Here is a 576716-nt window from a genome sequence, read left to right as displayed (position 1 = left end):
AAAAATAAGATTGTATCTAGTATTCTGTGAAGAAAAGGTAAGCAAACTTTAATCTTTCATCCATCTAAAAGCATCCAAACAAATCATAGTTATTTGAAAGAATCACATATTGGATGAGATTTTCAAATGGCATTAATTTTATAAAGTGTCTACATTTTTTGCTTGCTCTTCCTGAGGTCAGTTTCTGCTAATTAGCACATTCTCAGTTATTCCAACTGGTGAAAAGTTCCTAAAGCAGATGAGCTTCAACACCAGTTAACAACAAAAAAAAAAAAGACAAAAATGAAAAAAGTATGGATGGTCAAACACAAGTTATTTGTCCTAGTAAGTTACAAATTGCTTCACTGAATGTATCCTTGAAATGCACTTCCACAATAGTGGAAGCATTTAGCCCTTGGTGTTTGAGTGGTTTTTGAATATTTGTAAGAATGGCTAGAGATTTCCTGGTAAATATGAAGAGGGAAGGTTTTGCAGCATATCCCTGAAGACAAAAATAGAGAAATCAGGATTTACATTCTGTGGGTTGTTTGTACTGTTTTGTTCAGAATTTGTTGTGTACTCATAGACTCATATTTCATGTATATTTTATAATGCATATATTTTATATATTATATAGCTGTCTGAAGAGCTACAAAAAGATATATATTCAGCAAGCTTTTTCATATGTAATTTCAACAAAACTACATCAAGCAGTCTGCTTTACTAAAAAGTGTTCAAGAGTGCTTTGTTTCTTCTGTGGTTTCTGGTGATGAACATAAATTGGTTGTGCTCTGTTTTGTGCATGTTCAGATGTCACTGGAAATATAACAGAGCTTAGCTACAATTTCTTTTTTCCCCTCTCAGGAAGCTTTTTAGTAATGCCAACATAATCTTTTTACAAGATTCTCATGTGCCCACTAAATACTAATCAGGGGTCACATATCCTCTGTTTTCTGACTCCTTAGGTTACTGTCACCTGACTTAAGATTGTCAGATTGTCTTCTGGTGTTAGAGGATGTAACAAAAAAAAATGAAGAATTACTGTAAGGCATATTTGTACTTGAATCTAGTCACTTCTGGAGTATTGTTGATCTAAGTGTTGTTGTGACACCAGTTGTACAGCTGCCAGTCCTGCTGTGAAAATGAGATACTTCATCCCCAGGGGTGGCCCAGGAATTGCCAAGTAAACACACAGAAGAACCTCAGTAGAGACTGAAATATAAGTGAGGATACATTGTCTTTCATCATCTCAGTTTACTTTGTCCTTTCAGTACATACAATTCCACATCTTTGTATATTCATAGCATGAAATAATATAACTACAAAAAAATATAATCCATAAACCTAGGATGGATTAAAAACAAGAAATTCTTAGAATCTGCTAAAATATTAGAGCAGCACAGCTGCATTTCCCTGTATCTGGATAATAAAATAGAAGTTGCATGAATGACTGAATACAACATCTTAAATATTTAATGTTGAAGAATGGCAAGGACTTGGATCATAGTCCAGATTTATTTTGGACTATTAGTTCCTTAGTCCTTGCCCATCATAGATACCACTGAATCTTTCTTCAGGAAATGGAAATGGTTGCTTAATTTTCCATCAAAAATTAAAACTGTACTTTTTTCTGGTATGAAAAGTCAACATTCTTTGTTTCTGGAATTACTCAATATTCTGTTTCTTGAATTCATCATTAAAGCCCTCTCTCAACTTTAGAAAATAATTTTCTCTTTAGTGAGGGGAAGAAAAGGAGGGACCATCACCACAAGAGTCATCTCAGAGCCTTCAAATGTAACCAGGCAGGATATTGGGTTCCATTTTACATGCAGGGGCTTTCTGAAGGCAGAAGGATGTGTTCTCTCCTACTTAGAAATTAAAACTATAAGTGCAGGTGTTACCCAAAAAGGAGGACCTGTGGAAGTGTAGAACTTAAAACTTAGTAATTTTTATAACTTTCAGATCTATTTTCTTGGTTGCCAAACCTCCCTGGTCATTACTTCAATAAGTGTGTGCTGATGTGTGGGAAGGAGTTTGTTACTCCATAAGTGTCATCGAGCCAGTCTGCCTCTGAGCCTACTGTTTCTTTAGTAAATGGGTACTCAGTGGTGTATCTGGGCTGAGAAAAACTGAGAGGAAATGAAAAGGGGAAAAGTTCTTCCATTTTTCTGTTAAGATGGCCTCATCTAACATGTCCTTAATAACAACTACCTTTGTCATTGGCATTGATGCTTGTATTTGTACTTTCCTGTATTTCTTCACAGTATTGGACTAAATTCTTTCTTACAAGGACTATGCTGTAACCTAAATATAGGGTTGATCATAAGGGTGCTCAACTTCCATTCTTTACCCTTTTTCTGGACTAAGATATGTACTAGATAATCTTTGCAAGACAGCAAAATTAATCAATGCACTCCTGTGTGAGAATCTCAGCAGGCTGGCAGCAGGGCAGATCTAATAGCTCAATAAATGTAATCCCCAAAGGACTGGGAGCATGGACACAGTTGTTGTAAGGCTGTGATTGCACAGAGAAATACAAACAACATCTGAAAGGTTGCCAGGCCTCCTTTCTTTTTCTTTTGTTTTACTTCACTTTAAGAAATTAGTATTTTGCAACCAATGCTTTTATTTGCTTATAAAGTTTACTAGCCACCAGATATATCAACTGGAAAAACAAATATATTTGTACTTTAAATATGTTGGAGAACACCATTTAAAATGTTTTTGGACCAGGCATTTGCAGAAACAAGATCTTTCTCTATTTCTTAAGTCTGACTCACATGTGCTAAGTGACAATCACTCAGGAGTAATTACTTACTTTTAATGACTGTATTTATAGATGGTTAAATGGAAATGTTATATGTCTGAAGTCCTGGAGTTGCCACATGTAGTCATTATCAGCTAATTGTTTTCAGTACTTTGACAACAGGCAGAAGATAAGTGTTCTTCAAAAGCCACCGAGGCACAAATGCGTATTAATGTAACTTTCAACATTACTGCATTATTTTCAATGTGAATACCGCAGGAAAATTGAAATAATGTAATGATTGGAATATGCATTATTCCAGTCATGTTATTTAATTTTCATCAAAAGTTTAGCTTGTGCTTCTACACCTGATCTAGAAGAGGATTTGCATCATGTGACAATGTCTTATAGAGAGCAGGGTTCATAGCTAATGCAGAGCAGTTCTACTGGGTGAAAAACTTGTTGTGTCTCAATCTGCCCACCAGAAAGAAAATATGTACTAAATAGAGGGGCTTTTAGATTACTGTTGTGCTGGCTTTGGTGTTTTGTGCTCACATATTGATTCTTCTATTGGTTAAGACTAAGGAAAGGTTGTGTGGCATGTAATGATCTCAGGTATGTGCAATAACTGTCTCTAGCTGATATAACAAAAATCTGTTTTCTGCCAAGATTTCTGTCAGTATTAAGTTTGTTGTCAGAAAAGACAGTTCTTTTGCAATGGCACTAAACAATTTAAAAGAGAAGGCTTCATAATGTGTGAAATCAAATTCTCTTGATTTCTGAATGTGTGAGATTGATCTATGGTGCAGTAAGGAAACCACAAAGAAAGAAATATTAGTTTTGGCTGGGCTAAGAGAACTTCTGTATGAACCTGGCAGGTAAAGTGCTGGAATTTTGATTAGTCTCACAATCAACCAGCATGAGAGTTTCTGACTAGTGAGCTGTGAAACTATGCAAGAAAGGAGATAAAATGCGCATGGCAATTTAAATTTTAGGTGAGGGGAAAACATTTTTTCTGCTTTGAAAATCAAGGCAGAAATGAAACTTTAGTCTCTGAATCTGGAAGTAGCTGTCACACGTGCACACTATTTACACTGCCATGTGTGTCTGCTGTCCCTGAGAGCAGAGTAAAACTGCTGCCATATTTCAGGGGATTCACTGGGCAGTAAGGAGAGAGCAGAGCTGAGGCTCAGAACTGGCATGTGCTTCCTAGAGACAAACTCTTCCTAGAGGCACATTTTCTTGATGGTGTGATGTGGTGCTTCTGACCTTCCTGGCTGTTCAAGTTTCTAGTGGGCCTTTAATAAGGAATGTGACTATCTGGAAGTTTCTGCCAGTATGAGGTTAGATGTTTTTGCTGCACTTCGTAATATTGTATTTAGAAGAACTTGTGTTATTCTAGTAGTATGAAAACAAAACATTTGGAAATAACTAGACTGGTATTAATAAAGTATACTTAAAATTGTGTTAGTTGTCTTAGGCTGCAGGCAAAAAATGTTTATATTTTTCCTGCAAATATATATACATATTTTAGGCTCTTATTAGAATATTAGCACTTATCCCAATTTTACTACTGACACCAAATCATAACATCAATTTGAGAGATTAGGGATGAACAGATTGTTCTGTTTATATAGGTGGGACTTTGTGTTAGTTGTTTTCCTTTTGGGTGTAATCTCCCCAGTTCTGGCTGGGGAGATACAAACATATGACATTAAAATGGGATAGAATTCCTAATAGAAAGACAAGACTCAGAGCAGAAACCTTGGCTAAAATAGGCAGGATTATTAGGTTAGTGTATAACAGGAAACAGAGGAGCTGTAAGATTTTATTGCAAAAATAATTTAAAGAAAAGATAATAGAGAAACAAAGGAAAATAGAAACAAAAGGAATATCCATGTGGCTGAGAAATCCCTTGAATATTCTTACTAATCAGGCTATATTCAAAATTTAACAAACCAAGTTTTCAAGCAAACAGTTAATCAAACTCTTGGCAAAAGTGACACAAGTTTTTACCAACTCTCATTTTTTGACTGGTTCTTATTTTTAGTATTGTTTTTGGAACTGTACTTCCTGCCCTTCTGTCTCACTATGAAAAATTATAGTTCCATTAAAGGGCCATTAGCTGCCTTTCAGAATGCACACACTGCTCCTCATTCCCAGTGTAAACAAAGTGAAGTTTATCCCAGTTGAAGTGGATATGCAGCAAAGTCTTATAAAACAAAGTAACATCTGTACTGGCAAAATAACAGATGGCTCTTATCTGCTTTCTTCGTGTTTGTAGAGAGGATCTGGTGGGAAAGACCATTCCTGTTGGCAGTCTTTGATCTTAATACCTCGTGTAAACCAGTACAACAGGGAACATCTGTCCACAGTGACTGACAAGTGATGTGTGTGAAGCCTGCTTAACATCAAAACTCTGGGCAAAACCGGTGCAGAGAGAGCAAGGTCCCTCAGTCTAATTTGTATTTTGTTGCTCTTTTTAGTTTTCAGCACTGAAGGTGTACTTATTTGTATTTGAGAAATGTTTTCCTTATCCACCTATGCACAGTAGGTTTTAGATATCTTGCAAGAATTTGTGTATAGATTAAGGTACCAAATTCTAATTTATGCTATCTGTACAGCAAAAGTGAGGCTATGAAGCTATGTAGAGTATCATGCACATTGAGGTAAACACCAGTCACGGCATTCTGTACCTTGTTATTTCTATTCAAATTATTTTTTTGTATTTCTAGTGTGGCAGCTCTATTGTTCATTCTCTCTCAGAAAATATTCTCCCATCTGTGCCATTGCTGACAAATCCAGTTTAAAACTGGGACAGAATTGCCCCTCAGAACACCATGTGAGTTTTCTTGTAATGAAGGTAAATACTCACTAAGAACTAACCAGGTGATAAAAAACTCTATAAAAGTCATCAAATTTATCAAACTAGCTTGTATCTGATTTGACTGTGTCTTAACTAAAAAGGACATTTTGGCTTCTACACATATTATTCTGAATTGTGCTTTGGGCACTGAAGAATACTTTGGTGTGTACACTGTATATCTGTTTTCTTGATTGCCAACAAGCTAGGGAAGGAATACATGTGATTGTAGTTTAGTGTGATTCTAGAAGTACTTGAAAGTCTTTGGGATATTACAATTCTTTTCTCTCACATTTCATCATTCTGCTAAAAATTGTTTAGAAAAATTAAAATAATTCATATGTGTGGGAGATGTCAGAAAAGTAAAATGAATATGTAGAAATTCAGAGAGCTCTAAAAGATTATAGTATTTTCATGACTTTGCTGACCTGGGGGAGGTTAAATGTACTTTGTGGAGAGAGTAAATAATAATGGACATATCAGAATGCATTGAAGTGAGGAAAAGAGGAAATTATATTAAACATGCAAATATGCTCAATTTGCTCATGCACTAGGATCTTCTATGAAGAATGAAGTGTAATTTGTCTTAGCTTTTCATTGCACAATATTTGTATCTAAACAAATCTACATCTTGGTGGGGGCTTTACCTTGTCAGAATAATCTTTGTCTTTTCTATAATCAAGGTTTTAATAGTATCTCTAAAGTGGATTTAGAAAGGCAATTTCTCAAATAATTCCATTTTGGGAACCTTTCTCAAGATAATTAAATCTTTCACTACAGAATAATTCCTCTAACTCTGCCACTATATAAATATTTCAATCACTTTAGGGTCCAGTGCAATTGGAAATTATTTATTGTACTGTAGCAGAATATTTACAGAGTAAGAATTATACATTTAAGCAATGTTCTATTTTAGAACTCCCAGATATGCAGCCACTCATTAATACTGTTCTTTATGTTAAATATATTGAAAACTTTTTCTCTGCCTTGAGGGCAGCTGTCTTGGTTCTGAACAGGGCATGTCTGTGGCTCTCAGGGCTGCCCAAAGGCACTAAGGTGCTTGCTCACTTGGGAATACATAAATATGCACTTGTGGCTGAGTTAGAAAACTAATCTTTAGTTCAAATTTTCATGCTGTGCCTTTGAGATATTACATGGCAAAGGTCTCACTGGAATAAAGAAAAGAGGAGGTCTCTGTGGGAGACTAATGGCTTCTATAACCTTGATCTGCTTTGTGCTTACCATAAGGCAAGTCCCAATTTGTCCCTGCAAATTTAATTTAATTTCAGATTCATGGAGAGCTGTATTTTTAGTTTTATTTCTCTCACCACTTTGTTCACTGTATTTTGTTTTAATGTATTTCTAGATGAAGGGACATTGAATTTATCTTACTAGAATTTGAGCTTGTCTATATCAACAGAATTTATGGGCATTGCAGTTAAGAAACTTAAACCAAAGGGAAGAAGATAATCAGGCTTGATTGAATACACTCATATATATTGAAGATTAGATAGCTGGGGCATCAAGCAGAGAGACAGATGCACATTTGGTAAACTGACCTTCATGAAATGATACCAAAAGCATTTGTCATGGGCTGGCTACTAACTCTGGGTTATATGACAGACTTTTATAACTTGCTTTCAAAAAAATGTGTATCAGGAGCTGAAACTCCAGAAATATTTGGTAACTAATGACCCATAAGAGGTAAAATTTACTTAGAAGTAAGTTTCTAAAACTCCCAATTTCCTCATTTTCCTCAGGAGTAAACCAGATTCATATTAATCAACTTATTACCATGTCTCTCATCCCTGTGTGGAGTTACTGGAAAAATAAGTAGTCTGCCCTACTATCTAGAAGCTACAGGAAAAGCATGCTGGCAAAAAAGCTGAATACATCTTAAGAGGCAGTAGAGATACTGATAAAATTATTTGAAATAGCTACTGCTGTGAGTGCTTACAGAAGCTATTTTAAATGTTGAAAGATTTATAAAAGGACAAGCTAACAAGATTTGTACATGAGTGAGTTTGCTGGTGGAGTTTGAGTTCAAGGATTGCATCAGCCTAAGGGGGTTCAGTGGTGGAACTACAGAGGTCCATGAAGTGCTCGTATGCAGAAATTCCAGGGACACCTGTCCTTGCTTCCTTAGACACGTGGGTACCAGGGTCACAAACAAATGCCAGGGAGAGCTTTACACAGAAACCAGAGGGCAGAAAATACAGACTCACACTGCATTGTGTTCTGTGCAGCCCCACGTCCTTCAGAGGCAGGGCTAGAGGCTGTCACACACCTGGGAACATTCTGCAAAGCACCACTGCTGTCTCAGGGTTGGATATTGTTCTTTGTCTTTGATACAGTATTCCAGCTGTGTCAGGATGCTAAATAATATCCTGTGACTGCCTCTGTTCACAAGAACTTGTGTTTTCCATCAGTTTGTAGGTTTTGGTCTCTGTCCCCTGAGCTGATTTTACAAGCTATAAGAATAAAATAGTCAACATTTTCTATATTTAACTCAGAACAAAACCAAAAGGTAGGATAAGCTTAAAATCTTAAATATATGAAGGACTATAAAATACATATATTGTGAAAGTAAACATAAATCTCTACAAGAATCTTTGCTTTTAAATCTAAGGTAGGAGGAATGATGAAGAATATTTGTAAATCTGTGTGTCTCACATATAGACAGTAAGACCATAACATTTGTTCTTGGTTTTACTGGAGTCTTGCTGCATGACCTTGTGAAAGATGCTTCATGATTTTGTCTCAGCTTCCCCATCTGTCCCATGATGCTTATAAAACACTTTGAAATGTTGTGGTGAATAATGTCATAGGAATTAAAAATTCTCAATTCAGAGAAATTAACAGATATATAAACTTTGGGAGTAAATGCTGTGCTGAAAGTGTAACTGTGTGTGTAACAAAAGTCCTACACACTAGGACAAGTAATGTTTATGGTATCATTATAAATATATAGATATATGAGAGCAGAGATCTATTTCATAGTTTCCACTACACTTCAGCTACACATTTTCAGATGACTTGAAACTTTCTGGTATTAAGGCTATAGTCACAGAAATGTTTGTTTGCTAAAATATTTAAATTTCTATTCATGTTTTCCAGAGTTTTGATTATGTACTTTTCCTTCTGTGTCTTTTTACTTAAGTAAAAAATAATTAAACTATTAAATGCTACTCTGCTTTGGATGCAGCCCAGGACATGATTGGCTTTGTGGGCTGCAAGCCCACACTGCCAGGTCATGTTGAACTTTTTGTCAACCACCACCTTCAAGTCATTCTCCCAAGGGCTGCTCTCAATCCATTCTCTCTTCTGCATCCAGCCCAGCCTGTGTTTGTGTTGGGATTGCCATGACCAAGGTGCAGGACCTTGTCTTGCCTTTTTGAACTTGCTGAGGTTTGTCTGGGCCCATTCTCAAACCTTTCAAGGTCCCTGTAGATGGCATCCCTTCTCTCATTGTGTCAGCTGCACCACAGCTTGGTGTCATTGAAAAACTCACTAAAATATGTTAAACCAACTGTAACACCCTCTTTGTATTTGTTCTTTGTAGTTAGTTATAGCAACAACTGCATGTTTTGGTAAGGATGTAAATATTTTATACTTAAACTCCTGAATTCTAGTTGTAAGAAAGATCTAAAACCTACTTTAATGTAGCATGAGTTAACATTTCCTTTGAGGAAAATTTTATGTAACATTGTCGGTAATTCCCTGCTGAAATAATTGCTGCCAACACTTTGCTTCTGGACTTGTGGATTCTGTTAGCCTTTTACAAAAAAAAATTCTTTTTTGCTAACTGAAAGTTGCTGATATGAGAATTGCTATTAAAATCTTCATGAATTGCCTTCTTTTTGTTAATTGAAGGTTTCTAAAGTAACCTCTTTTTGGGTCTGGAATATAAGATGATAACTGGCTATACTTTGCTGAGATAATTCCCTTCATTACAAATATAGTAACAAGAGAAGGATTTTTCTAAATATCAGTAGATTAGAGTCATGTACACTGTCAGATAAAAGGTAGTCTTCATATATTCAGCCTGGTTTAATTAAATACTCTTCTTTAAAAATAAGTCCAATTCATATCTTACTACTTCTTCATTTGTTTCTACTAATTTGCTGCAGTCATAGTAGCTCAAACAGCTTTACTGGTTATTAGCTTTCTGAAGTAATTTAGATGTTAATTTTTCTTCCTTGTGAAAGAAAAATAATTACTGTATATGTGAGCATAAAATTAGAGCAGGTAGAAATAAAGGAACATGAAAAGAAAAAGAAATAATTAATAAGTCTGAACCTGTATTGTTTCTCAGTGCTCAGATGGCCAACTTGCCAGCTTAAAAAAGTGCTACAGGGATTTTTCATTCAGTCACACATAGCATCCTTCTCTGCAAGTTGGGATGTTGCAGTCTGGATGGGTGAATGAGCAGATGAGTAAGGAAAGGATTTGTGTGCTCAAAGCCAGGGTTGTGCTCTGCCTGCCTGGGTGCCAGGAAGATAAACCACAGCACAGAGCTCAGTCCTGGGCCCCTTGTGGGGCAGTTTTTAACCAGAGGTGTGGGTGAGGGGGTGGAGATCTGCCTCACAGCTGGCACACAGCTGGGGGAGCAGCTCATCTGCTGCTCACACCCTGACACGATGGAGGAAGGCTCTGATGGGAGCCACGTGGAGCTCAGCAGGGACATGGGCAAGTCCTGGCCTGGAAAGGAGGAGCCCAGGGCAGGTTGGGCAGGGGCTGGGGGCAGCCCTGGGGAAAGCCATGGGGTTCTTGTGGAAAAGGCTGGGTTAGAGGGGTGTGGGCAAGAGAAGTGCCCTGGCAGTGACCACTTGGGCTGTGTGAGCAGGAACACAACCAGCAGAGCAAGGAGAGGGAATAACCTCCCACACCTGGCACACTCTAGAGCACATCTGTGTGGACAGAAGTCTGGAAAGCAAATCTGCTCATTGTGAAATGAGTATGGCACATCTGCTGATATGGAGGAATAACAAACAATTTTAAAATTTTGAAATGTTAGGCTTTGTGCTGTAAATGGCCAAAGCGTACACAGGTGCTTCTATTTCCCTGAAGAGCCATACTTGTATGCTATTTTCCCATCACAACCAAAAAATGAAAGTAAACCTCATTTTAGTACTCAAATAATTTCCTCAGATTTTCACAAATTTCTGTAGCCTTTACTGCAACTTAATTGGATACATGGATGCATTATGAAGTGCAAATAGGAGCTTTCTTGAAAAGCTAGATTTGCAAGTTCAAGAAGCAGTGTAAGTACTCTCTGAAATATCCTATAATTTAAGAAAAACACTTATACTTCCTAAATTAATTTTAACCTTAATTTCTCAATATATCAATGGAAAAGAGTAACTTGTGGACTTTCTGATTGCTGCACTGATCAAAAAAGGAGGAGTAATTTTTTAAGTCTCTTTGAAGAATAATGAAAGCAAATGAATGATGAAGGAATTTGATAGCATCAAAAAGAATCATAATTTGGTGATGACCTTTCTATTTTCTACTGGTCTATTTCCTGTTCAGGTTTGTGTGTTCTCAAACATGCTCTGGATGGATGGATCCAAACTATACCCATGGATCTAGATGCACAATGAGAGCAAGTTCAAAAGCAAATTCCTTGGCAAATTTTAAATTTAGTGTTTCCCTGATGGACAAAACAAATTCAGAATTAATGCCATGATGCTTCTAATTGTTAGCCTTCCACTGATTTCTGGAATGTATTGGATAACAGTAATATAAAATACCATCATGAGTTTCTATTTTGGATTACTGTATCATTATACACAGTGTATAATATTTGAAATTTTAAAATTTCTAGATAAATATTGGATATTTTAATGAAAAAATAATCTTTCTTGGATTGGTCATCTCTGGTAGACTGGCTTTGAATTGACAAAGAGAGGGGACTCTAATTAGCTCTGTCATGGTATCGCTGTTGGTTAAAAGATTTTCCTGGTGCAATGATTGTCAAAGCAACCCAGTCCAGTAACCATGGTGCACTCTCAGCTAAGCAGAAGAATTGAACAGGCTGCTCCTTTTGTTTTGGATTTTTTTTTTTTGATTGCTCTGCTCCTCATTCTGACTGGAAATGTAATGGTCCACAAATGTAGAGTTGCTTAGCATCAGTGAGGAAAATACTGAGTATTTGTCATCATAGAACTTTTGTGTTGTTTACATGTGAAAAACAAAATTGGGTGTTTTTATATCCATAAAAGCCAGAGGATCCAGAACAGTTTACACCAGAGCTACCCATGACAGACATGTATCAAATGACTGTTGAATGCATTCTTTGATTTGTTTCTGGGATTTTTTGTTTTGCTTTAGTGTTTATTTTGTGGTTATGTTTTTGGGGTCTTTTTAACAAAATAGTAGGCTATTTACTCTCGCTTCTCCTAGTTTTCTTGGAAAATAGCAGCATGTAAAAATGCTTTCTTCTCCTGCATTCTGAAATGACCTTGTGGTACTGATATGCTAATATATTCAAATGAGACATTATGTTTCAAAACCCACTAGCAGAGATTAAAAAATGCCAATATACTAAAAATAGAAATACTTTTGAAATGCAAGGATATAAATTTAACTATGTTAGCTAACCTAGCAGTCAGGTTCTGAAAATACATGTTTTGTCATTACAATCTGGCAAGGTTGGAGCCACAAATGTTTCTCCAGTAGCTGCACTGGCTTTTTGGGAGGGGTGAGAGGGATTAGTTCTGCTGTGGATTAAATAAAACCTGAGAGCCTGGGTCCTGTGCCACCGTCAGCCTGAGCATCGCTCAGGAGATGGAAGGAAATGCTGAGAGAATGGAACTCGGTAGAGATGGGCAGAGGCACTGAGCCACAGCTTGGCCTCCAAAGGCACAACCACCCCGTTTTCCTCTGTTCACATCAAACTCTGTGTGCCCTGCAGGCTCCTTTCCTCTCTTGCATGGCAGGTGGAACAACAAACTGCCACGACAAAGCTCCAGCCCCGAGAGCAGCAGCACAGGCTCCAAGAACACCTGCCCAGGTTTGGTGTGCCCCAACAAGGTTTGAGGCAGTTGCTGGTGTTCCTCAGAGGCTTAGCATGCCAGTCAAGACAAGAAATAGTAGTGAATTGGTCTCAGAAAAATTACTTTATAGTCCCAGAAGTAAGTATCCTAATAAATATGTTTGTTAAACATAATGGTCAGATTCAATTATTTTGGTGTTGAAGGCTGGATAACATTCATAGATCAATGTAAGTTTATCACTAATAGGTGGCAGGAAGAAGATTGTGATGCTTTAATATTTTGTAGTTCTGAAATATTTCCTGATTTACCTATTTGCAGGAAACAGCAAATGAGTTCTGGATAGGGGTGAGAAGGAAAAAAAATGAAAGCATAACTACTTCTGTTTTCCATCACTGATCTTAAACATGATTTTAGATTTTTTTCAGATCAAGCAGTTCTCACGTTGGTTATTATAGGTTAATAAATGGAATCAAACTTGTAGTTTGCTTATATATTGCCCTGCAACAAAATGCCACCAATGGCTACATGCAAGTAGTAGTAGGCCAGCACTAGTTCTTGAAAGGAAAGTATACTAGCGTTTAAATATGGTTTGTCTGTTCAAATTATCTCAGTCTCTGAACCAGCCCTTTCATAAGGGAGTGTAGAGGTTAAAATTTTTTATTGAAAGGATCTGAATTTTTCTGTTTCCCCTGTTGGTTAGTACAGACATTGAGGGTTTTGACTGTTTTTTATACAAGGTCTTAATGATTTAAATTATTGGTGTAAGATAAAATATACATGTAGGTTGGATAAACATAGATAGAAATTTAAATATACAATAATTTGGAGCAGCTTGTTTACATCTTCACTCAGAATCTGAATTTAGTACAGCTTAATAGAATTAATTATCTTTGTTCATCATTTAGTTATTTTATTATTGATAAACTATATACAAATACCTTTGACCATCACTGAAATTTTTGGATTGTGTGCATGGCTTACATAAAAATACTTTAGACCTCTTTATAGTGATTATCTAGTGCCCCACCTACCATCGAAACAGTATCATGTAGCAGAATAATTTTTAATCTCCTGAGGAAAATTTACTGCATCAGATATACGTGTTTATTCCTTTAAAAAAACTGCACATGGTGTCAACATGATTTTTGTACTTTATCATCTGCCAGAAAGTTACTGGATCAGTGTTATCAATATATGACTAGAACAAAAACATTTGGGTATAGTTGAGATGGGTGATTATTTGGATTTGGGGTTTATCAGATTTTTTTTTTTCTAGTTCTTGTTGCATAAACACCAGACAAATCAATTCAGAGGGAACTAGAGTACTTGAAACATTATGAACATGCTTTTTAATTGTCTCCTTGTTTTGACAAGAAGATAACTTAATAAGCATTTTCTTTTCTTTTCTTGGCTGTTGAAATCTCTATTGCCTGAGCACTTTATTTGTGATAAAGAACAGTAAAACTTCATGGTGTATGTAATAGGAAACTATGATTTATACTTAGATGGCATTGTTGTGACTTTTCTGGGCTGTACTTTCATTAACCTGAAAATAAATTATTGTGCAGAACATTATTGTGCAGAAACCCTCTTCTCATACTCCCTCGAAGTTAGAAATGTTCCATATAGTTTTTCTATGTGAAAGTTTTAAGCTGTACAGCTTTATGGGAGGATTAATATTTTATCTTTGAAGAGTGATAGCTAAATTGTACATGCAGGATTCACTAATTAACAATACTTAATATTTAGGTTTTTCACCTGCTTGATGCATATGGAGGCACTGGTGAATCTTTGGTGGCTGTTAATGATATCTCTTTCTTAAACATAAAGATGAACATGATGTTTTCACCACATCATTTTCTTCTGCTTTAGGTTGGCAATAACCATAAAATAAGTCTCTCCCCAGTTCTACCCCTCCCAGTGTTCACCCACCTGATTTATTTACAGGCAGAAATTCCATCTCCTCTGGTAGGTTGAGCTCTTCTGTTCTCTAATATAAATTCTTGTCTCTTGAACATACACTTCTTGCAATGGCAGAGGTGAACTTTGATGCTGTAAACTTTCTCAGCTTCTTAATGTCTTCTTTTTCCAAACTTGTATTTGACTCTATCAACTAGCACATGTGAGCTTTTCCTCCCCCATCATCCCCAAATGATGACCTTCCCACTTAATAACAGAAATTAGTCCCTTCTTCTTAATCTTATTTCTGCTTTTTCTCTTCCAAAAGCAAGTCAGCCTATCTTTGTAAAATCATAATCCACAATTGTTTTTAAAATGCCACATTTTATGCCAATAATTACGGTCATTAATGCATTCCTACCTCATGTTAGTTAATGTAACATATCAATATGAAAAATATCAAGCTTCATATCTGTTGTTCAAGAACTGATAACCTTCTTAACCTTCTTGTGGTCTGCTTTTTTTTTTTTTTTGTCTCTCCCCATTATAATACTTTCATTAAATAACACTATCCATAGCTCTTTAAAGCTATTCCTCCTCCACCATAACTAATATTTCTGTGCAATCATACAAAAATCGTTACTAAAATTCAGATTCATAATTTCTGCCTTGTAATCAGCTGCCTTTTCAAAGAGAGAATGTTAAGCTAATATTATGTCTCTTTATTATACCTTTTACAGCCTTTTTTGCATTTTTCCCCATATTGTTCATAAGAATAATGGTTTTGATCTGTAATGCCTGTATCTGTTTTACTGTTCTTAAACATAGGTATTTCAACAGGTTATTTAATACATGTGCCTTTTTCTTGGTGAGATAAAAACCTTTATGATGAGATAAAAACCTTTATGTATCTCCTTTGGGGTGGGGTTGATGGGATGGGGAATGGTGGCTGTTGCCATCTGCCTGCAAGAAGCTGAACTGGACCCTACTGAAGTAGATAGAATTAAACAAGGTTTAACTGGGGTATCAGAAATGAGCTTACTATTTTTTTTTCTTTGCCTTGAGGCTGTGAAGAGTTTCACAGCTTTGGTTTCAAATACCTGCATTGTTTAATTCAGGAACTATAGCAAGTCAGAGATCATTCAGCTCTATTTATAGAATACTTAGCCATGTCTCTGATTTGCAGTGTTACACCTACCTTAACCATGATTTATTGTCAGGCTGAGAAACACTAAAATAATGTTGGAGTTATGATCAAAGTGTGTGTACATTTGGTAGTTGCCACTTTCATATAAACTTTAAGCTCCATTAAATTGCTTTAGCAGAAGTAGCACACAAAATGTGATGTCTGTCTGTCCTGGGCTCTGCCCTGCAATGGCAGCAATGTTTGCTGTCACCCAGCACCCCGCTGGAGTAGGAACTGCTCTGACTTTTAACCATATGTTGTCTTCTCCCCTCTGGAAACTCAGATCCTTGTCTTCCATCCAAAACAAAGTCTGGATCTTTTTTTTTTTTTTTTTTCCCCAGTGTCAGATGAGAATAGCAAAGGAGGAACTTTTTTAGGCTTCATAGCTAGATTTTGTACAGAGAATGCTAAAGCTGCATATGGCACAAATACTGGAATTATCATGTGTGTGGGCATGTAACAGGCAAAGGAGCACCAGCATTTCAGTTCTGCAAGGGGGGGAAATAAGAGAGACAGACAAAGCTGGGAGGAAATGGGGCCAAACAATATTAGCTCAGTAGTTCTCTTATAGATGCATCATTGCTTGAACTGATTCTGACCATAGAACCAGTTTCAGTTTCTTCACCTCCAGACTCTGAGTAAGCAGCTGTAAATCACCTTCATTTCAGGGTCTGACCTAAATCAGCTCTCAGCTGTGGAAGAGTTTAGTAAAGTTTATATGTAAAATTACTTAGCTGAAAGTATGTCAGATAGCTCTAGGTAGTATGACTGGTATTAAACACAGTATTCCTAAGAAAGAGGAATCCTCTTTCTATGGAAAGGGGAACAGTTACACTTGGTGAGGCTGCAACTATAAAGATTTTTTTTTCTGTCATATTTTAAAGATAAATTTTACTGTGTTAAAATCTTTTGTCATCTACTGAAAAAAAACCTTTTAATAAGTTAGGCTAAAGAGCAGAGATCCTGCTGATTGAGGAATAATAATTTTAATCAAACCCACCTGAAAGTACGGGATGACACATCTTTTAAGATATTATGCTCTTATTATTTATTAATAGAAAAATATATATAAAAATTTTACTACAAAATACTCTAATACTATTGACTTTTTCAGCTCTTTTCTTCCACAGTGACATGAGGAATGAGACCCAGTAGTGTGCTAGTCTTTCCAGGTTCTAAGTGGGTGATGATGGTAGTTGGCATTTTAATATAATGCGCAGACGTATAACATATAACTGCTGTAATTTAGCAAAGGTCACGTTCCTTATGTTAGTACCTTGTTTTGGCAGTTAGAATTAGATTGAAATCTGTCTTTTCACTTTCTCCAGGTTTCACACAAGAAACGTTAAAGCAGTACAGATCTTGCTAACAAGAGTAATCCTGCTTCTCTTCAGCTGTCCCACCAACTATTCTACAAGCATGTCTAACAAGTAGTGATGAGGGGGAGCATAAAATGACAATTGTAAGCACTACCTAAGCACTGGTGGCCTTGCATGTCTTCTATTTAATTTTGTGCACTTCTCTAATATCAGTGTTCTACTTTAAGAATTGAAGAAAGTAGTTATTTTTCTGAAAATAGCCACAGAAGTTAAATCTCTAGAAGAGATGTGTTGGCAGCAATAGGATATACTCCTTTGAAAGTGAAGTAGTTTATATGTGTGGTAAAAACTGGATTTTGAATTCCTCTGGATGTGTTGGGGAAAGGGAAGGAAAGGCTGTGGCTTTTCTGCTAGCACCTCTGTGTTGTGCATATATATGCAGTGATGTGATATATGGGTGATCTACAGTATTTATTTTGAGATGAGTATCTCCTTGAAAACAGAGCTATTTAGTGGTAGGAATTGCACTGGAAAATGCTGTACTGATCAGAGAGTATGAATATACTGACACTTTTTACTTTTTGACTTAAGTGAAAATGAGTGAATAAACCGAACTTTTGAGAGACATAAATTTGAATTTAATATTTTCTGCATTTAGATGGAGTAATTTTCCACATTGGTTAGAAATAATTATTGTTGTGTGATAACAGAGCGTTTGTGCATGTGTGATGACAGCAGCTGGTTTTGGATGCAGGTGGAACTGCACTCTGTTCAATGGAGTTTGCATGGCCAGCTTATATTAGCCAAGGAGCAATTGCACTCATGCATGTCACAAAATGAGCTCCAAACCCCCTGTGAGTTTCCCTAAGAGAGCAGACCTGATAATTCAGGCAGTTTGATGACCTGCCAGGAACTTTGGAGTAAAATCCTGTCTCTGTGACAATCCAGTGGGACTCTTGCTACTAACTTTAACAGCTGCAGGCTCAGGCAATATATTCCTAAATAACTTCAGTGCTATGTTTGGCTCTTATGGGCAGTAGTATTGTCAAACTAGGGATAATAATTTTACCCATTTATTAAAAAATACCCTGGAATTAGTGTTAAATAAATGCTGTATGTAAGAAGGACCACTGATGAACCAAGGAAAATATTAAAAATATAGTTGAATCTGGTCTAATGCTGGGAGTACATGAGCAAAATAATAACTTTTTCTTCTGTCTGCTGTTAACCTTTTACCATATATCCATAAAATTTTTGTTTTGCCATCCATATTGCAAAGGTCTTGGTAGTGTTTAGTTTTCTGCTTTTCATAATAAGTAGAAAATGATATTCTGTATCTGTTACTGTTCCTCTGGAAAGTAAAGAAGGACTAAGAAGTTCCATATTTTAATGTTTGCTCTGCAAAGTTTTATTTGAATATAGCTAATTAAATAATGTCTGCAACATTTTCTCTGCAGCCTCTGACATACTGAAAGCTCTATGGTATGTCAAAGAATGGCATTTTTATACAATATAATTATATACAAATATCATTGACACTGTCAAACCTATAAAATATTTATTCACCGTGTAAAATATTGAGTGTTAAAAACCTACTTTTTTTTTTAAAGAGACAAAAATCTTTAATCTGAAAAGTAGTTTTGAAAAGAATTTAAAATGTGATTGGGAAGAGTACAGTGGGAATGACTTTCTTTGAAACATTGCAATATATGTAGCAGTTTGGATTGCTTTTTTTTAGATTAAGCTTACTTTACTAAAGCATTTTTGAGCAGCATGAATAGCATGTACATTTCAAAGAATCCACAGGCAATTTTTGCTTAGCCAGGCAGAAGTCCTGTGGGGATCTTTTAGACTCTGGGCAGTTTATCTCTTCTCCCTCAAGTCTGAACTTATAAGCAGATATATAAAATTTCATAGGTGCATTGCTTACTGAATCAAAGTTAAAGTCATGATACAATAGTCCAGGAGTTTCCTCCACTAAGTGCTTTCCAAACTGTGGCTTTGCCATTTGCTGAACATATTTTGTAGGCTCAAAAGAGTATCCAAAAGCTGTAAAGGAATTTTACCAGTTCCTGTGCAACACCATTCAAGCCTTCGCTGTTTCCAGGATTGTTCATTACTTCCTTATCTACAACTAGAGAGAGAACTAAAAGAGAACTCTGGACCAGATGCACAAAATGTGCAATTTCCAATTTTTATAGTGAAGTGCTTTGGAGTTCCAGATACAGGCTGGCAGTCTTCATTTTTCACTTTTGCTCACTTTGGAGTTGGGTTTTTTGTTATTTTGGTTTAAGTTCTATTTGATTCATCAATGTAAATTCCAAGACAGCTGAAATCATTTATATTTCTGTCCATCTACAAGAAGAAGAAGGAAATAACTTTAAATTTGTATTCAGCTCAGCCAAGAGCAAAGTAAGAAAGGAAAAGTGTCATGCTGCAAAGTGAGGCAATCCATGGGCAGGTATAACCCTGGAAACAGATTAGAATACCTTAGCAGTTTGTCATTCTTCAGTGATGGACCTTTGCACCAGCTAAAAATGTGATGAAGTAGCACATGACCTTTTAAGTCTGATAGCATTTTTTATGGGACTACATAATTACCATGAGATTTCAGGTTTTTTCCACGGGGAGTCTGCCCAGCTAATCCTGAGAGAATTGGCTGTAGCTCTTAGAGTTGAGTATATTCAGTGTGAATGTTGTTGAAGTAATTTAATTAGTGCCTATTCATTGGGGAAACAAAGATCCCCTACAGATCACTGTATTAGTTGACATTGGGTGAGTGGTAACTATTGTCATAAAATTGTAGGAATTTAATTGATTTCAATCAAATTACCTTTTAATATTTTTGTGTGAGTTTTGTGTGGTTGAATCAAATTTATCTGTAAGCAGTAAATGAAAATGAAAAGCACATTTAAAAAAAAAAATATTGAGAGAAATGTTAAATATTGTTAGCTCACTTCATTTTTCCCTGGATACCAGAACCCATAATATTAATTCATTTGAGGCATACTGTCTTGTTCAGTCATTGCCAAACACTTATTTATCAAACACTGCACCTCTTTCTCTTTTGCAAATTGCTGTCTGATTCAGGGATTTCCTGCCAAGAGTTTATACAGAATATAAAAACATTCTAGGTAGAAAGTTCTCTGTTGTGCTTGTTTGATGCCATCACCCACATCACCTGGACTGCAGAGTAGGAAATTGTGTCCCACTAAAAAGAGGAGATATCAAGGAATCCCAAGAACTCCTGTGGGAACAGAACTACCTGGCTGAAAGGCTGCTGTTTCTTGGGCAAAGGAAGTAACTTTGTCATTCCTCAAAATGGAACTTGCTATCAGTCATACTTCAGTTGTCAGCTTTGTGCCCAAGCAGTTGTAGAGCAAAATAATTTTACTTACTGTGTTTCTGCTCAGGTTTCTGAAGTAATCTCTGTTGTCTTCCCAAGAGGGTTTTTTCCTACTGTATTTAGCAACCATGTGAATGGTTTTTTTAGTGATGATGAGCATTCAGAGGTCTCACAGCATGGTTCTGTAGGGAAGGAATTGTTAATGAGGTTCTTTGTGTGTGTGTGTCCTGCTGCCTTCAGCATGGTTTGCATGCCTCTGACCTTCTGGCTGAATAATCCCCTCAGAGTCAGCCCTGCCCACTGAACTGGCTCTTTGCTGCTTCCCAGAAGTTCTTTATCCTTGACCATCCCCACACTGGAGCTCCAGGTGTGGCAGAGTTCTAACCAGCCACATCTGCAGTTTGCCACAAATGGAGCCAAAATGCATCACCACAAACAGGTCTCTGTATACCTGTGCAAAAGAATGAGTAGTTCTATGTCTTATAATAGCAAGAATAACATATTTCTCCTTTCTTCTGTTACTGAATCATTTGCTTTAATTTATTTCAAAAGACTAGAGAACAGGAAGTTGCATCTTGCAATCATCCAGTCTAGGAATTTTGTAATGAAGAGGCTAGAACTAAAAAAAAAAAAAAACCACTATACTCTGATCCCCAGACTTCCAAAGTACTCTGTCAGTATTTCTGAATTTATATGTAAGGCATATGTTAAAAGCTAATTGTGCTATGTTTTATTAAAATTCAAGAAATCACCTTTTTAGTGAAATCTTAAATTCAAATTACTATTTGTGTAGAAATAATTTTTTCAATGTAGATGTTGAATGAAGGCTTGTGGTACTGTGCTGTTGTTATTCTTTCCTTGAGTGTCCCATTTTAAATTCAGAATGGAGAAGCATTTGCAGAACAAATCAGATAAGACAGGTAAATAGATCAGCTATCAGCGGGAGAAAGGACAGACATGGAAAACAGTAGATTCCACACTTCATTTTAATTTGAAACACAATATTTAGGTCCTGTGGAATGTCAGAATATTCTTTCACTCCATTTACACAGCACAGCTTTCTATCAGAATTAGAAATCTAATCAAAACTAGTTGTAGGACTGCAGTCCTTGACCATATATTTCAGCTGATTTTTCTTTTCCTCAGTTTTGGGGGCTTAATATATCTTAATGCCTAGTTCCATAAACTAGTTTTCTTAAGACAAAAGAAAGTCCTGAATGATAGTTCTTGTAGATTCTCTCTTAACTGGAGTTTTTAAACTGTCTTTGAATTTTTCTTCAATTTTTATTTTCAGTGTGCAAAGAAAAAAGGCCTCTTGTTATTTTCATGTCTATTTAAATAGTCTCACAAAAATTTTTTTACTCTTAAATTCTAGCTCCCTTAGTAAGTGATGATTGCATTTAGAAGTTATTTTTAAATGCACAAAAAAAGAGAAACAAAATATATTTATGCTTGAGGGAATAAATAATTACCTTAATATTACAGAATAAATAATTTCTTCAGTGGTCACTACTGCGGTTTGGATATCAGACTTAATAACTTAGTTCTTTTATTCATTATACTAAATCCTCTAAATCCCCAGAGTGATGAAGAAAAGTCTATCAAATAAAAAGGCTGACAAGAATTAATATAAAAATGTCCTTTGTTCTCACAACACTGGACACAATTCCTCATTAAATATATTGGTGGAGAAATAGCAACAGAACTCATCTGCATACCCTGGATAGTTTAATTTTATTCAGTGGATTTAATTGTTGTACCTGCAGACAGAAGATAATCTGCTGCATGCCATATAAACTTTGCAGAGTGGGAAATTCACTTTAAATTGCTTTGCTATTGAATCCAATTTTCATCCTCACTGAGGGAGAAAATATTTTTTGTTATGAGTGGATGGCTATATATATTAACTACTTCACCTTTACCTTTAAGAATTGCGCTAACAAAGACTTCCTTATTTTCCACATAGTGCTCCTAGCTATTTCTAAGATACCTGTGTCTACCAGGAATTGTTCTGAATAAGTGAGAATTTCTGTCACTGTGGGGAATGGGGCTTAAGCATGGCAGCCCTTTTCATTTTCAGTCGTGATCAGCAAGCAATTGGCCACATCTCATCCTAGAACTCAGTAAAGTTCCAAAAGGAAGGGATTAAGTGCAGCAGCTGGATTTCTTTGAATACCTGTGTACAATTAATAGCTTTTTCTCTTTTTCACAGGTAGGGCTAACTTGCTAATGCTGGGGAAATGGTATTTGACCAGAAGTGGAGTGGAGAATTCATGGCTGCTTTGCCTCTTCTGATAACATAACTCTCTCCTTCTGTGGTAAATTGGCATTTAGCTCTTTCATATCTAGTGATATACCAGCCTTGAGGATAAAACATTGTCCTTTACAGAAATTTCAAGAGCCTGTTAGAATCCCAGTGTTTGGCATAGCAGGGGACTGGAGAAGCAGCACCAGTAGGATCTGTCCTTAGCTCAGACAGAGAGGTTCCTGTGGGTGTTGTTTCAGCTGTGAACAGAATGAAAGCCCTAAAGTACAAGAAAATCATCTACAAGCATGCACACTGTTAACCTATTATGAGATGAACAATTATTAAAAAGGAAAACTTGTAGTGGGGGTAGGCAGGATGAAGTTGTTTGCCCTTTAAAGATGAGTTGATTTAGTCAGGGGGTTGGACATAATCTGAGCAAAACCCCTGGAGATTTTTTTTTTTTTTAATTGAGGGAGGAAAAGAATTATTTTTCTTGTTTGGTTTTTGAAGTAATCAAATATGATTGTATATGTGACACCCATATTTGTACAGTGTGAACACAAGGAAGTGATTTGTGGAGGGTTTTTTTTTGGAGTTTGGGGAAAATAGAGCTGGAATCTCTTCTACTGTGTGATAAATCAGTTTTAGAGATGTATAGATCTGATTTAGCCGTGTCCCATTATGCCCAAATCACAATATTCCTGTGTCTGTAACCTTTTTACAGGTTGTGTTCTTTTTGTAGCTGTAGCTAATTACATTTCGTTGCAGTATTATTTCAGTTATTGTTTTTTATTTCATCTGTAAGAGAAATGTTGGCAAAGTGTTACTGTGTATTGTCATTTCTTGGATGCATTTACAGTTTCTTAGACTGTAGAGTGGAAAAGGAAGGGGCAAAGGAGGAACGTTGCATTAGACCAAAGCACTCAACCAAGAAGTTTTGGAAGCAGCAGGTCTGATTAAACCTGATATTCCACCATTTGTGCCTTCCTGTAAGTGTAGCTTGTTATATAAGGAATCAAAAAAAAAAAAAAAGGGGGGGGTTCTGTCAAAGACTTGTAGGGGAAATGAATATGCAGGTTCTAAAACTATCCAGTGTATTAACTTGTATACAGGTAATCGAGAGGATTTGTCAAGCTTCACACAAAGAAATGTCCATCATAGCCAGAACCTTGTAGCACAATAGTGATAAACTCCAAAAATCATTTCCACCATGAAAGCTATCAGTTACATTTTTTTTAATAGGTATTTTTGGGTTCAAAGTGTGGTTAGAGTTTTCATGTTTAGACTTTCTTCCAGTTGTTGTGATAAGACCTGTATACAAAAAATTAAACCTCTCTTCTCTGCATTACAGTTTCAGGCTTTTCCCAGTCTGAAAGATAATTTAGTGCATTTTGATTTGAGAGTTGTGGAAACAATTACTTTACTCCCACACTGTCATTAGCAATACTTCCCTCCTTCCCCCCACCATTTCCCATATGATACCCAGAGAGTTGAAATTGTGTTGTTCTCTTTAGGTCTCCTGAGCTGAATCCATTTCATGCTGAAATCAGTGGAATTTGGAACAGCTCTTTGTGCTCCTGTTGTATTCAGAGGGGAATTTTTTCACATGAGAATTTCTCCTGTGCTGGAAAAGAGCTGCTGCTGTGTATCTTGGGCTGTAACTATCCCCTAGACATGACTGCAGCCATCTGGGAAAGAATTATTTAATTAAAGAATTAACTATACCTTAGCACAGAGAAATGTAAGTGCATACATCTAAGAGAGAAATGTAGGCCATGCTTTCATGAGGAACACAATTTCAGAAAAAGCAGCTGAAAAAAATTCCCTTGGGAAAATGAATGCCTAATATTTTAGGGCTGAGAAAAGAGGCAAAAAAAAGAGACTTAGGTGTGGAAAGAATGGACTATTGAACATAAACAATACTCTGTATAGACCAAAGATGAGTTTGTTACTGGAATGGATTTTATAGTTCTCTTCATTGATAACATAGCTAATTTTAGGAAGATGTTCCTTCATGAAGACATATAAATATCTTTTATGGTGAGATTCAAGGAACTGAAGGACTGGCATGTATTTTGCTTATGGTCTAGAAATACACATTTATGGATGAAAACAAATTTAATTTTATAGTACTTAGAAATATAGTAGGCGAATCTATGACATGATCCTGTAGCATCAAATTTAAAATAGAAAAGAGGAAATCCTCTGTTTCTATGTCATGACAAATCTCTATCCACTAGGAGATTTTTTTCAAAGTTGTTTGGATTTTTATGTTTGTTTGCTTTGTTTTTTTAAATTACTGCAATTATATATAAGAGAAAAAGAATATACAGAGAAGTAAGAATTTCTTGCCAAGTATGAGCATAAATGAAAAGGATATAGAGTTATGTTACTTTTGTATTTCATGCTGAAATAATCTGTAGTTGGCAATCTGCAAAAAAATAGTACTGTGACTTTCTTTGACATCTTTCTGATATAAAAATCTTCAGTACTAGATTGCAACATGACCTTTAGATTTATGCAAGTCAAATAGCATCACTTGGTACATCTGCACATTATGAGGGTTCTCATTGCTGAATATTATTTTGTTTGTGTCTTTGTATTGTTGAAGTCTCTCCAAAATGAAGGGTATTGAAAGCTAATATAGCTTTTCATTTGAGGCGGATGTTCAATGCTTACAGAAGGGTTGAGTTATGCTTTATTTATCTTGTCATGCATGAGGCTTCGTGCTTATCCAAAGGTTTTGGAATGGAGTGATCTGCTGGGGTTCTTTTCCCTTTCCTCCCCTCCTCCCTTCATTCAAGTGGGTTTTTTCCACTGTTTCTGAGGAGGACTTGTTTTAAAATGTCTGTTCCTACAGTTTTTAGTATAGCATTAAAAAATAATAGCCTTAAGACAAAAAAATAACATTTTTTTTGTGTTTGGTGGTTTGTTTTTATATTTTCAGCAGGGTAAACTATTGTTCTGTTTTATGGCTTTTAAAATGTTGTTAGTGTATAATGAAGCAGTGACATGGTATTAAATTAATTTATGCTGTTAGATTTTGCCCATGTCCTACTGTGATGTGAGCATGCATTATGGATTTGGATTTTATTTTGCCTATGGTTATTGTTGTGTGCATGTCACAATGTGAAAGGATTAGTACATTTTCTTTCTTGAGTCTTCATTTCCCTGTGTTGTAGATATGAAAAAGGGTCATGTAAGTGTGTTTTTTATAAGATTATTTACTGCAGTGCCAGCAATACAGATAACATGTGCAAATAAACATTGATTTAGCTTATAACTTCTGAGACATCTGCAGTTACAAAAACTGTAACTGCAGACTGGTACAGTACTTACAGGCATTTTTCAGATCCTTGATAAAGCTTTTCTTTGTATGGAAAAACTTATTTATTGCTATCTGTTTCTTTTCTAAACTACAGTCTTGCCATTGCACTATGGCTTTGTTGAACTTTGTGAAAAAAAAATTCCTTTACCCAAATTCCTAATGTCACAGACTGAATGCCAATCACATAGTAATTTTATTCTTCAATATTTACTTAAGGACTGTGAAATATACATTTACAGTAATTAATTTCAATGAATAAAGATAAAATTTTATTATTTCACTATTTAAATCTATAATCAAATAGAATTTTATTTTATTTATTACAAGTATACATTTATTTTTTTAGGAATAGTGTACAAATGTTAATATTGCTTTAAGGATTATTATTATACAAATCTATAAAAATATATGGTTTCAACTATAGAAAGAACAGGCTTAGCTTATTTTAAATGTAACTTCCTGACATTTTTTCATACTGCCAGTCTGATGGACTTATGAGATTTTTACCAGGCATTTCCACTAAATCTCCTATATCATTGTTATTGGAAATAATTCAAATTCTGGCTCATAACATTCCAGTAAGGACTGGAACTTATGGTAAGTTTAATTTCAAGAAAAGCAGGAGCAATCGAGACATTTTTGGTGTATTCATAAAACAGTTCCTAAGACTAGGCTGGCTGTTTTTTGAATAATGGATGGCTCAACTCACTTCTCTCTGGGCTCTATGTTCGAAAAGATTATTTGTTCTCATTAGCACAACACATAAAGTCTTTCTATTTCTTTCCACACTGTGCTGCACTTTTATTATATTTTTGTTTGCTACTGAGATATAAACCCATCAGTGCGTGATCAGATGTCAGTCATGCTCTGTCATATCTGATTTGTTTTGCTCTTTCTTTGGAACTTTTTCTCCTAATTTCACAGATGAATTTGACATTCAGGGTCTCTTCCTGTGCTGATTATCCAGATATAATGAATGCTGCTTGTATATGCATGTATTTTCACCTTAATATAAAAAAAGTTTTGACATTCAAAAAATAACACATCAGTCATAGACTTCTAAATATAAATAGATTAATCAAAGAGACCTTGATTTCTCAGTGCTTCATTCAAATTATGTTTATTTGTGAGTCTTAGTTTCTAGAGAAAGTATAATTACATATGTGATGTTACACCTTAATGGATTTTCACTATAACTTTGGGATTTATAGGGAGCCAAAAGAATAAAAAAAGACAAGGTATTTCAACTAAAAAAAAAAAAAGTTGGTGTGAGTAAAGGTTGCTAATAGCTGTGAATAATTTCTCTTTTTGGCAATCAGCTGGATATTGCCATATGGAGCTACAGACGAGGAATAATTCCACCATTTATTTCAGTGGGGCCTCTTGCCAGATCCTAGAGCAGAGCCAGGGCATGGGACCTGCAGCAGCAGACACTGAAATGCCTGGTGGAATAAGGCCACAAGAGGATGGAGGAAACTGCATGCCTGAAGTGTCACTTCCCACTATGATAGGAGTGGCTGGGAATAAAGCTTCACTGCTCTTTGTCTTTACAAATATGAAAGTTGAACAAAAAGTACTGGGAAAGGTCCAGGTTCCATCCTGGCATGGCAAAGAAGCTAGAGAACATGACAAAGTCACTTCCCACCCCATGGAGATGCTCTTCTTAGCCATGCAGTGAAACTTGTGGGTTGAGGTTAAATATAGTCAATAACTCTGTCTTGTTATATTGTTGTCTAATTTAAAAACTAATTTTGATGCTGATCTTTCTTAGTATTCCTAAGTTTTTCATTAATAAATGAAGCAGCAGATCACAGGAAATACTCAAAGGTTTTGAGTGGGGAAATCCACAGGGCAATCTTTTAGGTCTCTAAGGCAATTAGAGAGTCTCTGTGAATGGCATTTCCCCTGAAATACATCCTGATTTCAAAGTGACTTATATCATGTAATATTTACATGCATTCAGACTTTCCACTAATGTGTAAGAATAGATGCTTTCTTTGTTCCATATCCATAATGGGGTGAGTTGAGGAGAGTAAACCACTTAAGTTCTGTGAACATGGTTCATAAAGGGTCTGTGAATCACAGGTCAGAATGGAATAAGATAAAATATTCTCATCCTGGAGAATCATGCAGTGTTTTTGTATTGCCCTAAGTGGACGACTGTATTATTTTTAACTTATGCATCATTAAAAACTGGAAATTGATGTAGTGCTGTTATCTTCAGTGGCATTAACTCATGCCAGCCAAGAGTTAACTCCAAAGGGGGAAATGATCCATGCATGTCAGGCACATGCTATGCATCAGGCCTAATGTAATTTGGTATGACTCCAATTGAGTGTTGGCTTTAAGGCAAATTCTGGAAACTTGCTAAAATTACTTCTCATTATGAATGAGATTTTCTTAAAAGCACACTTAATGAAAGGCAAGAAAAACAAAACTAGAACAGTAGGGAAGGTAATAATCAAAGGCACATGTGAAAATATCAAATACCCTGAGTTTTGCAGGCAGCAGCCACCATCAGTACCTGAAAAGGAAGCCATGGCTGGGCTGGGAAATTCTTTAAACATTCAGCCTAGGAAGTAGCTGGGTGCATGAAGGATTTTCCAAGTTCTAGGTACAATAGCATGATGTTATTAGACTGCCTGAAATTATGCAGGGTTTTTTACTGATTGACTGAAATTATGCAAGTTTTTTTACTGACTGCTCAGTAAAGGGGGCAGCTGGCAAAATGCAAAATGATGGAGCTGGAAGCTCAAGTGATAGCTGAGATGAGCGTGGTTTTTGGTGGTCATTACAAATTGAGATGACTTTTAAGCTTCCTAGGATGAAATTTGTTCTCTTCCCTTTCCTTGGCTATTAACTGCCAAGAACTGAACTGATACTGTACATTCTGATGTGAGGAAAGAGGAAAATTTCTCCTGCTTTGAAGTCACAAGTTCCAGCTTCCGTGTCTTGTGAGCTGTCCCCCCAGTTTGTTCAAATTTCCAGCTGCTCCTTGCATCATTGGTTTCTTGCAAGTTCTAAACCCACACTGTTTTTTCACTCATCCTTCCTGGAGCTGTAATCTGCTTCCTTTTTGCAAAAGCTCTTCTGCCTCAAGTGCTCAAAAAACATGCAGGTATTCAAAGCCAGCAATGCTGGCTTAGCACTTGGGCTCAATCTTAAATGTCTTCTCCAGTTTGAGAAGTCTGGCAGCCTCCTCCCCACAGCTGAGCCCCTGTCCCTGCCCAGGGCAGGGGCAGCCCATCCACCCTGGCCTTGGGCTACATCTTCCAGCATCCCTCCAGAGCCTGCCCCAGTCACCAGGGCTGCTCTGCAGCTGCAGTCCAGCTCTGGGGTTGGCACCAGGGCTGAGCTGGAGGCAGAGCATGGCCCTGTGGTGCGCTGCAGGCTGTGCCACTCTCTCTTGAGCTCCAGAGACATAATTAGGGATAATAGCCAGTAGATCAAATTTAACTGCCCAACGTAAAGGATAAGGTATAGAACATCCTAAAGCATTTTGTGTATGTTAGTTCCTCATTATTTTCAATCAAGGCTGCAAATGAGCTGTGTAAGGAGAGTACATCAGGGGAGATTGCTGTGTGGTTGAAGAGCATGTGAGTACAATTACATACATGCCACTTTCTGTCTGCTGAGTTGTATTTTCTGCTTAGAGAGAGGGAAAGCTGGTAGAACATACACTGACAATTTGTTCTTGAATCTTCTGGAAGGTAACCATTCTGACTGCTCAGCTAAAATCAGTATGCAAGATTCAAAGCATGTGCAATTTCCAGCTCTTTTTCCAAGTGTGATTTGCTGTGGTAGTGAACTGTGCATCAAATTCCTGTCAAAGCATTCTAAATGGCCTTTCTAAAATACTTCTAGAAATGTAATTGGAATGTTAATTGTAATAAGTTGAGCTTTGTGACATTCCCATAAATCTGGGTAAAGTGCAACAGCTCTACATTTATACTACTCTAATGAAAAACACCAGCACAGGGTCTAATGAAAAACATCAAGGCAGGGTCTTAAAACATAAATGGTGTCCAATTTCTTTGCAAACTAGATTTGTATCTGAAGTTTCATTGATTTGAATTGAAAAGTAAAACTAACTTTGTATTGCTCTCTAATCCACAGTTAAATTCTTCCCTGGAGGGGTAAGGGTATAGTGGATCACATGGATAGTGATCTCAAACAAAATTTCACCCATATAAAAGGCCAAATTCTCTTGTTGAAAGCACCTTAAATTCCCAATAGAGTCATATATCTCAGAATCACTACTAGTTTAGGTATAAAATTGTTTGCACAATTGTTTGTGTGCTCTAAATTAAAGAGTTTTTAGTAAGAAAATTGTTTTTTTAACTAAACCATGGAAGCCTATAGAAGCACATAATTACTTTCCCCAGGAGAGAATTTACATTCTCTCCTGAAGAAAAGCTCAAACAATAGTGCCTTCTCAACAGGCACTTTCAGGGAGGAGTGTCAGAATCTGACTGCTGTCAAAGGGGTCAATAGAGCCAATCCTATGAACACCTCCAATTTTTTTCACTGAGTTCTGTAAGCTTGGGGGATGATCCCGAGGTCTCATGCCTCCTTTAAATGTGGATTTCTGTATTTGGAAGTGACTTCACATAAAAGTCCCAAACTAGGAGTTCTATGCAATCTTCCCAGATGCAGGAAGAAAGCGTTGGCAGCGTTTCCCTGGCACAGCACCCCGGAGGCAGCTCCCCTGGCCAGAAGGGTGTGTTGGGTTTGCAGCTGCAGGGCCACAGCAGCCCCTGACATCAGCACACTCCAAAAACTCTGGCTGAGGAGGAAATATGCAGCCAGCTTCTAAAAGCTCTATTTACCTCTGCTATACAACAGCAGTTACTGTTGGGACTTTAGAGACTTTAGAGACTTGATGATTTTTTATTATTAAAAAGGAAAATTTGATTTGCCTCCTGAAACTTTCGACAGGTTCATAATGGCAGCAAGATAATGAATATAATTAATTATCTGAAATGAAGTAGTAGAAACAGTAATAGTAACACTACTGTAATGTATTGCTCTTATTTTTTAATGTTAATTATATCAATGAATTATTATGAGGTTAAAATATTAAAGTAGAGCAGTTTGCAATTTTTCTAATTGCTGCATTTGTGCAAGGTGTAACCTGGTAAGTATTTGTACAAGCAGACTTTGTCTTTTCCAGGGAATATAAAGATATTACAAGTAATGTATACTGGAAGAGAAACTGACACTCAAACAGTTCAAGTTTTAAGCATTTAATAAAGCATTTAAAGCATTTAATAAATCTTCTACCCTATATTCAGAAAGATGCAGAACACAATAAAAAACTGTATTCAATAAAACATTTAGCCTGAAATTTGGAAAATACAAATTATTATCTTTCTTCTTCAATGCATTTTACAAGGCTTTAGTCATATTTCTTAGTATTGGTGTCCAATCTAACATCTGCAAAATAAAAATAATGTATCTGGGAGAGATTAATGTGGCATTCCCATTAATTTACCTGAAATGCTTAGAATTAAGGCAATAAGATGTTATAGAAATACCTATGAATTCTGACTTGAATATAAATTGATTTAAACAGATGTCAAAGAGCTCCAATTTGAAGTATTAGTAAAACTATGTTTTATTTATTGATGGTGTTTTATTTGTGTTAGGGACTGCAATAACACCTTGGATAATAGAGTCCCCAGAGGTTGTAAGACTTACACAAATACAGTTTTGAAGAGAATTATTTGTTTATTCAGAAAAAGATAGTCATTGAAACAGCAGCACATGCTAGAAATCTCATTAAAAGTTAAAAATTTCTCTGAGTATATTCCATGTATATCAAAGTCTCCAATCAGTGCAACTGTCCAGGGAGCAAGCTGGAGATTCTGGCAGTGCTCAAACAATGTTCCCCTCCCATCACAGTGCCTTCTGTCAAACTGAGGGGAGAGCTGTCTTCTGTTTTCCATCCAGAAATTATCTGCTGCTTTCCCTGGAGCTGGTCAATTGGTGCCAGTGGACATCTGGCCTACTCTGCTCTGTACATAGATGACAGAAGTGCATAGTGCTCTATTTCCAGAATTTTCCTTGTCATTGACACTTAAGTTGCAGTAATATAATTTAATATTAGGTATGGTAGAGAAGGAGGCCTCTATGACTGCGTGAAACAAAATGCACAGCTTGTTTTCAAACTGCCTTCCTTCTTCTGCTCGAAATATGTCAGGATGCAGTGAATATCTTCTGTGAGCATAGCCATATGTTTCCCCTCTGCACCCATGTCAAGACCCATATGCTTGCCTGCTTGTTTTCTCTGTATACTCTAGGATTTTTCTGTGGCCTTGTCTCTTTATTTGTCTACAAATAACTTAGCTTCCGTTTTGAGCTGAAATTTATGTAAGGAAACAATTATTTTCTAATTAAAGATACATTAAACCTGATAGAAAATTATCAAGCTTTTTTAAAGAGCCAGGATAGCATCTGAGTTCAGCAAATCCTGCATTGCTTAAAAGAAACCAAATGAATTCTTCCCTCACTAAGTATTTTTAGGTTTAGGAAGATATGTGTTGCAGTGATGCTTCAGTGCTTAACAGCTTGTGCACTGATAAAGAATCTTTAGCAGGCAGCCATTGAGAGTTAAAAAGATAAACTGCTGATTAGAAACCTAAATGACATGAAACTGAATTTAGACAGAAGTTGAAGCAGGTAGCTAAAATGCTGGACATCCAGGTGTTTCAAAAGTGTTATCAAACTACCTGGGGATTGGATCTGTTAGAGATGGGCTCTGCTAGAACTGCTCTTGCACTATATCTTATTTTCAGATTTATGAAGGTGCAAAACTAAAATGACACAAAATATCCACTGTAGGAGTAGTATCGCAGCTTTTCTGACTACTGCAAGCAAATTCCTAGAAGCCTATATAGGTAAGTGGGACTGTAGTGGTAAAACAAGTCTGGAACCCAGCACTGCCTCTCATGGGCTGAGCCAAGCAGCCTGAAACTCCAAGTTAGTAAATACAGCAGAGTGGGCAAGATTATAAGTTTATCTACTTTTATGGGGAGCTGTACCAAATTTATCCACTTCTGCATACGTCTTGGAGGCAAAATAAGTCAGTTTATCTGCTTACAAAATTAAATAACACATTACAGAATGAAACCATGCAAGCAAATGAGCATATGCTGTGACCTTAGTTGAGAACTGAGCTGTGAGAAGAAAATTCCCAAGTTTCTCATTCCTGATGCATCTTTTTTTTTTCCTGTTTTTGTGTGCTATCTTTAAGTACCTTTTATTGGATTAATTGCCCTAAAACCATACCCTTCCCAAACAGACTCTTTGCTTATCTACACAAACTAGTGACTTTTTTTAATTAGAGTTACATCAGTCACTGCTGGTACATCCATCTTATGAACTCTGCCTTCTTCTTATCCCAAAAGGGTAAAATGGCTTATTCTGAGGCACCACAGCAGCAGGGGAATGAGTAAAGCCAACCACACTCTAAGCTATAAATGTCCTTTTCTCTTTCTTTATATCTCTTGGAGCAATAAATTTCCACCAGACAGTTGAAAATGCAGATCATTTATTGTCATTACTCAGATAGTAATTCTGACTTTCCTAATGTATTAAAATCAGTTTTTTAAAAAGAGAGTAAAATCTTTCTTCTCATTTGTCATGAGCTTTTTTCAAGTTAGAAATGGAATAGAAATGGAATTTATTTACAAAAAAAAATCAAACTTGTGATCTCAAGGCAAAACTGATTTGAGGAAAATAGCAGAGAAAAGGAATTTATTGGCCTGTGAACCAATGAAATGCTGAACAGATTAAGGATATGAAAAAATCAATCCTATTAATATCTTTAAAGGAGTTAGTGAAGTCAAAATATTTTTAAATACTAGATGTCATAGAACGGGTGCAAAATTAGCGTTGATTGTTTAAAATCCTCCCTAGGACTCAATGTCATTATTGTTATTGTTCTTTTATTCCCCTCAAAATTCGTTCATTAAGACATAACTTGTTAATCAACACAGTTTGATTTTGGCAACTAAACTACAAAATACAGCAACAAGACTATATTTGGTCAATTTTTCTTCCTTTTGTTTTCTTTGACTCTTTAAAATTGTATCTTTAAAAGATGCTAACACTAAGGCTCACAGTAAACTGTATAAATTGGAAGGTAGAAGAAGGCTTATGTGTAAAGCCAGGAAATGCTGATGAGAGATCTCCCTGGGAAGCAAAAGGCTTAAACACCTCTGAAGCAGCAGTGAAATTGTCTTTTTGCTGCTATGGGGTATTTTTACATACTTTGGTGTAACTATTCTGCAGCCATCATGTGTGCTTCAGCAGATGGCCTTCTCTGCATTTTTAGCATTTACACAGCTCATCTCTGGGACAACAAATACAAACTTACTCCAGGCTGGTGACAAACCTGCAAGTAAGGCTATGCAAACAATTGACAATCACTTGGGCAGACTGATAATACCTATAATAATATAAATATCATTTCCATATAGGGGAAAAAACTCATGTACTTGATGCCAGAACAGTAATTTGGGAGTTGAACTGAACATTCTGCTTTAAAAGAAAAACAAAACCCCAAACAATGGAATATTTTGTTTTGTACTCAAAAGAATAGCAAAATAAATGTTAATCAAAAAATCTGCTGGAAGAGAAAGACTAGGAGTAGTGTTCACATTTTACATACTCAAAGTAAGATTGTTTACACATACAAAGCACAGTACTCTGGTTCAGTTCTCACTTCTCAAAAGAATATCTTGTTCATGGCTAATGTTTCAGCTGCTCTTGGTCAGACTTCTGTGAATTCTCTGCCTGCTTTTGGAAGTAATAACCATTACATCCAGAATCAGAAGTCTCAGCAGATCTGGAAGTTTTGTATCCTGTGTTGCAAGTGAATGTCTTAGGGAATAAAGCTCTTTTCTTGCTCAGTTTCTGACTGGAGAGTGTCAGAGAAAGGTTCAAAATGCCTCAGGGGAAGGGTGGCTTTTTATGCCAAACTTGCTTTGCCCAGGAATTTCTTTTGGACTGTCAGTTAAAGGGAGATTTCAAAAAACGTTGTATCACTCCTGCTTCAGTTTTTACCCTTTTGATAAAAAAAAATGTCAGGCTTAACTAAAATTCTTAATTTTACCCAGGAGTTCATTAAAGTTTGTCTAGATTTCTCTCTGATGTATCATGTACTTCAATTTAATTTGAAGTTTTCTCTGCAGTGAATATTTCTAAGTAATAGCATTGGTAAAGTTATTTTGACTTTAAAAAGAAACCATTAACAAAGCAATAAAATTATTTAAGCATCTATTGAGTGGGAAACCATTCATCATGAGGCCATTTTTATTATATGCGGCCCAAAGTAATTATGACCTTTGGGTATTGTCTCGTGACCACTGAAGTAAATTGTTGAGAATAGCAATAAAAAATAAAAAATTAAATAACCACCCCCCCACCCCCACCAAAACTGTCTTCTCCATTGCTTTCTCTTTGCACAAAATATATTCTGCTGTTCTGGGGATTTGTTGCTCCCCTCTAATATGGGCAAAACATTTATCAGGTAGTGGATTTACCAGGTGGTGCATTTTCATGGAACAAAATACAGAGCAGTAGGAGAAGAAATTGGCTATTGTTTAAAGTGACCATAAATTAATGTAATTACTTATTGTTAATTATTACCTCACTATTGCTCAGAATAATAAGTCCAGTTAAGTATCACAGTACTCCAAAAGAATGAGGCTTAAAATACAAGGAAACACTTGTCAGATTTTGTCATCCTCTTTAAATATTTAGAACAGGTAGCTAGTATTTTCTAGTGCAAATGAAAATCAAAAGACTAAATTTTATCATGTAAAATGTTTCAAAGAGGACTGTCTCCCCATGCTGCTAAGAGCTTTCTCTGGTGGCTTCTGAAGTTTTGTAGTTGGTGGGTGCTTTGAACAAATTTCCAGTGTGGCTTGTGAAAATGAATAGGATTTGGCTTGGGGTGGCTGGGTAGTAGGAATAACAGAAGGATGAGGTTTATTTAGACAGGCCTAAGGAGGTAAAAATGTCCATTTTGTTTGTTGATTTTGATGAATGTGAAGCAGCCATGAGATCATGTCTTCGAGGCACCATCAGCAAACCTAGAGTAAATCCATCAAGATTAGTGGGATCACCTGGAATGAATTCAAGAGCCAAACTCGGGAATCTGCAAGAGCTTGCAGGAAATGGGCTTCCCAGTCAACCTCTCCTGGGATTTATGAGGGTACAGAGAGTTTGGAAAGTAACTTCCAGGTTATTGCTTTTTCATTTTCTTAATGATTCTTAACAGCTTTTTATGTAAGTTATGGTTAGGGTATCCAGGCGAGTCCTGTTCAGCTGTTGATTAGTGGTTATTTTAATGAATGCTACATTAACTAAAATGAGTGTAGCAGGCAAGGAGGCAAACTAGAGGAGACAGAGATGCCTATCGGCACTGACAGTTAAAAATAAAGGACCTACTGCCAAAAACCCCGAGCTGAACCTTGTAATGGTCTATTGAGTTCAATACATCGAATACAAAACAGAATAGTACCAGGTGTCCAAGAGAAAATCCCCAGCAGTGCAGACGGTGGTTACTCCAAAGGAAAAGGTTTCCCTATTAAATTTTGTTTCCATGGGAGAACCTAGCGTTGCAGGAGGAGCTGTCATCAGCCGTGCCCCGAGGGCTGGGGGAGGTTCGGGCGACCTTGGGCACAAACACGATGGTACAAAGCTGCGCTGATGGATAAAGGGGGTTGCGTAAAAGCTGCCGCTTGTCATTGTTCTCCAGAAACACACACGGCGTCTAAGGGCAGATCAGACCTTTTCACTACATTGTATGTTAATTGCATTTTTTAAAAATTTCGTTGTCATAATTCTTCTTCAAAGCTATGCTTACTTCCTATATTTACATATGAAAATTTATGCAGATCACAAACTTTTTAAATTTAATTTACCTTTGTTTAAATTTAATTTACCTTTGTTACAAAGTTATTTAACTTTGTAAATTAACCTTTTTTAATTTACCTTTGACCTAGGACTTTTAGGATTTCTTGGTCACAGTTTAGTATATTTTTTCCTGGAAAAATTCTAATTGAAAGGAATAACTTTTCAAAAGTTGTCAAGAATACTCTAATTTGGCTTGTTTGCCTCTTCCCTTCTTATTTCCATAGCAATTCTGATGCGAAGCTGTCCTCAGTCTTATTGGCCTTTCCTAGTTTTTCAGTCTGTATTGAAGCCAAATACCATGATATGTTTAGCATATTAATAGATATATGCACAAAAAAATCCTGCAATAAAACTTTATAGGACTTTTGTGGCCTTTGCTTAGCTAAATTGGTGTCATACATTGCTCTGTGTAAAGTTCCTCTATATTTAAATAAATGTGCTCAAAAGGAGCACATTTTTGTTTTCTACTTTTCTGAGTAACTAGAGGATCACATGCTATGTCAGGGAGAATGCTGTTATTCCTGAGTGAATCCCACTTGGGATTTATGAAATTTCTAATGAATCTTTGGCTATGGTAGCTCCATTACAAAAGCAAAGAAATTGTAGATTTAAAAATATGGCTTCGATGATATTTATTTCATAGAGCAGCTGCAATTCTTTCCCTATTCAGACCTTCCTAGTTCTTCCATGTCACATTTCCAATTATTTAGGAGGAAAATTAATTCATCATAACTACGTATCAGTTATGTCACCCTTCTTAGCATCACATGCATTTCAGTGATATGAAAAATTATGGTAAAAATAAAGGAGTGTTAAAAAATTAACAATTTTATTATTATAAAAAATGCAATAACCATGACTCTAATCTCAGTGGTTACAACACATTAACTGTATAATGGAAGTACACAAAAAACAGCTCCTAAGCTAATTACAAATACACAGAATAGCTTCAAAGGTTAAGTTTCAGCAGTGGTTATTTATTAAATATGCATTATAACATATTTCACATTTTCATATGTTTATATGGTTTATACTGCAGAAGGAGGCAGACTTGTAAAAATGGAGAGAGGCTTTATTTGAAATTAATCACAAAACAGCAGAAAGCAGTATTTGTGGAGTTCTTTTTCCTCACACCTTCCTCTGGCTGCCTCCCTCCCCAGCTTGAGTTTAAGAACATAAGCCCTAAAGTGCTACTCTGACATGGAAGGATTAGAATGTTTAAATCATATTTGTCTACCTTTAGCCAAAAATGTCTATAAATTAATGCCCTAAAAATGTTCCTGCTGCTGTGGAGGAATATCTTTGGAGGAGTTTTCCAAGGATTGGTGTGTTGATTGCAGCTGAATTGTCTTGGGACATTATAGACAATGGTGTGCTCCAAACAGTGTCATGAGCAGAGGTCCCTAAGCAGAGCTGGTTACTACAGGCAGCAGTGATAAAACACGGACATGGAAGGACTGAACTTTGGAAAGAGACTGAAACTGCTTCACCTCTGCTCCTAATGAACTAATTTTAAATTAAAATATAGATAGTACTGATTCAAAATTATGGCAGTTGGTCCTGGTGGGAGTTTCATATTAGCACTATGAAGAAGAAAATCCTCCAGAAAGCCTTTGCTGCCACAGTTCTTTTTGTATTCAAAGGCTGGACTTGAAATCCAGAACTTGTAAACTATTTTCCAGATGTTTTGTAGCACATAGGTAAATCCATTCTGCTATCCAGTATCAGGATTTCACAGTTTACTCAGCCTAAAATACAACTATATCCCTGATCTGGCACACTAGCAGACTTTTAAAATTAGAATTACTGTAATAGTCTAAGAATCAATTCAAAATTAAGAAATTTTTTTTTTTGCAAAAAAAATTTCTGCAAGGAACTGAAGTAATTATTTTTTGGCTATACACATTGTTTACTTACTTATTTTTGAAGAAGCTGCTCAATTAAATATCAGTTTTATATTCCTCATAGCTCAGCCTAAACATACTGTAGGAAATAAATACATCCAAATTACAGCCTGTTTAATTTGTCTTCATTCTCCCACTTATAAATTCACATTTTAGACTCGTTTCATCTTCTAGCTCAAGTGTCACCAAACAATGTTTGTAAAGTGTTAGTAGCTGTGTGCTGCCATCCTTTGAGTTCTACTCAGCAGTACTGAGGACTCTGAGCATCTGGTGCCATTCCCTTCATTGACCTCATACCATCAAAGACTGAGTACCTCTAAGTGTGTGATCACTGGAGTGTTGAATCTTGAAAATTGAGATTTTTCAGGGCAAAATAGATTTGACTCAACAGCACTGTAGAGAATCTTCTGTGAAGAGTGGGATGCCTCTCAAAGTTAATGGTGAGAAAAATATTTTCCTACAGTGTTGATGCTCATGAACGATGTTTGAGACAGAGGGGTAAGCCATAGTAGTAGGCTTTTGTTTCTAGAAAAATGGTGTTAAAACACATGAATAAAGGTATTCCCTGTTTAGAAATGAAGTTTACTTCTTTTTTTAACTTCCATTAAAATTTTGGTAACAACTACACAGAATTTATAGAAAGAATATCAATGTTTGTGTTTTCAAACACAATCAAAAAATCTGTCATGGGTGAATACACAGAAGTGAACACAGGTAGACAGGGAGCTTAAATTATTTTGAGAATTATGTAAATTATACAGGAATAGAAAGCTCAAAGCAGTAGTAAACACCTATTGTCTCATATATCTGGAATTTAAGAGACTTCTCTTTCCAGTAGCTGGAGAGCTGCAGGATATGAAAATGACCAGATCTAGTACTCACCATTAAACAATTCCAAACTTTAGGAAAGCATGAGGTGCTATATTGTCTTCTCATAATATTTTTCCAGATGGCTGATATGGGCTGCAGTCTCTGCACTCAGCTCTTTGCCCTCTTAGTGGATGACACTAAGAAAGTGATGCCTTTGCTGTCTTTTCCCAGCTTTTCTACTCCAGCACACTTGGCTAAACGGAAGGTTTCTGTGTGTGCTGGAGACTTCCCTCTCAACCTTTCCAAAGCCTTTAGGTCTGAGAGATGGAAATGAGCAGCAGTAACACGACAGCAGCGCACAGCGACCCGCGCCGAGTGCCCAGCCTCAGGTGCAGAGCGATGATGGTTTGCTGCGGGAGTTGCCAGCTCGCTGCCTTGCCCGTACTCTGGTGCCAGTGCTAAAGATAGTGCTTAAGTGCCCTTATGATTAAAGACTTAAATACCCTGAGTTTCCTCTCTGTAACAGGGACCAAATCCCAGAGTGCTGATTTGTGTGAGTCAATGAATCAGCGTGAGGTTAAAGATTATTAATGTTTATTTTCTTTTTATGCCACTTTCCACTCTGTTTGTCTCTATTACTCATGGCTTCATTTCTCTCAAGAGGGACCGTAACTGGCAGTCAGGGATGTATATGGGACATCCCTGGAAAAAACAATGCTTACAGAAATGCACACCTAATTTAGCAAATATCATATGAATAATGGTAGCAATTTTATCTAAGAGATGAGACCATACTGCAGCACACAGATAAAAGTCTCTGCAAGAAACTTCCTAGATTTTCTCTTATGATAGTACAGTGGGTTTAGTGAGAATCCTAAAATACTTCGGAAGTGTTAGTATGTCTGCTCCTTCCCATCCTCCAACTGATGTAGCTCAAACCCGAGGTACATGTTTTAGGAAATTGTTTTTATCTTTGAAATCATAGAGAAGCCTAAGTGGAACATCACACGTAAGGGTCAAACTCACAAATATAATTGTTGTAGCCCTTAAATAATTCCAGATCACCTTAGGAAATACCATTTTCTGGTAGTAACATTAAGTAATATATTATTTGAAAGACAGCTACTATACTTTAATGCAATGCTGTTGGTCCTGTTTGATTGGTACTAGCCCTAGGCTCAGAAGTTTTTAGAATCCTAAGATAGCTGTATAAATTTTGCCTCCCCTCAGTTGAGCTTTATTCTAACTTGGGCTTTTTTTTTTCTCCCACTGAAGTCTATCTGCTTCTTCAAGTCCCATGTGAGTGAATCTTTCTGTTTGGCACAGGATAAAATGTGCAGTTAGTGATTAGTGATTGTTATCTCATGACTTGTGATTTGTTTGGCCAGCTGATCTTCCGTGCATCTTTACATTACATATTGTATATTACAGTTATTATTATGAGCAAGCATTTTACATAAGCTATAAACTTACAAGGTTGTTTAGGTGGTAAAACATGTTCTTTGCCTCCAGACAATTAGGATCTGTACTAGGCAAGACAAAGGCTGAAGCCCAGGAGATGTATTTGGAAAATGGTAAGAGTGTGTTAGGATAATTTAAGAGGCACTGAAGGGAAGAGTCCTGGCTCTAATGGCTTGGTACAGGGAAAGAAGATAGTGAAGGCATTCCAAGTGTGAGCAGATATTCTGACAAAACTTCAGCAAAATATTTTAAGGTAATAATAAGTCTCAGGAAAATAGAAGGAATATGAGAATTAGCATGGAGAAAAGCTGTGCAGAAAGCTCAGTTGGACTGAAATCAAGAAGATTTGTGTGATGGAAAAGGCTCATGTGCAAATCTTTATAAAACAGGAGGTTGGGACTTTGTCTTCTTCCTGGTTTGCAAACCAGTTTTTGGCTGGAGCCAAAACTGTGTATGAATAGTGAAATGAAGAGTAGGTTCAGTTCTCACTTCTCCTTCAGCAATATCTGATTAACTTACCATTATCAGGGATTTTTCATTAAGCAAAATGTCTGGAGGTCATTTCCATTGAGGTTTTTGCCAAAGTTAACTGTTCTATGAGTCTGATTCTCTGAAATACAGCTGCTAACATTTCTTCATGCATCCTTGTTATTCACAAATTCCACAGTAATTACTAAAAATAAGATGAGGATATTTAGAGAGAAGCAATGGAACTTGCTTATAAGTGCTAGAAGCACCATACAGCAGCCGATGTTAGCATCATACTACCATGATGAAATTTATCTTTACATCCTCACTTACCAAACTAATCATCTATGATGCCACAAAGTCCAACTTTTACTACCTTATATCTGTGTTATAGATATGTGTAAATGATAACTTTAAATTAGGGCATCTTGCTAGCAAATCTAAGCAGAAGGAGCCACCTCCACCCACCTTTAAAATATTTACATAATTTTCTTTCTATTGCCTTTTTATAAAGCTACAATTGAAAAGCCTCAGCTGAGCCCAGCTGCAGTCATGTCATTGCCACATAGGTTCTGGACAAGACAGCCTTCCAAAAAAGTATCATTTGTGCCAGATTAAGCAGACTGAATAGAAAACATAAGCGACGAGGTGAAAGAAGGAATGTTCTCTTGGTTTGTGAGTGGTAAGAGAAACATGAACAGATCTGAGGTGCCGATGTAGGCAGGACTTCACCTTAGCTCTGAGAGAAGCTTTAATGGCTTTAAACTGCTACTAACTGAGTCCTATGACACTGACAGAGCTTAACTCATTAATTCTGCCCAAAGAGATGCTGTAAAACAGATTTGCTGTGTTGGACACAGGAACCAGAATTTACTGAACACTTGATGTGGACATTCTAGTTTAAGACTCTGCACTGCTCTGTGATGAGCTGCTTAGATGTGCTCAGAAATGTATAAATAAGTCTATGACAAAGCTATGAGTCCTCAGATTCCTCAATGTCTTCTTCATGGCCAAACACATCTGTTTGGTACTCTCACTGCTGAGTTTCCATTTTGCACTTTTCTGCTGATAATACTGTTTGTCATCTATCAAACACATATAGAAAGGGGTAACAGAATAACAAAAGACATGGTGCTATTGCACTGGAAATGGAAAAAAAAAGATTCAGCGAGATAAATTCAAAATCAGAAATACATGTTCATCTTTCCCGTCTGTGCTCTATCTTCCTCTACAAGCTGAATAATCATTTTCTTTTTATTTGCATACCTGTCAGCAAAAGCCAGGTGATCTGGCTTGCATTTTGCTTGCTAGGCTATTCTTTGAGTACTCATTGATCTTTTTTCCCTCCGTTTTTACCCCCTCGCTTGCCTGCTTGCCTCTTTGTCTAAATAGCGTTGTTTTCATTTGTACTCCAATTTGTCTGTATCACGAAGGACCTGTTTTGCTCTTTGAAATGCGTTTTTTGTGCCCTTTGGCGCTGCCCGGGAGGGATGGGAGCCGCGGGGCTGCCGCCAGCTCGCTGCAGCGCCGGGCCGAGCGCTGACCTGTGCCCGCAGCACCCCAAAACGGGCCCTGCAGGTTGGACAAGCGCTCCGTGCAGCTGCACCCTTCTTTTTCTACTCTAAGGTAGCTGTCTAATTTGGTTTCTTTGTGTACCGCCCCTATTTCATCATTAAATGTGACTTTCGCATTGTACTCGCACGTAATCCCTGAATCTTTTTACTCTTCATCATCTCTTCTGAGCTTCCGTCTTGAGAATATCAGATTCAATGCAGGGGAAGGAAAAAGAAATTATCTTCAAGATAACAATGAGGATAAACTAGGAAGGGATATCAGCTCAAAACCCAACCTAGCATATTCTTTCCTTTTCATATTCTGCAATTTTCCTTGACTTAAAATTACAGAGTGGATGGTGTTCTAAGGACAGTAGTCTATTGCAAGAATTTTGTCCTTTGGAATGAGTTTTGGTATTTGGGAGTTTTTAATGTATATTTTAAGATATTTCTGCAATGCTAGCTAATCATCTGAAATATTGAACAATTTTTTTTAAAGGGTCATATTTTATTTTTCTCCCAATTCTTTTTGCAGCTTCTATATGGCAAACATACCAGGTTTGGTCTCATTTTCACCTCAGAGGAACCAGATAACCCAGAGGTTTCCAAGGCCAGGCTGATATTGTGTAATCTGTTCCTGTGCCACCGAAAGGGGAAGCATGTCAAGCGTTAAGTGCAGATGTTGGGCAGGATGGTGATGAGTGGGGCAGACACTGTGAAAACACGACCATGGCTCACTAGCTGACCAGTTGCCCGTGCAGCTACTAAGGGGATGTTAAGAGAATTCCCTTAACAATCTTGTTAAACACATTTTGATTGTGAAGGATGACTACTGTGCTTTACCTCCCTGTGGCCTTAATATGCTGAAGCAGGCAAGCTGTGCAGTTTTACAGGATGACATAGAGCCATAAAAATAAATTAATTGTATATGATTTTTCATGCTGACAGATGCCAAGTTCTGATGAACAGTTTTTTGCATGATATTCTGGATTTTCCAACTTAATACGGACATATTTTTTTGCTTCTCATCTCAGTATGCAAAACAATGTACAGAAACACAATCTCTTGTCCTTAAAGGCAGAATAGTTTCTGCCAGTCATACACTCAGGAGGAAGTATTATTCAGAATATGATGCCAGGACTGAAGGAAGGTTTAGTTAATGTTATGTTTTCACTGTATCCTCTGATAGAATCAGGTTTTAATAGGCTTGAAGATCTCTTGATAGAATTTTCAAAATTTCACTCAATTGCTATGGGAAATGTATTTTTATGAATCTGTATGTTTAGGTTCCTAAATCTCTTCATAATTTCTACTTCTGACATTTGTTTATTTTCATGTTAGGATTACACATGCCTTGGAAAATGATAAAATAATAAAGAGAAGATAGAATATTTTTCACTAATTACAAACCCAGATTTTCTACTTCTTTAGGATAACACTTGCTGTGTCCACTCTCCTATTGTCCATACAAGAGTTCTAGATGACTGTTGTAATATTGGCTTCTTTTACTTTTTCTTTTTTTTCTTTTAATGCATCATTGCACTTTTTCCCTACCAGAAATTTATTTCTCTTTCTTTCAGCAAACCTGACCTTTTCAGAGTTAATCCTATCTATGATTATCATACCTACAAAATCTATCAGGTGGCAAATGCCTTTGGGTGACTAAGGTACTTCAAGTTATGACTGTGATATCCTAACTTTTACCAGACTGGAGTCTCTCAGAGGCTAGACATAGTTTTCAGGTTATCTGCAGAGTCACTTCAATAAGGTTTTTGTAAGAAAGTTATTGCACTCTGAATTGTACCAAAAACAAGAGTAGAACAATGAAATGGTGTGGCCAAGTTATTTCCATTCTTTACATCCTGTTTAGTTCTCATGTATTGTAGAGGATTGCAGTAACAATAATGGCAGCAGCCTGCTATTGGAAAGCAGAAGGATATTCCTTTTCATGTGAGGTACAGGGCACTCTGTGGAGCTGATGCTCAATGCACTGGAGTAGAGACACAATTCCATACCTGGAGTGTGGCTGTTATCTTCAAGTAGGACATAGTGTCCTAACTATTTCTAAGCCTATAGACTCCAGTATTTTGGTATTTTTGTCATTTATTTCCCCTTGAAATTACTAACATTCCATTCAGAATTCTGTATCCACCAGTCCTCAGGAATGAGCAGATCCAACTGCAGGATGTTTGTGTATAGGGCTGGATCATGTGTCCAAACAAAGGATCACTAGCAGGAAAATGAGCTGTAGCCCCATTTTACCTGTCAGGAGCATTTCAACTACAATAAGTGGCTTTATTTGAGGCAGTGTGGGGAATTGATCTGCTCCTCCTACTGGGTTGCTTATGTAGATGATTAGGACATGGCTTTTCTAGGAGAAGTCGTTAGTGGAGCAGAATTTATTCTTGAATAGGAAAGTACCTGTGTCTCACCCACCTTAGGCAATTTGCAACAAAAACATTATTTAGGTGGCTGCTCTCAGGAGCTCCTTAATGACCACAGTGCAACTTCTGATGTACCTATTACTGAATGGGACATTCATCTTTATAATATGACTATCTTTAAACCATGTCAAACATTTTTGGATTACACTTATGATTCCCTGATAATTTGTGTGTTTACTCCTTAAAACTTAATGTTAAAGGAACCATTAGAAAATGTACCTTAGGAACTGTGCAAACCCCTAGCAGGCTCAGTCTGAGTGGAGGAAAGAATCCCTTCCTGCACACCCACTCTACTGTGATGTGCCCTGTGGTGGGTGTGATGCACAACACTACACAGTGTTTCAGAGAGGGATTCTGCAATCCACTGTAAATTCAGATTCCCTAAAAGGCAAAACAGAGATAGCTGTCTTATTGCACTAAACTTTCTTGGTATATTGTGCCAGAAGTAAGATAAAATCCTGAGTCCTGATTTACTTTTGGATAAACTTATTTCCAAAGCATAATTAAAAAAAAATGTAATATATAAATTTTATATCAATTGGAGCAACAGGATTGCTGGTTGCTGTGCATTGTTTTTCCAGAAAATCAATCCTGGCTGTGGTGGAAAGTTAAGTCACCTCAGGGTAAGGCTGAGAAGACTGTGACTTGTGGCTGTATAATGATTTAGCAGAATTGCACTGAAAATTCACCCCATTTACTTTGCACTTGGCATGTAGTTTGGAAGTTATGTGGGAAGGCAGAACTGTAGACATCTCATCTGCGACCACAGACATCTCAGTTATCATGAGAGCTGAGGTTACTAAACAACGAGTTACAATGCTGTTGGAGGAAGATTTCACACAGTGCTCAGTGAACCAGTTTTGAATATTAATAATCCTGCTTGCAGCTCTTATGAAAAAAACGTGCTGTAAAAGAGGGCGATGAAAGGAGAAAAACAGATTTTTTTTTTTTTTTTTTTTTTTTTTTTTTTTTTTTAGTCTGCGTACTACTGTACACCGTGGAAAGACACACTATTGAAAAATTACCTCAGTTGGCCTCTATCCTGGTTTTAGGATGTCAGACTCCTAAATCTATATTTAGGTAGCCTAAAATTGTTGCTTTTTCTCCTGTAGTGCTGAATACCCAGCAATTTCCATTAACTACCCCTAAAGCTGTGCAAAGGTACCAGGACCCCATCAGCCCCTCACATAATGCAAACCCAGGTCTCCCATCAGCAATCAAATTTCGTGTGGAACTGAAAGTTTTCAGTCAGGGCAGAATCAGGTAACATCAATAACCCTCAGTTTTATTCTTCTGTAGTTGCTTGCATACATTTCATTTCCATCTTCCTCCCTTAGCATGCTGGACTGGTGCAACTGAATCTTACGCAAAAATATCCCAAAACACAGCAGAGAAAAAGCAAGCAAGATATGTAAATATGTTTAAAAAAAAAAAAAAAATGAGTCAGGAAAACTGAAAGGAAAATAAATCTTATTTCAATGAAATCAAAGTATGAAAGGATTTTTCACTGAGAGTCTAAAGGAGATAAGCTGAGATAGCCGGCCAAGTATGTGGGCAAGATAGTGCTTATTGTGATAAATGTTGTTTATGTGTGCTTCAGCAGAAAGTAAACTGAGATTGCTTTTTTTTCACTTAAGTCCTAGAAGAGAAGCTCTTGAACAATTACTGATCTTAAAGTATTGAGATTAATAGGGTTAATTTTTCCCTCTTATAAAAAGACAGACACGCCTTCACCCTGATATTCATGAAGCCACTAAGGAAGGAATAGAGATCCACAACCTATCTAAGAATTGAAATAATGAGCTCTTTGGCAGTAATTTACAGTGAACTACTTTATCTTATATTACACCAATAGCAGGTTTTATATGATTCTGAAATTATGTGTGTATATCATAAATGATATACACAAGCTATCATAAGTTTATTAACAGTTTAACCAGATAGTTTTAAATGAACATGTATTTGTTTTTTTCTGTATGCATTACAAGATTGAAGAACCTAATTTATGATTTCAAAGTTGTTTTTTAGGTGCTAATCTCTAATTTTCCAATGAAACATATTAAAATTGGCATTTAATTAGAGTTCTTAAGAACTACAAAATGCTTAATTTGGTTTTAACATAATCTTAACCTACACCTTTTTACAGAATCTGCTTTTTTCCATTATTGATTTAATGTTTCTTTCCTGGCTCCACTGTGGATTGAGAAAGTCATTGTGACTAAATGGCTGTAATATCTCATATTTGCACTTCCGAGGGGCTGTTTGATCTTAGCTGTATAGTGCAGACGTATCTCCATTTAAAACAAAGTGCAACTGGCTGCATGACTGCTCTATATAAATCAGAGTGCATTTAGATTTCTGATAAAAATGTCCAATAAACTTTTGGCTCCATCATAAAAATGAGTTGGGGTGCCATTCTTTCCAGTAGTCTCCTTTTGGGGCCAATATTAAGAAAATGAGTTTTTCAGGGCTTATTTTAACAACTGCAATTCATTTCTTTATGTATCTGTAGATACCTGGGCCTTTCTGTCCCTGATTTGATGTAACATTACTATTAGCTAATAGTGAGATGTTTTATGTAAAGAAAAGGACTGAACTTTATTTCCAGTGGTTATAGAGAGTTGTTTAGTAGTTGCTGGTGCACAGCAGATGCTTTTGTTTCCTGTGCAGCTTTTTAAATAAATGTTTGCCTTTATATTTCTCACCTGAAGGCAAAAGAGTAGTTGAGGAAAAAGATATAATCAGAAATCAAATCAAACCAAACCAAACATGTCTTTCAATATTGAAAAGCAGAAGTATAGAGGCTCTTTGAAAAAAGTGTATTTTCAATGTTTCCTGTGCTAAAATAGAATTTAAGCGAATGTGTATGCCATTGCCCCAGAAATGCTGTTCAGCAGGAGGATTATGACTGTCACTTAATTCTTTGGTTTAGGTTCGCATTGCTTTTGTTTTAGCCTCTGATGATAGTGAGTTTTAAGAACTTTTTACCTTCTTGTACTTGCATGCATTGAATTAGCTGTACAAATATTACTTTTGCTGCCAGCACTGTGATACTGGGAGCTTAGTTCCAAGTGAATTGTGCAATTAAGTTGCCTTCCAGTGTGCTCTGTCATAGAAGACAAAAAAGTAGTCTTCAGTGCCTTGCAACTCCCAAGCATTCAGTAATACAGCCAAATGTTTGAAGTACTCTGTGTTTGAGTAATAATGGCTTTTTACAGGTTGCTAATAGAAATAAAAGTCTATAAGATAAGAAAATTATATATTAAAAAAGAAAAAAGGCAAGGATGGACTGAAATTGAATTTGAATTTATAATGTAAGTGAAGTTTTCTCCACCTGGGCTTACTGTCCTACTGCTGCTTTGGTTTTTGTCAGGCTGGTATTGTATTTATTTTTATGTTACCCTGAGGTTTCTGTTTGGTTGGGTTTTTTTTCTTCTTTTTTCCAAAACTTTCTGCAAGAAACTGGTATACATATTGCTTTATTTATATAGGTTAAGCCTGCTTGGAGCTCTTGAATTTCCTCTTGAAAAGCATAATTTACTTATAGCCATTTTAAAAATCGTAATTGTTAAAATAGTTTCAAATTTGAATCTGTTTGTGGATGATGTCCATATGGCATTAGGAAGGCTAATTAATTAGTTATTCCAATTACCTGAAGGTGGTTCAGTAAATTTCTTGCTAATGCATTTTCGAAATGCTACCATGTTTATACGTTTCACTGAGTTGTTATGAAATGACTTGCTCCCCTGACATACCCTATTGAGAAGTGGTAGCTCAGTGATCTCAAGAGGGAAAGGTTAAATTAATGACTGATCAGTCAGTCTTTCACCCTTCATTAGCACTGAATTAATTTATTAAAGAAATTAAAGATCATCTTGAGTGGTTTAATGTGTAAATTTCATTTTAAACATGCATAGGGCCTCATCTATTTACAGAATAATGATTAATGGTGAAGTTTAAGAAATATGTACCCTTCACAAATGGCTGATCATGCTAAATTGCAAGACCTTCCCTCTAACCCCGCTCTGTGGTAAAAGCTGAAAACATGCACAGGTTGGTAAACTTGGTTTTAACAAGGAGGAACTCTATTTAGAGTAAACACTTGCTGTGTTAGTAATGTGTAAATGGGCTTTGGTAATTATAAAGAAACCATAGCATTTCAGTGTTTCAGAAGGTGGCAGTGATAAACCTAGAAATCACTATGGTTTTACTTGCAAAGACTGGAGAATAAAGAGTTCTCAGCTGTTTCCATAATAAATGTGGAAAGAGTTCTTTCCACACAGAATATTTTTTAAAACTCTACTCATGTATTTGAATAAATATATGCAGTCTTGGACCATGGTCTTATAAATGGGATGAGATCAAAGAGTAGGACAAGAGGTCTTGAAGGTATTTCTTAGTTTCCTTAAATGATACTGGTGACTCATCAGGTCATCCTTCTTTTGAATCAGTTTTGAACCAATGTTTCATAAAGTACTAGTGGGAAGTTAGTGTGGGAAGTGCTCTTTCAGATGAGACCATATGTGCCCATGAAAGTTTCCCCCGTTCTCTCTACAGGAGTAAGATTTGGAGGTTTGGATTTTTGTTTTGCCTTGGTTCACTTCACTCCACCTACTGCATCTAAAAATGAATCTCATAATTTCAATTATGGTAGCCATTTCTTTTTTTTTTAAATGAACAAAAAATCTTGATTAGTGGGGTTTTTTCAAGTGATGTCTATTGAATTGTATTCTTAGTAGGTTTGCAGTGCTGTAAAATGAAACTGGAATCCATAATTCAGTCTACAAAATGTTATATTTATTTAAGATTTTTAAATATTGATGTCTTTTTTTATTATTATTCTTAAATAAATGCAGGCATTACAATAGCCTTTCTTATGTTGGGCTATGTAAAGGTATTTTTGTTAGGGTTTTTTCAGTAGGGTTTTTTTGCATTTATTGGATGGGGATTTTTTGATAGAAAGATGTTTCTACACGTATAATTTATAATTTAGTGTCTGAAAGACAACACAAAGAAAATGCTGATTATTCAATATTTTTTTTTATTGGCTCAAATATGCATATGTCATTCCCCTATGCCATCTGAATACACAAAACCACTGTGTGTAATGGGGCACTTACCTGGAAAAAATTCAGCAGCTCTGCATAGCAATTTCCTCTGTTCAACACCATCTGGCAGCTGCAAGCTGGTTATATCTCAAGATAACCTCCCTGGTACTTCACTACCACCATCCAGTGTCTCACAGCCGAAATACTTCTTGTGGTCAATTTATTGACAGCACAAAGAATGCATGCAATTTCATTAAGAATGTTCCTGCTAAAAGTATCCTGAGATACTTAATTTGGAAGTGACCAAGTATGTCAGCCTTCTTACTGAAATAATTCATATTATTGTTTGGATTAAATAAATGGTGCTAAAAAGACGAGGCCTTTGGTATGATTTCTACAGTCTAAATATACACACTCTAAAAGCAAGCAGGGAGATTTTGGAAGAAGTCTTGGAAGGGGTGATGAAACATTCAGAAAACCTGAAAATTTTTAGGTATATTTTAGGATTAGATGTTGGTTTTGTGCTGCTCCATCTGCTGTCATATTAGAGAAGCTGAAATGAGACAGAGAAGAAAAAAAAATCTTTTTTATTGTTATTTTCAATTAGTGCTCCCAAATACATTTGTATATTATTTTCTATGACCATTTGTGTACAAAAAAACCAAACCAGTAGAGATAATTTCCTATATAATGGGGAGGAATCTTATCAAGATCATCTTAACTTCAGATTCAATGCACAGACCTGTTCACTTAATCCAGCAGGGGGAATGGGACTCGGAGGAAATCAGCAATGTTGTGACTGGGAGTGAAGGGGATGTGGGATATTTGGCATGCAGCAGAGAAAGAAATGAAATTCTCACAGTAAATCAGGTTATACATGACCTGCAGTAGCCACTGACCCAAAGTGTGTGGGTCCCAGCCTGGTCTGCAGGCTCAGCTCTCCAGCTGGGAGCAGCCACTGGCTGGGCTCTCCACCTGGGTGTGGTAGCACAAGCACAAAGTCATACACAAAGAAAGGTGGTCAGTACTCACACACTGCATTATCCAAAACTTTGAAGGACGTTTTTCCTCAGTCAATGTGTGTGTGTGTCAGCATGGCAGGTGCCTTTCAGCAGCAGAGAAAGCTAAGCTGACCAATATCCCAATATGAACTAGCTTCGTGCTGAAGCTCAGTGCAGCACCACAAGGTCCGCGGGCGGGTTTGGGTGGAATGCAGAGCGTGGGTTCAGCAGCGGTGCTGGAGGGTGCAGAGGGACCGAGCCTGGAGCTCATTAATCACAGCACCCTGCATCTCGAGATGCATTTGGAATCCTGTGGAATCCCCATGGACTCGTGGACAAAAAGGAGGTTTTGCTGATAACCAGCAACTTCTTGAGAGAAATTTGGAAAATCTGGATCACTGTCTGAAACCTTACCTAGATGTTTTCTTTCATTCTTTATTTAACCTACAAAAATGAAAGTAATTATGTGATCATGTGGTTCTTTTAGGAATATCTTCATCACTGTGATTTAAATTGATTTCACTATCAGATCAGGGAAACATTTATGTAGTTCCCTAGCTACTGTTAGTAGTCCTGTGGTGCTGAAAAGAACTTGTGAAGTTCCTCACAAATGTAATGCAATGTTCAGTAAGCAATAGAGGAAGTAAATAGAAGCAGTGGGTCTGGACATGTTACATCTTTGAATTGTATACTATTCTTTGCCTAATATGCATTTTTTATGTGGCCTTAATTGCAATGAAATGTTTATAACAAATATTTAATCAGGATTAAATAGGCAAATTTAATTTTGTTCTCATTATTTTTTCCTAGGTAATCAATGCAGATGTGATTTAATGACAAAGTCTAATTGAGTACTTTCATTTTGTGAAAAGAAAATTAAAAGGAGAAAATACACTTTTTAAATTAGAAGTAATGATGGAGTCACAGGACAATTCCTGGGGATTAATGACTAGCTGAGAAAGCTGAAGGCTCAAGTTTTAGCTGTGGGCTGTTAACCTCAGGTGGCCATTAATTCTTCAAGTAATGCTCCATGCCCTGATCATTATTACAGCTGAGTAGGGCTGGAGTAGCAAGTTTCAGCAATTAAACCATTAGCAATATATTTAAGTGCATATTTTTCTCTCCCACTTGGACATTCTGACACAAAACACAGAATGAATCAAACTATTGATGGTATCCAGTCAAACCCTTGGTGTTTTTCTTAATTTGCCTGATCTGTCATTGAGGACATATCACACTGTGTGCCTGCACTTGTGGAACCACACACTGCTGTCCCGGGAGCTGTGCTGAACACACATTAAATATTCAGCTGCATGTGCCTGCCCCCAGGGAGCCTCAAAGCTTACATGGATTCTTTTTCTCTCTCTCTTCTCAACAAAGATGCAGATGCCATTACCTTGACTGGCATCAAAATCATAGTGTAGGTAGCACCCTCTTGTTTTCACCATTCTACATGCTCATTTCCCCATCTTTCTGCAATAAAGTTGTAGCTAAACCTTATTTTCCTCATTTCTTTGAGACTGTTGTATGGCCCCACTAGTAAAAGGATAAGCAAAGCATAATCCCCTACAAGCCAGAATGTGCTGCTGAAAACGGTGTAAGAGCTTGTACCAACACATCATGGACTTGGTGGGGAGCTTTTTCATGCTGAGAATTCTGATATCTTCAGCCAGAGCTTTTCCCAGTTCTATAACAAGTCAAAAGTTCTCATGCTATTGCTTTCAATAGGAGATCTACATAATTACCTGAGAACACCATGTTAGGCTGAATTTGCCTCTATCTAAGCATTGCATTTATACATATTATGTACTACTTGGTGCATATACAGAGGGTCTACAAATACCCCCAGATCTTGGCAAAGCATGCAGGTTTTTCTAAAGGCACTCACTAAGTGGTTCAGGAACAACTGTTGAAATGCTTCAGAATTCCACTGCTAAAACATTTCAGTCTGTGAGTCAAGGGCAGATTAACAGACAAAAGCAGTTAATCCAAAAATCAGCAGTTTATGCCTGAGTGGAACAAACAGGCTAATGAAGCATACAGAGCTGGATAGGTCACAAAGAGATGTTAATAACACATCTGCAAAGAGGTGGGTGAGCCAGTCACAGCAAGCCATCTTCCAGAGTGACTTCAGGTGAGAGAAAGATAACTACCAGCACTCCCTAATTAGCAAAGTCATTATCACAGGGTCATTGTGAGCATGGGTAGCCTAAACAGCATAGGTAGCAAGCCCAAGCATTTTGGTGTCATCTGCTGGTTTGAAGTGCAGCCTCTATGAGAATGAATGGCCTGCAGAATAGGCATGTTAGTGTTGAAGTGTTTTGTTTCTTGTTTCATATAACTTTGAGGTTTAACTTATTAGTTCCATTTACATTAATACAAATATAAGTAAAATTATAAATTATTCTCAAATTAATGTAAAACAATAAAACATTCTAGCACAGCTTTCGTTATTTAAGATTATTATAGCAGTTAAATATTGACAGGATAATGCATTCGCCAATTATTCCACCAAATAATACATCTTTTAGATATACATCTTTTACAAGTTCTCTACTTGCCAAGATAAATCTGTCTATTTTGAAATTGTCTCTTCTGAAACATCCATTTGCGGTTGTGTTCTCCCATAGCTGCTGCATGAAGGGATAAATCATGTGCTTGCACTTTATGCCAGTCCATCAGCATGTTGGTAAACCACTTCATATGCAACATAAACATTAATGGCAGCAAAGTTAGAGTTATGGCTGCTGCTATCCCCTCTGCCTTCATCACCCAGCTCTGCTCTCTGTCACTTACAGTAGTTGGGAATTAGAATTTCTAGTTTTAAGTTTCTCCCTGAAACAGTGTTTCATGGAGTTCTTCTCCTCCTGATACAGTCCAGCAGAGCCATTAGTGGGAAAATAACAGTGGAGTTTTAATGATTTCTGTGGAGATCCCAGTTTACCAGGCTTGGGGAGAAGGGCAAGAATTCCCTGTGTCTGAACCTGTGACAAAAGTGTGGTTAAAAATGAAAAATAAGCCTAAACCTATTTCTGATCCATCTATTTCATAGCTATTTCCACAGATTTTTCTCTTATACCCTCATATTTGATCCTGTTAATATGGGCAGCACAGTATGAACAGCAGGTCTGAGAATAAATGACATGATATCCAGTATCTCATTGCTGCATTGGAGTTCATGTAAAGTACTGCTCTTACCTATCTGTTGTCTAAAATGCATGCAAAATTTCCAAAAATTTGTTTTCTCAAAGTGTATAAAAGCAAGCTATAGACCCTACAAAGACTTGATTAAATAATAGCCTACAAATGAGGGAAGTAACTTAAATAAGGGATGGTGAATAACACTGAGTGGCCACTCATGCCTAACACAGTGACAAGTCACTTGTATTTTCTATGCATTAGTTTTGTTTCTAGAATAATTGGTCTTAACTGTCTTAAATTAATTAACTAAATTGAGCAGAGATCACTTCCTAATATGTGATGCAAATTCTCTACTTTTCTTTTATCACTCTCTTACAGACTAAAGATCAGAAATGGAAAGGAGAAGGCAAAGGAATCCAAGTGCTCCAAGCTCCTAACAGTGTTTCCAGATGCAGCTGTGGGAGATGTATTCACCTCCATTTGTTTTGACTCAACAAAAAAGTGAGTAGCATAGCCAATGAATATACTTGTGTCCTAGAATCATCTGTTAACACTTGTGAATGCCAACCTGTGAGATTAGAATCTGACTTTAAACTATTGTTCATTGTTGAGACTGAAGAGATGTGTTTTCCTGCTCAGATAATGGACCCAAGCAGGAATGATTACCCGGTCTTGTGGGAGATGTTATCTAAGCTCAGTTTACATCCTTGTGGAGATAGGTGGAGTGTCAGGTTTATCTCTTACAGGGCTTCAAGGAACAACACAGGAGGTTGGCTTTCTCTGTTTCACCTGCTGGGAATGAAAGAACTGACATTATGTTTAGTTTTTCTAAATGCAGAAAGTAGTTCCCAAAAGTAGCTTTTCCTTCTCAGAGGCAGCTCTGCCTTCTCTGTTCCCTTCCATAACCTGTACTAGGATACTTCTGTGTCCTATACAAAATGATTCCTTTAGATTTGAGAGTTAAAACTGAATTCTGTATCATGATATAAGGCTTCAGTTAATGTTTTTGCTCATTCCTTTGCGTTTCATCTTTGTGGAGCTTATAAATGAACAGAAATCTTCACTAGAAAATCAAAGTGACCTATAGAATATTTTTAAATTATTAATTTTTAGCACTTAAAAGATGATGATATAAAGCAGATTACTTTGTGGAATTTGTTAGCTTTGTGAAGTTCTGGAGTGTAACAATTCAGGTTAACTAAAGTTCTTCCAGTAAGAGACTATCTCAAATCACAGGGAAGGATACAGAACACATTCCTCCTTCTCCTCTTCCTTTATCTGTCACCTTTATCTTCATTAAAATATAGATTAAAATTCTTATCCTCATTCTTTATCTCCATTAGACTGCTGTCACTTGAAAAAATTATTTTCCCCCTAGCTGGTTTCTAGGGGTTGTTATTGTGCTTTTCTGGTGTAGAGGAGTATACAAAACTCTCAGATTTCAGATTTTCATCCAGATAGTTATTTGAAAAATACTGTGATGCTTTATTCAGAAAAACAGGATTCTTTTTGCTTCTTTTATGTCTACAGTATAGCAGTATTTTTTTCTTGGACCACTGCTCTCTTATCAAGAAATTACAGTTATATAAATTATTATGTCATTTACTTAGCTTTTTGTTTTTAATTTGTGATTTCTTAGCAAACAAGCATTTTTTTTCTGACACTACATGTGGAATGTGCTTTATATTGTGTTTCAACCAGCAGTTCAAACATGCCTCTTGACTGCTAAAACATGAATGGCAGTCTCACTAGCCCATCTGTTTAAAGTATTTTTGAAGTGCTATAGCACAAGCCATAATATTTATGAAATTTCATATTCGTTTGGATAGTAACAACATTTTTAACTTTAACTCTTATTTTGTTTCTGGTATTATTGCCATAAAAAAATACTTCAGAAAGAAAAACATATGGAAGCCTAATTCTGCAGACAAGGGCGGAGCTTTACGTTGAGTAAGCAAACATTTGTAGTTTTCTTCCTTTTATGTTTTCCTGAAGAAAACAACATATGCCCCAAAAAGTTTGGGAGCAATTTTCACACCTTGGAAAGCACAAAGCCTCAGTCTGCCTGGCTGTGTAGTCAGAGTTGAGAATAAACCCAGGCAAACCAGTGTAGCTCCAGCAGCATACACAGAACAGAACCATGTGAGAGAGCCTGAAGCTGGGCTTGCTAGTAGCAGCCATTCCCTTCAAATTCATCTTTTGGCTGTGCCGGGTAAGATTGTCAAAAATCCAACTAACCACCATAATGAATATTTTACTGAGCCAAGTATTCACAAGGTAAAACCAGGTTATTCTAGCTTTCACACCATGAATCTAAGCATCGTGCAACCAACCAAACCCATCCTTAAATAAATCAAGCTGAATATGGTTAAAGTACAGTAACCACTAGGTTATGTAGCTTTCAATAATTTTCCTTTTTCTATCATCATATTCTCTCTAATATGCCTACAGATTCTTCTCAACAAAGCATATGTTTAATTTCTAAGCATGTTTTCTTCAGCTTGCATCACGCACTGTAGTTTATGCATACATGAATGCAGCAATTCATGTGAGCTGTTTGTACATTTATCAGATTATGTCTACCCTATTAGTCTCCCTAATGGCTAAGCAGTGGTTCTTTGCCTGCTGTGCTGACCTCTCTTGTCAGTGGGAAATATTCTCCTGTTCTCAATAACATAATTTATAGCCTTCAAGTTGATGTGATGGTGCTACTCACTGCTATTCAAGTTATTTATGTTCAGATGTCATTTTGGCACCCAACATCCCTGGAGGTATTTAAAAGACTTGTATGTGTGTCACTTAGGGGCGTGGTTTAGTGGTAGACTTGGGAGCTTTGGATGCAATGACTTCAGAAGTCTTTTCCAACTTACAAGATTTTGTGGTTCTAAGAGGCAATCTTAGGTCTAACAAGATGGGAACACAGAATCTCTGTTGTCCAACAGCAGGATGAGTGTGCAAGTATAACCAAAATTGTCAGTTTTGAGCATTCATAACTAGGGAATTAATGCCTAATTCATTCAAACTTCAGGTGTGTTTTGTACTTAGAAGATAAATTGAAGACAAGATAGGAACATAATTCTGAAACCAAAAGTATTTTCAGAGTTGTTAAATTCAGCATGCTAAAACAAAACTTATTCTACTTTAAATCAATATAAAGTTATCTGAAGATGTCTGGGAAGTATAAAATTTATATATAAAGATGCCTTCCAATTTGGCTTAAGTCCAATCAAATGAACACTCCAGAAAAAGCATTATTACAAAGAGTGATATCGTCACTTTCTGTCATTACTGTGCATCTTTTTCCTTTGTAGCTTGTTAGTTCTTAGCATGATGGAATGATTTCCCCTGCAGTTTAAACAGATTGAATAAATTTTAGATACATTTCAGCTGCTTGTATGTCAAATTAGAAGTATGATTGTGAAGCAAATGCAGTAAATTCTGTGATTCTCTTTTGTCTTAGGAACTATGAGGTAAAATACACTCAGTGGACAAATAGCAGTTTTTCTGTGCAGTGAATAGATAACTATTTTTGCAATTGAAATACTGATTTTTTTTCTAGTTTACTGTTATCATTTAGCCATGTGCTGTGTTTCACTTGCCTGTATAATTCTCTGTGCATTAGTCCCATAGACCAGATGATTGGTACATGCAATACTAAGTTATTACAATATATGAAATTTGTTTAATTTGCATAAAGTCTGGGAATTTGTTTGTTCTTTTGTTTTTTGGATTTTTTCCCTTAAGCTAATATTCAAATTTCCTTATAAATTCAAATCTCTTCTCTTATATAATGGATGCCAGACTTACCACACTGCTCTAGAGTTTTTTAACACGTCATGTTTCTTAATATGTGTCATCCATGTATTAAAAAAGTGTCAGCTGATTCTGATTCTTCCTCTTCATCTCACATTAACTCCATTTAAGTTGAATTATAAACAGAATATGGACTTTCATATATCCTCTGTGTGAATCTTATTACTGTCTTGGAGTCCTGTGGTGCCTGCAGGCAGTAATGCATGTATATAAGATTCAGAGCTGCTTTGCACAGGAGTTGCACTGAGAAGCCCTATATAGTATTTTACAAAGGTATGAGATTCTTTGTGTATGGGGCATCTTTTTCCAGAGGGGAAAAAACTGCTCCAGAGCAAATCACCAGAAGCATCATCACACTGACAGTGACAAACACCCTCCACGCCAGTGGCCTCTATTTAGGTCAGACCCATTCCAGCCCTCATTTTACTCCTCCTGTGCTCCTTTAAGGAATGTTCAAAGCCAGATTTAGCTGATTAATGTCAACATAACTGGCTAAAGTTTCTCATAGTTCAAGTCCTGTCAGTGCTATAGATGTTATGCATCATCTTTTAGGTATGAATAGTGGTGAATTAAAAGGTAAAAGCTGTCCCTGCTCTCCAACTCCAACTGCTTAGCCAGCAGAAACAATTCCATACTGAAATTAGAAGCTGTTTTTATTTTAAAAAAGTCACACAACATTCTTGTGATTTGGAATTCACAATGTTATTTTTTCACTTTCAGTAAAAATAATATGGTAATCATTTTCCTCCAATGTAAGAAGAGGATGAGAGTCCTTAATCTCCAAAGTATTTTTTCCCCCTAAGTGAGGACCACCATTTTTCAGCATGTTATAGTGTCAAGTTAAAACAGTGCTTCACGGTAGTTATCAGTCAGTAACTTTCAATATAGAATTATCTTTTAAAGTATGTCAAGTTTGACTTGGTCACTTTGGCAAAGTATCACAGTTAGTAGATGTTAAAAAAATCTGTAGTTAACTTGAACAATTTCAGATTTAAGTTACCAGTCTGATCTAGGGAAGCCCAGTATGAAATATGTTCCATGTTTAGTATCTTAAACCTGAGTCACTGCAGATGGTGCTGGTCTTTCCTGGGGAGGCTAAAATATACTTTTGCTTATTGCAACAGTTAACTGCTCCTTGGAGGTCAGACTTAGCTAATCCTCCCAGTCTACTTAAACTATATTAAGGTATTGTCCTAGGGTGAATATACCAGGACAGGTAATAAAGCTACGTAACAATTTTGCAGAGAACTTTAAACGTGATAAGTATGGTTGTCTTTCTGACCACAGTGATGTATAGAAAGCATGCTTCTTACCTCCATGCAAACTGGCTTGAAAAAGAAAAAATGTTATCAAATGAAAGATAATTCCACGTGGAAAATACAGCTACAACACCTACCAGCAATAAAAAACTGTCTTAGAAGTGTTTTAGGAATTTCAGAAATATTAGCTGCTGAAGGAGTCTGTAAAAGAACATGGGACTGTAGATAGAGCAATCATTCATCATTTAACATCTGAATCATTTCTTGCTGACTGAACAGAAATACATATCAGAGAAGTCAAATAATCCTTTCCCATTATTATATATGATTAATAAATTCCAGATATTATACAAATGTACTGTTAATTTAAAAGGAAGCAGTGTTTCTCAAAATAGCACTTATAGGCTTACAATAATATTTTAAATTACTTTGCAGTAATTATGTTTTTTTTTCAATATGTTTACAGTATCCACACTCAGAACCACCTTTTTGGAAAATGTCAGGATTTGTTTATAATGTAACTAGCATATGAATAGCTGGAACCTTGTCTGTACTTCACTATAGAAGTCTAATTTCATTTCTGCTGCAGAATTAAAAACAAAGCATACAATCTGTTATCAATGGTGAACAAATCTGTAACACTGAAAGTTAGAAGAAACTGACTTTAAAATCTTTTTTTTCAATCTGTACTTACCCTAGGTTTATTCAAAGCTTAAACTGAAAAGTCCATGATGCATGTTTGCAGATGTCTGCAAAAAGATATGGTGCTGATGATAGAAAAGGAATCAAGTTCACCTGCAAGGTTTCCAGCTGCTTTGTCTATTCATGGTAGCTGTGAATGCAAGGGGAGGCTTTGGCACCTTGGAGCTGCTGAGCTTCTCTCAGCTTACTCTGTTGTCAGCAGGAACAAACACTCCAGGACCTACTGAGGTCACATCCAACAGGAATTCTTCTCACTTCTGCTTGGAACCAAGTTAGTAGCAAAATGAAGAGGTTCTGGGATGGAAATATTTGTAAAGTCTGGTGAGATTTGTATCCCTAAGTGTCCTAAGAGATCTTTTTGGTGTTCTTTATAAATTTCAAGATCACTCAGATAACCACTTTTAGCATGTAGAAAGTAATTTATGTAGTTATTCGGGAGACAGCTTTGACCTTGTAGTTTGTTCATATTGTGCAAAAGAGCAGAAGCAGTAATTGTCAAGCCAGTGGCATAAACCCTTTTGAAGAAAAGGTAACTGAAGTGTTTATAAGGATTTATGGTGAAGCATTATGTAATCTAGTCATAAGAAGCTTTTATGTTCTAGCTAGAGGAACATATTTGGAGCACATGCATCCTGACTTGGCCTTAGCCCCTGCCTTGCCTGGGTTTGAGCAAGGTACATATTGTAAAGAAAGACAGTAGTGGTAGGATTTGCATCATATTAAATATGCTTTTCTGATAGAGAAACTTTGGCCTTTGTTTGGAATTATTTTGCTATCCATGTGTAATTATTTCAAAGCATACCACTGGAATTATTGAGATTTGTTATTGTCACTAGATCTGAATAGAGTGTCTCTGATACGATATGTAACATCATGCTTTTGGGTATAAAATATCAGCAAAATTTCCAGCCTTGCACCCACTGCGTGAGTACATTTTTGTTCATATACATGGACATGGAAATGTCTTTTCTTTTTTAGTTGGAAGGAATTAGGATGCTGCTTTGAAGGCACTAGAGCAGGAGTCAAGGCTTTCCTGCATGCACCACAGATCTTCTTTGCAGTCCCGGACAAGTCATTTGACTCCCACCATTGCAATTTTCCATCTGAAATTGAAAATATTGCTTTTCTGTTTCAAATAATAGCTTAACAAAATTTGTATTAATCTTGTTGGAGATATTAAGATATAATGTTGATAGGTAATGATAAAGTAGTATATTAACTCTTATTGAAATTCTAGTTTTTTTCATAGATTACTTAACTCAATAATTACTTGAAGGAGTTTTTATTTTAAAAACAAACAAAAACAACAAACAAAAACAACCCCAAAACCTCTTCATCTTAAACCTGAAATTATTCATGATTTGGCCCCAGAAAACAAAGTCAGTAAAACAATCTGTTAATTTCATGGTATTTCTAAAAGCAGATTAATTACAGGAAATAGATCTTGATACTTCTAATTTAAAATTAAAGAATCAGTAAGAAGCAGCTGTTGTCATCTTAACACTGAACTGAAGATTCTCAAGTAGTGCTTGCATTGTAAATCAGAGAGACAATGCTTAGCCTGTTACCTGCATAATTAATACAGATAATATTTATGGTATTGCTTGCATCATTAATACTGTATTACTTGTATTACGGGCAGCAGAACTTCCAGCTCTCTCTGTGACTCAAGCTGGAGAGAGCTATTTAAAGAAGTCCAAGAATTAGTGGTGCCAATAAACTTATCTTATATCCTGACTTAAAGGTTTATGATCTTTCCTAATTTCTGGTGGCTTTTAAGTATTCTTCTCTGGTATTACTCTATTTGTTGGTCTAGCAGAATTTTGTAAGTGAGACTTGTAGGCACTGAAATGTTGCTTAGCGATTTGCTTAAGCCATGGTTTTTATATTGCTCTCCTGCTGTGCTTGAAATTCACCCATTTATGTTTAAGTGTGACAGTATGAAATAAGCAGAAATAAGCACTGTTTGTTTTATCTGTCTCTGGGACAGATTTGTCAGCCTTTCATCAAGAAAGACTTGCATTGTCCTCAGCGGGATTTCTGTGTGATGAAGGACTGCTGCATTTAGTGCTTTGAGTTTTTAAATATTGTATTCTCTGTGCCTGGGTATTGACAAATGCACTCCTCTAACACCATATTTATTCTCTATTGAAAGTAGATGCTTGCTTTGCCTCCCTCTTCTTGATTCTTGTTGATGTCAGACAAATTTACATGGATGATTGCTTCCTTAGCATACTTATCTATCATCATAACTGTGAGATATTACTACCAGTGCAAACCAGGACAGAAAGGATCACCCAAATTCTGCTATTTATTTAAAGGATACATTAACCTTCAAATTTTGATTTATTATTTTCACATCCATGCTCTACCACATATTTGTAATGTTTTTATATAAACTGTTCCCATGAAGCAGGTAACTTTACGTTAGTTCTAATGCCTCATTTTTCTGAGTATCTGAATCTTGTTGCTGCTGTACCAAGCCTCCAGAATTTCTGCAATCAGATTTTGTATGCAACCGAAGCATAAAGGGCTCTATGCTCAATTGTTCTGGTTTGAAAGCAAAACTAGTGAGAGACTTTAAGTTAAAAATACAATTTATTGGGAAAAGAGAAAAGAAACAAAATACATGCAATAATACAAAAGGAAGACCACTGACAAAGTCAGAATACAATCTGACACCCCTTTGGCCAGTGCATTGGTAGCAGTCTAAATTGGAGTGGCTGCAGTCCTCCTGGAGTGGCAGATGTGGTTTCTGTTTGAGCAGTGGTCCTGTAGAAGAGGTTTAGTCATTCTAGTGGAAAACTCTAGCTGTGTCCTCTCGGAAACTTGTGGGAAGGCAGCTTCTCTGTCTAAAAATCCCAGAATATATCCAGGTGGGAATGTCTAGCTCCTCCCCCCTGGGCGAAGCATCTCACGATGGGCTGATGTTATTCTGAGTCCCAAGGTGTGTCCTTAATCACCTGTTAAACAGAACTGGCTCCTGGAGAGTGTTATCTCTGAGTCATGTGGTGAGACATTGATGGGCCCATTAACAGGAGATAAGGAAAACTGCCCAGAGGACAACTGCTACACAGATGGTAATAGAAAAAAACATCCTGCTTCTCAATCTCGGACATCAGTTATGTTAAAAGGTTGCAACATTTTTATGAATTAATCTCATGGGAGACTAGGAAACATTTATGTGACATATTTCTTCCCCTATTTTCTTAATTTCTTGGGGGATTTTGATTTGCATTATTCCTTTTTGCACACGCAAAATATCACTCAAATTGCAGCATTCTGTTGGACGTGTCTGGTGTGATACAGGTTCTGTCCTGTGCAATGTTGTAAGGTGGGCCACAGCTCCAATTTCAATGTTGAATAAGTTTATTCATGGTCTTGATGTTAATTTCTTTATATGATAAGTAGGTATACAAGCAAAAACACATACAGCAAAGTCAGCAGAATGACCTTGGGAATTTTTTTTTTAATATATAAAATTCCCAGAAATCTTACTGGTGAGAGTTTGAAAGGAATTTTAACTCCAACTCCAATTTGAAACTCTCAAAAATACTTAACAATTGTAATAATTCTTAAATCACATGCTCCTCCCACACTTCCTGAAGGCAGTCAGCACACGACAAACAGAAGAAAATATGGTACCACTTCCCATATATTGATATTGTCATTAAAAGCTGATCCAGTCAGCGTCTCTTTGGCATCATCTTCAGAAGTATATTCTTGAAGATTAAAGCACTGTGTTGATTAGTAACTAGAGAAGATGGTCCAAAGCCAGGTTTTTGTGGCAGCATTGAGCTTTCTGGGTCTTTTCTTCCATGACAAAGTGAAAACAAAATTTTCTAAATGTTTCCATATACCTGAATATAATTGATTGCAAAAGATTTTCAACTTAGTTCTCCTCTGTGTATCAACTGAAAAGAGAGTGAATTCCTGGACCTGTTAAATTGATATTGCTTAATGGTCCTCTTCTATGTGGCTTAAAAGCATCATTCACTTGAAAAATCTTTAATTAAACCACTTTGGACAACTCTTAAGGACAGTCATTTTAGCATTTAAAAAGTAATTTTTATTAGCATTTATACAATATGTGAAAAGAAGGGTTGTCTTCTAAAAGAAGAGCCCAGCTTAATGGTAGACAAGATTCCAAATAGAGACTTGTAAGATCAGAGATGTCCCTGATAAAGATATATGCTCTAGGTCTTTAAAAACACACAGAGAAATGTTAGACCCTTATGAATGGAATTTACACAAGCCAGTGCACAACCCAAAAGTTTTGTCTTCTGCTCTTTTCCCCAAAGAATTAATGAGCTCATATGACTTGACTCAAAGCCCTGAACCCTCTTATAGAACAGAATATTCAGTGTAGAAAGTCCTTCCTTCCAAAAAAAGAACCATATATTTTAGGATGAAGTTCAGATATGTTACTGGTTGGAATATTTTCATTTGCTGTGACACCAAACTCATTTGCTTCATGAGGTTTTTTGGTTCTCTCACATTCTAAAATAGTGTCCAAATTTCCATAATATACAGTAATCCAGGCAAGATATCTCCAAGATTTCCAGTGAAGCAGTTGGCTATGGATGAACTGGCTGTACCTGCAACTCAGAGGTTTGCACAGACTACAGGGCCATACAATACTCTGGCCCTAATTGCCACCTTCTCCATCTTTCAGCATGTGCAACTGTTGGACCACAGAAGGAGAAAATATGTAACTGCTATTAATTTAATGTGTTTTGAGTGGTATGACAAAAGAGAGATCAGATTTTGAAATCATCATCCTTCTAAACATATTTTCTATAATCTCATTTGATTAGAGTTTAACCTCTCTGATTATATGAAGTTCTTATAAATACAGCAGTTATCATATGTACCACAGCAGAGAATATAGCTGCTAATACCTTTGCAGCAGACTGTAAAATTGGAAATTGCTGATCTGATTTTGAAAGTCATTCAAAGACAGTTACTTTTTCTAGAGTGCTTCATGTGGGAATCTTTGGTTCCCATTTAGCAAGGACATCCAAGAATTTTCTGGTGGCAGCTGGCTGAGTCCATTTCCCTCTTTTTCGCTTCACTCTGGGGTTAAGGAGCCTTCAGAGCTTTTATTAATCTCAGAACAGAGAGTATCACTGAAGGGCTGTCAGGATGAGTGACAGACGAGAGCTCAACTTTAAATGCATAGTCAAATCAAATATATGTTATCCAGAAGGAGAAGCAGGAACAGAATCTCAGACGTCTTATTTGGATTAAATCTCTCTCATTCATTTAAAGTATATTAACTTGAAATGATGGATGTAATTTCCTGTAAGTAAAGTTGTAATTTCAGTCTGATTATGAGCAGAATGAGCACTTTTAGAATAAGACTGAACTTCAGCATATTATATTTCATCTGCATTTAACAGGTACATAGAATCCCTCCTTCTGACCAGAATCACATCTAGTGGTGCATCAGTTCTTAATGTTCTTAAGTGTTACTTGTTGATTTGGTGCTAGGCGAAAGCAGATATTTTCCTGTTATTGTTAAAACAAATACTTATATTTAAAGTCATTAACTACTATCATAGAATAGGATACATTTTAAGCTTATAAAACTGCATATTTAATGATATTTTTCTCCAAAATCATAGTCAGTTACAAAGATCCAATATTGGATTGAAAAATCTCTACAAAAGTGCATTTGACTTTTCACGAATGTGTCCTCTGTCTATTTTCACTTGGTTTTATGACTGCAGGAAACCCAAATTTTGCATGAGGTTCCATCATATATTGAGAACCTTTAACAATGTGTGTTGGTCATTTAACACTATCATAGGTAATGAAAAATATGTTTTCATTGTGGTTTTGAAAGATTTCAAGAGACTATGTGGTCAAAAATACTATAATTAATTATATCAATCCTAAATCTATAATTTAGAGAAAATATTACATTTACTGGCAAGCTAGTAAAATTGATTGGAAATCTCAATTAAGGTGAAGTAGCAGATAAAATATGATCAGCCTTTATTATAAAGGGATTCAAATTGAAGATCATCTAGAATAGATACTGAATAATTAGGGTGCAGAGTGTTGTTCTAGGAAAGGTTTTCATAATATGATTTTAATGTCTACACTTGGGTTAAAAGTTAAACTCAGTCTCTAACATTGATCAGCATACCATTTGTCAGTGTCATTAGCATAGTTTAAAATACTAAAGATTGCTATTATGATTTTCCTCCAGAAAATGTGGCGTAGCCCAGCTGGTGTTATAATTTCTATTACTTCAGTTTCATTGAATATTCCTATTCTTATAAGATAGTTTTTATTAAAAGAAAAATTAAAATGTTTTCTTTTATTGAAGGTAGAGTCTTACAAAACCTACAGTTCAATATATAAACACAAGTGAAACTAATTCATAAATCCTGTTTTGGAGTAACACCTTTATCTTTCTGCTATTACTGTGCTGAAAAACAGTTATGGCATATCATGCCTTACTTTCCTCTTTAGAATGTTTTTTTAGCTTAACATATAGAAAGTTCTTTGTAGTTATTTTGGGTTGGGTTTTGTAGGAGTATGCTTCCGTAGCCTAAAGTAAAATCTCTTAATTGCAGGGAGGGCAGAATGCGTAGTGCATTTACACACCGAATCTTAATTATTTCATCCATATGTATAGTCCCATCTGCTTAAGCACTGCTGCACTGAAAGAACAGGGTGGCCTTCTCCTTATTCCCCCACCTTGAAGAGGATTTCAACAAAGCAACATAATCTGTTCCAAACAAATAATTAGTTCTTTCTTGTGACAGAGCTGGCTGGTGTCGTCAGCGGTGAGCTGTAATTTGAAGTGCTCTTCAGTATGGGTCACTTCAGTTCCACTCTTGGTAGTGACATGGATCCAGCAGGAGCTTTTCAGTCCCACTGGCTGCAGCCCCATGCCATGGGGAGCTCTATAATACCTGAAATTTCCTGCCCCAAACAACTTGGTAGACCAAAATCTAAAGCCACACTGGGAATATAAATGAGAGATTTTTTTTTTTTTTTTTTTTTTTTTTTTTTTTTTTAGGAGAATGTTGAATAATGAGCTTGTTTGGTGTCTGTTATACCCACATTATTCAAATTTGTTAATTTGGTTTCTTAGAACAAGGAGAGTAGGTCATTCACTTTTTAAGCTCTTCTGTTGAGATAATTATCCATGACTTTTGCATAGGAGTGTGTCAAGATGGAAGTGAAATAAGATTGTATTTATGGGAATTTAGTGCATTTAGATCTGTTAGAATTTTCTGTGCTCATGTGCATGGAATTTCTGATAGGGATTTTGAATAAATTAATAAGTACTGTGAAAAATACCAGATGAATGTTTTGCCATGGAAACTTGAGAATTTGCTTGAAATGTAAATAATATAAAATGTTTTACCATTTTTATCTTGTGATGATGCTGGTAAGATGAGATATTTGTGGTGTGCTAGTTAGAAGGTATGAAAGAAACAGAGCTTTTTTCATTCTTAAAGGTTGAATGGGCAGTCAGAGCAGTTGTGGTCACCCAGAATTTCTCATCCTTTTCGTGTCTTTCGCATCTCAATTCAAATGGTAAGGCACTGGCTTTGGAGATTCCAGCATGATTCCCTGCTTAACTCACATAGCATCCTGCTCTTACAACTATTTACAGAGTTTAGCTATCCCCAAGTGTTGAATGCCTGTGACTCAGTTCAAATAAGTGTGTAATTTAAGCAAAATCTTCTCAAATTAATAGTTTTGCTTTTCTCCCCCTCTGCCAACCACCTGGGTATTTCTATTTCCAACCTTCAAAAGGAGCTTCCAGTATCTGGAAAAAGCTTCTGTCAGATTTGAAGCTGTACCACAGATCCAGTGTAATGGAAGTCCATCCCATCAGGTTTTTCTGCTCATTGGTCTCTAACCATGGCAAAAATATGTCTATTTTGTTACTAGCTGCTGCCCTGTAAATCTTGTAGGTTGCAAGCAGTTCCTTTAAAAAGCTTCATTTCTTCTTCTTTCTGACCTGGCTTGGAGTAAAAGGGCACAAGAAGACAATTGCAGTAATGTGTGGAAGAGAAAACATAGCAAGAAATTACAATTGTTTGCACCAGCAAATTACAGGAATCAAAGCAGCAGGAATCAATGTATGCATTGTTATCATTTTGCCACACAAGAGAACAGGGATGTTCTTTCTTGTCTTAAAAGAAGCTTTCAATAATTAGTCTGATAAAAGTAAAATAGCACCCTGTAAGACAAAAATTACCAACAGCTATGCAGAGAAAGCAAAAATGGCATTTTCATTTAATAGAAAAGGAATTAATGTTATTGTGTAAAAACCTTCCTGTTCCCTAAATAGTCAAACCAAACCTTGTACACTACTAAATGACATAATTTAATTGTATACACTTTTCTATTAAAATTTTAGTTATCTGTGTAGGAAAATATACCCAGATGGTTGAGCATAACTGCATTTTATTGTTTCTCTTTGCACAGTTATGGCTCCCTGAGCTATAAATTCCTGTGCCTTAGTGACAGTTCTGTACTGCTGCTTTACAGTAGTTCATGTCTGCACAACTTCACCCACTGCTCTAATAACCTCATCAAAGTCCTTTGGAGATATTAGCATGAGACAAAACATTATGGAGAACTTAAAAGTGTGAAAATAGAATGTTACAATAGTGAGGACTAGTTGGGGGCTTTTAATTTAAAAGTAAGTGGGTAACTTTGAATAAGCTTTATGATGCAGGCATTATTTCTTTCAGCTCGAAACATATTGCCTTTCTCCTACATTATCCTCTAATCATAGCTTGAAAACTTCAGAAACTGTACATTTTTCCTTTTAAATCCCAATATCCAACGAGGAATCTTTCAACTTCCCAGATATCCATTTACAGAACATCATATTTCCTTGGAACATGTCCACTGCCTTAACAAACAAAATTATATTCAAGTCTGATTCATAGGCTGTTTGCTATCGATTTTCAGTTTGGGAACTTGTGAAGCACAAAAAGGAGGATTCATTAACACACATCCTTTTCCTGTTCTCTGCAACACTGCAACACTGGCTTAATTATATCAAAATTTGGTGGTGTCAGCAGGGTTATAAATCCCACAGTATGGTCTGCTAGTTGATACCAGTGACAGAATCATTCATCAATTAAGTTTTCAAACTGCCACTTAGAAATCTACAAAATGCACCTAGTTTCTCTGTATTCAGCAATAAAATAACCAGCCTCTGTAACACACTTTCTCAACTGTTTTCTATCTCCTCTATTCGTGTTCCTCAAGCAGGATAATGTTTATTTCTTTGTGAGTTTTTTTAACTCTAAATCAGTGGAGATCTGATTCTAGGAAAGGTCCCTAGATGTCTGTACTGTGGGAATCTACAGATGTGTGATTTTCTGTGAAAAGCGGGAGAACTTTAATTCCCACTGCCAAAATGCAAACTCCTTTTAAAAGGTATTCTTAGGCTTGAAATCTTGCCTGTGTCCAGACTTGACACATTTTTCTCATGACCACACTGGTTCATAGGAATACCTGGCCCTTGGATGCTTCAGGAAATTATGGAAGCTTGGACAAAAAGTAATTTTCTGTAATCCCCATAATGACTGTATCCATAAAGTGTCCCATTTAGAGATTTTTTGTGATATTAAGGGAAAGGAACAAAAATATTCATGAACAATTTTATGGGTTCTGAGATGGTTGTAAATACAGGAGGATACAATGTGACAAACTTTCTTCTGTCTTTGGTAGGAGCTTCACTCACAGTCTCAATAAGGCGGAAGTGCTGCTGTGTGGTTGCCCTAGAACTTCAGCTCTGTGGTGCTTGCATCACTTTTAATTTAAGTGGGTAATCAGCCTTTTATCATGAGTCTGTTCTCTTGTCAGATGAATAAACTGGAAACTAAAAATTTTCATCCTTTTTATCTAAATGTAGATTTTCATCTTTCTAATCTGATGAAAAATTATGAACCTTAAGTACAGAAAATGGGACAAGTAACTATTTTCACACCCCCATATTCTCTATGTCTTAAATCCCAGACATATGTTTTGGGGTTTATTTTTAATTTACATGTTAATTGTTCTCAGCTTTGCTTCTTGCTCATCATACATTCCTTGGATCTCATAATGGTTTCTCTCATTTTTCTGTTTCCATCCTGCTACTTTTTATTTAAGTTATTCTGAGTTTTTGAGTTATTTTTTGTTTTGGGGCTGGTTTAGCTTCTAGTGTCCATCTCCCTTATTAAGGAAAGCAGCTCAACAGTCACAGTTTCAATTATAGTAGTACAATGATGATAGATAAATGGAATATCAAAGTGTAGTATGCTGAAAGTGTTTCAGTTGTAAAAAGAAATGCAGCTACTACCTTATCTCCATGAGTATATGTGTAAGCAAAGCAGCATCCATAGGAATATTGACATGAAATGTGAGTTAGAACAGCAAGTGATTACTGGCATGCACAGCTTTCCAATTTGCAGTAATTCTCATCTCACATGCAAAGAAATTCAATATATATCAGTTAAATAATCTTGTTCTTTAGGTATTATCTGTAGGAATTCAGTACTTCCATTCTTTGACAGGAGCACTGACAAGTGAGTTATAAAGGCATTTGAATAATTTCTGTCCGTTTCTATGGGTTGCATAAATCAAGACTAGCACCCTGCAGGTATTCTGGAGTTTGTCCAAATTACATACTTACTATGTTGCAGATAGTTTGTGTGTTTAATGAACATTTTCAGAAAGCTTATTGAAAACAAATGATACATTGAAATAAGATATCTGATGCTTGAATCAAAAACTAATATTGTGATACATTTTTATTGTGTTGTAATGTTTTATGTATAAATCTTATAATGTCCCAAGCATAGTATAATTTTCATTTTGCAGTTTTAGATGTACATATGTGTGATTTTCATTTTTAGGTTTAAAAGATATTTAATATTTAATTGACTGTAACGATATCAGAAATGTAATGTTGATTCAGCTGAGATGTATTGACAAGTTGTTGACATGATAAATTTAACATTGTAGTATTAAGTAGCTTAAATACTATGCATTCTTAATCATTATATTTATATATAATTCCAATGCAAATTTATATATATTTCCAATGCAAACCTGCAGGAGTGTGCCATTGCTCCTGGCCAGCACAAGCAGAGTGTGCTTTTTTATGTGCCATGTCATTCATAGGCAACATGGTCACTAGACAAGGTTAAAAGATAAAGGAATGTCCTTCTGGAATAATAGAGTTATAAAAATAGAGAACAACACATATGACAACATAGTTAATATTATCTGTAGGAATGCACAGGTAGATCCTTCTGCATTTCTTAGGGTAAGCCAAAATCTCTCTGTTTTTTCTCCAGTGTGGCTCATGCTCATGGATGGGGTGTTAGTGGCTCATGCTCATGGATGGGATGTTAGTGGCTCATGCTCATGGATGGGATGTTAGTGGCTCTTCCTGTTCCTGCCTTTGTGCCACCTCTCTCACTGTTATAGAAAAGAGAGGATCACAGACATATTGCATCCATGGTCTTTGTGCATTCCAGTCTGGCCTCATGGCTCTAGCTTCTTGTGACTGACTCAGTTCTTTTGGACTACACTGGGGTGCATCACTTCTTCTGTATCTTCCTTTTACATATTCAAATGGCTTTCCTGATTGCAAATTGCTAAAATGCTTGCTAACTTCTAGAAACTTGGACTGGTGAAAACTCTTGGTGAAATGCTATGCATTATATTATTAGCAGTAGTAGATGCAGGGGTGTGCCTCCTGGTGCATCATACAGTGACTTCAGAGGATACCCTGAGCACTGGCATTTGGGGAATATCTGCCTGCATTGGGTTTGCCCTCTGCTGAACCCTGAGACACAGAATCTCCTCTGGGAACAATGTCATAATTATAAATATTTTTAAGATCTGCAGTAGTTGGAATAACTTGCTAGTAAAAGCAGTACTAACAGCACCTGATAGTATTGTGTTTATTCTGCCCAAAAAGAGATTGAGATTAGAGATTGGTGATTGATTATGACATTGATAATGAATAAGAAGCTGACCTCAGCTGCAAACAGGGGCAGAGCAGATGGCAGAGGCATATGTTATGCCCTCTTAGGTGAAGGAAACACAATAAATAGCTGTCTCTCCCCCTTCTAACAACTTTTACTTAGCAATAACCTTGACCATTTTCAATAATGGTTCAATCTGCCCAAGAAAAGAATTCACTCTGCTCTGTTTCCATCTTCCCTCCTACTGATGAACGCATTTACTACCCCATTTCATGGGCTTCAGAGCAGCCTTTAGCATCATTCCACTAAGAAGCTGAGATTTTTGGCTTTAGAGCTTAGTTTCATTTTTGCCCCCTTTCCTGTTCTGCTGTGCTTTTGTGTGCGTGTCTATGGCTGTGCATGTTGGTGTCCCTCTACCAAGACCTTCCCTGCTGCAGTTTACAAAAGCTTATTTTGGCAGTCTCCATTAACCTTCTTCCTCAGTTTATTGTGACCTGAAAATCCAGATACACAGAGATGGCACAATGCATTTCACACATCGAAATGTCAATGTTCTTTTAAAATCTGAGCTTTCTAAAAATACAGCATGAATAAAAATGTTAGTGAAAGGCAATGTGCCTATGTTTAGTGTAGTTTCTTTACTCTGCATGTCAAAATCGAGCACAACTATTTTTGGAAACACCTGTCACCATTCTTACCTCCATTTTGCCTGGTTATTTCCTACTGGCATTCATTTATTTTCCTATTTTCTACCTTACAGTTGCAGCTGCAAGAAAATCCTTGACATTTGGGGTAACTTTGTGACACCTTTAGAAGTTCCCTAAAAATATATGTTGCTTCTCTGTTCTTAAGCATTTATTCTTTCTTTTTACTTTCAGGTTTTTATCACCACTATTGTATCATTTTACTTAGAGCACTCTGGGTCATACTTTGCACAGTAGGTAAAATAGTTTTTTTTTGCTTTATTAGGGAGCCATAGGGACTCAGATATAATTGTTGTAAAAGTTTCTTAGTATGATATTCAGGCAGTCATTATTGCAGTATTTGACAGAGAAATGAGCAGATAAACATTAGAATTAATACTGCAGATACTTTGACTAAACTTTTTTTGTTTGATGCTACAGCTCTCTTCAACCACTTGTCATTATTTTCCTTTTCTTTTTTATGGGACATATAAAGAAAGGACTATTGCCACCCGAAACAAAAATTACTTTGTTGAATGATACATAGCACCATTTAAAGACAATAATTTTATGAATGAAACATACTTTAAACAGAATTTAAGGATATTGTTTGGAGGGAGTCAACCATTTATAAGAATTAAAGAGAGGAAACAAAATTGTATAAAACAATACCACACTTGGATAAATGTTTACATAATAATTGAGAGATAACTATTTTGGATCTATTTTTGAACCTTTTCCTTGATACCCAAAATTCATGTCTGATGAGAAAGATTTACACATTAAAAATTTGAATGTCGTGACATGAAGAAATTGGCTGGCTTGCACAGGAAGAAACTCAAAGAGAAAAATATGGATTAATTTGGTATGTTGCAGTGTGGAAACACAGACTGTCCAGGATATCTGATCTCAAAGCTCTTAAAAAGAAAACCTGAATTTACATGATATAAACATGATATCCAGGTCAGAAGGTGACATCTGATGAGGAAAAAAATGCAGACCAATTTAGAAAGAGTATTTTGGGGTTTGCTTTTTTAGCTAAAATTTTGTAGCATCTGTGGCTATGTAGCTTTTTATGGCATGTGCTTAAATAAACCTTAGTCACTACAATGATCAGAAAAATATGCAAGAGGGAGTTTCAGTTCTGATGCAGAACAAAGATGCTGTCAACAGTGTGAGCATCTAACACACACCATGATGGTTTTTATGTTGCTGGCTATTGCGGGCTGCTTCTCTGCTGCTTTAAAGAGTAACATAAAGCCACCACAGTTCTTTTTCCTACTTTTTCCAAGAACCATGGAAAAACCCATAAAATTGGTTATATCTATTTGAGTTTTTATAATAGTTTCAAACTTAACACTAATATTTGTTTATGGAATCCAGGTGTAATGGTATTTCGGAGAAGAAGTGTAACCTTTTCAGTCCAGACAAAAATTTTCAGGAAGATTCTAAGGAACTGTATGCAACTGTAGTTTGAAATAAATGCTCCCAGTGAAAAACATACAGTGTTTTAGTCTGAACATGTTGGTTTATTTCCATTCCACTAAATGCCTTTGATGTGTTCTGTGTTGTGGCTTTTGGTGCACTAGAGTTTCATAAATATAAATATTGCTGATAGCCATATAATTATGGACAGATGGACAAGTAAAATCCAACTGAGAGATGCTTGTGTTCAGAAACGGAATGAAGTTTGTTTGTTTGTCTGTTTGTTTTTATTCATATCAAAGATGCAAAGAAGCAAAATTAATGTCTGCAGTGGCGGGAGCAAGGCAGAAGGAAACATTACATAAGTCCTCTACTTCCCAATCCCATTCCTTCCAAAACAGTTTTTCTGAGAGTGTTTGAAATCAAATTGTGTACCTCAAATCTCTTGTTTCCATACCAGGCTCATTCTGGAACATGGACCCTGCAGTTCTGGGGGAAAAAAGCAGAACAGCAAAATATGTTGGGATCCTCTCTTGCCCTCAGCAAAGCAGTTCAGTCTGTTGTGCTTCCTCTTATCAAAATTGAGTTTTAGTATAGCTTCAGTATTTTCACCTCTGGATCAATGTCCAGAAAAGTTAAAAAGGATTAGGGAAGAGATATACAGGAAAATGTAAAGACACAAAAAGCCTCACTGAACTTGATCAGCCATGTGGGCATATGCCCCAGGTGCTTTCATTCAGAAAAGCTGCAGCCTATCCATGCATTTCCTAGAATTCTCCTGAAAGCTTTAGCTCTTTAATTTTTGGTCCCTGTAACTGAGAAACATTTATTAGACTCAGAAATGCTACAAGGTTATATTGCATCATTTTTACTGGTGGGGTTTTTAATATTTTAAGCCATTTATGAGACTGGGGTTTAGTTTAACAGACACAGTGAACAATGAATCAGCAGTCTTGAAACGTTAAGCATTTGGAGATATTTGCTAGGTCAGATGCCCGATTCAGAACAGATTAACCTGTGAATACAAATGGCATGCAAAGGGTGTAAACATCTCTGAGATACACTGATTTCAAAATGTGCTATGAATTTAGACTGCTGTCATCAGGGAATAGATTTGGGGCATTGATTCTTGCTTTTTGTTTTGAGGTTTTTTTAAGTGTTTCAGGAGCATGCTTTAATCGTTAATGTTAAATAAAAAATGGTTGGAAAGTGAGCCCTGACTCCAAGGCAGACTGTGCAAACTGACTGACTCCCAAACCATGAGAGCAGACTGCAACCACAGATGCAGGCCTTGCACCAGGATGATTTCACACGGGAAACAGAAATAATATTGAATATAAATACTCAGGTATGCAGCAAAGCTTGCCCAGGGTCTTGTCTTGGGGAGTTTGAGCTGTCCCAAAAAGGCTGAAGAGAACTAAAGCAACAGTCAAGCAGTGCAAATGACAAGAGATCCCATATTCGTCTTTTTCTCTATCTTTTTCTTTATCAGATTTGCTGGAGACAGAGTATCTGCACTTTAAGGAACTACACAGCCCATGTTCTGTAGTCAGTGAGACAAGTTTTTATTAAATTTTCAAGGAAGCAACCTCACTGATTTGTTTCTCTCACTGAATAGACAGGGCTCTCTTCATCCAGAATCTAATCCTGAATGAGGTTTCCAGCAGCACAGTCTGAGTATATGGATGTGGAAGCAGCATATGACAAAGAGACAGAAAGAAGGGTACAAAAAACTGACTATTTGGCTGCCAAATTAGCTAAAGAGGATATAAATAAATTACAGATATTACTATATTGTAATTAAATATAGTACAAAGCGTGTGGGGTTTGGCTTTCCAAGCAACAAAAGACTATCACAATGCTGATACTGCATGTCTTCCTTTCTGCCAGAGTATAATTATTATAGAAAATAGGTACTCATCTAAAACAGTTAAAGATATTCACCAGCTACAACAATTTAAGAAACATTTCCTAGATTTTTTTTTTCTTTATATGGTATCTTTTCAAGAGAAGTAAAAAATCTCTTTTCATCTATGTAAGAGCACTATATTTAAACCCTGAATAAATATTTATTAAGGATAAGCTATATGTATTTTAGGAGCTAAATGGAATTTTCCATCAGGATTTTAAAGATCCACATAATGAAACACAAATTATGGAGGGTATGGTGTGCTTCTTTGTTTGTTCTGCAATGAATTTTGTTTTCTAAGAAGCATTTGTAGTTTATTACATATTCTTTGTTTATCTATTGTTGGTACAACTGATCGTTTTGAGCCCTTGTTGCCACTTCTGTGCAGTCAATCAACCTATTTCCTTTGTTCCACCACAAAAGACATCCTTGTATTATTTGAGATATTAAAATCTGATTTTTGGGGGGAGAATTATTACATAAATAGAGGAGGAGCTGATTTCATGGAGTGTCTCTGTGTGAGGTTTATCAGCTGGTGTGTGATTACTAGTGCTTTTTCATGTCTGTATTAATGCTAATCAAGTTCTTAGGGTGTCTGTGGAGACATGCATGGATTGTTCTGTGGTGTATGAGACCAACATTTCTTGGCAGGTATAAAAGACAGACATAATCTCCTTAGCTGCCTTGTAAACAGAGAGATTTATCAGTGGGCTTGTATCCAGAATATTCAGATCTGCTGAAACTGAAGTTTCTTTTCTAGGATGTATTGAGCACATACCAGAAGGGACCACAAGTCCATCAGCCCCAAACAGATTTTCTGTTTATAGTACCTTAGCTGCTCACACTTGAAAAAGAGGCAGTGAAGCAAGGCTGCCTTTCAAGAAATTGCCCCAACTTTTAATATATGGCAGCAAGAATGGAAGGATGCTGATTCAAAGGCCTGTCATATTTTCTTTAATTTTGTATTTCTCCCCTCAAGCTTAGCATTTTTCTTGTCATAAGGATTTGTCCTACTTTTTCACTCGCATCTAATGTATCAGGAGTGCAGGAAATCAGAATTAATTTGCAAGTAAAAGTAAGTAAACCACGTAAACTCAAAGGCAATCTCCTTTAACTGCCATGGTGTGGTATTGAAAATCACTGTGTATGTACAGAATTTTTAATGATGGTATAAATTTTTATAAATCCAGGCTGAATTTATGCCTATAGAAATGAGGGTATTTATGAATATAGGGGACACAAGTAATTACTGGGGCAGATGCTTCCCTCTACTAAGAATCATAATTAGATAAGAAGGCCTGCATGGTTTTGATGTCATTTCCTGGAATGGCACAATGTGTGTCAGATGTGTAATTTTGGGGACAGAGTGACAAAGAGGCAGTTGGCTGATTACTAATATGGTAATTTTAGATTCTCTAATTGTGATGAGTAACATTCACCCAACTTCACCTCTTGCCAAAAATCTGTCTCTGGCAGTTAATTTAATTCCATTGATACTTGGGGTTTTTTGGTCACTAATCTAAGTGGGAAGCTTCTGATACAAAGTAGGCCACGTAGGATGTGGTGTGGCAAGGAGTAAGGGCAAAGGACAATTCGGTGGTGACAAAGAAAGTCAATGCATTGAGAATCTACTTCACATTCATGAAATTCAATATCTCAGCTACTTCTCTGTTTGCTTTTCCCACTCTTTCATAGCTACAGGATCTCTGGATTTAGAGGGATTGTTGTTTTTTCTCCTTTTATTCCTTTACCTTTGAAGAAAATGAACAGCTTGCACAAATTGAGGAAATGAGCAAGTGAGAAGTTCAGCTTAAAGAAGAAGCACATGTTAGTGGAACAGAGTGGAAGGTGGGATGGGACCTCGAGGCCCATGGGGAACTAGAGAGGATTCACAAAACAATTACTTTACCTGTGATCAACACAAATACAGGCTGATGTCAGGAGATGCTCTTATACCACTTGTCATGAAGAATGGGACTACTGTCCTAATCTTGAATAGGGTGACTTCCTTGAAAGGGTATGTTACTTTGTTATAAAACAAAGGATATTTCATTCCAGATGACATTTAAAAATCAGTATTCAAGGCAGCATTTTTTTTTATTTCCTACAGCAGAGTGTGTAATAAATTTAGCAGATGTTATTAGAGCTGGTAGGGGGTGAAAGGCGAATAAAAATTGCTGATAGGGATTTTCTCTGTGTGCTGCTGCTGGGATCCTGCAGAGACTAGACAGTCTTAGTTAAAGCTGCAGTATGTTGCTCTTCATGGGAAATATACCCCTTTTTTATTTTATTTCACCTGTGAAATCTATTTACAGAGGAGGAACTTTCCATTTACCTTTCCTAAAACCATTTTATAATGTTGCTCAAAGTGGAAGGGCAATATGCAGCTATGTATGGTAAACCAGTGTGAGTCGTTATCAGGAATATAAATGAAACATTTTCCTACAAGCTCACCTTTTTCTTTTCTGCGTGGGCATACAAAGTTCAGTGGCTGGACTATTCACACACTACAAGATATTAGACTGCTGCTTTTACCTCTCTTTCATGTTCTTTTCTCTTTTCTCAACACACGTTTGCTTAAAAGTAGGGCAGCATGATGGATTGATTGTGGACTAAAATACTCCCATATCCCATGTTCTGGATTTTCCAGTTTTAAAAGCCTTCTGCAAGAAAAAATATGCTTACAAGAAAACTGATGTATTCAATTTATTATTTTTCTGTTGTCTTCAGTAGAGTTTATTTTGAAAAAAAAATTAGTTCTTGAAACACAGTGAAAAAAAGAGGCTGATTTGCATTAAAATTCTTTTGCAAATTCATTGTTTTGGGGGAAGGAAAGAAGGATATTTATTTTTGGAAAATAGACAAATCTTGATGGTGTTGTTATAAAGAAGTGGGTAACCACTGCAGTATGAAGTTGACACTGGTGAAATAACATGATGTTTTCCTGATCGAGGTATTCTTTTATTAAGATTCCTTTCTTTTCTGATTATTGAATTCCCACTCTGCTCTCCGACATGCAAATGAACTCTTCTCCCCTGTCCCTGTGTTCCTTCCTCACTTCATACTTTTCCCATCTATTTGCTACCTTTTGTTGTTGAAGCATGTTGCCACCTTTCTGGAACATATCCGTCTCCTACTGGCTGTGGCTTAATCAAGCTCTCTCCTACAACAGATACTTGACCAGGATTTCTGGGAAGATAATGAATTGTTTTCCACAAGTGGCATTTTGAATGCAGAGCTTGTCAATACAGACATCTCAGCTATTTGCCTAGAAGGACAGAAGAATACAGAAATTTTCTTGCTCTAAATTAACTTTGTGCCTTTATGAAAGGATGGGTTTCTAGTATTTTGACTGAAAAGGGGATTAAACTCCTTGTAAACCTCTGAATACTCCCAGTTTTCTCCTCAGGATGAGGATGCAAGCATCCTGATGCTGCTGCCAGAAGCCTGTGCAGGTGTGGGAACCCCCAGGAGCTTTTCCTTACGCCAGGCTGTGTGTCCCAAAGCGCCAGAGCACGGCCAGTGGTGCTGTGCTTGCAGGGGGAAGGAACTCACTGCTGTGGGTGCCCAGCGGCTGCGCAGCCACCAGCGCCTGGATCTGGCAGGCAGAAGGCAGCTGTGCACCCCTTAGCTTTGTGCTTGCTCGTTGGCTGGTGTTCTTTGATTACACAACAGTAAATGCAAATTCTGTCACCCACGGGCACTTGGGTCAATGTCAGTGAGGCCACGTTTCCTGGAGAGCTTAGGTAGTTTTTCATCAAGTCTCATATGTCCTTCCTTTCAGTTTTTTTTCCTGTCTTTCCTTGTAGTGGAGAGAACCACTGTGAGCCATAACTTAGTCTTCCATATTTGCAGCGGTCATGTCATATCTCTTAAATAGCTGTATGAGCAAATGACGGAGGGGTTTTCCACCTCCTAATCCTTCCCTTACTATGGAAGCACTTTCTATGAAATCTGAATTGATTTATCCCTTGATATCATGCTGCTTAAGTAACACTGAGAGAGCTTTAAACTATTGAATTCAGTCGATTCAGTCTTTATTCTTAAAATTCACATTTACTTGGATAGAATTGGACTTTGTTTTTCTAATTTGAGGTCCGTCTTGGTAGTATTAAATTACATCATGTTATGCAGAATTACAGCACTGATTTAATCCTATTTCAAACTTGTTTTTTCTTAAAACTAAAGAAAAAACCATAAGGCAATATTGAAGTAGAAAGAAAGACAGTACTTTTAATTTAATTCGGTGAGATTTTATGCTCACTAGACAGTGCTATGCATTTTTGTAATAAAAAAGAAAGTAAGAGAAGTATTACTTTTGCCCATCATGTTTGACACCTTGGGCTTTTCCACGTATCTTCTATTCCTTACAGAGCTGCAACATCACAAAGAGAAATGTTATTACACCCTTCTGTCAAAATTGCTTTGAACATTTTCAAATGCAAAAATCCATTTCCTTTATCAATGAAGATCTTATACAAAATAAGAGTATTTCTAAAACAGCATTTCAGCGTATTTATTTAACCTTGCAATGACTATACACAAATTTTGTCCAAAACATTAATATTTCTGTCTTGGAAGATTAAATTTGTGCTGTATTAATATTTTGAGAATGGAAGCCAAATGGATGTCTCCTTGTGCAGAAGCCTGGTATTTGCATTTATTTTCTGAGATGTATAGAAAGATTTTTATTTGATGATTAGAGCTTTATTGAGGTGTTCTATATTTCTTACTTTTTGGGGTATTTTCCTAATACTGTAGTGTTGTTGCATTCTTAAATGACTGCTGAAAAATCATTGTGAAAAGTTGTGTTGAGGGAAATAACCAAAGAAAATGTATATGTTTTCAGAAGAAAAAGTAGAAGACTAAATTTTACTTTTTCAACATAAAGTAAAAAGAAAAATCCAAACCCTTATATTATTCTATTTTTTCCCTTTTATATTGGATTTTCTAAAAACAGAATTGTGCTACAGGTAGGAATGAGTGCCTACTGTATTAGTAGCCCTAAGGAGAATGTAAAATAATAAATTTCTAGTCACAATGAAAGGAAAGGCAATGTTAAAGTTGAGAAGCTGCAAAAGATAAACCAAAAAAAAGGAATACGGAAGTACATAATTTTCAAAAATAACACCAGTGAAATAAGCATTGTAATGCTTTGAAAGAATACTGCCTGCTAACGTGAAAAGAATTGCCTTGATTTAGTAATCATCCTGAGCCTTTCATACCAAGCATTTTCCTGAGAATTTTCATGCCAAATTTAGCAATCTGAATTTTTTTATATATATATAAGGTTAAGGCACAGAGTCTATCCAGTTCTTTCGTAGGAGTTCAACTAATTAAAACATGATAGTTCCACAGAGAATGTGAAACTGAACTCTGGTAAACCATATATAATTTGTTAAATTATAGACAAGAACATCAAGGTTAATATGTCTGTTGCTATAAAAAAAAGGTTGGATTAATTAAAGATAGTTTTAAGATTCATGTTTTCAGATACTTGTAAATTTGCAAATATGTAGCAGCTCTGGCTGAAACTGTGCAGTAGCTGAAGGCTTCATGGAAGTCAGTTTTATTTCAGCCATAACCCATTCATTTGAGTCAGCCATTTATTTTTCAGGCGTATGATGGTCAAGTCTGTGCTAGTGGAGAGAAACAGTAGATATATTTGTGTCCATAATAATTTTATTTTTTTGAAGAGGGGGAAGAAATTCTAATTAAGTGGTGACAACAGTCAATAAAAAGCCTTCCCCATTTTCTTTTTATCACACAACAACCCTACTGACAGAGGTGAGATGAGGTAATTGTTTTCCCCAGTTTTTCTGAAGGTTTTAGTTGTTCTCACTCCTCTCAAGGAGTCTGCAGCCTTCTTTGCTGGACATGGAAAATATGTAAGCTTGTGAAGTCAATCTGAAATCTCTTGCACTGATGCCACTGATATACTGGGAAAATAAAGATGCAGACTAAACTACAACGACAAATCTGTTCCCACAGACTGCAGCATTGAGCTATGCTGATATGCTCTTACTTTGCTTTATTTAAAATTCATACACCATTAAAGCTGCCTTTCTCTTAGGACTTAATTCTACTTTAAGATGGCAGCAAAATCTTATTCATGAGAGAAAGAGCTGGACGCTGATTGATACACATATGCTAGCTTTAACTTTCTAAAAAGAATTTCATTCTAAAGTGTAAATATGTATGTTTCTCCAGCCTATGTGCCTTTTATCTGTAGTCTCCAATTTCACTTCACACTTTGCTGTGATAAATTATTTGACTGCTCTGAATGTGTGATAGTCAAAACTACTTTTCTATGCCTGAAGTGCAAGTCCATGTGATTATTATTGGAAAGCTTCCTTCTTCTTGATATCCATAAGGCAGTATCAGGGTTGGGATATGAGTTTCAGTAATTCAAATACTCCTAAATTCTTTTCTCCTTCTATCTGTTATATAAGAGAAAAAGTACACATAATATTAACATCCTTTTAGGTCTGAAACACATTTTCAAAGCTGCTATTAGGAGATAGAGCCAGAATGCTTTAAATACTTCAAACAGATTAATATATACCTTAGGCCAGACTCTCAAGTGGTGTAAAGCTGCTGGATTCTGAAAAGTCAACAGTTATTCTAAATGTCTGGCCCTTCAAATTTAATCTGTCATTTGATCTGTCTAGAGAAAATTTCATTCTTCACAGTCCCATGTGATATGAAAATGGATATTCACACAAGGTCCTCACTGACACTGAGGATCATGTGGATTGTACACTTTGCAATACAGGAGTTTAAAACATATTCATGCTTCACCAGACATTGATATCTGTTTGGTGTGTATTTAATCTGTAAGGACAGAATGGTGAGCATTGTGCAATACGAGTAGCAGGTGTATTCACATTTCTTTGTTTCTCGTTTACGTAGTCAGAAAGTGCCTGTCTCCTGTTCATCCAAACAATGCTTTATTTCCTACCTTAATCCCTCTCAGGAAGCCCTGTTCTTTTAGAGAACAAGAGAGAGTAGGAGCCCAGGTGAGACAGTAAAATTTACAACTAGAGGAGGGGCTGTGTTCTCAAAGTAGATCTAGAAAGGAGAGACAAGTTTTAATACTGAGTTATTCAGCAGTGTAAATTTTCAACTATTTAGCAAATTATTGCATTAAATATCAGATTGAGCATTGGGGTTCTTTTTTCCCTAGTAAGCTATTTTAGCAATTTAGTAACAAGAAATATGTGTCATAAGTTCTTTCAGCTGGTGCCACAGAAACTCCATAGGCTATATGGTCTGGCTGCCTGTTGTTATGGACAGCAATAAACTGTATTGATATTAACTTGCCAAAATTATTTGTAACCATTTTAGGTTCCATTGGATTTTGGCACTTGTACTTAGCAAAGTATTTTTTGCTACCATATCTTTGCAGCCTCACCTTTGTCCCTCAGGGAGAAAAGAGATTGTTTAATGCACTCTTGTCCTAGTATCGAGCAAATTTTAAATGCATTGTGTGGATGGTTTAAATGCATCCTTTGAAAAATGTAATTTTACAGAAGAACTTAGAAATGCTAGACTTTTAGTCTGTGCATAATGTCATACTGTTCAATGATATGCTCCAAATATTCCAGAAACAACTTGTCTCTTCTTTAATATGTTTTAGTTTGAAAAAAATTATATATTTTGAGGTTGGAGGGCTTTGTAGTATGAAGAACAAGGTGTCCTCTCTCATTTGTGAATTATCAATATTTACTATATTTTAGAAATATTTATATTTAGAAGTGTTTAAATATATTGTATAAGACTACTAATATTATATTAATGATTTCAGGTCTTGTAATAAAAGAAAAACTTGTATAACTTAAACAAGAAACAGTCAATGCTTATGACCACATCCTTTACTTGGCCAGTTTCAAATTGTTTAGTATTTTTAAGGGGAGAAAGTAAAACCATATCAGTTACTGACAGCAAATATTACAGCTTAAAAAATAAGGGGCAAAATCTGAAGTTAGAGAAATGTGTATACTTAATTTGAAGAATCTCATACTCAAAACAAGAAATATTAATTTCTATTTAGTTTTATGGAGACACTGTGGAGAGCTTTGTTTAAAATTATTATCAAAAACACTACCATGAAATTGTGTAGATAAGTGAGTAATATGGAGGGTTTTCTTCCACCTTTTTGGCTTATCACCTATTACACTGACAGAACAGAACAATTGCTGCCAGCTAACAACAGGGTTTTGAAGCTTGTTGCCAATCTCAATGTGATAAATGAATCAGTCCTTTCCTCCAGCTGTCACATTTCATTACTTATTTCAATTCACTTTGCTTGCACGAGGTCCTTTTACCTTGTAGTTTTGACACAATTCTGCTATTTTAAAATCACACCAGTCTGTGAACTTGTAGTAACTGGTAACATTTGAAAAACAAGACTTTTCCTGCAAAATGTGATGCCAATTCATGACTGCTACTGCTTACAAGAATGGATTTCAGTGTTTTCAAAATACGCCTCCCACTCTGGACATGGGATTTCAGAAGAGTTCTTCTAAGAATTCCCTTTGCAATGGGAATTTCAGTTCACATGAAGAAAGCACAGCAATGACGAGGAGGCAGGTGAAACAGGAGGCCCTTTTTAAAGACTTGTGTGTGCTGGGAGTCAACTTCTGTGCTGCATTATTTATGTGTTGGAGAGCTGGTGGTCTGGACAAGACATTTAATGTCTGGCTGGTACTTCCCTCCCTCTCAGTGTCCTGTGGCTCCACTTCCTTAAAATGAGAATAATGCAACCTTTATCTTTCATGCACATTGCATTTAGACTTTCCTATTTCAATAACAAAACTTGTGCCACTTGAAGGGATGTTCATATTGCTGGGATATTTTTCTTTCCTTTACACATGAGCAGAGAGAGTCTGGGTGGAAAATATGCCAGATAATCTGGTAAGGATGGTATTGGGTGACAGAACCTCAGTGATCTCCAATACCAGTGTTGTTAACAAAATGAGCACTCATTCTGTCAACTGCTGACCAAAAGATTTTCAAAGCTTTTTGAAAAAATTTAATCTTTCCCTGGGGAGCTTTTGGTATGTGTGCATGCTCATATGAAGCAGAGAAGCCTGATTTAGAAGAAGGATGGAAAGAAATCCACCTGTATTTCTAGATTTTAACTGCAAAATTTGCATTTGTGTGTGTATGCAAAACATACCCATGGTGTGATTATAATCCATAATTAGGGCTCCTCTAATAGAAATGCCCATGCATGCACTAATGAATTGCACTTGCACAAAGTGTGTATTTATCTAGAAATGTCTGCAATAAAACAGTAGGTGGGGCTCTATCATTTATTCAGTAATTAACTTTTTCGCTTTACTGAGATGAATTAGATGCTTTTTCTGGGGAGGACTCAAGATGTAGTCATGGGTACATTTCAGAGCCAACAAAACTGCTGAGTAATCTAACATTCTGTACCCTGACCATCCACCCACACTCTTCAGTCTCTTGTGGCTGCTATCTGCTCATTTGCTTTCCCACTGGGGAGGAAAGCAAGAAAAACAGCCTTCAATAAGCTGTTTCTGACTTTCCTTGCTTTAACAGTTCATACAATATTATTGGAGGCTTCTCACTGTGAAGTAGGAAACTGTGCAGAGGAAAGAAATTCCTGTTTTCCTCTCTAAAGGTGAAGTGCCTCAGAAAACACTGACTAGCTTGTGGTACCTGCTTATTGTCCTTAAGGTTAAAGGTAGCAGTCCTTTGACCATTCTGTAGCATCTTGTCCTTCCTTGCTAACAGCAACAGGCTTTCTAGGAAGCTGTTCTTTCCTGTGCTCCCTCCTTGGCCTATTCTCTCTTTGTTTATTTTACTAGGAATAGTCCTCCCTAACCTGTTACCAAGGTCTGAATCCTGTTTACCAGAAATATAAAGCACTAAAAAATTCAGTATTTTTCGAGACGAGGCTCCAAGGCCTCCAACATTTAAAAGATTTTCCATTGCTCTTCAAAGCAAAGGGGAAGGACTTGCTGAAGCAATACTTCCAACAACTTCTTAATTTTCTAAAACCAGTGACAACTATATTGACAAGGGGCTGCTGCTCCTCTTATACATTTGCAAGCTATTACTTGATCAAATTGTTGGAGGGGTGTATGTTTATCCTTCCAGAAAGTTTTGTGCAGGACCTCACTGATGTGCCTGTATGGGACATCAAAGTTCAGGAACTGAGAACTATGAATATCAGAGAGCCGCACTAAACCCTCTGCCTTTCTTAGTTCTTTTAAATTCCAAATGCTTCCAGGGCTTTCAAATTCCTATTTTAGTAGGATTTTTTTTTTCTGATTTTTAAGATCAGATATGCAATATGCCAGAAATAATAAAACCTCTCACACTCGAGGAACATCACAGCAATACTTTGTGATAGCAGTAAATGGTTCTGATTCCAGCTCAGTTCCTTCTTGAAATGAGGGGATTTTTGCTGTTGGAAATGATCGTGTTACCATGAAGACATTGAGCATTCCCTCTGACAGTTGCAAATGTATGGAAATTCACACCTGTGCTCTGGAGATGGAATTTCACAATTCTTACAATGAATATCTGCTTTCTCTGAGTGAAATGACCAAAGATTTCACCCTGGGGCAATAACACAAGTGCCCGTGCACAGATGAATTTTCACACAGGTACTCACAAAGTGAAAACTGCAGGAATAGCTTGAGTGGTAGCCAAATGAAGCACAAGTATCAGGCCACATATGGGAATAGAATCCTCCATTCTTTTCTGTTCAAGGAAAAAAGTATATTTTAAATTATTGCCCTTCTGAAGGAGAGGGTACACTGGGTGCTGTGTATCAGCCATTCACTAAAAGTGATAAATGTGTATTACTGCAAGTGCCTCTCTATATGTCTCTAACTGCATCAGATGACATTGCTTCAACTGTGCTTTGGCTAAAAATATGGCTTTACATCTAAAGTTCCATCTGTGTTGTTGTAACGTAATTCAGCTGCAGAATGCGAACTCCCTGTATCTTTGTACAGAGAAATATCAAGGAGAGTGAAGCAAAGAGCAATTTTATCCATATATGAAATATATTTATGTAATGTTCTAATCTGGAAATCATTTCTGTCGAACAAGGGGAAAAGCCTCTAATGAATAAAATTTGGTGCTCAGGAGGGCCAGTTCAATATTTCTCTTTAATATGTCATCCAGCATTTAAATCTGGGTAGAAAAACCAGCTATTCCATTTTAAGGAAGCTTTCAAAAACTTGGTTGCCTTCCAGTTTCAAGCAAATGCTCAAATCTTTACATTTTCTTCCAGGTCCAATTAGAATTGTAGGGTGAGCTTGTCTGGGAGGTTGTACTTGAACAGAGAAACTAAAAGGCTGGAAATTCCAGACTCCAAAAATATCTACATGGCTGGAAGTGAGGTAGCTCAGAGCAGCTGGCTCTAAGAATAGGAACGAACAGAAAGCCTGCTGCTGGTGTACCTGGTCTGAGCTCTGCTCAGCTCCAGCTGGCCCTGTCAGTGTTTGTCATTGACTCTGATGGACACAAGACAGTCTCAGCTGTACAAACTGTTCTAAACCTGCTCTTGATCTTTTCACACTTCCAGGTGGATAGATGTGTATTCTGATTTGGTGTACCCTGACTTTCTGTCAGCTGAACTTAGTTCATTTCAGAAATCAAATATATTAATGCATGTGGCTGCTGCAGTCTTCCAAGATTTTAAAATCATTTCATCTATCTGGAATGCTGTACTGGTTCTGATCATAATTGGTAACATTACATTTTGGAAACATTGGCTATAAAAATTTTTTCATATATAAATTTTTCCAGAATGTTTTGGGGTCTTAAATGGATTCAGAAAGCAATATTCTCTCATTTCTGTGCAAATTTCCTGGTAGATGCTGTCACTGCAGGTATACTTTAGATGAGATTAACACCATAACTTCTGCAGGAAGGTGCTGTGTGTGATATGGCAATTGGCATTTGTGGAAAACTGTCTGACTTCATTAAGGCCTACACACAGATGTGTGATTGTATTCCTTACACAGACTTAAATGGGATAATTTGTACTTATTTCCTGTGTTTCTTACTGGTTACCCCTTGTAAGAATCACAAGTGTTCATCATTCACAATTTACGTTTCTCTTTGAGAACTTGTTGCGTAGCTCTAGGCTACTAAACCATTATTAAGCTGTATCATTTTTCAAGCTCTTTTTTTTTTTTCTTTCTTGGATGATAAGCCAATACCTAATTACCATTGCTACTCTGATGTGCTTCAAGCTGTGGGCTTTATTTTCTTACTTGTAGCAGGTGAAAACACCCACGTTGTATAAAAATTCTGTTGCTTTCTCCTACATTTAGGTAATATCATGTCATCAAAGCAGAAATTAGTGACTAGAACACTTAAGGCTGAATCCTGTCCCACTGAAATGATACTGAAATTATGTTCACTCTCATATCTCATTTTTATGAAAAAGACAATTGCACATGGATTTAGCCTATTGCTGTCCTTTGTATGACCAATCAAGAATAGTATTTAAGAGGTTCCCAAACTCCAAGACCTATTATAATCCTGAAAAGAAGCATAGCAAGTGTAAAAAAATAAAGTCCTATTTTTCTATAAAACTGAGGGGGAAGGGGGTCTATGAATCTTAAGAAATCCAGTTATATGTTTTATTAGCTGCAGTAATATTATTCTGATTCATATGGTGACTGGGGAGCAATGTCTTACAAAAGGTTCCAATATTGTTCTAGTAAGTAAACTCTCAATAATTATTCTTGTAAAAGAAAAGCCTGAAGGTCTAGCCAAGATAGAGAACTGATTGTATAAAAAAATTTGTGTACAATACAGTTTCACCTTGAGGCCCTCTTGGCCTTGCACACAAAATGGAAAGTTTTAGAAATAGAAGATCCTTGATCCAATCATTACACTACTGAGTCCACCACTAAACCATATCCCAAAATACCACATCTCCATGTCCTTTAAATACCTCCAGGGCTGATGACTCCCCTGATTCCCTGAGCAGCCTGTTCCAATGCCTGATCACTCTTTCAGTGAAGAGTTTTTTAATAATATCAAATCTAAATATCCCCTGCCATGAATTAAGGCCATTTTCCTTTGTTCTGTTGCTTGTTATCTGCAAGAAGAGACCACTCCCCACCTGGCTGCAGCCTGCTTTCAGGGAGCTGCAGCGAGTGACAAGGTGACTCCCGAGCATCCTTTTCTCCAGGCAGAACACCCCTGGCTCCCTCACCCGTTCCACACAGGAATTGGGCTTCAGACCTCCTCAGCTTCATTGCCTGCTCTGTAGTGAGGGGCCCAAAGCTGAAGAGAGGATCTGAGCTGTGGTCTCAGCAGTGCTGGGTCCAAGGGCACCCCTGTGCTGGCCCTGCTCAGTTCCCTATTGCCAGGAGAGCCAGGAGCAGTGAGGATCTGCCCTGGCAGTGCAGCAAGGCCTTGGGCATGCAGGAAACGTGCAGAGAACTGAACTGTGAACTCAATTCTGCAATAGTTCTGCCAGTGGGTTAAGCTCTGTGGAGGACACCAAGCCTTGGGTTGGCTTGTGTGGCAGTCCTGGCCATGCTAATGAAATTGCCTGAGACAGAAAATTTCAGAGTATAAACTGGGCAGTGACTGTTGCAGAGCCACTGCAGGGAACCTGTTAGCAGTCCTGGAAGTAAAAAGCCTTACCAAAGAATGAAATGATATTGTATTAGAACCAACTCATTCTTCAGACTGAAATTTGCTTTCCAATTTTAAATTAAAGTCAACAAAACTTTCATTCTCTTCAGGACAAATAATGATAATTCCAGATTATCCTGTTTGTTCATTCATTGTCTGAATTCACTGCTATTCACTTCTTCATTTCAGACCTTCTGTTAAAAGCCTGTTTTAGGAGTAGGAGTGACATTGGGAAGAGTGGAACATCTTAGGAATGTGCAATTGCAGACACACAATGATCAGATCAAAGCTTCTCGATCAAATAGCAGCAGATTTTTACATTTGTACCATGCATTGCAAAGTGGTTAAACAAACCCGGTGAATGATTCTTGGTTAGACTGTATCCACCAAGTGTCCTGGAAAGTAATTATTCTGTTCTGCAGCACACACTGCAGGCCAGAGACAGCAGCCAACCAACCAAAAAATATGGGAAGGAAAAGGAGAAAAAAGAGGGAGAGGAAAGAAAACAGTAAACACCTGCTTAATAATGAATTTCTGTCAAACAAATTCCTTCAGTGTTAGATGCAACCTGGATATGAGATACAGTTAGATGACTTTTTGGATTGCTCTGTCAAACATGTCTTCTTAGTGTGTTAAAACAATGCTAGCACAAGTGATTTAAGAATAAATGGGTAGCACTGGCTAAAATCTAGACATCTTGGATAGAGCTGCTCAGGAAGATATGGATCTATGTGTTTGTGGCTGCATAATGGATGTGTAAATTACACAGTGTTCCGCAGTGGCAGACTGTACATCAATACTTTTACATTTATTCGCTGATATAAAGCTATAGTTTACAGCCTGTCAGGATGATATGCTAACAATTTAAGTACAGAGGCCTCATACAGCAAGGCAATTAGGTAAATTAAGTACATAAGCTTGAGTTTTATTCTAAGCCTGGGACCAATTGCAATGAAATCAAGAAAACTGTTTCCATGTTACATTCTCGTGACTGCCCAGCTCTGGAATTATTCCTCAAACAGCCCTGCAGTAATACTCTGTGTGCCTGGGACAGAATTGCTGATGTGAACCCCACTGCAGCCCCTCAATTTAATATGTACTGGGACAGACCTTTCTGTGTTCTTGCACCTGATGCTACCACTTACCAGACTGATTTTGCATGTTACTAGGAAAGGCACATCATCTGGGTTTCTCCAAACTTAGATCACAGGAAGGAGTTTCTGCAGCCCTATTTTTTGATTGTGCTGTTTCCAAAAGAAATAGCTCTCATTCATCACCATCACCAGAGGCTTTTCAGCATGAGGTTAAATTAAAAAAAAAAAAAAAGAAAAATGATATTAATCAGAAATCTAGCCACAGAGTGTCAAAAGTTAACTATAAAAGAATAGGAAATTCAAAATCTGTCATCAACTTCTTGTCCTACCTATATCTTTTTATTGTAGAGTATCAGTCTACTATGCAAGCCAAGAGATCAACTGTGTAATATTGACTACTGTATTTCAGAGTATTCTTCTATCATTAGGTTGCTTTAATTTAATTTTCGTTTCCTACTGATTGCTCACATTTGAAATAGCTAAAACCTCCCTCTGCTAACAATGGACTCTTGGTCTGCTGTGTTTATCTTTGAGCTGTGTGGACACATTCACATCATATTTTCTAGACACATTAATAGCCCACCTGTGTGCTTTGTTGAGGAGGATTCCCATGTCATTGGCACAAAGTATCTCTGAAATCCTGATTGATCGACAAATTTGCTTTTTCTTTAAAAAAAAAATCAGTTGACCTGCATTCATAAACAAATAATATTTTAATAAATATTAATTATAACATCTATTCTTGTTCTCCAAATGTCACAGTTTCATCTGTCTTTTGTTTCAGTTGCATTCCTCAGAGCACACATGATGTATTTGGCAACTGCCTTTAGGATTAGTATGTCATACAATCAGTGCAGAAAGACTGATTTAACTCAGTTGAAGGCTGAGATTTGGTTGGCTCGATATTACAGTTCAAATATCATCATTTTTACAAGAAAGAATGACCATTTTATACCAGATGGTGAGAGAATGTTGCCATTGGGGTTTTTTATTTTTTAAACCGTTATCTGTGCCAAAATGCACTTGTTACATACACTTATTTCCACCTTTCCTTAAAACACAGTATGCATTCTACAATGCTATTGGAAACCTGAGTTTTCCACGAGTTGTACAGGACCAAAATATTAAATATGCAGGCTTCCTTGCCTTGAGCTAGACATGTAATGTGAGTGGTTCACAAAAGAATTCAGGCTGCAGCTGTGGTGAAAGAGAGCTTGGCAGGAAAGGTGGGACTATTGGAAAGCATTTAAGGTGATTTTCAGCTGCATCTTGCTTCAAGCTTTTTGTGTTAACTTCCTGGAGTATTTTTTTACTGTCAGGAGTTATTAACAAGTGAAGATAACAGTATATAAACAAAGCATATAATAATTATAGTCTACAAACTAGGAAATATTCCAAGCTAAACTGCTTTGCAGGATATAAGAAATGCTAAAGTGGTGGAAGAGATTACTTGTCTCATCACCTCACCCACTCCTCCATACATTGACACTGCCTGACCTAATCCATTATCCTATCATCAGTGGCATACAACAACAGAAGAGCTTCTTTTTTTACTATAAACCAGGAATTTAACCTTCAGGGGGAAAAAAATAAACATGCCCATTAAAATCTCTGCCACTAGATTTGTGATCTGCACTTTAGGAGATATACACTGTAATTTTAGTTTTAGAAAAATGGTGCTCAGTTTTAAATAATGGGCCAGAACTCAAGTAATTTCTGCTATCTAGTATTATAGCAGAAATCTAGTATATATCCACTGTAACTGGGATCTAAGTAATAGTTTTTGGAAATGACAACTTCTAGTACATGAAGTGCCCAACTTTGTTTCCTTATGGACAATTATAATTGGGTCATAAGTAGTTGGTTGAGATACTTCATTCTGAATGTGCAGCCTGAGAGAGCAGTGCTGTCCTCCAGATATTTGCATTCTCTATGAGAGTATTCATTAGAATAAAAATAAATATCTGGAAATGAAGAAATACCTCTGTATGCAATTCACTGTCTCAGTGCTTTCATGTGCACCTTTCCAGTCACTCAGCATCCCTTTGATGAATTCCATAAAACTAAACAAGTAAAAAAAACTATATTAATATATTGAAGAAAGGCTTTTGGTCTCTACATATTCATTTCTTGGGATCTAATTAAAATTGATTTTGCTGCTGTTGGGCTTTAATGACATCCTATATTGTGGCAGCTTTTCCCAATGATTATTTCATAGTTCTGAATCAGGGATCATGTAATGTGCCTGGCAGGTTGACACCCATAATTTTGGGTCATAAATATTTATATTTTCGGAGAGAACTTAACTTGCTTTACCTTTATTTAAAAATTGGTAGGGTGTAGTCTTCACTCAGTTTGATCTAATAAGTTGTGCAGTGTCATGTCCTAACAATCCACTAAGCACTAATCACTATTTGTATGCAAAGCATTGCAATTAGAGCAATTTTCTTTGCTGGTAATTCTGAACCTGAAGGAAAACAAATTAGAATAAAACTGCAAGCTCTTTATACCTGAGTATATTTTACAGTATTTTAATATAAACACTCACCTGCATAGCTTCAGGGAAAAAAAAAAAAAAAAAAGAGATTGCAATTACTCTTGCTCTCAGTTTTAATCTATTCTTAAAAAAAAAAACAAAACAAAAAAAATTCTCTATCTTTCTAGTTGGTTTTGGTTTTCAGCTGCATTGGCCATAGATTTATCTTCTCAATGTGTTCCAGGATTTGCAGAGTGATGAGGACTTTACATTTAAAATTGAGTCATTTAAGTATCTTCTTATTTTATAAAAATGAGCATGGCGACTTTTGAGCTAACAGGTAATTCGGATTCTGTAGGCATATCAATATTTGGCTCTTACAGTAGATCTGACCAATCTATTGACCAATTTACTTGACCAAATTGCAAACTTCATAGCAGCTTGATAATAAGGATATAGAATATTTTATATTAATAAGAAAGATCTCTTTAATTCAATAGACTCAGTATAAAACATGAGGCTAAATTACTGCACTGCTATAGGTCATATGCTGGAGCAATGATTTCAAAAATTTGTTCTTCAGAATTTTCCTGTTTATAATTCAACCACTTTCTTTTTAGTTGTTTTTTGTTTGCTTATATAGGTTTTTAAAAATGAAGTAGACACAATAGCTGGCAAACTAAAAATCTCTTTGGAATAAGGAAGATGATAGGACAATTGTATTTCATCAAATGGAAACTCTCCTTATCCTACTGGCTTTTAATGAAGAAAATAATTCCTAATTGAAGATCTTTTTGCTTCAGTAAATAAAGGCCTGGAATGTCACAGGGAAGGAACCCCCCTTGCCATAACTCAGGGAAGTTCTCTGCTTAAGCAGGAACACTTCTGCTGGCTTTAGGGGGGATATCCTCCAGCACAGGTCCTGAGCACTTCCTGAGGAGTTTCCATGCTATCTATACAAATTATTCTTCATATATTTGAAATGGGCAGATCGTGGCAGAGATAAACCTCTTGGAGGACCCTCTGCAGCAGCATGCTCTCCTGGAGGAACCTGGCATTTGTGCTGCAGGACAGCAAGAACCACCAGTGTGCTCTAACAGTGGCATCCTGTGATGTGTGGTAGAAGCCCAGCACTGGTTTTGGTTTGTATATTTTACTTCAGAACTTCTGAACTGGTGGTATGCAGTGAAACCTGCTGCCTGCTCCTACAGACAAGTAATTTCTACAGCTTCACATTTAAGCTGGAGCCAGTTCTCAGTTGCTCTGTGAAGACTGTGAGTAAAATCATGTTCCTGTTGAAATACAGAGAAGCTCTACTATTGACCACAGCTGGGACTGTGCTAAGATGCTGTCAAGTTTCTGACATTTAAGCACCATCCTCACTTCTTGAATCTTATGATTGCAACTAAAACATAGCAAAGTTTAAAAGGAAGGAATGTTTTTCCATTTGCATAACTTTAATGATCAAACTGATTGAGCTTAACATTTTTTCAAAGTTCCCACTTCAGCTGGCATTGCTAGTGTTGAAATCACATATATCTCAAAAGTAACATATTTTTGGAAAGTGCTATGTGATAGGAAATCGGGTTTCAAGATGAAAAGTGCTTTTCATCTTAGAGGTAATTTTTATCTCATTTGTGTGTAAGCAGTGTGCTGTGGAGAGAGTCAGACTGTGTACAGCCATGTGTATGTTTGCCTGCCTGATTTTTTTCTCACTCAATTAGAAGAAGCTTTTAGGATGAACAAGTAGGAGATAAAGCAAGGACCAGAGGCCAGACACCCAGCAGATATGTTACCATACCAGGAGGTATGTTACCTCCCAAGAATTAATGGTGGGACCATGGTGGGGAAATAATTAAAATTACATCATTGCTTAATCAAAAGGATTCTTAATCAGTAAAAGCTTCCTCATTATAGAATAGAAAGACAGCTCATTATTTAAGGACAGTTTATGCAAAATCAGTGAGTGAAGACAGTGACTGAAAGATAAATTTACAAAAAGTAGGATATCCCTGTATTTGTGAAATGCAGTTGGTTTTCTGAGACCAAAGGTCAGAGGTTTTCTATTCTTTGTATACATGCCTACGTATAATTTTGTATCTGTAGATGCAGCATATTTATTTTTAGGGACAATTTTCTATTAGAAAGCTGTTTGTCACCAGCTGCTTGGGAAAATTTCTTGTAATGTCAGTGCAGCTTAGCTTGCACAGCAGGGTTGAGGAATGGAGGCTGAATTTGAGGGCTCTGTTTAGACCATCTGATTCTAGGGCATATCCTCAAGAGTGCAGAAGTAATGAAATCTATAAGCTGATCTGTCCTTGCCTTCAGAGGGAGGGTAGATGCTATACCTGGACTTTTACAATTATAGAAATTGAGTTAAACCTTTCTTTCAGGCACTTCAATTTGTGCAAGTTAGGTTTACACAGAATTCATGCAATTGACTGGTAATTTTAATAGAAACAGATGCTCTGCAGCCCTTTTGACACAGATGTTTTATATAAGATGTCCAGATAAACAATGAAAATGACGATTTAAAGCTTTCTGGTTTGAACAATATTTTGTGGCATTGTGCAGGTTGTTATGCTGTACTGCATTCTAGGGTAGAAATATAGGAAGTGAAGAAATAGCAGAAGAGAGCAGCTTATGAGAGACCTTGGGGACACTCATAATTCCCTGACTACAGGTCTAGATGATGAGGGAGCTATAAAGTTTGAAATCTTAATTTCTGACCTCTGAGTACAGATTTACCATTCTGCTGAGCTTGATTCTCTGATTATAGAGAGATTGACTGACCAGAGAGAGTTCTCCTTAAAAAGGTTCAATTTCTCAAAAGAGATGAAGGAAAATGTGAATGGCTGTGTAGAACAAATGAGTAGCTGAGCAGTGTGACAGCTTTGATGACAGCTGTTTTAAATAAAAATCCTCGCTTTGCACGGAAAGAGATACAAAAATTCTTGTTCCAGTTTGAGATTGGGAGTTTACATTATTTTGTTCTCAAAAATACCATTTTAGAGCTGTCTTGTCTAGGGTTCCTCCATGCATCCCAATTGATGGTGAGAGATGTGCTTCAATTTCTGTCTCCCAGAATCTCCTGGTGGGCCATGGATGCTTAATTTGACCTTAAAATATTCAATGAAGTGGTTCTGCATTGTTTCTTCCAGACCCAGGAATATTTGCATATGTATATTTGTATGCAAAACTGAGCTGTGAATTCTCTTAGTAGCTGATTGGTGTCGGCTTTGGTACCAAATGGGACAAAGTCACAGGGCTTTGTTCCACAGCCAAGGGACAAATTCAAATACTCTGTTTACTCCACAGCTTTAACATCTTCCTTCTCAAATAGATCTACATTTACACAATGATACATGTGTGTAAATACATACATACATTTATATACATACATACATACACATTTCTAAGAACTTTGCTGCTCTCCATTTAGATCTGTTAGTGACATTAGAATTGTAATCTTTTCAAGAAAGAAAGCATTTAAAATAAAGCCTTGTGTGACTGAAAGTTTGTTTTTGTCAGCCAACTAGCTCAGCTGGTCTGGTTAAGAAAAGGCAACAAGAAAACCACAAAAGAAAACAAACTCTTTCAATAAGCCTTATATCCCTTTGTTTACCATGCTTACCATTATTAAAACATCAGAGTATTCAAGGTATCTTGTTACTGGTATGATATTGCTTATTAAATATTAAATCCCTGATTACTGAGCTGTAAAGAATAACTACCATGACAAATGTTGTGCATCAATGTAGTCATAGTGCACACAAAGAAATAGAGTACTATGATTTAGAATTACTACCTGGGATTTTAGATTACCTAATGCACTCTAGTTTTCCATTGGATAAATAAATGTTAACACCTACAGTGTCCATAAGTGGAAGGATGGACTTGTACATTGGCAATTAATTAGTTTAAGATTGAATCCTAGTTCTTAAAAAAAAAAAAAAAAACAAAAAAAACCAACCCAAAACAACTCCTTTTCAACCTGGTGGGATTACAAGTTTGCCCATTGATAACTATATAACTTCAAAATCCTAAAATTTCCAGAGTACATTCTTAATTTTTTTTTTTTTTAAAAACACAGCTTTAAATATTTAGATAGATATTTATCAATTAATTTTCCATCAGTTGTTCCCTTTAAAATATTTATTCAGCAGCTGTCTTGCTCTGGGCATTGTTTTACTTCTTATTGTCCTGTCCCTGATGTCTGTCCATGTGCAGTTAAATGAAAATCACAGAATCATAGAATTGCTTGTGTTGGAAGGGACATTTTAAGGACATTTTTTCCAATTCCCCTGTCCCAGGTTGCTCAGAGCCCCATCCAGCCTGACCTATTTCAGGGATGGGGCATCCCATACCTCTCTGGGCAACCTGCTCCAGGGCTTCACCATCCTCAGTGTAAGCAATTTCTTCCGTAGGCCCAGTCTAAAGCTACTCTCTTTTGGTTTAAAACCATTCCCCCAGGCCCTGCTAAAAGTCTCTTCCCATCGTCTGTATATTTTAAATGCTGAAAGGCTGCAGTGAGGTCTCCCTGGAGCCTTCTCCAGACTGAACCAGTGTCTCAGCCTTTCCTCACAGGAGACATGGTCCATCCCTCATCTTCAGGGCAGATGTACCCTTGGTAAAGGTGTCCTGAATCACTTCCCTGTCCATGTACCTTTGCAGAACTTCTAGGAGGATCTGTTCCACAATTTTCTCAGGCACAGAGATGAGGCTGGCAGGGCCGTAGTCCCCAGAGTCCTCCTTTTTATCCATTTTAAAAGTGGGTGTGATGTTTCCATTTTTTCAGTCACCAGGAGCTTTATCTTGCTGCTGTGATTTTTTAAATATCATCAAGAGAGGCTTGGCAACCACGTCAGAAAATTTCTTCAGGACTCTTGGGGCATTTTATCAGGTCCTGTGCATACCTAAGCCATATAAAAATACATTCATAAATGCACAGCAGTGATAAACCCATCTGATTTATTTTCCATAACTCTTTTATGTTAGTATAGCTAGTTACAGAAAAGTTCCTCAGAATTAAGCAAGGGCACTAAAAAAAAAGTTTATTCTGACTACTCTGTTGAAGGAAAAAACCATATGTTTTTCCTTCACAGTTGAAATCTATGAAGAGTTGAAGAGCTTGGAAAATTTGACTGAGTTCAGGGATATCTCAAAGCTTTAAAGATGAAAGATCCAGTTTTGCTTCCTGATTAAGCTATGAGAATTATGAATTCCTGTGGGCTTTATCTACTTCAAAGGGTCATTCAAATATAACTGTAAGGATGGATGCCACAAAATTATTTCCAAGAAGTCTGACAGAATGAACTCCCTTTGTTCTATGTGGAAGGATAAGGAGATTGTTCCCCTTGGCTTTTTCTACCTGTTTGCTACCTGTTGTTTTCTGGACATTCAGGGCAGCTTTGAAGAGGTTCCTGCAAAACTGTTGAACCTCCTAAAGCTGTTGGAATCAGAAATCAAAAATATCCAGCAAATAACATGTAGCAGCAGTGTTCCCTGCACTGGTAGAAGCTACATGGACAGCAATGTTCAACTGAAAACTGAAAGATCACAAAGTCTGAAAGATGATACATATTCACTTTTTTCCTTAAGTGGGATGAGGTGTTCTTAATGGGGTAGAAAAAGGGTAGATTTTCAGGAAATGTTTGGAAATAAGTCATAATAGTAAATAATATTAATTTTCTTGTCTTTCTTGTCTTGACTGCTTCATAGGCTTTTCCACTTGCTTTTGCCACCCTTTTGTCACAGATCTTGGAAAGATGTGAATTTTGATTTAGGGCTCCAAGATAGACTGCAGTATACTGAGAGATTTCTGCTGATTCCATCACGCTTTGGGGCAAGCCCTTTTGATGGCATTTTCATGTTTGCTTTCAATTATTTCTTTCTCTGGCATCTTAAATTGATGTTCCTGATAAAAATCTCAGGGGTTACAAAGGCTTGAAGAGTAATATATCCATTTCTCTTATGCTGCAGTGGCTTCAGTATGTCACAAGGGCATTGTTAAGACTAGTCACTATATTTCTCAGTCTGAAATCATTATTGAGTGTCTTCTTAAGGGACTTATATAATACGACTAAAATCAGAATTTAAAAAGTGCTTGCCAAATAGAATTTATCCCACTGAAATCCTTCGAATTTATGGTCAGTTAAAAGTAGAGAATATTGAAAATTCGGTTTGATAAAAAGTGAGTCAGGCATTTAGGATCTCAGTTATACAGCAATAAATTCCTCCAAGGAAAGTATTTCGTTTACTAATATTTCCTGACTGAAACATGTTTTGTAGGATTTGGGGTGTGGGATTTTTTGTTAATATCACATCATATTTAATTTCATCATTACAAACCATGCCAAGATAGACATTTGAATTGTATATATTCATTGGTGCATATTTAAGCGCAATTCTAAATACTTAGTGGCAGCCTCGGCATTTTCAAATTGGCTACACATGACTTGAATAACCAAGGACTGATGGTTGTTGAGGTGAACCAACACACTTGCATTGTGTGACAGGACAGGTCTCTTTTATCCAACTAATTCAACCATGGGGTGGTTATTCAGAATTTATTGCAGTGAGGGAAAGCAGCCTCTTCTCCTTAACCCAAAATGAATGTCACTCATCTCACACCCGAGACTGTCATGATGCAAACAAGCAGCCTGCTCACTTCTCAAAAGGCTGCTGTGCAGTGCAGCTCTGAGTGCATTTCTCACTTGCTGCACCTGGGTGCCTGGAGAATTCCTCACGACCCACGTAAGTATTCCAAGGAATACTTTAGGTAACACATCACAAACGGGTCCCTAGCCCGAGTCCCCTGACTTGGTGATGGCCGAGTAAAGCTTGGTCTGTGGTGTGCAATGGCTGTTTTGGCAATCGGCACGGGGAGGAGCAGTCCGGCTCTGAGCACTGGCAATGGCTGGAACACTGGTTCTGCATTTCACCTGCAAGAGGGAATGCACTTACATGCTGACCTCACACAAAATTACACTTACGTGCTGACCTCAGACAAAAGCTAGCAAGGTTTTCCCTGTCTGTGAGTTGACCACAAGAGATCTTGATGATGTATGATGTAGCTGAGCTGGGGATGAAAGCTAAGAGGAAGAATTATGTAAAGAATATTCAAATGCCCTAGTTTGGGAAGCAGCGTAACACCTATTTATATAACCAGCCCCAATTCAGGCATCCTTTGGGAAATTCTGTTCTGTTCACCACATCCACCTGCTAAAGTACCAGACCACAGCAGGTGAGGTGGGTGCTGGCTCACAAATTCAAGACTGGTTATGCTCTCAGGAGCTGATTACACCAAAGTAACTGTGGAGGTGCTGTTGCTCCAAACTTCAGATGATGATACTTACATGAGATAACAAGGAACGTCTTCAGCGTTTTGTAAAGCTGGGGAGGAAAGAAAGGCTTTTAACTGTGTGTGTATGCAGGACTAGGATATAGGCATCCCACATGCATATTATTTACATGCTGAAATGGACGTAACTCCATTTCATGGCTCTGATTTTCCAAATTTGAATTTCTGCTTCTTTTGTTGGCTCTTAGGAGGATACTTATCCTGAGGTTTTTAGGTCTGATTCTATGATAACAGTTAAACAATAATAACTCTTACTCCCTTAACTCACCCATTACATTTCATTATTTGAAATAATGGCTGTAAGCACGTGTGAAGCCAAGCAGGAACAGCACCTTTGTAGCACAACCATTAGCTGGGCCATACCTACTGACAGCCAGAGCAGAACCCCCTGTGACAAACAAAGGTATACATGCAAAAATTGCACACCTGTTACATGTATCACACCACTCCTTACAAAAATACCACTTCTGACTCCACCATAGATAAGTAATTTTAATCCACTCCAGTCACAGATGTCCTCAAGGAGATACTACAGATTTCTTTGCATATTATGAAGAAAAGTCAAGAAAAACAAATTACATATTGTTTTCTGATCGTGATAAACATATTTCCAGAAAAAGTAAAGGAGTTGGGCTATGATACAAAATGAGTAGGAAGAAATGCAAGTGAGAGTTACCAAATACCTACATAAATTAGAATTAATGCATGGAACAGATTCAGTTTAACAAGAGTGGGCTGATTTGAGAAGCTGATTATGATTTGAATATTAATTTTTAAGGACAGAGAAATAACCTAAAAGCATTCATAGACTGTGTTTTTGTATACTTCATAACATTTTAACTCATGACTAAGTCATTACAGGAAGACATTGCCTTCATTAAGGTGTCTGTCTAGATGAATGACTTTTTTTTTCTAACTGTAGGATAACCTATTTGAAATACATTTGCATTTAATATGAGGTTAAGGGAAGGTTCTTGCATCAAGATCCATTTCATATTTTTAGACAAAAGAATTTTTTCCAAGAGGCTAATAGTCATTGGTAGGAACTTAATTAATATATTAGGGTAATGGCTGTTTTTAAGTAATTCACTCAAGTAAGGCACATTGAAAGCTTTCCATAATCAATTTCAAGAATAGTTTGTCAACCTTCAATAAGAATGGGAAATTGTAAGAAAAGAAGCCTGAAAATCTTTACTAATAATACAGGAAGTCCTCCAATATTAAACAAATGACTACACTTGAGTGATGTTAATGGTATCACATCCTCATGTCTTCCATTAGAACCATTGCAAAATTTAGGAGCTGGTATCTTCAAAACCTTAGTGGGTGAAGAAGTGCAGTTGAGACTTATGAAACTCTGAAAAAGTTCAGGACATAGTCGTGAGAAAAATAAAAGCTCTCTGTCATGTAAGTGTTGTAAAACATTTTTATTCTTCCAAGAAGCACGTACAAATTATTTGAGGATGAAAATAGAGTGATTCATACTGGGCTTAGTGAACTGCAATATGGTTATGGAAGAGGCAAGAGCTAAAGGACCTTTTTAAAGGCAACACAAAGCACATAGCAGGACAAAGGTATTCCAAGCTTACAAAGAAGGTGAGAACTTTGTAGGACAGGCAGTCACAACTAAAAGCACCTGGTTCCAGATTTCCATAAAATCAGTGAAAAACATTTCCTGGATTTGCAAGACTTCTCCATCTTTCTCATTTTTTTGCCTTGTTTGGCATCCATTTGTGCTTCTTTCTAAGTTCTTTCTCCTAATCCTTTTTTCTCTTCACTAAAGGAGTAGAAACCCCTAAATTCATGTTTTCCAATGCCAAAGGCGGGGGGGGGGGGGGGGGATTTTTTGAAGTGTTTAAATAGTACTCTTACCTGATAAACCACTTCCACAGATCTTCCTGAGGGCTGTTAGCACAGAACTATCTCAGAGGATACACTAGGACTGCTATCTTAGGAACTCCAGAGGGAGTTCTTGAAGTGACAATAATCTAGATATCTAGTTAATGTAATAGTGATAATTTAAATGGTATTAACATTCATTCTGGAGGAAAAAATCAAGCATGTATGTTTCAGTTGCAATATTTTCTTTTCTCTATTTGTCTCTTTATACACAGAACAAACGCATTTCATAGATTGTTTCCAACTTTTCCACTAATTTATCTGGTAGAAATATCAATACCCTTAATTATGTGACTAAAGAAATGATATCTATGCATCAATACCAGAAAAGGACACCAATAAGGTAACAGGTTAGAAGAAATGGTTAAAAACATCTGTAGATGCATATAGAGCATATATGCATATAGAGCATTCTCTAAAACTTTGAAAATTGGGATTTAAGTCACCTTTGGCAAACTGCTGTTAACCCTTCAGTGACCACCTAGTTGGTGGAATGTTTGTCCAATAAGTGAAAGCACCCATTGTTGACTACGCTGAACTTGTAAATTCAACTTTGGTGCAGCCAAATAAACCAGTTAATATACCAAAACTTGTCTGGCAACCTCAGTGTGATGCTGTGCCATCAGTTTCTCCCCAGCTGCTGCATCAAGTGTCCTTTTCTTGCAGGCGTGTGGTGGGTTGTTGTGTTTTGTTTTGGTTTCTTTAGCGAATACCATTAGAAACAAGAGCAACAAAATGCTGCCAGGTGATGCCTGTCGGGTAGCATCAAGGTGGGAGAACCCCTGTCCCGAGCCCTGGCGCTCGCTGGGCTCCCTCGCAGCGGTGTCCGCCCGCCGCGGCACCCGCACCCCGCGCCGCTCGCTGCGCGCAGGTCTTTGCTGCCATGCAGCACCAGCCTGCTGGATCGCTACCACAGGATGGGCTCGGGAGCTTCGCCACCCCGCACCCCCGCCCCTTTATCTCTTCTTTTCCTTTTCTTTCCTTTTTCCTTCCTTTCCTTTCTTTCCTAGGCTCCGGTTGCCGTAGCATACACCCTCCCGAGGGGTTTGCCTGGATCATTTATTTATCTTGTGCGCATTAAGAAACCACCATTAGGCTTTGGTGGGAGGCGCCTTGCTCGGTGCGCGCTCGCCTGCCTCCGCGGCGCTGCCAGAGGAATACACAATCGAGCCGAAGCTGCAAGCTTGGCAGGAGCTGCCTTTGCGTGCCCATTTACTTGCCGGATCCGTATATTTTTTTTTGCCGACTGGGTCATTGCCGCTCCCCTCCAGGGTTTCATCTTAATTTTTATTTTTTGCGTGCGTGTGGATTATTTAATTTTTTTCATTATTTTTTTTTTTTTCGGGAATCCTCGTCGGAGTTTTGATGCCGGGCCGGACTTAGCGCGGGCGCGGAGGAGCTGCGCGGAGCCGTGCCGAGCCGTGCCTCCTGGCCCGGGCCCCGCCCGCGGATCGGCCTCCCTGGCCCGGCGCCGGCCGCGGGTTGGCCGCGGGGCCGCGGAGTGGCGGGTGCGCTGCGCCGCGCCGCCGCCTCCCCGCGGAGCCGCCGAGGGATGCTGCTGCGCCGCGGCCGGGCATAGGCAGGAGCCGAGCGGGCGGGGGAGGGAAGGAAGGAAAGGAAGACGGAAAGAAAGGATCCCCCAAGCCCCGAGGGGAGAGGAAAGGCGAGAAGGTGCGTGAATGTGAAGGAATGTACCTGCACGTCGCCGGAGCCGCACGCTTGGGATAAAAAAGAAATAAACCGAGGAGGCTGATCCCTGCGACTTATTACTCGGAAAAAAAAAAAAAAAAAAAAGGGAAAGAAAAGAAAAACCTTATATCGGAGGGACAAGAAGAAGAGCGACGAGGCTGCAGCGAGCAGCGCTAGAGTCGGGCACCCGGCGGATGGCGCGGCCGTCCCGCTGACTCCGCGGCCGCGGGAGGCTGCGCGGGGCGGCGCGGCGCGGGGCATGCCGTGCCGGCGGCGTGACTGAGCGGGGCGCTCCCGCCGCCCGCTCCGCACGGCGCCGCGCTCCCCTCCGCTCTCCTCCGCCGCATGCCGCCGGCAGCCGCGGCGCGCTGATGCCCCGGGGCCGCGGCGGCGCTGCGGACGGCCCCTAGGATGAGCGAGGGGGCTGCCGGCGCCGCGGCGCCCGGGGCGGCGGAGGCGGCGGCTGCGGCGGGGGGCCCGGGCGGGGATGGGGCCGGGGGACCGCCGCGGGAGCTGCGCTGCAGCGACTGCATCGTCTGGAACCGGCAGCAGACGTGGCTGTGCGTGGTACCCCTCTTCATCGGCTTCATCGGTCTGGGGCTCAGCCTCATGCTGCTCAAGTGGATCGTGGTGGGCTCCGTCAAGGAGTACGTCCCCACCGAGCTGATGGACGCCAAGGGCGTGGGGCAGGACCCCTTCTTCCTCTCCAAGCCCACCGCCCCCCCGCGCGGCGCGGAGACCACCGCCGCCGCCACGCCGCGGCCGCCCAGCCGTGTCAGCCCCCGCCTCACCACCATGAGCCGGGCTCCCCCGCGGCCCCCCGGCACCCGCGGCCCTGCGCGGGGCGGCCCGCGGCCCACCGCGGCCAGGCACCCCGTGTCCCCGCACACGGCGCCGCCCGCCAGCGGCCCCCCCGGCACCGCCGGCCGCGGCGCCCGGCCGCCGCCCGCCGCCCCCAGCACCCCGCCGCTGCCCGCCTGGCCCACTGCGGCACACGCTACCTCCTCCTACAAGATCTACGTCCACGACTCGGCGCCGTCCTGGACCTTGTCTCCCTTCCAGGAGTCGACCACCACCACGCCGGAGGCCAGCACGACCCCCAAAACCCGTAAGTGTCGCCGGCCGCCCCGCGCCCTCGGGCCGCTCGGTGCGCGCCTCGCCCCGTCCAGCCCCGGCGGGGTCGGGCCGGGGCGATGCGTCGGTCAGAGGTGGCCGCCGTGCCGTTCCCGTGCGGTTGCTGCCGTGCGGGAAGCCGGAGAGCTCCGAAGTTTGCGCTTCTTTCTCCCTTCCCTGCTTGCGCCCCCTTTTTACCCCCGGCAAGTTCCCTGCTTGTGTGATGGATGTTGAGGCAGGAGCAGCCATTTGAGGGGACTGCTTTTCAGTGTGGTTTTAGGAAGGCTGCCGATCCCCCCTTTCCCTTCTAGGCAGGTCTGCGAAAAGTACTTAGGAGATGCTGGGGGTGTCTGAGCGAGAGGGACCAGTGATGATCCCCCCCAAGGGGCAGTGTAGAGAGAGTGGTCTCCAGCAGGTGCGGGCTGGATTGTGCATGTGCTTCTCTGCCGGTGACGGAGTTTGGCTTCTCGCACGCTCGTCTCCCTCGAAACGAGGGCGGGCTCCGCAGGGATGCTCTCCCGTCCCCGTGTCCGGCTCCTGATGGAGCTGCGGCCAACTCTGCTGGGAAGGAGCCCGGGGCACCCCGCGGATATGCAGACCCATCCCAGCGCTTTGGCGGCTCCCGTGTGTAGCCACAGCTCCGTGTTGCCGTAACTGACTATTTTTTTTTTAAGCAGAGGAGGGGGCTAGTTCTCCGATTGATGCTTGGTGGCTGGTTCTTCCCACCCTCCCAAGCACAAACCTAAGGATTCGGGCTAAAGCTGAAAATTCATTTGGTCTGGCTGCATCAACTTTCAGCTTCTCATAAAGGTTACTTAGGACAAATGCAATTTTTGCCAAAAGAACTTCTGTGTGTGAGATGCTGTTTAGTGAAATGCTCAATTAGACTGTATTATAGTATTCTGAGCTTTCTTGGATGCAGTAGAGGAAGTGAAAAGCCGGGTGTCCTCCATTAACTCTTGCTGCTGCTGGGAAAGTCAGTTCAATTGAACCCCTTTTACAGCCCAGGGCTCCCCTTTTGTATGCTAATGTAGGGGTGTTCTGCTGGAGGATTTTGTCGGAAATCAGTATGAACTCTATTTTGTCTATTAAGTGTATTTGTTCATAAGCACTGGGGCAGAGAGGATAGGAAGTGCAAACTGATCTTGTGAATTGACAAAATTGGGAGAAGAACAGCAAATTGGATGTGTATGTGTGGGTGGGTGGGTGTGCAGGTGGCGGATGGCTGGGAATGATTACGAATGAGACTATTACTAAATCAGAAGAGCTAGCAAGGCAATAACTCATTTTGCTTATGTGTGCCACAGTAACTGGGGGAGAAGCAGCCCTTACACGTGTGTCCAAGCCTGCACGTTCTGTAGGTAGAACCTAAGGTAGTTGGAAGTTACCAGAAAGAAAATCTTTTGTGGAGCTCAATGCAGCTTGTTTCACTCAGGTGTGGGAAGCTGTATAGTGCACTTCTTAAAAACAAAGCAGCAAATGAAGCCAGATCTTCAACCTATATGTCCATTAATCCTTGTGTGAACCAGATATGCTACATGGTTCTTCAAACTGCTGTGATGTATGTGTGTGCATCTGCCTGGGCTTGCTAGGTGGGATCTGTTGGGGTCCAAATGCTCCCTTGTGATCTCTTCCTTGCTTCCCTTTCTGTCTCGTTGGATATGTAAGAGAAATGCACAGCAATTTCTGCCCCTCCAGGCTGTCTCCTTACAAGCTATAGAAGGCAGGAATGTCCTGATTAATAAATAATGTTCAGCTGGCAGGACTCTCCTCTATGCAAGACACACACAAAGGAAGAAGAAAAACCACAATCTTGAAACGTTCCTGGCAGAGCTTTCTAACTATTTTTTGTTTTAGGGAGGCTGCTAATACCTTTTACAGCAGGGTGTTTCCCTTCATTAAATGCAGCTCAGTTATAGGATGGAAATGCAAGAAGTGCAAATCCAGCAAAAATTGAGCCTGTTTGGGCACATTGATAGCAGAGATTATCATTAATGGAAGATTAAATAGATTACATAAAAAAAGATTTGAATTTGTAGGGCATATGAACGTGTTTTTTAAAGCCTACAGCTGTACTCTCCTGATACATACAAGCATCTCTAAGGATACATGTAAAATTCTTTGAGGCTGCAGTATCCACTGTGGGGGGAGAAAAGAAGAATCGCAATTTTTTGTGCTTTGAACTGCTGACATGGTGTGACCTCAAAGCAAGTGTCTGTGTCTGCCACTAACAGCTCTCAGTAAGAAAGGGATTTTTTTTTTAAATTCATCCTAATTTCCCAGGTTGAGCTGCATGTTCCTTCTGTGCCTGTTGTTCCAGCTGCTATTGAAATGAAAGTCATGGATCCTGTTGTACCTTGTGAATACAAATCTGACACGATAAATCTTCAAAACAGGGCATGCCCTTGTATCATCCTCTGGCTTGGCAAGGCACATATGTGGGCAGGAGTCATAGGTTATTTAACATTCCACAGCTTTTAAGAAAAGAAACAGCTATCTTTATTTATACAATTTTTGTGTTGTAGTTTATTTAATTGTTTTAAATATTCAAATGGGCTCAAAGTAGGATTTAGGAAAATGGAAGGCAAATCAGGAGTTATTTCTCCAGGAAGCCAGATGATTGCCCACCTGAATAAGTGTTGGTAAAGCTTTTTCCTCTGTGTGTGCATTCATCTGGGGAGATGTTGTGAAATCTCTCTTTTTTGTGGGTGTGCATAATGACAATAATTCTTGGTTGTGTTTCACTCAAAGTCAAACTATCTGTTAGCTGTTTTGAAAGTTCTTGATGAAGATCCTTCAGGTTCTGACTAAGCAAAAGCCACTTACTCATCAGATATCTCTCTGCATCTTGTGCCTGCATATGTTTTCCATGATCACATATGAACCATGCTTTTTCATCCTAAGCCTCTTCATCCAATGCTCAGTGTAAAAGTCAGTCACTAATTTAGAAGGATATTCCAGCCTGTAAATCAAAAAAGAAAAAAAATCAACCAACAGGCTGGAACGTGCTAGGGAGGTTTTATTTTTATCAAGCCATTGGTTTCATTTCTAAAGAGTCATGCCCTGATTTTTCCAATATGCGTTTTTCATGGTATTCTGGATTCTTCAGTAATGTTATTATCCTTAAATTGAGATACCGTACTTAAAAGAATTCCTGTGTGAATTCAGCTATGAAATAGCACTGTGGTTTCTCTTGTGTTCATATGACCAAAGGCTAATGCAGAGAACTGAGGTCGGGCAGGTGGGGCTCAACTAATGCATAGTAACCAAGAAAAGAGATGTTACAGAACACTTAATCAATATATCTTGTGAAGTCCAATTGCAACCAATTTTTTTTTGGGAGTCTGAGTATACTTTGATTTCCTGTTAAAGATTTTCTGGTCCAGTCGTTTATCCTCGTCATATCTCTGACTGATTGTTATGCACAGCATGGGTTCAAGTAACAAGCATCTGGCAGATGCACTGCTACCAGCACTGACATTTTGGTAAAAGCTGTTTGTTTTATTTTGCACTGACTCAAATATCTTTTTCGCATTAAGGATGACACTTAGATGGAACTGCGGGGTTTTCACCAACTGGAGGGTGTTGTGGGAGGTGCCAAGCCGTAGTAAAACCAGACCTACTCTTCCCAGAGCTCTGAAGCATTCTGCCAGCAAATGACATGGATTGTGAACGCTTGGCATGACGAGCGGGAGCTGTCATTGAACCGAGGGAAGCACACGTGACTGCAGAGCACGTTCCTTTGCCATTAACTGAGATTAATATGTCAGTTATCCACCAATTTTAAATGCTTCAAAAGCTGTTGAATTGGAAAAAAATACTGAGAAAAACAACTGGGAGTTTTAAGAGCATTTGCTTCTTCATTCTCACTTATTTTCTATTTGCATACATTCGGTCAGTACCACGGACATGATTAGAATTGTTTCCTGTCTTAGATGCTTGTTGACAGGAAGGCTACCATCAAGATAAAAATAACAAATACAGACATGTAGCCACATCACTGAAGTAAAAGTTATTGCAATTTGTTTTTCATATTTTACAGCTATAACTTGCTTCATCTGTTTCAATTAAGTTAGAGGACACTGGACTTAATTCCATTTTCTATTTTTAATCTTCTTTACATTTAGGGACTAGACCAGCTATCACTGAATTCATAAAGTGGAATATTTAAATAAGACTCAGTTAGATATGTACATTGATTCTATTCAGATATAGTCTCTCTTCTCTTCATTAACGTAATTGTTGGAATCCTATGACCTAGAAGAGCTTGTGCAGCACTGGCATGATGAGTGAGAGGGATATGGCTGAAATTATTCCATGCTGATTTTTAACCCTGAAGGAAATTCTTCTGGGGACTGTAGAGCTTGTCATTACATTGATTTAACCTGTGATCACTGGTGAAAGCAAAGCTTTGAATTTTATTTGGCATATTTTTTTGCATCTATGCAAGGACATTATATGATATATTATATGTTGACAACAGAATACCATTATTAAATTAGAGTATTGATTCATTGCAAAGGATTATACTAAAGTAATGTTCATGGTTTATCTAAACCCACAGAAAATGGAAATTAAAAATTAAAGCAAAAGACCTGTCTCTACAGAATTGTGTCTAGTGTTGCACAGTGCATTTATCATATGACTCATTGCTTTGAAGGCAAAGCCCAGTAAACACATGGATTGCTGTGGATTTGGCCTTGACTTTCAGTTTCATAGCCCATATGGCTTTCAGGAAGTACCTGAAACTACCAATGTTTGGTTTTGTTGATTTGTCCTGTGATTGTTTTGTAAACATTCTGCACAAGGAAAAGTGCCTAGTAAAATCATGTGGGATGACTTGGTCACAAGCATATATAAATAAATTTGTTAAAAGCAGAGGCTTGTTTGTCTCTGAACCTGGTGGTTTCTTTTTGTGTGAACAAATTTGCAATACTGTGCATGTGTGTGTGTGAGCACAAAATGCAAGAATGGATTTGTGCATTTGCACAGTGCCAGTTTTGGAGGAGGATCAGGATCTCAAAGCCTGTAGAAACCTCAGGACCAGTCTTTGGCTGCCTTGGTTCTGGTGCTTGCCCACTCAGTGTGGTTCCCAAAAGAAGCCCAGAGGTTTCATTGGAGCTAGTTAGACTGAATGCCAAGCTGAAGTGCATCTGATTCAATTTGGAAGTCTCTGTCAGGTTCTGCTGTGTGGAAGGGGTTTCTAGTCACCGTTACTATTAAGCACTTTTTTAAAGTACTTTTTTATTATTATTTTGCATTACAAGAGTAGACAAAAACCAGGAGAAACAAAAAATGCTTTGTGATATGGAGATGTTTTCTTTCTCCAGGGGACTGATTCCTTCAATATGGTGAGGTTTGGAAGTGTCATTTAATGAGACAGCTGTGCTTCAGATCAGAAGTGCAGGTGTGTTTTCTCATGGCTGACTGAATTTCCAAGGTGGACAGCTCATAAACCTGCTTTCTTTCTTTTACCTTCCCCTTCATGTCTAATCTCAAGGCACTCCACTGACTAAAGTGCATCTTCATGTGAGGAAGGGAGCTGCCTGTGAGGGTGGAGGGAGGGCATTTCAAACCTGGGCAAGACAGAGGATGAACGTTCAGGTGGCCTCTAAGCAGCACAGAGAAAGTAAATGCACACAAGTGGGCAAGGGCATTTTGAATGGGTTTCTACCTTCTGTCACAGAGGTTTCTGGGGTCCCTTGGTAGAATGCCTTCAAGAGGAAAAAATAGAATAAAGCAGCCACAAGGAAAATTAAAATTGCAACTGCACTTACAAATTTCCATGTCCTTTTCATGGAAGAAATGCCTAATTGGATCAACTCTTCCTGGTGAAATTTGGTGGTAGTGCAGAAAAATATATTAACTAAATGCTAACTGTTTAAATGGTTATTTCTGTTTTTCAATGTACTCAATATTACCCTAGTAATGTTTAAAAAAATATATAAAATAATTATTCTAGTATTCTGTCTTTTCTATCCTCTAAGACCAGTATTTTGGATTTCCAAAGCTGTGCTTCTCCTGTAGCATTTAAATAGGAGGATTCCATTACTTTCAGGTCTTTTTTACAACACATGACTCCCTATTACTTTTTTTTTTTTTTTTTTTTTTTTTTTTTTTGGTGTGGATATGTTGACTGCTGACTGTAGGAGATAAACTGTTCAGCTTCAAAGATAATTCACTTCCTATCATGTTGAGCAACCAGTTTTTAAGTCCCAATTGATTTACATTTTTTCCTCAGAGTGATTTTTTTTTTTTTTTGTTTTGCAGGAGTTAAACATCTGGGGAAAGCTCAGGTAATATGGAAAGGCTCAGTGTCTAATAAAAAAACTGGGTGAAAAGATAAGCTGAAGCTTTGGTTTGGAATACCTGAATTCTGCTTTGGCCCCTGTAAAATCAACCAAGAAACCTACAAAATCTCTTCTTTGTACTTGAACATCTTTTTGTTTGTTGGTCTTTGGGTTTATGTCTTTTCTTCTTCTTTTAAAATTGAATTAATCTCTTGGCAGTTCTAAGGGCTGTACAGTTCTGTCCCATCCCCACCTGCCACTTGTATTTTCCTCTGATAGGAAAGATGCACATTAGCAGTGCTACATGGCAGGTGCTCTTCATAGAAATATTAGCTTTTATTTTAACTTGTATGAAAATTCAGACCTTTCACAGAGTCGTTTTGTAACTCTTATAATAAAGCTTTGAGGAAAAAATATCCTGTTAGTATTCCATGTAGATGTTGTGCTGAATGACGTAGTTTATAATCTTTTATTTTTTATAAGGAGATTGCTGTATGGCCAAGTTTTGCAAACATTACAACCCCAGTTTAGGGTGTGCTAGTGATGCATTTTGTGTTTTGTAGAGTTATGGATCTGCAGATCAGGACCAATTTATGTGAACATCTGTGTGATTAAATGTGTTTGTTTGTCTTAGATTGCGGTGTGAGAGCTTACAAAAACTGCCTGTGTAAGTAAATGTACATCAGCTTTTAAAAGCTGCCAACATTGTTTAAATGTGCTTATTAGAACTGAGTTTCTATTAGAACATTTTCTTTGTGTGTGTGTATATTCTTAGCACTGCCTTGAAAAATATATCATTATCCTGTTTACCCTTTGCCTGAAATGAGTTCTGTAGTAAAATCTTTGTGTTCTGGAGGACTGTAGTTGCTTAGCTAGACTGTGACAAGACACGTGGGTCATGAATCTTTTTACACATCACTTTTAAACTATTTCTTTTCCTAACTCTTTCATTATTCTTGAGAATACCTTTGCTTTGTAGTTTTTCTCTATATTATGTTCTCAGTTAGATATATGCTAGATATATTCTAGATATATATTTTCATGAAGCTTTTAGATAGAACATGCTTTCTAAAACATTAGGGATGTTAAAATGTATTTTAAAGATCTATAATTTTCTGAAACCACAATTATGACATAAACTTTATATTGTTCTTTTCACAGTGTCATTCCTGTAGAAGTTCAAGATTCTAGTTCAGCAAGAACTGAGCCTTTATTGCTGGCTATTACCAGATAGAGGGGCTATAGCACTGTGCAGTAGCAAACCAATAAATTAGTATTAATAGCAAATAGCCTCTTTTCCAGAGCTGGGATTTCTCACTGATGTCAGAACTTGTAAGGCGGGGATGGAGATAAGGTGTGTTATTCTCCTGGAAGGGTGCTGGTGGTGTACTTTTACTGCAGTGACAAGTGGTTGACAAGGAAGGTTGAAAATGTTCAGCCTGAATTTGCTGTGCTGCTCCTGAATGTAATCAAGGTTTTAACAAAAACAAGAAAGGTGCACTGACAAGTGTTGCTAACCTGGAAAACTGTGCTACATTGTGCAAGACTCATGGTTACTTCCATCTCCCAGCTCAGTGCATAGGAAAATGGCATTTCCAGTAGTGTGCTCAGGGAGCCTCTGAGCTGCAGCTAACTGCCTTCTCAGTGGCTGAATAATACCACTGAATATTAAAAAAAATGTGGGACATCTTTGTTTGCTCTCCCCTGGTCAATTACAGTACAAGTGCTGAGTGGGTTATCATTAGAGTAGTACTGAGCTATCTCAGAAGCTTTGACTAGAAATTATTGTATAATACTTGAACAAAAATCTATTAATTATTTTCCAAAGGGGTTGCTTTGTTAGTTTTTGGTTGGTTGGTTGTTTGGGTTTTTTTTTTTTTTTTCTTTGAGAGTATTGTTGTGTGGAGAGAAAATGAATTTTCTTGTTCAATCTGTGAGTGAATTCACAAAAGAGAAGCAGGGGTTTTGCTGGAAACTCAGAGATAAGCTGCACTGAACTGGTATGATGATTTTCCTACCGGGCTTTGCTCTGCCAGGGTTCAGTGGGCAGTGGGTTCAGGAACTTTACTGAGGAGATTATTCTGATGGATGTCAGTTCTCCTGATTTAGAAGGGTAGAGGTACTTTTATAATTATTTCATAAGTAGCTAAACCACATTAGTGTTTAGCCTTAATTCTGGCCCAGATGCTTAATGGTCATAGTGGTAAAAGTTCAATCTCCTCGGGGTTTATTTTATTTTATTTATTTATTTATTTATTTTGTAATAACTAGAAAGCTTAAAGTAATGCATAAATACATACAGCAATGACTTTTTCCTTAAGCAGATTGTCTTTTTCTTTGCTTTTAAATTTCAATCTAAATTTCAATCTTTATTTTATTATTTATAATAATAGAGCATACCACACATTTCACAGGGTCATCTGCTTATTTATAAGCTGTATCTCAGTGTAATAAAGTTGGTTGCAATTAGTTTTTATCCTTAAAATAAGTTAGAAAAACACAGATTGGAAATCAGAACAATTTATGAATTATACTGCCTTAACAGGTGAAAGTAATCATTGGGGTTGTTTCTGAGTTTATAATATATACACACTTTTAAATTCACTGACTACCTCAAGGTAATGCTGGTAAAATGATGCAGTCTGCTACTGGCTGAGGCTGTGCTTCCAGCAGGTTTTCACAGTGCTCCTGGGCTCTTTCTGCCCTTTGCCTCGACTGATTTCCTTCTGAGCTGGGAGGACCTTGATGCCCACCACCATAAAACCAGCAGAGAAAATGCAGCACCCACGGGACATTCTGAGTCTCATTTTTACTGAGGAGGGTGAACATTTGCTGTCACCTTGCCCTGCAGAGGACAGGAGGTGGGTGGGCAGCAGAGGTGGCTGAGTGAGCTGTGTCCAGGCTGGCCTGGTCTGGGGAGACACAACCTCTGCCTTGTCAGCATGAGCTACCCTGCCTGTTCCCTGCAAACACACCCAGGGAAAGAAGTGCTTCTGATACCTTTTCATATCTGGAGCACATTCTTTACAGAGCCCTACTTAGTTGTAAATGAAAAGCATGAACAGTAACATAGTATTTTAAATTGGCTTTAGAAATATTTGTCTGCAATAGGAAATTCTCTCAGGTTTTAGTTCTTGGAGGGCTGGATTTAATCTGAATATGTGAAGCTGAAATGCTAGTGTGTGATATGTTTAAGAGGAGAAGAGTTTGATAAATTAATTGTTATTTTATAGGTGGCTGAAAAGATCACTTACACTTACTGGATTTCAGTATTTGGGTATACCACAAGGCTGGGTTGCACCTTGTGTTTGCATACATTTGGGAAGCTGTCCTCTGTCACCTTGGCAGATGTAGGGGATTTGTAGCCAGCCACAGCTTTGCTGCTGTAAGGTGGATCTATAAATATGAGCTGAACACACACAGATTGAGGAGCTACTGAGCTTCTCATTCCTGGTTTGTTTACAGTGCATAATTTGGAACCATGAACACATATTTATTTAAATTTTACAATGCATTTAGCCCTGATTTTAACTGAACACTTGACTGGTCAGTGATATACCTATAGAAAATGAAGCATATTGGACAGGCATAGCAATAAAATGCCTTACTAAAAAGATGATGGTGGGTAGAGTCCTGCAGTGAGGATGAGGTATGTTAGATGATCAAAAGATTAATAATGCTTCTGAGATGTGCACACTCTGAGAATTTTGGCTGCTTAAAAGCAGTTTGAGTTTATTAGGGAGCTTATTTTTGTTTAAATGCTTTTAAGAAGATACTGTAAGATTATATCTAATTAATTAGACACATTACATTTGTATTATTTAATTAGAGATTATTTTTCAATCACCCCTTAAAATTGTAACACTCTCTTAATATTTTTTTCACATTTTTAATCCTGTTTATGAATGCAGTCTATATGAAAGCATAGACTCTTGGACCTTTTTCCTAGCAAATACTACTTAACAAGAAATTTCCTTTATTTTTGTGTTGTGGAATAGAATTAGAATCTGAGGAACTCATGTGTAACTGAGTATTCAGCGGGAGCTGTAGGTCAGCAATTCTGTAAGAAGCAGGATAGACCACAGACAGGCACTAGACTGAATGTTTGACATGAGAACTCTCCACTGAGAGGAGTTTAATGTCCAAACATAATTAATTTTGTCTGAAGTTCAGTTCAACTCTGCCTAAATGGAGGTTGGTATAATCAAAACACAAATAAAGGAAACCGGGAGGATATTAAATTAAGAATATGTGATGTGCAATTTCAGTAGTTATTATGGAAAGCAAGCTGACATTAATAAAAACAAACAAAAAAACCCAAACAAATCCCAAATGTAATAGCAGAGATCCACCTTTTTGTTGGTTACTTTGTATAGTGATTCCATGCATTACATAAGACAGTAACTTTTCCCACTGGGTGCAGAAAAAGCCATCCTGTAGTGCGTGGGTGGAGATCCCTCTCTGAGGCAGCGCTCAGGTGTGAAGAAATTGCTGCCCTGCCTGCTCTGGGGCTCTGCCCTTTGCTGGACAAAAATCACCCTCACTTCCCCCTTCCACTGGGAAAAAAAGTGGCTTCAGCAGTGATGCCTTATTTCCCACTAGTTTAGCTTTATTGGTCTGCTGTTCATCCCAAAAAGTCCTTAAAACCTCAATGACACTAAAAGTTCTGAGGCTGTAGGTTACTGGATGTTAGGAGACCAGGAGTGATCCCTTCTTTTTTCTCAAGCTCAGGTTTTCTTATTTGTGAAATAAAGACATGATGAAGAGGTACAGATGAGAAGTAAGGTGTGTATTAATGAATATTCAAAAAATAAGAAGGAAATATACTTCACAGGTTTTGTTTTAAATTTCAGAAAGTACCTAATGACCTTGGTTGTTCTGTCACTTGAGTGTCTGATAATTTCCAACAATTCTCTGACAATGAAATCTATTGGACTTAAATACTAAAGAGGAAGGGACAGAAGCATCTATTTTTTTTTTTTTAGTGATTTAAAAATATATCTCCAAATATAGCCAAGATTTGTCCCCAGTTGACAGGGCTGTATCCTGTATCTGACAGGAGGGCAGGGCTGTCTGTAAGACACCCTAGCAAGGTCTAGTTAGTAATTCTTTATTTTTCTCCTGCAGTGAGTGGAATCAGGTTTGAATTTGGGACACTCATTAGGCCAAAGCCTGCCATTATGACAGCCCCATTTAAATCTTTTTAGCTTAACTTTATAATCACTTGTCACTGGGAATTTTAGTAACTAGTATGTTTTATATTACTGTCTTGTTATATTTTAGGACCAAAGTGTTATTGTTGCCATATCTCACATCAAAAGGAAGAAACACTTTCAGTATGGTGTAGTCTTCTATAGATAGAGTCAAAATGTTCTGTGAGTAGGTGGGATCCTAATCCAAATCCAAACCCAATGAGATAAGTGAGAATAAGTGGGCTCTAGCTAACATTTAAAATAAACAGTTACAAAGGAGTGATTTGCTTAGCCTAGTCTGTTGTTCTGCATTTGCTCATAGTTGACTTTTATGAAGTATATCTATGTTGATCTCTAAAAAAAAATCTAACAATAAAAATGCATTTATTTGAGGGAATCTAAGATGGAGAATGAGACAAGTTTTATGGGAGAGGTATTGTAATAAATCAATCAACACAGCTGGAGAAAAATTGGCAAATGGTTTTTTACTGTGTCTCTTTCAACTGCCTTCCAATAGTAAGAGTCCAATGTCAAAAAAGTTTGGGTTGTTTGTTGATTTTTAAATTAGCTGAAATGTTTTTCATAACTTGAACTGATATGCTTGGGTTTCAAGTGTAAATACCTAAGCTTACTAAGTGTTTTGTTTGCTATTTTTCCTGCTGTGAGGTTTGGGGTCTAAAACCAATGTCTGTAGCAGAGAAACTTACTAATGGTGAGCAACAAACTGTTTAACATCTTAAGATGTTCATGTAACTCAGTATTTTAGAGAAAGGTTTCGTATCACTGGTTATTACTGAGGATAAATATTGTATTAACACGTAGATGTGCAACCCCAACACGCACGTTCTCATTGAAGCTTCACTCATTATGAATTTCAAAGCCTGTATGAAATGATTTACACCGGTGCTTGAAAAACATGTTTTGATAATAGCCTTTTTAATGCCTTGAGGGCATTTAATTGCCATTAAGTGGCACAATCTGCTGTTTGGATTGGAGAGCTGGGAATATTTCAGTTGCAAATAGGATAATGAAATGGATACAAGGAGGTGTAACAACCGAATATTAACTGTGATATTAACAATGGGGTTGGCATCCTGTTTATGACCAGAGTATTCAGTGTGTACCCCACAGGGTGGGATATCTGTTCCCAGGCAGTCATGGCCTTTCCTACAGGTAGCTGCCTACTGAAGCCTGCAAATGGGCTGATGTGGGACACACTGAAACGGGAACAGCCTGAAACAGCCTGGCTCCTTTTACAGAATTTGGTATTTGTGTAGAAGGCTTTTAGCAGTGGTTTTATGTTTTATATTTTGCATGACTCTCAGTGGTTCTGTCAGTCTCACCTTGCAAAAAAAAAAAAATTAAAAAAAAATATTTAAAGTTCTCCAAAGTTCCAGGTACCCTTTCTGTAAAATGCCTGACTTCTCATAGAGCTAAGCATCTGATTGTGGGACTAATGTGGATAGTTATTGGGGAGGAAAGGGTGATTTGTAGATCTTGAAATAGTTTTGTAAAACAAATAACACATGGTATATTTGGTGTTTTTACCTGAAATTAGGATGTGAACAAAGGAGGATTTTGTAATGCACATCTTAAAAATTAACTGTAGGGTTGGGGTTCAACTTGCAATAAGTGGGAAAACTAAAATATTCTACTGTATTTGCTTTTCATATCTTGGCTTCTCAGAGCATAGGCCTTTATAAGTATACAGAAGTTTCATTGATGGGTTCTGTAGAACCTTTTAAATAGGGACATGTAGCAGCTACTCCTAAGTGATGTGTTATTCAGAGGGTACATACATAATAAACCAAGCAAGAGCTGTCTTTTGTAATTTCATTTTTTAATGTATGCTATGCTACTGTGCTTTGCTGATGCACTAACATTGTGAATGCCCTTTTCAGTGTTCTGTGCTGATTCTTCCATTGCTGGTGTTCAGTTAAGCTCTTCCAGAAATACCCAGAGAGCAGGACAGTAGAGCAGAGGTCTTATGCTGAGAGGAAATGAGAGAGACAGATTTGGAAGCTCAGGAGATTGGAGAAGCCAGTGGAACTGTTTGTATTGTGAATACTTAGTGTGCTTTCTCTTAGGCCCAATTTATTATGATAAGGCTCCTGCCAGCCAGTGAATTATTGAAGAGCTAAGAAGGAAATTGCCCCACGATGATGTGCTGTGCCCACCATCAGGTGAATCAGTCTGGGAACCCTTCCTGTTGTGCTCTTTGGCACAGGATCCTGTGCTGTTCTCCCAGGGATGCTCCTGGAATGGCTGGTACTGCCACAGGGAAAGAGTTCATATAGACTAGAGAAAGAATTCCACATGTGGTGGGATATTTCAGCACATCTTTTCAATTCCCTCAACAAAAAGATTTCCTAGCCAGTTGAGCCTGTTGTTTTGTCTGTACTGCCACTGCAGTCTGTGTTGAATGAACATTTTATTGTCATCATCCTCATCACCTGAGTGTGCTGTGTCCCTCCTCTGGAACCTTGCTGAAAGGCTGTGTCTCAATGAACAGGGAATTGTCCCCAAATGTGCACCTTAACGATGCTCACGTCATTCTTGTATCCTTTTAGTATTATTTAATCCAAAAAGCTCTTTTAAAAAAAAAAGTTATCATGAAGGACAGCCATGTCTTTTAAAATTCTACATAATAAGAAAATAATTCTTAATTCAGAATGTCTTTTGAAATTAACTGTGGAAGTCCAGTGATGGCATTTTGTTTTGTTTGTTTCTTGACAAGTTCCAGGTGTCTCTCCTCAATTTTTATTTCCCTGCCACTTGCTGATTGGCATGAAAAAAATTATGTAGGCAACTGCAAAACATAAATTTCATACTTGTTTTCTATTAAGCAGATAATAACTCAATTGTATTCAAGACTTGCTTAATTCCTATGAATCTTTTCTACTATAAGAAAATATTACAAAACTCTTTAGAGAGAAATAGTTGGGATATTTTGACCCACCTTTGTTAGAGACAGAGGCATATTTTCACATCTGTTTCTGATTATTCATTTGTTATGGCTTTGAGTTTTTTATCAGATTGTAATTTATTTTTGGCAAGTGCCCTGGAATTTGCAATGAGCTTTATAAAGTAATAGTCTAGAATCTTTCCATGATGCTTCTTTTATATAAGTACTTCATTTTCTCTGTAAGTGGTTCCTACTGGAAACATAAAGTTTGTAGATGTTTCTCCATCATACTCTGCAGTAAAGATCAATGCATTGAAGTAATTTATCTGCAGTATCCATAATTGATGCCTGATCTTTTATCAGAACATCTGATTCTTTCATAAACTTCCTGTTACTAATACACTTAAATACTTTATTTATTGCCTATACCTAATAGCTTTTAAATTTCTCTTGGTTTTCTGAATCATTTGTTCAGGATAGATTTTATTTTAGAAAGGATGTATTGTCATTTCACTTGCTATCTTCCTCTGTTGTGATCTCTTGCTTTCATGGGGAGGAAGAATTCCATTCTCTTCTGGGTTATATTATAATCTTATTTGAAGTGCTTATATTTTATATTCTTAGGCTTTCTTCCTGCCATTTAATTTCCTTCCTTTTTCATTTTTTCAAACTTCCCAAATATTTTGAAAAGCTTTACCTGTTGTTTGAAATGGCTGTGATTTTCCTTGTCACCCCCTCTTTTCTGTTGTAACTGAGCTGCATCATACTCTCATGTTTTGAATTAGCTTCTGTTTTTCTGTGAGATCTGAGTCAAGATGATTGCCTGATATCCTTTTCCTGCTGTTCCAAGAAGCAGCTGTTGCTGCTAGAAACAACAAAATAATAGACTACAAGAATACAATCACATTTTCCCATTTACTGTGTTCTGTGATCTTTTAAGTGGCCACAGTGGAGTAGAATTTTCTGTATTTGCTTGCATGAATCAGGTAGAAGGTTGTCAAGTTATCCACTCTCTTCTGAGTCATTCCTGATTTTGTGAGGAAGAGTTTGAAAACTTGTTTCACCTTTAGCAATGTTCATGTTCCTGTCTGATAGAATTTTCCCACGGTCACTGCATTTAAGTGACTAATTTTTAAATAACCTCACACAATAAGAGTGTATTTTTTGTTACACTTAGGGATAAAATATGTGAAAATCATCCCTGGAAATTTGTATTTTCTTATAGTGATACAGATCTATCTTCCTAATTCTGTCTTGCAAGTCCCTAATTTACATACTTGGCATGGCCATTCTGCCTAAACATGGCATTTCCCTAAGCACTGCAGGGTGCTCGGGGAGATGAATTTGTGTAATCAGCCCTTCCAATATTTGAGTTCTTCTCCATTGTGGTTCTTGCCAGTTTGCTTGTGCTTGACTATGACCACAGGAGAGCTGCAGCTCCAAATAAACAACAATTTATTGGCTGAGGAGCAGCCAGAAGCAGTTTCTTGATGTTTTTTTCCTTCAAAATCTTCATTTGGAGTGAATGACAATGATGCTCTCATGTGATTTCCCGTGTTTTGCCAACTTTGTGCTTCCTTTCCTTTACAATACATGGGGTTTACAGCTGCTGGACCTGTCTTATGTGGATTCCAGAGACAGGAGGCTAAACCATGCTGTCCTCTCCCCAACCTAGGGCTCCTTATTTCACTCTAATCCACCTGCTCCTTGCTTATGCGAAATTTCTTTGGGAGATATATACCAATACACTTTGGAAATTTGTGTTTGTGGGTACAGAGTTCTATTTTCAACCAAGAAAAAGGTTGTATTTTTTAACAGTTATGCAGCTGTCTTTTTTAATTGCCTCTCTTCACTTTAGATCATTATTTGGTATTTTGAAATTCTAACAGAATAATAAATTTGGGTGGAGGGAACATGTATTCTGAATAACAGATGTCTTCACTGTTCTGTGATTTTAAAAGAGGTCCATTTTTCAGTTAAAAATACGTTGTCTGGTCTTTATGAATCTCTTCTGATTTCTCAAGAATAATTTAAACTTCCTGGAGTATTTCTTTGTATGATTTCACACCTTTTCTACACTTTCTGCCTCTGAATTTGATGTTCTTGCAAATTTCCAGAAATTATTATTCAAATAAATATTTAAATGCACTGTGAAAGAACTTTAAGAAATACAGTAGGTTGCCTTGTTCCCTAGATAACTAAGCTTTATTTTGATCAGTTAATTTGTAGTGGCTTTATTCCCCTGAGCAGGTAATTAAATGAAGAATAAAGCCATTTGAAAGAAAAAGCCTTCTGCATTTTCTTAATATTTCTCAACATTGAAGAGAAGGTAGAACAATATTGTATTTAAAAGGACAATACAGCTATTTCTATTTGAAAAATAGAATATATTACTGTATATTAGGTAGCGCCATATTCTATTTATGATGATCCTAGGATCCTTTTTAATTTGTAGTTGTAGAGCATATTACTTTATGGATAAGTGCATTTGTTTTTCCAGAGGTCACGTGCAGTTAAAGTCCTGCTGTACATCAGTGAGAGAATTCAGTGATTTCTGTTGCATCTATCCCAGTGCCTTGTTCAGTTCAGTCATCACTGCCAAAAAATGTTATCTGGATTTAACCTCCATTCCTCTTCTTTATTAGAAACCCTTGCCTATCTTTACTTCTTGAGGTACTTCAGCAAATAGTAGGCACAACTTAAATGAAAGTTCTTTTCAGATTTGTGAAGAATTCTGTGACATTTTGACCTTTAGTATGCTTCTTTCAAAACTTCCTTTAAAAAGGAATCACATTTCAAAACTTCCTTAATTTGCCAAAAATAGTCTCTGAAAATGCAGACTGCTGGTAAAATGTTAATTTGGTAAGCTTGGGCCTTTAATGTTGTGCATTGAAAAATTATTTTTGCCAACCAGTCTGTATGCCCACTTTACATATTTTTTACTTGCAACTTTCTTCCTCAATTGTCTTTTATAAACAAAAAAATGTTATTTTCAGAGCTGGTCTGACTTAAGACTTCTTCTGTGTAAAGAAGTGTGGGGCGTCCAACTTCCCAAAGACTGTTCTATTGTAGTGTTTGTCAGTCCTCACCTATTGAAAGTGTGGAAGTTTTCCTAAGGTCTAATATGACTCTCCTTTTGTTGTTCTTTGTAAAGTGCACAGATAGAATATATGATCCCTTTGCATCAGTTTGCTTTTTTTAAAAACAAATCTATTTTGGGTTTTCTTGCTGGTTTTGTGGCTGCCAGCCATTTGTTTTCTGTTGCTGTGATCATTTCTGCTTACACATCATGACTTGTGCCTGTCCAAATTGAAGAACTAGCAGTTTTCTGGATTACTACCTGCAATCAGTAATTTTTATATTTCTGCTCTCTCTAGAACTCCAATCCAAAATCTTTGAGTGAGCCACTTCTGTGGCAGCACTGGGAAACAAAATGCTTTGCTTCCTTTAACTTACATATGAGAAAGATTTTAATAGTTTTGCAGTTATGTAATGAAATCAAGATCCTTATTCTCTATTTTTTCCAAGCTCCATCACTATTTTTTCCTTTCCTAAAATGCTGTTAGTCTTTGAACCTGTTAATTTATATCGCCTTCATACTGGTGTAGCTGTACCCACTTTAGTGGTTGCATCATGTAATTCTAGATGAGACAAGATTTTAATAAGGTAAGAAAATAATGTGGTTTTATTTAGTGTTTATTTGGAATTACATGAGCACAGAAATTTCAATTAATCTATCTCCACCACTTGATAAGTTTTTTTTACTCTTTTATAGTAGGAGATTGTATTGTGAAGCAGATTTGAAACAAAATCAGTGTCTTAATTTATATGAATGCTAGAATGTTTTATTTTATTATTATAATGGTGAATTTTCCTGGTTTGTTTTGCTTTCACAGCACATAAAACTGCAGGAGGGTGTAGACGTGTGGTTGACAGTGCCCGTTTGATTTATTTCTTTTATCTGCTTTTGAATATTTTAGTACTTTGTATGATCTCCAAAGGGTTACAGGTTGAGTAATCCTTAAGAAGCATTAAAAACCTGGTTTGATGACCAGTTTAATGCTTCTTCCAAGAACAATTTGTAGAGATTAGGATTTAGTGAGATATCACTGGAGGATTAGCAATTGCTTCTTAAGGCATCCTGAGTTGACAGCTAATGGATAACTTTCCCCGATAGCTCTTTTATAGTCCACTGCAGCTGGATAAAAATCAATGAGCAAGTGAACTTCCGTTTGTGTATCCATTAATTTTGGTTTTAACAGATGAGTATGACTGCCACAGTGACTTGCTTAGTGTGTTCTTCCCATCTGTCATTATCTAGATAACCTCAATTAACACACTGATTAATCCTCAAATTCTTCTTCAGTGCTTCCTTTCTGGACTGCTCAATGTGAGGGAAAATGTTCCCAGCATGTCTGAGCAGACAGAACACACGCTAATCAATACCCAGATAAACAGAGCCTGAAGAAAAGGAGCCTACTTTTCCTCATGTTTCCTGCCCTCCCTAGGTGCTAAATAAAACTGTGCTTATAGTAATTTTTAAAATTTTCTTTTTCTTTAATCTGTTCTACATTTTGCTATTATTTGAACTTAAAGCAAATAGTTGCCTTGAATTTTACCTTTTGCTGAGAATTACAAAGCACATTTCCATTGTCATTTCCAAAGAATCAGCAGTCATGGTATAAAATGGCTTTATTTTTACAGATTGATAAAGAGAGTTAAAAGAAGTGTGCATCTGTCAGTTATGCAGGACTGTTTGTGAGGGAGCCTCAGCCCTCATTTTGAATCTACTGGTACTCCTGTAGTTATAATCTAATTTAAACACTTTGCTTCTTAACTGTAGCTGTCTTATCTGTTGAGTATTGACTGGGGGCAATTCTTCCCTTCAAAACTTAATGGCATGAAATAAGTATAATCCAATATTTCATATTTAAGTATAATCAAATATTTTCAATATTTTCACCACCTATGTAGAAACAAACATTTGTTTATTGGTTTATTTACTTATTTACTTTAGGCCATGCTTTTTAAAGGTGAAAAATATACCCAAAACATGTAAAAACTACAAGAAAAATGTCTATTGTTTTCCACCCCCCCTTTAGCAGGAAGTAGCTGTGGAAGCTGCTTCTTTATAGTAAGCACGATGAAGTAAAAAAGGTTTTAGTAGGAAACTTACAAAGAAACTACATGTGTGTGTTGATTGAGTAATATTTAAAAGAAAGCTACAGGAAAAATTACCTAGACACCATTTTTATAGATTCAAGAAATTAATGCATGGGCGAGCTATTACAGGAAACCACCAAGTAACCATTTTATGCTACAAAAATAATCCATTATACACTTTTAAAGTTTTTATCTAAGTAATAATGCTCAAGAGCTTTACTTTATAACCAAACAAAAGCTCTAGACTGCTCTTGTTAAAAGAAGCATTTGCTGTGCTGCCATGCTTTAGGAGGATGCAGTAGTTACAGTGTTAGCAGTGCTGAACTTGACAAGTTGTTGTATGAATAGACTTGGAATTTGCAATGGTTTTTGTAGGTTTTATGATGTTGTTTCATTTGCACTTTGATTTGTTTCCTGATACTGACGGTGGATCCTCTTTGAAATACAGCATGAGCTAGATAGTGAACCTAAATTCCTGGGATCTGGGTGAATGCTACAATGTGTGTCTTGTAGAGCAATAATTCTCCAGTTCTCCCTGGTGGACTAAACTATAGTTTAGTTTATAGGTTTATGTTCTTATGCCTGCTTGAAATTTTAAACCAAATTGCAGTGTATAATCTTCTTAAGCAAACTGGTTATACCCAAGTGGTAGCTCTAAGTGTCTTTAACCTTTGTTTTCCACAAAAGCAAGTGGTAATCCTTATTGCTAAGGCAGAAAGCAAATCTAAACATTGTTGTGCCTGTCTTTGGGGGTATTTGTGTCAATAGTTTCTTCCCTGTGTTTCTATGACTTCTTGCAGTTCCAGATTACAAAAGCTCAATTTCTAATGCAGAAAGGCTGTCAGCCGTGCCTGCCTTTTGACCCCCACAGCCTGGGGGATGCTCCAGGTGCTTCCCGTGCCTGTGGATGTGCTCTGGGCTTCTTGCAGCACGAGCCTGCTCAGAGCATCAGGCTGAAACCTTCCGTGTCATCTGTGCATCCCTCTGTATTGCCATTTCAGCTGTGGCTCTGCTGATGGTAGACAACTATCATATCATTTTAATGCTAGAAATTGTTCATTTTTTAAAAGCAATTCAATGATTAATCCACTGTTAGTGCTACTACAAGCATATTCGGCCTTAAGTACAAACTAGGCATTGTTGCTGTCTCAGTTAAAATGAAATAAGAGTTTGGGAAGTATTACTTTATCCCTAGGAGCAGGGAAACATGTCTGGAGGTTCTTTGCAGAAGTGGTCTTTAAATTTAGCGCACTCTGAGCTTCTCAGAGCCCTGCTGCTGAGGAGCATGTGATTTAAATAGGACAAGGAAGTCCAGGTTCTTGGCAGGGAGGTGCGTCAGTGATACCACAGCTCAAATGCTTTGACATATTTTTGCCTTCTGGATTACTGACACTGTATTCAGGCTGTGTATAACCTCCCTTGCAGATTTTCTATAACATGTCAGTTGAGAATATTTGTTCGTTTCAATCTTCTGCACTGGAAATACTCTTTAATAAGCACACCCCTGTTCCATTGAGCTGTAGTTTTTCAATTACCTTAATGCTGACCTAGCAATATTGAAAGAAAACCTGTTAAATCTTTTGAGTGTGGCAACAAAATGAGAAGCCTGCAGAGTGCAGGGAGTGAGAACAAACAGTTCATCTTGGGACAAGTTTGAGTTTAGCCAGGTGGTGGAAGGGGCTCCTTCCTTGCTGCAGTGCTGCTCATTACCCAGAGATTAATCTCAGGTCATCAGCCCAGAGACAGGCAATCACCCCACGCCTTCAGCTTTTCCATCTCTCTTCTTGTTTGCTCATGTCTCCAAAATACTGAGCTTTGAGTTTAGTAATTTTTCTTATTTCCCTACTAAATGTTAGTAATATCACAATTTATTCTGTTTTCCTTTAGCACTTGTCAGCCCTACACTGATCTCTTTTAAGATTATCTAATTCTATATGCAAAACATCCCTTATTACAGGGTTTAATTTCATTATATCCACATGCAAGTCTGTCATGACTACTACCATTATAACATTTTAATTTGGATTTTTAATAAGGGCTTTGATCCTGAAAATAATTACAAGCATTCAATTATAATTGTGTATTATCAATGTATATTATATGTGTATATTATTATGCAGAGAGCTTACTCACATGCAACTTACTGATGTACAAAAACCTGTATAATTAAATCCGTATTTTATCAACTTTTGGGAAAACTATTCTTACTGTATACACAATAACATCTTTCTAGGCTACCCAATTTTCAGCAGTGATTGGAACACTTAAAAGCCTTATTTGTAGAAGGGGGAATAAGTGTTTGTAAATTATTTTGGAGTTATGGCATTAATAATCTCTTTCAACATAATGTTTGTAAAATTGACTCATTGACTGCGGGTGTACATCCCTGCACACAATTTCACTTTCCTCATCACTGAGGTGCAGCCTCTGCCCACAGAACATACACTTAGATTTTAAGTATGTGCAAAGCAAGATCTAGCAGCTGAGGAATACAAAACCTAAAATAAACCTTCAGGAAACATAGTTCAGTAATAATGTGCTTTTCCTGACTGCAGATTAAAACAGGTCCCTTGCAGTGACTCCAGGATTAGCCCAGCTGGGCAGAGCATGGTGCCAATAACACCAGGGGTGTGGGTTTGATCCCTGTGTGAGCTACTCACCTGAGAGTTGGACTTGATCCTTCTGGGTCCCTTCCACCTCAGACTACCCTGTGAAATATATTAGAATACCTGTGCCTCTATGAAAATCATGAAGAACAATTACTTTAGTAAAACTTTCTTGTCTAGTTGCTTTTGTTTATTTTTGTCTGTCTTTTTCAATATTTTTCAAAATTGAAAACAAAAGAAAGCTGAGAAAATTCTTTGCTAAGAATTCAAACTTTGCACTGAAGGCATGCATAGGGGGAGTTTCCAAGAAACATATTTATGTTATTTTATATCAGCTCTCAAAACATGAAAAGCTGTTTCTAGTTCAGCTCAGCATTTGATTCTGGGAGCCTTTTTCTCATCCTGCCTTTCAAGTTGGGTGTTACTCCTTGTAGAATCACATGATTTTCTTCTCCCCTATATCCTGCTGCAGAGGATGCGCAGAATAAGTGTAGCACACTTCCTGACATATTGATTCCTCTTTTTTTATTCCTCTGGAGAATGAGGAAAGAACTGAAGATATCACAGGTGTTATGATTGTGTGAAGTCTTTAGTGAGTGTTTTATGAAAAACAGCTTCCTCAGACCCTCATTTTGCTGTGCCACTGTTGCTTTAAGCCACTGATCACTGAACTAAAATTGATTATGATAGTTTTGTTTGATATGCAAAAACACAGTGTAGTCAATGTCACAGAGTAAACATAGCATATTTCTCAGTTTAACATATAAGTATATGTATGGGAATTTGAAAGCAGGAAAGAACGGAGTGGGAGGAAATGCTGAAACAAGAATACCAATGATAATTGGAACTGTGCAAGTCTGATTCATTAGATGCTGAAGAATACAACTCATTAATCGTGAAAGAGAACTACTTTGGATTAAAAAATATGATTAAAAAGGGAAGTTAATCAACAAGGGAGTAATGAGGATGAACATAAATAGATAAAAATGCAAAAGCTGAGAGCACTGCATGTTAGGCAGTGGACAAGTGCTAAATTATATCAGAGTGTAACTAAAGAGGAACAAATATGAATTGCTGTAGTTTTTGTTACAAACTACTTGGCAGCAGTGAAATTCTAAAAATGGCATAGGTCTAATCATAGCTAAATTTGTCAGAGAATGCTGGAAAGGAGGATAAAAAAATATATGTTTTAATAATTGAGAAAAAAAACCCTGTGTGTTCTACAGAAAAAATGAAAATGTCTCGATTTTCACAAATAAGTAACTTATGTTTTGAATAATTTGGTATAAAGTTAGAAAATTTTGAATTGCAGGTCTAGGTAGCCTGCACCTAAAGAGAACATTCTGTCTCTGAAAAAGGAGCTTTCTGAAGCAGTAGTGTGGGTTTTTAATCAAGGTATTGTGTTTGGGTTCAAAAGTCTTCTGAATGACTGCTAGTATTAAGACCCCATAAATGTGGTAATTAGGTTAAAGACAGGTGAGGTAAAAGGACAGCTATTCTGGACAAAATCATGGTTAGGCTGATGTTGGAAAGTTAACTCCTGGTAATCTGATTGTAGTGGAGGACAGGAGGTCTTGTCTGATTTGTAATATTCCAAAAGAATCTCCAGTCCAGCTCATTTATGGCTTTGCCTTTGCATGATCCACTTGATTCCATCACACAGCATTGCAGAAAAAAGGGAGAGTGCTGTGTACAAAGTCAATGTATGTATGTATCATGTAAAATCATGTTTAACAGACCAAAAAATAAAAACCAAAACAATTGATTTCTAGAAGTCTTGGGGGAACAGTCTCAGCATGGTGTTTGCTCTGGTATATGAAAGAAAATGCAGGTTCTTGTATCTAATGAGAGGACTGGAGATGTGCAGATATTCTATTTGTGTGCTTGGATTCTTCTCACGTACAAATATCCTCTAGGTCTGAATCTTGACTCTTTGCACATTTTCAGTCCTGATCCCACACAGACCTACTCAGCTAATGAGGTTTAAGATCATTGCCTGAGGTGGAAAGACTATAGCACATCAGAATTCACAGTAATCTTGTTTTACACTTGAGTGGAAGCAGCAGTGAAGGAGTTGCCAAATATGCTGTGCTTTGCAATTAATATTTTGAATGTGTTCTGAAGGTGCACGTGTCTCTTACTGTTCTTCGCTATCACTGTATGATGTATCAAATAAGGGGGAAGAATGTTTTTTTCCACACATAATGAAAAATCTGTTATTCTCCATGTTGCAATTCACTATTTTGCATGTAAATGTGACAGCTAAAGATTGTTAGCTGTGCTTGAAGTTAAGTTGAATTTCTTAATGAGAACCCCTCTCAATATTTTTATACCATTTTTCCCTTGTCTTGAGGCAGTGTGTGTGACAAATTATATCAAAAGAATATGCAGGATAATTTCTAGAGTAAATGCTGTGCTGATATCTGGTACAGTTAGTTTGAATTGTGTCAGTACTTTTAAAATTCATTTTTTGTGTATAAAATAATGTCCACTAGGAAGGAATTAGCTCTGTTGTATGTATTTTTGCTGGTTTTTATCATTGGAACACGCATCTCACTACTGATGTTCCTAACTACATTGAATTTTGACTTTTGTCAAGGGATGACATGAACCAAATCAAGTCCATGCCTTTACAGTGAAAGGAAATAGATATGTGCAATATTCATCCATCCATCCCTTGGTTCTTTATTATCTCTCAAAGTGGTCAAAGAACAGATGTGTTATCCCCTGCTCTAAGCAGAACTTTGTTTTCTTGTGTAGATAATTTTAAGAGTGATGAATTGGTACCAGCAGCAGGAGCGTGGTGCTTCAGCTGGAAGTGTCACCTGCGTGTAGGTGAAATGTCAGTGCCCTTCAGCTGTGCTCAGGCAGGGATACAGGACAGGAGCAGGCTTCTCCTTTATTGAACAGAGCTCCCTGCAAAGCCCTGCTGCAGCCAGGGGCTCGGTTCTCTTTGTGACACTATGTGGCACACTCCTGTTTCAGTTACAAGGTAGTTGAAATGCAATTCTAAATTACATTATATGTGCCCAACACAGGATGACATAAATCAGTAATAATTTTTAATTTACTAATCAGTAAGAATATTTGAGAGGAAATAGAGATAGCTGAACTTCTCATTGTATGGCTTAATTACAGTGTTGAGTGTGCATCTGGAGTTGTCGCTTGCCACGGTGGTTGAATTTTATGGGGCTTGTGCATTGGTGTTAATGCTGAGCTTGCCAAGTTGGAATGAACAATGGAAATGTTTTACCTTACCAGAATGATTCATTTATTAAATAGCACCTGAAAATTACCAGTTTTAGGGAAAATGTTAAAGAATAGTCAATAATTTTCATGTAATTAACAGAAAATGCTACAAACCCGGTCACCTTCTGGTTGCTGAGGCAAGTCAAGCAGGGTGTGTTGCTGTCAAACGCTGCAGCTGTGAGTAACTGGGGTTAATAGTAGGTTACTGATTTAAATTTGATTTTTAAGTGCCCTTTTGGATTAGATTGACCCACTAGAACTTGTGCTTTAAAGAGCAGTGCTGGTGCTCAGGGTGCAGCCCCTGTCCTGCTGTGTCAAGGGCACTTCTTCAATGGGAGGTTCCTCTCCCCTGCTTCAGCCTCTCTAACTGCAGTGAGTGTTGCTGGACAAGGGCAGGGAGCTGTGGCCACCTGGCCCAACACATTGATGACTTTGTCCCCATGCTTTTCGTTTGGATTTTCCCCAGTTATTCTAAACTCTTGGAGCTGGGTTCCCAACCAGAGTTGGGTGCTTTTGCATGGGAATTGTTTAAAATATTTCTCTATTAGATCACAAATTTATCTGAAATCTCAGCCTAAAAGCAGTTTTCAAATAAAAATCATGATGAAGTCGCTGCCAAGTGCTCTGTTTGTTACCTGGATCTGGAAGTTAGGAAGTGCTGGGAACTCTGAAAAAGTAACAGGTTTGGTGCTCCTGGGAAGTCCTTTAAACTGAGCAAGAAAGGTCAGCAGGCTCTAACAGGAGTCTTGTCTTCTTTGTAAAAAACTTCAGTTATTCAAACAGAGATTTCAGGCTAGGAAGAGAAATTCATCTATAAAAACTGGAAAAATTATTGGCAAAACATCTGTGGGGGTTGTTCTATAATAGTATTGCAGATTTTTGTCTCTAATAATTTAATGTCCAGCTTCTGAAATTGGGTAATAATTTAGTGAAACCAAAACCACTATATTTCAGTGGGAATTTCTCAATGAGTAATAACTTTGAAGACCAGAACAACTTAAAATCCTTGTAATGAAAAGTTCTGATGTTTGAATATTTGCTGTTGTAAGAGCTCCCTGGAGTTTGTTTTTCCGTGTTCTTCTGCTTTCTTACCATTGGTAGCCAGCATTAATATAAAAAGGAAAAAAGTAAAAGGACAACAGCAATTTAAATGTAGTGTATAACATTTTATATTACCAACATCTAGGAAGATTATAGCACCATTTATTAAAGTTTTTTTGGCAGAGAAAGAGCACTACACACAGTTGGCTTATAGCATAATTTCTGCAGGTGTAAATGTACCTGTAGGTCTCTTGCTCAAAGAATGACTTGGGCATTGCTGCAGCCGTGCTCTCTCCGTGTGAGTTGTTGCTGTATCTGTCACAGAGATGTGAACAGGAACAGCAAATGCTGCAGTGGAGCTCTGAGGAGAGGTGACAGGTATCCATGCAATGCCTGGGATAAGCATCTCATTTTTCACTCAGTGACAAGATGCGTAATAATAATTGTTCAAGACAATTATTGTACAATCTGTGTTCTGAAACAACCTAATTTTGGGCTGTTTTTGTCAAAGAGCTAATGCAAAGCTCATTTTTCATAGAAACCTATTTATTATGTAAAGAAGAACTTCTCTGTGCAGAATTTATATAAACATTAATATTTTTTCCTTATGACATTTAATTCTCTGAATATTACATCAGAATTATCAGCAGAAGTAACTAAAGTTAGAATATACAATTGACATTTCCTTTCTTATAAGTTATTCTAATTTTATCTGTTGAAGAAAAATGCCCATAATGAAGGTAATTAACAGAAAGTTGGGTCACTGGCCAGTGTAATAAATTTGGCATCAACCATATCCAACACATTTAGTGAGTATTATGGTTATCTTTTCAAACAATAACACAGATGTCACTTTTTTTTTTTTTTTTTACCTTCCCAATAGGATGCTACTTTCTTTAGCTGGGGAAATCAAACAAACAATGGAAGTATTTTTACTGAGGCTGAAGATTTTCCTAGCTTGCTAAAGACTCAGACATGCATGGAAGTATTAGGTGAATATTACCACTTACACCATGCTGATGTCTCTGAACTTGAAAGCAGAAAAGACCTTACCTATTGTGAAAACATCTTTACTAGAGTGCTCATTCAAATACTCCCTATGTTACAGATGTAGAAAAGCTTCAGAATAATCAATCTCAAAGCAGGCAAACAGCAGCAGCACCTCTGTACTTTTTTATGGAAACCTTGTAGAATCATTCCATGACTGGCATAAGAAATCAGAGAAGTAGATGTAGGAAGGAATATTCTCTCTATGTCCATGCCCTGCACTAGACAGACATTAAAAATTCATCTTATTCTTTCCTACTGGATCAAAATATATAATTTTATAAGCCATGCTCTAAAGGTTTTCCAGACACATCCAAATCACTTAGCCCATAATCAGTGACTTTTGGAAACTTGTATTTTTAATTGCAAGAACACTTTAGGTGTCATTGGGCTGTGATTGTGAAGGTTGTGAAATTGCTTTTGACCATTTAACTGTAATCTTGAGTTAAAGATTTCATGTGGTGGAGTTCATGTAAACATATAAAAATGTTGCCACTTAAGCTTGTAAAAACCTGCTTCTGTGTCCTCTTAAATAGACTTGAAGATGTTATTCTACTCTTAAGGGAAGACACTTATACAAAGTTTGGTGAAACCCCATCCTTTACAAGTTTATTTTCGTTTTGTGCAATGTAAAGAAGGGGTGGCTATTGCTAATAAGTCACAGGGAAATTTTAACTAATAGTGATCCATTTTAATAATGTGATAATCATATTGTCCTGCCATTACCTAAGTAATATTGCTTATAATTTAATTCTTCCAGTTATGTTTAATTTTTTCTGTATTAAAAAAAACCAAACAAAACAAAACAAAAGCCACCTTTTTCCAATATTCATTTGTAGATTTTAATATATTGCTCTATGTAGGAAATTACTCTTATTCTCTACTAATCCCAGAAGTTTAGGGGAATGTTTTCTTCACAAATCAATGTCTTCAAGATGTTTGAGGAAAACATTATTTTTAATTTTTAATTTTTTTGGCATCCATTAGCATGTATATTTATTTTGAGTCTGCCTTAGCAGTAATCTCATCTCTATGAGTGATTGCAAGTGTAAAAGTACACAGCTTGCTGAAGTAATTAACAGTGTGAAGTGGTTTGTAATTTCAAATAAGTATAATATTTATTTTCAATTACTTCTTTAACACATCCTACATTTCTGGTGAGTTTTAATGAATCTAGGATACCAATCCTTGAACACCAGAGGGAAAATAGTTTTTCCTGCAACTCCGGGTGCAGTGTGTTTCATTTTGACCTAGAACTGAAATAAAGAAAGGATGGATGGATAGATAGATACAAGAGAAGAAAAATAATTGTTTTCAAGTAATATTTTAACTAGTGAAAAAGTACATTATTATAATCCTTTAAATAGGTATTTGTTTGCCTATACTTATCCTCCTGATATCAAAACTAACCTTTGGTAATGCACTTCTGTTTCTTGATAGTTCCCTGTGCTGTGATGCAGAGTTGTTCAAAATTCTGGGCTGTTTTCTGAACTGGAGGGTGTAAAGCTGAAAGGGGAGGGCTCTTTCCATCTAAGCTGGCCTCCTTTGCTCAGGAGTCCAGACATAGCAGGGTTCAGCCAAGTGCATCCTTATACATCCAATGCAATTCATGTTTTATCCTGCAGTGACTTCAGCATGAATTTGGGTGCTTCTCTGTCCAAGGAGGACTGGATTCAACCAGTTCACTCAACTGTCCTTGCTGTTTCATAACTATTCTAAATAGAGAAATTTTTCAGCCCCATGTCCTCTGTCTGGGTTGGCAGCATCTCCCCCTTGCCAGATGTATTTCTGTTTAAACCACTGAATCACGTTCTAGTATTTTACAATAAAATACATATGAATTCACCACTCTCAGGTTCACCACAGGTGAGTTATTTTTGTTTTGTCTGAAACCTCTTTTCTTTTACTCCCTAATATATTAATATTTCATAAGCTTCCAAGGTTGTTACTTAATTTTGTTAATAGACTTCTGTCATCACCCAGAAATATAACTTGGAAGTCTTTGTGCAAAAAAGTTATTTCTTCAGTGTTCACCATTCATCTTGCATTAATTTTTCATGTGTATGAAATGTATTGATGTGATTTCATCCTTAATGTGCGTGCTTGCATCTTGTTCCTTGCTGAGGCCTTTTTTGTTGTTTCAAACAGCACTTAAAAAAATTACAAAGATAATTTTAAAAGGTTGTGGCATTTCAGGTGACTGTGTAAGTCAGAGGGAATAAAACAATTTGAAACTGCTCCTAAGATTATAAAGTAGAGTCTGGAAATCAGGATTCTAATTGTTTCCTAGACATTTAAAATATATATAAAAAATTACTTAGTTTTTAAAATTATGTTTTGTCTAAGATATCAAGCCATAAAAAAAAATGTTTTCATATGAAAGTTAGCTGTGCAAATCTGAAATATCAAAAGTAACTGGATTTAGAAGTCTGGATATGGGTGAAGGAAAGCAAGCTTTGCAATAAAGATTTATTTTTGTCCTCCAGTAGTTGAAAGGCAAATAGGTGGATGGATATCACTATAAACTATCAGAAAGGAATAATTATCAACATGACAGCATTTGCAACAGAGAGCACTGGAGGACAGAGACTAAACCACTCTGCCCAGTAATTTCCTTTTCTTTTTTTTTTCCCAGTTTGGAAAGAGAAGAGATGTTGAGGAGATCTCATGCTGCTGCTTTGTGCTGTGTGGAGGGACTGGAGAGCTCTGTGCTCACTGCTGGCCATGCAGCATGTTGCCTGAGCAGAATACTAGGATAATTATTGTGTGACTGGAAATTTCCTGAACTAGAGTTGTGATATGTATCTGTTTATTTGCTGAAAGCTTAGAGCATAAACACATGGACTTGCAGTCTATTTGTTACAAAATTAGAGGCTTTTCTGTTTAATCCATTAAAAAAGGGAATTAAGAGCCCTGAAATGTTAATTTTGCCAGACTCTTATCTATGATTTCAGTTCAGGGAACCTTTATCAAAGGTCTCCCTTGTTTTGTGGCAGAGCAAAGGGCAGAGCTGAGCTGACTGATGGGAGAGACAAGGTGCAGCCATTGCATCCCAGCACAGTCAGGTTTGAATTATGTGGGGAGCATCTCCTACCATGAGAGGAGAGGATGTCAGTCCTTCTCTGGAGGACAGCAGGGTCATCCTGACAGAGTGACCATGCTGCCAAGGGGCAGCCTGGGGGTGGCACATGGGGGGACAGACTGGTCCCTCTGCTGGGCACCTTCCCATTGCAGCTGGTTCATCCACAGCCAGGAGCATCACCTGGCTTTCTCCTTGTGTCCTTGAGACAATCAAGAGAAACTGCAAATATAAAATTCATTTTAGTCCTGCATCAAGCAAAGGGCATTAGCACCTGTGTGTCTACTTTATAAAGTGGAAGAGTTTAAACTTTTGGGAGTCTTGCTAAACATCTGGCAAAGTTCTCCCCTGGAGCTATTTCACCTCATAATAGGGCTGCTCTCGGAATGATTGCTGCTGCTTGGGCATGTGCATAATGGTTTCTCAAAATGCATAATAAGGTAAAGCTCTCCACTATACTGGAGAGGTAAAATGAATCCATAAAGTTCAGTCTTATAAATATTCACTATTTTGACTACCTAGATATTTCACCTGTTTCCGGCAAGTTGTAAACAGGAGAGAATAGGAATTGCCAACAAATCAAATTACAGAACATTGAAAGTGTCAGAGTGGTAGTGTTCATTATGCTCATTCACATAATATACGAGTCATTAAAATTCTGATATTGCCTCAGAAAGATAGAGTTTGTAATGAGAATAAAAAAGTCCCCTTTACTTGCATTTCTCTTTCTGGCAATGATTGTTGGGAAAATTAAGGATAATACCAAAATGATTACCTGTGTCTCCTGCAGTATTAGGTTTTCAACCCTAAATACCTTGCCTAATGGAAGTGGTAGGAACAGCACACTGAGGAGGTGCAGTAAGAAATTCTAATTTATTTTGGATTACAAGTAGAAGGCTTTCACATTTTCTTATTAACTTTCTCATGGTTTCAAGATGATTGTTTCTTAAGTGTTTCATCTTTTCAAACAATAATACTTTGAAAGCTCTGAAATGTTTCCATGTAGAATAGACTGGTTTTTTGGTTTTGGTTTGGTTTTTTGTTTTTTTTTTTTTTTTTTTTTGAGATTATACAAGCATAGGTTTCTCTGGGTGCTCTTATTTGTTACAAACACACTGAAACTCCTTTATCCAAAGTCATAAAGTCAGATGGATTTATTTACAAGTCAGAATGGGCCAACAACACAAATAATTAACTGAATGTAATGCCCTACCCAGGCACGGGTTAGTGCTGCTCATGCTGAATGTCAGTTCTGAATGCAGGCTCTCTCCTGGCCCCCTTTGCACATCACAAAGGCTCTTTGGAGTGCTGCCTTGAGCAATGGAGCTGCTTCTTCACCTGCTTCTCTTGAGGGCACGAGTTTGTACCAGAACAGATGAAGTGGCTGTTCCTGCCCTTGTCTGTGCTGTCACTGAGCTGTTCCATGCTTCACACACATTATGCAACTTCGCAGCCTCAGCTGGTCTCAGCGAGAGGTGAATCAGAACCAGCAAATCTGTGCAACTTCTGAGCCTACAAGGCATAACACTAAAGCACTTCTCAGTGGTCTGTTCTTGATCCTGGAACTTGCTTGATCCTGATGCCTGAAGTTTTAGCTTTCATATTTTCCAGATTCTGTACTGCATTAGTGCGTAATTCTGAACTTCATGTAACGTGTTAGCAAGTTTGATTCACATTTTCCTTAGACAAAACAATTCTTTTCCAGCCTGAGAACCAAGGACACCATTGCAGCTTCAGGCCCAAAAAGTATAAACAACAGGTAATTGAGAACAGCAGTCTGTGAGGATGGCCTGAAGCTGTAACTGGACAATTAACCCCAATATGCAGATGGACAAAACTTAGAAAACTGTGAAATCTTGTGACCCCCCCATCCATCTTGTATGGAGCCTTGACCAGGCTCTTGTACTGCTCAAGGTGTATCCTTTGAAGCCCTTTTAATAAATCCCTACTTTATTCCTTTAACACTGTCTAGCCTCTGCTCTAGGTATCCTCTCAAGTCCTCAGTCCATCCCAGATTTCTGATGAACCAGTGCAACTCTCCAACTCCAGCCTTATATTTTAAGTGGCAATAAAATACTTCACATCTTTTCTATAAACTTGCTGTCTCAATCAGTTTAAATTCCTGGGAATATTCATGGGAATATTTCCGAAGTCTCAGTGGAGAAGAAATACAACAATAAGTATTTTTATGGTTTTCTGGAGTGCTTTAGTAATTTTCAAAGACTATCAGCATATTATACAAATAATTGGACTGTTGTGTTTCTGTTGTGCAGAAAAATCTCTACTTGGAGCCATCAACTTTGTCACCTTACTGCACATGTCCCCCAGGTTGTCCTGTGTGCAGTGTGCTTAATTTAGTGTTTGAAAATTGTATTCTGGTATTATGTTCAGAATTCAGTTGTAGATAGTGACAACACTGCTGCAGCTCGTAAAGTGAAGCCACGGAGTGGGTATTTAGAAGGTTAGAAATACTGAAGGAATAGTGGTCACTCTGCATGAGTCCTGCCTGTGCAGTGAACATCTAGGGAGTAGTAAAAAAACACCTCTCCACGTGAAGTCAGTGATACAGGTAGTGAAATGCCAACTAATTGCCAACACAATTTGGTTTGGGATTAATTTTAACTAGGTATGTAGAACAGAAATTAATCCCAATTAAAGAAAAATGCAGTGCAAGAGTTTTTTCTTATTTATAAGATACTTTGGTGCATCAAATATCCAACTCTAATAGGGTTTTTATTGAGAATTGCAGGAAATGTTTGTATCCAACTTTCTCAAATAGCCTTTTGTTCAAACAAATCAAAGCACAAACATTAGAGATAATCTCTTGGAATTTTTAAAGCGAGAAAATAAAATGTAACTGCTTACACTAAATTGTGTTTGTAGATGGGATGAACACAGCTCTCAAAATGGAATATGTTCACTGGAGGCAACTGCATGTTTGTGTTTACTGATCTGAAGTTTATTGACCTGTCACAAAGGTTACATTTCAGTGATCTTCAGCAATTTTGTAAAAACAGAACTTTTTTTTTTTAATGCTAAGGTGTTCAGGGACTCAGGTTATTACTATCCTGTGTCAAAAAAAAAAAGCGGATTTGTTTTTAAAATGTGCTTGTGGAATTAAAAAAAAAATCTTTGCACAGTGAATTCACAAATATTATAGGATACAGTCAGTCTAAATCTGGCATAACTTGAAAGCAGTTACATTCAATCACTGTCAAGCTTGCTGTTCACTCTCTCTGCTTGTCAGTTTTCTACAATTTAGTCAGAATAAATATGTTGTGTAGAGTGACCTTCATGATCCAAGATTCCAGAAGAAATAGGAGATGCAGGCAAAGTGGGCATAGCAGCAGAGACTGTGGGAATGGCTTGGCTTCATGGTGGGTGACTGTGGACACTCAGGTGCATGAGCCACTTCTGCTTTGAACAGAGCATGTAGAAGCCACCATAGGTAATTGTAGCTTTATATTTTAATGAAATATAGAGTTATGTTTTATTTTCATGATTCCTAGAGGAGAGAATTCAGATATTAGCCTGGAGAACCCTACATTTAAAAAAAAATGGCTGTTTTTCTTTGCACCGTAATGATTTATAACACAGAAAAACAGATTTAGATATGGAAAAACATCGACTGCAGATCTGCTGTGACAAAGTTCCTGTAAACATGTGACTGTGAGAAGTTCAGGGTGAGACTGCATCCAGCTCTGGGGAAGGGGGACAAAGAAGGAAAATGGACTAAGGGAGGTGACGAGTATGATCAATGAAAACTGTAATTTTCATGTGCTTCATTTTCTGTCACCTCTGTCTAAAACTTTTAATCTCAGCTCTGTCTTTTTTCTGTCTAAGAGTTCAGGAGAATTATTGGATACGCTCCCCTAGGTCTCTTCACTGACAGAAAAGGATCTTATAGACTAGTTTAGATGGTGATGTGTACACAATAGGTGCTGGTTAGAGGAGTCTTATTCCACTTTTCTCTTAAAAATGTTAATTCCAACACAGAAGCAAGTCCTCAGTGTGTGAGGCAAACATATGAAGTGGCAGGTAATTAGAAGGTGAGGGATGAGACAGAGCAATGTTTTAAATCATTTAGGATGTTCTCAAATTGCCCTGGCAGTTTAAATGATTTTATTTTTCTTTTTTTAATTTTCAAAGGTATATTCAGAACTTCTGGAGTAATATACATCATATCCTTGACTGGAGTCTTTCCATGTACAAATAGCCCATTTCAGAGTTAGTTTCAGAGGTGAGAGACAATAACTCTTTTGCTTATTCTACCTTTGTCATCACAGAATCCTCGATTTTATATGTCCACGCCTCTTTTCTGATCCTGGATGTTGCCACTTAGGACTGTAATTCCAGATTCTGAAACTGAGTGTTTGACCTTTTTTTATTTTGTTTTGTTACCTTCAAATAGAAGGGAAAATGTTTTAGATTATAAACCTGTTTATTTTGTTTGCTTGTTTGTGTGCCTTCCAAGGGAACTTACATTTACAGATGTCCTTTATGCTTTTGGAATGCACTCACATGAAGTCAGTGGTTGCTGTTTCTTTACAAAAGACAAGTGGTCAGCTGGAATCACCAAAGGAAATAAGTACAACCCTGCCTTGTTCCCTCTCACATTATTTTCTTTATCTCTGTGAATTAGTTTATAATATATACAGAAGTAAATTAAAGTACATTCATAAGTTTGAAGGAAACTGATATTCATGGCATTTTAGTGTTCAATTTTTATTATTTCACTTGTAATTTTTGTGAAGATCACCCAAAATCTGTGCTCCAGATAGTTTAGCTTTTGATTGTCATGAAGGTATTTATTTTCTGAAAAGCCACATTTGGCCATAATGGTTAACATATGGTAAACACATAACTCATCTCTTCCTAGACACAACCCTTGCAGTGCTGCTGCAGCCAGTGTTAGCTGAATTTCCCAGCCACACATGTGTGAATTGTGCCACCTCGGGCTGCTCGTGGCAGCCCATGGGGAGCTTTGATGCAAATTTGAGATAGCATGCCTTTGGTCAGATCTCTCTTTCTTCATGTCACTTTTGGAAATTATTTTTGAGTTCATAATTTCTTCTAAATGTCCTCCAGTAGGAAGTTTTCTGGTTACCTTTTTTATTTTTCTCTTAAAGTAAAGATGTGAATAAATCCAGAAGATACTTTAAGATTTTTTGCATCAATAAGTTTGTTTATGGGTTAATTACATTTACACATGAAGATTTATAATAGGTAGCACAGGGTTTTTCCTCATCATCTACACAAGAAAAGAATTAATGCAGCCTGTCCTTTTAGGTTTAGCCAACGAAAAATGACCATTGTTCTGGTGAATTTAACTGCTGTAAGGTCTGTGTGTGTGTTAATTTCTGTTTGAGCGAGGGATTAAGGAAAAAGGAAAATCCTTGAGTTAAAAATGGAAAGATTCTATTTAGCAAATCATCAAACTCTTCCCAGGTAAAAAACAGATATTTTGGGTAGTTTCTGTCAGTGTTCTTTGGACTGAGGGTGTTTTTCAGAGATGATTACTAGGGTGTTTTTCAGAGATGATTACTAGGGGCATGAAGCAGCATCTGCCTTTTGGAGAGCAGTCTTCAGTAATCTATCCACCTGTCAGTACATATTCAGAGATGTCTCCTCTGCTTGTATACAAAGAGAAAAAGACCAGAATTAATTCTAACTTTAATCAATTAAGTCCTCAGAGTTCCATAAGTAATAAAAGTATAAGAAAAATCCACAAGGAAAGAAAAAAAAAATTCCCTGGCCTTTGCTATCGAACTGGTTTGTTTGCTTGTTTGTGTTTTTTTTTTTTCCCTGGAAGTCAAACATATGGTACTCTCAAAAATACTTAATTCTTTTTTTCATTCTGGATCTATTAGACCTATTTTTAGTATCATCTGTAAAGTACCAATTTTTATGATATATGCCTTCATTTTGATCAGTCAGAATGATAGTGTTTTGTCACCATGTGCTTCCTTTTAGATTAATGTTTTAGTATAGGGTGCAGAGCATGAGCTCTAGAGTCTAGATGTTTGTTCACACCCTTACATAGTCCTCTGGAGAGCATTCTGCCCTTTCTGCTTTCCTGTTTCCATCCCATTTTATGGTGACGAAATGTAACCCTTGAAAACTAATTAACAGCTCTATGCTATTTTATTGCTTGAAGCTTTTTGTACTTTTACAATATAAGGGAGTATCTGAATGCTTCATACTGGGTTCTTGTTACGTAACTTGAGAAAAAAATATCTCTTTACTGTGTTTTACCCTACAATTGGAAAGTAGTCCCATGGAAATACATTTAGGTGCCATTGTAAGGCAACCCTTAATGCAATGCAAGCAGTTTTCCCAGGCTTAGTCTCACTCACTTAACATCTATTTTATTTTCTGCTCAGGAAGAGACTTGTGTTCCAAACTGCCATGTTAGTGGAAAGCTGGAGATGGAAGAAAACAGATTACTCATAGCTGGTGCAAGGCCACATGATGGGTGACTTTATTTTTAGAGTAGGCTAGCGCAGTCTAATCCTGGGATGTTGCTTGGAAGAAGGAAGCTTTGCAAGAGGCAGTTACTATGGAGGTTACATTGCTACATTATTTATAGTGTAACTGGAATGAAAATCTCACAAGTTTAACATTTATAAAACCCTCTATCTGGAGGTGCCTTGCCAGCCAAAGGAGGAATACCTGCTCTGTTGTTGGAATTTCATGCTGTGCTCCCAGCCAGCAGAAGGGAGTCCATGCTCTCGGATATTAAATGTCCTGAGGGAGGGTCGTGATGAGAACCACTCCCAAGGACTGGGCTCACAGGGAAAAACTTCAATAACAAACTTTCCATTGAAAATCTTTGCTATAGATAGGAGGTTAATCACCATTATTTGTCCACTATATCAGCTACTTCTAGCAGATATTTTATTTCATTACAGTTTACCTCAGTATTTCTCAAATAAGCCAATTGATGGTGAGAAGCTTTTCAGTTATTCCTTATGTATCACAATTTCAGCCACTTATTTTCCCTTGTATTTTTTCATAATACAAGGATCATAAGGAATAATTTCAAAAAGCATCTGAGGTGATGGTGTATTACTGACTTTGACAAACATTAAGTGTATGTATTGAAAATTACAGTCACACAAAATGTTTTAGGTCATGTGAAAGAAAGTAAACTTTACTTTATGATAATGCTATAGAAATATGTTCTTAAGAACTGATTGGAAAATGGAAATTTATGTCTAAATGAAAATACATTACTTTGAAATTTAGTACTTTTTCAGATTGTGATAATTGAAAGTGAGCCACCTTTATTTTGTTTAATGGAACATTTGGCTGTATTATGCCTATACTTAAGAAGTACAACTTTATAGATTAAATCTTATGGATTACACTGCTTTTAAAAAACACAAGAAAGAACTGAAAAAAAATCTTTATTTTTCATTGAAACAGAATTATTATTTTCAGTTAAACATGATGCTGGAGAGCCTGTAAAGAATGTGTGTATTTCTCCAAAGCTCATGGGTTTTCATTGGCTTTCGCATAATACTTTTTGTGCTATCAAAATGAAATTCATAAAATCTTAATATAGTTCTCTAAATTATTCTATTATTAAGCTGATTCAAAGCTGAAATAATATCTAAGTGTATGTGTTTGTGATAGTCTCTTTCTACTTATATTAACCAGTCCCACCTCGTGTAGGAATAGGAATGTGAATTTCCTGTGTTTCATGAAAATTTTTAAAGATACACATTATCCAACAGTTGAGAAAGTTGGAAATAGACTGAACATGATTGTTAAAATCTATTTTTTATTAAAAAAGCTTCTGATCTTTCCCCCCTGTCAGCTGGCAGGTTATCTCCCTGTGCTTTTCTGCTCTGTGAGAGGATGCAGCTCCTTAGCTGAAAGAGCTGCCAGCCAGTGTGAGAACAAGCAAGGCAGAAGCACCTGGAGTCTCCATAAGGATACCCAGAGTGGATTCCTGTGCTTTCCTGGCCTGCAGAGGGGCAAGCAGGAGGGAAGTGCTGCTGGGGCTCAGCTGCTGTTGAGCTGGAGATCACTCCCTGAAAAAGTCACGTCCCACTCTGGATGTTCGCAGACATGATACACATAATGTTCCGCACTAAATAAGGAAACATGTTGATTCTTTCCCCCAGATTTTATGCTTTTGGACTACTAAATAGCTGTTGCAATGTGGCATGGATTTTTTTTGAATGGCTGGTAAATTTACTTACTTACAGGCTTAGAAGTAATTTTTGCATAATTCTCTATCAGACACAGTCCCAGCAAAGTATGCCCAGTTATTAAGTGACTATGTTTCAATTTAAAGGCTTACAGGTTCTCCTTCTTTCCCTTGTTCCCTTTTCTGTAAATCTTTAATATTTAGTATCTTAGGTGACATCTCTTTTTTTTTGTTGTTGGTTTTTTTTTTTGTTTGTTTTTTTGTTTTGCTTTGTTTTCTGTTTTTACTCTTGCATCCTCAATTGATACCAGCTTGCTATGTGGTTTTTCAAAAGAAATTTCTCCTTGATGCATTGCTTCTATGTGCCAAGAAAAATGTATCTCAATGAAAAATAATTAAAATAGCATAGTGAGTTAGCCTGGTAGGCTGCAAAAATTGGCTTTCATTTCCCAAAGCATTTTGAGTGACAGTAAGTGTTTCACTTGAATTTCAGGGCTCTGATGAGTCACCTTTTATGTAGGCATTAAGATGGCAGTGTTGATGCCTCACTATGACAGTCTTAATATAGCTGTAATTATGCTGAAACTACTCAATAAATGAAATCATTGTATTAATCTGTATGTTTTCTTTGCAGGCTCCCACAGAAACATTCAACTGTGTTCTTTCTCACGTTCACTTTATTCTAAAACCACATTTTGAAGGGAGAGGGGAATGGAAATATCAGATGGAGTCAATTCAGACATCCTGATTCATACTTGGTAGCTGCTCCTCTCCTTTGTGCTTTTCATTTTCCTTAAAAGAATTTCAGTAATTCAGATACAGAAGCCACTGTATGGCCACTGAACTCATAGCTGTACCTGTCTGCCAGAGATAAGAGGGCAGCTGAAACAGCAATGGTAACTTCAGTAACAAATTCCCCTGTTAATCCTGTCTGATGGAGCAATTATATTGCCTTCCTCACACTCCAGTCTAATTCACAGTGCTGCTGCACACAGGATACAGCTGAAACACATGGCTTTGAAACTTCAGGACAAATATCTCATATTTTGATAACATTTAGTGATCTGGATATCATAATTAATCATTTGATCATTTAAAATGGTAAAAGTATGGAATGAAACGTGGAAGAATTAACTGCCCTTTTCTTAATTCTTGAAAGTATGAACTATCTTAGTAGAAATGACTTCAATTATTGTGTAGGTAACTTGCTTAAGTAATAGACTTCAAAGTTGTTAGAGTTGTCATGGTCTCTCTGATAAATTTTAAAATGTATAAAATGAACTTTGAATCATATTGGCACCATGGCTAAAAATGCCTAAGTAGAGATCTTCCCAGATATATGATATCAATACATTTTAAAATAAATAAGTATTATTAATTCTTACATTTTAGATAGTATAAATGGCTATGATTAGAACAGACTTCAGTTCAAGTATTCTATTGAGAACTTTCCCTATACATTGTGATAATTTTAATTTGAACATTGAGATTTACATTTCAGCCTAAGAAGTGTGATGACAGTTCTTTATGATTTCTCCATGGTTAATATATTTCTTTCATTTCTTGTCATTGTTCTTAGATGTAAGATTTGCTTGCTTTTTCTAAAAGCTTAAAATGCCTATTTTATGTGAAGTCGCCAGTTAGGAAGTCCTGTCACTGTCATTTGTGCTGAACTTAACATTTTTACTGTTATTGCCATGGTAATTTTGGGTTTTTCTGTTTTTCTAAGCTCACATTTGGAATCAGGGTTCTCTGTGGTTTTTTCATCATCATTATTGTACCAAATATCTCTGTCCCAAGGCTCATGGTCTGTGCAATGTATTGACTTGCAGGGCCACAAAAGAGGGGCCTGAAAGAGGGGCCAGTTTCTGCACCAGTTTCTCTCTGTTCTCCACTGCAGCCAGCAGAGTTTTCAGCTGCTCAAGTTCAGATTTACAACGATCATTTTCAAACCTAAATTTATCAACTGGAGTTCCCAATTTTTCTCCTGCTTCTCCATCAAAGGCTAATGATGACTTGAACACCTCAATTTCTGTTTTCACAGCAGTATGCTCCAGTTCAGAAATCCTTTTGGAAGCAAAGGAATCCTTGGTTTCCCCCGGTACACAGGGGGAAAGGAGTGCTAGGACTTTTAGGCTCCTAAAACTGCACAGATTATTTACCTTTTCCATCTTTAGATGAACCAAGTTCATCTGAGGAGAGCAATTCTGCCCCAGCTGCTGGCTCAGCAGCCAGGCTGCTGGCTCAGGACACCAGCTCCTCTCCCCCTCGCTGGGCAGGTGCTTGGTGGTGTCTCAGCTGCGGAGCATCCTCCAGTTCCCTCCCCACAGGGATTTCCAGAGGTTGGCCACGGTGCTCCCACTCCACTCCAGCCTCCATTCCACCCCCCTTTGCAGGTGCTGTGGCTGCAGATTGTGTGGAATGGGTTTGGAGCTGCCAGCTCCATCCAGCCAGGGAGCAGCAGCTGTGATTTACCCTGTAATTTCCGAATCATTATAGCCTCTCCTAGGATGTGAATATAACTTCTCAGTTTCCCCTAATTTTACCCCCAGCCATCTTCCCACATACAGATTTGATGTAATTTACAGATTTTTCTGAGTTAAATATTTCTTTGTGGTTATTCAATAGTTCAGAAAAATCGGGATACAAAATACCTCTTTAGAATTATTATTAAAATGAATAATTGACAAAATAAAGATGAATACATGATAAAAATCAAAGTATGTTGAATTCATGACTGGTCATGTGTTATGAATGAACTGAAGCACCTATGTTTTTACTGTGTAAAGTATAGTTTGATTTTCATAAAAATGAGCTTGGTAATAATAGTTGATTGATTTGATTCAAAATATAGGACTTTAAGAAAAAATTATTTCAAAAATTGATGTGGCTTCTCTCAAAAGTATTAGTTTTTAAAAAAATGCCAGCAGAATTTATATTGTATCTTTCTGAATCCCTTTCCTTGCCTTCAATTAATGTGTTTATACAGTTTTGTTCAGAGTAAATACACTGGCCAAAGTCCTGGCTGCCCTGAAATCAATTGTTACTTCCATTCATTTCATTAGTGTTTATTGACATAAGTAGATTTATTCATTTGTGCAGGGTAAACATAACATTTATTCTTCTTGCTGAATGAACACTAATTTTGAAGGCTTTTCCTATATGAGCCTTGGTTTGTAAACAGCCTCTTCATTATCTGCATGAAAAAGTTCAGATGTGGAGATCTTAATCTATGTATGTCAAGTTACAAAGATGATTTCAATTCTACATTTCAGGCATCATTGAAGCCTATGGGAGCTGGAGGAGTTTAGTGCTTTTCAGAAGTTTTTAGTATGAAATCTAATCTGAAAAGCACTGAATAAATTAGCTATTTTTCTTCTGTACAGTATGGCTTCTAAACACTGAGTGAGATATACAATGTGCAGATGTGCTCTGAATGTGGGTTATTCCTAAAACAGAACTTATATTGCTACCATACTTTTTTCTAATTTGTTCACATAATTACTTAGTGAAATTACTGAAGAAGTCTTGAGGGTGGCTTCAGGGAATCCAGTGTTGCTGCTGCAGAGCAATTATACTTTCAAAGGTATACTTTGAAAGTATACCTTTGCAATTATACTTTCAATTGATGCTACAAAACCAGAAATGTGTTCTTGCTTGTGCTTTTTCCCATCTGCAACATTAGATCAGTCCTGTGCCTTTGGACACGGTGTCTGTCCTGCTCGCAGTCCTTGCTACAATACAGTGTAGCTGTATGTTCTCAGCAAGCTTTTAAATGAAATTATGTTGCAATTCAATTCAGACCCCCACTTTTGTTTACCTGCTTAAGGATGAATCATTCAAGCTGTCCTTCATCTGTGCGGGAAAATAAGCAAACATCATTTCTCCTGTGCGTGGTGCAGCGATGTTTTTGGGTCTGTGATAATCAGCATTAGCTCTGACAGGTGCAATGCAGATTTTAGGGCTGTCTGCCTTGAAATCCCCAATATCCTACAACCCTTTGCTCCCCGTGCAGGTAGTGCCCAGCAGGGCAGGACCCCCGGCAGCAGTGCAGGGACTCACCTGCCCAGGGAGATGCAATTCCCTCTAACTGGATGCTGGAGTGCTCCTTGTCTCCTCTGGTGCCCAAAGCAGCTGGGGTAAAGGTTTCTTCTGCTTCTTTCATTTAGTTACATTTTTTTGTTTCTCGTTCGCTGACTTAGTGTGAAATTGAAAATTAGCATTTTTAGGCCTAGAGTTACACTAAACCTTTTACTCTAATTTTTTAAAGGAATTATTAGGTATATGAATTGTGTGATAAAAAGTCTAGGTGTGAATTTTTATTGAAAAGATCTCAATAGGACACAAATCAGTGGGATATTTTTTTTCATTTGGTTCTAACACATTTAAATTGGAATTTAGGATAGAAGCTATGGCATAGCAGTAATTTGACAGAACTGGAGTTGATATAGAATGTGTTGCATATGTTCTTCCTATATAGCTAAAGGGAACATATTTATTTTATAGCTTCTTGTTTGTCTGGAATATTCCTTTGAGACTATGTTTTCTCAGAGTTAACTATCTGGGATCCTGCTGTAATTTCAGTATAACAAATATAATTTTAATCCCCTTATTGAGCTAAACAAAAGGAAATAAAAATACTTCCTCTATCTTTTTTCTTTTCTTTTTTTTTTCATCCTAATCAATTTGTTCAGTCTTTCAGAACACTAAGAGCTCAAGTGATTTTGCTGAATCCAATTAAAACACACATAGTGTGATTAGAGATATCACAATAAATGATGACAGTCGAGAAGTTTCACTTCATATTGGGCATGTTTAACCCTGTAATATCTAAGGTTTGAAACCTTTATCAGTATATAGCTTGAAGTTTCATTTTGCAAGTTAAGGAAGACAAAATGCATTTTGTTGGAAAAATAAACAGAGACCTTGTATTCTGAACAACTGCTCTTGGTAGCATAGCAGGATTTATTGACACTACTAGCACTTGAAGCTATCTTGTCTCTATTTGAGTATCCATATATATGAGGAAGACAAGTGTATATTGCTTCTGTTTGAAAGGTAAAATGAATCTGTATCACATATGCAGATAAGATTAAAAAAACAGTATGCAACTTGAAAATAGATAGAAGTTGTCATACTAAGCTAGAAATATGAATATTAAAACCTGTAGAACAGATAATGTTTGCTTGGCAATTCCTACCTGTATACAAAACACAGAGTAAATTTAGATACTCGTAGAAATTACGTAGAATAAATAGAAATAGCAGTGTAAAAATAAAAACTTTCACCATCATTCATGAGTTAAAAGCAGGCTTTTGTATTTTCATAAATTCACAAATGTCTAAATGAGGAGTCCACAACATAAACAAATTGCCATGTTGGTGGGACAATGGGTGAAGTGTTTTTAGGATAACTCAGAGTACTTATATTTGTTTAGACTAAAAACACATTTATTCTTTTTGCTGCTATATATTTTATAGTTATATTAATGCTTGAGCTGTAATTGAAATTAATCTACTAGTTGGCATAAAAGAATAAATAGAACTGCTTATCAGGACTAACTTTTCATTGTGTATAGATAAGCATATATATTCATATAAGTAATACAGAGCAAATTTCTGAATGTTTTTTGATCATTTTGCAGTCTGCATATATATATATATATAAATACAAGTATATATATTTATACTACATATATGTGTACTTTTATTAATACTTTCTGTTTATCTGTCTATCTAGCTAGCTGTCATTTCAGCAAAACTAACAGAATACTTTTCCTCCTGAAAATACTATAGTTCTCTTCTAATCAGGTCTTTAAATCCTGTGTCCAGAATTAGGCTTTATATTCACTATTTATAGTATAACCCTCTAGTAGAGTTTCCCAATAAAATCAGGAAATCAATAGTGGGTCTAAGGTATCTTGCATGCAATGTTGACTTTTACCATAACAAATAAACTTAATTTCTGCTGTATTCCTTTGAAGATGCCACTCTCTCAAAAGCTTTCCTTGTGTGTGTAATCCATGCTAGAGTATCTCTTGTAAATGTTGACTGGGAAATACAGCAATAACTCCATGTGTGCATTTATTCTCCAATAGACATCCTGTGTAAATATTCCTTGAGCTTGAATAGTGACAGCATAAAGATCCTGCCTAACTTGGTTTCAATCACTAATTACTCTGCTTTGTCAGTGCTATGTTTTTCTCTTCAAATTCTATCCTGCAGTTCTCATTGACTGGCAATAAACTTAGTGGAATTCAATTGGAAAAGTGCTGCAGCTTCTAGAAGCGACCAAATCAGAAATCACTTTTCTGTAAGGTATTTTTTCTTAAATGTGTTTTCAACTATCTTGATCATACAATGCAAATGCCTCAGAAATTCATTAAAAATGCTATATATCTGTTTAGTTCATGAAACACTGTTCCTTAATGAAAGCACCTGAAATATGAGAATCTCCCCTCTAATTTTATAGGTACATTCTTGCTTCAATATAATATATTTTCATTTTGTTTTATGAGTTATAGTACTTCTTGCAAGCGACATGGAGGATTTATCGTGCGGGGATTTTCACATTTTCTGTCACGGTGTTGTTTTTCTAATGTATACAGACACAAATTTCCACTTCAGCAGGGTAACAATGTCTCAAGGGAATGACATGTATAGATTGAAATTACAGGCAAGCATATGCCCGTGTGTTTGAACAGCTCTGGAAGCGAGATCACCGCGAGGAGATCAGGGAGGATTTAGAGGTTTGATTTCCACAGCTTTGTTTGAGGAGGCAGGGATGAGTGAGAGATCTGACCGTGCCTTTTTCCAGCAGTGGTGCTGGCTCTGGCTGCTGTATGACACTGCAGTGGAGGAGGAAGGGGGCCAGGGGCTGGCTGCAGTTAAAACATGCAGATGATGAAAGGAGTAGGATGATGAGATCCCTGTAGTGAATCCAGATTGTATACATTGTATTGCATCCAAGATTACTTCTCTGCCATCAAATAAAAGATCTTGTCTAAGCTGCTTTAGTTAGCTTCATGTTCGCTGAGGATAGACTACAAATCCTCACACATGTCCTGCCTCTGTGGCAGTCAGGGGAATCAAGATTTGCGTGCGCTTGGAACAAGTAAATCCCTCGTATTTATACAGACAGAAATCTCTATGTATATAGCTTGCAGAAATCTGTATGTATACAGGCAGCATTTTTTTTTTTGCCTCCTGACTCATCTAATAACTGCCTTTGCATTGTGTAAATAACTGAACTGTCAGTAAGGTCTAGAAAGGCTTGGGTGCAGCTTTTCTCAGTGCTGGGTTGGGAGTGTGCAGCAAAGGATGCCTTCAGTGCAGGTGAATTGTGAACAGTTTCCAGCACAATCTAATAAGGGAAAGGGTTTGCATAAAAGTATTGGAAAAGCCTCCTTCTGGAATCAGTCTGGAATACAGTTTTTTTTAAAAAAAGAATGGTTGAAATTACATAAGAATTGTTATACTAGATTGTTAATAGCCCATTTCTCAATATAGAGAGTTTAATTTCAAAGAAATGACAAGGCCTTCTGAAGTTAGCAGCCATACAGGCTGGGAAGTTTTCCTTGAGGCAGAGGTCAGGTCAGAGAGAGAATGGAGCTGCCTCCTCCATCTGCTCTGGAGCAGCCAGAACTCCAAGCCACCACGAAGGATTGCTGTCCCTGAGAGCAGCATGTGCTGACATTAAGGGGGGTCTGTTCTGCAGACCCAGGAAAGAAGGAATGCTGTCATGTTAATGGTGGCACAAGCAAAATTAATGGAGGCTTTTTTTTAAAAAAAAAAAAAAGCTATGTGAACCTGTGGTATTCCAACTGTAATTATATGCAGAAGGTATTATTTCCAAAGGCAGTATCTGAAAAATTCCCTGTGGTCTTAAGGCTTCTGTTATGTCCTGTAATTCCCTTCCAACTGTTACTGTTAGCTTTTGGGAGAAAGTTTTGTACCGTGTAAAAATGTACAAAGCCTTTATAAATGAGTTTTCTTTTTCAGGTCATACGTGTTAGACCATTTCTTCTTTGTAATTGCTGTGAGTGCTGATAAATGCACTTATTTCTTTGCAGTTTTATGCAATTTTTCTTTTTCTGCAAAATATTCTGGCTTTATCTGTGGCCTGCTTGCATTTAGTAATTGTCAATTTTTGATTTGACATTGATCTAAAAAACTTCTGGCTAAAAAAAATTTAGAAAGTATTTTTTCAAACAAAATATAAATAAAGATAATGGTTCAACAGACATTGCTAGGGCATATATTCTCTATTGTGTACAGTATAAGCTTTCAATATCAACAATTATGAATATTTTGGTCCTATGTAAAATTAGTCTGCAATGTCTACGGAAGATTTATGAGTAGAGTCCAAATGTTGTAAAAATAAGGACTGACAATTTTATTTCTTCTTGTAAGAAAAGGCAGAAGTGAGGTTGACCTGTGGATCACAGGAGAGTTGAATTTAATGCAGATGCAATTGTTAAGGATCAGTCATACTTTAGCAATTAAGCACTGCAGATAAGATAAGGATTAATCCTAAAAAACTGTTACTGATTTTGGAATCCTAAATTATTTCTTACTGTTGTAAGTGTGACTTAGAGATTCTTGTCATCTAGTAAGACCAAAGAGGAAATTATTTCAAACTTATTTTGCTTGTGCTATGGAAGACAGACAAGAAACAACTGTTACTGATATGAACTGTGCTTTACAAAATGCCCTGCAGATTCCAGCCCAACTTTTTAACATGCAAACTAAATTAACCTAAAACCCCACATGATATTTTATTTTATCCAATGTTTTCTCTACTGTTTAAAGAAAATGTTTAGAAAGGAAAAAAAAAAAAAAAGAATCAGTCAATCAGAAATGTTCTACTCAATTTATAAAGAAGGTAATTTTATTTGCTATATTGGGGTTTTTCTGCAGGATAATTTCATTAGGAGACAAGGAATGGAACCATACACAGATATCATTAAAGCTTTAGCCACACACAGAGGTGTAGTCTGGCATGCACTGTAAAGAGGACTGAGCTCTCAAGTGTTCAGATAGTTGCTTTATTTTGCAGTAACATTGCAACTACAGAAAATGAGTAATTTCACTGAAGTGAGAAGAAAATCAATGGTGCTATTGATGTGCCCCAGCTGAGGTGTAGGTGGCATTTAAAAGATGAAGTGTGGAGCCAAAGCTGTCAATCTCACCATAAAGATGGCCTGATTTTTCCTAGTTAAAACCCATTAGTTGGCTGAACTGTTGCACACTGGTTATGTTTCAGGAGGTTATTTTTGAATGTCAAGCACTTGCTTGGGAAGGCAAATTTCTCTTAATTCCCCAAGGTTCATGAGGTCATCCTGTGTTTCTTGTGAGTGCTTTGCCAGTTCTCTTGCAGTCAGAGAGAAATATCAGTCAGTTGCTATTTAAAAATATTTTTTCATAATAGTAATCTTAATAATAATAATAATAATTTTTCATAGTAGTAATCTTGAATATTTTACTGTGGCTGTTTTTGTTTAGACTCACTTAGTAAACAGTTAGATTTACTCATTTAGTAAACAGGTCTAAAATGGATTTTTGTACCATGATTGTCAGTTAAAGGAAGTATTACTGAAGACGTTACTAAATCATTTCTGTGAGTCCCAGTGATCTAGGAGACAATAATTGTTGCATGAGAGGGGTTTTAAAGTGCATGGCTTGATGGTAGAGCGGGAGTTGCTTCATCTAATTCATCTTCAGAAGATGAACTGTCTCATTTCATTTACAAGAGAAATGGAGGAGGATATTAATCAAGAGAGAGATAATTTGCAGGGCTTATTTTATTATTGAGATATGAAACAAAGTAATTCAATATGCAGATGTGGTGAGAGCGTTCCTTTTGTCTTCCTTGCCTGTGCCCTGGGTCCATGCTGGGAGCTGCCTTGCTCTCAAGGGTCCTGGGCTTTCTGCTGCTGTTTGCAGCAGGCTCGGTGGCCTCCCCTGGGAGCCTCTGCCCACTGTCCTTCCATGGCAGGGCAGCTGCACAGCAGCTCAGTGCTTCTGGGCAAGATGTTCAGGAGGAAAGGAGATGGTGTCCCCCCCCATCCTGAGTTTGCTTTCTTCACGGCAGATGAGGAAATGAGTGCCTAGATGTGCACGAACTCCTTGTATTTCTAAATGGCTTTTTCAAGGATTGCTGTTGTGATAGCCAACAATAAGGATAAACCTCCACCTTGGGGTCATACATTTGCAGTTAATATGCTTTATGGAATTCTGCAAACTTGTTCTGCAGAAGGCAGGATAACGCCAGTACTGTCATGCTCCCATTAATGTTTCAGGCTTATAATATTGAATTTGCATATTGTAGCAGGTGACACATTTATGCGAGGCAATTCTTGAAAGACAAAGCTGATTCAATGTATAGAATACAGAAATAATTGATAGATTCAAACCAAAATCTCTGACAACTTGGAAGGCATTTAAAGGCTTTATTTCTCATTTTTTGATGACCTGTGATTCCTGAAAGAATTCACTGTGGTGTTTTCACAGGAAAACACATTGCATTATTGGGTTGAGTATTGGAAGTACTGTGCTTTTGTTTTTTGGTGAGGTTGTTTTTTGTTGGGGTGGTTTTTTTTTTTTGTTACTTGTTTGTTTTTCATAAAAAGGGGAATAAGGTGATGCCTGCACCAAGCTTTCATTTTTCCTTGAACACAGAAAAGGGCAGGCAGAAATAGAAGCTAACAGTCAATGTTAAATATAGGGGTGTATAATTTCAAATTAATAGAGTTATAAACCAGGACAAGTACTGCTTTTCAGAGGTACTGAAGATGATAAGTATTTAAATACTTATAACTATCATCAGCCACATAAAAGTTAACATTCACATGTTACTGACAATCGTGATTGTATTTCGATATTAACTTCTATTAATACGAATTGAGTAAGGAATGACATTCTCACTTCAAGCGAATTCTCAGTATTTCAGGAAATTGTATTCTCATGAAGGCTCAATCCTGAAAAATTTATATTCTGGAACATTATAAAGAAAAACTAATGGTCTTAAAAATGCAGTTGGTGTGTTTGCTTGTATGAATATATATTTCATATTTCTTATTTAAATTTAAACTATTCCTCTTTTTCCTTAAAATGTGAAAGGCTTTGAAGTTCGAATTAAGTTCAGAATTCATGTGGTCTAGCTTTACTTTGAAAATGTAGAAGCAAGCTATTTACCAAATCAACCTTATACCATAAAGGAGTACATTTAATCACATTAAGTCTTCCTAGTGAAAAATATTTGTTAAGAAGTACATGAAAAAAAATTACACCTCTAGTAAACCCAGACTCTGTGGGCTGAGAAGGAAAACTGACATCTAAAACTATTGGAAGTATTTGGATTTTGCAGTCAGTGTTGTTTAATTGTGATGTTTTGAATTACCCTATCCTCATTTGCTAGTAAGAAAATAGAGCTGAAGAGAGGATAATTTTCATGTCAAGAAAGAAAGGTGTGATAAGGAGAATCACCTCTCCCATAATGTAGCAGTTGTGTTCACTTCAAGACTACCAGGCATCCAACAGAGCTACAGATGCCCCATTTTCAGGTTCAGATTCAGAAACTTCTTGTGGGGTCTCTCTAAAATCTGGGTGATGACCTGCAGGAAGAATTTAAAGATGCTTCACAGCTGTAATCTCCATGGCTGTGGAGGCACTGCCGTGTCCCAGCTCAGGAGTCACTGCTGGGAGTTTCATTAAAGGGCTGGCAGCTGCTCCTGGGGGAGGTTTCATTATTGCATCCCAAATCTGCCAGAACAGCTTTGTCCAGTGCTTGTTCTATTTGCAGCTAATCATAGATTCTTAAGCACTTGGGACTCGCTGGGAAGATCTCTCCCTCCACACGGGGATTATTGATCCCTGCCACAGAATAACAGGACTGACATTTGAGGAGGATGTGTCAGAGAATCTTTTGCAATAAACCATATGGTCCTCAGGTCTGCTCTGCACCAAGTGTTTTTAACAAAATATTTGCTGGTTTTCTAAAGACTGCAAGAAGCAATCTTCTGACAAGCCAGAAGGAAATCCCTTTCTTCTTGTCATTCTTGAGAAAGGAATAATGATGGGATGAATGTGGCAAAAATTATAGTTTTATCTGTTGCTATTCCTGAGGAGCACCAGATTTCTTCCAACTTCTGTGTTACTGATAGGGAAAATGAGATGCATTTTGAAGCCCAGAATATTACTTGTTCCAAGCCTTTAGTTAGATTTTTGAAACGGGTAAAATTTGAGGAGAGAAAAGAGGCAAAAATAGACTATGTATCTCTGTAATTGCTTTCACACCTATCTGCAGATACCCTGTGTGCAAGTAATTTGGCAGTGCTGCCAGGCTAGGTGAAGAAACAATAAACAGCTTTTCTTGCACTAGGCTAGACTCTTCCAGCTAGTAAGAATATTTACAGCTAGAGCTAACAGCCTATGTTGGTACAGGCAGGTTCTATCAGCCTAATATTAGTAAGGGAGACCCAGATGCACATCCTGTTCAGGAAAATGAGAACATGCTCTTTTCATGTGTTTTGCATTTAGAGGTCTGCTTATCCCATTGCCAGTGAAGTTTAGTGGAGGAAGATGTGATGGATAGGATGAGTCCATAGCATGAGTTCCATGCCTTGCAGAATTTATTTTCTGTGTCCATGTGCTCATTAGACACCTGACTGGAAAATGCACTGGAATTTCTTTGTTGAAAGCATAAGACTGTTTTTGTAGGCAGGAAGAAGGTTACTGAAGGATTTACTCCTCAGTAGTTTTTTGGCATGTGGAAAGAAGATGAGCTTTTGAGCAGGAAATTTGCTAATTGATAGGATTTTTTGATTGTTGTTCTTGTTTGTACAGATTGAATTAATGGAGGCAGCTCAGTAATGCATGTACAGCCAGTGGGCAGAAAAGGGGTACAGAAAAGTCATCTCATCTGTTATATGTGACTCAAATATTTCAAAACATATTTATTATTGAAAGGCCACTTCTTGTAAGCTTTTTTGAAATTGTAGTCACATCTGTTGTCACTAATTGGTAGTGTGTGGTTTTACACTGCACAGTTTACTAAAGAAGTGGAAGTTGGTGTTAAATCCAATGACTGTGTGCTCACTTCAGTAGGCTGCTCAGGACAATTTGAAATGTTCCAGAAGTCACACAGAGCACAGAGCAGTGGGCTGATGCCACATGGGCTTTGTACAGTCTCCAGTGAAAAAACACATATTGGCTTCTCTTAAATGACCCTGTTTCTTCTCATAGTAAGGGATATAATGATAGTAATGAAAACTTTGCATTTGCAGTCTTAACACTGACTTCTGCTTCTCTAATCAATTCTCCTGTGTAGTGGAACAAAAAATTTTTCCCTCTATTTTTTTCTCTTTGATAAGCAAAGTTTACTTTCATTGAAACTCAGCGTAGTTGCTTTTCTTCAGTGTTATTATTTACAAAGAGATTCAAAGCTGTGCCACTGGAGTTTTGCATGTGTTGCTGACAAACAAGATATTACAGGAAAATAGCCCCAAGACTTAACAAAATATGTTGAATTGCATTTGCTGTAGCAAATATATTCATTTCCTCTTGGAAAAGATTTAAGATAGTTCTGTGCTCAGTCTTACAAGGCAATCCTAGAATCCAGTCTAAGAAAATAACATTTGCAAATGCTGTATCTGTGCTAATTTTCTGATTGCTGCAAACAAACAAAAGAAAAGGAATTGAAAGCAGAATGAAGCAAAAAAGTTCCATTTCAAACCAACCTAAATCATCAAGCTTCTAAATCTTAAGGATAGTGGTCTTGGTTCCTTCACATGCTATTTAGGTCAATTGGATTCTACTGAGATCTTTCAGGAATTCAAGGGAGAAAAGCAATCCACAGACAGTAAAATTGTTTGGGTAGAAAACTACTTTACATACCTGTTAAAAGGTCTCCAATAATAAATATTGGATAAGAGTCTGAATATCATGAAAGTTACTGAGATAAATTAGGTACATGAATTTATGCCATGAACTTAGTCTTTAAGACTAAGTAAGAAACTCAATGATAACAGGATCTTGCAAAAAGTTTAATTGTATTTAATAGCTTAGAAATGAGTGGGATCAGACCAGTTTGTGGGCAAGTCCACAAGTTTCTGGGACCATACCAGTGGTATCCCAGCATGATGATAGTACACACAATAAGAAGTAAAAATGTGCTCCCATTATTTCTGCTAGTAAATGTACAGTGCTCTGGGGCATGGCTCTAGAAAACACCACCATTCTTGCACAGCTTGTCAGTGTTACTATCTTATAATCAGATCTGGTTTAATCTGCTCATTTAGTCACCTAAAGCATCCTAGCTGGGGGTTTTAAATTATGCCAACTTGAAATTTGACCTCTCATAAATCAGTAATCTAATTATTGAGGCTGTTTCCCTGGATGCACTAAAAACAGGTTTAGCATTCCAGTTTATAGGCAGTTCTAAATCCATGCCTGGTGAAGATTTTGTGGTTTTCCACTATGGTTTATGTGGGATTTTCATGCATTACATGCCTCTTCTGTTGAGGGATACCTTTGGTGAACGTGGCTCTGTTTGCAGGCTACAGGTGGAGCTCTGAGTGGTGGGAGCCCAAGGCAAGAGTCACTGAACTGTCACCCCTTTGCATGACAAAAGGCACGGGGACCTGTGGCACAGCCAGGTGGGTGACACAGCTGCAGGAGCCCAGGACTTGGGAGGAAGAGCAAGACCTTGGCCTGCTTGGACACCGAGAGGATGAAAGCCCAGGGGTTCCTTTCTTGGGGTCCCTGCTCAGAGGCACCAGCTCGAGCTGTTTCTCTATTACTGCACTGTGAATAACTTGCTTTATGGAACAAGGATGTCTGAGACTGCTCTGGGAAGCCTGGGGTAGAGCTGGTGAGGAAGCCTGCTCTGACTGTGTGCATGGGCAGTGCAAGGAGTCCAGTGGGGACCTTTGGGTCACGGGGCTGCTGCTTGAAGGGGCTTGGGTCCTGGGAGTGTGACTGCCAGGGAGACCCGGGAGTGGCCAGACTGGCAAGTTCCCTTAACACTTTGGGACTCAAAGAAGGGAAGACTGCACTGACCCCTCAAGAATAAACACCCTCCTTTCCCACTGGCATGAAAGGCTGGCAGTCCTCACAGGCTGGCTCTAGCACCTGCCCGGCACCGCAGCTTTCTCTGAGCGCCACATAAACTGGGCATCCCAGTGTGGGGATGGTGCCAGCGCCGGGAGCCCGCAGATGCCGGCGCTAATGCCGTGCCCAGCCCTGGGCTGATGTCAGCCCTTCCTCGCTGTGTGCACGGGCACTGAGGCCGCGGGCTGTGCCGTGCTGGGGCTGTGCCGGGCTGTGCCGGGCAGTGCCGTGCCGGGCAGTGCTGTGCCGGGCAGTGCTGTGCCGGGCCGGGCAGTGCCGTGCCGGGCAGTGCCGTACCGGGCTGCGCGGGTGCGCTCCGTGCCGGGCAGTGCCGTGCCGGGCAGTGCCGTGCCGGGCAGTGCCGTGCCGTGCCGGGCAGTGCCGTGCCGGGCTGCGCGGGTGCGCTCCGGTCCGGGCAGTGCCGTGCCGGGCTGCGCGGGTGCGCTCCGTGCCGGGCAGTGCCGTGCCGGGCTGCGCGGGTGCGCTCCGTGCCGGGCAGTGCCGTGCCGTGCCGGGCAGTGCCGTGCCGGGCTGCGCGGGTGCGCTCCGGTCCGGGCAGTGCCGTGCCGGGCAGTGCCGGTCCGGGCAGTGCCGTGCCGGGCAGTGCCGTGCCGGGCTGCGCGGGCGCGCTCCGGGCCGTGCCGTGCCGGGCAGTGCCGTGCCGGGCAGTGCCGTGCCGTGCCGTGCCGGGCCGTGCCGTGCCGTGCAGTGCCGTGCCGGGTTGCGCGGGCGCGCTCCGGGCCGTGCCGCGGCTGCCGGCGCGGCCCCCGCCCCGCCGCGGGAGCGAAGGCAGCCAGGCGCTCGCACACGCCGGGCGGGCTCGCTGCCTCCCGGCTGGCAGGCTTCGGCTGATTTGTGACAGCGTACGCAATGCAGTCTTGGAGAAGGGCGTGTGAGTGGGGGGAGCTGGCATGAGCCGCGGCATCCTCATGTCGCAGTCGTTCTTCAGTCTCCCCCAGACAGCAGTCGCTCCTCTTGCCTGCACCAGCCGCTTACTCATTCACGGCGCAAATGCTCTTGTTTGTGTGACAATGCTAATTGAAAGAGCTGTTCCAACTTCAGTCGCTATTTGTTTGGTTATATCACACACAGTAACTTCTAACTTAATAAACCAAACAGACAAATGTTCAGGAGTTACGACGGCAATGTTAAAGTGTTTGGTTTCTTTCCCAGTGTGACAGTGTGAATGAAAAACACAGTCCCCTTCTGCAGCTGGCCTGTAAATGTTTAGAAAGAGCATTCTAATAATTCTCATCTCTGATCTTCTAATTTAAATTAAAGATAGACAATTAGAAAATTGTAATTCTCAAATTCTGAGTTGTTGTAGCTGCATTTGATTTTTTTTTTACTTTTTCTCCTTATATATTTTAATATAAACTTTACATCCACAAATAATTGAATTCTTATTACCCATCAATTTACTTATATTATTAAGTCATCTTGATGCACCATTTGATTCCATTTCATAGTCATGATAAGTATGTACAGATTTTGTATCTTAAAGTGGGCTGGCTACTGTCCACTAGAGAGAGTATCTGTCAATGGATACAGGAGAGCTGTCAGCAAGAGCACGTGAATGCAGGGTTGGATTTATGAGGTCTGTGCGGCAAGTAGAGGAGAGCTTTGTGCTTTTCTCATCCTGCACATCCTTCTTCAAATCCCAGTGCTCTTTCAGTGCTGCACCTTTCTTTCATGTGGACTTCAGGCACTGATCACCTGTTATTTTAAAGTATGAAATCCTCAATTCTAGGTGCACATCTAATCTCCTTTAGAAAAGGAATTGTGACCATGGATGTTTATGTTTATTTCAGCTGGTTTATTTCAGTTTGAAGAGAGCAGGTGAGGAGCTTGGATCAAGAAATGAATTGTGACTACTTTGCAGTATTGTTGGCCACTACGAGCATATTTGGACCTTAAACCAGGTTAGAGATAAATCTTATTAGCAGTACTGATTTGCAAACAGGTATATCCTCTGACAACAGGAATAAAAGGCAGAAAACTGATTTTACCACTGTTACAGAACAGAAATTCCTACTTTATTGTTCTCCAGCATATTATTTGGAATACACCTTTCTCATGCTAGCGCACACATTAGTGTTAAATCATACCACAGGAGAAAGCACCTTTGTTCTCCACCCCATGTTAGCTGGACAGGAAATCTAAAAGTCTGCATAGTTTTATAGGGGGTGCTTTCTGGGAAGCAGTGGCAGGATTCATACTGTACAATCTGGCCTAGTATCTGTAGTTTCTCAATGATTTGGATATTACATAGCATTTGAAATTTCTCAGTTGCTACTATTAGGCAAAAACGTGCTAAAAATGGGGATTTAAATTTTTTTAAAGACCAATCACACTAGTGTGCTGTCTCTGGGAATTCTTTTTGTAGTTAAACCAAAGATGTTTATGCCATCTTCAATTTTAGTGTGTAATGTTGCCATCAGATAAAAAAAATTAAGCATGGATGTTTCAGAAAGATACTAATATTTAATTTAAAAATGGCCATTCTGAGCAATTTTCTGTAGGATATGTGTAAATGGAAATGTTTTCTGTTAGTCATGCATTTGTTTGAAACCTATTGGAAGAATCTGGCAGCAGGAGCTGCCTAATAACTAAAGCCTACTTGCCAGACACCAACAGATGTTTGGAAAAGGGAAGTCTTTTAAGGAACTGTCCCTTATGGATTCTTAAAATTTCAGAACCAAGTTTTTCAGGTTAACAGTTCTGTAAATTTTCTAAGATTTTTACATGCACAACAGAATTCCAGTGCAAACACAGTTGATTTAAGAGAAAAAGTTACTGTGCCAAAGATGTGATGACAACTGAGACAACGTGCAATGAAATGTTCCAACTTCCATCAGAAATAATGACATTCTTGGCTGAGTGGAGGTGTTTTAACTAAATACCGACAATTCGTGGTGATCAGTGAACCTATTAGCTGTGAAATTTGATTCTCTCATTATGGACTGTTCACCTACATATTTCAGATAAAAATAAATCTGCATATTATTCCAAGCCTAGCGTTGTGTACCTTTCTAAACACTCATGTAGCATTTCTGTAGTTTAGTAAAGTGAAGCCTCCAACAGTTTTTCAGGAAGAGTTGTCTCATGATTGACAAGAATCAGTAGTTAACAGTGCTGGTTTTTATGTCAGCAGTCTGATGTTTCAGTGGAAACTTGACTGGCTCCAATTTGTTGTCTGATCAGCAAGAGAGAAGCAATTGCTTCTTCCTTGACTGGTTCCATCTTTTACTAGTGACTTTTGCCATCAGGGGAACTAAATGGGAAAATACTTTTAATGGAGTAAAAATAGTTTTAGAAATGAAAATTATTTGCATGAATAATACTCCAGTCTTGTTAACAGCATTTTGTAAATCACTAATAATGGACTTTCTTCTCCATTGCCAACAGTGAAACAGGTAATAGGGCTTTTCCGAGACATAGCTGTAGTGGGGAAAAAAAAAGGGTTCTATACTTGTACTTTGCACAAAAATGATTTATTTGCTAGAAGCCTAGGTCTGTATTATGTGGGGAGATACATCTTTGGCTGCCTGCAGAATCATTGCAAGATTTAATTGCCACATGACCTCTTCTGTAGAGAAGTTAAACCAATGAAAGCAGAAAGCTTTCTCTTGCAAGCCTTAAGTTGTTGCTGTGCAGGTTTCATATGAACTGAAATTGCTTCAGGCACAAATTGGGGCACTTGCAAACTGGCAGGTCATCACAAATGGTTAGTGGAAAAGTGAAGCTTGGGGAACATATATAATTGAGTGGCTTTGGGTCTAATTCTATTCCTGTTGAAATAGAAAAGAAAACAATTACAGTTTGCTTACACAAATAAGAATCACATTTGGGAACTACAACATGACACAAGGGTGGTGCAAAGGGAGTTGAGTACATTTTCTGCTTCTGTGACTTTGTCTTTTGTGGCAGGAGAGTAACTGAACTGAGGATGTATTCAGTAATTTAAAGTTCTCTACTAAAAGCTTAAAATGTTGGAGTTTTTAGTTGAAGTTAACAAGCAAGCTGTTTATTCCTTTCGTCTTGGTGAATGCCTTGATATTTTCCTGGTTATCTAGTGGAGCAACTGCAGCTCTACAACTCTTGGGTAAGATTTTTCCCTTGCCATGATCAGTTTGTATTCCTGTCACCAGCTGCCAGGAACTTGTATTTACCCTTGTGAGATACACCACAATGTCCTTTAAAATCAATGATTGTCTTTCCCTTCCCTGCTGAATCTCATCACCTCCAGTTACCTGTGAAGGTATCCAGCTTCAGAAACTGCAATAGTATAATTAGTATCAGGAACACAATGAATAATGTGTTGGAAATTTGCTGAGAGTTTTCAGAGCAGCAGCCACAGCATTGACTAGATAGCCATTTCCTCCAAAATTTAATTCCTATGTAGTGTTGCCACTTTTCAGATTAAAATCTCCAGACTTCTTAAAAGTGTTTTCTCTTCTAAAAGCAAATGTGGGAGGGAATTGCTTTTTTCTATTTTATTAATGTTTTTTATTATTTTTTAACTCTACTGCTAGTCAAACACTAGATCTGTTGGGGTTTTGCACCCAGTTTATTGAAGTTGCATCTAGAAAGCTGAAATTTTAGAAAGTGTTGAGCAGTTGGAATAGTGAGCTAAAAGAAAATTATAGAACTGTTATTGCAGTTGTTAATTTCTCCTGCAGACCATCCTGTTCAATGTACATAAAGATAGAGTCCACAGAAAATTCTTGGTGATATGATCAGATCATAATCATAAATCTTTCTTAATGCAACCTCCCTAAATTGCCAGTGCAATCGTAGCTGGTTTAAATGCATTTGGGGAAGGCATTAGCTCTTCCATTGAGTTTCATTCCATTTTATCTGTGGATAAGCCATGTATTTTTGTACTTAAAGCTCTTTTCCAATGATAATGCATTAATGAAATAATACATGGTAAACTGTGACACTGCTTTAAGCCCAAGTTAAAAACCCAGGGCTTTATCTCCTACAAGTCCTGAAATAAACCTATGAAATTTTCTGGAGTACCACCACTGTTTGAAGGTGATGAATATTTCTTCTGTGTGTAAGAATGCTATTTTTTCAAATTATTACCTGTCATCTAGAAAAACAACTCTGATTTTTTAAAAAACAACCTCAAACAATGTAGCTGACTAGAATTCAGGTGAATTCCTCATCTATCCTATATAACATATGTCATTTTGAACATCACTCTATTCAAATCTGTGGTTGTGCAATTGTTGCTGTCAGATTTGCATTTATACTTACTGTAAATGCATTAGTAACTTACCATTGAAATAAATAGTGTGATATTTATAAGCCTTCTGTCCTGCCTCTGCCATCAAAGCACTCAATGCTTTGAAGAGGAAAAAGAGAAAAGCCAACTTTTAGAAAGAATACTGAAAAAAAGTTGTAATTTGTTATTTTAGAAACCTTTACAGAAAAAGACAACAAAGTGGGCCATCATTTTGCATTGCATTTTGAAACATTTGAAATATTTGTGTGAAGAAAGGACAGCTCAGCATAATATCACTTCAGACAAAAGTAGGATTTTTCATAAAAATGCTTTAAATCCAACTTATCAAGTTCAGATTTTCTATGCAACCAAAATATGTAGTGTTTTCTTCATGCTAGCGTGTTTTCTTTTTCATACTTACCCAAATGTGAAAAACATGTCCATTTTGTATAGACTATAAAGGAGACAAAGTGCAGGCAAGGAAGTAATCATAAAACTCATGAACTGGAAAAATGTAAATACATTGCATCTTTAATGCAGAAATAAGCTGTTTTGTGTTCCTAAGGCTATTAGCTCTTAAGGCCTAATGATTTAGCTTCCTGCACAGAATCATCAGACTTTAATATTCGTATTCCTTTTCAACTCTAGAAGATTCTCTCTCTAATTTCTATATTAGCATTTGGTAAATACAGCATTTATCATTTAGTATGCTGCAAAGATAAGAAAGGGCTGGTCACAACTCAGGAAACTAGAATAATTGCTTTGTATGGCCACAGACATATCGTTAGATTGAAACTGAAACAGAGATGTTTGACTGTAATTTATCATCGGGAAAAAAGTGAGATTTGTACTATTAACATAATATACCAAACTGTGAGACTTATATTCAAAAATACAAATTAATATATCAATGGACAAATCATATTTTTCTCCATGGCCTGGACCTAGTCATTTGGGTGTGCTCCTTCCAGGCACAAGTTTCCAGTACCCAAGCTCTGTTTTGGTGTGTCCCTGCTCTGAAGATGGTACCTCGCAGGCATAGGATCCTTCCAACTGCTTCTAGAAACCTGAAGACCTTGATAACTGCTCTGTTTTATCTATCATCCCACATTGGCAGATTAAAAGAAAGTTGGGTACATGTAGATGTGGGAATAGGGCATTTTAACTTAGACCAAAGGTAACCATTGCACATTTCCATGTTGTAAGTGATAATATTTTTCAGTTATGGTTTTGTAAATCTATTAGCAAAATATTTTTGATCTGTACCTGACATCTCTTAAACTCTTCCTTGCTACAAAGAACAGTGATATCAGTAATAGTGATACCTGGGAGTTAGGGAATGTGGTTGGTTGACCTTGTCTGGATGCCAGGTGCCCATCAAACCTTCACAGCTGGACAGGGGAGACAAAATAAGATGGAAGAAGCTCAAAGGTTGAGATAAGGGAGTTTACTTAAGAAAAAGTGAAAGTTTGTGCATGCATAAGAAAAGAGGAATAAAAAGTTATTCTCTACTTACCATCAGCAATATTTCTATGCAATTTTAAGTAAAGTAATATCATTTGGTGATAGCAGGAAATATTGACACCCACCAAAAAAATATTTGGGCATCTCCCTGTGTATTCTCTTATGGATACAAATGTCTGTTGGCATGCAGAGGATAAGGAGAGAGCAGACAGAGGAACGTAAAGATGAGAGAAACATTTGCTGCCTGTTGCTGCAGATTTGTCCTGTTTCTGTGCTTCCATGAAAAAGAGAGAATGAAGATACAAAGCAGAACAATTAAATGTACATGTTATCCTTTTTTATATACAATCTTAAGGTAAACAAAGGGCAATCAAAAAGTCTGTCTTGAATATTATAACATGACTTTTTGTTCTTATTTCAGACATCATGCTGAAAAGTAAGTAGTTAAAAGAAGCTCTTTCAAATTTTGGCATCCTAAAGGATTTTCTGAACTTTTGTTTCTGTCATATCAGTGAGGATGTTCCTAACTCCTAGCAAGTATTTAATCAATAAAACATTTACAGAATACGGTTTAAACTGAAGCTCTACTGTTACTGGAAAAGGAACACATTTGGAGCTAAATTAAAAATTAATATTAGCTCAAATTAATAAATATTTTAGCAGAGAGAATGCAGAAGCCTGTACAGGAAAACAGGAATTTCCTGTTTTGAAGTCTGCATACAGTCAGTTGATTGTGATTGCTTGACTTTCAGTTGTGAATTTGATTTGCCATATGGCATGGGAATAAGGGATCTAGGCTTACCACAGGAAGGTAGTATTGATATGGAGACTGAAATGGAAAATTAGATTTCCTTCCTAGAGCACAATAAAGAGTGTGTTGGAGGTTGACTTAAAACTCTGTTGTGGCAAGCAGGTGTGCAAATTCTGTTTAATGGGGGTTTCATGCTTTCAAACTGTGACTTGAAACTTGCTGACACTGTTAAAAGGAACATTAATGCTTTTAGTCTGTTGTTCTTGGGCGGTTCCTGTTTTTTCTGAGCTGTTTTCTCAAACTGACACGCAGAGTCCAAGTGATGCTGCTTATCCCTGCCTCTGTAATTAGCCTTCACTGGTCCAGTATGGAAATCATACTTTCAGGGTTTTTTAAACCCTTTTTTCCTACACCTTTTTCTCAATAATTTAAGGTGGAGTGCATGACAGAAATAAAATGACAAATTTTAATCTGGTGAGACAAATATATTGATAGATATCCATCCTATGAATTCACGCCTTTTTAAGAGAGACTGGAGACTAGAGTTTGGCGCTGTTTAATTAATCACACTGCACAGAGAATCCTAGATTTGAAAAAAATAAAAAAACCAAAACATTATGTACGGATAATATGCATCAAAGTGGCTTCACTGATAATCCACTCTCTTCCTGTCCTTTGAGTATATGATGATTCTGAGCTCTGTAGAGAAGAAAATCACTTTAAAAGCTCCGAGAAGCTATTACAAATGAATGGACATGTCTGCTCATGGCAAATCCTTTGTCTTGGCAGCCTGGTAATTTTTGTGATGAGCCTTATGTTTTTCAGCTTTTCCATGTCTCAGCATGAGCTGCGTCAGACAAACCTAATGAGATGGATGAGTTCAGTTTTGACTAGATCAGACTCTTTCAGAGAAGGTCCACCTGGAGTATTCAGGTAAAAATTAATTAATTAATTAATCCTATATTTGAGACTTTTAGGATGGGAGCTGACTGTGGTGCAAGCCAGCAGTAAGCAGAAGGTCTTATGCCTGGCAGGCTATTGTGTGGAGTTTCTTGCTTGCTCTGGTGAACTTGTCTGGTGTAAAAATTGTGTAGATCTTTGTGTACTCCCAAGCTCTACATATTGAAATTAGGTCTGTAGACAATCATTATGTTCTTAATTGTGTTCCAATGGCAACAGAATGAAAACCACTTCTTTCTGTTGCCATTGGAACACAACTAAGAACATGTTATCAGACTTGCAAATCGATTTCTCCAGCACAGAGGGAAAAATTCTAAACCAAAATGTATTAGATCTACTCTTTGAAAATGGGAATTCTGTTCAACATTTATTATACATGTATAAGACTTCATAAATTTATAAAAAGAGCTGAAACTGCTTTTAGATTTGTAAATACATCAATGTTTTAAAAATATGCTAGTAGTTCAAAGTTTCTGTATTACCAAAAAAATACATTTGATTAAGTAACCATCTGGCAAAATGTTTGCTACCAGTGAAAACACTGAATTTTGGATTTGGTATGTGCCAAGTTAAAATGTGGGCAAGAGTTACAGCTGCATAAATTGAGTAGGCAGTAATTGGACCATATACCTTTCAAGCCTACTGATATCAATCTAAATAAGTATGGTTATTCTCAAAGCCATTTTGCTTAGCTGATCCATCCACAGTCAATTGTTTCATCACATTTTAAAATATCCTGGAAAGATTAAGTTGACTTCGAGAAGTAGCATCTGTGCAAGGCTCGGATGACCTGAGTTTTGGTAGAATTAACACAGAAATAATTAGGCCCTGTGTTCCATGCATAAACCATCCTTTGAGTTAGCCTTACTCCTCAGGATCACAGCATTTGGAAAGGTTCTCTGTGGTTAAATGACTTGTAGATAAAAAGTAGGTGCATTTTGGCTTTCCTAGAGCTCCCCTAGTGCTAGTGTTTTGGGGCATGCTGATAATGCCGACAACAGGATTTCCTTGGAAGAGTTGCTGTAGCTTCAGTTCATTGAGAATTGTTTTGACCATTCATGCATCGGTGGCTTTGTAGAATGCAGTCCTCTCTTTTATTCAGAGCCTGTGGAGCATCTGTAACCTTTCCAAAAACCTTCAGCATTCATTCAAAATGCATCAGCATGTAAGAAAGATAAAATTGTTAAAATAGGAAATGCTACAATGTCTTGGTTTAATATTTCTAGAAATTTAACCTGGAATTCATACTTCTCCATCTTCTTTTTGTTATTTATTACCTTTTTAAGCGATATAAGGTTTTTGCGGCCTATTATTTTATTTCTATAAAATGAAAATTTCAGAAAGATTTAGCATTTGTTTCTGCTTTGTTGCTACCTGTGGGAGATTGGGAAGACAAGATACCACTGCTATACACACTTTTATCTTTGATCCCAGCCAGTTTTGAAGTGTGCTTGCCAGAGGTGAAAACAAACTTGTTTTTACAGCAAAGACCATTCTAATGCAGGGGATGCAATACAGTTGTTTTGTTCATAATTTACCATGTACATTGCTGTGTCTTCATTTCAAATACTCATGGAATGACTAAAGAAGTGGTGGTTATTTTATAACTCCATCTCTTTCTCTCTGACATTAAATATTGAAGCTACAAGCCCTTTCTGAGAATAATAAGAGGAGTTTAGGAGAGTAGTTTCTTTGACAAACAAAACCCTGCACTAAATACGAATTAATGTGAATTCTGTGGACTACATTTCCAGATTAGAGGAAAATTGTAGGAAAAGTTATTTTGTGAATGCTGTATTTCATGAACATCCTACAAAAATGTTTTAAATTGTTCTGAAATTGCTGGGAGTAGTTGCCTATGGGTTGCTGATCTTAGCTCTTATTCAAAGTGAAAGGTGCTGTGAGCAATTAAGAAGAAAGCTGAAGAGATGGCTAAAGAAACTATAGTTAATTTTAAAATGTAAAAGGAGTGGTGAATAGATACATTTATTTCCCACTGCTAAAAATGCAATTCTTGCTTTCCTATCAGGAGTGTTAGACATCTGTAATTTCTGTTATTTTTCTTTAAGTGGAGAATGGTGATAATATATCTTTTGCTGGTATTTCTGGTGTAATTTTATTGTAAGTATTCAAAATTAGGTCTTTGGTTTCCGCCAAGCTACACTGACTTATATGAAGTTTGTCTTTTATATTCTTTGCCCAGGGTTGAATCTAGGAGTGAACCTACATGAAAATCTTTAGCACACAAAGCAGCACTCTCTGTATTGTGAGGTATGTTGCTTGCTGAGAACCAGAGCAGGTTTGTGCAGTCAGTGCATCATTACCCTGCCATGCATGGGGATTTACATGCTCCACATCATCCAGGGGACACTGCACTTGTTAGTCTGGCCAGCCAGCTGTCAGAATGCTTTCAACCCACTCACTTGGTTTTAAGGAAGTGGGCAAGGAAATAACTCCAGAGAAGGCAAAGAACTATTTCAGTTTACTGTGATGCTTTGAAACACAAATGTGTTTAATGTATGACTTAATCACCAATTGCAGAATACCTGCATTAATTCAAATATCTACTACAAATCACAAACTAACCCACAATTAAGTGAGGTTATCAGATCTTGAGAGTTGTGTTGTGTTTTGTTGTTTCTTGGGTCCTTGTGTTTCTTCTTCAGGTTAGGACCATCTCTTTTTTAACCTCCTCTGTCCTTTGACTCCATAAACCTTTTAAGCCCCTGCACTGAAGTAGTTATTGTCCTGTCCAGTCAGTGTCTACCACAGCCTGCTGACTCAACTCACATTTTTCTCCATTTCTTGTAGTCTTCTGATGCCTGAATCTAGTTCATGTTATCACTGAATTTGGTGAGATGAAAGAACACATCCTTTGTTACAAGGTCTGCTTTGCTTATTCTTCTTGCTTAGCAAGCACATGACCAGGTTATTCTGGGAGCTGCAATGTGACTAAATAACAATATCTCCCATTGCAGTGCAGGATGACAAAACTCGTGACATTCTGCGAACACTGAGAAATCCTTAATACCAATATTGGTGTTTTGGTGGTTTTTTTTTTTTTTAGTTATGTGCAACATTTGTAAAAAAGGCAACACATCAGAGTAGTGTGCATTGAAAGTTGCATTTTGCTTTTGGACTGGATAGACTCTGTGTAGTAGGTCACACCTCTAAGGAGCAGTAAAGTACATTAGATCAAGTTACATATATTTTGCTATAATTTCAATTTAGAATTATAGCATACTTTCTAATGTATTTTATATTCTATGATCCCATGGTATATGTATATACATTATTTAGATACTTTAAGAGATCATCAAGCAGAATTTCCAGAAATAGAGGTTTTCAGTGGCAACTGCTGTTCACATCTTTGGACATAGTACTGGATAGAGTCCTTCTAAAAAACAGTGCTAATAAGATCATCCAGTTAACAAAAATGCTCATTTTTCTAGTAATGTTCACAAAATAGATACTCTATAGGGTGACTGTGTTATATGATAAAGTAAATAGTAATTAAAAAATCTGCTTGTGGAAGGGTGAATGGAGGGGAGGATTTGGGATGTGTGTGTGAGAAATCTCAAAAAGGAAAATTTCAAACCGAGTTGGGAGAGAAAAGTGAAGGACCGTGGAATTTTCTGTGGAGGGAAAGAAGAAAATCCAACCCAAAAGAGTAAGACATTGCAGCTAATTGAAATGTGGTACCCCATGGCAGTCAGTTATTCAGTAGTTAGGAAGAAGCCTGGATGGACAGAGCCTCATTTCTGCCCTCGTGATGCCCAGAAGAGTTGTGCTGTGTGTGAGCTCAGCAAGTCCAGGCCGTTTGTGTTGGTGTGTTCCATTCACAGCCCAGCCTGGAGTGTGGCATCTGACATCTCCAGCCTTGTTGCCATATGCTGATTTTTCTGTACAATATTAATTCTCTACATTATTAATCTACATTACTTCCTGTAGATGTAATATTCTACTCTGTGCCTAGAGTATGGTCGAGTAAAGTTAAGAACTTCTTACTGAAATGGGGACATTAAAAAGCTGGAGTATTTTTCTCTTCCTGATAGTGTTTTTCCTTGCCATGCCAAAAATTCTCCTTAATGTTTCCTAGCCAGATGAGCAGGGCTGCTTAATTCAGGCAGAGCATCACTTTTTTAGAGATGAGTACATTAACAGCAGTTTCACTGTTTACCTGTTTCCACTGGAAAGCTTCCAGCTTTCTCTCTCCTGCTTAAGCAGTGCTGCAGAGAGATCCCTGGAAACAGAGCACTACAGGCAGCAGGCTTTGTGGCAGGAGGGACTCCCTAAGTCACCTGGAAGTTCCTGCCTCAGAAGTCCAGGCTTTGAGCTCTCTGCAGAAAGGACTGATTGTCAGAATCTGTGCTATTGATGATTCCGAGATTGTAGAAAGTCTCTGTCTCTCAGCCCCCTGCCAAAGAAGGAGCCATAATTGGTCTGTGCTGGTTCCAAGGCTGTTTATTCTGTTTATCTCTAACATGTTCTGCTGCCCTGCCCAGCTCTGTCCTGCAGGGCAGCGTGTGGGGCTCTGCCCTCAGTGGTATGTTACAAACATTAAATACCAGAAACTCCCTGGGCTGGATTTACAATAACGTGCCAATATCTGTCACCTACGTTGGACAGCGTGTCCCCAGCCTGAACCAACAGAAAAATGCCAACACCACAGTGAAACATGGAGGGCATGAAGAAGGAGAAAAAGGACAAGGCACACCCAATTTCCTCCATCTTGTCCCCTTTGAACCCCTAATCTAGAATCCTAAAATTTTACTTTTGCACCCGTGCCACACTTAATTATTACTTATATCAAACACTCAGAGGTTGTAATTCATCCTGTAAGATTGAAAACTCTTTTCCATGGCCAGAGATCACAGCCAGTGTCTCTGGGGGCTCTGTCCAGGGGGTTCCTGACCCCTGCCAGGGTCCCAGGGCAGCCAGAGGGAAGCCCTGGATTCCCACAGCTGATGAGCTGGAAGGCTCCGTGTGCTGCAGCAGGCACAGCCTCAGTCACCCTCCTCTGGAGGGAGGTGGGCTCTGCTTACCCATGGTGTTTGCATCAGGTCACAGGAGGTTTATTGTGTTCTATGAATGCAGTTTTAACTTTGGGTTGTCTTGCAAGTAGGGTTGACTTGAATGTCTGTAAAGCAGAAAGGTATTGATTGCTTTTGCTTTCAGTAAACAGGGATGGTATGGAAATTGTTTTACATTTTATATGGCCGTAGTAATAAATATATATCAAAGTAACAAAAGTGAAGAGATTTTCAAGTAAAGTATCTCTAAAAATGAGTATTATCTAGTACTTAGAAAAACTTAGCTCTGAGTGGAGACATGCTAATTTTTTCCGATAAATTATAGATTTATAGGTAGTTCTTTGAGCCTTTTCTAAACTTATTTTAAAAGTCAAATGTGTCTTGTCTTCCTTGATACTAATCCTGTGCAACTACAGAAAAATGAATTGATTTTCTGTATTGATGTGGCTATTTCTGCCCAGGCCGTAGAGGCAGGACATGTTTTTTTATTGATTTGGCCCTGAACTTCCCCGAGTCTTGATGAGCACAAATGAAAGAACCACTCTGGAGGTAATTCTGAATCAGCAAGGGAATGAGTACCACTGCCTTGGCCAGACTCTTGTTTCTTCACTGTATGAATTATACATTGGGTTACCATCACAGTAATTAGAAGAGGGTCTGGATATTAATGTATGACCTATAGTAAGAGGGTTGTTCCTTGGAGTGCTTGATCTCTGTATAATGATACCAGAAGAGATTTACAGTATAATTGCAGAGGAAGGTTGACAGGGCTGAATCCTTTTACAGTCCTGGAAGTGCCTGTGTGCCCAGAGGATGTTGTGCCTGTTTCTGTCAGAAGAACAAATGAAAAGGGATTCAAGAGGAAGATGCACGAGGAGCTATTAGCTGATGTTTAAAGCTGTGCTAGGGTAGATTTGTGCAGTGTTTTCCAGCACACTGATGGAAGGCAGCTGGGGTGCTCAGGGGTTTTAAATTCTGGATATTTCACTTGTAAGCTTATTGGGAAACTTGACTGTTGTGGTACTGAGGAATGGTTTGAAATTTATCTTCTGGGAGACATGAAGATACTAACAAAGATACAGACCATTTACGGGACAATTTGCAGGACCAGGAATTTTTCTGTAGAAAAATACTGTATTGTATGAGGCTGGATTCTCTTCTCTGTCACTATGGTGAAATGGTTTCAGTGCTATTCTTCCTGACATCCCACATGTTGGTGTAACAGAGGAAGTTAGTGCTTCACAGATAACTTCTGCTTTTTGATTCATTTGTTCTTGAGGCACACAGGCACATGTTTAATATCATAGATTGACTTTTTATTTAAATGTTGATGACAGACCAAAGTAAGAGTGTCTTTAAGAAATAATAAAATCTTAAGTAATTGCTGCATCATTCTGCAAAATTGTGTCCTTCCAGAAGTGTAGCTTCTCTCCCTCTTTATGCTAGTAGATAAGACGAACTTATTACTTCAGTTTTGTCATAAACTGGATCTACTCTCTGGTTCTAAGCATAGCTAAATCATATTGTCAGCACACTGCTTTGTACTATCATTCTTAAAAAAAAAATCTTGATACTTTTGCTGTATCCAGCCAAAGGCAGAGATAAGGCTGAGCCATTTCTTGTATGTATGTAATTTAAAAAGCAGCAGAGAATATTTCTTTCACAGGAATCAATAAAGTATGAATATGAAATTGTCAGATGATAGCAACTGTGTGATGCAGAGATTAGTGACTTGTCCTTTTATTATCAGAGACTGTGCTCAAGCTTAGATACAACAAATCAGAAATAATATAATGCTGCATGGGCTTTACTAGTATTGAACAACAAGAGCTAATGTGTATAATACCCCAGTCCAGCTGGGAAATATTGAACACCACTCTAATCTCTTGCTCTTTGCTCAGATCAGCTGTGGATTCTCAATCTAGTATTTGGCTGTTGATCATTCTTTACTGTCAGGAGAAAACACCACAGCAAAAAAAACACCCTAATCATAGTGACTTCATATTTGTACGTGCTCATGAAGCAGCAGCCCTTGCTTTAGGTGCAATTCTCACATGCTCTCAGCAGAGCATCATGAGGAAGCCAACAGGGCTGAGTAGTCTCCTGCTGGGAATGGGAGTGTGGCTAATTCCAGTTTGTTAGGGAGGGAGCCCAACTAACACCTTTCTCCTCAGTCTTTGACCGTGGTGATTCCTGTGGAGACCTTCCTAACAATGACCTCCTTTATTGTTTAAGTAAATAAGCTGAAAATTCTCATTTTTTTTTCTAAGAGTATCTAATTTTCTTTGGGATGAGCAAACTACCAGTGGATTCAGGAGGCTATCGATCCAGCCTTTAGAAAACACATTCCATAGATTCAGTGTGTTACTGCATTTTAATGGGGCTGTTTGCTTGCCTGGAAAGCACAGGCAGGGCATGGCCTCGGTATTCTCACCCAGCTCAGAGCTCCAGTTTTAATTACACCTCTGAAAGATCTATGGACTACCTAGTGAAACATCAGTTAATACTTCAAATAATTAGCTTTGATAAATTGAGTGCATTGGGCACTCCTAAGTAATTGCTTTGTTTCACCTGAGAGATTTTTGCATTTCAGCCCTGGGTTAGCAATTCCCATGCATGCTTTCTAAATCTCAGGTAACACTTTGGGAGTGAATACAATCAGGAGCAGCTCAGGAGGGTTGCCACAATGAACTGGGGGGAAGAAAAGGGCTGTGTTAACAGGGGAAAGACTCCATGAGCAGGGGCGGTATTTAAACAAGTAGGTGTTCAAGTAAACTGTGATTTATCAGTAGAAGTAGAACATGAAGGATCTCCAGAGTTTGACAAACCCATTTGAGGTAGTTCCAGCTCAGTCCCACAGAACATTGGTGTCTCACCTGTCTTGTGTAGAGGTAGGCCTTTAAGAAATGAGCCAAAAATTACTTCAAATCTAGAAGTGGATCACCAATTTCAGAAATTCATGAAGACAGCAATGGGACTGTCTGCTTGCAGGAGGGGGGATATTTCTGTGTGCCAGCCAAGGTTCATATTGCCAGGCCAGATTTGATGACAAGCATGGACATTTCTAATTAAGTTACAGATTCAGACTGGTGGCTTCAAGAGAAATACATGCTCACTCAAGGTGGTGTGTTTTATGCCTAGGTTTGTCTGCTAGCCTCTGCAATGTCCAGCACAGGACAGTGCTTGTGAGGTTGCATCTATTTTAAAGCACTCTGAGTTTTTAGTCTGAACTGTTGAGGCAGTGCCTGCCACCTTCCAAGTCTTGACAAAACATGCCAAGTCAGGATAAACACAATTAATATCTGCCAGAGACTTCTTCAAACAACGTGATAGTTCCTGGTTTATTATTCTGAAGATTTGCATACAAAAGAAATAAACAGGCAGAAAAACTTCGATAGTGCTGACACCAGCATTAAAGAGGAGTGCTTAGTACAGCAAAGTGACAGAGAGCACATATTTGTGTTCCCAGTCATCTGAGCTGAAAGGTGTTTTTAAGTGAAAAATTCATTGAGACCTGAATTTTGACTGCACTTCCAGTGTTATGTACTGCACAACGTAGCACATAAGATTCCATTTTTGCTATAACAAACTAATTCTAAAACAGGTCATTGCGCCAAGTATAATTTACCATATTAAAAGAAAAAGAGCAAAAACTTCTCAAAAAGAGGTGATGTGAGAGACTTAGATAGCCTTCTTCCCCTTTATTTGAATAATTTCTCAGAGATTTGCAAACCTGTTAAGAACTACTTTCATGTTCAAAAGCTCTGTCAACTGGAATAATAGAATTATCAAGTAAATTGTGCTTTTCCTAAGATTTATGTTTCTGTCACGCTAAATCAATCTGCCTTTTTTCTGCACCTGAAAGTTAAACATACGTTCTCTTGTTTTGTTGTTGTGGTTTTGTTTTCTTGTAATGATTTAAACAAAGAAAATTACTTACAGTGTCTTTTACTAGTTTCTCAGCCTTATCTTAACTGTGTTTTAGTTTCTAAAAATGATTTAATTACTCAGGTTAGCTAATACCTTTTACAGAATTAATTAAAATAATTTCATAAATTGTTTCACATGTTTATATTACTTTGTGTAAACAAAGATATCAGGCTCTTCCTCGCAGGAATTCCTGTGAATTAACATTCTGATGGACTTACCCTTCTAACCTGTTTTCCTGAGTGGGAAACACTTGAAGCACTAAGAAAAGGGAAGGATTGCACAGAAACTAGAGTTGTGTGTTTCTCCACCCAATAAAGACTCTTTATAATTCCCTATATTGAGAGAAAATGGGTTTTCAATCCCTGTGGCACCACTTGTACTCTGTGAGTTTACTTTTGTGATTGTTTGCACATCTGCTGCTGTGACACCTGGGACTCCCAGGTGGAGTTCACAGCTCAGCCCAAGCAGTGCCTGCAGTGTCACCCCTCCTGCCCTGCAGCTTCCTTCCCTCAGGGAGAAAAAACTTTAGAAGTCTGGGAATGTTTTTTGATGTTAGAAAAGGTATAAAAATATAAATATATATTTTTTGTATCCCCAGATAAATATAAAAATTCAATTTTTTTTCTGTGTGGGTAATCAATCATGTATCTTTATCTGCTTTAAGATTTTGACAGACTTATTTTTTCTTTAGGTGTTTGCATTTTGTATAAACAGTTTCAGCCAGCATAAACTTACATAACATTTAAAATCCTTCCTTTGTACTTAAAGATGATGGAATTAAAAATTAAAGGAAAAAAGTAATCATTGCTTTTCTGTAGGCTTTGCTTTTTAATATATGTTGGCTGTCAAATTATCCAGGAGTTGTTTAGACTATAAACCTAATGTATTTCAGGGGAAATTATTTGTGTCCTGTTTATCAGTTGTAGTTTGCTGATTCTACCCATGAAGGCTTTTATTTAGAGAAACAAAATAACTCGATAGCACCTGCTTCTGAGTAATTGCTCTCCATGCAGGCATGGTCCGATGCCTGTGACTACTAGCTGGAGATCAAAGGATCAAAGTCTCCTGTTTTTATTCTTATCATGTATAAAAATCTTCATCTTGTAGACTGTGAGTATCTCATACAAAAGCATGAGTTGAGTAAAGCAGATAATTAGTAAGAATGTGGTATCAAATTTGAAAACAAAACATTTCTTGAAAGAGATTGTTTATGAAATGAGAGGATGAAGGTTGCAGCATCTTGGTGCTTAATATGTTGTGGAAAAAATATGTTAGAAAATAAGGGCAGAGGCTGCAAAGGAGATTATGGTCATTGTGTGCCCTTATTTTTATTCACAAGTATTGATGCTTGAGAGGAAAACAAAGTTTGTAGCACTCCCTTCACTGGCAATGTCCCTTCCTCCCTCCACATTCAGTGGTTTGGGGTATCACTGAAAAATGAATAAAACCTATAACAGAGCCTGAAGTGTACCTCCAAATGGCTCTATTTATTGAGGAAACAGAATTAAAAGTTGGAGTTAAACTAAAAGAAAGTAATACATTCTATCTGGAAGTTTGTATTTCAGTACTCATCAGAGTCAGCCAGACTTGGATAATTCTGGATTACTTGATAAGAAAGGCCAAAAGACGAGCAGGGCTTTTCTCTTACATACCAAAAGAGTGTGTTTGACTGAAGGATGGTGGTGATAGAGGTATTATGTGGATGTGCCACAAAAGCATCTTACCTGAACCTGGAGCTGCAGTCCATTTGGGATTGTCATCATGAAGAGACACACACTTTGTTGTCCCGTTGTGTTTGAAGAGATGTGTGAAATGTGGCAGTGCTCTTTCATTACTTGCATTTTTAAACAGCAGGAAAAGGAAAACACAAGGAGAGCATTTGGAAATAGCAATATTGTGAATGGTGGTACGAGGCAGATGCAATGTGACTGACAAATAGATAGCTGTTCTGTCTCATAAAAACAGATGTGTACAGCAAATGCTATCACTATTCCATGAGGATCTGTGTACTTTGTTGAAAAATGCAGGAGATGACATGATGCAATCAGCCTGCTAAACCTCAAGCTGTAAAACAGCAGCAATCAGCCAGCACTGTGCACTGGGGATGGTGCTCCTGGGGCTGGGGGTGTGGGCTATTCTATAAAGGTGAGGATTAGATGTTAATGAACAAAAGTATGAGTATTGCCTTTCTCCAACATGCAGCCTTTATCAAAGGGCTTGGTTTTGTGTTGGGTTTTCCCCTTCCCTCTGTTTCCCTTCCAGTAGATTACAGTTCGTTCCCTATCCCCATCAAAGTATTTTTTTTCTTGTTGTTCAGTTGCAGCTTTTTATCAAAATTATTTTTTATTCCTCTGAAGCATTCATTTTTTAAAAACATGTGAAACACAACTAGTTTTTCATCCTTAATCTTTTTATCTGGAATGGAAGTTCAAAGCAACAGTCTGCATTCCCTTTACCACCTAACAGCTGATTCAGAACTGAATTAATGCTTATCCCAGAATCATAGAATTGTTAAGGTTGGAAAAGTCATCCAAGATTGAGTCCAGTCTTTGACAGAGACAACCAGGACTCACCTTTCCACTTCCAAGATAGAGCTTGGATATTTTCTGGATTTCTAGTCTTATAAGCCAACCTTTGCAATCTCTTCCCTAGATTTTTAGTAGCTTTTAGAAATAAGTTTGTACAGACCTGGAGGAACTGTATTTTCAAAATAAATAATTGGCTGTTTGTATGGCAGTACATACAGCAAATTTATTTAGAAAAATAGAAATCAGTAGAAGTATTTTATAGGAGTTGAGATGCTAGTCAAAGTAAATTGCTTAATTTTCATGACGATCAATCTATGCTTCAGTTACAGGCTTTATAATCTCCTAAGAGAGCCTGGAGTCACAGAGCTGTTATTTTATGCCAGTGAATCTATCTGCTCTTCTTATTTTTGCCTCAAATATTAACAATTATTTTTGTTTCATGAACTCAGTGGAAAAAACATATTTTCTGTTCCTGACATGTTTAACATACTTGTTAATGACAAATTACATTCGATTCATTTGAGATCTTAAAATTTACAGATAAGTTATTTACCTCCTTGTTGGCAGATCTGGGCCATTTCAGATAGTTTCATAAAAATAATTAATGTCTTTACTAATTTGTTGAAATACCTACATTTATTGAAAATAATCACATTATTTCAATGTAAAGTATTTTTAGGGATGTTAAGGCATCAGCATGTGTCAGTGAAGCAAGAATTAGTTCTAAAAAAATAATTTGGAAGAAAGAATTTTGGATAGAGCACTTTCCGCCTTTCTTGAAAAGTACTCTTGGGAAGCAGTGCCACAGCTGTCCTCTCACAGACTAATTTGAAAGAAATAGGGTCATGGATGTTTCTAATCTCCTTTTAACAGCATAAATTTTTTGAGTGTTTCTGACAGAATGAATCTCATTATTATTTTGTATTGTTCACTGCACACCTAAGACTTCTTTTGGTAGCAGTTATCCCCCTAACAGGAGTCTGCCTCTGCATTTAAATTGTACTCCCTCCTTTTTGTGACCTAGAACCATTCAAAGAGATAATATTCCTCCTTCCCTCAATTAAATCCTTCCTTTATTTTTAGAACCTAACACATCTTGCTGTCTCCTGAGATCTTATTTACAAACAACTGTTGTGCAAAATACAATAAAGCGAAAGGCAATTCAGGTTTTCCACCATTATCATACTAATGTTCCTTAAAAGTCTGAGATGTGAAATATCCAAAAAGATGCTGCAGTTCTGTGTGTATTTGTCCATTTTTCAGTCTCCCTGCTGGAATTGCCAAAGGGGTTGGGGCACCAGAGCAATTGCCAGAACTGGAAAGTAAAAAAATATAATCTTGTGACATGTGTGTGAACCTATTCAGTTATTTTAAAAACAAGTTTAAATATGGACAATATACTTCCCAGGGTAGAGATGAAATGTTTTTTCTCAGCTTTAGAGATACATATAGGTAACTTCAAAAGTTATTGTATCAATACCTCAAAATTTGGGGATAGGAGGAGCTCTATGTTTTGATTTGTTCCCCAACCCCCCTTTGCTGGTTCGTATTATCCCCTGATTTTCACTGAATGTTTGCATCCTCACACATTATGGGCCAAAGAATCTAAAAATATTTAACTAATATCTATTACTGGTTTTAGTGTTACCAAAGTACTTTATTGTATCACAGGGTTTATCTGGAAAAACTTAAATGTGTAACCATGCAGATGCCTGAGTTTTTTCTCTGTCAGTCTTGGTGTAATTCAGCTGACTAAAGAACTGAGTGGACAAAACATGGCAATTTGGTTTTGTATATTTCTTAAATGCCAAGAAACAACCAAATGACAAATCTAATTCTGGATTGCTACTTTGTTTTAACTTGAATATCCATTTTCAAGTTAGTTTGCTCTGTAAAAAAATAGAATTGATTTTGGGAATGATGTTAACTACAGGAACAAAACCAGTCATGTCAATGTAGATGCCAAAATATATTTTTAGTTTAGTGTACGTAAATCAGCTTGAGATGCATTATTTTTTAAGGGGCATACTTAAATTCTTGTTTTGTTCTTTGAGACTGCAAAATGACAGGTGTTTTAATTGCAGAAATGTTATGAGGCAGGTAGAGGATTTTTCAGGAACTGTGACAGAAGAATGACAGGCAGTAGGTGAAGTGTTTTCCATGTGATGGACATAGTCCAGAGTTATTGTTCCTTGGGACAGGTGATGCTCGTTTTCATAACAAGTGGCAGCATTTATCAAAGGCAGTTTCCTTGCCCAGATGTGAAAAACCCTGTCCTGACAGGCAGTGGAGCATGGCAGTCCAGTGCAGCAATCCAGTTAGGAGGAGTGGTTCAGTTCCATGCAAGAGCAGCTGTGACAAGTGGTTTATATGCTAAATGCGCTGCTCTGTGAGTGGCTACAAACCAAACAGCTGGGTTACAGTGTTGATCTCTATTAGTTTCACAGATCCTATTTTCTTAAAGTGCTTGTTTGTCTGTCTCGGTGCTGGCTACCAGCTTTTTACTGGATTAAACAATTTGACATGACTACGTTTGAAATTGTGGGTGATTTGGAAAGGATTTGTTTGGGCCTTTTGTAGCTCAGTTTTTATTCCAAGAAGAAGGGCTTGATATTTGATAGTGCTCTGAACTGAATTTAATTCCCTGGAAATGGATTTCCGCTTGCTGCTGTGCGCTTTGTCTGGTTTACTTTTATCTTCCAATTTCTAGGAAGGCAGCTAGACATTGCAGTCGTAAGGGCCATAAATATGGTATGTTAAGAGAGGGAGAGTTGACACACAGAATGCATCTCCAGTACCATAGCTTGAGGCTCTGTGCAGAAAGAAGCTCAATACTTTACAGAAGATAGTCTTTTTATACCAAAAATGTAGCTCTTCTGATTTAGGCTTGTTAATAGCTAGACTTTCATCTTAGCACCTAGCAAGTGGACTTGGCAATAACTATTTGCTTTATCAGTGGTTTTACTGAAAAAAGAATTCAAGGCGGTGTTAGAAAGTTTCTTGGACCTGGCTCGACTCTCTGGCTGTAGTTTTTCATAAGAGTTTTGGCCAAGTCCCACTGGAGAACGTGGTCTGGCATGAGCCACCCCACAAGCTGTTGGGTGGGCAGGAAGGCACCGTGCATCTCTGCTGCCATCACACACAGCCCGGCCTGCCAAGAGGCCACTACCACACAGAAGCATAAAATTAACTGTAGAAGTGTCAGTAATCTCATCCCTTTTCAGTGAGGCATTTAACGTGTTTATCGTTAATGATTATGTCCAGATGAAGGCAGTAAGATGATCTGTGATTTAAGTTAAACACATGTTTGTGTGCTTTCTTGAAGAGGAATGAAATTACCAAATGCTTTAGTGCTGTGGGTCACCTCACATTACTGTATTTTCCAGAATTAGCTATCAGATTCTAAAAAAAAAGTTTGACATTAATTTAAAACTGTAGTATATGTGTGAGGTTTGAATATATTATTCTTAGTTCTCTTACCTATTTGTTTTGTTCTGGATTTTGAAAAGTGCATTTGTACTCTGCCCACAGAAATCCAAAGTGTTGATGAGGAAGAATTGAGCTTGTTGACATCCAGATCTTAGACTCAGAACTTGACCCTGTAATAGTATAACTAACTAAAGCATTTCCCACCAATTTGTTTTTCCAAGTAAGGACTTTTTGAAAATATGATTGGTACTTCCTTTTGGTGGGAAAATAGCACACACTTTTTTATGGGGAAGAATTCAGGAAAGGTGCTGCTTAAAATCACTTTGAGCTTTGACTTATAATAATTTTCAGGCTTAGAAAGCAAGGAATTAATTGATGTCTTATATGAAATTTTCAACATATTTCATTAAATAATTCAGCAGTTTTTCTTTGCATGTCAGGCTTATTACTAGCTTGTTAATAATAATTTCTTTGCTTCTTTGAAGATTTAAGTGAAATATGGCCAGTCTTATACCTGATCTTCAAAAATGTATCAATTTGCTTTATTGAAATGTATTGCATCTTATGTAGTATTTATTACAGGGAACATTTTTTGTCCCTGTATAGTGAGGAAAGAAATAGAATAGTATGAGAGCTATAATTTTGGTTGTTTTTGTTCTTGACATGGATCTAGTTTAATCTGTAAGACACAGGTTATAAACTATGGGGATTAAAGAGAGACCTAAACCCAAACTAGGAATTTCTGGAATCCATGTGTGAATTTTTTTAACACCAACCCCACAAGGGTATGATAATCTTGAGTTTTGCATTTTTGCTTATCTGAACTGCTGTATATGAGCAATTCTGCTTTCAGCCCTAAAACAAAACTCCCTTTTTTGACACTAAATGCAAAACAGATCCCCAAAGGGGTTTTTTTGCATAGCTGAGACAGAACAAGGGACTAGAGCTCCCTAATTGAACACTGGGAATTCCCACTGGCCTAGCACTAGATTCTACTGAATCTGTTGTATTTCACCAGCTTGAAATCCCTGCCAGCCCCTCCCCAGGTCTGACTTGCTTCAGAGGCATCTTCTGTCTTCTGCCTAGTCGGGGGAGAAGGTGGAAGTCAGGCAAGCAGAAGGTACAAATTTTGAAGGCATCTGATCATCTTTATAAACATTTTTTTAAAAAAAGTATTTTTAATTCCTTATGCTGCAGTATGGATAGGCAAAAATCCATAATAGCTTTGTGGGCTCTTTCCCCACAGGATCCCAGATACCTCTACTGCTTTGGTGTGCTGGAGGAAACAGACTGCATTAAACAAGTTTGATGGAAAATGTGTTTTCATTGTGCATCAGTTTAGGATATTAATTCTTACTGAATCACATTGTGTTTTCTGGTTGCATTTACTAAATGCCACTTCCACGTTGTAACAGTATTACAGACTTTTATTACAATGTTACAGACTTTTATTCTAAGTAAAACTGCTTACACATTATTTGAGATATTTATTTGGTGACAGATGATGGGAAAACCATATTAGATAAAACTGAATTATTCTGCCAAGCTGTAGATTCTAAGTGTTTATAAACTGAGACAGTAGAAAGCAATTTAAAAGCAAAATTCATACTTTTTACAGTGTTCAGTTTCCATAGTGTTGTTACTCTCAAAATGAAGTTTCATATTCCAACACTTCAAATTTTATTCAGATTCTCTCTCAAATAAAACCTTACTTTTTAAGTTTCTTGTTTCTTTTTCTGCAGATTTCTTTGTGCCTTTCTTGTGTCCTGTTTCTCTGTGGGGCAATGTAAGCGTGGTGTTCTCTTGGGATCGTTACAGATACAGCTTTTAGCTCAGTATTTCTTGAACCTGTTCAAAGAACAAAGGCTCATTTGTCCTCCTGTATCTTGGAGGCACACAACCCTTCAGCCCACTTCCAGAGATGGGAATTAAGGGATGCCCTAATTCCTCCAGGACAGAGAGTGCAGAAGTTACTGGAAACAGGTATTTACCCAGAAAAGGGAGCTGTTGGTAATGAGACAATTAGGAGCTCACCCAGCTCCTGGAGCCAGCTGCACTCCTAGCCACAGCCACAGTTTGTTTGCACTCCTGAAGACCTGGATGCTGCTTTCTCACCCCAGCAGCATCTGTGTTTCTGTCTAAGCTGGGCACAGGCTGCTCCAGGAAATTCAATCATGCCCTACTGTACAAAGTTGATCTCCGTGTGATCGAGTGGGAAATCTAATATTCTGGCAGATTACAGAGCAAGGGATCGGTGGAGGTCCTGTCGCCTTGGTTAGCCATAAGATTAATTCTATGGTCTCCTTGTAGAAAAGTGTTACTGAGACATCTTATTCAGCAGAAAAATGGTTGGTATGAAATTACTCTCTGAATGCTCAGAATGATTTGGCGAGAGCAGGCGGGGCCTGTGCTGGGTCAGCATTTTTATCTTGTATGACTCTATTGATTTTGATCCAGTGCTGTCAAATTTAAAGCCAGATTTACTGCACTGTCAAACCACGGACTTAAAATCTATTTTTAATTGAAGTGTAATGTGATATATGAAGAAGAAAAGTCATTCATTAAAATTGTCTTACATTTCACCTATGAATAGAAAAATGCTGTAATAGAGACTCCTAGGGCTTGGACTTCATTTATTTGTATTCATTTTAGCTCAATCTCCCCCATACCCACTACAGGAAAGTTCTGACAGGATTCCTCCTGTGATTTGTTTAAAGCTGTAAAACCTGCTGCAAGAACACATAACCTGCAAAACCAAACACCATTATTTAATTTAAAGAAGGATTTCCTTAAATTGAATTAAATTAAATTAAATCAAGTTAGAGCTAGAGAAGAGGAAGATGGGACTGAGAAAAAGCAAAGGCTGGAAGATAGCTTTGAGAAACAGGTTTTGATACCAGGAAGATGGCATTTCAGAAACAAAGAGAAGTAATGAAGAAGAAAATCTCAGTCTTATAGCCCCAGCTTGCCATTCTTTTTTCAGTCTGCCTGTTTAATGATTAACGTAAATAAAAAATGGTATTTCTGAGGAAATAAGAAAAAGGTTCCTGTTGTGTCCTATGTGTTCCCATTCCTACTTATGTTTTCTATTTTACTATTAATCTTCTAATGCTATAATTGGTAGGAATCTAATTACATTGCATGAAGCTATGTCTTTTTGAAGGAGTAATTTACATCTAAACTCTCTTGGAGTGTATGTGTTTTGTCTTTGATGTCCTTGATTAGTAATTGCAGCTCTTGTTATCAGATGCTATTTTAAAGCAAAGCTGTTTCATATTTCTCCACTTACATTTTCTTGGCAAGTCTTCTATGTGGTAAAACATTCTGCAACTTGTCCTATTAAGGTAGCCAAAAGTATTTTTAAAAATATTCTTGTGTTTCAGGAAGTTAAATAAAATAATTTTAGATGTACACATCCATTACATGCACAGATGAACGTGAACTCTTTGGACAGGAGAAAAATCTCTGATTTAAAGCGTTGCTGTGGGTGTGCAGATGCTCTCCCTTCTTGTGCTGGCAGAATGGTGTTCTCATTAGCTGTGGAACTTGGAGTACACAGCTGCCTACAATGTATTCCACATGGATATTGCAGGAGTGCAGTTCTTATTTCTCTAACTGGGGAGAGGAGAGGTGTCTTGAAGCACAAAAGGTTTGAAAACTTCATCTTGGCTGCTACAGCTGCTGAGTTTGTTTGCTTAACATGTGCTAAACTCCACTGCATCTCTCTGCTTTAGCTCCTTCTTTTAAAGTGCTATTTCATTGCAAAAATATTTACCTGCATAAACTTTTATTCTCAAAATATGTTTCTGTTTCTACAGATTGTATTTGTGTCTCTTACATAGTGTTACCAGATTGTATGTATAGCTAGTAAATGAAGCAAATCTATTGTTTTGTTGAAGAGTCCATATTTTTGTAAAGAAACACAGCTTGTTTAATATTCTCACCTTCTGATGTGAATGGGTTTTCTGTCATGTATCTGAAAAATTGTGGAAAATAATAGTATTAATAATGCTGAAATACAACATCAGTCATTTCTGTGCTTACCTGACATTTCCCTACATTTTATCAGGAGGTCCATGTAAACACCAAATGCTAAAGGCAAAGCTACATTTGCTGATTCTGTCAGAGATGACAAAAAAAAAAAAAAATCCTGTCTGAACTGCAAACCAGCAATTTCACAATTTGATTCCTTGGAGAAAAACCCCACCCATTTAGGATATTGCTGCATTTTTCAACAGGACTTTGTGCTTCCAGATTATTTCAGATTTTTAATTGCCTTGAAAGCATTAATTTACTGAGCTAACATGGGAAGTACAGACCAAAGAGCTGTTTCATTTACAAATATTAACATCTAGTTTAAATGTAGCAGTGCTTAATGGGTTTAAAATATATAAAGACTAATTGTCCTACAGATTTTGTAACCAGTCATGTTATTAATGTCTAGTTGCACTACTTCTAACATGAACTGTTATGTACATCATAAACCTGAGTCAGACATATAACTTTGAATGAAATCAGCCCAGCTGAAAACTGCTGTGCCAGAATTAATCAACTGTTATTAAATGACCAAATATTAGAACATTTCTGATTAATAAATTAATTCCAATACTTATGTGAATATAAAAATCTGGAAATAGGAACATTAATTTGTAACTTGTATTAATTTTTGAAGATTGAATAATGGCTACAGCCGAGATTTTTATGCGCATTTCTAAAGTTTAATTTTCTAGAGCTCTGGTAGAATTCAATTTAACATGAGTACATAAATAATCCCAACTGATGATAACAGTTTGATTCTATGTTAATATCTTTGGTCATTGTTTTCTCTACTTCCTTCTCCCATCTCTATTGAGCACTTTTAGGGTATGACATACTTGGTCATCTTTGATCCATGTAACATTTTTGATGGACAGAACACAAATAGTCATTAATCGTTAGATCTCATTTATCATTGAGTTAAAGAACAGTAGAATACAATTTTAATCCTTTATTCCAGCAAACTCATTGGCAGAATTTCACATTAGAAACTTGCAAACTTACAGAGCCTAGCAGACTATTTAAGAGGGCAGTATCTTAAAGTTCTCATATCTCTATTCTTTGTACTTTTTGTTTGTTTGTTTGTTTGTTTTTCTCCTGTCCTGTGAAGAGTGATATGATCTGGCGATTTGAAGCAAAAAGGAAGCAAATTCTCATGCAGACTGTTCCAGTCATGTCTCTTACTGGAACTTTAAAAAGGAGCTCCTGTTTTTGGAGGGATTGAAGGGTGTAAGAGCATTAAATTCCCCAGATATTGTACTCTGTAAAAGATGTGATCTGCAGTGAGAAAAAAAATGTCTTTCTAAACATATTTGAAGAAAGAATGGCTTCTGAGACCAGGCAGGTCAGAAGGTTTCACTTTCATTTGAAAATCTCCCAAAACCTTATTGTGCATTTGTAGCTTTGATATTCTGGAAATTTGGAAAACAATCAAATTGGCTGTTATAACCATCAGTAATTGTTTTACAGAATATCCTGAGTATTGAGAGAAGGTTCTATTTTCTTTAAAGAAATATTTGTGTATAAATTTAATAGTCCCTCCAATATTTAGTAACACAACATGATCTTTTGAATTTCATGTTAGGTTTTCTGCAGTAAAAATCTTTTAATCCTGCTTGTTTCTGATGAGCAAAAATATCTTAACTATGTAATTTTAAATTTTGGCTATACATATAGAAACAAGGAATATATTAAATTAGTCAACCCATTAATTATGAAGAGAAAATCAAATGCTTCTTGTTGATACATATATTCCCTTTGAGATTTGTTTCCAACTTCATGGATGTGGTGGACTCACATGATTTGAAATGAAAGATTATATTCAAAGCGTTTGTTTAGATAAAAACACTTAGGTATTTGTAAAAGTGTTTTGTAAATAGTCCACAAATGGGTCTGAATGTGTTACTTTTAATTCTTCATTTATACAGTTTTTTAATTTGTTGGCATTTATTTGCTCTGAGTGAGCCCTGTCAAGTTGTGTCTCTCTCCTTAGCGGTGCAGTCCTTGGTAGAAGCTGCTCTGCTCTGCCAGCACAGTGAGGCTGTTGTTGGTGAGAATAACCTGTCCTGAAGTGCCCCCAGAGCAGACTCCTGGCATTCCTCACAGGTTATTAATCCCTACAGGAAGCACATGGGTGATCCTGTAATCCCTACAGGAAGGACATGGGTTCTTGCTGCTGCTTCTTTCCTATACTTTTCCTCTGAGCAGGTCTTTTCTTCAGAGCTCTTTCTTTGTTTCTGCATTTAAAATGGTCTGAAAACACGAGCAATCTGTGAGCCTTATCAAAGCCTTGCCTCTATAGGTTCTTCTCCAGTATGTCCAGTGAGATGAAAGTTTTAATAATAATATCTGGTTTAATTTTTTTTTGAGCAAGAAGGCTGAGCATAGTGTATTTTATCCCTGCCACAGCTTTTCCTGCCTGCTTGGGTGTGTGGGAACACACTAAGCCACTAGGAAGGAAGGCTTTGACATGTTTCAGTGAGTATCATTAATAAAATATTATTTTGCAGATATATTATATTTGCTTCCCATCTGCTCTCTATCTAGTAGGGTGCAACCTTGAAGGGTAAATCACCTATTCCAAATTAAAATCCCTGTTTTTGTGCTCAAAGTGATTTCTCCTGTAACCTCAGTAAATTCCAGCCCTGCCACCCAGGTGTGCTGGGGTGTGTTTAAATATGTGAACATTTGTAGCAAGGATCTGACACAGCTGTGTCCAGCCCAGCTGAAGCTGTTAATAACTTCAAATAACTTTATTCCCTGCCTCCCAGGGGCAGCCTGGGGGTGGGGCCAGGAGATTGAGAACACCTGAGGGCGAGGCAGGGTGGGGCAGTTGCTGCCTTGCTCTGATGGAAAGTGCTGTGGGGAATTTTGGCTTCTCTTTAAGAAAAGTTGAATTTTTATGTCTATGGGTGCTGGTGATTTCAAGTCCTGACCCTAGGGAAAGGCTCATAATGTTATCTGGGTACTTTCAGGCTCAGATAGCTGAACTTGGTGATTTAAAAGTACCTGAGACATTACTGATGAGGTTGGAGCTGCTGCAGCAGCCCTGGCTCCATTGCAATGTGAGTAGGAAAGAAGAGCAGCATGTGGATCCTGTTGTTAAGTAAGTGCTATTTTTTGTTGTGGTATTGTGATTTATTCTCTTGTTATAGCTGTGCTCATGCAGTGACCCACAGGTTACATTTTAGGATGCCTTATTTGTCCTCCGGTCTTCTTTCCTTGTGAATCTTTTATGCTGAAATGAGGTCTGAATAAATTGTTGAAATGGCTGTAGATTTTGATTCTTTGTATGTAACATGGTGGATGTGAATGTGGTCCTTGAGCTGGGACAGGTACAGTGTGTGAGAGATGACAGCAGGAAAAAGAAAGTATTTGATGCAAGCCATGTAGTCCAGTGCCATTTAAGAGCTGTAGATTGTTCCAGAAGCCAACTGTATTCTCTGGCAGTGGCAGCAAGGAGAAAACCCAGTGTGGGGGTGTGTGTGTGGGGTGCCTGAGCAGAGGAAGCTGCCCCCTCTGGATTCGGGTCAAGCAGAGACTGATGGCTGGGCTCTGCCTCTGTACCTGTCCCTTTGCTCTGGCTTTATGCTCCAGTAGCAGAGAAGCTGTTAAATTGTCAGACGTGGCTGGGGGCATCCTGCAGAATTACTGCAGGCCTGCTTTTGGTAGCAGGCTAGGAAAATATGGGTCTAGTGTATCCTGCTGGGTGCTGGTGTAGAGGGCTTGTTGTGACTTGTGTAATATCAGCTAAATGCAGCTCATGAGATCACCAAGACTGAATTATTCTTACGATGATGGATAAATATTGATGTTTGTAAAATATAGAAACTTGTGGGTGCTGGTATTTATAAAACTTAGTAAACTGCTAGGAGAATATTTTAATCTCTCTATTGTGTTGAATTCTTCATAAATATTAAAATATTACCATAGTACCTCTTTTCAAAGTATCTAAAATAGTGAAGAAATTGTCCATACAGAACCTGCATCTCTGTGTGGTTTTGGTGAAAGCTGTGCAGTGCTTGAACTTTCATGAACCAGTCTTCCATCTCCAGGGCTCGTTCTGTGGCTTCTGCCCAGAGTGCTCCAGTTTAAGTATGGCCAGTGAAGGTAAAGGTGTGTGACTGCTGCTGCCATACGTGCTCAGCATTTGTGCCACCCCTTGTGGCTTTTCCCTTCCTGCTCCAGCACAGCTGTGTAATGCGTTTGTAATGTAGCTTCACATAATTCATAATAAGAGGAAACTCTTGTATGTGGATCAGGGATACAACTTTGTGCGTGGAAAGTTGGGGAAGAGCAAATGGAAATGTGTGGATCAAGCTTGCAAACTAAGGGCTAGCTTTTAAGCTAATGTGCACCTGTCAGCTAAAGTACTTGGAATGGAGTAATCCTGGGAAATAGATATGTTTTATTTTGAGCTGCACTTTTTCTGAATTTAAAGAATGTCCATTTCTACACAAAATGCTGCGTAGCAGGGATAAAATCATATCTTCAGTGGAACTAAATGCTAGAGAAAAGCTATCCTTTGTTCAAACAAAGTAAGGTTCCAATGTTTTTTGGGTTTAGAGAAAAAAAGAGAATGTTTTTGCATTTTCCTGTAAGTTCATGCCCTTCTATTTTTCTTTCAGATGTGAAAATTTTTCAGGTATGCATTTAATCCAGAGCAGAAAAAATTGCTTATGCTTGTAGAGAAAAATATGAGGCTGAGAAAGTTATTTGGTCATGTTAATTTTTCTTCATCATCAGAGTGTGAATTTAAAACTTATTTTGCTTAACTGAGAATTAAAATCTGAAAAAAATGTTTGTAGTACAAGTTTCAATCTACATGATGCAAGATTTTCTCTACTTTGAATAGTCTGCCATAAAAATATGTGTTCTTTGAGGGATGAAGCAGTAAAGTTGATCAATAGTTTTATAAATATTCTTTTAAGGTATTTTTAAAAAGACATTTAGGTTAAAGCTTCTAATGAGAAGCTACTGAAATATATCTGCTACAGTGCTGTACTAATGCTCTCATTTTGTGCAAGTAGGTTTGCCAAACCCAATTTCTCTGTCCCCTCTTCTTCCTTTCTTGCTCTATGCAGCCCTCCTTATTCCTCTGTGATAGTTGAGAAGTCAGGGGAAATGAGTAATTGGAAAAGCTTTAGAGGATCAAACTAGCAAACTAAGAGCTGGTTTTGATGTAAGGTACAAACTTCAGCAAGGGTAGTTAAGGCACAGTAATCCTGGGAAACACTTGGAGAAAAACATTTCAGAATTGCAATTACTTCTGTGCTTCTTGTTTCATTTGAGGTTGGCTAAATTAAAATACTGTTGGGAATAAATTATGGAGCCTCTTCTACCAGTAAAAGCCTTTGTAAGATCTGCTTTTATTATCTGTAGTGACAGAAAGTGCTTGGTGTTTATGTCTCTTTTTCTAGGATTCAGTTTCCATACAAAAATCAGTTGTGTAATGATTTATCCTTCTCCACTCTCCCTTATTTGAACTGGTGGTTTGAACACTAGCTGTGTTTGGGGAGATTTTTGGGGATCAAGCAAGCACAGAGAGCATCAATAAAAAGCACAAGTTTTATCTAAAGTTTGGCGTTTTTCAAACAGTGTAAGCTTATGAAACTCAAACACAGATAAAACTTAATCTTCCCTGTGTTTATGAGTATTTAAAATTGGTTACCTCCAGCATATATTTAAGTAATATGAAAATATAAAATCCCTCCTAGAGAGCAAAGATAACATCCTAATGAATGTCTAATATCCTGGGTGGTGTTCAGCATATCACCATAATTATTAACCAGACAGAAATGGATACCTTAAGAACCTGTCTTGTGTGCCCTATGCTTCACCACATCTCACAGGCCTGTCTTGTAAGTGCTAATTAAAATTATAGTGCAATGAAGAGAAACGTTGCAATAAAGAGAGGTGATTCAGTGCTAGCAAGTACCTGTTAGTGTTACTTCTTGTTTATGATGGAGAGATTTTACCAGGATCTAAAGCAGTGTCTGTGCTGTCAAGCACACCCTGGAAGAGCTGAGCAAGCTCTTTGGGCAGCATGAGGAGCAGCTCACTTGATACTCACATGTGCTTTTCCTGAAAAGGAGTACGGTTTACCTGGAGCCCACAGATGTTTCCTGACCAAGCTGGTGCATGTGGATTGCATGTCAGTACTGACACAGGTTTAAATCTGAGGTGCTGCCTGTGTTGGATGAGTTGTGTTCTCTAGCACTCAGCCTGTGCTTAAGCAGTGGTTCAGATCAGTGTCTTTGAGATGGTTTTCTCTGGTAAGCAGAGAACGAGTGAACTGCTTGTGTGACAGCTTAGACACAAGTGAAAAAGGTCATCCAACTTTGTTGCATTATTTAAAAGAAAAAAAAACCAAAACCCTGCACTGCTAAATGTCACTGAAAAGGACCATCACTTTTGTGGAGCTGTCACTGCCAAATAAATACAACAAATGAGGTTTTTTTTTTTTAAAAACAATTTTTCATCAAAATATTTTGGAAGTTGGCCTATGCTGCTGAAGCCTATATACATAGTCTCTGTACCCTCATCTAGAGTTCAGCTGGTTTTGCCATAAGTCTTTCTGAGCTTCATAGATGTGACTATGATTTCCTCATTAAAATAATCCTTCCTCTGTTCATTTATAGACATAAAAGTACCCTAAAATGCTTTTGAGAATATGTAATATATATGTGGATGTAAATGGCCTGTAGAAGATGGAGGGACTGTAGAAGATGGAGGACCTTTTTATTCCTGATAATAAAGAAGGAAGACACATACAGTGCTGAGTGAAATAAGTGGGTGATCTCTACATTTTCACATTTTGTAAATACACAAGGGTGTATTTACACCCTTAGTAACAGAACTTATGAAAGTTAGTATTTCCAGTTCAAAACATTTTTTGTAAATAACAGTGTTGTTTTGCTAATAAACATGTGGACTGGCTGTTCCATTAGCTACCAAGGTAGATACTTAGAAAAACCTATGGATACATGAGAAAGGTAGAAGAATTTTCCATATCTTGCTCACTGCTAATTGGGTGATATTAAGTGATTGCACATAATAGATTAAACATCAGCCACCATGATAGTAAGTTTAAATGTATGCCATAAACAGGGTTTCTGTGCCACAAATAGTGATGCTAAAAATATGGTCACACTTCAGTCACAGAAACATCAAAGTTAAAATGCAAGAAGATGCATCTTGAATCAAGGAAATAATCAAGCAGTGGCACCAAATGTTTGCTTTGGGATCTAGTTTGATTTTAGTACTGAGAGTTCTGCCTTTCTACTTCTGAAATGAAAGATCTGGTGCCAGATGTAGTGTTCAGTTATTTCTGTTACTTAGAATTTTTTTCCCCAGATATTATTCCCATTAGTAAATCTGTCCCAAGAGAAGATACTGGCTCATAGCAGTATACTAGTAATTTTCAAGGGATAAAGGCCAACGAAGACAAATAAGAATTTTTATTCAGTATATTCAAAAATTAGCTTAGTAAATTTTCTAGATCTTCCTCTATAGCCACTGTCATTGATTTAATAAACCAAAGACCAATCTCTTTGCCAGTAGTGAGGAAGTAACATTTCTGCTTGTAGATTGTTTATCCTGTGAGCAGTAATGATTGTATAGTTCACATAGATGGTGAGTTTTGTTTATTTGTTTTTCTTCTAAAGGCTTAGTGGTTTAATGTATAGCTTTTCTTTACAGGGCTACATCTTACTTCTCAACTGAAAAATTGTGCTTCTAAGAAATATGGATGCCTGGATCCTTGATTTAGTTTCATAGCTCTGTCCTCATTTTGAATATCACAGCTACTTATTACCTTTAATATTTTTCCACAAATACTCATTTTTAAAGACTAGTTCTATATTTCAAACACTTGTATAAAAATTATAGCAGTGTTTTCCATGTAAGGAGTACAAACAGTTTGTCAGTAAATGCAAATGAAAGCTGAAATATTAGCTTCTTCTGCTGTGAAACGGGTTTGCATGCCAAGGTTTTGGTAGTGGGTGGACTTTAGAGGTGGCATTTCCCTGCTCTGCTTAGGGGAGGAGGTAGAGGATCAGGAATGAAGTCAAGCCTGGGAAGAGGGATGGGGTAAAGGTGCTTTTAAGATTCGGTTTAAATTCTCATTATCCTACTCTGACTTGACTGGTTACAAATTAAACACACCCAAGTTTCCATTACTAGTTAACAAAAGCACAGCATGACAGTCAATGATTCTTGACAAATCTGACAGTTGTCTTTTTCCAACAGATTGCATAATTTAATGTGCATAGGAAGGGAACACCTTAATCATTTTTAGCTACAAATTTTTAATAGCTTTTTAGCTAACTGGAAGAGAGAGGGGGAGAAGACAAGTTAATGAAGCGAGGTTGTGAATGAAGTGTGGAAAGATAGTCTGGCATAAATTCTGACTGCCTCATACTATAGTGAGTGGACTGAAATCAAACACGAAAGGATTAAGTATCTCTGGGCAATGTCTCATTTGTAGTTTGCTTTCCATAGGAGACTTTAGGAACCAAGGAAGCTGAGAGTGTTATTTACTGTGTGGGATGGGACTGCTGGTATATTTAGGCAAAAACCCAATAAAGTATTATTTTTCCACCTAAAATGTGCGGCTTGTGTAGCAGACTTCTGCTATAGCTGTTTCTGTGCTATATCTGTTGCCCATTTTTACAAATCCTTTTGTGGGGCAGGGGTTCTGCTAAAGGAATGAGCTACTGACAAGCAAAACTTTAAAGAGACCTTCTTAAATTTATAGGCTGCCATGCAGAGAAACTAGCCAGTATAAATTGTCTGTAGTTCCTGGCTTTTTCTTTGCTGTACAGCTTCTGATACCGTGTTCTCTGCTGTGGATGGTGGCACTCACCCCTTTCCAGTTTAATGGCTGAGTAGGTGTAGATTGTGCAGCAGTGGCAGATTCAAAGAGCATTTTCTGTAAAGCAGTGTAATAAAATATTTACAAGATTTGATGTAATGAGCTAGGCAATTATATGTGAATTGTACTGTCTTCAGTTGGTTAGAATAGGCAGCCTGCATGCATTTACTGAATCTATTTCAGCACAGTTTCCAAACCATGTTTTATGGAGCAAGAATATTGTTTCTTTCTCTGTGAGGTTTCATTTCATCACAATGAAGCACAGAAATATTTACAGTTGAGCTTTGGAAAAAAGGAGGTTAAGAATTCTATTGAGACATATAAATAAGCTTATATAAGGATGCGTGCATTTTGAACCCAGTCAGAGATGCAAGAACAAGCTTTTTATATTGGAAGGTTTGGGTTGTTTCGTGTTATTCAGGTATCTTTCACCTTTATTTCAGTGCTTTTGGTGTCAAACTGCAGGAACCTCTCACATTCTCTCCTTAGCTGACCATCTTCTGGAAAGCCTGTTATTTAAAGCTTTTTTTAAATTTTTGGCTTCAGTGCTTGTATTATAAATGTGTGCAAGTACCAGCAAGTGCAGTGTTTATTGTCCAGTGAACTGGCCAGTTTTCTAAGGTCAGGATAAGGATTTCTGTTCACGGATGTGACAAACCTGATTCTAGTCTAGAAAATTACTCCATTTATTAGGCAAAGGGGTGCAAATCTGGACCAACAGATGATAATCTGCTTCTTATTTTGTATGGGAAAAGAAGAGAGTATTTGGTTCCACCCTGCGTGTCCTGAGAGAGTGGACTAACAGTAGAAAAACCAATTAACTAGTTCTGCTACAAATTTATTTTTGGCTATGCAATAATATTACATCCATTCATTCATTTAAAATTATTTTTCTGAACAAAGGAAAGGAAAGACCATAAATGTTAGAACTGAGACTGCTGGTTCTGATATGGAGTTCTAATGTAAAATTGTCCAAATACTTTAATGTCCAAACTGCTCAGTTCCAAAAGAAAATGGGTTCCTCTTTTATCAGTCTTTGTCTGTATCGCTTTTAGTCTAACAGTGTAATCTTCTCAATGCAGACAGTAAAATGCTTTGATTTTCCTGTTAGCCACTTGGCGCTGCTTTCTGAAGTTACAATCAGCTGCCTTATTTGAAGAAATTATTGGAGCCACTGAATTCCTTTTGAGCAGAGGAATTTTACCTGAATGACTAGTCTGCATTCTCTCTCTGGCTGCTTTGAATTGCGTAGAAGGGATGCACATGCAAGTATGTTTATTAAGAATATCCTGTCTAGCCTTATTTATAAATGAAAAATGGAAAGGCCTACAACTCCTATCAATCCAGTAATCTGAGATATACTGGGTTTTTTTTACATTTTTCTCTGTTCTAGAATGATTGATTAATGTGCAATTAGTATTAATATTAACTGGACTTTGATCCCTTTGACTGTTTTACTTACCTCAGCTTATTGATGTCTTTCTCCTCTGTGGCCTCACTTAATGGGCATGAAGCTGTGAAGCACTAGTCTGTGGGAATATGTTTTAGGGAAGTACTGGCCTTAATTTATACTTTTCAAACGCTTATTTGTAGTGCAGTCTGATTAGCTCAAAACTTGAGTGTCTTTGATTTGCAGTGTATGCATTTACAATTAAAAAGTGGGGAGCAGGGGCTGATGACAGACTGCTGTTGTATAATCATTTACTTGAAAAAAAGAAGGTAAATCTGTCTGTGAAACAATAGAAATTGGATCTAATGACATATCCTACTGGCCAATTTGAAATTCCCAGTATGTTTGAAAGAGTTGGTGAATCCTCCAAAAGTAATGAGAGTGTTTATAGAAATTTACTCCAGCTTTGATCCATGCTCTGGAAGAAGTGTGCACACCTCCAAGAAAATGTATTCATTTCTTTTGAAGTCTCATTGATTTTTAAATGAGAACCTGAAAAGTGGTGGAGAAGGAAAACTTACTCTGCATAAAAGCAAGGAACGACTAAGTGGCGTTACTAACTTTAGACAATGAGGAGGTACAGGCTGGAGGGAGTTTGCTTTTTACTGCCTGTGGTTTTTTGTCTTGAACAATCTTATGTCTGTAATGTATGCAAAGCATTTGCAGTGATAAGCAGATTCGTAAACCCCAGAGAGGGGCAAGAAATTCTAAGTGTAATGACAAGATTTGCAGAATAGTCAAGTGATTTATGGATCCTACTGATTTCTAAGACTTTTGGTAGTAAAGCAGAAAATAGGCAAAAGCCTTTAGGCATCATTAACTTTGACTTGTTTTCATGTATGCTACAAACAGATAAACAGATATTTTTAAATTTTACAGTAGGAGCCATGGCACATCTATTTCTCCCTAAACTCAATAGAAATGTGAATATAAATAAAATAAATGTTTTAAAAAGTTAAGTTGTTCTGGAATGGAGAATGCACTATGTGCTGTGAGTTTCTGAGTCTAACGGAATCCCTTCAGTATTTTCTTTTACTTTGTTTTAAATCATTACATAGTTTTTATGTACAAACAATATTTAAAAATCCATCAAATTCTGGTTTGTCCCTCTGTAGGTTAATAGTTTAGCTGTTGATACAAAGCATCCATGAAAAACAAGGTCGCTTATCATGTTGGCATAGGTTAGATATTCCTACTTAAATGCTGTCTTAAGCAGTACATGTGAAAGCAGTGACACCTGCTTTTTGGCCATTGGCAAAAAGTCTTGTGTTTTTCTGCCATGTGCTGTGGTTGCAGGAGGCAACAAGCAGCGCAGTCAGTCACTGGATTACAAACTATTAACTAAGTGAATTAATTCATCATTTTGTCTATAGTCCATTGAGTGAAACTTACCTGCAACTTCATTCCTTTTGGTCATTATTGTTTCTACATAATAAGGTATAACTTTTCATTGAAAGTGTCATGAAGAAATCAAGTAGACACAACACTACCTGAGGACTGATGCATGTTGCATGAATCAAGCTGTAAAAGTGCTGATGCAAAGTTTATGATGACTAATATTGATATTTCTATGTGCATTTTTTAATAGTTGTGTCACTGAAAGCATTAATTGAATTACAGCCTGGGAATCCTTGTGACATTTGAGTGCTTATTTGTCAGTCTGCTTCTCAGGCAGGGTGTGTTTTGCTAGGTTTGTTGTATGAAGCTTTTGGAAATCTCTGTGCATGGCTGCACTGTGGGCCTTTCTCATGTTTGATGTGTTCTAAATATTCTCTTCTGGTGCAGTGCAGAGGGGCAGCAAATCTGCAAATCTGCCAGCTGTCCCTCGTGTGCAAAGCAGTGAGACATCCACCCCATGCAGCTCTAAACACACCTGGCCTGGCTGGAGTGGGTTTTCCCTGGGGCTGAATGTGTTTTTGAGAGTGCACTGCATCTCAGCTGAAAGTGGTGTTGTTGTACAATTAACAGTGCTGCTAAAAGCTGTGACTTCAGACGAGCACAGAAAAACACAGCAGTTTCTCATCCTTTTTTTCTGAGATAATTTTTGTCAGTATCAATTTTTTTCTTTGTACTCTACTATAATGTTGTCCATGTTTTTTACCGATTTATTTTCTATTTGCTAAATGCAACCAAATGTTACCTTATTTAAAATCTTGCAATTCCCCAGTGTGATCAACTTCCTCATAATTTTGATCTGCATTTGTGAGAGAAGGAACATGAAATGAATTCTGTCATTTTCTCCTATTACACTATGCCATCTTAGATCACATAAAGCTCTTTCTTGGGCAGAGTGTAGCCAAGCTCTCTGAAATTATCTCAAAAGATAAAATTGAATGCTTTTCTGAGTTAGTGTCTTTGAAGTCTGACTTACAGAATAATAAATTATGCTGTGGAGTTGTGGGGATTTGTTTGTTTGTTTTATTCGGTGGGGGAATCTGTTTTGTGTTGTTAAAAGGCAGCAGCTAATGAGATCATCCTGAGGTCTGTCTGTGCTGCTGACAAGTGTGAGTGTCACTATAACCTGGCTCAGGTTTCAAGCACAACTTGGCTAAGCAATTTCAGGCTCTCTGTTGGGGCAAATTCCCCCTGAAGTCATGGCTAAGGAACTTTGTTTCTGTAGCAACTTCCATGCTCTTGCAATTCACCTGCAGCTGCTGTGTTAGGAACTGGAGATCTTCAAAAGTGACCTCGGCAAGATCTCATCACCCTTTCTGGTTTCTCCTGAAACTTAGATGGAGTTAATGCTTTTTTGCCTGCAGTTTTTGTTTTGCCTGACAAATCAGGTGTCTTAGAACCACAGCATATTATCTTTATGGAGTTTTAATCAAATAAGCAAAAACTTTGCTAATATGAATAAGTAATAAGAGAATGTTTGCAAAAAATAAAAATATCTGTCCGGGACAAAGCTAAGAAATCATATTTAAAAAATGTCCAGGTCTGTGTGTGTTTGAAGATTGTGGGGAAGGACAGGGTTATTTGTAGGCATGGCAAACTGAATGTGTCCTAGTGTTTCAGCTGTAAGGATTTAGTGCCATGAGGATGTAGGTGCTCCACTGGAAAGATTTTGTTTCCAAGGGGTTTTATCTACTCTTTCAAAACCCATGCATTTATTAACATACTTTATTAGAACAAATAAGCAAACATTACTTTAACAGTGGGCAGAAACTGCCATGCAAAATAAGTGTGGGTACTTCCCTGCTGGAAAGATAATTCTCCAATTAGCCTCCAACCATTCAGTGATGGAAAATTTGTGGATGCAAATAATTTTTAGATTATTTAAGTCACTTAAAAATAAAATAAAGGATTCCTGTGGAGCTGATAGAACTCATTTATAGCTGGGGTGTTTCTGATTCCAGATCACATCTGGCAGGAGGAAAATGTATTCATTCTCCTTATTATCTTACAATGTGTGCCAAGCTGATGAAAGAAACCCATGCAGAGGTTATTCTTTCCAGTATTGAAATGTACATATTTTATTGGAAGAAGAGTGTGATAGAGAGGGGCAGGGATGAGGAAAATAACTTGTACAATGGCCTCTTACATTTTCCATTCCTCTTTCCCTCAAAGCCTCTACAGATGGTGGCAATGTTTGTCATTTGGGTCTCTCTTGCACGGTGACCATACCTTTTAGATCAGGAATTGTGCTCCTTTGTCTCCCTCTCATGGAGAAGCCACCTCTCATATCCCACAGCCTGCTCAAGCATAGGAGCTTCTTTATTTCTTTAATTTTGATGTTTGGGATTAGTTTTCACAAAATCTGCTCTGGCCTGACTCCTTAGCAAGTGTTTAGTGGCTTATACTACAATAAACTTTCTTCCTGTAACTTAGTGTCTGCTTTACAACACAAAATGTCGAGGTTCTTGGCAGCCTGGGTTTTAAGTGGCTGTTAAATCCAGCACAGCTTGAATTCCAGTTATTTGGTGTCGGCAAGGAAGCCAGTTGGACTTGCCAGCAGGGTCACGTTGCCTACTGTGTTGGCAATCCCATTTCAGGTTAGAACCAGCTTGTGTGCCAAAATCCTGATTGCCTGAGTCAGAGCAGCCCCAGGAAGATAGCTGGTGTAGGATGTTGAGTGTGTCCTGGCTGTGGTTTACCCTGTGCTACCTTAGATGGGGCAGGGGTGAGGAGGAAGGTTAAAGCAAAGAGTGCTCAATGTCATTGTGTCCTGATCTGCTAAGGTCTGTGGCACTGGGATGGAACTTTCAGCCTGAGCTGCTTGTTTGCCTGAAGAGGGGATGTGTGCGAAGAAAAATCACCTCAGCTACAGGAGTGGAGCAGCAGAACTTGCAACAGGATGTGTCTGAAAGTGAGATCCTGTAAATGGCCTTTGGCACCATCACTCCAAGTCCAGAGGGAAGTGTCAGAGCTTGAGCAATGGCCGTGGTCGTCCCAGAAGGTCTGTCTGGGAGGGCAGGGGCACTTCTGCACTCGTGTGCCCTGGGTTTCCGTGTTTTTTTTCCAGGATAACAGCAAGGGACTTTTATAATGCTCAATACAGTTAAAGCCTGGAACTGGATACAGCTTAGTTGGGAAGAACATTCCAGCCAGTCCCTATGCATTCCTCTTCAGTGTCCATGTCATCCCTCACCTGTATGCCAGACTTGATGCGTAGAGTGTTTGCCTTGTATCTTTATAGTGAAGGATGTCTTACCCTACAGCTTTACTGATAAATTCCTTGTGCTCAGTTTGAGGGCTTGTAATGAAGGTACTCAATTTTCAAAATATTCCATGATCATAGTTTCTCTCCTGTTACTAACAAGCAGAAGTGATTATGGCTGTCCTAAAAGCTGGCAAAGACAAGTGTTGCTCAATATAAGAATGATGAGTGGGTTACTGTATGAAGGCTTCTAACCAAATACATCTTTTCTGATAAAAAAAAAAATTCTCCCTACTGTATTGCTTGTCGATTCCTAATTGCTTTTATATAATAAAACATTAGAAAAAAAAATTGATGTAGTAAAAACAGATATAGCCTTATTAAATTAGAAGACTTGAACATTCATTATAATTGCATTGAAATTGTTTTTATGATCCTAAAACTACTGTGTATGTGATTGAGAAGATGGCTGTTTGCAATATCAGATAATGGTAATATTGGATCAAAGCTGCTTGTGTCTTTCAATTACCCTGTGCAGTATGGCTGAATTTTCAATTACCTTAGTAGCATGTTAGAGTTGAGTGTGCTGCCTCCTCAGTGCACCGCCTGCTCCTGTAGTTTCATGTCATCCACAGTGCAAGAGAGCTCAGTTGCTCAAAGGAGTAGAACTGATATTGTTTAACTGAGGAAGAATCAATTTCCAGTTGAATGGTAGTTTTCAGGGAAGGCAGCCTGTAAAACCATTAATCTTGTTTCCTGGGAGGTTCAGATACAGTTATTTGCTCCTACCTAGTTATGAAGTGTATCGAAGTACAGAACTCCTTCTCATAGTGTCACACTCTGATTTTGCTTCATTAATTTGCAGGATCTTGTTTATCTTCTCAAGTGAGAGAGGGAACATGCCCACCTTGGATTTCTTGCACAACAAAGAATATTGTTCTGGTGCAAAGTTAATACCTTAAAATTGCTTCACTATGTTCTGCTTCTCTATGTGCTGTCCTCAGCTAATAGAGTGAAAAGTCTCAATTTTCTTCAGCTCTTTTTTTTTTTTAAGCTTTCTGCCAGAAATGTCAATATGTTCTAGCTTTCATTTGCTATAATGAATTATATAATAAATATGACTGCAAGCAAAACGAATCCATTTTCATCCAGACCACCTTTCTTTTAATCTTACCACAGTGTATAGCCTACAGACTATAGCTAGATGAAAGTTTTGTGTTACATGTTTCATGAATGCAGCATAAGTTCTTCAATCTTTAAGTTCTGCAGTAAATAGAAGGCAAAGAGTTTTCTCTGGCCTTTTGTATGTTCTCTGTGAGAAACCTCTAAGCTGCTTTCAGGTGATGTTTGACTTCTTTTTAGATATGTTTTGAATCTCTTTTGAAATCTATTAAGAATAAGAGCTGGAGGAAATTTTCAGGGGTGATTTGCTCTTCATAATGTCCCCATAAGAACTCATTTTAGCAGTGATTTTGTTTTATTTAGTGACAATCAAATAGAACCTTTATTTCCAGAATTACAAAATTCCTAATCTATAAAGCTTCAAATCCTTGTACAAAGGTTCCTTCAAGACTAAGTGACCTCTCCATTCTGTCTTGCAATTGGAGTAGTTTCTACCCTTGATCTCATCACACAAGTGAGGCTTCCAGAATGAGATTCTACTGAAGGGGGCCTGTAATTGTAAAAGGCTGTGTTTTTCCCTTTTTGTGTTCCTTAAAGTGCGTTGGTTCTGGGTTCATTACTCCAGATATGTCACCTAAACATTTTTCTGTGGTCACTATACAATAGATCAAAGCACTCTTGAATTTGTTGTATTTAGATATAATAGGTAAGGGTTGCAAATTATAAATCTTGGAATGTATAGAGTAAGTCACAAGGAAAGTATTTCCCAGAAGTTTTTTCACATAAAATAGAAATATGCCTAACAGAGTTTGGTAATGTAGTCCTTCTTCGAAAGCAGTGGCTACTATCATGAGGAAAACAATGCTCAAATTCTATTTGTACATACTTGTGAAATGGAGCAAAAAGAATTGGAATGGAAACCGAGAACATGGCACTAATGTATATACTGACAAAAATTTTAGAAAATCATGCAGGAGATAATTAGGTTTGAGTTTAGGCTCTTACTAGAACTGATTAAAGATAAACCAATCCATTTGTCATGATTCATGAATTTCTTGCTTCTTTTGGGTATCAATAAAATTTCACACTGTAAGTATAGTAAGAAACACTGTTGAAATGACACCTTTCTGCTAACACAAGCAATTTGATATCTATATGTCTGTGCCTCCACAGGTACACCCACCTAAATTTCTGTTTACCTGTCATGGCAGAAACACCCACCTAAATCTCTGTTTACCTGTCATGGCAGAAATTCAGCCCAGCTCTGGGATTGGAGAGTGTCCCTGTGTTGCCTCACCCTTCCTTCGAGGACACTTGCTACACTTCAGTGATTTTAGGATTAGTGCTGGGGTGACTCATCACCCTTTGTCAGTCTGGGGAAATTCAGCATATATCAGTGTAGCTTCCCAAAGTTCCCATGGGAGCAGTTGATGTTACTTTGAAGTCTCTGAGACTGGGAATTAAAAGGCTCAGCAAAGCTTATAGGGCAGCTGGCATTACAGAAACCCTGATCTGAAATGTGGTACAAGCTGCTGTTGCTGGTCTGAAGGGGGAAATGAACCTGTTGTAACAATATACAGGTGGCTGGATTGCCAGTGGTTTAAACACACGTTCTGTGGATGTGCACATTTTGTGAATGCACCTATTTCACAAAAAATCATGTGACTCCTAACTTGTTAAACTCTTTTCGAAAGTTATTTGAAATTCTGATTTTTCTATATGTTTAGAAGACTTTTATTATTATTATTATTATGCATAATGTTGTAAAATATTTATTGGTGTTGCTGTTTCTACGTAGGCTTTTCAAAGAGACAAATCTCAAGACAAAATGCATTTTACTTTAGAAATGCTTGCTGTAAATCACATGTGAGAATTTAGGGGATCATGGATCATCTGTATCCCAGTTAACACATTCTTATGAGATTTTTTGTGCTTATTACCTTATAAATATTACATTACTTTGTTTCATTTTGCTGAGATGAGGGTGTGCAGCAAAGACAAGGTAACTCCCTTTGAAATGTATCAGGATTGGTATTGAAAGTAATCCAAATCACATGATGGATATTGAAGGTAATCTAGATGGCATGAGCAAAAAAAGGTGTTTTGAGTATCATCATATTTCTCTTGAGAGAATTTGGTGATGTAGAAGGTTTACAGATCTTTAACATGTCCTAAACAGATCACATAATTTTAGAATCTAACTCTGAGCTGATGTCTGCCAGGAAATTATCAATAGGTGTGGAATGATTTGTAGATAGTTTTGAACTTCTCACCAGTTTCTGGAACTCATATTTACACCAGATGCAATGAGAGTTCCATGTAGAAGATCCACAGAGATCCTATTCTATCAATAATAGTGGGGCTGTAGGTTTCAAATTCCTTGCCAAAGTGAACAGCTACTTCAGAGATTCATATTTTATTTTTTACCATAAATTCAATGTCCAAGAGACTCAATGAGACCATATATAGAAAGACATGGATTAGAAAGGTTTGTGATAAACATTCAAGATGAAACAATGTAGCTGAAAACATGATATAACAGGGAGATTACATATGGCACTAGTATAAATTCTAGTATTTTAGAATTTATTTGTTGCCATTTGTGATGTTGCCTATGTAGACTAAATAGGCCTTTTTAAATGAAAATAAGGTTGGGAGATGTTTATTCTAGTCAACCAGGAAAATCACAAACACACCTAAAATCTATGCTTTGACAAGATTTGTTCCTTAATTTTCCAATTAAGGAGAAGTTGGAAAAGAAAAATGCAGTAACATGAGCCAAGTGCAATCATTTGAACCCCACTAGGATTGTCTGAAGCTGTTATGAACTGTCTCATTCTTATGTTTCCTTTAAGGATGTTCAAGTGAATTGTTTTGGCCTTTGAGAGAAAATTAGTTTTGGTTTTGACTGTAAATCATAAGATCTTTGCCTCCTCATGATTAATGAGATAAGCTGCTTGAATGACTGCTTAATTTAGTGATCTGAGATTTAGAGAGCTGCTTTGAGAGTATTGGTAAGTAAATTTGTTCACAGTGTGAGAGGTATTTAAAATAACAGCAGTAGCTTGAGAAAGACTGCTCTCCACTTAAAAGATGTAACATTGCTAATAAAAGTCAGTGTGTATGGAGAAACTGGAGCTGTACTGTGTCACTCTGCTTAATTTAGAGCAGCCAGTTATAACTCAGGTTGATTGCCATTAAAAGCCAATTTTGCCCCTGCAATCAGTGTTGATCGTCATATTTTATTGATTATGCAGTCTCTGAAGGCAACGGGAAGGGAAGCCAGAAAGTTCTGCCATGCCATTTGAGAAGCTGTTCCCAGGTGCAGGCCTCTGGCTGGTCTGAGAGGACTCTGATTTGCAGACATGTGGTTCTCTTGCCAGTTTGTGCTTCCACCCAGTAGCAAGGCTGAGCAGATCTCCAGAGGTGCAGATGGGGAGCAGCACCATCGCTGCTTTATCTAGGCCCTCTTCCCCTTCTTGAGTTCTGTTCAGCTGGCTGGGTTAATATATTACTTTCCCATCATCTTTTTCTCTGGCTAAACTGCCCTTAGTAAGATATCCTTATATTCCACACATCCATGAAAGCTGTGTATTCATTTGAATTTGAAAGTGGTCGTTCAGAGCGGCCAGCAGAGCAGTGGTGTCACTGAGGTTGGTGTGTTCCTGTCCAGCCTCAGCAGAACTGGACATCTGTGCAGGATTGTAGCTCTCAGGAGCTGCAATATGCTTCTCTCATGGTCAGCTTTCACCACTTCCTGGCATGTTTTGGGAACTTGTCCAGGGATGTTGATTGCCAAGGCTCTCAACTCCTGCACTTGGTTTCCAACAGTCTTATGCATGGTCTGATCAGCCTGGCAGAGGTAAAGAAACAGATTTAATGACTGTGCTAGTATGATTTGCCATGAATTTTGTCTCTCTTCCAGAAGTTACATCAGTTGTGTATTGGTCAATGCTCAATATCAATAGATTTATACTGGGTTTAATAAGACATTTAAGGAAAAATGCTGCAAATCCTTTGTTTCTTTTGCTTAGACAAACTAATTTAGCAGCTTGCAGCTTAATGTTGTTCAGTGAGGTCTATTCAAGCAGATTTTCTGCCTGTCATGTTGGCCCAACGAATGACTGAAATGATACAATATTTGTTATTATTTGGTTGTTTTATTCCTGATTTATAACCTATGCAATAGTAAATGAATGCTCTCATAATATGCAGAGTGTAAATAAAAATAGTTAACTCAAAATAGTGTTTTGAGTTATCTGTTTTTTTGTAGTGTGGCATTTGAGTATGTCATAGAGTTGGCCAAAAAATTCTGGCAAGAAACAGGAAAGCAGAAAGTCTTTAAATATAACAGCCAAAATCCTGCAGTCCTGAGAACTTCTTCCACATATCTTACTGGTATTTGCCTCTTCTGTTTGTTCCCTCATAAGTGACTGTACCATCAGTTTATTTTGTTTACATTTTAAAATGAAGTGAAATGCAGTTGTCTCACTTTTCCTAATGCCTCCTTTGAATGTGAATGTTGTCTAATGATGTGTTTCTACTCTTCTAAGAGCTAGGTGAGTTAATGTGAAAAATTCACCAGCAGCCCAAGCAGTGAGTGCTTGTAATTGCCCACCTGGTGTGCAAGATATGCCTTTATTTAATGGAAGACTTCAAAAGCTCAGTGATTTTAATTAAAGTGTATGGAAGAATAAAAGTAAGATTGAAAAGGCAGAAGTGGAGGGAAAAAAACCCAGAAGAAATACAGGGAACTGCTAAAACTGTGTTACAATCTTTCAGGAAAGCATTTTCAGGTGAGTTCTTGAGCATGAACACAGGACACACCTTAGCAGCAGAGCAGGACTACAAACAGCTGTGCCCTGGGTTAGGAATAAACAGAGGATCTAAAACAGGCTGTCAAGCTGGAAGCATTTGGAACCAAACCCTGAAAATTCTGGTTAGAGCTCTGGTTAGACACAGAAGAATATTCATTTGTACTGCAGTACCCAGAGGTGTTCCCAGATAGTTATTTGGGAAAATGGGCAACACCCTTGTTCTGTGAGCTCTGGGGTCTCTCTTCTGTGGTCACTTGGGCAAACAGAAGTTTCTTCACATGATTTTATTTCTCTATATGTGTTCTAAAGAAGATTCATAAATGATATTGCATGTAATCCAGTGATGACTTGCTGATATGGGCAGAAAAGGCCAATGTAAAATTTATTAAGTACAAAGAATTAATAATTGAAAGTTGTCATTCAGTATCTCAGTTTTCACGGTGACATGGAACTAAAGTTGTAGCAGTAAGAACTGCAAAGTCATCCAATTTGTCTGTGAAATATTAATTTGAATGATGTGGAAATTTTATATGGTTTTAGTATGAATACTGAGATGTCAATTTGGCTCAAGTTCAAAACACTGATAGATGTCTTATTCAGCTTGTGTTTGAGAAAGGAAGGAGCAGAGAAAAAATAATGAGGTAACAGGATGTAAAATAGATAAACACCAAACTGAGGGAAAGAGGTTATGAATAAATAAATAAAATTTTGATGTTTTTTGAAGATAATGAACAATAGGGTCTAGAAAAACTATCAACATAGCAAACCACTAAATTCAAACATATGCATGTGGTTGAGTTTGTATTTAGACAATTAAATGCACTCTCTTTGTATACTTCATAGATGAAAATCTGAGTATGGGTCCCATTAAAATCATCAGAGAGGTGTGGCATGGGCTGCAGATTGAGATGGTGCTATAGGCATGGCTTCTGATTGAGATGGTGCTATAGGCATGGCTTCTGCATCTGCTGCAATTGCTCTTTGCTCTGAAGGATGGAGTTAGACAAATTTTTAAACAATTTATAAAGTGATAAATAATTATGCTTTCATTTCTTTGTACCAATTTTTTTTTTTTTTGAGCTTGTTTGTGTATTTTAAACTATGATAACTGGTAGAATCTGGCCATGGGTACTGTTTTCTGTTAGATGGAATGGCATAGGAATTAATAGAATGGAATATTTTAAATTTGTATTCAGATCTTTGCACTTTTTTTGTCCCTTAACAACTTGTACAGAGTTCTTTATGTTGTTTGTTATGATAGCAGTGATGATTTATCCTGATCTTTTAACTTTTCTACACTACTGTGCAGTCATGAATAGCTATGAAAGAATTTTATGTAATGATAGCGAATTTCCTCAATTGCTCTAAGACATGAAGCTGAATAATATGTGCTGAAATAGCTTTACTTACTGGCAAATTATGTTTGAGATTTGTGAGGAAAAAATTGAATGTCCCCTTACTATAGATACTTAATTTTTAAAGGAGAATATTTCTTGGGCAAAAGCTTAGGAATTAAGCTAAAGAAGTCCATAATGCTTCAAAATTCTTCCTTAAACTGCACAAGAATTTCTCTTTCTAAATGCAAATATATCAATTATTGGACCCCTTTACCAGGACATTGCAAAAGTGTCAGTGTTTGCTTGTGTATAGGCTATTGGGGAAAGCACTTTACCATTTCTTTCCAGTTAGACACAGTTAAGTCTTGACCTGAGGAGAGCTAAGTACCAACTAACTGAAAGAGCTGGTTTATTTAAAAAATACATATTCTCAAAGTCTGTTTCCTCAGTGTTCCATGTAATTTTTAGCATGTCGCAGCACCAAGAACCACAGAGAGAGGTTATTGTCCATCTTGGAAGGGAATAGCTGCCTTTGGGTACAGCTCAGGGGTGATTTAGCCTTGTTTGAGCTCATTACTGGCATGGCCATAGGCACTGATATATTTTCTTTCTTTCCGGCTGTTAATGTGTCCTTTTCATCATGTCCTTCAGTTTTGTAATTTTGTCCATTTTCTGAGATCAGCTTCTTTTTTTGCAGGGAGATTTGATTTTGTTCTCCTCGATCTTTGTAGGATATTATTATTTGTTGGCATTGGTGAGACTCCCTTCTAATTTTTTATCACTTGTGAAATTGGTATCTGGTTTGTTTTACTTGATGAGATGCTTAAAATACTGAAGTTAGGTTTAAGTCATCTACAGTTCTTACCTAACCCTTCACATTTTTGTTCAAAAATGTCATAGACGTTTTGTCTGATCATTTCTCTGCAGTGGTGAGGAAATTTATAGATAATGAGAAAACAGGAAGTCTTTTCTTTTCCATGGGTCTGCATGGTTTGAAGTAATAAGTCATATAGCCTGAAAGATTTAATGCTTGAGTCTCTGTGCCTGCAGTAGGGAACTCGAGTATTCTTCCCAGATCCCTCACTAGGACTGAAGCTGTTCTATATTAGTCTGTAATTTTGCTCTTCTATAGACTTGTCTGGTTTCATCTTCTTTCTCTGTTTTGACACGAAGTGAGATTTGAAGGCTGCTCAGACAGCCTGTGGAGGTGAAGCATTCTCAGTATTGTACATCATGGCTTGCCAGGTGCTGGATGTTATACTAATTTTCTGACTTTCCAAGAGGTTTACACTCATAAAATGTGATTTGTACAGTGTATTTTAGATGCTGATTTACTTGTCTTAATTGAGCACTAGGCTTTCTGCTGCAAATGTTTATCTAAAAATAATATATTTATGTCAACCATGTGGCAAATGCTGGATACATATTCCTGAACTTGTATGCAAGCAGCACCATTTATTGTCAGCTATCACTGAAATGAGTCCTGAGCTTGCCTTGTCTGTTGGTGTCAATTCAGGTGAGTGAATTCACGTGGTAAATAGTAATAAATATAATCAAACAGAAGCAACAGTAACCTAACAGCACACTTGATGTGTCGAATAGAGCATTTTTATGGCCAAACAAGCATTTAATTTTTGTAATAGCAGATGATTTGTGAAGCTAATGCTTCTTTAAAAGGAAGAGAGATGAGTAGATTTGTGACAAGCTGTATTTGATGTCTGGCTACAAAAAGCCATGTTTTCCTTTGTTGCTATTGCAGTGCCAACAGGAGGGAAGAGATTACTGTCTTTTGTTAGAGCTGGTTGCAAATTGTGCTCCTGTTATGCTCAGAAAAAAAACATTCCTCTAGAGCCTTAATGTTTCATTAAATTATACTGGGTTTTGATGGGAAGGAAGGACAATGGGGAAACACTTCTTAAAAAGCTCTAAAAGGCTGTGTCACAACATTTATGAGAAGTTTGGGTGTTCTGTATTCAAAAAAGCAAAGAGTTGCTTTTTTGAGATTTGAGATGCTTATTAGGGACTTGCAGTGGGGTTTTTGGTTGGTTTTTGTTGTGGTGGTTTGTTTTGGTTTTTTTTTTTTTTTTTTTCTTGAATACTGAGTTTTCTAGTTATCTTTAAGAAAGAGTTTTGATACTTCTCAAAGGAGACAAGGTGGAAAAAAACTGACTTTCAAAGAGATCTGCAGAGTAATTTCTGTTAATTCCCTTTATACAATATGATATTAAGATAATAAGGTTGCAGATAAGGTGTCACATTCTCATTTGATGCAAACAAGCATTGCATAATGTATTCTCCAGGTTCCAGATTCATTCCAAGCCTGAAGCTTAGAAAATTGGATAAGTTTCCTCTTTTCTAAATTCTTTTTGATCTTGACTGTGGGCATATTTCAGCAGCAATAAATGATTATTCAGTTTGATTTTGTTAACTTGTATGACGGGGTGCTTTAGTTCTTGCTTCTGAGCCACTGGCTTTCAATTTTACTTCCCCTGTTAACCTTCTGGGGAGGGGTGACACAGAGACAGTTTAAAATCCAGCTCAAAGCCAAATGGAATATTTGTGGCAAAATCATCTTTCTGATCTTCTGATGTCATTTATGGGTATAAAGTAATCCTATTAATGGAGGACAAATCTCCTATTCCTGTATAGAAGTGCTGCCTTCTGAATGATGCACACGATAATGTAGAAGAATCTGTTTGTTTTCTTTTTAAAAAAAATTACGAACAGAGCAAGTGCTAGAAAAGTAAGATTAATATATGCAGGTTACTAACCTGCATATATAACTGCAGGTTAATAACCTGCATTTCATTTTTTTTATGTGGGTAAATTTTCAGCTGGTGCAGAGACAAATGGAGTATCTGCACAGCTCAGAATACCATTGAAAAGAAATGCAATAGAAATAGCTGATAAAATGGGCTTATAAGGAAAAAAACAGCAATGTTGTAGGGAAGAAAAAGGTTATTCTTTTTCAGGGGAACCAAATTGCTTTACTTTGCTTTTTCTTTATCAGAGGAACATGTGGAGTGACAGATGAATAAGATGAGAATGAACAGAGTACCTGTGTTGTTTGAGAAACCCATGCAGGCACAGCAGTCAAGCCTTTTTGGGATGGGAAAAAACACATTTCCTCTGTTGTTCTTTCCAGTTGGCCTCGGAAATTCTCACTCAAATGGAGCAGAAGGTGGGACTTGGATGGTCAGGGGAACAGACTTGCAGAAGCAGAAGGTCCTGTTGACTGTTGAACAGCACAGGTCGCTGTCTGTAGCTTGTTTGACACAGAGCTGTGCAAAGCCCTTCCTTTGGCTCAGGAAGGCAGAAACTTCATCCTCTCCCTTGGATTACTGACAGCATCCTTCCACTGCAGTTTCTGCTGTTGCCTTGAGCCAGTGTTCCTCTCCAGCTTTACCCTGCTCAGTTACAGGCAGGTAATCCTGCAGAACTGGAAGCTCCACCTCTCAGTCACAAGCACTTATATGAGAATTTCATACTTTGAAAATAAAGCAGTAGACAAAGTATAAAAGACGTAGAAGTCAAAGATACATTAAAAGCTGACCTAATTGTTCGTATCACTCTCTGTATGTGCTCACTTTCAATATAGGAAAGATTGTTCTAGAAAAAGACTTTTTTTTTTCAGTTAATATATTTTAAACTCAAGAGAGAGGTTACTGTTTTTTTGGCATAGAAAACAAATACATACAGACCAAAGTGCTAGGATAAGTAGTCCAAGGAACATTAATCACCTAACATTTGTTGTCCTGATTTCCCTTAACACAGCAATTTTCTCTGAAGAGATCCATCCAGTATGATGATACTGCATCAAAGTAATTAATTATTTTTCCTATTTTTAACTCCTGCTTCTGTTTGGAGAGGGTTTTCTAGTCCTAGGAACCAAAGTAGTCAATATGGTATAAGTGAAATGACTTGCAGGTGGGTATGAGACTGATTGATTGGAAAAACACTGCAGCCTAGTTCTTAATTTGTTATCAAAATTAAAGTAGTACTAAGATTAGAGATCAAACCAGGCTTCAGTATAGTTGACGTCCAATAGCAGGGCTGGATGGTGTGCTGTAGAAGACAGGACTGCAGTTCAAAAGGGTGCAGACACCTTAGGGAAAGGATTGGAGAGAAATGCAGTTGAAACAGGGACAAATGTAAAGTTGTGTGATAGAGACTGGAGAGAAACAAGCTGGGCAACAGCTCTGTGGGAGCCTAGAACTTTTGAGTGGTAACATCACAACAATGTCTGTCTGAAAAAGAAATCCAGACAAATATTTATCAGAAATAATGTGAGCATTATTCAGTTGCTTGGGGAAAATGTGCATTTGTTGTCCTCTAGTGCTTTTTTCCAGGTCTTATTCTTATGAATGTCTGACTGAAATATTTTCAATTTACAGTTACCTGTGAATACACTTCAGCACTGTGGGCAAGCCCACAGAAGAGGTGAAAATATATATTCCTAATCATGTTTTAATACCTATTGCATTGCTGGAACAATGGGAATATTTGCAATTTAGTGATATTAGTAGATTGTTGGGGTTTTTAATTGTTGTTAGCATGTACTTGAAAATACAAAAGTAATCACTTAAACAGGATGAAGATATATGCTTCCTACTTTTACTGAGTGTTCTAATCAAATTTTTGAACCTTGCACTGAGACCCAGGTTTCAACCCTTCACTATTCACCTATGAAAGCTTTTATTTTAACATAGTGTAACACTTCTTTTTGATCCAGATTTTTTAAAAAATTTGTTTTTAAACATGTTAGTGGAATGACAAGGCTAAAAGCACTTTGAATTGCTTTTAGTTTGGCAGTACAGTGAAAGCACCAATGGCCTAGAAGTTGCTTCAGAGATTAGAATAACATTGTTAGCTTGAAGAAATTCTTCAGTTTTCCAAGTGATTTTGAATCAATCTGTCTACTTTTGATAAAGCCACCCTTCACCAGCCCCTGTCAGATTGTCAGTGCTGATAGTGCAGAGGCAGATATCCCCCTGTATTGTGCTGCCCCTCTATCTCCATCCTCATCAGTATTGACCTTTTTCTGGAGGAGCCATATCTCACAGACAACACCACTCCTACTGTGTTTTGTGTTTTTAACAGATATGTCTTGGATTACACCGGCAGCACAGACTCCTCTCATTTGTCACCTGCACTGTGCTGTTCTTTCTGCTGGGTCAAAAAAGGCAAAATGTGACTTTAAGTCCCTGTGTTGCTACCTCTCTTTTGCACACATTTTCCTTTTCTGCTGCTTCAACATTGCTGTCTGAGAACTTTGGAGAGCTCTGAATCCCTGCAGCAATCCCTGTAAAAGTAAACAGGAAAAACTGCCAAGCAGGGAAGCTGAACCTTTTCATGTCCTACCTCAAATTAACAGTAAGTGTAGATACATGGGTTCAAGGAATAAGCAGAGCTGCACAACAGTACTGGAAACAAAGAATATAGCATGCACAGAGTAGTAATTAATCAGCAACTGAAATACTAGACTTTTAATTGAACAGCAACAGCAAAACCCAAATAGATTCCCCTGTACTGCCGGAGGAGGGGGGAAATCTGCATGAAGAAAGCGGATGCTGGAAAGGGAGGGATTCTTCATTGCCCTTACTGTGCTTTAATATACTTAAACTGTGTTTGTAGCCATTTATTTTCCCTTAGCATAGTTTTTTTTTTTTTTTTTTAAGATAGGGAATTTTCCAGTCTGAGGAAGGAGATTGTCTTGAAGTGGTGCATAGTGTAAAAGTGGCAATGTCTCTGTGCTGGATAGGTAAATAGCACTGCAATATTCAGGAGAGTATAAATATTGTATCTGTGTAGGGTAGTAAGGCTGGAGGGGATTTTTTGGAGGACATTTCTGTTATGAAACCTTGTGGATGATGATTGAGCAAAATACTTCCATGCGAGATATTTCATTTTTGTGCTGCACTCTTTCCATTGCGATATTTATCTCAGGTGTTGCTAATATCACATGTGCTAGCAAACCAACAGGATCCCAAACCCTAATTTTGGAGATTTGCAATAAGAAGCCCTGTACCTGCAGGGAACTGCAATTCAGACATGCATGTTATCTGCCCATTTTCTCTCCTTTACTGTTTAAACCAGTCTTTCTACTTATCTGTTTATTCATATTTTTCAGAACAGTCTGTGTTGAAATTCTTTATCATTGACATCTCTGGAACTGGTTACTCTGCAAATATTTTCATTGCTCTTTGCACTGTGTTAATATTACACCTCCTTAAGAGCTGTGATGGCAAATATATTGCTGGCAGTAGAAACATGCAGTTTTGTGGTCTCTTCTTATGGTGTTCCACACAAAGAGCAGTGAAATCTTTGGCTCAAGTATTTTAGTAGTTGATTATCATCTTCTATTTATTTTCCACTTTGAAAAATATGCAGATGACATGGTATTGAAGTATGTAACTGTAACACAGCAATTCACTTCAAATTCAGATTCTTTACTGCTTCAGAGTAATTTTTGGTGTTACTCTTGATATAGGCAATTCGAAAGACTACTCTGTTAAAATCATATATGACTTCTGTTAACATACAGCAATTAACTGTAATAAACATTTCTTTTTGTACTAACACTATATGATAGACTTATTGGTTTCTTACCCCTAAATGCTTTAATGTGCATTATATTTGAATGAAGCTTGGGTTTTGCTGGTTTTCCCCTTAAAAATGTGTTTAATCATTGGCTGTTTCAGTATCCTCAGGTCTCAGGATATTGCTGGACTAGCTCCTAAATTTCAAGTGTAAATTTAATATTGGATCTCAAACTGCTTTGGCATGTAGGAAGTGCACAACATGCTGCCTTTTGTTTGTTTTGTACACCAATGGAATAGAATCTTAAGCCCAAATTTAAGTTGTTGAGGGATTGTAAGCACTTCATTTTATAGCTAGACAACTGAATCCCATGCAATGAGATCACAAATGGACTAAAATTTTCTGATTTTTTTTTTTTTAAAGCTTTATCTTTTAATACTATTACATTGGTTTATCTATATGCGGACTCCTTTACTGTCCCGTTGCTTACCCAGCTTCATATCTTAAATTCTCTCTCTTTGTAGATGCTGGAACTTAACTGCAATTTGAAAGTTCTTAAACTCCTCTGGATTGAGATGAGATAATTCTTTATATGCACAAATACATTCAGGGAAAATTTAGAGGATTTGGTTTGTTTTTAAAGGCTGTACTTGTAATAACACACTTAGTATTTATATTTAGTTTGCTGGCATGTTTATGCAAACTTTAAGAGAAAAGCTGAACTGTGTCTTTTGTTGCCACACAGTTTCAGCATGTAAATTGGTATTTAAAGAAAAAACCAACATGGTGAGGGGATCAGAACACTTTATTTTCTCAGACTGGTATTTCAAATACTAACCCAGTTTCACACATCAGTCTGACAGCTGATAAATGCCATTTCAATTGTAACCTTTTTTTGGTTTTGTTTTCATTTGGGCTGAAATAGTTTGCTTGTGTGCATCTTATTTGTTGCAAGTAGAAATTATAATCGAGGTCTGTACAATTCTAAGGAATAAAAAAAAAAGCATTTTGTGACATATTGGCAAAAGCACAAATATTTTAAACTGTGAATATCTATAGTAATGGAGAATGCTATCCTAGGATATAAGGGGCTGCATAAATTGTGGTAAATTTACTGCAATTTTTTTCAGTTTGCACAAGTTCTGGAAGTGTTGCTTAAGATAAACATTGGACTGTTTTAGCACTCCAAAATATGTGGTTCTCTGTCCCTGTTGGAATAACTTTACAGTAAACAAAGAACATAACTGCATCAAAAACATCCCAGCTTCAAAAAAGTGTCTTAATGGTTTCAGTGCTGTCTTATTTTCTCTAATTACTGTCATTTCTGTATTGATCAGAGAGGATTAATTATTTACTAGTCCAGAAATGTACTTTCTAAGTAATACTTCAGATTAAGTATTTATATGGATTCTGACATGCATTCTGTTGCTTAATATGGTATATTTAATGTTAATTAACCCCTTGCATCTTGTATACTCGAGATGTGTACAAAGATTGGCATATGGTGATCTCATCAAATGTGTAGCAAAGGTCAGTAGCTTGGAATAGGCAGTTAAAAAGTGTGTCTGGAGAATGTATGTTCACCAGTCCTTCCTTTGCCAGGGTTAGAGCAGTTTGAGGAGAAAACTTTTTAGATCTTTTAATAACACATTTCCACCATCTTGAAACATGGATGTCTGTCCCAGAACTGCAGTTGTGATGAATTAGTAATGTGGTCGTTTATATTGATTACAAACCAGTGGATACATCTGAAGCTAGCTAAGGCAGATCTTGTCTTCCTTGAAAAGGAGAGAAGCAATATGCAATGTATTCCTAGATATTTTAGGAAATAAAATTAAATTTGGTACCTTCAGGCTCCACATCAAACACCAGAATGTCAGAAAGAAGTTGGAAGTATGAAATCTTCTCTGTTGGAAGAAGAAATCTTTGCATGCAGGTCTTGCACACAGCCCAATGGCATGGGCCATTGATGTGTGTTCTCTGCATATTAAATACCTGCCATTGAACCACTGATGTAAAAAATACAAAATTATTAATTATGTCTCCCATTGAGGCATTTCAGGTCACCACAGAAGCTTTGAAGTTAAGAATTTGGAAGAGACAGGGACTTGTGTTCACAATGAAGACCAGTACTTAACAGAAGTATTTACTCACCTTTAATTATAGAACACCAGATTAGAAGGGACCTCAAGGATCATCTGGTCCAATGTTTCTTTACAAAATCAGGGTCCAGACAAGATGGATCAGAACTCTGTCCAGCTAAATCTTGAAAGCGGCCTATGCTGGGGAATCTACCACTTCATTCAGGAGATTATTCCAATGGATGATTGTTCTTATTCTGAAAAAAGTTCCTTTTGGTATGTCCCCAGGATAAACTTGGACACCACACTCCTCACTTTTTCCCAGTGATTCGTTGTAAACAAGAAGTTTCCATCTTCTTTGTAGCTATCTTTTAAACACTGGAATGTAGGGATAAAGTCAATCCTGAGCCTTCTCTTCTCAAGGCTGGTTTTCCCAAACTGGTTTTCTCAAACCCACAATTGTCTTATGTTCCTAAAACTATTTGTCAGTTTCTATATTCTTCATTATAAACCCAGCTAACTAAACATTGTGCTGACAAGCAATCAATTATAAGTTAAATACTAACTCCTTACTTCATCTAGGCCTACTCAATTTATTATTATTATTTTAATTAACTCTAGTAAGGCTTATTTCTAACTAAAATCTTAGCTCCTCTAAAATCTCTAAATTCCTTAAAATTTACGTTTCACCAGGTGACCACCTGTGCAGACCATAACACCTCAGGTCTCTAGGATGAGGCCATGGGACTCTGTGTTAAAAGCTGTGGAGATACCCAGGTAGACAGTGGCCATTAATTCTTCCCAGCACATTTGAAAGTGTGCAGAATTACACATACCCCACCCTGCATGATGGCTATGTGTCAGAGAATGTTCAAATGGAACCAAATGGGGTAAAAATTCATGAAGGAAACATGAAATAGATACACAGGATGTATTTTTTGTGAAAACTGTGGCATTGAGAAGTTTTGAGAGTTTGTAGAATCACTGAAGGGGTGGGACAATAGATTGCACACCAGGTATGAGATGAACAGTTCAGGTGCTATTCTGTGCCACAGTAATGTCCAGTAACTTGTGTGCAATCTATTCCCTCTGAACCTTCTCCTCTGCTTATATTATGTGCATAAATGCCTTCTTTAAGCAGGGGTACTGTCTTGACTGCCAGATATAGTTCTTGTGGTGTAGACTTTGGTGGGTAAACAGGGAACTCTTCAGCCCTTTTAGACATGTCAGTTTTTAACAGCACTGACATTTTCAGAAAGATTGTAATCTTGTCTGTAGTATATTAACATAGATTTTTTTTTTTTATCTCATTGCAACAATAACAATAGATTGAAGATTTCTGCCTCAAAAGTTAAGGTTGTATATTGCTGTGTGTTTCATTGTGGAATTCTAAACATAGTACTCAAATCTACAACCAACAGTAGATTCAGGTGCAGCTCTGACTGTATTTATGAAGAATAGAAAGATGCCAGAAGAATATCACAGGAGACTTAGGAATGTCCTCATCATGAAAGCAGGAATGCTGATACATATTTCTTAATAGCTTCTGTAATGGTAGTGACCACCATATTACAATATGGTCATCTCCACAGCAGTCCAGATGGGGTTTACAGGAGGTAGTGACTTTGCTAAGCAGATGTTTCAGAGCTATATATGTATTTTCTTATTAATATTACTTCTCTGTGTGTTACTAAGTAAAATACATCAGTGTCCTGCTTGACATGTCCTTAAATTGTTTACATATTTGATTATTCTTTTCCTGTCCAAAAGTGATTATATTTTTCCTATCCTCTTCTCACAATAGGTTTTAGCACCTGCCATATCCTGTTTTCAGTCCCAATTAATATATGTAGTGATTGCTTTATTGTAAGGATTAAATGTACAGAAATGAAAGGATAAAAGGCATTTGGACAGAACCATAGATCTCGTCAGAAACTGCCTTCAAGACCTTGGGCAAGACAAGAAACTCCCTTTCCTTTTTTATTAAATGAGGAAGAGTGTGAATAAAGGAATTACTTTATTCATAGATGTACTGAAATAACAAAATGAAAGCAATGGAACTACTGTAGTGGGACTATAATAAAGGTTAGAATGCATTATTCTGATATTTTTTAGAATTTAAAAGTGTTAAGTTTATGATTCTGATTCCTTTTATTTCTTTGTGTGATTTGGGATTTGAATGTTGGGTGCTTATGGTGATGAGTGGAGCCCTGTGAGCTGCTTCAACTTGCAGTGCTGGGGTTTGCTGGAAGACAAGCAGAACGATGGGGGATTATTTAAGAAGGTGACATAACTTCAGAAGGCTCAGCAACAGATATTTTAGCTGCTGTTGAGATGTCAGAGCAGTAATTCAGTATCTGCTTGGTTGATAGTGGGGGCAGCTGTCCCTGATTCCCATTTCTTTTAAAGGAGGAGTTCTAAGTGTACGTGTGTGTAGACTGCAGGGACTGGGTTTTTTTTAAAGGTTGCTTTATTGTCCTATAGGTTACTCCTGGACTGTAGCTCCAGTTATAGTAGAGATGAGTAGAAAACTAACAGCATAGTACAAGTCTGTAAATCTCATCCAGCAGTAAATAACTGTAATAATTAAAGATCAGCTACTGAAGGATAGGAGTATCCCTTCCTTTTTAACTACAATCTCACTTTGTTCATTTTTCCTTAAAGACATTCTGGTTGCAGCATGGCTATCTGCCATCTCTGTCTCAGAGATCTTCTCTGATGTTCTCCAGAGTGCTTTGTTCTTATTGTATCATTCCTTTTACTGAAAGTTCAATGTGTGTGAAGGGAGAAAGGGAAACCCATTCCAGGGAGCTCAGTGAGTCCTCCCATCAGGACTCAGCAAGCCACTGGCATCATGCAGGCTCTGCTGCTGCAGAGCTACAAGAGCACTCACAGCAAATGCATGATGATAAATATCTTCTGAAATATCTCCAGTTATACTACTGAGTAATAAATCATTGTTCCTTTAAGTAGACCATTTGTAGTTTTTTTTATAAAATAGGTTTTCTTACTGCATGTGAGTTTATGCTATTATTAAATGTTCACAGGAGATATGCCTATACATTATAAAACTGGATGAAATAAATTCAGGGAATTACATTAGAAAAAACTGAATGGAGTAAATAGTATTAAATATAGAGAAACATTACAAGTATAGTGTAATGTTTTCTGAATGTATTAAAAACAATTATGGCCTTGCAGCTGGGAATGAAATGACATCTGATCTGTTAATTTTGTAATACTAAGAAGAAAAACCCAAAATTGTGTCTAAAACTCCATTGACTTGAAGCTTATTTTAAATTAATTTTTTTTTAATATCTCCGTGTGTATAGACTAGCATGGGAGGAGGCCAAAATTATGAAGAAATAATACTTTTAGGTATTATTCAGACAGGTATATTTGTGAATAGCTCTGTCTAGGGATGGGGTCTCTACAAGTCCTGGTTGCAGCTGAACAGAACCAGCAGGTAACTCCTGCCAGACCAATTCTGCAAGGTTTGCTAGTCACTGTGCCATGAGTGGTCCTTCTGGTGTTTAAGAGCACATGGATTCATACTGCTGATTACAAAATTAGTTTGGTAAGAGCAGCATGGCATGTTCCTAGGGCAGAACTAGTTTCCTATGAAAACAAAAATGAAAACTTTTCCTCCTACTTTTAATTCTCATGTCACTAGATTGGATGAAAAGCAAATGAAATACTACTTTTTGGCCTCTCTGCATCTTCAAATGCAAAGATTTTTCTGGGTTTGGATGAGTTCTTCCTAGGTAAACACAGAACAGCTCAAAGAATACCTGCAGGTCTTTGAAAAGAACAGTCAAACTGCAGCTTTTTCAAGCTGCCTGTTCATCACACACTACTTGCTGCTCGTCCATAGCCTTGTTTTTTTCCCCAATTCCATGTAGTTTCATTTGTATACTCCATAAATAGTACAAGAGTAATATCATGTAGTCCCTACATAGGATAAAAGTGAAAATATAGGCAAATGTTTATACTCACTAGCATCTAAAAAAATACTTTGAGGAGTATTTAAAAAGATATTTAAACTTGAATTTATTTCACTTAGGAGTTTGAGGAAATAGTTTGCTAATGGATTTTCTAATTGCTAAAAATAATTAATAAAGACCTCTACTGAAGAGAACAGATTGGAAAATAAGTGAAATAGAGTATCCAATTTATTGTCAAAATGGATCTATTAAAAAGTGCTTCTAAGTATTCATTGTGTGTTTTCTGGAAAGTAAATTAAATAGGTCTAAATTTTGAAAGCAGTTTTGTCAGTTTTTTTTTTTTTTTCCTAAATTCAATTTTAGCAATAGTATTATTGTAAGGTAGCTGTGCCACATGCATACGTGCTTATTTTAGATGCTCTATCCAGAGTCAATTGCTCTGATGAGGTAGGGTGAAAAAACTTACTGCAGACTATTGGAGGGGTGAAAAAAATCCCAGCAAAATTTCCCTAAACCCCAAAGTATTCAGAAGTTGTATAGATTATTTTCTACGTTATATTTATCTTATCATCTGTGTCCTTTGGAATTCTTTTGTCACTGTTCTTCACCAAGACCTAGTCTGGCTAAAGGAATGGGCCAACAGAAATCTGACAAAAATCAGTGAGGACAAATGAGTTCTCTGTGTGTGATGGACTAACCTCTGGTAGATGTGCAGAGCTGAACAAGATATGCTGGTCAGAAATGTTAACAGGGAGGCTACGATGGAATATAAGGAAAATATCTGAAGGTAACTAAGCATTGGAACACGTTTTCAAGGAACTTGTGGATTCTCACTCACTAGAAGTTTGAGATGTGCTCAAGCAAATTCCTGAGCAACCTCTTGAAGTTCAAAGCTGTCCCTGTTTAAGTAGTTTTGACTTCCCAACATTAATGATTCGGTCTCAAAATTCAGAGCTACAGTTGTAGTTTTGTGGCATTAGCTGCATCTCTGTTTTGCCCAGAAATCTATCAGTTTATTTTCACAGATTACATATGTGCTCAGTGTGACTCTAATTACTTTTATAAACCATCAGATTCCTTTCCTGTCCATAGGTTATGTGGAGCAGCTAAGTCAAAGGAATGAATCTGACCTTTTTTTTTTTTTTTTTTTTCCCCACCCCTATCATTATGCTGTTATTACTTGTTGAGCATTTGCATGTGACCTTTCTCATGAGGCTATTGCATCTTTATCCATGGTTCTGGGAGTGCTGGGAAATGAGCACAGGAGCTGGAGAGGCAGCGGCTCTGCTTACTCAGGGAACTTTTCTGCTGTGTTTAGAAAGTCCCCTGAAAGAAAGAGGCAAGCTCTGCATCAGTACTTGAATGCAAACTTGTGTGCAGGAGAATCACACTGGTGTTAGAACGACCTGTGCTGCTGAGCAATAAATAGCTGCTGTGCTTTGCAGGCACTTATGGTTTGTGGGTTTTTCTTTCTGCCTCTTCAGCTGTTTGGCTGCCTTCCCAAAAAAGCAGAGCTGAGTAGTGGTGTCGGGGTGTGTGGGTCACCGAGGCCAGGCTTTTGTAACAAAGACAAGAAATGGTCTGTTTTAAGCAGCTCTCAGCAGCAAAGGACAGTGCCTGCTAGTCTTATCTCCTTGTAAGCATTCAGGGAAAGGAAGAGACAGTGCGTGGCACAGCAAATGGGAAATTGTGGAGTGAATGCTTCTGATGGAGGGAGATGCTGAGTGGAGAGGTGCAGGTGCTGGGATGTAGGTAAACAACTGTGTACCTTGTAATTGTGGTGATTGGGGTGGGGCTGGGCCAGCCTTATCCCCATGGCACAGCTGTGAGCAGCAGTGACAGCAATGAGCCAGGGAGTGCCCAGGGCACTGACCAGCACCAAAGGGAGCAGAGGCTTACAGGGGCACTGCGTGAGCAATCAGGGGTATAAAAGGTTGGGCTGAAGGACAAGCAGGGCAGATGCTTGCAGCCTTCTGAAGTGATGTGGTGTTACTCTGCATGGGTTCTGAAATTGTATGGTGACACTCTGTGTGTTGTCTCAACTGCAAAGTGTGCTGTGACACTGGAGGAGAAAGAGGCTGTAGAATGTGTAGATCAATATTTTGCAAACAGGTAAATTTTACAGTGATCAAATATATTTGGAGTAGCCCAGTGAAGTAGTAAAATCTGGGGGCAGACTGGCTTAAAACTAAGTAGTAGGTAGTAGTAAATCAAAATAGTATTTGATTTTACAAATGGGAAAACTCTGGGAAAGAAATTAATAGTTCCTTTGAAAATAGGTTTGTAATTTCTTTAACCATCCTTCTATCTTGTCTTCTTCCTAAGCAACTAATGAAGCATTACAAAATATATGTGTAGCTACTAAACTTTTTTGGAGTGACTAGTACAGTCCGATTTTTGATTTATTTTTTTTTTTTTTTTTTTACATAACTCTTCAGCAATATCTTGGTTTATTTATTTTGGTTTTGATAGTACACGTCAAGAAGCCATGACTCTGCTTTTATAAATTTGTTTTTTGTAGAAAAGGTTTTATAAGACAAAAGAGGCCAGCTTTTCCTTAATGATACTTTCCTAGCTGATTTATATGTAACTTCAGTTGAGTTAAGGGATGTGAAGAGTGAATCTTGGATCCTAATGAAATTATTTGACTAACACAATGCCTATCTTAGCTACACTTTCTGCTGAATTTATTTATGGACTTATACATTTATTTGGCTGTTATTCATGCAAAGAAAGCTTCAGAGGAGGGTTCAGAATTAAGTCAGTGAGAGTCCTCATGTGCATATATATATTTTTAAGAGGTACAGAATTATCACAGTGCCTGTTCTATGTTCCTAAAGGAGCATTTAAGGCTACAAATAGTGTCTGGATTCCATGGGACTTCTCACTTTAGGGTTCCTGATTTGATCTGTCTGATGCTGCTTTGTTTTGCAAAGGGAATCCCGGTGCTGTGCAGCCAGGGCCCGTCTGTGCACCCGGCAGCAGCGCTGCCTGTGCCAGGGTGGCTCTGGCAGGTCCTGAAGCAGCAGATGCTCCGTGCCCGTGCCCCAGGATGTCCTGGTGCCCAGCCAGCTGTGCTGGGGCTGAGGGGACAGCGGTGACAGTGGCCTTCAGGTCCTTGTGAGTGGCACCAGCCTGGCTGCCAGCTCCTGGCCGCTGGCAGGGGTGCTGTGACAGTGCTGGGGTCAGGAGTACCGATCTGCGAGTCTGGCTGGCTGAAATTGAATCTCACCTCGAAAATGGGTCTAAAACACTCTAAATAAGCTCAAAAGAAGCTTGGAAGACTTGCAGCTCAACACATGGGTGTTTTGTGGAACCTCCCTCCAGCGTGAAGGAGCTACGTGGATGTTTGCTATTTCCAAGTAGGCGGTACAGAATTCTGCTTTGTTCTGTTATGTATGCAGCTCCTGGGATCATTATGAAGTGCTTACCTATTAAAAATATATGCCTGAATCCTTTTTTTGGACCAAGTTTTGGATCATAAAAAATTTGAATTTCAGTCATGTGTAGTGAGAGAATTTGACTTTTACATTCACTCGCCTAATAAAAAAGACTTGGTCCAGGCTTTTCAAAAGGGGGAAAAATTATTTTGAATAGTGTAAATAAAATTTAGGTAGCCTGGGTGCTTTCCAAAACACCCTTGTACAGTGACTGACTTGCGACTGTGGACAGTATTTTCAACTGTTGGCATAATGTCAATTGGCATTATAGGTTTCAAAAAAATGTTAATCTGGGTTGCTGCCTGTGCTTATGGGGTAGGTTGTATTTTGCACAGTGTTTTTAAGTGTACCTTTAATAGGAATACTGATAGTTTATCTGAATTACTCAAATATGAAACCAAGTACAAAAACTGTTCTAAAATATCAAATTAAAAAAAAAAAAACCCAAACAAGATAAATCAGTGATTTTGACACATAGCATTTTGTTAGGATATTATGCTAAACCACCAAGTTTGAACTGAGTATCACTTCCCTGCAGACATCCACTTGTATTATGGACTGATACAATTGTCTGACATTTCATTAAATGTTGGTTGGTATTAGTTTATTGCTTTTATTTCATGAGGAGTAATTCAATTTCTGAGAAAGTGAGTTTTTAAAATATTTTGCATAAAAATGTTACTATTACTGGAAGAAGCCATAATTGTTGGAATGTGAAGTTGAAAGATGTCCATTATGTAATTATTCCATTAAAACCAAGGGCAGGCCTGACTATTTACTTGCCTTTTAAACCCTAGTTATAATAAAATGTATTATGTCAAGTCATTCAGATGCCTTGACATTCATTTACCATTAAGGTCAACAACTCCTTTGCATGATGCAGAATATATATCCTTGAAGATTTAGGGCAGGCTGGGAAGCTTTTAATTGTATTTCCAAGGCCAATTATACTTTTTTTTTTTTTTTTTCCCCCAGTGTTGTGGGATTTTTCTTCTCGTTGTTTCTAACCAAACATAAAGAACATAATTCATGAATGGATATCATGCTGAAATGTGGGATCTTGACCCCACTAATTCAGTTGGCTGGGTGTTAGATGAAATAACTGCACTTCTTACTCTGTGACCTTGAATAAATCACAACCTTGCACAGTTCCTGCTTTTTTTAATCTTTTTTACATGAAAACTCTTGATGAGAAGGGAAAGAGGGCTGTATGCTAAAATGCTGGGTTGTCATTAGAAATTGTAGGTATGTCATGTAAACAGCCTGCCTCTAAAAATGCTGATTGAAATCAGTCCTGCCATCTTCTCAGGGCAGATGAGAACAGGAATGAATTTCACTAGCTTGCATTTACAGCTCGCTCTTAACCACAGCAGCTCATCATGGGCTGCAATAACCTGAGAACTGAGTAAATAGTTTCACACTTAGCTGATGAGAGCTTCGTGCTTCTGAGAGTAGAAGTTGCCAGCAGATCATGTACTAATTAGTTTAGAACTCACTGCAGTGGGAGAAGCAGAGGCATTTTCTGTAGGCTGGATCCAGCCCTGGAACACTTTAGTCTGTTCCAGTCTTCAAACCTGTGAATGGTCTGGGTGGAGATGCTGCAGACCTGCAAATCTTGAATGCCTAAATCCACTGGCAGCAAACTGAGGAAGAGGTGACAGCATCAAAGCAGTAAATGAATAAATATGATACTAATATAACCTAATTATAGTTTGTTGTTCAAAACCTTCCCTGAACATTGGTCATGGAAAGGCAGAATGCTAGGTCAGGAACTAGCCAGCTATTTTTAGGAACACTGATATAGATTTTTCTTCATCCCTTTCCCAGAAAGCCAACACTAACACAGTGTTCCCGAAATCCAGGGATCGTTCAGGGTTAAGATTTCAATGTTGGTGGTGGATCAATGAAGGTTAGGTCATGGCCTAACACAAATGACACTTTCAGGAGCTCTGCCTTTGAACAGAAGAAAAAATTTTCGATTCATCCTCATGTAACTGCCATGAAATAATGCAGTAAAACAATTTAAGAGCTATTTGTACTTGGAGCGACTCAGTAAATCAGACTTCACAAGAGCAAACTGATTAGATGAATCACTGACTCTACAGATGCATCGGAATAGAATGTCATGTGATTTTATTTTTAAAATGAGAACATTTAAATGAACATGTGCAGACCTAATCCTGAATAACAACCTCTGTGTGCTTCAGCAGCTTTCCACGTGAATGTTTTTCAGACAGTGGGTAATTCTCCAAGTATTGTGCCCTTAATTTGAGGGGACACTCGGGGGTCTTGTGCTGTGGGTTTGGGAGAGGCTGACAGCCTCTGCAATCCGTGCCAGCAGAGGATGCAGAAACACTTGCCTGCTGTGGCTGAAGTTCAAGGTTTAGCTGTGTGGAATCAGCAGTCCTGTTCATGCAGGTAACCTCTCTGTAGGTGTGATGCTTTGTTAAAATTGAACTGTAAGCTCTCCCAGCCTGACCAAAGTTAATTGCTGTGTGTAACAGTGCCATTGCTGGACCCCTCGAGGTAAGCACATACTGCTGAGTCAGCAGTTGAAATCAAGGCTAGGCTGATGAGCAGCACTCTTGGAAAGCTCAGCAGTGAGGACAGGCTCTGGGAGAGATTCTGATCTTCGGGATATGCAGAGTGTGAAGATTGATAACTGAGAGATGCAAAAAAGGAAACCAGGGCTTCTGCATTGTCTGGAGAAGATAGCATGCCAGCTGGTTAAGAGAAGCCAAGAAAATGTTCCCTTTTTGGTTTGCTGAAAAGAATTTAAGAATCTGAGTTTTTCTTGTTTTGGTTTGGTTTTTTTTTTTTTTTTTCCCCACCCATATCTTTTATTACCATATAGCCTTGTTGCATGTATTCCAATTTAATTTTTTTTTTTCTTGAGCTAGAGGTTGAGGTTTGTGGGCAAGTGGGGTTTATTGGCTACGCTGGTTGCTTTGCTTCTAACTGAATTGCAGAGGGATTTGGCAGAGCTATTTTGAAACTCTGTAAACTGGGTCCTCAACTGAGGCCATGCTAGTCAGCACACCTTCCAGGGCATGTCCAAAGGATATCAGGGATAGATTTCATTTCATGTGCCTAAAATCTAGACTGATAGAAGCCAAAAAAAGCAAGATGACATTCCTGTTGCAGATGGTAACTAAAAAGGCTGTCTGATATGCAGCAAGATGCTAGGTTCTGTGCTTGAAACCAATGGGTCACTGTGCAAATGTCTGTTCTGCTCTGTTAGCTTAGTTTGTTGATGATTTTTGAAGTAAATATTTGGCAGAGTACCTGTAGTAATTAACAGTGGACTGTTCTTGTAATTCATCTTGTGTTTTGTTCAATAAAAAAATGTTTACTGCTTCATCAACACATTTTTATTCCACACAGCTGAAAATGTATGAACAGTAAGCCACTTCACAAACCCAAACCAGATGTGTATAAGAGAGTCTGCTTTTCAATGTATGGTAATTCAAATGTTCTGCCTGGAAAAATTACTTTATTGAAACCAATCAGAGGAAAAAAAATAATGTTTACACAGGCAACATCATGTGCTCTTTAGAAGACATAAATGACAATGATTGCTAGAGAGTGTTGTCATAAAAATATTAAATATATCATTTGTTTTGAGATTTACAGTGCACCACCATTAGAGTGAGTTATTTCAAGACTGTACTTCTTGGAAAAGAAGTTTCTTAAAATACTTTTTTTTTTTAATAGAAGGGAAGAAATAGTATGGATGAAGGTCTTGTAGTAGAAAAACTTTGCCTCTCAAAACATTACAAAGTACATAATCTTGACTATGTTAAATGAGCATAGGTAGGCTTAAAGTATTTTGAGTTAAATAAACTATTTTTTTCATAGTAATTTCCTTACAGTACTCTGCATCATAGTTATTATTTTGTCAAGTTACTTTACCAGGTGCTTCCAAAGAGAATGGTTGCAAAACCTTATGTTGTGCAAGTATCCTAAAGGTTTTTGGGGCATAAAGGACAAGAGGTACTCCTAGGCACACTTTCACAGAGCATCTGTCTCTGTCCAAGAGCATGTTGGTTTGAGCCTTTTTGTTGCAGGATGTGTGGGTTTTTCGTATTTTAAACACAGTTTGTCATTATATTAAAATTGAATTTTTAAAAAAGTCAGACCTGAAGACAGGTTGGAATCTGAAGTTCTGTGTTGCCTTTTTGGCCTCTGATTGCTCTCAATTGCTGCACACCTAAGCCAGGTCAATTATTTTAAAGAGGTAATATGAAATAGCATTATTTATGATGAGAATTCTCATGCTTGCTTTCTTCAAAAGGTGAGTGATAGGATATCTCTTCAGGATATTTTCTTCTTGACATATTTCATTTCAATTTCATATTGAAGACACAGATCCTTGAAGGTTTTCTGGGCTTCTCAACACAAAGCCTTGAGCAACTCAATCTAAATTCAGTGTTTGACCCAGCTTTGAGAAGGATGTTGCACTAGCTAACTTCCCAAGTTCCCTTCCAACTTGGACTCTGTAACTTTGTGATTTGGAGTGAGAAATAGCTGATTCATTACATTTGCACTTTATAAACTGCTGACTACATCTGAGTCTTGTGTTTTGGGTGCACATCCTCATTTGTGAAAAATTTGGTGAAAACGAAAATTAAATTTGAGACAGCAGATGTGGAATGGTTCAAGTACTTGGTTTATTTCCTGGCTCTGCTGTAAACAATGTGTGTTCCATCTAGTGGATCACTTTGTTTCTCTGTGGCTTACTTGTATTTTTGTTAAAGGTTAATAATTTTAACTTTTATTTTGTTTTGGATTACTTTTTTTTCAGGACAAGGTTTGTGTCTGTGTACTCCCTTGAAGAAAGGGAAAAAAAAGCCACAGACAACTATTTTTATTGTGATTTCATATTACTTGTGCTGGGGGTTGCCAGAAGCCACTGTCAGTGCTGTGCCTGTTCAAAAGTGGTCCTGTTGAAGCAAAGGGGATGCTTTTGGAAAATTTCTCTTCAAAAATAGGTTGCACTTTCTTCTCCCCCACCCCTGCTTTGTGGGGTCTTTTCTATGCCTTTGGGCTGGCAGAAGTTTAGGTTTGAATTTGGAGAGACAGAAGTCTCTGTAAAAGATGTGTTCAAAGATTATATTCTATCTTTACCATTTTGAAGGCTTTCCATGGAAGTGGGGCAAAATGAAGATGGAGAAGGCAAAAAAATTATGGTATTTCTATTCATGCTTTTCTGAATGGATTTGGTCTGAATAGAGGGTTTTTTTCTCTTTATGTTTTCCATTCCTTTCATAGTCCTGTAGTGTATCAGTCATGAGGCCAAAGAGCTGTTGTGATGCAGGAATTTATTCAAGATGCTTTTTCCCCACTGAATATCTAATGAAACTTGCATCTAGTGGAGTAAAACTTTCTGTAGTGCTAACCTAGGGGAGGTTTGCATTTTTCTGCTTAAACTGCTGGAACAAGTCAAGAATCTTAACTGTGATCGGCAGTGTTTTATAAGCTTTGCTTGGATATGATACTTTAGATCATAGAAAATAAACACAGAATATTCTATCTGTGACAAACAGTGGATCTTAAAATGTTCCATATCATTAAAAAGATTTAAGATCAGTAACTAATGTGCTGAAGCCTTTAAAATCCCATGTTTATTGCTGGGTTTGAAAATAATGGAGTAGCTCTACTGTTTCTTCCAGTACCCCTGTCAAAGTGAACTTGTAGCTGTTGAAATACCAATGTCACCAGGGTTACCCAGAGCTCCAGGGGGAGGGAGCTGCTGTATGTTGGAGTTTTAAGATACTTGCTGAAGCACAGAATAATTTCTTAGTCTTTTTCATGTTATAGCCTCTCCCCAGATACAACTGAGATGAGATGCCAAAGTTGTTTACCAGCAATCCACCCCATAAATCTTTCACCAAACAACTGATACATTTATAAACAAGCAACCCAGAGTGCATCTACGTAGCCACATGCATGCATACATATATGGGACTGCATTTTGATTTAAAACCAGGTGAATGATGAGGTTATCAGATTAATGACGTGATTTTATCATGCACAAATCCTGCACATAATCATCAGAAGTTATCCCTGCTGGTACCTGCCTGGTTCCATAAACAATCAGACACAGATAGGAGCATTCACCAGCCTACATTTTTTCACTGCTGCCAACAACCCATGCATATTACTAGCTCTGGCCTCTGTCCTGGTGAAACTAAACAGTGTTTGTGCATGTACAGACTGCTGTACACCATAATTATATGAGGAAGAGACTCGGTAATGAGCATAAAGCCATGAAGTTTATCTGCAAAATTAGACACCCAGTTCAGAATGGGATTGGGAAGTTCATGTGTGTCAAAAAGCCCAGATCAAAGCAGTGTGGAAATAGTGGAATTAAAAGCTGAGGAGAGGGTGAAGTTTATAAGTCCTTTTGTGAGTCTGCAGGAAAAAAAAAAGGGTGTTTGGGGAAGTTGTTTGTTTTGTTGTTATTTTTCTCGAAATCATTGTTATGTCATAACTATGAACACTACTAAAAGCCTGGATGTTTGCAATGACTGCATATCTAATTCTTCAGGCATAAAGCCTTTATTGAAAGCCATTGGTATGGCAACTTGAATAACAATCAGAGAGGAGGGTTGCCTTAGTGGTTCTGTAATTTGTGACCCTTTACATGGTGTGTTTTTCCTTAAAACTCAGGAGACAAATTTCCTAGGAGTAAATCTCAATTTCCTGCATTTTGTGAAGCAGTCTGCATAGCTCTGATGCTAGACAAATAATATCAAATATAGCTCACAGCAATATGGAGAATATGAACATCTACGAAGTGATACTTCTAACTGTTCTTGGTTTTAGGGCAGATTCTGTCCTGGTTTTTACTATACTCTGATTTTTAGGATAGCTCAGAACACTAAACCCTCAGCCCTTGAAAGTTCTTCCTGTGTAAAATGTGTCCCAGATACGAAAATTGAAAAAATTACAGATCCTCAGATTTCTTCTGGCATTTCAAGGAATGTTCAAAATACACAGCTTTTGAAATAATGCCATAAGCTGAATTGCTTCCTGATGTGCTCCCAGTGTGTTCATCTCATTCTGTGAAGAGATGGGAGGGTCCCACTTTCTACATTCTGCTTCCAGTGCTGAAGAGGGAGGGAAGGGAATAGAAGAGATGGTTGCTGGAGTTATAAGCTCTGTGGGGGTGGACAGAGGGTGGGGCTTCAGTTCTTAATTACAGTTCATTAAAAATTAAGCTTTACCCTGAGAGAGAGAGAGAGAGATGTGAAGTGTTGAATCCTTCCTGAATCCTAAAATAGGGCAGCAAAAACTTGCACACAAAAGCAAAATCTTCATAGGAGTGAAGTTCAGTTTTTTCCCAAAATGTCATGAACATGACTGCAGCTGTTGGAAGTCTGAATTTCAGCCAAACTTTTATAAATGTACAAGCTCTCAGCTGCTTGCCTGGCTGTTCACTTTCCTCAGAAGTCTCGCATCTGTTTGGTAATTCTGTGATGAAATGAGAGCCTGGGAAAGTCACCAGAAGTGGTTACACTGCACTGCTGCACGTGGAAGGGCACTGCGGTCTCTGAACGTGTCAAGTGAGGTTTCTCAGAGCCTCGTGATGCATCTGCAGTTGTGCTGGCATGGAAAAATGCAGCATCAGTGATCTGCTTATTTTCTGAAACAATCATTAGCAGCACTAATTGGTCACGTTACGATAATTATGGATGCAGTACGTGGATTTGGGGACATGTATTTGTTTCTTGGAGCATCCCAAATATTGGCACTGTTCAGGTATTGATCAAAGTAGCCATGGTGTGTGGAACAGATCTGTGGGCTTGGCTGATACCAGCTGAGATCTGATCCAGCCATAGTGGATGTCTGAAAGTCCTGATTTGCTTCCACACTGGCTTTTGGGGATTCTGTAAGTTTTTTATTTCTCATAGTCAGTTCAGGTGTGGTAAAGATCTCAGTACTCAAAAGCCACTTCCTTCTGCCTGGAACTTTGATATGCCACGAAAACATGCAGAGATTTTGAGCAATGTCCGTATCTCATGCGTGCTCAGAGATAAGCCTGCAAGCTTTATGATGAAGTGTGTGGCTGGGTGTGCTGCTGCCCTTGTTTGATGCTGAACTCCAGCAGCTCATCTGCAGCGACAAGATGAGCAGAACTGATGTGTCTGTGTCTCGCTTTGCTATCTGGTTGCCACCTCAAACAAACTCTGCATGCAGCGTGTGCGCAAGTGGGAAGTTGGGTAAGAAAGACTCAAGGTGTTTGTTCTGTCTTTGAAGTCCTTGTCATCTAGTGGGAAGAGAATTAGCTAGCAGAAAGTATCATCTTGCATGTTTGACATTACTAAGGCAGTAGCATAAGAAAATACATAAATCTTCTGAATAACCATGAAGCATACTCAACTGGAGAAAACAGCAAGAAAATAGAGTAGCTGGCAAATGGAGAGATACAAGCTGCCAAAAGGGATATGAAACATTAATTCTACCATCTCAGGACTGATTTTTTTTTTTTGAGTTATATTTATTTTTAGAGCCACCAGATGCTAACCTTATTGCTTATGCAAACTAGATAGTCTGAAAATTTGTTCTAGTTTGTTCTAGCTCACTCCAACCTCCAGTGCCCCACAGAGGCTGTTGCAGCAAAAATGAGATCAGCTTTGAGGAAAGAAATTCTGACTCTCTTCTTCTCTTGGATGTGGGTGTATGTCTTTTTTATATGTGCCAGTGCCTCTTCAAGGGGGCTGGCATGGGATCTGTTTAAATCACCTTTTCATTTATGAAGATTTTCCCTATGCAAAAGATGGCTAATTCAGCCTAACCATGAAGCCACTTTCTCTGCATGGTAGCGAACTTCTGATGGTGTGCTTTCCCCTGCCCCCAAGTTTTCCATGCTTTTGCTCAGATTTTAATTAGGTCCAAACCATCACACATTTTTACTGACTGCTTTTTAGAGCAGTCAGTCTAAATTTACTGTTGGCAAAAACAAATTGAAAGCTGAAGCAATGTAAAAATAACTCCTTTAAAGAAAAAAAAAATCCCAGATTCAAAATTAATTTTCTTGTAATTTCAATCTGAATGAGTACTTCCAAACCAGGCTTAGATGTTAGGTTAGATGTTGGGGACTTTTCCCTTTTTAGGAAGTGATGTCATTAACCTTGGTTTAATATTGGTCTAATTGGAGAAGAAGCACTGGTATGTTTATACCTCAGTTTAAAGCAGATTAAGTAAAAGTTTCAACTGACTTGTGAAATGAATGGATAAAATATGTCAATAAATACTGGATTATTAACTACATGTCTGCTATTTACAAACCTAAAGTACCTCACTGTTTAATGAGTATTTCTTCAGCCTTGTGTTCATCCAAGTTACATCCCAGCTATGTAAAAAGTAGTCTTACATAGAGATATCCGGTGATTTTTTTTGTAGTTCTCAGTGTTTTTCCTGAAGGGACCTGTTAGCTGTTTGTGTGAACAGGTTTTTGTTGTGCTTTCTTGATATCCTGATTTTCCAGAGGTTTTTTTGTTAGTTGTCTTTTTCACTTTCCTTTTCCTGCCTCTTATCTTTTGGCCCTTTTAAAACCTGCTAGCCTATGTCATTCATATTTGGAGAAATTATGGTTTAGCACCCGATTGATTTATTCTTCCTTTTTTTTTTTTTTTTTTTTTTTTTTTTTTAACTCTGGCTCTTATTTTACTTTCTTTTGTGATATCCTTGGTCACAACTTGCACCAAAAAAGCAATCTTTGCCCTAGGAAGATTTACTTGGGAGAGCAGTAGGGTAGATTGTAAAGGAAATGATCTTTGTGTTTTCTTAGGAGTGGCTAAGAAACAAATATATTTCAATGTGAGCAGAGAGTTGTGTCTTGGCTCTCCCAGTTAAGCACTGGATTTGAACCTGAAAAAACTGGGTGAACTATTTGTGTCAAGAACCATGTTTGAATCCACTCTACCCATTATTTAAAGCCTCACATATTTAAGTGTATACGTACCTGGTGGTGTGTCCTGGGCAGCATTGCATGAGAATAATTTAAAAGGCAACATGACTGGAGAAACAAAGTCAAAAGTTATTCATTCATTGGAAGAGGGGGGAGCAAAATACTGTAAAGAGTATTCCTGCCTGGACTTCTTTCCACAAACCTGAAATGGGATGCTGTTAGAAGTGTTGATTGGTGATAGGGTTCATCTCCTGTGAACTTCAGACAACGATTACTGAAGCATTTTGAAACTAGCTTATCTGATTTATCAGCTGATTTTTTTTCTTGGTCTTTTCCACCCTTCCAAGAGTAGCAGTTGTGCTTTCCAGAGGATATTACTAGGATTTTTGCTGCTGCTGCCAAAGATCTTCTGGCACAAAATCACTGTCTGAGTCAGCTTTGTAACATGACAAATTCAGAGGCAGCTGCAGTAGTGATAAGTTTGCTGCCTGGTGGGCAGCTTCTGAGTAGACAATAAATCCCCTACTAGTTATAAAATGTCATTAAAAATGGCCTAACATAATAATGATTGTGAAATACTGTGCTTGTTATTCTGGTTAGCAGGTTGAAAGATGTATAAGTGGTCTAAGTTAGAACAGTTATTCAGTTGTTGTATATAGCAGTTTTAAAAATCAGGAGCCATCAAAAGAGGATAATGTAGTTTCCCTGTTATCTTTTCTCACCCAATTGTTAATTGCTCATATTGTATTCTCATATTTCAGTGATTACATCTGCTGCTTGTATATATGTTTTTCTCCAATGTGGTGGCACTAGAGCAGTGTATATGATGCATTTTCCAATGGAGATGTTTTACAATGGAATTAAGCTGCCATTGGAGATGCTCAGTGTTGCATTTCCAGAACTGGACTTTTGTGGTTGTTGTTTTGTAGTTCTATTAGGATTATTGATGCTGCTGTTTGTGAGTTAAACTACTGGTTTAATTGGCTTTTTCTTTCCTGTACTAGTATCTTCAGTCAACCAGAGCATGTAGTCCTACTTTTTATGTCTAATTATGTTCCATTTCTGTGCCCCAGCCTACATTTAATTTGCACAGAAGTGGAAATGAAGTTGTCAGTGACATCTCACAATGACTCTCCTCCCCCTTACTTGAGCTATATCAGATGCCAACACTGCTGATTTGTTGAACCTCAAGCTGTTTTGTTTAGCAGTGCAAAGCTGACTGCTTTGCAACCACCAAACTGGTACAGTGAGAACAAAGTGCTTGTGATACTGCCCAAATTTCTCATGGGTAAAAGGTAGGAGATGTTTCAGTTTCAATTATATATTGCCTTAATCTGAGTAATGAAACAAGGATGCAACTTCAGTATGTGAAATTTCATGTTCTCTGCTAGCTAACCCTGGTAGATAACCTAGGTTAACATGGATTTGATTTGATTCAGGAGTGTAGGAATACTTCTATTTTCTGTTTCCGGGCTAGTTTTGTTGCAAGATGAATGCTACAATTGTGCTTAGTCTGTATTATCTAAATCAATTAATTGCGGAGTGGAGAGGACTGCAGGATGAGAATGCATCTTAAAGCTTCTCAGAGCAAGAGGAAAAGCTGCTACAGATGTTTCATTCTTCTCCTTTCCTAATGCAAAATAGGGGAAAAATGCAAATATTGTAAAATGTTGCTACAGTGCAAATTTGTTGATGCTATTTTAACATCGCCTTTATCCTTTTTGACATTCAAGTAGTGGTGGCTTTCTTCTGTCATGCTGTTTTTGTTGTAACTTGAAGTGTGAGGAAGATTGAGGTTTGTGTAGCATTGAATTTACACTGCTAGAAGCCCACCCTACAGACCTCGTGTTTTGTGAGTTTGTGCAGCATTGCAGGGGAAAACTGACCATTGAATGTATTTGTCCTACAATTACATTGCTTTCTCAGGTACATAAATTAGAGGGTTGGTAGGTTTTTCTGCATTGCTTTGGCTGGTTTGGGTGTTGTTTTTTGTTTTTTTTTTTGGTAAGCTCTAATTTAGAGAATATATGTTAGTTTTCCTTAAAAAAAGTTTAAAGATGGGAAGGCAAAGCATAAGACCTACAACGTCTGTTTAGTCATTAATGAATAGAAAATTAACCAGAGTGTTTTTGAGAACTTTTAAATTCTGGTTGGTCATAGTTCTCAGGGATGTATTTCTTCTTCATGATTTCCAGCGGAGTTAAGTAATCACTGGAAGATTTTTAATTATAGCTTTTGCAACTATTTTGTTGAAGGATGCACGTACAGGCTGATTCAGTTATGTAAAACCAAAAAACCAAAACTCATGCCAAAACACGCAGGTTCTACTGAAAAAAGCCAAGTGTGTTTACTGCAGAGCACTCTGCTTGCCTGCTGTAATGCTTCAGTCACTCGAAGATGATTAAGGATGAAGGCTGCGATGGCCAGAAATGCCCATAACTCCAAAAAGCTCTGGCAGCTGGAATTCTTGGGAGCTGCACCTCAGGGTGCCACTGGGAGCCCACAGGTGCTTGGCAGTGCAAGAGGAGTTCTGTGGTGATGGTAACCAGAACTCAGCAGCAGTCAGTGCTGCTTGGCTTGGTGTGTGCGTGCAGTGCTAGAGGCTCTGTGTATGCAGCAGGGGGGGAATTACTAGAAAAGGAGTGGATGGTGGGGTGTTAGGGTGTTTTTGTGGGGTTTTTTTTTTAATTTTTTTTGTTAATAAGTCATTGAATAAATGCAGATGTTAAGGCTTGAGTGCTTTGTGTGCCTCTGGTGCTCAGGTCTCAGAAGGAGTTGGAAGAACTTGAAAGACAGACAAGAGGGACAATAATTTACTCATTTACTAGCTTGCTGTCACTGCTAAAAGACTGAATTATGTGTACTCTCTGGATGGTTGTGGGCAGATGTAACTGCTGTAGAGATTGTTAAGTGTGGAAGGCAAATAGGTTAGACTTCCTTTTGGTGTTAATTAAGTTTCTGATGCCTCATAATCTTCTTGGTAGCATTATATAAAAAAGCTGTGTGCATGTTTCCCCTTACCTGCCAGTAAGCCATGCTCTAAACCACGTCCACTATAGGAAGAAAATACATATTAACATTCAAGTTAACACTAAAATTAATTAATTTAATGTACTGAAATGGAAAATGCAGATTTTAACTAATATTTTCATCTCCTGAAACTTGATAATCAAGCACTTAGTTGATCACATGTGAGACCCTGTGATACTTTGCTCAGGAGGAGTATGGTGACAGGCTATAAAATGAGAACTGTAGAGCACATTGGATGTAGGAGCATTTATCTGCTTCCAAATGCAACTTTACAGTGTTGTGGCTTGTGGAGACTGAGGTGTAAAACAGGAGCCCCACCAGAATATTGCTTGTAGTGGTGCTGGTCCCAAGAGAAATTTCAGAGTGCATTATATTCTGCCTTCATGAAAGCATCTTTCCTTATAGTCCCAAACTCCATGTCTTCTCTTCCCTTTGCTCCCTGCTTTATCATTAATGAGAATATGTGTACTGGTTTATTGCACTAAGGCTGTGAATTCTTTAATAATAAGCAGCTTATTATTAAGTGGTTTCAATTTTTAAACTTTTATACCAATGTAATATTCTCAGTTGTGGGGAATTTAGAAGAAAAATCTGTTTCATATAATAGGCAATGTCTTAGATTTTTGTATCACAGATGTTGAACTCATAATTTTGTGTTAAATTGAAGATCAAAGGGGGATGCAACTAAATTGATTTGAATATGAGCCAAAGGCCAAAGATTCATGAAATAGAAAAAATTATGTTTATATTAGTCTGTGAAATATTGCAGCATATTTGTATGGATGTTAGATATACCTTTGACATCTCTGGTCAAACTGACCCCAGTTTGAGTTCTGTTGACTGTAGTCTGATTTCTGAAGCTGTGGTAGCCCACCAAGAGCCTCATTATCCAGCTCTTCCTTAGCACAGTTGACTGACTCTTGGCTGTGTTGAAGCAGTGTGTGTGTAAATTAGAAAGCTATATGTGATTTACCTAATTAATGGCACTGGAAAACGCTGGCCAGCAAAGCTGAGCAGTTTGTTGTGTGCTGGTAGTAAAGACAAGGGGATTTGCAGGGTGTGAACTTCTGACAGCACCACATCAAAACCAACTGGAAAATTGTTCTCCTTATCTGAGAAAAAGATAAATCCTCTGAGGTAACCCATACACAAGGACAGAGCAGTGCAGATTGAGGGAGTTATTGCAAAGATGCTTTACCTTGTCATGCCCGTCCCCTTTCTGTTCTGGAAGACTGAATTAAAAGAAATAAAGTGAGGAAATGAGATTTAAAAAATAAAGCATAATTTAGAATATATGGGTTTCTTTGTGAAAGGAAATGTGGAGAGTAATGTTAATGCTTCATGGCCTGACTTTGCATGTCCACACTACAAGAATGTCAGAATTATAAATGAAGTAATGAATAAATTTTAGATTGCATGCCTTGGAAATATGCAGAAGCGTAAAGTTAAAATAGCTTTTCTTATTTCCCTTGTTTCTAGCCAATGTATTGTTTGACCTATTTCAATTCCTTGGGGAAAGAGCATCACTGCCAGTCAAACAACCTACTCATATCTTCTTGATAATTAGAATTTTTACTTCAAAATGTGAAGTATTTCCCCATACAACTAGAAGAATTCTTTTATTCCATTAGGTATCTCCCTCTAAACCTAGAGTAGCTTGGCAGTGACTGTAAGAAGTGATTTATTAAATGTTGGAAACACAGTGCTAGGTAGTTCCTGTACAACTTCAAGGAAATGGAAAATGATCCAGAAAAATAATAAATCTTAGAACATAGATCAGGACAGTGTCTCTGCCCTCTGGAGCCATTTGCCTCTGTTTTCCCTTGGCTACTGCTTACTAAGAAAATGTATAAAATCACATAAGACTCTGTTTCCAGAAGAATTTTCCTGTGCCACAATGTGGAAAGATGTGCAAATACAGATTGTTCCAGGTCTGTAGCTGGAAAAGTGCTGCTGCCCAGCAAGGACACTTGCCAGCTGCCATTAGCTATGAGACTTCCTCTATAAATTCCAGCATTCCTTTAACAAGAGCTAAAGTCCCTGTATGTTCCAAACAGAAATATTTGCCTTCCAGATCTAGGGTTTCTGTCATTCCCTTTCTCTCCTCTGGTCCTTGCATCTAAACTCCCACCCCCACACAATGTTACACAGAGGGAGAAAGAAGACAGCTGCGATATAAGAAGTAAAAAGATTTGGAGGACTGTTAATTGGGTCTTTTACTACATGTAACAAAAATTGTAACACCACTTTTATACTCATGTTGTAGCAGTATTGAATAATTTAGGTCATTTAGTTCTTTGTATTTTCTTCTTGATTTGATTCACTAGATTTCATGTGAGGTGGATTTTAGTGGGTTTTTTTGTTTTTAATTTTCAGAGTGCTGGTGACTGCAGATACCACAGATGTGTGCTATTTCTGCTTTCTCCTAGCATCTTTTAACTGGCACAGTTGTCTGGTTTGGGGTGTCTCTCCTGTGTTTTGCTTGCTCCTCTTAAAGTCGATATTTTATTTTTCAAATTAATTTACTATTTTGCTTTTATGCTCTAAATTTAACAGTATTTCAGTTTCTCCATCTATTGCAGATCATCTTCTAGAACTATTTTCACATCCTCAAGAGGGTGTTCCTTTTTGGTGCAGTGGTGCCATCCAGGCTCAAGGGTTTGGAGTCTGCAGAGATGTCAATATGCTGGGATGGGTGGGACTTCAGGGGTCAAAGAACAGAGAAACCCTGGTGTGGGCGATGGATCCACTTCTGGCACCATCTCTGATATGCTGCTTTCTCTCTGATTTCCTCTATTAACTTCCTTTAGATCAATTAATAAGTCCTACTGAAGAATAACTAAATGCATTTGATTGATAAAAGCACTCTGCACCTCAAGAGCCCATCAGAGCTGTGATAACTCAGTTTCAGAGTAATTCTTCACTTTGAACACGAAAACCTTTTAGAGTCTTAGTCACTCCTGTTTCTTTGGCTCCCAGACACAGAACTTGTGTCCCTTTGTGTCTCACAGGGCTCTCTCCTGAGTCATTTCCCATTTGTTCAGCTTTGCCTGGTTTCAGTTTGAGCAGCACAGGAGAATGCAGGCTCTGATGTGCAAATTGCCCATACAGAGATAAATTCCAGTAGTGTTTAGGGTTCAGTATTTAAGTCCTGACAGATGTGATCAGATATTACATTTCAAAGTGATACTGGCATTATTTCCTTTTCTGCTTTGGAGTTTGTTGTGACAGAGCATTAGGTGGGTATAGTTTTGTACATTCTTTTTAGAACTAATGCTTGATTAGTTTGATTTTTTTTTTTTAAGTCATGAAAGTAAAGGGTTTATTTTATATCTCAGAGTTTCTTGCATGAAGTAAATAACACATGATCTTTGCTAATAACACACTAGTAACTTGAAAATGTTTCCATATGTTTTTCAATATATGCATTAGTACTTGTCTATAGTGATTTCAAACTGCAAAAACATTTAGAAAATATGAATAACAAGGTCACACTTAAAGAATTAATTTAGGAATTGCTGACAAGGGAGCCTGTGTGGTTTTTGGAAAGATGACTATCTGCAGTATGTTGTTCTGGAAGTGTTGTGTGCTGTCTCTGCAGCTGTGCAGGTGACACGGGGCTGCCTCTGATAACAATTGCAGCTCCCCCCAGTCTGGCTGGGAAGCCAACACCTGTAAATGACATTGTTTTGATGCATTGGCTGCATTTTCAGTTTGTTGCTAAATTATACTGATTTGAATCTGAAGAATAATAGAAAATCTCCAACAAGTCCTATATCCGTAGCACAACTTTGTTTTTATATCATGATGCAATCAAAACTTCAAAAGTGTTATTGGATTAAATATAATTTTCCCTGGCACAAAAATGGCTAAGGGGTAGCTTCTTGAATAATCGACATCCAGAACTCTATTGCTTGTTTATACAAAACTGCCTCTCTAAATGCAAAAAAATGTTTTTCCTATTTTTAATTAAGCTTTTGGTTTTAATAATAGATAAATATATGCAAAGGCGTTCAAGTAAGTTCAGAACAAGAAGTCTGTTATTATTTTAAAAACATGAAGTTTTCTCTTTTTTTAATTTTTAATTCTCATAATTTCTTACTAAAATTTTTAAATTTAATTATTCCATGGCTAAGGCCAGCTAGTGTTCAGGTAGCACTAATAAAGCAAAATCTCTTCATTAAAAATGGCTATATCTAGAATGTTTTCTTTGCAAATATCAACAACTTAAGAAAGAGCTGCCAGCAGCTAAGGCTGAATCAATATAAACACTAAATATTTATGGTTTCCCTTCCTTCTGCCTTAATGAACATCTTCCTAAGACTTGGTATTTTCTTCCCCTACCTAGCTCCTGTTTGCCAGGGGCAGGAAAGGGACTCTCACATCTGAGAAGGAAGGAGGTTTTTTTCCAGTAGGGGGGATCATGGTGGCCAGGGGGTCTGACCTCCTTGTTTGTCTTTGTCCTGGGCTTGGTGAACATTTCACATGTAGATCGCCCTCCCACTGTACATTTTGTTATCAGTATTGTTGCTGTTCCTTTTCCCTTTCTTTTCTCCTCCCTGGTTCCAGTAAATCACTCTTACCTGGACCTGTGATCTTTGCCTTTTGTATTTCTAACGGGAGAGGGAATAGGGGGAGCAGGAAACTGGGAAATAACCTTCCTAAACCATGATACTTCTAAAATCACAGAAATAGAAATATAAGGTTCTATGATTTTTAAGGTTAAGAAAGTGAATAAACAAAATCACATCTAAACTATTCTGTGTGTAAGTTTCATTTTTTTTGTGCAAGACTCTTTCTAGTTAGGGATACCACAGATAATTCTGAGATATCAGAAGAGAAGCACTAGAATGATCCTATAGGAACTTCAGGGAACCCTGCTTATATTTAATCATTGTAAATACATTGCCATTGACTCCACCAAACACAAAATTTAACTCCCTGTGTGCTATTAACTGACTTTTTATTCTGCCTTCTTTATAGAATACAGTAGTGATACAGGAATATATTGTTAAAAATGTTGGGGTTTCTTAAGGTATATTTTTGATAACTAGAGTTATATTTTCAGAGGCAATTCAGTTGCCTGTATCTGGCTTATATTCTTCTGCAATGCATTTAGAAATGGGATCAGGGATTTAAAATAAGCATCTTGCCTTTTCGGTGCCTCGGTAAGTAATGGTCCTCTGGGAAATGATCAGTTATAAATGGATAAAAAGATAAAGGAAAAGCCAGTTTGCATGTTGGTACTGAATCTGTAAAGCTGGTAATAGTAGTAGTCAAAATATGCAGCATTTTAAGAAGTCTTTTAGTGTGTGAGCTCTGGTGTTAAAATGAACCACGTCTTAATTCTCCTTGGTGGAAATGCACCAAACATTTTCCTTACGTGTGTTAATGACTGTAGCTGCAGGTTGGGTGCCTGCCTGCTGGTTCACAAAAGTTGTACACGGCCTCCCCATCTCTTGTTCTCCTGGGTCATTTTTCTCCCTACAGCAGGTAATGTCTGCCTGGAAAATATGTTTACAGAGAGAGGGCCAGGGAGTGTGGGTATTATCATTTACAGCTAGCATAGGAAAGTTGCTTTGTTGGAGATGTAACCAGTAAAATCTGTTTCTGAAGCTGGAATGCTGCAGGACAGATGTGATGGATGGGAATGGCTGCTGCTGCAATCTGTGCAGAAGCAGCTGCTCCGAATGCTGCTGTTCCCAGGATATTTTAAATCTTGCATTCTTTTTTTTTTTTCCCTGTATTTTTCCCTGGCAGTCACAGATTTATCAGTATCAGGAAACACTGAAAGTGGTGGCCTTGAAGGAGCAAATAGCATTTTTAGTAACCATATCATGCCTGGAAGATCACTCAAAAATCAGCTATAATGAGCCATCCTGTACTGCAATAAATATGATGACATATATTAATGAGACAAGAATATGACTTCACTAACACTTTTTTTAGACTGTTTTAGACCTAAACAAAATCAAATAATTTATCTAAACGTCCTACTGATTTTTTTCAACAGTCCCAAGGACTGAATGTTTTTAGAAGCCAACTCTATGTTTATAAAAGATATTGAAATGTGAATGAAATTCTGGTTCATTTGATTACACAGTGCTAACTGAAGGTTGGCAATGATATATCAATTTTGGAGTATGGGAATCATGTGTAAACATTTGCTGATATAGAAAGGCAAGAAAAATAAGAACAAGAGTGCCTAGAATTTTTTTATTCCAACTTAGTTGGAAAGATTCCAGCAGTAATCAAGATCCCCTGTTGCTTTTGCATGAAACACCTGGACTCATGGCAATTAAAAACATGAAAAAATACCTTGAGGAATACACACTGAATTCAGGGACATCCAAATGCTTAACAGAGATTCCTCTTTTGTTACTTGTAAACATTTGGGACTGTTGCCACATTAAAAGACTAAAAATAAATTAACGAGCTGTATTATTCAGTTCTTTGAATGCCTAGATTTTATTAATTCTTTAAAAAAAAATCTTAAAAAAGTCAAACATCACAATACAACGGTGTTTATTTGCCAGGCTTCTGAAGCTATGAAGGACAACTCCACCATGGAAAAGTCAATTCAATATTTGGTTAGGAGTAAAATAAAGCAAGAGACAATAGGATCTGTTATTTGTTAGATAAAGAACCAGGAAAATTGTGTAGTCTCTACAGTGTTTTCTGTTGTTTTGTACTTTCTGTAGTTATGTTTAGAACCAGTTTTTAGGTTTTGTTTTTATCGATATATAATGAAGCTGTAGCAGAGTTTGTGTATGCAAAATAAAACAACAGCAGGATTGTAACTTTTATGAAACTCATGAATGGAATATGTGAGTTCTCTCCAGCAGAAAGTGCCCAGTAGCTCCAGGGATATCCAGGATATCAGGTAGTGACACAGCTTTGGATTGTTATGGACCTTTGAGCTCAGACACCTCATCTGTGCTCAGCTCTGTGAAGTGTCCATGTGCATCAACCTGCTCACACTTGCACAAATATTCCAAACTAGAAAAGACTCTAACTGAAAAGTAACTTCTAATGAGATTTATTTTATTAAAAAAAAAAAGTTACCAATTCTTGAGTACTTTTCAGTGTTGGGAGTGCAATCCAAAAGCTGCCATAAGGAGCTGCCAGCATCATTGTTACCTGCAACTGTTATACTTAATTTGGAAGGTGAGGGACAAAACACAACAGAAAAGCTTAAGATTGTGTCAAAGTGGAGAAAATGAAGTATTGCAACTTATGCCCATTTATAAATAAAACACAAAGGTTGATTAATATAAAACAGAGGAATAATTAAAGCAGAACAAAACTTCTAAAGAATATATTTAATCTAAAACTTTAAAATGCTGACCTTGGCAAACTGTTCTTGATTTAATGATGCTAGAAGAGGAGTCTCCTGCACTTCAAAGGGTGTGCTCTGAGAATTCAGTGTCACTGCCTCAGCCACGCTGGATCTCCCTCCTTTTGCTGCTGTCCTTTGGGAGCACCTCTGATTCCTTTGGTCTGTGGATTGCAGCTGCCTTCACAGAGGTGTTTGCACAGATTGCCTCTTCTTATTTGTGAGCAGGCTCACAAATACAAGTGTTCTCTTCCCTAAAGCTGGATCAAGCTGAGTTTCTGCTCATCAAACAGTTTTATTTACCTTTTGTAATTTCCAGGAGTGCTTTCAATTAATGCTACCTTCAGTTTTCCATATCTAAAAAGGGTAGAAATATAACTGGTTACTGATGTTTATAGTTATTTTTTGCCTAATCAAGTTTTAAATGGTCATTTTAGTGCTCCTGGGTAAAACTGGCCTTAAAAAGTAACTGGGCTATCTCTTTTCTGTGCAAAGATTTTTTTCATTAAAGCTGATCATTCTTGAAATGCCAACAGTGAGATGCTAGTCACTGTTTGCATCTATAAACATCTTGTATTGTCTCCAAATTCAACTTGATACATTTCACTTCAGGGTTTGCTTTCAAACAGTAAAAACATAGTTTCTATTTAGCCTGTATCTTTTTTGTAAGTGCTGCTACTGGGGACAATGGCCCAGGTTTTTGTTCTGAACCTGTAGAAACATTTGAGGAAAGACTGTTAGAGTTGATTCCCAGGGTATTTTTTCTCTCCACTGAAAACACTAAACTACAACATTTTTTCTCTGGAGAGGAAAAACAAAGAAGTGTTGAAACCAAGGTATAGAGTGTGGATTTTCTTATATTTTAAAGTATGTTTTATTAATCTTCTGTCATTTAGTCTGCATATAAGGAAAACTTGTAGAGGTGTTTTATGAAAGATATACTAAGAACAAAGGGTTATTTTGACATTTTTTTGGGGTTATCTGCATTTTGTTGTGGAACTGTTGTTACAGGTGTCTTGTGGTTCAGTATTTTGGTTTTCAACTTTGATGTTAGTTTGGTGGATATTTAACTTGTATTCAGTTATGAGCAACACCAAGTTAAAGTGTGTGTATAACTTTGAGTTTGCAGGCTTCTGTGTCTGTTGAGCACTGCTTCATTTATTTGACAGCAGTCAAAGAGATGTTTTGTGATTAGGCTGTATGACATACAATGGAATGTTCTCTTATTATTTCGGTGTATATCAGGTCCTGCAAAGTGATTAGGAATTTAAACTTTTTGAATTAAGATTGAATATGAAGATTAAACCATGGCTCTGTGGAAATAATAATCTACTTTGAAAATCACACTTCGTTAGACAAAACCTTGTCATAGCGAAGAAAATTAAAATATATGTCAGTCAGGCATCTTCCTCTGAAAATTTCACTTTATTGTTGATTAATCCAACTGGATTGGAAAGGTGAAAGAGATTTATTAGAAGACAGGAATGATAGTTCACCCTGACGTACTGGCAGTCTATTCCAAATCTAATTATCTAACTAAGTATTCCAGCAGTGCAGCCAACAGTTCTACCTGTAACCAAGCCTTTTACTGTGATTTTGGAGTGGGCTCATATACACCTACAGATGATCTGTGTGAAATGACACAATCACTGGGACATTTCTTGTGTTTGAGTATTAGGCTGTTTTTGTGACTGGTGAATCAAATTAGCATTGGCCTTGGGTATTTGGCTTTTTTTTATCTTTCACTGTAGTGGGATTTTGTTGGTTTTTTGTTGTTTGGTCTTTTAAAAATTTACATTGTATTAACTACTTTTGCTTGGCTTTTATGAAAAAAATTTGTACCTTATTTCAAACCATATTTAGGTGTAGTAATATGAAAATATTGGTCCAGTTAAAGGACACGAAGTTGGTGTCTTTACATTTTAGCAGGGAAACCATGGAAATTTGAAGTGATTGAGATTATACTCCAACTTTGCTGCAGTCTGGTTTGTTTTTCTGCTGATATTTCTTGTGAATCTAATTTGAAACTAATTGCAAATAATGCTGCAGTCAGACAGAGGTTCACATGCCCCAGGCTTTCCATTTCTTTTAGTCTGTGTTTGATGTTACTGAGCCCATTATGATCAAATTTATTTCTCAGGTACTGTAGGAATACCCAGTATTTATCCTTACAGCTTTTCTTTCCTTTCCCTGTTTTCTCCCCAGACACTACAACGTATTCCACGGAGCGCTCGGAGCACTTTAAGCCATGCAAAGACAAGGACCTTGCATATTGTCTCAATGAAGGGGAATGCTTTGTGATCGAAACCCTAACGGGATCCCACAAACACTGCCGGTAAGTCCTCTGCCAAAAACTGCCAGGAAGGCCTTCTGTCTCATGGCGGAAGCATTAGGAAAAAAAAAAATAAACATTTAGGTGTAGAATGTTGGAAAGCAGGGGAATTTTTTCCCTCCAATTTGATGGCATCCCTCGCAGCTGGTGGGTTTTTTACTAGTCTGTGATAATCATAAATAGAAATATGTAGATGCAAGAAGCAACATTTTGATCTTTCCATAGATAAGAAAAATCTTCAGTATTCTATTTTCTTAACATCTAATTATTGTTTCATTATTACCGTTTCATTTTGTTGGGTTTTTTACAAATGAGAGTCCTATATTCCCCTACATACCAGAAGCCTTCCTTTATTTTGGGTACTCCAGCTAGAGCATTTGACAATAGCTGTATGTACTGTTTATTGAGAGAGAGGAAGGGCTAGTAGTTTTAAGAATTAGGGTTTCTTAAGTTTAATTACTGAAAGATAACATGGACTATGATAGCCATCTGAACCTGCTCTATAGCTGTTGTACACTTTTGTACCCCTGAACTTCTGATATTGTGCAAGGCCATCTTGAATGTATTGAAAAGAATATCAGAAAAGAAAGCCAGATCACTTATTATTTTTATTATTAGTTAGCCATAGAGACCAGTAAAAAGGAGTGATATGCAGAAGGAATACTGCAATATGTTCCTAAAGATGAGGATTTTAACACACATACCCACCAGACCCCCAATTATTTAAGCAATCTTTTAAACAGAAGACAACATTTTCATTTTGGACTGCTTGTGACCTAATTTACTGTGTATGGCAGACATAACAAAAGGTGTATCTGAGACACTCATATGCCCAAGTTCTAACCTGAACACCTAAATGTGTGGAGAGCTCTAACATAGATAACAAAAAGTGTCAAGGACAAAAGATTTCCTGAAGGATTTGGGACTTCAGCTGCTAGGTCCCAATAAAAGCAGAAAAAAAGTTGCAAAATCTCATATGCCTGGATTGAAAATGGATAATTATGAATTTAAAGATTGATGAAATTCTGCTTATCATCAGAATAATATTTCCAAGATTTTCACTTTTTATGCAATACTGGTGATTTTTTTCCCATTCAGTTGTGCATGGTTTCGTGATCGTTCATTTCCCTTCTTTATGTTTTTGTATGGAACGCTTAAATTAAATATTGTGATTCATTTGTTGTGGAAAATTGATGCCTTTTTCAACTTCCATCATAATACTACACAGATTTTTTTCTTTTCTTGAAGCAGATGAAGATCATTTTTTGGTCTTAGAAATGTCATGAGCTGTTAAGGGAATTATATCACTCAATTATTTGTTTCTCATAGAATATTCAAACTGAACAAAGATGCTATAAAATAGCAGAGAAAAATGGATGTATATGAGAATTTTTAAATTGGCTGATAATTTTAGTAGCTAACCTCTTTAAACAGACTGGTTTTGTAAACTGTGGATTACATTTTAAAAAATTGGCAGGAGATATATCTTGAGAGCTGAATTCTTTTTTTTTTTGTTTGTTTTGTTTTTGTTGGCTTGACTTTCAGGATCTTTCCTATATCTTTGCCAAATTCTCATTTATTTTATGTGATTCTGATAGTGCAGCCTGGCTAATGGTTAGAAGTTTTCTACCCAAGCTTTCCACTGTTAACTCAACATGCCAAAATGTTGACTTTTCATTCTTTCCAGCACAGTGAAATTTTTTCATCACCTTCCTTGTGTTATCCTTCCATAGGGAAGCAGCAGTATCTCTGGGGGTCCCCTGTGTTTGAGGCTTTTGTTGCCTGTGCAAGTTCCAGGCAGTGGCACATTCTCTTGGAAATAAACATTTTTTTTTTTTTTTTTTGGTGGGTACTTTGAAAGGTGCAACACCAAAAGACCCATATAAGGCAACAATTTTCATATAGCAAAAGAAGATACATTTTAAAATTTAAAGGGTGATTAGTTGTAGTACTTTTTTTAGTTTTATAAGGACCTTGAACACTACAAGTAACAACTTGTTCAGAATCACTTTCATACTGATAGGTTTGTCTTTAATGGAGGGAAACATTTAAATTTGACCCCTAAATGCTGTATCCCTAGCTGGGTAGACTGAGTGTGTCTTTGTTAGAGTCAGTGCTGTAATGAATGGGGTGCAGGTGTTTTTCTGTCTGTAGCCTATAATAGTGCTCAGAAATAACAGCCAGAATGTACCCATATAAAAAAATACAATACTAATACACTGTAATTGTCTTCTAACTAGTAAAAAATCAATTTTTTAATGGAATTCCCACTGCAATCAAAAATAATAATTTGAATACAGAATTATGAAGACTTAAAATGGTACTTTGTTCTTGGAATCAGGCTGCATTGTATATTCTCCCTGAGAGTGATTTTGCATCTGTTCTGGGAGCAGAGCACCAATTTACTGAAATGGGAATTTGCCATGTGGAACAGCTGCAGACAGAGGACCTTGGATGAGCAAAAAACTTTTGTCCCACTTGGTCAGGTTTGAAGGGTATTGGTAGATTATATTCTTAGAGAGTTGTGCAGTTCTTGCTGTGTGTGCATGTCTAAGGATAAATATGCTAAATATAAAGGTACAGAGAGAGAGATATTTGGTAGCAATTAATAAATATTTGAGTTACACCTTGGGCCTCTTCTGTATCCTCCTGACCCATCCTGGCAGTGCCAGCAGCTCACCTGGCAGCTCAAGTACCTCTCAGAGCCCACAAACTCCGTGGTGCTGTTGTTGGAAGGGTGGCACGTGCTCCTTCTGTCTCCTGCTGCCACGTTGGCACTGGGATGTCATAGAGAGCTGGCTCTGGCTCCTTCCTGCTCTGGGGGATTCCTGCTTTGATCCCACAGCGGTGGGGACTGGCACCAAGGAGCACCCTTGGCCAAGGGCAGGGAGGAGGCTGTTACAGGAGCCACTGGGAGCACAAGAGATGAGATCAGAAGCAGCCCTGACCATGGACCTTCCATTCCTGTTTGCCTACAGATGAGTGTCCTGAAGACACAGGAATTTAATTTTTTTTTAGATTTAATTACTTTTATTCTAAATTTAATTCAAATTCTGTAATTTAATTTTTTAGTCAAACTTCTGCATTTTACTCTCTATCTCTTGGTGAAAAATTGCCGGGGATGTAAACTGGCAATAGTTCTCCTGCGTGGTTAGGTAACAAACAAGATCCACTGGATGTTTTGTGCTATTTTAAAGCTGTGACTTCAGGGTTTATTTTTGTGAATGGTTTAACATGAGCTAGTTTTAAGGATAGGCTAGGTCATCGGCAGGGAAACTTCATATTTAGCTTCTCCATATGCTTAAATTTTTTCAATGTTGCCACCCTGAGAATTTGAGCTGAATGGTGAGGGTGCCTTAATTTGTAATTTACACCAAAAAAATCAAGTACACAGTCAACTCTGACACATCAGTGTTTAATGGGGTATTACATAATCCAGGCTTTAAAAAGATCTGTTCAAGTTTTCTTTGTACAATTTTATTTTAAATACCTCATCTCAAGTCATTCTGGGTTTTTTTTTTTTTTCTTAGTTTGGCAGGTAGGGTTGTAGTTTTTGGGCTATTTTTATGACTCTTCCTACATTATTTTTTTCCTTTTTAATCCCTGCATTCTCCTTAGATAACCCATTTAGGACTGGAAAACACTGGTTGAGCAAGAGGCTAAAACTTTTGAGGGGAGAAGAGGATTGTACTTTTAAATTTCTCCTCTGGAAGAACCCATTAGGACTGTTGTGTGTGCACAGGAAGTCTCAGCACTGCTGATGAACTCTGGTGCACTCATTGTAGGTTTGACTATGTTGGATGAGATCCACCTTTCATCCTGTCTTCCTGTCCTCCAGCTCTCCTTCAAGCAATAGAAAGCCTAAGTTTTCTGACAATGGAGAATGAAATAATAGACTCACAAGTGTACAGTAAACAAAACATCATTTCCAGTTGACCAAATTACAGCAGGTTGTACATCAGCATCTGAAGTGTGCTACTGTGGTTACAGTCCCAGAGTTTTCACATTTCATTGGACAGTCTGGTTTTGATGCATGAATGCTCTGGTGAATTCTGAGTTTGGTGGTCTTGCTCATATTTATGCATGAATTTTCCATTTTTACGTTTAGCTGATTAAAAAATTATACCAGCATTTCTCAGCTTTGTTTAAAATCTGTCACGAGAGGAGAAGGATTGAATCCCCATTTAATGAAAATCCAGTTTGGATAAATGTTTATATACTGTCAGGTTTTATTGTGAGCTTTCTGCATAATAGTGACTGTAATCCAGGCATAGCCCTTGCTGTCAGTAAAAGCAGGAGAAAGGGATCAAACAGATGGGACTTTAGAACAGTTCTGAGCTTGGCATATGATATGTGCACTTAACCATAAGTTAAAAATCTAAAAAACTAAGAATATAATTTCCCTGATTTAGTTACATGGCTTGTTTTCTAGGCTTTAGCAGTCTGACCTAGGTGTTTTAAAATATCAGCTACTCCATTTTGTGCATTCCCCCATCTTGTGTTACACTGACACTTTTTAAGAATGCTAGTCCAGGAAATAATTTGCTATTGAATATCATCAAATACATTAAAAAAATCTCACTCATGTCATTATATTCCAAGCATACTTTCATCAAAAGTATCCACTGTATTAAGATGACACTGTAACATACAGCTACAAGCTTTTAAAGGAGGAAGAAGGCTGTGCTTGGAATTTAAGATATTTTCCATGTCAAGGGCAATCAACAGAGCTCCTGTTATGAAAATGATTGTCTCATGAGCATTGCTGTAGCACATATCTAGATTGTATTTGTGTGGTTATATCCCATTTTCTGGGATGTCTCTGCCTTTACGTTCATGTTTACTTTGGAAAGCCTGAAGCAAAATTAAAATACAAAGTTAAGTACCTATAAGGTGTTGTTAAGCAGCTCCTTAGTAACTTTTAATATAGATACCCCATTGTGTTATTACTCCATCACCTGTTTATTCAGCAGTGCTCTCACAGGCTGTGGTTGCTTTCAGCACTGTGATTGCTTCTTTAGCTGAAATGGAATGGCCAGTGTGCCTGAAGTGTTGTGCCTGGTTCATCCTTTTCAAAGCTCAGCCTGTAAGAGCTCAGGAAGCTGGAATTCCTGACTGGAGTAGTCTGTTACAGGGAGTGCACTTTCCCAGGGTAGCATCAGCTTGCCCATGTTCATTTACTCCAGGTAGTGCTCATAATACATTAAAACCTTTACTGCCTTAAGTAATACTAATATAATCTACAATGTGACTACTTCTGTCTTTTTTTACTGGAAACCATCATGCTTTCCTTGTATAATTTTAGATATTTTTCCTCCTTCACAAAACAAGCAAATAAAAATCCCCAAAGACTGAACCAGAAAACAGTCCCCAAACCCAAAGCATTTCTGTGCCTTCTCTTCAAGCTCCTGCCCCCTGAAATAACAGGAAGTGATTGCATGGCTTTGTTGTCACATACCTGGTTTCCTGGTTTAAACCTTTTTAGATATGAACTGGGAAGGAAAATGGTTCATAAACTTCAAGGTGAAATGGTCCAAGATATCTGTAGGACTCTTACTTGTTACCTAGGTACCCTAACTCTTTTCATGTTATCCAGTCTTATATAATTTTTATAATTTGGTCTGATTTTTTTTGCAATCAACATATAAGCCTTGAGTTTTTTTAATTGGATGCAGTTATTTAGAATAAAAACTAAATTAACTGGTCCAAATACCAAATTTCACCTATACAAAATCAGTACTTTTTCAGTTATCCCTATTCTTTTTCTAACAGTCCTCTGAAATCAAGCCCCTTCAAGTCTGATATTATGGTATAAGAACTCAGTAAATAACAAACAAGTTTTTAAATGTAAATTGAGTCTTTTAAAACCTCCCCAGATGCAATAGTGCAGGAACACATTATATGATATTCACATGAAACACAAGAACTTCTGATTCATGCTTTCATAATTTAACATTCAGAAGATGGATGCTCTTGAGAAATCTTCTTGTCAAAATACTTTAATTATTGATTAATTTTGACAGTATCAACACTCCATTTTACAGTGCTTTTTATTTACAGACTATGACATGCAGCTTCTGCTGTAACTTCTATGGTAGAAAATACTTTCAGCTTGCAGAATACATATGCCAATTTAAAAGTCTTATGAAAGCAAATTACTTTCAAATATCTGCAAAACTAAGGGTTTTAATGCAGCAGTGTAATAGCTTTCATATCAAATGTCCTGGCAGATATTTTCCTTGATGTGTTTGCAGAAGTTCCCCCTTGACACAATAAAGGTTTTGGGTACTATAATACAAGCCAGTGTTTATTACAGTTCTTGCTGCTGTATCATTCCTTCAAGCAGCTCTGCACACAGAGGTCACTGACAAAACATCTGTTATCCATTTATCCCTCTAAAACATCTTCTGAAATAGTTCTGTGGTAGTTTTATTGTTTGGGGAAGGATAAATTAATTTAACAGAAAAATGAAATATAGAATGAGAGAAATCTTTGCACTTAATGATAGTTTTAAGTTTCTGTAGCCTGTGTTCATAGTATTTCAGGTTTTATTTGCTTTCTGCTGAGCACCTTAGGCTATATACTCTAATGCTTTCCCTTTGGAAAAAGAAATTGATTACTAACTAGTGGGCTTTTCTGTCTCCATTTCCATCTTTTGAAGTCATGAAATTTATGCACCTGTTTAAGGTTATGGTGAAGATGTGTTTTTCTAGTTGGAAAAATAAGGTAAAAGTCATAATACTGTATAGGTAAAATGCATGCCCAGATAATTAAATTACACTCCAATTTAACAATTCACCTGATTCATTCAATTTAAGCAAATATCTATGAAAGCAACATAAAAATCTTAGTTCTGTTTTGTCTTGTTTGAAATGCTTATTCAAATTAATATTTGAGAAAGAGTTTGAGGAAATAAAGGAGAAATCGTTTAGATGTGCATCCAAAGTTAATGTTAGCACTTAAGAAAATGAGTGTATTTTAAACCTGTCAGCATGCAGTACTGAAAAGACATGGGATTAATTTTTTCTTTCTCAGGATCCTAAAGACTAATGTAAATTCATGTTCAGTATGGGAAAATGTAGTTACAGGCTTAGCACATCCCCTTGCTTACGTTTTGTTTTTTTAAAGCCACACATCTGTAGTTCAGAGATAGCAGTGTGAAATTCAACAGTTAATGCTTTCATTTATGTATGTACAGTTACTTCCCAGACATAAGAGATATGCATCCTTTTTTAGAACAACCAGTAATGTGAGTGAAACAAAAATATTTCTGGAAGCTTTAAGTAAACTGTCATCTCTTCCTGAGTTCTGGAAGAGAAAGAGGCCAAATTCAGCTCCCTTGGGATTTGGCAAGATCCCTTCAGCTGGTTGAATCAAGAGTTGGGCTGTAACCTGGAATTCCAGTAGGAGAAGTGAGAAATGTAGTTTCCAGCTCAGCAGCTGAGGTGGCTTTTTCTTGATGCTGCTAATAATGCTTGGATTTCTTCATTTGGCACTTAAGTGGGAGATCAGGAACCAGTGCTATGCTAACATTTATTTCCATGTCTCAATATCAAGTATACTTAAATCTGGTGGAACTTTTCAGTTTTATCACCACTGTTTCTTGTGCCTACATGTGTTTCTGAAGCTGTATCTTGCCATCATAATCTAGCAAGGCATCCTGGTTGTGTAGCACATCTCTGCTTGTAGAGAAGAGTAAAATCCACTCTATACAAAATACAAACTTCTAGTAAGAACATTGATCTGTTAATAGGATAAATAAATTGCCTCAAAACTGCCTTCTGTTTCCTAATTCTAAAGCAAAATAATGCCACGACACATACAGAAAGCTCAGTGGGTGCTATCTGAAACTGAATACAAGATTAAGAGATATATCCTGAAAATTGGAAAACCACAAATTGGTTAAGTTCTTCCACTGCAAAGGAATGCTCTGTCAAATTATAAGAATTGGGTTTTTCCCCCCCCACTTATTTTCCAAGACCCTAGTGGAAGAAGGTTTGTGTGGCTTTTATAGTACACACAAAGAATTTGTAGAAAAAGAAACCATACCTTAAAATGTATGGGTGCAAATATTGATGGCATATATTGCATCTGTCTTGAAGCTAACATATGCAAATATTCTGCCATCAAAATCTGCTTTTAAATTAACTTGGAAATGAGTTAGGTTTGTTGTTGTTCTTACCTCCCTTAGGCAAGAAGGAATTTGTGAAGTGCATAAATGCAGACATCTGAAATCTCTCATTTAAATTCTCATCTCTGCCAGTGTCTTAAGTACACTGAAAGCAATAACATTTCCAATCTAATCCTATCTGCAGACATTCTCCCAGAAGATCTGGGAAAAAATCTCACTAGAAGAAGAAATAAGCTCTGGACAATTGAGTCCTTTAAATAGAAATATATGCCAACTATATCAAAATGCTAAATACCAGAACTTTAATCTACCAGCACTCTAGATCCATCTAAATAAGAAGAAACAAAACCAACCACCTGTTTTCTCTATCCTTTACTGCTAGGAAAGTCCTTCCTGCTCTCTCGAATAGGAAGAGGGGAAGAAGGCAAAAAATATGTGGATCCTGTAATGTTGTGTAAAGTGGGGCATCTGAGATTAGTCAGGTAAACTGTTTTCTGTGAGTTGTATTGAATAGATAAATATTCTGGTCCTTATCCTATACCCATAAACGTGATGTTTGAATTTTAAATGTACTCCTTGAAGTTATTCCAGTGCAGAGGGGTGAACTCTTTAGGCAACCTGCCAACAGTATATGATAAGTAGCAGATTTAGATAAAGTCTCTTCAGACACAGTGCCAGGAGCATATAATGAAACACTTTTTGGGCTGTGTTTGTGCCTCATCAGCTGCTTTGTTGGGTAGAAAACTGCAGTTTTCACAAGAATTGTCCTGTTGAAAAGCCACTGTGAGAAGCTTAGGGTAATATTTGCACTCTCACTTGGATCAGCATACAGATCTGAGGTCCAACTCCAGGCACTTAAGATAGTTATAATAACCCAGTGATGCTTGGTTAATTAATTAAATGCAAAGGATATATGACAGGGGAATGCAAAATCAGATTATCTGTGGAACTGTTTCTGAAAGGGAAGCATTTGCTATAAAGCTATATAAGATTATAAACTTTGCATCAGGTGCTGAATATTTCTTAGAAAACAGTTTTTCCCTTTAAGCACTATCAAAGTCTTTATGAACTGAGGAAAATCATGTGGAAGGGAATGCTGTTCATACATCTGTGGTGCTGCTTCCATGTAAATTACTAACTCAAAACCAGTGCAGAAATCATTGTAACTTCATGTCATTGCATTGTCCAAGGTCTACGTCATTTTTTGGTCTTATTTAGAACTATGGTCCTTTTGTTTTGTAAAGCATCCAGTGTGCTACCAGAGCTACCAGCTGTATGCACAAATCAGCTGCTATGAGGGAGCAGCAGCAGAACTTGATGTAGCTGCCCTGGCAGTGCTGGTGGGAGATGCTCATCATGTGTGATACAGGCAGGCTTTGCCAAAACGGACTCAAAAATTGACTTATGGATTTCCATGTTGCAGTGTTGGTTCCAACCGTGCAAGTTGTTGTCAAAAAGGACTGTAGTAGCTTTGTTTTCTCTGTTATTTTGACCATGTTTCTCATGGTTATCTATAGAACTGGCCAAGTTTATTTGGTTTATTGTTTGTTTTTAGGAATGAGGCTGAGGGTTTACCTCTTTACATTGGAACTTTAAAATTATCTTGGAACCAAGAGTTTCTAACATAACAGAACAAATTTCTGTCAAAAATGCATGATTTTTCTGAAATTCAGGAGGGAAATGGCAGCAACAACTAAAATTTAATGTGGGTTTTTTGCTCTTTTTTGGAAAGAACTAGCAAGTTCTCATAGCATTACTTTTAAAATGCTCACTCTTGTAAAATCTTGAGCACTCTGTGTTTGAATAATAATGATTTACAGCAGTGGAAATGTTTAGTGCACTGCACTAAAGATTTTTATATCTATCTCATTTTTGCAAGTAGTTCACAGTAGAAAATTTCCTAATAGAAGAAAATGGCCAAGATAGTGCCAATATATGCAACATGTTAGCAAAAAATAGACTGTATGAATTTTAAATAAAGCACAAAGTTAATTCATTATGCCTGATGGATAACTATATTTGCCAGGATGAAATTTCTGGTAAATCTTATTATTTGCTAAATCAAGATGATTTTGCTCTTGTCCAGAGTGACTGGTTCTCTTTGTGTAGTTTGATCTGCTCATGATGTAAACATAAATCAGAAAACAAGATGTGGCATATTGACAGAATTGAAATTAATTTTTTATTTTTTAAAAAATACTGTTACAGAATTATCCCAAGTGTTGTGTTTTTGTTGGGTTAGAAGGAAGACACTGCTGTCTCTGTAGCTGCATCTGGTAGTTTTTTCATGGTTTGCAAAGATAAGTTTCTCTGTTCTGGATTTTGTCTTCTCACATTTGTTTTCAATAATCCGTGATCACACCACACGTTTTATGAAACCATTGAGATCACAGGTCTGTCTCAGTCATCCCAAGCACATTCATTCTGGTTAAATGTTCATTTTGGCTTGCTTGTCTGGCATTTTGGCATAGATGTCTAGCAGTAATCTGAGGCTCACCACAGCATAAACAGAGTTGCTCTTAATCTTTTAATTATTCGTTCAGTGAAATCCCTTTCTGAACTAGATCCTGGCAGTGTCCTGAGAGCCATAGTGTCCCCAGGGTCTTACTGAGCAAATGGTCACTGTAACCCAGTTTCACCCCAGCTATTCTCATCCTGAGCTCATGCTGCATAGAAGGGACCAGTGATCTGTTCCTCTCTTGGTGGAAGTCCTTGTGGGGCAAACGTATTTCCTCGAGCAGAGGAAATTAATCAAGATTAATTTTGCTTAGGGATTAGGTGGTGTAACCCTTGAAAAGAATTATCATGGTAATTCTGGGACACAGTTTTTAGGTGTAGAGAGAACTGCAGCAGTACAGAATGAGCTTAGATCATTTGGAAGAAAACATGGATTCATGCCTAATGAATCATTATTCACCAAAGGATCAGAGTTCCATAATTATGTAGTAGAAAATAAAAACTACAATCTCAGCTTTTCACTGCTTGAAAATGTTTGCAGAGTATCCAGGAAGAAGGCTTAGTGTCTGTAAGTAGGCAAAATTCCAGATAAGCTTTTCCAATATTGCTTGCCTTGAAATTCAGCTATTCTCTATAGTAAAAACCAGCAAGATGGAGTACCCATCAGTTTTTTTCACCAACTTAATCTGTTGACATTTCTGAAAACAGGCAAGTAATAGATGAAAAAGAAATGTAAACATATAAACTTTTCCCCTTTGTAAATAAAATGTTTGTAAATAAAAGGCCTTTGTAGGCTGTGTTGTACAAGCTAGAGCTGTTAAAAAAACTGACTTGAGTGGGTTCTGAGTCAGTTAGAAGCTTGCATTATAATTTAACATTGTAGTTTTCATGTTAATTACTGACACATATAAGCTTTTGCAAGTCACTTTAATGCTTTATTAGTGTTTTGTGGGGAATAAGGAGATTGACACATTTTTCTTTAGTATCATCCTTAGAGCATAGATGTTAGTTTTCATTATATTTCTATTACACAAAAGCGTCAATAAATATCTTTATTATCATCCAAAAAGCCTGGATATACAAGTGCCATTCTCCTTTCAATTTATGCTCAGCTGGAATAACAGGGAGGTCTAATAGTCATATAAAAAATTTACAATTATGAGTCCTAAAATCATTAGGTAGTTTGTATGTAGCTAATAGGAACTGTGTTATGCTTTATAATAATTAGGTACTTGATTGCTATTTCTTTTAAAAAGGTGTGCAAGTGTAAAAATGCAAGTATATCCATTTTCTTAGGAGGAGTTTCTGGAGTTGACACTGCAGTTAACTAAAACACACTGTGTTTCATTGTGCTGGAGAATTCTTGATCTTTTGTCAAAATCCAGATATACATTCCTGGGATATCTGTTGGAAGAATCTGTGATATGTAGTAGATCTCACTGGTTTGCTTCCTTCTTTTTAGCAGTGACTTAATCCTGAACTTTTCAGGAATAGTCATCTGCTCCTAAAATAGGCAACAGCTTTTAACCCCTAATGATTATTGACCAGCTGACATTTATACTTTCTGTCTGTCCTCTTTGAATGCAGAGTCAGAGTTCATTTGAAGCAGTTGTTTTGCCTTTTTGCCTGTCTTGGCATTTAGACTGCAGTAAATCTGAGACTTTGAACCCCTTCTGGTAGAAATTTGCATTTGCCATGGGGACATCTTGATCTCTGGGAATTTGTAGATCAAAAAAAACACTGTCACAGTCAGAGATTTCCATACATTTCAACCTGTCTTTGACTTCTCTGTGTGCTTAGAATATCTTTATGCCATAACAACTTATAGAATAGAATATTTTTGTATTATTGCCTCTATAACACACAACTCGAGTGACTTTGTAAAGTGGGATTATTAACACAATAGTGTTGAAAATTAATGATTGAAACATATTTCAGTTGTGTCTGATGGACAAAATTAGGAGGAACCACCCAATATATTTTTTGACAGCTAAACTTATCTGCAGTTTGACTTGATAAATCCTTATGAGGAAGGTCTTTGTGTTGTGGTGAGCTGGATGTTGATTATTGAGTGATGGCTGTGCAGGTCTGCTGGGGCAGCTGTCTGGTCTCTGTTGTCCCAGAGGGGGAATGCACATGCTGCACTGCAGGTTGCTGCAGTGATTGCAGCTTCCTCTGACGTTACCTTCATCTGAGCCTGATCAGTGTCTTAAATACTATCTAATCACAGCAGTAGCTAAAAAGTAATGAGAAATGGCTTTTAATGGAATAGATTCTATATGTATATCTATCACTTACTGAAATTTTGCCTACAGTCTTATCTTGGATGCTAATATTTTGGGAGTTGGTCTTGTAGCTTGTTCCCATTTATCTATTAGTTTCCTTTTCCTAGCCTTATAAACCAATCTGTCAAACCAGCAAGGTCAGATGTAAATCTTCATGACTGAAGACTGCATTCTCTCTTGACTTCAGATTTTATAGATACTTCTGTTTACAGGTATTATCTTCTTTTACCTCTTGCTGGAACTGAATCTTTTGTGATTGCCATTTCATTGTCTTAGATAAGATCAAGTAAAAAAAGCATCCTTTATGCATATAAAAAAACCACCAAATCAATTTTCTGCTCTTGCATTTGTCTCTTTTAGGATCTGGTCTTAAGAACAAACAAATGAAAACAGGGAAATGGCTTACTTATGACCTCTTTTAAACGTGAGGGGTTTTTGTCAGGGTTTTTTGTTACCATTGGGATCAATCCACCTGAAATGGTTTTGTTGATTGGTGAATGTACTGCGTGCCAGTGCTGATTAGTCCTGGGTCAGCAGTGCTGAGAACATCCTCAAACTCATATTCCACCTAGCCTCACATGGGTTTGCTATACCAGGAGCATGAGGACTTAGTTCAGCTCAAGCACCAGGGTTCCACATTCCCAAGTTCTGTGCATGGAATGTTTTCCCTTACATGTGGTGTTGTGATGCAGTAATGAGGGTGGAATTCTGCAGCCATGAACAGATCCAACAGTCACTACTGAGTGTCAGTGCTCTTGTAAAACCAAACACACAAACCAGTACAACCCAATATTTATAAAATACTTTCTGCTGCTGACAACACTTACTAATTACTATTGCAAATATTCATTACTTTCAAATGGGCTTTTTGGGTTTTATTGTAATTAAATAATAGCTCCTTATATTCCCTGTGACAAATCATGATGAATTAGTGAACTTATGTCCTCGCCTCTTTCTCTTCCCTTTTTAATTTAAGATGTTGCATATAATTCTATGTTTTAACCTACATTTGTACCTGCAAAGGAATTTCAAAGTACTGGCCTTGATTTTTACACAAATACACAATTCCACGCCAGTGTGCAAAGTCTTTAGTTTAGATGTTATTTCAGCAATAGAACATTTATTTGAAATAACAATTAGAACTATGACCCATAAATATTGGGTGAAGCCAGTGACTGAAAGCATGAAGTGAAGACTATATATAGAACAGAAAACTGTAAATGCTGTTATGTAAACCCATTAAATATATTAATTATTTTAAATGCAGTTAAATGTATTAGTCTTAAATTTAACTATGATATTGACTTTCTTGTAAGTCTATGGAGAGAGCAGCTGACTGATATATTTTATAGAAAACTCAAATCCACGTCATGTACAAGAGCAATTGTTGCAAATAGCATTTATATTTTCAGTCATTTGACTAGAAAGAAGCTTGTTGTGAACAGGACAGAGACTCCTGCAGAGCTGCAAAGAGCCATCCAGTGGAAAATGTATTTTGAGGATGTTCTTTGGAGTCCCAGTAATGAAGTCTTGAGGTATCATCTCTGTTCATATGCCCTCCTGGATAAATATAGCAATTACTGCTGTTAAAACAGCAAATACTATCTGAGCAGCAATCCTATAACCTCAGTTCATGTTTCAAAACAGACAAGGAAAGTAAGTTTATCTTCAGCAATAAGGAGCCAAAGCAGTCATTCAGCACATTTGTATTATGTCCCTGATCTCCTGAAACCATCAGAAAAAACTTCACTGGAGTGGGCTTCACAGTATTAATGATCAGTAGTAATAATAAGATAAATGATATTTTTTAAAGTTCTTAAAAGTTCAGGAATTGACAAACTGCAACAAAGACAGGCTCAAGGAGGGCATTTTTCTTGATCTGGTGTTAAATGTTATAATGCTTACAAGCTTTCAGAGATTGGCTGCTGTATTTTGAGATGCAGAACTTGGATACAATACATAGCAATAAGTTTCTGCTGGTTTAGCAGTTATGTAGATAGCATAAAGAAACAGTAAATGATAATAGTCCAATAAAAATATAGTATTAAAATATATTGAATTTAAGAGCATTTCCCTTTTCTGAAGTACACATGTGGAGCAGCAACAAGATCTCATATGTTGGAGAAAATTTCGTCCAATAGCTCTATAGTCATCCAAAAGTGATTCAATTACTCTCTTTTATCACACTTTCTCTCTCCAGAGTTCCTCATGTGAAAAGTAATTCCTAAATTTCAGACTCCAAACTCTAAAGTGACATAATTTCAGTAATTACTGAATGTCTTACCATGAAGAAAGATTAGGTTTTCCAGTGGTTTAATTTTGCACATGGCAAAGGTTTTAATATTATACTTTGTCTTAGCAATAGGAAAAATGCTAAAGGAGGTCTTGTGAAAGATTGCTGGCAAAGTCTGTGCATGTGCATTTATGTGGCACACAGCTGCCTTCTGAACAGAGGGGCTCAGAGGAGCTCCTCTTGACATGTTCAGTTTTAGGTGAACCTCCTGCAGACAATTCCCTCTGCTCACTCCACACATGCTATTTACTAATTACACTCATGCTTTTATTTTCCTCGATGGTTTTGTCCAAGCCATTTGCAGGGGATGGGCCCTGAGAGCACCTTGTGTGCTATTGAAAAGATAATAATTTAATCTTGGTCCTGTGAGTCCAAAATCAGTACATGCTCAGAAGAATCGAAGCCTTGTCAATTATCAGGCTATCACAATGTACTTTTGGAGGATTTTCATAGCAGATAAAATGTTTCAGAGCTGGTGGTTTTTTTTTGTTTTTTAACAGAATTAGCAACTCACGTAATTAATCTTACATTAGATCAAATAAATGAGCTCTGAGAGTGAAGTTAAAAGCTGAAAGTTTGTCAGACTAATTGTAACAAATTGTTGATCTGACACATAAGGTTAACAGCAGCTAAAAGCTTAGAAGGGGAAAAATATCAGTCAATCAATGGGGAAATCCTTTAAAGAAAAGCTTTGCTGGGCTTGGGTGTATGAGGGAAGCAGGGCACACACCAGAGGACAAAGAGAAATGTTGACTTGATATTTAATAACCTTTAAAGATTATACAACCCCCAAATGTACAAAATTTAATTAGAAACTAATGATTTGGCTTTGTGGGAAGCTGAAGAGGGCAGAATTGGGTATGACTTGTTTGAAATGACCTTGCTGTCAGGGCTTCACATAAGCTGTCAAATGCATGCAAAGAACTGCCACAAAATCAATGAAATAAAACATTGCAGTGGTCCAGTATGGAAGCATAAATTACCATTTTAATTTTCAATCAATAAGAAAACAGATATCCCTGAAGCAGTAAAACATGACCTGCACACAGATCTTCATTGCAGGACAAAAGAGAGCACAATAGACATCCATAAAACTCTCATAGGTGTTTTCAAGAACAATTCTGGCTGTACCAAAGAGGCAGGACGATGCTGGTTCTGTATAATGAACTGATCTGCTCCCTGATTGGGAATATCTGCTCACCAAATAAAGCAACTTTCTTCATAGTTTATCATTTTGCAAATATTTTTGACAGCTGCCTTTAGAATTTGCTTTGGATGTTTTTATTTTGTTATGAAGTTTGTGGGTCTGGGCAGCATTTGAAAAAGTGTCTGGTCTGAAAAGTCCTGAAAAGGTGTCAGGATGGTGCTGCCCAAAAGGGACTAAAGAGAAGTAGCACAGAGAACTTTATTGTAGGCCATAGTTTTACAAGTCTTTAGCCTTGATTGTTCATAATTATTAGTTTATGGTAGTGTTTCATATCTTGCTTGAATGAGTTAAATGGGCTATTTCTGTTGAGGATGTAAACTTATTACAGTAAAATCTGATTGCTTTTCAATTTGAGAGTGAAAGTAAGTGAGCTTGACAATCCAACCCATTGATACGTTAACTTCAAGCCCTGTTTTTAGGACAGTATTGAATAAGTGTGACTTTATTTTGCCTGTGTTTCCAGATGGTCAGCACACAGTTTTAAATTCTTTAGTCACTTGGCTTATATTGAAAGGCTTCTCTGAGTACCCAGTGTTTGGTTTTGACTGGAAGTAATTTAATGTCTGCTTCACAGCCTCTGAGATCTGAAACTGAGCAAGATTTCTGCATGTGCTGTAAATTGTAGCACCATTGTAGACTATTTGCTCATCCCATAAATTCTGCTTTCAAGATACCCACAGAGGCATAAAACTATTAAGTAAGACAAAAGTTTTCAAATTTACCAGCAATCCTGATGAACTGGGGATGTCCCAGCTGACTGGGAGAAGCTCGTGGTCCTTGTGGTTGGCTGGAAGGACTCGGGGTCCCTGTGCAGCTTGTAACTAAACTCGGGGTGGCAAACAGCTGATGTGTGTAGGATCAGTATCACCAGGGCTTTGTGGGTTAATCATAGGGCTCTTAGTTTTGTACTGTATGATTATTTATGTATTATAAAGCACCTCATCCATATGAATTTTTTTTTCACAGAATTTCAGATTTGAATGATACCAGAATGAAAAAGCAAGTTATTTCCATTTATCTGATTTTTCCAGCAATTCTATCCAACCGAGGAGTTAGCATAATTTCTTTTCTGACACAAATTTGTCCAAATGAAACAAATCAGTCATAAACTCACTGGAGGGTTCAGTGTGTGTCTTTCTGACTTTGTAATAAAGTTTAAAAAAGAGTGACAAAGATGCATGTGACTTAATAGCCTGGAATTCTACCTGTAAAGGGATCATGTGGTTGTACCTAGAAAGGGACCGTGTGATCTCTTGCTTCTGTCAGTGAAACAGTCCTTTATAGAACTTCTTGTTCACATTTTTGAAAATTCTGTATTTTTATAGCAGAATAAATAGTTTGTGATTTTATGGTGAGCTGATTTTGCCAAATTAACACTTTGTAATAATCATAGCATGGAGCTTATGCTGCTAAATTCTTCCCATCTTCCTTGCTAGAACAAAACATGATCTTTCCCAAACATGTTATTTATAAAAAATAAGAACAGATAAATAACTGGTGCAACAAAGTAGAAATTTAGGGAGGAATTTGCAAGCCCTGAAGTGAATTTTCTTTTTGTAGTACTGATTTTATGATCACTTATCCAGTATCTTTTATCAATTTACTGTCAATATCTACATCAATGTATTCTTGTGTATTTTAAATCTAGATAACAATCTATATTTAAAAGGATAATAATGTTAATTAGAGCAAAAGAGACTTTGGAAAATGAAGCTGAAATAAAAAAATTCTGTCCTTTTCTGTTACTTTTGGTGTCCTGTTAGTTTTGTATCTTTGTAACTTTAAATATTTGCACTTAGAAAAATACAAGCAATGTACATTAAAAACCGTGGCACACCAAGTTAGTATTTGCATTTTGCTGAATTTCCATGTGTGAAAATAGCCTTCAGGTTTCTGATGTGGGTTTTTTCCCATAGTTTTTCATATCTATTGAGAAGTAGTCCATCTTCTCTCTGGAATGGTATTAACAAATGTGGTTTGGAAGATAATTTTGCACATATTACTGGAAATTGTGTGATTTTCCTACCCTTCTCAAGCAGCCCTTATTATCACCAGATAATAAAAGTTATTTTATTATCTCACCTTGTCAAATAATCTGAGGCTCAATGTGCCAGTGATACACAGCCATATGTGTTTGATGCCAAGAATTTTCTAACCCCCTTTTTTCATTAATCTTCATAACTGCTGCGTTTTTCTGCAATTAATAGAGTGACTGAGAGACAAAAATCCAATCACTAGTTAGAGAACTCTTCAGTAAATTATGTGTATGCAGTTTGTTGAATAAGTATTTAAACAGCTGCTAATAAAATCTCAGGTCCATTGGGAATTACCTGTGTTAACACATGGATATAGTGAACTTTGGGAAAGGATGAACTTCATGCTTTTCTTTAAAAAGCAAAAAGAAATGGAAGTGGAAATTTGGATATCAATTTAGCCAGAATATTGTGAGCCTGGGCATGAATATGTTTTAACAGCAGCAGATAGGTATTTACATCCTTTTTTGAGTTTTATCTCTCAGATTTTATCCTAAAAATTTACAAAGCTAGAAAGCATTCATACAAAATGTGGACATTAGTGAAAATACCCTTTCAAAAATTCTCTTCAGATTGTAGGATTACTTCGTCTTCATTAACACAAAAAAATTAAAAAGGAGGGTTGAGCAGTAGGGGTGCTGTGGCTGGGTTTCACACTACAGCAGAGGACAAGTTTATCCATTTATCTAAATTCAATTAGATTGAAGCTTCTTCATGAGAATAAAGGAACTTTTTTGGTAATTTAAAAAAAAAAGTTCATTGTCTTCATGAAGAAATGAAATGTTGAATTAACAGTAGCTAGTTTTCAGGCCATGAACAAATTTAATCTGTGTCTCACAAAGTCTTTTTGTGCACACGTGTTCACGAGAAGTTCTCAGCACTCGTGGCTGGTTGATGCTGTGGAATTCCCCTACAAACATTAAAGGCTTCCACTTCCCAGAAATGTGTAGCAGAACTGTTTCTGCATTTGAAATTGTAGACGAATCACACATCAGGGTTCTGGTTTGGGAGACAAAGATTGCTGTACAAGTAGGCTTGGCCCTCTCTGTATTCAATAGCTTGTCTCTGGAGACTGGAAAAATCATTTGTTGTAAAAAGTAGAGGTATGAGGGAAGTGTTATGAGGTGTCAAAAACAGTTTTCAGCTTTTCCTTGGCAGCAGAGTTTTTTCTGGAGAACTTGTACAGTCTGTTCTGTCTTTTCTTATGCAGTCATGTAAGTTCTCCCTTTGCCTAAGGATATTTTCTACTCTTTTTGTAATGTTTGTAAAATTAAATAATTCTTCCATATAAATTGCTATTATATAGTTCCAACTACTGATTCCAAAATCATACTCCTTTAATGCTTCCCAACTCTATTTCCTTAACAGCCCCACCTGAATCTCCTAGAGAAACATAAAGAAACCTTATAATAGATGGATTGGTATCAATGTTGTTCCTTTAGATACACATCAGGTAATCTGGCTTTAAAGCCAAATGCTGTGAGAGGATAACAAGGGATTTGACCATTGCATTCACAATCTCTAATCCAGGTCTGTCAATTAGTAAGGTAGGTGGAGTGCATCTAATCTGATTTTACCTATTAGTTGTTTAATCTATGATTTTTAGGTCAAAAGAAGCCTAGACAAGATTTTGGTCATGAAAAACTATTTCCAATAACAAGAAAAGGGGACATAATTTTAACATTTACGTATTTTCAAACCTAACACTTAAAATAGGAGCGGGGGCAGCTCCCATTGAACAGCTTTCCGTGTAAGGTATTGAGATTATTTTTAGGTTCTTATGGGCAAATCAAAGATGATAATTTTTCTTCAGGAAAACAAGCAAGTGAGCACAAAGAACGAGATGCCCATGTGAGAATTAGGACTGTGCTTGTGCTCCTAGTGGGAGTAGTATTGTAAAATACAGCAGTATTTTAAAATGGAACAAGTTTCCCTTTGAACCTAAAAAATATAAAACCACTCTGTGTGGTATTTGTATGCTCAGTAATTATTTGATACAAGATATAAATTTATTTACCCAATATACCTTTCTGAGTGCATAGATATTTCATCTGGGTATAGTATGAAGTGAAAGAAAACTGAGAGTAAACGTTTGACATTCAGCTGTTATTTCTGATACAGAGTTGTGTCTATGTAGAAAACACTTGTGGAGAGGAGTACAGTGAGATAGTGTCATCCAGGGGTACTGTTGAGTTTGTTGAAAAGAAACTTCATTATTTTTTCTATTTGCTGTCTTTGAAAAAAATACAGTATGTGTATCTAATTTGAGGCAAAGTAATTTACATTTACTTTGATTTTTTTTCCCTTGTTATTCCTTGAGCAGTCAGACACACTGACTACTGATGAGCATGTAGGACTCCTGGGTTTTATTTCCTGCTCTGGTTCCTGAAGAAATCTAGCCTTTATTGTTAATTTAACCTCTTGCTATTACTCTTCCTTTGTGAAGTACTACTGGGGTTTCAAAAAGAGAAACAGAAAAAGTGCTAGTAAATTTGAGAGCAGCATTTGTTTGAAATCAAGTTCTAACTCTTTATAATCTAGAATGAATTTAAGAAATTTCTGTTCTATTGTCCAGAAATTATTAAACTGTCTAAGACATCTCAAGATGATAGATGAGATCATCTGATGTTTACAAGGCAAGTACTCAAGAAAAATGGAAAATGCAAATCACTCGATTATTTGTATAAGTTCCCACAGGTGGTTTGTCTTATATCCCTGAAAATACCACGTGTTTAAAGGCTGTTGTGCTCTTCTGTCCTTGACTGAATCAAACACCTCCCGAGACCCATTTTATTTTGGAGCATTGGAGAGTTTTTTCATAGAGTCTACCCCCATCATCCTCATGGAAATGAGGAATTTTTGAAAGCCCTGCACAGCTTCCTGTCTATGCTGAGTTTACAACAAATATTTTATTTTGTAGAAGATTATTTACTCATGATGTCCAGCATAATCCTTTCCACATAAGGTACTTCAAGAAACTATAGGTCTTTATTACTTGATAGGATTAAATTTCATCGATTTCCTTCACATGAGTGATGGCAGAAATATCAGAAGAGTCAAGGTGGAAGAGGAATGCAGGTCTATAACTTCTTGCCACTTTGCCAAAATTTTTTTGTTACTTTTTGGTGCTGGAGGTTTAGCTTGGGGGAATGAGGATTACCTTTTTTCTCTTTTTATTGGAAAGAAATGGGTAGGATTATAAACCTACTTTGATCACAAGTGGCAAGAGTTTGGTGTCCTCTGAGTCAACAGATGCAATTATATATTGCTACTCTTATGCAGTGAGTGTCCAGAGCAGCTGAATATTTATATGAAAATCAATATTATGCATAATAGTCACTGAAAAGATTAAAGGATGGGAATTGCTATCTAACAGATACTGAGTCCCACATTTTCCCCAGTCTTTTTGAAAGAACAAAGAGAGCAGTAATACAAAATTTCTTCCTTGTGGCTCAGTTCCATCACACATGATTTGAGTTTATTTGATCAGGTGAATCTCACAGAAGAAACTCATAAAGGAGCAGCAGTTCCCTGCAAGATAAATACAACTTTTGATGTTTTGGTCTTCACTTTCTTGCTCTGGCAATGCTAGGACAGCTTTATGTGGCCAGACCTGTGCCAGCCACTTTTGACCATGTTCACTTCAGGAAAAAACACCTCTGCTTTTAGTAGCACCATTCATTAAAGAGAAGCAACTGCCTTGTTCATTATTCAGGGTCTAAATTTAAAAGCATTATAATTTTTTTTTCTTTTTAGGTGAATTATACTCTGTGATAATGGTGGCTGCAGTTACACATTTAATTAGATTTACTGTTAAAAGAATATATAGACTTCATAAAGTGAATTTATGGTTTCAATTTCTTCCTAATTTTGAGGGTTTTTAAAAAAATCATAATATTTTCTCATTTCTGTTAGTGTCATCACCACATGGTGACATTTAGGCAACATTTAATTTGAAATTAAATATACTAACAGAGTTAGTTCTAGCTTGGCTCAAAGAAATCATAGGATTTAGCTTAGGTTATGTGGGCATATTTATGTTCTCCAGGGAGAGCAGGTGACAGTCTAAATCCCCAAGTCCTCTACAATTGAACTGGGGGGGTTTAGGCATGCCATATTTTATGTATGTAGCTGTTTTCACATCTCTTCCTTTTGGCTAAAGACCAGGTCTGGGGAATGCTGCGTGTTCAATGCACTGTGTGCAGCCTCAGCCTTTTCACACACTTGTTTGAAATGTCACTCTGGCAATTGTAATGATCTTCATCTCACCACTGTCTTCTTTCTATTTAGCAATAGTCCTTAGAAACCTTTGTCAGGAGTTTGATTTGTATCAATAAATTTTCTTTCTTCTCCGTGGAATTGACTTTTGTAAATTCAATTAGATATTGCACTATATGAAATAATCAATGGGTGAGGCCTTTTAATGTGGAAAATGCTCCCATTTTTTAAAAATTCTTTTTTCCTCTCTCATTTTGTTGTCCAGTTCAGTGGTGGGTATTTCTTCTCCTTTTTGAAAAGGTATTATTTTGTTAATCATGCTCTATGTGATAACCAGGTGTGCTGCCACTGCATGTAGTACTGAGGATTTTGGCAGGAATGATTTCTTGACACATTTTTTTCTTTTAACTTATGGAAAATGTACATGGTAAATGGATTTCAGGAGTCAGATATGAACCTCTGCCTGAATTTCGAACATGGTTGTTATTGCACAAACAGTTCTTGCTTGGATGTACTACTGAAAGAAGTCAATTATGTGAAATGCTGAGAGGAAATCCTATGGGTTCTTTCCTGTACTAAAGTTCAGGTCTTCCTGATCTATTTCTGGAATTTTTTGCATTCCCGTATACAATGCAACAAATTATATATATAGTGTGTTAGAGCCAATGCATATATATTTTTTTTTTTTCTTAACATTCTGGAAAAAAGCCCTTAGTTCCCTTAAAGGCAATTGTCCATGTTCAGGTTGTGCCTGTCCGGTTAAGTCAGCAGTAGAAATGTCTGCACTAAACAAAAAAAAAGGAGAGAAAAAAAAATTCAGTGGTCTGTATCCCACACATGGGTTTTGTTTGTGTTTTTTGCATTAAGGAAAAAAGAATCATTTCCAAATGCATCTGAAGCTGCAAGCAGTGACTCACGTGGAAAATTCCATCCTGGGGAGTTTTCCTCGTGTGTTAAACAAGATGAGAATCACACATGATTCTGTTTTGGTTCTCTATTGATGTACACAACATTTTTATCAGAACACTCTTCTGTGTTCCCTTACCAGCAGAGCTAATAAATTGTCACCCATGGTGGCCAAGAGCTTAGTCTGAACATCACAGGCTTTCTTTAATCCCTGGAATACCTCAGTCCCAGCTTCCAGCCTGTGTGGTACATACTGTGTAAGAGAAGTAAATGATGCAGTTTACAAGGGCTGAGCTTGAACCTGCTGTTTGGATAAACAGAAGAGTTTAAGAATTTACATTCATTATTTTTGTAGACAAATTTTAATAAACTGTTACAAATGTGTAATGTGTAATTTGTAACCTGTAAGCCAACCTCCACTGCCAAATGAAAGTTCAAGTCTACAGAACAGTTAGTTTCCTGTTGCTGTTCTTTGGTGCAAAACCCTGATGGTCTTCTAAGACTTTTAGACCCAAAACTATTATTTTCTCTGTAGGGTTCTGGGCTGTGTGCCAGCTTGTTGTGTGTCTGTGCAGTATTGTATCTATTACTGCCTGTAATTTGCCTCTGCTGGGTAAGTGCCTGCCTCTCTTTCAGAGCATATAAACAGTTCTGGAGATGAAATAGTAGGTTAGGTGCCTTGTATTTTCACCCATGAACAAGTGATGTGAAGGGTCAAGAGAATATTTTGTGCAGGAATCCACCCTTTCATCAGGGGCTGAGGTGTCAGATATGATGTGTTTCAGTCCTGGCCCATGGTGCTTTATTCAGTAGAAGGCAAGTTTGGGCTTTTATCCGCTGGCATTGATCTGAATTACTGCAAGTAGGAGGAGGGATCAATTCTCTTTGGTACTTGATTTGAGCTGCCTGAACTATAGAATCATTTTAATTTAGACTTACTTAACATGGCAAAAGATAAGGGCTCCTTCCAGACATACTATTAGGTCTCAACCTTGAAGGTTTCTGTTATAATTTCAACACTTATCCACTTATTTCATGAATAAAAGGTTTCTGTTTTAATTCCAGTAATCCCCCATGTGAAAGCCCCTAGCACAAGCAGATTCATTGCTGAGAGCACAGAAATAGCTACAGAATTCAGTTCTATTGATTTCTTCTGCTTACTTAAGGGAGGGATCAACACCCAGCTTCATTAACAGCACGGAGCCTGCCCTCCTCTCCTGCTGGAGCCCTGCACGCTCTCAGAGGCTGACATCCCCTGCCTGGAGTTTGATTTCCTGATCTTAGACTGTGGAAAGCTGTGAATTCAGCATTGGTGCTGAGGCTGGTGTCTTCTCCTTGCCTTGCAGAGCTTCACCACTGCAGAACAGCCTTTTCTCTGAGATTTTGTTGCTGTGATTGGACTGCAGTGTTTCCTATGCTGATGTATTTCAATTAGGTTTTTTCAATGCTTGCATTTCATTCCCGTCAAAGGGAGCAAACCTACCCTTCTGTATTTCGTGTTTGTGTGACTGTCAGAGGACTCAGCATCACCTTGGGTTATGAGCTCCTTGAGTCTAAGCTACTGAGTTAGTGTTGTTGCCCAGGTTATGGTTCTGTGAATATCTGTGAATGTTTGATTCTTAGCCTTTCTTAGCTACTTAGGGCTTGATCATCCAGGTTTTTTGAAAACATCGAAGGTGAGCATCTTTGTTTGGAGGTTGTAGTTATTAAGATGATGTGGTGCAATGTGTGAAAAATCCTATCTTTTCACAATCAGCCAAGCTGGCTGGAAATTGCTGAGGGTGAATTTAGCAAAGGTAGAGGATGACTGAACAGAAAACTGGATGAAGAGAACTGCACATTTACATTATCAGCACGGGCTGTGACACTGTGTGGCCTGGGGTTGTTTCTGAGGGGCAGTGGCTTGTGTGGTTACGTTCTTACTCAAATCTAAACACGGTAACTAGTGAGGACTGCCTCATCCAAGTTCCCAAAGTTAAAAGTACCCTATTGAAATTCTGCTGGAAACACCATTAACTCAAAACAAAAACACTTTTGCTTCAGGAAGAAGATATGTTAAGCAATAAATACCAGCAAATTGTGACTTTTACTTCACACTTTGCATTTTATTACCAAAGTTGACTCAATTTATTCCTCTGTTGAACCATGTGGCAAGGACACTGCTACTGTTGTGCAGCAGCCTTGCATTTTTAAATGGATTAAAATCAAGCTTCTGTGTGCTGATTCTGGTTAAATTCAGTGTGTCTCAGAGGCAGCAGCCCAGCCATGGATGTGAGCACACTCATCTGCTGAGAGCAGCAATTCTGCTGGACTGTTGGCTTCCTTTTAGACACTATTAGCTTGTTCTGTGCTGGTAAAAAATGAGCTGTAACTTTGTTGCCTGGGGGCATTTGTTTCTTGTAGCTTTGGCATTGCTAGTCATTGTGGAGATTTTTATTTTATTTTATGCCGTGAATAGCAAGAAGTTTGATTTCCTCTAGAGCTCCATGTAACTTGGTTACAGGGAGCAAAAATTCTGCCACAGGGAAGCAGGATGTGATAGACAGCATGTCTAACTTTTCTGATGTGTAGGATCGTTCCAGAAAGTCAAGAATTCTGTAGTGTTTAACAGCCACTCTCTTCTACGGTCTGTATGTCTTCTCCACAGCCTCTTCAGGAATTAATTTAGTTTTTCAGTCACAAATGAAATTTTTGACAATTCTACAGCCTGAAAAACTATCCTTATGCCACATGAAGAAAAGCAGGAGCATGTAGGTAGTGTTCTTCCATACAGATTATTTCCTCTTTTTGGAGGTGATACAGTTTGTGGATAGGTTTTATTGGCAGTTCCTACTTCTTGAGCAGAGTTTCAAATTATATTTATTAGTATACTGCAAGAATCACTGTTCACTTACATAAATTATAGGTATCAGCAGTATTAAATTGATTTCTCATTTAAAATAAAAAGATGTGTTGTGCAAAAATTTTGCATTATTGGCCACATTTTTCTGTTGTTGTAAAAAACTATAGTATCTCTATGGATTTTTACCAAAGTTTTATGCTATAGAAAGTTATCTCTTGCTGTGGACACAGAATCTCAACATTAATGTGTGTATCTTTTATAAGTGTTAAGAAAACCAATGTGCCTTTGGTTTACTTTTTACCCTATTCCCTGTATTCTGCATCTTTTTTTTTTAACAACCTGACAGTGTATTGTGCAGACATGGCGTATAGAAGGTCATCTCACATTTTTACATTTAAAGGTATGTGTTGTAATGTTCTACTTTTAGACATTATCTTTCATCCAAACCAAATTTATCAAGAAATAGAGCCCATCTGCTGCCACAAACACAAAATATTTTAAGCTCTTGGCTGCATAAGAATTCTAGGAACGCACCCAGAATAATTAGATTAGGATATATTTGCACTTGGAAATTTAGTGAATTTTTATTCTTGTGTAGCTTTGGGGGTCAAAGATTATCTAGGGCCATCAAAGCCTCTAACCAGTGAGCTCTAAAGATACCTTGTTCCAAAATTGCTCTTGCAAGTCATGTTTTTCTCTATTCCTGCCTGCTTTTAGATTTAATGCCTTTCCTCTATTATTTCAAGCTTTTTTTCATATCTGCATTGTAGGGAAATACTTACATTTTTTATTTATGCAGGTCTCTGCAGATGTTGCATACCATAAACATGCTGCATATGCCAAAAATTTTTTTTATTGTCTTCTTTCAAGTTACCTGACCTCTGTGCATGTTTCTGTGCTACTTTGCATTGCTTAATGTATAAGGTTTGCTAAAGATCAATTAGTTGGCAGTGTATAAATTAGATCTAAAAAGAATACATGAATCCTAAATTAGATGTTTTGGTGCTACATAGGGCAGCAATGTCCTGGGAGATTCCTTTGGAGCTGTAGTGTCCACAATGGGATGTGTTGCCCCTATTTCAGGGGTAGTTCCTACTTACAGTGGCATTGGGACTGTAATTTATTATTCGAGGTAGTTTACAATACAAAGGGCTTCACAGATATCCTCATTTGGGAGGAAAGGGGAGATCATTTCAATTCTGAGCCATCTGGGGAGTACCAGAGTTCTGAGCTGGAGTTAAAGAAAGGAGGTACAGATTCCATGCACACAGGGAATTCTGCAGAATCAGGTTCTGAGGATACTGATCCTTCTGAAGCCGGATCAGCTGAACGTGCTGCTGGCTAAGCCAGGCCTTCCACACCTGGACTTCTGTCCTCGCTCTCATTTTGTGTTCTGGGCGCTCAACAGGGAACACAAAGCCCAGCAAGACCAGCTCGAGTGCAGCTCGTGGAGCTTAACTTCAATGATGACATTCACTTATGAAGTTCTGTTTGATCCTTGGTCAGAAATGAATTTCATTCAGCTCATTGTCATCCTTCCTGACTGATCTAGGATCACAGGCAGGTTCAGCACTGTGCCCTTGGCCAGTGTTCTCTGTGGAGAACTTGAGTACCATGCATTTATTTACCTTCCTGGAAGGGGTGACATTAATGTGCATGGGATTTTTTTTCATACTTGAAGAAAGTCGAATTACCCCTGAAGTTCATAGTGTATCAATGTAGCTCTGCACTGAACAAAGCCAATAGCTGGGAGCTCTTCCTTTCCTGCAAGGTAATAATGGAAATTTCAATTAGCTACCTGCTACTTTGTTTTCCTCCATGCACTTTGACATTTAGCACTGCAGCAAGTTTCATTTTCTTTGATTTTTTTTAAGACTATTTTGTTCAATTATTCAGCGATTTCAAGCTGTTTCTGATAATAATTTAAAAATTACATTGTAAGCACCACTAAAATATTCTTTTTTAGTTAATCTGAGCAGAGCTCTGTTTACTTGTGCTGGAGTTGTGCTTTACAGATTTCAAGATAACTGTAGGGCTGGGATTAAATACTGCCTCAGTGAAAGGGAATGAATTATACAGGAGCTCCTCATATGGGGCTAAAATAGTAATAATATAATGAAACAAATTCCTTGTAAAGTGAGCTGGTTTTGAGTAGGTGGTCTCTGATTAAAAAAAAAAAAAAAACAACAAAAATCAGTGCAGGCCTGTGGCTGTCATTTGAAAATCCTGAATAGCTGAAACCCTGGCAGCTCTGTGTGCTGATTATGCAGCAATTCCATTCCTAAACAGTATAAATATGTGAGCTGGCCTTTTTAAACCTTTCCGTGAACTGCCACTTTGCTTTCTAGTTGCTTTCTTATTAGAATTTCCAATGCTGTTTTGCTGATAGAGGGCAGCAAAAATAAGCAGTGTTGTAGTTTTTAATGGGGAGCATCTTGCTTCTGATAGTTTGCTGCACTTTGCAAAGCACTGTCAGGCAACCCTCACCATGATGAAAGAATATAAGCATGAAAGAATATTCTGTAGTGCCAGTGTGAGGAAGAAGAGAGCGCCGAGGGCTGGTTAGCTGTTGGCTAACCAGCTCTTGGCAAAAACTTGAAAAAATGCAAAATTAAACTGTAATACTTTTTCTGTCTCTGAATAGGAGTTCTCCACTTATGAAATATTTATTACAATTTTATATTAAGAAAGCTAAATGCCAAAGGCGTAGAATTGTTTGATTCTGAAAGAGATGTCAGCTACCTATAAGCATTTTTTTTTGTTTTAATTTGTTTTTCCTAATGCTTTGCCATGGTCATTGAGAGTCCAATAGATTAGTTTGCTTTTAAAAGACAGATTTAGTGAAAAGAAATGCTTATGTTTTCGAAGTACCAAAGTAGAATTAACAGAACCTTGTACTTTTGAAGTACTCTTGAAAAAGTAGAATTGGAGCCCCAAGTAACATGTAGTAGACTAGAAAACTAAGAAAAAACCAAATTAAGCAGATTTCATCAGAGGTTTGTTTCCTTTGTTTAGTGGATGGAAGAGACTTGTGATTTTGGTTTGTTTCATTGGATTTTTTTTTTTTTAAGCATCTGTGTACTTTGGGAAGGAATTTGACTTTTTTTAAACTTTGGGAGATTGCAGAGTATAAAGCATTGTGTTTTCTGGTCAGTTTGGAACATAGAGTTCTGCTTTTTCTATGAGTGTGGTTCCAAGTGGATGCTTTGTGTACAATAGTGGCAGCTATGATATTGTCTATTTAATGACAGTCAGCTCTGTCAGAGTGGCAGGGCTGGCATTTAGCAGGCTTGTGGCCTGAAAAGCATTTCAAGGGAGTATTGAGCATATCTCTTCATTCCAAATAGGAAATGTTTTAGTATATGATCTGTAGTTCAAAATAAAGTACTGAAAAATACTGATATTTCCTGGAATTGTAATCAAAATCTTCTGTTGTTTGTACTGGGAGCAGAGCTTGATATAAATGCTTTGTGTAATTACTTTTTCAGTGGGAAATCTTAGGAAATCTTCCCTGGCATTCTCATGTCAGGGACATCTTGTTCAATGTCCTCTTCAAAGCAGGTATAATTTAAGCTTAAAATCAGGCTTCTTGTGACCCTTTTGGTGTAATTTTGGTGACTGAGGGATGCAGATTACACAACTTGGTCCCAATGTCCTCTCATGGTGCTTGGCCACTTTGTGAAATCCTTTTTCTTTTTATCTTGCCCTACAGAAGAGAGGTTTCTACCTGCATTCCCAGTTGTGCATTTTCCAAAGGAGATGTGTATCCTACATATTGGAAAATTAAGTCCTAAGTGTAGTCAAAATGTGCTGAATTTTGTAGTTAGAAACAATGCAGTTCTCACTTAAACTGTTTGGCTGTTTAGTGCAGCTGCTAAGCTCTGGAATGTGTCATCTTCTAAAGCTGCTTTCATTAAATTGGTGTGCACACATGGAGGGTGATTGGGTGGGTTTGAAAGCAATGCATAGGTCCTTAAATCTGGGAAAGAACTGCTTTGGAGTGCAGGGTAAGCCTCAAAGGAGTTGGGTGCTTGAGATGGTAAACAGAAACAATTGTTGACTTGCTTGTCAGTATTAGAGGTTTTCCTTCAAGGGAGCTTGTGTCAGCAGTGTTAAATTCAGAAGCCCTTCAGGAAACACAGAATGACTATCTGAGACAAATATTCAGAATTTAGGCCATCTGAGAGGTTGCCCTGAGGTAAATTGGCTCTCGATAAAAAAAATCTGCTCCCACATAAGGGAAACAGAGCAAACATCTATTTTTCTGCATTCCTTTTTCCCCCATGGAAAAAACAAAGTACAGTAACAAAATATGTATGTAAATTAAGGTACTTGGAGAAATTATGGCAAGAGAAATAATTATTGAAAGAGCCATCTTTTTGAGGGGAGTGGGGTAGGGGGAGGAATTGCTACTGCATCACCTTCAGTATTAGTTTGTGTGTGACTTCATGTAAGCAGTGGGGAACTGTCTTAAAATTTTCTTAAGAAAATAGTTTGTCCTTGTACATAAATTAATTTCTTGTACATAAATTAATTAAGAATAGTACAGGCATGGTGTTGGAGAAAGCATAGATTTCATAGTTTAGAATTAAACACTCTACAGGTTACTTTCCTTTGTTTCACCTTGACCACAGATAATGTGGAGTTTTTAATTCATGATGATATCTTTTTTGTATGGCTTGTAATGAAATTTAAAAGTCCTACTCGGGGCTTATACTTACATAAACTTAAAGAATTCATGCCATTATTACCATTATTGTTCTGCTTACTCTGTTGTGAAACAAGTCAGAAATCTATTGTAAATAAACTAAAGATGGATCAATATAACCCATAAAATTGAAATATTCCAAAAGCAACACTAGGGGTTTTGGTTGTAATGTACTCCAGCCTGCTGTGTAGCTTAAGGCACAAGATGCTGACTCCAGGCAGAAGTTTGCTTGAGGTGGGTTGGGAGTAAGATTCTTCATCTTCTAGGATAGCATCCAGAATTTCAAATGTTTGAAGAATCACTTTGACTTGTAAATATAAGAAGAATATTTGACAAACCCAAACAGAAGCAATTAGCCATATTTATGTTTACTAATCAAGCTTCATTTTAATCCAGTTTCATTTTCACTATTGCAATATCAGTGTATTCAAGGAATCCCACAAAAGAAACTATTTCCAAAAAGGAGAGGGAAGGAAAAGCTGGTCAGGTTGTTCTTTCTAAGTTCCCTCTCTTATTTCCACTGACTGCCATGTAACCTGGCATTCAGGGGTTTTTGATGCTATTGCAGAGCAACAGCAGATTAGGTTTTCAACCTCGATATTTTCCCAGCAGGGCCTTGAATTTCACACGTAATAATTTGCATTTTAATAATACCTGTGAAGTGTTCAGGTGCATTTGACAGCAATAGCATGTTGAGTCAGTTTTAATCCCTCATGCAAAGTCTGCCAAACCTGTTTGTCGGCTCTAGTGTTTTAATTCACATATCTTCAGGTTTGTGGGAAAATGCAGAAAGAAAAAAGATTTCATTACCTCTGCACTCAAACCTCCTCCTGCATGTGTATGTAAATCTTGCCATACTGAGAATAACTGAATAATCTGACAAGCCATGACATGGGGTTTTATTTTTGTCAGTAATACATATAGGAAGAATCTGACTGATTTTTTTCTTAAAGTTTTTAACCCCCTGAGTGTTGTGAAGTGTTTTGCCAATACTATTAGATCATTTTTATCTTCAGCAGAAAAGAATAATTTGGCAATAATTGTAGCCTTAATTGAGTGGAATCACACTGCGTGGTCCCATCTTAAATTCTTCAGTAACTTCTTTTCATCCTAGATGAGTCTATCCGTCTATCAAAGATGGGATAATTTTGTTAATTTCTTTTTTGAGGTCTTCATACAATTATTTTCTTTTTGTGAATGTCATCTACTCTAATTAGTTTTTGCCCTTTTTTTTGCATTTAATGTGTTGAATCTTTTTAATAGTTAGTGTCTGGTTTTGACAATGAGAAATATATAATTGCCTTTTAAAAATGTATTTATCATATCTAATACCAGTCTTCAAATGTATATTTGGCACAAAAGCAATGAGACATAAGGGTCAGAATGCAGGAAATTAGTATTTCAAGTATGTTGAATTACAATATTAAAGTTACAATTATAAAATAACAACCTTCCAGTAATGACTGTTGAGTGCAAAATGTGAGCAAGACAATTAATGATATTCAGCCAGCAAAAAAAAAAATGCATTTTAGTAACTATATAGTCCTTGTTTGATTTTTATCATATATTCAGTGGATAATGCAATCACTAGAAAAGTCCTTTTTTACTAATGGACTGAATGTGGTTTTCCACAAGGAAAAGAATTTTTCAGCTTGGACAATACTCAGTATCTGCTTAGTCTTGTGCACTTGAAGGAGCTTCAGGCGAATCAGTGGGCAGGGACTGCAAGATTGACCAACAGGGAATTAACCTGCCTGCTTTTCTTTTTCTGCTTCTTGAAATGCAACATTCATATCAACTCCAGGAACTTTGTTGTGTTTCTTGAAAGAGCTTTATGCTCATACTTAGAAATAGCTTGAAACCTATTATATATAATAAAAAACATGAGCAGTAAAGCAGAGTAATTTAGACTTTTTTGATATATTTAGCTTTTCAAAAACATCACACATGACACATTAATAATACAGTGATTGATTTGACAGTTGGGATGGTTTAGAAAATGTCTTTGAATGCATAACAGTAATAGTTTCATGCCATTACATTTACATTTAGACAAGCATGCAAAACTACCGGTTGCTGTTTTATATTCCTCATAAAAGCTAAAGCATCATTTTGAATTTTTTACATATCCAGTAAGACAGAAAGAAAAGTAACTTTTCTAAAGCATTTCTGTACCTGTGACTGTGAACGTGCTGTGATCACTGTTTAGTATCAGTCTTGCTTTGAAATCCTTGTTTGTTTTCTCAGTTGCGTTTCTTTGCAGTTTGGTTTTGGTTTGGTTTGTTTGGATTTTTTATTTTTGTTGGTTATTTGGGGGGAGTTTTGTTTTTTAATGTTGATTTAATGTGCAATTCTGTATAAAGTAGAGAGGAGGTTAACACTGGCTTTTTAGGGAGCTAACCAGGAGAGAATTTCATTCTAGGTAACTGCTTTTTTTTCATGCTAAACAAGCATAATTCTTTGGAAAGTGGTTGAAGTATGTAACTTGATATTTAACTCATTTACTTGAGTATTTCAAGTTTTTTTGGTAAAATATTTTAGGTAATTTCGGTATTTTTGAAAATGCATATGACAGATGTTCCTTTGTCTAAAAAAAGTATGTTTTCTTTTTTTCATATCTTAATGAAAAAGTAGGGGGAAAAGTATAACAAATTTAATAAATATTAAGGTCTGAGCTTGTATTTTTATTGGACATGGTGCTGAAAGTTGTTTATAATACAATATTCTTGCTTAAACACAAGCTGGTATAACTATATCTTCTGCTGCTTTATTAATGACCATATGGAATTCTGCGTGCTGGTTGTGGGTTGTTTGGGGTTTTTTTTTCTCTAAGGAATCCTGTTGAAATGGGTGATGTAAACTGCTGGTCCATATGTTTGAGGTTTCTGTGAGAGAGTTTGTTTTGGTGTTGGATTCCCACGTGTTCTGATAGACAGAATTTCCTCCAATGCACCCAACACACAATTTAGTAGAGCAGGGGGTAGGGGTGGTTCACTGGTTTTCCAGATTAGATCCCCATGATTCTAATGCTGAGACAGAGCAAGCAGACGAGGTGGGAACAGAAACTCCAGCCTGGCTGAGCAATGTCATCATCACAGTCTGCAGGATGGTTGCAGAGACTTGGGAATCAGTTCATTCATCACATCTCCCCTTTTGAATGGCAGGAAGAAACTTCTGATTTAATAGACATGTTTTTAAGAAAGGTGACAGTAATTTCCTAGGGAAATGTAGGGAGAAAGATGTGTTGATGCTGTTATGATTTATTGACTGGTTGTGTAACTTGGTCACTCCTTGTCCAGTGTTATTAGTAACCTAAATTGTGTTATCAGCACACCTTTGTTTGCTTTCTAACACGTACCTGAGCAGCTGGAAGTTTATAGCCATCCACTGGAATTAAATTCCAAGTACACTGTGTTATTACTAATAAGCACTTGTTAAAGTGCTGGAGGTTAAGCATTTCACTCTTTGAGAAGATGTTATATTTTTAGGTGGGTTGGTTTTTCTTAAGAAAATGCTGAGTTGGAAGGGGCTCATCAGAATCAAGTCCAAGTCCTCACCCTACACAGGACTCTCCAAGAATCATACCCTGTGCCCCAGGATGTGGTCCAGACACTTCCTGAACGCAGGCAGGCTTGGCTTGGTTTGGTTTGTTTTTTTTTAAAACTTAAGTTTTATAAGGATCAGGACCAGGTGACTGTTGAATATCTCTACGAATGAAAACTCCACGGTGCCTCTGGGCAAGTTGTTCCAGGGTGTTAGTGCCCTCAAGGGGAACAAAACTCCCATACATCTATCTTGTATTGCTTGTCCCTCATCCTGCCACTCTGCAGCATGGAGGACAGTCATACCTATAGCCACCCACTATGCAGCTGCAAGACAGAAATAGGGTTTTCTTTGAAATTTAGGCTTTTAGCTCTCTCAGCCTTAGAGATGATGTGCTGTAGCAATCTGACTACTTGGTGGCTTTCAGCCAAAATATGGTTTAAAGTAAGAAATTGCAATTAACTCCTTATATCAGGGTTTAAAGTAAGAAATTGCAATTAAAAGGGAAAAGAAAAGGTAGCTGGCTAGGGCTAATGTTTTCTGCTTTGTTTTAATTGCTTGGATTTCATAATTTATTTTTTTTTTCAGTAGCTCATAACTAGGTCTGACAAACTCACTTTGCATCTGTCTGTCATGCTGTCCAAATCAGCCCTGTCTCATAGACCTGGTATATTTCTATATATTTTATTATCATTCACATCTTGCCATTTTTCTGATACTCATCTGTTAGTCTTGCCTTTTTTTTTCTCCCCTGGAAGTAAACCATAGGTTTCTCATGTTAAATAACAAACCCACAAAACCCTGTCTTAGGACAAAAGCCAAACTGTTCTCCATCATGTTAAAAAATAATTAAATAAAGGGGTGAAGCAAGTAAAATTTAGTAGAGCTTCAGAAGAAAGTCCTTTGTTTAGGAGCTTTTTTAGAATTTGCAAGTTCTGAAAATTATTGAGGCTTGGAAATAAAGGTACTGTGTTGTTAATTGTTTGTAGCAGCTCATAAGTAGAACCACTTTTACCTGTCTAGCTAGTGCTTTATAATTTCTATACTGAAAAACTTATTTCCAGCAAGTATCTCTGATGTGAATTAATTTAAATAAAACGGCTTTTTGTGGTGCTTTACTTTGACTTTTTTTTCATGTTTGTAATAAGGTTACAGTAAGGTATCTTGAGCTGAAATACAAAATTTTTTTCATAAGCATATGTTGTTTGTCATTATGTTATCTAGGCTATTTATAAACAGTTCACATGCCTCAGGAAGATGAATGCTATTAGAATACATTAAGTAGCATAATTGTAACAAATGATCCATAGGCAAATGCTGCACTGAACAAATTTCCAATTTCCAGCTAACAAAAAACAAGCTCTTCATTTATCTGAGATTCAGAGATCAAAACTCTGAGAGTGTGAAAAGCTTTGTCTGAGTCTTTCCACTTTTGAGACTACTTTATATAGGCAGACAAATCCTCTTTAACACAGGGAGTAACCTCACAGCCTTCTGAGTTCTTTAATCTCAATCATCAGCTGGTTTCTTAAAAGCATTGTTACATCCTGCCATTTTTTTTCTACTGAGAGAAGTAAAATTGATATATAAAGCAAGATATTCAGTTCAGCGGAATCTTACCAATCTAAGCCCAATGCTCCTTCCTGTGTGCTGCAACAATTTGGGCATTTAGGCTGTGAGGGCATTTGCAGTAGGAGCTCCTGCACTGAGGTGGGCATGGAGCAGCATTTAACCAGCTGTGCAGGGGCTTCACAACCACCTTTAACCAGCTGTGCAGGGGCTTCACAACCACCTTTAACCAGCTGTGCAGGGGCTTCACAACCACCTTTAACCAGCTGTGCAGGGGCTTCACAACCACCTTTAACCAGCTGTGCAGGTGTTTCACAACCACCTTTAACCAGCTGTGCAGGGGCTTCACAACCACATGCAGGGACAGTTCTTCTCCTGGCCTGAGCAAAGGCTTCTCCAGACAGAGACATCCACCAGTGCTTTTCCAAGGTCTTGAGAAGGTCTCTGCATCCAGGCACCATCCTGCTCATCCCTGCTCTTCAGCTCCATAGGCCTGTGTCTGCCTCAGGCACAGCCTGCTCAAAAAGCACAATAAAATTTCAGGTTCATGTCTCAGTTTTATCACTGCTGTAGGATCTGGGCTGTAATGTGAAGAAAATGTTCTCAGCTGTAAACTTTGCCATAAAAATATTTCTTATGTTTGTCTGGCACTGAGGTAGCTTTGCTGATATGATTATTTCTATCAGTCTGTTATGATTCTGCAGTAAGCTTATTTACCATCTGCTTTCAAGATGTGTCTTTCTGGCTAAAACATGATGTTTCCAGCTGTCATATGCCTGATAGTGTTAGGTAGAGAAAATAGCAACTAAAGATGAGGGTGGAAAAAGCATTTAACAATTGCTTAATCTTAAGGATATTTTTCAGAATTCAATCCTGTAGTTATTAAAATGTGAAATGCTTGAGGTATGGACAGGCAGACAGGCTATGATCCTTTGCATTTTAGTGTCTTCTGCCAGAAGACATGGGTTTGGAGGAGATATTTCTCTATGTTCCTTCATTCCTTCATCAAAACATAATGGATTAAAAAAATAAACGAAAAACCCACAAGAAAAACCCCAAGACGTTGTTTTGAGAATTAATATATTCCAGCTATCTTGATCTGTTTCTTTGGAAGTTAAGTTTTACCTTTATCAGTAATTTATAAAGACCATTCATTTTTGCTGTGAAAGTTAGAAGTATGTACAGTACATGGTCATGGAAAAATCAATGTTATTTTGTGTTGCACCTTCCCTGTCCACCCCATCATCCCAACATCTGCCTGTAGCTTCTTATCTGGATAGGCTGTAAGATCTGGAGGTAGACTGTACTTATGATCACAGAGAAAACAACAATATCTAATAGGAGCTGATACATTCTGTTGTGTTTTATGTAGAGACCTGAAGTAAACATCCACAAAAATACAGAATGCAGGAGTGTGGTGAGAGAATGGCCAGATGCTGCTTACAAAAAGTTAAGAGTAAATCTGTAGTTTTTTCCTACGTACTTCAGCTATGCAGTAATGGCCCTAAAATTCTACGTTCAGAATGGCTGGGAGGTAGTAGCACAATATAAATTTTTTAAATACACAGCAAAGATTTAACATTTCCAAATACTTTTGCGGCTGGAGCTTTATCAAGCTGTTCAGTGTACTGTTCTATTCTACATTAAATGTAGCAGGTATTTGGTTTGCTAAGTTTCCTTTAATAGTACAGAAGGATGTTATATCTTTACTGCAATACTACAGTTTGATATCCAACATAGCATCAGGGTGCCCAGCAGGTCAGTCTGGAGGTCCATTTAAACCCTTTTTCTGTACACAATGCCACTCTAAAAACTGGCTGAAGTATCTATTTTACCTTTCCAGCTCTTCTTTACATGAAGTGCTGCAGGGCTGGATGTACTTTCTGTGTACTTATTAATCTTTAACAATCTCCTTCTTCTCAAATGTGTTCAGTCTTCCTTAAATCTAGATATAACCTTTGCCTCTCTAAACATCCATTAGCAAGGAAGTTCACAGCTCAACTGTTTGCTGGCTGATGAGTCACGTCATCTGCTTCTGAAGCTGTTTCCTGTTCGTTTCAGTTGATGCCTCCTGCTCCTTATTTTGGAAGACAGAGTGAAGAATCAATTTTTATCACCTTGACCTTGAGGACTGTGTTTTTATAGGTGCTTGTTATTTCTCCCCTGAGCTATGTCTTTCTGGAAAGAGACTGAAGTGATTTTTTTTTTTTTTTTTTTTTGCCTTATGTAGGGATTTGGGTTTTTTTTGGTTTGTTTTTTTTTTTTTGTATGGAAGTTCTTTGAACTTTGTCCACCTTAAGTTTCCCTTCTACAAATAATTTCTAGTTCTACTGTATCCCATTTTGAGATAGAGAACCAAGATGATACACAGCACTGATGTGGACAAACCATAGATTTAGAGAATAGCTAAATGAGTTCTTTATTGTTCTCCTAAAAGTTTCTAACTTGTAGCTTGCATTTCTGAACAACTGCTGATATATTTAAAATTCCCCCCCCCCCCCCCCGCCCCTTGTATTCCCTTCTCTTCATCTATATTTATTTTATCTGTTTTTTATTGGCCACTGGCTGTTTTTTTGGTCACTCAGTGTCCTGTGTTGCCTCTTCTTTTCCCTGACACTAGGAGAAGCTTGGTGTGAGATCTTCATGATAATTATTGCTGTGGTGGAAGTCTGTGGGAGTAAAATGTGACTGTTTCATTTGTTGTTTAAATTGTTATAGGGGAGCAGGGTGGCTAAATTTAATTAACTTGGTGAATGTAGAATTCAGAAACTACCTCTAGTACTTAAGGTCTGATTTTTATTCAAGTATATTAACTTATAGGACCTATCTAGAAAGAAAGGCCCTGGCATGGTGTTCATCAGCTGAGGGAAGTCTGCAGGAGTGTGTGTTCTTCTTGGTGGCTTGAAAATGTTTAAGGCCAGGCTGGATGGAGCTCTGAGCAGCCTGGAGTAGTGTAGGTGTCCCTGTCCATGGTAGGGGGTTGGAGCAAAATGATTTTTAGGGTCCCTTCCAACCCAGGCAATTATAGGATTTACGTGACCATGGAGTTATCCTCAAGCTCACTCCATCTTTGCACTTCACCAGTATATGTTGTTTCCACCAGGACACATACATTTTTCAGTTCAACTGGTGTGAGGATACTCAAATTATCTGGCTGCATCTGCTCACGTGTTCTTAACTGTAGTTACAAAAAATGACCAGATAGAAACTCCCTGATGTTCATGCTCTTTGTACCAGCCAATGGAAACCAACACCTAATTTAGCTGGCTTTGAGATGCAAACACCTGGGAAAAGCAAATCAAGTTTACTGTTCCTGACCTCATTTGTGTTTTGAGGGTCTTCCTGAAAACAAAAATTACTTTGTTGCTTTTTTTTTTCCCCATCCCCTCAGATATTTAATTAAAGGTCAGAACAGCCTTCTATTTTCTTAACACACCAAACCTTTGTCCTTATTACATTCTGTTTCTCGACTTGGTCTCTCTGGATTCACAGGTCAGAAGACTTATAAAAGGAAATAAGTTATAGCATGTACCAAGAAATCCAATCCATCTAAACTGAAATTGATGATACTCTTGTTTTCTCCCTTAGTGAACAAGAAGTAATGGCTGCATATTTGTTGTTCATTTCCATTGAACATCAGGTAGAATATAAATGAAAAATGGCAAACTTCTGCTATGTACCAAAAATTATGGTAGAATAACTAGACCACCTTGCATTTTTTTGCACTTAACTTCAGAAGTGACTGTCTTGATTGTGCTATTTGAAATTCTAACTTTAAGAACAGTCTTAAAGTGATAAAACTGAGCTGGGAACTGAAATTGCAGAAAGATGACACTAAAAAACGTAATATAGTATTTCTGGCTCCAAATTGCCTCAGAGTGCTCTGTTAGTTTGTAAATATTGCAGGTACCTGACCTTTGTCAGTCACTGAGAACAAGAAACTCTTCCAGTGAGCTGAAAATGGTGACAGAATCTGTGGACAGGTCTGAAGCTGAAATTGGAGCAAGTGGTTTGTTTGGCACTTGGCCACATGTTTGAATCGCCAACTCAACTTTGGTCACCTGCAGAATAACCAAAGTCCACCTGCTGCAAAATGAGCAGGTTCTTCCCCATCCAAGTAAATGGGCTAACACACATTTTTCAGAAAGCATGCAACTTTAATTCCAAGTTTTCACTGAAAGAAAAATGCAGTGTATTTGTCTTGTTTCAAACAGTGTACTTTATTTCCATTTTATATCAGGATCATCCTGCAATTCAGTCTGGGACTGTCCTTATGATTTGGGTTTGTTTGTTTGTTTTCTATTGAACCAAAGAGTAAATTTCCTCTTTCTATTAAAATAGTTCAGTGCTGTGGCATCTTTTTGGAGCAGAGAATTAGGGGAATGAGAAAAGAAACTCCTCAAAAGACTACAATGTGTGAATATTGTGGTATTTCATTATTCTTCTAACAGAAACAAGGATGTTAGAAATAGACCAGGTAGGAAATGTGTAGTTACAGTAATATATGTTTTAAAAATTTTGCAGGATTTTTTTTTTCATATTTTGGTTCCAGTCCTGCTCTTTGCATGTGATCGATACAGCTGTATGGATACAAAAGTCTCCGTGTGGATCTTAATGCCCATGGAAAGCTGGTTTGTAAGATTGGCACCCTGATTTGCATGTGAAAACCCAGTGATTACTGTCAGAATGCTGCAATCAGAGATGCAAGCTGGAAGTTCCACCATGTCCCATATAATTTCAACTTAGAAAATTAAGGTGCTATGTATATGTACTTTTCATGCAAAAATTATAAATAGGTATTGCGACTGTTCATTGAAATTGTTAGACAAAAAATTACTGAACAGGCCTACAGGTTCTGGAGAAGAAATCTGCTTGATGAACTCACCTTAGAATTATTTCACAGTTTTAGTGATAGATAAGTTTTATTAAGTGTGTGGTATGATGTTAAATGGCACTGAGTAGATTGGAGAAGTAGATGAGGAGGTGGATTCCAGTAATGGAGAAAAAAATCTGAGGTTTACAATGACAGGTGAGTCAGAGCAGCACTATTCTGGTAATATTATATATAGCCTGTTTTGAATTGGTTATTGTACTCATCTGTAAAATTTTCATTTGATAAATGCTGTCTGCGTTATAGATGTTTGTCCAGGAAAAAGAAAAAAAGACTTGTAGAAGACTTCAGTTGCCTATCAATTCATACTAATGTTTTCCAATCTTAATGATTCTTCCTCCCACCTGCACCCACATTGAATCAGCCTTTAATCTGATTTCTTTTCTGCTGCCTTAGAAACAAAAAAATGCTTTCATTGTTGCCCTGTGTTTATGTATTGGAAGCATTTCTTTAATTTTGGATCTCTTTCCATGCAAACACAATTTAGAGGTCAGCTTGGCTGTTTGTGTCAGAATGTGTGTGCACAGGCTTTCTTAAATCTGAGGTGAAATATATATGTGTGTATACATAGATTCTAAATCTCATTTTGCTTGTAGGCAAAATAAACTTGTGTAAGTCAGACATTCTTTTTAACTTGTAACTTCTTCATTGCAACTATGAAATTTTAAACCTACAGTTAGCCCTTGCTATAATTACTTTGTTAACTGGTAAGATCAGACTTCAGTGCTTCACTGCAGCATTTTCAATTATCATTACCTCTGTTTTCAGTTACAGAGTTTGCACCTGGATTGCATTTAATTGCTTTAGCTCAGACACTCTGACCACTCCAAAAAAAGTCTAAAAACACAAAGAAATGCTCAGATGGAAAGACTACTGAATACTTATTTTTTAAATGTTAGAGATTTTATTTTTTGTACATTATTTTTAATGCATTCCCACAGCATAACTTTTTGCTTCAGGGCATGTTACAGTATGTATTTATAATGAGACTGACTGTGTTCTTTCTTGCTCTGGTGCACATGATTCCAGTGAAGTCAGTGGGCTTCTGTGAGACTTGCTAAGATAATATTCAGACTATTAATCTTTACATTAGTCTCACATGGAAGAGCAGCTAATATTTAAGACTGAATTTAAGGTTGTTGCTGTAGGTTTCAAAGTGATTTTATTCTCTTGTTTCATATTTTTCTCACTTTGTCATCTTGCTTATTTTATTCCTTTGGAAAATTATTGTTTCTGAATGTTGAAGACAATCAGGACTAGAATTTTTTTTTCCCTCTATATATTAATATACAACATGAATTGTTATTCATGCCATGTACTAAGTCAAACTCTGGAGAATTTTTCAAAGGGATTATGTGGAGTTAGATTGGAAGGGTAAGGAGAATATTTCAAGACAATCTTCCTGCAGAGTAAAAGGCTCAGTGCAAGATTAGATATACATTATTTGTGTTGTTTCTGGCTCTGGGAGGAAAGTAAAAGAATCTTAAATGCAGAGCTCAAAAAAGGAAAGTAAACCAAAAAGTGAGTAAACACAAGTTGTTTTTCAAAAAGTGTCCCTCTTAGATGTCTCTCTATGCAGAATGTCAGTCCAACAGGATATAAAAGAATTCAGCATCAGTTCCAGATGATGATTAATTAAATAATCCCTTAGTTAATGATGCTTGTCTGTTATGCATTGGGTTAGAGGGATCATTGCTGATGGCACACTGTAGGTAATAATTCATGGTGAATTTCTTTTAGCTAAAGGTACATGGTAAAACTCCAGAGATGGCTGAGTCATTATTCAGAAAAATCTCAGGAACACTGGACTTTTGGAAGAGGAGAGAGTAAGGGAGGAAGACGGTTCAATATTAAATCATGTTTGCTGTTGACTTATATTGTAGGGAAGAAGGGACAAGGAAGAAATGAAGGCAATATTTTGTGGATAGTTAAAAAACCCAAAAAATCTTAACAAGAGTAGAGGTTGTTCTGAGGAGGTCAGAAGAGAAGCAAGCCAGTAACAATAACAAAATTTAAATACTCAGATTTTGTTACCAGTATATGGATAAAGTGCTATCTTTGGAACTGGAAAGAGCCTTACCTGATGGTATTGTGGATCCCTTCTCATGTACAACTCCTGTTTGCAGATATTCTGATTTTGAATAATCATTTAACAACATATGTATATATATATATGTGTGTATATATATATATATATATTTACACACACATACATATATACAGCATACAATGCTTTTGTACAGGAGCCAGAGAAGCGCCAATTTGACCTGTCAGCTGCATCATGCAGTGTTCAGTAAGGAAAATATTACAGTCCTACTGTCCTTATGACTGGCTACTCTACAGATTGTGCAGAATTTGGAAGAATGCTACATTCATTCCAGACTGATAGGCCAAAAGAATAATAATCTATTAATTTGTGGAAATTATTTTTTAGTATTTACAGTCAATGGACATTGTGAATGTTCACCTTGGGCAGAAGTGTGAAACATTCATCAGTTAATATTCAGAGCAAGTAACTTGGGAAACTGTCACAGCTTTCTTGTTTAATAAATGAGACTGAAAAGTTTTGAGAAGTATTGAACTGCAACAAATACTTATTGTAGCTGACCACTGTGCTCTTGTAGACACCTTTGTAGAAAGTGACTGGGAAGGAAAATTAAATTTAAAACCCACAAGTCCCCCTGCCACATTTGTCAACTATAAACATATCCTAAAAGTGCTATTTAAAAAGAATTTTTATTTTTATTCTATTTGAATTCCTTTCCAGTGCTGGCTTAATTTCCAGTTTTTGTTTTGGTTCTCAATTAACAATGCCATGTCTTAACACACCTTAAAGCTTTCTTAATGTGATTTGCAGAAAAAAAGTGTACTATTGATGATGTCTCTTCTGATAGATTGTGGTTAGATTTGCTCGTGCAAATTATTAGGGGACATATCAGGGGACATGCTTTCACTAAATCCAAAGCAACAAAACAGTAGTTCAAAATGTTTCTTTGCTTGTATAAAATCATTTCTGTAGAGGGAAATACAAGTCCACAGTCAGATATCTAGTTCAATTATTTTCCCCTTTATGCAAGGAACTATTTACTTTAATTCTTGACCTGTTATTATGGATGAATGTTGTGAGTACTGAGTTACAAATCATCCTTCCCTTCTCTGATTAAATCTTGCCATTTATCTTTTTTTAATCCCAAAATATTTGTCATGTCTTTTTCAGCAAATATAGTAAACAGTAAAGCTTTAGCCTTCAACAAAATGCTTTCCATTCATGGAAACCCTTATGGGAAGCTTAAATTAGCTGCCCTTACATTACATTCTGTTGGAATGCTCTGAGCCAACATTGCATAATATGTTTTCCAGTATCTCTGGAAAACTCAGTTATTATTATAACTTTAATATCAAACAAACCTCAATGCCTGTGAGCTCAGAATGCATAATAGCTAAATTTTGTGGATTACCTTAGAGTAGCGCAGGTTCCAGATGGAATAGTCCTTTTTATCTCTACAGATTTTTTCTTGAATATAAAACATTTTATTCTCCATAATTTTTACATTATAACTTTGCCATGATATTTTCATTAAAATGAAGCAGTTGGCAAATGGATTTTTCGTCAGCTCATTCTTTATCTGTTTTCTTTTTTTTTTTTTTTTTTTTTAAACTGAGACGACCATAAATCACACTTAATTCAAATGCAGTGCTGCTCCCAGTTTCATCCTCTCTTTTCTATTTTTCCAATTAGGAGGCTTTTACCTCATTGCTGTGATGAAACTGCAACAGTGCATCATTGCATTTCCCCAAATAAATAGGTGTATGCCATCAGCTTTACAGTAGTCAGCTGAAGTGTTGTGGCATGGAAGAGAGGAGGAAAGATGGAAGAGGAAGTCGAATTACATCTTCCTTTTGATGGTTTTGTCTCAAGTTGTCACCAGCAGTCTCTTGCCTTTGGAGATGAATTTTGTTAACAGCACTGCTCAGTTTCTGAAAAAAATTCTAGCACATTGAAAACGTATTTTTTGAATTTCATTTTGCAATTTTTAATGCTTTTTTCTGTTTTAAAGAAATGTACTCTAGTGTCGTGCATCACTTATGTAGTCTTCTGAGATGGGAAGGGAAAAGGAAAATAAGATGATTCTGAGACCTTTAAATAACCTTCTCAAAATAACTTTTTCCCTGAATAATGTTTCATTGTTTTCTTCTGACCTATATAACTTAGAAGTAAGAGCCACGCCCTAATGGAAAAAGAAGCATTCTTATTTTTCTAATCATATGAAAGTATGGGATTTTACAGGCTGTCTATTTAAAACTGCTTGAAAGGTTTGGGTGAGTGAAAACCTTTCACTGAGCCATGACAGGCACAGGTCCCTTTCTGGGAATGCTTTGGGATTAGATTGCACTTCCTCAGGATGAGATAACTTGTTAAAGCTGCAGCACAGCTATGGCTAACCTGGACTAATAAATACTGTACTACTGAGCAGTATATTTATGTTTTGGACTGTTAATTGAAGAGAGAAGCTACAATAAGCTACATTAGAAATGTTAGACTTCTATTATAATATGGATTCAGAATATTTCAGATCATAGCCTTCCCTTGGTCTGTATTATCGTTTTTGCCCTCAGTTTGCAACCTGGTAAGAGCTTTAGAACCCACCCTGATGCAGTTTTTGGTGAATTTTATTTTCAGTTGTGAAATCATATAAGGCTGCTGAGAAAGTGGGCTTTGTAAATTTAAAGTACTTTTTCAATAACCTTTTGGATAGGGAGTGTGTGCGCAGAAGTTTAGTTATTTTAGAAAATCAATTCAAAGGATTCCTGTAAGATGCCTGCCATTCACAATTATTCCTTTTTTATAATTACCCTTTCTTTTTTATCTATGTACTGTAATTTCTGATGCATTATTTTCCAAAATATTAGGAGTGCTGGTTTGCATTTACCTTTGAATCATGACTTCTGAGTATTTTTCTAAATTGTTGCATCTTTGAAAATACTTGTGTCTTTACCCACTTCTCTTGGGGAGTTCAGTTGTTTTGGAGTTTTTTGGTACACTGGAATTTGAAAAATGTGTAGCTTTTGTGCTTTTTCATTATATGGATTCAGGCACTGAGAGTTTGATGCCCAGTCTCTTATTGTACTACCTGCATGTACAAGCAATTTTTGAATGGTTTGTAATCTCATTTTGTTATTTTGCTGTTTCCATGCTGAATTCTGAATCTTATGTCATGTTGGTTACTGAAAATAATTTTTATTTTTCATTAAAACTGCAAGTGGAATGGTGTGGAAATCAGTGAAACTAATGATTCATGATACTAGTCTGGAAAGAATAAAACACTGACTTGTTCATCACTTTCTATTTAATATGATTTATCTAAGGTTTCTTCTCCATAATTTTATATATCTTACTAGATATATAATCTATATAATATATTTTACTAGATTATTATAATCTTACTTTTATATATCTTACTATATCTTAATTAGATTATGCAGTATCCAGATATGGAAAGCATAAAAGCTATAGAAGAGCATCCAAAAAAAACCCTGGTAAGAAAAGGTCAGGTTAGTTAAATAATAGCACAGATTTGTTGGGGTTGGGTTTTGTTTTGTTTTTTTAATCATCACAGGTGTGAGAGAATGAAAGTGAAAAAGAACATTTCAGGATGAATCACTCAGCAGAAATTATGCTATGGTACACTCTCACCCAAGTTTTCTGTTTTTCATTAATTGGAAGTTGAGTCCTTGTAGACATGAACTTTATGCAGTTTGTTGAGGATCGCAAAAAAGAAATTATCAGAGGTACCCGTTGTCTTTTGCATTAAAAAGGTGTGAGCTGATTCCTTGGAATGAAGTTTGAAGCTGTGGTGTTGCTGCTGGTGAGGAGGTGGAAGGGTATTTTCACTCTAGAGGGCACAACTGACATTATTTGCAAATGGCCCATATCACCTGTGTCTGTAAGGGACTGACATACTTGGCAGCTTAAAACATTAGTTCTGTTTGCAATGTTGCTCTAGTCTATTCCTGGCTAAATAGCATTGTCTTCTGGGCAGAAAGGGCCTGGCAGTGTGCTGGGGCAGCAGTGGCAGCAAGGGTCTAGAAAATAAGTGTTTTATGCAATTGTCCCTATTAAAGGCTGAGCAAACAGCCTGAGCAGGTCCAGCCTCCACAGCAGCAGTGTCTGCACTCTGGGGTGTTTGCAAAACCAACCAACCAACCCCTCCTGCTGATGCAAGCTTAGGCCAAAGGGGGTTCGTGCAAAGTTTCTCCATTCTATCTGCCTATTCTTAAATATTAAAAAAAAAAAAAGTTAGTGGGTAAGGTGTGAAAAACACAAATAACTTGTTTTAAAATTTTAAAAGTTTAATAGTAATAAAATGGTTATAAAAATAGAGTAATAAGAATTTGGACAATCAGAGTTATGACAACAAAGGACAATAAAAAACAAAGAAATGCAGACAGTCCTGGTGCCTTCCTAGGGCAGTATAGCCCCGAAAGCACACAGCTAACAAAGGATTAACCCTTAAAATCAGAAGCTTGTTTCATATTCATGTATCTCATGCATGATGCATAGATTCTTTTCAAACAAAGGATATTTTCTGGTTACTGTCAACTTCTCATTAATCCTGGTGGCCCCTTAAAGACAGAAAGGAGGTGGAAGAACATTTGCCTTTTCCAATAAGGAAGTAAAAACTCTTTTCTTGGGAATTTAGGTGTCTTGTTGCTGTTATTTCTATGAGAATAATTTCTTGGTTATCTCATCCCTTTCTTGAGCCAGTTAAAAACATATCTTACATCACATAGTTTCTATTTTAACATTATATTATAACCTAAAACTGTATCTACCACACTACTTAAAAAAGGTTAATACAGTAATACTAATTAATGCAACATAGCACATATAGTATTCCTTTGCAAAGAGACAATCATATAGTATGCACTTTTCACATAAGGGATTTAATTCATATTCTTAGTTCTTTAAACTTGTAATGAATTTTTATTCACGTGAAATTTCCAGTCCCTGAAAGGTACTGAATGGAGACTTCTTTTGGTTTTGAACTTATATTTGAAAGTGATTACTCAGTTACGGGTTTTTCCAGTTTTCTGGTGTTTAAGTGTTTCATTTCGAAAATGAATGCCCCAGTCTTGACCTAGTCTGAATCACTGTACAATGAAAATCACATTCAATTACTTCATTTTGAAAGTTCGCAGATTTCTGAAACATCTGTGGAAGAATTTTGTCACTAAAATATAATTCTTAATGGTTCAAACAAAGGTCTTGTTGGAAGTGAAATAGATGGAACAAGTAATCTCCTCAGAAATAATAGGTTCATAGTAAATTTGAATATTATTGAGTTGTTGAATTGCCAGGTTCTGCCCCAGCGTTCTCTCTTTGATTCCTCTATAAAGAAGTAGCACTAAAAACTGTTACAGTAAGTTGCAGTACAAAAACATTAGCAGCATATGTAGCAGTTTCATTTTTGTGTTGGGCTTACATGGGTGTTTTCCATTTAATTTTGATTATTAAAGTGGTAAAATTACAATGAACAACAGTGACAATTTGTATATAATTGTATACATACACATATTTATATATATATGGATATATGCAGACATATACAAACAGAATCATATACTAGAATATATCAGGAAAGAATGAAACCTGCTAAACATACGCAAAGAGTGAAATGCTTCCAGTTTTTCCTCTTGTGAAACTTGGGATATCAATCTCCACTTTATTCAAGTGCTTCACTTATTTGAGTAAATAGAATTGTGCCTGAGAATAAAGTGCCTGGGGGGAAAAAAACCCAACAAAAACCAAGCTTTTTAATCTTCCTCACAGTTGTTAATCAAAATAGAGAAATTAACAGTACTTGTTATAACAGTTCTTGGAATGAATATGGAATATATTTATGAAATTTAAAGGTGTATGAAACTTTCTAAGTAATTTAGAATTATGTGCTATAATTAATTATATACAAAAACACAATCTTGTTTCATTTTAGAATCCTAGTGAAACTTGAGAGCATTTTTTTCAGGGAAATAATTTTTCCCTAAAGAGTGGAAAAGTGTTTGTTTTTAAATATCAAAATGTTACTATGTATCAGATGGGCAGCTGTCTGAGAAAATGCCACTTTTATGCGCAGATACTGGCTCTCAAATAGATAATCTGAGATTTCCACAGCTTTTTACACGTGAAATCATTGCTTGGTTCCTTCCAAGTGGCTGAAGTCCCAAAAACAGTAGGAGGGAGACACAAGAAAAAGTTGCCTGCTCAGCAGTAAGGGAAAGCAGGCACGGAGCAGTCATTATTCCATTTGTCTTTTGTAATGATTGTAATGCCTAGTGAAGCCCTGCTTACCAGGAAGTGGCTGGACATCTCTTGTTGATGGGAAGTAGAAAATGAATTTTTTCCATCTTATTTTCTCCCTCCTTTCCACCTCCTCCTGAGGAGAGGAGCAATAGAGCAACTTGATGAGCACCAGCCAAGGTCAGCCCCCTACAAGCATAAATCTCAGGCTTTTTGCTTGAGATGTTGTGGGTTCAGTTGCAATGGCTTGTTGGTTATGGCTTGTTTCTGTGCATAAGGCTCCTGTTTTCAAACCTGTTATTAGCCAAATATATTCAGCTTGCACTCTCAAAATACATTCAGATGTAGAAATCCAGTTGAATTCCATGTTACCTTCACACCTCATTCACTAATATGTGGGTTTATGGAAAATCTACTGATGCTCTGTTGAGTGGCAAAGATATCTTCCTATATGAAATGAAAGCAGATTTTTTTTTTTTTTTTCTGAAAAAGCTGCCTCCAACTAAAACTTTCTAGAAACTTCTGCTTTTCTGGCATAACAAACTCTTTGTATGTAATCTGTGCTGTCCTGCAGTGTGTTTCCTTTAAAATCACAGGTCTGGTAACAATGCTGAAAATTATTGGCTGCTTTATTGTACTTGTAACTGCTGTACTGTTCTGACTGAAATGTTCTCCCATGTAATCACTTGCCTGATCACATAGCAACACACACAGTTAACATTAATCCTTCCTTATGAGAACTGTGATAAATGGGCTGTGTCCCTTCCCAAGGTTAGATCCAGCTTGAGCTTTTTTCAGTTAATAGACCTATGTGTATCAAAATAATGGATTTTTTCAAACTCACTAGCAGAGGCCTGAGTATTCTTGGATCAGCTTTTTCATTCAGCAGAGGAAAGTGTTTTCTTTGGCCTCAGGAGAGATGTTTTCCATCAAAACAGTGATTTTTTTTTTCCCTCTTCTCAATTGAAAAGTACCTCTCAATGTAAAACTATCCTAACTTTAGAGTAGGAAAATACCTCTGCTAAGTCCAGACAGGGGTATTTACTTCACTGCATATTATTGGATAATACAGAGCAGGACAGAGACAGAGAACGTGCTGGAAGGGCAGTGCAAAGGCAGTTTTTAAAATTTCTCTTGATGCTACTCACAATGTTAATGGTAGCAAGGGATGGTAAATGCTTGCTTGTCTACTTTTAGTGTCATGTATGTAGGACTTAGTTATTAATGGATAAAGAAGCAACAGATATTATTGTTTTCCTATCAACATGAATGCTTTTTGGCTAAGAATTCATTTCAGATCTCACATTCTTGCTAGGAATGTTAGTCATTGATCACACAAGAGCTGTTCATCCTTCTGTAGTGCCTAAAATGCTCATAAAAGCCACTGGTTTCTGAGACTATTTTTGAGGCAGTGTACAGTGTCAGAAAAGGTTGGAAGATCCGATCCAAAACCAAAATTTTATCTCAAAACTGCTTATATCATTCTCCTGAGAGAAGACAGAAATGCTACGCAAAGAGCTGTCCTGACAGCTGCTTAGAGGTCCAAATTATTGGAGTCTTGCAAAACTGACAGACAATTTTATATCAACTTCACTGTCATTGTAAGGCAGGTTGTTCATTAGCTGAATTCACATGCTCCATTCCTACATGCAATCTTCTTTTGATTTATACAGTAGAAAAGAAATAGGAGACTTTTATTTTTTAATTGCTGATTCAAATTTTTATAAAATTCTGGATTTAGTAATTATAAAGCAGTGCAGTAATTTTCAATGCATAGTTTATAAACTTTTATTTATGATCAGGGCACAAAGCAGTTTTTCACTTTTGTAAATCTGCCCCTGGTCTCCAGGCATTGATGATATTATTTAGATTTGCAGTGATACAAGGAAATATGCAATGGAACACGGAGATTTCTAAATGCTGTTGACAGGTTTTGACAGTCATAATCCTGATCTCATCCAATATGTTTCATGCTGTTGACAAGGGAACTATTCTTTTTCTTTCTGTTCCTATGTAGCATACATTTGGAGTGTTCTGAGCTATTTGTCTTGTTATAAATTCCCATTTTAAATGTTCACAAACATAGCTTGGCATCACCATTTGTAATTTTGCACTTCAGGGAGAAGGATAGCAGAGAGTTTCTTTGAATTTCAATACTGTGTGCTTAAAAAAATATGTAGTGAAAGGGGGCATCTCTGACCTCTTTCTCTGTCAAGTCAGTGAGGTTCTCTCCTCTTGTGGCTCCTGCCATGTGAAAACCCACCTCAGTTTTTGCAGGCAGCTCGGAGGAGGTGTGCACAGTGCTCTCCTGCTCTCTCCCACTGCACCCCAGAACTCCGGGGCATCAGGGCACTAGCAGCACTCATCCCTGTGCTCTCTAAATGCTTACTTGGACCAGCAGCTCCAAGACATGGATTTGATTTCACCAAATTAAGGATACATCTCAATTTTCATCACACGTAATTTTGCAGAGACTCACTGAACTCTTCATGTCAGTGCATGTGGGGCCCATTTTGGAAATGCCCCTGCCTTTCACATTCCTGCATATGTTACCAGGAGAACCATTTCATAATGCATATCCCCTGTGCTGTGGGCCTGATCTGCTACAGAGATCTTTAAGCAGAGTGGTTTGCTGTACAAACATACTCCTAATCTGCTATTTTTATCTTTAGAATTCTGTACAAGAATTATCCTTCGTTGTGAAAAGATTTTCAGAATTTTGGTAGGCTGCCCGTCTCTCATTGAAGGGGAAGAAGTGTTGCATGCAGGCTTTTTTTAGCCACATGGTACTGTTCATCCACCTAGCATATGCTTGGGAGATCAGGATATCAAGTGCTTTACTTTGGAACAAACACCCTTGGTGAGAGTAAATATGTCTTGGTGGAGAAAATTGAATAGAAGTGTACTATCTGACTGGCTTATGAAATTCTGTATAATTCTAGCAAATTTTACTTTGAAATACATAATATTTTATCATTACTGAAATTCTGATTTATTTTTTTCACCAGAAATCTTAAGTTCTTACCCAGAAAGTAAGGACAGATTTGATCGGTTAGCTGGAGGAATTCTTCCACAGACAACAGAGGAAGAAGCTGGATTGCTGAGCTTAGAGCCTGTAAAGGCCTGGATCTGGGCAAGTTAGGAACAAATTAATTTCCACTTTAAATTTAGGCACCACTTCTTCCTTTGACTAAACCATAGGGGACTTTCCATGCATTTCTTGGAAGTTCTTTGCAGTCTGCTAACTCTAGAGTTGCTATTGAGCTGGAAGCATTGTGTGTGGAGCAGGATATGGATTCTGCAGCCGGGAGGGCTGAATGTCCTGTGGCCCAAGACCACACAGAGCTCTTCACCAAAAGGGGTTTTTGAGATTCTTCATCTTTTTTCATGTGAAATTCAACCAGCAGAGTTTGCATTTCTTTATTTAATCTTTCAGTTCTCAGGTAACCCCTGTTCCTAAGTTGGCGCAGTGGGAATACACATTTAGCTGGGGCTTTATCCATCACATATATTTAGTCCATGAAGGCTGAAAATATATCTGGAAAACCTAATATATTTATTCAAGTCACTGTTGCAATTTGTGTTGCAGTCTGTTCTTATGGAGAGTGCAGAAGATAGCTTGAGACTAGTAGATCACAGCTAGAACTTAACAATAACCTTACCAAATATTCCAGTTGCATTTTTAAATGGTCGTCAGCATATCATCCTTTTTACTTTTGTGTTGTCTGATGAAAAGACTGTGGAGTCACAAAAAAAAGGATTTCTGAGGTTTTATCCTTCCTTGCTCATCCTTGTGTTTATTCTTACACTGTGTGACATTTATGCAGCCATCCAGAGTCAGACTTGGTTGTCTGCCTGTGGAGTGTGAAGTAATTCAAGGCAAAAGGACACTCATAAGTTTTATTTTGGTTGGTGGATTTTATTAGAAGTGGTAAGTGAAAACCTGGCTTGTAAAGACATGCTGGGATTATTCCTTTAAAACAGACTTGGACTGAGGTGCCTGTTAGTGGAGGGGGAAGTTCTTTTAATGGGATCATGAAGCATGCCAAATGTAGTTTATTTCCATTTTTACATTGATGTACTACTGTATTCATCCCTGGCACCCACAGGAATCTTGTCCATTGTCATCTTTGTCATTTTAATTGACAGAAATGTAACGTTTAGCCAAAATACATGAAATATAACTTTCAGTTGATAAAAAAGGCTACCCAGTTTATAAATGAAGATGTATATAATACTTATCTGTTCTTAAAATGCCTGTAAAATACAGGTAATGAGCAATATTTGAGACGTATTCTCTCATTTGTGCTTACTTTCTCTGCTAAAAAGGGCAGTAGCTCATATAGATGTAATGAATGCTGAAAACCAATTTGCTTGGAGTGGATTTCTTTATTAGCATTAAAAAAATTGCTTTTATTGAGTTGAACATCATAGTCCTAATGGCATTGCCATTGCTGTCAGCTCTTTTGGTGAGGTTTTGGTACAATTATGCTTCTGGGAAGGTTGATGAACCCTTTCTCCATGCAGAAATATATGATTTAAAGAATAACTTGGAAGAACCTATGTGTCAGTATCTCAGTCTTGATAGGGTTGTATGTGCTTTTCTTAAGCAGATTAGGATATATTTCAAGGTGAAAACATGAAAAAGGAAACGTGCCTCTTGTTGGGAAATGAGTGTCAAGGAGTAATTGTCAGCAGTTTTCTTTTGCACCCAAATTAGCATCCTGATCTAGTTCTAGTGGTTTGTTTTTATTTTAATGGCAATAGTGGAGCTTAGCATTTGTGAGTGATGCCAATATGGAATGAGTTGTAAACATTCTTGGGTATGGGGTAGTAATTCCGACAAATAGAAATGGAAGTCCCTGAAAATACAAAATGCTGTAATTAGCAAGACAACCTCTAAAGTGTAAGTAGTGCTGAGTAGCAAAATGGTTCTTTATGTGTTATGTCTGACTCCCCTAAATAAGTTAGTAATGTGATAATTTGAAATTGAGATAATTGCCTTCTAAGGATATATCATCAAGAGTTTGGTTTGCATTTCACTAGAAGGTTTTGTCTCGATTTTGAGCCCATTTTTTTTAAAGAAAAATCGAGTAGTTGAATAGATACCATTGAAACACCAACAGGCAATTGAAATAAAGTCAGGAATTTTTAATGGATTACATTTTTCTTGTTGTATAAAAGAGAAGACTTCACAGAATATGAGCAGAACTTTAAAAATGCAGAATAGTCTTGTAAAGTGACTGATTGTTCTCTGAGAGGCTGTGTGTGGGATGGAGAGAAATTGTCTGTTTGCACTAGCTCAGATGTTTGGATACTAGGAGAAGATCCACCATCAAAAAAAAGCAAAAAGGAAGATTAAAAAAAATTTCTTGTGTTTGATATTTTAAGGTAGTTACCTAAATATCAGGTATAACATTGATCACTCATGATGATCCTTTTCTGGTAGTAAACAATGTATAAAAAGATATATTTCTGGTGATTAGTCACAGATTCCTTTTTTACCTTTAATTTCTTTCATGATCCTATTTTGTCTCTTTCAGTGACAAAATGTTCATTAATTATGGTTGTCAGCACTACACAATTCAAGTGTTATTTCATGTTGGCACTATCATTAGTCCATGAAAACTCCCTGAAAAGAAATAGCAGTGGTATATGCTCTGGGACTTGATTTTGTTTTTCTTCTCAATTTGTGTTAAAGTTTTATGCAGTGGTATTTTTAACAGGCAAAGAAATAATTGATAAATTTATTTATAATTTTTCATATATACTGTTGCTGTGGAAGATGTTATTTTATATATAATATATGTTTTCTTAATCAGCTTATGAAAAAATTGAGTATATTGTAGCCTGGTCATTCTGCAGTTAAATCAGGCAGACCTCTAGAGGGAAGAGTCTGACAGCTTATGATCATCACATCTAAAATCAATTAGTGCTATTCAGTGGAGCAGTTTAAGGGAATCATTTTAACAGCTCTCATATTGCAGGACACAGAGTTGGATCCACTACGGGTCACAAATAAAATAGGCAATCATACATCCTGCAAAAGCTAATAATAGTAATCATCTGAGAAGAGCAGCTAAGTAGCAAATGTTAGGGCTCAAGCAGCAGGTCCCAGTGCTGTGCCCCATGAGCACTCTTAATGATCCATGAAAATGGAAAGATGTCACAAAGATGCCTTCATTAAACACCAGACTCAAACCTTCCTTTGTAGGGTGGATCAGATGGATCTCTCACTGTGGATATCACCTACATGTGCACTTCCACACAGATAAATAAAATTAAACTGACTTTGACAGTACTGTAATTTCTAAAGCTCTAATAGAAATTATCTCCTGTAATTGTCTTACTGAGTAAAGCAGTAAGTAAAAAGCCAGGCAGGACTGTTTGGACGAACTGACAGATATTTATGTACTTTTTTGTAGTAGACACTTATCGTGAGCTTGTTTCTTTCAGGAACTTCTTTGGCTTCTAGGTGAGATTAAAACAGGGAGAAAGCTTGATTTACCTCAAAAGTAATTTGGGAAGATGCAAATGAACTCCTCCTATCTCAGGAGTAGAAGTCCTGCTGGCCGGGCCCGTTTCCCATGGCAGTCCTGTGTCTGCTGGGAGGAGCGTGTGCCCAGGAGCAGCTCGGGCTCCTGGCGGGCAGCGGGGCAGCGACTGTGGCACAGACCTTTGCTCGGGGCATTTTCAGTCTGGGCTTTTCTGCAAGAGTGGCTGAGTCTCTCCAGCCTCCTGGCGGGTTCGTGGTTCCAGCTGGAGATGTGCAAGACACCACATGCAGCCTGCTGGAATGGGAAGAGTTTCTGATTCCTCACAAGTTTCTTGTGGCCCATATTATCATCTGGATTTTGGTGCCTTTTCCAGTAGCATTATATCAGTGGAGCCTTGTTTATTGTGAGAGCTTTTCCAGCTGGATAAAGGGAAGCCTTTGTGAGACAGCTCAGGTCATTGGTGTGACTATCTGAGCTCAGCAATGTGTAGCATAAAGCTTTTATTTCTTTGTTATCCCACATACTAGCAATGTCTCAGGACTGCAGGTTTAGATCCTTACGTGCATCTCCTTGAAGGTTTTAATGGCAAATATTTTTAATGAGTAGAATATGAATGTTAATGTGTGTTAACAAATAAATACATCCATCTCCAACATTCTAAGGATTTTGAGAATATAGCTGTTGCAGTAATTTAATCACTCTTTTAGTGAAACTGTATCTGAGCTGTTACTTATTTTCTAATTTTAACATATCTTGCATCTGACATACTTGACCTTTCTTATTCACTTACAGCTCAAAACTGAATCCATTCAATAGAGCTCTTAAAATATCCAGATTGGAGACTCCAACAATCTTACAGTGGAAAGAAACAGAGCTCACTTTACAATTGGTGCCTTAGGAAGAAACAGACCACTTGAGGGCTCATTTGACAGAAGAATCCCGATGAGTATTCTTACCTCTTCTAGTAAAGATGATGATAGAGATTAGGAATCCCCTAGTGCAGGGCCTCTCTATAAAACCTGAGCAGCTCTGCAGGATACTTGGAAAAGGCTTTATACAAAATCTTTTCTCTGTTTTTGTCAGAAGTCTCCTATTGCATCTTGGCTCAAGTGTTATCCTTTGTTCCTTGCAATTCTTTATCTTTCATACTTCCCTTGGCTATTAAAAGCTCCGCTTTTTGCTTTAATCTATTTCTGAGATTTTACAATTGACTGAAATATAGTTAAGAGTATCATAGTTGTATTAGAGCTCAGAGGCCAATGGCTAAAATTACCAGGTTTTACACAAGATTAAATATCTTTCTTAAAAATCATATGCTTTCAGTGTTGTATAAGACATTATACAAGACAATTTCTTTCTCTTTCGGAAGACAACTGCTCTACTGCTGGGGGAATCTCAATACAATTTCTAAAGACTGAAATAAAACTGTTTCTAATACAAATCAATGACTATTACAAAAGTGAAAAAACCCAACTCGGGCACAGTATGCTTTGGAGTGGGGTTAGAAAATGTTGCTCCTGTATGTGGTGTAAATATGTCAGTCATGCAGCCTAAAAAAATAATTGTTGTTTTTTTTTTTATTATTTATTTAGCTTTAAACCAAATGTTAGGAGGTAGTTCCTCTTGTATTTAGGCCAGTATCCTGATCCGAAGGGAAATAATTGCAGTTTAAGTTTAGTTTGTAGCCTAGTCTAAGGCCTCTGAAGAGATGAAGAATTTAGAAGTAGCAGAAAATTTTTGTCTTGTGTTTTTCTGGTTCTTCCAGAATTCACAAGGCTGCCAAAGTAGATTTTGCAAATGGTCCTAAAATCTCATCCCTGATGCTGTCTAATGTCCCTGGCTGGGAGGAGTGCTTTATAAATAACACCTCATCCTGGTGGAGAGAGCCTGAGAGAGGCTCTTTGCAGGGTACAGAGATTAAAACAATGGGCAGAGGAGGCCCACAAAGGGCTGTGTGGCTGAAAACAAAACACCTGGCATGTGGGTTTTTTTCATTGCCTTGAGTTTGTACAGAAAAGCAAAGCTTTTCTCCACTTGAAACTGTAATTAACATCAATTTGTCTTATATCCTGACTTCCATATGGCCAGAAAATTAAAAGTACAGAAGTCCAGCATTTCCTCAAGGATTCAGGCAGCCACTGAAGTGGTGTCACCACGTGTCACCTCAGGTTTGCAGAAAGATCCCAGGGTCCATGTGGATATGGTATCTCTGTCCAAGGATCATGTCAAGGATGTCTGGAAGATGTTGTGCATTATTTGCGTGACTTCTTTTGTGCCTTGAAAAGTTCTGCCTCAAAATCAGTCATCTGCCCACAATCATCTTAAAATTTTAATACAGTTGAGATGTTTGGATCTTTTTAGTTGATAAATACATTTTTTATGTTACTACCTAAAATCTACTTTTTGAGCATATAACTTCCCTAATGATTTCTGACTAGGACTAATATGTAGAAGTAGCCTTAGAAATTAAAATGCTTGTGCCTGTTTTAGTATGTATAAGAGATGTATAGAATTCTATGAACTCGCATTTAAAATGAACTCTGTATTCTCCAAATTATATTATACTGGGCTTAAATTACTATTCAAACTACCATTTACTTTGACTAATCAGGTTAATGGATTTAAAAAATCAGCTTCAAAGATGACAGGTAGGTGGAACAGGAACATCACACTGCTACTTAAATCCAAATAAAAAGAGTGCAAAAGAAAAAAGACCAGAATATGAGAGTCTGATTTTCTTCTGTGTTAATCTGACAGTTTAAGAGTGTTTCTGCCATGTATCTACAATATGAGTTCTCTAAAATGTTAATATTTCTGCATGTTTTACAGAAGGAACAGACAAAATTAAACATTGACATTACACATTTATATTTAATAATTCTAGCTATACATAATTGTACCAGATGATTACTGCTTATTACTGGAGAAAGATTATTTGCAAAAACACTTAAAATTCCATTACATTTGTGTCATGATTAGATTAATTTATTGTCTTTTTAGGCAGGGTATAGAGAGTCCATGAAGAGCAAAACAAAAATTTTCCTTCTTGGGTAGTTTTTAGCCCATTTGTGGTTCATAGTTAAAGACTCTTTAAAACTTGGTTCACCTGTAGTAGCTGTATCAGGATTTGTAGGTCTGTGACTCCAAATATCAAGGATCTGAAGGTGATGCTAGATAAACTAGTTTCTTCTTAAAGGTGTGCTGATAATTACCTATCCTATAAAGGTTCTAGTTGATTAATATGTTATCCATTAGTTGTGCTGGCAGAGCAGCCTTCCTCTATCCTGAGTGCACTGGCAGCTTTAGGAATGCATCCAGAAGATTCCTCTAGGACTAATGCAGTGAACACATGATACAGCCATGCTGCTGAAATCAGTCCCTCCAGACACAGAAGAGCTTTAGCCTGATGCTCTCCAATTCCCTAAATGTCAATGTAGAACACTCAGCTTATGTCAGCACTTGAATATGCTTTTAGTGCCCTAGGAATGCTTCCTCACTGCTTCAGAACAAAAATACAAGAGGAGCAGCTATACTATTTGAAGTTCAGAAAGCAAAGGCACAAAACAATGCAAGCTCCAAAATGTTTATGTTCTTGTTTTCCCTGAATTTAGGCAGCAGTCCAAAACAGAATCAACCATAGGAAAAGCAGAAATTTAGTTACCTAGTCACCAGTCTCACATTGTGTTCATCAGTCTCTGCTGTGCCTATGCTCTGTGTGGCTGAGCCAGCAAAGTTGCCCAAATCTTACCAGTGAAGACAAATTATGAAGAGTAACTCACAGGCTGTGGAGAGTCTGTAGTCTTTACAGAGAAGTGCCCATTTGCATTTTTGGAGGAATCCTAGTGGTTCAGGCATTCAGCCAGTAAGTTTATAAGGGATGTTGCCTCTGTCCTGTAGTGTTGTGGTTCTGCAGGTGGGTGAGCTTGCTGCTCCCCCGTGCTCCAGGCTTTGATACCTGGCTGGAACTGCAGCTCTTGTTTGTTCTGAGGTGCTTGCCTCATCTACTGCCTTTTAATACAAACTGATTCAGAGATGTTCATGCTGGAGAGAGAAGAATAGCGCTAAAGCAGAAACTCCAGGGAGGAATTGCTTTAAGTTTTGCATAGTGTGTGGTACAGGCGTGAACTCAGATTTCTTATTTAACACTGAGATAGCCTCAGGGAGTTAAATCTTGAAACAAAGCTATATTTTTAGGAGCACAGTACAAATTCAGGAGGAACTAAAAAGTTAATGCTCCAGAGACAGTGTAATCATCCTACTGATGGATGCATTTTCACACACACAAACAGCCTTACCTTCTCCTTGGCATTTAAAAGAAGCTCAGCCAGCAGTCTCAACTTATAAAAATATGAAAAAATACACATTGGATAATAAGTAGCATAGGTATTCTGCACATGCCATCAGTTATACTTTTCAATGTGAAAATCAAAGGAAGCAAGACTTCTAAAAGGTTTGAACATTTTGATGTACCAGGTCTAGTAGAGAAGCTCTTTCTGTGATGTTGAAACATGGCACATGCTTTAAAATAGAGTCAAGCCTATCCTTTAAATGGTAAGTCACTCTTGAAATATTTTTCATCCTATTTGTTATTGGCTGGGTTAAAGCCATTGCAACAAAGCTTTTACTTCTCACCAAAACATAGTAGATGTGTCCATGACTTCCTTTTGAAGTCTATGTCTATATGCTGTGTCAATTTATTTCATTACTAGCGAGTTGTTGTTTTCTTCAGTATTCATTTCACTTGTGCTCTATACATACTGCTTCTCAGTCTCTTTGGATTTTTTCCTTGGTATTGCCTTTCACAAGAAAAAGCAGAAATATTCCTGAAATAATATTACTGTCAAATTATATGGCTAAAAGAGATTTGAGCTACAGGAGATTAATTCTCTAAGGGTCATTCATTTTGCATTGAATATGAAAGGTAACCTGTTCATTCAAAATTAGAGAGGCTTTTGTAAAATTGAGGCCCATAATAGGGAAGAAGGAATATGCATGAGTAATTTTCAATCTTATAATGAAATATTGCTGTGGGAAACCAAGTAGAACAACAGATGCTGAAACCCTTGTTATAATTCTTGGCATGGGTTTTTTTTCTACTTTCCTTTGTGCCTTCTGAGTCACATTGACCTGAGATATTTGGAGACTATGTGTATTACAATAAAATACCAACATTGCAGCAGATATTCAGTAGTGATAAGTTTAAATTAAAATAATATATGCTCCATACATCAGAGACCTGAGCTTCTGGTAGAAAGTGAATAAAAATAATGGAATCACCTTTCTTGATAGTAGCACTGTGTTCTGTAGTACTAAATCCCAACAGTTTCACCCAGTTTGATAGGACTTAGCTAATAGGTTTTGAGATAAGCAGAAGCTTAAAAATACTCTTGAAAAACTTATGTTTTGAAAGTCCAGTTGCATGATTATGATATATGATTAACCCCTATTTTTAAAAAGGGAAAGAAGGCTAACTTGAGAAGCTCCAGGCCAGTTAGTCTCTGCTCTGTGCCCAACAAGATGATGGAGCAGATCCTCCTGGAATCTGTGCTAATGCTCATGGCTGGGAGGAATGGAAAGCCATCCACAGGCACCTGGAGAGGTGAGCCTGTGCAAACCTCAGGAATTGCAACAAGGCCAAGGGCAAGGTCCTCCATGAGCACCAGGGGAATCCCAACACCAATTCAGGCTGGGCAGAGAATGGAACTAGATGGTCTTTAAGGTCCCTTTCAACCCAAACCGTTCCACGGTTCTATGATTACTGCTGATTCCAAAAAGATAGGCAGCAGGAAAGGTGAGAGTGTACTTCAGCATATGGGAAAATACACAAACTTTGTAGAATTTTAGTTGTAATTTTAAAAAATTGACTTTTTGTGAATTTTGTGAATTCACTTATGTGTTTTGAACACATACAGTGAGTTTATTAAAAGAAAAGTATTTATTTGCAATAAGCTTGGTATTGTGCCTATGTGTGCTTTGTAAAATGTTCTGGTTTTTTTCCTAGTGAAGACTCAAAGAGCCAGAATAATTTTTTTGCTGAAAGTATTTTAAGGCATTAAAAACAGACTTTAAAACCTTTTGTCTTTATCCATTTTTGCAATCATGACTTTTCAGATTCTGTTTGGAACAATTGTGTTTGTTCATAGGAAAGATCTGAAATCTTCAGAGAGGTCATCTTTTCATAAAATGTCAGGGAAGCAGCATGGCTTCTGTCTTTATTCAGCAAATCCCTTTGAGCTCTTCTGAGGAGGTTTTTCTTAGTTATTTCATCTGGTTTGTGACTGTACAGAAGATTGTTCAACTCCTCTGTTCTCTTGACAGAGCTGTGCAAAGGCAGCATGCATTTGAGCCTACTTCCCAGTTTCATTTTTATATTAATAGAACATTTTTGTAACTGACTCAGGAAGAATCGGGAAGCACTGAGCATACTTCACTGTCTGATGGTTGACAGAAAGCTAGATTAAAAAAAAAAAATTAAAAAATGGAGAAATCTACTTTTAAAGCTGAAGCTCATGAGGGTTCCCTCTTTACTGTGGTCTAACTTTCCTGCGTCTGCATCTTTATAGAGAAATTAAATCTGAATTGTGAGGAGAAAAATAATTTCTTTATTTCCAGATACAGTGGTTTTTTTTTTTTGTTCCATTTGTGAAAAACTACTTGTTAAAGTTACTACTGTCACTTTTGTAGTATGCTATAGATTGTGTCTTAAATGAGAGCTTTTGGAATTCATTATGAAATGAAAGAAAATGAAAGCCAAAGTACTAATTCAAATATTTAATAACATAAACACTTTCAAAGGAGGATTAAAGGTGTCAAAATTAAATATTAGTTTTGGTCCACTAACTTACCTACGGGATTTGCTGTTTAAAAAAAAAACTAACTTCTGCTAAACCTCTCTGCAAGGCATAAGGTGGATCACAGTCCTTGTCATGTAAAATATTTGCCATGAATGTTATGGTTATCACGATAAAGTAGCAGCCAGCATGTCCAGGTTGTTCATGTCTGTATACTGTGAATGTTGGACCAAGTCTCTCCTGAGATACAGGGCCAAAGTTACCGTGTGCACATCTGTGAGACTCACCACCACACTTAGGAATAATTGCCCAAAGACAAGTGAGCTTCTAGAGCACCTTGGGATATCCTGGCCTGCTTGAGAAGCAACAGTAAGACATTTTTTAATTAGTGAAATTATGCTTGAAGTATTCACTGTTAATCCTGCATATTTCAGATTCTGGATGTTTTTCTAGCTATATGCTGTACCATGAGCAGTCTTTCTGTATCCATACACTCTTAATCATGTCTGGAAAATGGCATCCTCTCTCTGTTTGAAAGTCCGAATACAAAATGCTGTGGCATTTTTTTCTGTAGAAATATGTTAGAGTGACCTCTTGATTTATTTTCTTTTCATGAGAGTTTTGTATCCAGAACCAAGTTCCACAGATGCTTTTACAAATACCTATCACTTTAATTTCATTTCACTTTTTTTTTCCCTGTTGAATGGGTCTTTGTTTTACTGTGTCATAATGTTCAGGAATGTATTCATGCTACAGTTCGAATCATCTCAGGAAATTACTGTGGTTGAACATGCTATGTCTGGGGATGTTTTCAGGCAAACACAGGTTGTCCTCAAGACACTGAGCAATCTAGCTACCATTTACTCTTTTTTCAGCATAAAGCACTGTTAAAACCACTTGTTAGTAGCTACATTGTAAAAGAATAGAAGTCAAGGTACTAGACTGAGAAAAAAGCATGAAGCAACAGAGACAAAAACTATCCTGGAAGTCCCATCAGAGACTCTGGGAATGTGGGCTGTTGGAAGACAGCACAGCCTTCACTAAGTCTTGTGCAAAATTCTTCTGAAAGCAAGTTCTTGGGAATACAAGTTGCTTTTGGACAAAATATTTGGGAAAAGATGTCAAACTCAAGCACAGTGATTGCCCTCGTTACATAATGAGACTGCATATAATTGCTTGTGACTTAATTAGAATAGACCCCATCACTATAGCTCACGCATATTGTGAAACCTCAAATATGTGACATTCTTAAGGTAAAAGAGGTAGCAGCAGCTCTAAGATGTTGGAGAGAGGATAATCACAAGCTTTGAGGTTAATTACCCTGAAGCTTAGAAAGTAGTCTGGTATGTCAGTATGAGACTTAGTTTTCAGTGTTCTCCTGCCAAGCATGGTGATTTCTGCTGGAAAAAACAATGCTGGGCGGCGCTGTGCTGCGAGCGAGGTGTTCTGCTGCAAAACTGATCTCTTCTACCCTTTCTCAATAACTGCTTCCCTGCCACCCTCCAGAACTGCATTTCTGTGTTCAGCAGGTGCATCTAAACATGAAATAAGGAGGATGTATTTCACAATGTATTTGAAACATGTCTTTTAGCAGTGACAGAGGACAGCAAATAGTGAAATTCTCACTTAACCAGGCTTTTCCAGGGCTTGTAGGAGAAGAGAAATGCTCAGTCTTGTTCTCTCACCCCTGTCAATCTAACCTTCATCCATCAGACCAGATGTAACCTGGAAAGAACTTCATGCTTTTCAATCACATTTGTTGCAGCACAGGGTCAGTCATTTTTGTGCCAACTCATATGGAACAGATGTGAGACGAATCTGAAAGCATGTATAAATAAATAATAAAATAAACTCACATCACATTGGAGACTGGCTAACAAGTACTGGCCTATAGCAGTGTCCTGCTATGGAGACAAAGCTGACAGAAAGCCCTGACACAAAGCATGGATTTAGTAAAATAAATGTACACAGCCCATAGGTCTGTTAGAGAGTCTGAGTGCAAGGAGTGGCCGAAAGAGGAATTACACCAGATTTAGCTACAAAACCACATTTGAGTGTGATGTAAAATCATGGGCTTCCAATTAATGGGAGGAAAACTGAGGAAAATTGCTGCTGTGACTTGTTAATTAAAGCAGGAAGCAAGAAACTGCTAGGAAGGAGTCCTTACAATGACAGAGAATCTAAAAACCAGATGAAGGGTAGGAAAAGGAAGCATTGGTAAATAAAAAGGCAAAAAGGAAGGACTCTATCCTTAGTAGCTGAGTGTAGAAGCCAGGAAGGAGGCAATAATACATCATTAGAAATCAGGAGGAAGAGGATCTGCTCAGACAGTAGTTAATATATTATTGCAATTTTTTATGTAGTTAGTCCTTGTGGTTTGTTCAGCATTGGAAAACAAAAAGACTATTTTAGACTTGGGAGGCAAACAGGCAAGTACCAGTATAATTTGCTTTGGGAACAAAATTATATTGTTCATTATTTCAGTTCATTTGTAGGCAGTTAACTTTGCTGTACCATTATTGAAATAAAAGTGTAGAACTACTGCAACAGAGTATTAAGAAAGAATAATATCTATTGAAAATGAACTCCCTTTGACACTATAATAGCATTTAATTGACATTAAATAACTCTTTGGAGCTATTAAGAATATGATATGAATGCAAATGTATGAAACATTTCCATCATATTGAATCAACATCTTTAACAGAAAGTTACATCACGGGAGCTTTAAAGACTTTTCCTTTAGCAGGTGAGTTTAGTACTCATGAGAGTTCCATGCTGGCATTTCTCCTGAGTGAGGCCTTACTGTGTGAAGTGAGTTTGTCTCAGCAGTTGTGCTAACAGGGCATGGCATGGAGCAGCTGATGAGAGCTTTGTGCAACCTGTTCAGCCCTTCCTTGAGGCTGCTGGTGCTGTCCTCAGCCATCCAGGGATGGCCACGGTGCAGGCAGAAACAGTAGCTAGGAAAACAGGTGAACAGATCCAGATGATTAGCACAATACTGTGTACTCTCCCTATGCTTTGTTCAGTTATAAGACTTCAATCATGCCAAAAACAAATCCTATGAAGCTTTTGATTAATCTTTTTCAGGGGATAGACAAGCATCACGAGCATCACAAGTGAGAGCATCACAAGTTTTTAGATATTTGATGTTGCTTTGTTCTTACCCCACTAATATTTTCACCTGTCTCTTCATCTGCTGGAATTGAACCTAGTGGTTGCTGTGCCTGAGAAAGAATGGGCTGGATCACATTCTTGAGAGCTCAACTCATTCTGAGGTAGAATAAAACCAGCATGGAAACAAAATGAGGCTTTAACTGAGCAAACTGCTGTTGTCTGAGTTCTCTGCAGTTCATAGTTAAGTGCAGCTACTGGAAGGCATGGCTTTGCTAAGCACATCATGGTGTGTGAGTGCCTGCCTGGATTTGCCCATAATTTGCCCACTAATGGGGCCAGTGCATGTGGTACAGCAGATTAGGTGTTAGATCTGTTAATTTGGGCAAGATATTTATCTTTTAAAGAGCAGATTAAGCCATAACTGTCTACTGATCAGCATAACAGAAAACAGCTCTTTCACTTGCAATCTCTATCTTCTTGGACACCTACTGAATTTTGAATTTGCTCCTTCAATAGAAAGGGGAATACTTTGATAGGAGGCATTTTCCACTTCTATTGGGATGCCTTTGGGAACCCTATCAATGCACTCTGGACTTTCTTATGTATTTTGAGCACTTACATGCAGATACTAAAGCAGGCTTTTGTGGAGTTAATCTAGCAATGAATCATTATTTAGGCCTGGTTTTCTCTGGATATGTAAGGTATTTTAGGGAGAGAAGTCATTCCTGCAGTGACAGATGGAGGGTTTCTTTATATATGCTTTGGTGCAAAGCAAGAGCTAAATTAAATTTGATGATTTGAATGAAATTGTGATGTCAACACTTATTATTTAAGAAAAGCATGGATCTGAATGTATTTTTACAAATGCAATTGTATTTATGGGATCCTGCTAGTTCAGGAGTTGGTTTTACAGAAAAATCCACAGCTTCTCAATGGGAACTGTGTGCTAAGTTCCTTTAGGTTGACAGCCTAGTCCACAAGCCTACTTTAGAGAGGTATTTGTAAAGTGTTTTTGTGCTGAAAAAAGGCAATAGTGATGTAGCTTGTTCAAGGAAAAATATCTAGTAATAGATAATTATTTTTGTTATATCACAGCAAAGAACTGCTATCAATATTTGGAATAATTATTCCAAATGCATAGAATTTTCCAAAACAGCTGCATTTCTAAAACAGCTGCTGCATAACTTTAGGGCAGGAAGGACCTGCATCACTGAATTTTAGTTACACTTCAGAGCTACTGTGGACAGTTCAGAAACACTGAAGATGATTTATTTCTCTATTTGGCTAAGTGAATCTCTCTGTACCACCTCAGCCAGCCAAACCCTGTAATCCCCTGAAACCTCAGGGCAGGGGTTGCTGGTGTCTGCTGGACATCAGGGGTTTTCAGTATTCCAGGGCTTGCAGAAGTGGTCTGAGTTACAGGGACTGTTTGATTCAGCAGAGCCACACATGGAAGCATACCTGGAAGTTAAGGCCTTTTCCTTTTTAACAAGAACATGAGTTTATACTTTCCAGTTTAGATCCCAGCTTCAGGAAGGGTGGCACCTATTGCTAAAGACACCTAATGAACCCCTTTGAAACATGTTTTCAGAGAGGAAGAAAGGCTTAGTTCTCAACTAGGACAAGATGGAATTCTGGAAATAAAGGATGGAGAAGAATACCCACTTCACCTTTCCTGGAATTAAAATAATTAGGATTTCACTGCAAATAGGTGTGATTTGAAATATGAAGGGACTACAAAACCAATGCCAATCTGGAGATGACTTTTCCTGTCCTGAGAAGCATCTTCTCAGATCACAGGTAAGAGCTATGCCACCACTGCATGCCAGGATTTGGGTTAAATGAGGCATTTAAGCTCGTAAGTCTTATTTAAGATTCTCAGTCCAAAACCGAGTATTTTTTTAGCTCAGGGCCTGGAATAATTTCTCTTGTTGTTCTGTGGTATTTAATAGCTGAAATTGAGGACTTCTTGGAATAATATAATTTTTGCTCAGCTGTCTGCATTAGACGAGTACTGATGAGGCAGGCAGAAATGTTGGCCAGTAATGCTATACAAGCTTAGACCAGAAAGTCATTTTAAGTCCCAGCTCCCCAGGTTCTACATCATCTTTGGTTTTTGGTGTTTGGTTCCTTTGGCTATTTTTATTCTGTAAGGAGTGTTCCACCCAGTGCAGAAGTTCTGATTGAGATTAGTATATGCTTGAAGAGGTTACAATGGATTGAGAGGCATCTTTTTCCAGGAAAATATTTTTTAAAGGGATAGGTATTTGCCCAATATTTTACCATATGTCCAAAACATTTGGTAGTTACATAAAGCACACTTGCTCTGTGTTTCCTTAGATTGCTGTCCTATATATGGCTGTGTATTTTTAATAATATGATAAGTTGTTATCACGTCCTTATGTATACTTGGAATAGAGTGGGATGTTCTCAGAACTCTTACCTACTGCACCTTGCTCACTGGGCAGGTTTGTGAGGAATGCTAGAGTGGGTGGTGTAGCAGAGAAGTTGAATATTTATACTGAAGGTAAATTACTAATTCTTTAGTTTTCAGATAGTGTGGTGCTTCCCTCATTCAATACCTGCAATAAGCCTGAGAAAGCTCGATGAAGAAATGGCTCTGTCACCAAGGCACTGTTTCCTTTCAGTCAGTGTCCATGGAAACCTTGGTCAATTTTTTATTTTCTCGTGTGGTTATCAGTGAAGTGCAGCTTCCAGGGGAAAGGCTTTGGCCATTGACCTCCTAAAGAACAGGCAGGTGAATTGTCTGCTTTTTGCAAGCAGGCCATTTCTGCTGCTCAGGAGACTGTACTGCCCTGCACAGCTAAAAATGTGAGCAGCTTCTTATGCTCTGGAACATCCAGGGAAGAAGGAATTCTGTCTCCCACCCCCCTGGCAGTTTATGCTCCTCAGCAGCTTTCCAGAGCCCTTCCCAATGTCCTGTTACAATCCTGACGAGGACGATGAGATATTTTACTGTGTCCTCCTCTAAATGCAGGAGTTTGTTGGAAACAACAGCAGGAATATTTCAGGGAATCAGACACGGAGCAAGAGAAGCAAAAGTATGCCTGGCATCTTCATATGGAAGTAATACATGCAAATTTGTACTGTAAATTCAGAGCTGAGGTTGTCAGTAGAGATTTTCCTTGATGCATGCACTGTTGTCATCTGACATGTTGGGTTCTGAGCTTAAAGCTTGATCTCAAGGATGATGGTAAATTTTTAAACCCTAGAACAAATATGAATCTAAATGCAAATTAATAGGTTTAGGCAGGTGGTGTGTACATCACCTTTGTGTAGGCTTATATTTTTTTGTCATATTTTATGACACATACTTTTGCTGCCTTACCTGTAAACTCCTATGGACAAGAATTAAACTTTGGGTTCTAGGAAAGATCTGGCACATTATTTAATAGAAAAAGGGTTTATCAACTATCTCCCTTTTATCTTTTTCTTTTAAAATCTAATAAGTCAATCTCTATATTACCTTACTTTTATGTTACTATTTGATTTTAAAAATGCAGAACTTGCTTGAAGTGCTCAGGTGTTTTGACTAGAGACATTTAAACAATCTAAAACACTCTCAAACAGGGGGGAAGGCTTAATCAGCACCTACTGTTGTACAGAGAAGAGAAGGGCTGTTAGAATAATGCCCAGCTAATTAGAAGTATGTAGTATAAAATTAAAAAAAAATAAAAATAAGAAAAACCTAAACAAGCAAAAGAAAATAGAACATGAGGTAAATAGAAGACTGAAGTGAGAAAATTAACTTCGTAAAAGGGGGCAGAGATAGCAGAGCCTTTTTTAATGAGAATAATTTGTACATGTATTTAAACAAAAAATAGCCTTTAAGTGCTTCACAAGTTCCCTGGTGTACTGTAGATACTTGGATGTGATAAAGAGTAGCCGCTGGGTGCCACTGTTGAGTTTCAGAGCACTGGGCGAGGCAGGGTTTCTGTGGCAGCCAAAATTTGTAGCTGGGGAAGAGTGTGTGGGTAGTAGTTTTGCAACAGAAATAAATTATTTCTGCAGTTTTAGGGTTTGTGAAATAGAACTGCAACCAACATTTTCTTCTTGCTGTTTCACCAGATAATACCACATCTGACAGTAGATCACAGTGGCAGATCCACCATGCAGGTGTAGGTTCCCTGCACCCCTGCCTCGCAGAGCAGAAATAGTGCTAAATAAGAGAGCACTGAAAGCCTGCTTTTTTGTTCTGAAGCTTTTTGTCTCTTACTGCAGTCTTCTGGATGAGCACATCTAGTCAGGTCTTATTAAATGACCTGCTTTCTTGTGTAGCATGGTGCTGAAGAACAGGAGACCCCACTTTTTGTATGGCTTCCTATCGATGATTTTCTTGGTCAGCAGAGTGTTTGGATGTAGCTTGCCTATTCCTAGAAAAGCAGGAGGAGTAATGGTGACTCACACACTCACTCATAAAATGGATGTGATTCTAAATAATTTTGGTTTGGGGAGTAGATAAATAGAGCTTGCTGAATCAGAAATATATTTTTGAAAATGGATAACATTATCTGGAACAAGATAGCAAACAAGTTTCTGTGTAGAGATATACACTTCATTCTATCTTGTCCAGAATAACTATGTTCTGCAGTCTCTTTTTATGGAACACTTTGGATCATTTGATTTCAGCCAAAAGAAAGAGAAGTTAGAATGTGTGACATGTACAGCACATAGAATTAAAAGAAAGTCTGCCATGAGCATATTTTGAAGCTGTGGACTGGGATTTGGATTTTAGGTCCTGATCTAAGGAAATAATTTAAAAAAAACAAGTTGTTTTCTTGAATTCAAGAGCTTCAGGTTCACATATTTTGCCAAGTTCTCTTGAAATGAGGCCTCTCATCTTGTAATACTTTTGATAAATATTTTGCTAATAGCTGTGATGAGAAATCTGTCAAGCACGAACAAGTTGGGTTTGAGCTACCATGGGCTCCACCTTAGCAGCAAAAGGCAGCTCTTGATTATAATTTGAGATAGAAGTAGCTTGGTGGTGCAGACTTTAACCCATTACCTGGTCAATTGTGCAGCTGCATAAACTTTCCAGAAATAGAGGGTGAATTATGGATTCTATAGGTTTCCTTCAAGTTTGATTCCTTTCAGCTGATAGGGAAAACTTCCGCTATCTCCTTACAGTAACAATGAAACATTATTTAGGAAGAAATCTTTTTTGGAAAAAAAAAATAACAATAGCACAAATTTGTCAATTTCTTCTTTTTCATACCTCTTAATATATAATTTGAAAAAAAACTTGAAATTCTCTTAATTTTCTGTGCTGAATTTGAGATTTAGCAAGCCTTACTTTTTCATGTTAAACCAGCAGGTGTTTGTGGCAGGGTTGTGTATCAAATATCAACACTTGTGAGAATATTTGAGAATTTACTTAGCAATTTTCATTTTATAGTGTTACAAATAAAATAATGGAATGTCTTCCATGCCTCCTTGTATTCTGTGGTTGCAGCTGGGGTAGGTGTGTTTCTTCTACTTCAGCTGTCTGGACAGGTTAGTACATAAGATAATGAGTATGGGTATGAGGCCTCTGGCCACAGGTAATATTTTGATTAATTATATGATTGCTGTTTATCTTGGAATGAGTGCCAAATGCTTAGGCTGCCTTGCAGTGAAGCTGCTGTTCCAAATACACCCAAAGTCACGGCCTTTGGAGGAGCTCTGCCCAGTTTGTACTGCTGTAGGGGAGCTGCAGGCACAGCCAGGCACTTGCAAAGTTTTAGAAAAGGTAAATAAGTGAACAGTAAAGCACAGTCCATAATCAGCTACACAGTTCAAAGTACCCAGGAGTCATTTTATTCAAGTTATAAATTTTGCTGATTACTTTAAGACCATCACATAAAGAATGGAAATGACTTTTCACAGCGCTCCGTTTTCCTTATGTTTTCTCTCATTTTGTACTGTGGCTGAAGTAAGGGATTACTTTAAAAAAAAAAAAAGAAAAAAGGTGCCTGCTGAAGGCCGTCTATTTTTATGTCCTCACCAGTCTTCAGTCTCAATTACACCCAAATTACAATGTACATTTTTTATCATGACATTTGAATTAATTCCTTTTATATGTATTCCAGATTTGTATTCATATTTTACTATAACCATGCATAAAATACCTCACTGTGATGTTCTGATTATTTGATTAATTCACTTTGTAAGGATCTTTGACATTATTAGTGAAAGTTTCTACAGAATTTGTAAGTTTAATTTATCAATTCAAGGAAAATCATGTAGGAAAAGAGCAGTAGAGGGACAGAAAATCATGGTGTCATTTCCATGGCTGTTAATGTCAGTATTAGAAGAATAATGATTGTGCAAATGCAGTGAAATATGTGTTGTACTGCAGCAAGAAAGGTCTGTATTAATTTACTTTTCAGTTAAGTACCCACTTAAACTCTAGCACCAATTTTCACTGTTTACTGATCTGAGGAGTTAAATGTTAATCATGCCATGTTACCGAAATATTTTTTTGCTATTACAAATGAATTCATTTCATCATTGCTAAGGCAATAGTTAGCGAAGAATAAGCCTTTGTGTGCAAAGATTTATAATAGAAATGAACTTCAGCACTCAAAAGTTTTCTTTCTTTGTCTCTCTGATGCTATTGTGTAAAGATGAAGGCATGTTTCTGACTCCCTCTAAAAGTTCCCATGTGGAACATGATTCAGTCAAAGACAGTCTGGGATCTGAGCTTCAAAATCCCAGTTTTTATCTTTAGGGCCTGAGATAAAATATTCTTGTGTTGGAAATACTATTCTTAAATGGTCATTTACATTTGGCTTAATTGTGTCATTAAATATGACACACGTGCCTATCTGTAGTTCAGTAAGGTGGAGTTCCCATTTTTATCCATGTATTTAACTCTGCTCTTTGCGTGTAAGTTATAAATTGTCTTTTCCCTTAAAAGAATTTGTCAACGTTATTGGAGATGCATTTCTTTCTCCCAAGTTAAACAAAGTAACACAAATGCTCTCTTCTGAGAAGTAAGGTTTGCTTTTTCAGATGTGTTTGGGTACACAAGGTCTCCAAATGTGAAAAAGAGTAAATGCTGAAGAAAAATAATAGAGAAAGTCTAGTGTACACAGTGATGAAAGCACATTCAATTGGCATCACTTCTTACTAGAACCAAGGGGCTCCTACCCCTTCTGGAAGTAGTAAATACCCTCTGTAGTAGAGACAGAGCAAATCAAACTGAAGCGTCCCTCAATTTCCTCCCATCATGTGAGAGTGGGGGACTTTGCTTCTGCTTCAGCAAACTGCACTTTGCTGCTCTCAAATTTGCTGTCATGATGGAAGTAGGAAAAGTAAGTTCTGGAATGTTGTATGTCGTGCTTTAAGGGAACTGGTCTCATCAGGACACATCATTGCAGGCGTGTCACAGTCAGCAGGGATGAGGGCTGGGTCACACACAGCCATGGTCTCTGTTCTTTTAGGGTTACTGCACCGTGGGGCAGATTGATCTGCTAAAATAAACCCTAGTGCTCTATAAGCTGGTGTAACCACTGACTTTGTCCCAAATAGACTGTGTCAAATCATTAAAACAATATTAACTGCAGAAACTGTGGGGTTTCTTCCTCCTTATTGTGGGCAAGTGTTACACAAATGATTACATAAATATGGCTAAAAATAAATATTATCCATAGCTACCTCAGTCCTCAAAGATCAATGGCTATAAAAAACCTGCCACATTTCATTGGCTCTGTAAAAACAGACCATTTCCTGCTGACCTTTGAAGAATTCTTTTTCATTATTACCTATTACAGGAAGATAAACCCTTTAGATTTTAACAGGGAAAAAAAAGGAAAAAACCCATGGCATCAAACTTTGTTGGTTTCTGAGCTGCTTTTTGAACTTCACAGACGTTGTCAAACTACAGTCACTTAGTAGCAATTGTATGAAACTTAAATACTGTGGAAGCTGCCTTTTCCAGTTATTTGCAAAGCCACTATATTCCTTGGAATAGTATTAAGACAAAAGACCGAAGGCTCTGATGGTCTTTCAATAGTCCACAGGTCTCACAGTTTCTTTTTTGTCGAGTGCTCCCAGTCACTCAGATACCTGCTCTGTGAGAAATGAGGCATGCTAAGATCAAGGTAAAGCAGGAACATGTGCACAGGGTGTCTGGCTGAGAGAGGTTTGACAGAGGACACTGGCAGAGTGCTGGGAGCTGTAAATCCCAGTGATGGCAGGATGCCCTTGGTTAGTGCTGCTCCCTGGCCGAGTGCAAGGCTGAACAAATCAAAACAGATTTGGAAGGAGTGCAGTAACTGGCAGACTTCAGCCAGGAGAGACAGACTTATCTGGGGAGCATCTCGGGTCTCCAGAGGCAGATGAGGTCTTGTGTTGTGCTCAGCCATAGTTATCTGAACATCCTGTCATGGTTAGATTTCTGCATCTTCCAGATGTGCTGTGGCACTGCAGTGATGTGGAGGAGATGGGAATTTCTGACAGCTCAATATTCCCATCGAGGTTGGCACAGTGTCTGTACAGTGTCAGCGCACGCCTGAAACAACGGTGTGGGGCACTGGTGGAGAGGGAATTGGAAATGGAGCTGACTGCTCAGGTACACAACTGAAAACAGCCCATGTTTCCACTCCCTAATTGATGCTGTCAATGTCCTAAAGAGAAATGATTTCCAAAACAAGAAGGAGGTAGCTTGAAGTGGATACAATGGTTTCTAGATGTGCTTTAGTCCACCCTCTCAATTATTTCTTAATCTGAGTCCAAGTTCCCAAGCACCCCACTAATTTGTAGTGGTGTTATTAGCAGGTGGCTGCCAGCAAACAAATTCTAAGCTACAAAAAAAATGTTGCCATTGACAGAAACAGCCCCACAGAGACATATTCATCCGAAACCTGAAGGCAGATTTAGACACTTGAAACATATGGTCTAGTGCTTTTGCCCGAACCAGGCAACAAGAGGACTTACCTAATTAAAGATTTACTTTGTTTTTACCTCATTCACTTTGTCTTGCCATTTTAAAATGATCTGCCCTTTATTCATTCAACAAGACAGGGGTCAAGGCTGAAATCTTAATGAAATTGCTCAGAGAGAAAAAAAACTACCTATTTTGCTTGAAAATGCTGATAGTTCAGGCTCTTAGTCATGGAAGGTTGCACTGGAAGATACCAATGTTAAATTATTTTGTTCACTGTCTGGCCAAATAAGACGTGCTTCTCTCTCAGCCCTGTGGTTGCTTCAGTGTTTTGTTCCTTGAGATGGCTGGAATGGGCTCAGGCATGGAATTCTGGTGGTGTTTATCAATTATAATATATATATATCACTGTTCTTGTTCAATTAACAGGTTGCTCCCTCTGGGTTCTAGAGGCATTTGGAGCAGTTTAGCAGTAGACTCAGTCTGTGAAGTAACTCCTTTTCTCAGGGTCAAGTAGGACTTAAACAATGAATATTTCACAACATTTTCTTCTGAGTACAGTTGTATTTGATCAACTGTATTTTCACCTGACTCGTATTTTCCCGTTAGGGTGGTACAGATATGGAAACTGTATCGAAATTTGTTGAAATGTTTCAGTCAGTGTCACCGCATCTTCAGTTAAGAATATTTTCTCTTTTTTTCCCTATGGGACTGAACACAGCTATAAATGAGTCTTGGTTTTTGTCAACAGAAATGCAGTAGGAGGGTAACAATATCAATGATGATGTCAGTTAATGCAAACCACAAAACTAATGTTAGAGCTGGGGTGTTTTTTTAGAAATTTTGAGCTCTCCATTACTTGGAGCTAAAAAAGAAGAAAAAGAACACCACAGGATTGGCAGTATTGCTCTTTAAGCACTGCATACTCAGACTTTGAGATTGTAAAGAAGGATTTGGAGAATTATAAAGTACATCTTCCAAATATTCTAAAATTACTTTCTTGAGCTTTCATGATAGAAATAAGATGTAAGATGGGTCCATTTGTATGGGACACATCTTGTTTGTTAAATCCTTGAAACATGTTTCATCCAAACTAGTCATGCCACACAGGACATTCAATCCAGTATATGTCCCTTTTTCATTTTATTGAATGTCATTGAGAAAGGAAAATAAACCTTGACAAAACCCTATTCTCTCACACGTCCATATTTCTGTAATTATTGGGAATACTAAAGGGCACAGAAATTCCTCTGGCAAATTTAGCCAAGCAACAGCATGGGCTCTGTAGAAGCCAGCCTATTATTATTTTTTGTAGAAAAATCTTGAGTTTTGTTGTGTGTAATAGATGGAAAAGAAAAAGCTTTCTGCACCAAGTGATCCTAAACTCTCAGTTTTGAAAATGTATTTTGTACCCTCTGTAAACACAACTCTTTTGCATAACAGTGGAGGGAGCAAGGAATGTGGATCCACGAGGATTCATTCCTGTGCAGGTTCCTGTGCTCTGTATGAGCCTGTGGTCCCCCCCAAGCTCAATCTGTGATTTTGGGAGACACTTGAGGCTGAAGCATTGGTCCTGCAGCACTTGGTGTTCTGGTGGAGGTGGGATCCATCTACATTCAGAAAACTTGTGCTTTTATTGATTCCTAAATGTAGCTATTTCTGAACATGAAACAATCTATTTCATAACAGGTTTTTTTCTGCTTAGGTTTTGCTGTCTCTGTTCAGAGGTCACAGCTGTGGGACTAATGTAGGATTTTATGGTTCTTTTTGGTTTTAATGAGTTTGGTCCTTGATACTTCTCAGCTAAAAGAAAGGATTCTATCTGCAGTTCTAAATATTGGAAAATTGACTTCTCATTGATTCTCACTGCCTCTGTGTGTTGCAATGGATTCCTTTTTCTTTTTTTTTCCATTAAAGTTCAAATTTTATTTCCTTGTACCATCATTTCTTCTTCTTACATGTTTTCCACTACTTGATCTTCTTCTCCTCAGAGATTCAAGCAAAATAGTCTTTCTTTTTATTAACATTTTCTATCATCTGCTAAGGTTTGTGCTTTCTCATATGCCTTCTCTCTCCTACTTCCACTGCTCTCACTGAAGCTGATTATTCAAACTTTTCCTTCTCTGGCCTGTAAAATGTCACAGAACCATTCTTTTTGCCATTTGATGCAACTGACATGTGAGCATTAACCTTTTCCTTCTGGGTTTTAACAGGACTGAATTTACCAAAAACACACAGAAAATACCAGTGTGCTAGGGATTGTAAAGTAAATCACCTTAAATTACTCTTATCTTTGAATTTATATTCACTCAGGAAAGCAGTTAATTTTGAAGATATGGGATTATTTCACAGTGGTTAAGTATGTTTTCAGACTTTAATTGACATGACAGATCAGTAGTGATCGACTCTCATCAGTGGCTTTTCTTGTTAGCAGAGAATTTTTGAGTCTTTAACTCCCTCTTGAAATTTCTCCATTTTAGATTTGACTTTCAGGCTAAGATTTACTTTATGGAATCAGCTGCTTTCAAAGTAGTTGGTGACATTTTTTTTTTTGCCTCAGTAAAATTCTTGCCTAAGGGCACTGACAACTAAAACTTCAATTATAACCCTTTAGTGCCTTTTTTTCAGTAATGTCCTCAGAGTGTGATAATGAACAAGTCATTTTTCAGCCATTTCCATAAGCCCAGTCTGAAGGACTAATTTGACAGGAGTTCTGGCAGCAGGTTTTCCTGGATGGAAACTCACTGTGAGAAAAATAATCTAGAGCTGGAATAAGATGCATCAAGAAAATGTCATTTAAATGTTTATGTAACTGTAAACAATGCTAGCTAAACTGCAGTGAGATTTGTTTCATTTTATATAGCAATAGATTATTTCCAACATTGCTATAAAACATAATTATTATTCTGTCTGGTAAACCTTGTACCATTTTTATGAATTTGTGCAGTACAGAACTTAGAGAAGCTGGAGAGATTGAGTCCCCTTTCAGTTTTTGCCATTATTGTCTACATGATTTTATGTGAGTGATTTCTTTCTTATTTCGGTATAGTAGTTCCAATGTGGAAAGCAGGCTTTTAAATGCTCTTGTTTTCTCCTTCAGAGATATAAAAGTGTTCATTAATCAGAATTGAAATTTATTCAGAACTTAAATTTATTAGACTCTTATTATTCAAATAGATATGAAATTTTTTATAATTTCCTTTTAACCTAGCTCCAGTTTCCTTTGAACACACCTGCTTTAGTTCTGCCATGATTGTTTTCCATTGTCAAAATTTTGAGTATTATTTTTATTTATTTTTTCAAGTGCCTCAGTAACCACTTTTTTCTTTCCCCAGACAAGCTCCAAAAATAAAAGCTAGCCAGTCAGGCAGAAGACCGAGTGATTTTACTGACAAAAGTCTGAGGCATCTCTTAATCAAGCTAATATATGAATAGTTACTTCTACATAAAGAAAGTTTTAGTAAGTGTGTCAGGTGCTATTACATACAATGCTTTGTAGAAACCCAGATAAACAGTAACTTTGTTAAATAGATCTGTAATATTGAAAGGGATTATTCTGCCAGGATGCAGGATCTTCGCTCCAAAAATGCAGCTTCTGAGTGTTAATAACATTGGCATGCCAAGAGGTCTGAATACTCATTTCATCTGAGAGCATTTTTTTCATATCACGTGCACCGACAGTAGAGCAGGGTATTAATTCTCACTTCAGGATATTGTTGCTCTGTCTGTAAAATCTATTCCTTGCATGATCACAGCCCTTTCTGCCCATGGGGAATTACATTTTTCACTTCACCCATTCTTTCCTCCTAATGCTGAACACGGTGAGAGTTTTAGAGAAATACACTCCAGTGGTGCTGGGGTTCTCAGCTGAGCCAGTTCCAGGCATTGACCCTCCAGGCATTGCTCTCTTTTTCAATGAGCTCCTCTTGTACCCCTGCGTGTGCTGCATATGGAATAGCATCCCATGCTAAAACCACAGAAGTGTAACAACAGCCACCATCAAATCAGTGGCGTGTTTTATTGATACATCCAAGTGGTAATCAATAGGAAATTATAAAAGCAGAAATGGAAAAACAATCAAATATTTATTGCTTTTGTATCATTGCCAAATATTTATTTCAGATTGAAACTGAGGATGTTTTAGATGTTCTGTGGATCTGCTTGTTGTCAGTGAAGAAGGAAGTTATTAATGCATTTCTTTGCATTAATTAATTACCCTGAAGTCATTGTTGCTTTTTTGCAGTGTCATGTTGCAGAGATGCCAAAATGAAATCAATCTGTGTGTAGTTACATGGATTCAGCATCATGAAATCTTTTATTTCTCTTATGGTTGTGGGAGCTGATGGAAAATAATCTTCTGGAAAATTAAACAAACAGTGAAACAGGCACCATGAGGTGACTCTCAGGGTGGGTTTAGTGACATGACACTTCCATTATTGCCAGTTTGAATTTTATTTCTGTTTCATTTAATTTGCTTCCAGTAATATGGCACTGTGATAGAGAAATAGCATTTTGCCTGTCTGAACTTCCTAGTTTCGCTTTCTTTTAGTTCAGACAAGTATTATGTTGTTTTTTTTTAAGTAAGCAAATTGATAAGGTGCTCAGAGACAAGTATAAATGCAACATTTTATTTTCTATCTCTTATTGATGTCAGAATTTAGGGCATATCTACCAGATATTTTAAGGGAAAGGAATTTAAACTAGGCATGCTGTTTCTTTTCTTGGTCCCTGTATCCATCTGGAAATTGCATTGGTACAATGGTTGTATCCTCTACACTGAGGTACCTGTGTTATTCAAATAATTGGGGTTGTTAGGCTGTTTCACAATTTAAAAGAAAAACCAAGGCTAAAGGAAAGCACTGATATAGGCAAAGCTGGTGTTCAAGCAGTTTAATCAAGAAAATCAGTGCTGGAAAGGAGGAAAGAAGATGCTGGCTCTGGTGACCACATCAGTCCTTCTGCCATCAGCATTTACCAGTAAGATGATTCTTTTTTTTGTCTTTTTCTATCCAGATTGGTAGCTCCAGACTTCAGGAATCCACAAATCAACCTGTTTGTTGTTGTCTTATTTTGTGAGTCTCCACAAGTTCTTATAGAGCAAGAATGTCAATAATTCATAATTGGCCTGGGGTAAAAATTGAGAGGATGTTCTCCAGGCCAGTATGTAGGTGGAACTTCTGAGTTGGAGACTTCTGATTGAAAATGTTTGTAAGATAACTGTGAAACATATAAAAGGATTTATTTTTGAGATTTTTGTTTCTTGAGAAAGCATTTCAAAATACGGCTGTCATTCCTAAGAAAGGGAAAAAATGCCAAAGTATGTTTTCTTTATACACAAGTGATAATTTTAGAGTAGTAATGAAGAATCCCTCTGTGCTGCATTTTCCATTGTGATTCCAGGTTAGTGCTGAAACAGGGAGCAGAGAGGCTCATTCTGCCTGAGGTGATGGTCTTTTGGGAGTTAATGAACAAGGGGATTGCTGTACTGAGACTGGCTTCTAGCAGGATTAATTGAAATCAGAATGAGAAAAAAGCTTCATCATTAGTTATTCCTGGATTTATCTGGAAGAGGGAGGTTTCCCACCATTCTTTTCTGCTTAGATGACTTCCTCTATGTGCTAAATTTGCAATTTTATGTATCCATATTGCATTTGAAAAGGAATAAAGAACATCAAATATTTCAATGATTAAAATTTGAGGTGGGGGCGGAGGAAGGAATCCAGCTGTCTGTGACATGATTTTATTTTTCATTTAAGATATGAATAAATACTTTGAAAAGCAACAAAAAAGTATGAATGCAGACTTGCATTATTAGAAATGTTTGGGTGGCTGGTTCCTATCCAGCTGTTCTTGGCACGTGATCTCCTTGAACTGTTCCAGATGGTTCCCAGCACATGATAAGGATATCACTGGGCCTGCCACAGTCACCTTCAAATTTTATTTATTTACTTTTCAAATTACTATTTTACAAAACTCAGCCAACTGGCCAACTTGTGGTCTATCACAGCTGAAAATGATAGTCCAGTGTTGGATGGTGCTTTCCACCTTCATTCTAGGTATTTGCATTTTAATATTCTTACTGTCTTTCTGTGTATGTCTAATGAGTGATGGAGTGTAGCTTGTTTCTGGACATCAGCCTTTATGAAGAAAATCTATTGATACTTATTCTTGGGCCTCTGATAATCCTGGAAGCCACAGTGGCATGAACCTTATGACATGTGACATTTTAATTTAAATTATATACAGCAGGGAAAAATCTCTGTTACCAAAAGATGCAAAAAGTGATGATGTTGGCATTCTCCCAAAAATATAAGTTTTGTGAATAAAAGGCTCTATATAAAGTTCTAGCATTCTTGGGAATCTTTTCAGTATTCTCTAGGTTCATTGTTATTTACTTTTAAGATGTTCTGTGTAATTCTCTTACAGCCCAAAAATAGTGTGCATTTCTGACCTTCTATACCCATACTGAAACCAGTTTCACTGAGTTAGTTCACAATATTTTAAAATCCTTTGCATAGCTTAAATTTATATATTTCAGGCCCGGTGGTGTTATCTCAATCCGTTTACAATCAAACAATTTTTTTCATCAATACCTAGCATTACCATCAAAACCTAGTATTTCATTAAAATAAGTAAACATGACCTTTTTTTTCCATTAAGAAAAAGATTACTGATTAATCACTAGAAAGTGGCTGAGCTTAGACTACAATGATGATAATTGGAATCATAGATTATTCTTATGAAAGAAAATTCAGAAATAAGTAAGGAAATAGCTGTGAACTGCAATCCACTTAAGCCTTAGATTAAGGACCTAGAATACAGTCCACCTAGATCCCAGATTAAGTCTAAATCCTAGATGTATGACTTTAATTGTACTGAGGCTCTGTGATTAGCACGAGTCTTGTGCAGCTTCTCTGAAGAAGTGGGAAGCTCCCTGTCTGTGCAAATGTGTGCAATGCACTTCTTGGGATAAATGGGTGTTGGACACATTGGCTTCAAGTTTTGAGAGTTTTAGGGGGTTTTGAGTTGTTTTTCCTCAGGGAAGCTGTAGTTTGTCCAGTAGAGAGTTAGGACAGAGTTCATAATTAGGAAATATTTTGTAATATAAAGGATATTACTCATCCAGAATTTCCAAAAATCACCTGCATTTTGATGTGAGAGAAGTTTTATTGAAACTTCACTCTGAAAGTTATATGCTGCATATGAATGCATCAAAGGAGTGTTTCTTTTGTGATTTAAATAAATAACATTGAAACCATTATTTTGGGACCTTCAGTGGTATTCTGTATTTAAAAAGGCATTTATGTAATTCTTGTAGTCTCTGTCACTAATGAATAGTATTTTAGGGGCAATGAAAAATTCAGGTAAGCTATGGAATATCCACATTATTGTAAAAATTCACGTTTTGGTTTTGGAACAGTTACAGGATTAAAAAAAAACATAGTTGAATTTTAGGAATGTCTTGGAAAAATCATCTCATCTTGCTCGTCTGAAGTTATTTGTTATGTTGTGCAGTCAAACATCTGTTCAGAGTTTTAGAATAGTTAGAGATGACAGCAGTCCCCTACTGCTGGAGCATTCATAAGAGTATTGAACTGCCCCAGGATCTGTGTTTACAGAACATAGGCTGCATAAAATGCAGAAGATTAGAAGGTGCAGAGGGAGTTGAAACTGTAGATAGCAACATATTTCATGTATGTTTTATTTATACTTGTGAAACCTGTGTTTACTGAGAGTTCAAGTATGTGCATAAACTGGCAAACAAATAATAAAGTACCAAACAACTAGCACAGTGCTAGCATAAAAAAAAAAAAAAAAGAAAGAAAAACAAAGAGTGAGTCTTTAATTCTCTCTACAATTGTAGTTTTCTTTTTAAACTCCTTTAGCTTATGGAGAGGGCTCTGTCTGACACCAAGTAGGGAAGGGAGCCTGATCCACCCTGCACATAAGGAAATTATTGCAGCTTCTGAGAGTTCAGAGTGGTGTAAGCACTCAGCCTCCTAGCACAGTGCATAGGCTGGAAGAGAGGGCATTCAAATCCGACCATAGCCCTGGTGATGCTGTCTGCATCCTTGCATTTTTACTGGGTTCCCAAATCTTCATGTTCCCATGAGAGGCATGGGTCCACAGTATGCTTCAATTTTTAGGCTTCATTCCACTGAAAGAGATTTGTTCCTCTGATCTGCAGGCTTTTCAGGTTAAATACAGTGTTCTTGGGGTGCCAAAATGTCGAGGTGACCATAGGCTGATTTCTGCTTCTGAGTAGCCTGAGTAGCCTTTGGCCTGATCTGCTCCCTCTCAGGAAGGTCTTGCCAGGCTGCTTGTCAAGAAAGCTGAGAGGGAAGAGCTGGTTTCTCTCAAGAGGCATTGCACTGGTGAGTACTGCTCAGCTGGGTGCATTTCCTCTCTGCTGCAGCAAGGAGATTTTACCATCTCAGCAGATGGCCAGGAATCCTAAAACACTGATTTAATTAACTGAAATCCCACCACCAGACAGCAGCTCTCGTGGCTGCAGCTGGAAGTAGAGCAGAATGTTTAAGAGGTAATATTGTCCTTCTAAAATTGAATTAGGCAAACTTTGGGACATCTAGGGGTTATGGAAACATTTGTGGTGGGTTGGAGAGGAAAGAGTAAGTGCTAAATAGATAAGGGGATTAGAGTGCAAAAAGCCTTTTGAGAGCACTGCTGTTCTTCCTCCTGAAGATAAGCAAGGTTGTGCTGAGCTGTTTGGTAGTCTCAGTTGCAGTGGCTGGAAGTCAGCTTGAGTTTTAAAAGTTTTGCAATTGTGGTAGAGAGATGGGTATGAAAAAAACAGATTGTGGCCTTAAAGCATGTGAACCTTGCATTACGTGAGCATTGGATTGCTAGGCAAGCTTCAGTTTTGTAGAAAAGAGCTGTTCATCCCAGCTGCCTCCTAGTCCTGTTGTGGGAGGTGAGCTGGGGGGGTGAGCCCAGCTAAACCCAGGTGTCATGGCACACTGTGCACAGGGAGCATCCTTCCCCCTGGGGTTACAGGGCCAGAGAAAGGCTGTGCAGGGAATTTGAGTCCCCCCGTTTCACTGAGGTAATGGTTGGATAATGGCTGGACACAAGGTGGGGGTGAAGAAAGCTAAGGCTCTGCGTTAAAAGAGCAGACCCAAGACTAATTCTTATTTTCATTTCCATGTTCTCTGAGAAGCCTTTGTCCCGTGCAGATGTTCCTTCTTCCCAAGGAAGGCCTAAGGCTTGGATAAGCATAGTTATACAAAATGAATTTCAGAAGTGGCTTTGCTGCACTTTCATTGTAATCTAACTAGTGCTGCTTCCCTTTTATGAATCATCAAAGGCCCTCCTTTTTCTGAAATCCTCAGCTCTGTATACAGAGATAGAAAGAACATGCAGAAAGGCTATGGGTGATTGTTGAAATAAGTGTCTTCAGGAAGAATTCAGTAAGTCTCTGATAGAGGTGGTTGAAAAAGATAGGTGTAATGTTTCACAAATGCTTTTATTGTGTTGATGGGTTTGGTAGTTGCTTTCCAGTAGTGAATTAGTACAGATCACATCAGCTACACTCGAGAAAAATGGCTTGTTTTTTTACAACCATCTGCTTAGCTGTAAATTGCTTCCTCCAAGCTCTATGCAATCTTTTGCTTTGCCTCTGTCTCTGCTTTAGCTCACATTTCCTATTTTATCTCCTCAGAGTGCAACATACTGTATCAATCAAAATAGGATAAAAAGGTCAAAAGTCCTTAAATGTTTTTATAAAAAAGGGGGGGAAATGGAACTAATATAATCACCTCACACATGGCATTTCATTTATGTCATTTATTTCTTTTATTATAGCTCTAAGTGAAGTGAGTTATTTTGAAAGCAATGGTGATGAAACCAGACCTCAAGCTCTGGGGCATGGAGGGCAGAAAACAACATATATATATATATATATATATACATATATATATATATATATATATATATATATATATACACAGAGAGAGAGAGAGAAACATACATATCCTAGATTGCTTTAAAGGAACCTCTGTGATTGATTTCCATTATTCATGTGGGCACTTTACTTACAAAGCAGAAGATGTTATTTTCAGATTTGGAAGTATTTTTTTTTCTCATTTGTGGCTCGTGATGCTGAATTATTGTTAACAATTATAGTGAGATTGAGGAAATATACTGGGCTTCACTAAAGGTTGCTTCTCTAGAATTTATTTCATTTGTGGAGAATTTGTTCTGGATTGGGTGAGAAGGGGTTGGTGTAGGGGTCGGATTTTTGTTTGTTTTTGCAGTGGGAACTGTTTTAATTGCCAGAGAAATATCTTTTCATTGATCAGAAAATTGTTGAGGTAGGAAGACACCTCTACAGATCATCTGGTCCAGCCCCCTCTCAAGCAGATCAGTTACTTCAGGCTGCTCAGAACTTTCCACCTGAGTTTTGAATATTTCAAAAGATGGATAGTCTGGGCAACCTGTTACAATATTTTGCAACCCTCACAGTAAACCAGAGGTGTTTAAATGGAGTCTTCTGTACTTCAGTGTGGTTTCATTGTCTTTTCAGTGGATAACACAGAGAGGAGTTTATTTCTGTGTTCTGTGGTGCCTCCCCTCCCTCCCTGGCATTTCTGCACATCAATGAAATCCCTCTTGAGCCTTGTCTTCAAGCTCAGTCATCTCGCAGGCTCATCCCAGACACACCAGTGCTTTGGTCACCCCACATCTGCTCCTGTGCCAGAGTGATGCTGTTTTTGGGATTCCATACATGCTGTTCTTCCAAGAGCTTCCCTTGGGAGCTGCAGCTCTGGATGATCTGAGCCGTGTAGGGGACGGTGACACTTGGAGTCTGTGCTGCTCCTGAGCTGGGCTGGCTCTGTGGAGCAGAGCAGGAAAAGAACTCACCCAGTTTGCAAGTACAGGGTGGGGGAAGAGTTCCAACCCTGCTGCCAGGATTCTCTTCCCCAAACTGTAAGTATTGTAAATGCAGGCGAACCCAATGGGAAGAAATGAGGATGTCTGACTCAATTCAGAAGGCTGAATTATTTCTTTATTATAACTATGCTAAAATACGTTAATATACTATAGAAAAGGAGGATACTAAAACTACATACTACTTTCTCTGACTCTAACTCTCCCACAACTCATGACCCTCTCTTGAGAGTCCAGCCACTCTGGATTGGCTTGGCCATCAGGCTCAAACAATCCTCACCAGAATCCAACCAAGCACTCACTCCAGGTAAACAATTCTCCAAATACATTCCACATGGGAAAAACAAGGAGCAGAAATAGAAATTGTTTTCTCTTTCATTTCTCTCTGTGCACCTTTATGAAAAATCCTGAGAGGGAGAGAAATGTGCTTGCCACATGTAAGAACTGATGAAAGCAAACTACAGAACGTGGAGGGACAGGAAGAGAGAGAAGGGCCTTGGGCCATCCAAAAGGAGCTCCAGGAAGGTGCTGAGGACAGCAGTTCTTCCCTGACACACCCATGTTATTTATTTGCTTCACTGATTCCCTTCCACAGCACTCTGAGACTCGGGTTATTAGCAGTGATAGAAATGCAAAACTCTTCTAATTACTTGAAATGTTTTTTCCCCAATTCAAGTAGATTTTGAAGTTTCAAAGGAAAAGAAAAAAAAATTAGGATTGATGGATTTAATTTTCTATGATCTGGCTCTAGAGGCAGAGCCTTTATATTAAATTGTAAATCTTTGCAGATTTGGTTTGTTTAAATAAGGAATAATTTTATATTTAATATCTGGGAAAACCATTTTTTATGAAGCCAAAAAGATATTTTTGTAGATGAACAATTGAAGATGAACAATTTTCTTGGGTTTATGATTACCATCAAAAAATGAGGCTCTTGAAAAGTATTGTTTGGAATAAAAAAATATCTTTACCTGTCTGACTGCTAAAATTAATGCAGATGTACTTATTTCTATTATTTTTCTTAGTAGCCATCTGGTTTGTAATGCAAGAAATATATTCTAAAATCAGTGGAAAAATGCCAATTTCCTAATTTAGACACTAAGTTTAAGTTTCTTGGGTTTTGTTCTGGGGTTTTTGGAGGGATTTTTTTGTTGTTTGTTTGGGGTTTTTTTGGGTTTTTTTTTTCCTTTTGAACATTTAGCTTGTAATTAGGCTAAGTTAAATGATAAAGCCAGGCATGTCAAAATGGCTAAGAACAAACCTAAGCAATTAATTTGATGCTTTACATTACATCATGTTAACCTGAGACTTAAAAATGCCGATTTCTAGCTCAGGTTTAACTGGACTTTTGCCCCAGAGATATCTGTTTTCATTCATTTTGTAGATTTTGTGTTTTTTTGGTTTTTTTTTACTTCAGAGGAATACTAGAAACAAGTTAATGTGGACATGGATTTAAAACCCATACATTAAATCAATAGTGCAATCTTTAAAAAGTTCAATAAGTATATAAAAGAAAAGGACAGCAATGTTTATCTTCCTTAATGTTGTTTTTAAGACTTGAGATGTTTAGTCATTATGTTAACTTCAAGTTGGTAGCATGGCTCTATTAATCTGTATTGCATCAAGTTCCATTTAAAAATTTTATATCAAATCAAATTAAACCATTTCACTGTAAGTCCCATGTGAATGCTTACAGATTGTTTAGCACAAAATAAATAGAAAGCAATGCCAAGTTGAAGTTGATGTTTCTTTATGAGTCTTGAACTCAGACTTGTATGAAGTAAATTAAGAGTACTTTAAACTACAAGTATATGGATTCCCTCACTTTATGCTGGTTATCTTAACTGTTTTATTAAAATATTAACCAGATATTTTGAGAAGTTTCTTTCCCACTAAGTACTTGGTAGGAACATATTTGGGCTGGAGAACTATGGGTTTCAGCTCTTCAAGTGGATGTAATAAGGCATCATTATTTTACCGAATCTTATTTCTTCTCTGTAAAATGGAATAGCATAGCTCTAAACCAGGTTTTATGCTTTTTCTGTTTTTCAAAATGTGTTGTTTTGTGTGAAAAATATACTATAAATCATCTTAGCAGGATATAATCCAAATTGAATTTACTATGTAGATCCTTTAAGTACTGGAGGGGAATAAAGGGGCAACAAATTCTAAAAGGAAGAGCCAACATAATTTATCAATAAGCAAAATATGATGAGGATATTTTTCAGAACTGTTCTCTTCTGTTTAGAAACACACTGAGTTGGTAAAAATAAAATTAATGAGTGTCTCATTTCTAATAAATGTGAAAGACAGTAAAGACAACCAAGAAGGAAAAGGTTATTTGGTATTATAGGAAAAAGCAAGACTGGTCATTTTTTATTTTCTGATCTATGTACTGGCGTTTAAAGGAACTTACTATGTCCAACTGGGGAAAAAAGCCTCATCAGAGGCATAGGTAAACGTATAATGAGTTTATAGAATAATTACTCCAGTCACAGGATAAATATTTTCGTATATCAATTCTCAATAGTGAGATAAACTGTTTCACTGTAGGGCTAGTCTGACTTTTGAACAATCAATTTCTATATAAATGCAGTTATTTAGCTGTGCAGTTATGAGGAGAGAAATGCCAGTAAATAGCAACAGTGTGAAAATATCAAAGGTGGCAATATTTTATTTAGAATAGTCTGTAACTAAGGGAATGAAGACATGTCCAAGGTAAACTCAGATTAGCTAACTCAGTTAACCCTAAGAAAATAACTGCTGCATCATGGAACACACCTTGGGCTGCCAAAATTTACCAAAAAGCATGGTAAATTTGTGAGTAGTAATCTCTGTTGAACTGTTTACCTCTGTGCCATGATATAAACAGTATTTGAATAAGCTACTATAGCATTATACTGAAACAACAAAACCTTGAGCTTCTGAGATGTTTAGAGAATTGAACAAGGTATCAAGAGAGGAAGAGGGATGAGACTAATGTGTGTAGTCAGTGAATTTTCTGACAGTGAAACCTGTAAGTCATAAAGACACTAGTGCTGTCTCTTTGACAAGTTGAAGACTGGATCAAATGCAGAGCTGTTGCTTTCAAAGTGCTTTTTGGGCACTCAGCTGGCAATTGTACCTGCAGGAGCCCCTCTTTAAGCTGTTTGCAGCTCTGTTGTTGCAACAGGGGAGTAGCAAAGAGCAGATTTCATCCAGCAACCCCTATTTCTCTGCAGATTTACTCCACAACTTTCAGAGTCTTTCCTCTGAATCTCTGTGCCACTTCTAGCATTAAGGCCCTAACAAAGGAGGAAAAATAGTAAAACTCTTGAAGTTCAATGTGAAGTTGAGCATGTGTGGATGATGTACCCGTCCTGGCCTTGGCATGTCTGTGGTTTGGCTGGTGCCCAGCATCCAGCCTCAGAGGTCACTGCCATAATGCTCTCCTCCCTGCTTGTTTGCTGTGCTTTAATCCCAGACTGATGCACCTTGCAGCTGCTCCTTCTCCCCCAGTGGCAGGATGGGAATTGAAAGGGGAAGAAGGAGAAAACTTGTGGGTGGAAGAAAAGGCAATTTAATAGGGAAAGCAAAAGTCCTGCATGTGAGCAAAGTAAAACAAGGAATGAATTCACCACTTCCCATCCTCAGGCAGGTGTTCAGCCACTCCCAGCTGGAGATGGCTGGGGAAGACAGATGTCATCATTCCAAATGTCACCCTCCTTCTTCTTCTTCTCTCAGCTGTTTTATATTGCTGGGCATGGCACCATGTGGTGTGGTCCCTTTGGTCATCTGGGGTCCCTGTCCTGGCTCTGTCCTGTCCCAGCTCCTTGTGCACCCCCAGCCCCCTCAGTGGTGGGACAGTGCCAGAAGCAGAAAAGGCTTCATTAGGCTGAGCAAACACTGCTCAGCAGTGAGGAAAACATCCGTGTATTATCAACCCTGCTTCCAGCACAAATCCAAAATAACTCTGGAGCAGCTACTGTGAAGAAAATGAACTCTACTCCAGCCAAAGCCAGCATGTTTTTATTCTGTGCTTCAAAACACAAGGAGCCTTTATGTCCTATTTCTAGAAAGGGGCTCATATCCTGCATGACAGTGGATAGAAATGCCAAGATTTGCTTTGTTGTTACTTGGTATATTAATATTTTAGAAGCTCAATCTAAAAAAAAAAAATTAGAATATCCTAATTTTCCTTGTAATCAATGTTTCATGCATGTTTCATTAACATGGCTTCACTTTATAAAAATTCTCAGTATTTTTTCTCTGAAGAAAAACATAATGTATAAGTGAATTTGGCAATACACAAATTCTCCTTCTGCAGAAAATGACAAAGGTATATTTATTTTATTACCCGAATGGCTTTAGTGTTTACACTGCCACCAGAATTGCATATCTCTTGATAATTTTACCTCAAAAAATTCCAGCCACAGGGAAGGCTGTGCTGATCTTATGACACAGCTATTCCAGCAGCGCTGACGGGGATGATGCTGTTCAGTAGCAGGCTGAAGGTCACACAGGAGGAGAGTGGGGTAGCTCCTGGATCTGAACTGGTGAGCAGGGAACCTCTGCTCTTTTCCCTCTAAAGGTTTTAATTTTTAGAAATGAGTTCCTTTGAAATAAGAATGAATACCATCAGAATGACCTGTTCTGCTCCTTTTGTGTGTATGTGATTTTGCAGCTCTGTCTACAGGCAGTGTTACCTCTGCTGCCTTTCTTTCACCTGAATTCAGAAGAGAATTATCAGGAACACATAGCTGAGTTCAGTTCAGTTGATTTATGATTAGGAATTCAAGAGAAGCAAATGTATTCATCAAATTTCATAGGGTCATCTTGTCGGAGACTAATTCTAATCCACAAAATGATCTTAAATGGGACACAATGACTTTCCTGATTGCTGCTTTCTGCTGCCATTATTTTGAAAATAGAATCAAGCAAGTCTTGTATGTATGACCAGTATGTTCTGGCAACAAGCATGTCATGTCTGTGCTATCTATTGGAGCTACTGTTATTTCAGAATATTCCAATCCTCAAAGTTTTCCTTTTTTGTTGGGCTTGGCAGGTGGTGGCAGAGCATGGGTGGCTGCTCATGCAACTTCCTACTTTTACAAAAGTATTGAGAAGAGATGAAAATTGTTCATTCAAATGTAGTAGGTCCTTTTGTGAATGCTGTTCTTTTCTGTGCATAATTTTATCTTATATAGGAAATAACCACATTCCTAGTTTTCCATTGGGAAAAAAGTTTCCATTTTGCACAAATGAATAATAATGTCACTGATGGGTCAGGTACTATCTGTAGTCAAGGGGTGTTTCCTGTAGCTAATACACACCCTGTAGTCTGAAACATGTTCATCCAAACCCTACTAAATTACAAATATTTTGGCTGGTGATGCTTTATCAAGTTGCATTAATAACTCATGGACCAAAACATTTGGCTCCCTAGAATTTCTTTTGTATTGTGTGCTCTTTTAAGTCATACAAGAAACTCATTCAGAAGGCTAAATCTATATTGTGATACTTATGCCATAATGTCATTACAATGCATAGTTTTCTCTTCAGAAAAAAAGACTATTCTATGCAATACTAAAACTTTCTGTATAATAGGGCAACTTTAAAGATTTTTAGTTTTTCAGTCAGCAAATTTATAGATCTCCAGAGAGTGGCCTATTTGAATTTTAAAACTAGTCTTCCTCTGGGTTCTAAATTATATTTAATATGCTAAGCAAGGGTTATTCTAAAAAATATTCCTGTACTTGAACTTTGGTAGGCAATTACACTGCATGTCAAATTGTTCTTGTCTCTAAAATGTGATGTGTGCAAACCACAGAAAATACAGTAGCAGAGGCATGTTTATCTCCTGCCTTAACTCAGAGGGCATTGCTTGTGTAGACCATCTGGCAGTAGTTAAGGATATTTTAACTGACACCTCTGAGTGGCTCCAATTATTTTTTTCAAACCAGGTATAAAAACAGGTACAAAGCAAATGGCTCACTGCATTACTGTGGGGTTTTGAGTTCCTGGCACAGGCACTCTGTGACTGAGCACTGGCTTGATGTGACCTTAAGCTTTTTAGGAGAGGAATCTGTGACAAGTAGTATTCAATGTAGGTATTATTACTAGACAAGCTGAATTCCTGTGTGTATTTTAAATTATGTCCAAAAAATTAAATAGAAAGTTTTGCTGGAATTTGAAAAATGGCCTTTATTCCACAGGGCCAGGTTGGAAGTCTTGCATCATTTTGCCATGATAAGCAAAGGATCTTTTGTACTTCTAGCTTGGGCTTGAAACAAAAAAAAAATTAATTTCTCTGAGTATTTTTGGTCATACTTTTGAATTGGGAAATATTCAATGTAATAAAGTGAAAAACGTATTTGACAGTGGGCTCTGTTGTTTTTATTAAGTAGCTGGAAGCCAAAGATTTTAATGTTGGGCTTGTAATATTTGTGGGGAGGAAAGTGGGAAATGACACATCCAGCAAACCTGTTAAGCCACTTAGAAGTGAGTTTGCACCTCTCCTTACAATTACCTCATTTGTTGTTATAATTGCCATCTTTAACAAATGGCCTCTTGAAGGGCACCAAACACCATGACACCAAATATAAGTCTTACATCTTTTAGTCCTCTTTTGATTTCTTAGATGTTTTTTTTTTTTCTAACTCTAGTCCCTGGCAGCTGTTTTCAAGAAGAGTTTAGAAGGGTTTTTATTTATAAAGATAGCAATCTTGGGCAGCCATAATATAAAGCAAGGGTCTCGTTTTTATTTGCTTTTTCAAGTATTGAATGTGGCTTTCATCTGTGCTGTGTGAGGCTTTGAATATGGCATGAATTCACTTTCCATTTATTAAAAATCTTTCTAATGGCTGATGAATGCCATGCATAATGAAAGATTATATTCATTTATCATCCATAGTAAATCATTGATCACAGAGGTATCTTGTGGAAAAACCTAATCAAAGCTTTTCAGTTTTTCTGGTTGGTTAAGCTCAGACCAGCAAAGAAATGATTGCTCTGTTAGTTTAACATTTGGTTTATTAGGTGATACTCACAGACAGTTTCTAAGGTTTTTATGCTTTACAGATGAAAGTTTGTTGTTAAGGAGATTAAGGCAGATGGCAAAGGTAATTCTTATCCTTTGAAAAGCACAAAGATTGTATATTAGTGTGAACTGTTTATCCAGGTGTGAATATGCCACAAATGAATTTGATACCAAGTAACCTAAACAGAGTTGTAAGTGAATTTGGTAGTCTGGAACCATTATGTAACAATTCTGCTTAGGCTAAGTGCATTGATTAAGAATATGAAAATTTCTTTTTTTCCTTTTTCTTTTTTTTTTTTCTCTTTTAAGGAAGCACCTTCAAATTAAAGAAAATTGGTCTGTTGTTGAGGGAAGGGAAATTATCATTAGTTCAGGTGCTGTCATAGGTCTGGATGGCTTTACTAACATATCTTGTTAATTTTTAATTCTTTTTATGACCTACCTTTTAGGAAAGATGAAGAAGGCAAGACATCTATATCAGGAGAAGAATGATAATTCAGTAGTTCCAGCATAATTATGGATGAGGCATTTAAGTCAAATCCACATAACTCCTTTTCAAATGTTAAAAGCCCCATTTAGTTCAGTGGTTCCTACAGAGGATTTACTCAAGTGTCCCCATTTAGTTTCTCCAAGGCTAAAGGATCCTGAAACACTGAAGTCAACAAATTAGCTGAAAGTTTTATTATCTAAATCTGGGCAATGTCTCAGGGTTTTGTAGCTGTGACCTCTACTCTTCATGCCATCTACTCCAAAAGCATAACAGTCCTTCCCTGTTTCAGAGAGCTGCACTGACAATTTACTTACTGAAGAATACAGTGAATTGTACCAACCATAAATATGTTTTTTCCTGACTATAATTTTGCTATGATGTTTGAGTGTTTCAGCTGACCTGGTTCCACAGAAAATAATGTAAAAAACCTCCTTTCTTTACTATTCTTTGTCTACCTTTTCAAGATAATTTCCTTTCTGGTTACTTGCTCTACTTATTTTTAATAGTTATAACATTTTTAAAGAAAATTGACAGACAAGTGGGTTTCTTGATTTTCCTTCTAAATTTGGTGCTGTTCATTCTCTCAGAGTTGTACTATTTCTTTAAGGAAAGAAAAAGAAGAGGCAGATACATATCTTATTCAGTCACATAATAGATTGTAAGGTCTTAACAAAATCAAGTGGGTTAAAATCCATGGTATGAAGCTTTTATTATACAGTAAGTAGCCTCTCTGTTGTGGGGATCATCTAAAATTAACTTTTTTTGGAAAGGAAATCTGGAGGAGGGTGAGTGTCCTGGACTATTGTTCAGGCCTTCCCATCTGAAGGGATTCATGAGTATGTTCAAGAAGCAGTATGCCTTTAGCCAGTTCCTTATTGGATTCTCAGTTTGTTCTTTTTAATGCCATGCATTAATTTTACTTTAATGTAGTGCATTTTTATGTGTTTATATTGAATTTAGTTTAAATTTAATTAGTAGGTGTTAGGTTGTGCACAGCATAGACCATAGGAGTAGAACCAGAAGAAAGGAGCTTCTTCTCAGAATAGATAACACTCAAATGATCAGGACTTTTCTGCAATGTAGAAAACCTGGCTTTGAGTCTCTAGTGCTTCATTCTCACACCAAAAACTGAACGTGAATCTCCCACCTCAGGTGGGTTCCTGACCAGGAGGCTGCAAACCACTGATTTTTATGAAGGGTTCATTTTCTCTCTGGCTTTGAGCACAATGTTCTCACTTGTGATTTCGTGGCCTGATCTGAGGAGCCAAGGAAGCTTATTTTCTATTTAGACTGGCTGCATGTGTTAAATGACAAGATATCCTGTCTGGCCCTCACTGTTAAGATTAATTTTTCTTCCCTTTTGAAAAAAATCTTCACATAATAACAATTCAAATAATAAATATAAATTTCTGTGTATTGCAGTTAAGGTCATTCTCATTGCAGGCACAGAAATCTATATTTAGCTTACCTGCAGAGGAAAGGAATTATTTTTCATTGTTTACAGCACAGCCCAATGGCCTATATAATGTCATAGCTTTCTGTCATAGATTTATTGTGTAACTGACTCTGACCCAGGATAAAGAGTATTGCATTCTCTGTGTGCAAATAAATACCTGATCAAAAATTATAGACCATTAGAATATTTTTTATCATGATCTTGGGTTTCTCTCTTAGAGAGAGAATAAATAAGAGCTGCAGTATGTTCTCTTATTGGCATCTGAATCTTAGTACAGGGGGTATAATGGTGTTAGGAGAAAATCATTTGCAACTGATCCACTGAGATGGATCATTCTAATTAATATCATCTTTGAGACTGCCAATTTGCAGTTTTACAAGGGGGTGGAAATGTGTGTGGATTTGGATTCACTGCAAAAATTGAATTTCATTTTTCATAGGTACTATTAATTCCATCTTTCAAATTGGATTACTCCTGTTCATGAGACTAGAATCAGATTACAGGTTCATATAAATTAATCTTTGGGCACTGCGCTATTATGATTTTTTTTTTTTTTTAAGTCACAAATCACCTTTGGCCTAGGACATGCTTGTTTTCCTGGTGTGTAATCCTATAGCTTTCACTTCTGGTATAGTCTATCCTTGAGTTATCATGTCATTTTCAAAATTTTCATTTGAAATTTACTCACATATTTTACATTTGCCAAATTCTTTGAGAAAAACTATTTTCTGCATACTTCTTCACTTTTGGGGAAGAGGGAGAATTGTTTCCATTTCAGATGGATGGCTATCACAGAGAAGGAGGAAAGGGATGGGGATTCATAGTGTTGCCATCTTTCGTAGCCTCTGCAGTTTGCTGGTGCCACTCTCTCTCCTGCATTCTCTACCTTGCTGTCCCTTGACAAGTAAATATTTTGGCTTAATAGGGATGTGGAACTCTATATGGAAATGTTTGGGGGAAATGTAAATTGTGATAGTATTGGCTTCTTGGCCCTAAGTTTTATGTCCTACCCTAAGTCTTCTAAGTAGGTTCTCTTTCTTCCCTTTCTGCTGTCTTAAATCTATTTTATTCTTCATTTTTGTTTGTTGCAAAATTTTCCCCACCCTCACCCCCATCCACTTTAATTTTTCAAATGCATCCAACCTGAAACCTAGGAAATTGGAGTGCTGTGTTAATCTTATGAGTGACACAGTTATCTATCTGAAATCTCCTGTGGCTCCACAAGGTTGTACAAAGAAACAGTTCTGGAAAATGTCCACAGAAAGAGTCTGTGATCTCCTTGATTAGAACATACATGTATCAGTACTATTTAACATTAGCAAAAAGAATGAAATAATGAATAAAGTCTAGTTCTGTACTTACTTTTTAATACTTAGGTGCAAATGTGCTGAAGTAAAAAGGGAAGAAAGCCTTCTCACGAGGAATGAGAGATGTGTTTCTGTGTGTATGTTTTCACACAGAAGTCGTTGTGGCTGACTTCACCAAGTGCAATGCACAATGCAGTTTGTTACTGGTGACCTTAAAAAAAATCACCTGGGAAAGTACATTGCCAAAAAAAGATGTGAAGAAGACATGATGAAATAATCTTAGTTGAATTTAGCACTTATCAGTTAAGGATATGCTGTTTGCATATAAGCATTTTAGCAGTGCAGATTATCTTTACCTTGTACTTGTCTTTTCATACCGTTTAATCAGAAGGATTTAACTAATTCCATTCATGCAATACAATCCTGGTAATAATTTTGGTCTGGAGCCTAGGCAGACACACTCATTTCAATGAAAATCTGAATGCAAAATAGAGAATTCCTTTTTCATATTTACTTTGCAGAGAGGCTGCAATTAACACCATATTTAGACCCCTTTGCCATGGTGTGTGCTGGAGCCCAGGCCTGCTGATACAGTGCAGTGCTTCAGCAGAGGAGCTGTTCCTGCTGCTGGAATGGATCTCAGGCTGTCCTTTCCAGCCTTTGCTGCAGGGGTCCCACATGCACATCAGAGTTTTTGTTTGTCTACAAGCAATATCTTATCCAGTTTATTTTTCTGCTCTATTTTTTCTTTTTTATTTTTTTATAGTATCTCTAATAAACATTTGTTTGTCTCAGAATCAATTGATCATTTCTGAAACCATGAGCAGCACCTAAGCATTTCTCAAGGTTTCTCTGGTAACTCATGGCTTTCTTAATGCATCCATAAATATGTATTTGATCATTCACACTGCATATGGTGATATTGAGAGACCTCATTTGGACTTTCCTGAATTTCTGTATGTGTCACCACAGTGCTGCTCTCATAGGGTTTTCTGCAGTGGCTTGTGGTGCTTTCTTTTGTGGAGGTGTGAGCATTGTGTGTGCATATCACATCTGCCTATTTAGGAGTGTCCTAAAGATTATGGGATGCCACAACATGATCAAATTTTTCATATTGTAGCATTAAAACTGCCAAATGTATATTCTGAAATTCTTAAGGACTTAACATGTAAACGTTTGAACTTGAGTGTCAATGGCAGAGTAATTATTGGTATTATTTGTTTTCACAGATTTAAAAAAGAATTTGTTAAGGGAACTAGAAAACTTAATTTTTATCTTTGCTGAAAAACTTAATGCAGTTAAAAAAACCAAACTATGTTTGGCCATCAAGTTGTAGAATAACTGAAGCTGAAAAACCTCTCTAGGATCAGTAAATCCAACTGTTAACCCAAACCCATGTCTAAACTATGTCCCTCAGCACCACAGCTACACAGCTTTAAGTACCTCCAGGGACGCTGACTCCACCACTTCCCACAGCAGTCTATTCCAAAGCCTGACCACAGTTTCAGTAAAGAATTTTTTCCTAATACCCAATTTAACCCTTTCCTGGTGCAGTTTGAGGCTATTCCCTCTCATCCTGTCACTTCTTACCTGGGAGGAGACCAACCCCCACCTCACTGCACTCTCCTTTCAGGGACCTGTAGAGAGCAGTCAGGTCTCCTGAGCCTCCTTTTCTCTGGCTAAGCCACCACAATTCCCTCAGCCACTCCTCCTTTGTGCTCCACTCTCTTCACCAGCTCCCTTGCCCTTGTCTGGACTCACTCCAGCACCTCTTGAATCGAGGGCCACAGAACTGGGCACAGGATTCAAGGTGTAGTCTCACCACAGTAGGTATTATCTGAGTGTAAGGTTATGGTGTTACATTAAAAGATTATTCTTTGGTATATCATCCACCTCTGTACTAAATTTTGAAAGAAACACTTTCCACTTGTGGCTTGTTTTTCAGAGGTACAGGTAAGTGAAAATGTCCACACCCACTGATGAACACATGGCACAGCTCTTCCAGGAGATACCACTCTGTGACACTCTCCTCATATGCTTTTATGACCGACAGTTTAGGGTGGAGGATCTTAAGTCTGTAATATGGTATTTATAACCAAGTCAGGTCAAATGTGTGTCAAAAAGTTAATAGAAAATGCTCACAGAAAGGCAAGGATCCCCACCAGTGCAGTATGTCTACCAGCTCCTCTCAAGACTGTGAAGACTTTTTGATGTGAGGCAGCTTCTGATGTTTCCTAATCAGAGGCAAAAGATGCATGTAGCAGTGTCTGAGTATATGTGAACTACTTCAGTTTTTCTGACTAGTGGACTGTTTTAATTAATAAAACATTTTTTTTCCTTGACTGATAACTTATGACCACTGTCATGGGATCTGAATGAAACCAAACCTGAACAGTTTTTTCAAGTCAGTTATTTTATAGGTAGGAGAGTACTGGGAGGAAGTTGATCTCCAAAGCATATCTCATATCTCATATCCATCAGGGAGAAAGGCCAAAAGGGAGGTTTTGAAATATTATATGTATGGGGGTTTTAAATCTTTTTCTTACTGCAGATTTTTACTATATTTTTGTGTCTGATGGGAACACAATTTACATATTTTCTCACAAATGTTGCTAATCCCCGAGTCAATGCTGGTGAGATGCACTCCTCATTGAACCATTAATTTATAAAACCAAATGCATATTAAAAGGCAACATTTAGAGGAAGCCTGACTACAAACATTGTGAAGGAACAGATAGCTTCTTCTCCTGACATTATCACATCATTCAAGCTGCAGTTGTCAACCCTAATGAAAGGTGGTGATGCTGATTTGAGCATATTGCTTAAGTGATGTGCAAGAGCTTTGGGAGATAAGGAATCCCTGGTGCTATCATTTATAATTAAAGTGTCCATCACTTTCCTCTGAAAAACTGCTTGACAAATAAATAATTAAAGATCTGATTCTGATACACTTAGGTGAAATGAGACTTCTGAGAACAGTTCAAAAGCAGCAAATGGAATTCCTTCAAAGTAAGGCTTCAAGATAAATAATAGTATTACAATCTCAGTCAAAGCCAGTCCTTGTTTGTTGAGGCAGGAGGGTGTTCTGGTTTATGTACTTTAAAATCTAATCTTACAGGCATCTTAAACTTCCTGCTTGCAAACAATGCCTGATGATGCCTATCATTTTCTCTTTTAAGCACAGCATAAACTGGCATTAAAATTAATGGCTAGCTAACTGTTCCCTGCTTTTTCAGACAGAAAAAGATAAGTTGTCTGTCTTATGGTTCATGCAGTATGGAAGCTTTATAAAGTGCTATGTTACCTGAAGAGTTTATTTTACTTGCAAATATGCATATGTTATTCAGGTTTTTTCTTTGGTTGTTTCACTGAATTGATATTTAAAAGAATGATGTTTATTTTCATAAATAGTTTCTAAAATAATTGAAGGTTTGAAGGGAAATTTTTTGAAATACAGATTGTTTCGCCTGCTTCCATTGTGTTCCAGTAATAACCATGCTCCCACTACAGCCAAAGCAACTTGCATATTGTAGTTCTGCAAGTTGGCAGGGTTGGTTTGGTACCTTAAGATTAACCTTTTACTACCGCATGCGTATGTTTGTCATTTATCCCCTTTTCCCCAGGTGCAAAGAGGGCTACCAAGGAGTCCGCTGTGACCAATTTTTGCCGAAAACCGACTCAATCTTGTCAGATCCAAGTACGTCAAACATTTTTCTTCTCTTTGCAACCCGTGCTGGAGGCTGCCCTTGCCATGTGAGATGACCCTTTGCCTGTAGTCAGCCGGTCCCTGCTGGGCCACTGCAGCTGTGCGTTACGCGCAGCGACGCCCTGCTGGGAGGATAAACCACGTCACCCGCCCCTGCTCCTGTGAAACGTGCGCTGCTCCAGCAGGGCACGCGATTCCTTATGGTCTGGGATGATACTGTCCCTGCTTAGAGCCAAAGCATCCCTGCTTTTGACTCAGAAACACATCAAATTACATAATCTAAAAGGAAACCCGGTATAAAGTGCAAAGTGGTTCCTTCAAAAGGAAATAAATGCACATTGCATGGCACTGAAGAGATTATAATCTCCTTGGAAATAGTTTATATCAGTTTATGTGAAGGTTGATTAGTTTTTCACTTTGACAAGTGATTTGTTGTCTATTTGCATAAATAATAAAGATGTACTTTCAGGCAGTACTGTGGAGACAAAGTAACTTTCTATTACACTGGCCAGTACATGTCAGAATAACTTCTGCATAAACCTCCACTGTTTCCCTTTCTAAATTCTCTGACTAATAAACTATGCCCAAAATATTATCCAAGATGAATTTTTTTAAGGTGAATCCATTTAATTATGTTTAACTTATGTTTTTAAATGAAGTGACGTACAACAAAGGGTCATATCCAATCTCTTGTGTTTGTTCATATACCTGGAAACTGTAGCATATTAAAATCTTCTGGTTTTGGGTACTCTTTAAAATTAGATTTTAGTTGTTTTGGTTTTTTTTTGAAGAACAATGCTTGTTTTTCTAGTCGTTGTGCTTTTTAATTCATTCTCTTGTGCTTTTCCATGTGAAAATCTGTTTCTAAAGGCTCCTGTTGCTTTGTAGTTCTCTGTGTTGTGGAGCTCCCATTACAGGTTGCTTTGTGTTTGGTTTATTTTCTCCTTAGCTTGACCTTTAATGGTAAAATGCAGAGCTTGTAGTGGTACAGGCAGATTTTACCTCAGCCAAGTTTTATGTGCGTGTGTCGATATAGAAGCTGTGTATATGTCAAAGAAAAAGGTAGTTTGTATCCTAAAAGTGTGGGAAAGGACAGTTGATTAACAACAGGACAGGGTGGTTCCTGTCTGACCTGGTTTTTACAGGGGACTCTGGCTTTACTCTCTCAAGAGTAAAGGTTAAATCCATGCAGATTCGACACAAAACCCCAAAAAGACTCCCAGATTAAGCTGCATCTGACAAGAAGAAAAGCCCCATAGTGTTTATCTGGTGCAGACAATATTTATGTTTCTTTCTTTGTGTTGGTTGCACAGACTTGCTTTTCTTTATTAGAAGATGCTTACTCTGGTTGGATTCTGACTGGATTGTTTCCAGAGCATTTTTCAGCCACATGATAGTGAGGCTATGTTCTGCTGAAACATCCTTTTTATACCTTCTGAAAATAAAAATTGTTTTGTTGAGATTTTCTTTCAAAATTATATTATTTAGAGTATGTAAGGAAGGGAGGACTTTGGCTTGACATTGTCATGGATCTGCTGGACATACCTGTGGCCCAAAAGGAGCCTCTCTTTTGGCATGAATGAAGAAGGTTAACGTGAGTTAGGTACATTTCTAGTCAGTTTTGAAATTTATCTTAGATTTGAGCCTTGTCTCTTTTCAAAAGAGGAAAAGACAGGTCCAGTTCAGATCCATTTCTGTGTGCTGGCATAATGTGACATATCTCAGTGTACGTGCGTGCACATGCACTTGTTCTAAGGATGTCAAGCCTGGAAGGAAGATAATTGAACTTTCTGCTGCAGCTGGACAGCAACAACATTTTGTTCAGTAATGTAGTTATCTTCCTTCTGGTGAGAGAAAAAAAAAATTAATACCATGCTGGTAAGTAGCACTCAGCGGCAGAAATGTTTGTTATTTGCATAACCTGAGGAGTGTAAAAAGTATTTGACACATTAGTCAAGCACAGTATTATCATCTTCAAAGACTCTGGGTTTGCACTGCCAAAACTTAGGTTTGTGTTTGGATTAGAAAGAGAATGGCTGAAGGGTGAATTTGGAGGTAGCTTCAGAAAGAAGCAATTTTTTAAATGCAACAGTAAATTTCTGAAAGCTGAAATAAGCAATGAGGGCTCTTTTGTCTGGGCTGCACATTGCCAGCGCTGGTTGATGTCAATCAAGCTTTTTGAACAAGTCCAGCACATTTAAGTTTCATGGCATTGCTTAGGCTGTTCCTGATGGGGAATGTGCTGTTGATGATGTATCTGCTAACATTTAGCTTGAGTAACGAGGGATCCCCTGTCAAATATTGGCAATGTTATCCAATACTTTTGTAGAATAAATGCATTCTTTCCTAGAAGAATAAAAGTGGGCTGGAAAGCTTATAGGTCACCAGGCCATACTCCTGCTGTTGCAGTCAACCCCATCATGTAATTTCTTCAGTAACCTGATCATACTTCACTTGTAATCAGTATAAACCAGCCACCAGAAACAGGGTTTATTTAGCATCCCTGCTCTGAGCATTTCAAGACTTTTCATCTTCCAGACAAAAATTTTGTCAAAATGTGTCAATTCTGTGTTTCATTAAAATGCTTCATTTCAACTTTGATTTTTTTTTTCCTCTTGGTTTCCATGTTGTTATGCTTGAGTTTTGTTAAAATGGCTTTTTCAAATGTCATAAGTCTTCTTCCTACTGAGTGAGCTATAGCCTGTGGTCTTGTAACACTTTAACCTGTGACAACGTGGCACACATGTTTCTCTTTTAATCTCATCAAAGAGAAACCTGCAAGTGTCATATCTGGAACCTGCAGTTGCTCATTCTTAGATTACTGTAGCAAAAGATCAAACTCCCTCTTCTGGGAAGACTGGGACTGTAGATAAGGAAAACAACTATAGCTAGGCTACAAATAAAAAAATGTTTTTTCAAAAAATGTACTAAACACCCCCCATCCCTGACTAATGTCCTCAAAATAAAAACATAAAGCTCCCCAAGAAAATGAGCAAAAATCTTAAACATTTTATTTTTTATTCCCCCTACTTAGTTTTGTATATGTAAGACCACAGGATGATTTATGTTGAAAGAGAAGTCAGGAGAACTCAGGAAGTTCAGCTTCCTACTTTAAGTAGAGCTGGCTTTGAAGTCTGTGCTACTGCACTGGACACCACAAAGGTTTTTGCAAAGGGATTCTTATCAAATAGAGGATAAGGAGAATCACCATTGTGAAATATCTTTAAAATATGTTTCCAAATAATTTGAATACATAAAATGAAACTTGTGCCCCTCACTGAATAACTGATTTTCTAGGTAATTTTTTAATCAATTCTACTTAACCTTTCTGAATTTGTCAAATTTCCTACTGAATTTCCTTTTTGTTCTCCTATTTTGATTTCTAGAAGGCATAGGAGAAAATAAGATTTTGCTGTTGGAAAGACTTCAAAGGTTGCATGGAAATAGGGGCAGTTAGAAGTGGGAGACTACCCAGAGGTGGATATCTGAGTTTTGTGGAGGAGATTTAACATGGGACTTACTTAATCCTAAAAAGAACTTTTAAATTGTAGACCCAAGTCTGAATTTTGTGGCTTAACTTAGTCTTAAAAAGAAAAGGTTTTAAGCCCCTCTGCATTAATTATTTATTTTGTTCAAGACTTTTTTTGCTCATATGAATAGAGAGGTTGTTGATCAGGCTTCTTTTATAGTGGCTGTCATTTTATGCTGTTTTATCAAACTAATGGCAGAGTGCCACACTGTGTGTTCAGAAAAAATATTAATGTTGCTCTAGGATGTTAAGCTTTTACAAAAATTAAATAATCAAAAGGTGGTATTTTATTGGCTTGTAAAATTAAGTTTAAAGAGCTAAAGATGTGGTGACTACAGTCAAGGGAAGTCCCCAAAAATGACAAGAAGTCCCCAGAAGATCTGTTAGCCTCCATGAAGTGGATCTGATATTTCTCTCAACTGCAGTCTCTATATAAAGGTGTATAACCAGAATTCCTCCGGTTCAAATGCATCACAAATTAACCTAGATTAGTCCTAATGCATTAATGAATTGAAAGGAAGGAATTGCCTTAACTGAAATAGTAAAAAAGAAGAAAAGCAACACAGTGTCTCCAGAAGTTTCAATGAGTTTAACTGTACGTGAGAAAAGATGCCTCAAATGACAGACAGGCTGAGGAATATGAAACATCAGCAAGGTAAAATAAGGAAAGATATCCCTCAGGCAATGAGGGACATGTTTTCCCTCCTTTTTGATCATCAGGCATGTAAAGACCTTGGGATATGATCAATAAAAGAAGATGCATTTTCAAATCTGAGTTGTATGGAAGCTGTAAAATTTGACTTTTTGTGAATAGTATGAAATGTCTTGATTTGTTTTGTTTTCTTTTCCTTAAAATAAGAGCTTAGGCTTTATTCTGCAAAGCTGGAATGGAATGTTCCAAAGCAGAGATGCGACATTAACAAAGCTTCAGTAAAAGTGTTCACCGGTGATAACTGGAAGTGTGAATGTGTTTGTTATCAGAATGTCCTGAAACATTCAAGTCAAAGAGAGATTAATTGAAGTCACAGGTTTGCCACTAATGCCATGGGCAAAGAAAATCACTACCAGTTTTGATAAGGTTATTTCTTACAATCCTAAACACAAAATTTAAATTCATAGGAAACACCTAATAATATTTGATTCCATGGATAAGCTAACTGTGACTTGTCCAGAATGTGTAGTGTAGATTTTTTTGAGTAACTTTTTTTAATTTCTTGTTTTCTCTGTCAGTGATGCAAAATAATTTTTTTTAAAATCAGGGTATTGATCAGGAAATGCTCATTTTTCTAATGAGGGGGGAGTATTGCGAGTTCTTTTGTCTTCTAAATTTGTATTGCTCTTCTCAAGTCAAAACAGAAAAAAGTGCACTAGTGCATGCTGTTGCCAAATATTAAGCTGAATTTCTTTCATGACTTTTGTGTGCAATAACAGAGCTGGTTTTTCCCTACTTTCTTTGAATTACCAGTCCTTTTAGAAAAGAAAAAACAAAAAGGCAGTGGGTTTGCACAACTACTCCCCATACCTTTTGGCTTTCTTTCTGGAAATATTAGTAAGGGGATTACAGTTTATTTCCATTCAATTCAGTTTTAAATTATATGTCAGCCTTTATTAAATTCATATGGATCTTTATTTAGGAATTAGTGGAAATAACATTGAAATAAAAAGTTATAGATGTTTATTTGGAAAAAGAGAAAAATTCAATCTGAATTAGACCAAAAATCTTATATTAGTTTTAAAGAAGCATTAGTTCCTTATTCTTCTCTTCTCCTGGAAGACAAGAATGTATTGCCATCTGGTTACTTAACATTGTTTTACCTTCAAAACTTTTAATTTGCAGTATTCAATTATGTCTGGTTTTGCCACGGCTTTTACACCATAGATGGTCTTCTGGAATTCAGCTTGTGCAGGCTGCATCTCTGTAGGCATTCTTACAAAGAGGCTGGAATCAGGGAAGTGCAGTATCTTTGGCAGCAGGGAAGAAAACTCTAAACAAACCTCAAAACCACTTGTTTCCTTCTTCTTTAAAAATTGCATGTATGTGGAAGGATAATAATGAAATTGAATGAGTCATTTTATATGGAGTCAATACAAATCCCAAGGAAGATACAAAATGGGATCTCTAGCAATGCAAATCCCAGCCAACAACTCCTCCTAGCCCTCTTACAAACACACTATGATTTCCTAAATCCGCTGTTGGCCATTTCGTGGCTGTGCAAGTACAAATATAGTTGAAGTCTATGTTCTGTGACACCCTGGAAGCCCCTTATTTTGACTGTTCCCCCAAGTAACTAACTCTTCTGGCTTGTGTACTCTCACTACTGACAATATGTTACTGTTGGTGTCAATCTCCCACCGTCTTTCAGAAGGACTTCCCTGATTTTGCCTGGATGAATAAGGTGAAGTCAATCAATGTCTTGTCAGATCACATTTTCGAACCTCCTAAGAGGAAAATTCAGCACTGTCGTGGCCATAGTTCATGTTCAGGGAGATAAGTGTAAGGAAAGATAGGCCATCATGAAATGACATTTAGGAGAATTGCACAAAATATGACTCTAACTTCACTGAAAAGCATCCTTTTTTTTTGGGTTCTTGTCTTTGTAAATTAGCTACTCAGTTGCCCAAGAGGATCTTACTTTAGCAATACTATTTCACTTTACATCACAATTCTGATGTTGAATTCTTCATGGTTGGTTGAGATGCCATGGTATAGATTTCTTTAAGATGTTGTTGCCTGCTGCAGGAGCTAGTAAGGACACATGGAGAAAAGAGATGGATTTTGGATTTCTCTTATTGGCAGTTAATCCTATGTCTTTGAAAGTGTCTGTGTTAAATCTAAGTCTGAATTGAATGTTTTGCCATCTCCTATGAGTGGTTCTGCATTAAATGATTCTAGTAAAAGATGCAGTAGTGTGGGGGCAGGTGCTGTGGGGCTCCTCATATTGTGATCTGTCCAGAGTACAGTTTTATGACTGTAAGTAATGAACAGCAGGAAGATTAATTCTGCACTGCACAAGCACAAAGCTCAGGATCAGTCCAATACACACTCTTTTGAGAGTGAAAACATTAAGAGGCTCATATGTGAGAGCTAAAATTTCTTCCAAGAGGATTTGTGCTGAGTGTTCTGATCACTTTTTCAAAATGAATACCTCAGAAGAGCCTCTGTGCTCTTAGCTGATCTTCACTCTTTGCATTAAGTCCTTACTCCACTACAAGGATGCTCATTAGTGCACTTATTCTTGTTAGACTTTTGACTTTGCTTAGAGCTTCTGTCAGTCTTTATTCAGCTAATTTGAACAATCTCTGCTCATGACAGAAAACCAGGAATAAGTATCATTCAAAGTTAAAGTAGTGAGTGCTCTGTGTTGCTGTGAAGACCAGATTCTGAGAGGGCAATGTATGTATGTACATACTTGCCTACAATAATGGCAATCTTACTGAAAATATTATGGGTCAGTATTACTATGAGTTTGATTACCACATCAAAATTATAAACTTTTGCTAAGAATGAAAACAGCACTGAGAATCCTGAAAGCATTTCCAGGCTCATTGCTTAGGCCCAACATAAAACACATCTAGCAACAGGGAATAGCCACTTCTGTTTAAAACTTTACTGTGCAAACCCAGAAATTTATGTAGCTATTATTTCCCAGATCAGAAAGATCAAGTGATAGAATCTTGATCTCACTGGGACTGGAAACATTTGTTAATGAATCCTTTTAGATGGCATTGTCCTCACATGACTTTTATGCCATGTATGACTACTATTTTCTAGTGGGTTTTGTATCAACCATTTGGGAGTCAAAACTGCCAGCCATGAGCACATGTATTCCTATTATTCAGTGATAAATTTGCTCACGGCAGGAATTTCTAAAGACAAACTAGATCAGTGTTGTCACAGAAGCCAACCAAAGACAGACTTGATGAGACTCTTTGGAGGACCAGATTCACTTCCAGCCTTTTCAGCAGCACCCTGCCTCAGGGGTCCTGGCTCTTTGCTCTCACTGCAAGTACCCCTTTGCTCTAGAGGGAAAAGTACAATTGTTTGCTGCCATCAACAGTCACAGGTTAATAAGGGGCCTGGGAAACAGAAAGCTCTTTTCTCTTACAGAGGAACAGTGACAAAACACAGAACAAGTAACAGCCAAAGCCCTCCCTGCCATTGTCCATTCATTGCCTTTCTGCAAGTAATTCTGCTCTTTGTCCCTGTCTTCCTCAACCACTTTAACCCCTCAGGAGACTTAGCAAGAGGAGATTTGAGTGTATTTCATATGTTGCTAAGATACCAGATTGTTTGGTTTTTAATCTTTTACCTTCTATCCCAACATAACTACTTTATGTCCCTCCCCATTTGTGAGGGGCTTTTTCCTTCTGAATTATATTTCTATTAGTGAGTCATCTCTCTTTGCTAGTCTTTCCTTCCACTCAGTATTTGCCATGTGCTTTTCTGTGATTCCTTCCCACACTGTCATTGCACGTGGCCTTTACTCCCTCTTTGACACCAAGATTTGACTCCTCTGCTTCCAATATTCCAGATAAATGTCTTAATCACAAATAGCTTTTTACAGGCTGACTGGTCTGTCTCATTTAGGCTTCCCTTTCTTCTTTTTCTAAAATGTTTATTTTTGTTCCATAATGGAATAAAAATTACATAATTTACAGTTTAATTTTGTATCCAAAATGTTCTTTAAATGTTTACAATGAACAGATGCCCACATTTCATTTTGTTTCCAAAGGAGTTAGCTACAATTATCTCTGAAGATACAGGGAGAGGTTAATACCTAATGCTTATCAGGAGAAAATATCTACCGTGTGGGCTGCTTCTGAAAAGCAGCATCTAAATTTAACTTGGATTCTTGTTTTGTTTGCTTTTAGTAAAACTGATTTTTTTTCTTGAAAAAAAAGGTTGCATTTTCAATACAGACTGGTTTTATGTGTCTCGACAGTGCTTTTTTTGTGAAAGCTTTTTCAGGTTCAGAAGGAGCCTTATCTGGTACAGGAAAAAAAGCCCGGGATTATCAGAGAACAGAATACTTGTCCATGACAGGTGAAAGGTTCAAGTCCTTGACCTGATTTTGCTCTCCTGCAGGTGAATGCCTAGATCACAGCACAGAAAAAGGAAGTGGGTCAGTCAGTGTCTTTTTTTGTGTTTGTGGTTGTAGATTTTTTTCCTTTTTTAACATGTTTCTGCTATTTCTTAGCCAGCTCTAGTGGTGAATCGGTAAACTTGAAATTTCTACTGTAGTGAAATGCGTATTTTTACAGTATAGCCCTACCCTAGACAAAACACAACACAGAATTTTGCTTTAATGTCCATCTGTATTATAGAAGGTGCTAGAGTTTACAAAATCTAAGATACTGACATAGGTCTCAATTTTGAAATAAAATTACTGGTGGGTGTCATTGCTCAAGATAAATACTCAAATAAAAGATACTGAGCAGATTTGAAGCATCCAGCTGAATTATTTGCATTAATTTGTGGTTTGCATCATAAATTTGCTATTTTCTTGATAATGAGATGACCTAGTGCATTTTCTCTCTGGATTTAATGAGTCCTTCTGAAAAGACTTTTTCTAGAAGCTGAGCAGCTCTAATGTGGGAGCCTGGCTCTTGCTGATGGAGGATCTATTCCTGAATGGCTCCACCTGTATCTGGCAGGCAATGCAGTGCACTGATGGGGGAAGAGTGTCCTTTTGAAGGAGCTTGTTGGTGTGTGGAGATTAGCAATTGTAAATATAAATATGTATATATGGTAATATGTATAAAAGCAAAAGGTATTTTTGTTTCTGTGAAGACTTCGTGTTCCAGTCTGAGCTAGCTGTCTTTGACAGTTTGGTCTCCTATTAATGCCATATTAATTTACTGTCTTTTTCAGTCTCCACATTTTAAGCAATCATTGTGGTCAGGATTTGTTTAGTGTTCAGTAAATATTCAAATATTTAAATGCTTTTAAAGCCTTAAAATACAATCAGTACACTTCTGGAGAAAAGGTTACTTATTTCAGAGGAACTGGGTTAAGCCATATGTATAGCTGTCTGGGGAACTCCAAGTAAAAATGCTACTCACCAATGCCATTCTCAGTAATTTATTATTCATTTTATTGGCATTGGAAGTATGGTGAGTACAGCCTGGGGAAAAGGGAGCTCAGGAGGGACCTTTTCACTCTCTACAACTTCCTGAATGGAGGCTATAGACAGGTGGGGTTGGTCTCTTCTTCCAAGTAACAAGTGACAGCACAAGAGGAAATGGCCTCTGTTGTGACAGGGGAGGTTTAGGTTGGTTTAGGGTGGTCAGGCTGTCCAGGGAAGTGGTGGACTCACCAGCCCTGGAGGTATTGAAAAGGCATCTGGAGAGGTGGCACTTGGGGACATGGTGTAGCAGTGGCTTTGTCAGCATTGGGTTCAGTGGTTGGACTCGATCTTGGGTGTCTTTTCCAAACTACACATTTTTGTGATTGTGAGATTCTGAGGGTCAATGTTACTACATGAGTTTGTGAGCAGAAGATAACAAGCTGGGCCAACTTGGGGTGGTGATAAGAACACTTCCTTAAGGTGTCAACAGCTAAATATAGAGATACATCTGCTTGGGGAGATCATGACCCATTTCACTTGGTTCTTGCTTTATGAGCTTTTTTGCCTTTGAAGGTACATTCAGGGTAACCTATCGCTCCCTCCAGGACTTCTGCTTTCCTCAGTCCTGTGTTAGTCAAAAAGCTCTTATCAGAATTTGTTGCAGGAAATGCAGGAAAAGCTCTGCCTGATTTTTTCATACCACCCTGCAGATCTATGAATAAATATAATCTTAACTTTCCTGTGTAATAAATGGACAAGATGTATTTTCCTGCTCCATCAGAGGCTAATTAGAATATGGCAAATTAAGAAAAAGCCAAATTTAGATTTTATAAGGTGATACTTAGAGAAGATTAAGTCTTCTAACTATTTAGGAAGCCCCAGTAAGACAGCCTGAGAAAGACTCAAAGTCATAGCTGCTCACTGTCTGTCTGCCCCTTAGTACAGGGAAACTACTCAGTATCTGCTAGGGCAGATCTGCACTGAGAGCAGGGACATCAACCCTGCTGTGTTGGCAAAACATCACAAATCCTGAAATGCTCAGCTGAACTCAGTGAGCTGGAAGCATCACGAAGCTGACTGCTGGAATTCAGCATGTATGAAAATGAAATTATGTTTCTATTCCTTTTTTATTTTTAACCATAAGAGAAAACTAAAAAAGAAAAGGAAGATGGCAAGAAAACTTTCATATATATAAAAATTTAGACTATATATATATGTATTTAGTCTTCGATTAAGTTGAACTAGACCTTACTTAGGTTGTTAATTTGGAATGCTTTAAGTGTATCTCAAGTGAATGAAATAATGCAACAATAGCAAGCTGCTTCTTGGATCAATAGTGCTCAGTATTTATAAAATATTTCTAAAATTCAACAGAATTTTTATAGTTAACCTCTTATTCTTATGTTACACAAAATCCAAATCTTTCTACACCTTCCTGCTGCACAGCATCTTCAAGATGGACAAGGCAGATGAGATTTTTAAAAAAGTGCTTTTGTGGGAGTTTTTTTCATTGTTTTAAAGTTTTTTTCTATATACTGTGCAATTTTTGCTCAAGTGAAGAGACTTGCTAAAGTGAATTCTAAATGAGTTTTTGCTTTCCCAGAATGAGACCTCAAAGTTTCCTGTATGTTTTAGCTTCCCAGCTGAGTTTGTCCTGAAAATGAAAATTCCTGAAGCTTTAAGTCAGAATTAGATTTACTAAGATGAGAATGAAACTTATTCAAACCTTAAAATAAAAATTACTCATGTTTAGAGGGGTCAAAAATAAAAAGGCATTAAAAGAGGCTTGATCTTCCCTGCCTTCCAGTCATGACCCTAAATCAAGTGGTTTGGAACAACCAGGCTGAATTCTTCCCATTTTGATCTTATATATAAAAATGCTCCTTCTTATATGCTGACATAAACCAAAATTTTTAGTAGTCACAGCTCATCTTTACAATATGCTTTACTTCCAACAACCCTTCATTGGCTGACAAGTCGCCTGTCAGAGCTTCAATCCTTAGAATTACTCCACTAAAATCACTCCAAAGTTTCTCTAGTTTGATTAATCTTGAGTATCATCTACACATTTTTCACTGAAAAAATGTGTCTACTCTGCTTAATGAAAATTGGTCAGTTTTAGGGACAAAACCTAATGCATATAATTTGGAATCCTTTGCCAACATCTACATGTGCTGAAAACCATTTACAGTTGATTGCCAGGGGAGAATTTGAATAAATTTGTTGTAAGGGATAGGAAGTGCACACTGAAAATTTATGACATGTACCTTCTGTTCTAGCTGCTGTGGGCTTCTGCTTTTTCTCTACAGTCAGTGCCTCATTACAACATAGCACTGTCCTCAACCCAAAATACAGGAAGAACAATATGAATGTAATTCACACCTATAATATCCTTCAGTGCCTACAGAGATTGTTGCTGACAAATAGTTTGGAGAGCAGGATGGCAGATGGCCTGTCTGAGCAGAAGAAAGAGCAGCAGCAAAGGAAATATTGGCAAGTGTGATAGTAAAGTTTAAAAAGTGGTAAATGGAGCTGCGTAGTGGGCATTACCAAAGAGATTCTTCTGTTTGGAGTTTGGAAAAATTTGTGATTAGAAAATGAATTAATATTACTGCCTAACCATATCACATTTTATTCTTTATACAAAATCCCATACCAGCAGATTATATGTGGTAGTAGTTAAATATTTCAGCACTCCATGGTTGGCTCAAAAAACCTCAAAACCAAGTTGGGGAATACAAGATGTGGTTTAGATGAGTTTTGTGAGGTTTTAATTGTGTAAGAGTGGCGAGCAGCATGGGGGGGAAGGCCAGGAGGAGCAGGTGGAAAACCATTCTCAGTGTGATGGATGTGAACTAACTCGGTGTTCAGGTCTGCGGGGCCCTGGCTGCTGTTGCTGCCTTGGGCTCACGGTCAGGATCTGGCTCCGAGGTCAGGCATATTGCTGAGCAGGGACTTTGGGATTCTCTGAGGTTTGCTGAGTGCCTTAAATTGCTGGCCATAAAAAGCTAGAAGTGAAAGAAAAGTTAGAACAGACATCGATGCGCTGGAATGTTAATCCCTAGGTGATGACCACAGGGTGCCCTGATTTGTACCTGCTCTTCCCTAGGGCAAGGTAAATGCCATTTACTGCCAGAGTTGTTAATGAGAGCTCTGTTCAGACAAGGCTGGCTTTTGGTACAGATTCTCAATCAAGAATTCAATTCGGAGCTCTCCTCTATAACATTATTTTTATTTCAGTGGTTTTGATTGATAAAGACTAAAAGGCAACTGCATGAAGTTGTCAGGTTTGAGTGGGACTGCTTCGGTCATTTATTTTGGTCTCTTGTTCATGACAAAAAAGGCATCTACAGAGGGGTTTTCTTTTGGGCGGGATGTGGTATTTACACTGTAAAAATGAGGTGTCAGAGTAAGTGAAGTGACTGGGAAGCAGCAGTGTGTGCATCCTGCAGCAGTGATGGTGTATACGAACTGAGGATGTTTTGTGTGCAGTGTGCTGAGATTCTGACATTGATACATATCTGGGTTTTTATTGTTGCACAAGCTGACTGACGCAGTAGCTGCCTTTTTATTGACAGCAATTCAGAAGAATGGCTATTCTTTTCTGCTTTAACACACGTTGGCTTAGAAAACAAATTGTGTGACATACTTTGGTCAAGGAGAAAAGTACTACATTATCCCTGTCAGTACTGGGAAATGCATAATGTATTTTTCTGAAGAAGCTGGTCTAGCTGAGGAATTTTATTTTGTTTTACATTTATCTGTAGACTTGAATCTTTTGTCCAGCAGTTTGAGAGACTGATGCAACTGCTGTTTGATATGCAACCAAATGTACTCTTGTATTTTGCACTTGTGTTTTTATCCATAAATCTCTCAAGCTTTAGGTAGTAGCAGCTGCACCAGTATTTGAATGTAAAATGTGTCTGCTCCATAAGAATGCAAAATCTCACACACAAAAGTAAAAAGTAAAGAGAAAGTGCAAAATTATTAGAGGAGTTTTGGCACCTGTCCATATTTAATAATATGTAGGCTTCTATATGTCCTAAGTAATTTTTTTTAAATTATAAAATGATACTTGGACTGTGTGAAAATTAACTTCTTAATGCCTCTGAAATACCCAGAAATAAAGCAATGGCTGCTGTACATTTTCATACATACTTTTAGGGCTGGGAGGTCTGTCTTTCTCTTTTGAATCCCAAGTGATATTTTTGGTTTGGTTATCTTGGTAGTGGATAGGATATCTGAGAACAAACACAGGACTGGAAAGCTGGTAATGGATAGAAGGTAAGGTGAAAATTCTTGGTGAGATAGCAGCTGTTTGTATCTGATTCCCTGTCCAGCATCTTGTTGGCACAAGAAGAGGGACTATTACTGGAAGATTTTATAGATCTATTTGACCCCCAAAAGTATGCAGAATTTTCCTGGAATCTGTCCTTAAATTACATATGTGCATTGAGACTGTTTCTGAGTTCAAATCCTGCAAATGGGACAGAGTCCAGACCCCAACCAACCCTATACAGAAATTCTCATGAGACATCTGTCCTATCAAACTTATCATGTTAGCTACTTTTTGGCCATTTTCAGCATAGGCAATCTGGAAAATAAACTTGTATCTTTCATCTGGCAGGGTAACTTACAGGCTTTTCCTAGTTTGAGTATACAAGGAAAATTAGGAGACTGAGAAATGAGCACAGCAGAGAAAATGAGGGCTGTCAGTGTATAAATATAAGTGTTGCTGCAAAGCACTGGATATGCAGTGTCCCATAAATTAGATGCTTATTGCTAATTGCCATTGACAGTACTTTTAAATTACTATACCAGCTTTCTGACTATATTATATTAGTTTTAATACTCTAATTTCTGATTTGACTAATTAATTTGGTGCTGCAAAGATATTTTATGAAGTTTTAATTTACTCACAATAAATTTATTTCATGTGCAGCTGTATGACTTTCCAGGATCATTTCTGCAGTTCACTGTGTGCTGTGCTGTCCTGTGGCTGAATGAGGAAATTCCCATGCAAATTGGAAGTTATGTAGGTCAGGTTGTAGAAGCAGTTTAGCTGCAGCAGCACAGAGCTCAGCAAAAGCCAATTAATTTGCCTCCTGTATAAATACTGGCATGCCTGCCCCTCTCCCTAAAGAAGAAAAGCAATTTTGTCTGTCTTCCACCCTCACAGGTGGAACTCTCACAGGTACCTTTTCAACATCATTTACATGTATTATTCACAGCCCAGTTTCTTTACAGCCTGTCCTCATTGCATTATTCTGGTCTGGTTTGAGTGTATTAGAAATCTAATGACAAAAACACAAAGTTCAAGGTCACAGAGGGTGTTTTGGCCCATGAGAATATCTTCAAAAGTAAATAAAGAATAAATCTAGAGCATAATGAATCTGCAGAACTTTTATCACCATGAAATCACTTCAGGAAAAGAACTGGGTTGCGGTTGCTGTCTTCTAGAAACTTGTCTGTGAGTGTGTTAAACTTCCCTAATAAGCTTTTTTCATTATTGTCTAATTAAGTAAATTTCTCTGTTCTCTTATTGCACTTATGCTCTCAAAGCTCCTTTTAGTATCTGTGTTCAACATGCCCTTTAAGACATGTTTGCTTGATTTTCTAGTCTTCCATGCAAGTCTCCCTTCTGCATCATCTGTTAAAATTAAGACTTTGTGTCTATTGCATATAATAATAAAATTAGTTTTGACCCAAGGGCTTAGCCAGAACTGAACCTTCTGTGAAATTAGCAGTTAGGAAAACAAGCTGGCAATACTTGGATGTCTTTGATGCAGTTATGGTTACAAAAGAAGGAGCAAATTCTCCTATTTGAACAGAAGTAAGTTGTTCACAACTCCAGCACTAAAGCTGACAGGGAGGTGCCTTTGTCATCATTTTTTCCTAGGCTTATACTCTGTCATATTGATCTCACTCTCCCCTTAAGTGAAAAAAACAACCAGAATAGTTTTCTAACCCATTTGTCTGCCTCTTTTTTTATGTGCCATATATCTGGGCTAAAATATAATGCTTTATTTAATCTGGTCATTTTAAAAAAGCCTATTAACGTCACCAAATCTTACAGTTGTGCTCTCAGAAGGGCAAAATCTCTCAGTATCTGTGTCACTGCTGATTGATTTCCTTAATACACTTTGCACAGCTGTAGCAAATTACTATTTTTTTTCCTAACTCACACTTTGTAAATGCTCACATGCTAGTAAATGCTCTTGAAAAAAATCACTGAGAGCTCTGTGGAAGTTGCTATTGTAATAATTGCAACCAGTTGTATAAAATTATGCTGTCATGCTGTCTTTTCCAATTAAACTTATAACATTTTCGTATGGGATTTAAAAATCTATATAGTAAATTGGAGGGAATGGGTCCTTGACATTTCTATTAAAAGGCAAATTATATTTCTTCATGGCATAACTTGAGAAAAAAAAAATGTAACCAGTCAGCCTTTTTTTCTAAGATTAAAATGAACTAAAATACACAATTTAACAGTGAACTGCAGTCCAGAACAACTGCAAGGATTGTACCTTTCCATCACAAATAGCATCTTTCCCAGCTGCATGAAGCCCTCCCTTCCACACAGCAGCGTGATGTGCTTTACCTGCTGTACCAGCACCTCCTGCTGCCCAGTGCTGAGTGCCTTCCCCTTCTGCTTCCTTACCACTCCAAGCAAGAGTGGGACAGTGGCTGACAGGGCCAGGCACAAGGTGTGGGATCCATTCTCACGTTTAACTGTTCCTCCCTGAAGCAGGGGTGAGGCTGTGGTAGAGCACAGCATCCTGACTGAAACTTTTGCAGACGCTTAAAATGCCACTGCCACCTTCCTCCTGCTGGCATGGGTAAAAAACTGGGAAGCCACGTTCCAATATGTGGGATTTTGTACAAAGAGAAACAGGACCTAAAGAGAGAACAGGCTGAATTCAATGGCCATGGGCAGAGGAAACAGAAATTGTCACAACCTAGGAAAAGCAATGAATGGGATACAAAGCTGTAGCATTATGTAACATTAACTTAGCTCAGATGGATGCTAATTAATCGCATTCATCTTACTCATCATGGTGGAGTTTGTTTTGTATTATTATTATTATGGTTAGTTTTCCTGTGTAGTCTACATGTATTTTATTTAGTAGTGTCCAGTTAGATGTGATGTATTTTTAATGAATGCATTTCATAGAAATAGTCTGCTCTCCCCATCCCAGTTCTGGGGATTTCCAAAGGCAGAAACTGGGAAGAGTGATGTTTAGTTTGCTCAAGAGAGAAACATTTATCCTCAAAATGGCAGTTTCTTTAGAAAATGTTTATAAACAGTGTAAATGTTTTGTTTTGGTTTACTTGGTTATTTTGCCCTGCAGTGTGTTTAATTTTGTTAAAAGCAGCCTAATGGGCTGTAAAAAAATGAAAATGTGCAATGGCAGAGCAGCTAATCAGGCTCCATCACAGTGACACTGACTTCAAGTCAGGAAGACTAGGGCTGTGTGCCTTTTCTTACGGCATTTGTCATATCTGTCTGTCTTCAGACATTTGTTAGAGATTCGTAGATGACTCTAGCACTGACTGAGATTATCTTCTAGGAAGAAGGTTCATGTTGCAGACCTAACTCATATTAATTCTTCAGCAAGCATTTCTTCAGGTACTGTGACTGTTGTTAGGCAAGTATTTACCAACTCTCGTGTAATTACTCTGCATATATTTAAACTTGCTGCAATTGCAGACTGAACAGCAAAGAGAAGTCAGCAAGACACCAAAATTTCTATTGTAAGTTGTCCAAGCAATTTAAGCAGCATTAGAAAAACTAACAAAAAGAAAAAAAAGAGAGAAATAAAAATGTATTTGTGTTATAATGTCTGTGCAGCAGTGTTAAGCACCTACACAAAAGAGAGAGAAAAGCACAGCATATGATTGCATTTCTTGTATGGCTATGTGTGTACATAACCTGTAATTACCACAACGTGATTGTTTAAAAAGTTGCTTTCAGAAGAGCAATCTTAAGACTTCTGTCTTGAATTTTATATTCCTTTCTAAAACCAAAATATTTTTATTCTAAAAATTGTTCCTCAGTGCAGATCTTGGTTATAGGAAAGAGATTTTAAACTGTTTTGATTTACTTTATCTGTAAGTTGTCACACAAATATGACAGGAACACATTTTCTCTTTTACATTCTCTCTGGTTCATAATTCGAGATAAAATCTATTTATTGGGGGAGAAATTTCCTTCGTAGGCAGAAGGGTGATGGAATTTAGGTTTGGTTTAGGGATTTTGTGTGGCGGGAATTTTTTTTTTTTTTTTTTGATTTGTGTTTTTAAAGAAATATTTAGTAGTTTTTTGTTGTTTGGTTTTAAGGTAGTTTATCGTAAGTTATTTAAAAGATTGGTTTTTTGGGTTACTGTGGATTGGTTAGTACTTTAGGTAGAGGTATATATACCTTTGACTTTTTTTGGTTTTTTGATTTTTTTTTTTTGTTGTTATTTTTTATATGGTATATTATGTGATAAATGTTTATAGTTTTTTTAATACTTACATTAAATGGTGTTTTTTATTCTAAATTAATTTTTAAGTGTTAATATTACTAAAAATATGGAGGTAAGGAAGAAGAAAGAGGAAGGATAGGAGTGGTTAATTTTTTTTTATTTTAAAATTCTTGATTTTTTATGTATAAAGTAAAAACTTTTTTGTATATGTGTTAAAATTATCTTGTTTAATATTAATTTTTTTATTATTTTGTAACTATTTTTATTATAAACTTTTTTATTTAAACTTTTGTGACTTTTTTTTTTTGCAAAGTTGGTAAATTATTTTATGGCTTAAACTTAAAATTATAGTTGTTTTTAGCTACCTTCTAGGGTCTTAAATGCTTTTGACTGGGGCCTGGAACCTCTAAAAATGTCTGAGGGACATTCTGAGTTCCAACAGAAGGGTTTTAACTAGAATCTCTGGCTTCATTGTGACAGTTTGCTGTGCCAGCCAGCACAGTCCTTGCTGCTCCTCCTTGGGTGAATTTGCACTTTTGGGGGCAGAACTTGTGTTCTCCTGTCCCATGAGGAGTCTGACTCAAAGGCTGTTACCCCCTTGATGCTGTTAATGGATGGAGGTTTTGCTTTGGTGTCTGGTGGTCCTGGCAGCACGAATTTTTGGCTCTTTTAAGATACTGCATTTTATAGGAATGTAGGAAGTGGTGGTGGAAGCAGTGATCAGGTTTTTTTTTAAAGTATTTGAATGCCACTCTTTGAGTGAAATATTGCTGATCCAGTGCAGTAATTGATAGATGTTCCAATGCCTGTCAGGAAATTGCAGCTGTATGGAATGATGGCCTGGGAAATATGTCAGAGATGTCATTGGGTCTATAAATACGCCAAGTGGATAAATATAAGGGAAATATAAGAATGATTGAAGCTGAAAGATAGTGTTTGTGCAAGAACAAATGGGTTTAAGTTGGTGCAGGATAAATTTAGACTGAAAACCTAAGAAGAATTCTTACACATTAGAAAAATCAGGTTCTGTACCTTGGAGCTTAAGGTGGGTTTAAGGCCTCAGCTGGGCAGCATAATATGATCCTACAGGTGGCTCAGGTGAGCTGCCTTTTGCCTTCTGCAGTTGCTGGATCTCCAAAGAAATTTCCCCCATGAGAGTAAAGGCTCCAGCTGTTGGTGTCCTGTGAGCTTTCTGCTGATGCAGCTCTTGGGCAAGAGTAGGAGTAGACACCTCAGCAAAATGGATATTTCGGGGTAAATGCAGGTGTCTGAAAGCTGACCTGAAGTACCCGGCAGGAGCAGGAGCAGCAATGCCAGGGAAGAAGCAGCTGCCAGAGCAGGAGGTGTTGCTAGACTGGGATAATTCCTGCATGCTGCTCTTCATGCACCAGTAGCTGCCTGCAGGTGCTCCTGCTCCAGCCTGGCTGGATGTGTGAATGTGAGGCTTGGTGCAGGACTCACTTGTCCCCACAATCTCGATGTTACCCCAAATAAAGAAAATTTTCAAGAGCACTTAAGAGGTATGAATCTAAGATGACTGGTTTCCAATTTGAAAGTGACTTTAACTTTGTTTTACAAATGTAAAGTTATTGAGATCTTTTACAAAGGTATTTGGGTGCCTAAGTTTGTTTTTAATCATGTGTTAAGCTCTCTTTTCTGTTTTATTTAGGGGAAGAAAATTTCTAATCCTCAATGGGAAGGCCTTTGGCAAATGAAACATAGAGACAGCTGGTTTTTCAGTTTCAAATTTTCTTGAAATTGCACAGCTGCAAAATAAAGGAGGGAACAGCAGTCTGCAGTGGACAGCTGTTTGCCTTTGAGGGAAGAATGTTACTGATGCTGACAGTGTTCTCTAATATTACAAGTTACTGAATTCTTCACAAACATGAAGAATGTTTTTTTCTGGATTAAAAAGACTTTATTTTTTTATCTGCATGCTAGGTAGAGGTAATGGTTTTATAGCAAAGTAGAAAGCATTTTTTCGTTGATGCTGGGGTATTTACTGATCCTTTATAAAGCTACTCGGAAATGGAGATACCTGTTGCTGCTGCTGTTGCCAGCTTAAGCAGCAATACAGTCTTTTGTTTCACACAGATTTCAGACCATATTTGAATTAATGGACTGAGGAAGCAGCAGGATGGGATTGTTATTCTGTACAGCATTCTAGGGAAAAGGACTGCTTCTGGTAAATGTGATGAGTAGCTGACTGGGAAGATCTGCAGCCAGAGTCCCACAAAATAAAAATAATAGAGATAATTTGCCAGAGCCTTGCAGCTCCTTGGAAAAGCCTCTCTCTTTCTTTAAATATTCTGGAAAATGGAGGATTTGTATCAATAGAATATTCTAGAGTGCTGGTTTTTGCTGTTTTCCAACCCAGCCATGTTCCAAAGCAGAAGTACCTTGGCAATCTGAAGAATGAATTTGGTTAGAGTGATGCAAGTGGAATCTCCTCACTGAACACCAACCTTAGGCTGCCTGGCATCTCCATGCCATTGTAAGGGGCCTTGTCTTTCTAACTGATTATAACACTTTCTGTTTCCTTTGCAACCCTGCCACCAATGTAACAGTGAGCAGATGTGTAGCTAGAGAAAAAAGAGGTGACAGGTGGACTTCCTGATTTTGAAACCATATACAGGCAAAATAAAATGTTGTTTTTTTGTTTCTGTTTTTTTTTTTTTAATGATGATAATTTAGCACACTCAGTTTCCCAAAGCTTGCTGTGAAATCAGTTTTTATCTCAGGTCAGCAGCAATTCTGCTTCAGTGGGGTTTGGAGCAGAGACTGGAAAATTGTGCTGGTAAACTTTGGCACCTTTTCACCCTCTTTTAGGTTAATTTTCCTACTGATCTTATTCACTACCTGAAATTGTGATCCTCAAAAATCACAAAGCAGAAGTCTTTGTGTCTTTTCCCTTTACCATATTGAGCTTTGTGAGCATATTACAGTGTGTTTCACACCTTTATTACTATTTCCTCTGTAATAATGCCGTTGCAAAAAAATGGGATTTTCATGGAGGATTCCAGCACAGCAGCCATGGTCTTGTCAATTGTGAGGTTACTTGCCCCAGTTTATCAGGCTATGTTGGCAGATAATATGCAAGTCCATTTAACCCACCTTATTGTCAGTATGACTGTATTCCTAAATGAATGAATTCACAATGCAGTTTCATCTAAGAAAAATAAAATAAAACTGTTCATAGGTAGTAGGATTTCTTATTTTCCTTCTGAAATGCTGATATATAATGCTGAAATGCTGCAATTTAAAAGCATTTTCATCTTTTTGGGTCCCATACACCTTTGGTTTTCTCACTTGCTAGGAAGATAAGAACTTTCAATACAGTGTCCTGTGTTTCTACTAGAAATAGCTTGTGGTGTTTTCTAGAGACTTTATTGGAATTTACATTTAAGATGCAATAATTCTCACTTCATGACCATATGCATGTGTGATTTCTCAGAGTCTGACATTTTAAGGGAGAAATCCTATTAATGTCAGTAGCACATTATCCAAAGACTTTATAAGTTGAAGATGTTGCAGTGTTCAGTCATTTTCCTCTTGGTTCAAAATCCATTTACCTCTCATGAAAAAGTGATTTCCATACCCCTGGCTCTACTGATAATAAGGCAAAGAAGAAAATCCAGGTGTTTTCTATATTGGTTTGTATTTACTTTGTAGCGATATAAATGGTTTGGGCAGCACAGGGACAGACAGCTGATGTATTTTAGCCATGCCTGGGGATTCCCTGCCCTCTGAGGTGTGTGTGCCCCCGTGGTTGCCCTGCTCTGGGGCTGAGGTTGCACTGGGGCAGTTCTCACAGAGCACTCGGTGCCCATTGGCAGAGCTTTAGAGCTGCTCAAAGTGTGAAGGAAGGTCCAGAGATGGAGCCAGGCATGGAAAAGGAGATCTCTTCTTTCCACATTGATGGCTAGTAAAAATTGAATGGCCCAAAGAAGAGTTAAAAATTGTGACTTCAGCTCACAGCTTTGCTCTGAGCAAAGTCCTCTTGATTAAAAAAAAAAAAAAATCACAAATAAAAAACCAAAAACTACAAATCTAAGCAGGTTATATTATTTTATTTCCATTTTTTAGACTCTCTTACAAAACTAATTTGCTTGCTGACGCATCTAGTTTGATGTAGTGGAAAAGAATACAGACCTTCCTTTTGCCCTGCTTTTTGTTTGTCAAAATAATTTATGCCCTAGTAGTAAGGTCTTATAAGGGAAACATTGTAGTTCTCAATGCTGTTAAGATCTAATTCAGAGTAAGATAAAGTGTCTCAAACCTGGAAGGGAAAAGATCTTTGATGGGGGAATGTTCTTTGAGATTTATTGGGAGCTATTAAATTCTTTGAGGCACCTTAAAGTTTGTGAAATGGAGATGAAACGAGAAGAAAGGAAACAAATGCACTTTGATCATCTGAAGGTCAGGTTTTACTGAGGTATCTCACGGGAGACAGGCCATAGTAGCTCTTTCAGTCTTCTATCAAGTCCTAAGTTTCACATTCATCTAAGCCATCTTGCCTAGATTTAAGTAATGGTTTGTGTTTATGGAGGTGGCAGAATGAATTTTCTCCTTTTTTGCCCCATGCTGTTCTCTGGGGTGCTGCAGCAGTGGTGAGCTGCCCCGAGGGCCAGGTGTCCCTGCAGGCATCAGCACGGGGCACCATCCTGCTGGTTCTGGCTTGCATCTGATCTGTGCACAGGCAATTCATTTGTTTGAATGACTCTGAGAGAGCAGTTACACTCCACGAGTTTCATATTTCTATATATGGGGCCCTTTGGCACCATTCTCACATTATATTCCTATCAATTAATTGCAGTGCATCCCCATATACAAAGGAGGGCAAACAGCAGCTTTGGTTTGGCTGCTCTCGCTGTAGGTGATTCTGGGTTGTGTGCACATCATACACTTTTGTTCCAATATGCTATTTTTTATTGCTGCTAATAGCTGCTGCTGATGATGATAGCTGCTAATGATTCTTTTTATCACAGCCCTGTCTGCTTTAAATCTCACGGATGAGTCATATTGTTCATCCCCAGCATTAATGATTTCAGACCACCTTTGTTATGGGTATTTATAGTAGTTAATGTTCTAATGTAGTCATGGTTGTTAAGGATTTGAACCCTTAACAGTGTTCAAACAGATAAGCAGTTAAGTAATATTCCCATTGTTTTCTACATATCTGAAGTCACAAATTCATGGCTTGCATCTAAAATTACACAAGATGCTCAGACTCTGAGGAAGATCATTTCTTGCCATTCATTTTTGCTGCTACTTGGATGTTTACATTATTAGCTAATGACTTCTAAGCAGAATATCTTTCCATAAGCAAGGCAGGATAGGCATGGCAAAAAGCCATGGTTGCATTTGCATGACTGCATGGTATGGGACATTATTTGTTACACTGTCTGTGGGGTCATAAACACACGTTGGTCTGATGCTGTCAGGACATGTGTGCCAACACCTACGGTCAAATAGAAGTGGCACCATTTGAACTGATACATCTCCAAGTAAGACAGACATTTCCTTGGTGCCTTGATACCTCAACCCTGTAGCTTTCACATCTCAAAAAATATCTCAGTACCTCACTTTAAAAGTCTGGCATTTCTGACACAGTGCTCTGTGCACCACAGAGTTTTGTCCAAGTCACAGTGCTTCCCCATCAGGCCTGCCTTCATATTGATTAGCTTGAACAAATCATCCTCAGATGTCAGGAAAGCATTTTAGCATAGAGGAAAACAGAGCACATAGAGCATGAATGCAGAGCAAGCTGTGCTGTGTATGTGCATGGCTTGCACACTGTGACAGCAAGCAAATGTGCAGCAGTTTTTCAAAAGAAACCACAACACTATAGTTGAATTAGAAAATTATTAGAGGGGCTTAGCATTGACAAAAGGAGACATGTGCCTAGCTCAGTTCTCTGCTATACATTTTGCAAGCATGGGAGAATTGCGCAGTAATGAGAGTATTTTTGTGAACTGTCATTCTGCATTTCCTCCCTTGAATCATAAGAGATATTGGACAAAGGCTGCGTTTTCTGATAAAGTTCACTACAACAGTTTTTAAAGCTTTCAAGTATGTGTCTCTGTGAAATTGAAAGGAATAACAAATAGGAGTGATGCTGCTCTTCTAACTAAATAAAGCAGATCTGCATAGCTGAGAACAAACTCTTTTGAATCAAACCCCTTTAAGCACCCCACACTTGTGGATTGCTTATTTGCAGCTGAATCTGAGGCATAAAGGCACTTCCATGCCTGGTTTCCTAGAGAAAGGACTGAGTAAATTTGGAAGAGCATTGGAGGTCTTGGTGTTAAACTTGTGATGGAGGTTGTGATGGATGGTTCAGGAGGGTGGGTTGAGAGAGTCCTGACATGCAGAAATATTTCCCCATAAGACAGTGAATTAATTGATAAAATCATGATGAGAATTTATGCTCTTGCATTGTCTTCTGAGCCTGTAACACAGAACTGCTGGAAATGAGGCTCAGTAATTCAGCAGCTTAGACCATGTGTGAAAAATGTGCACAGAGTGATTGGAGTAAGCTTAAGTAATTCTCTTTCCTCATCCTAAGTTATTTTAAATGAAGCAACATAAGAAAGTGTACAGCAAATATAGTTGTTGTTGTCAAAACTGGATATCTAAGGAAAAGTAGATTCCCAAATCAACACACATAAAAAACAGCATCTTTCTAAAAGGTCTGAGTCCTACAACACTGAGACTCTCAATTTCTTTGCTGCAAAACTCAGACCAGCTATCTAGGCAACAAAGTATGGATATCAATAAATATATCATCTTTCTTGTCATTGGAGATGTACAGTGCACAGCTTCTAAACCCTTCATTAATATTGGAAAATCTTGGTGTAAATACCTGCACTCTGCTTCTGCCTGTTTGTTTTTTGACTGCAGTAGAACTAAATTACTTGAAGCATTAGGGAATAAAGCTGTGGGGTTCTTTTTTCACCATATGATGTACTTTCCTTATCCTGAAGTTGAAGAAAGTAATTAGTTTTAAGAAATTGACAAAAACCTACAAAATTTTTCTATGCCTTTAGAGAGCAGTAAACAGGATTGCATCTGAAACATTTTCTTGTAGTAGGGAGTGAAGGACAGCTTAATGATCTGTGGAAGGAATAAAGTAACATTTAGCATGAAAAATGTTTATTAAATGTCATATGCTCATAAGATGAGGGAGCTATTAGCAATTCATTTAATGTTTCTGTGAAGCTGGTTATATTTCACAGACCCGTATTACCAAACACCCATTTGGAAATAGTAGTGTGAAAATCCCTGTAGTAATTTCTAAGAAACTCATAGGTTTATCCCACTTTAACAGACATGTTATGTCACTTATTTAAACAGAACTACAGAATACTGCAGTCAGGTGAATTCTTTTACACCTACGACAAGATAAATCTAATTCATACATATGGTTCTAAAAACTTTTCAGATCACATCTTTTGGAAGTAATGAATGTGCTTTTTGGGTTTTGACAATAAATATGATTCTCCTTCCCTCTCCTATTTAGCTTTATCAGTCCTTGTCACAATACAGTGGGTAAGGACCATTTTTGCTAATGTAGAGGCTGGCATTTCCAAAGGACTCTGCATCACCAATCATGCCAGTTGCTACTGAAATTCAGTGGAAGTGCTTAATGACTGAGAACATCCAAGCTCAGTGTAGATAAATGCATTTAAACCCATTTTCCAGCATTCCTGCAGATAAAGGCAGGTCCATCTGCAGAGTCTGCACTGTGCAGACCCGGAGCAGCCTTGAGAGGCTGGACCAGGATTTCAGGCAGGACAAGTCTGGGCTCTGCAGGAACGGCTGTGGTAGTGAAATGACACGGATGGATAAAGGATATATTTGTTCATAGCCCAGTTCTCCCAGTGGCTCCTCAGTTGTGACAGTGCTGCAATCACCTGCCATGCAGTTGAGACAGTTGGACAAATGCAGTCATTGTCATATCTCATGTGGAAGTCCAGGAAAAGAATTCAGAATTGTAGAAGTAGGTCACAGAGCTACATCTGTGTTTTGTTTTTGTATAGTCCTTAGCACAATCAGCAGACCTGGTATGTGAGGTTGGTCTTTTAGATAGGAATGTAAAATGGATGTGGTGTGTGGAGCCAGGAAAGGCAGGGGTGGGAAAGAAACTTTACAGGAGACGAGAGGCTTTGGTAAGGAACAGGAACATAAAAAAAAATTACAGATTTTGCAAATGCAGTGCTAAAACATGTTTACTGATATGTCAAAACTGCATAATATCAGAGAAACCTTGATTTTTCTGGGAATATTTATCAGACTCATTGGTTATAGTAGTTTGTGCTGATGTCAGTAATCAAGTAACCAGACTGTAATGTGCAATGTTTACTGCAGGCTTCTTGTGCCGGGGGAGGCTGATCTGACAGTGATCACACAGGTTTATCATTTCCCACATATATTTAAAGCAAACCTCATAAATAATCTTGTCACCATCAGCTATGAGGTCTGTTGGGCAGCTTCATTTACATTTGATACTTTTCATAGAAACAGGATTACATTTTTAACAAATACAGTAAGAAAGTCTCTCCCAGTTGTCTGAGTGGAGACAAAGTGTTTTTTGTGAATATCCTGTTTACTTGCTGGCACTCGGGGATGAATTAAAGTCTTTGTATGTGTTGAACACTTGTGTTGATTTATGAATGCTACGAAAATGAGTAAAAATATGTCTCAATATAGCAGCAGCATTTAATATCTACCTGCTTTCTCGTGTCATTGCTGAAAAAAACAAGTTATACAGGGAGAAATTGCTGCATTTGTCTGACACCTGCTGATAAACATTTTTGCCTGAATCTGCTAAAACTCTTAAATACATTTTGCAGGTGTTTAATAAGCTAAAAAATACAATATCAATAGACTACTGACTGATTTAAAATTAGACATGTTTATTTCTTCTGCTGAATTTATAGCTGTAGTAGTAAGAATTAATCAGTACTGATTTAAAGGATTGTGAATATCAGTACAGATTGCTTATGTTGCTTGGTGAGACTAAGTTCTTTCCATTAATATCCAACATAATGCCTCAAAGAGAAGTAACTTATTTTATTAGCTGCAGAGATAATTTAAGATCTTAAAAATTAATTGAAAAGAGACAAGCTTAATCCTCTGAGTCTGCATACTGCAGGTGAGGTAAATAGTTGGAGTTTCCAAGTTATTTTGAACCAGAACAGGGGAGCATTTCTATTATTTATTTGCAGAAGCCAGAAACAATCTTTCCACTTTTGCAGTGAAAATCACAGCCAAGGCTTTAGTCATTCAAAGGAAAAGAAAATCAATAGTTTATTTCATTATTCAGCACTGTGTATAATTTATATAACAAGAAGTTCTGATGGATGTTTTTTCAAATTTTCCATGGTTATGGAATTGATAGTTGATGAGGGGATCCTACAGACCCCTCTTATGTTATAAATATTTCCACAGCCACAAAAATACAGCACACCTAGGGGTTTTTTTTCTTTGTATTTTTTTAACAAATAAATGGATAAAGCAATTAACTCTTATATTTTGTCTTAAGTATTTACTTTTGTGTATTGAGGACTTCAAGGACTTAACTGAATCTATGCAAATTGGGAGTGTAAATGTTCTTTCAATGTTTACACTGAGAATCTAGCAGATTGTGAAATTTCTTTTACAGATTTATTGCTTTCTTTCTAAGTTATTATAATTTCTTTAACTGTGATTTACAATTTCATCAAAAACAAACCAAGTATCTTGTAAGGGATGTGTAGATATATGATCTTCATTATTATGTCTAGACATGGAGCAAATTACCAAAATATTCTGTATACATGCTATTACACCAGTTAACATGTAGTGAATAGCCCACCTGTTGCCAGGGAAATTTTTAATCTGGAAAAATTTTAGTAGTTCTCTTTATCACAGAAGGTAAAAGGAAGGTCCAGGTATTAGCTGATTCAAGATCATTCTCAGGATTTATTTGATCCATTTTTAAATGTCTCAGAGGGAGAAATTTCTGTCATGTGTTTTAGTGAAGATATTTTTTAAAAATCAGTAATTGAATTATTTTGATTTTATGACTCTGATTCCCCTGAACAGCTTAAATCAATTTTCCTACCCCACCAAACATTTTGAAGAGTACTTTTGTGTAAATTAATTACAGAAACTAATTACTAGAATTTCTCTAAAGCAAACAGCAAAATCAAATTTTATGCTCTTTAATAACTGAGATTTTTAAAACACATTATTACATTCTTTTGCTTTTTTATTTTTGATATTAAAAAAAAGCTAAACGAAACAACAAAATTCTGAGAGCATTGGTCAGTTTGCCCATGAGGAGGGAAGATAGAAGCAATGAGCCCTTCCTGCTGAATAGACAAATCCCTTGTTCCATTACTCTGTGTGCTCACACACAAAATGAAGCACCAAAAATAATCTGCTTCAAAGAAACCCTATAGTTTCATAAATATACACACACATATATATACACCAGTACCTGATTATGATTTTCACTTCATTAGCTGCACAAATAGGCTGATAACCATGTGCTGCCAAACATTATAAAGCACAATGGATAAGAGAGCAGCAGTTCATCTTCAGGCAGAGTCCTAACCGAGCTGCTTTATGAATGGAAGGATTTTCCTTTATTTCAGACCAAGTTTTATTGGTCTAATACTTAAAAGTAAAACTTAGTCCTGTTCCTTCCAGACAGATAATCTGTTCAGAGTATTTGAGCTGTCCCAAGGTAGCTCCCAGCATATTATCATGTTGCATTTTGTGGTCAAGACAATCATCTGCCAAGGACAATTGAGCAACTTGTATGAGTTTATTTGAAGCAATAAATTTCATTTTCAGAGCAAAATACTTTGCTGTTGCTCTGGTTTCCTAAAGCTGTCTTCATGCCAAAGTTAGCTTGTCCTTAGAAAAGATTAAAATATCTGTAGAAGTTTTTAATGGGTACTTTCATGTCCAAGATTTTTCAGTTAGATTTACATCTTGAGTTTATATTTCTGTTCACAGTTTTAATATGAATAAGAAAAAAGCTGCAGCAAACCACAATCCAGACACAAGGCAGTATGTTGTTTTGTGGAGCACTAAGAAATAAAACCATTAATGACTGCAAATTTTTTTTTTTCTTGTCCTTATTACTGAATATTCACAGGTGTGTATACATTTAGACAGTATGAATTAAAAGGGATTTACTACTGGCAACACATTACCACTGTCAGGACCATAAGGCACAGTATTTTTCCCACATCAACATGAAAATGGAGAAATACTGATAAAAGAAAAAATAAAAGTTAATAATCTTCCTGTCTGAGAAATATATTCATTTCTAAGAACATAGCAATACCAGAAAGAAAGAAGAAACCACAATAACAAAAGTAAAATAGTTGCATTATTTGGTTAATGACCCCATCTTGTGGAGCAGCACCCACGCTTCAGCACATTTATAGCTCTCATATGCATATTTTTTTTTTTTTTTTTTTTTTTTTTTTTTTTTTTTTTTTACCACAGTCCATTTCTTGATGGTGAATTACTTGGCATTGCACTTGCTGTGTCCAGGGAAGTGCTCTGCAGGTGATTCACCATTTGTGCACCCCAGCTGTACAGCAATAGAACAGTTCTTTGTCACACCATGACTTGCCAGGGTCAATACTCCACCTTTTAGTGCTTGGTTCAGTCTCGGGTCACCACCAGGCTCACATCCCCCAGCTCCCATGCTGGTTATCTCCTGCTGCTGTGTGTCTCTCACATGGACCTGCTGGGAGAGTTCTTGCTGCTGTTAAGAGGGGACAAAGCCATTTGCACAGCTGGAGCCTGCAGTCACTGGTTCTCACCACAGCAGTGCAAGTGGGAGCCTTCGCTGGTGCTGCTCACCAAGGGCTGCCCAGTGATGCTCATAAGCAGTGCCAGCGTGTGCTGCATCTGCCAGGGTTACCATTCCCTTGTTTTCTGTTCCCAAACAGCTGCTCACAGAGTTTGGTGAACTACTACTTGATTGGCAGCTTGGATATTTTATTGTAAAGGTTTATCCCGCTGGACATCCTTTTATTGTCATCTGGGAAAATCAGCTTTGTCTGCAATATATGTTATGCTGATTGCTGAAGTTTTAGCCACATGAGATATTTAAAAGAAATCACCTGGCATATTTCCACCCTTTCCAGGTGAACATCTTTCCCAGGAAGGTTCCATCCATCCTTGATTCTCACTTATGTATAAGCCACTCAAATATGAACTGAAATGTCTTTTTTCATCCTTTTAAAGGAAAGGTATATTTTATATCCACTTTTTGAGAAAGTGGTTTTTAACCATGTTGGTGAACTTAAAGAGAGAATTGTAGGTTGCAAATGGAAACATGTAGAGAAGGTGTACAGCCAAGTTAGGAAAGGAGGATTTTTTTTTTTCAGCTGTTCTACATCGGCTTAAAAAGATGATTCTGTATGGTCTTCCTCAGTGTGTCAATATCTTTAGTTCCTTGGAGACCAGATTATGATGCTTTGATCTCTGCTATGGTTTTTTAAAGTAAGAAATTTTCAACTGCATTTTGATTTGATTTACACAAGGATGCAAAGGTGTGAATTGCATGTAGATAACATTTGCAGATTTCACAGGTACGGAAAATTAGACGGGGAGAAAAGCTACAAATCTCTGTAAATATAGTTTGATGCACTTTTGATATATCTGATCTCATGCTTTTATAAAAATTACATTCTTATAAAAATTTACATTCCTGTCAAATGTACTAGGGATGTTTGTACATGATATTTTACGTGAATGTAAGAATACAGATTAAAAGATTATTATGTGGAATACGTATATGTATGATTTTGAGTTATGTGTTTTCAAAAGGAAATATTCATTTTTGTTGTCAGTCACTAAACTTGCATAATGTGCCTTCCCTAACACCATGCTAACAAGGTATTTATACCATATACCATCATCTTGTGTTCTTTGCTTTTGAAGTGCATATTGTGCCTTCTGCATGAAAATAAAATGTGGAGTTTATCAGCTGTTCCATAGATTTGTATGTTAAGTGAACTGAGCAAGCTGATGCTCAGTGCCTTCTCCTAGATGGATTGAAAGGGTGCTAAAGCTGAATTCCCAGCATGTTAAACAGAAACCCAAACATTCCATGATCTTGTCACAGGTAGCAGAGCTGGCAATAAAATGAAGTGTTTAACTGTTGGGTTATGCTGGAAGATCTTTTAGCTTTGCTATATAGTTCTTAGAGGACTCTTATTTATCATGTAAAAAAAATGGGCCCTGAAATGTTTAGAAGTCCATGTGGTAATTCAGTCAATATTCTAAAAGCATTGAGATTTTTGTTTCACTTTGAGATGTCTTGAAATGATTGCATCCTGTCTGTCTGATGGGCAGCTTGGGAGCGTGGCTTCCCTTTCCTGCTGTCAGATTCTGCTGTGCAGCAGAGAGCAGACAGGAGTCACCTTGGCTGCAAGTGTGGCTGTGTGCTGTGCTGAGAGCTGCCAGACTCAGGGGAAGCCTTCCATTCATCCTTCAGGTTTTGGTCCCTGCCAGAGAAAATGAAAGCTAGAACCTTTTCTGAGGACAGTGGTCAGCAGGATGAGAGAGGAGTTCAGGAGGATGGGAAAATGAAATCCCTCTAGTTAGCTGACTTGAACATAAAGTCAAATATGAAGGCATTCGTGTCCTTCCCCAGATATGTGTCCCTTCATGTGACAGCTGAGTGCCCTAAATTCCACCTTAGGATTTCCTCTGAGGGTCAGAGTTGTGCCTTTGTTTTGGACCTGTAACCACACAGTGGGCCCTGACCCCACACTGTTCTGCAGCACTGCCATATCAAGTTTAATTTATATTTACTCTGTTTCTAACATTTCTGTTTCTTTTCTCTTTTTTCTTTTACATGCTTTCATGAGTATAGCAGACCATTTAGGAATTGAATTCATGGGTAAGTTTTAACTTTTCTTCCTTTCAATTGCTCAGATTTATCTTGGTTCCTTAGTCCAAAGAACATGGAAGTTAATGTTTCCATGACCTCCCAAGACCCCCACCTCTGGGTTTTGGACTGGGTTCCTTTTATACTTACCAATTACATTTGAAATTATATGAAGGTTCAGTTTTTTCTCTTGTTCACTGCTATGGAGCTTAAAACCTACATAATGATGTTTTAGTATTTCATTGGTATTTAATGAAACATAGCATAAAGGTTATGTGACCATATAATCTTGAGGAATAGTATTTTATATGTGATTTTAGGGTAGAGTTACTAACTTTTTCATATAAAGGAAAGTAAATTTTAAATCAGATATTTTCTTTTGTTAAAAATTTGTTGTTAATTACAATATTAAATTTAACTAGGCTTAATAAGAAACATTAAAGTTAGTTCTCTTAAATCAGAGAAATACTTCTAAGAAAAGAGTAAAAGATCCATCATTCTGTGAAAAAAAGTTAAATTTGTTAGAAAAAAGCTAAAAATTGAGTGAATAATTACTTCTTACAATTTTGGAAAGGAAGATAACATTCTGTTGGCTCAGCTGCAGCTCTGTGGTGTGTTCATAGCCTCATGGAATGGCAGCTTAACAGATCACCTCTCAGCTGGTGATCTTCAGACTTGAGGAAGCTGAGATCCATCTTTAACAGTTAGTGGTCCTTTGTGTCAGAACAGCTTGCATAAACCATTAAATATGAATGAAAACACTATAATAAAAAGCAGGCAAATTCCTATTGGAGTCACAAACTAGTTACTTTTAATATGTTCTTTCCTGATGTTAAGTTTTACTTGATTTTTTTTCAATTTTATAATTAAGAGCCTTATAACCTATCGATTTTAAGTTCCAGTTAAGTATAAATTGTCAAGAAACCAATATGGTGATGAATATTAACTGCATGGCAGGCTGCAGGAACAAGAGGATAGCCAGCAGGTTCAGGGATTTTCTCCTACTGCTTATGGATTTTGTGCCAGTCCTAGAGCATTCTCTCTAGGGAACTGGTTCGTGAGGTCCAGAAGTTTTGTGTTTCACTTCACTTTATGTGAGGCTTGTAAAGTGCCAGTGGAATCACTGCAAGTGTCTTCAAAGACTCAGTGCACAAGCACAGCTGGGGAATGGTTACTTGAAAGGCTCTGCATATATCCTGCTTTTCCTGCTTAGCTTAAATTGGGAGCAGCAATCTTGAGGCATACAAGTTGAAGGTCAAACACATATGTAAAAGAGGATAAGAAGTATGGATATATGGGATGCTTTCCCAAATATCCTTTGAGTGAACCTTTCTGTAAGAAGCAGGGAAGTGTAACCCAATAGTCAAAGCTGAATTATTTTAATTTTATTTTGAGACTTTCAGTTTCCTCTCTTTTTTTTATCACATCTCTTTAAGGCATGAGCTAAAGCCAGTCCCCAAAATCTTGGCTCAGAATAGTCCTCTCATATGAGTAGCTCTCAGATTTTTTTATTTAATATTGGAGCAGATCCTGATGGCATAAAAATTAATGAAATCTTGTGTCTTAAGCCTGAAAATATTATGACAGCAGCCTAAAATGAACCTTGAAGTTGTTTTCTGTGGGCTAGAAAAAAGCAAGTTCTGGAATCATATGCAAAAGTGAAATGCTTGTGCTTCTTAAATCCCCCTCTAGTCTTCATGAAGATTTACTTAGGAAATGAAATCATTGCTATGCATGCAGCAAAGTAGAAATCCACACCCTGTACACAGAGAGTTTAAGTGACAATATGCTCATCAAATTAGGGACACTCCTGTAAAACCTCTACCTCTGGACTGTAGAAAATCATGATAATTTGTGCAAAAAGTGTTTTCTAGCTAGGAAAAACAACAATGCAGAGACAGTGCTGAACTTGCTGTTTGTACATAATCCAGAGAACACTTTCTAATGTTTTCATTGCATTTGTGGCCTCGGTTGCCTTAGAAATTCCATTTTCATCATCATCTTCCAGAGATTTTATTTGAAAACCATGTAAGCCATGTAACTTGGATTGCCAGGGCCAGCTGAATTCCTTCCACGGTAGACAAAGCTGAAACCTCATGTCAATGGGAATATCTGTCTGTAGAGGTGTAGAGGTGTCCAAGGGCACAGATGAAAAGTGCACTGAAACTGCACACCTACTTTAGCCAAGGAAGGTAGATAAGTGTAGTCATTACTTTTTCTTTTCTTTTTTTTTTTTTTTTTTTTGTTGTGCTAGACTCTCAAGGATCAGTGAAGTGTATATATATATAGCCAGTCCTTTTACTGTCCTGTTAGGGGGCTGTGGTCCATGAATTTGTGTATCCTGTTGTGAACCATTTGGTACCCTTTTCCCCCACAAGCTCCTGTGGCAGCCCATACCAGTGCTCAGCAGAGGTAGTGTCTGTTGTTTTTCCATTACCTGTTTAAATCTCCTTCCTGCTGGACCCTTCTCTCACAAACAGTACTTTGGGAACAAGAATTATACATTCAGTTCATGTACTACACTGAATTTTGTTAACCTTGCTCACGGTCTCACACCCCCTTTCCTGTCTGGGTCTTGTCGGGTTTGTGTTCTGTAGAATATTCACTATTGTGCATTCCAAAACTTGAATACCTGTTACTTTTATGCTGCTGATACTGATTTACACTGTTTCTTTTTATGGCTAGCAGAGACAAAGGCAGGCATATTGATGTGGCACATTTGTTTTAAAATGTTGCAAATGTACCAATGAATGTAAGGTTCTGATGTATTTATGTGCTGCAACTCCTGATTTAAATGAAAGCCAAGTATGTGGTCAAGGGACATTATGTCCTTAAAATTGTGGATTGAAGTATTTTTTTCACTGATCCAGCTTTATGAAACTTTTGGTGATAAAGAAACGGTTTATACTTGCTAGTACATCAAGTCAAAAAAAATAATAAGTCTTGTGTCTTATTGTCACTTGATTCAATATCCATCTGTGATGCAATCTCCTGGACAGGCTTTGGGCAAGGTCTTTTAATCTGTCTGTGCTTCAGATTCTCAGTTGGAGTAAGTTTTTTCAGGCTTTCTGAATTTAGATGCCTCAGCTCTTTCAATACCACAGAAACTATTTCTTCCTTGCAAGAGGGTGCAGACTTGGCTGTGTCCTCTCCTCTCCTCATACAGGAGCAGAGCTGTGTGAGGAGAGCCCCGTGCAGCTCCCCTGGTCTGCTCTGGTGCCCTGTGTCTCTTATTCACATTTCCAACACAAAAGTAAGGAAAAGTTGTCACCATGGTCCAACAAACTAGAAATATATGAGCAGTAGTAACAATTCTGTGTCGATGGGAAGCAGGCTGGTGCTTGGTAATGTGTATGTGAGCAAGAGAGATTTTTTAAAAAAATCAAAAGAAGCATCTGTTATTCTTTTATACAATGAAAAAACTAAGTGATGTATCATTAGCATTAGAGTATGGGGTTACAAGTACCTACAGCTTATTATCATTTTTTGACCCAAGTGGTTAACTGCACTTCAGGACTGAATGGTTGACCTTTCTGGTGAAAATTTTGTTGATGAGGGAAAATATCTGTGACATCAAACAAGGTCACTTTGGAGCAAGAGGTAGCAGCTGAAAGCTGTTGTAGAGACTGGCCTGGTGCATGTTCTCCCAGCTGCAGGGTGAAATCATTACCTGAGAGTCATCTGTGGATGTTCTGAGCTGCAAGCCAGTGCCTGAGACAAGGAGTTGCCTCTTCAACTCATTTCTTACACTGAGGAGGAGTAGAGTTAAGGTCTGCTAAGGCATGAAACACAAAGGTGAGTATTGGAACAACCTGCAACAACATAGAACAAACATAACTGTTGCAGCAACTTGCCTACACCACCGACTTCTGATGATCCAGAATGATGATCTTTTATGCTCTAACAGTACTTTATGCTCTAACAGTACTTTATGGTGGATGCAGCTGGAAATAAAATGCCCCAATAAATTGCAACAGCCAAGTTGCTGCAGTGTTTGATGGAAATACTGACATAACATGAAACAGTTTTTATCCTTGGGCTGCTTACTAGTTAAACCAGTATCAGTGGTATAAACAATTTTGATGTCATCATCTCAATCTCCCCATGGGTGAATTACAGAAAACCAATGTAGTGTTGTAATATTTAGTCACTACTTTTAATTTGTTTATTCTTAAGACTTAAACAGAAAGTTAATATTTTTCCTTAGAACTACTTATCTTTTCTGGAAAAGTCAGGAGCTTCACTGAAGTCAATGGAGTATGAATGGTATATAATACCTTGTAAGTGCTGAATCATTAAATAGCATTTAATTGAGCAGAGTAATAAAGTAACTCAAGAATGAGATCCTATTAAACTTTATATATCTCCTTGCAATGACTACAGTGTGAAATGTGTTCTGTAGTCTGAGCAGCTGTAAACAGTGGAGAAGATGGTACATGCTGTATTTTCACTGTGCCTATTCTTGTTGCCTCCTCATTGTGCTAAGATGATGTAAGACTCTGGGTGCTAAGATGATGTAAGACTCTGGGAATACCTGATCCAGTTAACCAGACTGACTCAGTGACCTTGTGTCACTCACTGTGATTGACGCATTTTGGTTTTTACAAAGTGCAAAAGTTGGTTTAGCTGATGGGCAGGATAACCAGTAGTACAACAACTTAGTATTTTTCCTGTATGCCAGAAATAAAAAGGCAAAGTTCATTAGTCCTTGCACTACTCAAAAACTGGGACCTGGATTCTCTCCTCTGAAACTCAATGTTTTGCAGCAGCAACCAGAAAATGATAATAAATAACCAGTGTCTGTATGGATGGTCCTTGCCTTAGTTACCATTTAGAAGCTCTTATCTGTTATACCCTGTAATGCTCCAGTCCTTGCTGGAAGGGAGGATGAATGAACATTCATTGAATTAATGACCAAAACTGTATGTGTTCTAAAGGTTTAAAAAATAAAGAAATTAAGTTCCGTTTTCCCTATATTCCTTTTTAATAGTATAAAGCGGGTAGATCTTTTGCTGATAATATGGCTGGTTTTATGCTCCTGTTTACACAAAATCTTTTTAGAGAGTCTGATCACAATCATCCCCCAGAACTATGAGACTATATCTTTCTAATAATTATTGTTATTTATCATTAAGCATTTAAATGAGTTCATCTGTACTCTGTTGGTAAATTTCTGAAGAACTAAGAAGGGCTGTTCTGGTAGGCACTGATACTTGTAATGTTTTCTACCATCATCATTGCTCCTTGAATCCCTTTGTTCTTCATCCTGCCTCACATTTTCATTACCTCCTTCTGCCTTTTATCTTTTCAAACGCAGCAAAGACTTTGCTCTTGGGATCTTTTCTAAATTCACTAAAGGCTTTGCTCTTGGGACCTCATCGTTCAGTTTGCCTTATGAAATACCTGTCCTTTTTAAGTATGCTGCAAAATAACAATAGCATCCTGAGGCATGAAATGGATTTAGACCCTCAGCACTTTCCGTGGGATTCACTTAGCTGGGAAGAAGAGTCATTTGTCATCTCTAGAGAAAAGAGATGTAAGCAGCAGAAGAGAGAGTTTTACAGGAGCAGCTGATGCCTGAGTGCTGTAAGAGCAATGGACAGAGCAGAGGTTCCTCAGGGGCTGCAGGAAGCTCTGCCAGTGCTTGTACCTGTTTAGGAAAACATCTCTGCTAGACGACAGTCAGCGTGCATCTGCTGCATAAGTTACAGGCTGCCTCACATCTTGGCTCAGTTTTAGACATGGTTCTAGTTCAGTTGAAAGATTTTTACCTAAATGTTTTGTAACCTATCTACCATGTTGGTTTGATACTATTATCTTTACTTTTGATATGTCATTTATCTGCACATCTGTATTGGCAGTGAACTGGGTTGGATTAACTTGCATTGTATTTAAAAGGTTTACTGTATGGTTAACTTATCTGTATTATTAATTGCCTTATTGTGATGCTTTCTCAAAATAGTAATTCCGTGAACTGGGTGGATAAAATAATTTTAATACATTTAATTTACTCTGATGACCTTCCTCAGTACTTGGTTTCTGCTGTTGTCTCTAACTGAACCTCCTAATCATTTGTGATGAAACTTACAGCAATTTAAAAAACACAAACTGATAACAGGGTGTACTGACAAGTTGAGAAAGCCAGAGCTGCTCTGGGTTTTTCTGTTTTGCTGGGGTCTGGGCTGGGATGAGGAGAAAGTTGCATTAGGTGAGATCTGTATAAGACTGTAAAAGGGATTGTGCAGCATCCCTAATGATACATAAGGATTGTAATTCTGGCACTCCCAAGGTGAATGTGGACTAAGTTCCACTGTGTGCTGTGGGGGGGCACTAATAAGGTCCAAGTGTTACATGTGGGTTAGAAAAGAATTTGTGAAGCCTCAAAAATTGATGTTGTGTACAAGCCTCCAGGTAAGTTTCCATGTAGGTCCTAGTGGAGGTACAACCTCTTCTTCATCATGCCAGCTTCAAAAACTTCTGGCACCTCAGGGAGAAGGGGCATGGACTTCCAGTTTGGATTTCAGCTGAGGATACAACATCTCATCTGCTCACAGAGGGGCTTTGCTGTGTCCTGTCTCTACATACACATCTTATGTGTAGGTTCTGGTTTGGGATTAGGCATGTGCCCTCAGCTCCTGCACAGCTGGTGTGCCTCAGAGTTAAACACTTTTTATTATGAAATACAGGTAATTAGATGGCTTCAACACTGAGCAGACAGCTGTGTATTTAAATGTGACCTTATACCCAGTCAGTCTCATAACCTGCATTTTGAATATGGTATTTAGGTGAATGCTGTGCTGAGCCTGAGGAATTGTTAAAAGTGACACAATGGTATGCTAATGCAATTAGATGACTTGCAGTGCTGAGATTTGGCCTTTGTTTGGGCTCAGTTGCAGTTTACCCAGATGCAAAAATATGTAGCCAGTAACTTGTACACTGCTGAAACAAGCCTAGCAGGGCAAAGGTGAGATCCCGGTGTCAAAGGTGGTGCTACAGACAGCTGCCACAGATCTGCCAGTGACACCTCATAGCTCCTGTAGGGACAGGGCTGGGAGGAGGCTTCAAAGCAGTGAGTACCATCTGGACATGTCCCTGAGAACTTGGGGTCTGTTGTTTGGGGTGGGGGGGTTTGTTATTAGTAGAAGGTTGCTCACTGTGTGTTGAGGTTATCTTGACACAGGAGGAGAAGCTCCACACACCTGATCTGCACCAGTTTGTGCTGCCATGGTGAATCAGTGCTACTTTGCCCTTTTGCTGCATGGAGGTGGTACCCACATGTCAAGTCTCATTCTGTAACTGATGCAAGGATTTGGAAAGCAGAATGTAAGTATACCAATAGATGTTCCATGGCAGTGGTGCACTTGTAATATATACTGCAGTTGTATAGAAAAATCAATGGTTTTGACAGTGACCCAAATCTTTTTCTGTCCTTCTGTGTCCTGCCTAGAATGAGCAGAGATGCTGTCCTGCCAGTAATTGCTGGAAGCAGAGGAGAAGGGTAAGCAGTGTGGAAAAATTGGCAACGTGCTGCATAGAGCACTACGTTATTGTTTCATGCACTGCCTTTTCTCTTCTTTTGCAGGAGCTGTAGGATATTGGCACGTGGAGAAGCGCAGAGATATTCCCACTCTGGCTGACAGTTTCTAATAAAGATATTTTTATTGTAATTGAAATTGTCTCATGATCATTTCCTGTTCCAATCAGCATCAGTATATCCTCATTTCAGGCATGATTCTGCTGAAAAACACTCTGTCCAGTGGCCCAGGGTATCTGGTGGGATTGCTTCAGACTTAACAGCCAACAATTATCTGGGACACAAGTGTGAGCAGCACAAAAGGAAGAGGGAAAAACAAATCCTATGTATGAGTGTGCAGGTGGTGTTCTTGTATGCTCAGTTATTAACAACAGGAAATAATCTCAGAGTTGCTTGTAAACTGTTACATTCAGATGAAAAACTGACTTTTTTGTTTACCACTAGTGGCTTTTCTTCATTGAATGGGTAAATAAATCATCATGAGGTATTTTCATTTACCATGGATCCAGATCCTTTTGGATCATGTTCATGTCATTTACTCACTGCATTTATATCTATTGCATCAGTCATCCTGTAATTATCATATGAATTAATATGATCTTTTTATTTTTGTGCTGAGTTAATTATGTACTACTCCATGCCTACCAAGTAAACTCTATTGTAATATAGTATTACTCTGTGGTTATTTTTTACATCTCTTGGTAATTTTACATTTCACATTCAAAAAGAGAATAAAAAATGTAAATACAAAAAAGAATCTGGTAATGGAGAAGCATCAAATGGGACAGTATATTAGTTCTCACAAGAATTACCTAAAACAGTTTAGGGTCTTCACTGCTCAATAGTGAAATACAAAGTAACAGAGAAAAGCTAGACAAAATTGGAGCAAGCAGTTTATAGAGGGGATGAAACTAAGAGAAAAAGCAGTTTATTTGCCATTGAGAACGTTACTACTTGTATTAGTAGCTTCCCACAGCTTGCTGTTAATTGCTAGGTGTGTAAAGCGTTTCCTCATTGAAATAATGACCTTAGTTACCCAAATTCAAGGTTTTAAGAAATGCAAGGAGCATGGAGTGAAGGCAGCTGATGCGTTCCACAGGGCAGTGCTGGTGGCTGCCTGCCCAAGCCTGGCCTCCCTTGTGCACTTCCAGCTCTTGCCAGTCCTCTGTGCATGAGCTAAAGTTCCTCAGGGCTGTAAAGACTTGAATACCTCAGTGCAAGACAAGAGTATTTAAAATTGATGCTTTCAAAGATTTTGGGTGTTTTCAGAGTGTTAGTTGAGTGTATATTTTGAGAATTGCAGTTGGACTTAATAAGAATTTTGTGTTGCTCTTGATTTCTGAGTAAAACACATGGAAGTCAGTGGATATTTTGAAATCATGTCTGTTATTGCTAATACAATGTACAGAACCTGAAATCAGGATCCAGTGTGTGACTAGACTTGACATGTGAAGTGAGCCTGTCCTTTTTCTGATTGGTTCCAAATTACCTAAATCTAAAAAACTCGATAAACCTCTCAACAGTAGTTACAAAATTGAGTATATACAAATAATTTGGTGCAATTTTGCAAAGCTAGGAGTATCTCTTGAACTTCCATTAATCTTCTCCCTACCTTTTCTCTTTTGTTCCTTCCTGATTGTTTGGTGTTCCTTTTTTAATGTACCCCTGTGGATCTTCTTTTTGTGTTAGTTTCATAAATCTACTGATCAATGAACTTACTCTGTTTAAATGTGTTACTGTTTACAGCAGTAAACTACAAATCAGTTGTATCACAAACTGTTCTGTTTAGCTTTAATGGAGAGTACAGCATGCACACACTGAAGTTTTACTCATTTATTATCATAATGCCCTCTCCTGTACCCAGAAGTGTTGCAGCATTTGAAAAATGGAAATCACAATATACACTAACTTTACCAGCTCATAAAATATGAATGCTCAGAAAATGAATACAGCAGTGTTAAATACAGTTAATCAGCTTTAGAAAAACAAAAATACGTATTTATCACTATAATACATACATGCATGGGATATTAATGAAAAATACCAGATACATCATTTTCTGTGTTTATTCTACACTGTGCTCATTACTCTCTTTCAAATAATTTAAATTTGCTTTCAAGATAAGGACAATTTGCTGCTGATGAGAAAAGTCTGGATGTCTTCTGTGCTATATTTTTCTTTGAGGCTGTGAACTAGAATCTATGCACTGAATATAAAGCTGGCTGGGATGGAGATTTTGTACATTACAGTGGACTGACAGAGTAGACCTTTAAAATTGTTGAGCTGTAAACAATTGCCTATAGTACATTGTTAGGAAGTGTATCATAAAAATACAAGACTTTATTAAACTCAAATTAACAACCTGTCTCAGTGAGAGTGTAAGACTGTGATTCTGCTGAATTTTGCTCCATTAAGTTTTTTTATGCTTCTGACTTTAGGTAATGTGCTTAAGTCAAAACCAAGAAAGTGGCATCTGTTGAGTGTTTGTTTAATGAATGATGGAGAGAAAATTACAAAAACAAGTAAATATTTTATTTGTCAGTTTTTTCTTGTGAATCTATGTGTGTTTTAAAAACTTCTCTTGCCTGATGGAGTTTGTTTTCAAGGTAAGGTGGTACCAGAGGATCTCATTTTTTCATTTAGTAGTGAATCCTGTCTTGAAATAAGATGGCTGACCATTGGTGGGAGAAGGTGACTGAATCCTATAGAAATTCTATAGAAAAAATCAAGTCACTTTAAATTTATTCCATTAAGTTACTTAAAGGTGAACTGGAGAGAAAAAGTAGATGTAATTGTCTTAAATTATGCTGTTTCTTTGAAGCTAAATAGGTATTCATGTGGGTTTTTTCAAAAAATTACTTTTAAGCATATGTTCTAGTCAAGTTTTTGTTCTAAAAAACTGTGAAAATATTCATTTAGACCTCGTGGAAAATATGGAAATTCTGTCATTTATTTTTTGCTGAATGCAAGTGGTGAGTCGTGAGAACTCCTTTGGGTGGCCAATATCTTACTTGTCAGTGCTGGGTCAGAGGTTCTTATTTGACTCTGATGCAATTGATGTGGAGAGAGGACAGCTGAAAGACAATTCAAATGTCTGCCTTGGCACTGATGCTGCTTTATCCAACTTTTATGTCAGGAGTTGTTTCCTCAAAGCGTGAGTAATGTAATGACACTGCCTTGTTTTTCAAGTGATTTGTAATTTTTTCTATACTTTTTAAGAGGTGTTAGTACCCATGTGTCAGCTATTTTGATGGTTTCATTGCCTCAACACCTTTGTGGATTGGGTTTAGCATCTGTAGGCCATGCATCAGTTTGGTAAACATCCCATTCAGTCTGCTCAGCCATGTTCGGTGAAAGTCGAACAGTCCTTGGGGAAAAAAAATGAAACTCACCTAAAAGTTTGCAGGTATAACTCTTATTGTGGAAAATTGTGAATTCAGAATTGAAATGTGCTCCAGACACCTTACTGGACGTTCAGCCTGTGCTCCTGGTTCTGGTGGTGCTAGTTTAGCAAAAATGGGACATAGTGTGTGCTCCCTTTTTGGAACTGTGACAAACATGTTCCCTAAACCTCCCCAAACCCTGAAATATACTCCATTTCCCTAAATCTCCCTTAAATTTAGATTTTTTGTGTTTTTTCTCTTAATAAAGTATGCTAATAAAAATTCATGAAACTAGCAGTATATTATTCACTTATCAGGGAATTATCTTCCCATAATACTCCCCATGATGTAACATTATTTTTTCTCCCATTTTATACTCCTCATTTTATGGAGCCAAGATGTGTACCATCCATCATTTAATTTACACTTTTGTCATCTTTATTGCTTGCTCAATCACTTTGATACCTTCACCTTATCCTTCCTTGTTTTGCTTTCAGTGTTCTAAAAACTGTGGATGTTCTTGTTGGTAGCACAGCTGTGCTGATGAACCTCCTTGCAAAGTCTTCTGCTGTTCAGAGGAGTGTGTCTCTCCCTGTCATTACTTGTGTCACTGTTCTGAAGAAAAGCTTTTTAGCTCTTTACTTCCTCTGGGTGTTTTCCTTTCCTCTTCCATCGTTTGTCACAGCTCTGCAGCCATCGCTCACTCCCTGCTTATTTTGGTAGCACCATTTCTTCTGGTGTCGATGTTCACTATTTTCCCTTAAAAAAGTCTGTAATGTTAAATTTTCTAAATTTTTCATAAGGCCATATATGAACACCTGCATCTATTATTCAGAACTCATTTCTTTTATGCTATAACCTAGAACTTCTTTTATAATCCAGTAATAAATGAGAGCCTTCAGTTTCTTCAGAGGGGGTTTTTTTGCCGACCTCATGTTTATCTCCCAACTGTTTTTTAGTTAATTGTGCAACCCCTGCAGTGCAAGGAGCTAACAAATAATTCTAACAAATTATTGTTAGAATAATGTAGATATCCCTTCCCTCTTTGCTACCTCTGTCTTCATGCACTGGCCTCTTTGTGCAATATGTTTGAAGTGGTTCTTGGTCTAGAATAGATTATTTACTAGCATACAAATCATTTTTCTCCAATTCTTTTCTCCAGTCTTACATCTGAGAGTATTACTTAATAGTTATTGCCTGTTTACCTTTAAGGAGGTGCTAATTCAATCTTTTAAAATTTTATTTAAAGCTTTATGCCACTTATTATACTTCCACATGTACTTTTTTAGTTATGTTCCCTGTTGTCTGTAACTTCTGTCCTCTAGAGCAGTAGTTGGTGTGCCTGTGCGTTACCTTCTTACTTAAAAAGTATTTGTAAAATGGACATCCCAGAACCCCTGCATGATTCAGGGTAGAATCTAAAGGTCTCTAACCTGAGGTTCGAAGCAGGGTCAACTCAGGTGCCACCAGGCTGCTCAGGACTTTATCCAGATTAATCTTAAAAACCTTGGACTGCACAACTTCCCCAGGCAACCTGTCCCAATGCTTGACTGTTCTAATGGTAAAAGATTTTCCTTATATCTAGATAAAATTTGTTATTTTTCTGTAAATACTCTGGAATAATGTATTTTCTGCTAACTGATATTTTGTGATTCAGACAATTAATTGGTTATTGATACTCAATTCTCTGCTTATATGCTGGGTAGGCAAAAATAATTTAGTCTTAGTTTTGATAGTCCTATTTTTCTTGTCCTGTCGAAGCTATACTAGTCCTTATTTATTTATGTCATTTTACTGCTAGAAAAAGTATGTGATATAACTCTAATGTAAACTTCCCTCTGCAGCTTTGTAGTTATCCAGGCCTATAGTACAATATTTTATCAGCTTTATGCAAAAGCAAGTTCTAAAAGTAATGAGTTGCAGTCCATTGTTTTAGATTAGATCACCACAACTGAAATGCCAGGAAGTTATCCTATTCTAGACACCTTTGCTTATATACTTGTATGTTTGTGATATCAAGAATTTCTCACCTAGTACCTGGTTTCACATTAAATTCTGTATTTAGGCAAAAATGTAAAGGACCAACTGGAAGTATTGAGATTTCTAATGGCCACAAAGATGTGCAAAGCAGTTTAACAATCTTTTTTGATACAGCTCCCATAATGCAGCCTCCTCTTCAAAGAGCCTTAGTAAAAGAGCTATAGATTTCAGAGAATTCCATCAAAATAAAGTCTGGCTTTAAATAAAAACTTAAACACACTTTGTTCCATAAGTGCTTTTATTAATGTATACTTTTGTAATAACCTGAATGAGGAGCGTGGACATGAAAAGTGAATTAACAAGTCAGGATTGACTCCCACCCTCAGTTTTGAAAAATCTATGAAAAGGGGTTTTTGCTTGCTCTTATGCTGTTTTCCTTTTAACATTGTCTGAATTGCTTTAGCTGCATTATATATTCCAAATACATGAACTATATGAAACTGTTAATAACTTTAAAATAATTGAAATGCTTCTTTAGATACCAGTTTTACTTTCCTCTCTTATCTTTATAATAAGTAAGAGAGGAAAAGCAAATATTGATACTTCTTTCCATCATCTGACTTGAATGTAAAATGACATCATAATTTGAATTAACTTTATTTTTCATTCTCTTCAGCAAATGGTTATGCATTAAGTTATTTTATTCACTAAGAAGGCTGAATGCAATTATGTGATTTTTTATTTAGCCAAACAGAAGAACATTTTCACAGAAGATCTTTCCATTTTGGAAACCAAAGGTAACCTTTTGTGCTTTTAGCGACAACACTGTTTGTTAGGTTCATTGCTTGTGGTATTTTTAAATTTTTTTTCCTGCAATTTGTTAGAAATATTTGGTAAAATAACTCTGCCATCTTTGATCATGCCTGACCCATTTAGCTGGGAACAGCCCAGAGGGATCTGTCAGAGGCCAGAATTGCCCTGCAGAGCCGTGACTCCGCCTGATTTCATGGAAAGGTGAGCTGGTCTTGGAGCACAGGTGAGAACAGAAACAGAGTAGCAGGAGGGCATTAATTCACTGAAAGAGTGATGGCAAGAACAGAACTTTGACCATAATTTTGCTTTCTTAACCAGGAAGAGATCTATGTCTTTTTAAAGAATTTGATTCTGCTGCAGTCCTGGATTTTAATGTGAGATTTCTCTTGTGCAGTGCAATAAAATTTGTGGTTGCAAACTGATTTGAAACTGTATAGTTAGTGAACAAAAGTAATTTCAGATGACATAATAATTTTCATTTACAAGCTGACAGAATTGTATCTGAAATTAATATAAGTGCTTAAAAAATATATGAAAACCATATTTTTGTATCCCAGGTGTCACAATAGATGCTAACAGTTCTAATAATAATTCCGAAGAAATAATGTTATTGTGATTTCTTTATGTAATATGGCATTCACATCTTTTTATTATTGCATCTGTCAAAGATTTGTTTCACACTGTGGGGAATTGAAAGATAAATGCTGACAAATGCCCCTGTATCTTATGAAAAATTGTTAAGTGGCTAAATGTATAAGCTAAAATAAATCTTAATTCATGACAGAAAATGTCAGAGGAATCAGTTCCAAAATCCAAAGTTTCATGAACAAAACTACAATTCAAGAGTTGTAAATGGAAAATTACTGATCTCCCAAATTCCTTTTGTCTGTGTGAATACCTAAACCAGCTATCCAGTGTATAGTTTCCTCCTTTATTTCTGTAACCTTTTCTAGTTTTCTATTTTCACTAAAGCATGTACACACACATTTTTTTACATTTGTTATACAAAAACACACTACTTCTAGTTTGTTCCAATCTAACTCACTGATCTAATCATGCATTGTATAATGATCCATCCCATTTTGTCTAGGCACACGTATAGCAATGTATGAAATTAATGTTCCTTTCCTTAAGAATGCTGTTAATATGAACCATCATGTTGTGGGTGCTCTGCTTCTTGGGGGTATTTTTGTGGAACAAAAAGCGGAAAGGAACCACTTCAGGAAGTATTACAGAGAAAAATGGTTTCTTGCTGTAAATTTAATCATTCTTGTGTAATAAGTTTGTTACTGTTCTAAAAATCCAAAGTATCGCACAGGTAAGAAGTTGCACAGTTCATTAGTTTAATGTCACTGAATTAGAAGACCTCAGCTCCTGAGATGGATCAGTCAAACACCACTACTAGAGAGAGCAGTGTGTGTGTGAGAGCTGCTGTGGCAGCCGTGCTCGTATTCCTCCACCTGCCCAAAGAGGCACAAGTGCCATGCTCAGGAGCTGAGCTCAGCTGCTCACCCACTTGCCACACACATCGGTGTCTGTTCTGCCTAGTCTGTCTGATGGTGGGTAAATAAACAACTGAAGCTGCGTTCAAAACCACAGGGGTACCTTCATAAAATAATCAAATGCCATTTATGTTTAGCTGTTAGTGTTGCACTTGGTGTTTTCAAAAGCATTTGTTATGAATACAGTGAAGAAATAACGTTCTATCGTCCAAAATACAGTGTATGAAGTGCCTGAGCCCTTCTCTTCGCTGCTGTGCCTTTCTGCACCTACTGCTAAATTGCAGCTTCTTAGGGAGGAGACAAGTAGTGTCTGAAAAACACTCATGTCTGCTGGATTGCTTCCCAGTGCTGTTTGCTCAGCATGGAGTGCCACGGATCAGGGCTGGAAAACGCAGTCAGCCCTCCTGTTGACCTGTGGTTTTATGCCAAATCGTTTAAGGCAGAAGCTGATATGGGCAGGAAAGGTAAAGTTAAAAACAGGAAAGTTCAGGGCCTCTTCAAAAAAAGAAACCCCTTCAGTTGTTGGTTAGGAGGCAGCTGGAAAAGGCAGCAGTGGTCCTATGGAACACTGTGATTCTGTTGCTGTAGAGGAAAAGGGGTTGTTTCCTGTTGTTACCCTAAAAGCCAAGTCTGGGAATGATGGTTCTCATGGCAAAAGTGAAGCCAGCAGTTTTGCTGAGGAGACAAATCGGTAAGTGCTGCAGCTGAGTCAGAAAATGAGTGTTGGTCTGGGGAGAAACATCAATAAAATGTGCCTTGGGGATCAGGAGGTTGCTCCACTGTGGGTGAGATCTATGATGCCATGGGCTACTGCTGCAAGCTGCGGTTTTTGCAGATGTGAGAAATGTTTTTAAGGCTGTTCTGTGCATGATATGGGATGGCTGAGTCAGAGTTCATGGCTTTGTACACTGCCTAATAAATGTACTATGGCAAATTGTCACATTGGGAATTAATTAATTTTGCTTCTCATGCGATCAAGTGCTTCTTGTCTATATTTTTATTGACATTTCTATTTTTGAAAATGAACTCATCTTTTTTCTTTATTTAATTTCTATGACATTATGACTTTTTAAAATTTAGTTTAGGTAATCCAATTTGCCCTAGTAAAACTCCTATATACCCTCATGTATTACTCATTTAACACAATCTAAGTGTATCCTTATTTTGGGGTGTTGTAAGGGATAATTCTGCTGAAAGTCTACTAGAAGGATGTATGGAGTTTTAACAGACACAATTATTGTGTCATATAATTCACAGCCATAAGAGCAGTCCGGTTTTAAGGGGTAATGTAAAATTACCCACTCCTCTCCATGTCTTCCACAGAAAATAGCTGATGTTTTGTATGTTTTGGTACATGCCACACATTGCCTCTTTCAACAACAGCAGATGATGAGGCACTGACCCCAAGCCCTTGTCAAAGTGAAATTTCCAAGATGAAGTTGAATCAGAGCTGGTTTACAGATGGAAATAATATATTAAAAATATAGCACTGTAGAAAGAGTTATCATAGAGAAGATACTAGGAAACCATTTATCTGATTATCTATCACAGGTAACTTGTAGGGTGAAAGCAAGGTTGTGGCACTTAGAGCCATTACTTGCAGCATAAAGGAATGAAGCAGCATCCAAGAGAATAACTACAGAAGAGAAATGTGCATTTATTGTCTTGATTAAGTGAATGAATCCTGCTTAGAAGTGCCATGAACTTCCTCTGTACAGAGATGTGCATCTCCACAGAATGCACAGTTGGATTTAATGGGAAGTTTTTGCTGTTGACTTTGAGGGAAGGCTTGGAAAATATTCACTTCAGCAGAGCTGTGCTCACTTAGTCCCTTTGAGGACCTGTGCCCATTATTTTAATTAAAAGCAGCAGACAGAATCTGATCATACAGTGCCTTCTCTATACCAAACCCAAAGTTAAAATGAGTTCTTTTTGCTCAGTGTAAAACTGAATTTAGCAACCATGTCATGTAACCAGACCTTCTGCAGCATCCTCTGAAAGGCAGTGTCATGGGAAAAGCAAAGGAAGCAATTGCAACATTCACTTCTTTTTATTGCCAGAACCATGCCAGAAATGTTGTTAGGGAGCAACATTTAATTAAACTGTTATCAACTTAACTTTGGGGTATTTCATAATCTCACCCTTGGCATTGTCTTTTTATTAGGAAAAGGCTTAAGTGACTATGAAATGTAATGAAAGGCCATGGGGAGGGCTTGCACACCACAAAGCTGCTAATCCATTGGAGGCCTTTGTGGGAAGTGAGCATTTTTCAACAGCAATGCAGAGCTTTGAAGGTTATCAGGACCTTTTATCTTCTAGTCAGCTTTCTCTGAACTTGAAACTCTATCTGTGTGAAGTACATCCCAGCAAATACCCACTGAGCTTGAGGTGGAAAGACTAATGTATTGCTGCTTTTCCTCAAATGTTTTAGATCCTTTTAGTTGTTTATTTGCTTTATGTAGCATGTGGGAGCCTGAGTGAGAGTCCAGGACATTAAGCACAATACATGTTCAATGCTCCCAAGAGTTTATTGTTAGAGTTAGGTGTTGTTCAGACAGTGTGGGTTTGACACTGCAAATATAGAGGTATATATCTATCTTGACCTCAAACTAAAATAAAAGATCCAGACTGATCCAGTAATAGCAGGAGTGCAATATTTTCCTCTCAGGTTTGTTGGTTTTGAGTAAGAATGTGATCAACTGGGAACAAGCACAGTGCCTGCAGTTCTCTTTCATATTTTATGTCCCATAACTTATTCTTTTTATTCATCATGAAGTCTAAGCCATAACAGGGAACAAGGTGTCTGAGAAAATACTGACTGACTTGGACATTTGTACTCAGTCTCTTTTGTTAAGCCTTGCAAAGAGTAAGGAGAACAGTTTGCTTTGTGATGGAAGAAATAAACACTAGGAGCATCTAAGATGTAATTATTTGAAAGGAAGTTAATAGGTAATCTTTTAAAAAAACTGTTGGCAGATTTTGGCATTTCTACTGCTGAAAAGGACTCCTTTGGTTTGAATCTTGCCATTCCTAACCACACACTACCAGTGATCACTCTGGGAGCTGCCATCTCAGTGTCTAGTTAAACTTGCCCATGTCAGGCACTTTAATACAGCTTTAAGTGACAGCAGTATTGGGCTGTCCCTGGCCTCATTTACTGGTGAATAATAATGTCATGCAAAGTCCATTACTGCTGTTCTGCATCCATGCTGCTGGGCTTGCCCATCACTAACAGCTAACAAAGAAGCACAACATAAATTAGCCACTTAATTTAATCCAAAATGCAGCTGGAGCATTCATTAGGCTCCTTGAAAAATCTCATCTTAACTGTCAAAGCTAAATACTTTCACCAGTTGTTGCTTGTTTGCTTGTTTGTTTTTTTCTTAACAGTGAAAAGTTCTGGAGCTTTGACTGAAATTTTATATCTTAATTTTTTTGGGAGGAGGTGGTAGGATTGTTTGCTTTACATTTTTTTTACTGAAGATGTAGTGTTCCAGTGTGGTACAATAATTTGCATAAATATCAGTGTTTAACTATTGTCACTGTGCCTTCCACAAATCTTTAAATATTATGATCTTTATCAAGTGTATTATTGGAAGGATTGTTATAGATACCACTTGCCAAGACTTACTAAAAAGTTCCATAAACCAGGGAGTGCATATCTTTCACTGGTTACTTGGCTTGAGCCATTTCCCCACTTCAGAGGTACTAAAATCTGCCATTCAGTGGAGTCAACAGAGAACTGTTAACCCTGGCTGTGTAAAAATCTGGACACTCACTGTATCCAGGTTGCTCCTACTCTTAGCAGCAGTTGAGTAAAATTTCAGAGAACATAATTACCTTTCTTTGGTGTGTGTGTTTTCTATTTATAATCTCAAATCCTTACTTCCTCTGTTGCATTCTCTTACACCAAGTTAGCTGTTAGAAAAAAAAAAATAAATCAGTGATTTGTGTTTAAAATATCAAAACTGGGCTAATCAGATGCCACTGCTCATGCTACCAGAATGATGTCTTAACTAGAGCTAAATGGATAAAGTCTGAACTGAAGTCCTCAGTATAAAGCATCACTCCCTGAATCATGAACTGAATTTTGTCTGCTTGTCAGCTGAGTTCCTCCTAAGTTCAGGTGGAGTAGCAGCAGAATTATGGGAATCACTGCTCTTGTGGCATTTATCCCTGGGATTCTCTACTGAGGAATTAATCATGTGTCATTAATATATTCACCTGCGTGGGGAGTAAACAAAGTCTTGGACTTGGCAGATAGAAAATCTGTTGCAGGGGCAGACTTGGAGACAGACTGAATTTTACTTCTGTTGATACAACTGAAGTTAATTCACTCCTTTCTTCAGTCAAATATTTTGACACAATCTGAGTTAATCAGCCTGCTCTTCAAAAAATATTGAAAAGGTCATACAAATTAATAGCCAATTTGGAAAAGGGATTTGCATTCAAAAAAAAAGAGAAACAGGAAGGAGATTCCAATCTTACCTGAGTACAGTAACTGTTAAGTTAAAAATCTTTAGGATATGAGACAGTATAAGTATCTCTAGATATATGTAAAGAGCAATTTTCAGTAAAATATATTAACTTAGGGCTTACTCCCTTTTCAGTTAATATGGAGGTGGGGGTTGGGAGCTCACTTTTTTTTTTTAAATTAACAGAGAGTAAAGCTATTTGATACAATCCAAGTGGTTCATCATGCATTGCAGGTAAACCTGGTGAATTGATTATCTGCATTTCTCAAATAATTCCACTTTCTTATTCATGATAATTGCTGCTCATTAGAGAAAAAAAAAATTGTAATGGATGTTAACATCACAGAAATAGCAACAAAAACCAAATGTTTCCAGTGTAGCATTTGTCTAAATTTCTCCTCCCCTGGCACTTCACTTAGACAGCTCTGTGTTTTATTGCATGGTAATAATTTCTACAATTTAGGCTATTTTTTTTTTTTTAGTATCTTTCATGATACATGGTTATAATTTTCTAATTTTTTTTTTCAGTGCTGTGTTTTTCTGTGGAGAGGAAATTTTTTTGGAGCGTGTCAGAGTATTCAGTGGCCCAGAGAGAAATGCTTAGGCATTATTTTACATTTATATAAATATATATAAAAATTCATTTAATGGCGGCCTTTATAGTTTCCCATAGACTTGAAGCCTTTCAGTAGGGAAGGTTTTAGAGGGTACAGTTTGGCTTTTGGGTTTATTTAGACATTTTTCCCCTCTTTCACTGCAGTTTCCATGATCTGTTAAATAGCAGAGCTGTTGCTGACATTTGGCTATTTGATTAACATACAAAAGTTTTTGCCTCATTTCATATCTGAATATTTTTGAATATGCAAAATCCCTTGTATTTCATGCTGTCTTACAAAAAGAAGTTGTTTGCATTTGATTGTGTTGTTCAATCTCTAGTTTTAGGGTATGAAAAGAGTAGTTTGTGCCTGTTAGGGCGGAGGAGACAGTTTTGTTTCTTGTCTTTGAAGAGGTCTTATGAGATTACAGAGTTCTTCAGCCAGTAGTTTTTCACTGGAATCCATAATATAAACTGGGCTAGGGACAATATTTTGGTACTGAATAAACCTATATCATAAATAAAAGTTGTTGTTGATAGGAAATAAAGCAAATTCTAACCTCAAAAAAAGTTTCTGGGCTATGTTGACTTCATAGGTCCTGAAAAGATAACTTTTATATCAAAATGATCCAGCTTTATTGCAAATCAAGCAAAAATATTTCATTGAATTCTTAAATGCAAAACTAAATATATTTTCTATAAGCTTCAGAATTAACCCCAGTATTAGAAGTTACTGCAGATGTTTATTAAATACTTTTTTAAAAGACAGTGGATACCAGATCTTTGAATGAAAGATAAATATACATGGCTTCAAAACTATGAGGGGTTTTTAATATTTCCTTAAGAGCAGCATCTCTGTGGTAAGGTTCTTGTACAAGATCTTTAAATAATTATAATTAGTTGTTATAAGATATAAGGATGCTATTTTTCTGTACAAATAAAAAGAAGATAAAGGTTATTAGAAATCTGGTTAGACATTTGGTAATTTTAACACTAGGCAAAGCTCTCATTTGGAAAGGTCGAAATAAAGTTCATATAGTACTTCAAAGTAAATCATTGCATTATTCCAGAGACCTGCATTTTCATCTGGAGTGCAGCAGTGAATAATAAAAGCAAGTTCTCTTTTTGTTTTGTAAACTAGGCAGATAGAACATATTGGGATAAGGCAATCTAGAAGACATTAAAAAGTCAGATTATATCCTCCTGGATACCCACAGAACTTAGTTTTGTTTGATGCTTTGCCTTCAAGGGCATTTGTAATTTATGTGAGAAAAATAAGAGTAATGTTAGAGAAGCAGAGTAAGGTACAGTGGGGTGTCATGCTGGACCAGTGCATGCCTTGAACACTCATGGGTACATGAGCTGCTTGACCAATGTTTGGGAGTTTATTTAGAAAAAGAAAGTGCTACTTTTTTTTTTTTTTTTTTTAAGAGAGATGTTTGGCATAATTTATTTTGTTTCTGCTAAACCCGAGAGGCTTTCCAGGTAGTAAAATATTCAATTCCCCTGGAAAAAGCCCAGTGTTTTTTTGGACCACTGACTTTTCTCAGGAAATGCACTGCTTATTTTGATTGTACTAGGGATGAGCTTTCTTCCTGGGTACTTGCTTCATCACCTAAACTTGCTCTAATTATTAGTCATGGAATACTGCCAGAGGAGATTTAGCTCACAGGAACAGAAGCACTTCAGAAAGACTGACAGAGAGGTGTGTATGTCTGCATAAAAACCTGATAATGTCTACTGCAAAATCCTGGAGTTTAGCCCATATTGGGTGCCTCCAGTCAGTCTTTAAGACAAGGTAATATTTGTCCATGTTGTGTGCATGTTATTCAGCATCTCTTCCTCAATGGCAACACTGAATTTACTGAAGTTGCAAACATGCAAGCAGAAGTCTGTTGCATTTCAGCATTGGAAGAAGTGGCCAGCATGTATGTGGGGCACTCTGAGAAATCAAGTCTTCTCCATTTCTTCAAATCCTTCTTTCTTATCTTTAATCATTTAATCCCTCTCTCTAGCTAATTCCCTAAAGTAGATGAATACTTGTATGTGTCTCTTAATTGTTATCTAAAAATGCTTATTCTTAGGCTTTGGAAGTGTAATATAGAAAAAAAAAAAGAAAAAAAAGGCAGCAAACCCAAATGTCCCTAGACAGAGATTTAAACTTTGAAGCTTTCTTTATCTCAGATGTTTCTGCTCCATTATTCATGGGTGAGGGCTTTATACCACTTGTACCTAGCCAGCCACAAACTTGTTCTGTCAATTTCAACCCATCTCATATTAAAGATTAATTAACAAGAACTGAATTTTCTTTAACCATTGTGGAAGCTTTGGGGAAAATCCTAGCATGTGTATGCAATTGCAGCACATAGACCACACAAACTTAAACAAGATAGTTGAGGAAGCAATGGGATTCAGAATTTACACAGACTTTCAAAACACCCTGATGGGAGGATGATTTCACTGTTCTATTTCCTTTCCCAGACACCTTTCCTGGTACTGAGCCTAACGAGCTAGAAAGTGTAAAAGGGTAAGGTTTGATCCAGGGTAAATTTTGATTTTGCATCTGGAGTGTGTTTCAGATATCTTTGTGCTATTGGATGTTAGTTGTAAAGTTGTAAAGAGATTCTTTCAGAGGCATTTCCAAAGTTCCTTTAGCTTTTATCAACACAATAAAACTTAAGGACTCTTGAAAAATCCCTGTATATTTCTTAACTATTTAAAACATTTTTTTTTCTGTGAGAAGGACTTCAGAGAGAAGAATTGGCCATTAACTCCTCTCTATCCTGGCCTCAGAACTTATCGAGTAAACTGTTCTCAGTGTCATAAAATTATTCTACTAAAAATAATTCGGGTTCTTTTCAACAATTTGGCCTCGGTTACCATAAATAAGTTTTGGATATATATATATATATTTTTTTTAGCATTCATACTGGTCTTTATTAAAAATTATGATAAATCTGATAGTAAGCTACAAATGTACTGCAGGAGTTACCCCTAAATGATCTCCTAGTGACTGGCTTATGCTTTTGAATCCACTGAAGTAAAAATACACACTTTAACACAGTCATTTACTGAAGGTCAACATAAATGGCCTCAATGACTGGATGAATTTGAAGATATTCACAGCATTTGATGGAGATGTCAGTCATGATTCTCTCTGTAAATTCAACTAATAGAGGTGAGCAATCATTGCAGGACATAGTTTGGCTCATAAAGTTTTGCAAATTTAGGCTGATTTCAGAATATCTGGGGTATGATGCTGTTTTGTCAAAAGGTTAAAAACAAAGAAAAAAATTTAGAGAAGGAATGACTTAGTAGATAATTCCATTGTGAGCCAGATAACAATAAAACATGGAGCAGGAAACAGGTGAACATAAAAACACCATGTATTCAGAGAGCATCCTTGTAAGCATTTCTGATTCCTTGCAAAATGTCTGGTTAGAGGATTCACAAGCCTCTGCCTGAGAAAACATCTCCTTTAGGCAAAGAGTGCCATTGCATTTGCGAAAATACTCTTAGTGAGCTGAAATCTGTTGTTTCCCAATAGGCATGATCAAAGGATTTACCTATTGGAACACATGTGAGAGCTGATTCTCTTGTCTGTATTTTATAAGATCTAATTCTGCATTATTGGAACATTTGATGTTCCTTGTGCCAAAATCAAGAGTACCTGGAAATTGATTTTTAATTCAATAAGAGCCATTTGAGAAAAAATATGAGGGACACCTCACACCTGAATGACAATTCTTGTGTTTCTACTCTGTTACAATGCTTTAATTTTCTTGCACAGTGCAAAGTCGACCAGAATCAATCCCACTATTTCTAGCAAGTCTTGAATTACTCTGCACAAGACTCCTCACAGGTAGATTCCACAGATTAATTCTTAAAAAAATACTTTTTAAATGTTTCCAATTCAAAAATGAGTCTAAACAAGGTGGAAATATCCAGTAAGATTTAATAAATGCTGCAAGTGAGAAGAATTGGGAGTTGAGGAATGTCATTCTGGAAGGTTCTTGAACAGGGCTCCCATATTATTAACATAGTATAAACATATATTTATATATATTTCTGATATATATCACATATATAAACAAAACTGGTTTAGAGGAAAAGCATCTAAGCTGAGAGTGGGTGTCTTATTTATTGCTAGCAACTGAGTAATCTGTAAATCCTTAACTTAGGAACATTTTATTAAGTTCATTTATCTTAGTTCATAGCTACCACTTTTGCATATCACCTCTGCATTCTCTGACAATATTGTTAAAAAATAAATTGATGGTAGCAATATGTAGGCAACTTGAAAAATCATGTTGTTTTCTGATTGTTTCTTAGAGTTGATATGAGATGTATACCCCTAAGGTGATGAGTAGAAAGGGGTCATCTGAAATAATCTCCTCTCTAGTCCTGCTCAGAGAGGCAAAACAGATAGAAGCTGTCAAAGAGGATTTATGAAGAGCAACGTGGAATTGCAATATGTTTTCTTTGGCTTTTGCAATACCTGACACCAAAGGAAAACTTCAAAGACAGTTAAGATGTGCAGAGATTTTACCTAAATGCTTTCTTGATAATTTTGCAAACTGGATTTTTCCTGAATTGATGACATAATTATCTAAAGTTGCTGGAAAATATTAAGGTATTTTTAAATTAGTAACTTCGGATGTAGGGGAGAAAGCAATGCCTTAGAGCCAGAGTCATCAGGTTGGCCAGCAGAGAAGCCTTTTTGTGTGGAATTTCAGTTGCAACCGTAAAGACATGTCCATGAACTCTCACCCTTTGTCCACAGCCTTGGGATTGGAAGCAGCACGTTCTTCTGCAGTGTGTTCTTTGGTGTTCTTTCCCCTTTTGCTTTCAGGGCAGTGCAGCAGCTGCTGCCTCCTGCCTCGCCGCCAGCCCGCCCTCGGTCTCTCAGTGCTACCCAAGCTCTTCAAAATATGTCTCACCCAGGCAGGAAAGAAAACTGGGTCACAGGCAAGCCCAAGTAGGCCAAATTATTGCTATTCAGCTGCTTTTGTGTGAGGTGTTCTCTTCAGCCTCTTCAAGTCTGCTTATTCCTTTCATTAAGCTGTACTCAGAGCTGTGGTGTTTCAGCAGTGTTTGTTCAAGGCTCAGGACCTCAAGCTATGAGCTGTCCGTCATGACTGCCACAGAAAGTAATGTGAATATTTTTAAAAGATGTGAGGCTAAATGATGCAGAAAGGGCTGTCGTGTAAAGCGTGAGTCAGAAAACACTTGGCCATTACTGCTTCCAAAGTGAGCTTTGTGCTAAAACGTTGTGATGAACCAGAGGTAGTGCTTGCTTCTGGCACGGTATTTCCATTTGCAGTTTTTTTAGATAAAAATCATGACCAAAAATGTTACAAAGCACATCAGAAGCTGCCCTGTGCCATTGGAATCACTATTGTGTATGACAGCTTCTGGCTCATAAGACCCACCCAGGCAGTCTGTGGAGAAATGTTTATTACTGGTGCCACCTGACAGGCTTTTGTTGGAAACGTTTGACATTGGTGTAATCTGTCCTTCAGCTTGTCATAGAGTGACTGTATAAAGCTGCTCCCTTTCATGCAGTCAGAAAATAATTCAGGAGCTCCACAGTCAACTGGTTGAGTGCCAAAAACCTCCAGTGACTGTCCTGCTCTGCTCTGCATTGGTGTGATGTGTGCAGCTTTGGGCACCACAGTATGAAAGAGACATAAAACTGTTGGAGAGTGTCCAAAGGAGGCCATGAGGATGGGGAAGGGCCTTGAGAGGAAAAAAGCTGTGTGAGGAGAGGCTGAGGTGCCTTGGTCAGTTCAGCTGGAGAGGAGGAACTGAGGGGAGACCTCGCTGCAGTCACAGCTTCCTCCTGAGGGAAGAGGAGGGGCAGGCACCGATCTCTGCTCTGTGGTGGCACTGACAGGGCAGGTTTAGGCTGGATATCAGGAAAAGGTTCTTTACACAGAGGGTGGTTGAGCAGTGGAACAGCTTCCCAGGGCAATGGTCAGAACTCCAAGGCTGGCTGAGTTCAGGAAGCATTTGGACAGTGCCCTTGGGCATGTGGTCCTTGGGGCTTGTCTTCTGCAGGGCCAGGAGCTGGACTCGATGATCCTTGTGGGTCCTGTGCAGCTCAGGATGTTCTGTGATTCTGTGATTCCAGAGATGGACACAGCATGGGCTCACTGGGCAGCCTGGCCCAGCACTCAGCTGTCCTTTTGGGAAGAGGTTCTTCCTCACCAGTGGGAAACTTGTCTCAATTATTGTCTGTTTGCTCCTTCTGCTCTGCACTGCTGGCTCCATCTTCTCAATAACCTCCTCAGGGTCAGAGATAATTTGGTATTTATTTTATTTTTAAAGTCACTTTTAACTTTAAAGTCATTATATGTGTCATTCTGAAAATACTTTTCCTATTGCTGCGTTTAATTTCATATTATTCTGTAGATTATAAGAAATTTTGTTACACTGTATGGTTTCATATAACCATGCATTCTTTTGAAGTGTCAAGTTTATGGTTTTTTCCTGACAATTATCGTGCTTCACTCTTGAAAAAAAAAAAAAAATCAGCCCATGTAAAGGATTTTGAAATTTAAAATGCTATTAGTACAAAATGTGTATTTTAGTAAAGGAGAGAGTGGCCAGTTTATCTTCTCCTGAAGGATAGTACAATGTCTACACAGCTTGTACATATACCTGCTTGCCTTTAAACATGTGTTTATATCCCTTTGAGCTGCAATTTGCACATGTTCAAAATCCACCTAAATATATTCACACAGAGATTGGACTATATATTTGGTTTCGTATGTTATCTGTTAGGGGAGGCCAGGAAGAGGAATACAAGAATGAGAAATTCTTGTGCTATAATGAGGAATTCAAGCACTGCAAGAGCTTTCTTTTAACTGGGAACACGATTAGGATGTATTATTGATGTCATGCAATATGTCAATTGCTAAAGATTGAAATGCCCTCCTTCAGTCCTTCTGCAGCACCGGGCTGTGTGAGGCTCACAGAGTCCCAGCAGTCACACCAGACAAGCTGGCATTTGAGCAGCTCAGCTTTGGCAGCTGCTGCCAAGCTGCAGCCAGGCTCCTGGAGTAGATCCCTGCCCGTGGGTGAGTGCTGGGAGCGCCCTGCTAGACGTGTTCACTGTCCCAGCGCTGCTGCTCGCCTTGGGAGCCTCTGAGCACCTGCCCCGCTCACTGTGAGCAACAGGCTGCTCTCCCTCTCGCTGCCAAAAAGACTGCAGGATTAAAGGAACAGTGGGGCTACTTACAGTCACCATATTCACTTTTCTACCTCTGGTTTTCCCTCTGATCATTTGTCCAGCCTAGACACGAGTGCTGTAGTCGTTGTGGTGAGCAAAGGTGCCCTTTCTGTGCTGGGGACCTGAGTGAAGGGGAGGTTTTGTGACAAGGTGGGGCACGCCAGTGCGCCCATAGAGGTGAGGGACAGAGCACACCAGGCCAGATCTCTGTCTCAGAGTACCACTGGCTCACAGAGCAGGCTGGGGAAATCAGCAGAACAAGAAATGTGCACAAAGGTACCCAGTCTTTCGATCCCCCACACAGCTGGGAGCTGTGGGTGGAGGTGGCTCCAAGGGGAGCGCACGCCGCTCGTGTGAAGGACGGTCTGTCAGGCTCTCCTTTTGTCACACCCCTGAATGCTGGCCTGGGGAAAGGTGAGCCTTGGAACAAAGAGAAGTCAGTGCATAAATACACAGTCCTGTGCCTGCAGAGTCTTGTTCACAAACTGTACTACTTCAGTGGGAACACAGTGTCTCTTGTCACATCTCTGCATCTGACTAAGCCCTTGTCCTTACCCTCCGAGTCCTCACCCTTCAGAGCCCTCCAGGCAGAACATCACTTTTCTATTTAAGTGTATGAAAAGCAAAATACATTTCAAGTTATTAAAAATAATTTTCTGTGGTTTTCCTGTCACTGCTGTCACCACATTTTTGTAAAAAAAAAAAAAAATCCATAAATGCACCCTGGTTAAAACAGTAGCAGTCAAAAGAAATGGCATTTAATTGTGATATTGCTTGACTTGCTGCAAGCTCCTGACAATGTAGCCATCAAAAGTAACTGTCAAATGCTCTTTGGCAGCTCTGAGGTTAGCTTGAGATTTGAGTGGAATGTTCAATACCAGCAATTGAGCAAGATATTGGGAGAAATTCCAGTGACAGTGCTTTGTTGATAGGAGCAATGCAAGCTCGGAGAGCAAATAAAACATCAGCTGGGAAATTAGGATGTTATTATATGTTAGTGATGCTTAGGATCTTGGGAATAACAGCCCTCATCAGCTAAGGAATTACTAAAGCAGAATTAAAGAATGTTGTTGCTTTATAAAGCTATAATGTTTTTATGGAATAAACTTCTCAGAAACTGCCTTTATGGAGTTACATATAAAACGATGATGTCACTTATCCAAGGCCTATTGCACTTAATGGTCTTTGGATTGATCCCTATATATGTATACATCCTAAAGGATCCTTGATAAACTCTACAGTAACTGCAGGAAAATTTGTATCTAAATATCCTTCCCTCTGGTTCCTGCAGTTGACAGCAAAAACCATGGCTGAGCAAGGGCCTCAGGAGAGCTGGGAAGCTCAGCTCAGCATGGATTTTGCAGAAATGGAAGGTCACAGTGCAAGAAGAATAAAGGCAGAATGGAAGTTTCACTTTGGAAGATTTTTCATACTGATGATGGGGGGGTGGGGGGGAATACGTTAGCAAAGACATTTTAACAGTGCAGAACTGTGTGTGGTTATAAGATTTAGAATAAAAAATAAGGACAAGAAGGGAAGGTAACAGACTCAGAAAAGACGTAGAGAAGTGCCAAAAAGCAGCCAAAAATTTAGATAGAAAAAAGGAGTGAGACATCATTCTGGAGTAGGATACTACACCATGTCCCACACATACATTTTAGGCTCTCATACAGAGTTGTGGAACTCACAAGTTCTGTCAGAGAACCAGCTGGAGGCAATCCTGTGATTCTGCTTCAGTAGGTGACCCCACCAGTGATCCTTTCCAGCCTTACCAATTCCATTAATAATACTTCCTGTGGGAAATCTGTGCTTTTCCATAGGGTGTCTAGGAAGAGAAGGGTCCCTAGGACCTGGCAAATAGTTTATATTCTGCAAGAATGGATGTGGAAACCTAAGCACTGGGGAAAAAACTTCACCAAAACAAAATTCTTTTGGAAAAAATGTTATCTAGTTAAAAAAACAAATCACCATACGGTTGTAATATTTTTCAATTTTTAAGCTTTTGTTCTTTATGCTTTGAAGCTTTTTGCATCCCTAAGATGTGTAGTGGAAGTTGGAAATGCTTGAAGCTGTGATTTTCAGTAAGCAAAAGTGGCATAAAGACTTACTTGATGGTAGATGAAGTTTCAGATCTTAACTTTGAGGTGTCAGTACCTAGCACTCAGGTGGGTTTAACTGTAAGTTCAGTGGTGTTGTGCACTACTTAGCAACAACTGCGACATCAGGGTGTTATCAACATGATTCTCATACTTTTGAATCCAAAGTACAGCTAGCAGGAAGAAAACTATCTCTGTTCCAGCCAATACCAGTAGCTGCTTCAGTACTGAGGCACTAGCTGGCAAGGGTGCCATAAAGAGACTTTGCACCACCTAAACGTGCAGAGTACTGAAAAGGTTTAAAACCCTCCAGCTGTTCCACTGGAATTTTCTTTCAGTGCTTTTGCAGTTGGTTTCTTTGATGTTACTCCATTGCCATTCATTTTCTGGTGGCTGCATGGGTCACTGCTGCTGGTGCTGTCCCATCCATGGTGGATTCTCCCTGCTGCCCTCATTCACCGTGCCAGGAGAAGCACTCACTGACATCAGGGTTCTGTCTTGAGCAAAAGCACACAGAGAGGGGATATTGGGTTCCAAAGTTTCTTCCCAGTGCAAGAATAAAGGGGAAAATTGTTCTGCCTCATTGTGCTATGAAGGTTTGTCTGTTCATACTCACTGGTGCCTAATTTGTCTTGCTGTCCTCAAGCTCTCTTTAATTTTCATTTTTGGTACCAAGGGCAGAGCTTTCTGTGTTCAGAAACCAGTAGCTGCTAGGCTGCTTTTGGGGGTAAGTGGCTCTTGAAGTTATAACTGAGCTGGGTATGTTTGGCTTAGTGATGAGTGTCATTTTTGGCCTGTGCCCTTCTGTATTGAACAATAGATGACAAAAAAAACCACAGGTGCTCTGTGGGGTGCCAGCCCCCTTCATTTTAGACATGATGTGGTGATTTGGGGGGAAGGGAAAGAGTTTATTTTAAAATGCCTGCTGCTTCCCTGCTTTTTTTCTGCCAAGAGCTGCTCATTGCTATTCTCTACTACGACTCAGTTGCTGGGGTACCACAGCATTCAGGGCCATGTGCAGTCCTTGCTGCCCAGGAGCACTTTGCTCAAATCTTTAGCTTTATATCTCAGATCTGCAAGCTTTCACATGTGTTTATGGCAAGAGTTCATCTTGTTTAGGCCTAGCTGTTTGGCCCATAATTTCACATCCTATTACTATGATACTATTTTATTCAGTGCCATGATGCATTTTAGTAGAAATGTCCTCAACAGTGGACTAATGTAAAATAGAGATTAAATGTTTCAAATCATTTAGGGTTTTTTTTCTCTCCACCAGCTATCAAGTTTCTCTCCTGTGGGACTTCTGCTCCTTAGGGGACTGTCTCTTAGCTTCTTATCCCTTTCACACATCAGCAAAAGTCAGGCAGCCATCAGGCAGGAAGATTACTGTCAGAGGATCACAGTCTTAGACAGCTTTACCCTTTTATCATAAGTTTTATTCAGTGAGCTCATTGTCTAAAATATCACCATAGATTTTTAGCTGTCAGCCTCTATTACCCAGATAATTTTTTCCTATATATCCATACTGAAATTTAAGTTTGGGGAGGGAGGAAGAATGGCCTTCATATTTATCTTTCTGTTATACTTAGAAAACTCAAGTTAAAACATGTATATTCAGATTGTATCAAAAATTAATATGCTAAAAAAGAATGTTCATATGTAATTTTAATTATTATTAGTATATAATATAAATGTATTACAGGTTGGCATACTGGGTGTATTTTTGCAACAGTAGAAAGTCTTGGAGAAACTTAGAATAGTTATAATAAATTCTAAAACTGAATCATTCAGCAAGGAAAGTTAGTGCTCATACACAGAGAACTGATGAGATTTAGGTAGTGAATTTGGTTAGTGACTGACTTTATCCATCTTGGAAATAAAAGAAAAATAGATAAAGTTTGTAATAGGATTGGTTTGTCATACTTGTAAATTGTCAATACAAAGGAACATGTAACAAGATTTTTTCTTGAAAGGAAAAGGTTATCTCTCATCCCTTCCTATGGGGCTGTTTCAAGGCTAACATTTAATGAATATGTTGCAGTGAATGTACTTAGATATGGATTTGAGAGTTTGTTAGATTTGAGTTCTGGAGGTAGCTGGCACAAATCCCAAGTTCCCTGCAGATAAAGAGAAAATATAGTTTCTTAGGATACCCAAGTTAAAATTAATTTACCTTCAGAATTAAGATCTTGCTGTTTAAAAGTGCTAATCAAATTTTCACTTTGTAACAAGTAGTGCTTACTGATATTGGTACCTTCACTCCTGCTAAAACCATGAACAACACAAGACCTGTATAAGGTTATACGTTTGGTTTTTGGATTGTTTGGGGGTTTTTTTGTTTGTTTGTTTGTTTTTGGGGTTTTTTTGTTTGTTTGTTTGTTTGTTTTTTGCAGGTAACTCTCTAGCATTCAGCTCATTTCAATTGAGGATATTTTTTTTCATTACTTTCTGATTGAAATTTCAACTTTCACTCACCAACCTAAAATGGAGAGCTCAGCCTCAGAGTTACAGCACATAGCTTTGCATCCCTTTTCATGATGAGTCTATAATATTACACCTAATTTATTACTTCATTTCTAATCTAATGCCAAACCAGCGCCAGTGTAGCATTAATGCTGTAGAATCAAGTACTCAAAATAGGCCAGTCAGAAATGTTGAACAGTCTTTCTTTCCTTTTCTGTGTACACAGGAAATTATCTCACCAGTGTTAAATGCCAATAGTCAAACAATGTAAATATCATGCAGTTGTAATATATAATGGGCTGCATCTATTCCACTTTGCATTCATTAAAATCCTTGTGCTGTGGACGTTCCACTAGCAGAAGAAAATAGTTTTGTTCATCTTTGTTCCAATCAGAATTATTGAACAGTTCTTCCCAAGAAAGAATCACTGTGAAAACTGAAATGTTTTATGAACTTCTGCCAGCAGAAGTCAGCGCTTGCTTTGTTTCTAGTCTGAGATGGGAATCTGTGCAATTAACCTTGACTCTGTCCTCTCTGTAAAGGATAGCAGATAAAAACTTCCGCTTCTGGTTTGGGAACCGAAGTGTCTTGAATCCCTTTTAAAAGGGAAATTCTACTCAGATGAAAGTCTTAAGGAAGAAAACTGTGTCTTTTAAAAGTAGCTGAGACTTAGAAAAAAACATGATATTTTATGTGAAGTAATCCATATGCTCTTCAAGATGTTAAAATAGAGTTGTCTGGGGTGGGTTTATCTATTTCATGTATTTGCAAAGACTTTTTAGAGGTTAATATGTTTATATTACATTTTGTCATGTTAATTTCTGCAATAGAAGAGGCAATATCCTTGTGGTTACAGAAAGAACAAGGGCCTTGACTTTCTCAAGGTCAAAGAAGAAATTTGTGAACTGTGCCATGTAGCATCTCAGTGGTTTTGCTCTGCCTCAGCACAAGCCACAGCATATGGTAGAGAATCTGTGCTGTAGGTTTTTACAAGTGCAAGAACAGAGAAAACTCTTGGGAGAGTGGAATGTCTGATGTCTGATGCTGAGGCAATCACAGATTTTGTGGAACATGCAGGCTTTTTTTATTCTCTTCATGAATTAAATTTAGAATGCTGTATATAGTTCTGTACTTCTCACACATAAATCTACCTATATTGAGACACATGCTTTAACTACTCTCTTCACTTACAGAAAGCCATATTTCATTGAAAATCTTGATATTGTGTATGAGGTTTCCATGTAGTCCTCCCCCATTGTTGTCTGTGGCACTTTGAGGCTGCTGGACACCAAAGAGAGTTTAAGTCCCAAATGAGACTTCTGAGGTTCACTTCAGAAGTGAGGTTCTGGCTCTGCAGGATATTCCAATACCATGTGGAGTTGAGGTGGGGCAGGAAAAGCATGGCCAGGGCATGGAGGGAAATGCGAAAAGTGTGGTAGTGAGGTCACAGCAGACATCATAGCACCCAATTCACTGCCTCTGCATGGACCAGTTTTTGCACGGGGACCAAAAAACCCCCAAAGATCTGCCTGCATGCTGTCTTGTAATCTATTGAGGAAAAGCTGGCTCTGTGCACATGGAAAGCTATTGGGTTTTGTGCATACCAATGACAAGATAAAGGGTTTCTCATATTTGTTCCTAGCATGTTGTTACTTGCAGTAATGCAGAAGGGGTCCTTTTAGGAGAAGGGAGTGAGGAAGGTAAGGGGATGCTGGGTGCTGTTAAGGTTTGTGCTTTTTGGGCTGGGAGTAAAAATTTCAGCATAAAAATTAATCTGCACCTTCATTCTCATAGGGGGTTTTTCTTCATAGAGCAAAGGTTAAGTAATGCATTTGTATGGTAAATGTTGTAATTTCTCAGTTGGCTTGGTTTGAATAGTCAATAATTATTCACTGTGATGCTTGTGACCATATTGAGATTTTATTCAAAAGCCATTGAAATAAGCGCAAGGGGGAAAGTTACTATTTTTGTTTTGTTATTGTTTTGTATAGGCCACATGCACAATGCTGTTCTTCATATTTGAAATCCCTTTCAAAGATATTTCAACTCAAAACACACAAGACCAGATGACCTAGTGATTATGGCTGGTAATGATATTGTGGATTTAGGTGCTGACAAAACCTAACATAATCTGTTTTAATTAACTAACTTTTTTTTCTGTGGTAATATGGTTAGAATCATACTCAAGGACCTTGTATTAGCATTCTTCCTTTTATAATAAAGTCAAAAGGAAGAGACCAGTTTCAGCTTATGTACAATAAAAGAAACTACCATATCCTTTAAAAATAATAGTCATGAGAAAAATGTGTCAAACCCTACACTTTTTAATCCTCTAAAGACTTACTTGTATACTTCAATGGGTCTTTCCGTATGCATAAAGCAAACAGGGACTGTAGATTTTAAAGAGCAAGAGAATTAAAAAACCCAAACCCCCAGTACCTGGAATATAACATGTACACTTTTTTCATAATGTATATGAAATTTAACTGTGCTATGAGCAATGGGTCACCAGTAGTCATTTTGTGTTTTATAATAGCAGCAAATGAGTGAGATAAACTTAGAAAATTAGAAACAATCAGTGGCATAATTGAGAATGGGCTCCACATGTAACAAGGCACAGAGTGCAGGGGGACTTTTCTTTGGGAGCTCAGCCTTGCAACAGGCACCATGTTCTGTGTGAGTTTGTCTTGTCTTTATGTTCTGAGAGGACCTTTCTTTCCATAATTTTTATTAAACAAGTAGTCTGTATCTAACAGTTTACTATGTTACTTTTCAGCACTGTGGTTATATTTCTCTCAGTAGAGGTTGTGCATTTTTTGTAATTTGAATGCTTGGTGAAATTTACATTCTGTAGTCTTAATCCTCCAGTGAATTATCCAAGAATATCCATGGCAGTTTATATTTTGGTTTTTAGCAGAAATATTTTCTTGGCTGCTCATTAAATGAGGAATCCTCTCCCAAGAGTATTTATTTTGACAGACTGTAATTGAGATTATGTACTTCACAAGGAATATATGAATATATGTGAATAAAGAGAGACTTATCATTTCATTCACACTTCAGTTTACCTTGGGAAGTTAGTTTCAGTATGTAAATATGTGTATGCACCAACTGATGCAAATCCTTGAGCAAAGGAGAAGGAATTTGCAGTTCTTCTCTTTAAGAGACTTTGAATTTCTCCAGGTTTCTGTTCTGTCAGGGCCCAGGTGCTTTGCAGTGCTTGGCCACAGCCATCTCCAGATCTAAGCCATTTTTGATGCTCCTTGTGTCAGCTGTGCTACCTGTGCTGAGCACAGTAGTGAGGTTAGATCAAGGCAACCATGAGGAGACCTTTGTAGCTTGCAGAGAAAGACAGATTGCATTGCTGTTAGTAAGAAGGTGAATTTTAAATAAAGCCAGTGTGGAAGATTAGAGAATGGAAAAATGCTGAACGGATTATATTTAAAGATGTTAGAGACAAAAAATGGTGTAATCCAATACATAAATAAATATTTACAGGATGTAAGAAATGAACAAAGGTGTCTAGAGAAATGGAGTATGGGTAATCAATAAGTACTTCTTAAAATATGCACTGTACAAAGTAAACAAAAAGGAAAGAAAATATTGATCAGTATGTGTTGAAAGCTGGTGACAGGGATTAATCTGACTGCACAAAAGACTTAAATCTTCACATAGTTGTTTCAGCAAGATAATATTGTCTGGTCTCTGAATTGCTTTTATCTTGGTAAGGCTTATTCTAAAGCATCTTTAACAAGGCACTGATCACTATTCAAAACTAACAAAAGAGCATAGCTGTATTAAACTTCCAATTTCTCAACAAGAAATAGCAAGATAAAAAATAAAGTATTTAATGAGGATTTCTGTTGAAAGGAAATCAAAACTAAGCCTAGTGCACACATTACTTAAATCAGTTTATTTTCATAAACAGATTTTTAAGTTGTTATTTATATGGAATGTTTGAGTGAAACTGCAGTTCATAACTATTTATGGTTCAGTTGGGTCTTAGGCTGTAGGTGCTGACATCATTATTCAGGCAGAACAGGTTAACAGTTGCTGAAATGAAGAGTTTTTCAATGAGTTTCTGTGATTACATCAACATAAGAATTCAAATTTGTTAGATTTGTGTATTACTGTGGAAATGGAAGTTGGGTAACTGTGTTTGCACAATTGCTTTTAACAGCAAACAAATAAATAAAACAAACCAAATTACATTAAACCTGAAACACTTCATTCAGTACCAGTAAGGATTTACTGTCTAGATCCAGATTTTGTACCTCCTAGTGAGGTACTGGAAGCACTTTTAGTGTAATGTGAACAGGATTTCTTCTTGAATTACAATTTTTCCAGTTATATTTTAAATAGGTGAAAAGCCTATTGGCTTCTTTTTATTTTTAAGATAGTGTTTTAGAAGTACAACTTTTAGAATTTCAGATTCAAATGATGGAGAAATGTCAGGATAAGCTGAGAGCTGAGGCCATTTTGAATGTTAGATCACTGTGGTGTTGAGAGAGCAAGTAATTAAAAAATCAAGATTTGTTACTGTAATTTTCTTTTTAATAGCTCACAGAAAAAAATAACTGATACTTACAAGAGACAAATGCTTGTGTTTAAGTGTGTAAGATTCCAAATGTTTAGTAACAGCACTGTGATATTCATTCTTGAATAATTATTAATTAGTACTGATTAAGGTATTGTACATACCCTAATCAGCCTTTAGTCATTTGCCCAGATTTACCTTGGTGTTGTCATACAATATTTGTGATGAACCTGAGAATTACAAACTTGGAGCTACTGACCCCTAAGTGACATGTGTGCCTGCTGTTCACACTGATGGGGGAGTCTGCACTGAGGAGCTCCAGCCTAGGAAGGAAATGTAGATTTGTCAGCACACAGGGCTTGTGCTGTGCTCTGGTAATTCTATGTGCTGGCTTTCCACCTGGAATATGTGGATGAAAATACTGGTTTGTACATTGTATATTTGGAGAAACTGATCTTTTAAAATAGCAATTTGTTTGGCATGTTCACATTTTGAACTAGAAAAGTGGTTGAAAGAATAAACATAAAATATGACATTTAAGGAGCTGTTGAGTGTGTGAATCTCCAGTTGCTTATCAGCTCCTGTCTGCTGTCATGAATGAGTGTTTTCTATTATTTCCTTAGATTTTTTCTTTTTTATTTACTTTCACTCTCTTTCTGTTTTAAAGTTATTTAGAACATTATGAGATTTATAAAGAAAATCTCTTTTTCTAAAAATATACACCTATCAAAGCACTATCTGGTGCTTCATAGAAAAATAGTCATTGGGTTCCGTGCAAGTTCATTGAGTTGATTTTTTACTCTGGCATGTTTTGCATAAGCTTCAGGGCATGAGAGTAAGGCATTGTAATCACCACTCAAATCAAGAAACCCTTATATTTTGGGGGTAGCTAAAGGAGATCTCTGACTCTTGTGGGATATTAGAGAGCTCTGATTGTTCTTTCCTTAAGCCAGAGAAACTCTGTGGTAGTAGGGCTCTTTATCCTATTGATGGTAAAATCTTTGCTAAGAAAAGCTGAAAAACAGCATGTAGGGCAGAGAAAAGACTAAACTGTACTGATTGTCATTGTTGTATATCTCTGAGTGTACTGGGGCCATTTTCTAAAACTTCCGAGGAGGTCACAGCTGCATGAACCTTGCCTAGAGGAGAGCTTCAGAGAAGCACCCATTCTGTGGAGGAATGAAGCAGCCCAGATCTCCAAGTATCCGTGCAGTGCTAGTGAAACCAGGAGGTGCTGCAGCCCCTTTGGCAGGTGCTCTTTTCTGTGCTTTCCTAACCGTGCCCTTTGCTGTCCACAGAGAGCGAGGAGGTGTACCAGCGCCAGGTGCTGTCCATCGCCTGCATCGTCTTTGGCATCGTCGTGGTGGGCATGCTCTGTGCAGCCTTCTACTTCAAAACAAAGTAAGAGCCTTCCTCCGCTGTCTCTGAGGTTTAGCTGCTGTCCTTTTTACAGCCTTGGAGTTCTTCAGCTTCTCCCCTCCTTTTGAAGTTGCTGTTAACTCTGGTCTGGCTGCAGCAGTTCCCCATGGCTGCACTAAGTCATCCCCAAAACATAAACAGGAGCAATATGTGTTCTTCCTTCTGTTTTCTGATATCATGAAAGAATAGATTGTGTCATATCCAGTTCTCTTTTTTTGGCAGCAATACTTTTGTGTCATTTACCATCAGTGCAATAATCACTTTGCTCTTCTGGAAACAATAGTTTAAACATACCATCTCCTTTTTGCATTTCATTTCATATTCCCGAGTGTCCATTTCTGTATGCTGACAACAAAGCTAAAGTTAGAAATGCAAATATCTGTCTGTACCTAATCCAGCAGCCTGTTGATGAAGATGCATATGAGTGCCTGTAACACAGAAGCACTTTGACCTATTCAAGTAGTGAAATCATCTGGACCAAACTAGTTTCAGGTGAAATACTGTCCACTCTATTATTTTATCTTCCCAACTGAATATTATTTTATAACATTTATTGTTATGTGTGTAATCTGAGTTGCAAAAACCTCATAGCAGTTACATGACATGCTTGTCAGTGCCCCTATATCAATAAATATGTTCTGTATGGTGGTCATCCTTCACTCCTGTTCCAGCTGGAGTTAATGAGAGAACACAAATCAATATAAAAAAGTACCTACATGAGGTTAGTCAGGGTGGCTGAGCATGAAAAATGTGGGGGCTGGCACTATTTTAAAGTTTGGATGTTTATCTGAATCCCCCTTCCTAGAATTTATTTTGATGTTTAGGAAATCTAATGAGGATTGAATTTTAGTTAGAAAAAAAATTTTAATTGACTACTCTATTGGGGCAGGGGGAAGGCACCAGGTCCTTTTTACTCCTTTTTCTTCCTCTCAAACTTCAGGGGTAGGCCATGAGTGAAGATTTGAGTCGGTTCACCTTTTTTCCAAATTATTCTGATGTCCTGAGGGATTTTGTTTAATTACTCTGTGGGCATCCAGAGTGACAGTGATGCTGGCTGGGAAGGACAGGCTGGCAGGACAGTTCCTCCCTGCAAACTCCTTCGCTGCGGTGTAAACTGTGAGCAGAGACAGCCACTTTGGCACTGCCATTAGGAATGTCATCATGCATTTTGGATCTGCAGATCTAAGGAGAAAGAGTGAGTGAGAATCTCCCTGGAAAGGCTTGAGGGTTTTGCTGATGAAGAGAGTTTCAGAAAGGCAGGATGGGATTGTCAGTAGGAAGAACATGCAGTCAATGAGCAAGAATAAAAAGGCTGTGAATAAAAAGCCCCTCTTTTATTCACAGTGCCCCTCTTGGTCCTGTACTGCTGTAGGGAGTGGTGAGAGCTGGGTTGGAACAGCCTGAAAAACACCCTGGCTTTGATGAGGTGGTGAGGAGAGCTAAGTCTGAAAATAATGAGTGGAAATAACACTTGAAATAGGAACTTACAGGAAAATAGTGCATCATAACTCAGGAGGGGGTGTTGGGTTTGGGACTTTGTCTGCATTATAAATATGAGAGTTACTGAGAAGAGTTGAAGTGGGCTGGTGCCAGACTCTGGGAACTGAAGTTTGGAGAGTTATGAGAAAATGAGCACCTCTGGTTCAGTCAGGAAGCCTCAGACAGTGTACAAGGGAGACTGATCAGTCCCTACACCCTGGCTGCAGCTCCATCTGGTGCTGTCCAAAAAGAAAATAAAAATGTCTAGACTGAAGCCCAGGTAAAAATGTAAATGTAACATTGGCCAGTTTCTTAAGGGTGCAAAACCCAACAAATTTGACACTCAACACTTACCATATGTTAGCTTTGAGTCAGCGGGTTTTTGGGAGCTTCTTTATCAGGCAAATGTACCCTGACTGTGCTTAAGAATTATCAAAGCATTCCTCCTGCATGGGGGTTATCTTGGGGTTTCATTTGACGTACAAAAAATTTAGAATATTGCTAACAGATATAGAAACTCTGAATAGTGCATCTCTTAAAAGTTTCCATGAAGATCCTGACATACTTAGTCCGACAATTCTATAATACCAGCTGCTAGAAATAGGCACTTCCCTATATGCCATTGAATTAAAAGTCCTATTTTAAAATAAATTCAATCTGAGAAAGTTTAAGACTATAATTAAACTCTCTGCCCTTCCAATTATTCCTTTTAGGTTAATCAAGAAAGTGCTGGAAGTGTTAGCAACAGATGAAGAGTACAGTAATGGGCTGCCCTTTACAACTTAGACTTTTACAAATGGCTAGTGACTTTATTTCTTGCTGAAGTAACAAAACTTCATTGCCAAATAACTCTAAAGTAGAACACATAAGGCCCATTTGTTTTGAAAACAAAACTTATAAAATAAATTTATTAATCAGCAAGTAACTTTGAATTATTAATGGTTTCTACTTTTATAGCTGTGCATCCTATAGTTTGGCAAAATGAATATGCATAAACCTGATATTAATGTTAGGTTGCATGAACATAAAAGGAAATTAATGATTGGATTGTTTTTCTCAGCAAATTACCTTCAGGAATTTCAATTGTAATGTTAAAGACTGCACTAGTGAAGCTGAATTTTGGAGTTTACTTACACATGCTTATAAATATAGAAACAACTCTATTTATTTTTATAAATAAACCCAAAAATTGTTTTGTTATTTTCCTGATTAAATTGTCATTTTGTATGTATATGAGAGGTTCCCAACATCTGATGCTGTGATTATTTTTCACTATCACTGTTCATACCTTACATAAAGTCATGCAAAAAGTTCTTGAAGGTTTCATGACCATTCTGGAGACCAAGGAAGAGACTGGTTTTCCAGCAGGACATAGGAATAGATGTGCTAATTTCTTCAGTGTATGTAATTTAGTTGATAGTTTGTAAAAACACTAAAGTTGCTTTTATGGATCTCCCCTGGAATTTTATGAGACGCTAAAGAGCTCATTTAGACATTTTACAAATGAAATTGTTCAATTTCATTGGATTCAACAATTAGTGGATATTAAAAACATTTTTAAAAGAGATGTTTCTGACTCAACTGACTAATTTAATTTGACGCTATATTCCTTCAGATTATTCCATGTTAATTCTACCAGTTTTGGCTAAAGAAAATCTTGAATGTTTTTGTGAAATTATTTTGAGAAATTATTTCCTCACCTACCTCTATTCATAGATTTTACTAATTATGAGCTCCTAGCAATACTCAAAACATACCACTCATATTTGTAACATGCTTACACTATAAATTCATTCTTTTCCATTTGCTTCAAAATAGGATGCAAGTAGAAAGCTTAAGAGGTGCTTAGAGTCCTGGATTTGTTATGGCTTATGACCTGTACTCAGGAAACAAGCTGTAACAAATACTTCTAAGCAGGTGCTTACAATTTGTTGAATTTAAGCAAATGTTTACATTGTGTCATACTGAACCAAAATGAAGGGACTCAAGAAATATTGAAACTATGTTATTAAAGTTGAATATATGAACTGTGATACTGCTTATTACTTACTTTCATATTGAGGGAACTTGTCCTCTCCCACAGGCCCCTCCACTGAACACATAAGTAAGTCTTTTTCCTCTGCTTTCTTGTACCTTCCAGCAGTAGACAGAGATTCCACTGTGAATAAGAAATTAAAATTAATTTTACACTTCATTCAGTGTCAAATTCACTGTCTGGCACAAGGTCCTATCAAGTTTAATGATGTCATAAGTCTTTCCAAAATCAAATCACCAGAAATGTTTCAAAATGCTGCTGAAGCTGCTTTGCTAAAATTTAAATTTTAAATATATAAATTTAAAATTTATAGAAAGGCTGTATTTTCTCTATCGCTTATAAATACGTGCCAGAAATCACTTCCTTCAGAAATCTGGCTCGGCACCAGTTGCTGTCCAAAACCTGCTGGTTTTATAATGAAATGCTGCTACTGGTGAGTCCTTGACATTACTGGGTTGTTTCCAAGGCCATTGTATGTTCAGTGCTGGAGATGCATCTTGTGTGGAGAGAAAGAAAGAAGGGAAGGAAAGAATTAAAATGGTATTGTGAATATTTTTGCTCATACTTGTTTAAAGCTGATAGTCCCAGACAATGTAGCTTATTAAAAAAAAAAAAAAACTGATAAAAGAGCTTAAATGTATTTTGCTAACAGTTTTTGCTCAGCTGAGATAACTTTTTGCAGAAGATAAAAGTAACATTTAAAGTTTTCTGTTTCATAGCCTCTATCATGTACAGAATTTAAAAAGTGTTTGTCACTTCCACTCAATATAGTGTGGCAGAAACAGAAAGTCTTTGTTAACAGCATAGTTATCTCCTGAATAATGCAAGGGATTCTTCCAGTGGTATTCCTAGCTCTGACAGGGTGGATTATAGTATAATAAGTCAAAAACACAGTTTCAGTGGCCACAGAGAAGTTTTTTTCCAGGTTTAAACATATAAGCAAAAGCTGCTCTATACAAGATGTGTTATAGGTCAAGTCTAATCAGCTGGCAGAAATCTTTGATTCTTCATCAATTTTTATAGCCAGCAGGGGCTAATGCCTGTTTTATTCGCCAAAACCCTTTTTTCCAAATGAGAGCAAAATGCTTTTTTATTATTCAGACTGACTTGCAAGTTATTGTTAAATGTGCAATAGATGATCTTAGAAAACTGCACTAGCACAACGAGCACACTATTATAGTAATCTGAGAATAGAAGGTATTTTAGAACAGAAGAGAGGGTTTTTCTCCCTTTGTTAAGCCTTGCCAGGAAACAATGGCTGCATTGGAATATCAGACATTAGTGAATTAGCACAGCTGGCTCATCTAACACGGTGAAGTTTTGAACAAAGGGAGCTATGGCTATAAAAGTATCATGGCTATAGCAGAAGATGAAGCAAGCTCTTTCTTACATGAATTTTATTTCTCTCTGCAGGAAACAAACCAAGCAGATTCATGAACAGCTGAAAGAAACGCAGAATAGGAAAACCTACAGTCTAAATGCTTCCAGCATGATGGCAAAGTCGGAGTGTATGGCTCAGAGCCAAGTCCAGCTGCAAAATGTAAGTAATCCTGCCAGCTACAGCACTTAATGGCCTGGCTGAGTTCCTGCTGCTGATGGCAGCACATCGTCATGCTGCTATTAACATCTGAGCAATGGGAACCACAATTCTCACCTCCTTCATAAAATGTTTTCTATCAGGCCTCTTAATGGAAAGCAGGGATTTTTTTTCTAAAGTTATTTCAATGGATCCTGGTACATTTTGTTCATGTGGCAGACTTTGCTGAGCCCCCCAGCTCTGCATTCAGCAGTGGAAACTGCTTTTATAGTTTCCAGCAATACCTGAGGTCATATGTGTCTGTATGTGTAGTGGGAGGTCCCTGAAATTAAGTAATGTCATGCCTTCCAATAATTTATGAACCTGTGTGAAAAAAACCATAGAGATTTGTCACAGTTAATTCAGAGTAAATTCCAAATCTAGAACTAAATTTACACATGTAAACGAATGCCCAAGGGAAGACCGTGCAGATGGTCTCATTTTTCTGGGTCTTTATTTAAAGGTACTTTAGTTTACAGAAAGAAATTAGTCTGTTCAAACTAAATTTGAAATATATTTAATCATTTTCTGAATATAATTATATGTAAGTCATTGCAATCTCACAATCATGAAATATGTAAAGCGTGTTTGCAATAAGGAACTTGAAAACAACCAATTTATTTAGCCCTGCTATTTTTTAGGAATATATTTTCCAGTATATGTCACATTCTCTTTCCCCTGCTCACACACAATCAATGCCATCATACTTTGAACAAAGCCTTTGAAAAAAGGGTCCTAGTAGCAATGTAATAGGAAAATATAAAAGATTTATTAAAACCTTTCTAAATTATTAACTCTTTTTTTTTTTTATTATTATCTTAGTGTTGCTTAAAGGAATGACTACCTTATTGGCCAGATTCCGCCAGAATAGTGGGAGTTTAGCAAAAGTGAGCACTCATGCCCACTTAACCAGACTTCTAATTCACATCCAATTAATTTAGAGATAAATGTAAGCCCTTTTAACCAATTTAGAGTAAGCAGAGCCTCCCTGCTAAGACACAGAGGCTGTGAGAGCATTGCTTGTATTCTAAAGCAATACTAAAAGTTCTGTTTTGTAGAAACACTATTGTGGTGCTCCTATATAAGCTCATGATATGCTTTGTAATTCAGGAAAAAAATACTCTTTCAAGAAGGAAGATAGCTCCTCTAAATTGACATAATCACAATTTGGGGAACTTTGTGCAATTTTTTTCTCTCACTTTCAGTTCATTCAGCCTTATATTATTTCTAGCTCCTAAAAAAATGCTGTTGGGAGTGTTGTTGGCTGTAATGATGGTAACAAAAGGTAAAGTTCTTGATCCTTTTGTTCTATCCTATGAAATAAGCCTTGGTTAACACTAAGAATGTGTTCTTTGGCATTTTCTCACTGCAATTCAGTGCAATATTTTGTCATTTTCTTTTGCTATAACCATAGCCATAATGGCTGAAATAGCAGTTCACAGACTCTGGACATAGAGATTGAACAGCATCGTTATATTTATTATTTTAATCCAAATTTGATTTTCAGTTTTTATTGCTGTTCAGCCTGACATTATGAGTGCTGGTAATTAACACACCATTTTCTTGTTTTTGTGGCTGTTTGCAGGCAACTGTTTTCTCCTTGCCATTAATGCATTCTCCCTTTGGGAAGATAGGAAGGAAGAAAAACAGCATGACCTTGTGCAGGATGTAGTGTAACAGTGTAATAACGGTTCCTATTGTTAGGAAGATTTTAGTGCAGGAATGCATGCAGGCAGCTCATGAAATATTTACAAAACTTGCCAGAATGGAGGGGGGGAAAAGGGCAGGGGTTTGGTGAGGCAGCAGAAAAGGGACTTTGGAAAGGTATTTTGTAGGAATGGCTGACTCCCCCTCAGAGAGCAGAGATCTGCCTCGGGCGTATCTGCTGGGTGGGAAGGGCATCAGGCAGCCTGGATGTGATCCCACTGTCATTCCCATCTGCACCTGCCACTGCTTGGGCCTGGGGGAAATCCTAGTTCACTTCCAGGAGCTAATAATAAACTTAAATAAATGAGGGCAATTACTTTCTGGAGACTACTACTCCTAACTGGCACTTTGGTTTAGGTAATCCTGGAAGTTGTTTCTTTTCCCACTCCACATGCTCCCCATACAAGCAAGAAAGTTTTCCCATTTTTGCAACCTTTCTGTCTTTCCCTAGAAGATTATCTCAGATTTTTCTCTTGTCGCTTTTGAATAGACCTTGTGATGCTTTCAGGCTTTTCACACAGCTCTTCTTCAGAGGAGGAGAATGCTTTTGTGGAAACCTGAGAAAAGTTGCATAAGGTTCCTTATTCTTGACTATTTTGAAAGAACCATCACCTTTTGACTGAGAGGTTGCTATATTTAGTTAAGGGCCCATCTATCTTTCCAAATGTGTTGCTTTAGAAGGAGGTTTAACTTATTTCCCAAGGCCCAGGGTATAGCAGACAAGGTTTCAAGTGGTTTGTGGCTATAAAGAGCTTGACCAATCTCAGTGAAGTAATTCTTCCTCCCATACCCAAGTGTTTTACATCTCCTCCACTCCCTGCCTCTGCTCCATTGTGATTCTGAAAAATGAAATAAAGGGTTAGATTTTGTCAAGACAACTGTGTTCTCTCTGAAGTCCTGCTACTCATCACTGGTAATTGTGCTCACCTGTCTTATCCTCGGTAGCGATTTCATTATTTTCTTAGAGGTACAAATTAGATGAAAAATACTGTGTGCTGTAAGAAGGATTCATAAATATCTGTTTCAACACAGCTCCTAGGATTTCCTGAATCTCCTCCAAGTCCACTGCTTTTCCCAAACATTCTGGCAGCAACACACTTAAATTCTTGCTAGGTATTTCTTGCTAGGATTTCTAACCTCTTGGATTTAAAAACTAATGCACTGGTAATCTTGCCAGGAAGAGATGTGCCATCTTTTAATCTTTGTGGTACACAGGAGATGGAGATTAACTTCACCTAATGCATGAAACCTGAGGCTTCCCAAGTATTATGTACCCATTCCCAAAGAGATCATGCTCCTTTCAAGAGATATTTAAAGAGCTGAAGCAAACAGGTCTCCACGTAACCAAAAGGAAGGAAATTGTCATTCTCCCCATCTAGAAAGACAAGTGCTTGGTGCACCCTCATACACCATGCAGGTGGCAGAAGGAGTTGGGGTGGCTCCTGATTCCTACCTGCTTTTACCACATACAGTAGAGGCCTTCTTTTTAAATTCTCACAGCTTGGTAAATATATCATGGACAAAAAATTTAAAAAGAGTCAGCTGAAAACTTGACATTCCTTTAGTGATTCAGAGAATTGTCATGGTTTTTTAGAGTGGCCTTTTTCATCCTCGTGGTTTTTAATACCTTCTTCCATGGTACCAAGAGGATCTATTAATTTCCCATCACTGTCCCTCTGAGGTGGTTAATATGCTTTTCAGGCTGTACTGTGTGGTTTCAATTTTCACTACACTTGTTTCTAGTAGCTTGCAACCAGTAGCTTCAGGTTTCTGAAATTCTTATAACAAGGGACAAAAATTGTTCCTTTTGCATCTTTTTGCCTTTTGTTCTTAGTATGAAGAAATAAAATCATTTCAGTCATTGTGATAGAAATGCAATTAATATATGTCAAGCAAGAGATACTTTAAATCTTTTAAAGGAGTACTCTGTGGGTTTACGTGAATTACCATTTGATTTACCAGCTGAGATCAAGAACAAATTTCCCATTTCTGTATCACATGGCTACTTAGGAAAAAGTGCCAGAATAGACAAACCTAAATTCCTCTGTCTAGAGGCAGTGTTGGCAACGAAACAAACAGGGCATAGGGAAACAGTAAGGATGTTAAATGACCACCTGATGAGCTTTTGTGCAAGCTCAGCCCCCTCAGAACAATCACTGGCTCTTTTCCTCCTTGAGGCAACCTCTCTGAATGTCAATCCAAGCTGACCTCTCTGCCTTCTCAGTTCTTTTTGGAATGAGATACCCACATCACCTCTCTTCCAATGAATTTCTGGACCTTTTACTATTCTGGAGGAACCACTGAGGGGGAGGAGCTAAGTAAAGCCCGGGGGTGGGATGGGTGTTTTGGTTTGCACAACACCAGGACAGCAGGGTCAGGCTGCTCTGCAGCATTCGAGTGGCATTTGTTACCCCTGAGCCCTACATTTCAGAACAGGGAATTCAGGGTGCAGAGCAGAGGAGTTCTGTGCTCACAGCAATGCAGCAGGTCAGTGACAAAGGCTGATTTCTTTCTTCCTGGCTCAGGCTGCCTTCACAGATTCACTTAGCATTACCTAGCAGGGGGTGCAATTTTTATTGTCAGAGAGTTGAGTAATTGCACGTAATAGATTATTTTCTCCATGAAACAATGAAAAATTGAAAATTTGCAAAATGCTTTTTTTTTTTTAAGCTATCATTATTCTTTAATTTATTTAGCCATATGCCTCAGTGTTTCCAGTAATTGCTAAACAAGAACAGATAATTAACCAAGAAGGCAATAAAACCATTAAAAAACCCAAATACAGATAAGCTTTCAGTGATGCTTTCAGGCTACTGGAACAGGCCTTTGAAAGGGTCTCACAGCTTGTTTTCCATCATGGCTGAGTATTCAGCAGCTCACAATAGTCAGAGGCTTCCGTGGAGCTCAGCTCAGGTGAGAACGGAGCTGTGAGAGCAGCAGGATGAGCCCTGCTGGGATGTGGCTGGGGAATGATCCCATAATGTACTTCTGGGGGCACCAACTGATACTGCTGCAAGCTCTCCACAAAAGTGTGAAGGTGTTTTCCTCCAGAAGTGATCTTAGAGAATGGATGTGACACCTGGAGTTAAGCTAAAGGTGAATAAACCCAACTGTGTTTAAATATATTAAAATGTATTAATAACCTGGTGCATCCAGATCTGTTCAGTTACATTGTTAGAATTCCCTGTATAGTCACACCCTCAATTTAAACTCTAATTCACATTTTCATTGTAATGAAATATTAGGCATGGTATGACTGTGTATTAAGTGGCATATCTGAAAAAGGGACAAATGTTCACTTACGGGGAAAAATACCCTTTGTAGGCTGTGCCTGAGTGGTGCTGGACCTTCATTAAAGTTTGCTGCTCAGCGTCAGAGCAGCTTCTGGTGTCCTGGTGTTCTTCAGCTGTCATAAGGAAAGGCTCTATGTACCCCTGCTCCAGCCCACATCCACCTGAAACAAGGATGTAGCAAAAGGCAGGGCTTATCTCTGCTCTCCATGATTTACTTCTTACTCTTGGTCCTACAGGCCATTCAGGCCTTCAGTTTTTTACCATGAGCAAACTCAAACAAAGGACAGAAATAGCTTCTTGGCACTAGCAGGCCATTCTTTACATAGCTCAAATTGATTTATTCAGGTCAGAAATCAAATCCAGTTTCATTTCTGCAGCTGGTAAGATAACTATTAAAGTTTAAAACCTTCACCAATGCAAGTACCTTAAAAATCATATTTCTGTCTGAATATTTTATCTACAATATTTACAAGTGACATCTAAGATCATGGCAACTGAAAGAAATGGGAGTGGAATATGTTTCTTATTATTATTTCAGTTGTGTTTACTTCATGCATGCAGCACCATTTTGCATATTGCCACTCACAGCTTTGCCTTCAGAAGCACAAAAGCAATGATTCTTTGTTTAACTTGGGTATTTCACTCAACAGAGAGAGGGAGGAGTGGAGAAAAATTTGAAGAGCTGTGATTTTATCTATAGAAATTGGTCATAAGAAGTCTGACTGGCTGGACTAAAAAAAAGTACATGTAACCTATTTTTAAAAGAGAATATTCTTGTATGACTTTTTTTTTGATCTTGCTGAAGTCTACAGAAATGTCAATAAGAATAAGTGAGAGTCAGAAAATAATAGTCTGTTGTTTTAATGAGTTACTGGTCTTTTGTTAGACAAAACTAATAATTATGAAGAACTGTCTTTTGAAAGAATGCTTACTATCCTCTCCATGAATTTTTATGCTATTGTATTGTAACAAGACATTTTTCACCACTGTGATTTTTTCGTAATATTTTAATTTGTATTTTCTTCCTAAAATATGTAATTATGTAATTGCTGCCATGATATAAAGCTATTTTAAAGATAGCATGAATATCTATGTGTCTAGCACTAAAAATAAAATAAAGAGCAAAATGAAACAGAGTTTAGTGCAGGTTCTTGTAATGCAAAGTAAAAAGCCTGACAAGTACTTTATTTTTCACTCCTGAATGGAAACATGAGTTACACTCTCATATCTCTGAGATATTGCCCAGTGACCACCAACAACACTGAATCTTCTCACAAGCCCAAGTGCAGCTTTTTCTATACTTCAATTTTATGGCCCCATTCTGGTTGAGAGACTTTTTTTTTTTTGTTTTTGCAGTTGAATCACAGAGCAAGAAGAACAAATCTGTTCTTCTTCATGTCTAGTGTCTGCTTTGCAGACCTTTGTGTCTCACTCTGTGCCCAGAGACTGCCCTACGCCCACACCTGCCTCAAGAAGAATTATGTTTACACTGTTCTCACTAGCACAGATACTCCCAGGTCAAAAGTTTCAGACTGGTTCAGAAAGATATCTGGCTCTGTGGATAGGATTCAAATATTTTTCTTACTTATCTGATGATACAAGTGCTGTTTCAGTTTGGTTTTCATAGTTGTACATGCTGATGATGAATGCAGTGTTTGACTGAAATCACCAAAGGACCCAAGAAGTTGCTGGCTGTCCTCTGAGATGTGTTTTGTGATCTGTCTCTGCATGGACAGCCACAAAACCAGACTTCTAGTCAAAGGGATCATTGTTCCCATCATTGTGGGCAGATCAGTCTGTAATTTTGTTGCTAAGGCTCACATCAGTGTTTTGATGTGCAGAACGTAATGGGGTAGTGGTTACTAGCCCTTTCTGCTGTGTAAACAATACTGAATGATTGTGTTACTTGCATTGCCTAATTTTGATTTAAAAATGCGCTAGAGCACTTCTTACCCCGCTCTGATATGAATTCAGAGTGAATAGCATCAACAATGTACTTTGTCTTGTGAGTATTAATTAATGTTATTCTCTCTGCTGCAGTATTCAAAACCGGATCGGCACCCGGGGCCCATTCTGCACAAAGTTATGGAGTCGAGCTTTTCAGGCACTCAGTCTTTCCCAGAGGCCTTGTCTCCTGACAGAGGAACCCAGCCCATCAAGCACCACAGGTGAGCAAACATCTGTCTGTGAGAGCTGCCTGGAGAGGCTGGGCTGTGCTGTGCTGGGGCTGGGGGAGCTGCTGGGTGCCCCGGTGCCAGCAGAGCCTCAGCCAGCCTATGGAGCAGATGTCCGAGTATTTTCTTAGCTGCAGACATAAAAGGTAATAGGGATGCTCACTGCCTTCCTCTGGGGGTCATGCCAGTCCTGCAGGAGGCTTTTACAGACGCCATGCGAGCTGCAGGCACTGCCCAGCCAGTGGAACAGCTGTGGCAGGAGGAGCCATTAAATACAAGACTTTACTTATCAGTGTTCATGAAGTTAATGACTCATTTGCTGCAGAAACACTTGGTTGCAAACTTCCAGCCTTTTTCACCATTTCCATAAACAAAAGATACATGAAAGGAATAATGACTTATTTGTGAAAACACGGTTGCCTTTGAAAACAAGGCTTAAAAATGTTTGGATGGTTGTTTCCAAGAGGAAAAAAAAAAAAAAAAGAGGAATGGCACCTATCACTGAATGAGATTCAGAATAGAATTCTGCTTCTTTTTTTTGGATGAGAAAGATTGCAGGTGCTTCATTACAGGACTAGAAACCAAACTGGAGTCTGGTACAAGCAATAATGTTGGTGGAATGACAGTGGTAACATCTGGTCCAGTGCACAGAGAGAGGGAAAAAAGGCTGAGAAAAATGAGTTTGGAATTTTTTCAGCTAGATAATCTGGAGTGGAAGACATGTTTATTAAAAGGATTTTCTTTTTTAATTACTTAAAAAAAAGTCTGGGATTGCATGAGGTTATGATCTGGCTTCTGTAGCATTTGGTGCATTTTCAGTGCAGTCTCTCAGCCAGCTATGTGGTTTTTTCTCATTTGAATGAGTGATTTACTTAACCTACAAAATGCCACATATAAACCAGAAAGGGATATTTGGGTCCTATCTATTTTACCTTTCTTAAGCCTTTAATTTGGCATGAAAAAAATAATGCCAGTTGTTATGTCAAATCCATTTCTTAGGTCCTTTTCTGTATTACACAGAAATTTTCAAAACATGCTTAATAATTTTATTAAACATACATGAACTATGGGACTGTTGCCTAGAATGCTTTCTACAGAAGTTCTGGGAAGAATTTTATCATCATTTAGTCACAACATGAAGTTCAGAAAAAAACTCATTCCCTTACCTTTTAATATTGTGATTGCAATATCCAAGAAATGTCTTTGCTTTAGAAGCAAAGAAGTGGAATGACTAGTTAATTTATAAAGAATTCTTACGTAGTTTTAAAGCTTAAGATTTATTATACAAGGCCCTTCTTTTATAAAATGTTTACATGAACGTTTAAGACTTGCAAGACTGTCTTTAATTTATGTACCAAATAAAAGCTTCCTAATTTATTTTTTAAATAGTGTTAACTGTGGACAAATAGTCAAATATGGTCAAATGAGGATTTTATACTAAATATCTCTTAATTTCATTCCAAATTTGGCTAAACCTGGAAAAATCATACCAGCTCTGCAGAATTTCTCTTTTATGCATTTCTAAATTCTATTGTTTTATTTCTGCTTGCTACAGAAATACTTTGCTCTTCATCCAGACCTTCTTTTCTCTGCTGGTGTTTTCAAGGACACTAATGATGGGTGATCATTTCTTAAAACAGGAGCTGGCTGTTTCCAGGTCCTGAAACCAATACATTTTTTCCTCGAAGTACAACTGTCAGTGTAGGGAATCATTTGGAGTTGCTGAAATGTGACTGACAGAGCCTGGATAATTATTTCACTCAGATTATGGATAATAGCTATTTTCTGTCTCAACAAACCTCAGCTACACAAAAAGAATTAATGCAGAGATTAAGTTGAAAACTGAAATTTAATCTCAAAAAATATTTAGCCTGTGTTATTATTAATCTCCTAAAACATTTTGCCTGCATTGTGCACTGCTGTTACCGTAGAAGAATGTTACATCTTCTGCTTGCATATGTAAAATAACTCTTAGAGGTGTCAGAATTCAAAATTAGCAAATGTGTTTAATCAGTAAACTTTCTGCATTGTATACAATATGCTCAAAAATTTGTCTTGGATTATGTGTTGATCTTGGTAAGAAGGAAATTCATACTTTCTTATTTTCTGATAGAAATAAATTAGAGTTTTGTTAATTATGGGTTGAGTTGTGATCCCTTTGAATAGCAGTTTCCTTGGTAATTAGTCATCCTGACTTTCATTCATGGATCCAGTCATCCTTGATTTTAGAGGGATTCATTTCATACAATGCCATGATGAAAGTCAAATGCATATGCTTTCAGCCTGGAGCAGTTGTATTGTCTTACAAAAATGCAAAAATAGGATAAATTTACCCTAAAATTAATAATAATTTATGTTTTCATTTTTAATGAACTTTTCACACCATAAAAAGCATGGAAAAGATTTTATTTTTTCATTTGGGAAGCATTTTACTCTTTATGCTGCTAATATAAGTGATTCAGTTTACAGTAGAGGAAAGAGTAGATTAAAGTTATTCTGTAAATAAGGCTATTGAATTTCAAAGAGCAAGTATAAACTGAAGCAACTAAGAATGTAAGGGCAGTGGAATCCTGAAAGGAAGAAAGTGTAAGGAATCTGCTATTTTCCCAAAGAAAAAGCAAAACAGATGGTGAGACAGAGATAATAATTGAAGCAGTTAGGGAAATCCTGAATTAATAGATTTCATTTTTAATGAGAAATTGGGATGACTATTTGAGGACAAAGGTAGAATATTAACAGAATGAAATGCATGACAATAGACATTCCTACACTCAAAGTGGAAGTAAAATGTGGAAATCAAAGCTCTCAAGATGGTTTGATTAATCTTGATCCAAAAAAAAAGAAAAAATTGGAAGAAAACCAGTTCAAAAATTTCATGTCTGGGAGCAAAATCTATAAAAATGGGAACTGTGACATGAGATGATGGATTAGCAAGTGTCAAATATTTAGGAAGATGAGGAATGTATCAAAGTAGGAACCAATTACGCTGAATTTGAATAGTCAAGACTTTAGGCCAAATGTGGGGGAAGAGGATTCTTGCGGTAGATATAAAAAAGGCAAAAAATTGCTTACTATCTTACCAACAGCAGGTACTGCAACATATGCACTGCTGATTGCATGTGTATTTGGTAGGGGTGTTAGATCTCTACACAAGCTCAGTCACTGTTGTCATACGTGTCTAATGCCTTTAAGAGGAGAAAGTAGGGAGAGGCAGAAAAACCCTAATGTGTATGCACAGAGGTGCTTAAAAGGCAGATATGAAGGACTTGGGTTGAGAAGATGAGACATTCACCAGGGCAGCACTCAAAGAATTGGTCAGCACTGGGGACAGACTTTTTTGGTGCCTGAACTAAGGTCACTGAACAAAGCTGGAACACAGCAGAGTGTGAGAATGCACCACTGTTATCTCACCTGGTAAAAGTGGCCTCCCAGTTGCCATGGACTCACACTGCATTCCCAAGCCGAGCTGAGGAATGAATGATTCATGTTCCATGGAAAGTGTCAGAAGTCTGTCTTATGCCAGCCTTCAGTTCAGGAGACTGGAAAGGGTGTATGACTGCTGCTTATGAATACATGAGAGCAAGCACAACGAGAAGCAGAAGACCTATTTAAAAGGAAGGAGTGTGGTGGCACATTTACCAGCTGAATATTCACCAGAAATAACTTTAAACTGAACAGAAGTCTCAAAGTTTTCAATACAAAACAACTTTCTGTAATAGTAGCCTGGATATCATCATCAATTTAGGATAGAGGTTGTTCTGTGCACTCCAGGAATATGATGAGGTTATGGCAGATGATTAAACTCAGTGCAACTGATGTACTTCAAATGCTCTATTCCCTTTTCCTTTTGTTCTATCACCAGGATGGTGACCAGATGACACAGATAGCATTGAAGGATTTTCTTAGAGTTCCAAAGTCCCTGAGTAGCCTCAAAACAGACTATTCCCAAATACAAGAATATTATGAAGGAATAAATAATGCTTACATTTCAGAAACCAAGAGGAGATTTTTATTATTTATTAATACTGAATATCAGTTCAAATTCTCAGTAGTTGATCCATACAAATGTTAGCAGTCGATTGTCTAACAGCCTAAAGAGGGAGTCCTCTGAGGGAATAACAGAGGACGCTGCCTGGCAGCTGGATCAGTATTTGGAGTATGTATTTACTGGGTGGTTTTTAATTAACTCAGAAGTAGTACAGAAGGATTCCAGAGTTACTGCAAAAACACTGCTGGTCTTCTCTTCATGAGCATGGGTAACTGCACTTGGGAGTTGTGTATGCCCCAAGAAGAGATTACTCCACCTGTAGGATCAGATTTTGGTTTTACTCAGTTGCTCAACCCAAAGAAAATTCTCACACAAAACAACTATCAAGAATGAATCCCAACTTCTTAATTAACCTTAGGATGGTTAAATTGCTTTTTTCAAAACATTAATTCATCAGAACTGTATTTCTCCCTAGTTTATGCATCACTTGTGAACCACTTCATACATATTCTGAGTTTTATTCTGGAGTAATTGATTGGTAGATTTTAAAAACATATCTGCTACAGCTTTATATATTGGTCTGTTTTATTGAATGGCTCACTTATATGGGCTGGTTTCTTTTACCCAGTTAGACTGGAGTGCAGCGAGAAAGAAACCACAATGTTGGCTAAAGGAAAATAAATTCCCTGAAGAAAAAACCATTCCAAAAACCATTGTTTGCCTGAGAGGGAGGAATTTTTCACATGAGCAATAGAGAAGTCTGAGAGGGACATTATATTTGCATTGCTGATATTCATATCAGCTTTGTGTAAAAGGAAAAGCTTTGTGCTGGAAATCCTTTTCCATAGAACTTTTAACAGAACTCCTTAGGGTTTTTTCCTGGTGCCTGGAGAAACAACTGTTATCCTGCAGCTTGCAGCTGCACTGTCTGTAAGTATTTCCTGATCTTTAGTGAATTTGTCTTGTCCATGACCTCAAATGATTTTTTGTTCTTACTTCAGTTTTGTTTTGGTTTTGATTTGTTTTTTTTCTGACAGAAATGTTTAAAGCATAAGAACCTCATATTAGCAACAAATTAGACTATGTCAGGGCTGGAAGTTCTGTGGTTGCAGGACTGTGGCAGATCCCTTTGGTCTCAACATTTCTGCAGTTTATACCCATTACCTTAGGCTTAGCTGTATGTGTTGAAATTATGTTTATTACAAATAGAGCTTTTGAGAGTTTGCATATGAAGATCATGTGCTCTCATCCAACAAGGAAGATGCTCAAAGGCATCAAACCAACCATAAATTAAACAATAAAAATCTCTAACTTCAAAGATTCGTAATCAATCTAAATTTTGTTTTTTACTTTTGGATTCCATTGAGGACTATGCTCAAATCAATAAAAACCCCAAAAAACAATTATCCATCACAAATTATTCATTCACCTGCATCTTTTGAGATTCCCTGCTGCATTAATCTCAGGCTCTCCTGAGCAGAAATTGTCAATTATTTTGTTACGTGGTAGTGTTATTTTACAGAATATGAACTGTAACTTGCAACTCAAACTCAGCCTTCAGAACTGAGAGGCCAGTATTTCAGGTTTTTAAAAAGGTTTTTTCACAGCCTCCTTAATAGCAAAGGAAAAATCTTTTTAAGCAAGTATGAAAAATCCTGGAGGGAATGTTATTGCTATGGGTTGTTGGTCTTTTCAATAAAAAGCACTAGAAAAGTAAAGGTGTGGAAGAAAACAGAGATTAGCCTGCAATGGAACACTGCTAGCCTGAGCAGTAGGATAGAGTGTTGAATTTATTTCTTATTTTAATTTTGGTTAGAAAAGGTTGATTTTAATGGAAATGTGCACTCAGAGAGAATTTGTCCAAGTTGCTTGCTCCAAGCAAAAATTACTTTGGGAGTAGATGTGGCCCTAACTATAATTAAAGTTCCCACTAGGTAAAAATGCATATTACTTTTAAGTCACTTTATAATAGGAAAAAAGAAGAAAACTTATCAAACGTCTTTTGCATTTCTGAATTTTGTCACAAGTTGGAATTATTCACACAGCCAAAAATAATGAATTGTAAAAGGCATCCACAAAACCTATGTTAAGTTGTCATTAAAGATGTAAGAGGATATGAGGTAACACATGCATTTCTGAGACCCAGAAGATGCCAAGAGAAATAGGACTAGCTGAAAAATGAATATTCAGTCATGCCATGCAGTACTGAGACCTGTTAGCAGTAAAAATGGGTTATGCCTTGCCTTAGTTCTGTGTTCCCATATTTTTACATTAGCAAGTGTATGGTTTGTATACCAAAACTGTGGATTCTAGATACTTTTTCATTCCTGTGTGAAATGAAAAAAATATCCATTCTCCTTCCAAAACACTAGACATTTACAAAAACCAATTTTCTAAAATAAGTAAAAAACTATGACTTGTTTTTATCCAGTTCAATTTCTATTATATCATATAAAGAAACAGGTTGGTATCAATGTATATAAACAACAAAGCAATCTGTATATAAAACAGGAATAAAATAATACAGAATTACTGTTCAAGGTGGAGAAAACTTGTTTTAGACAGCTTCTTCAATCTGCAGTTCATAAGCTTTGCTTATATTCTTCACTTACACTTTTTCTCAATTTAATGGTTTTGTATCAGGAAGCAGAACTTCACAGATAGAGAATATATTGGGCTTTCAGTTTAGGATCTAATTTTGATTTCAGCTGTGGATATGAGAGAGCTGTATTGTTTGTTTATGCTGTCTGATGACTCAACTCTCTATAGCAGGATTATGATAAGCAGCATGGAAAGGAGAAGCATCCTTCATCAAGTGCAAGAAAACAGTTCTTATAGTAGGCAATTATTTTCATTGCTAGAAAAGAAGGTGATGTATTAAATAATGGCATAAACAGCAGCTAATGGTGGATTGTACTATTGTATTTCCCTAGAGAATTTCTACTGACATCATAGGCTGCCACAACAAAGTTTATAAGAACATTAATTCATGCATTATTAATCCTGAACCTTTACTTTGCAGAATTTTATGTTTTTAGTGTGATAATTTTTACTGTACTCTTGGTGTTGTTCCTAGAAGTCTCTCTTCATGCTGCAGCCCAGGACAAAAAAGTGGGATGCTCCATAGAAATGCCTTTCGGAGGACTCCTCCCTTGCCTCGGGGTAGGTTCAATGGAATTACAGGACCAGCATACCAACAGCTGGAAGAGTCGAGGATCACGGACCAGGACACGATACCTTGTCACGGGTGAGTAACAAGTGAGCCACTTAGGGCCTTATAATTAAAATAATGTACGTTGCAAAGTTGGTTTTCTATAGATAGCTTCACACAGGTTTGTCTTTGAAAATGCACAAAGAATACGCTGGGTTTTCTTTCCTTTTAAAATTCACTTTATTAGAACATTGAGCTGAGCTGTACATAAGGTCTGGGTTTCAGAAGTGCTCCTGAGAACCTGCAGCTGCCTTTGAAGTTCTTTGCAATGCTGAGATACTTTGCATAGTATTTACATATCCCTATAGATTTCCAAAGACTTTCCAGAATAGTACAAGCATATTTTATATGAAAACAGGAGTGATATCTGGAATGGAATAAAAGCCCTGCCAGAGTGAAAGTCTTCACTCTGACTTACAGGTGAAACTGGTGGGGTTGGGTGTCTGGTGAGTTCTTTTAAACAAGTTTGATTCACCCTTGTGTCATTATTACTATTTGCTTATGAGAAAAAAAGTTGTTTATTGTCTCTTGCAGTAAATATATTATTGTTCATTTGTGTGATATGTGCATATAATTCCTGGTGAAAATTTCCTACTGAAATTGCCACCCTTGCAGAAAAGAGCAGGCAGGCAGCCTTCCCTCTCCAGGGCACCGTCGTATGACGCAGGCTCTGGGAGTGCCACTGCCTCCTCCCTGGCTGAGGGTAATTGCATTTGCTCTTGTCTAGGAAATCAGTGTGTGACCTTACAAATATCAGCTTGTACTGGCCTGTATTTTAAATTTGCAGTTCTGCAAAATTTGATATTGGGACCAGACTGTGACCCCTTCTGGCCTCAATCCGCTCAAGCACTTCATCTATATTTTGTGCCCTAAGGATGTTTACCCTCTAAATATCTGCTGGTTTCACAGTTCTCATGAGATTTCCAGCCCAAATGAAAAGTTCCCTTGTCCCCTGCAGGAGTTACAGTGCTTCCTTTCTTCTCCTTTTTCCCCCTCCATCTTTCCCTGTTGGGATGCACAAATCAAAGTGGTTTGTCTCCCTGATTCTGTAGGCATTCTGAACTTCATCCACCAGCAGCCTGGTTGAAGTGTAGTTAGATCTACAGAAGTTGGGGGTGTGTGTATATCAGTGGAAGTGCTTGCAAGGCTGGCCCAGAGCCTGGCAGAGCCCCTGGAAAGATTCCCATTCATCTTTATGGACCTTGTTGTCAGACTTGTACATACACACCTTTAGCCACAGGGCTTACAGCAAAGCTGCTGGGACTATGCTAAATAAAATCCATTTCATATTTAAAATTTCAGCCCGTTATGCCTCTCTTTGATATATATTCTTAAAGGGGGCAGTAAAATTATTGTGCTTCTATCAGTTTCATTCTCTAATTTAGACTCTTACACACTCTATAACATAATTGCTGTTAAATATTTATAAATGTTTGCTTTTGTTGCTTGGTTTTAGGAAGGGAGTGGAGAGAGAGCTGCACTTTGAAACACATGCACATGAATTAATTTATTCAGACAAAATAGTTTTTCAGATAAAAACACAGATATATTTCTTTGGAGGAACTGTGGTTCTGGGAAAGTTAATTATAGGAAAATGTAATTAAGGTTCTGCAATTATAGTTCTAAGTCTCAGTCTATTGAAAACAGCAGCAGTCTGGTGTCACACGCAGAAGCATGGATCAGTTTGTAATTAACTAAAAGCCAAGTCTCACATGGTTTAGATGTAATATCCCTTCTAGTTTAATACCTCACCTGTTGCACACAGTGTATGCACTTTAATTCAACCTCAGTTTTCCTTTGAAAGCCCTGTGAGCACGGGGCAGAAACATGTAATTCTGGCGTAAAATTGGTATGTCTATCTGTATTTCAAAAAATATTATGGAAATACACCAGGCATTTCATTACATGTCACTGCTGCTGCCAGCTACTTTTCGAAATACCAAGAATCTCTATTGTAGAACTGGCAAATGTTGCTGTTTTCTCACCAAACCCATTTTAATTCAGTCTTTTCTTGTTTTTGCTTATATATCATCCATATAATACCTACATTGCATGTGAAATTCATTAAAAACATTCACTCCCTTTGTTTTCAGGGTGCAGCCCAGAATATATTTAGGGCCTGAATTACCAAAAAAGGGACTAATGCAACTGATGCGATCTCTCCAGCTATAGTCGTTTGAACAATTATATATAAGCAAAGGAAACAAGAATGGGCACAACCCAAAGGTCTGCACTGTTTTGTTTTCATTTATTTTTTTTAATTGTCCTCCCTCAGGAATAATACCTCTGATCAGTATTTCATTCATCCTGAGTCTTGACAGCTGGTATAAAAAGCCCCTCCATGAATGGCTACAGGTGTGTCTGAGCATAGTGCCAGTGTAATTAACCAAGTCTCAGATGTAAAACAGCTGCAGAGCACGGACAGGACATTCTAGCACACCTCCCAGAAAGCTGCTTGCTCTGTTATTCCCCTGGGTGCCATTTCTCAAAGCAATATCTCTTTCCTTCCCCTGGCAGTAAAGTTCCCAGCCCTTCCTCCTTATCGCAGAGCTCCCAGATGCTCCTCCTGGGGATGCAGGAGAGTCCTGGGACGGGGCTGTGCCAGCTCCACGTGGGCAGGGGGATGTGTGCAGCAGTTGTGCAAGCTCAGTGCCACCACACACGAGTTAATTACAGGTCAGTGGCACTCTGCTGGAAATGAGCCTGAGGTTGTCTCCTGCTCCCTCCTGTCTGACACCTGGCCAGGAGCATGGGGCCAGAGGAAGCCTTTCCCGTTAATTACTGTTTGTGCCAATACTGGACTGCAGCAGTTTCATGCGATTCAGTTTCTCTTCCTTAACTCTCTTTCTGCTCATCCCAAAAAGCAGGAGGCACATATGAGTAGAAGGATATTCCTAGTGAAGTAACGCAGGCTTAAGGAGCTTTTGGAATAATACCCTTTAAGTCAGAGCACCTGCTTCCACACCAGATCTAAGTGTTGCTCTCCTCATCCATTGATAAAGCATATTAGATTCACCATTACCTTGCCTTATTAAATAGTGATAAGCTGATTATAAATAAATTATGTTCTGGTACTGAGGTGATGTCTGTGGTCCTTAGCAACCATGACTGGCAATAGAGTAACTCCTAGAGCACCATATTTCTAGAAGTACTAATTTCAGATGGGAAACATATTTTCCTTTTTTTGTCATTGTTTATTTTATACTTATTATACTTACCATTTCTGGTTTTTTTAAGTATTTCTTGTAAACAAAACAGAGTTTGTCTTTGAAACTAAATGGAAATGTTGATACAAATTCACTAAGTTCCACACAATCAATAAAATCATATCATATTATATGTGTTAGTGGAGGAAAAAGGATTTTTTTTAACAGTATTACAGTATCAAGAGAACAAGTCCTACATATTATCACTATTTCCAGAGAAAATCTAATACACCAAATCAGGCCAACATTATGAGTATGGGCTATAGAAAAACAATCTTTTTTCAGTGATATTCTGCACTTTGATGCTCTGCTTGTGCAGAAGGAGAGTACAGACAATCATTCCTATGTAAATAACGACTACACAGCCATGAGTGTTTAATGTTCTTTTTATCTGCACTTTTTTAAAGTGTTTTCCTAAAACAACCATTTGACACTGAGAGTTTTGACACTGAAGAAAGTATCAATCCGTTTCCCTGATCAGAAATGTAGGAATAGAATTTGAAATTTATTTCAAAGAAAATTAATAATACATTATAACTTCTGAAATGTTTTAAAAAGAAATTTCCATTATTCTCATTTATTGGTGGGTCAAATAAGACAGAGAGAAAAGCAGTGCTTTGCCACTGGCAGATTTGAGACTCAAAACCAGTCTCCAGAGCCTGTCGTTTTCCCCAGGGCCCCACCACAGCCAAGTGCTCCTCTATTTCGGGAGAAAATGGTGTGTATCTCTTCAGCACAGTTCACTGACTCTCACACAGTGTCCCTGCTGCTGGTTGCTCTGACCACCTGATCCACAGCAAAAACTCTTTTTTACTCTTTCCAGGTATTCGTCCAGTGGTTTAAAAACTCCTCAGAATCCTTCAATAAATATGCAACTGCCTTCAAGAGAGACAACCCCATATTTTAATAACGTGGATCAGAAGGACTTGGTCAGCTATTCCTCGTCAAGGGCCAACTCCGTTCCCATCATCCCATCTGTGGGCTTGGACGAAGCCTGCATGCAAATGCAAAATGTTCCTGAAGTAACAGGCATCAAATGGTGCAAAAACTCCTATTCTGCTGAACTTGTCAATGTGAGTTCCCCAGTCAGTAATTGTCTAATAGCAGAACAACACGAAGTGAAAGTATTGCTAGAAACTGTGCAGGAGCAGATCCGGATCCTGACGGACGCGCGGCGGTCGGAGGACTTGGAGAGCGCGGAGGCGGGGAGCGGCGCGGGCGAGAACACGGCCTTCCTGCCCATGAGCCCCACGGCCAAGGCAGAGCCAGAGGCACAGTTCAGCCTGAAAAGTGAAACGCAGAGAGACTCGGTATTGACCAAGTGACTCCGTGTGGGGGCTGTGGGAGGGGAAGCGAGAGGTGCGTTCGATGCTTTGCTAAACAGGAAGGGAGGAAGTTAAATACAAATTATTTATATGCATTAATTTAAGAGCATCTACTTAGAAGAAACCAAATAGTCAATCGCCCTCATATCATAGTGTTTTTTAACAAAATATTTTTTTAAGGGAAAAAGTTCCAGAAGGGATGAAGCGTGCTTTTAGATGCTTTCTAGGCAGGATTACACAGTTCCAGTTACAGAGGATTTTTCCGTGGTCCTGTTTGGCTGTCTGAAGGCTTAGGCTATGCATCTCTTTTTCAGTAAAGGCCAAGTACCGTCCTTAGATGCATTTCTGGTTTCAGGGCAGCACTGCAGGGAGCTGCTGGGAAGGGATTCAGACCCTGGAGAACATGTCCTGTAAGCTCAACACAGATCCAGTGCCCTCTCCCCCTCTGCTCTTGATTCCAGGTTCACACCTCAAAAACAGGCACCCAGACACCTAGTTCTGAGTTCTGGTACCTGCTGTGGAATGATGACAATGTCCCTGAATTGAGCAGATGCTTAACTCTCAACCTTAATTCAATGTGTCAGTCATCCCAAGAAAGTCAATGGAATTATTTATGAGCTTTGGGATTGGCCAAGAGTGGGAGCAGGATTGGACTCTACAGAGATTCAGTGAGTCCACAGCTACTCCATCTTCTGAGCTTTGCCTGTCAGAGCTGCCTTGGTGGAGAGTGAGGCAGAAAGAAAAAATGCATAAGTGTGTACTACAACAGGTTTGTTTTTGGTTTCTGGTTTGGGTTTTTTTAAGTGGAAACATAAACTCTGTTGTTCGTTAGCACCCCTCAACATTTCTAAACTTTCACACTTTAAAAGCATTTGTAAGCTCTCAAGGAGCAATTCTCTGTGTGCGTATATTTTTTTTAACTTATTTTTTATTATGGCTTGTTCAGAGAAGAGTCAGGGAGATCCAGTATGATCAAAATCCAGCCAATAAGTGTCCATACTGCCTAATTTGTTCCTGCATCCAGTTCTCCAGTAACTTTAATTAATTATGGCTTAGGCTTGTGAACTTTAAAGCTTCAACCCTGCAGATGGTTCAGTATGGGCAGACCCACAGGCATGCAGAGGTCTGACTCTAATGGAGCTTTCTAAGAGCAGATGTTTTCCACCAAGTAGCTCCCTACAGGGGACCAAGGCCTTAGAGAGAATGTGTCATTCCCTGGTTGCCGTATCCCAATCACATTATAAGCCCTTTTTCCATTTGCTTTCTTTTGAGTCCCTCTTCCCCTCATAAATTGTGAAAAAAAGTGCCAATTGGGTTTATTAGTGTTAAAATATCTGCCTATTCTCGGGGGGAAAAAAGCAACTATAGTAAATAATTGCTAAATAGCCTTCCCTGGTTAGTGCCAGGACATTGGTTAAAAAAAATAGGGTATATACAGAATGTATTAAAATATTCCTTTGAAGCAAAATAATTGTTAGATTTATTGATGTGACCCAGACTTTCTAGTTCACAAGTCTCAAGACTTCCCAAAATAGCACAATCAATCCTGCAGTGCTGTTGTATGTTGAGTCAGAATAAAGCAATATCTTAACCTCTGTCAAGTAAATTTGGAAAAAAAATGCTGAAGATGTATGTCATTTTCTTTTTTTGTTAAGGCAGTAAAAAAAATTATTTTTGACCGTCTTCATTCAGCAAGTCTTATTTTGGGTTGCTTTTGTGGTTTTGGGGGTACTTTTAAAGATAAAGTTGATGAAAGTGTCCTGTTTACAGAATTTTCTACGGCTGCAATCTTTGCTGTGTGTTTTCAACAGAAATGTATTTGAGGGCAAGGTATTGTTTTATGCCCCAGGATGGAGCATGAGGTGTTCAGACTCCCTTCTGCAAAGACAAGGCTTTGTTGTAGCAGTGAGGGGGGATCCCTGTGGGGTTTGGGCTCACCCTGACATTTTCCTGCCACATGTGGTGGCTGGGCACAGTCTCACTGTGTGTGAGCCAAGCTGGCTGTGGTGGGCATGGCCCTGAGCCACACCAGATAAACCCTCTGAAAGGCAGGGTGTGTTTGGTGGGGCTCAGCTTTGCACCCCTACAGCCATTGGACTTTTCTGTCAACAATCTCTGCATCCCCCCACCTCAGAACATGAGCAAAGGGAGGTCATGAGCCTCTGCCCATAAGCCCTGTGGACATACCTGAATTTTCATATTATATGAAAACCGGGTGCTATATAAAGCTCTGGTTCAACAATTTTCAAACAGTGATCACAATTAATTAATTGTTCTCCATTACTTTCTTCGGGATGGTCTTTCTGCAATGCAGTGCAGAATCCAACCTAAAATGGTGCTTAAAAATTCAATCTTTTCAATTCAGATGCAAGGTGTTCCCTCCCACAAGCTCCTCAAATTCATCTCTGGAAACATAATGGGAACACACAGCAAGATTTCAGTTGAAGAAAAAACCATATCATAGTCCATGCCTTTAGGGAGAGAATGTGTTCATGCAGCACCCCAAGAGACCCAGAAAGAGGAGACGAGCAATGTATTTAAGAAAATGAAATGTTTTACTGAATGATAGCTGAAGATCTGAAATGGTGAGGATGTCTTTGGTTCATGTTAGAGATACGATCTTGTACTCGGCAAAGGATGTGTGACTGTTATATGTTAACTGTTCTATTCAGTTCTCAGCATGTTTGAATAGAGAGACGTTAATATTAACCAATGACAGACTAGTGTATTATTTGTTCAGAGCATCACTTCAGATCTTACTGAAACTGTCATTGTTTGCAGAGGAAAACAAAAAGGGTTGAAAACATCCAACTAGGTAGCCTTAATGTTGTTTGTGTGGTTTTCTAATGCAACTGTTTTCCTCTGTGGACCTTCCTGTTTTACAGTGAATGGGGCAACATTTTCTCTGAGGTCTGACAATTAATTGTGTAAAGCATCCATTTGAAAGTCACACTCAAACAGCCAACATGGTAGGCCAAATTTTACTTTGCTTCTGGTCCCACTGAACTCGTGGATTGGAAGGGATGCAAGTCATTGAGAAATGCAATTCATTCCTAAAGTACATCTGTCCCCAGCCTTGGAGACAGTCTGTAATCCCCCTAGAAGAGGCTCTGAACTCAGTCGTTTATGTGGATCATAATTAAAAATTTTATCTGACCTATGAAGTTCCAGGTGTAATCTGGTGTGAAAATTTACACACATAGCATTGCATTCAAACAAACTGGGAGAGCAGCTGACTAAATAAATTGAACTTTCTCTGAACTGAGCAGAGAGAAAGCCTGTGTCTCCAGCACAATGCCATGGAGAATTGTGAGAGGTATATATCCTGATCTTTTTAAAAAATTTACTTCTGTTTAGAATTTCTTCATAAACAATCCAAAATAACCCTAAAAAAATTAAAAACCAGTAGAACAATCCCAACATTTGAAATAGGAGATGTGGGTAAGTATGGGCACATTTGCAGTGTTTATCATTGAAAACCTCTTCAGTATCCCTAGGCCCAAAGCTGGAATGTTGTAATTTTTCCAGGCACATGTTTAGATCAACAAACAGTTCTGTGGTGCCCTTCAGAATGCCTTTGGTACCTGGCCATGCTCACAGCTGGTGTGTTCAGTGCAGCAATGACAGTGTGTGTTAATGGAGGATCACATCCCAGATCCGTGCTGCTTGATGCCAGCGTAGTGCCACAAAGTTTAGTAGTCTCCCATGTGATATCAGCACTGCTACACGGATTTATTTTGCCTTTGAGCATCCCAGCAGAGTGTGAGCCCTCTCAGCTCCTTGGCTGGGTGACTGGGTTGGGCTGTCAGCTCCATCTGGCACAGGCTGTGTCCCTGGCCAGGCTCAGCAGCAGCGAACGTGGGGCTGATCCCAAAGCCACTCAGCAGCATCCTTCAAGTTTAAATTTTGAAAAAAACAATGAGCTGATGTCATGTGCTTATAACCAAGCATGTGCTCAATATGCTCCCAAATTGAAAAGTTAACAGTTAATTCACACCTACTTCTCATGGAAGTAGGGAAAAAAATCTGGATTCCTTTTCCCAGTTTATCCCCAGGTTCCTGTTGTCTCATTTTGGACATTACTTGAACATTTCTTACTCTTATAAGAAATTCTGAAAATTAATACCAAAGAAGAACTCTGAAAGAGTCCTACCTGCAGAAAATAAATTTGAAGCTTGAAGGAGCAGACCTGGAATAAAAACTGTGTTAAAGTGGTATTAATATCAATTGCCTTTCAATAAAAATGGAATTTCCCAGTAAATTCTTTACCCCTTAGGAAAACAATGAGTTTATAAAGTGATTTCTTACCTTGCCATGAATTTAAAATGTTTATCTTCAAGGAGATTGGGAAGAAGCAAATATTTAGTATAGATTTTTCAGCATTTTGTGATTTATTTATTTTTTTAATTTTATTTCAGCAGCCAAACAGGTCAATGAACCCATTATATGTATTGTCTGACACATAGTCATAAAGTCTCCTCTTTTGTGGTCCAAAAGTTGTAATGATGGATTTCCTCAAAGATATCAAGATTTTATCTAATTTTATTTTTAAATTGTTCATAGAATAATACAGTTATTTATCTTGCTGAAAATATAAAGTGATGCAAACTTTTTTTGGTTTTGTACTGCATTATTGCTGAATTCACAGCAAGATTATGCTTCCTTTGTTTTGATGTCTGCTTACAGGAAAACAACTGACACCCAGTTTTCAGGTTTAGACTTGGCACTTCCAAATTATGAAATCAGACAGGATTTCTGTATTTTCCATAGCAAAGTTCAAACATGATATAGAAATCAAAAAGCTACAACAGCAGTAAAATGACTAATATAGGGGGCCTGTGTTTGGTTTGGTGGGTTGTTTTTTCATTTTTATTCCATGGCAATCAGAGGATTGTGCCACGGGAATTGGTAGTCTCTTGCAAGAAATACAGAATGTATTAGAGAGAGTGGAAAGTCATCACTATAGCCCAGATCTAGAAAAGCCACAGTGCAGGAGTTAATAGTCATCCAGTATCTGCTGCAGGAGATGAGAGTGCTTTCATCTTAATAGTAAAAACCAGTACAGTTCTTTACCTGTTGAAAGGTTTACTTGCTAGGAAAGGTAAATTATCTGACTTTATTACTGACCACATTATTGACCACAGTGGGAGTGTTTGATTAAAGGAAAAGGGGCAGAAATTTCCAGTTTTTTCCTGCTTGCCTTGTCCCTTGGAACAAATCTAATTATGTTTTGGGTCTGTATTATTAGAGCACTGTTTCCAGTGCTTCAGAGACAGAGTGCTCAAACCTCACTGATGGCCTGCACTGACTCTTCTTTGATTGAAAAGATTTAGCAGTTTCCTCTTTGATCAACACGCCTGTAAACAAGGAGTGATTTTTCTAATACCCCACAAGGCTGTTCTTATGCAAGTTTTCCCGGATAAGTAATAAAAGTAGCAAGACCACCTATAATTCTACTTCATTTTTTTGTAATATAAGAAGCAAAATATTTTATAGCTATAATGCAGAAGAGTTATTGATGACTGAAGTATGTAAATAAATTATAGGATATAATGTATGCCAGCAGCATGGAAATCCTGAATATGTACCATAGATTTTAATAATATATTATCTTCACACCATCAGGAGACCTACATGCAGTTTATAGTTTTGCTTTCCTTGAGGGGACCTTGTGGTGTGTACCACATTACTGTAGTGACTGGGCACTGATGTGTCCCTGTCCTTATTTCTTGTGTTGCAAGAGCCACTTCTGTGCTGTCCATGCCTGCTTTGGTCTAACTGAATTCACCCAATTTGTAACCATTCAGCTTCTTCATTCACATTCAGTTTTACCTTGCCCTCAGAATCAAAAGTATCAGCCTGACATCTGGGACCCTGAATAAATTCAAGGCCTTAAACAATTTAATGCACTTAACGTTTGTCTGCTTTGGTTTGACCTGATGGGAAAGCTCTTCCTTGAAGAAGGATTTATGCAGCCTGTGCTGCAAGACACTTTCCTGCCATTCCTTCAAGGAATATGGAACAAGAGCTCCCAGTTGTGTAAATATTTGGAAACAAAAAAATGCAAATAATAAGAGAGGAATATAAGAGAATATACAAATAATGCTACTAATATTTTATATTCTAAAATGAACAATACTTCTTTGCCTTCTCTGAAATACACAGTAGTAGTTAAAGGTTATCAAGATGCATCAGAGACAGGAAGAAGACTTAGTGAGGCTGGTTTATGTCATATGTATTTTCTCAGGAAATCCAGGCTTGGAGATTCCCTTGCTTACATTAAGATGATTCTTTCATAGCATGAGATTGACTCCTATACATTGCATACCTCAGCAGAAGCAGGACAGAAACACAGTACAGGCTTCACTTTGGCTTTCTGACTCAAGTTAAACCGTCTTGCTTTAGATTATCTCTGATCTCTTCCAGGAAAGAATAAATGAATATCCAAAAAGAAAAGAAGAAGGACTTGAATACTTGATGGATTTTTTTTTTAATCAAAAATCAACCAATTGCTATTAAGAATGGAGCAGTCTGCTGAATTTCAGTGTTCTAGGAATAGCTTAGACTTACACTGCTCTTGATGGGGCAGACAGCAGGTGGTACAAGCATCACCACTCTCACCACCCCAGCAAGACACACTCGGGACAGCTGGAGAACAGACAGGGAGCTTCTCCTGACTGTGGCACAGTTTTTTCCATGACTGGAAAAAGGAGGGATGGAATTTATGTCGGGCCAGATCCACATAATCTGAGAAATTTACCTTTTGTTTCTTTCTCAGATCATTCTTGTTTCACTGAAATTCTGGTCATCACCACTAGTTTGTTTGTAAGTTAGGGATTTCTAAATTCTGCAATCCTTTGAAGTGTTGAATTTAAGAAGCAGAGACTTCCAAAGAAAAAAGTGATTTTTTTTTCTGTAATTTTTAAAAACCATTACAAATGCATGTATTGCATTAACTATTTTTTTTTTAAATCAGATGTTGGAAACCTACATTACAAATATCTATATTTACATACTGATAGTAGGGGATGGCTAAGATCTGTGTTTTATGTTTCTCTTGATCTTGTTAAAGATGTCCCAGCTTGTTGCAGGGGTGTTGGACTAGATGACCTTCCAACTTGAATTATGCTATGTTCAAGTTAGTTCTTTCAAGTTGCCCACAAAAAGCTGGATATTTCTGTATGCATAAACGCTAACTTTAGGTTGTAAAGGTAAATAAGATATTTGGACTACATAAAACTTCCAGGTCAGACTCTAGTGTTGCACAAGTGCAGCTGTTTCACTGCAAGCAAGTTAATGTGAAGGCTCCCAAAGGAGGATATCTGTGGTGGCTCAGCAGCTGAGCAGCCTGAAATAAACCCCAGGTCTGCCTGTACAGTGCTAACCTCTGCTTCTTTCCAAAGGTGACCCACAGGGTGTCTGAGCTCCTCCACCAGTGACTGTGCCAAAAGGCAGGTGTCAGCACTGACTTCTGTGAAGGCTCCTCTCATTAAATCAAAATGAAATAATATGAGCTAAAAATTGATGGGCTGGATTCTCCCAGGTATTGCCAGGTTATATGGAGTGTCAGCAGCAGTGCTGATTTACAATTTCTGAGCCTGTGGCCCATGGTTTGACCTAATTCATTAGTTCCCACCACCTGAGCTGGGGCAATTTAAGCAGAAATGTCTCTGCCCATCAGGGTAACTTCAGAAAATTGCTAAAGCAGTTTGATTCCAACTAACCTCATTTTTTTTTAACTTCATTGTATATTCCCCTTGATTATTGCAGAGGTGAAGCTGCCTCCAAAGTCTTAAAATTGTCATTGCTGCTCTGTCTTTGCCAGATTTATGGTCTCAGCTGCAGTTCTGACTCCAATTCTACAGATCAGAGCTGGCTCTTGCAGCCCAAAATCGTGTATGTACCATAGAATAGCTTGGTTTGGAAGAGACCTTTAAAGATACCTATTTCCATCCCCCTTTCCATGGGAAGGGACACTTTAAAATAGATCAGGTTACTCCAACCCCATCCAACCTGAGCTTGAAAAGTTCCCAGGATGGGTGGCCTCAGCATCCCTGGGCAGCCTGTGCCAGTGCCTCCCATCCTCACAGGGGACAAACAGTACAAGCAAAACTCTCCATGCTCGTTCTGCAGCAATTGGATTCATTCAGATCTTGGCGCAATCAGGCTGATTGTTCACATTATCAATTTTATTTAACAAAGCTATCTCTTAAATATAATTTCCATGCTGCTTCTCTGGATGTTATACAGAGAAGAGTGAAGGCAAATTCAGCTTGTCTGCATTTTCACTTCAGATAACAATGGTATTTTTATCCCCAAAGCAGGTCAGGAGACCAGCTCTAAATTTCTGAGCTGCCTGTGGGGAGTGGGGTTATTCTGAACATGGTTTGTCCATGTGCTTTCTTATCCAATCTGTCTTTCTTCCCAAGAAGCCCTCTTCCTTCCAACAGCTCTTATTCCTGAAAACATCTAAAACATTATGCAAAGCTAAGGCAAGAGATGTACTCTTGTCCTCTGTGCAGAAGAGACAGCGGCATCAGTGAGGGCTAATTACCAAAAATTTCTTCAGCTGATTCCATTAGCATTTGCACAGACAGGTGGTGCTAAAATTACTCTGTATGGTTTGGTCAGCCTTATTTGCAGGCTGTGACATATATAAACTGTTTTAAATTGTTTATGGTTTGCAATATCTTGGGCAAACTTTCAGAATGCTCAGGACAGCATTTGCCACTCTCCCTAACTTCCATCTCAGTTTCATTTGTCTGGTGGATGTTTCTGTGGCAAGGGGGCTGCACCAAGTCCTACATCACCTTCTGGCAAGCAGGACAAACCAGCCCTTCCTGAAGCCTTGCAGGCAGTGCTCTGGGGGGTGAGAAAGCATCCCACAGGCTCAGACCCCTCTTTGGGCAGGGAACAGGGTTTACAGTAGGGCAGGCCTCTGATGCTAAAAGTTAAAAACCATCCCTAGGTTTTGGGCAACTTGGAAAAACACCCTGGAAATCACTATCGCTTAAATAAATTCCTGTATAACTTCACAGAGACTGGCAACAAAGTTGTGATTTTCATTTCAGTTTCTCTGGTAAGTAGTGGAGTAGCTTTGCATTTCCATGAATTTAAAGCTGTCTCTAGATGGCTTCAGAGAGCAAAGAGAACCCATCACTGTGGGAGCGGCTGTGCTCTAGGAAGGTGCTGTAGCTCATGGGCAACTTTCCATCCCTGTGGGCAGGATCTGGGCACCAGCACATTGCCTGTCTTCCTCAATTAGAGAGGCCAGGCAGAGCCCTGCGCTCCTCGCTCACAGGCTGCTGATGAGGCCTGGAGCAAATCCCTACACTAAAAGCACTTAAAAATGGAACAGAGGTGATGGAAACGTGGTTTGTTCACTGTGAATATCCAGCTGGGATAGTTGGAATAACTGCAAGGGAAGAATTGCCTTTGCAAATCATGTGCCTGATTTACTGGTTAAATAGTTTTTCAGTCCTCCCTATTTAGTCAACAAGGACATTAAGATGTCTAGAAATAAAAGTGGAATGATTGGTTCCCAGTACTAATCTTAATGGTCACAAATCCAATATTTCAGATTTTTTACTTAGCACTTAGCAAGTAGAGTCAATCAGGCTTCATTTAAATAGATGAACTCCTATTGTAGAGTTATACCTGATTTCATTCTTTCCTTTGTCACTAGATCTTTTCTATATCACACAAAATTATGTTTACCTTAAAACTAATCTGTAGATATGCCTGAAACAGCACCTAATGTGAACATAAAATCAATGTTCTCAATGCTAAGGCAAGTCTTGTGAAAAGTTTTTGCAGCCGAAAGTCTTGAACCATTCACTGAAATAAGACAATTATTTGATTTCAACAAAATGGATTTTGTTGTCAATAAAATCACTGATAAACACTTAAGTTGGATTTGGGACTTCAGAGTATATATATATATATATATATTTGTAAAGCTTCATACACAAACTTTCTTTTAGATCACGGAAATGAATGCTCCAAGTTAAAGTTTATTCATCTAAATAGCTGGAGAAAATTTCCACTTAATCACATAGTCTAAACACATTGAAGTAGGGGGAAAAAAAGGTGTTCATTTTCACCTGTGTTTCTTTTTTTCACCAGTAAAAACAAATAAAAAGAGAAGAAAAATAATCATAGTGCCTATGACAAAGATTGTGTTTCAAGGAGTGTGCGATGTGTACCACGATTACTTTAACTGCAAATGGAAGCCGCTTTTAGACCGAGTGTGGTTGAAAGGAAATATCCTTAGAAAAACTGTCACGCAGAATCCCAGGAAATGTTTTGGTTCGATATGTTTGGCCTCCATTTTTATGGAGCTGTACATTCCTGTCCATGGTTCTAAAGGATAAAAAAAGAACTTATTTCAGAATCAATCTGTATTTTGACTCGTTTTTATACTCCCTGCACCCAGGCTGGTTTACCATATGTCAAGCTGAACAGTGTCATTTTCTATTTAGTGCCACAAATGAGTTTTATGGTGTTCCTCAATTCAGTCCTTTCCCCCTGCTCAAGTGGTGTGTTCCTGCTGTCTCCAGCCATCTCTCACTCAAAGCAGAGGCTTCATTTGTTCTCAGGGCCACAAAGAGGGTTGAGACAGACCCATCTGAAGATGCCAGCTCTCTCCATGCATCCTCACTGGTGGGAGGATCAGTGGGGTTGGAGACAACAAGGTACAGGGATCTCTGACATCTCAGCACACAGAGAGGCCCCCACCTGAAAAACCCAAGCCTTCTGCTGCTAAAGGCAGTCCTTCCAGTCTTTCCTGCAACCCTGTCAGCTTTGGGCTAAAAGAACCAGGTAGAAAGGCTAAACTAGCCAAAACAACACATTTACCAGCAAGATCAAGCCAGAAGAGAGGCAGAAACAGTAACATAATTCATTCTGGAGCCCGCACCCCCCACCCCAAAAAAAAAAACCAAAAAAAAAAAAAAAAAACCAAAAAAAAAACCAAAAAACAGGTTCTTTTCAAAATTATTTCTTACCTGAACACCGTGAAGGTGTCTCAGCAGCAGCCAAGGGGATGGGGCAGAATTGCAGTGTCACACACCCACCACAAGCCAGGGGCTGCCACAGTGGGTACAGAGCCCACCCCTCCTCACTGCCTCACGTGCTGCTTGGCATGGATGTCCCTGCCTTCCCTTTGTGCCCAGGGTCATGTTTTTGAACACATCCCCTGAAGTGTGTGCTGAACCACTCCATGATGAGCTTATTCATCATCCAAACCCCAAGGAGCCTTTCTGCTCAAGTGCTTCCAAAATGTGTCTCTAGTGATGCCAGGCCCCCCCTTGGCAATGTCCCGAGCTTTTGTGGGTCCCTGATACCATCAGCTCTGCCCACAGTGTGCTGAGCACCCTGAACCCAGGCAAGGGAAGGAGGGTGCAGGGCTGTGGGTGCTCCCAAGCTCCACTCAGCTCAGTTCAGCTCCTCCATTACTCCTGGATGCTGTCTTGCACCTCCTCAAGTTCATGTTGCACTTGGCCTTTTTCTGTTGGCTTTTCCTTTTTCTGTGTGGTTCAGAATAGCTCTCTGCATCTGATACTCGGCTTCTGCTTCTGCATGATTTTTGCTTGCAACCTGCCTTACTTGAGCAGTGTTAGTCCAAGTGCTTTTGAACACACTGATGTTACAAAACAGGAAAAAAAAAGGAGTTTTACTTTCAAACCTGCTCTTCAGGCACCTCATACCCTTGGGACACAGGCACTTGGGTGAGTTTGATGCTGAAGTCCCCTGGTTTAAGGTTTTCCTTGCTTGGGGCCCTGGGCAGATTTGGGTGGTTGTATAATGCTGCCCAGATAAGGCTCCCAGCCACGGGCAGCCCACACCTGTGTTGGGTTGAGCTGCTCACCTGGTTTCAGTCCCAGCTGTAACCACTGAGGACACCCTTTGTCTCCCCACCTTTCAGGTTTCATCTCCTGGTGTGCCTGCACCAGAAGGGTCTGGTCCTGCTGGGAGGAGGCAGCTCTGGAGGTATGGTTGTGGTAGGAGGCTTTTTTTCCTAAATGTGATTTTTATTTTTTTTTAAGGCATCTGGGTTTGTTTGGTTTCTTCCCTTTGGGTTGTCCTGAATATTTCCTGGAGTAGGTATTTTATTTGTTCTATGGTGTAGTAACTTAGTTTATTAGACTGAGTAGGGATTCAGGTATTTATGCCATTTAGAGCTATGGTTGCTTGTTTTGAAAATCTAATTTTGGTAAGATTTGGTAAGATTTGGTAAGAGAAAATCTCCTTAGATTTCTCCTAAACACAAGAGTAAGGTTTTTATTTGCTCCTTTCCAGAATGCAAAAATCTGAAGCTTATTTAGATAGGCACTGCCTATTTTCCAACCATCCCAGAAAATAGACTACATGCAGAGGAACTCTGTGATCTTTCAAGGGTTCAACTTAAAATATAACAAATAAGAATTATGAGAGAAAATAGTAAAATTCCTGTTAAGAGTCATGTTTGATACTGATTTAAAATTTCATGTTCCTATGGTATGCCCTTTGCCAAAGACACATTAATTGTGAGTTCTTTCTGAAGCAAGGCTGCAGCAGGTATCACACAGCATCAGCAATGCCTTGGGATAATCTGTACCCTGAAAACTAAAGCCACTTTGCTTAGGCAGTCACCTGCAGAGCAAAAACTTTCCTCAAATCACTTAAATATTTTTAATTTGTACTCTTTACCTATCCATGGCAAGCTGTTAAAAATGCCTACATGTACCTCTCAAGCTACAGTTAAAATTATGTCTACTTAATTTAATGTAAAGCTCTGTAATTGTTTACTAGCTAAATGCTTATAGGAATATAGAAATAACAAGTCTTACTGTAAGTATCTTTTTTACCAAGACTTGCATAAGGGAGGTCACAGTGAAGTGCTTGCTTGCAAAATGTTTCTGCTCCAGCACAGCTGAAGCAAAGACGATGGTGAAGCTAATTTGTCTCAGGTGTAGCACTGTTACCCCCCAAAAAGTGTTTCCTACCAATTAATTACTCCTTAAAATAGTGCACTTGCATCTAGAGGTTCTCAATGCTTTTTAACCTTAAGTCAAAGAGCTTGTTTCTCTTTACTTTTACTCCTTCAGTACAGTGAGAGATGAAATTAGAGTTGGGCAGGCAGCAAAAGAACAACCACTCACAAAATCCTGGTTTTGTCCTCTGTGGTTTTATCTGTGTTACTCACAAGCATTGTTACAATAAGATTTGCTGAGATGCAAAGAGGAGGCTGACATTGTGGGAGGCTCTGGCAGTGGGCAGCAGAGGAATTGAAGGAAGGCAAGGCCTGGGGAAAGGGTGGGTCTCACTTAAAATGAAGACATATTTTGGGGTAGCCATGTGCCAAGGACTTGGAGGATAAAATCTGTGAACCTTCTGCATATCCAGATGAGTATAAGCCAGGTGGACAGTTCCATGTGAGTAAAGGGGAGCTGGTTGCAGAACTAGGTGGGAGAATCTACTCTGAGAATAAGACTTCTTGATAATTTTCTACCAGAAAAACAGGTGGCTCCAAATATAAATTTTTACTCAGCATAGTCACCTGAGAGCAAAACCAGAGGGATTATTTGCAGGTGGAGGCTGTGATTAGTGGTGCCTGGGTATTCTTGACTCACAGCTGTACCTCCTTAACTCTTCAGACTGACAGGTGGATTGGACTAGGAATGATGGATAAAGTAAAGTGAATAATCCAATGGAAATATGTTGTTTTTCAGCAGAGCTGATTTATTTTTCAGGAATCAAAAAAACTAGAGGAGGCAAAAAAAAGAGGCTGTTTAGTTTGAGAAATTTGGTTATTTATTTTACTTGGTGTTTTTTTTCTCCTGAAGTCAGGCCAGAGAAGGCTACAGGGACTGAATTTTAGGAACTAACTCAAAGCTAGTTTCTGTAGCCTGGGGTGGTGCTGATTCTCCCATCAGACTGGGTACTGCAGGTGTACACGTGCCTGTCATGCTGCACTCTGCATCTCTCTCTGGTAACAGCTTCTTCCCCTTATTTCAGAGCATGTTCCAGTGCAATGGACTGGGCTGATGGGAATAGAGAAAATATGGCTTCCCCCCAACAGAAAAAACAAATGCCTACAGCTGCAGCATGTCCCCTGCTTTTCCTTTGGTGTCCTATGTGAAGTTGAAAGTTGCCCTTCTCAGGGCTTCTCCTATGGCATCTCATGCTCTAGTTATTTTTCAATGTCATGATTGATAGGTTGCTGCTGTATTTCTAATAATAGAGCTGCTAGTATAGGTTGGGATTTATACCAGGAAAAACAGATATGACAACTATTCAGGATTTTGTTTCTTTAAAATAAAAGATAGTTGTAGGTTTGGCCAAGTCTTCAGGAAATCTGATGCTTTTTGACTGTTTCTCTTAACAGTCTGTATTTTACCATTGGCTCTAACAGCTTCTTGACCCAAACTCTTTAGGGTATGCCTTGCCCTGGAAGATTTCTTAATTTGAATTGAACAGCATTTATAACTTTATTGATGATAATTTTTACTGTAAATGTAGCAAAGCATAGATACGTAACTTCTGGTTTCACATCAAATGAACTTTTTTTTCCTACCTAGTTGATTAAGCCAATATAGTTTAAATTCTCTAGCATAGAGCTTTTTCTCTCCATGAATTAAATGGATTAACCTTTCATAGAAAGCTATGGCTAATTATATTACTGTACTGGACTATTAATTCCTTTCCTTAGTAAGTTACTGGTTTTATATGGCCACAGTGACCTGAAGTAATTACAACCCCAGTTTTACTTGGAAACCTTTCAGTTTAGCACTATTCTGATGGAATATACTGCTTCTACTGATTTCTTACTAATACTGGGAAATAATAACAGTGCACAGAGAGAATTTCAATCAGCACTATCAAAGTGATAGCTGTGGATACTCTAACATAACAGTATTCATTTTTTCCCCTAGATTATACTGAGGTAATTGCATGCATGTTTGAGAAGGGGAATCAAGTGTTCCCAATTAGCATTTGTTAGATTTCTTTTGTGTGCTAGAAATACTTTATTTTATCTAGTTGAAGATGGTGGAAAAATAAGGTTATCATTTACTGTCTGTTTGAAGTCTGAGACTGCCTAGGGTCCAAAATTCACAATGTCAAAGGCTGAATTTCTCTTTCTTGTGTTTAGAAGTATAAAATGTTGGACTGCTGTTGTGTGCAGGACGAAGTGTTAGCTGAACACTTGCTGATTCTCTAACACCTGATTTCTTAGGTGGCCAAAGCCTCCTTCAATCCATTTCTGTGAAATTAAATGGGGAGAACTCAAAGGAGTTTGTCACCAGAGAGAAAAACTTCTCACCTGAGTTTCATGAAAGATGCATCATGAAGCCAAACAGGAGTGAAATTCATGATTTATGGATTAAATATCACTTTAATCAAGAAGACATTTTAAGTAGCCAGCTTAATCATTGTCATCAACTTCATCAGGGTGATTGAAGCCATCATTACTTCAGCAACTGATTAGCAAGAGCTGGATGTGGTCTTTCTACTAATGCTGGGGCTGCTCATTAAGAAAGGTGTCAGAGGTCCCTGACACTACCTCTGCATGATCTGCCCTGGTGTTTTTGCTGTATTTTGCTGGGAGAGTTTCCTTAGATTAAACTTACAGTGAAATTCAAAATAATTGCTATTTTGTATTACAAATGCATAAGTATTTGCACGACACTTGTGGATAAAAGCAGAGAGTGCAGAAGTCTGGTAGTTTATGATCAGTTTATCCATCATTATAAAACCTAAGAAACAATTTAAATACAGTTTTAAAAATATAATCTAGAAGAAAGGATTGGAGATTTCTGAAGAAAAGTAAAAATACTAGACAATGCAAAATCCCAAAGCCATGCATGGTGGAGGGTACAGGTGGTTGATTTGTGCTCTGAAAAAAAAAGAAATATTGGGCAAGATTACCAAAATGAGAGTCAGTTTGGAAGTTAACGTGTAAACTGTTCTGTCTGGAATAGGAAGGTAATAAGAAATATCATTCATGTGTGGCATACCCCTGGGATATTTGGGGTAGGTAAAGGAGAAAAATGGAATTTTCCTGTTAAGTACTCTAGAATAGGCCATTCAAGATACAAGCAGTGAAGTCTTAAGAAGGCTTCAGGAGCATAAAAATTAGTCTGAAAAGCAACTAAAATAACTATGGAAAGAAACTATATAGGAAGATATCTGTAGAGGTGATGAATCCAGCCAGCCAGAGACTTTGGGTGGGGGTGCTTTCTGTCAAGCTGAAGATAAATTATGCCTGGTTAGGAAAGCAGCCTTCTTGCTCTAGTTTTCAGATCATTTTCTTCTCTCCCTGATCACCTTCCCACCCCCCCACCCCTCCCCGCCCAAGGTCTTATTTTTAACTTCCCAATGTAGCAAAGACTTGGGAACTTGATCAAAGACACAGGTACTAGTAGTTTTATCTATTATCTATTTATTTTAACTAGCAGCCTTGAAGGAATTTATATCTAATTACTCAAATAATTCAGGTTTTGCCTTGGATTCATGATGGGTGCTAACAGTTGGCCTGACATTATTATAGCAAAACTGATATAAACATTTTCCTAAATTACTCACCTGCACATGGGGGGAAATTGAGCAGCTTTCAGCTGAATGTGAGTGAGACTTGAAGATTTGTAATCCAAGTGTGGTGATTTTTGACAAAGACTAGTGATACACCTAATCAGTATTCAGGTGAAGAGTGGGAAAAGGAAGCCAAGGATATTTTTTGTCATTTTGCAATAACCACTGAGGGAAAGGCAATCATTCCCAGCCCCAGCAGTCCCAAAGAAGCAGCAACCACAAGTAACAAGGAGGGCCCTCAGCAATACACAAAACACTGTAGAGAGACAGGGAATTTCAATTTAGTTTCAGAATGTATGGCACAACATTACTTTGAAACTAAAGAAAGCTGTTTATTTATCTTTGTCTTACAAACTGAGCTAAATGACAGGACTGAAAGTGATGTGGAGAGTTTAGTGAATGTGGGAAAAGTAAAGATAAAGGGGTTAGAAGGGTTCTTGGACAGGAGGACAAGAAATGGCTCCTCCACCTTATTTCTCATATTGAAAATCATGTTCTTGTCATCTTGAAAGGTGTGGGAGGTCACCTGAGACCAAGGCATGCACTGATTTAACAGCCCTAATATATTTCCCTTGTGGGACAGGAACACTTGTGTCAATTCTGATCATCTTTCTGTGAAAGGCATTTTCCCAGCTGTGATGGCATCTCTCCAGTACCAAATCTTCCAGGGCTTTTCTGCCTCTTTGGTGCCATATGTATTGCTTGCTGAGGTCTTGAATACTTTCTTTCATTATTAGTGGGATTTTTCCCAGAGTATTGGATTCTTCAGAGCCACACAAGTGGCTTGCCAGCTGTTAAAAATATTTTGTTGCATTGAGAAGAGCTCCTCCAAATCAAAGCAGTATTCTCAGCCATCACGGGAAACATGGAGATGATATTTTGGAGCATGAAACTAGCAGAGGGGATTTCATCAGGCTTCCTGCACCAGCTCAGGTCCCTCTCTTGGGTGTACAGAGAGTGGTGCTGTCTCCCCAGCTCCCTGCCCTCCTGAGTGAGCAGGGCTGGTGTCAGAATCTGTGGTATTGATGATTCTGATTGTAGAAAGTCTCTGTCTCTCAGCCCCCTGCCAAAGAAGGAGCCATAATTGGTCTGTGCTGGTTTCAAGGCTGTTTATTCTGTTTATCTCTAACATGTTCTGCTGCCCTGCCGCAGCTCTGTCCTGCAGGGCAGCGTGTGGGGCTCTGCCCTCAGTGGGATGTTACAAACATTAAATACCAGAAACTCCCTGGGCTGGATTTACAATAACGTGCCAATATCTGTCACCTATGTTGGACAGTGTGTCCCCAGCCTGAACCAACAGAAAAATGCCAACACCACAGTGAGACATGGAGGGCATGAAGGAGGAGAAAAAGGACAAGACACACCCAATTTCCTCCATCTTGTCCCCTTTTGGACCCCTAATCTAGAATCGTAAAATTTTACTTTTGCACCCATGCCACACTTAATTGTTACTTATATCAAACACTCAGAGCTGGTAATTCACCCTGTAAGACTGAAAACTCTTTTCCATGGCCAGAGATGACAGACAGTGTCTCTGGGGGCTCTGTCCAGGGGGGTTCCTGACCCCTGCCAGGGTCCCAGGGCAGCCAGAGGGAAGCCCTGGACTCCCACAGGCTGGTGCAGGCAGCATTGCTGCCAGCACCCTCTGAGGCTGGGCATGTCCCTGTGTACCCAGCTGCTCTCCCGGCCCTGCTGGCACAGCAGCTGCTGCAGCAGAGCTCCCTTTGAAGCAGCTTGTTATTGCTTACATGTGGAGGAGAGACTGAACCGAGTTTCCCTTTTATTCTTTGGGCTGATATGCTTTAGCATCAAAGGAGTGCTCCTGCTGTGGCTGCTGTTTCAAAGCACATCCTGGAATTTCATGTCTATTGCTCCTTGTTGCTGATAGCCTGTCTCTCTCTTGCTTACCTTTGTTTCAGACCCTGCGGGTGGGCTTTTAGAGATACCCCTCCTTCCACTGGGGTACTGCAATCCATGTGGCTTAGAAGGAGCATTTGGTACCATTAACAGGCTTTTTGTGGTGGCACCATTGTTTTTAGAGAGTGTTTTGGAGTGTCTGTGTGCTTGGCAGCTGCTGAAGCAGCAGCACCTGTGACTTTGAGGAGAGATGAGCTGGGTGGGGATGGCAGCCAGGCCTGGCAGACCCCGCTGCCTGTGCTGGGCCTGAGAAATGAGCAGCCCAGGCTCCTGCTCCCATGCAGGAGGACAATCAAACCTTCTAAATGTAGCCAAGAGCTGTGGCAGCAGACTGCAGGAGTACCAAACGCAGCAGTGAAGCACGTCTGATGGCTCCTGGTGCTTTGTCAGCAGTGAATAATCTTGTGTGCGCCCTGCAGCGGCCCCCAGCTCTGCCACCAGCCGCACTGGCCTCTGTTCAGCCAGAAGCTGGACTCGGGAGTTTCCCTGGACCTTGTGCATGGGAATCAGTGTCTGCTAAAGGAGTGATGGGGAAGGAGTTTGCCATAGAGCAAGGTAGGTCCTAATCCTGTTTCAATTATTTCCGTGGCAGTGCAGTCACCAAATTAGTGGCTGTGGGCAAGATTGAGAAGGACAAGTACAAGCCAGGTCAGACAGATTTGAGGTACAGCAAACAGCTTTTTGAGCTTAGGGAGAGAGTGGTTTTGCTGTTATATCTGTACCTAAAGAACACACTTGTTGATAAAATGAGAATTGCTGAAGTTCTCTTCTGCCTTATTCATATTGTCCTAATATGCTTCCTTCTAGATTTCTTTATTTCTCCTCTTTTAGGTGATCTAATTTTGTGATCAAAACAAGCAGATGGAGAGGGACATGTTATTCCCTAGCATGTTCTACATGACAGCAGCCCAGTGAGTTTAAGCACCAGCACAAATAGCTGAAGTGAGAATCATAAACAATTGCTGTATTGGACACAAATGATGTCTCCCTCTGTTAACAGAGCAGCCATTTATTAACCTCCCACAAACATGGCAGAATTTCAGAAAGTTCATGTGCGTGGTCTCTTGTCAACCTGCTTAAGTAAGAGTACCTACTTCTATAGTTGCTGTGGAAAGAGGTACTACCTTTTTAACAGGGGTGTTTTTGTAGGTGCTAAAACCACTGAAATCTTTGAAAGCAACTCTAGTGTTGACTGCAATAAAAATCAATTGTGTTTTTGTGTGAAATGGGAGTCCCAAAGACATGAAAATGTCATTCTGCCAAATTAAAGTTGTTTAGTTAAGGACTGCCAAGATGCTGATATTATCTGGTTTTGGTCACTTTTAGCATCACTCATATTAAGTACTTGCATCCTAGAAGTATAAACACTTGTTAATAAGTCAACCTTTCTAAGGTTAAGGAAAGAAGTCTATGCTGTAACCTCAGAAAATAGGGCTGAAAAGGGACAATAGGAACCAAAGTAAAATCAGGACTTTGGATGGGTGCTTGTCAAACACTTCAAAGCTTGCACAATTTCCCTGGACAACTCCTTCTACTCAATTAATATTCTAACCCTTTAATGCATTTACTGTAAGACTTAATTTGGTTTATTCTCCTTTGACATGCAGAGAAGTTTTCCATTTTCCACTTTGTCTGTATGTCTTAATTATTTGAGGACTCTTACAAATCTCTCTCCTCATGTGTTCTTTTCTGTAGCTGCCTTGTCCACCTCACCGCTCCCTTCCATCAAGGAAGGCTTCAGCCAGTGTCTCCCCCAGTTACAAAAATGAAAACTTGATACCAAGTACTGTTTTAGCATTCAGGGTTCATTTTGCTGTGGTTTTATTTAGTCCATGTTTTCTGTGCTTTATCAGAAATTATCATTATCAAAAATTTCTATTATAATCAAAGTACATATTCTGCTGGGACTTTCCTACCTACAAGGCCTCTTCTGTTCAGGGTATTCTGTTCAGTATTTGACAAACCCATGTTTATTGTTAGTACCTGAACACACTTGTAAAACTTAACCCAAATGAATTGAATAAATGAATTTGAGAGCAGAAATACCATGATTTCCTTCAGTGTCCCCACAAATATCTCTGCCTTCTGGTATCCTTGAAGAAAAGAGCCTTATTGCTTAGCCCAGACCTCTTCCTTCTGCCCACCTTCACTTATTTCTCAGAGACTCTGCTGGAGTTCTTCAGTGATTCCAGCTCACATGGGAGCTCTTAAAGGTGATGTGTAACTTTGAAGAGAAACTGGCTGGTGCAATGTCTTCTAAGGCAAATTCCACAAAGCCCAGGGGAAGCATTTGCAAAGGCAGGGATGCAGAAGCCAGTGTTCCCAAACAGAAGTTTTGAGGCTCCTGACAGGCAGAGACTTGAGCAGAAGTCTTTCAGATCAAATGGACGCTGCTTGCCTTGAGAAAGATCCTGTCAGTGTGTGCTAATAAACCATGCAGCTGTGTTTTATTTACAGAGCCAAGGAAATAAAGCAGCTCTCCTGCCTGCTGGCAGGTGTGAGGGATCTGTTTTGGGGCAGCACTGATGGTGCTCCCCCTGCCCAGGCAGAATCCCGTGGTGCCCAATGTGCCCCAGGCTTTGCAGTTTGTGTCATCTGGTGAAACTGCACACAAACTCCAGGCAGTCCTGCAAGCAGCACAGCACTTGGGATTTGAACAGAATTGTTTAAAACATAGGTTTTGGACTGCAAATAACAGATGCACTAAGCCACAATGACACTACATATGTATCTTAAAAGCATATTTCCATGGATACCTAACAAAAATTATCCCAAATTAATGTTCTTGTAATTCATATTTTGAATGTCCTCTGTGGGAGTTTCAGTTAGGTAAAAAAGTCTTTTAAATTATTTTTTAACATGGCTACTGCTCTTCAGCAGTTCAAGGTGATTGGTTTATTAGACAGTTAAATGTTTAAATACAATTATTGGTTGAACAGAAGCCTGAGCAGCTCTTCATTTTTTTTACGAAAATCTATTATAGATTTTCATAATAGTATGGCAAAATTAAGGTCCAATAAAGAAATATTTGTGTCTTGGGATATCTAATATGTAGCATACTTAAAAAAAGGTATAATAGTATTAAGGTTTTTCTAACTACAGTAGCTTTTGGGAAAACTGAAAATAACAATAAAAAGACTCACCTGGTGTGTTTTATCAGCTTTCTCATGGCTCACCAGTGATGTTGCACACTGGAGATATTACCATATGGAAGCTATATATACTTCCCTATGGAGATGGTAAGCTGGGGAGGGTCTGCTCTTCCTATCAGGACCATAACTAGAATGGATATGAATGATTGCCTCTTTTGCTTCATTCAGGAGGAAATCTGAGTCACACTGCTGAAGAATAATTTTGCCTTTCCTGTTAGTAATCAAATCAAAAGCCTGAATGCTTCTGAAAGCCAGGATGGGCTCTAGGTTACTTGTCTGAATTGTTTTTGGTTCAAAGCTTATCTTTCAGTAGTTAATATAAAATTTGCCGTGCTGCTAATGAATTTTTTAATCAGACTTCTACCGCTCACCACACAGAAAATAGTCCTTGCACTGAGGAAATAGGACGTGCATGTTGAAGCCCCAAGGATGAGGTTTTGCTCAGGTGTCCTTTTAGCATCAGCTTAGTCCACAGTGAGGTTGTGTATACACTAACTGATTTCCATTAAGCATTTTGAGGGGCCAAAGCCCAGTGTAAATGTTACTGTTCCCAAGAAGTGATAGCTTTCCAGAAAACTTAGATTGGTGTTTTTTTCATAGGACTGTAAGTGAAATACTGCAGCTCAATAATGTGTACAAGTTACATCTCAGGCTGCAGAGAAGGACTGCTGGGATTGCTGAAACTCCTGGAGATCTACAGCTTCACTTTTCACAGCAGAAGCTTCTCCTGCCCCCCACCACTCCTCCTGGGAAGCTCTCCAGCCCGAGGATTGCACTTAGTTCCTGCTGGGAAAAATTGCATGAGAGAATCTTAGAGAGCAGGGAAAGCAAAATCAGGAAATACAGGCGAGGAACAGGAGAAAAAAGTAAAGATCATGCACAGAAAAATTTGCCTCTATAGATCTCCTCAATAGTTGCATTACTTCAGCAGTTTGGCAGTGGAGTTGTTTTTCTACAGAAAGTGGTAGCAAAGAGTCCTATTAAAAGTGGTGGCAATGCTTTAATTTACTCTTAATTAAATCTTACCACATTCTATTTCACTTTCAAATTTTCCTGTTTATGGGTGATTTGCAATTCATACTTGCAATTCATGCTAAAATTTCTGTTCATGCATGTACTTTCAATGGTTGCTAACAAAAATTGAATTTGGTAACACTACTTTTAAGAAAGACCCAGGAAAAGTGTATAGTGTGTTTATATTTTGTGGTTTATATACAAATAAGGGAAAGCATTAATTTTAAAAGGGGAAAACCCATTTGATGTCACATTTTGAAGATTGGTGTCATCATTTAAACACTATGGTGACAAAAAATGCTGGGTGGGTTTGGTTGGTTGGTGTTTTTTTTGTTGTTGTTGTTGCTTTAGATTTTTTGCTTTGGTTTTTTGTTTGGGGTTTGTTTGGGTTGTGGATTTTTTTTTTTTTTTTGCTGATTTTTTTTTTGTGTATTTGTTTCTTGCATTTGCAGTGTTGTTGGGTATATATCAACTAAATGGGGAGGAAAAGTCACCTGGGGAAACCTTGGCAGATTCTGGCTGGAGGCTGATTTCAAACATTTTATGACTGCAAATTTGTTGCAGAGAATCAAAGAAGTGGTAGGCAGAGCATCCAGAAGCAGAATAAACTAACCTCTCTCAAATTCCATCAGGAGAGCTGGTACAGCTAGGGAAAAGAAAAGCCAGGGAAGTTTTCCTTCCCTTTGAAGCTTTTCTAGAATGAATCTTTAATGATGGGTGTCTGCAGCCTCTTCCAGATCATCATGAATGTACAACCCCCAGGTTTTTAAGGCAGAGAAGATAGAGCCTAAACAAGAATAAGCTCAGGGTGTCACTTGCACTGAGAGTTCTCTGTAAGGATTCCCCTGGGATGTGAGCTCCAGTTTGTGTGGATAATGCTAAAGGTAGCATTTCAGACTTGAGGGGGTGTGTGTGTAGTGTTTGTTCTCTGAGCACTGAGATCTGGAGTGACTCCAGCAGAGGAAATGCAGAATCCTCCCTTCTGCAGCAGGCAGGGACCAAATGGCACAACAAAGAACAGGCTATGAATACTTGTGCAAATGTAGAGAGAGAGGCACTCCAGTGAAAATATGCAGGAAAAAAAGAATAGTAAAAGCTGCTTTTTTTTCCCCCTTGTAGGAAAATATGCTTAGTAATAGGTTCATTTTGACTTCTAAAGGAATTTCTGTCAAATACAATTATCAGGGAAGACTACATCTGCAAAGGTATCAAAGCTATGTTTGCAGAAATCAGGTTTTAGAGCACTTTGAGATGGAAGTTATTTGTCAAATTTCTTTACATGTCATCTTATGTTTCTTTTATTTATGAATTTTCCAACTGTGGTATATGCTGTCTGTTTAAAGATGAGAATGCTCCAGTTGTTTTCTTTTTTAAATAAGTCTTTGGCAGCTGCATTATATTTATTTATTTTGTTTTTTTCTCTTCACCACTTGAAAAACAGAAAAGGGAAACAAAGCACAGAAATAAAGCAGTCTGTCACACTGTAAGCCTCTGAAACATAAATAATAAACTTTATTTACTAGGTAATTCTCCTTGATACTCTCGTTTATCATATTTTCAACAGCTCTCACTAAAGAAAGTGTTGCCTAAGTACAAAGAAAGTGTCTTGATATTGTTAAACCGGAAGAAACATCACACTTGTATTAACAGACGTTCATGTTTAAAAGCATGTCAAAAATATTTTGAATGCTTTTGGAAAAGCAAATGCATTTCTTCCAAGTATCTGAAGACTAATTTAATTTTATATTCTGGGTAAGACCAGGATGCTAGCAAGAAATGCTACTTTATGTTTTCCTGTTGAAGGTATCCTTTCTGTTCATTTGGTGTCACAGATCAAATTTTGGTAGCCACTCTGTACATGATCTATTCTTCTCTGTTTAATTCACCTCAATGACTCCCAGCTGATGAACTGAGTGTTATTTTAAACACATCTAAAGGAGGAAAAAAAAGATATTAAATTGATTTCTTTCCCGTTTTTTTGACTACTCTGTGCCCACAATTCAAACACGCACTGCATAATCTCTTGAAAATTAAATGTCATAATTTGACTATAAGAGGAATGACCCACTGAATTCAAATTACAAAGGACTCTGAATTGCTTTCAGCTGTTCTCTCAGTGGGTCACCATTTCTCATGATGAGCCAATTCTTCAGGTGTGTTGGCAGAGAGGGAGCAGAGAAGGTGGTTGTGTCTGCAGGAAAGCAGACATTAACAGGGATGCATGGTGTCATAGAGCTGCAGTCCAAGTGTCTTCATCACTGCTGTGCCAGGGAAGTGCTGCTCACATTATTTCAGGGGAACAAACCATGTCATGTTTGCTGCCAGGGCTGGAGGCAGGAGCTGGGAGCTATTCCCGTTATGTAACGTTTTCCCAGTGGAAATAGCAAGCCATGATGCTTTGTGTCCCCTTTCCCAGCTCTCCTGTGCTCCCAGTGCTGTCAGCTCCCTGGGTGCCTGTGGAGAGCCCAGGGGGATCTGGTCAGGGCTGTGAATCTGCAGAGGAGGAGGATGAACCCCCCCAGTGCAGGTTGCTCCCTCCAGAACCAGAGCACTGAGTGAGGATTTCTCCACCCATGACTTAATACTGAATTAATTTTGAACAGAGCAGCTATAACCTGATGCTGCATTCAGTGGTTTGTGGGGTATATTCTTTGTCTTTGGCGTCAGGGTGAAGTCTCTAAATGTCCACAAGCATCATCTTTCACGAGCATCAAATTCTTTTCTCCTTTAAAATTCAAATGTGATTTGCTGAGGCTCAAAGCTGCAGTGGGATGGCTTCTCCCTCCACCAGGCAAAACCTCCACCATGTGTTTTGTAGTGATATAAGTGAGGTGGATACATGACAGAGTATGAGGCAGAATCTATTGCTCATACTTCAGGGTGTAAATCAGTCAAAGATAGCTTCAGGTGAGAAAGAAATCTCTTCTCTATATTTAATGCCTGGCTATAAATTTGAGGCCTCTGACTCGCTCTCATGCAGAAATATTGGCTAATGTGTTTTTCGTATATACAAGTGTGCATTTGTCAGTTTGTGCTGTCCACAGTACAGACATTCACAATTTTGATCACAGATGAGGACTCCTGAGATTTTTTTCCAAGTGTAGATTCACTTTAGAAGTCTGCAGAGGAGGCTGTGCCTGTATTAAATAGCAGCCTGGTGCCTGTGGAGCAGCATTCTTCACAATTCAAAATTTCAAAAGATTATTATAAGAAAAATTCATACTGTGCAGTTTTCTGTCTCCTCACAGGCCAGTAACACCATAAATATGATGAGGACTTTTAATAGCTTTAAGGACTTTTGAGTTCAAGTCCCTTAATATATTTCCTAGGTAGTGCAGCCACGTGTTTAAAACCACCTTTCCTGATTATATTTCAGGCTTTGAAAGAGCAGTATTCTGGAGCCCATGTGAGCTATGTGCAGATATTGCATGCCTTCTGAAAGGAGCTGCTCTTTCAAGAGGGTGAGAAGCACTAGAAGGCTCTAATTACAGCAGTGCAAACTGTCAGGTCTTGTATAGCAGGCTATATTAAAATGTAGTTTGTGTTGATTCACTTTCAAGCCAAGATAGCAACCTCACAGGAAACCAGGCTTTTACATCAACTAATTAAAAATTGATATGGCTCCAATGCAGCCTAGATAAGGAGGCACTCACCCCTCTGCTGCCAGGCACTCAAAACCTGCCATGGAAAGGCAAGCCAAGGCCAAGTATCAGTCTTTGCTAATTCCCTGCTGATTCTCCTGCAGATAATGTGTAAGAAGATCCAAAGGCTATTCCATTTACTGTCCCATAACAGCTTTATAATCAGGTATGTGCTTCTGTAAAAATTTACTGGTTTAATGAAATTACATTGTTCAGGCAAAAAAAAGATAATAACTCTTATAGGTATTTTTTCCTTTAGTACTAAGCCTTTTTAGGCTGAGGGAACAGTATAGGAGAGACACAGACAAAAAAAAAAAAAAAACACCTAAATTTCAGTGGCTTGAACCAGAGCTGTGAGGTGGGTGAACCCAGGCAATCATTAAACACTTCAGCACCACACATGGCACTAAAAGTAACTTCCCTCACTTGTGAAATTCCTACATTATGAAGCAAAACAGTGGATTGAATAATGGGTAGCATGCTCAGGGAAGCATCTTTATGATTTCATAACTATGGCTGGGCAGGCTGCACCCCACTCCTTCAGGTTCCTCAGTCAGTGGTGGGAGCAGGACAGCTCCACACCAGGCACTGACAGACTGGGTTGGCTTTTCCAGGGTGATCTTCTGCCCTCTTATCCCCCATGCAGCAGTGGGTAGAGCTAAAAATTTGGTATAGCCTGAGGTGATGTGGCTGCTGCTGAAAGCCTGGAGCCCTTCTAGGATGTGAAAAACTTTCAGGAGCTGTTGTACCTGTCCTGTTGTATATGGACACCCCATAAACTGCAGCTACATTCATGGTGTCATGTAGGTGCAAGGAGGAGGTTAAGAATGGTAGAAATTTCTACTTAGTTCATTAATACTGTAGATGCTATTTAAAAAAAAAAAAAAAAGAAACCCCAGTTGGCACAGGGTGCAGGATTTACTAATCAACATGTCAGTTCATTTCCAAATGTTTCATACACCTCTAGTTATTTTTGTCCAGCTGCTTCCTGCAGATGCAATTTGAACAGTCAGAAATAAAAGCAAATTTCAGTGCACCAGCAGCATGCTGTTGGCACTCTCCTCTGTCTCAGGCAGGTATCTTCTAGAGGCTTTCACATAGGGCTGGGGAGAGGGAACAGCCAATGTAGATACAGGGAGATATTCAGTAACTTATTGCTAAAGCTGAGGAAATCCTTGCCTGTGGGCCACACGTAGCAGTTTCCTTTGTAAACTGATTTAGGAAAAAATTCCAAGATTTGGGCTAAAGATCTTTTATTTGTAACTGTGCAGTGAGGGCTGTATAATCTATATTAAGCTATGATATTCAAAAACTGCTTAACTCTACAGTTGATAGGACTTCTGCATGTGAAAAGTTAAGCATCTTCCCATGTGCTAGAACAGCTTCCCTGTGTTGGAGACTCCCCTCTAAGTGCATTTGAGCACAGGAATTGTTCCCTGTGTGCATGCAGTTATTCCTCAGGGAGGACATCCCCATCAGATGGGCCTGGGTTCTATTTCATGGCTGGGTTAGGAAAAGGTGTGGGTTAACAAATCATAGCAGTGATCAGGATCACAATAAGAAGCTTAAATAACGAGGAATAAAAAAGATAACAAGACTGATAAGTCTCATTAAGACTCACTAAAGATACTACCTGTGATGCTCTAGAGTGAAGATAAAGGAGAAAATTTTTCAGGCAATTTGGGTTCAACAGCTCCTTGTGCTCTCCTCTTGCCTTATGCTGCCTCTGCCTGTGCTAGCTGAGCTGAGGAAGGGCTGGGCTCCCTGTCCTCCTCACCTCTGTTGTGCTTGCCAGCATGTACTCAGCTCTCCTAGCAACTGTACTCTCTAGGCATCACACCCTGATGAATTCCAAGCAGGAATTCAGGAAAATCACTCAAGAGATACCTGCTGACAGCAGGAAGCTCTTGATTGCACAGTTCCTGAGCGTGCTGCTCAGGATTCTGTCTGCTTTCCCGTGGTTTTCTCTATGGTAATGCCTTTTCACCATGGGTGTGTTACCAGGAGCTGGAGCACAAATATGGGAGTCTGTAATAAACCTGAGCTTCCAGTTTTTGCTAGAGAGGGAACAACAAATGCTTATTTTCTTTTGAAGAAAGAGCTTTTAGCAATCAGAGGGAGATCTCTTGGCAGGCACAACAAGGACTCTTGCTTGGAATCCCAGGAGAAAGGTGGCTGTGCAGAGGAGGCTGCTGATCAGCTCAGCCCTGTGGCTGCTTGCCAGGGGGGAATGTTGGAATGCTGGGGAATGCCAGGGGAATTCTGGAACGATGCTGTGCTGCTGGATCCCCTGGCTGGGCTCCTTGGCACCCAGGGTATTCCCAAGTACTTTCCTATCGCCCCTCTCACACACAGGTACCTCAGCCACCTTCTCTCTGATGGAAATCTGCTCTTTGCAAGTTTCTGGATCTTTTTTTTCCCAATTGTGACCCGAGTGGAGATATTTAGGAGTTTTCTGCCTCAAGAGTGGACTTCCAATGCCGCAGGCTTATCTGTGACAAAGCTCACACCAGCAGAAAGCCAAGGCTCAGTATATTAAAGCAGAATGCAATAACCCGTTCAGTTGGAGGCTATCTGGATTTCCATATAAATGCAGAAAATTATATTTGAATGTGCACCTCTCAGGCATATGAGATGCTAATGGTGAAGTAATTTTTATGTCACTTTGTTTTGATTCAGCTGTTTGATAAATGGAATTATTTCTGGCATTCTTGCTATCCTGTCTTGCTGCACCAATGTTTGAGCAGGGTTAATTTTAAGTGGAAATAATGACTACCAATGGCACTTATGCAGGTCATTGGCTAGATCTTAGAAACTTGAATTCCTAGAATTGCCAGAGATGTTTAAAATGCCCTGTACTGCAAAGTAATAATGGCCTACAGTTTGGTCTGTGATTCTGATCTAAAAAGGGTGTGTAACTCCTCTTCCACATATCCTTAGCTTGACCCACAGTTGTATCTCTAAACCTACTTTTAACAAGAGACTTTGTTGTTAATAACATGCTTTCAGATCTTCATTTTTTTTTTTCCATTTCAGCTATTTTCCAACCCTTAAAATGGCAGAATTTGTCCTAAATTCCTTTGCTACTTAGAGATTCCTGACCATTTCAGGCACCAGCCATTCTGACCTTTATCCTAGCAAGTTTTATGGTAAAGGTTATGCTAAATTTCTGATTTTCCTTTAAATAATTCTAACATGCCATGTATTATTAATAAGTATGGAGAGTATCCTAGAAGATGGTATATTTACCATCTTACCATTTTTTTTTTTAATTCCTTATAAATGAAAAAGGAGCATAGATGACAGTTTTCCATGGAGGGATAAATGAACTGCAGCTCAGAAGGAAAAATGATGAATTGTAGTGTTATCTAGAATGTAAAGCAGATCCACCTCTCCCCAGCAGCCACGTTGGCAGGACAGGGCTGCCGAGGCAGCTCTCAGCCTCAGCAAATGAATTCCCACTAACAGTTCTTATCTTGTATTAGTGGTTTTTTGTTATCCTGTGAGAGCATCTCCTCAGTAACAGGAGCAAGCTGACTTTCCATAGATAATGCCAGTGTGGGTAAAGTATCTGTGGGTGGGAGGGGGCCATGCTCTACATGCCAAGCACTGGGCCCATCTCTGGAGGATGGAAGATGCTGCTTTACTGGGATGCTGCCCTCTGTGTCACTACACTGAGCTGCAGGCAAAAAGCAAGAAGTCTAGCTAGCTAGAAGTCAGAAAATGTGCAGACTTCACCCTGCCCCCAGTTATGGGGTATCAATTCTCCCAGGAGATCTTTTCTTCAAGAGTACCAACTTTCAACAATGTAACATGCTCCTAAGGCTTCTGAGCCACTCCTCTGATACTCCTTTTCAAGCTTGTTTTTAATTTCATTGTTCCTAGTTCAGTTTCTAGTATTTCATGCAAAAGTCACATCAACAGTATAATAAATCTTTTCTTATCTCCAGAATTCTTTTCCTATTGCCTTGTTCCCAGAAGATACTGCTGCTGTTGTGACAACTGAATAGATACAACAGCCCTAGAGTTCAAATATGACTCATGGTATGTTAACTTACTGATATAGTAAACCTGAAAGGGAAGGAAGGAAAAAAGAGTTTGCCTTTTCAATTTTTTTTTTTTTTGTTGTAAAGCTAAATAATGCAAATGGAACATTATGAAATGTGTGTGCTTTTTAATCAGAAACCTACTTGTATAAAGAGAATCTAAACTTTTTTTCTCTAAATTTTGTTGTTGTTGTTGATAGGATCATCCTATCACCTGTTCTGTTTCCCTCTCCCCTAGTACTAATTACAGACTGTTGTATAATTGGGAAATCCCTAAGTATATAATAGTTGTGAGGGTTTCTAATTTACACCGAAATTTAGCCTGTGTTATGGGTCAAGACTTTCCTTTTGTCAGATTAAAATTATTATTGTCTTTTTTAAAAAGAGAATATGGAGAACATAAAGGCATTTCATTTTCTTGTAAAGAATACAAGGGGAGATACAGAAAAAGGGACACGTTGAATTTTCCAGTGCCCATTGTTGGCTCCTGCCTTTATTGCTGCATCAACCCCTGCAGACAATGAAACCCAGACTCATTTATAAATTGCTACTATACATATTAAAAAATTATATAGTATGTCTTGTCCTCTGCTTGTTACTCGCACTTGATATTTGTCTCTGCTAGTTTTTCTTTTTCCTGGAGATGTTTTCTTTTTGCCATGTATCCCAGGACAGAGCCTACACTCAGTGCCTTCTCTTCCAGCATTTCTAACTCCAGATGACCCACTAGAAACATATGTGAGAATCATCAGAAAGATCTCCAAGGTCTGTTCAGACAGAAGAATGAATCACACAAGATCTCTTCCAAGTTTTCAACTCTTCTGTCCAGTGTCAGCACCCCTCCTTTGCTTCTCTTGTTAAGAGAGACAGGCGGAGCCAGCACGCTTGGCTCTGTTCTGCTCCTCTGGCTCATCTTTCCCAGTATTTTCTTTCACCATGAACTGAGCTGAAAATAATAGGATTGCTTATACAAAAGGCTGCCTCTTTACATGAGTAGAAGCCGTGCATTTGGGCTCTTTGAAAACGGCTCTGTGGCATTTCATATACTTTGTTCTCTGGTCAGAAGTTCAGGATGTTCCATTTCTAAATCTGATTTCCGGCTAAAATATAAACGCGTTGCATTGACTGATCATCCTTGGAAGTTTATATGCTTTTAGAGTTAAAGATGTGAATGATTAATGCTTCTGCTGTGCTTGGCTATGAATCATTATATGATGCCCTGATTTTTCTTTCTAAATCTCTGAAGTTCTAGCAAATAAGGTGTTTAAGGGAGAGAGGTGAAGAAAAAGGGTAGAATGTGACCTTCCTGTTAGTCACACTTCAGATAAAATAATATTCTTGCAAAGACATGGTTCTCTTTGAGTTTCTACCTACCTTGTGAACTGTGACAAAGTGCAGACTATCACCTGCAGGCTTTTGGAAGTAAATTCAAACATAAAAGTCTTGGCAGTTGAAGCAACAGATGAAACTGTCAGGATTTAAGTTTTAATACAATCCTAATTAACTCCAGTATTACTTCCTCTCAAGGTCAATTAGACATTTTCAGGGTATTCGAATGAAGTATTCCTCTGGGATATTTTTCCCCATCTAGTGACCAGTATTCTTTGAAGAACCTCTGAACCTTTCTTGTGTCCATTGCCAGTAGTGCAGGGAGCCAGTGTTGTCTATCCTGCATGCAAGCAACTCTTTCAAATTACTGATTTGAAAACAGCAGGGCACAACTTGTCTTAGTACAGGCATCTACACTTTAGGCAAAATGTGTTTTCCCAAACAGCCACCCACATTTCTCTTGGTTCATCTGTGACCCTTCATCATCCCAACATGGAAGGCACCACCCTTCTGTCCTCTCTGAGCCCTTAGCTCAGGTTTCTGCAGAGGGGATAAGGTCTAGGAGGGGCAATGCTTCACTTCTGCCACAAATTTAAACTAGAACAAACAGGAGACTAGAAATTGATTTGAGAAGGGATTAGGGATTCAAAGATCTGTGCTGGGCCTGCTCTCAGGGTGCAGATGCCATGCACTTGACTGGCAGACATCACACTGAACACTCTGTGCCATCCTAGAAGGCACAGGGCTAGTGGCTCTCGTGACACTCTTAAATTCCCCTTGCCATATTTCTTCAGTGGGGCAAGAAAGATATACCATTTGTTACTTCACCTCTCAGTGAAAAAATGCTTCATCTTATGCTTGTTTTGTCGTAAATACTGAGGTAGACCAGGAGAGGATATTTTAATTTAAAAACTCAAATGTTTAGGCAGTCTTTTCCAATATGAAAGCTTTCTTTGCTGAGATGTTTAGAATGGAGCCTTCACATAGAAAATAGTCTGTGAACTGATGGCTGCCCACTGAAGATGGGGCGGCAGCAGTATTTAGGGGCATGAAGCCATTCTGTTCTGATTTGATAATGTCTAACAGCATAGCAGTTTCTGTGCTCTTATCAACGGCTGCCGTAGCAAAAGCACTTGCTTCACCTCATGGCAAATGTCTGCTTCTCCTCAGAGAGACAGAGGACTCAAAAGAAAATAGGAAAATAACTTCAAATTTCTTGCTCTGTCTTTTACCTGCAGTCCTTTTCCTTCCCTTTGCAAAGTGATTGCTTTTTGTAGTCAACCTCTTTTAGAGAGAACTATTTTCTCTCAGGCACTCATAATGTTTCCATAGCTCAGATCACCAGGGAATGCAGTCTCATGTTACTTGGGGACTAATTGCACAGAATAATTATTGAGTCCTCAGCCCTCACAAGGATTGTTTTATAAATAATTCCCGCTTTAAATGTTGATTACACATATGCTTCCCAAAAGAATTGTGCAGAGGAAATAATTCTCTGAAACTGCCACTGTTCCTGTCATGTGGCACAGGAAGAAAAGGCTGCAGGGTGGGAGTGACAAGAGAGGTGGGCAGGGTCCATGTCCCTTCCCCTGGGGAGCCATGGCCCCACCAAGGGACTGGGTCTGAACGTGGTTGGTTTGGCAGTCAATGAGCCAAACACTCAGTTTTAAAGCAGGAATGGCAGAACTCTGTTGCTCAGCAAAACCTGTGTCTAAAGGCTGCTGGAGATGGAGGGCTGAAGCTGGGTTTCCAATAGAAGGAGGAGTTTATAGGGGAGTGTGTGGCTCCCCTAAAAGCCATGCCTCAGGCTGCTGCCTGCTTCAGAAATTCAAATGGATGTGCCAGTCTGTGTGCTGTGAGGGGCACTATGGAGGTAACTGTACAAATGTGATGGAATGAGAATTTAGAATAGTGAATGTGTAGTGGTTGTGTAAATGACAGACTATAGATGGGGTTTTGCTAAATGTATTAGCATGATTGGTGAAGTAGGCTGACAGTATTGTTAAAACCAACACTAGAGCATTTGTACAGAGCAATCAATATCCCTTCTGGCTGCAGTTCCCTATGTCAGGTGAAGAAACTGTTTTAATAGAAATTCAGTTTATATGTCTGAAGTGGAGGAGGGGTTCTTTGTATTTCTTATGGTAACAAATGTGCTTTTCTCTTTCAAAGTACACATCAGGTGATTTTTTTTCTTTTTTGTAGAGGCTGGAAAGCCTATTGTAATAACCCAAAAAACCACAAGTGGCAGTATGGTACTGGCAGGTGAATCAAGCATCAGCCCCAGCTGATAAGCTAAGGCAGGGGCTGTCTCTGGATGACTGCTTGCAGGCTAAAAATGAACATGTGTGTAAGTATGCAGCCTGAAATAGAAGTGAGTTGTATTGAATAGTAAAGCATAATATTTATAACCCTACCCTAGCAATTTATAACATACCCACATCCTACTACAGAGGGCAGAACTCCAATCAAAAATACTTCCAAAAGCTCAGAAATGCTGTTTGTAAATGCACGTTCTAGTAAATGCTTCTTAACTGCTCACAGGATCTATGTCATCTGCAGAAAACCAGTTTTCCATAGAGAGCTGGATTTTTTAGAGGGTTTTTTACTGCTTTAGCTACTGGTACCTGTGTGAATTCCATGGCAGATCTAGAGGTGCAAAGAGGGCACAGCTTGGGTTCCGGTTTTGGTCTGCATTTTAATAGTGGAGGCTGTAAAATGATTCCTTACCCTAGTGCTCAGAAGGGTAATTCCTGTTATGGTGACACAGGGATTTATGCCATTGGCATAAACAGCCTCTGTCTGGGTGTTGTCATCAGTGAGGTGTTGGATAGCCTGAGTTCAGACACCTGAGTTCATCACTCAGCCACTTTTGAAGGCTGTCCTGGTCATTTCATGGTATTTGCATGAGTTGTTTTTTGAGTGATATAGCTCCCTGAATCTACTGTGGCACTGCTGATGTATGAAGGCATTCCCAGTACTATTTCTTCCTCTTAGATATGACATGGGATAAGTGTTAATGGGTTTGCTTTAGATTTTGGTAGTTATCAGCAGTTACCATTATTTTGCATGAATCAGAAGTGGCTTAGAATTCAGATTTAACAGTGATGGTGGTCTGACCACAGAGAACAAAGAATCTTTTCCCAAATCCAAAGCCTAGAAGGTTTTTTTTTATTAAGGATTCTTCTGTGTTTGTTTTGCCTTCACCTAAAAAACACATTCAAAAGTAATCTAAAAGGCCAGATCAACTACAGAATTTTTAAATGTGCTTCTGTTGTCTGTGGCTATGAAGGAATAGCATGATCCTGCCTGCAGCCTGAGCTTTGTCCCACTGCCCCTCCCCAGTCCCTGCATCAGGCACAGCCCAGGCTCCAGAGACCTCTCCAGGAAAAGGACCACAGTCAAGGCTCTTGCTTGAAGCTGCATTGATCCAACCCCTGCAAGAACATGAGAGAAATGATGGCAAATTCCTTCCCCAGACAGAACAATGCCATTTTCTACAAGATGTGATCTTTAGAAAGCAATCAATTTTGTACTTTTCAGTAAATTCAGACAGCTCTAAATTAAATTGGAAAAACTGTTTGCATGGCAGTAATTCTTTTAAGTAAATTTCTGGTTATACCCCAACAATAATATCAATGTGGATTTCATTAGTATGTTTCATTAAAAGGATTTCCATTAGGAATTAGTTTCAAAATTGCCTAATATGTCAGACTCTGAGGACACCCCTAATTACATCTATAGCCTTTCTAGATCTATACCATTTTCCCTCCTGTCTCTCTCTGCCTGTGCTAATGAGCATTTCTAACCTGCCTTTTAGAATAAGAGTCTGGCAGGTTTTACAAATTACGAAAAGTTTTGTTTTCTTCTATATTTGTTCAAACCCCCTAATCTTCTCATTTATTACTTTTAAATGTAGTACCTTTCTGCTTTTTTAAGCAGTGAAGATGAAAGTCTAATTACAGACAGTATAAAATTTAGCTATTGGACTCTGGCCATGCCATCCCTTATGGTTTTTAAGCACATCTTCAGACAAAATCTTGTGCTCCAAGGAGTGAACGTGTCCAGGTCCTCACACGGAAAGAACTCCCCAGTTTCTGAAAAGGCAACTTTCAGACAGGGATCAGGGACCCTTAAAGTGGTTGGTGGACAACTTTCTCTATTTAAGAGAAGGATCCCACTGGTGGTGGGTGGCTGCCAGATACATCACAATCCAGTGTGCAAGAAATGATGGCCTCACACTGCCTTGAGTCTCTGCTGGAGCCCTGTTGAACATTGTGTGCTTGTTTTTATCAGCCTAAGAATTTTTTTTAGAATATTATCTATTTCTACATTTAAAGCTGACAGAAAAGTGATATAAAAATAAGAACTAAAGAAAACTCTACAAGGAACAACTGAGAAATATTACTTTTGCTTAGCTTTGGTTATTTAAAAAGGAGCTCTTCTTCTCATGTTTTAAGCTTTTCTTTGGATAGGCTTTAGAAACAATAATGAATTTCAGTGCTACAATAGGTTGAAATTAAATGTTTACCTATACTTTAATTACACAAAACCATTATAACAAATTGTATTTCAAGCAGCATGCACACAATAAAATAAAATCCTCCATATAGTAACATTTAGTAAACAGGCAATATTGTTCTCTTTTCTCAAGACCAGATAACAATGGACCAATTATTCTTTACTGCTTTCTAAGAGGGCTTCCCATTATGCAGAGAGGTTTAACATCTGGATCAATGCTTGCATGATTCTTAATGAAGTCCTTTAGCTCTTAGAAATTATTGAAAAAACATCTCCTGTGGAAAACAAAGATTAGTTTAGCTGGATGTCATGCTGAGCAATGCATGTTTTTCTTGGCTGGCACGCCACAAAACAGCTTTCTATTATCTGCACCAAGGAAGGATCTCCAGGCTTTAGTCCAGTGAACAAAAATTTTCTTGTCATTCAGTGTATTCTGAAGCTTCTTGGTTTTCTTTAAGGGTGAATTAACTGCACCATGTGGTTGTTGCCATTGCATCTTTGCTTTGCAGTATTGTAAATGCAGGCGAACCCAATGGGAAGAAATGATGATGTCTGACTCAATTCAGAAGGCTGAATTATTTCTTTGTTATAACTATGCTAAAATGCATTAATATACTACATAAAAGGAGGATATTAAAACTACATACTACTTTCTCTGACTCTAACACAACTCGTGACCCTCTCCCTATAGTCCACCCACAGGTGGATTGGATTTGCCATCAGGCTCAAACAATCCTCACCAGAATCCAACCAAGCACTCACTCCAGGTAAACAATTCTCCAAACACATTCCACATAGGAAAAACAAAGAGCAGAAATAAAAATTGTTTTCTCTTTCAATTCTCTCTGTGCACCTCTATGAAGAATCTTGAGAGGGAGAGAAATGTGCTTGCCACATTGCAGTGTGCCCATAAAGGAGACTCAAAGGCACCCCTGGAAAAATCTGTATATATGACGTAGCCCTAACTGAGAAATCCTACATATCTGTCCTGTAAATCCACATGTTAAAAATTGCCAGAATAAGGATTAAGCTGTGTGAGAGGGCTGTTGGCAAAGAGTAGGAAATATGTGCCAAAGTGCAAGGTGTACCAGCAAGAGACTATGCTGAGGTACCAGCCTCTTCAGAACTTTTACAAATCACTGCCAGGTATACACTTACAGGAAAACCACCTTAAAAGGTTTGCCATGTTTTTCATGTGTTTTTTTGCCTGTTCCCCCTCTGCTGCACCCTAGATGAAGGGCAGCCTCTGTGAGGAGCACCAGTGCTTGCCCTGATGGCCCAGAGCCCACGAGTGCCAGGGCGGGAGGCTCTGCAAGCAGCTCCTGTGATGATGGGACACTCATGGATGGTGCTCTCACACAGAAACCACTCTGTCAGATTAAGTCACACATCCACCTGGAGGAGCAGACTGTTTGCCCTCATGGGAGTAGCCTGATAAGAGTGAGAGCTGATCCCTTCCTTGAATCCCAGGTTTTATTCCTAAATCACTCCAGCAGTTTTCTCTCTCTTCAGCAAGCCATTCCAGTTCTCTGGGTTTCCACCTAACACAGTGGCCTCTAACTACTGAAGGGTTCTCTGTAATTCTGCTAGTGCTGGCTCCAGCAGAGGTGAGGCTCAATAAATCTCAGCTGGTGAATAACTCTGATTTTAGTTGAAGAGATAAATGATGTGAGAGAAGCAATCACAGCAAAGAATTGTTCTGGTGAAGTGAATCAGTGCATGCTTAGAAATGTCCCATTCTGAGAACTGTATTTCATGGGATGACCAGAGGATGCTGCAAGAGATAAGCAAGGAAATCTTTGCTTTCCCTCTGAATATGAGGAAGAGTACCACATCTAAATGATTAGTTTAATACTCTCTTTTTAAATTAAAACACGCAAGGGGAGAGACAGTGAAAAAGAGACTATGGCTAGAGGCTTCACAGCAGTTATACCCACCCTGATGAACAGCATGGCTCTGTGCTCCAGCCGAGGGACTGGAGAAGTGAAATTACATCTGACAGGTTTATTTCTATATTACCTCCATTTTGGCTAAAGGCAAAATTGATTAAAAAGAGAAAATACTTAGGATGTTAGGATTTGTGGCTGCATTTCTGTGCTGAAGTCCCAGCATTAATCTAGATTTGGCTGCACTGATTACAGGAAGAGAAAATGTAATTCTGTACCAATTTCAATTTGTGTTTATTTATAAAGTCCTGATATAATAATAGAGCTTTTTTAATGCATGAAATTTGAGAGTTCATATGTTAAGAGAAGCACAACTGAGAAATTATGAAAAAACTACATTTACTAAGAATCACCTGAGAATGGTGTGCTTAAGAGGGTAAATAATTGGAATAAACAGAGGTACTCTGGAGAAAAAATATTGTACAATAAAATATTAAAGTGTGATTATTATCTACAAAAATAGAAACACTTTCTCTAGATAAGCATGTATAGAGATAGGCATGCAAACAAAGACAAAAGCAGTCAGCTTGTACGAAGGAGCAACTTCAGAAGTCCTGAGGAGAAAAAACACAGAAGTGATAAGGAACAGATTCGGCTTTGCCTTTTGTGTCAGTCCTGTTCATCTGGGCTTTTTCCACTACTTTACAAAAATAGTGCTGAGATGATGACATGGCATTGGTTTTTGTTAATTAGCCAGATTCACAAAGGATATTCACCAGTTAAGACATCAGTGAGGACTTGTGTGAATTCAGTTTGCATTGTTTAGCATGGTACTAAAAGGGAGGGGATTCTGTCTGTTCACGTTTAGGGTTTGAAATTAACTCAATAGAAACCTCTCCTCATAACGAATTCTAAGAACAAGTTAAAAGATTCTGTAAAGAAATACATTTTTAGCATTTTGAAAAAGGATGAAGCAGAAACAACAAGATGAAAAATCTGTCAGAACTAATAATCCAAATGTTTGTCTCTCACCCTGTGAGCCCAGTCAATCTTTTAAATTATTTTTTTATTATTTTTGAGTTTAAGTACTATAGCAAGTACCTAAATGAAACTTTTTAATATTTCATGGATTGCACATTTTCAAATCTGTTCTTTATTTAATTTTTATGAAAATTACCCTTCAAATTAGTTTTATTCATTCCTGAAAGACGCATACCTTATGCATTATAATTTTTTAATTATCTTGATTTGTGTACAGCTATGACTAGAGAAAATTACAGCTTGAATTTCCAAAATAACCGGTGTGACATACATGGCATCTAAATGATGTTCCACATTCCTCACCAAAGAGCATTTTGGATGGTCTTCTGAAATGTTTTCCCTGAGCAAATTGAAGATTGTAATTTCAGTTTTGTGTTTCATTCTCCAGATTAGCTAACCCAGTAATCCTGGTTGTAAACAGTTCAGCTATGAATTGCTATTGCTTCTCCAGCCCTCAGCCTTTCCTAACATCTTCCTTAGGAGATGGCATTCTCAGGAAAACAAGTGAAAAGGTTTCTTTTCACAGGGAAACCCAGGACTGATGTGTGGTAGGAAGTGACAGAGACTGATGCCCTGACTAAGCATGTTTAATTAGTTGTTTTTGCTGCAAGTTTTATCCTTGACAGCCACTGAAATGCCAGTGGGGGCAGGAGGGGCAGCTCAAGGCAGTCCAGAGCTGCCAGCACTTTCTTACCCCTTGTGTAACTCTGTTTTGTCAATGATGGGGGTGAGAAGGAAGTAAAGATTCTCCAGTGTTTTACTGTCACAGCGGCTGTGATAAGGGAGCTGGGGACAGCCGTGACAGCCGAGGTGCTCTGCTGGAGTGAGAAACCAGGCAAACCTCCAAAGTCCAGCAGTCACTTGTTTGTCAAATAGTTCATGACAAGCTAAATGATAACAACTGAAAAAGCAAGCACTTAACCAAACAGTGACAATAGTCACTTAGCCAAGTGACAATATCAGTGTTCTGATGCTGTTCTTCGGTCTCCAATGGCTTCAGTCTTTGATGTTTCTTAGTCTCCAAGGCCAAAACTGCAAGGCTAGAGACTTCAGGAGCAAGGTGGGGGTCTTTTCTCCTCCCCAGGCTGTGCTACCACTGGTGTGTATACATCCTTTTTTGTTAGAGAAAGCCAGCCTGGTCCAAGGGCTCACAGCCCTGACTGTTCCAGGCTCTCCAGACTGGTGGTGCTCCTGGTGCAGGCCCACCCTGGCATGATCTATATGACCACCAGATGCTGGTCATGAAATTCCTTCTAATAGCTACCAATCTGAATAGCCAGTAAGATGAAATAATCTCATGACTTCCATACAACTATGCCAAAGCAGGGCACATTGTGCAGTGTTTCATTTCTGCCTGGAGCTGAGCAGCTGTGTGGTATGGCTGTGTGCAGGGCAAGCATGTTGCTTTCCACCAGGGAGCTACAGGGGTAATCCAGCCACTCTCCTGGCTGGAACTCTCAAAGGAACCTCCTGATTCTTGTCACAATTAAGTCTATCAAACCAAAAATTACTGTGGGCAGAATTTTCAAACTCCATTATCCAGAGTGCAAGTGTGAAGCCTGGTACAGAGCTGATGACATCTGAGGTGACAGTCGGGGTCTGGTCCCCAAAGGAGGAGGAGCAGAAGCACAGGGAGGTGCAGTGGGCACCTGAGGAGCACAGACTGACACACACTCACTCACTAGCAGCACTGGCTGGAGCTGCTTTCAGCAGCTTTTGTCATGTTTCACGCTGTGTCTTTGATCCAAATGTATTTTACTTTGGCAGAAAGCTGTTTGTACCTCCCTTAGCATATGTGCAGTATGTGGTGTGTTATTCTTTTCTCCAGATGATTTAGACAATGCTTTCCTCAGCTGCTCTCACCACTGCTGGTTCACGTAGATGTTTCATCTCCCACACAGTGTCTCTAAATTATTTGTATTTTTTGAGTGTGCCCCAGAAAACTTGCTAAATCTGTCTTTCAGATCAGGCATTCAGTTCCACCAAGAAGCTGAAAATATTTGACAACTTTCAGTGTTTTTAACTCCTCTGTGGAACTTAAAAATATAGAACCCTGTGAAAATGAATAAGCCCTGCTTATGTAATGCTGGTAAAGCTTTGCTGCACATTCAGATTGTATTTGAGGCAAAGCTTAACATGCAGATGAGGTTTTACAATTTACAATCCCTCCTGCTCTTCCTTTTTTCCCTGTAATGGATTTTGATTTATTTGATGATGAGATCAGACTTATCTCCTCTGTATCACCAGGAACAAGTTTTCTACTAAGGGAAGGGATAGTATAACTTGCATTCTGGGTTTTGTTTTTGTTATCTTCCTTCCACTGCAACTAAGATTTGAGAAACCCTGGTAAGGCAAAATTATTTTTTCTAGATACAGATCTATAAAACAATGAAAAATATAAATATGTAGATGTGTACTGATAAGAATTATATAATACATTATATTAGTAGCTGGTGGTAAAGAAAATTATTTTTACCTAAGACTATAAATGTGTTAGGCAAATTTTCCCATCTTAGAAAGTTTCTTCTGAGGTATTTTTATTGTTGGGCATTCTTGTCAGAGAAAAACTGCCACAAATTTTAATGTACGCTCGATTTATAAGTAGTTGGTAATGAATCTGTGATTCTACAAAATGCCTGTAAAACAAACACCATCTCTTCATAGGTTTTTCTGTGTTATTAGTCTTCCTACAGCTATCCTAAGTCACATACGTATTCATCAAATATCTGTCTTTACTTGCTGGCAAACTGAGCTAATGATATATGCAGTAGTCTGCACTGTTCCCAAGTTGAGATGTGTGCAAGCTTATACATGTGTTTCCCAGTAAAAAGGGAAAACATTTTAGCTTACAATAGATGCCTTCTATTTAGTTTACTTATTTTTATTCTGCATGTATTTCATTATTATTAGCAACAACTTTTTATCAATGTTACCATAGAAACGGAGAATGCTAATTCCTAGAATCATGCCAAAATTCATTTTCCATCCTGTTTACTTAGTTGCTCTACTGCAAACAATGCTTGCTAGATAGCTGTGAATAATTCAGAGCAGCTACATTATTTGGCCAGTTTATTTTTGCATGCAATATCCTTCCGTTTCAGCAGTACATTTTACACATTGCTCTGGAAAAGAGCCTTGTGAAACTATGCTGAATTTTAAAGGCAAAACTATCAATAAATTTCTGGGGGGAGGAGGGGGAAACCCTAACAAGAATCCATAAAATTAAAGAAAAGGAAGGGCAGGGCTGTAATTTATGTACTGAGGAGCTCTTTTCTCTTTGAAAGCTATTTCGTAATAATTCATGAGATGTATTTCTTCAAACCAGTACATACATGTTTTAGTGGAACTCAATGATCATTAGGCATAAATCATGTACTGTGCTGGCCTTTAATATTTCTCCTGAGAGCTCAGACTGTCAGAAGAACTTAAGGCACTGCAGCTGTATCACCTACAGCCATCTAGAACCTGAGTCATTTAACCAGAACATTACAATTTATTTAATTTTGAAATTCTAATTAATTGCTGGGGAAGGGGGAAAGAGATTCTAGAACTATCTAATAACCACACTTGTAATGCAGTGATTGGTTAGAAAATTAACTCTCTTAAAATAACATCTTGGTAGTCCATAATTAATATAATTAGGGCACTCCACTATAAATCCTAAGAGTTTGGAAACAATAATTTCAAAATATTCCTACTGTAACAACTGAATCCACTTTAAAAATCAACATATTCTTTCTGCCTCACGCATCATTATCAGCTAGTGCAAATTGCAAATGCCCTAGAATCAAAACTTAGCAAGCAATTTTCTTAATGTAGCAGAAGGTGGAAAGGAATACAATTCAGTTTTTCACAGCAATATTGACTCTATTGCACTGACAACCCTGCTCATGTTTCATGGTACTGCATAAGTGGAAAGAGAGACAAATCAGAGATTTGCAGCACCTTTTACACAGTGCAGTATTTTTAGATAGCCATCCTATTGATTATTCTCCCCCCAACACATACATTATGGCCATGAATAAAAAGAGAGAAGAGGAAGAAAGGGAGATGTTGTTACCTAAATGTCGGTTCCTGACTCTGTCTTCTGGCATTGTGAATAAGATTATTGATTTTATAATGCACATAGCACTTGGTGACTCCTCTGGTCTGTGTTTACAGATTTCCTTGCCTATTCTCTATCATTTGCCTGTTTCCCTACAGCCTGTGTAACTCAGAATGAATCTCCTTCTGGTATTGGGTGCTCCTTTCATTTCCTTGTATTCTGTAAACAGCACCTTGGAGCTGGGTGTCAGCTGTACACAGGTAGTAAATAAATTATTTATCTCTTAAAAAGACCTTCACAACTGACAAGTTTCTGCACAAAATCCTGCATTTCTACACAGTGTACGGCTCCATTGGTAACAACCCCATCTGGAGCCACAGCAGTGTCACAGGCACTGAACTGCACCCATACTGTTTGAGCACGCAGTGGGTGTGCCCTGTGATCCAGCTAAGGTCTGGAGTGGCCAGCCAGGCTCATGTGCAGCTATTTGCACCAAGACTGTGAGTGCAAAACTACCCCTAATGTCATTAATCACCTCTGCCTCAGATCTGCAGATGCATCTCTCAGGGTGTTAGCTTTCCCTCAAAGCTTTCCACCTGGGAAGGTCACTGCAGTAACAGCCCACCTTTAGACATGTCAGCTTGGACTTTTCACATCCTTTCAGCCTTTCGACCCATTTTTGCATTGCAGCATGTGAGCGTCTGTCTGTGTAAGCAAAGTAGGGATGATCACTTGGATCAGCCCTGGTACCAGCACTGCCAGCCCTTTTCCCACTGCACACAGGAGCAGATCCCATAAATGCAGAGTGACTGCAGCCAGCCATCTGCAAGGGAGCCAACATTCAGCTGCGATAAGCAGGTAATGCTTTTGTAGTCAGGATTTTTAAACTGTGGTTTCTCTTTTCACTTGAAAAGGTTTTGATCAAGAATGGCAGTTGAAAAAAAATCCTACTGTTCAGTACATGTATTGCTATTAAAGCTTCATCTTTGCTGTCTCTTCTTATGTCCTCCTTTAAATTAAAAAATGGGCAACTCAACACAAAGTTTCTAATCCAAGAGAAACTATTGCTGCTTGTAAAACTGCAGTAAGTTTATTTTAATGTATATTACTAATACTTTTGATGTCCTAGCTGTGATTACACCATTCACAAAATGTTTAGAAAAATGCATATCAGTGCATATCAATAAGAATGGATTGAATTTGAGTGCCTTTATAGTGCTGCTGATAAAATTCTCACTTGCCAGAACAGAGTGTGCTGCAGTAACAGCACTGTTCAGCAGGAGCATATTTGCACATGGTGCAGCTTGGAGCAGAAATCTGCTTTCCCCTGGCAAGCTCTGTAACATCTGCGAGAGATAACTACAGAAAGGTGGAAGATTTAGCACCCTTTGTCATGTTTGTCCACGCTGCGATAGCTGATGTCTGATGCTTGTCTTTGAACTCTGTTTCCAAGAAGAATGGGGTGGGCTAAAGATCTGTGTATCTCTGACTCCTTTTGATTAATCTCATTTCACCGTGCCCATCTCCGTGTCAATGTCAGACAGCCATTGCCTGCTGCGGGCAGCCCCATCTCCAGGTTTCTCACTCCTGGGCAGCCCCATCTCCAGGTTTCTCACTCCTGAGCAATTTGCAGCAAGTGACCCTGCTTCTCCTGCCTCGCTCTAGGTGGGCTTGGTGTTCTTTTCCTCTCCTGCACATCTGCAGAGCAGCAGCACTGGCTGAGCTCCTGCCAGGCCTGAGGAGTGCCCGCTGTGACTGGTGCCCTTGGCTGTGCTCACAGAACAAACCACGGCACAGCTTCAGCCGGGAGAGCCCGGCCACGCTGCTCCAGGAGCCCACAGGAAGGCAGGAGAAACGTGAGCTGGGGATGCTGAACTCTAGTGCACCTCACTAGGGTGACAGAGCTGATGGCTTCATCTTCAGAAATGCATCACAGGGACCAGGGCATAAGGGGATTTTGCAGGAACTTTTGAATGAGTTAGAGACAAGACTGCGGTAGATAGGGACAGGCAAACGGAAGATTTCGGGATGTAGCGGAAAGCAAGACCCTTCTCCCCTCATCCTGCGATACATAATCCATCACCCCTGAGACATGTAACCCCTCCTAACTCAGTAGTTTTCCACCCTTTACTAACCCTAGAGACCCTACCTTCTTTCTTTGATGTAGCAAATGTGCACTTTAAACTATAAATCCATATTCTCACTTCTAGCACCTAAGTTTCGAAGCCTTTTCCAAGGTCTCAGATCAAATCCTGTGTTTAATTCTGAACTTTGGCTTACAGGCCCAAAGTTCTGAGAATTCCCTGCATTTCAGATTCCAACAAGGACACCCCAGAATTTTGGTTTTTTCTGCACTGATGACAATTTTAAAACTGCCTGTGTAGTGCTGTCCTCTTGAAAGAGTATGCACTTATTGGAATAAATCACACTTTCTCTTCCCCTCTGTCAGCTATTAATAGTGGTAAATTTTAATTGCATATGTAAATAAAACTACTATGTACTCATTAGTTTAAATATGTTTTTCATTAGGCAAATGAAATGCTTATTGTATATGATGCAAAGCTAAAAGGAGAATGTTAACAGCATTGAGCAGTTTGGGAAGTATAGTGACTTGAATTTTTGAAGTTCTTTCTTAGGATAAAAATAAACCATGTTTTAAGGGATTATTGTGGGCAAATTTTGCAGGAGAGGCATCTTGTTTCTGGAAATGAAAAAAACAAAGGTAAGTGAGAGAAGTATGGGTATATTGTCAAGGCCAATGCATTAAAACTCCTACTAAAAGGAAGAGACAGAACATAAACTTGTATTTCTATTTATAGAATTGGCTATTTTAGAGATGGTAACTGCAAGGTGGGCAGCATTTTTCAGTTTCTATGTAGAAAAATGCTGACATGTCTCACATTTTGATATCTTGAAACATATTGGTTCCAAATTACATCACTTCTTCATCGTTAATTTTCAAACTCTTGGAACGCCACTCTCCAAATACACTTTTTGCTATTTTTAGGGCTATGCAATTATAGTCAAGAAGATACAATTTTTCAGTTCAGTAATCCATACTTTCAAGCTTGGAGCATATTTATCTACCTACGAGCTCATAATTTATTTCCTTTCTATCAAAAAAATACCCAGAATTTCATAACTAATTTACTTCTAAACCTTATTTTCTATCTCCTTCCACTGTTCTGCTCACTGTGAGATGAGAGAAATCTTATCACAGAGACATTTAGTAAATTAGTATCGTTTTATACAAAAGCCTGCCCTCTAAACACTTCAGTCTTAGTAAAAAGATGCTCTGAAGGTATGTTTCTAAAATTATGGCTTAACAATCTCCCTTAATATCCAAGCATGTGTTTAATGATTAATAGGAGAACATAAAATCTCCCTCTCTGCAAAACTCAGTGCACCAAATACACTTTCTTCACATATGCTTGAACAAGAGAGCCAAGATAAAAACCATTTTTATTTTATGAAGATAAGTTTGAATATCCTTGTCTCATCCTTGCTTCTTTAGCTCAAATTCTAGCCCACTTTTATATTGGAGCACAGTAAAATATTTATACGCAAGATGTAGCAAAGGAAATGCAAGGGCTGGCTAGAGGGCAGTCTTGGAATTAACACAGAGCAGTCTAAAAGGGACTGCTATGTCACTCTTCTAGAGTCTTCATTTGCCAAACTAAATTGTAGCTAACAGTACCCATTGCCAAAAGAATAAAGGCAAGAGAGATTCCATTTTGTATGAAGAGTTATTGCATTTGACATGGTTGAAAAAATATTAATAGTTTTTAAGACTAAAATGGGACTATATGATATCAAACTGGACTTACTACATAAGAGAGGCTAGAGGGTTTCACCTGTCAGTGCCCTGAACAATTTTATGAATTGAAGCTGGGTTGGAGCAAAGTTTTGATGATGATCTTCAGTTTGGTCATGGTTGAAAAGCCAAGAACCAAGTAATCTATTTTGCATCTTCTTGCAGAAAATGTTTTATATGTATCATAATTTAAAAAGCAGTTCTTTGTATTTGATTTTTTCACTTGTCTGGATCAATCTTATAGTCATTGCATCATATTTTATTTCACTCTACCACTGGGCCATCTGAGGAGAATGGGGATAATAAAGTTGAGGGGAAAAAGATAGAGGTTTTGTCAAACAAAACAGTTTGAATTTTAAGAGATTTAAGGAGGCTGTGATTTAATGCACGATGATATCCCATAATATATAATAGGTCCTGATCTCGCTTTTGCCCTTGATGTCATCAAAATATTTCTTTTTTCTGGTCTGCTGTATTAAAACCAGTAGGCTGCATAAGTAACATTCAGTTGATAGTCATGCTTTCATACACTAAGAATAAAAATTCTACTTTAGTTAGGATCCATGCCCCAACAAATCCAAAGAATTTGAGCATAAGAGCCAATCAGGCCCATTGTTTACAGGTTAAAGTGAATTAGAAAGCAATCTCACCCTGACTTTCATTGTCCTTACTCTTCAGAACACAAATTCTGGTTGATTTATCATGCATGTAGCGTTTCTCCAAAGTTATAAGTATTCAGAGAAAGTGGTTATCTTTTACAAATAATTGCAATGATCTGCAGATGATTCTTTTGATTCTCATCCAGCATCAGATCCTCTGAATGATTTCTCATGAGGTTCCCCTCCCTCTCACTGCTGAATTTCTCTAGGTGGGAGAAGATGAACTTCAGAGATGTATTTAATATTATACATGGATGTCTTCACACACTGACACAACTCACTGTAGCTTTTAACAGCTCCTTCTTCAGGTTTCTCAAGAAGTTTATGATAGAGGTGAGAAATCTGAGGCTATGTAAGTAAGCTCTCAAATATTTAAATTGTAGATACATCTAGACCAAGTGTTTTTAATGGTAAAGAGTAATGATATGTAGATAGATGAGGAAACGTAATTTCTGTACAACTCATCCAAAACTAGCTTATCACATTCTATCCACATTCAAATGTCTTATCTGAAACTTGGCTCAGCAGGGAATGGTAACACGTCAAGGATCCAATTAACATTATCTCACTCCCCTGTTTTTTTCTTCAGTTTTGCTGCTTTATGGGAGCTGCTTCCAGTTCTGTAGATACTTACAATTGATTGATTGTTACTCTGAAATTGATTTATTTTTGGCATAGTTCTGATTTGCTGATACCTCAAATACAACTGGAACCTCTGAATTTGTATGAAATACGAACCTCTCCACAGGGGAAAATCCACTCAGGTGTGTGTCATCAGAATTCTGGATGGCTACTTCTTTGTTCTGTCTGGATTACTTTGTGCAAACTGTGAAACCTTCTAAACCCAAACATTATTGAATGGTCCATTTTGTAGAGTGTATATCATCAAAAGGAACACAAGTTTTAAGTACTGTCAGTTTGTAAAATCAAATTTTAAAAGAGTAATGTAACAGAGAGAGTTAGAAAGCTATGTTTGACACTAAGGAATATGAATTGAAGGGGTGAGAAATGTCCATGTTGAATATATTTGCACACTAAGATAATTATTGTTTATAAATAAAGGAGCAATCAACAGCAATATGCTGAACAGCAGAATTTTACCTGACTTCTTCCAATAGCAACAATAATATCCTTGCAAGGCAACACCAGAAAAGAGTGTCTGTAAAGGGGTTTTTATCTAAGCAACGTTAAATTTCAATGCTACATGATTTTTTAAAATTTATTGCCTCTGCTTTGGATTTTGTTTGATCTTTTCCAAGATTCCCAGTTACAATATAAGGATCTCATGAGTGTGCTGACCTGGAAATCTTTTTTACTTAGTTATTCTAGAAAATTTGCTGGCCTCCATTTCCTCTTCAAGTGATTATCTGCCATACAGCTGTTACTATAAATTCCAAGTTATTAAGGGTTATTCACCAATACAGAGAATTTTGGGAGGTAGAACAGGAAAAGAGAGAAACTTTCTGTCTCCAAACTCTTCACTTAATGCAGTCCAAGACAACCAAATATACAATGGGATTTAGGATCTGGTTTGTTATGTAGTTATCTTGCCACTATATATTTTTTTTTTCTACAGACTAATATCAGTTTTGACTTACTATTTATCTATATTTAGCAACAGGTGTTCAAGTCCCAATATGCTGAGCTGATTCACTGCGAAACATTTATTTACCATCTATGTGTAACTAAGAGAATGAAAATTAGACTACTGAATTAAGTTGAAGTTGGTAGCATCCACTGTGAAGACAAGCCATAAAAAAAAGATAAAATAATCCAGCAAATCCATCATGGATCAGTTTTCACTCTCTTCCTAGAGCTTCTTTCCTGCTTGTAACAGACAATGGGATATACTATGCAAAGCAGTAGGAAAAACAGCATTCCCCAAGGAGAGGAGCAGCATCTTTTTGAGATTAGTATGTGTAATGTCTTGGGAGCTACTGCTGCCCTGGAGGAAGGCAATCCATGCCTGTAGGCACAGTTTGTGGTGATTGGGGTGGGGCTGGCCCAGCCTCATCCCCATGGCACAGCTGTGAGCAGCAGGTGAGCAGCAGTGACAGCAATGAGCCAGGGAGTGCCCAGGGCACTGACCAACACCAAAGGGAGCAGAGGCTCACAGGTGCACTGCATGAACAATCAGGGGTATAAAAGGCTGGGCCAAAGGGCAAGAAGGGCAGATCCTTGCAGCCTTTTGAAGTGGAATGATGTTACTCTGTATGGGCAGATACCTGAAGCCTTCTGATGAGGTAAGGTGTTATTCTGTATGGGCTGAAGCCTTCTGAAATTATATGGTGACGCTCTGTTTACTGTGGTTGTCTCACCTGTGGCATGTGCTGAGACACACACCAACATAAATCATGTCCTTCCAGGTGAGTCTGAAAATCTGTCTAGTCTAGTATATACACGGTCACCAGGGATGTAAATAGAAATCTATATATGTGAAAATAGGAACAAAAAATTACTAAACTACTCGTGCAGTATGCACAGGGATACAATGCCAGTGTTTTAAGATTATTTGACCCTAATCTGGGATGAGCTCAGATGTGTGCAAGCCTTGATTCAAAGCACATGGAAAATGGCATGCAGATCCTTATAATGAATTTTTGAAGAAATGCTCCAGGCTGTGCCTAAGTGGGAGCGACTCCTTCCAATCTAACTCTGATCATTAACTCATGAGCACAGCATGGTAATGTGCTTCAGCTGGGATGCCTTTGGAAATGCAGGTAAGTGATGGAGATGTTTGTGTGAATGGCACGTTATCTCCATGTCAGCATACTCTGAGCTAAAGCAATGGGCTGCAGTTTGCAGAATGTCTGTTCAAATTCCTGGGCGTTAAAAGCAGATTAAGTACCTTTTTAAAGTATTTACTGATTCAGCCCAGGAACTCTATTTAAAAGGACCATTTCCAAGCAAATTGCTATTAAAGCAAACTTCTTCTGCCCTGTTAGCAACACAATTCCTCACACTCTTATGCACCTATTGATGCCTTTTCCTTGTCATCAATTTTTAATATTTGAGATGCCTTTGATTTCTGTGAGATTTAATGTTAATAATATTCTTAAACACTTGGCTACTAAAGTCTGGCTCCAAAAGCTATGGACCTTAGGGGACACCTTGTAGATTGTTTTGAGAGATGTGAAACTGCAAATACCACAATAAGTGATAGCCAGGCATTTTTATTTTGAGAGTCCTCAGCAGAATACTCCCAAAGAATGCCTTCTTAGGAAAGTATTTTGGCAGATTTTTAATTCCTTTTGGATTTTATGATCTTAAAGCATGTCTGAAGGGATATGCTTTGAACAGGGAAGGGCACATAGCCCAAATCTAGGAAGTGTACTACTGAATATGTAGCCAAAGTTTTCATGAATCATGAATATGTCTCTTCCCACTATAATACTTCATTTTTTAAATAGGTTGCAAAATCACGTTGAAGAGAAACTTGCTACAAGGCTCACATATATTGGCCATTCATAATTAAACTTGCAGAGCAAAAATATCTTTGCGGTGTAGATACCAGGCACTCGTTTATGGTGTTATCCCATTATGTTGGGATTTGAGAATTGCAGAAGTAATGGCAGCAAGGGGTAAGGAAAAAAGAGAAAGCAAATCCATACTTCAGTGATCCCAACCATCACTTTTGATTTTTGACAACCAGTTATTCATTTACTGCATCTCTCATGTCAAGTATAAATGCTTTCCTTGGTAATATACAAATGTCCCTTCACAAATAGCAAAGGAAAAAATATGTACATTTGTCTAAAATTCACTCTTTTCATTGAAGATACAAACTAGGTTTTCACTGAGCATTTTGCCTTTCAGCACAGGCTCCAGCTGGACTTTAATAGTTGGTTCCATTTCTAAGGCCAGTTACTTCTGAAAGCACACTCTGCTTTCTGCTCACTGTAGAAAAACCTCAACATGCTTCTGCAAGAAATCGAAGGTATAGCTTTTTCTCTTCAGGTTCAGAGTGTAATTCATGGTTTTAAAATGGCTTCTCTCCAGACAGAAGCAATGAATGTACAAAATTGTTTCATTTCCAGACATACACCACAGGTTTACAATCCTTCTCTCTCTTTCTCCTCTATTTCTCTACCACTCATATCACCCAAGAAACAAAGATATATGCCAGGCAGACATCATAACTATCTTCACTAACATCTGTTACAGGCCAATTTCAATGCTATTGCTACTTCTCTCATTCTGTATGTATGAGCTGGAATTAATATCTCCAAGGAAAGTAAATGCATGAATCAATGTGTGTGAATCAAACTGGCTGAACGAATGAAGTGTATGTATAAAAAAAGCATGTGCTGTTTGTACATGCAGGTTCTGTGTTGAGCATCATGTGTGGCGGGGGGGCAGATTGTGGAGGCCACGTGCAGTTTGTCCAGGAAAGGCAGAGCAGACAGAGGAAGGGTCAGGGAGACAGACCCTTCATGCAAATTGCCACAGTCTTCCTTGAAATAAAGGTGTGGGCAGTCTCTAGGGCCGTGATGGTTGTCGGTTCTGCTGCCACACAGGTCTCAGAGGAGAGGACTGGCAAACAGCCCTTCCATTGAGCCAGGAGAGCAGAGGAGAAGGAGGATAGAGCATCATAGGGCACCAGGCCAAAACGACCTAAAGATGTGGTGGCTGCTTGGCCACAGTAAGAAGTTCTTCCAAGGTGAGATGTCTTCAGAAAATACAGCATGTCCATCCTGGGAAGAAAAACAGGGAGAAGGGGAAGGTACTATCAGAAGTCATTTCTGCAAATTGCTGCTGATTAGTGTGTATTACATCTGCCCTTCAGCTGTTTGATTTGCCCCCACAGAAGCTGCCTGTAGCAGCAAAGTTTGTCCCAGTGCTGCTGAGAGCGGGTGGGCACTCACTCACCTGCTGGCTGACATGGGCTCAGCTTGTTCAGAGCCACTTCCAGCCCCACATTGCCTTGAGCACTCACTGAGGACACAACTTGTACTCTCCAGCCTTGCCAGCCCTGCTCAACCCCTTGTCAATAAGGCAGCCCACAGCTGGTCAGTGTGTAATGGCCACAGCCAGTGCCACACCGACACTGTCCCCAGCCCTGGTGGCTGTCCTCTTCCACCCACCCATCATACCTGCAATTCAGATGTGTCACAGTCAGCCACCTCCAGCTACCCTGTCCCAGCAGGCACAGTCTGTTAGAACAATTTTAGCAAAACACTAAGAGGAGATAGAAACCAGTAGCTGACTAATGAGGGAGAAGGGTGATTTAGCTGGAATGTGTGAGGTGACAGATACCTTTTTGTAGTGTTCAAATTTGTGCCGTTCAAGATACAGCACAGCTGTGGCTGAAAACCCCTCATTCAGCCAGATGTGACTGCCCTGTCCTGTGCTGTGTGAACAGGCATGGCCCAGGAACTGGATCTACTTCATGCTATACAAGCTTCTGAAGACTGGTGTCACTGCTATTTTGCTTTATGTGATAGCAATATGCATTTTTGCAGGAGAAAAATATGTACAGGAAGCTCTCCAAGGTCAGTATAACAGTCTAAATAGCCAGATGCTATTTCCTTGTGAATTACAAGGTTGAGCTGCCAAACATCTCCTAGTTATGTAAATTATGAAAATTCTGAGAACTGCAGTGCAGACAAAAAGATCTATGGCTGTTGAATCATTTTCTCTGGTTCAGAAATGACCATATCTTACCCTTTTGTTCCAGATTTTATTTGCATTGCATGATTGTGTTTCTTCCTGTCAGATATAGGAATGAAGCTAACATCTTTGCTTTAGGATATTGCTCTTTTATTATCAAAAAGGCATTCAGGAGACTCGCAGAGATTCTTTTCAGACATGGAGAAAATAGTACAAAATCAGCATTGAGCTATTCCTTTTAAGCTATCTGCAGTTAAAGTAATTATTAAACCCCAGGACAGGTTTAAGGGTAATCCAGATGAATATTGTTTTCTTCAAAGCAATAGTAAAGTCATCTGCTTTTTCCTTGTTCCCTTAGGACTGACATTAGTAAAGGCATACAAAGTGAAATTGGGAATTATTTTCCTCTACTTCCTTTAAAGTTCAGTATTTATCATTTACTGCTCGTAGTTATCTGATGTAAGGAAGACTACTTCCTTTTTGAAATATATGCCAGGCATAAGTGTTGTTTTCCCACTTTCACTTGGGAAACATGGTAAAAAAAATCCCATGAGATGAAAATGAACTCCTGGAACAATAAATAAATAAGGACTATGCAGAAACAAGCAGGAGTAATTTGAAATATGTGAATGTGGAGCAGATATGAGTGTGCATAGCAGTGTGTGTTAATGCAACAGACTTGAGTCTAAGAAATAGGGGATAAATGCTTGTTTTCTGTGGATGAAGTCAAATGACAACAGACAAAATAATAAAGAAAAATATAGGGCAGAACATTTAATGAAGCAATTTATAATATCAGGACTGCCCATGTCAAGACAAAGTGAGTGAAAAATGCACCTAAATTGGAATAATTAGGGTTTATAGGCCCTTTGAATTGTAATGAGTAATTATTTAATTCACAGGTCCAAATCAGTCTCTTTGGGTTCCTCTGAAATTTTTTTTTTTTTTATTTATTGAAGTGTAAGAGGATAATAGTTGAAACAAATAGCATTGCATCTGGAGGAGGTTTGTTGTCCATATAAAATCAATCATTAAAGTTAATTCTACTTCATTCACTGCTTCCCCAGTTTGATCATCCCAGCTGCTTCCCAAGAGAAAAAACATTCCTATTTTTTTTTCCCCTCTTTTTTTTCTGTTAATCTTCCTTGGTCTTACATGACTTCTTGCAGTGGTGCTGTCAGCAAGATGATGTCTAGTCCCAATTAGAAATTCAATCAATATTCACATAATGAGGGTTCTAGCCAAACCATGTCATTTAGTTCAAAGACATGGATATATTACTGTAGCAATTCAGGATTCAAGTAATTTAGGGCACCTCAGTGAAAAAAGATAAAATAAAGCTGAAGGGCTTAGAGGTAGTTAATTGTTACTATGGCAACTTCCTAAATAAGCTTTAGATTCTAGTCATTTTTCAGTTTATTTGGAGGCAGAACACAATCATTAAAGATGTATCTTATTTAAAACTCAGAACAGTTATGGGAACTTATAGTTTCCTGCTGTTCCTTATAGAGTTACTTAAAGTTTGCCCACCTCAACTTTGAATTATGTAAAAGAGCAAGATACAGCCTGCATAGATTTAAAAAAATGACAGCATATTTTGTAACAATGATCTAATTTAGTAACTTTGGCAATTGTATTGTTGCATTTTTTTGTCCCAGTAGAACGCTCTTAAAAGTACTGTGTAGGAAAGAAGTGGTCCTCAGCAAAGAATGCTCTGACCTGTCCATAAAATGCAGTTGTTAAGATCTGATTTTCAACAACAGGCACATTTGTCCATCCTTCCTTCCACAAAACCCCCACGTGCAGAATAGCAGGACTGCATTTTAGCCTGGTCCTTAGCCAGTGCTGTAACAGATATGATAAGGACCAGGAGAAAGGCTGCCATATCAAAATCTTGCCATGCTGATTGTGTTCATTTCTGTTCTTAATGTGAATGAATATATTTGGCCTCTGTGGGACAGCATCCCTGGGCAGATCCAAAAAGCCTTCTACAGGCAGCAGTGGAGACAGCAGAGCTGAGAAAACTCTCAATCCCTGGACATTAATTAGGTGAAAATCCATATCAGCCTAAACTTTTTGCATTATCTCACTTCCTTAACCACTCCATAGTGCGTGATAAACCAGCAGAGGCCATGAAATAAAATCGTGTCTCAGTAGGAGACACCCCCTGGCTTCTCACAGAAGTGAATTCATACCTCAGACCTGTTTTCACTCTTCTGTAGGCTGGAAATCTCTGAAGTCACTGAGTCATAACTGCAAAGTTGTCAGGGAATGATGCCTTAGGTGTGAAGATACTTAAAAGACTCCCCTAAAGGTGAAGGTATAAGCAGTGTAGACTAAAGTAATGTGTTCTTCTCAAACAAAAAAGCAGGACAAGTTACCTGGCTGCCAGCTCAGTGCTCCAAGGGTGAGCAGCAGCTGCTTGTCGGCATCTTTAAGCCAACCTCGGGGAGATGAACTGAGCAGGATGGAGAAACTGAGGAGTGCAGGTGTCACTCAAAAGGAGGTAAATGAGAACTAGGAGAGTGACAGACTGTTTTATATGTGGCTGATATGTCAAGATCACATTGTCATGAGATAATTTCCTTTCCCACCATCTGCAAACCTGTCTTTCTGTACGAGTAATATTCTTGCATATGGAGAGTCACCCAGCCCAGGAAACACCTGGCTGTGTTTGACAGGCTCACAGTGAACTCTAGACTTTCTCCATAATCACTGTTGGGGGGGACAGGCTTTGCCAGGCCATGGCCCATTCCATCCTAGGGATTAAAGTACAAAAGAAATCAGGGAAAATTAGCCTGTTTCTCTCCCTGTGTCTTGAATTATGAAAAAGAGAAATGTTGTAAAAATGCATCTTCATTCATTTTCCAAATTAAATTGTTCTGTCCACCTAAAAAGAGAAAAAAAGCCTTTGTTTTGAAATATAAATTGGACATCAAAGTTTAATTATAGAAACCAGTCATAATGTATATATGTTCAAGTTCAGACTGGTTCTGTGTTACTTCATCAGGCTTAATTCTGTTGGTCTTGCTCCCTTCTTTTGTCCTCAGATAACTCCTCCAGACTGTTTTCTGATCTAGAACAATAGGAAGGCTCTTTCAAATTTCACATAATTAAAAAGAAATGTGCATCCAGCTGCAAGAGAAACTGTTTTTCTCTCCCATCTGAAAAGGCTGTACCATGGGCAGGAATTCTGCACTACCTATTACTTGCCTACTCCTTTTTCTATGGAAAACCTGTCTCCAGAGTTATAATTCAGGGAACTGTAGTCAGGAGTAACTTGGCTTAATTTATAAGAAGAGGAAAAAATACCTGCTGAGGAAAAAAACAAAGGAGAATATGGTCTGATTCCAAGCAGCCTGATCATTATTTATTGTATTTTCTTTGCTGTTATACAACCACAGCACCCGGCTGTTTGCTGTGTTGCAAGGGAAGTATTTTCAAGGTTAGCACAGAAGTAATCAACCACTCAATGGTGGCATGAATATTCATATCAAGCACATTATGAGAAAGTAGATAGAGGTAAATATGCAATTTAAATATAGACTGTAGCAGGAAATGGGACATGAAACAGTAATTAAATAGTGAAAATTACATGTTATTTACATAGGTAAATACACTGCAGGGGTTATGCACGTGAACTTTTCTATTAGCATTTGTTTGTTTGCGATTTAACCCTGATTTAAAAAGGGAGGCTTTTTAAAGCATGAAAATGGGGAGAAAGAAACACTTACTTTGAACTAGAAAATCTGAATTGCTTGAAGGATTACCAGCTTGGGCTGCGAGCCAGGTTTCAGAGCTCAGGTGGATCAGAATAGGCCTGTACTGCAGAAGGCAGTGGTGGCAGCTCTCTGAAGCACAGGTTTTCTCCACAGCCCTGCTTATGCAGCTCCTTCCTCTTTGGGCTGCTGGAAGCCTGTAGGTGATGGGAATAAATGCCTGAGTTCCTACTGCCTGGGTTAGATGGAAATCATACAGTGCTACTGGATTTCTGGGGAGAAGAACATCTAGAAGGGGTCAAAAGCATTTGCTTTCCTTCTTCAGGGAACACCTAGCTTTAGATTGTTTCCTGCTTTTCCTTTCAGAAATGGAAATATGCCTCTGGTTTGTTTGGATCAGCACCAGCACATTCTGAGGCTCCACAACCATCATACCAAAGGCAGTAATACTAATTTGTATTTCTTTGAGCTACCTCATCTTGCTGGATTCCTTACCTATGTCTGTTCCTTCTTCCTGCTCCCTTAGCCAAAAAGGTGAGAGAAAAGTCTTCAGTAATGTATCTCCTGTCTTCTCTTCAGCTGCCATGAAGACAGCTTGTTGATAGTCTGGGATTCCCAGAGAAAATGGCCACTAGGGAATTAATAAGAGGAAGAGAGATGGAAAAGCTAATTTCTCCTTTAGTCTTTCACCTCTGGGTTGCTTTTGCTTGGATATTTCAAGTCTGCAAGCAAGAAAAACAACTTCAGAGTCTACAACATTTATTTATTGGTGAATACATGCAGTGGGTAGCTGGGACTACTATGCTACACAGCCACACAAATATTCTTTTCATTCTGGATGAGTCTCTGCTGAACAGGCAGTCATAAATCAAGTGAGGGAAAAGTCTGCTTCTGCTCCTTGGTGTAGGCTGATCTTTGATGTTGTAGATTTGCTGTCTTCCTATTCTTTGCTCTTCTTTCCCTAGGATTTTGCAGCTTTTCATGTTTTCAGTGTTTTCCTCTTGAATCCCTGAGCTTTAAGTAAGCCAGTCTCAGCAAAGACTGTTGAGCCTATCGTTTTGCTTTTCTCAGCCTGTGTGGCTTTGGCTCATAGGTTTTCTCACACCTTAACAGCATTTTTCCCTAAAACTCTGCCACGGTGGCAATCATGTTGTGTGAAACCAGGCTGGGGTGCGTAGACAGCCAAAGTCCTCAGCCACAGGGCACAAAGGGTTGTATCTTCAACCCAACTCACACCAGCTGCCCCAGGGGCATAAGGAACTGCAGAATAAAGCTCAAAGAAAATTTGTAAGTACATGGTGCTGCAGTGCAGTAACATTTTCAGGAAATTCCTGTGTGTAGGTTAGTGGGCTGGCACTTAACAAGTGTCCAGAATCTGGCCTGAAAGGGCACTGGCCTCCTGCAGCTCCTGTGCTTCTTAATATCAAGAAATGCAGAGGTTTGACAGGGACTGAGTGGTTTCCTAATGGGCAAGAGTCTCAAAATTGGTGTTCTGGGCAAATTCCAAGCTGGTCAGTCTCACCCTATTTTTAAAGTTCACCTAAAATATAGATTACTGTACTTTTAAAATCTAATTAAGACTTTAATATAGAAATCATGATAACCAAGAAAAAAAGGTTGCATTATCTTTCATTTCCAGTTTTCTTTTCATCAGCAGACAAGTGCTTGTGGATATGATGAAAAACCCTGAAAACTCTTCCTATCTTTTATGCATGCTTCAATGCACAAGTGCTCTGCATGAGAATGTGTATCTGTCCTCTGTAGAGTGCCTGTGTATATTTGATTTGCCACTTCCCCTTGTGGAGGTGGCAGCACATTGGGCCTTATTCTTTATAGGAAGTTTATTACTTTTTGTGAAGTGTCTCGAGACTTTGCGGACTAAAAGAGTGCGTTGAGATAAAGATTATTTATTATTCATCACTCCAAATACATTTGTTCCTACATTCTGAAGCTGGGAACAGTGTGTGATAAGAGACAGCTGCATAGCTAGGACTCCTCTTGAAAGCATGCAAATTATTTTTCAGATCTGAAAAGAGGTGATGGGCCCAAGGAAATACTTTTCTTTTTCCCAGCTGTATCAGATGGGTCAATGAAAGCTATTACTTTTCCCCATAAAACAGGGAGATCCCCAATCTGCTGGTAAAATCACGTTGTATCTAACAGAACAAACACACAAAAAGGGATGCAAAAATGTAATAAAAACGACCTTATCTCAGATTTTAATCTTTGGTATGAAGAAGGCATCCTGCAAAGTGAGGTATCCCTTATCCCTTCCTGCAGAAACTAAACACTGTGAAAGCACATGGAGTAGAGTGGAGAGTGGATGTCCCTGACTGAAATGACTGTGACAAGCCAATCCCTCTGTATGTCAGATGGATAAAATAACAACTGGCTCCACTGTGGAAATTCAATTGAAACTCACTCGTATCAGGCCTGTGGGCTTTCTCAGAGAATGGAAATTAAGATTGTAGTAACCCTTCTCCGCCTGTTCAAATGTGTCCCAGTTCTCCATTTTTCCTCAATAAGGAGACAGGAAGGATTAAACATCTCCTGATGCTTTTGGATCCAGTCTGAAACTGTTGAGTATTTCACAGGAAGCAATTTTAGGAGGATAATGTCTCTAACTTAGGCTGAATTCACCTGAGCACCTGTGACATTTCAGACTTGAAAGAAGGACAGAGTTCCATAGAGCAAGCCACTTTTACTGCAGTCACTTCTAGAGACTTTGACACAAAAATATTTTATTTCATCTTATATTTTGGCAGTTAAGAGGAGCCTGCATGGAAGGGGGAAGCCAATTTTTCTTTATCCTGGTCACATTTAGTAGTCAATTCCATTTAGGATGAATTCCAAAAGATTGTTTTCGACCCTTTTATACTATTCAGGATAGAGAAGTGTTACAATGGTCATCTGAAAGGGCTTCTATTTATATTAAAGATAACCACAAATTTCAACAGTGGTTTGTCTCTGAAACCTGTAGGTGACTTTCCAGATTACAGACATAAAACAAAACAGATCCTGTTCTGTGCCTTGCTGTGCTCAGTAGTGCACAGTACTTTGATGGAGTCCATTTCCAATGAATGACTCGGGGAAAAACAAAACCTAAAATGTTCACATGAAGAAGATAGTGTTAAATTTCAGATCTGCTAAACTGAGGAGAAGCTGCTGTCTTAGGTATGGAATCCATATGGAATAGTCCTCAAATGACAGCACTAAAACCTTTTCAGAGTCAGCAGGCATCAAATCAAAGGTCCAGAGTCAGTAGAGTCCACTCCACTAAAAATTCACAATTTGTAAACACCAGGCCACCAGCTTCATCTTCAAGCATCCCCATACCTTTCAAAAAAAATCCTCTTTACTCCTTCTCCAATTCAAATCTCCCATCTATGTCCCTCTGTGTTACGCCTGAGAGATTTGTACAGAACAAATCATAGCAGAGGGTCCCATCTCAGGTGAGGAATTAAAGTAGCATTGTACTTAATTATTTCTTATATCACTTTCTTTCACATAAGATATTCTTTTTCTTTTCTGTTTCAAGTTCTCAAGAGTGATCGGCTATTTTTTAAGGTATTAACTAGCTTATTTCTAGCTTAGAGTCCCTGTGTGCATCGGATTCTGCTCTGCAAGGCATTCTCACACAGTAGACATTCTGGCATAAAATCTTAAAATCCTTGGTTTGGGGAACAGATTTTGCCATTTCTCTACCTGCTGTCCAAGATAGGAGTGGTGATTGTCTATGATTCCTGAATGCTGTTTCAAATGATTAATTTATGCCTTGCACTCAAGAACACACAAAATATCATGATGAACTTTTGCAAACAGGAAAACAATATCTCCAGGTATTTGTGTTCAAGGTTTGATTTATATAAATGACATTTTGCATGTAAATATGCAGCCACTCATTTCACTGCCTGCCAAGAGGCATTTCAGCTAAACCCAATGATGCTCCTCTTCATCTAAAATGTCATGTTCTCATATGCACCTACTGCAAAGGTTATCACACACATCTGAAAGTAAACAAATTATCTGGCAAATTAAGCCTCACCAAATTTTTGTCTTTTCTTCCTGGTTAAAATAACTTCTATCAAGGAATATGAGTCCCCAGACAAGCATCCATCAATTCCGAGCACCTGACTTAAGATGATATGTCAATACTAATTGCCTTCCATTCACCCCAAATAGAGCTGAGTCTCAGCTCCAGGGGGATTGAACAGATGTGCTCAGAGAATACCAAGCCCTATGCCAAGTCCTGCAGGCAGTCCTGTCTGTAAAGCTTCCTTGGAGTTTTATGAATAACCAAGGCCTCACTTTCTGTCTTTTCCAAATCTGGACTTGCACTCAGAGTCCTGCATGAGTAGATCATTTATAACAGGAGATTGCACTGGCTCAGTGTGTGCTGAGATCTGCATTTCTTCAGAAAAGCAGGAATGGCAAACATCACAGAGCATCTCTTATTTTTCTCCTTTTGGAGTTCAAAGGGCTTTCGGGCTTCTGATCTACAACTAGAAGATCTGATCTGTTACTTCAATGCATATTTACTGAATATTTCTGATGTGTCTATTGTCTGTTCTGCAGCTACTGCAGCATGGCTTTCCCAAGCCCTGGGATGCTTCCTCAGAACTGAGGCTGCAGCAGAAGTACCCCAGGCACTCCTGGTGATACTGCCTGTATCTACCTATAGATTTGGCATGTTATAGATATTCATATTTTGGGGAGAATATGAAATCCAGGCTCTGAAAGAGGAATTTGGGTCATGAGGATAACATGAACCTCACCCTCCTGCTGCAGGATGCTGCAGTTACTCCTTCTGTTGCTGGGCAAAATTTACTCCTGTCCTGCCACAGAAAAATTCTCAAGATTTCAATTAGTGTTTTCACCTTTTTTCTCCCCTCTATATTCTTTCCCCTTCTATATTATTTTTAAGTAATCAAAGTCTGAATTATTGTTCCCTTCTCTAGCAAAACAACCCTGTGCTCTGCATTTTGTCACAGGTGCAGGAAAGCTGCTGCCATGGAACTGCTTCCTACAGTGTGACATTGCCTGCAGCTCAGAAGTCACCTTTGTTTCCTCTCCTAGATTGTTGAATGAGAAGTGCCAGTGAGGCCTGCCTCATTTTAGTCTCTCTCATGTCAGATACTATATTTATACATATTGTTCTGTAATGTTGAAAATTAAAAAAAAAAAAATAAGTCATAGCTTTCCAATTACATGCCCAAATTTTCAGTTGAGAAGTCTAAGGATTTCTTTTTTCTTTTCACAAACATATGCTATACACAATGTGGCAAAGAAGAAAAGGACTGGAGCCTGTCTGAGGAAATTTTATTTTTTTTTCACTTTTAAACCTAGCAGGAAAAAAGGACTAAAATTCAGATCTTGTTTCTCTTCTTTTCTCTTCTGTGCATGATGAACCTTACTGAAAAACAAAACCAGCAAAGATAGAAATCAAATCTAAAGAGGAAATGTTATTTTATTTTCAATCACAACAAAATGATGGTATTTTTTGCTGCAAGAGCTAAATTCCTCCTACTTCAGACTGAAGGAAATTTCTTTTCCAAACTCAAATGTCACATATATATGTATCTTCCATAAATTAGGGGAGCCTACAGAGGTTGCTATTGTTCAAATGGCATTACTTTATTTTTCCAGTGAGATGGTTACACATCTGTCTCCTGCTGTCCTTCAGTCCCGTGTGTGAGCTAGGTACCAAGTTAATTTTCCCTCAGATGTTCCTCACTGAGGCAAGCTCTCAGTGCTAGGAGAGGCAGCCTGTTTGAGTATCCAGGAAAGGAGAACAGCCTTCAGATTTTAGTATGCTCCTATAAGCTAAATATAAGCAGTAGTCTAACTGCTTAAAAGGCTGAAGATTTGCTCTTAAGCAAGGAGCCAAACCTCACACAAACACAATGCCCACACAGATGTCCAGCAAAGTTCCCAGAAGGGTCTGTGGTGGTCTGAATGGAGGATGAGTCAAATATTAAGGCAGCAGAATAATCAGTCACTCACGTTTAAAATTTATCCTTTAACCAAAGCTTTGCTTTAAATATGAATTTTCTCTTCTTCCAATCCTTACTTCATTTTTCTCCCATTCCACCTGAGTTTTAAAAGTCAGTTTTATCTACAGAAATGAGAAGTCTGTAATCATCTCAGTTCTGTGCCTGTACCTAGAGGTTGTCTGTCCTGTAGTTGTAAGATGAGGCTGCCCTTTTCATGGGATGCCAAATTATTGCTCCTTGAGCAAGAGCCAACATCCCAGGAAGAGCTCAGCCTAAGCCAAATCACCACTTGTGCTTGTTACTTACTCTGTGGTGATAAACTCTGGCTTAAAACCACATTTGTGGCACTCAGCTGTAGAAGAGATGATGGGCTAAATTGCTTCCTGAGTGGCACTCACAAATAAATATTTGAACAGATCAAACAAAAAACAAGCCTCTGAAGCAACAGCAAAACCAGCAATTAGTTTAAATTTGTCATTGAAAACGTAAATTTTTTTGAGGCTGAAAATAGTTCAGCTACAACATTTTGCCAAAAGCCAAAACACACCATATGAGCTGTTTTCCAAGATTCAGCAAAGGGACAGAAGATAAAACAGAGGAGACCACGGAACCAGCATTGCATCCATTTCAGCCCTGACTCTGTGGTGTTGCTGTGGCTCCAGATGCCATGGGGACAGTGACAGCCCTTCAGGCTCCTGCCAGCATGCTGTGAAAGAGCTGCTGAGGGGCTGTGGTGCCACACAGACACCAAAGTCCCACCTGGGAGGGGCCCTAATTCATTTCAGCTTCATACCCACCCTGCCTTAAGCGCTGGGGACAGGGCGTGAGACTGCACTTGCAGGACATATTGATACCACCACTAATAGAGCAGGGATGTCTTATTCTGTAGAAAAATCTGTGCTAAAAGAAACAGAGGGGTCTGGACAACACAAAAAACCCACAAAATGGTCTGTGCTGTATATAGACATCCACTCTGGAGGTGATTTTGTGCTCTAAACTCACTCATCTTTTAAGTTTCCAGCTGCAATGAGAAATAAATCAAACATTTTCACAGATGTTATCAAGATCCTTCACACAAAACTGCTATACTGGTGCTAAAATCCACGTGTTTTGTTTTATGCAGGTGGGTCATGTGCTTATGAGGCTGGGCCCCAGACTGGATTTTAAGTGCAGGTCCTTTAAATTGCTATCTCCTGCCAGGTTTTCCAAGCAAGTACTTTCCAGTTCTTTTCGTGGATTTGTAACTTTCCCAAAATTCTCCAGGGGACATTCAGATTACCTGGCATTAGGCTGCCTTCTCTTTAAGGATCTCTGCATGGCTGTCCACATCCCCTAAGGGAATATAAATGCAAATCCACTGCCTGCCAATTCCTTCCAATAGCCAAGACCTTGGAATTAAACTTTTGCAATATTCAATTATATTGCATCAAGTAATATGCACAGAAAACCTTTTCACAGGTGAAACATTCTCAGAATCATTTAGTAAGTCAAGCTACCTTTTATTTTAACAGTATAGTTTCACATAATATTTAGGTGTGAAATCATTAGCATGAATAATTCAGCTATGCTTTTTTATCTTTTTTTCCCTATTCACACACTCCATTAACAAAGAAAACCTGGTGAGCAGAGTGCTGCAAGTACAGTAGATGCATGAGTTGAAAAAATAAAATATATATGCTGAAGCATTTCTAAAAGTGATTTATTATCCATGGAGTACAATATAATTATAGCATGTGTTGATTGTAACTTTGTTATTATACTTTCTTTGACCTATTTGTTAAAAACTGCCTGTATATAATGTGTTTCTGTACAAAGCAAATCTGTGGAACAGAAAATAGCACTGCTGACATTATTATGATAGGGCAAAGAAAATAATGTAAAATGAATTTACTAAGAGTTTAGGGAGTATCAAAATTATCACTGCATCCATTTAACTCACCATTTAAATCAATTTGCTTTATTCTTCCACCAGATTCCTGCCTCATTCCCTGCTCTTGACCTTTCTTCTCATGCCCTACACTCTATTTAGTATTTTTTTTCAGTATTTCTCATTCATCGTGTGACCTCAGTGCATTATTTACTGCACCACTCTGACTCTCTGTGGATGAAAAACTTACTAATGCCCTCAAAGTAATTTAGTGGTGGTTGGTTGGTTTTTTATTTGCCATTTTTCTTTTTTTTTAGGTCACAATGTTTTAAGTTCACTTGTCAAGCTACAGGGATATTACATTTCCCAATTAAGCAGGTTTAAATTACTTGTGTTACAGATTAACCTATGAGCTTTCTCCCCAGAATCTTCCCAATAACTGACAGAAGAGTTTTTCTTGGTATGAGTAAAGTTTATGCAAAATATGATGCTAAAATGTGGCAAAGCCATAAGCTACTGATAATAGGTTCCCATAACTGACAGTGTTAAGAAACTAGAACTGCTGGGTTTGGAGGTTCAATTAAATCAATAACCTCCAGTTAGGAAAAACTGGCCTTGGCATTTGTAATGTTCTGTATTTTTTGTAGTATTGACTATTCCATCCATCTTCAAAATATATTTCAAAGAAATTACTCAATTTGAAAATCAGCTGATTTGATCAAATGACCCAGTCCTTCTATTTCTATGAGTCACTCGGCAGGAAAATGATCTTTTTTCAATATATTTTTGTCTTTAGGAAACATTAATATTTAACTATATTTATGTGAACATGGAAATTAAATTTTTCTCATTATTTCATGTTGATTTTTACAAAAGCTACAGCTGAGCTTTTTCTTTCATAACTGATTACCAGCTGATTTTTGGCTCAAATGTCAGAAAAAAAAAAATCCCCATTATTTGTTTAGTTAATTTAATTGAGTTGTACTGAACGTGCTTTTGAAAAGACAACTGTGAAGCCAATATAACAATAATGTTAGTTGGTAGAAATTAATTAATTCTAACTTTAAGGTTAATTAATGGGAGTAACTTTATTAGGGGAAAGGGGCATTCAGGTGTAGATTAAAAAAAAAAAAACTTGAAACCCTGATAGCATCAACTGAGATTAAAATCAAATGAGCCATAGGGTGGCTAAACATGTGGGAGCATAGCATCAGCTCTGTTTAGAGCAACTATTTTGTTCTTTTAAAGAGGAAAATAAAGAAAATTAGGAAGGATAATTTTGTAGGTTACTGGCAGGGAGGGCAGGTTTATTTACTTCGTGTTTCACAGAGCTTTGCTGGGCACAGCACAAGTGTACTGGACTTTATTCACCCACGTGAACCACGAACAAAGGGTTGTAACTGTTGGTTTATGATTGTACTGGGAAGGAATACGTCTGGTGTATTTTTAATAGCTTTGTGTCAGAGAAAGAGATGTCTTCTTTTCAAGGCTTTTCAAAATAGAGAGACCTTAAAAATGTACTTCACATTATCAGCTCACAGTGCTCATGCAAACAAAAATCAGACAGGGAAGAACAGGAAGGTCAAACTTGCATAAACATACTGTTGCATATGCTGACTGCCAGGAGAAAGAGCAGTGTGCAGCTGAACTGAATGCATTATGCAGAGAAGACAGAAGATGCTACTCTGGCAAAGTCAAATTTCTCTTTTATGCAAGCTCCTATGGGATAAAGCTTAGAACTACTATTTCCTTTTACTAATGTAGCAAGCATAAACTAAAATATATTTTTATGAATCTGGCATGATGTTTTTAATGAAAAAGGCAAAAGGTGCTTTTGAATATCTTTGTTTTAAAGTACATCCTATATATTTCTGTTTCCATCAGCAAAAAACTAAATTTTCTAGCACCATCCTTCTAATAAAATTGTATCTCTTTTCAAGAACCCCACTTGCTGCTGCAGAGAGGCATCCACCAGAAGCTGACCTCCTTATCTTGAATTTCATATGTAATGAGTAGCTAAATCTGACACCAAATTATTTTAGAAAGAAAATTCAAAGTCAAGCCATTTCCTTTGAAAAAGCCATTTGAAACCTTTGGGGAACAGATATGGAAACATAATTAAAAACTCATTTCCCCACACAAGTGATTGGGATTAATTGCAATAAATCCAGTGTTTACTATGCACAGAACATCTCCTCTCTCACCACAAGCCCTGGACACTTCGGACAACTCTTTCATTTGTTGCTTCCTATGAAAGTGCTCCCTCGTTCTGCTTGTGTAGTTCAGATTTGTTTTTATCTGCAAGAAAATGCCTCTGCAGTGATTGAGACTAATCCGGGAAGCTGCAGCTGTGGGAGCAGTGCCTGGCAGTGCTGCAGCGAGGCAGCGGCGCAGTCGCACCCTGAGCCATGCCAGGGATGCGCTGCGGGCACCTCCACTGGCCGTACTCACTGCTCGGGCAGAAGCTGTGCTGCCTGGCACCATCTCTATTGGAAAGCACTCTTTGCATTTGGAATGCAAAGCAGACATGATTTCAGAACCTGATCTCTTTGACGACAAAGGCTGTAGAAGATTAGAAATACTTAGATTTGCACTTCATTAAAAAATGTATTTCCCTCTGTAAAAGGCATTGGTTTTCTTAACTCATTTGCCTTGCTTCTCTCTTGAGTGTGTATTTCCATTTGTGCCTTTAGTGTATTCTGGTAGTTCTATGAACTGTGGATTTTTTTTTCCTACCAATTAGTTCATCTGGGACTATATTATTAAAGTCTTTCTGGCATTTAAAATATGTAGATGACAACATTAATCCGATTAAAGTGTAGGTAAAGTTGATAATACAAAATATTAAAAAACAGCGCAAGGCACAATTACTAACATAATTTATTTTCATTATCAATACAATTATTTTTTTCAGTTGTTGCTTGCTTAATGTTTTTATTCTCCATTTCTTTCATTAGCTCTAACCTACTGCTGTGAGAAACAGTTCTCTGCTTCTTCAAGCCATATGAAGGTAGAACTGGACAGAACTATTTGCAGAAGGATAAAAATCTTTTATCTCTCTCTGTCTGGCTGAACTCCAGTGAAGTCAGCTCAGCCAGCAGGACTGTTCATTTTTCTAGAGGGATGAGCAATTGGGGTCTCAGTTTATTTTCCAGTCTTGAATGGTTTCACTGAAAAATCATGACAATCTATAGACTTGTAGGCAATATCAGGAAAAAGAGCTAAAAAATACCATTTCATCCCTGGAAGTGTCCCAGGAATTATTTTAAAGACCCACTCTATCCTGTTTCACTGGCAGGCTACCACCACTGGCAATTCATCAGTACAACAGAGCAGCTCTTGCACCTGGGCATGATGGGCAGCAAAATAACTCAATGCCATAAGAACTGCAAAGTGAAAATTGTGCAAAAAATGATGAGGCAGTGATTTAAGACAGGAATTCAGAGTGAAAAGGTAGATCTAATTTTAATGGGAAAGAGAGGAAGATCATGGGTGGTTTACATAGGCTAATTCTCATGTGATACAGTTCTCTGAGGGAACTGATTTGTTTTGACTTGCAATTGGGCTGTGTCTGATGGCACTTCCCCTTTTGTCCATTCAAAGGGAGTGATCATGAATTTTGAATTGTCGAAAATGCTGGTTTTGAAGCCCACAAGTGCACGAGTTCCCACACCTACACTAAACTACAGTTGGGACTAATCAGTGGATGATGTTTTTTCCTCTGGGATTTTCATGTTGCTTTGCAGGCATCACTCACTTGAACTAATGAAAGCAGATACTTCCAAACCTAAATCTATATCCCTAAGGGTAGCAACTAAAAGTTTAACTTCTTGATGTAAATTAAGGAAGACTTAATTCAAAAGGCTTGTATATGTAAAATGTTTCATCCACATCTACCCTGGGATTTCTTGATTTCTCAATTAAGGGAGCAGGTTAAGAAACTAGAATTCTGTTCTTACTAACACCGTCTCAGTACAATGTGTTTTGTGGCATTATTTTCATCCTGTGTATTTGGTTTGATCATCTATCAAATGAGTCTCTAATAATAAATTAATTTTTGATTGTTATTAGGTTCTACAAAATCCTTTCAAATGTCCATATACTTATGTTTGCGTGTGCATGATTCTTTGTCTTGCTTTGGTAAAGTGTCTCCTAAAATGCACGAGGCTGCAGTTTGTGAAATGCCCAGGGAGGTGGCTATGTCAATTGAAATTAGGGTGAATTGTGCATGAAGCACATATTTTCCTCATAGACATGATCTCAGCATCAATGAATAAAAAATATTTGTGCAGGCTCTCCCAATGGGAAGCAAGTGAATGGAAAATGAGAGCCATTCTTAATTTGTATGATACCTTAAAATAGCACACAGGAGCCAATTCGGTCTTTCAGACACAATTAAGGGTTGCAGAGCTACCCTAAAAGAAAACCCAGTGTGCAGCTGTCATTCAAAAACTCAAATCTCAGGCTACCTGAATGAAAGGCTGAGGTACAGCACAGCATTAGAGAAGCAATGGAGAAGAAGACAGCAATCAGAAAGGTTCATTTAGAGAAAGGTTTCTCTACATGAGCAGCAAAACCCCATTAAATATTAAAATTATGACCATGTAGAAGAGCAGATTAATGTACAGTTCTGAAACATGAGTCCTGATCCATACTCGGTGCTTAGCATTTGTGCTGGATAAAATCTCAGAGCCTTATATTTGCATAGATTATTAAAGAATATAGTAATTCCTCGAATGCCTAGGAAGCAACTGTGACCGAGTTGTCCCACTTATCCTGAAGCAGTTGGCAGGATCTAAAGTTGAATCCTGACAAGACTACAGTAAGAGCACCATTGGGAGGTTTTTAAATCCCTTTCTGGCACACAGGACGGTTCCTGGCCTCTGCATGCTGCAGAGAATCCTTGATTCTGCCCTTCTGAGCAAAAGGAGCATGGTCCAAGATTCAGACATACATTCTGAGCCTGAGAGCCCCTTCACCTTGTCCCAGGTACTCCACAAAATGTATGGAATGGCCATGGATTAACACATCCTGAGTGAATTATGAGATGCTGTTAAACAACACTTTAGTTCTGTAACTTGGGAGGTGAAAGGTGTCTAATTAGTAAGAAAAAAGAACAGAAGGAAAATGAAGAGATAACAGTAACAAGGCAACGGAGGAAAAAGGTGCTTAGTGATGCCCATGAGAAATACAAACACATGAAAGCAACTCAGAAATAGGCAACCTCTAATTGAGCTTTTTTTTCTGGGCCACTATGTTATTTTAAACAGCTGAAGGGAGACCTTTTTGAAAGAAACAAGCATGGATTACTAGAGAAGAGGAAACAATATTCATGAAGCACTTCATGATCATCAGGCTTCCTAATGCAATCCCTCATCCCAAATATTAGAAATGCTTTGAAGTCTGACAGTTGCTCTCTCTTCTTCCTCTCCAAAAATGTGGTCTTCTAAAGATAGCATGCTATCCAAAAGAAGCATACTTCACAATTTTTAAAAGTTGCCATAGAGAGTTTTTTCAAGTTATGTCAATTAGTTTGCTTTTGTAATTCTATTGAAAGAAGTCTATAGGTCTGAAGTCAGCTATTAGTGGATTTTGTCGTGGTACATCACATGTAGTTCCTCAAACATGGGAGAGCAAGGACAACACAAGTTTGACATGACACTGGATATCAATCATCCTCTAGGAATACCAGGGAATTACCAGAAAGTAATCTCTGACTAATGTTTGTGCCAGTAAAACAATCTCATGTAATACACTGATTCATTCAGATGTCAGCTCAGTGGTCAATCCTTATTAGTAAACCTCTAGCAGCTGAATATTTTTTCTCAGAATATGGTGACTAAACCTCAGCTCAGTACAATGTAGCTTGAACAAAAATCTGCTGGAAGAAAATAAATACTATTTCTACACAAAGATTTAATAACTCCCAGTGCAAATACCAATAAACTACCTATAAATTGCTTAGGAATAGTTAAAAAAAAACAACTCTAGAAACAGCAGCACTTTTTCTAGCGGAGAAATGTATGCCAAATATTTCTACTGTGGAAAAGTTTGCCAACCCAGGCATTCAAATTAAATTCCCTTGGTGCTTTCCTGTGGTTGAACAAACCAGCAGAATAGTGAAGGTTTTGGTTAGAAGCATTCAGTGTCCAGAAGTTTCTAAGACTGGTGATTCTGTAAGGCATCCAAGTACTGGGTCATGAGACTGGGACATCTACTGATCTGCTGGCTCATCCACCCCCTGTTCCCTGCATGTGTGTTCTGTCGGATGAAGAACAGGTGCCAAATTCAAGTACAGGTGACTGCCTCCTTATCCATTGTAAGAGGGGAGGAGGAGACTGGAGGGCAGCTCTGCTTCAAGGGAAAGGTCTGGCTGACTATGCTGCTATGCAGGCTGGACCATCCTCAAAAGTGTTGTCAAAATAGATGGGCCAGATGGTTTGTATTTAGAAAGATGAACTATGGATAAATAATGGCATTCAAATCCAGCAGATGCACATAATTAAAGCAAATTAATTTAAAAGATAAAGGTGTGGAAAGGAAGTATAGGAGAAGTGGGCTACTACCTTTTTTTCATAAACAATTCTCTCTTTAAGAAAATCTTTGTTCCCTTAGCCTGTCCTATTAATGTTTAGTTTCCTGCTGTAATTGCATATTACAATTTATTACAGTTTATTTGCACTGTGTTTACACCATGTTAATCTCAGGCATGATGTATCTTCTAAGATACCCATGGGAGATCAGGAAGGCTTTTTTATTTATTTATTTTGATTTGTTTTTTGGCTTTGTACTAGCATTTCTACAAACCTCTGCAGCATTGTAGTTCGACTTTAGTTTCAGGTAGGATTTTGGCAAGGTATAGACAGTAATCTGTACTTGATGTATTATGTGTTTCTCACAAGAGGGAAATCTGAATTCTGTGGAGAACATGTTTTAGTAAGCTGACAGAAAAAACCAAAGAGCATGAAATTCAGATGTGTTTGGTTGGTGTTTTGCTAATCCACTTAGCATAAAGCCAAGCACAGATATGGAGCCAAATGGGAATTGTCTCTGTATCAGATCATGAGCAGGTATTAAGGTTTGTTTTCTACCCTTTTCTACAGACTGAGACATGATATTACACCAGGCTCACCTGGGAGCTTTATTTAGGAAAGCTACTGCTTTTATAGGGATGTTATTAGCCCCAGGACTCTATTATTACTGCTTCATTTGTGTGAAAATACAGCACATTTGGGTACAGGGCAGTGCGTCTCTCCCACTGTGTGATGGTGCTTGAATTTGTCTACAAGAGGCATTTCTGACATTTTTAACAAAAAGCTTTGGAGCCAGGACCCTGCAGGTCAGGAAGCCCCTTTTAACTCTGTGCTCCTAGAGCACTGCAATCTGCATGCCACAGAATCTGCCCAGCAAACAGAACAGGCAGCAAAGCCTCTGTGAGCACTGGCTGGGTTGGTGAGCATAACCCAGACACCAGACACATAACCCATACCCCAGACACCAGACACATAACCCATAACCCGGACACCAGACACATAACCCATAACCCAGACACCAGACACATAACCCATAACCCGGACACCAGGCAGACCTGTGCTGGCACACAGGGGTGGCTGAGTGCCAGCAGCACAGCCAAACATGAGAGCCTGTGCCACTTTATGTATGGAAACTTAAGTACCAACAAGGTTAGATAAAAGGCAAGACTGAGGGATGCCTTCATATTGGGAAAAGGACATAAAAGGGAAGTCCTCTTGCAAATAGCCCTAAATCTTGTTCCGTTAATACCTACAAAATGTCACACGCTTTCATGGTAAGGGACTTCTACTTTAAAGGAAATGGTGACAGAAAATCAACAATGTAAGTGCCAAGGAAGCACCACAGTGTCAGTGCCCTCAGTCCCGAGCACAGCTGGTGGAGCCTGAGCAGTGCTGCCAGCAGCATGCTGGGAGGGCTGGAAAAACTGACTTCTGTGCTTCGTTATTTCCTATTTTACAGGAATATTTAATGGGTGAATACAATCAACTTCTATGGTCAGATGGTTATTCATAACAAATTAAGCTGTTTTCAAGCTCTACTTAATCTCTGGGTGAGGCTTGGCAGTGATACCTTCATTGCCTATTGACAGTTTTGGAGTGGATCTGGTTCCTCTCTTTTACATGGAGTAGTGTTGTTAACCCTTCTTGCACATGCTTTAGCTTTTGACAAATGGGCAGCTTTGCTGCTGTGAGTTTTATTTGTTTGCTTTTTTCTCTCTGGGATGTCTTGGCTGGGGATCTTAAGATTCCTCAGGTGGTGGTTGCTGTTATCGTTGATGTTGTTGTTATTGTTGATGTTGCTGTTATTGTTGATGTTGTTGTTGTTGATGTTGTTGTTATTGTTGATGATGTTTTTGTTGTTGATGATGATGTTGTTGCTGATGTTGTTGTTGTTGTTGTTGTGCCATGAACGGAGCAGCCGTGGTCCCGGCTGGCCGGCCCTCGGCACAGGCTCTGGGGCTCCCCCGCTCCCTGCCTGGGGCTCGGTGGGTTTGGGGGGCACTGCCCATGCTGCTGCATCAGGAAATGTCTGTCTGACCCTGCCCAGCCACCCCTGGGCAAGGGAGGTGATGGAAGGGCAGCGATTTGAGCACCCAGCTGGTCCCTTGCAATCTTCCCTTGCTTTGGTTCTCTCTGCAGTACCAACAGAAGTTTTGGGTACTCAGGCTAGCAAGTCCTCCACACACATAACTTCATTGAGAGTGTTGCCTGGCATGAATTCCAAATAGGAGCAGTTTTTGTTTTGTCAGGTGGTGGAGGGGATTTTTCTTTGTGTTTCTTGGTTTATTTTGTGAACTTCTATCCTAATATGTGGCTACTTCAAACAAAGTCTCCAAATTTTGAATATGAAAGTAACATCTGGTTTATGTTCAATGCTGTTCTAAGCAGCAAATGCAAATAGAGTTTTGTATTTTAACAAAGCGCTCTTGGATTGTCATTCTAATGCAAGTTTCCTATGTCCCAATTATCCTCATGTCAGGCAGGCATTTGCTAGCTCTTGCTTCAGCTGAAAAAGGAACAAACTTGCTAAACATTTCAGTGCAAAACTATCCCTTAGGATAGCTGTCCATTTTAATAGCATTAACTAATCTTCAACTTGCAGTTTCTTCTACTTATCATATTTTAAAGTCTCTAGGCATACATAAAATGTCTTTTTAGGTCCTCTACAATCTGTTGTGCAGATTGTATCAGGTATGGACTATTACTAAACTGACACCCAGCTCTTCACACATGCTTGAGACTGCTCCAAGCTAAAGTGGCAGGGAAAGGATGGGCTGACCTAGAAGTGTTTAGGAGTATCTCTTGTGTTTTATTGGGGTGTGTATTTGACTTGGGAGAGGGCTCTTTTCAGGCCCACCTGGTGAATAATTGTACCAACATTTCCTGTTGGCTTTGCTTCTCGGATTTAATTTGTATTTCTTTCGTGGTTTGAGTTGATGCTACAAGTTGTGAAGTTACAAGAAACTCTTGTTGAGTTTCTTGTAAGTTTCTGCTTTTTATTGTGTTGTTTGCCTGATGACTCAAATAATGAAGTTTATTTCCAACTGTTGTGATGACAGCAAGTGTTGGAGAACTTAGGGATGATGTAGATGTGGGTCCATCAGCTTACTGTTTCTCTTTAATGGTCACCTACCTTGCAGTGTCTTGTTTCTCATTTTATGGGATGGAACACATTTATATTTATAAATTACGATTTGTATTAAAAACATGTCTTTTCAAATGAATTGTGATTTTTTTTTTCCTATAGTATCTCTTCACTGTACTTCATTAGTGTGATCATTAGTATGGCACTTGCCCCAGTCATGCAGTACTTGGCTATAGATCATGACTGAAGTTTTGTTAGAGCACAGTTTACTTCAATCAAGAGAAGGCACAGCTGCAAAGGTCGCAGTGCAAAAGGTCTCCCAAAGGCTTGAGCATTGTTGTCAGCCTCTCCTGCAAGAGATGAGCTATTGCAGCCAGAGACTCCAAGCAAGGAGTACAAGAGCTGTGGCCATAACCTTATTCTTGAGCTCAACAAGCCTTTGAAGAGTTTGAGTTACCTGTCTTCAGCACAATTCCCATCCTGTAGTCACTTTGCTCCACACAGCTGGGTTAGAAGTGTCTAACATACAGACAAGAGCAGTTAAAAGCCTTTCCAGCAGTGTTTGTAACTGCATGAAGGACAGGATTTATATCACACTTTGATAATTTAGCTGGTGCTGTTGCTTTTTAATAATCTGCCAGGTAAAGTAGAAAAGGTAAATTGATCTGAAAGGTACAGAGCTTGTGGCTACTTTCTTCTCTAAAAGCCAACCAAACACTACAGCTTATTTGTTTCAAGAGGAGTTATGTTGAGAAATGCCTGGCATTGCTAACAGGTGTTTGGAAGAAATTTGTGTTGTTTCCTGCTTCTTTTTCTTTATATTTTCCCTAGTGAGTAGGACTAGCCAGAGGCATTTTTATTAATAGTTTAAGGTTATGGGAATCCTACAGAGGAGAACAAAGTAGTTATGGTCACAGCTGATAATGAAGATTGCTGGAGTTAGTGGTTATGGAAGCCTGGATTTGACACAGGAGATTCAAGCTCAGAGTCACTGAACTCCTTTGTGGTAACTTGAGATGCAGAAAATTAGAGCTCAACTTTAAAGCATGTTTTATAACATCAAGATCAGAGGGGTGAAAAAAAAGACAACAAACAAAATCAAATTGTAAACCCTTGTCTTGGTTTGCCTGACTGTGGGATCCATCTGTAAATGAAGCAGGTGGGAAAGTGCAATACTGAACCCAGAAACTACAGCAAGGCAATTACTTCTGCATGGTACAGACATGACAAACAGAGCTAACCCCAGCTGCTTGCCTCTACACAGAGGCAGAAGATGAGATTAAACTGGGCCATCAGTTCTAGGGTGGAAATACTGAAGCATCTGTCAAATATTTGACACTTAGGAAACCAAAATTTGTTCAGTCTGGCACTGCTGGAGGAGCATCTGGTAAAAAAGAGTAGAACCTGAAACAACTTCAAACAAAGTCTTGTTCCCGGAAGGATATTGCTATGGTAACTAAGTTAACTTCACTCTTCCCTTTAAACTAGCCAAAAAGCATCAAAGCATCCCACAGGTAATACAGATTCACAGAACAAGTTTATTGTTTCTAGTAGTGAAGGTGTTTTGGTGTTTTTTTCATATATCATAAAAATTTGCTTAGAAATTAGGTCTCTAATACTAGAATGACTAAGGAGTGAAAATGAAAACTGAATTCAGTGTGATGGTTTCCATGGAACTTGTCACTTTGGGAAAGAATATTGTAATGAATACTTGGGAAATCATGGTGGTGGTTTGTTTCTGCTGTGTAAAAGTCTGAAATGTAGCCCAAGGTCTCCAACATTATTTGAAATTATAATATATTGAGCTACATTATATGCTAATTTTATGTTTTATTTTTCTTGCAAATTATACCTCTTTTAGTACAGTCATACTATAAATCTTACCTTGAAAGCTGTGTTGTATTGGCAGAAGATGAAAGCATGAGTACACTGTCATATTCATGGTCTAATCTTACTTCTAAATAATGTTTCATGGGAGTATGATTTACCTACAACTCCCCTGTCTTTTAAATGGAGATAGAATTTGCTTGTCACATAAAGTTGTTCTGAGAATTAATTGCTTAATGTGGTATATATGCACTGCTTTGAAAATTAGGGCATATAGGTGATGAACATCATTACCAGGTAATTATTATTAATATACTGAGTTCTAATTAAAGCAACTATTGGTAGATGAAGAAGGTAGTGTCATGGTTGTCCATTTTGATGTCAATAATGCTAGAGTCATAAACCTGATATAATGGGGTGAAGAAGCAGCTGTACTACTGCCAGGCAGGCAGATTTAGCATAAGCAGAAATGAAATAGGGTCCTGCACATCTTTAGACAGGAAATTCTTGATCACTGGCAGCATCTTGAGTTGTCTTTTGTGACTCCATAGGTAAATGGTGCTGTCGTGTCATGCGAGGAAAATGCCCAAGGTATCTGCTTTAAATTAAGGGAGTTTATTAAAGAGTATCTTGGCAACTGTATGTATGAGTGTAAACAGGCCATTGTGTTAGAATAGGAAAAGCTCTGCTGATCAAATTGTTAGGAGTTCAGTATCCAGGCTGGGGATGAAATGATGAAATGCTGTAAGACAATTTCTGAGACAAATCTAAGGAGCTCTGTGCACTCGCTGTCTCAATATTACAGTATTGGAATTGTACAGGTAAAATTATCTGCTCTAGGCTGGGTGATTATTTAGGAATGTAAAGCACTGCAATTTCATCTGAGACCATGAATTAAGAGTTCCTTCAGTTTCAGTAGTGTTGCAGTTAAGAAATAAGAATAAGCCAGCAAATAAAGCATTGGAGTATCTTACTCCCATCACAATAGCTTCTAAAGAGAAATAGTTAAATTCATATCTATGGGGTTTTTGGGGGATGTGTAATAAAATCCTAACTCCACAAGGATTTAGGAAGCTGATTTATTAAGCCTTGTTATTTGCATCCAAAGCCACCTTATTATTCTGATAATTGTAGGATACTGAGAGGAAAGTTTTTAACTCTTTCTTTCCACTGCATTGCAGAGGAACCTGCAACAAAAGGTTACTATTAAGATGAAATCTTAGAAGAGCTGAATGTCTGTGATATCTTGTGACTTTAAAAAAGTATTGTAAAATTCTGTCCCATGTTTCAGTCTCTGAATCATCATTGATCATGTGTAATGATTTTTGTGGTAAATATCAGAATATCAGAAGTTGGAAGAGACACACAAGGATCACAAATTTGTTAGATTTAAATTCCTACATCTGAACTTTTTTGTAGGCTCAGTGAAGTAATAAGAATCTGCCAGTGGGTTTTGGACATTGGCCAAAGACATTAATTATTCAATACAGAATTATTGTAGTAAATTAATGTTTAACAAATTATTGTTAAATATTAATTTACTACAATAATTCTGGATTGATCTTTTAAGTGATCACACTAATCTAATACAGTGATTAGGTCTTTCGGTAGGTTTTTATGTTAGCCAATTTATTTTGATTCATGAAGTCTAATAAAGAAGCCCATTTAACGTGAACATTATTATATTTATTATATATTATATATTATATATTATATATTATTATATATTTATTTATACTTGATACCTGCTAGTTTTTCTTCAAATAGTAATTCTGTCCATTTATCTTGTACATCTAAGATTAGGGGTCGGAGAAGGGCAATGAAGCTGGTGTAGGGTCTGAAGAGGAGCAGTTGAGGGAGCTGGGCTGTTGAGGGGAAAAGGAGGCTCAGGAGGAGCTTACAGCTCCCTACAATTCCCTGGAAGGAGGCTGTAGGCAGGAAGGGATGGCTCTCTTCTCCAGGGTAACAATGATAAGACAAGAGGAAACGGCCCCAAGCTGGAACAGGGGAGGTTTAGATTGGATTTTAGGATACACAGAAAAAAAATTGTGGCAGTCCTTGGAACAGACTGCCCAAGGAAAGAGCTGGGCTCCAAACCCTTGAGGTATTAAAAGGTGTGGCAGGTAGGGACATGGTTTAGTGGTGGACTCACAGTGTCAGGTTAACAGTTGGACTCATTAAGATTGCTGGTTTCTTCCAACCAAAATGATTCAATGTAATTTTTACATGAATTTGACTAATATAGTCAAGCTATTTTGGCTGACTTAATCTAGATCATTATAAAACAAGTCACTTTTCTGTGCTCATTTGCAAAATTCTTTTTTTAATGGAAGCAATTACAATCAGCTTTTTTTTTTTTTAATTTGACATACTCATCAATATTTAGCTTTAGACATGGGGTTTGATTTACTTTTTCTGTCTTCTGGTGTCAAGTATTGATGGAATTATGGTGTCGAGTTTTATGGAATGGGCTGCATTTCTAGATTCAACTTGTAAAATATACTAAAACAATCCTTGGCTTTAGTAAGATCTCATGGGCTTGCTTTTTCTCTATCTGACAATAACATTTGGAATATCGGCATAGCTCAAAGGGCAGTGATTCAAAAACTCCCTCCTCATATACTACAAAAATTGATGAGGATGGTTATTTTCCATTTTCTAATGCTAACTGTGGGAGGATGCTTGCAATTGTCCTTGTTACAGTAAGTGTATTACAAAGCCAGTAGAGTTGGGAGCCACTTTAAATAGCAATCCTAGGTTAAATTGTTTGTACTCATTGCATATGAAGGAGGCAGATGCTGAAAAATCTGACAAAACCCCCCCAACATCTAAACTTCTGGTTCTGCTGTGCTAAGCTGTATCAGGCCTAAAGCAGTATTAAAATAGATTTAATGGAATAAGAGAGCAGTTCTTCCTTTGGTTTTTGAACCTTATTCTTTAGGAATCCAGTGTTGTAATGGATTTTAATTAAAAAAAAAAAAAAAAAAGCCCACAGGGAGACAAAAATGTATTATCCAGCTTTGGCATTTCTCAGCATTTTCGTTGCTTACTATACTTGGTAGTAAGTTTTGGAAGGAGAATATGACTTGGAATTTTACTGATGTTTGACGTCTTACTTCACACTGATATTCTTGGCAAGGACCTTTACTCTTTTACTCTCTCTGCACATTTCCTTTCTACAGTTGTTTGTGTATTCATTGCTACATGCTACCTTCAAAGAAAAAATAATCTTTAATCTTTTGATTCTACAGCGAGTTGTTTAGAAAAGACTGAAAAATGCTTTGTTATTGGAATAAAAGTTTAAAAAATTCTTACAGTAGCTTGTAGAAGCCCCAAACAAGAAATGGCATCTTACTGTGGCAAGTTCTGTATAAATAAATAGAATCTGGTGCGTTATGCTTTAGTAATGTAAGCAATGGTATAACTGCACATGCAATGATGGGGACATGGGTTAATGTCTTGGTTGGTGGGCAGAGTTCCAGCCAGCAGAGGGTGAATTACAATACTGAAGTAGAACATCACTTACTCTTTGTTCTGCTCCTTCAAACTGAATCACAGAGACAAAAAGGGACATGGAGGAATTCCATCTATCAGAGGCCTTCCAAAAATCCCAAGAGTTGAAAGTGCAACATTATTCTATGGAGAGGTGATTGCGTAATTACTTAGATATGTATGATGAAGTCAGCATTACATGGGTTTAAAAGACCAAGAAAACCCAAACTCAAGGTGGCAGGTGCAGTGTAAGTAAATAACTAGCTGAAAAACCTTCATAAATAATATTAATTGTGGAAAAAGTGGGAACAGGATGAGGCACTAATTTCAGCTTGGAGGGTTTTGACTAAAAAGGGGGGCACTGTGAAATATTGGATTAGAAAAGGAATATGAAATTCTAAGTTGAGCTTTTATGGTTTCTTGTATTTTTGATGCAAGTCAAGCAATCAGAACTTAAGTACTGTTTGAATGCTTTTCTTGTTGTCTATTGGATCCTTTGTTGAAAACAGATTTTAAAAAAATGCCAGTTTGTCTTCAGTTGTGCCAGTCATGGACAGTTGCCACCTGCAGCGGTGTTAGAGGAGCTGACATGATGAGAGGACAGATTTGGCATGAATATCATGCAGATTGTGGGACGTAAATTTTACTGATTCACTGGTTTTGTTTTTAATGAAAAACTGCCCAAAGCCCAAAACGTACAAATAGAAAGTTCCTCTCTAATTCACTGAAAAATCATCAGCCTGAGGACATGGCTGACTTATCCTGTATGCTTCTGTTCCTGGTTAGTTCCAGCTGCTGATACAGTCTCCTATCTCTGGAATACTACTTTAAAACATGTGTATCTTGCTGGACTTTAAAGCAGATCTACATTTTCCTAAACTGTATTGAAGATCAGGCTTTCAATCAAACAGGTTATAATTCTTCCTGCTTTTAGCATATGTTTAAACATAAAATTATTTTAGCTATTTATGCTATAAAGTTGTAGAGATCCCTCAGAGGGCTATTTTTATCTTAATTACGTAGCTGCTGATGGAAACTGTTAATAACTAGTAGATTTATGCTTTTAAACATCTTGTTTTCATCCTAGGTCGTTATGTCAATACCAGGTTGTTATACCACCTGAAACTGTCAGAACAGTGTTGGTATCATTCATGGATCTGCCATCCAAAAGGGCCTTATTTCATGATGTGTGCAAATTTGGAATGAGTATCTCAGATGAACATAAACAGGTTGTTTGTTGGTGCCTTTTCTCAAAAACTACCCCTTCTGCAGGTTTCCTTGAATTCTGTTCTTAGTCACTGATTAATGCAAATAATGTATAGTTACCTCAGCTTTCAGGTGACTTAACAGTATCAATTTTCCAAGGCTCAGGCTTGTTCATAATTTTAGAATTCTTTTTCCATTGTTCTTCTTTTAAATGATGTGTTCACTCCAATGTTAATTAACTGGGTTTCTCAGACAGAGGTAGTAGTAGATGTAACTTCTATTGCTCTACTAAGTGCTTATCAGTTAGCAACAATAAAAATTCAAAAGCTAGTTAAAGCATTGCATGGAATTAGTTTGCTATTCATTTGAATTTGGCAAATCTCTTTCAAATGGAAAAAAAAAAGAAGAAATATTTTTTTCACAGTTTTTTTCTAGGATAGTTCCTTTGGGTTTTTCCTGTTTTAATTAATATTATGCCAATTATCTGAGTGCATTGTTCAGAACTTCATTTGAGAGGTGTCATGAGTCTCCAAGGGACTAATTGGGAGCTTTGCTCCATAAGTAGCCAGGCTCTGTCAGGGAAAGGACATCAGCTGGGGAGGCTGGTGAAATTTCCCTCTGTGGTTTCATCAAGTTTGCACCTGAGTTCCTCTGACCTTTGGCAGAAGTCCCAGCTCATCCTTACCTGAGCCACTGTGCACAGCTCTGTGTCCACTTTCTGTGACTGCCCCCTGTGAGGTACTGCACAATGCTGAGTGTAGTATTAATGTAAATAAGAGTCTATGTAAATAGGAACATACCTCTTATTTTATAGAGGGAGTGCTCTGCACTGGTATAAAATTGTACAAAGTGGGGAATTTCTTGCTCACATCAATTTCACATTGCTTTAGCTATTTATTTTTCAGTCTCGGTTGCCAAAGTAGTTTAAAAAGTGCTTCAACATGACATGAAGGTTTAGATATGGGAGGATCTCAACAGACAGGGTTACCCTCCTCCTCACAGTCTTTCCTGAAGGAATCTCTCACCATATGCCTCTTGAATTAATAAGAAAGTGGGTTTTGAATGCAGCTAGAGGGGAAAGGATCTGCCAGTGAGTTTTGGACATCGGCCAAAGACATTTAAGGGAAAAGCAGCTGTTTCTTGTTTTCTTTTTTCTTCTGCAGTCAGAAGTCATGTTTTTCATTTTTGGCAAAGGTGAGGCTAAGTGGGATGTGTAATCAGACAGTGGTTGCATCTCTTTTATTACTTGAGAACTACTTAGTGTTATGGAAATAAGAATGGTATGAGAACCTTCATAAGGGCAAAAGAAACTGTTTTGTGATGAGAAAGGAGCAGAGATACACTCTTCCTTGGTGGTGTGTAAAGTGTGTAAAGATAAAATGCAGGGATGTGATTATTATGCAGCTGAGACCATTTTGAGATGCTAGATTTGGAAAAGGAAAAAAATTACCTCTATTTACTGATAAAATTTAAAATAGAGATACTACACTGACTGAATGTGATTCAAGATTATGGGGTCACTTTTCACAGCTGGCAATACAGCTATTGATATAACTAAATACTGGGAAAATATTTTGGAAACCTTAAATGCTTCAGAAAACTCAAAACCTAGATGTTGTAGAAAACATCAGTTTTCTGAAACATTGCAAAGTGAGTTGTTAGTAACTGGGTTTGACCCTTCTAGGTCTAGTGTTGAACCCTTGTGGAACTGCTGTGCAGAACCAAGATGGAATATATTTTTCCCCTGAGGTCTTTTCACACCTGCATATTATTGGTTTAGAACAAGAATGTCAAAAACTTTTGCTGAATGCACTTTTAGTTTTCCTGTAAGGCTGTGTGTGTTCATCAGATCTATGTATTTCACAGAGTTCTTATGAAGTAAGTGAATGACAGGGTTGTTGTTTTGCAAGGTTTGTTTGCTGAGTTTATTATTTAAACTCTCTATTGCTGAAGGGGGGGAGTTGCTGAAATGCCAGCTGCTCAGCACGAAACTCCTGGGAGATAGGATTTACAGTTCTGACCTGTATCCATGCAACTTCTCTGAATACTGGATTGCTGAAGTGCTGTGTGAAATAGCACTGTGCTATCAGTATGCCAGCAGCAATAAAGATGTGCTGCAGATGTCTCATGAATGCTAAATTCCCATGCAAAGTCCAGGTAGGAAGTTTCACATGCATCAGTTATGTTTGCTCTTTTTGTAGCTGTCTCCCAGTTCCATACGTAAACATTTAAAAATAAACTTTCAATTGTTAAACTGTATAAAATAAACACTGGAGATAAAGCTCTTGGAGAAGTTAATGTGATGTTCAGTGCAAACTCCCTCATTGATTGATCCCAAATGATATTGCTTGAGGATTCAATAATTAAAGACCCACTTTTTGTATTTCTCACTCTCCTCCCCCTGTGTAAACTCCACAGTCATTTCAAATGGCAGGATTGATAGTGAATACTAGTGGCCTTACTGGTTACATTTCTACAATTAAATTAGATATGTTTTGGACCATTTTCAGACAGTGAGGGCAGCTGGCATGGAAAAAAACATGTCTGTATTGTGAAAGTTTTACCCTCCAGCATAAGGAACAGGTGGGCAAAATTCACACTGACGTGTTTTTTTTTCTGGGAATGATCCTTGTTATCTGCTGTCTCCAGGGAATTGTTTAGTGGGGTGTGATTTGCTACATGCAAAAACCATTTGAAACTTTAAAATGTAATGGTTGAAACAAGTTTCAATGCCTCTTAACACTGGTGGTCTCTTTTCTGGCACTACTTAATTTGCTAGCATAAAGTACCTTTAGATAGGGTTAATTTTAAATCTAGGAATCTAGTCTAAGGTGTTGAGCAACAGCTGATAGAGAAATAACAAAATAATTCTTCCTATCCTAACTTTTCTGCTTGAATTTCCCACTGAAAATATAAGCAGTGCATAATGCAGAGCTGTGCACAGTAGATGAAATCAACCCTTTGAAAGTACCGGTGCTACCTTGAAGGAGATATCTTTACAGGAAGGCTAAATATTAGTCTGAAGAAGAAAGTCAGGAATAGATAATAGAACTGTGAGATGCAGGTTTTGAAATAGTTGTGAAAATTGTGTGCGTGTAAGATTGGTTGGAGAAGAGCACAAAGATAAAGGAGAACAGCTGTGGAGTGTCGGAGAAGGAGCCTCCAATGAAAAAAAAAAAGTAAAGCTCTAGCAAATTGTAGGAAGAATCAGAGATGGAAAAACAAAATAGGGTATTGTAGTGGTGTTAAAGAAAGGCCAAAGTAAATGGAAATTGCAGATCACAGTTTTAAACAAACTGAAAATCTTGAGTAGCCTGAGAACTGGTTTAATAAAATGTAGGCATTTAAATGAGTGTATCCCTCCAATTTATAAATTATTTATTTGGAAGACTTTGAATAAAAAGCACACCTTAGTCTCTACTCTGTAGCAAGTACTTTGTAATTAAATTCTGGTCTGCTGGATTCATATTCTCAAAGATGTAAGATTCCTTGCCTCATTGCATAGACAGTAAAATAGAAATGTTCCTTTCTAATAGATATATAAACTGGCAAGGATATTTTAAAAATCCTGTCAAATCACTCCATGTAAATTACCTAATCAGATACCATAGCTACATAATATAATGTTAAAACCAGCAGAATTACACCATCACAGGAATCAGCTATCCCTGTTCCAGATTACAGGGTTTTATAATTGCCATGTTTCTTCATCAACCCACTCCACTTCATGCTGCCACATATCTTTGGAATTGCTATGAACATTTATCTCTATATAGGTTTTCATCTTCTTAAAAATTTATAGTTTTCAAATTTTTTTTTTTTTGGAAATCCTTTTTTTGGTGAATGCTGATGCTGGCATTTTGGGTATATGATAGTTAGTATAATGGAAAAACAGAAGCTTAGGAGTACCGAAACTGTAAATTTGATCAAATAGGTGAGAGATTTAACATGCTTAGGGCCAGCTCAGAAGCTCTAGAATAAATTTTTACACCATTAGAGCCTCTTTGTAAAATAAAGTGTGTTTTAGTTCATAAACTTCACATCCTTTTTCCCATAGACATAGAAATCAACTAAACTTCTCCTTGCTCTATGGTGGTCTCAATTTCATTAAATTTCTTCTGGTTGTGAAAAGAGACTTATCTCAGGAAAGGCTGAGATACATAACCAGTGGCCCACTGGTGCAGCAGTGCCCTAAAACCAAAGGTTACACCAAGCTCTCCTTGCACTGAGATAACTCCAACCTGCTTTGATAACTGCTGCTCATTCTTTACAATATTCCCTGAGCTCACTGGTTCTGCCCATCTCCTCTGAGCTGCTTTCCACCATGAGGGTGCTCAGACCAGCTTGGAATGATTACTGGGGCAGTTCAGGGAGCTTATACACGTTCGCAGCAGTGACCAGACCTCTTACAGAACTGAATCCTGCACTCTTAGTAATTTCAGAGTTAACTGGGTACCCTTCAGAGCTGCTACTATGGAAAATACAATGAAGGAAAAGGATGTTTGGCTTAGACAGGAGACAAATCTGTACACAATGCAGTGCAGGTTTCCATATCTGAAGGTGACCTGGGAAAGAAGATTTGTCCGTGACTTAACTGAGTAAGGCTAGCCAGGAAAACTCTCATGAATACTTTCTTCATAGGAATATAGAAAAGGATAACTTCAGCCACAGTCCATTCGTTCGAAGTGACCAATCTGTGCAGCAGAACTTGCTGGCTTGCTGAAATCAGAATGGCTTGCACAGACACTTGCATTCCAGCGAGGCTGAGGTCTGGCTCTGACAGAGCCCTGCTGGGTTTGCAGCAGCCTCTCCTGCCCCAGCCTTTGGCAAGCTGCCTGCCAGGCTGACAAGCAGCAGCACATGACAAACCCGGGGCTTCTGGCACTTGTTCTCATTGCTCCTTGAAAGGTGAAACTTGCAGGCTTTTTAAGATTCCTGATTCCAAGGCAACTTGGTAGGTGGACTGCTCCAGACTGAGGACTTGCTTTTCTTTTTAAGCTGAGGCATAAGAATATAACTAGCATCAAAGCTGATCACAGATAACAGTTTTTAAAAAAGCTTTGCAAAATGATAGGCAAAAAAAAATTAAGTCAAATGTTGTGGATGTGACAGCCTGATCAGAGAGTGAGAAAACTAGATAAGTTTTTCCAGAATTAGCTTGTGAGACTTCAGGGAGTTGAAGATAAACAATGATAGCTTATTATTACAAACGACCTGCAGGTGTTGTTTTCTTGTTTTTCTCAAAGATCGCTTATAAGAAAGGTGTTAATTAGCCAATCAGGTGAAATGTATTGATTAATTGACCAATCAGGTCTATGTGTATCCGAGCAATGTATGAAAAGGAGAATCCAGAGTAAAGCTGTGTTCTGCAAACCATCCTTCTGGTGAGTCTGTGTTGTTTCTTCCTCAACTGTGACAAAATGTTTTGCTAACACATGAAGGGAAAACCTTTCTTGATTTGATGAAAAGGTAAATATATACTATTTTTATTAAGTTAAAATGTTTTTTGCTGTTGTTGCCTCTCAATAGCAAAGTCCAAATGTAGAATTGCAATATATTACCACAATAAGACTGTGTAAATGGGCTGCTGTGTGTTTTTGTCAGTAACTTAACAATAGACATTGTAAATCTTGTTACCACATATGAACTGGGAAATTTATGTATGGGTAGATCAAATGAAATGGAGAAGCTTTGTTCTCTGGTGCTTGCCCTGTCTGATAGTTCTGTTCTTACTACTAGGCTGCTCTACTTTGGCTGAATGGGTTGAAGGGAGGTAAGAACAAAACAAATGAAGGTCTGACAAACTACTCAGTAATGAAATGTTAGTCCAACTTCTGGAATAAAACTGAGGCAAATAACTTATCAAGTTATAGATCAATCTAAAAGTGTCAAAATATCAATTGGGCTCTGCTAATGAGGGTTGTACTGCCTGGGCTGAGGGCTGGCCTTTTTGGTGTCTGATTTCTGAATCAGGTTTGATCCTTTTGAGAAGGAATGCATCTCACACTTGAAAGGCCAACCCCTACCAGCACCTGCACAACAGCATTGTTCTGTGGTCTCCTCTGCCTTTGCCATTGGTGCTTCCAGTGTCTGAGGTCCCAGCTCCCAGTACTGACAGAACATACAGAATGTGGGTTTCTTTCCAGAGCTAGAAACTCCCTGCAATTCTTCCCTTTCCTGAGGTTGTCCTTGGCTTTCTCTATTTTGTTTCATTCCTGAGTGCTGAATCAATTGAAATGTAAATGTATTCTGAACATTTTTTTTTTTTTAAAGGGATTTAATTCAGGCATATCTGGCATTTTCTATATGCCCGAAATATTTGCTTTAAGAGAATGAAATGAATTTTCAGTGCCATCTTGTAAGTATGTCTTCAAACTCTGTTTTCATCACCTTTTGATCAGCTACCTGCTCTTTTGCTAAGCAGGTGATTTCTGCTCATTTTTAATATCAAGCAGGAAGTGGCTATGAACATGTTCTCAGAATCACAGGAAAAATGTTTTCTTTCAATATTCTGCAATCTTTATCCTCTCTGGGATGTACATCACCCAAACTCTTCTTGATCCCTGTTCTGACTACTCTTGCCTTTCCCCTACTTTAAATTGCCATGTCTGGCTTCTTATCTTGCCCTGGAGCTCTACAGCAATTTCCTATAATATTCCAACCATGTATCTTTCAATTCAGTACAAATTGGCAGTGCTCCTGCAGTCAGCATGCATATCTTTCTTTTCTTCTACCATGTGCTGCTCCTCCTTCTGCAATGTGTCTCTGCACTCTTTTCTGTCTATAGGAATCCATCCTTTCTATAGACTTTATTCTGGAAGTTAAGCAGTTCTGTCAGCTTCCTGATTAGACCACATCTCACAGGCTGCAATTTCCTTCATGTTTCTTCTTAGATTCACATACTTGAATTCCTCCTTTCTTGTTTATTATGTCTTTTGCATTCTCAGAGAAAGAAGAGAAAGCTCCTGATGCAATGTGTCACTGTCTTTTAAATGTTCACTCTTAAACCCATCTTTTTCACTTGCTATCCATGGCCTCATTATTTCTTTCTGGTTCAATAACAGTTATCCATCAATGGCTTTTTCTCTGAGTAATGTATGTTTCCTTTTTATCCTTTTAAACCCCTTTTATTTTATTTCAGATACAATATGGTATCTACAGTGGAGAGCTAATACATGTCCTCTTCTGCTATTGGAATAAGTCAGTATTTCAACATAGAAGGTGTAAATAAGAACAAAACAAAACAAAAAAAAAACCCCAAAAAAAGTGTTAAAGTTACATTTCCCTTAACCTGCAGTTGAAATTATGTTCTCCTTATTCTTTTAGACAGCTTTTCATCTAACAAAATGGCAGTTTTATAAAAATCTATTTAATTGCCAGTTTGTGCCTCCCAGAATATTAGTAGCACTTCCAGTGTTGCTAAAGAAAACAATTTAATTTCTGTGTGACTAAAAAAAAATAAATTACTGGCCTTTGTGCTATTGGATCATTAAAATGGACTGGAAATGAGGCAAGGGTCAAAAGTGAACTTAGGTTTAGCTTGATCAAAAGCAGAAGCAAAGCCATAAAATCAGCATATGTGGTCTGGAACAACAGCTAATGTGTGGTTTATGCTAATTCCAGAGATCCCATGGAAATATTGCATGGTAAAGTAACCACAGAAAAAAGCTGGAAGGTGCATCTCCAGAAACATGGTGGGAGATTTTAGGTAGGCGTGTTAGGGCCCTGATTAAAGAGAGTAAAAGCCTAACATAGTTTAACTCCATGTACATTTAACTCTATGTAATTATAAGTTTACTTCTCTTGCCTGACCTGCCAGCCCACAGAGAAACATGCTGCCTTTCCAGCTTTGATCCACCAGAGGTTTCAGCCTTTTTGACCCCAGCCAAGAGATCAGCCTGAAGATCAGAATCTAATCCTGTCCTCTATTGTTCTTCAATCCATTACTGCCCAGTGATATTCATAATTTTGTCCGTCCCTGGGGGAACTACTTTCCACCATTTGTTATAATTTTCATGGAGGCCATAGAATCAACAGACTCATTGTCTGGTTCAATTATTTATTTGGCTATTTCTGGGCAGCTTCCATCTTCATTTGCCATCTTCCTCTTCATTTAGTTTCTTTCCTTCATCTATTCCTTCTTGCACAAAGGTCACCCCTGAACATACCCAATAGTCATCTATTCTGGCTACTAACATGCATGTGGAGACTTTCTTGAGAGCTGAGAGCACAGTTTGTGAGGGTAGAGCTAGCTCAATAAGCACTCTAAGTTTTCTTTGTGTCACTCTACTGTATTGAGAATGTGTGGGTTTTTTCTATACCATTTTTTGGAGCTCCTGCTCCCCACCCTGTCTGGAGATGGGGAGAAATCTTGCAACACAAATAATTGCAAATGTACCCTCCCTGTGCAGCAAAGATCAGTGAGCCTCTGAAGTTCTGTTTGACACGCAGCAATAGGGCCTGTGCTGTTACATCTACAAAAGTCAATGTGAGATAGTTATTTTTTTTTAGCCAATGGAAGTCTATGAGTGTTTCACAAACTGTGTTTTAATTTATAATCTGAGTGCTATTGTGATTTGTGGCAATTGCAACAGGAATCTCTCTTGCTTTCTGCTGAAATGTTAGATAGAAGCATAATTGCATAATCCATATAATTTGCGTGTTGGCCTCTCACATGCATTCAAATCTGATTAAAATAGTCTCTCCTGCCATCCTGTTTGTATATTGGTAAAGGTCAAATGTGTGATTAGGCTTGGCTATTCATCTGCAGGATGTAGTGGACTTTTTAGAGCATCTGTGATGTGATATGCACAGAAGCCTTTCTGCTTTCGAAATGACACCCATTGGTCTTGAGGGTCATGGGCACACTTTTTCTTAGGTACTTTGTGCAAGTGGTGGTGCCAAATCCAGCTGAGCCAAAGGGTGAAGTGTGAACCTGACTGGAAGGCTGTGGTGTTGCCTTGGCAATGCTCTGTATTGAAATGTAAATTACCTTTTTTTGAGCTTTACACTTGTGTTGCACTCAGAACAATTAGTGCAATAGTTATTTATGGAGAAATAAATATAATTCCTGTTATCTTTCCCTTCTTTGAACAAGTGGATTGTTCTCAGTACATCTAGTGCTGTATTTTTGAATGTTGTAGCTGTTTTCTCTGGACTTGTGGCCCAGCTACAACTGCCAGGGTAACACTTGGACATGTGAACCTGCCAGTAATTAACAAACATTTTTTTTTGTGTTGTGTTTTAAGTGATTTTGACAAATTCCTTTTATGTTCTGGAGAAGCCAGAAGGACAGTTTGTCTTTGAAAAGTGTAGTGATATGAACATGTTCTGTGTATTTCATGGGGATGTCTCCATCTGGATATAAAGGAACTCTATTGAAAATGGCCTTTGATAAAATGTGAGATACTCAAAATTTTATTCTAAGTGACATTCCTGTTTTAACATGGGAACTGGAGGCACTGGAAATGTGCAGTTCTGAAAGATACCAGACATGTGAAGCAGCAGAAGTTTAGATTCAGGGCCTGAGGAGGTCTGAATTTAATTTCCAGATCGATAATAAATTCTCTATGTTATTTTGGAAAAATACTTTTGTCATTCAATGCTAGAGTGCTCTCTTCCTGTGAAGAGGCAACAATTTTGCAATGCTGCTTGCAATTTTGTACAGTCTCCTCTGGCATCTCCTCATGTTTTACTATAAATCAGAATCCCCTGTGGCACTGCTGCTCTGTATCTTTCTGTACCCTCTGACAGGTCTGGGCAGAAGTTTCCCAATTTAAGTTGACTGTTGTTTTAGAAAGGATGGGAGACACTTAATTTGACTGATTTTTTTTTTTTTTTTTTTTTTTTTCCCACCAAAGGTGAATTTCTTAGGGACTCATCAGTAATGCAAATCCAAGGGGGGCTTTAGATTTCTTCTCAGTGACTCTTGCATAACCAGAATCTGTTGGCAGCTACCAGCACATGAGTAATCTGTATGAAATGAGTTGGTTACGTGGTTTACGTTGTGTTTCCTCATCTTGAAGTTATCTTATCCTTTTAATCAATAACGTTGTGGTTATTCAGAGTCTCTGAGGAGGCCAAGAATACAACAATATTGAAAGAATGAGGGTGAAATGATAAAGGCTGAACAATGGATTACGTGTGCATTTCTAGTCAGACTTTGGTTGGTTTGTACCTTCAAAAGCCATCTATCCTGGTTATTCTATGAATGAATATACACATTTATTTTTTTATTTTATAATATTTTTTAACAAAAACACCTTCAGAATTCTGTTTCAGGTTCAAAGTAAAACAGAATAGTTACTATGAATGAGTATAATACAAGAGACAGATGAGACCCCTTCCATTTTTTAGTATTCTTTCCCCTTGTAGTTAGAATCCTGTGGCTCTCTGGGGAAAAGAGTTCAGGCAGTGTGAAATAAATTCCATCTGGCAGTTACTTCTCCCATTTCCACATCCAGAACTCATTAGAACTAAACAGAATTCTTCAAAATAAAATGAACTTTCCTACTTAGACAGTGATACTTAGACAGTGATTTGGATCTGCTTGGTCCTCTTTATGCAGGTCCTCTTTTACATCCTTTAGATGTAAGTTCTCAGTTCCTTAAAAATGCATGAAATGGGAAAATTGGGTGCATTTCTGTTTTCCACCTCTGTTAGCAGAGTCTTTTGCATGGCTGCACACATGACAAACCACAAGCTGCTCCTTCACAAGGCTCAGTCCCACCTGAAGATATTTGCTATCTGAACCTGGTTTTACCTTAGCTTAGTTTAAAGCCACTTTCATTATCCCAGAAACAGCTGAGTAAACTCCTGCGTAATATATACACAATATATTGCTCTTGAATGAAACCTCAACCATACCCTTCCATGGCACCTACAGGAGTTAACGACCTACACCTGTGCTAATTACAGGTTTAACTACCTACAGACATATTTAGAGAGATTTTTTGGACCACTTAACCTATGTGGGAGTGTTGTGATTAAAGAAAAGTAGTCAAAACTTTATTAACTATCTCTGCATTTCCTATATATTTATCTGAATTTACAAGTGTTTTATATGGGAGATTCTGGATTGTGAACAGGTGGATCTGCTCTGGCAGGGCCATTGCAGTTGGTCAGTGCACTGGTATGATGCAGGTGGAGGTAGTTGGTTTAATCTCACTAAATTATTAGTCCTGGGATGAAATGCCAGAGGGCAGGCAAACCAGGATTCTGATGGGACACATGCTCTATGCAGAGTTAATGAGCACTTCCAACAGGATCTTAGGGTCAATGCAGTTGCTCTGTCTCTTGAAAGAAGAGAGAACCTGTTTTTATTTTCTGGCCTGGTGAATCATATATACAATCCCTCTAATTCTGAAGACTATTTTAGGATAAATCTGCAAAGAATTCATCCTCTTCCCTTCTAAGAGAAACTCTTAGAAACTCATTTTCCACCAGTTACATAAACCTTCTTATAGCATAAAAGGAATATTCTGGCATGACAACTGCTCCCATGCTTTTCTATTTCTCAGAAGAGGGGATGTCTAGGCCCTTGACAAACTGTCAATCGTTGATCGTCAGTTTGATGGTATTTCAGCAAGCCACATAAACACATTAAATCATTAGCTTTTAATTCCCAAAAGTGCATAGGTTGGTTCTATTTCTTGTGGTTATTGTGGTCCCTTGATTTGATGGCCTCACAAGGTCCAGATCTGAGGTCTAGACTGGAGTAGCTCAAATCTCATTCCAGACATAATTCATGCCCTCTCTCTCTCAGAAATGCTGCAACAAGTGTTTGTGGCTTTTTTTTATTGGATTATGGAAGGAATACTTGAGATATCTTTCCCTCTGCTGCTGTATTACATGGAATCAGCTGATCCATGCTGCCTCTGTGCCAATTTTGAATACTTACAAAGAGCAGTGGCGAGTCTTTCCTATCTCTAATCTCATCACTCTTCAGGGTGTTACTTCACCCTGCCTAACTTTACCATTATCCTTTTATTGTCTCTGCTTTAGTACATTTTCCTCTTAGGACTTAGCTTTCTTTAGCAAATAAATTGTTTTCTTCTTTTTTTTTTTAAGAAACTTATCTGTTTAATATTCTAGTTTTTTAACTCTTGTATAGGTCAGTGTTGTAAACAATTTGCTGTCAAAAGCTTTTGTTTCTTTTCCTAAAATCCTGAGGCTGAAAGCAAAGAGTTGATGTATGTATGTAAAATTCAACCCTGCTATGGATGCAACTAAGTCTGTCCATAGGATACGTTATTTTGGTTTTGAATAATAATTTCCCTTAAAAGTTGATTAGTCCATAAGGAGATCTCAGAAGAAGGTAATTATATGTATGTGTATATGTAGTATATATATATGTAGTAGGTATTCTTATAGAAAAGGGAAAGTATTAAATAGAGTCCTTTCTGGACTCTGCATTTTTCTCAGGGTTGGTATTTTATATAAGGAGAAAAGGGTAAAAAAGAACAAATTCTAGGAATAAATCATAGTGCCTTCATTTATGATGCAGCAGTTTAAACCTGGAAATGTTTCTGCAATCACTGTTAGAAGCAGAAGTTTTCCCTCAGCTAAGAAAATAAAAAGTCACTGTTTTGAAAACATCTTAAACTTTGATGCAATACCTAGACTGATTCTGTTCTCATTAGCCCAGCTTTTTAGCCCTCAGTTTAATTGGTGTCAGTTACTGTTACACAATGTCAATCTGGTGGCAGTTTAAGCCTGAGCAGTATAAATTACAGTATGGATGGATTTGCCGACTTAATTTTAATTTTTTTACAAAATCCTTAAAATACACGGAGAAGATTGCTTAAAAAAAAAAAAAAAAAAAAGACAACTCTGTATATCCCAAATGTTGAACTGCTGCTAATTGAAAGGACAGAACTGGCTCAGAGACGTTCATGGGAACAAAAGGTGACTGTTCAAATGGCAAGGTTAGGACAAGCCTCTTTTACCTCGTTCTTGCTGGTGCTCTCCTCAGACGGGAAATACCCGGTGTTTAGCAGCTGATCAAAGCGTGTGTGCAGTCTCTGAACAAGATCCTACAGTTCCAGAAACTGCTTCTAGAAAAGCAGCAGGTGCTTCCCAAAGGAGAGGCAGCCTTCAGCCATGTGGGATGGGATGTGCCTTCCCTTGGAAGCCCCCAAAGGCAGCAGGAGCCTCACAGCTGGCACAGACATTGCCCTCTCCTGGAACAGAAATGCAGAACTCTTGGGAGTGTTTTTCAAAAATGCAAATGAGCTGTTTTCAAATCTTTTATATTTATGACTGTATTACTGTGAGGCTGTTAAGAGTTTTAATTTTGTAGTTACCCCACCTGCTGTTTCATTATTAAAACCTTGGGTCTGATTAATCAAAAATGTATTCTGCAGTCAGATCACAGCAGTTCTATGAAATTTGTAAGCATGACTATATTGTGAAAGGTGTTCATGACCGAAATACCTTTTAAAATATGTTTATAAATGTCTTTTGGGGAAGCAGTATGGCAAAACGAGTGTTATACCTAGAGTCAAACAAAACCATGCTGCTGCTCTGAGGGATTTTTTTTCCTTTCACATAAAACCCCTCCACCCATACACACTACATGTAAAGGGGGAGAGTTCATGTGACAAGTTATTTTCATGAGCACTTGAAAATGTAGATACCAAAAGAATATGGCTGGCAAAATGGCAAAAGTCACAGAAAACCTTGGCAAATTCAATCCCTTACCTCACGTAGGTTTAGTGCAATTCTGTATCTCTAAGAGAAACTGTCATTGAGCCATTTGTTTAAAAACACAGATATAACATGAGGAGGGTATTAATGAATATTCACACTTCACTTAGATCAATAAACCTCTTTCCATCAGTCTTCAGCTTTCACTGGCTCCCAGCTTTGCTGAATACTTTTCTTACAACAGAAAATATGATGAGAACTTGCAGTTCATGTTTCCAGGGAAGTTTTCATTTCATATCTGAATAGCCTTCACTGTCATGTAGCCTGGGGATAATTACATTCTTCAGTTGCTGTGGAATTTATGCTTTCCCTACTTATGTTTGTACAGAAGCTAACATCAAAATGTTGCTGTGTATCTGGACTTTTTTTTTTCTTTACTTCAATTGTTAGTAGCTTGTATGAGAACTCCTGTTAGGTTTTTTCCCTACTGGTGCTGCCATATTCAGCAAGTTTATTGAGGTAAAAAATGAAAGCAGCTTTGAAAAGCAAGTTTGAGGACAGTAGTGTCCAGAGTTGAGAGGGACAGAAAGTAACAGCAGAGAGGCTCACACTGAGGATAGAATTTGTTACTTTTGCAGCACAAAAAAATATTAGCAGAAATAGTGTAGATGGTTAAATTCTTCAGCTTAATGGTTTAAGTGCAGTTGAACCCTGTAAGTCACAACTTTTCTTAGTCTATTAGACTCAGAACAGAAGGAAAACAGCTTGTCTGATGTCTGGAGCAGCTCAAAGAAACAGTTAATATTAATTCATGATGAATATGCTATAAGAAGTCTGTTAAGATGAAATTTACAATGGAAAACTTCCAATCATACTGATTACATTTTAAAGAAATAAAATGAACTTGCTTTTTGGGAGCCCAGTCTTTAGCTGACCTTTCTGGTTGCAAAGCAATCCCACGTACAGTGCTTTGGCAGTATAAAAGGCACTGGGGAATGGCAAAATCTTCTGTGCAACTTAGTGAAAGCGAATGGAGTTTTTAAAAGAAGACAAAAAACCTCCTAAAGCCAGAAGTACATCTCACAAGCTGTTATTCTAGCCTCAGTCATGTAGGTGCTGTTTAACTCAAGGAAGGAATGTCATTTTCTGAGCATGTTTGGTGTACCTGGTTAAGGACTAAGACCAATCTGCTGGCACAAGTCACCTTGCTCCAGACAGCTACCCACAAGTTCTGACTGCACTACCATCAGAGGCAGAGGCAATGTGATTACATCTCTTGCTTTTGCCTACATTTCCTATCCTAGAGGTGTCTTAGGCAGAAATTGTGCCTGCCTGGAACTTCACTTCGGGTATCAGCAGCCCAGTGCTGAATATCAGCAACATCATTTACAATTTTCAGGGAGAGCTAAAATGGACATCAAGCTTCTTGAATTTTCTTTGTGAATTATATTCAATCTTGCATTGCCTGCCTTTCTCTTCTTTGCCCTCACAAGATAGCCAGTTACACTAGAGAATTCTTACCAAAAGAAAATTTAATATAGGCTGTTTCAGCCTTTGAAACTAAATTCTCAGCCTCTTTTCTTATATCCTGTGAATGTGGTGATATAAAAAGAGATTGAATCTGAAATTTAATAAGTAGTAGTAATAAGCTACTGAATGAGGCACCTTGGAGGAATTGGATTTTTTAAAATAGTATTAAAAAAAATAAGACGTTAAGTAATGTAAAGCTGTATCAAATTGTTTTTAGGGGAGCACGTGGTGATACATGTATTGTGCTCAGCCTGTGCAGATAAAGGGTGTGTTGCACTTCAGCATGGAAACATAAGAAATTTAAGTATGGTTCAACCTACCACTGGTCATTTATACCATCTGCAAAGATCTGCTGAAACCAAAAATGAGAGATGTTTGTAAGATGCCTGTTCTGTTACTTCATGTGATGTTTAAGGTTCTGACCTTTTCTTGAGTAACTGTGCATCAGAACAGGCAAAAGTTTGGGTTCCTTTAAAGTTTTTCAAAAACATCACTGGAAAACGTTGCTATTTATGATGTTCAGGGATTCTTTTCTTTTAATTGCAAAGACAGTAGGCATCAGTAACAACAAGAGATATACAGTTATCTCTCTTTTAAATATCTGAAAAATAAGGAAGGTTATTTCAGCATTTAGTTTACTTGTGGTATAGAAAATTAATTTTACTCTTATCTTTAGAAAAAGGGTTTAATATAAAAATATGTTAGAAAATTGATGTAGAGGATGTTATGCTCATTTTTTATTTATCCACACAGTAAGTATTGGAGCTTTCAGTCTAAGAATCCCAGCTGGGCTGTGGATGGCTTTGGGGTAGTGCAATTTCATTCCCCTGGGTAAACATAACCTCTTGTGTTTGAACTCCCAGGAACAACAACTTAGACAAAAGAGAAGAAAAAGTTGTTCTGGGAAATACATTTCAAAGGAGTCTCATTGCTAAGGCTCTTGTGGAGATGGGATAGGTCTTCCTGTTGCTTTTTCTGGCCCTGGTTTACTTGCTGATACCTTACAGCATTAATTTAGAATGACTAATTTGGTTTTGGATGCTCCATCAACTCTTTTAACAAATTGGGTATTTAAATCTGATGCTTAAAGTTAGCAAATTTGTCCTTTTTTAGCAATATGGGTACACATCTTTAAAAAATCTCAGTTTTAATTGACAACATCAAAGAAATGTGGTAGGGTGATCAAAACCACAGCAGTACTGGGCAGGAGAAAAACTGGCATGAAAATTAGTAGAAAATAATTTGGCAAGAATTAAGGAGAAAGTTGCCTGAACTACAGAAACACAAGGACTGCAGAAATGTTGCTTTCTTTTTGTTTTTTATCCATCTCTTCAGTATAAAATCTGTAATCTAACAATTTCAGTTAAGTATAGTGGCCTGGTGAAAAATATCAATATTTATTAAAAAGCAGTGAATTAGATGTGGAGCAGTTAATGTTGCAAGGGGGTCTCTGGAGATGATGTATTCCACCTTTACTGCTGGAAAAATGGATTAAATTAATATCAACATTGAATTTGAAGTGAAGAAATAACAACTCATTTTCCAGCTAATGCATTTACTTTTGACTGGGAATCTAGAAACAAAAAATGCTAGCTCTTAACATTTTTCTCTTACTAAGTACTATCTGCTTCTCATGTGTTCAAGGGCTATACCACTTTTAGCTCAAAGAAGCTTTGCAAAGTCAAAGGGAGCCCAAATGTGCACAGCTTTACAGCATCAAAGCAAGTTGTGTGGTGGTTGGCAATTTTTCTTGTAAGTTGTTAGGAAAAAAAAAACACAATAAAACTGGTTTTGCCTCATATCCTCACCACTGCACTGAGGTGGTAAGGAAATAGGTGATTATTCAGCTATATTTTACCCATGTTCAGTTTCCATAACAGTCTTCTGTTACATACTTTGAATATTGTGTGTAACAGTGAAAGAAATTTCTCAGATCTCTCCTGTAATCATGCAAAACAGTGTGAGGGGGTAGTACTATGGGCTTACTCAAAGTCAGTACTGTTATTTCTAATTGTCCTTTATAGCAAAGGGAGAGCTGCCCTTGTACTGACAGTCTCACTCCTAACAGCTGTACCATGCACCAGATTCCTATGGATAAAATTCTTTGCTTCCCACAAAATATTTTTCATCCAAAACTAAGTTTTACACATATTTAAGACAAAACTTTACAACTGAATTGTTGTTTATAATGTAGCTTAATGTATATCTGAGGTAGTTCAGAAATACTAATAACGCTTTCCAACTCAAAATTAGACTTTTGTTGGCCTCAGTTCTATTATCTGGAGTAGATAACTTAAATAAAATACATATATTGAATTTTTTAAAGTATATTTTGGCTAGAAGTTGAATATGGAGGGCATTATGCATATGTATTAAAATTCTTTGCATGCAAAACTCTAAGCAATAGGAATAGCAAGTCCTCTTATGTATGAACACTGCAGCATCCATTTCATTAAAATATGCCTGTTTCATCAGCTCCATGCTGGCAAAATATTAGCATTTGAAATCCATTGATCTAGGGTGAGATACCATTTTGTAGGGAGTTTGACTGGACTCAGATTCTGCAGTGCTTGGTGGGTTAGACAATAACCACAGGATTCTGCTTTGGGTCTTCTGCTGCACCTGCTTGTCAGAGCCTCTTCATGTGAAAGATGTCACAGCCTGGGAGTGCTGCTTTATCTGGTGGCTCAGAGCCACCTCTTGTAGCCTGGGGAAGCTACACAGAATTGGGAGCATCTTTGTTGTGAGCCTCTAGGAAGCCACTTCAGGCTTTATCTCAGCACTGGGATAGCCTGAACTTTCTAGTCCTTGAAAGTATTGATATTTTTCCAAGTTTCCTTAGGGGAGCCTGCATAATTTTAAAGGGACATTGAAGTTTACAATTTTCCTATTGATAGTGGTGAATAATCAAGTCCCAGTCAGATAGGCAGTGCCTGGGTTTTTCTCTATGTGAAGTCATATTTCTGAAAGCAAAATAAAGTATGCAAAATGTCCTGTCTCAACTGGTGCCCAGGGCATGTGTTGGTCAGGCTTAAAACTTAGCAGAAAGCTTTAGTGGGTTTAAAATTCATCAGAACTTCAAAGAATTCTAGGTCTTTATCACATCAGAAAGGAGGGGAGTGAGTGGGACCCAGTATATGCAGCATGTTCAGGTCATTCTGTGATTACACTTTTTTAATCCCCCCCCACTTGGTAAAAAGTCCAGGGGAATAGTTTGTAACTGAACATCTAATGGAATACAGAATACAGGTTACAGGAGACTTTGATAGGTGTAATGGATCACTGCAGGAATTCTCACTGCTGCTTTCAGCCACAGGCTCTCAATGTGCCAGATACAGCTTGAGATTTGATTTGATTTATTACTCAGCCCTCTGACTGCACCCATACACAAAACAGTCAAGTGGTATTTCTTGACTAAAAGGCCACCTGGAAGTTCCAGGAGGCAAGCAGGTAGAGCAGCTACAATCACAGACTCATCAAATGGTTTGGTTAGAAGGGCCCCTGAAGATCATCTGGTGCTACCCCTCCCTTCCCCTGCTGTGGGCAGGGACACCTCCCACTTGACCAGGCTCCTCAAAGCCCTGTCCAGCCTCCCAGGGAGGAGGCATCCACCAGATCTCAAGGGAGCCTGCTCCAGTGCTTTACTACCACACAGTGAAGGATTTCTTCCTAATGCAGTAAGAAAGGCTTGAGTCTTCTGTTCCTTTTAACAGTTTGTTCATCCTTTCAGCATTGCAAGCCTGACCCAAATATCTCTTTTGGATGTTCTTGTGTGACATTGTATACAATCGTTAGAGCCCTCAAAACACAAAGGAAGGCAAAAAATTTTTAGATCAGTTGGACAATAACATGAAGTCAGGGAAAGCATCATATGTTTGCTCAACACGTGTGTCTGCCACGTGTGTGCTCAACCCAGGTGAGAAATTTAAGAGCTAGGAGGGAATCCAGTGACATGACAACAGAATGTCTTGGTTGTGACTAGTAGCAAATCTTGGAAAAAATAGGAAGAACAACAGAAAGCTGCTGGTGATAAGCCTGGCATAAAATAAAGCAGAGAGAGCTTCTGTTCCACACTGTAGGTTGTGGTACATTTAAGAAGCTGGTGAAAACAAGAAAAGGGAGGAGAAGAAGGGAGAGAGAACACCAGTTGAACCCCAGACAGTGTGTTTCCACAGGTGGAACACAACAAAGCTCTATGGACATGAAATAGAACAAAAAATAGAACCAATTGACACTCCAGATGGCAGGAAAACTACACCCCCACACACACCCCCTGTTATCCCCTCCCACCACCCCTGCCCAAATAAAGCAAAAAAGCCCTGTCATGTGTTTAATGACTACTTTACAATATAGAGATCCATTGGACTGGAGAATGGTAATTTACCTTCTTGGGAAATTTGATTTTGTACCAATGCATCCCTCTCTGTAACACAGAACACACCAAAGTCCCACCAAAACAATGTTGCCCTTTGTTTTCAAGAATATTGAAAGAAACAAGAATAAAGCTCAGATGTGATCTAGAAAAAGAAACCCCCTGGTTTTTCAATGCTAATAATTTGTCAGAGGAAGGAGTCTTCTTGTAGATCAATCATTTAGTCTTTCAGATCATGACAAGGTACAACCACTAAATATGTGTTTCAGAATGAGTCAGCTATGTTGCGATTTCCCTGAACAGATTTTAAAAGATTGTGATATTCTACTCGTGAAAAATGGGAAAGAGCTGAAAGATGATACATGAGACAGTTTTACAGTGCTAATTTTTAGGTGCTTTTTTTTTGTTAGACTCTAACCTTTGATATTGGTATGAATAATGCAAAAAGGTAATGCCCTGACAGTTATTTTAGATTCTGCTTTTTACATTGCTTTTGAATTGCTGATTATATTCTGATATGATGGAGAACTGATACAGAGAATCTTTAATTCCAATGACTGTTGCTGTTGACCAGCAAGCTTCACTATAAAAAATTTAAATCCCAAGATTTTACCAGTGGAAATTTGTGCAGGTACATTTATTTTAGTGGCATTATGCAAATTTATGCCATCTAAGGATTTTACAGATTATTGCCTCTAAAGCTGTATATCAGAACCCTTAAATATTTCATTAATGAAATATGATTATTGCTATCAGGATAAATTGTTCTTAAAAAAAAGGTCTAAATTCTTTAAATGCTTCAGCTTATTTGCAAGTACTGATGAATTTGCACAGCTTGGGAAACAATCTTTTGAACAGATATTTTTGCTAAAATCAGAAAAAAAATCTTTCAAAAAAGGAAGATGAAAATGCCAAATAAAATACTATCAATTCAGTAAAGCTGTGTTTTTAAGGTTTCTTTGCCTCTAAAGAATAAATTCTGAAGCAAAATAATACTTCATACAATTAGAAGTTACTCAGGGAAAAAAAAAAAGTTGGTTTTTTTTTTTTGAGAGGGAAATTATGATTGAGGAAATAAGACGACAGAAATCGTTAGTGAGGATGTTAAAGAAGATAGGATGCTCCAAAGGATATTTGGAGGAATTATTGGCTGACTCACATGGTGTTTCTCAGCACAGTTTGATCTCCATAAAAGTTCAGCAAGGAACACCCAGTTAGTTTTGATTCATTGCCACAAGGAAGTGGTTTTCTGATTTAGTGGTATTTTTATCCAGGCTGTCAGTATGGCTGGTTACTGCTTCCTTGTTGCTCCAGCTGACACTCTCCATCACTATTATTTACTACCAGCACGTCAAAAAGCCCTGCAGTGCCTAGCATGGTGCAAAGAAGATACTCTCTATCCTGGGAAGTTTGCAATTTGTGTACTGAGAGGAAAGAAATAGCTGATTTTAGGGTATGTGACTTAACTATCCTTGAGTCCTTAATGAATCGCCAAAAAGAGCCTCATTAACCAGAGAGGGATTCTGCAGGGATGGTCTCTGCCATGGGACCCCCACTGCAGGGAGTCAGGGAGGTGAATGTCCCCAGGAGTCACAGTGGTGAGCCCTGGTGGGATGGCATCCCACACTGCTGTTCACATCCCTAACATTTTATATATATATATATATATGCCATGTTTACATGTGTTTAGTAGAAGACAGCTGCACACAGAGGATGACTGTAGGGAGAATAATAAAAATCTACAAAGTCCTATTGTGAAAATGGGAGGGTGTCACTATGGAGTGTCTAGGCTGCCTCTGAGGAATTCTAAGTACTGGCTCTAAGCAGGCTCTGTTGGACTTCCTTGCACCAACCTTTATCTCTGTTGTGCTGCAGAGCACATTTAAAACCACTGCAGTTTATACAATATGCATCTTATGTGCTGGGTGCTACTTTTGTAGGGTTTTTTTCAGTTGGTTTTGTTTTCTGGTTGTCTGAGGTACTTCGGTTTTTGTTGGGGTTTTTGGGGTCTGTTTTTGTTTTAGTTTGGTGTAGTTTTATTTGTTTTTTGTTTTGTTTGGTTGGTTTTGGGGCTTTTTTGGTTTTGTTTTGGTTAGTTTTGTGGAGACTTATTTGGTTCCTTTAAAGGAAAGATCTGAGCAGGAAAGGTTCTGTGATACAATTAGTAAAAAAAAAACCACAATAAAAATGAAGGTTTATGTGTCTCTTAGGGCCCTTGTGGGATTGGTGACAGCTTCCTTTTCATCAGCAGAGGAAGCCTTGCCTATTTTGGCAGGCACAGGCTCCTGTGTGGCCTGACCCTTGCATCGTGCTGCAAGGCAGGATGGATTTGAGCCATCTCCAGCTGTTGCAAGCTGGGGTAAAATTTTTGCTGGTGCTCCAAAGTCAAGTCTGCAGCCTCTGCCTGAGTTTCAGACTACAGCAGTTACTCTGTGCTGCCAGGACTGCGAGAAGGAGCAGAATGGTACAACCACAGGCAAGAAGCACATTTCCCCTATCCTTATCTGTCTTCAGCACGTTTCACAGTGGACTTCTACTGCATGAGTTGTTGCTGTGGCAATACTGATGTACAGAATGAGGAAGAAGCTTTTAGGGAAACAGCTGGCAGCAGCCTGGATTACACCTTCCACATGGAGGACAAGTAGGCTGATTGAAGCTGTCTGTCAAAGCCTGGCTAGAGCAGTTTGCTTCACCTGGCTTCTTCTGCTACAAGTCAGTGTCATATTTTAATGTGAATTAGTTTTTAAAGCTGAAGGCTGGAAGGAATTTGTTTCTTTTCTATTTTCTGTACTGTATGTAGAGATAAAGAGAGGCAGTATTAAGCACTGGTAGAATATGAAGCTGGTGAGCCATGTAGCAATGTCTTACATGTTTGCAGCACCTTTTAAACAAGAAAATTCGAGGATGTACTATATACTTTGAATATGGAAAGGTGTTATGAGTTGTGATGCTACAATGGTTCTTGATAGAGACACATAAGTTTGTATTAGCTTCTGTAACAGAATCAACTAATAAATTCAACAGGTTAATGAGTCCTTAAGCTCAAATATTTCAAGAATGCTTTGCTTTGTGGTGGAACACCACTTTTTATAGTGAGGGCTGTGCAGTAGGCTAGTGATGGCTGTATCCAGGGCTCTCTGAAAGATGAAAGGGAAAATGGAGTTGATTCAGGTAATTTTTGGTCACAAAATATCCCCTTGGTCCTTAGAATAATAGTTATAATAATTTGTTCTTGTGTTGTCTGTTAATTAATGCATAAACCTGTCAGTGCAACAAGACTTGCAAGTTCTTTACCAGGTTAATAGTGCTAGTGATTTGATGAGCTACAGCCAATATTTTGCAGGGTTTGATAATCTATTAGTTGAGGAAAGTTCTTCATTTCAGGGAGATTGAAAACCTCTTCTCTAAGATTAATAGTTTTGGAGCACTTGAGAAATGCTGGCCAAGGAACATTGATACCACTCTTGCATTGTGTAATCTTGCTTGTGCAGCCTAGGCACTCTACTGTGTATTTATTTCACTTTACTCATGATTCAAAGAATAGACAGAAATGGATTGTAGTTCTATTGTTATTTGTGCTTCTTAAATAACCACTCATTGGAAGGGGGGAAAATTGCTTGCATTCTGGATGCCAACTGAGACTTTTGCTAAAACAGATACACAATGAGCTGATATTATACTAAGAGGGTCATGGTGGTTCAATCTGGAAGAAGGCTTGAGTAATTTGTCTAAATCTAGACTCAGCTAAATTCTGCACAGCTCTCCTGATTTACTGCTTTACTTAAGAGTGGCTGTGGGTTGTATTTTTAGTAAGGGAAATAAAACAATGGTGTATGAACAGAAAAAAATATTAAGTTCTTTTCTTAATAAAGTTCCTCTTAAGATTAAGTTGTTTTCTTAATAAATTTTTTGCATTTTTTTGCACTTTCACTAGAACATTGTAGAAAACCTTCCCATAAAAAATGAAAAGGATGGCATTCAGCATCCTGTTACTGAAGAGAGCATAGTCAAAAAAGAAATCATTGCTACTGCCACGAAAGTTTCTAAAATCTTGTCACAATGATGCTTTGTGTGAAATGCACTTAAGGATACAAATTGAGTCCTCAGTCTTTTTTCAACAAATAACAGATTTGGGGTAATTAATTATTTAATTATGACACAAAAATATAAATACAAAATGCTCTTACCTATGGAATCTACATATTATTAAAGAAGATCTGTCTTCTTTCAGTCATTTCTTTTTCTTAAGGATTCTGTTAGGCAATATTGATGAAATCAGATGTATAGTTTCAAAGTTGGAGATTTCATATTTCTGCCTAGCTGTTCTGATATTATACAACTTAGATACATGTGACAAGTGATGGCACTGAGTAGTTCCATCCTCTCTACTCTGCACTGGTGATGCCCCACCTCCAGTGCTCCAGTTCTGGACTTCTCAGCACAAGAGCTGTGGAACTGCTGGAGAGAGCACAACAAAGGCCCACAAAGGTTATTTAGGGACTGCAGCATCTGTCCCACGAGGAAAGGCTGGGACATCTGGGATCCTTCAGCCTGGAGAAGAGGCAAATCTTGGTGTGTATAACTACCCAAAGGGAAGGTGCAAGGAGGAGTGAGAGGTTCTCAGGGGTGCCCAGTGACAGGAGCAGAGGCCACGGGAGCAGACTGAAACAGATTTTTGTCTGAGCATCAGGAAAAGCTTTGCTGTGAGGGTCACTGAGCACTGGCCCAGGCTGTCCAGAGAGGATGTGGAGGTTTCATGCTTGGCAATACTCAGAGCATTCTGGACGTGGTCCTACACAGCCAGCTTTAGTTGGCCCTGCTGAGTGGAGTGCTGGAGCAGATAATCTCCAGAGGTCCCTGGCAGCCTCAGCCAGCCTGTGATTTATATTGTTTGCATAAGCCTCTCTAGAAAGCTCTAACAGATGACATTCGGTAAATAAAAAACAGATACAGCAGTGGATTTCCTGCACAAGCTTCAAGACTACAATTAGTTCTTATACAGCTTTTGATTTTCATACACGTGGTGTAATTATTCCTAATTTTTTATCTCTACAGTTGGATAAAAGATACAGGAAATGCACAAAATACTGTGATTCTCAAGGCCAATAAGTATAAGCCAACCAACCAAATAAAAATACTTGTACTATCTGTCACAAAAGGCAGAATAATACAGAAGAAATTTATGTAAATGAAATTTCAGGATAGGCGTAAGAATTATTCAGACACCAAAGGACTTGATAATAGACCAACATAAACAGAAGCATCTGTCTTTCTGAAGTGCTGGCTGATTAAGAAAATTACTGCATGTATTTAACTAAGCATTCCTACTAACCTTAGTTTAGTGGTGAGGATTAGAAGCTTTGTATTTTTTTAATTCAGAATTTTTAATTTCATCTTTGTGGAAAGGTACCTGAACCACCTTTTCATTTACATGTTGGGCTTGAATGTTATTTATAGATCTGGAAGCCAAAATGTATCAGTAGCTGTAGCTAATGGGGAGGAGGGATAGAACAAAAACTGTAGGAGGGCTTCTTTGTCTCCTGCTGATCCACCTGCATAGGAAAGATTCTCTAAGCACCTAAATCACTGGGGTTTAGTGTCAATTGGCATTACTGAAGCAGCTATTGCATTGTGCAGAGGGGAGGTTTTCTCAGAAGACAAACTCCTTTTCTGCAGCTCCCACTCTTTTCTAGAGGAAATAGAGGTGTTTGGCAACTCCCCTGAATGAAGTCACTGGATCCTTGCAAGCTTTACACAAACACAAAAAGGCATAATCTTTCCAACATTTGTAGAAGGAAGTGTGTCCTGGGTTTGGCTAGAACAGAGTTAATTCCTTCAGAGTAGCTGGTATGGAGCTCAGTTTGGGATTTGGTGTTGATAATACAGAGATATTTTGCTGTTGCTGAGCAGAGCTTACACAGAGCCTTTCCAGCTCCTCATCCCCCAGTGGGGAGGCTGGGGGTGCACAGGGAGCTGGGAGGGACACAGCCAGGACAGCTGACCTAAGGGATATCCCACAACATGTGGTGTCAGGCTGAGCACATACACCTGGGGAAGAGGAAGAGAGGAAGGAAGAGGGCTGATGTGGTGTGTGGTGCACTTTATATCTTCCCAAGCACCCACATGATGGAGCCCTGCTCTCCCAGGGATGGCTGAACACCTGCCTGCCCATGAGAAGTGGTGAATGAATTCCATATTTTGCTTTGTTTGGGTGCACAGCTTTTGCTTTCACTATTAAGCTGTCATTATCTCCACCCACAGGTTTTCTCTGCTACTCTTCTGATTCCTCCCCCATCCCTGCAGGGGGAATGTATGAGCAGCTCTGTGGGGCTTAGGGTTTAAACCATAGCAAAGAGCTTCAGTAAAAGTTGTGGGGAGTAGACTGCTGTAATATTACATGCACTTTAAAAACTCCTTTCATCAGTGAACTGAGCACAGTGCTATGAGGTATAAGAAATAGTCCTATCCAAAATCCACTTGCTGAGTCTGTGTTGTAATATGTGCCTACAAAGAGGTTATGCAGCATGTGCTACATTATCTTTGAGAAACCCACACTTTGCCAGGGCAGCACTGAGCTTGGGAAATACATAGTTTGCTTCATGTGTGCTGCAGCCTGGCACACCAGTGGGAATAACTAGGGAGCCCAGCAGGCTGCTGCCATAAAGCAAACTGAAGAAATGTCACATTTCTCTTTTCTTGTTGCTGTAGTCTGACCATGAACAGAACAGAAAAGAGCCAGTTCAGTGAATTCCAAATTTTAGCAAGCTATTCCCTTGCTGTGGAGTTTTCTGATGGTGGGTAGAAGCAGCAAAACAAACATGCAGAGAAATGGCTATTAATTATTTCAAAAAACTGTGGAAGTTTCATAAACTTTTCTGTCCTTAGAGACTTGATTGAGCAAACTCACTTGAGATATTCCTTTCCACCAGTTTAAAAAAAGTTTACAAACTATGGCTTTTCCCTACTCAACCTTCTCTTGAAAAGAAGAAATCCATTAAGGCAAATCAATCTGTAAATTTCAGTGTCTTCAATGCTTAATGTTTTTCTCTTCTATCAGGGTTGTATTTACAAGCAAAGCAATTGAACTACAATGTTAAGCTCAGGTGGAGATCCTTCCCAGGACAGTTTTCAGGAGAAAGTGTTACTTGCATTTCTGGAAGGTGGCTTGAAGCCTTAGAATGTTTTGCTGTTTGATGTTCTTCTCTATAATGACTGCTATTTTGCTTTGGCAACAGAATTTTCAATTTAACAGGCACACAGACGTGATTTGGAAGCTCCAACTCAGTGTTATCACCTCCTTAGCTGTTTAATGAACCAGCACTTCCCTCCTCTAACTTTAATGGATTACTCTAGAACAGAATGAAACTCATCCACAAAGAGCAGCAGAGACAGCAATTACTGAAAATTTAATCAAAGAAAGTTTTCAAAGCTCTTTTTGTCCATTTATTGAGTGGTCTGTAAAGTAGAGACACGTTTAATTTTACAGCTTTCTTTAAAAAGCTTTGCTTCATGTATCTACCTTCATATGTATGAGATGTGTGGAAGAGCACTGTGCTCATTTCAGGGCAAGGTTTGCTCTCTAGCCCTGTGTTAAGAGGAAAAATAGTCAGTCTTACCATTTACAAAGGAGCAGCAGGATGGAAAATTTCTTTATTTCAACCAACTTACCTATTCCTTTAAGCGATCAGGAAATTAATTACTTTTTGCCTAGCTTTATTAGTTCCTTTATTAGAACCAGAGTTCCTTGGCTCTGAATCTGGCAAAGCAGCCAGGGACTGATTTTCCAGCCTATGCATGGATTTTTCATACGTCCTCATGGTTCCTTGAGGCCAGAATGCGTTCCTTCCTAAAATTTCTGTAGTCTACAATTCCATTTTTCATCTGGGCAAACAGTGATTTCGATTGTAGGTGAATAGCTGTTGTTAATAACTTTTCAAAGTGAGAAAGTCAGTGAAGTACATGAGTGGAAATAATGTTCCAGTGATGGCTTATATAAGAAAAGAAACAGATCAAATTCTGTCAGGAGCAATTAGTTTGAACACTTCAATGAATATTGCAGTGTGTTTTTAAAGGCAACACTCACATTGAAAAGCACATCAGTGGAAAGGGATCTTTTCTACATTTTCCCAATTCCTTTTGCCAATAGTGTGTGTGTGAATTTTCTCTGCCTTTGTATATACCTGTACGTGTTTGAATATTACCATGTTTTTATATGTATATCTGCATCCACACTATTCTCTTTCAGGTTATGAAAGTGTTTTCTGTGAAAACCCAAAAAACTTAACCCAGGAACTGACTTTATAGGGAAGACATATTCTACTAAAAGGTCATAATTTTTAGGGAGATGCCAATACTTATACAGTTGTAGTGATATTTTCAGGTGGAATGTGCAGTTGCATCACATTTGTGATGCTAATAAATAAATGCAAATAAAACTTATTGCGAACTTTACACTGTTAGCTCAGATTTTTAATGTGCAGGCTTCATACCAGTTGAAGGATTATCTTCTTTTTTACTAAGCAAAAATTACAAGTTTTCATCAAACCATTTTCATGTGGAAAAATTAGCTTGTGAGTTTAAAGATGGATCTTACCTGAGTGTGAGCATAAATATTGTCATAGCAACTTTTGTACTCCATTGCTTTCTGTTGCAATAATTGATTAATCATGAATTGAAATTAATTTTAAGTAGTTTTGTTTAAAGCAGCACTCGCAGCTCTCAAACCATCCAAAAGGTTTTCTAATAGCTTGAGATCTGGTTGTGTTTTTCATTCTGTCTGTCCAGAACTCTGAAAGCACAGTAATGCCTTCTGCCCAAACAATGTACAACAATGTGTGGTGTCTTACTCCTTAAAATAAAAATGTAGAATAGAACACAGAATCTTAGTTAACAGTTAAGAAATTAAGAAGCAAAATTAAAAAAAAAAACAAACAGATTTGTAATATATCGAGAAAAAGGTTTTGCCACTAAGCTAATTACCTTATTTAATATGAAAATTGATTCTTGTTCTGAACCATGTTCTACATGTGGTAAAACCCTTTTTTAATTGTAAATTAACAATTGGGTGGGCAATGAGTCAAGAACTCTTGTTTTCTATTACTGAATGCCTTGGTAATTGATCAAGATGCCATTGTTTGAGACACTTTGTGTTTGATCTCATTTGTGTTCTCTGGCTTAATTTGAGTTCAGCGCTTGGCATAATAGTTACAGTATGAGAACATAATTTTACTATTTCCACTGTATGGTAATGCAGAGTTGGCTGTGCAGGCATCACAGCCATTACAGCCATGTGGGACTAGAATCAAGTAAACTAAGTTTAGTTTACTATGTACACGTATGCATGTGTATATGTAAACGTTCATATTTACATAATATATAAAGTATGTCTAAATATGTGTATTTTCATTATTTAAATGTATAATTTCAAATTTGTTATCACCCCAAGTCTTTTATGCCTTTCCCATCTTGATTTTATGTTCTTGAATTAGGCCTCTTGTTTTTAGCTTGTTTGTTGTGTCTTCTCTTGTAAAAAGTGGTGTTTTGAGGATCAAAAGGCATTGCTTCCTTTCTATAGCTCTACCTAGCTGAATTTCTTAGATATCACTGCTCAAAGGAGTTACATTGTGAGCACTGTACAGTGTATGCAATTGTGAAGATTGCTTAGACAGCAAAGCTACGGAGTGTATTCTCTTTCACTACCTAATGAATTCCTCATGACTACCCACAGTCATTCAAAGAGATAATTTCCTTACTAAGATAATCTTCTTTTATGTACCCACATTTTGGTTACAGGAGCCATTATTGTGCTTTTCATGTCTCAACCTGCTTCCACCTTTTTGAAAGGCTTTTTGATTTTGCTGCTGCCTTTTCTTAATTTTTTGTGACATTCTGTACCTGAGCACTTTTGGCAATTCTTGAGCAAGCCTCCCCTGTCTGCAGAGTCTATTTTGGCTCATCTTACTTCCACAGTGCAGCTGGGCATGCTAGATTGAATTTTTCTGCTTCATACGTGCCAGCTGCCAGACCTTAATCTCTTTCTAAAACCAAGAATTATCAAACTCCTCAACTCTTTTCTCTCATTACAGTAGCTTGAGGCCCATATGGCAGATTTACATAGGAAGACAAAACAAAGCAATTCTGCAATTATCCTCAAAGCAAAGGCTTCTGAGTTGAATCAGTCCCATTGCACAGATTTGAGTGGAGCGGTCTCATGTGCCTTTCTGACAAAGCAATAGATTAAACTGGGCACCAAGAGCACTGAATTTCAATCTGCATTTCAGCACTGGCTGCCTGTGTGTCCCATGGCTAGCAATTCACCATTTGCATTTTAGATTGTAAGGCCTCCAGAATGAGGACTCTTTCCCTCTCTTGCTAAATTTGCACAGTGCTGCTACAGTAGGCTGCAAAGCTTCAGCATTTCTGCATTAGAGGTTTCATTCAGTCACTGACATTTTATTTGTGATCTGAAACATTCTTAGCTGCTTCCACGTATTAGAGGACCTTGCAAACATTTATAGCTCAGCTCTTGAGTTTTCATTTACCCTGTTTTTCACTGAAAGGATTAGGGATGAGAAAGCCTTCAAGATGAAGTTATATAATGACTATACTCTGTCCCCTAGAAGGACATTGTATCCTTGATTTGAGGTGAGGCTGCAGCAAACCAAGAAGTTGTTCTGCTTCTGAGAGATGCGAGTTGACAGATAACACTTTAAATGCATATGTTGTTATTACGCTAGGCTGACTCAAGGTAGCAAAGGTGGTAGGAGTATGGCATCACTGAATTCCAATCTGGATTGCTGGGGGAACACATTAATTGTAAAACTGCAGTGCATTGTTGCTTCCTCAACAGTACACAAATTACAGATTTAGCTTTGAGGATGGTTTCTGCAGCAGTAAGAAATCAGAAATATGAAGGTGTGACTGGTTCAGCATGGTCAATGCCACTCTAATGGCAAAAGTGCATTCCTCACCAGCAGTCTCCCTGAAGCACCTTGGAAAAATTGTATTAGTACTTTGACCTGATTAATTATTATAATGGGTAAGACTTTCCCCTGGGTCCTCCTCTGAATTACTGAAAATCTGAACTAGATATGACTAATAGATTGAACTGATGGAAAATCCAGCAGAAAAGGGTTGTCTTAGTGAAAAACATATTTTGCCATGTGTACCAAACATTTGTAGTGGGGAGGTGAGAAGGAAAGAAAAAGTGAACTGAAAATGAAATATATGTACAACACACCACTTTTCTTCAAATGTTTTGTTTTCCCTCTTACTTTATTATGGCATGCCTTTGTTCTCTTGATTACTGAATTATATCCAAATATTTTTCTTTCAGAATCAGGAATGCAGGGCATTAAATATGATTGTTTCCTAGTCTTCTGACTGTACACCTTTTTTGTTAAAGCAGCCCCTATTATCAAGGTATTGATCCTGGTGAAATCCTAGGGGTGGGAGGATGAAGTCAATAGTGATTGTTGCTGTCCTCTTTTTGTTGTTTCTGCTTTGCAATTCCTCCTTGGAAATCACTTAGCAGGCCCATCCCAAGAACTCAGCTGCTAATATAACAAAAAGAACAGGAAGTAGTGGAACTAAATGACCAAATACTTCTTGTTGTTGAAATTGTGAAGGTATTTATGTGGTGGTTTTTTTCTTGGCCAGCTGCCATTGTTTCAGCAGTCAGTTGCATCCCCAGAATTGCACTGTTTTTCCCCACAATCCCAGTGTTATGCTGAGGTAGGGTGACTTTCCAACAGGTGTTTTCACTTAGAGTTAATTCAGTGATGTAGCTACAGATGTGAGGAACAGACCATTAACTGCATTGGGCTCCAGGACAAAGGTGGGGGGGGCGAAATACAGTATAAGTGACACTTGTTGAAAAATGTAATTAGAAGGCAGATTTTTCAGAATATGGTGATAAATCCTCTTAGCCAACAGCTGTCGTCTCTTTATACAAATAAGATGACAAAACTAAATAACAATGTCTGTTTCATGGGCACAATCAGGGTCAGAGGCAATTCTGTCAGCATGAAATGTACTGAGATGGACAACAGGCCTTCTATGATTGTGCAGCTCCAGTTAATTCAATTGGAAACTTAAAATGTTTGGATTTATTTACTAGAGAAACATACAAATTATTTATTATATTTATTTATTGCAGAAAGAAAATGGTCAGAATTAATTAGAATGTTTTTAAAAAGTGTCATTTTCTCTTTTGGGCTAGAATCTGGTCATACTCCCTTTTTTTTTCTCTCTGGTTCTATTTTTCCTATATTCCAGTAAAATGGGATATGCCTTTCTAAAGTTTCAGCACTCCTAACACTTTTAAGAAAATATGGGTTATCATGATATTCTGTATAAAAACATTCATACTTGCAGAGCCATAACCATAATTTTGGTCCTTTTGTGATTCTTTTTGTCTGTGCACTTAAGAATAAAATGTAGGAAAAAACTACAAAGCTTTTTATTAGTTCTGTTGCATTGCTTTACCTCAGTCCCAATTAACCTTCAGTTTATGTGGAGCAGCAGGCACTGTGTCCTTGTTTGCAAGTTCTACAATTTTATGTGAGCTGTACCATGACCCTAGTACCTAATAAAAATATCTATTTAAAAATAGAGAGAAAAGTCAGAAAGGAGAAGGAACTTTGAAGTGGCAATACTACTTGACATCACATGTCCTTATCTCCCCTAGTTCTCCTTGTTCCCTACCTATCTAGGTGATAAATAATCTCTGTGTTGCTTGTTTCCTCTGTGAAAAGGCTCATTTGTATCTGCAGCTAAGGAATGGTTTCATTTTTTGTATGACCCTGTGTCAGGAGTCCCTGAAATGTCTTCATACCCTTATATTTACATTACTTTGTGAAGGATTGGGTATGGTCATCTTGTTTAGGACCTCAGGAGGAAAGGGAGCTCTTTTGACATGTGGGAAGCAGCAGTCAGTGTTGCAAACTGCCCCCACTACATGGATGCTGTGGAGCAAGGAAGAAATGTAGGTTCATATGGCTGGGCTGCTGCCTCTGTCCTTCCAGTGGCCTTGGGAACACCTGGTGGATGCAGCCCTACAGGGAAAATATGGGACACATTCCCTGCTTTTTAAGCATATGTAAAATAGCTTTTTACTAGGAACTTCTACTGGGAATAGCTTCTTTAGGAAATTTGAATGGCAAAGAGGAAACGTGTAGCAAGTTCTACACATCTGGAAAATTCAAGAATAGGGCAGGTATTCTTTCAATTAGGATTTTGCAGCTAATAATCTGTTCTGTCAAAATTGCTTGTGGAGCATGTATTGTGGAATTTCACCTCGAAAGCAGCGAACATTCTTGATAAAAATCAAGGGAATCCGAGGGATCTGGTCCAGCACTGGTCCAGGAGCAGATGGCCAGGAGATAAATGCTATCTAGATAGGATTTGCTGTTCTGGGTGGCCAGTGCTTATTTCTGGGATTGTGCCTAACTCTCAGCCACTTCTCTGGCTGAGTTATGCCAATAAGAAGCAGGAAGATGCCTCCTTAATTTAAGGGCATTGAAACAGTGTGTAATAAATAAAATTGGCATAAAAATATTACTGCATCAGCCTAGACAAAGTCCAGTATGGTGCCTAAAATTGTGTATTCTGTAGCTTGTAAATCCTCTCTGATATGCTATTTAATCCATTATGGAAACTGGACTTTGGATACTTTAGCTCACTTTATGACTAATTGCCAGTGTCCATCCAGGGTGAAAAACCAGTCTGCTCCTTCACCACTCAAAAACCTGCTGACAGCAAAACGGCATCAGATGCCAAGCAGGAGCTGATATCACTCAAGTAATCTAAGGGAGGGATTCATGATTCACATCCAAGGTCTTATTGTATCTTGCTTTCATCTCTAAAAAGCTACCGAGCCCAAATATCAAGTACAGCAGAACAGCATGAAACTTTCCTCATTTGTTAGGTGGGAAAAAGACCTGCTCCTCTCCCAGAGGCACCCATGGCAACATGGAGCTACCCAGTCAATGGCACATGCAGTTCCTCCGCAGACATCCCTGGTTGTCAGGAAAGAATCATCACCTTAGAATAAATTATTGTACTTGAAATCTAATTCCAGCCTAAATTGCTCTATATTGAATTGTATGGCAGCAGGCACATGGAGATATCTTGATATAAGCAAAAACCTGAACAGAAAAAATCAGACATAGACACCCCAACAACAACAAATCCACCCCAAAACTCCCTAAAACAAACCCAAGATATTAATAAAAAAATTCCCTCTTAGCTAGTCTTCAATAATAAAGATGTGTTTAATGTTTATATTCTGCAGACTAGTTATATGTAGTAAAATTTGTATTTAGATCAAAGACTTTTGTTTAATTTGTTTTACATTAAAGGAAGATAAAGTATCTTAACTACAGCTGTTCAGGTAACTGAATATGGGAGCAGATACCCAGATATAAATTGCTACATTGTAGGACAGCCAATATGCTAAAAGGTATATAAATAAATTAAACATAAAACAGAAAAAGAAATACATGGAAATATCTAAAATTGCATATGTATTTTTCATATTTCAGGGTATTTTTTTTCTTGTCTAGGTTGACAGTGATTCATGTTCTTGAATCTGGATTTATTTTTATTTTTAGTCATATAGACTGTAACTACTGTTTTACCTAAACAGAATTTTTTTCTTTCTTTTTCTGCATTGCAAGTATACATGGAACTACAGATGCCATGTGCATATGTTTATTGGATTCTCATCCAATTTGGAGTGGAAAATACCTTGGTTTTCTTATAAACTCAGTTTCCATTAAGAATGAAATCAGTATCATACATGGTGTACAAACGCAGTTTGGTTAGTAGCTGTTTGTCCACAAGAGTTTTGTTTTGCCCCTATGTTTTTCCTTCCAGCTGACAAATCTCCATTCACACATCATGCCTCAGTTTTCTGAAAAGCCTTGCTTTAATGCCTTCTGAGAAGACAGTTTACTCTCCTTTGGCTTGCTTTAGCTTGTCACATTTTTCTGGTGATCTTTTCTTGTCTTACAGCCTAATAGCATAGGGCTTTTCTGTTTCTATTTTTCCATCTCCTATCACAAGAGTGCCACCTTCTAACCTCCTAGGAGGTGCCACCTTTCCTCCAGAGCCAGCATCAGTGCCCATCCCAGCCGTGAGCTCTCAGGACCCCAGGGCAGCAGGCAGGTGGGAACCAACATGAAATTGGTAACCTTGCCTGGCTGCGACAGTGACAGCCTGTTCAAAGAAACTGCCAGCAAATGATCTGTCACAAAAGTAGCTTTCTAGACAGACCATATTAAAGTCTCATAAGGTTCATTAGTCTGTCCACTGACTCCTGATATAAAATTTATTCTGAAATGCAATTAAGGCCTTAATTTAAGGCCTTGGTCGATTTTAAGGCCTCAGTTGTTTCTCTCCTTTGTTCACAAGGGAGCATCAAAGGACAGGCTGTGAGATTGCATTGCTGTGCTAATCTACTGTATGAGACCACAGCAGCTCAAGGCCACTGTGGTGATTTGAAACCATTTTTATTTCCCTCACAGGATATATCTGTAAGCAAACATATTTTTGCTGTGCTGAAATTTGCCACAGCAGGTGTCAGGATGCAGTGCCAGGATTACCCCTTACACTGTGTGCCAGGTGGCACTGCGGGACCATCAGGGTTATACTTCTCCTCCTTGCACTCTGCTTTAAAATGGCATTTTGAGGTTTTCTACCTGACTTCCTTTTTGTTTCTCATCCTCTTTCACCATCATCTTTTTTTCCAAGGACACTTGACCTTTTGCTTGGCTCAGCCAATCTGGTTTTACTATTAATTGCCCTGTATGGAAGTATCAAACTGAATCCTGCTCATTGTCTACTTCTAAAGAGGAAGGTGTGATGTTTCTGTAAATTCCCTCTACTTTTTATTTCTCCTCTGTGTCAAGTATGATTTATTGACTGGTGAAGATGCTATTTTAAGCACGCAGAATACACATAATAGATGTTTGTAGCAGAGGTTATTCTCACTGCTGTTGGGGTCATGGGCACCACAACAAGAAAAAGCAGAGCATAGTTATGACTCTGGGGCTTTTGTACATTTGGTTCAGTGTATGGGTTATAATGACCCAAAGAAGGTGAGCAAAGTTAAACCAAGGTCTCCCAGCCAGCAGAATATTGATGTGCAGTTAGAGGCTGTGCACCAACCAAATTGTTTCCCATGTCCTGTTAAATGTCACAATCATTAAAATGAGAATAGAGGATTAAGAGCTGTAATAATGAGGTTCTGCACGTCTGTCTGCACTCTGAATAGCTCAGTGTGTCTTATTTTCCCACCTGTAGTGCTCAAGTTCAGTGCACAGAACATATACTGTGAACTGAAGAAAAAAATACAGAGAAATAAGATTGCCACAGATGTCTCATATAAAAATGTACTAATTAAAATGAGAAATTGCTGTAGATGTTAGGTCAGCATTGTTTCCTTGGTCTCAAAAGCAAGGAGAATTGCTCAGGGTCGGTACCCTGAATTGGAACTGAATAGAAACTACTGTGAACTGGAAAGATACCAGCACAATCTAGAGTGACAGAGAGGGTCATGAACACATGCCCTGTAAAGGGGATAGAGAATTCTTCTTTGGTCACTATTTTTTTCTATCAATTTTCTTTCCAGATATGCCATGTCATAAGCAGGCAGGGCAGGGACTGCATCTGTTACTGGGAGACAGGCTCATGAAAATCACATTGTCTCAAACTGAAAATAATTAGAAAATTTAATATAGCCTAAAAAACCCCAAACCCACAAAGCAATATTTGAATTTTTCTGTAGTCTGGTGACTGATAAAAAAATTGGTATTTTGAATTTCATGGTTATGGAAATAATAATTGAATGTGGCTTTTTAAACCATTCTCATTTTTCTTTTTTGTCAGCTAGCAAGGAATAATCTAAATGACATTTAGATGTTGTAACACAAAAACTGGGTTTTTAAATCAATAAATTTGGTAGTGATATTCTTTTTTAAATTGACATAATTTTTTAGGTATTCATGACACTTTTCTTATGGGAGAAGACTTGCTACATATTAAACTTTTTTTTTTTTTTGGAGCAATGGGTAAAATGGAATATAGGCTTGGCAAGCATTTTTTCAAGCTGGCATATGTTGAACAGAGGATGCCAAGGTACAAGTAGCAATATTAATTATTATTGCTTCCAGGACACTATTGGAAATTTTTTTTTTCCATCCTTTTATGCTGACTTTTTCATAACCATTCCCTCACTCCTGTTACAGGAAGATACTTGAACCTTTTCTTGCTAAGCAAAGTATGCATAAAGAGAAAAGTAAAGCAAGATTGTGCCCAGAATTTTACATTTAGCATCAGCTTTTGACATCTTCTGGAGTATATGGAGCCAATGAATCACACATAGTCAGTCAAGCAGTCAAAACAGGACTTTGAACTTTTCCTGAGATGGAATCAATAGCAAAAGCTCACATTAAAGGTGTTGGAGAAATCTATTTCAAAACTAAATTATTTTGGTCTCCTGAAACTCAGTGCTGAATTACATTTGTGTAACTATTGGAATTTAATTGTATTGGCTGTTTTCCATAACGGACAGGTTTGAACTTTTAATAATTCAATTATTGAGTTAAATAATATAGTCCAGGATGAGGTTTTCAGTGATGACAAGACAATCATCAGTAAAGCAGACTCTGCTCTGAGTTTTCTCCACCATAAAACCATGGTTTAACAGCACAGGCCTTTGAAGAAGATACAAAATAATTGCCCATTACCACATCTGGTACTTGAAGGCAAACAGCTTTTCTGCCTTCTCTTTCCCTCAATGAAAAGAAAATCAAAACCAAAAAAAACAACCCAAAGCAAACAAACCCCAAACAAGCAAACAGAAAATGCAACAAAACCCCCAAAACCTACCCAATTTATTTGAAAAACAAGAAATTCAACAACTAGATTTTCAGAAATGCTGGATCTGCAAAGTAACCTCTTTTCATGGTCTCATTTTTATAACTTGCAGCAGATTTTAGCCATTTGTTTTCCTGAAGATGATTCAGAAATATTCAACAATATTTCAGCAACTCAAGTTTAAATACTTTTTTTAACGTGCTGTTAATTTTTATTTTAATTGCTTTAAAGGGAATGCTTGGGTTCAGTGATCCTGATATCAAAATAAATTCAAAAAGTAGTCCTTCTAAATGCTTTTGCAATTTATTTCTCCTCAGGCTTTGGGATTGAGCCATTTTAAGATGCTGGTTTGATCCTCTCTCCTATCTGCCATTTTCTCCAACAAAATCAAGACTAAGATTTTTCTGTTCTTTATTAAGGATTGTCATCACCTAAAGAGTTTTGGTCACAGCTTTTTGGAGATTAAAGACTTCTCACGCAGTTTCTCTGTACTGAGTGAATCAATTTGCTGCTAGATTTTATACTAGACTTTAATTGGTACCATATCCAAAGGTGGGCCGTGACTGTATTTCCTATAGTGCCACTTCCACCTTACTCCCAAGTTTGCATGTAGTTATGCCTTGAATAGATTTGATGTGTCTATAAGTTTACACTGCTTTGTTTCATCCTATTCTGTGTGCCACAATGGAATTGGGCTCCTTCATTTGAGATGAAAATTAAATATCTTCCTCTATGCATTTTTCAAACTTGAGTTGCCAAAAGGCCTCTCTCCAGGCCTTTATTATATTTGGCTTTGTGCATTTGAGAGGTGCTAAACCTGGATTTAAATGGATTCACTTAGGTGATGTGTTTAGACAAATGATGTGTCCTAATGTCATTTTAGATTAGCAGCTTGCTTGTGGGATGGATTGTGGAAGAAGTACATGGTGGTGACAGCTGAGAAATGCCTCTGCCTGGGGGCACACTGCAGCCTTGCAGCTTCTGTGACTTAATGACCAAGCCACAACTCTTACTATGAAATCCACCTCGACCTCTAGAAATTAAATACTGGATTCTGATGTGGATTATTATGCTGGCTTCTGGCATTTACACTTGCAGGAGATTGCCTTATTCACGTTTGTTGGGTTTTGGGGGGTTTTGTGGGTTTGTAACTTTTCTTCTTTGCTTCCACATAAATCTTTCTCTGCTTTCTGTGGACGATCAGGAATGAGATGAAAGACTGTTGCAGTAGCTTGTGTTTTACAACTTGCCTTCCCCCGCATCTCTAATATTTTTTCTAAGATTTGACTCTTCTAGTTTCTGGTAAGTGAATACTGATCTCATAATAAATTTAGGAAGTGTTGAATCTTAGGAATTAGGTTTATGTGACTAAATCAGGATTTAGTTCCCTCTCACATAGATTCTGGTCAGCCATAATTTCTTATCTCTCTAAGCTTTTTCCCAGCTGATTCTGTGATTTAAAATAATAATCTTATGGTAAGAGGCCCACAAGTGCCTAATTAGTCCATATGCAAGAAGAGCATTGATACTGAAATATGTCAACTTAAAGCAGAAGGTGTGACTTAAACATATTAAACCACCAGGAAGTCATTTAAGCTTTCTACTGCACATGAAAGGAATGCAAAAAAATCATTCCTTCAGATCATTCAAATCCTTTATGATTGTTATTTCTCTTGGTTCTTCTGTCAAACATATTCCTGCTGGCTACATCAGCAGTTCCTGATGGTCAGCAACATGTCAATTTGTCCTAGTTAGCAGTTTAAGGTTTCCTGATGGTGTGTTTCTGTAAATTTATCCTCCTTATATAACAGAGGACACAAATATCTGAATATGATGAAACATGGTATTGCCCTGGAGATGTGATCACATGCAACTTTCTGGCCTTCTCTCTAGGAAAAAAAAAAGTGAAGCAAATACCTAATATATAATAAAGTTGCCTTGCTTCACTATAGACCCAAAGTGAGATATGTGATTCACTTAAGGTGGGGAAATACCAACATAAATCACATAACAGAAGCATGTCATCATTTCTAAGACATTGCTATAATTGCTGCACTGATGAGCACTGTGGGAATATGTGTCAGCTGTTTCTTTTGCTTTGGTCCAGCATCTTGGTGTGAAAATTGGATTTGTGCTCAGTGAGACACCAACACACTGAATTCATAGAATTGCAAATCTTCACTCTTAGGAAAGAAGCCCAGAAAGCTGCAATCCAACCTCCTGCTCAGCATGTATCCAGTTTCCGGTGCCCAGGGCCTTTGCCTAGTGAAATTTTGACTATCTCCAGGGATTTTTGGGTAGGTCATTCAGCACTGTTTGGTTTTTGGGAGAGAAAAACTAGATCTGCAGTATGAGAGTCCCATAATCATTCCTTATACTAAGTCTGCTCAAGAGTAAACCATAAGGAAAATAACTTTCCCTTAGAAATTAAGCTGGTGTTACTGCAGTGTTGTTATACTTCTGGGCATCCAGGATTCAGCAATGGAGAAGTTGTTACACCTGGAGCCCTTTTTGGGCTCAGAGAAAAGAGTGAATGTTTGCAAAGGTGCTGTGAGAAGCAGCACCACCATGTCACCACCATGTCCAGTGGCCACAGCAGCACTGACCTGAGCCTGAGGCTTGGTGTTCCATGGGGCCACATCCACTTTGGAACCCTTACAGGAAATTTGCCCTCCTGGGTACCATGTCTATGTCCAAATGTTTCCTATTCAGGCATTACCAAGTTTGCATCTCACACTAGAGTCACACCATGGATTGCACAAAGCTGGCAAAAAGCAGCTCTACATCACAGCAAACTCAATCAATAATATAGCAAGTGGTTGATTTAAACTGACATAATTTGTCCCTTTTTACCTGATTTTGCTGGTGCATGATTTTTTTTAAAAGTTTATCTCAATATGCCTCTGATTTTCACCTCTTGAACCTGCATTGCTTTCTATTTGTGACATGAAAATTAGTTGCCATGGAAATGATTGCAGAAGATCTCTTAAACAAGGGACTTAAAAAAAGATTGCATATATAAGCAGATGGGCTTAGCAGTGAGCAGGGAAGAAATATCACCTAAAATCTAAGGTATAAAGGGCAGGGTTGTTTTTGGTTTGTTTTTTTTTTTAAACTGTATAGATTTTCATTTGTCTCACAGCATCATCTTAGTCCATTGCTGATTTCCTAGAGCACTACTTGTCTGTAGTTGTTTACCTGACATCCTGATTTACATGAAAGCAGATCCTTGTATCTGTGGTGGCTGAATACCAATTTAGAGAGACACAGGCTAGAATGAGCTGCAGCAGGGAAGCAAAACCCATGGGGGGGTGGGGGGAGGGGGCAGGTGTAAGAACAAAGGTTCCGACTATTCCTTTGCTGGCCAAAAAAATGATGCAAACCACCTTCCCCAAATTCTGTGCTACAAGAGCATATGCCTGATGAACACAATGACAACAGCCTGCAGGACCAACTTTGCTTAGCTATGTTTTCTTGTCTTAGTAAGCATCTGACCTGAGATATTTCTAAGCTAATTCTTTTGGCTGGGATAAGAATGGGATATAATTAACTCGTGGTGGAACTGTCAGGCTTTCACTGGGATAACTTTCATTCACAGCATTGGCACAAAGATTCTCCTAGATTCATGGGAAAAGTCAAATGCAATTTTCATTATGGAGGATTATAGCCTTTCTAGCCACATGTCTATATCCCCAGTGATGGGAAGCTGACAGTCTCCTTGCACTTGATGTTAGGGAGAATGCTCAGTAGATTTAGCTGTGGTGTGATTGGTGATAAGGACAATTTCAGGGAAAAGTCGACTAAGTTTCATGTAATGTAGGGGATAATATTTAAGTGTGTAATTTTTTTTTGCCTAGATATAATACTATTCTGGATATTTTAAAAGGGCATTTAGAGTTGCCCATTTTGTTTGTCTTTGTAGAGAAAAAAACATAATTAGATCTGCTTCTTTGCACAGTGAGAATGTTTAAAGGCACAATCATCTCTTGCTAGTACTCAGAACATTAGTCCTCTGCAAGGGATCACATGCAGCCTGGGCTGAATTCTTATTAGAAACAAACCCTGTTTCACCATATCTTTTGAGTAGGGGTTTAACACTTTCTTGTGCAGTTATGACCTACAGTTATCACAGCAAAATTTCATAGAATGTCCCAGGGAAAGAATTTGACTTCACCCATAGCCTGGGAGGATAGGCTTTAGAGAATATAGTGCACTATCCTGGCAGAGCTGCTGTCCTGTCATGATGAGGACTGGCGTTTGCTAGCAAAGTGTAAATATAATATCTCAGTAAGCTTCACTTGTAGTCACTGGAATAAAAGACTATTAAAAAGAAAAGCTCAACATTTAGTTCAGACCATTCTTTTGTTTGGTTTCTATGAATATTTTAGTGCATAAAAATATCTGTACAAAGAATTAGATTTATGTACATGAAGAACATTTTCCAAAATCACATTATGAATTTATAAAGATGTCTTTAATCAGAAGACACAAATTTGAATGATTATGCTTATAAGTATATAAAAAAATACAATGAAAAAAAAACTAAGTTAAATGGAAATGCTTGATTTTTGCTGTATATACTCAAGATGAAGGGCTCATAAATAATCCCATCATGGAAGATTATTTGTAGCAATGGGTCTTCAAGTAATTATGATCTATTAGAATATTTTGAACTACTTAAAGCCAACTACAAATAGAAAAATAATTTGATGCAAATTACTTGTTCTAGCTGGGAACTTCCATAGCAATGGTCAATGTCATCAGAGTTAAGGCACATCTTATTCTTAGCAGTCATTTCTCTAAATTTACAGTGAACTTGAGCCCATCTGCCACATCTCCATCTCTATTTCCTAGCAGCATTCCTAGTCTCATGCCAGGGAAATTTTTTGAAATGTGTCTTTAAAATATTTCTGACTAATCTTTTAATTGCTTTCTTTCTTTATAAGCATCTGTGTAATATATGGAAATAATTTATTTCACTGCATAAGGAAATACTTTTTATTGTTTGTATTTTAAACATCATCTATTTTTCATTATTATCCAAACATATACTATCAGGAATCCAGGGTGTTCAAATACCTTCTATTCAAAACCTCATGTTTTCTACGTGTTTTTTTCTTAACTACATATATGTGATTTTCAAAAGAATAAAGGTGTTAAGTTTGTCTTATTTTTTAACCTAGTGCTGATAGTTTTGTGCAGAGTTAAAAGCAGTCCTTAAATAGAAAAATTCCACAGACATCTGTACCTAATTATGCAAATAGAGCATCACAGAAATCACAATATTCATGGTGACTTCATTGTTTTTATCTTATTTATGTACCTTTAACTCTCTGAGCAGTAGAAGGGGCTTCCTTCTGGTGTCTGCATCTAGCAGTCACATCCCCAGTGGTGGATTTGCAGGCCTCTAAATCCCTGAGCTGTGGGGTTCTATTTTAGTGTGGAAAGCTGAAGATTTTGCATTCAACAGTCTTAGGTCTTGTCCAACCTAAACAATCAATATCTTGTTGGAACATGTGGAGTGTGGATGAGGTTTGTGCTGCTGCTCCATGATTACATCCCTTCCTGGAGTAGTGACTTGCACCATGCTCCTGATGGATGCCCCACAGCTGCTGCTGGCAGCACCTGATGCAAACAAACAGATTTCAGTATTTTTTGTCTGTGGGGCAACATTGAGATGAATGTACAGTACCCTGTAGGACAGAGTATTAAATGCTTCTCAGCTGTGATTAGGGTTTCTAATTTAGTGGAGGGAAATTTGGTGCCTTTCCACTTTGGAAAAGGAAAGAAAGATTTCTAGGCCTAATTAAAGATTTTTAGGTCTAAAAAGGCAGAAAAAAGTCTCAACAACCACAAACGAGAGCTCACTGTGGTAGTTGAAGGGTATTTATTTTAAAAAACAACCAAAATCATAGACAATGTAGTTAACACCACCCACAGTGTATATTCTTACTTGTCTGTTTTCTTGCATGACAGCAGCACAATCCCCTAAACAAGAGAGCAGGCTATGAGACAGCATTTCATAGGAGAAAGCTTTTTGCAAACTAAGATGGACATTTCTGATTGAGATGTTTTCTGTTACTCTACATCATGCAGCATCTGGTCTTCATGTTTCCCTTTTGACAAGGGTGTTGTTTCCCCTTCATTAGAGAGAACCTAACAGTGTGAGCTTTGTGTCCTCCCTTGCTTAAATGGTCAGCTGGCACCTCCACAGCCAAACCCAGCCAGAAGATGCATTTGACTTGACCTTTTTTAATTGATGTCTGAACTCCCTGGTAAATGACATCTTTGAGCACTGTGAATTTTCAGCTTTTGATTTTATCCTTAAGTACATTGAATTTGAATTTGTTTAGACTACAAACCATTTTATCTACCATTTGGATATCCTCCTATTTCCAGGATTTCTCCAGGCTGAAGTAGGCATCATTTTCTTCTGGGTATTGTCTACACCTGACTGTGCCTGGCAGTACTTTCAGCCTCAACAGGTTGTATAAATCTAGCCTTGGACAGTCCACTCACAGCAGCTGGCTGTAAGTCCTGTGCATTTGTTTGGAGATTCAGGTACCAATGAAGGAGAAACTTTTTCTTCTGAAGCCTTTTCAAGAGTTATAAAACTTCTGCCTATGCAGAAGAATGGAAACATTTTCTGTGGTTTTCTCTAAGGGTAGGCAACTAGGATGCAATAATATCAGTTAGAAATTTATTCAGACCTCTTGCTGGGAGGTGATTCCTATCCTCTTACTGAAGGTCTGTGATTGATGTGCTGTTTTTCAGCACTGCCAGTCGTGCTTTGGAATGTCATTTGGAATGAATTGCCATTTTGCACCATCTGCAGGAGAGGGATTTGCCCATCCTGACTCCAAAGTGAAGCTAGAAAGAAGGTCAGCAGTTACCCTAGTTATCCCAGCTATAGCCTGATGAAGAGGAGGACAGGCTGCCATTTAAATGGCTCTTGTGTGATACCACCCAGCATTTGTTGCTGGTGTATCCAGACATTTGCCATCAGCAGCCTGCCTCTGTATTCCTACGTTAGCCTCCTGTGCTCAGGGACCTTGATTCTTTTCCATCTCCCAGCAAAGCTTTTGCTTTGGTGTTCAGCATCCTTCACACTTTCCCTGCTTTTCCACCACTTGGTTTGGCTGCCCTGGCATACCTGAGAAGCACTTGCTTTCACACCAGCTGGGAGGCATGTGAAGTTGTTCCCTGCTGATCTCTGCTGTGTTGCTGTTCCTGACTGCACACCAACCTGATTATACAGAAACTTGAACCCAGTCTCAGGCAATAATGATGTTTGCTGGGCTCACGGGCTGGACATGGGCATTAAACATGAATTAGGATCATGGAATGAGAAGCAACAACGTTACCAAACTAAAAACTTCTCAGCCCTCTGCAAGTGTAATATAAGCCTTACAGACATAAAGAAAAAGTTAGCATGTGAAATTTTTTCAAAGGCATATTTTTTTGTAGTGAGTTTGCATAAACCTTCAGTCAATTTCTCAAAATAGAAAGGAAATTATTTTGTATTTAATTTCTTTATGTAGTTAACTTTAATGCTATTGAGTAAGTATTTTATAAAATGCTTTCACATCCAAGTTTTAAAAATTCAAAGAGGACACATCTAAAGAGCAAGAGCTCAGTAGAAATCAGTAAGCTTCCAGTATTCAGGGAGAACATTCTTCACAGAAAGGATGATGAGATACAGGAGTGGGCTGCCCAGGAAGGTGGTGGAATCACCATTCCTGAGGTTTTTAAGGGAAGACTGGGTGTGACATTCAGTGCCATGGTGGCATTAGAGGTCTTTTCCAACATAATTGATACTGTGATTCTGTTAATCACAACCACTAGGAGCATTAGAGTCACTAAACCAGTAAACCCTATCTCCATTATCACATAGCAAATATGTAAAGCAGAACAGCACTAAAAGGTGTTTCAGATCCTACTAGTGTGTGATATAATTCTGATAGTGGATGTTTCAAAGATCAGGGAAAAATGTAGACTAAAATCCCAAAATTTAAATTCAGAATCTGGAAATGAGTAGGAGATTTCTATTAATGATCTTGGAAGCCTTAACAGAAATGTATTCATTTAAAATGGTTTTGACAATTAAAATACTCTAGCTGCTTTTTCTATCATCTAATGTTTTAGTTTGGTTTGTAAGTTGTTAATATTTCATAAACCTCCATGAGTTTCAGTGAGATTTAGAAACTGGGTTACTAAATCACAAAAGTGTTGTGAAAATGTGATTAAAAGAAAAATCCTAGGCAGTGTTGTGCTTAGACTGGTTAAGACCTTTGTCATGAGTGTCTCAGTCCTACAAACTGAATCATGTTATTTCCTTGCTTTGTGAAATCTAGAGATGCCTTTCCTACTTTTAAATACAGTGGGATCAGGATATGAGCCTGTGGTATTCCTGGGGCTGATCCAATACTTGCTGCTTTCTTAAAAAAAAAAAAAATGGGATAATTTAAATAATGAATAACAAATAGTAATTTTAAGGTTATCAGAATATTCCATCCTTAGATTTTGACAATGTATGAATATATAGGAAATGAAATGGCAGATTTGCTGCCATGTAATCCAGCTGGGGAGGGGTAGAGGGCAGGGAGGGCAGCTCAGTGATCAGCAGGAGCTGACAGTGAGCAAGGATGCTCATGGAAAAGGGTTTTTGCTTTGTTCTTGTCATGATGCAGAAGGTGCTACCACAGTTGTGTGAGGTAATGACTTCTACTGAATTCCTGGAGGAAGCCCTGTTACAAATACAGCAACTTACAAATAAAGTGGTGTGTAGCTCTACCACACTGCTCCCCATAGAAATATACTTTGGCTTATGTGTATCAAGATACAGGCAAGCCAGGAAGCTGGCATTTGTTTTGGCTTTTATTTGTTTTGTTTATATTTTTGGTTTTTGGTTTTTTTTTCTGAGGTGGGGTGGTTTTTTTGGTTTGTTTTGGTCAGGTTGCTTTTTGGTTTTTTGGGATTTTTCTGAGGAGAGAAAATGCCCTGTGGTTGCATTCCTCTGTTTTCATGTTGTGTATCCCTGTCATCTGTGCTAGTGACCCTCAAACCACTCATAGAAAAAATGCTTTTCTAGGCCAGTCTCCCCTTGCCCTGCCACAATCTGTCTGCAGGGGTGAGAAAGCAATTCATTCTCTTTCCTGTTCTGACTGGTCAGAGCTCTTGACGAGATGTCAGTGCCTACTGTGATAGCTGTTCTTAGCCTTTTTTTGTGATTTGAATACCTTACTTGGAAAAGAGCCCTGAGCTTGTTGAAATAACTCCACAGAGATTCTGAGAGAGCTTTGAGATTTTAAGACCAATCAGTAAACTGCACTGGCTTTGAAATACAGCTTTTTATACAGTTACCTCTAGTCAATTCAAGCTGTGTTGTCCTTGCATCTCTACCCCTGTTCAGCTGTATTTTGGGTTTGTTTCAATGCTTTCACAGGGCAGATGCATCCTTAGGTCTCTCTGGGACAGCCAACAATAAATGCCCATGGAGTTCAATAGCATGATATAAAAAGAATGGTTTTTCTACTGCTTCCTTTGAAGCCTTATAAAAACAAACAAAAATAGTAGAAGAAGCTCTTTGCTGAGCAAGCTGTTAAAGAGGATCAATGCATTCTGTGCTATGTGGAGAAGGAGTTATCAGTCCTGATACCTGTACTCTGTATATTCATTATTATGCTTTCATCTTCTGCCACCTTACCAGAATGTGATAATGTTACCTAGAAGTTTGACTTTTAACCAAATTTCAGTGACTCCAGTGGGGCTTCTTCCTTTCTGCATCACTGGATGACAAGGGAATGAGAAATCTTTGACTAAATACCTGCTCCTCTAGTCTAAAATGGCAACTGTCCAAGAGTTGTCCTCAGCAGTCTCTCATCCTCATTAGGTATTTCCTTGCTCTATGAAGGATTATTCTATGAACAGAGGAGCTACAGAGTTCAAAATGAGTACAGCTAATTATAGTTTGAATTGTTCAGCCATTCTAGAGAAGTCTGGGAAGGGAATACATCTGGGAAAAGTTGCTGCAAGTATGCATGAGTGGTTAAAAGGATGACAGTGATTTCATGGGACACTTACTGTATCAGCTGCACCTCTTGACACAAGGTAAGGGGGAATTACTCAAAATATATTAAGCTGAATGAACTATGATGTAGAGCCTCTAATTCTTTATGCTGCATGAACATAATGTGTGCTTTGGGATATCCAGTAAATAATATGCTTCCTACATTCTTACAATGTAGTGATGTAGGCCCTATGGAGGGTATCCCAACAGCCTCAGCTACTGTTATTTCTCTTCTGAGTTCCACAGTGCTGCCTGTCTGGACTGCAACATGAGTAGATGAATTATGGAAATAGAATATTTTTATTTTCTTCTCCCATTAATAAGACACATGAAAATCTCCTTCAGGAAAAAAAAAGAATTTTTTTTCCCCAAATAATCTTTCCTGAACATAACTTTATGAAGGTGACTAATTTTAAATTCTCCATCATTTAGGGACCCATGGAATCTGTACCGCCTGTTGGTAATGTCCATTAAGCAGCAGCAGAAATGCATTTTTTTCCTTGGTTAGACACTCCAATGAGTTCAATTCTGCAGGAAGAAATGTCTTTTACTCTAAATATTTTTTTTTGTTCCCAGTCTAAATGCATTATGCAAATAATTCACTTCATAAAAAGATAACAAATGTTTGTGTTTTGGTTTGGGCTTTTTTTCAGACAGCTCTGAACATGATAGTTCAGGAAGCCAGTGTAATTTTAAGAGCTTAAGAAGAAGCAGCTACAGTATAATAGGATCTGGGTTTTATGCAAATAAAACCATTATGCCCATTACTGGAGCATAACAAAGTAGCGAGACCTCTGCACTTATGGGCAATATGACAAGTACTTTATTTATGATAACTCTTAGAATTTTTTCTTGGCATTTTCTTGCAGTTCCATGTGGTGTCCAAAAGGCAGAGTTTTATGTTGCTGAAAAGAACTCTCAGTATATGTAACAAATTACTTTGTGCAAAACAAATGCTCTTCTCAGATTTTGTTTTGTTGCCTTTTAGCTCTCCAGCAGTTCAATATAATCTTGACACTGCAAAGGATTGTACTTCAATATATATGGTTAATCCAACATAAACATGGAAGGTAGGAAAGGTCTTCAGCTGCATGGTTAAACAGTTCCTAAGTGTTACAGGTTCAGTGTGTGAAAGTCAACAAAAACCACCTTGCCACAGGTCAAACTGCAGAGTGCCCCATTTATTCTCCTGCTGCACCAGGCAGTGGAGTATTGAGCTTTCTGAAGGTCTGCTGAGGTGCTCCAATGATCTGAACATCTTGATCTTCATGTCTGTCATTTTATCAGTCAGGTGTTTGCATTCTACAGACAGTGTCCTAAGGCATAGAAAAACCGAGTGATTTCCTAACTCTGCAAAAGGGCAGTTAAAAGGCAGAGCCAGACCCTTGGCTCTGGAAAGTCAAGTGAATATTTTGATCATGCTTAATTTCCAGAAAGTCTGGCTTGTAATTTTGTGTGTTCAGTGACACCATGATTTTATAATTCAGTTCCTTTCAATTATACCAAGGGAAACGCCAAACAGCTTTGGGCTAAGGTGTGCCTGAAGTTCATTCTTAAACATGTGGTGTCTAATGAGATGGTGCTGTCAATGAGTCCCTTAATAAAAACTAACTCTCTGAACAGTTCTCTTACCTGCCTCTGAACATGAGAGGTTCTAGGTTCACTTCCATGGGCTAATTGTTACAACTACTAGAGTACATGAATATTTTTTCTTTAAACTTGATTATGCACGATTTGATCTCTCCCATATTACAACTTTACTCTTCTCAGGCATGGAGTCTGTGCATTGAAATGGCAGTGACCAGCAAAGGAACTCTTCTGTGCCACTGCAGCTCTTAAAGCTTTGCCATTAAAATTATTGTTAATTTGCTTTTTGAAAAGAAAAATGCCCATCCATCTCAGTTACAGTGCAGAGTGAGGGACCAGCAGCTAAAGATACCTTTTATTTTCTGGTGGCACTTTTGTTGCTCTATCAAAGGTTATAAAGAATAAACTGCCTGTATTTTAGGGAAGGCACACTCTAAAACCTTCACACTTCTGCTCACAATATTATTCTCTCTGTTAGAAAATAAAAAGTAGGCAAACCTATTTTCTCTTTTGTTTCCCAGTCTTCCTAAATCCCACTCACTGCAGACAGTAGCAGCAGAAGAGAGAGAACACTGTGAAGTGGTGTAGCAAAATGGAACAGATTATATACAGTGTTCCTATATGTAGCCAGGTCATTGCGCTGTAACGCAAGAAAAAGGAATAGTCCAGCTCTGCTTCTGTCAGTCACAGAGGGAGTATCAGCCTATGTATTTTTGAACCACTCACAGTAATTTCTGTTGTAATCTACTTAACCTTGGCTTAGCTCTATAAGTCAAAGCCCTTTCTCTGCGTCTCTGGTCAGTGCTGGGGTCATTTATGCCTGGGTGGGGCTATTGGCAAGGGAAGGCAAACATGCTTTTCAGAAATTGAAGAACTATTGGGCTGGTGATGCTTTAGCACAGAGCACCAGTTGGTGCAACTTCCCCATCCAGAATACCCTCAGCTACCATCATCCAACAGTTCAGACTGCAATGCCTTTTGCTTCAGGTTTTATGTGCAGTACATAAAAATGTGACAACAGCTCCTTGAGGGAATTGTGCAGCACCTGCCAGCAGACCTGTCTCCTTCTTATTCACCAGTGGGAGGGATTTGACAGCAATGACTTTATAAACTCCTTTAAAAATAAAAATTTCCCGTGATTTTATTTGCTTCTGCTGACCTAAGTGCAAGTCAACTGTAGAAATTAATGGGAAAAGCACTTCAAGGGACACAGTGTGCAAAGTACCATCCTTTATGTGTGTGGTAGGACACCCACTAAGCAATGGGCCTCATCAAGTAGCCTTCATGCAAATAGATGAATGCCACTAAATGGCCCTTGTGAGCTCCATATAGTTTCCCTCAGTGAAAAATGCTGTAAGCAGAAGTACTTAGAGATACCCTTACTACTGTAGTAAGCAGAAATCCAGATATTGTGTGTAATTAAAGACAGCATGGTTAGTGGAATGTGCAGATTATGCTGGCAAGAGTTAGGATACATAAGGTCATTCTATTCCACATTACCTGATAGGGCAAGACAAACATGTTTAACTTCATAGAGCAGCTTATGAAAAAGAAAAACAAACAAAAAACCAAAACTATTTGTAATCAAATGTATACATATTTATTTATGGAACTATCAGCTTTTGATGCAATCTCAAAACCAGCCAAAGCATTTGTACTTACACAATCAATCCAGAATACCTAAGGTCTGCTTAATATTTGTACAAAGTTGTTTTTCATATGTTTCAGTAACTTAGTTTAATACTTCACTGACTTGCATCTCAAAAGCTTTGTGTCCAAATCTTGGCATTGAAAGAACTTTCCTACACAGTGAACCATGAGACAGGAAGCTTGTCTTTAAAGTCACCTGTTCCTGTAGGTGGTGGCATGTGATTGCCACCCTGAGGCTGGTTTACTTTTGTTAATAAAATCGTGATTGCTTAGAGAACTGTGCCATCAGATTTTGGCAGTATCAGCCAAAAGCTACACATGCTGCAGAGGAAGGGCCCCTCTTGCTCTCTTGCTGAGTCACTCCTGGGGAGAAGCTCAGTCCTGCTGCTGGCCAGATACAGTCTGGGTGTACCTAAAAATCATTTCACTATTGCTGCATTTCCAGTCTCAGCACTAGACTTCAAAGGAATATCTTGGCACTTTTATACAGATAAACCCAAAGAATGGTGAAAAGAGTCTTAAAGAATCAACTGATGAAGTCAGCATCTGGTCAACATTGAGTCCATATGTTTGTTTTTACAGACTCATAAGTGGTACTTATCCTGTAAATTATGAATATTAGTTTCTCTTTTTGAGGTCATGTTGCTTTGGTTTCTTTAAATCATCTAACCAGTACAAGGAACATGCATTGTGGGGAGAGTAAAACTGCCACAGTTTATCAACAGGAATTATTATTTCCTTAGAAACACTGTAACCAAGATCTCCATAATGTATGAGAGAAATGTTTTTGGTTGTTGAGAGATGAATTAAATTGAGGATAGAAAAAGGATGGCAGACAGATGCCTGATAGCAAACAGAGTTTAAGGAGAGAATGGAATTACTGAGCTGGTTAACTTATTTACATGGTAAAGTCATGTAGGCTTTAAGACTCTGTGGATTCAGTTCTTTAAATTAAATATGCAGACCCAGAATAGACTAATTAGCTCAGACAGGTGTCCCATGAAGTCATATAACCTGCTACTTGCAAATCCAGAGATCCCACCTGGATCCCTGCAGGAATTCAGTGTCCAGTGCCGTGGTGGGGAGGGGATACCCTGCCAGCAGAAATCCCTGTCCCTGAGGGCAGCGCCTGGCTCCTTGCAAATCCACTTCTGACTCCTGTTACACAACTGTGCACTTGTATGTTGGAGCACTGCAGGGGAGGGAAGAAGTCAAGGATTCAAAAGTTTTAAGTTTTTGAGGGAAATATAATTAAGTACTGTAATCTGGTCAGTTATATAGCTCAGAATTTCAGAAACTGAACAGTAAAAGAAAGGTTTCTTTCTCTTTATTTTTTAAATTTGTCTCTTATGCACCAATAAAAAGTTGCAAATATACAAAGACAACCTCTGTTCCTACATGTTTTGAACACACAGTACTTGGGCTGTAACATTTGTTTTCCCTAGAAAAAATCTAATTTAACCCAGATCATTATACCTCTTCACAAAGAAAAATAATTTTTATCTATCTAGATAGATAGATATAGTAAAGGGAGTCATCAAAAAACTAATTCTGTACTAATGAAATTTTTCTAAATATTAAATATTAAATTAAAGTAGCCTCTTGACATTATTTGTTGCTTAGAGATTATACACTTAATTCAGACCTAGAACACTGTACTTTGGTATCTTGTTTGCTGGATGTGCTAGAGCTGTTCTCTAAGACCAAAGGATCCACTTTGACAAAATATGAATTCTTTCTATAATTTTCAATGTATATATAAGTGTTTGTGAATGACTGACATTCCTACTCAGCTTTCTAGCACAAAATCTGATAGAAATTCTGGGTACTTCCATCTCCCAAATAACTCCTCTTATAGGATGCTGGCTTTAATTGCATTTGTGTGTACAGACTGACTACATAGACTTTGTGTGTACAGGCTGACTATTCCTGTTAGACACATTCCTCATCTTAAATTTCCAGGTTAGTGTAAATAAACATGATTCAACCTTATTGCTTAAACAAGGTAGAGTGAAATATGTTGTTGTGCTGCATAGTTTCTTACAACAGTTTAATTGAGAATCCCCAGTGTTTTGAAACAGAGACTAAAAATTTGGCAGGAGGCTAAATTTATTGTCATGGCTGCGCCTGCACCTGGCCTGATGCCAAGGATGGAGAACATCATCTTCCACATATTCAGCAGAGGCTTGTCAGAATTTGCCAAAGTCCCTGAGGGTCCTTTCGTGGGGGCTGCTGGGGTTCTTTCAATGTCCCTGAGAGTGCTGGTGCTGCCAGCCAGGGCTGCTCCTGGGCAGGACCCTGCAGCTGAGTGGCAGTGAGGGGAATTGTGCTTTCTGCAGCTGTAGGGCAGGCAGGGTGAGTGGGATGAGAGCACATCTGGACACAGGAAGAGCACAAACCTGGTCTGGGAGTAGGCAGCAGCAGAAAAGCCAGGAGAACTACAAGTTTAAAAGAAAACAACACTTCCTCTCTGTCTTCATCTATAATTTTGTTTCACATGAAGAAAATACTCATCTCCCTGCTGTGAATTGCCCTCACATGCTCTTGATATAAAAGCATCCTCTAGGAGCTGACCAATGTGTGTCTGCCATAGTCTCATCTTATCAAATTGGTCTTTTTCCAATTAAATAACCAAAAAACCTTAAGTAAATGAAACACTTTTGGCTTTATGTGAGGTCATTTTTTACTTTCATGATTGTCTAGTAAGCCTTTCATGGCAATGTAGTGGTTTCATTGCACCTGCACCATTTTGCTCTGAGCTGACATTGTACTCATAAAATCATACTTCTGTGAACTGGCAACAGAAGAAGGTTTTTGGGTTTATTTTGGTATATGTGAGAGGGAAGGTGAAATATTTGCAATAAAATAGCCAGTAGTTCTATATTCTTTGCCTACAAACCACAATACAAACCTGATGATGTGGAAATAAGTTTTCTCCCTCCTTTGAAATATGCAAATTTACATCTGGAATTAGCAGGTTCTTGAAATGGCAGTGCATGTTTATATTAAACAGGCATTAGGCCTGCAGAATAATTTTTTGGGGTGTTAATTATTACAACTATTTCTGGGAGAAATTGTCAGTTTAAATGGCTTTCTCTAGTCATAATTTTGAGGGTCGTGTGAGTAATGCCTACATCACCCTGCATTACTTCAGTTTCTTTTGTCAGTTTCTCCTAGAGTGGAGAGAGATGCATATATGCTTCTAAATTCACAGATTATTTGAAAAATTTCTGTTACCTTCCAATTCAGACAAGACAATTCCTCTATTCTGGTGGCTTTTTCTGCAGCATCCATTTCATACTAGTTCCCCATGACTTGAATTGAACAGTGCCTTGCATCCTATAGATATATCTATTAAATCAGCATTAGTACTTTCACCCTCAGAGCCCCTGGAGCAGATATGTCTGGAGGAGATTATGTAGGGCCAGGTGAGCTGTACTAACTGGGTCTGCTCCTACTTTTTTTTTTTTTTTTTTTTCTGCTTTTCTAACTTCCCTGGTGTCATTGCCATAGCTGATAATCTGCTCAATAGCATACAAAACATTTCCCTCAGTCTTGACTGCTTGATGACAGCTACACAAAGGGACAAAACACATTGGAAAATAAATGAGATTCTGTTAAAACTGAGATAATCCAACTTAAACATAAAGGTTTTGTAGACTGCTCAGGTTTTGTAGAGGCATGAAGGCCAAACAGGTTAAATCTGTGGACTGTCACC

The 576716-nt window shown here is 37.9% G+C and overlaps 1 protein-coding gene and 1 long non-coding RNA gene across 3 annotated transcripts; both read left to right on the top strand.

Moving 5' to 3' along the window:
* Positions 1–105007: 105007 nt before the first annotated feature.
* On the top strand, positions 105008–453285 carry NRG3 (neuregulin 3). Of its 2 annotated transcripts, XM_021537205.2 has the most exons (10): positions 105008–105704; positions 247603–247732; positions 347209–347282; positions 379255–379281; positions 417180–417282; positions 422228–422354; positions 429431–429558; positions 436629–436799; positions 440793–441328; positions 453221–453285. In XM_021537205.2, the coding sequence occupies exons 1-9, from the start codon at positions 105008–105010 to the stop codon at positions 441292–441294; spliced, it is 1959 nt and encodes a 652-aa protein (XP_021392880.1). In that variant the 3' UTR covers positions 441295–441328; positions 453221–453285. The 2 variants fall into 2 exon arrangements, with proteins under 2 accessions (XP_021392880.1, XP_021392879.1); XM_021537204.3 differs by lacking the exon at positions 453221–453285 and having other exon boundaries at positions 440793–451687.
* Positions 382675–386942, top strand: LOC116183804 (uncharacterized). The gene is made up of 2 exons (XR_004148496.2): positions 382675–386767; positions 386852–386942. It is a non-coding gene; the product is annotated as an uncharacterized LOC116183804 (long non-coding RNA).
* Positions 453286–576716: the final 123431 nt, after the last annotated feature.

The sequence above is a fragment of the Lonchura striata genome, chromosome 7, assembly GCF_046129695.1.
Source record: "Lonchura striata isolate bLonStr1 chromosome 7, bLonStr1.mat, whole genome shotgun sequence".
Classification (NCBI taxonomy): Eukaryota; Metazoa; Chordata; class Aves; order Passeriformes; family Estrildidae; genus Lonchura; species Lonchura striata.
This window is presented reverse-complemented; position numbering and strand designations above follow the sequence as displayed.

Excerpts from the sequence above, each read along its gene's own strand:
- NRG3 (XM_021537205.2), top strand. The coding sequence starts at position 105,008 with ATGAGCGAGGGGGCTGCCGGCGCCGCGGCGCCCGGGGCGGCGGAGGCG. Across the intron at positions 417,283-422,227 it reads GCCTTCTACTTCAAAACAAA|GAAACAAACCAAGCAGATTC; the intron begins GTAAGAGCCTTC and ends TTCTCTCTGCAG. Across the intron at positions 436,800-440,792 it reads GACACGATACCTTGTCACGG|GTATTCGTCCAGTGGTTTAA; the intron begins GTGAGTAACAAG and ends TACTCTTTCCAG.